This window comes from Leiobunum rupestre, chromosome 9 (assembly GCF_980474605.1).
Source record: "Leiobunum rupestre chromosome 9, qqLeiRupe1.1.hap1, whole genome shotgun sequence".
NCBI classification, from domain to species: Eukaryota; Metazoa; Arthropoda; class Arachnida; order Opiliones; family Sclerosomatidae; genus Leiobunum; species Leiobunum rupestre.
In genome coordinates this window covers 35,955,064-36,531,779 of record NC_143392.1, presented here as the reverse complement: position 1 = coordinate 36,531,779, position 576,716 = coordinate 35,955,064, and the positions used below count along the sequence as shown (strand labels likewise).

The following is a 576,716-nucleotide window of genomic DNA, read 5'->3' as shown; positions in this document are numbered from 1 at the left end:
TTTAATTACAAGTTAATCTGTTTAATCACGATTTAATCACAAGTTAATCTGTTTAATCACGATTTAATCACAAGTTAATCTGTTTAATCACGATTTAATCGGTTTAATCACAAGTTAATCTGTTTAATCACGATTTAATCACAAGTTAATCTGTTTAACCACGATTTAATCAGCTTAATCGATATTTTATCGATTTAATTACGATATTAGTTTTGGAATATATTTATGTTTTAATCGCGATTTAATCAGCTTAATCGAGATTTTGTCGATTTAATCACGATATAATTTTTGGAATATATTTGTTTTAATCACGATTTAATCGAATTAATCGCGATATAATTTTTGGAATATATTTATGTTTTAATCGCGATTAAATCACGATATAATTTTTGGAATATATTTGTTTAAATGCTTATTTAATCGACTTAATCACGGCTTAATCGTGATTTAATCAGCTTAATCATCTTAATCGTGATTTAATTGGCTTAATCTCTAAATCAATTTAATCCTGATTTAATCGTGATTTAATCCATTTAATCATCTTAATCATGATTTAATCGATCAAGGGTACAAATTTATCATCGAAGTGAACTGCCCCTCTAGTAAACTGACGATTATTGCTTTAAAAAACGTTGTAGAGCGTTTTAGCAGACGATGTTTTAACTAGGAATATCAAAAAACCGCCCTCGCTTCTATTAGATTTCAATGTATAATGTCTATTGTACGTAGCTATCAGTACTTATTTCGTATAGCTGACATGAAAACAGTATTTGATTTACCGGTGCACCTGGGATATCATATCATCGTAGTCTCATCATAACTGACAGTCTGACACTCAGGGATCCTATTTATAAACTTATGGCAATACTCGGTCTACTAAGTATTTCCCAAGTTACTGAAAACTATGACAATCTGGATACAAACGACTGTGGATTCTTCGAAAGGTTTGTGTAACACGTAGCTCTAAAAAGGAAATTGCAAGACCCCTAATTATGTATTTCTCCATATTTTGGTAATATTGAGGATATTACCTTATAGCTAAGTACATCCATTTTTTATTTTTATAACTCTGTCGAAAAATGTTTTACCGTTATTAAAAATATATTGAACCCTTCGTACGCGGATACCAAATTTTAATTACATTTTAGCGGCTCCTTTTTGAACCTTTTCAAGGATTGCGCTGTATTTCAATTACTTTTTAAAAAAATTACTGTAATTTTCCCAGATTAGATCGGAAATATTCAAGTGTAATAAAAAGAATTTATTAACAAAAATGTTTAAAACAATAATTTTGGTCAAGGTCTTCGCGGTTACGTTAGGTACCGGTTAAAAAACCTTCGAACGTGCGGATAAACTATTATTTTTTTCAATATTAAAGTAACGGTATAAATTAGTTTTCACGTGACGTCATTATCCCGCCTTCGACCGTATCGGGGGAAAATAATTTTATTCGTCCGGTAACACTGACAAAATGCCTTTGAGAGGAATTAAGAAAAACGTCCTGGTAGCCCCGCATTCGCGGAGGAAACTCGTATTAAAGAAAAAACACATTTCACAATATTTCTACTCGCGTTATCTGGTTCCGAAATTAGCTCATTTCTATAAAGATAGTTAAGATAAAAGCCTTATCGAGGGGTAAAGGCTGTTGATTTTAATAAAAAGAAAAGTATTCATTCCTTGTCTTAAGACTACGAACGCGAGCATCGTCACGTCAGAATGTTTTTTAAAAGCGAAAATTGGTATTAAGCCTCTCTTTCAAAATCATGCTAATCTCCGTTTTCTATTTCCCATTTCTCCGCAATATTTAATTCGCAAAAGGAAAAATAAGGATATAAGCTTACGTAAATAAATTTATAACGATTTTTATTTCCATGTAATATGAAAAGGAAATCATTTGCCACTATTTCATCAGATGCTCGCCGACTTAATTACTACCAGAAAATAAAGCGTTTAAGGGGAAGATACCTTCTGTCCTTGTTAATTACGGGCCTCCGAAAAAACTTCATTATAAATGCACCCCGTCCAAGTTAACACCATTTTTGGCTTTTGTATAAATATATATTTTTTATTATATAAATCATTTATGATTTTTCTTACAGTGTAGATGAACCCTTTTAAGCTTGATTAAGAGGATATTTAATACTTCGTTGGTTTCGCGGATATATAATAGGTGGCGCTGGCGGCAAAATCAGACCTTTTCTTTTATGATTTAGCGTTGAACCCCAGGAAAATTTTATTCTATTTAGACAAAAAACCTTCTGTTGTTATATTATCAACTGAAGCGAGACTGGGTGTAATCCGTGAAGGGTTTGCTGTTTTCTTTTTTAAATTCTTCATTATTGTCGCGTAATTTAAAAGCAAACCTATAGGCGGATGAATTAATATTAAAGGAAGTCTTGAAAAACATTTCCCGAATTATATTTGGTTCACGTAATTGACAATCCGTCTTTGTTTAAAGACTGATTCACTCGAGTAATCATTTTTGCCAAATATGGTTGCTCAACAAGAGCCAACGTTTTAGCAAAATATTGTCGCTCAAGAAGAGCCAACGTTTTAGCAAAATATTGTCGCTCAAGAAGAGCCAACGTTTTAGCAAAATATTGTTGCTCGACACGAGCCAACGTTTTAGCAAAATATTGTCGCTCGACACGAGCCAACATTTTATAAAAATACTGTCGCTCGACACGAGCCAACATTTTATAAAAAATACTGTCGCTCGACACGAGCCAACATTTTATAAAAATACTGTCGCTCGACACGAGCCAACATTTTATAAAAATACTGTCGCTCGACACGAGCCAACATTTTATAAAAATACTGTCGCTCGACACGAGCCAACATTTTATAAAAATACTGTCGCTCGACACGAGCCAACATTTTATAAAAATACTGTCGCTCGACACGAGCCAACATTTTATAAAAATACTGTCGCTCGACACGAGCCAACATTTTATAAAAATACTGTCGCTCGACACGAGCCAACATTTTATAAAAATACTGTCGCTCGACACGAGCCAACATTTTATAAAAAATACTGTCGCTCGACACGAGCCAACATTTTATAAAAATACTGTCGCTCGACACGAGCCAACATTTTATAAAAATACTGTCGCTCGACACGAGCCAACATTTTATAAAAATACTGTCGCTCGACACGAGCCAACATTTTATAAAAATACTGTCGCTCGACACGAGCCAACATTTTATAAAAATACTGTCGCTCGACACGAGCCAACATTTTATAAAAATACTGTCGCTCGACACGAGCCAACATTTTATAAAAATACTGTCGCTCGACACGAGCCAACATTTTATAAAAATACTGTCGCTCGACACGAGCCAACATTTTATAAAAAATACTGTCGCTCGACACGAGCCAACATTTTATAAAAATACTGTCGCTCGACACGAGCCAACATTTTATAAAATACTGTTGCTCGACACGAGCCAAAGTTTTAGCAAAATATTGTCGCTCGAAAAGAGCCAACGTTTTAGCAAAATATTGTCGCTCGACACGAGCCCACGTTTTATAAAAATACTGTCGCTCGACACGAGCCAACATTTTATAAAAATACTGTCGCTCAAGAAGAGCCAACGTTTTAGCAAATTATTGTCGCTCAACAAGAGCCAACGTTTTAGCAAAATATTGTCGCTCGACACGAGCCCACGTTTTAGCAAAATATTGTCGCTCGACACGAGCCCACGTTTTAGCAAAATATTGTCGCTCAAGAAGAGTCAACGTTTTAGCAAAATATTGTCGCTCGAAAAGAGCCCACGTTTTAGCCAAATATTGTCGCTCGACACGAGCCCTGGTTTTAGCCAAATATTGTCGCTCGACACGAGCCAACGTTTTAGCAAAATATTGTCGCTCAAGAAGAGCCAACGTTTTAGCAAATTATTGTCGCTCGAAACTAGCCAACGTTTTAGCAAAATATTGTCGCTCAACAAGAGCCAACGTTTTAGCAAAATATTGTCGCTCAAGAAGAGCCAACGTTTTAGCAAATTATTGTCGCTCAACAAGAGCCAACGTTTTAGCAAAATATTGTCGCTCGAAACTAGCCAACGTTTTAGCAAAATATTGTCGCTCAACAAGAGCCAACGGTTTTTATTGATTTTTCGGGAAACATGTTTGTCAGCTTGTTGACGTACATTCATGCGAGTCGCGCTGACGGTTTTAGAACTGGAACGTACTGAACTGAACTCCCATCAAAGACTGAGGGGGCATTTTTGTCGGGGGAGGAATACAACATAGCTGGATTTTATTAAAACACCTATTGAATTAAGTAGGTACAAAATTAATTTATCATTTATACATTCTTATTATTATGTGTATTTAATCCTAAACATGATTTAACCTAGGAGCAACAAACACAACACCCCACATAAGGAGAACGCAACCCGTCAAAAGTCGTGGATTTTATTGTGTACGTTTTTCATTGGCTAGACGCTTTAGCGCCTGCTGCCGTCGGAAGGGGAAAATTCGGAAATTGTCCTCCCCCCCCGCCCGTAAAACGTTCAGCGTAAAGGCTCGTGACGCTCGTCCAATGAAATTCGTACACAACCCTCGGTTAGCGTGTTTATAAGCTAGCTGCGTTCTCCTTGTGTTTGTTGCTCCTAGATTTAACTAATGTTTTTTGTAAGTATTTTTGGTCTGCAACTTGCGGACTAATTTTAATTGGGAATTCCTCCCTGTCATAAAAGGGATTTGTTATTTAGAAAGCTTTAATAAACATTCATTCATTCATGATACCCCCCTTATAGAACTTCTTTAAGGGAATTTATTTCTGAAAAAGCAACTTTTTTCGGAAAATTGAAATACTAATACCTCGGTCATTTCCGGTCTCATTTCCGGATAAACTCTAGAAATGCCATCTTTTGTATTTCCCGTCTCATTTACTACTCGTTTGCCAATATGGCCGCTACCGATAAAATTTTCGTCTTCCGAATTTCGATTCGTCAATATCTAGTGTGGGTTCTTGGTCCTCCGATCTGCTGACTAATCAGCGAAACCTCCCGCACGGCCACTTCTCGCCCATAGCAGTTGCCAGTTTGGTCCATAACACCGTGTGTCACAGTATCGCTGCAACAAAATGCATTTTGAAAATTGGTTTTTCAAAATTAGAGGTCGGGGATGGTTAACTTCTATTCAATAGATAAAGCTCTCAAAATTATTCGTAAAACGTTTTGATCAAGTAATTTATATTCCTGTATTATCCGATTAATTTTTTTGATAAATTTGTAAAATTAATCGGAAAAACGTCGTTTTTTTCGATAAATAGCTCAAATTTGACGAATAATACATGTATTTTAATTATTTTCCGAAATATTAACCGGTAAATTTCTTTGTTTACATTTTTCCCGAAAAAAATCAATTTAATCATGGATAATGATTAACCGTCACCGACCTCTATTCAAAATGTTAAATCTCAAATGTTTTTTTCAGCTCAAAATAAAATTCAAAATGGACTCGGTTTACTTATCTTCCATCGTTAAATTATTATCTAGTTATCTACAAACTAAATGTGGTAACTAATTATTAGTTATTACAGTTAGTTTGTAATTACTAATTAATTATTATTATTAATTAGTAATTAATAATAATTACGTAGAGCAGCGGTTCCCAAAAGGTGTTCCGGGGAAGGGTTACCGGCGTTCCGAGAATTCGCAGCGCGGCCATCTTTGTTTGTGTCAAAAGTCTTTTAAGATAAGTAAAAAAAACTGAATAGTTCTTTTTATAAAATAACCTTGGCCATCTTGTTGAAATGTTGCCTCCCCGCTTCAGCTGTGGATCCGTTTTCTCTCCCACTAAAGAGCTTATGAACTCATTCTTAGGCATTGGCTGAACTATTCCAGGGCAACATTTCAACAAGTTGGGCAAGCGTAAAGACATTTTATAAAATCAACTATTGAGGTTCCCCCAGAATTAGGTGGATAATTTAGGGTTCCAGAGCTAAAACAAATTTGAAACCGCTGACGTAGAGATTTCAAAACCATCCTCGCATCGTGGGAAATAAAGCGGTGGCACTGTACGAATGTTCGTCTGCTTCTGAGTAAGTGAGTAACTCAGTGTCGCCATCTATGATTACTTGGGAGGGGGGGTTTAGGGGGTTCAACCCCCCCCCCGAAATGCTGATGACTGGAAGGGGGATGCCTAATAAAAATCAGTGAAACTTCCGTCAGCACCCCCCCCCCCTTGAAATTTTCCCTCAAAGCCCCCCCTGAAATAAAATCCTAGAAACGCCCTTGGTTTCCACATATCAAACCCACAAAATGCAAAATGAAAAAAGCAATATTCATTTTCTAACTCAAAATGCAAAATACCCTTTTGCATTTTCAAAGTGCACCTGCTGGTGAGCACCATCATATCGACGCACTTGGGACATGTGACATCTTTCGCAAATTAAGTTGAGGTTTCGCAACCACTCATTTAATTGTTGCGAATCCTTAGCGAGATCGTGGATTACTTAGTGGTTAAAAACTTATCTACCATACATATATTGAGATGGTCATTCCTAGAATCACTATCCTTACTGTCCGAACTGTTAGCGGCCATATCGTCAAGCGAGTACTAAATTCGACCGGAAATAAACATGGTTTTACAAACCTTTCAAAAAAGATGCTATTTCTAGGGTTTTCCTGATAGGAAATGACCATAGTATTTTTAGAGGTCGGTGACGGTTAATCATTATCCATGATTAAATTGATTTTTTTCGGGAAAAAATGTAAACAAAGAAATTTACCGGTTAATATTTCGGAAAATGATTAAAAAACATGTATTATTCGGAAAATTTGAGCTTTTTATCGAAAAAAACGACGTTTTTCCGATTAATTTTACAAATTTATCAAAAAAAAATAATCGGATAATACAGGAATATAAATTACTTGATCAAAACGTTCTACGGATAATTTTGAGAGCTTTATCTATTGAATAAAAGTTAACCATCCCCGACCTCTAAGTATTTTAGTATTTTGAAACGATTTTAATTTAATTGTTAAATTTCCCACTACTTTTTAATTAATTATATGAGGCAAATAATTTTTGCACCTATAAATTCCTATTAAAAATTATGTTAGTTGAAAGCCACGCGATATAGAAAATTTAAAATTGTAATGAAAGAGGTTAAACACCTGACGTTTCGAACGGAAACGTCCATTCTTCTACGGTACTTCAATCTACCTTGGCAGTGCTGTCAATTCGTGCCTAGTTCCCGTTTAAACCTTTGCTGAACATTTCAATTTCAATGACCCAACTGTCGCGTGTCCTTTGTCTATGGTTAAGTGGCGGCTCAAAGCCGTTATTTGAGCCGGCTCTCTTTCGAGACAGGGCTCTGATTTCTGGAAACTTAAAACCTCCGAAAACTCTCCTTCCCCTCAATTTTTATAATAAATTTTAAAAATACCGAACTTAATCCTTTCACTTGATGTTATCTATATAATGATAAAGCTACTGTCATCAACGTTCTTCTCCAATGGCTGCCATAGTGCTCGGAATTGTTTATTTATTATCCACAAATTTGCCGATTTATTTAAAAAACGTTGGTAAAAAGATTATCATTTTAACTTCTTTAATTATGTTTTTTACGCAACCAAGCATTTATTTGAATAAAAGTGGTATTTATTTATTAAAAATTAATCGAATGCCGAGCACTAGGCTGCCATCTTGGAGAAAATGGTGTATATAATATAATAATTTACGACAACAACCTTTTTCCGAAGTAATCTTGCCATACGGTACTTTTAAAATTCTAAGTGATACAGTAAGTGTATAATTAATATTCCATAAGTTGGTCACTACGCAGTGCAATTTTGGAGAGTACCCGAGGTGTTTATAGCCGATTTTGTTCAAAGTCGGGTGTAATGTAGACCTATATGAGATATGAAATTTCCCAAAAGGAGACGTTGCACTACCCATTCGATTTTCCATGGCAACCGAAAATGGTTTTAACCACTTAAAACAAAAAAATCTCCATTGAAAAAAGCATGGGATTTTCTCGGTTTCACAGCTACGAAAATTTAAAAAAAAAATTATGGAATGGGTAATTTGAACCACATTTAGGTAAATTTCATCAAGTTTGGGAAAATTGGAACATTTTTGCGGTAAAATTGTAACTATTTTTGGGTAAAATAAGGAAAAAATCTTATTTTTGTTTTAAGTGGCTAAACCCATTTTCGGTTGCCATGGCAAATTGAATGGGTAGTGCAACGTCTCCTTTTGGGAAATTTCATATCTCATATAGGTCCACAGTACGCACGACTTTGAACAAAATTGGCCATAACCACCTCGGGTACTCTCCTTGTTACATATATTTTACCGGGGCCCAAGAGATAGCTATACTTTCCCGGCGAGAAACCCTTCGTTTATTCAAACACAGGCCCCTAGACTTTTCCGGCGAGAAACCCTTCGTTTGTTCAAACATGGCCTCTAGACTTTTCCGGCGAGAAACCCTTCGTTTATTCAAACACATGCCCCTAGACTCTTCCGGGGAGAAACCCTTCGTTTGTTCAAACATGGCCTCTAGACTTTTCCGGCGAGAAACCCTTCGTTTATTCAAACACAGGCCCCTAGACTTTTCCGGCGAGAAACCCTTCGTTTGTTCAAACATGGCCTCTAGACTTTTCCGGCGAGAAACCCTTCGTTTATTCAAACACAGGCCCCTAGACTCTTCCGGGGAGAAACCCTTCGTTTGTTCAAACATGGCCTCTAGACTTTTCCGGCGAGAAACCCTTCGTTTATTCAAACACAGGCCCCTAGACTTTTCCGGGGAGAAACCCTTCGTTTGTTCAAACATGGCCTCTAGACTTTTCCGGCGAGAAACCCTTCGTTTATTCAAACACAGGCCCCTAGACTCTTCCGGGGAGAAACCCTTCGTTTGTTCAAACATGGCCTCTAGACTTTTCCGGCGAGAAACCCTTCGTTTATTCAAACACAGGCCCCTAGACTTTTCCGGCGAGAAACCCTTCGTTTGTTCAAACATGGCCTCTAGACTTTTCCGGCGAGAAACCCTTCGTTTATTCAAACACAGGCCCCTAGACTCTTCCGGGGAGAAACCCTTCGTTTGTTCAAACATGGCCTCTAGACTTTTCCGGCGAGAAACCCTTCGTTTATTCAAACACAGGCCCCTAGACTCTTCCGGGGAGAAACCCTTCGTTTGTTCAAACATGGCCTCTAGACTTTTCCGGCGAGAAACCCTTCGTTTATTCAAACACAGGCCCCTAGACTCTTCCGGGGAGAAACCCTTCGTTTGTTCAAACATGGCCTCTAGACTTTTCCGGCGAGAAACCCTTCGTTTATTCAAACACAGGCCCCTAGACTCTTCCGGGGAGAAACCCTTCGTTTGTTCAAACATGGCCTCTAGACTTTTCCGGCGAGAAACCCTTCGTTTATTCAAACACAGGCCCCTAGACTCTTCCGGGGAGAAACCCTTCGTTTGTTCAAACATGGCCTCTAGACTTTTCCGGCGAGAAACCCTTCGTTTATTCAAACACAGGCCCCTAGACTCTTCCGGGGAGAAACCCTTCGTTTGTTCAAACATGGCCTCTAGACTTTTCCGGCGAGAAACCCTTCGTTTATTCAAACACAGGCCCCTAGACTCTTCCGGGGAGAAACCCTTCGTTTGTTCAAACATGCCCTCTAGACTTTTCCGGCGAGAAACCCTTCGTTTATTCAAATACAGGCCCCTAGACTCTTCCGGGGAGAAACCCTTCGTTTGTTCAAACATGGCCTCTAGACTTTTCCGGCGAGAAACCCTTCGTTTATTCAAACACAGGCCCCTAGACTCTTCCGGGGAGAAACCCTTCGTTTGTTCAAACATGGCCTCTAGACTTTTCCGGCGAGAAACCCTTCGTTTATTCAAACACAGGCCCCTAGACTCTTCCGGGGAGAAACCCTTCGTTTGTTCAAACATGGCCTCTAGACTTTTCCGGCGAGAAACCCTTCGTTTATTCAAACACAGGCCCCTAGACTCTTCCGGGGAGAAACCCTTCGTTTGTTCAAACATGGCCTCTAGACTTTTCCGGCGAGAAACCCTTCGTTTATTCAAACACAGGCCCCTAGACTCTTCCGGGGAGAAACCCTTCGTTTGTTCAAACATGGCCTCTAGACTTTTCCGGCGAGTAACCCTTCGTTTATTCAAACACAGGCCCCTAGACTCTTCCGGGGAGAAACCCTTCGTTTGTTCAAACATGGCCTCTAGACTTTTCCGGCGAGAAACCCTTCGTTTATTCAAACACAGGCCCCTAGACTCTTCCGGGGAGAAACCCTTCGTTGGTTCAAACATGGCCTCTAGACTTTTCCGGCGAGAAACCCTTCGTTTATTCAAACACAGGCCCCTAGACTCTTCCGGGGAGAAACCCTTCGTTTGTTCAAACATGGCCTCTAGACTTTTCCGACGAGAAACCCTTCGTTTATTCAAACACAGGCCCCTAGACTCTTCCGGGGAGAAACCCTTCGTTTGTTCAAACATGGCCTCTAGACTTTTCCGGCGAGAAACCCTTCGTTTATTCAAACACAGGCCCCTAGACTCTTCCGGGGAGAAACCCTTCGTTTGTTCAAACATGGCCTCTAGACTTTTCCGGTGAGAAACCCTTCGTTTATTCAAACACAGGCCCCTAGACTCTTCCGGGGAGAAACCCTTCGTTTGTTCAAACATGGCCTCTAGACTTTTCCGGCGAGAAACCCTTCGTTTATTCAAACACAGGCCCCTAGACTCTTCCGGGGAGAAACCCTTCGTTTGTTCAAACATGGCCTCTAGACTTTTCCGGCGAGAAACCCTTCGTTTATTCAAACACAGGCCCCTAGACTCTTCCGGGGAGAAACCCTTCGTTTGTTCAAACATGGCCTCTAGACTTTTCCGGCGAGAAACCCTTCGTTTATTCAAACACAGGCCCCTAGACTCTCCCGGGGAGAAACCCTTCGTTTGTTCAAACATGGCCTCTAGACTCTTCCGGGGAGAAACCCTTCGTTTGTTCAAACACAGGCCCCTAGACTCTTCCGGGGAGAAACCCTTCGTTTGTTCAAACATGGCCTCTAGACTTTTCCGGCGAGAAACCCTTCGTTTATTCAAACATGGCCCCTAGACTCTTCCGGGGAGAAACCCTTCGTTTATTCAAACACAGGCCCCTAGACTCTTCCGGGGAGAAACCCTTCGTTTGTTCAAACATGGCCTCTAGACTTTTCCGGCGAGAAACCCTTCGTTTATTCAAACATGGCCCCTAGACTCTTCCGGGGAGAAACCCTTCGTTTGTTCAAACATGGCCTCTAGACTTTTCCGGCGAGAAACCCTTCGTTTATTCAAACGCAGGCCCCTAGACTCTTCCGGGGAGAAACCCTTCGTTTGTTCAAACATGGCCTCTAGACTTTTCCGGCGAGAAACCCTTCGTTTATTCAAACACAGGCCCCTAGACTCTTCCGGGGAGAAACCCTTCGTTTGTTCAAACATGGCCTCTAGACTTTTCCGGCGAGAAACCCTTCGTTTATTCAAGCACAGGCCCCTAGACTCTTCCGGGGAGAAACCCTTCGTTTGTTCAAACATGGCCTCTAGACTTTTCCGGCGAGAAACCCTTCGTTTATTCAAACACAGGCCCCTAGACTCTTCCGGGGAGAAACCCTTCGTTTGTTCAAACATGGCCTCTAGACTTTTCCGGCGAGAAACCCTTCGTTTATTCAAACACAGGCCCCTAGACTCTTCCGGGGAGAAACCCTTCGTTTGTTCAAACATGGCCTCTAGACTTTTCCGGGCGAGAAACCCTTCGTTTGTTCAAACATGGCCCCTAGACCTTTCCGGCGAGAAACCCTTCGTTTATTCAAACATGGCCCCTAGGCTTTTACGGCGAGAAACCCTTCGTTTATTCAAACATGGCCCCTAGACCTTTCCGGCGAGAAACCATTCGTTTATTCAAACATGGCCCCTAGACCTTTCCGGCGAGAAACCCTTCATTTATTCAAACACGGGCCCCTAGACTCTTCCGGGGAAAAACCCTTCGTTTGTTCAAACATGGCCCCTAGACTTTTCCGGCGAGAAACCCTTCGTTTATTCAAACACAGGCCCCTAGACTCTTCCGGGGAGAAACCCTTCGTTTATTCAAACACAGGCCCCTAGAATCTTCCGGGGAGAAACCCTTCGTTTGTTCAAACATGGCCCCTAGACTTTTCCGGCGAGAAACCCTTCGTTTATTCAAACACGGGCCCCTAGACTCTTCCGGGGAAAAACCCTTCAATTGTTCAAACATGGCCCCTAGACTTTTCCGGCGAGAAACCCTTCATTTATTCAAACACGGGCCCCTAGACTCTTCCGGGGAAAAACCCTTCGTTTGTTCAAACATGGACCCTAGACTTTTCCGGCGAGAAACCCTTCGTTTATTCAAACACGGGCCCCTAGACTCTTCCGGCGAGAAACCCTTCGTTTATTCAAACATGGCCCCTAGACTTTTCCGGGCGAGAAACCCTTCGTTTGTTCAAACATGGCCCCTAGACTTTTACGGCGAGAAACCCTTCGTTTATTTAAACATGGCCCCTAAACCTTTCCGGCGAGAAACCCTTCGTTTATTCAAACATGGCCCCTAGACCTTTCCGGCGAGAAACCCTTCATTTATTCAAACATGGCCCCTAGACTTTTCCGGCGAGAAACCCTTCGTTTATTCAAACATGGCCCCTAGACTTTTCCGGGCGAGAAACCCTTCGTTTATTCAAACATGGCCCCTAGACCTTTCCGGCGAGAAACCCTTCGTTTATTCAAACATGGCCCCTAGACTTTTCCGGCGAGAAACCCTTCGTTTATTCAAACATGGCCCCTAGACTTTTCCGGCGAGAAACCCTTCGTTTATTCAAACATGGCCCCTAGACTTTTCCGGCGAGAAACCCTTCGTTTATTCAAACATGGCCCCTAGACTTTTCCGGGCGAGAAACCCTTCGTTTATTCAAACATGGCCCCTAGACCTTTCCGGCGAGAAACCCTTCGTTTATTCAAACATGGCCCCTAGACTTTTCCGGCGAGAAACCCTTCGTTTATTCAAACATGGTCCCTAGACCTTACCGGCGAGAAACCCTTCGTTTATTCAAACATGGCCCCTAGACTTTTCCGGCGAGAAACCCGTCGTTTATTCAAACATGGCCCCTAGACTTTTCCGGGCGAGAAACCCTTCGTTTATTCAAACATGGCCCCTAGACCTTTCCGGCGAGAAACCCTTCGTTTATTCAAACATGGCCCCTAGACTTTTCCGGGCGAGAAACCCTTCGTTTATTTAAACATGGCCCCTAGACCTTTCCGGCGAGAAACCCTTCGTTTATTCAAACATGGCCCCTAGACCTTTCCGGCGAGAAACCCTTCATTTATTCAAACATGGCCCCTAGACTTTTCCGGCGAGAAACCCTTCGTTTATTCAAACATGGCCCCTAGACTTTTCCGGGCGAGAAACCCTTCGTTTATTCAAACATGGCCCCTAGACCTTTCCGGCGAGAAACCCTTCGTTTATTCAAACATGGCCCCTAGACTTTTCCGGCGAGAAACCCTTCGTTTATTCAAACATGGCCCCTAGACTTTTCCGGCGAGAAACCCTTCGTTTATTCAAACATGGCCCCTAGACTTTTCCGGCGAGAAACCCTTCGTTTATTCAAATACAGGCCCCTAGACTCTTCCGGGGAGAAACCCTTCGTTTGTTCAAACATGGCCTCTAGACTTTTCCGGCGAGAAACCCTTCGTTTATTCAAACACAGGCCCCTAGACTCTTCCGGGGAGAAACCCTTCGTTTGTTCAAACATGGCCTCTAGACTTTTCCGGCGAGAAACCCTTCGTTTATTCAAACACAGGCCCCTAGACTCTTCCGGGGAGAAACCCTTCGTTTGTTCAAACATGGCCTCTAGACTTTTCCGGCGAGAAACCCTTCGTTTATTCAAACACAGGCCCCTAGACTCTTCCGGGGAGAAACCCTTCGTTTGTTCAAACATGGCCTCTAGACTTTTCCGGCGAGAAACCCTTCGTTTATTCAAACACAGGCCCCTAGACTCTTCCGGGGAGAAACCCTTCGTTTGTTCAAACATGGCCTCTAGACTTTTCCGGCGAGTAACCCTTCGTTTATTCAAACACAGGCCCCTAGACTCTTCCGGGGAGAAACCCTTCGTTTGTTCAAACATGGCCTCTAGACTTTTCCGGCGAGAAACCCTTCGTTTATTCAAACACAGGCCCCTAGACTCTTCCGGGGAGAAACCCTTCGTTGGTTCAAACATGGCCTCTAGACTTTTCCGGCGAGAAACCCTTCGTTTATTCAAACACAGGCCCCTAGACTCTTCCGGGGAGAAACCCTTCGTTTGTTCAAACATGGCCTCTAGACTTTTCCGGCGAGAAACCCTTCGTTTATTCAAACACAGGCCCCTAGACTCTTCCGGGGATAAACCCTTCGTTTGTTCAAACATGGCCTCTAGACTTTTCCGGCGAGAAACCCTTCGTTTATTCAAACACAGGCCCCTAGACTCTTCCGGGGAGAAACCCTTCGTTTGTTCAAACATGGCCTCTAGACTTTTCCGGCGAGAAACCCTTCGTTTATTCAAACACAGGCCCCTAGACTCTTCCGGGGAGAAACCCTTCGTTTGTTCAAACATGGCCTCTAGACTTTTCCGGCGAGAAACCCTTCGTTTATTCAAACACAGGCCCCTAGACTCTTCCGGGGAGAAACCCTTCGTTTGTTCAAACATGGCCTCTAGACTTTTCCGGCGAGAAACCCTTCGTTTATTCAAACACAGGCCCCTAGACTCTTCCGGGGAGAAACCCTTCGTTTGTTCAAACATGGCCTCTAGACTTTTCCGGCGAGAAACCCTTCGTTTATTCAAACACAGGCCCCTAGACTCTTCCGGGGAGAAACCCTTCGTTTGTTCAAACATGGCCTCTAGACTTTTCCGGCGAGAAACCCTTCGTTTATTCAAACATGGCCCCTAGACCTTTCCGGCGAGAAACCCTTCGTTTTTTCAAACACGGGCCCCTAGACTGCACGAGACCCGGTAATTTGTACGGGCTTCTTTCCTTCTCTTGTAGGGCCTGATTATTGTAAAAATTTGGCACGCGGAAGATAAAGAACCGACACTTGTTTGAAAGGTGCTTATGAACTCCCACTTCTATATAATCTGCTTAAGTCCCGCGTTGTTTTCCAAAATTTATAATTAAATAAGGTGGTCTTAAGTGGGTATTTTTCCTCGGAATTTTCTGACTGCTTTTCCATTAGCGTTACTTTTATGGGATAAGTGCTTAGGTTTGGATATGGAAAAGCCGTATTTAGCGCCAAATTGAGCAGTGGCGAGTATGGGAACCGCACGTTATGGTCCACCTATCTTCGGTACCTCTTTCTTTGAGAACAGTCGGAGCTCCATGTTTAAAGTTCTCATAGTAACGCCATCAGTGTATAATATTGTAACATAAGTGTGACACTTCCAATTCTTCACACGCAAACGTTTTACTGAGAGCGATTCACAAGACAGACTGTATTACGGGCTTCGTCGCCGTTTTGCGTCCGCTTGCTAACGCGTCACAAGTAGCCTTTGACAACGCCTCGCTAGGGGGAGATTTTCTTCTTGTGGTGACGTCCCGTTACAATGCGGTCGTAATAAAGATTATCAAACGTCGGTTAAAAGGCCTAGGCTTTCTTCTGCCTGTCACCCTTTAAAATAACTTTCCTTCCCAACAAATACCTTGATGGTAGGCCAACAGCAGAACACGTTGGCCTACCACCAGGGTATTTGTTTTGGAAGGAAAGTAGATTTAAAGGGCTTGCCACCACCCTCCTACGCATTGTCACCCGGCCACCTGAATTAAGGGCTTCAAAAGTCGCTTGATGACTTAGGCCTAAGGTGGTGCCTTGGGTATTAGCCTAGCTGATTAATATTATTTTCTTTATTATTTACTCCGTTACACCTCCTTTTCAGAAGGAGTAAAAATAGTAGCCCTAATACTCTGGAACAAGCGAATAGATTATGGGGCGGAGACATTCTCATCCCCGGAACAGGCGAATAAAACGTTTTAGGATTAAAAAGAGTACACTTTTAGTCCGAGAACAGGCGAAAAGAAAACATCTACTGCACGCGCCCCGTATGTTGACGAGACAAAGACTAAAGACTTTGTAATCCAAAGTCCACCGAAAAAATTAAAGCTTTCTCGGTAATAAAAAACAGGAGGAAGACCGCGAACTGATACACTTGGCCACCATAATTATCAATTTATAAGATATTTCTATTGTCTCGAAGCCAATATCATATTAACATAAGTAACATAATAACTATAAGTACGACAATTAACGAGATTTACAACCAAACTGATTTTCATAGTTATTGCGTAATCAAGATGTCTTCTCAGAACAGAGACCTCTAGTGTCTAAAATATGCGAGACTTCCGCTAAGCCGAAATATCTGGTTTTAAAATTCATTTTGCGCGTGAAAATACCTTTACATGTTATGGTCAAAAAAGCACGCAAAGAAGGCTGTGTGCCCAAGACAGGTACCTGTAGTGTCGCGTGCTAAAACGTCATTTAAAAATCCGTCAATATTAGGCTACAATGATAAGAATTAAAACAGTTTTTCTCGGCGACACGAGCTCATGTTTTTTTATTACGCGTAATTCGCACACGGGCTTCAAAATAAAGCCAAACCCCTCGCGATGTGCTCTCCGATATTAGGCTTAAATTTTTATCAAAAAGTAGTCATCCAAAACGGTTAGTCGCGAGTCCAAGTCACAGCTTGAAGAGAGTATCAGTGCCGAAAAAGGTTCGGTTAGAAAATTAGCATTCAAGCAATAGGAAGTGTCATACTTATGGTTATTATGTTACTTATGATATTAGTCCTATCGCGTAAGATCCCTCTCCGCGTAAATCTTCGTCGGGTATAATTTTGAAAGGAGAGACGGTAAACAAAGCCGTAAATAATCACTGTTTTTCGAGTCTTCTACGACCCGGCGGTTACCTTAGTTGGTAGCGCCGTAATAAGCGACGAAGGCGGTAAAGTCGACGCGCGTTTATTTTAGGCAGACGGAGCTCGTATCTTCGCTGCGGGAGGTTGACAACTCTTTTTCCCCGATTCCCCAAAGTCCCAAATAGGTTTATGATTATGCAGGGACGAGTTTAGCCAGAACTTCTTTTCTTATATTTTCATTACGCCGAATTGGTCTTTGCAATAACAGCCCGAAGGGGAAGGCGTGGGGGAAACACGATTCTGGGGGATCGGGGGCTCGATTATAAATTCAAAAATTTGCAATTTATTGAAAAAGTAAGAATATGGAGTAACCATAAGGAGTCGTAATTTACTTTTTCATTATATATAGAGCCCCGTAGTGTTCAATTCGAAAAGCTCATAAACTGCTTGATTGTCGTCTGCTAAGCAGACGCTTCGTGATTTATTACGTAACGGACTACAGATTTGCATTACCAAGTTTTTATTTTATGCCTACAATCAGTGTACAAGCCAGACTGTAGTCACTGTATTAAAGCTATTATGTAACTGACTATAGGTTTTGTATTATTTAAAGGAGGTAGGTACATTTGTTCGAATTTAAATCGTCCGAACGGTAGAACAAATGTTCGAAATTCAATCGTCCGAACCACCGAAATAACAAATGTTTCAATTGTTCGAATTGGACAACTTGTTTGTTTCATTCGTCCGAATCGGTAGCATCACTTGTCCGAATTCTGTCGCTAAATTAGTATTTCTTATTGCTGTTTTTTATAATGTAAAATCATTTTATCCTATTATGTACATTTTTCCTTTGGCCGATATAGTAAGTGGGAATTGCGTTGAATGTTGTGGATATTTTAGGTTAGGTTAGGTTAGGTTAGGTTCACGACGTTAATGTTACTATTTTCTTATATTAACAATATTAAAAAAAACAACCAATTCCTAATTTTCGAAAAATCGGAAAAATGATTATTCGAACAAATGAAATTCGCCAGTAAAGTTAACATAAATTGAACGACTAAATCACCAACAAAAGTTGTGATAAATTTTTCGGGCAAATGAAATACGTTTTCGGACATACGATCCTGTTTTCCGGCATTCGGACATTTGTACCACCGTTCGGACTAATGAAATTCGACCAAATGTACCCAAATCATTTAAAGCTGTACTCAGTTTTCATGTCTGTAATCGGTGTACAAGCCAGTAGCTTTGACTGTATTAAAGTGATTACATAACTGACTACAGACTTTGGACTCACATAGATGGTACTTTTATATACCTGCAATCGGTGTACACAGTCTTAGGAATTGAACACCGTGAAACCAGCTGGATGGGGATTGTCAAAAAGGGGGTATTTTTACACGCGTGAAGTGGCTTGCATGTTATCAAAGCAAGGACAGGGACGAGAAAGTGTATTGTCGGCCTCTGTTGGAATATATCACCTAAAACGACCTAAACGCAAGGAGAGTTAGTTGTAAACAAAAAAAATGGCGGTCACCTAATTTTAGCGGTTCTTGACGAGGCTTAAGTGTTCAAAACAAATGGGCATTTTTTTATTTACGCTCGTAGTTTTATTTTTAATTTAACATCAAAATGGTCAAACCTAACTACAATAATACTGTCCATGGTGAACCACGTCTTAACAATGGCCGCGGTTTGTTTATATCTAACTCCCCGTGAATATGAAGACGTTTAAAATCGAATTTTTTTTCCCTGCTTTCTCGTCCCTGTATCTACTGTCCTTGATCAAAGCCACATATTCTAACGCTGGCTCATAATTTAACCTCATGACGCTATAGGCGCTTAAATAAACCCCTCTCTGACTGACTTGCCCCCTGTTGAAAAATGCTGCCAGATCCATGAATAAAAAAATATCAGCTTTGACAGTATAAAGATAAACCATAGACAAACCAGTTATACATCCATTCGCAGTAGCACAAACTCTATAATAGGCTATGAATTATATTTTATTTAAAGGGCTTTTGCACGCGCGTAAAAAGACCATTCTCACGCTGGCTTCACGGTATCAAATTGAACACGACTCCTTACGTTTTACTCCGTAGTATGTAGCGACCTTAACTCGTTTTGAACTTAACTTTCTAGAAAGGGGGCACTCGTTTTTTGGATTTACAGGGAACAATATTTTTCCTTCTGGTTTTTTTTTACTTTGGCAAAATGAATATCTGGATAATTGCGTTTACTCGAGTATCACACACACCTTTTAAACTTTATACATTTAACAGAAACGTGTTTTTTGTTTTAAGTTTAATGTATCTGCCAGTGAGGAGGTCCCGGTTGCTGGTTTGTTTGGTGGGCTGTTTTTGGGGTCACGGCCCTGTTTTCCTCTCTTCACTTGTACAACATTGTTTTGGCCCACTTTTACAAACTAATCCATGCCCAGACCATAGTTTCGTTGTTCAATGTTCTTCATTCGAAATTAAATGCGAATGAATTTATTTTTTATAATATTTTCCTTATCAGAAAGCGTTGATTTGAATTATCTAAATAGGTTTTAACGTAGAAATACGCTAGTTTTATAAGGTACCTCGGTATGCTTTCTAGTAAATTTGGAAATAATCCAAAAAGTTCTCATAGCATTAGCAAATAGTGGCCTCACAGGGCCTGCGGCGTGTGGGCGGGCCCCTAAGAAAAAGAGGCCCAAAAGATGATAAGAGGGGGCCCCAAAATGATACATTAGTTATTCCACTACGTAGAATATTTCGGTTGAACTATTAGTAGCCTAGTTACACAAAAATTATAATTAGATACGCTGTTGTAAGTATACCTTAATATAGTTAATGAGTTGGACACCGTGTGGCGTTTTTTAGGGGTATGCAAATACTTTTTTTTATGGACCAAATCAAATATCAAATATTTTTTTAAGATTATCAAATACCAAATCAAATATTTGGAAAGTCAAATAATTTGGTAAAATAGTATTTGGTTAAAAATATTTGATCAAATACCATATAGTATTCAAATATCAAATACTAGATCCAATATCAAATAATTTGGTTTTCAAATACGGTCAAATAATGTCAAATAATTTGACTATTTGGTCCTCAAATAGTGTCAAGCAATATGCATATATGATCGGACACAACAAAAAGTGTATTAATTAAGTATACTAATATTTAGCCTTACGCTAAATTAGGTTTAAAACCAGATAACTCGACTTAAGTGAATTGGTTTTCATTGGTGTTTTTCAAAAAAGCATTCGTTTATAGTAAAAATATTAAAAATAGCTCCTATATAGTTTCAAATTATTTATTATTAAAAAATGCATTGCGTAAATTAGTGCTCGGAATTGTTTATTCATTATCCAAAAATTTGCCGATTTATTTAAAAAACGTTGGTAAAAAGATTATCATTTTAACTTCTTTAATTATGTTTTTTACGCAACCAAGCATTTATTTGAATAAAAGTGGTATTTATTTAAATAATTATTCGTTTTATTTAAATAATAGGCTTATTCACTTTCGATTATTTAAACATTTTACAATTTTTATTCAACTATTGGTTATTTAAATAAATATTATTTAAATATAGCCGAGCTTATTTTATTCATGGATAAAAATTAATCGAATGCCGAGCACTAGTGTAAATAAATAAATACATTCTTGGTAATAATATTTATTTAGAAGTTGAATAATATTTTACTCAAATTTTTTTTTAGATTTTTGATTTTGTAACTAAGGTATATTATATTTAAAGCTCAAATTTTAATTCCTGGTGGATTACTTCAACTTGTGTTTCGACGATTTTCAGCCAAAATAACGCAGAAATAACGAATCAAACGCAATTGCGCGTACACGCGTAACTAAAAAATATAATTAATTATTATTATTTTTTAGACTGAGACCTACATATCCAGAAAATATAAAGGCTTATAGTTGCGTAAAAAAAATCGTATTTGGGGGAACTAAATTTTCCAAACTAAATTCGAGCGAACCTCAATCTAGGCATGATCTAGGGCACGCTGCGCTGGGCGCGTATATTTGATCACTGTCTTCCTGTCTATTGCATTTAAATTCTCTCCATTTCTGGCTCCGCGATTCTAACCTTGATTTAATAAAGAATTTCGCCAAAAAACGCAAATTCAATGGTGTGTTTGGCAATATCCAGATGGAAACCGGGGTTGTTCCATACTCGAAAAGCTCATTGATTTATTAATATATTAATATTGAGGGTGGAATTTACGAGGTTTCAAAAATGATAATTTATTCTAATTAATAATCGCGTACGCTGATTTTTAGATATGCTTATTTTACAATATTAAATATATTCTGAATATTAACGATATATTAGTAACGAGCAAGGTTGAATTAAATTAAAAAAATTAACGTTTAATATGTCTTAAACAATAATTAGCAATGTTTTTAAAATTGCCAATTTACATTAAATATATTTAGAATATTAACGGTAAATTAATAACAAGTAAGGTTAATTTAAATTCTAAAGAAATTAACGTAGTTTGATTTTTTTGAAAACTTATTTTATCAATATTAAATATATTCATAATATTAACGAAAAATTAATTTCAAACCAAGGTTAATTTAAATTTTACAGTAAATAACGTTTAATATGTTTTAGACAATAACACTTTTCTATATTACAATTTTTCAATATTAAATATATTCATAATATTAACGATAAATTAATAAGCAAGGTTAACTTAAATTTATTATAAGCGAGGTTAGTTTAAGTTAAAAATAAGCAAAGTTAGTTTAAATTAATTATAAGCAAGTCTAGTTTAAATTAATTATAAGCAAGTCTAGTTTAAATTAATTATAAGCAAGGTTAGTTTAATTTAATTATAAGCAAGGTAAATTTAAATTAAAAATAAACAAAGTTGTTTTAAAGTTTAGTATGTTTTAGACAATAATAATTTAAATTTTATAAATTTCCATTTTTCAATATTAAATATATTCCGAATATTAGGACAAAGGTAAATTTAAAGTAAGTGAAAATTAAATTAATAATTGATAAGGTTAATTTAAATTAATTAAAAGCGAGGTTACTTTAAAATTTAATATGTTTTAGACAAATAAAATTAAAATTTTTCTATATTGATGTTTTATATAAAGCTAGGTTAATTTTAAAGTTTAAAGTAATTTAGGGAATAACATGTTTATTCCTTAATTTTAAAGAATGAGGTATATTTTATCGGCGAAATCTAAACGCCACAATGGAAACCTTCGTTAGTTTCGATAAAATATAAAAAATATAAAGATAAGTAAATGAAAAACGTCAAACCAGATTAACTCTTTTGTTTTTCGATATATTGATTTAATCCTTGGAGGAGAAATCGCCCGATAACGCTAAGCCATTCTGTCAGTATCACTTAGCATTGACTACTTTCCGCCGTCAAAGATATTTTATGAGCCAATTTGCCTGCATTCGAATACTTTTCCATGACAAAGAAATATAGTTTTGGACCAAAATAAATTGATACATATTTTATATATTTGCGTCACAGTAAACTGGAACAATTACCGCGTTACGCTGAAACTTAAACTCTCTGAAAAACAACTGATTAAAAAGTAGCGCCATTATTTTAACTTAAAAATGATCACCTTTATTTTAATATGAAAATAAGTTTCTTTATTTTAACTTAAAAAGTAGCACTTTTATTTTAACATAAAAATTTCTTTATTTTAACATTAAAATTTCTTTATTTTAAAATTAAAATTTCTTTATTTTAACATTAAAATTTCTTTATTTTAAAATTAAAATTTCTTTATTTTAACATTAAAATTTCTTTATTTTAACTTTAAAAGTATTTCCGATATTTTAACTGAAAAAGTAGCTCCTTTATTTTAACTGAAAAAGTAGCTCCTTTATTTTAACTGAAAAAGTAGCTCCTTTATTTTAACTGAAAAAGTAGCTCCTTTATTTTAACTGAAAAAGTAGCTCCTTTATTTTAACTGAAAAAGTAGCTCCTTTATTTTAACTGAAAAAGTAGCTCCTTTATTTTAACTGAAAAAGTAGCACTTCTATTTTAACTGAAAAAGTAGCTCCTTTATTTTAACTGAAAAAGTAGCTCCTTTATTTTAACTGAAAAAATAGCTCCGTTATTTTAACTGAAAAAGTAGCTCCGTTATTTTAACTGAAAAAGTAGCTCCTTTATTTTATCTTATAAATTAGCACCTTTATTTTAAAATCTAGTAAATTAATTATATTATCTTTCGACAATAGTGTATTCATCTTAATTTTCTTGACAAGCGGTTTATTTTTGTTTTTGCAAAATAACTATAAATAATATTCAAAATAGGTCGAAAATTAATATTCCAACTAAAACTCAACTCTAGTAATTGTTACTCAATTACAGTGGGTTTGGAAATCTAAAGGAAGCAATTTAAAAAAATGTATAATAATAATATTATACAATCATCCTCCCTCCTCGCGGTGCAACCCTCCCTACCCCCTTAATGGGCTTACGACTTGTTTCGTATACATGTATTCGTACCGCTTAAAGTCACTTGATAGCGTAGCCAAGCAAAGGGAACGTCGCGTTACTAACGCCCTTCACGGTAGCAGGTAATCATGCCTCAAAAATGTAAACGATTATAATGGTAGTTTTCCATAGGCACTGCGAGCGTCGTGAGGCTAGTCACGTCATCCCCGGGCATCCTACGAAGAGCCGCGCGTTTACCGCGTAAATAACAAATTAAATGGGCGAGACGCGCCTGGGTAAACGTCCCACATTGCCCTCTGTACGACTACTTAAATTGACAGCGGTGTGGCTCCTACCACGAGCTTCCCCGTAATTTCGACGTTTCTTTTAAACGGCCTCCTTCGAGGGTGGGGAGGGGGGAGGTTTTTTCGCGTCTCTCTATCCCCCTGGTGGTGGAGGGTAGAACTTGTTGGTTTCGCGTCTCTATCCCCCTGGTGGCGGAGGATGAACTTGTTGGTTTCGCGTCTCTTTTTCGATTCCAAGGTAATTTCTGTAATCCGTGGCCTCTCTTGCGTCAACTAGGCCTAACTTTAATAAGATTCTCTTTATAACATGTTTTAAGTGGTACCAAGCCCGTTTCTTCCGTTTCTTCCCAAAAGATTATTTTTTGGGGTCGTCAACGATTTATTTTTTTCGTCTGATATTCTTAATCCGACATTCGCGGATTCTGAGCCAAGGCGTAGGTTTTAAAAATGTTTATCATATTTTATCGTAATAGCGTATTTCTTCAGCGCTACGTGCTTCTTTCAATGTTTTGCGTAATTTTCATGTTAACTTATTGATTTTGAACTTGGAAAATATTGCGTTAATGTTTACACAAAATAACGGTTTATGGTACGTGCGTTGTATGCGGAATTATTACTGATTTTTTTGCCTATTTCCCCGCGCGGGATCTTTTCCAGTTTCGTACATTTTCTTGTAGCAATCACCAAATGCTCCAATAGACCAAACGTCGGTGCTTTTCAGAATCAGTATTATCATAAGTTAATGATACCTCTAAGTAGACAAATGGCTATGCTGCCTATGGCGGATATGCTTGTCCAAATTGACCTATGTCTCTCCGTACTGCGTATCAAAGTAGCCTTAAAATAGACTTGGAACTGCCGAAGCTGACGTTTCTTTAATCCCGTTTGGTGCAAGGCTAGCTTGAACTTCCCCAAAAGAGATAAATTTCGGTATTCCCTTAGAAAATTCGTTCCCCCCGCAGAGGACAAAGAACGTTTTTTTGCTACAGTTTTTTTAGAAACGTTTACTGGGCGCCGCCATTATCGTACAGACAACCATCGAGCAAGCCCTCTACCACAGAAATTTCTTCCCCCCAAAACCGGTTTTTTCATCACCCTCCCCGTAGACTGTAAGGTAATGGCGGTCGATTGCGGAGGTGCGTTTAAGAGTATAGTTTAATTCTCGACCGCACAGCGGCGCTGGGTCCGAGATATTTTTCAAAACTTTCATTTTCGCGGGAATCGGAGAGACAAGATTTGACATCACATTTTCTGGACAAAGATTCCACCTTGAAAGGGCTTATTTGTCTACTTAGAGGTATCATTAACTTATGGTATTATCAAGAATGTATTTATTTATACTCAGGGAGAATGAATATGTCGAGACTATCGACGGACACGTTGAGCCCCTAACCCCGTCGCGCTAAGGAGGGGGGGGGGAGGAAAAAGGAGGCGGTCTTATTTTTGCGTCCTCGCTGCAGCGTTAATCGCGTCGAAAAACGTAATTTTTAAGAACCAATGAGATTGCAGTATTATTTGATATTATTTAAGCGGAGGAGCATACCGGGGGGGGCCAACGGGTGGAATTGGAGAAACGCTAAAAATAATCTCGACATATTCATTCTCCCTGAGTATAAATAAATACATTCTTGGTATTATATTCAGTTGCAAACTTCGTAGAAAGGTCAAAATTCTAATTTGAAATATCGCTTTCAAATAATGACACTATTTACGCGAATTGACCATTCTCAAAATTACGTTTTTGCGCGTGACAACTTGTGGGCCATGCAGAGAAATTCCGGGCCCCGAGACCAATAATGTTGTTGCGGGCCCTTCTCATTTAAATTTACAATTTGTGCACCGATGTGGCCCTGGGCCCCTAATAAGCATACTTGTGGGTATACTGATCTCCAAAAAAGTATAGCTATCTCCAATAGTAGCGGCTCTCTTGGGGCCTGGAAATTATATTTTACTGGGGTCCGGGCCCGCTCTCAGCGGGCCTGACAGTACCTAGAACCTACGAAGGTTTTAGAGCCACGAAGGGATAAGATAAAAACGATTTAGAAAAGGTGCAGTAGAGTACCTACTAATGAAGTGCATTGGGACCCACAAGCTCAGCCATCCTTGTGAAAAATGTAGAGAGGCCCGTGGCCCCCGCCACAACAAATTGAAACTGTCCGTTCCATTTTTCATTTGTAGTACAGGCGAAATTGTAATTCCGCTTTGATGCTCTGTAAAAACCGATTTAACTCTAGATTATAATATAAGGGTCATTAACAAAAAATAAAACCAATGTTACCACGTTTAAGGGGGTGAAAATGGGGGATGAAATTTCACTTTTCGGAAAATGGTATTTAATTTATTTTAAAGCAACTAATTAACTACAAAATTTGCTCTAAATGGCATTTGCTTACTAAAAGAGTGGCGCATTTATGTAATTTTTTTTAAATCACTCAGTGGCGTCGTTTAGGAGGGGCGCGTCATAACTCTCATCCCCCCTTTTCTTAAATCTCATTCATGGCCGGTGGTAACAATTATATATATTTAAAAAAAATAAATGCGTGTACTATTTACTTAAAATAGTTTTCGGGGCGTTCAAAAACATATGACATTACTCTTTAGGCCCACTAATAAGGTTTCTAAAAGTTTTTTTAAGATACCCCCTCAAATCATAAATCTCGCCACTCATGAGAAATAATTTATTTTGTTTTAGGTTTTTTATTACTATTGGGTTATATTATTGCAGTATAAAATAAATATAGTTAATTACCAATACTACTCGAGATGTAGAAATTAATAAAAAAATAATTAACATCACAAAAAGTACCTTTTGATTTTTATCAGGTACGTAATGCGATTTAATATTTACATATATTGTGATCATTTTGGGGAAAAAAGACACTTTAAAAAAAGGAAATTTGTTTAAGTCGAAAAACATCAAGAAAATATCTATTCTTCTTCGTCGTCAGATATCTCAAAATTCAATATTGGAACATTTTGGCAATTATCAGCACAAATACAGGCGTCTGTGCAATGCAGGTAATTTTTTCGACCAGAACAGTTGCCTTTACAGCCACTTGTAGACCCGCATTTTATAAGCTCTAAGGTAGCTTCGGGTGCCGGTAACTCGAAGCTTATAACCGCCTCGTAGCTTCCCGGGTTGTTATCATTTAGTTTCCATCCTGAGCTTTCTGGAAGTGGTAAGCGCGGGTGATTTTCTCGCGAACCTTTCCAAACGCAGCACAGGTAATGCGCTTCTAATATATGGGGTTTCATTGCACCCCTGATAGAGGGAAGGTTTTTACCGTGAAAACTATACGCCTGCTTCTTCGGGCTGTACAGTGAGCATACATATTTCAAAAGATTGTTCAAGAGGGCTTTTCTTCGGAGATGGATTATTTATCTTACTAACTGACAAAGCCAAAATTGTGCCTCAGAAACTAACCATTTCTAAGCTTGAAAATGACTTATTAACCCTAAACGTTGCCAATGCGGAGGAAATTAATTCACTCGCAAAAAGGAAGCTATACGGAAACTCTGAGATGAACGATTCCGAGATAGGATCGCTTAACGTACTGCTTATTGATATTATGGTAGTAGTGCAGTCAATGAAAAAAATTAACCAATTAAAACCTGCGGAGATTTAGGAAACTTATTTACTCTCACAATTCAGAAGATGGCCTTTTCTTGGTTTTTGATACCTACAAGGATGGGTCCCTCAAAACACAAACAAGAAATAAACGCGCAAATAATAGCTCGACCTATTATCACATCAACGGCAGGACAAATAACGCTCACGTTCCTCTCAAAGAGTTGTTGTCTTCAATTATAACGAAAGCAGAGCTAACAATATACTTGGGAGAATATATACTAGCACACAGTCGCAGTCCGTCGAATAAATTAAAAATGTTTTTTGTTACGCATGGTTCTGTTACCAAGGCCAATGTCCCTGTCGACCCACAATAACAACCCGGGAAGCTACGAGGCGGTTACAAGCTTCGAGTTACCGGCACCCGAAGCTACCTTAGAGCTTATAAAATGCGGGTGTAAAAGTGGCTGTAAAGGCAACTGTTCTGGTCGAAAAAATGACCTGCATTGCACAGACGCCTGTATTTGTGCTGATAATTGCCAAAATATTCCAATATTGAATTTTGAGATATCTGACGACGAAGAAGAATAGATATTTTCTTGATGTTTTTTGACTTAAACAAATTTCCTTTTTTTAAAGTGTCTTTTTTCCCCAAAATGATCACAATATATGTAAATAGTCAATCCCGTTACGTACCTGATAAAAACTAAAAGGTACTTTTTGTGATGTTAATTATTTTTTTTATTAATTTCTACATCTCGAGTAGTATTGGTAATTAACTATATTTATTTTATACTGCAATAATATAACCCAATAGTAATAAAAAAACCTAAAACAAAATAAATTATTTCTCATGAGTGGCGAGATTTATGATTTGAGGGGGTATCTTAAAAAACTTCTAGAAACGTTATTAGTCGGCCTAAAGAGTAATGTCATATGTTTTTGAACGCCCCGAAGACTATTTTAAGTAAATAGTACAAGCATTTATTTTAAAAAAATATATATAATTGTTACCACCGGCCATGAATGAGATTTAAGAAAAGGGGGGATGAGAGTTATGACGCGCCCCTCATAAACGACGCCACTGAGTGATTTACAAAATTTTACATACATGCACCACACTTTTAGTAAGCAAATGCCGCTTAGAGCAAATTTTGTAGTTAATTAGTTGCTTTAAAATAAATTAAAGACCATTTTCCGAAAAGTGAAATTTCATCAACCATTTTCACCCCTTTAAACGGACCTGCCAAAGTGGTAACATTGGTTTTATTTTTTGTTAATGACCCTTATATTATAATCTAGAGTTAAATCGCTTTTTACAGAGCATCAAAGCGGAACCCTTTTATTTGACAACAACGCCTGCACTATTGGGCCCAATTTTCTTGTCTACGTCACTGGCCTAGGGTCTACAACAGGTAAACTACAAATTAATTGTACTATATTTTTAAGGGGTGGATTATCCATTAAACAATTTATCCTCAGAAATTGCAAAGCCACAAAATACTTTTACATAAAACTTTTTATAACAAAATAATATAGTTATTCGTTTTACTCTGTCTTTCCCTGGAAGTTGGCTCGCGGCAAGACACATATGCTATACAAGTATACTCGTTTCTCCCCTTTGTTCGTATACTGAATTCCCCTGAACCTACAATACACACGAATTCTGCGGGGAAACATGGCTCTAGTCAGTGGCGTAACTACGTGGGGCAAAAGGGTCAATTTGACCCAAAGGGGCGCCACTTTCAGGGGCGCCATTTCTTAAGAACTTTTCTAAATATATTTTTGTTCTCCGAAAAAAAAGATAAAATTAAAATTATGATTCGTGCAAAATTAAGTGTACGCATATGGAGTTTCAACTCAATGTACACTTAGTACACTTTAAAAACACTGTCGAAGGACGGTTTGGATCTCGTTTTTATAGCGTTGGGAATTTAGTAAATAATATAAAAATTTCGGTAGAACAGAACCAACGACGTTAGAAGTAAGGGATGAAATTCCAGACTCCGGCAAGGTTCGTAAATCCATAGAGGATAGGAAGGGAGGCGAAGTAGGAGGAATAAACGCGCCAGCATCCTTGTAAGAAGCTTAGCGCGCGCTTGGCGGGAAAATTTCGGAAAAATGGCGGCAACACGTAGCGTAGCGGCCGCAATCTAGCCTTCTGTCAAGTTGTCCCATGGCGCTCACCGAAAGTTACGCCACTGGCTCTAGTTCAAGGAGCAACGCGGCTTACTTGTATGTATAATTGCTTATTTCAATGTTTAGTAAACCATAAGTAACATAATGATAATAAGTATGACATTTCGTATTTGCTGTGGATTACGTCATTTGGTTCGCTATTGTTTCGCGTTGTAAGACGATTTTTTAGCTACGACCATAAGTAACACTATGGGGAGCTCTGTACTGACAACTAACCCTTGATTGCGCAAGAACTTAGAAATACAGAACAGTCACAAGGTGCTAATGCTGGACGTTCTGTTGACATTTATTATTTCTTGGTTGTGATACGGAGGTTAATCAACGTCTGGAAGTTCTGAAGTCTTAAAAAGTCTTACGTGGTGGGACAGTCTGAAAAGTGGAAATTTCCAATTAGCTAAAAGATTTAATAAAATATTTCCTGTCTTAACTTTTGTTTATATTTTCTACATGACTCGTGACTTAAAATAGTGGTACGAAAAGTTAAGTTAGAAGAAACCACCAATGGACTGTGCAAAGGATGATAAAATACGCGAATAAAATAGTGGTAGCAGCTGTTGTTTTATACTAAATTAATAAATAAATAAATAAATAATAAAATAAATAAATAAATACAGGTTTAAATTGCCTTCATTTATAAATAAAATCATAAAATTTATTTGACACGCTAAAAGCATCAGCTGTCTTTTATTGTAATTAAAAAATAGGTTTAAAATCGACTCCTTTTAATATAAATAAAAACATTCAAAAATCGAACTTCTTTAAATCTGTTTTTCTTGTAACCATTTTGCGAAATTAATTGACACGCTAAAAGTATCGAATGTATTGGCCAACTACAGCATTAAGTGGGAATGGAATTTCATTCATTTAGTCGTTTTGTCGGGGATGATGCAAGATTGCAAAGTGGGGATGCATTTTGGCTTTCATCCAGACAGCGATCCTACGCGATGTTGGACTTGTAAGCGCCGCTAATAGGCGAGGATCAAAAAATAGGCAAAAATAAAATTATCTTTTAGACTCACTTCCTCTCAAACCGATCGCACCGCGTTAACAAGTCGCTAAGAGAGAGAGAGAGAGAGAGAGAGAGATATTTTCCAGTTTAAACCGGAGCCCGAATCGGGATTTTCAATCTCGTTCATGGCCGTCATTTTTTTACTGATTCGTTTTAATCTTTCGCTTCTACAACATTTTCTAATGACAGTCCAAGGCCTCAGTTTGAATGCCCACTTCATAACACTCGATTATTGGCTCTATATATATGGACATTTTAAACCACCTCCCTTTCTTACTTCTAATTAACTTTTCCGTACCGCCAACTAAAACGACTTGAGATAACTTTGTTTATCAAATCTAATCGAAGAAATCGAGCTCTATTTGTTTACTTGGCGAGTTAGGAGCGCAAATGAGCGAAATTGAGTGATAAATTATCTTTTTTTAAAGAGCGCAAAACAGAAATGAGAGGAGCCAAAATTTCGCCGCTCAAAAAGAGCTAAAAGACAGAAGCGAAAATTTAACCACTCAAAAGAAGAGCGAAAAGATCAAAACCCGAAAATTTCGCCGCTCAAAAAGGGTGAAAAGACAAAGAAGCAAAAATTTTACCGCTCAAAAAGAGCAAAAAGACAAAGAAGCGAACATTTTACCGCTCAAAAAGAGCAAAAAGACCAATAAGCGAAAATTTTACCGCTCAAAAAGAGCAAAAAGACCAATAAGCGAAAATTTTACCGCTCAAAAAGAGCAAAAAGACAAATAAGCAAACATTTTACCGCTCAAAAAGAGCAAAAAGACCAATAAGCGAAAATTTTACCGCTCAAAAAGAGCAAAAAGACAAAGAAGCGAACATTTTACCGCTCAAAAAGAGCAAAAAGACCAATAAGCGAACATTTTACCGCTCAAAAAGAGCAAAAAGACAAATAAGCAAACATTTTACCGCTCAAAAAGAGCAAAAAGACCAATAAGCGAACATTTTACCGCTCAAAAAGAGCAAAAAGACCAATAAGCGAACATTTTACCGCTCAAAAAGAGCAAAAAGACCAATAAGCGAACATTTTACCGCTCAAAAAGAGCAAAAAGACAAATAAGCAAACATTTTACCGCTCAAAAAGAGCAAAAAGACCAATAAGCGAAAATTTTACCGCTCAAAAAGAGCAAAAAGACAAAGAAGCGAACATTTTACCGCTCAAAAAGAGCAAAAAGACCAATAAGCGAAAATTTTACCGCTCAAAAAGAGCAAAAAGACCAATAAGCGAAAATTTTACCGCTCAAAAAGAGCAAAAAGACAAATAAGCAAACATTTTACCGCTCAAAAAGAGCAAAAAGACCAATAAGCGAAAATTTTACCGCTCAAAAAGAGCAAAAAGACAAAGAAGCGAACATTTTACCGCTCAAAAAGAGCAAAAAGACCAATAAGCGAAAATTTTACCGCTCAAAAAGAGCAAAAAGACAAATAAGCAAACATTTTACCGCTCAAAAAGAGCAAAAAGACCAATAAGCGAAAATTTTACCGCTCAAAAAGAGCAAAAAGACAAAGAAGCGAACATTTTACCGCTCAAAAAGAGCAAAAAGACCAATAAGCGAAAATTTTACCGCTCAAAAAGAGCAAAAAGACAAATAAGCAAACATTTTACCGCTCAAAAAGAGCAAAAAGACCAATAAGCGAAAATTTTACCGCTCAAAAAGAGCAAAAAGACAAAGAAGCGAACATTTTATCGCTCAAAAAGAGCAAAAAGACCAATAAGCGAAAATTTTACCGCTCAAAAAGAGCAAAAAGACAAATAAGCAAACATTTTACCGCTCAAAAAGAGCAAAAAGACCAATAAGCGAAAATTTTACCGCTCAAAAAGAGCAAAAAGACAAAGAAGCGAAAATTTTACTGCTCAAAAAGAGCCAAAAGACAAAGAAGCGAACATTTTGCCGCTCAAAAGAAGAGCGAAAAGACAAAGAAGTGAAAATGTTACCCTTCAATCGCGAGAAGAGATAAACGAAAATTTTACCGCTCAAAATTTAAGTCTATAGTCAAATACCATAAGTATGTCATAGTTGAATTAGTTATTTTGTGGAATGACGTTGAATTGACGTCATACCCCAAAAAGATAAGCGCCGCTACAGAGAAAAAAATAGGCAGCTTAAAGGTAGTATAGCTCTAGCACTCACGGGTGGCGCAACAGTCTACAGTACATTCCCTGCTATGGTGATATTATTTTACTACCAAATATCCTACGGCTTCCTACACGAGATCACCATGACGACGAGCCTCTAATGACTGTTTAGTTTGAAGTGCACTAAAAGTGTTTTGTTTTTCTAGAAATGACTCTCAAGGAACTGCAACACTTATACGAAAGAAGACTATAAACTTCTGCTTCTAAATAATCTGTTTAAGTGTCTCGTTGTATATAAATTTATAATTAAATAAGGTGGTTTTAAGCGGGTATTTTACTATTTTTCCAAGGAAGTTTTCCATCGTTTACTTTTATGGGCCTATTTCAGAGATATGTAGCCGTATCGTATTTAGCGCCAAGATAAGCAGTGGCGAATGTGGGAACTTATCTTTGGTACCCTTTTCTTCGCGAACAGTTGGGGAGAGGGCTATTCATAGAAATAGCCAAAATGTGTTTCACGTCGAGACTGGCCATGTCCTGGCGACGCTGTCTTCATCTGTGTCCAATTTGGTCACTGGCACTTTCGCAGTTAGCCTAATTAATATTTTCCAGACCTCCCAACTTGCAAAGTAAATGATTTATAACAGCGCTAAAAGGATCCTAAAATTTTTCCACGAAATTCCGCAACTTATTCCTATTATTTCTGTAAAATGAATGCCAAAATGAAGTTGTCGTGTTATAATTGAAAACGCGTTAAAAACTGCATCGAATAATTACTGATTGCTTCTCTCTTGGACGTCATGAAGTGCCTTGGAAAACAACATTTGGTCTTTAGTAGAACTCTCAGGGTTACAGAGAGATGGTTCCGGGCCCCAGGAGAGCCATTATTAACGGATATAACTATTCATTTTCGGGGATAAGGGTATCTCGTTTATTAAAATCCGGGCCCTTTAAGGTACACGGGCCACGGAGAGCAGGCCCCAGGCCTCAAAAAAGTTCATTCCGGGCCCAGGAGAGCTAAACATTTTCGGGAATAAGGGTACTTCTTTTAGTGAAACCCTGTCCATTTAAGGTACACGGGCCCCGTAAGTGTTTCGTTTAACCTGAAGGTTTTCGGGGGCAAGTGAGATCAGGCCACAATAAAACAATAATACCGGGCCCTAAAAAAATCGTTAATAATGGGTGTAACTATAATTTTTGTGGAGAATGGTACGACGTTTATTCAAGCTCGGGCCCTCCAACCTACACGGGCCCCGGGAATTTGTACCAGGTCTTTAGTAGGGCCTGAGAAGTGCATTCGCCATGAAATACAGCCAAACCATTACTTAGTCCTATCGAATGTTAAATTAGTAAAAAACCTTCATTAAAATTCCGTGCAGTAAAATAATTTGATTAAGTTAATCGTTATTTAAATTTAATTTCGCGTTTCGGTTATTACCCGCCTGATTCTCTTCAATCTTCTATGCTTTTACTCGTTATTTCCTTGTCCGAAATTCTCGCGCTCAGAATCGAACGCGGATATTTCTTATTTTAAACCTCGTTGTAAGTCAAGCTTCTAATAAAAACGGTCCTTTTTTTGGCGACCTTCGTTCGATACCAGTTAAGGCCGCTTCTTTAAGAACCTCTTTATCTCCTCCTATATTTATATTTTTTATAATTATTTCCAAACGAGGGATAATTATTGCATCGGTATTCTAAGTCTGTCCTCGTTCAGTTTTTAAGCCGTTTTAAGAGTTAAAATACGATCGAATTGCATTCAAACGGGGTTTCGCGTAGATACGAAGTCCCTGACACATAATTGTAGATAGTTTCCAAGATATAAACAATATCGACGGCTATATCTGGTTGAAATTTGTTTATCTTATTACGCACATTTTTGATAAGATAAGAGCACGTGCCCGAGTTATATTTTATTATATTATAAATAAAATATATTATATTATATATTTCGATAACTTTTGTTTCTGAAAGGATTTCATTTTTTAAATATTTGTAATTTCATAATTTTTTACAAAAGTCGGTCATCGCATTTTACTAGAGCTTGGTTTGAGCTCCTAGCAAATTAACGGGATTTGGCTCTTTCGCGGGCCCCTTAAATTCGATTTGGGCCCTAGAAAAAGTCTTCTATCTGGGCCCCAATGTAGAAATTTTAAATTTTATTTTTCACCTAATATATCTGTAAGGAAAGCTACCTTCAGAATCCGGGTCCTTCAAAAGTGTGGCCCTGGGCCCCAATGTAGAAATTTTAAATTTTATTTTTCACCTAAAATATCTGTAAGGAAAGTTATACCTTCAGAATCCGGGCCCTTCAAAAGTGTGGCCCTGGGCCCCAATGTAGAAATTTTAATTTTTATATTTCACATAAAATATCTGTAAGGAAAGTTATACCTTCAGAATCCGGGCCCTTCAAAAGTGTGGCCCTGGGCCCCAATGTAGAAATTTTAATTTTTATATTTCACCTAAAAATCTGTAAGGAAAGTTATACCTTCAGAATCCGGGCCCTTCAAAAGTGTGGCCCTGGGCCCCGATGTAGAAATTTTAATTTTTATATTTCACCTAAAATATCTGTAAGGAAAGTTATACCTTCAGAATCCGGGCCCTTCAAAAGTGTGGCCCTGGGCCCCAATGTAGAAATTTGAAATTTTATTTTTCACCTAAATTAGCTGTAGTATTTCATTTTTTCACTTAAAACAACTCTCAGGAAAGCTACCTTTAGAATCCGGGCCCTTCAAAAGTGTGACCCGGTGTCCGCCCTCTTTTAGACTTTTACAAATGTTACCGAAGGTAAATATCCTGGCGTGGGCCCCACCAAATGAATAATAATAATGATAATACCCAACTAATTTGGAAGCTGTTTCGGGGTCCCTTAAAATCAATTTGTGGGCCCCCCATTAAAACAGTGAAGATACTTATCTGGGCCAGGAATAAATATACTGACTGAAATTTCCAAGGGGTTAGAGAAACTGTCGAGATACCCCTGTCGTTGTGGGCCCTTCCCTGTCGTTGTGGGCCCCTAATAAGCAAGCTCGCGGGCCCTCTTAGTGCTGGTCCCCGGGAATTAGCCCCTAATAAGCACGTTTTCGGGCCCCAGAGATTACCCCTTCCTCCCAGTAAAACGAAAACTTGGCTATAGAGTAGTATCACTCTGTAGCTTAGGGATATAGCCGCCATTTTGAGGGCAGTTTTTTATCTATAGGAAAAAGCATGGGTGACGTCGACGTACGTCACGCCGATATTACTCTAAAGCCATAATAGCCCTTCGTTAACTTTGGTCTATTTTTTAGAAATTATTTCAAGTACCCTACAAAGATAAACCTATCTGACAAATACACGGAAGTACGTGGTACTTCTTGTTTCAAGCCTTTCCTCTCAGCGTGCAGATAAGCGTCAAGGGCTGGTGTTTTTGTCACTATTTTTTACATCGCAATTCCGATAGTAAAAAGACCTTGGTCTTTTTATGTAGAATTTACATGCCAGATTCGATAGAGTCGTTTCCTTTCTTAGTTTGACGCCGCGGAGTATTTTTAAAGTACTTTCTAATAAAGAGAAAAAAAGGGCGCCTGTGTTTTTTGGCAGACAATTAAACGGAGAAGGCGGAGTCCGCGATCGAATTTCCACCTATCCCGCGTATATTGTACCCCTATAACGCCTTTAACAACACTGACATTTGGTATTGGTAATGAGAGGATTCGCGGGGAGTTCACTAAAGAGAAAACTTAAAAATACTAAACAAGTTGGCCAAAAGGCACAAATATAGTTCGGCGCTTAAGTCGACATCTCCATTCGTAAAATTAATTTTGCGCGACTAAAGTGCAGTAAAAATAATCAGCTAGGCTAATATCCAAGGCACCACCTTAGGCCTAAGTCTAGCGACTTTTATTGGATGGTTATACAGCGTAGGAGGGTGGTGGAAAGCCCTTCCATGGATAAGTAGCTTCGCTAAAGGATGTTCCACGAGCTAACATCCTAGTGCAAAGCTCGTGTTGGGTCGAGGTAATTTATTTTTCATTCCCCCACTCCTTCGACCCCTTCTCAAGCCAGGGGCAACTGGATATGAGTTTGTAGCGCCACCTATTTTTTGTTATAAAATATCGCCCGCGTTTGTCTTATTCGTCTGCTATTTTTGGGAATATCAAAAGCACACCGGTTTGTTTGCCCCCGGATAAAACTATAAAAAATATTAACTTCCGTTTCGCAATCAAGCGCCGCCAGGTGGCTACGTTACAGGGTATTTTAGCGTTTTTTCGCTCGTGGAAACCTTCTACTATTTAATCCATGGCCCTTCATGCCACGCGAGCCAACAGCTCCCTCCACTCACTATTACCGTTAATCTCTACAAGTTTTTATGGGAAGGGGGAACAGAGGAACTTGGGGAAAATCCCCTTAAACCAGTGGGGAGAGAACTTGCAACTCTACGCAGAAATAGCTGTTCCGAGTTTTCACCCAGTGCCACAAGCAGGGATCGAACCAAGCTCATCTGGCTGCAAGGTGAAAGTGCTAACCACTTAGAGGCTTGCGCCGCCGATAAACGCTGCCGCCGCCGATAATTTTGAACGCGCCGATCGCGCCGCCGCTGTTGGTTCGAAAATCGGCGCACGCCGCCGCCGCCGATACAAAGGTATATTAAAGGGAATATAACCTCAGGTATTTTGTGTGGAACACCAACGCTTGCAGCTCTGGCCGCTCTTGCCTTTGGCTTTAAAAATGTTTGGCGCCACTGTACAGGGACATTTGAAAAATTGAAGGGGTCCTCTATAAAGATTGCTTTGCAGGTTATATTCCCTTTAAGCTTGGTTTTCAGTTACGAGAAAATAAAGACATTTGAACACGACGTCGATCGTCAAATTTTGGTTTTCGGATTTCGGTCGACGCAGAGTAATAGCATTTTCACTTAGCGTCAATAGATTCCAGCATTGCTATCTTGGCTATAGAGAGAGTCACTAATATAACCAAGGCTTATCCACATTTTAATTCCCTTTAAATTAAAATGCTGCTTGGTTTATCGATATGTTCCCCCCCCCCCCCTTTCCTTCTTCCTCGGTTGACCCTAGTTTTCCGTTAGTTCCTAACTCCGCCGCCAGGGCGCACATTTATTAATCGCCCGAAGCAAATATTCGGAAACGGGGCGTCCCTGTGTGAAGTACATTATTAGTCCATGGAAGGACTAGTACGAGTTGGTATTTGCCCTAGCCCTTCTGGTCGCGTGTTTTTTAAACTGTCGCTACAAAAAATAGCTCTAAAATTTATACAAACGCCGGCGTAAGCCGCCGCCGCCGGTATATTTTGGGTCAAACGCCGCCGCCGACCCATATCAGATCGGCGCAGGCCTCACTCAAATAGCACGTATGAAGATTGAAGAACTCCAACCTGTGAACTATTTCCAACCTGCCAAAATAAAATTAATGAAATTAATTTCAGAGTATAGCTCTGGCGTCGTCTACGATGGTGACCAACTAAAAAACGCGACAAGTCGTCGTCACTTATTTACCCTCTTCAATAAAACGTCGCACGCGCTTTTCAACCGCTAATTCGCGCCCTTGAAGGACCCATGCTGTTATGTTTTGAGTCGCGCTCGTCACAACTTTATAAAAACTAGGATCTAGCATGTGGCCCTGAGTGGAGCTAACTAGGAACTTACGCCTACTCCTGCGAGGTTGGTTTCCCAACTTAACCTCGACTGGTTTTTTTTGTACAATTTCCGACATCCGGAATTTTAATTAAAACAGGATTTTTCTTTTATGAAAATAACAAGTGATAAGAGAAATTTATTGCAGTATACAACGTCGACCGGTAAACATAAAAGCAGATACACGTTTATCAAAAGTAACCTTGGAATTAACGTTTCAACGCGGTTCTGACGTCTATGCAAACCCTGGCTATTCGGTGTAAATATTTTTCTTTAAGATTAAGTTGTTACAAACTTATTTTTGTTCAAATTTTAAAGTCAGGAAATGATGAAAAGTTTACAAACGTATCCCATTGCTAAGCCTTTTTATTTTCATATTAACGATTCAAGGATTTTAATGTCGCGAACGGTTCTCGTCCTAAACGAGTAATTTTTTAAATTTTAATTTATTTATTTTCGTTAAATATAAGTTCATATTCCCTTAAATCATAAGTAACATAGTATGATACTTCCTATTGTTTTAACGCTCCGACTTGAACTGGCAACTGAACTGACACTTCTGAGTAGCAGTTGTATTTTGGACCTTAATATATATTATTATTTCATATTTTATTATTTACATTATTATTATACAGGGCGTTTCAAAAGGTTATGTAAAAATTTGGAGGAGTTGTAGGTTGTGATTTGAGAAGTATGCCTGTTTTTTCCCCATTTTCCTACGATGAGTTAAAAGAGCGCCAGAGTGACCTACTAGCCCCTGGAAGTAAGCTGCAACAAGCGCCAAACTAAGCAGCAGGGAAATACGATTTCAGGGGTACGATGAATTTTCGAATGCGTGGGAATTGAGATAAATAACAAAAACAAATAAGTAAATAAGAAATGTGCAATGAGTTTAATTAAACACAGAAAAACAAAGTATGAAAATGTGTATTTTGTACAAGTTTACTTTGTTACGCTATCACACGAAACCAAACCTTAAAGTTCGCGTTTCCCCGCTGCTTGGGTTTTGCGCTTGTTGCAGCCTACTCCCAGGGGCTAGTAGGCCACACTTTGAAGCTCTCTGGCGCTCTTTTAACTCATCATAGGAAAATAGGAAAAAACAGGCATACTTCTCAACTCACCCCCCACATCTCTTTAAAATTTTGGCATAACCTTTTGAAACCTCCTGTATATTATATTATATAATATTTAGGCCGTAGGGGTTCTATACTGATAATTTGTGATTGTGCAATAATTCTTAAAATCAGTTCTGTGATAATTTTAATACTTATATTATGTTACTTATGATATTATGCATATCAATCTACACCAACATTAACCGTTTTTCTTATATTTTTTAGGTTTTTATTGCAGTAGGATACGCGAAGACTTAATTTGGATAATATCATTACAGAAACTCAGTCAAAGAGTATATATTTCATATTTGTTTTAAATTTGTAATGGCCTAACCTTGGATCTCCAACATCATTTAACACGCCGTGGAAGTAAATGAAATAGTAATTTTCAATATTTAAATTTAAATACAAAATAAATATTATAAAAAATAGGAATAAAAATTTTATTCCTTAATTAACGTACAAGTTAGCTAAATACGTTATCTATACAAAAATAATTAACAGCGTACAATTTTGTAGTTAGTCCAAATGATAATTATTTAGTTCTAAATTTAAATTAATTTAAAATAATTAGAAGGTAATTTTCCTACTTAGTTAATTACCTAAATAATAATAATAATAATAATAAGAATAATCAGCTAGGCTAATACCTAAGGCACCACCTTTTAATGCCATTAATTCAGGTGGCCGGGTTACAATGCCTAGCCACGCCAGCCAACAGCTCCCTACACTCACTATTACCGTGAACCTCTACGAGTTTTTATGGAAAGGGGCAACAGAAGAACTCGGTGAAAAACCCCTTTAACCAGTGAGGAGAGAACTTGCAAACCTAACGCCGAAGGAGTGGTTCCGAGTTTTCACCCAATGCCACAAGCTGGGATCGAACATTCATTAAAGATCCCGGTAATTCGAGCAGCGTTGCCAGACGTACGATAATTATCGCACAGTGCGATAATTTAATCAAAATTTTTAGGGCGTACTATAATTTTCATGGCGTACGATATCGTACCATTATTTCGATAATTCTGCCTCAACGTACTATAATGTACGATAATCTTTAGATTTTTTTAAAAACCTACGAACGATTTATATTTTATTATAAATTTATATAACTTTTCTTCTTAAAATGAATGATATACATTTTCTGTACGCGTAGTCCAGAGTGTGAGTTTATTACTCCTAGCTATTACCGCATTTTTTAAAACATTTTTAAACATAATAAGTTCAGTTAATAATGATAATAGACATTTTGTTTATTTCCCTGAATTAAAATTCCTGTAGTGCTTTAAAAAATCATCTAAATTCAACGCATTTATGTATTAATTAAAATTTATCGCCAAAAAGAAATGTACGATAATTTTCCAGGAAAATCGATAATTTTTTGGCCTAGATACGATAATTTCAGATTTTCGATCTGGCAACGCTGAATTCGAGTTCCTAATAAGAACACTTATGAATTCTTCTATTTAACAGCGCAGCCAGAGGGAATCAATGTGTTTATATTCTATTCTAAAATAGGTTCTAAATTCCCCAAAAACAGTCCCGTGGTACCGTGGGCGAATCACTTCGCATTTGTCTTGGTAAATAAGTGGATAGTTGGCAAGGTACACCGTGCATTTTGAACTAGTAAGCGAAAAAAGCGGGTGAATTCCTTCAGCGTGTTGTCCTAGTCTAGGAGGCACCAACTGATATCTGTCTCCGGTTAATCTGACAGTCGAGATCCGGTCTTCGTCACTCTGGTAACTACCTCGAACTCGCTTCCAGCTAAGGGCGAATCGTTGGTAACCCCTTTGAGGACCGATTTCTGAAAAAGGCTTCTTACAACTATCGCCTTTTCATGCCCTTCTGCACCCGTTCTCACAGCTAAAAATAAATTGTTTACAACTTTCGGGCGCTATTTTTCGCTTCTAAATTCTAGAAAAATAGTATTAAAAAATCATAGCTCCTTTCCATCGGTATGGGTAGCTAGTGTTTGGCTTCGAAATTAGGTCTTGTAAGACTCTAGTTCTCTAACAACCAACTTTTCTTTTTTCTTGTCAATTAATTTAGTGGTTAGGCTTCTTTATTTTATCTCCGTTTCACGAAGGCCTTCGCTGCCGTGTTTGCGATGGAATGCCGAACTGGGCTTCCGCTTTTAGTTTATTTTCGTTGACGAAAATAACAGAAGGAATTTGCTATTTTTATAATAATAAATTCGACGATGGACATGGAAAAGGGGATCGATTTCGGCCGTCCAAATGCAAAATGTAGTAAACACAATTTTATTTCAATTTTGGGTTGATAGTAAAACCAAATATAAAAGTACTTACTGTAAAAATTCCAACCCCTCCGATAGTGTCCTTATCAAGTAAATGTACAGGGTTATTGAAATATTGTCCACAATGGACAGAATGATTGAAAAATGGTTCATATTGGACAGAATGATTGAAATATGGTTCATAATAGACAGGGTGATTGAAATATACTCATAATTGGACAGGGTGATTGAAATATGCTTCATAATGGACAGGGTGATTCAATTACGGTTCATAATTGGACAGAGTGATTAAAATATGGTTCATAATTTGACTGAGTGATTGAAATATTGTTCATAATTGGACAGAGTGATTCAAATATGGTTCATAATTGGACAGAGTGATTCCAATATGGTTCATAATTGGACAGAGTTATTCCAATATGGTTCATAATTGGACAGGGTGATTCCAATATGGTTCATAATTGGACAGGGTGATTCCAATATGGTTCATAATTGGACAGAGTGATTCAAATATGGTTCATAATTGGACAGGGTGATTCCAATATGGTTCATAATTGGACAGAGTGATTCCAATATGGTTCATAATTGGACAGAGTGATTCCAATATGGTTCATAATTGGACAGAGTGATTCAAATATGGTTCATAATTTGACAGAGTGATTCAAATATGGTTCATAATTGGACAGGGTGATTCCAATATGGTTCATAATTGGACAGAGTGATTCAAATATGGTTCATAATTTGACAGAGTGATTCAAATATGGTTCATAATTGGACAGGGTGATTCCAATATGGTTCATAATTGGACAGAGTTATTCCAATATGGTTCATAATTGGACAGGGTGATTCCAATATGGTTCATAATTGGACAGGGTGATTCCAATATGGTTCATAATTGGACAGAGTGATTCAAATATGGTTCATAATTGGACAGGGTGATTCCAATATGGTTCATAATTGGACAGAGTGATTCCAATATGGTTCATAATTGGACAGAGTGATTCCAATATGGTTCATAATTGGACAGAGTGATTCAAATATGGTTCATAATTTGACAGAGTGATTCAAATATGGTTCATAATTGGACAGGGTGATTCCAATATGGTTCATAATTGGACAGAGTGATTCAAATATGGTTCATAATTTGACAGAGTGATTCAAATATGGTTCATAATTGGACAGGGTGATTCCAATATGGTTCATAATTGGACAGGGTGATTCCAATATGGTTCATAATTTGACTGAGTGATTGAAATATTGTTCATAATTGGACAGAGTGATTCAAATATGGTTCATAATTGGACAGAGTGATTCCAATATGGTTCATAATTGGACAGAGTTATTCCAATATGGTTCATAATTGGACAGGGTGATTCCAATATGGTTCATAATTGGACAGGGTGATTCCAATATGGTTCATAATTGGACAGAGTGATTCAAATATGGTTCATAATTGGACAGGGTGATTCCAATATGGTTCATAATTGGACAGAGTGATTCCAATATGGTTCATAATTGGACAGAGTGATTCCAATATGGTTCATAATTGGACAGAGTGATTCAAATATGGTTCATAATTTGACAGAGTGATTCAAATATGGTTCATAATTGGACAGGGTGATTCCAATATGGTTCATAATTGGACAGAGTGATTCAAATATGGTTCATAATTTGACAGAGTGATTCAAATATGGTTCATAATTGGACAGGGTGATTCCAATATGGTTCATAATTGGACAGAGTTATTCCAATATGGTTCATAATTGGACAGGGTGATTCCAATATGGTTCATAATTGGACAGGGTGATTCCAATATGGTTCATAATTGGACAGAGTGATTCAAATATGGTTCATAATTGGACAGGGTGATTCCAATATGGTTCATAATTGGACAGAGTGATTCCAATATGGTTCATAATTGGACAGAGTGATTCCAATATGGTTCATAATTGGACAGAGTGATTCAAATATGGTTCATAATTTGACAGAGTGATTCAAATATGGTTCATAATTGGACAGGGTGATTCCAATATGGTTCATAATTGGACAGAGTGATTCAAATATGGTTCATAATTTGACAGAGTGATTCAAATATGGTTCATAATTGGACAGGGTGATTCCAATATGGTTCATAATTGGACAGGGTGATTCCAATATGGTTCATAATTTGACTGAGTGATTGAAATATTGTTCATAATTGGACAGAGTGATTCAAATATGGTTCATAATTGGACAGAGTGATTCCAATATGGTTCATAATTGGACAGAGTTATTCCAATATGGTTCATAATTGGACAGGGTGATTCCAATATGGTTCATAATTGGACAGGGTGATTCCAATATGGTTCATAATTGGACAGAGTGATTCAAATATGGTTCATAATTGGACAGGGTGATTCCAATATGGTTCATAATTGGACAGAGTGATTCCAATATGGTTCATAATTGGACAGAGTGATTCCAATATGGTTTATAATTGGACAGAGTGATTCAAATATGGTTCATAATTTGACAGAGTGATTCAAATATTGTTCATAATTGAACAGGGTGATTCAAATCAAGTTTACAATTGGATAAGGTGACTAAAATATGGTTCATAATGGAAAGGTTGACTGAAATTCTACCATGATGCCTGCGTATCGCCTCAACATAGACATTATCCGCAATTAGAAATAAATATATAAATATAAATATAAATATAAAAGAGGTAGTGTAAATAAAAAAATCTTAAATACCTTAAATTTGAAAAAATGGCGCTTACTAGGTTTTTGTTACGAAGCAGCCGATTTATGTACATTCGCTCCCGTGTAGGAGCTCCCGTGTCACTTTGAATGGATCGATTCACAAATAGCTTACAGGGAAACCAACATTTGGAGCGAAGCCCTTAGAGGTTCGATTTTATTGCTTTTATTTATACTAGATGGCGCATTTTAAATCTTTTGCCTTAAAGAAAATAAATACTTCTTACACTATTTTTAGCTTTTTTTTATGAAAAAAATCTGTAAACAGAAGATTAACTCTGGAAGAATTTGAAATAAAAAAAAAACTAAAAAATAACTGATGGCTCCATCTGCTTTTACTCTGCGTTTTGAAAAAATTTATAAGGGCCCGTTAAGTCTCTCTTAGGGCCTGAAATTATTATTTAACTGGGGCCCGTTCTAAACGGGCACAAGAGTAGATTAATGGCGTTAACCATGTGAAAAGATATTTTCCATTGACAAATGTATATCGAACCAAGTTAAAACGGCCCGTGAAGTCTCTCTTCGGGGTCCGGAATTATTATTTTACTGGGGCCCGGGCCCGATCTATATGGCACCAAGATTATATTAATGGCGTTAACCATGTGAAGGGATATTCTCAATTGCCAAATGTGTATCGAACAAAGTTAAAAGGGCCCGTGAAGTCTCTCTTCGGGGCCCGGAATTATTATTTTACTGGGGCCCGGGCCCGTTCTATATGGCACCAAGATTATATTAATGGCGTTAACCATGTGAAGGGATATTCTCCATTGACAAATGTGTATCGAACAAAGTTAAAAGGGCCCGTGGAGTCTCTCTTCGGGGCCCGGAATTATTATTTTACTGGGGCCCGGGCCCGTTCTATATGGCACCAAGATTATATTAATGGCGTTAACCATGTGAAGGGATATTCTCAATTGCCAAATGTGTATCGAACAAAGTTAAAAGGGCCCGTGAAGTCTCTCTTCGGGGCCCGGAATTATTATTTTACTGGGGCCCGGGCCCGTTCTATATGGCACCAAGATTATATTAATGGCGTTAACCATGTGAAGGGATATTCTCCATTGACAAATGTGTATCGAACAAAGTTAAAAGGGCCCGTGGAGTCTCTCTTCGGGGCCCGGAATTATTATTTTACTGGGGCCCGGGCCCGTTCTATATGGCACCAAGATTATATTAATGGCGTTAACCATGTGAAGGGATATTCTCAATTGCCAAATGTGTATCGAACAAAGTTAAAAGGGCCCGTGGAGTCTCTCTTCGGGGCCCGGAATTATTATTTTACTGGGGCCCGGGCCCGTTCTATATGGCACCAAGATTATATTAATGGCGTTAACCATGTGAAGGGATATTCTCCATTGACAAATGTGTATCGAACAAAGTTAAAAGGGCCCGTGAAGTCTCTCTTCGGGGCCCGGAATTATTATTTTACTGGGGCCCGGGCCCGTTCTATATGGCACCAAGATTATATTAATGGCGTTAACCATGTGAAGGGATATTCTCAATTGCCAAATGTGTATCGAACAAAGTTAAAAGGGCCCGTGAAGTCTCTCTTCGGGGCCCGGAATTATTATTTTACTGGGGCCCGGGCCCGTTCTATATGGCACCAAGATTATATTAATGGCGTTAACCATGTGAAGGGATATTCTCCATTGACAAATGTGTATCGAACAAAGTTAAAAGGGCCCGTGGAGTCTCTCTTCGGGGCCCGGAATTATTATTTTACTGGGGCCCGGGCCCGTTCTATATGGCACCAAGATTATATTAATGGCGTTAACCATGTGAAGGGATATTCTCAATTGCCAAATGTGTATCGAACAAAGTTAAAAGGGCCCGTGGAGTCTCTCTTCGGGGCCCGGAATTATTATTTTACTGGGGCCCGGGCCCGTTCTATATGGCACCAAGATTATATTAATGGCGTTAACCATGTGAAGGGATATTCTCCATTGACAAATGTGTATCGAACAAAGTTAAAAGGGCCCGTGAAGTCTCTCTTCGGGGCCCGGAATTATTATTTTACTGGGGCCCGGGCCCGTTCTATATGGCACCAAGATTATATTAATGGCGTTAACCATGTGAAGGGATATTCTCCATTGCCAAATGTGTATCGAACAAAGTTAAAAGGGCCCGTGAAGTCTCTCTTCGGGGCCCGGAATTATTATTTTACTGGGGCCCGGGCCCGTTCTATATGGCACCAAGATTATATTAATGGCGTTAACCATGTGAAGGGATATTCTCCATTGACAAATGTGTATCGAACAAAGTTAAAAGGGCCCGTGGAGTCTCTCTTCTGGGCCCGGAATTATTATTTTACTGGGGCCCGGGCCCGTTCTATATGGCACCAAGATTATATTAATGGCGTTAACCATGTGAAGGGATATTCTCCATTGACAAATGTGTATCGAACAAAGTTAAAAGGGCCCGTGGAGTCTCTCTTCGGGGCCCGGAATTATTATTTTACTGGGGCCCGGGCCCGTTCTATATGGCACCAAGATTATATTAATGGCGTTAACCATGTGAAGGGATATTCTCCATTGACAAATGTGTATCGAACAAAGTTAAAAGGGCCCGTGAAGTCTCTCTTCGGGGCCCGGAATTATTATTTTACTGGGGCCCGGGCCCGTTCTATATGGCACCAAGATTATATTAATGGCGTTAACCATGTGAAGGGATATTCTCCATTGACAAATGTGTATCGAACAAAGTTAAAAGGGCCCGTGAAGTCTCTCTTCGGGGCCCGGAATTATTATTTTACTGGGGCCCGGGCCCGTTCTATATGGCACCAAGATTATATTAATGGCGTTAACCATGTGAAGGGATATTCTCCATTGACAAATGTGTATCGAACAAAGTTAAAAGGGCCCGTGGAGTCTCTCTTCGGGGCCCGGAATTATTATTTTACTGGGCCCCGGGCCCGTTCTATATGGCACCAAGATTATATTAATGGCGTTAACCATGTGAAGGGATATTCTCCATTGACAAATGTGTATCGAACAAAGTTAAAAGGGCCCGTGGAGTCTCTCTTCGGGGCCCGGAATTATTATTTTACTGGGCCCCGGTTCCGTTCTATACGGCCCTGAGTGTAAACTAATGGCGTTAACCATGTGAAGGGATATTCTCCATAGACAAATGTGTATCGAACTGTTAAAAATATAAAAATAAAGAGCGCGTTAAAAAAAAAATATATATATACATATGGTCATTTGTTTGGTATAATTTGTGTGTTGTGTAGTATATTGTAGTTCATCTGTGAATGTTGTTAAAAATGGAAATGAGATCATTGTTATTATTAGTGCAATGTCGCAAAGTGCATAGCCGCAAAGTGCAATGCCGCAAAGTGCAATGCCGCAAAGTGCAATGCCGCAAAGTGCAACGACGCAAAGTGCAATGCCGCAAAGTGCAAAACCGCCAAGTGCAGAGCCGCAAAGTGCAAAACCGCAAAGAGCAATGCCGCAAAGTGCAATGCCGCAAAGTGCAAAACCGCAAAGTGCAATGCCGCAAAGTGCAAAGCCGCAAAGTGCAATGCCGCAAAGTGCAATGCCGCAAAGTGCAGAGCCGCAAAGTGCAGAGCCGCAAAGTGCAACGCCGCAAAGTGCAACGCCGCAAAGTGCAACGACGCAAAGTGCAAAGCCGCAAAGTGCAAAACCGCAAAGTGCAAAGCCGCAAAGTGCAAAACCGCAAAGTGCAAAGCCGCAAAGTGCAAAGCCGCAAAGTGCAATGCCGAAAAGTGCAAAGCCGCAAAGTGCAGGGCCGCAATGAGTATGGGCTGCTAATCAAAAATATTACAGCGCAGTTGACTACATGGTCGTTTTGAATTAATGTTAAATTTACCATTAATGATAGTGTTTAGTTTTTCCTAATTTGTATTGATGTTTGGCTAATATATTACTTTAAAAAGGTTTGAAATATGTCTATAATGGTTGTGATAGGATTGGCAATTTCTTGATTCCTTTAACCGTAAGATGTTTGTAAACGAGAAAGAGCCAGAGAGGGGGAAATGCCATAAAATTTAACGAGCATGCTTCATGCTTGTAGAATGTGGAGATTTCGGGGTCGAAGTTCAAAGGGTCTAAAAAATAAACAATTAGTGTCCGAGTAGAGAAGAGATCACTATCTACTTTATGCGTTTATGGCTTTCAGCTGGATTCATATTGTTACTAGAAAATAACACTGCCTTTCTCGGAAAATTAGTCACTCCTACGAGTGGCCGCGAAAAGGAGAAGTTGGACAGATGCGATTTAGTCGAGTATAAGAGCGGTGCCGTTTTTAGACAGTTTTCAGTTGAGAATAAAAAATATCGTTTGCTCTCCCAAAAAAGACTATTTATTTGACTTACAAATCCGTAACACGAACATTGACAAATGTATATCGAACCAAGTTAAAACGGCCCGTGAAGTCTCTCTTCGGGGCCTGGAATTATTATTTTACTAGGGCCCGGGCCCGTTCTATATGGCACCAAGATTATATTAATGGCGTTAACCATGTGAAGGGATATTCTCCATTGACAAATGTGTATCGAACAAAGTTAAAAGGGCCCGTGGAGTCTCTCTTCGGGGCCCGGAATTATTATTTTACTGGGGCCCGGGCCCGTTCTATATGGCACCAAGATTATATTAATGGCGTTAACCATGTGAAGGGATATTCTCCATTGACAAATGTGTATCGAACAAAGTTAAAAGGGCCCGTGAAGTCTCTCTTCGGGGCCTGGAATTATTATTTTACTAGGGCCCGGGCCCGTTCTATACGGCACCAAGATTATATTAATGGCGTTAACCATGTGTAAGGATATTCTCCATTGACCAATGTATATCGAACCAGATTTAAAGGCCCGTAAAGTCTTCCGTCTTCGGGCCCGGAATTATAATTTTACTGGGGCCTGGGTCCATTCTAGACGTTCCTGAGAGTAGACGAAAATAGCGCAGTTTAACATCGGTAACTATGTAACCAGCTAGGTCGAAATATTTCATTGATATCGGAGGGTTAAGTGTATAACCACGAGTTCATAACGTTTCTACGCGAGTAAACAAGTCATGACCTTTTTTTTTTCTTTAATCCATATTTCAAACAAAGGACGGAGTACCGGAAGAATATATAATAAAATAAAACTAGGGGTCAACACCCATTGCTTTCGGGGACAAGGTTAGAGCGACCCTTAAATAGAAATAACCTTTTATTTTTACATTAATCCCTTAATTCCTTTATGCCACGCTATGATAAAAACTTTTCCACGACCGCGTACAGCGTTAGTTCTCTTCACGCGTACACGGCAGCATACAGGTGAAGCGCATTTACGGGAGCTACTCCCGTCGCCCTTAAAAATATCTCGAATTACAGCGGCATGAAAACCAAGGTTCTCTCATTGATTTCCCAGAAAACGGGCGAAAAGTCGCTTGCCTCATCTCTTTATTTTTCAAAGCCATTGTACTATACCTGCCTCGGGATAAAAATATCCCGCAAAAGACGCCCACCTCTTTCCCCCATTGATTTATTTTTAAATAACGCGCCTTTGCCAAAAGCGGGTGGGAAGGCATTGTATGGAATGGATTCATTATAATGAGCTGATGGTAATTACCCTTAAATCGGTTGGGACAGAAGTCTCTTTGGGATAAGGTTATTTGTTTCACTATTATTTATCAACTATACTTTTTATTAAACACGTGTTTTGGATTCGTTTGTAACTACTATCAGAAGTGTATAATATTTGCTTAGAGATAAGTGTACACTCATAAGGTTATTTGTTTCACTCTTATTTTTTTAATATACGTTTTATTAGACACGTGTTTTAGATTCGTTTGTAACTACTACCAGAAGTGTATAATATTTGCTTAGAGATAAGTGTACACTCATAAGGTTATTTGTTTCACTCTTATTTTTTTAATATACGTTTTATTAAACACGTGTTTTAGATTCGTTTGTAACTACTACCAGCAGTGTATAATATTTGCTTAGAGATAAGTGTACACTCATAAGGTTATTTGTTTCACTCTTATTTTTTTAATATACGTTTTATTAGACACGTGTTTTAGATTCGTTTGTAACTACTACCAGAAGTGTATAATATTTGCTTAGAGATAAGTGTACACTCATAAGGTTATTTGTTTCACTCTTATTTTTTTAATATACGTTTTATTAGACACGTGTTTTAGATTCGTTTGTAACTACTATCAGAAGTGTATAATATTTGCTTAGAGATAAGTGTACACTCATAAGGTTATTTGTTTCACTCTTATTTTTTTAATATACGTTTTATTAAACACGTGTTTTAGATTCGTTTGTAACTACTATCAGAAGTGTATAATATTTGCTTAGAGATAAGTGTACACTCATAAGGTTATTTGTTTCACTCTTATTTTTTTAATATACGTTTTATTAAACACGTGTTTTAGATTCGTTTGTAACTACTACCAGAAGTGTATAATATTGGCTTAGTGAGAAGTGTGCATCTTCCTACACTCATAAGGTTATTTGTTTCACTCTTATTTATCAACTCTACTTTTTATTATACACGTGTTTTGGATTCCTTAGTAACTACTATCAAAAGTAAATAATGTATCGCTTAGAAAGAAGTGTGCATCTCCCAAAGCTGATAATTCTATTCGTTTTCAACAAGTACTTTCCCAGATTTTTAATATTTATCTGTACAATACGGCACCCAAACGAGTCTAGGTGGCGTACGGCGCTAGTTTCTCCGAGGTAGCGCCTATAATCTATCGTCTGCTACAGACAAATTAAAAAGTCATAAGAACGTTCTTTTTTAAATAAACTTATCAAAATATAAGCAAACGATGCAAATTTGATATTAAAATGCAAGTATCGTTATTTATAAAGTCAAATTTACCACTAACGATGTAACTACTATCAGAAGTAAATAATGTATTGCTTACATAGAAGTGTACATCTGCCAATGCTGATAATGCTATTCGTTTGAAACACGTGCCTTCGCTGATTCTTAATTTTTAACAATATAATTATGTCAATATTTTTTATATAACACGTATTTGAACATATACCTTCGTGGGGTGAACATCTCATACAGTGACAGAAATTCTTCAAGGAAGGTATTTAAACAATCTAAAAGACCTGAAAGGGGTCGAGAAGGCGGTGAACAGCCAAAGTTACGCCCAGGGGGGAGAAACCCCTCCCCCTATCTACGCCACTGTATAGTGAGTTAACTAAAACTATTATACCCTAAAATATGGTTTATACATAACTAAATATCCCTACGCAGTGCTATTTTTACATTTCATATCGTTAGGTGGAGTAATAAACGTGGTAAGGTTTTAGCCGTATGTAATAATCTAATAATAATGTCTCCAATAATAATGTAAACTGAAGCGCCATCTAGTATCGGAAAAGGGAAATGCTTCATATTTCACATCCTTTTACCACTTCTGAACATCTCAAATACGATCAGCTTTCGTCAAATTTCCGTATATGGCACCACAAGAAAATCCCCTTGCCACAATAAATACCGAAGTGGTGTATTAGAAATTGTATTTAGCCTGTAAAAAAAATCTTTTAGCAATCCTGCACATTTTAAACGCAAACAACTTTCGTCAAAGAAACCGTAGATGGCGCCACCAGAAAATACCCTTGCCACAATAAATACAGAAGTGGTATTATTAGAAACTGTATTTAGCCTGCAAAAGTGCAAAATCTTTTAGCAATCCTGCACAATTTTTAAACGCAAACAGCTTTCGTCAAACTACCGTAGATGGCACCACCATAAACACTCCTCACAATAAGTAATTGGTGTATTGAAAACTATATCTAGTCTGCAAAAGTGCATATCCTTTTACCAATGCTGCACATTTAAAACGCGATCAGCTTTCCTCAAACTATCGTAGATGGCGCCACCAGTAACACTCTCCGCACAATAAGTAAGTGTATTGAAACCTTTCGGCAAATTGGTATATCCTTTTTTTTCCAATTCTGTACATTTAAAACGCGATTAGCTTTATTAAAACTGCCGTAGATGGCACCACAATAAATACTTGGTGTATTAAAACCTATTTAGCCTGCGAAAGTGCACGTTTCATTTTAACAATCTAGATTGTTACTTATCTCTTAAAGGTATATTATTTATTTCTGGCTTCGAGCATGAAAAAAAAAGCGAAGCAAAACAAGTTTATTCTCCGGTTGGCGCAGTTGGCCTTTGACTACGCTCAAAACTCGCGAGCCCGGAAAGTCAACAAAAGCTGTCACTGGTCCAATGACTGCGCCTTTGCATCGTACGATATCGCGAAAGCGAAAAAAAGATTACGTATACTTATAAAAGAAACAAGTTGATTAAGTTGAGGTATGTTTTGATTCGCTTTTTGATCGTTCTTACCCATAGCAACAACGAAACATTTTGCTGGAGGCTTGACTAATTACCCTTTCACGAACCTTAAAGGGCCTATACATCTAATTGAAACCTTAACAAATATCGACCTGACTATGAAGGTTGACGTTTTGTGTAACTTCCAGGTAACGATGGTAAAGAATCTCTTCGCTAGCTAATGCTCTTATGCTCAGGCGGCGTCAGGCCCGACAAGAGAGGGGGAAACCGGTATAAATTACCGGGGCCCGTAACGCGTCTATTGGGGCCCGAAATTAATATTTTCCAGGAGTCCTGGCCCTTGCAGCCTCGGGGGCCCAATTGGAACAAACGAGGTATACTTCACCCCTAAAATGTACAGTTATATCCAATAGTTACGCCTCTATTGGGGCCCGGAATTAATTATTTTACCGGGACCAGGCCCTTGCAGCCTCGGGGGCCCATTCGGAACAAACGAGGTATACTCCTAAAATGTGTAGCTATATCCAACTATTGCGCTTCTATTGGGACCATAAATTAATATTTTCCTGGGGCCCTGGCCCGTGCAGCCTCGGGGGCCCGATTCAAAGCAAACGAGGTATACTTCTCCCCTAAAATTTATAGTTATCACCAATAGTTACAGGTTTATGGGGTCCCGAATTTAATTTTTTCCCAGGGCCCAGGCATATTCTCTGCGGCCCGGCTAATGCTATAAACACTAGCTTTGTTTCTGAAGATGCTGTTTGAAATTTGATAACAAAAACATGTTTACTACATCAACGTAGCCTTGTAATCATTCAGCCAACGCAAAGAGAGATACACTGCTAGCTTGTCCGCAGTAGTTGAAGTACAGTGTTTCGTCTATATATTTGAGGTTTACAACGCCTTAATTTTTACACAATCCAAGTAAAAACGTATAGCCAAGCCCACGTTAATGACTGGGCAATTGCCAAAGCCCGCACTTTCGAAACGAGTCTAGATGGCGCAATGGCGTAACGACGCTAGCTTCTCCGAGGTTGCGCCTACGATTTAGCTTCTGCTACAGACAAATTAAAAAAGTCTTAAAGGGGAACGGTCAAGCTTTAACCAGTTAGATAGCACTATAGCCCATTAAAAACTAAAATTTATGGCGAAAATCGCATCAAAAAATATTGAGTGGTTAATTTTTAATAAAATAAAGAAATTTCGGGAAATCGAAAAGCACGCGTCCGCCGCGATACCTGGTGAGAAGTCGGTGAGACGGAAAAACAACGTAAGAGCGCGCGCTGCTGAAGACGCGAAAAAATTGTTTTGCACACGCGGCGCGTTCCAGTTATGAGAGATTTAAGCCTAAATTGCGCGATTTTAAAAGTTAGGATAGTTCGCAAATCACTCATACGGGGTAAGTGGCGCTGGCGGCAGCCCCTAAGATGGCGGCGAAAATTCAAACCCAAACACCTGGCGTTATTTTTCGTTTCAACTTTTTGGGCCAAAAGCTATTTTTTCAAGACAAAAAAAGGTACGTGTTAGTATATTGAATGTCTTGTTAATCTTTTGATACGGAAATAAGGCCATATTTGGAAAAGCTTGGCCGTTCCCCTTTAAGAACGTTTTTTCTTAAATAAACTTATCAAAATATAAGCAAGCCATGCAAAAATTTTATTACAATGCTAGTATCATTATTTATAAAGTCAAATTGACGAATAACGATGAAGAACAACTAATAGCGTCTGCTTTAGCCGCAACCCATCTAGCTTTTAATGGCTAATCAAAGGGGGTGTAGCGATAGCTTTCGATCGCTAAAAGCGTTCTTTTCCTAATTGCCACACTATTTTCCCTACTGCGTCTCAACGTTATTTTAAGAGTGCAGGTTAAAAAAAACCGGCTTTCGTAGGTTCTGTCACACCCCGCGTTTTTTTTTTTTCGTTTTTCGAGCCGCATGCTTATTTGTGGACGAAAATTCGATTGAAATATTATCAGATGATCTTCTTTGGTTATTTTTTATATTTTTAGCCGCACTTTGAAGAGATTTCGATTGCGGGGGGGAGGGGAGGATTTCTAACCGATATCCGACACTTCAGATAATTTTTCTTTGTCTAGACTTTAACAGTTTCCTAGGCTGATTTTTACTACGGCTTTGATTGTAGCTTTCCGACCAAAAAAATGGCCCGGGATTCGGCACCGTTATCGTCTGCGCAATTAATTGTTCTCGCTGGAACACGCCCACTTTATTTTAGTTTAGTTTCAACTTCTCGGTAACCGATAACCAATATATCGGTTCTTTTACGGATTAAAATTTGATTCTAAAGGAAAAAGGGGAAATTTACGAACTAAAGGACTGTTCGCACTATACTAAGTTGCGGGTTAAAAAAGGAAAAATATCTAGTATATTTGGCGGAATTTCCGGTAAATCTGAGGCGGGAATTTCGAATTTTGGCTGTTTACGGTTCAATTGTCTGTTTACGTGATATAATTTTGGAAAATATCGTCTATTGCATTTTATTTCAAAGTAATCATTAATTAATTAACATAGATAATATATAAAAACAATCGTTTCAATTTATTTTACCAAGAATGTATACTCAGGGAGAATGAATATGTCGAGATTATTTTTAGCGTTTCTCCAATTGCACCCGTTGGGGCCCCCGGTATGCTCCTCCGCTTTAATAAAATCAAATAATACTGCAATCTCATTGGTTCTTAAAAATTACGTTTTTCGACGCGATTAACGCTGCTGCGAGGACGCAAAAAATAAGACCGCCTCCTTTTTTCCTTCCCCCCTCCCTCTAGCGTGACGGGGTTAGGGCCTCAACGTGTCCGTCGATAGTCTCGACATTCATTCTCCCTGAGTATAAATAAATACATTTTTGATTAAACATACAATACAAATGTATTCAAATTTAATTTAATGCCATAAATAAATACCTTTATGAATTTTGGGTGAAGTGGGAATTGGGAGAAGTGGCTTTGGGTCAAACGGTACCACACTTATCTTTTGGGTAAAGTGGGAATTGGGAGAAATGGGTTTGGGTCAAATGGGAACATACCATTTAAATATTTAGCACTAAGCCTTAGTCATAAAAACCAGGGCATTCAATTTAAAAACGACCGTTGTTTTCCCCTGGCCGAAAGAGTGTTTGTGCCTTTGATTTGTGTACCCAACATATTGTGAAATGTTGTCTGGATAAACACGGACCAACTTGGTTTGGCAAATCGTGTTGGCCAACACGGTTTCTAAAAATATTGGCTCCTATAAAAAAACCTTAAGATTCAATTTTTGTGTATTTCGTCTTTATTTTTGTTTAACACGAAATCAAAACATTTTATTTTTCTACAGGTTCATTCGTTTTTTGGCCCCGTTTCTTTCATTTGTTCCAATATTTGCGACAAGACATCAGTTTGGCGGTCGATGGCCGCTGTCCTGGCTTGCATCAACTCGACCATATGACCAAATTGCCGATCCTTTTGGTCCCTGTTGGCTTCGTTGACGCAGGCGTACACTTGCGCCAAATCGTCGCTTTGATGTTTTCTCTTACGACCTCTACCTTTAGCTGAAACGAGAGAGTGGCGCCATCTATCAGTTCGTAGCGACACGACTCTTTCGCGATTCTTACCGCTATACTGAGAAGAGAACATGGCGTAGTCAAGGTAAATGCTGTCATCGTCGTCCAATGCTGTTCCCTCGATTTCGCTATCTACAGCGACTTGATTTAATTTATCCGCGTAAGGAAACTGAATTTCGTCAATTTCCGATTGTTGATAAAGGTTGTAATCTGAAGAAATAATTATTACAAAGTTAATAAAATGTCATCGTTTCCTTTAAAGATATGTATGACTCTTGTTTACTTTTTAGCAACCATCTCCAGCGTGATTCGCACCTTTCCGGGGAAGGGCATCCTTTATTTTTGGGCATAGAAATGGCCATTAGATCTGATATTTTTTCAAAAAGTTTCTCTTTGGGTATATTTGAATCCCCATTTAGGTCATCTAGTTCTTTTTTAATGTCTAGAAATAACATGGTGCTTTTTTTGTCCCATTGAAAGCTCTCTTCATCTAACGAATCGAATAGTTTTTGATTAAAACTATTCTATATTTAATTTAATTAATGTAGACATGCCTTCGTAATCGTAATCAATTTGCATCAAATCGGAATCGTGCGGTGTTTTGATTGATTGGGTTATTTTGGCAGATTTAGGAAGTTTTCCCTGAGTGGGAACCCAAAGTTATTACGTGCTTAATTTTTTGATATTTAAAGATAAATTAATTAAGTTTTATTACAACTTGTATTTGAACGTTTTGACTTTCAATGTTCATAATTTCATCCATTTCTTTGTAATACTGAAATTTTAAATTTTTGGCAGTTCCCATAGGGCTTTCTAGTAATTTGGCTTTTATGGTGCAGTATTCTGTAATTTACAATTTATTTTAATCTATATCAGATTAAGCGGTTGGTTGGTTATGTATACTTCGTTTTAACCATTTCCATTTGTTATCACATTGCTCAGCCGTGGGATGCAGTCTTCTATGGTCAAGGGTACTCAAGTACTTTGCAATTTTAAGAAAAACATTTTTTCTGGAGATGGATCGCGCTGCTATCAAGGGTGACAACTCTCTCCTGTAACCAGTAATTTGCAAAAAAAGAATTATTTTAAGTTTAGAAGGAAGTTAAAGTTACTGAGGTGCGAGTGGGACGGAGGATAAAAAAATAAGCATATAAATGAATGAGTTTAGATTCACTCATTATATAATTTCTTTCCTGTAAGCCAGCAATTTCATAGTGGAAATAGCATCCCACGCGTAATCTGTCACTTTTCCGTTTCCGATAACCCCATCTTCGTTTTTCAAGACGTTATGATGGTCTTGAGCCTCTTGTTCCTCTTCATCAACAACGTTGGAACTGCTCGCTATTTGATGAGGAATTATAGTGTTTGTCAAGTATTCCTGATTCGGCCTGAGTAGAACTATCTCTTGCACGACAATTTGACGTTGATTCATATCCTGATTTATAATTTCGTCAGTCATGATTAATAATTATGAAATATTACAAACTATATTAATTAAAGAATTGAACTGTACAAATGAACCCGATCGAACTCCATTCACGGTTTTGGGAAAAAATGGCGGAAGGAAACGTTTTAAGAGCCATCACACGGCGTATCTCACAACTGTAATATTATTGGTTACGCCAAAATTTCGGCAGACGATAATTTCTAATAGCATTTAGAATTTACAAACATCGGTATTTGCGTTTGGTACCTAGAAAAGATATTTTTTGTTGTGGGATTATGCTAAGAAGGGCGTAATTTTAGTTCATTGCGCCCAAAAAAATTTTTGAATATTTAGGCGTTTCTCAACTCATCACCTACGTAAAAAGTTGTGTAAGGTGTATTGTTTATTTATTGAGTCAGAATGAGTTTAGAGCTTTAGGTGCAAAGTGCAATATATTGTTCCATAACACCCAAACGTTAAAATGTGGAAATGTAAACGGTGTGGAAAAGCGGTATATTTTGGTAAGTTATACTAATAATTTTATATAATATTATTCTGAAACCTTTTATATTTAAAGCTGAAAAGAAAACTTCTCTGGGTTATGATTGGCACCCTGAGTGCCTTCGCTGCGAAGAGTGTAGTAAAAGATTAAATCCTGGTCAGCATGCAGATGTATGTTTTGAATACCTAAGTCTTGAAATTTTTGTAACTTATAGTAACAAAGTAATCTAATCTAGCACAAAGGAGAACCGTATTGCTATATTCCATGCTACAGCGCATTATTTGGTCCCACATTATTTGGTCACGGGTCAAAAGTGGAGGCTCATACCAGTTTTGGGAAGGTTGCCCAAAGATCAGGTCAAAATATCCCTAGGTAAATTCAACTATTTATTTCAAATTATACATTTCATTTAGAGTTTCTTTGCTGTGTATGTTTTCAGATCTCATTTAGAGGGCAAACTTAAACTGTACAACCAACATCAAGAGGGAAAGAGCACCGCTATTCAAAGTAGAGAGGTTTGTATTTTTGTCTGATTAAATTATTTAAGAATATTAAATAATTTAGTTTGCGATGTTTCAGAGAAATGGTAGACTTATTTTAGAAGGTTCCTTAAAGATCTATTGGGGGATAAATCAAGTGATTCATCTGAAAGAAGATCACGATGATCGAATGCCAGTACGAAGACGAAATAGTTGCCGTATTAGGTCAGATATTCAACCTGTAAGTTTTGTATGCACCAAATGTAGCCTGAATAATCAAAATGATGGTAAAACCAGTCTATTAAATTCTTTAGAAGGTGTTATCATTTCCGAAACAAAGCTCTAGTTTGCTCAATTTGAGCAACGAAGAAGCTCTTAATGAACGTTTTAACTTAACCGCCCAAGACTCTCCGGAAGTTGAATCAACCTCCGGTAGAATGTACAAAACCCTTCCATTACCGGTCAAAAACAGATCATTTGAATCTGGGTTGAAAGACGAACTAGAGGACAAAGAAAATGATGAAGCCGTGGTTCTAACTGGAGAATTAGCTGATGTGGCTCTACGTAAACAACCCGGTAGAAAAAGATATTCCAAGTTAAAAAGGAGGTGTTCCATAAACGGACATTTCTACAATAGAGAAGTACGTTTCTTAATAACCTCTATTAATATTTTAATATAAATTATTTGTAACTTTTTAGACTAGTATGTTTACGCCAAGTCACGGAATCATGACCAGCATTTGGGTCACTAGTTTAGTTACACCATCTGAAGTTATCAATATGCTACTCGACAAGTTTAAGGTTAAAAACAAAGCTGATGACTTTTGTTTGGTGATCGTCTTTGATTCTGGAGGTAAAAATTGATAACATTTGTAAATTTTTGCTTAGTTTAATTCCTTTAATTCTTTCAGAGCAACGTTTAATACATGATAATGAGTATCCCTTATTATCGCGGGTTCTTTTGGGCCCTAATGAAGATGTCGCTAAGGTTTTCATTATGGAGAAGAGGCGGTCGCTAGAAATATCCAATGAAGTAAGAATTAAATATAATTTTTAGTGATGGGCCAAAACTGATTTGATATCGGAGTTGGTTACTGATATTACTATCTGGTTGATTAATCGGTTTGGGTGTTAATTACCGATTTTACCCAATACCGATATTCTCAAAAACCAAGCAGATGACGCCACTAACCTTGACCATTGACTTTGCTAATTTTTTGGAAAATATCAGTATTGGTAAAAATCAGTTATATCGGTAAATTTTGGTTAGATATCAGTAATTAACAATTCCAAAAATCGTTATCTGTTACATTACAATATCGGCCAACACTAAGTATTAATATTTAAATTTTACAATTACCACAAGTTTAATTTTTGTCTTTTAAAGGTGGCACAATTTATCAATCTATCAGTCATAGAACTACAGGCATTTATTAATAAATACGATGAAGAAGAAAAAAGAGAAGAGACCAAAATTAGACAGAAGTAAGAATTGCCAGCGTTAACTGTTTTTTTTTATTAAATGGATAATGAAATGCTTAAACAACCTTCTTTCGACCTATTTACAAATGAAATATAATTACCAAAATAGTGTGAACCGTTTTTAATTTTTAAAATTCAACTTTTAATTTATTCAAAACTTGAAAAAATTTGCGAACATAAATTTTCTATTTATTTTTCCATCTACAAATCAATAAAAAATAGGGATGCACTGATATGAGTACAAGCGATATATCGGATGGTCGTGTCCCATAATAACAGCCGATATTAACAAAGTTATATCATAACAGTAGTGTATATGATTAAATCATTGTAAAAGTCAGTTCAGCGCACTGTCATACCATTTTATTCGAATTTTTCATGAAAAAAAAGTTTGCAAAAGCATATCCGAATATCTTTTCATATTACGTGATACATATTTTCTATCAGAAATCGAATATCGTTGTTTTTTATTTCTTTATACTCTTAACCCCCTATCTAAAAAAAGGTATGATCTAGCTTCTGAAGTCTGGCGTTCATGGCGCGGACAATCAAACAAAATATTATCATTAGTTAAACAGATAATTTTATTATTTTTAAATGTTTTTTTGGAAAATATTTTTCTAATACCAGTATCAGCCAATATTGGCTTTGCTTCAGCCGATATTGGCCAATACTGATATTATTAAAATACTCCGATATATCGGTGCATCCCTTATAAAAAATAGGTTATTTAAGCGATTCATTATCCCTTTAAATTGGCTTTTTCAAAACTAAACAATGTTTATTTTGCTAATAGGTTTTTGGGAATGAGGTATTTAATCAATCGGAAGTTAAAACAGATGGAACAATCAAATGATCAGTCAAAAAAAGTCTCGTCATCTAAAGATCTGACTACTAAATCGGTAGAAGTTATTTATGACTCGACTAAAACAGTAAATACTGTAAATGATTCGATAAATAATACAGAATCGACCAGTGATACTTTTAAACCAGAAGAACCGACTAATGAATTAGTAGCGCGAAGCCTTGATACTCTTGATCGTACAAATAATGATAAGCAATCAAAATTAACAGATTCCACACCAATTTTGGAAGCAATAACTGATTCTGCACAATTAGAAAATGAAAGCTTAGAGGTGCAATTAAATAATAACACTTCCCTCAAATTTAAACCCTCAAATGATAGTTTGAAGCATTTAGAGTTAAATAACGAACTTTGCAATGAGTTCAGCAAATCTAAAAATCCTGATGAAGTAGATGGTGAAGTCTCATTAACAAATGAATTTAGTACTCACAATGAAATAACTGTACAAAAATTGTGAAAAGTGCCAAAGTTTTTAGTAGTTTACCTGTATCTCTATTTTGCAAAAGAAAAAAAAATCATTCCTACAAATTGATATCATAGTTTTTACATCTATGCTTTATATTTATTTTTAAAATATTTCTTAGGGAAATATTGTACACGCTTTATATTAAATAGGCAGCTGTCTGTCCATTGTAGCATGTGTTTGTGAGTAGAATCATGAAAAAGTGCCTAAAACCACCAAGAATTTGTTCCGGTATTTTAAATTGTTTACAAACGGGTAGGGTATTACTTGACAAAACTATCTATTCTTTGTTGATGTTACCGAAAATTTTTCAAAAGTACCTGTTGAAATACTAAAATAAATCTATTATTTGCCTGTACCAGTTTCAAAATATTCTATATGTCGTTGGCTAACTTGTTTGCTGCCTAGTTTTTTTTTAACCGAAAGTAATGGGTTGGTTAGTTTGAATGGCTGGACTGTGTTTGAATAGTCAAGAGAAAAGTAGATATATAACGAATCGTAAACTTTATCGAATTCTGTAATGGAAACGTAAGTTTTACCTTCACTGTTTTCAACATATCTTTATCTGCAAGTGACGTACTTAAGATTAGCTAACATATGTTGAGTTTCTCACGAAATGCTTAAAGACACGTGTTGGCTTCAGAATACAATACTAAAACGTAATATATAAGTCGACTATTTGCTAAAGGATGCGGTTCAACATGTCTCCGATCATGGAATCACTCTTATGCCTGTTAATAATTATCAACGTGTCATTTACAGAATGCAGGTAGGTTTTACCGTCGTAAACGCAGTTTATCGAAGTTTCACTTAGATTTTCGAAACAGCCTATTTCCGGATGGGGTAAGAAATGAAACTGATGAAGTAGTTGGATTTCCGAAGCCAGTACCGTTTCTTCGAAACTACAAAGATAAACCTTTAATGATGACAAAAGCGGCCGTGTTCACCGTCTCCAGTTTGCCCGATAGTGCCATTGCAGAGTTGCCCAACGCGTTTACCGTTTTTGTGAAACCGCGAGGCTCTAAGGATTCTATGTCTCTTAGGAAGTTCCTCAAAAAATATGACCAAGATAAACTGAGTCTCAATCAACAGATCCCTGTTGTTGTCAAGTATTTACATTACAATATTTCGAGTCATTTTCAGACCATGGCCTTCAATGTCACATTCTTCCAACTGACAGGTCACAGATACCATTGCCATTGTGTTTAGATTGTGAAGCGTTAATTGAAGATAATCTTCTGTTTACTGTAAAAATGATGCTCTTTCAACTTCTATGTCTACCACAAACCTTCGATAGTTCTAATCATTGGGCGTTCGAAGTGTTGTTGAAGATAATGTGGAGTCTACTTATGAAACATTTTTTTACATTTTGTAGAATATTATTCTTCGACGTGGGAAATGGACAGATGACTTGAAACTTTGGGGTAAATCAAAGTCCAGTTTAAATTGTTTGTTGGATGGTGAAGCTACCATAGTTTTGTCTAGCGCCAAAGGCTTGAACATTGAACCAGTAAGTTTAACTAAATCCTTCGCCAAGAGAACATTAAAAACTTTATTTCAACTAGAATTCCGAAATCGAAGAAGCTGAAGTATCCAAGAAAATTCGTAGTTTCCATGAAGTGACGCTGAAAGCGGGCGACTGCTTGCACATTCCCAGCAACTGGTAAGAATATTTCAAAGTAGTTTATGCTACATACACAGTATAAATCTCTCATTTAGGCTGTTCAAATTATCATCAAACTTAAGAACCATATTCATTTCAATCGTATACGACTCTTCAAATCTGAAAATTAACGAGAAGTCTTGTGGACAACCAACCCAGGAGATGACCATCGACGGTCTCAACTTTAAGGAGGAAAAACAGGAAAATCTTTTTACCGTTATATCTTTAGCTAATTTGTAAGTTGCTCTGAGCATGGGAGTGTTTTCAGAAACTGTGCCCTTACCACTCTACCCTCCCAGGGCTTTATTTATAGAAACTTACGTTCAAAAGGGTAACATGACTCTATCTAAATTCACCGACAGTTTCCAAAAGGTATAATACACTCGAAAACGTCTGGTAAGTGCAGGGTCTAAATTAAGTTACTAAAAGCCATGCTGATATTTAAGGACCCCAAGTTAAAAGGTATCAAGGAGTGGAATGAAGAGTGTCAATCTTCCGCGGATGAAGTAAATGAAAATCCATGGTTCCACATATAAACCTTTCGTTTAGGACCTTATGTCCCAAATAATAGTCGTGCTAACTTCTGTCTCGTTATTGTCTTTAGCTTTTTGCTGTAATGGATGTAGACCAAGACAATGTTCTCACTATTTCTGATTTCGATTCCATTGATGAAGAGGTAAGCCATTTGTCATTTTTACTTTCAATTTACAGGGTGGCCCAATTTGCTCTGACCAGGCATTTTTCTCAACAACTATTTGAGATATATTCTTGTAACTTTCAGGGTATGAGAATTGCGTTGGGAATGTTTCAAAATGTAATATTAAAAGACAATCGAATAACTTTTCCGTTTTTTCGAAATTTATTTTTGACCGATCGGTGGTAGGAAAAACTTCCCAATGAGAAAGTTGAAGAGTGTACCTGAAAACCTACAAATAACGCTGGTTTGATCTAAATCAACCTATTTTATCCCTAGATATTGAGGTCAGAAAAAAACAGGTTGGCCATAGCAGGTCAAAGGGTTGTTTAACAAATGAGAGAACGATAAACAAGTTCTATCCAATCGAACAAAAGCATTTTAATCACTTCTAACGAATAAAAGGTTGGGCCCTTCCAAGAATGGTTCAATAATTCCTGCGTCTGCCGCGATACATGTTTCAGTGTCATGAAGCATACTTCGGAATGCACGATGGATCATGTCGGTAGTGATCAACTGAAAGGCCTCGATGACACCCTGACATAATTCGACAACGCTCGTAACAGGCGTCGCACAGACATGAGCTTTAATGAAACCTCACAGGAAGAAGTCCATCGGGGTGAGGTCAGGTGACCTAGGAGGTCATTCGACCGGTTTGTTGCGGCCTATCCAGCGATGTTCGAGTTCAGCGGAAAGGTAGTCTACCACTGCTCTAGGTTGATGTGGAGGCGCACCGTCATGCTGGAACCAGAGTCGTCTGTAGTTGACTAAAGGAATGTCTTCTAATGCGGTCGCAACGTCATTCTGTAACAAAGCAAAGTAGCTCTGCCCATTTAAACGGTGTGGCAAAAAAATGAACCGATGACTCGATCTCCGACCAGACCCGCCCACACGTTTAACCGAAATTGTTGTTGGTTATGGTGAGGAAATCCCCATCGTGGATTCACATCACTCCTCGTGTGATTGTTTTGGTGATTAAACGGCCCGTCTCTCCCGATCGAACATTCATCGGACACCAATAGTAAGTTTAAAAATTCAGGAGATTCGCGCTCCATATTGCACAACCAGTTACAAAATTCAAACCTACGAGCCATATCCCCGTCATGAAGAGCTTGCTGAAGTGTTGCCCGATAAGGATGGAAATTGCGCTCGTGAAGGATTCTCCAAATGCGGGCTCTGGGCACACCCAATTCTACGTTTGCACCTCGAATGCTTGCATGAGGATATGCCGAGAATAACGCTAAAACGAGCTCTTCGTCGTCGATTTTTTGACGACCAGCTCCTCGGTATCTTGGATTGACATCACCATGGTTCCGGAAATCTCAAACAGCGCCGAGAACAGTGTTGTGACTGGGAAATCTGTCTGAAAACCGCATTCTGAAAAGTTGACGAGCGTTTGATGGGCATCACCATAAAATAATTCGACCATGAAAACGCGCTGTTCAGCAGAAGACACAAGCATTGCGAATATGCAACACTCAGACTGATCGTTATTGCGGGTTATTTTGCTTTAAATACTAAATAAACCTTTGTAAAAATCCACTTTGAAAAAACGTAATTTACTAGGTCTAATTAGACCAGTTTATCGTTCTCTCATTTGTTAAACAACCCTATGGCCTGCTATGGCCAACCTGTTTTTTTCTGACCTCATTATCAAGGGATAAAAAAGGTCGATTTCGATCAAACCAACGCTATTTGTAGGTTTTCAGGTAGGCTCATCAACTTTCACATTGAAAAAAATTTCCTACCACCTATCGGTCAAAAAATAAATTTTGAAAAAAAGGGAAAAGTTATTCGATTGTCTTCAAATTTACAATTTGAAACGTTCCCAACGCAATTCTCATACCCTGAAAGTTTCAAGATTATATCTCAAAAACGTGTTGAGAAAAATGCCTGGTCAGAGCAAATTGGGCCACCCGGTATACACAAGGTGTTAGCTACAGAATAATCCAATTCTGTAATAATTCAAAATCAATTTTAACCTGGAATTTTTAATTTTCAACACACAAAGATCATGTATGACCGTGAATCAGGTCTTCAAGGTCATTCAAAAACTAACACGGGAACAGTTCGGTTTAGTTAATTGGTTCCCATTAGAACAGAGTCCCCATCACTTTATTAAATCGTATTGAATTTGGCCTGAGTGAGTGGCGTAGCCAAGGGGTCACGGGCCGCCCGAAACGTATGGTTGTACAGTCCTGATCAAATGTTTCTGGCCGTTTTTGTTTGACAGTCAATTTGTTTCTATTTTAGGTAGAGAGCCGAGTGAGGGCTTCACGGAAAGAATACCCTCACGAAAATATTATGCTGGTTACGATAATGCGCTACCACTAGTAGGGCACAACCCATACCGGAAATAATAAAACCCCTCCGAAATGGCGTCACGAAAAAATTAGTATAATTTGTCGTGTTTACGCTCGTTCGACGCGTTATCCTATTTAAAAACCAAATCTGGGTTCACTTTTCTAATCGGAATTGTGGTTGAAAAGTTATTGAAGAAATAGTGACGACGTAAAACACGAAAACTAACCCTAATTTGGAAAAGTGAACCCAGATTTGGTTTTTAAATAGGATAACGCATCGAACGAGCGTAAACACGACAAATTATACTAATTTGTTCGTGACGCCATTTCGGAGGGGTTTTACTATTTCCGGTATGGGTTGTGCCCGATTGCACTACTTTCCCTGGTGCTCAAGGCTGATGAACATATCGTGGCTTCGGACATAACCTCCCACCTTCAATCCCATGATGTTCTGCAGCCTTACCAACATGGTTTTCGCAGCGGCTTTAGTACGGAAACCCAACTACTTTGCTGCGTTGAAGATTGGTTCGACGGGCTGGAACGCACTGGACGTGTTGACATTATCTTCCTCGATTTCCGTAAAGCATTTGACTCTGTGTCTCACGAACTCTTAAAAGCCAAGCTCCACTCCTATGGCATTAGGGGCCAGACCTTGCTTTGGCTGGCTGCCTACCTTCAAAACCGGCGTTTCCGTGTTGTTATTCCAGGGGCTGCGTCCGACTGGCTTCCTGCGGCCTCTGGTGTTCCACAGGGCTCAGTTCTTGGCCCCCTTTTATTCGTCATTTTCATAAACGACATAGGGGACCATGTTATCTCCCGACTGTATATCTTCGCCGACGATGTTGCGCTCTCAAGAACCATTTTCGCCCCCTCCGATGTTATGACCCTACAAGAGGATCTCAATCGTATTCTGTCTTGGAGTGACTCGAACAGGCTACCTCTAAATGCCTCCAAATGCTCAGTCCTCTCCCTTCACCGCTCAGGGCAACCAGCTCACTCTCCCCACTACACTTTGGGGGATGTCGAACTTAAGTCCGTCACCTCCCAAAAATACCTCGGGGTAACGCTATCCTGTACCCTTGATTGGAATCCCCATATCTTGACCGTCACTTCCAAAGCCGCCCGTGCCCTAGGTTTTGTGCGCCGACACGTCTCACATTGCTCCTTCCAGACAAAAACCCTCGCTATAAAAACATATGTCCTCCCCATTCTGGAGTATTGTTCCCCAGTCTGGTCCCCCAACACCGCCAGCGGTATGCATACCATTGAAACCATCCAACGTAAAGCCCTCCGTTTTGTTGCCAACATCGGTTTCTCTTGGAGTACAAGCATGACGCGAGTCTTGAAAAACTTTAAATGGGATTCCCTCTCGGACCGTCGCCGCGTCAAACGCCTCGCAATAGTAAACAGTGTTATTCACCGCTCCAACGGAGCCCTGGCCCCGCTTACGTCCGCCATCTCATCTTGGCGTCGTGCTCCGCGCGGGATGAAATCCGCGGCTCTCATTCTTCCTGGCTTTCGACTCTCCGTCCGCAGGCACTCCTTCCTCCCCTCTTCGGTCCGTGACTGGAACTCTCTCCCGGACTTCCTAAAGTCCATTCCCAACCCCAAACAGTTCCGCAAGGAGCTAGCTGAGTTCCTAGAACTTCATATTTAACTCGTTTACATGTAATAATGTAATATAACTCCTTTATTTTGTTTTATTTCCCTTGTATCTCCCTCACATTGTACTGTTTTCCTGTACATACAAACTGTATATATTTTTTCTCTGTATATGTATAATTTGTATTGTCCACTGTCTTAACGTGATGGGTCTTAGACCTCTTGTTGAGCAATAAAAGAACTAAAGAACTAAAGAAGTGGTAGCGCATTATCGTAACCGGCATAATATTTTCGTGAGGGTATTCTTTCCGCGAAGCCCTCACTCGGCTCTCTACCTAAAATAGAAACAAATTGACTGCCAAACAAAAACGGCCAGAAACTTTTGATCAGGACTGTACGTACAAATGTCATTATTATTTTTTTTACTTTTTTTTTAATGATGCCCCCCCCCCCGAACCAAATCCTGGCTACACAACTGGCTTTAGTCAAGAATTTGAAATTATCCAAACACTTTTCTTATGAGATAACACTGATAAACTAAATTTTGGATAGTCTTAACCCTCTTTTCTAAGATCATGGGTAAATTATTTCATAAACAATTAAGAACGATGATAAGTTGGATGGGCAAAGTTTATTAGAATTTTCAATGTCTGATCTGTGCGATCTGAAAATGGCAAAGAGATTTTGAATTATTTACCTCGAATCATTTCTTAGTGAACAGCCTGTATAAGCCAACCTCTTTTAGGTAGCTTTGCACCTTGGAGGAATTCTCGAAGATAAAATGGGCGATTTCAAAGACATTATTGAAGACCAGTCGTCGGAGATTAAAACTGTAATAGAATTTCTATCCATTATTTAAAATGTTATTTGTATTGATGACGGTTATTGCGTTTGCTAGGAACGTAATGTAATGAAAGGCACCATTAACCAAATGAAAAACAGTTACGAGAAAGAATTGCAAGAGGTTTTGGAAGAAGGTTTCAACGAGTTGCTCAGAGAAGCCAACATGGAGGGATCTTTAAAATTTGGTATGGACAATGGTCGGACATTTTACCACAAATCTATAATAACGTCCTTTTGGGGGTGTTGAGAATAGGAAAGCTTAGTTGCATCAACTAACACCCGAGTTCGACCATGGAACTTATAATCTTGCGCGATGGTCTATTCGTAGAGTTCTGTGTTCTTCAACACTTTGTTTTGTGATGAATACGTAATTACAGAAGGAGAAAATGGGGAAGGGTGACACAAGGGTTCCCTAGTGCAGCGGTTCCTAAAAGTGTTCCGCGGAACCCTGGGGTTCCGAGAATTCGCAGTGCGGCTATCTTTGTGTCAAGAGTCTTTTAAGATAAGTATAAAAACTTAGTTGGGGTTCCGCCAGAATGAGGTGGATAATTTATTGTTCCATAGCAAAAAAAATTGGGAACCGCTGCCCTAGTGTAACTTCAGTCCGACCAACCTCAAAAAGGCGGGAAAAAATGGCGGATGAATACACTTTTTTGGAACCAACTTACTCCCAAAACAAAACATAGTCCCTAGAGCTCTCCGTGAGAGAAATTTAAATCTTTTATCCGGCGTAATTAAATTTACTTGAACAAGTTTATTAAGATTCGCCGCTTCTGCGACATGAGTATCGGCCATTTTACTTAGAAAAATTTAAACATAAATACTTTTTCACTCCGCGTCACGTGAGCTACCGATATCTGATGACATCCAGAAAAAAAAATAACAAAATTCGAGGTTGGTCGGACTGCTATTATACCCGTAAAGCTTTATAGAGATAAGCAGTGTCTCCTTCTGGTAATTACCATTATAATTAGCCTTTTCAGTTTCCTAAACAGACGCTTTGAGATTATAATACCGTTGTTTATGAGCTTCTCGCGTTGGCCGCTACGTGGCTCTATTCAACGGAAAAGGCTACTTCTGTACATAATAACGTATTTTAGATTTAGTCGATAATTCAAAATAATGGTCAAAAACGCCGCCGATCAGTTTAGTAAAATATTTTCGGTGGCGTAATCGTCGGCCATTTTCGGTATGGAGATACAGGCCGGAAGGCAGGCAAGGCTGCTAGATTTCGATAGACTGAAAACGGCCAACTCCCTCAAATATTATCGTTTTCAAAACGAAAATGTTGCGGCGTAGATATCGACTAAGACTATATTTACAATTAGCAACTTCGAAAAAAGTTGTCTCAAAAGTGATGCGCCGTTTTTCACACAATTCTAAACGATTTGTGAGTAATGGGCTCACGTACAGTGTAGCCGATGCCGCCGATGTCGTATTCCACATAATTCGTCAACAATTAGGTCAAGAAGGGTCTGTGATACGTCAATCGAAAGCATATGTCATGCCCTAGATAGCACATTATACAATTTTGGAATTAGAGAACAAGAAGTTAATCATTTTCCCATTTTAGTGGTTTTTGGCGATTTTCGCCTCAAAAGTTACATATTTTTTTGAATTAAAAGCGCCTTGGTTGAATATTATATTTTTAGTTAGTACTGATAATTTATGAACATCGTTTTCGGTTGCATTAAGAAATTTTAACGTTAAGTGAGATTTCTGGCCAAATCGCAGGACCCCACAACGCTATAGTGTCATATTTGAATTTATTGCCAATTGTTACAGGCGCCATCTAACTCGTTCGCGTTTAGCTACCTTATTTCCAAAACTCATTTTCGATAAAATTCCTCTTGGGTTTATTAAGTTAATGGACAAGATGATTGAAAATTTGTTCAAAGGACATCGCACTTCTTCTATGGGATTTGGCTTTCGACAGATTTTTTTCAAATTGAAACATGTTGTTAAGCTTGATCAAAGGAGCAAAATTGTCCATTGCCATTTTTCCCTAGCTCTTATAGTTTGTCCAGTATCAGCGGTCAAAAGTGGACAAAACTTGGTATAGTCTATTTGTTAAAAGAAGTCACGGGCAAAGACTATATATACGCTTCGCTTTCTAGACAGGCGTGTTCCTAGGAAAAACCTGTTAACACCTCTGTAGCACTGTAAAAGCTGGGGTAATATTTTGACCCGCGGCTAGAGGCGCCACTAGTAACACAGCTCAAGCTAGGGGAAAATTTTGACCAGCGTCGAGAAGGAGCCACAATCGGTATGCAAGTTGAGCCATAGAACACGCCTGTCTAGTAAGCGAAGCGTATATATAGTCTTTGGTCACGGGCCATCGGTTAGCGCTCTACGTTTCCGCGTCTCTAGTCCGGACTTACTGTCAATAGAGTTTTCTTGCCAAGATTCGGGGTGCTACCTAAAACAGAGCGTTGGATTTGGTTTCGTTCTGATCGCAAGATGAACGAACACAGTAAATAAATAGTATTGAGTTTTAACTGTCGTGTGACCGTGACTATGACTGACTATGTGACTGTATCGATAAATAAGTGTTTGATCTGTTGTGGAGTGACTGTTTCTATCCTATCAGCGAGTGTTGAATGTGGGATTCAACAAAACGGTTAATCATATATATATTCTGATTTCCGAAGTATTTCTTTTATGTTATGTTTTATTTTATTTTATTATTGCTCATAAAATATTGAATATCAAATAATTCCACGTACGAAAATTCATCGAATAATAAGTTGCGAGAAAAGAAATAATAATGAAGTAGAGGTGTAAATATCTTGGCAAGAAAACTCTTTTGATAGTGAGCCTGGACTAGCGACGGGCGAACGTAGAGGGCTAACCTATGGGCCGGGAATTCTTTAATAACAAATAGACTATGCTAAGTTTTGTCCACTTTTGACCGCTGATACAGGACAAACTATAGGAGCTAGGGAAAAATGGCAATGGACAATTTTGCTCCTTTGATCAAGCTTAACAACATGTTTCAATTTGAAAAAAATCTGTTGAAAGCCAAATCCCATAGAAGAAGTGCGATGTCCTTTAAATTTAAAATTTAAAATATAGTTGTATCATCGGGTTGATTGTGTGTACTTAAATTATCGTGACATCTTGTTTGTTTTACTGCAAAAAGAAAATAGCGTGCGAAAATTGTTATTTTACGAAATAAAAATAACAAGGTCGTGTGCGAGCCAGTTTCTACAATACATTTTTTATTATCGCGCCTGCTGGTCTTTGCACCTTCAAAACGGCCTCTCCTTGTCGTGAGATGGCACGCTCTGGAAAAAAGCCGCATCACATTCGAGACACAAAAATACTAATTTACTACCAGCGATACATGTCCCTCTTGGGGTAAGTGGTCAGTTTATGAACTTCTCCCGTTGGTCGGTACCATAGAGATAGAAAAGAAATAGAGGGAAGATTACCGCGTTAAGGCACCCCTGTTTTTGACCGGGAAAATTCAACCCCCTCCCCGCGCATGTATGAAAGCGGAGATGGGCAGAATTTGCAGCGCCATCTATCGATTGACAGAGTAACTAGTATTAGGCAGATGACAGTTGATTTTCGAAAAGGAATAATGTATTTCATTTAACCGCGCGTCGATGGCGCCACGTAACCTGCCCATCTCATGGCTTCCTACATTGGTGAAAAGGGGGTCGGCACTCGCTGTCAACTTCGCCAGATTCAATAGTGCCTCTATTTGTTTTCTATCTCTATATATAGTCGGTACGTATCTCTGTGTAAATTGAAAGGGATAATTGATAGAAAATGGTATCTCCGCAGCTCTGGTTTTGTAGTTTATGACGGAACTCATGTTTGCGGTTATAAACATGGCGGTTATTTGAGCTTTCATACTTCCCCTATGTCAAAGGCGTTTTTATAGATTTCTGGTTTTACGAAATGCACCATTTAATATTAACTAACAACAGGTGAAAATGGTGAACCTCTAATAACCATGCACGAGAAGGAACCAAAAGAAGAGAATGTTGAGGAAGAAATTATTGATGCCGTTGATGAACAACCGACAATAAAGGAAGAGTTATAATTCCTTGTGTAATTAGTTTATTGTAATAGGCCTTCCTATAAAATAAGCTGCGCTTGCTGAACTGGTTTTATGTAGCTCATTCGCCGGGGGGGGGGGGGGGGGGGTAAGCTGGGCAAAAATACCCCAGGCCCGGGTCTCCAAGAGGGGCCCGGGTGCCTAACTAAATTTTTCTGACTATTCCCAAAAAAAAACAATTTTGGAGTAAAAAAATTGGGGCAGGGGCCTGAGAACGCTATCCAGGGGCCCGAAAATCCTAGCTCCGTCAGTTTATGCCTAAAAACCGGGTGCCGCGTCGAATTTCGTAGTTAATGTTACTCTATAGAAAGGCCTATTTCCGTTTCTATATGAATATTTTAAAATAAGATATTTATTTCATTAAAAGTATCTAAATTTTATTTTAAACCAAGTGGCGGCAGTGGCGTAGGAACGGAGGGGGGGGGGGGTGTACAATGAGTGGTATGAAAAGGGCGCCAATTTGTTTTAGAAGGGGCGCAAAAAGGACGCTGATGAACTAGGGGCGCCAAATTAAGCCTCCAAGCTGTACCCCCCTTAATCCAAAACGTTCCTACGCGCCTGACTGGCGGCACTGAAATAAACCCCTCGGATACTTTTCCTTATTACAGCAAGATGACCCCGTACCGTATCGCCCCCTATCGTGGGGTGGCGGAGTGGTTAGCACTTTCGCCTCGCAGCAAGAGGAGGCGGGTTCGATCCCAGCTTGTGGCACTGGGTGAAAACTCGGAACAACTCCTTCCGCGTCGAGTTTGCAAGTTCTCTCCCCACTGGTTTAAGGAGTTTTACCCCGAGCTCTAGGGTTTCCCCTCCCTAAAAACTTGTTGAGGTTAACGGTAATAGTTAGTGTAGGGAGCTGTTGGCTCGATCTCGTGGCATGAAGGGCTTTCCACCACCCTCCTACGCAGTACCCGGCCACCTGAATTAAAGGCTTCAAAAGTCGCTTGATGACTTAGGCCTAAGGTGGTGCCTTGGGTATTAGCCTAGCGGATTATTATTATTATCGTAGCCGACGAGAAGTTCCTTCGATTTATTTTAGTTTAACCCGTGATCTTGTTTTCTTGTCCTTTCCATGACGGGCGTCGTCCTCCTTGGCAAATTTGCCTCCACGCCAAGGATCCTATATGTCGATATTAAGAGAGCCTCTAAACGTGGGACGTCTGGGTTCTATTCCCTCAAGGACAAATTTTGGCGGTGCTTCCTCCATGTTTTGTCCGTGACGGAATCTAAAGACGGATTCTCTATCACGCATCACCCACCGACGGCGCTGCCAATTTTCGTCCCTTGCCTCATATCCTTCTAACATATAGGATCCTTGTCCACGCTGAGCAAAAGGCAGCGTTGCCAGACGTACGATAATTATCGTACACGTCGATAATTTCGAGATAATTTTGGGACGTACGATATTTTCAATGGCGTACTATAATAGTACGCACTTTTCGATAATTCAGCTCACGCGTACGCTAATGTACGATAATGTTTTTAATTGTCTGAAAACCAGTTAAAACTACGATTTTTAAATATAAGTTTTCAATCGGTCAAACTTTAAGTGTTATTAGAAATATTGATTTCACAAGTTTAACGTCACTGTTTGCCTGTGTCGCGCACAATTTAAATCTACCGCCAGTTTTCATGCATACGATAATTTTTTCTGAGATCGATAACATTTTGCCTGTGGTACGATAATTTGAGTTTCAGGAACTGGCAACGCTGGCAAATGGTATCTTCCCTTTAGTTCTTTTATTGCTCAACAAGAGGTCTAAGACCCATCACGTTAAGACAGTGGACAATACAAATTATACATATACAGAGGAGACATTATATACAGTTTGTATGTACAGGAAAACAGTACAATGTGAGGGAGATACAAGGGAAATAAAACAAAATAAAGGAGTTATGTATTACATTATTACATGTAAACGAGTTAAATATAAAGTCCTAGGAACTCACAAGGAGACATCCCGAAGTGTAACCCACCGATTTTGTTCAAACTCGGGGGATTGGTAGACCTTCATGTATCATGAAAAACCCTAAAGGGAATTCATTCAATGGGCAACCGTTTTGTCATGGCAACGAAAAATGTTTTTGAAAACACAAAATATTAAATTTTCCCATTGAAAATAACAGGGGATTTTGACCTCAAATTAATCAAAAGTTGATCAATTTTGATGTTTTTTTGGTCAGTTTTTAACTATTTTTTCTATTTTTGGCATTCGGTCAGAATCCCATGTTATTTTCAATGGGAAAATTTCCATTTGTTGTTGCCAAAAACATTTTTCGTTGCCATGGCAAAACGGTTGCCCATTGAATAAATTCCCTTTAGGATTTTTCAAGTTACACGAAGGTCTACCAATCCCTCGAGTTTGAACAAAATCGGTGGGTTACACTTCGGGATGTCTCCTTGTCAGTTAGCTCCTTGCGAAACTGTTTGGGGTTGGGAATGGACTTTAGGAAGTCCGGAAGAGAGTTCCAGTCACGGATCGAAGAGGAGAGGAAGGAGTGCCTGCGAACGGAGAGTCCTACTACTATAGTTGGCGTCCTCATTGCGCTCCAAATGGCCGAAGCCTGAGTCATTTTGCGACACGCGATTCCGTAAACTTTTCAAACTATAAACAATGATGTACATCAGTTTCTCATTTTGTTTGTATTGACATTCTACCGTCAACGCGTGCATTAGGTCTAGTATTAAAAGCACGAGGTTTCCAGTTTGTTACGGAACTTTCAAGAAAGAAAAAGCCATTTGTGGTCAGAATAATTTCGAAGTGATATATCCAGGTATCACTATTATTAATCCACGATTCCATGCTCTGTGCTTGTTGCGAAGGCCTTCCTTGATTAACGACGCATCCCGCGAAAGATTAAATCCGATTTAATCGTGAATATTTTGATTAAATTCAATTTAATCAAGATTATTTTGATTAAATTCAATTTAATCAAGATTATTTTGATTAAATTCAATTTAATCAAGATTATTTTGATTAAATTCAATTTAATCACGATTATTTTGATTAAATTCAATTTAATCACGATTATTTTGATTAAATTCAATTTAATCACGATTATTTTGATTAAATTCAATTTAATCACGATTATTTTGATTAAATTCAATTTAATCACGATTATTTTGATTAAATTCAATTTAATCAAGATTATTTTGATTAAATTCAATTTCATCACGATTATGTTGATTAAATCACGTTTAATCAGGATTAGAATGATTAAATCTGATTTAAATGATTAAATCCTGATTGAAACGATTAAATCGTGATTAGTATGATTAAATCCTGATTGAAACGATTAAATCCTGAATGAAACGATTAAATCGTGATTGAAACGATTAAATTCTGATTGAAACGATTAAATCGTGATTAGTATGATTAAATCTGATTAAAATGATTAAATCCTGATTGAAACGATTAAATCTGATTAAAATGATTAAATCCTGATTGAAACGATTAAATCGTGATTAGTATGATTAAATCTGATTAAATCCTGATTGAAACGATTAAATCGTGATTAGTATGATTAAATCTGATTAAATCCTGATTGAAACGATTAAATCGTGATTAGTATGATTAAATCTGATTAAATCCTGATTGAAACGATTAAATCGTGATAATAATAATAATAATAATAATAATAATAATAATAATAATAATGTTTTAATTCAGGATAAAAAAAGCTGTACACTTATTGGGCCCTGATACGTGATACAAAAGATATTATAACGCACGAAACAAAAGAATCTATTTACATTAATATTAATTGATACAATGATAGCGCCAGAAAAACGAAAATAAAAAAACAGAATTTCACAAAAAAAAAGATACATATGAAGCGACGGTAATAAAATAAAATAAAAGGCTAATAGTAAGTAATGCTGAAATGAACAACAGGTCAGCCCCAGTTTTTGTATGTATCTAATCGACACTTGAATGCCGATGCACCACTTCCTACGGATTGTGGTCGCCTTTCGGCCCTCCCACTTGATGTCGTAGAAGTCAACTGCTGTAACTTCATTCAGGCCATAAATGATTTTGAAGGTGTCAACTAAGGTGTCCTTAAGGGACAGAAGACCCAACCGAGGGGCTAACTACTCTTAGAAAGTCTGTACACCGGATTACGCCTAGATTACAACTGCCAAAGGCAGGGACTCCAAAGATTACGCGTAATCCCATTAATACAGTCAAAGGTACGGCTCTGTACACCGATTACGCGGAATGATCAGCCCCTCGGACCCAACCTTTTTAATCTTTCATCATATGGTAAGGTTCTGAACCCTGAAACTAGCTTCGCGGCCTTTCTGTGCACCCTTTCCAGCTTCTCAATGTCTTTGACCAGGTGGGGGGACCAAATGCTGGAGCAGTAGTCTAAGTGAGGGCGAATGTAGACACTGTACAGGATTTTGAAAGATTTGACACTAAAATGAGAGAATGATCTCCGCAGCATATACAAAGCCCTCGCACCGCGCGCAGAAGCGGCTTTGCTATGGGTATCCCCGAACATATGGCCGGAAAGCATGACCCCAAGGTCCCGAACCACAGCATGTGCCTCTATCGCTTTACCCCCCAAACTGTATACTGATAGCGAGGGTTATTGGCCCCGCAATGGAGAACAACCGATTTAGTAGTATTGAAGCTCCCCAGGTAGCAAACACACGTGCTGATTTGGTTGATATTCCGTAAATTTAGTTGATAACACGTGTTTGCAATAACTAACACGTGATTACCACGTTGACTTCGAGTATTCTAAAACACGAAAACCAATTCGTGTAGTTCTATACGTTGCGGACACGTGATTATAAAGTGTATGATCATACCATTCGAGGAGACCCAATGGGCCAAAGCATCAATGTCCCGTTGGAGGGATAGCGAATCAGTCGGTGAAGCTATTTTATGACCAATCTTATTGTCATCGGCAAACAATTTTAGAAAAGACTCCTTGATTACCAGAGGAAGGCCATTAATAAATATAACAAAAAGAGTTGGGCCTAACGCAGATACCTGAGGTACCCCACTGGTCACCTCACACCAGTCCGAACAGACCCCACGCGGGACCACTCGCTGCGTTCGACCACTCAAAAAATCCGCGATCCAATTGACAATCAAAGGTGGAACCCCTAAATACTCCGAATAAGCAGCGATTGCGGGACCGTATCGAAAGCCTCGCGTAGGTCCAGAGAGACCAAGTCAACGGAATGCCCTAAATCTAAGCACGTAGTGACTTCCTCAAGGGTTGAGAGGAGGTTCGTAAAACACGAACGTCTTAAGAGAAACCCATGTTGGTCTCTCGAGAAGAAAGATCGGCTAGTAAGGAACGCCACCAAGGAATCGCGTACGCTGGTCTCCAGTTCCTTACACGGCAGACAGGTTAGACTTATACCCCTAAAAGTGTCAACCGCGTTGGAGTTAGGAAGTTTTTGGATCGCGGTAACATTAGCCCGCTTCCATAAAAGTGGAAGACGACCAGACGAAATAGAGCAATTGAAAATGGCTAATAGAGGGGAAGCTAAGATGGCTGAACCCTCGGAAAGTAATCGCAGATGAAGGTCATCAGGCCCTGGGGATTTAAAAGTGGGCAGTCGCTTTAAATATCGTTAAATATATTTAATCACGATTACCTTGATTTAATCACGATTACCTTGATTTAATCACGATTACCTTGATTTAATCACGATTACCTTTATTTAATAACGATTACCTTGATTTAATCACGATTACCTTGATTTAATCACGATTACCCTGATTTAATCACGATTACCTGGATTTAATCACGATTACCCTGATTTAATCACGATCACCTTGATTTAATCACGATTACCCTGATTTAATCACGATCACCTTGATTTAATCACGATTACCCTGATTTAATCACGATCACCTTGATTTAATCACGATTACCCTGATTTAATCACGATCACCTTGATTTAATCACGATTACCCTGATTTAATCACGATCACCTTGATTTAATCACGATTACCCTGATTTAATCACGATCACCTTGATTTAATCACGATTACCCTGATTTAATCATGATCACCCTGATTTAATCACGATTACCCTGATTTAATCATTTTACTATGATTAAGACGCACCCAAAATGGAAGTGACCTGCCCCTCTGGCATCCGCTATACACCAATTTCTCACTCTTGTTATTCTACCCCCCCTCTCAAAAATGGCTCTTAACTTTTAAACAACACTTAATTTACTACAATCTTTGTTGATAAACATAATGTAGGTGTGTACCTTTTAAAATTTTCACTTATTTTTATTCAATCGAAAATATGTTTATTATCTATAACTATAAGTCTTAAAGTTTGTCCTTTTATTTATTTATTTATTTATTTGTATGTCCTGTTCCTAAAAACTCAAAACGGTTAGCTCTAGAGCTTTGAAATTTTAACTCAATGTTCAGGGCCTGATTTCCAACTAAACGCGCCTAATTCCAAATACCTGACATGGTTATTAATCTAATTAAATTTTACTCATAATTCAATTTTATTTTACTCGACTTTGGACTTTCGGCTCTGTGCTTCCCTTATCTATTTATCCGGCTGGTCTCGGCTTTCGTTTTTTTCCTCGACATCCACCACTTTGCTTCCCTTATCTCATTTCTTGAGTTCCTTGCGCCGGTCCCGACCTTTAAACTTTTTTAACGGGTTAGTGTGAAATTCGTAGAAGGGGAGTTAGTGTGTGAATGGTTTAGTTGGGATTTTTAAGTATTCTTTTTGCTCCGTGTGTTACGTTTTTTCTACGTGTGTTGCGTTTTTGCTACGTGTGATACGTTTTTGCTACGCGTGTTGCGTTTTTGCTACGTGTGTTGCGTTTTTGCTACGTGTGATACGGTTTTGCTACGCGTGTTGCGTTTTTGCTCCGTGTGTTGCGTTTTTGCTACGTGTGATACGGTTTTGCTTCGTGTGATACATTTTTGCTCCGTGTGTTGTGTTTTTGCTACGTGTGATACGGTTTTGCTTCGTGTGTTACATTTTTGCTCCGTGTGTTACGTTTTTGCTCCGTGTGTTGCGTTTTTGCTACGTGTGTTGCGTTTTTGCTACGTGTGTTGCGTTTTTGCTACGTGTGTTGCGTTTTTGCTACGTGTGATACGGTTTTGCTACGCGTGTTGCGTTTTTGCTACGTGTGATACGGTTTTGCTACGCGTGTTGCGTTTTTGCTACGTGTGTTGCGTTTTTGCTACGCGTGTTGCGTTTTTGCTACGTGTGATACGGTTTTTCTACGCGTGTTGCGTTTTTGCTACGTGTGATACGGTTTTGCTACGCGTGTTGCGTTTTTGCTACGCGTGTTGCGTTTTTGCTACGTGTGTTGCGTTTTTGCTACGCGTGTTGCGTTTTTGCTACGTGTGATACGGTTTTGCTACGCGTGTTGCGTTTTTGCTACGCGTGTTGCGTTTTTGCTACGTGTGATACGTTTTTGCTACGCGTGTTGCGTTTTTGCTACGTGTGATACGGTTTTGCTACGCGTGTTGCGTTTTTGCTACGTGTGTTGCGTTTTTGCTACGCGTGTTGCGTTTTTGCTACGTGTGTTGCGTTTTTGCTACGCGTGTTGCGTTTTTGCTACGTGTGATACGGTTTTGCTACGCGTGTTGCGTTTTTGCTACGTGTGTTGCGTTTTTGCTACGTGTGATACGTTTTTGCTACGCGTGTTGCGTTTTTGCTACGTGTGATACGGTTTTGCTTCGTGTGTTACATTTTTGCTCCGTGTGTTACGTTTTTGCTACGTGTGTTGCGTTTTTGCTACGTGTGAAACGTTTTTGCTACGCGTGTTGCGTTTTTGCTACGTGTGATACGGTTTTGCTACGCGTGTTGCGTTTTTGCTACGTGTGTTGCGTTTTTGCTACGTGTGTTGCGTTTTTGCTACGCGTGTTGCGTTTTTGCTACGTGTGATACGGTTTTGCTACGCGTGTTGCGTTTTTGCTACGTGTGATACGGTTTTGCTACGCGTGTTGCGTTTTTGCTACGTGTGTTGCGTTTTTGCTACGCGTGTTGCGTTTTTGCTACGTGTGATACGGTTTTGCTACGCGTGTTGCGTTTTTGCTACGCGTGTTGCGTTTTTGCTACGTGTGATACGTTTTTGCTACGCGTGTTGCGTTTTTGCTACGTGTGATACGGTTTTGCTACGCGTGTTGCGTTTTTGCTACGTGTGTTGCGTTTTTGCTACGCGTGTTGAGTTTTTGCTACGTGTGTTGCGTTTTTGCTACGTGTGATACGGTTTTGCTACGCGTGTTGCGTTTTTGCTACGCGTGTTGCGTTTTTGCTACGTGTGATACGTTTTTGCTACGCGTGTTGCGTTTTTGCTACGTGTGATACGGTTTTGCTTCGTGTGTTACATTTTTGCTCCGTGTGTTACGTTTTTGCTACGTGTGTTGCGTTTTTGCTACGTGTGAAACGTTTTTGCTACGCGTGTTGCGTTTTTGCTACGTGTGATACGGTTTTGCTACGCGTGTTGCGTTTTTGCTACGCGTGTTGGGTTTTTGCTACGTGTGTTGCGTTTTTGCTACGTGTGTTGCGTTTTTGCTACGTGTGATACGGTTTTGCTACGCGTGTTGCGTTTTTGCTACGTGTGATACGGTTTTGCTACGCGTGTTGCGTTTTTGCTACGTGTGATACGGTTTTGCTTCGTGTGTTACATTTTTGCTCCGTGTGTTACGTTTTTGCTACGTGTGTTGCGTTTTTGCTACGTGTGATACGTTTTTGCTACGCGTGTTGCGTTTTTGCTACGTGTGATACGGTTTTGCTACGCGTGTTGCGTTTTTGCTACGTGTGATACGGTTTTGCTACGCGTGTTGCGTTTTTGCTACGTGTGATACGGTTTTGCTTCGTGTGTTACATTTTTGCTCCGTGTGTTACGTTTTTGCTACGTGTGTTGCGTTTTTGCTACGTGTGATACGTTTTTGCTACGCGTGTTGCGTTTTTGCTACGTGTGATATGGTTTTGCTACGCGTGTTGCGTTTTTGCTACCGTTTTTGCTACGCGTGTTGCGTTTTTGCTACGCGTGTTGCGTTTTTGCTACGTGTGATACGGTTTTGCTACGCGTGTTGCGTTTTTGCTACCGTTTTTGCTACGCGTGTTGCGTTTTTGCTACGTGTGATACGGTTTTGCTACGCGTGTTGCGTTTTTGCTACAGCGTTTACCTTTCTTACGTACAAATCAGATCTCATTCATTAAAACTATGACCCCGGGCGAAGCCGGGTATTAAAGCTAGTAATTTATAAAATAAAATTTGACGCTAAGCCTAGGTCATAAGTCGACGTACGCGTTAAATGCGAAAGACAAGTATTTTAATAGGGCTTCAAAGTGACGCTACATGCCCCGTTGCAACTACACGGCCATTATTTAGTCCCTCTACGTAAGCTTTGGTAATATCTACCAATTGGACCCAATCTACTAGGTTGGACGCACTGCCAAAAACGACCATCCAGATACTGCTGTCACTTGCTTTAAACTAGAAAGAGACTATCGAGGAAGCTATCTATCATCATAAGTCTATTATTTACTATCTCCCTATAAGTTAGACGCCTTTTTTTAAAATTTTGCACGGGTAGCGATGGGTTTGTTGGCTGGCGAATTTCTTGAATTGGTGGAAATTTAAACGAAATGTTTCAATATTTTGGAAGAATATTCCCGTCGTTGAAACGAAACCGGATTTCACAGACAAGCTCATACTTCGATTTTTTTGCCATCAGATGGCGACTTCGACGTCTTATGAGAAATCGCTGTTAACGCACAGCCTATATGTTCGATTCTAACTTATAGGGAGCTATTATAATATCAACTTACGAAATCACTCTATACCGATAACGTTATTCGCTTGAAACGAAGAATTATTTCATACATATTTAATATTACCAAAACAATATTTTGAAAATGTGATATAGTCACTACATACTAATTAAAGTATAAATATTTAAGAACAATTTTTAATACTATCTGACTTATAATTTTCCCCTGTTGGACAAATAAGGAGTTGGAGAAATGAACAATTGGTGTTATGGGCATATGTGTTTGGGGAAATGAGACTTTTATAATAGGTAGAAAGAAAGCTGCCAAACATGTCATATCCACTTTTTTATTAAAGAGAAATATTAATGGTACTTCATTATCCCAAAAATGTCAATATTTTGACTGCGCAGTGTAGCAATTATTAGTTACTAGAAATAATCCTCTATACAGGGTGTTTCAACAAAAATATCAATATTTTGACTGCGTGGTTTTGCGCTTGTTGCAGCCTACTTCCAGGGACTAGTAGGCCACACTTTGAAGCTCTCTGGCGCTCTTTTCACTCATCGTAGGAAAATGCGGGAAAAAACCGGCATACTTCTTAACTCACCCCCGGCTACAACTCCTTAAAATTTTTTGCATAAACCTTTGAAACACCCTGTATATCCGCGCCAACTATCGTTTTCAAAGTACATTAGTACGCAAAACAATTGTATATGATATAGTTCCCGCCGCTAACGGCGCGTCCGACAAATGATAGAGTTCCCAATATTGAAAAATTGGTTTCGTGGAAGGCAGATTGAAACTGTAATTTTAGCGGTACTATTCCCAATTCAATGCTTATAGCTCACTTTGAATTTAGTTTGTTGAATCCGTTGTTGCTTCTTTAGAAATAATAATAATAATAATCAGCTACGCCGTAACCAAAAACTGCTACAAAACTTTAAAGGTAATTACACCAACAAATGATAAGTATAGTACCCTTGGACTAATTATGAGTTGGCGTAGGTTACGTTCAAGATTTGAAATTATAAGCATGCCCGATGCTTGTTTGTTGATTTAGATATTTAGAGATATTTAGATATTTAGAGATATTTAGATATATTTAGATATATTTAGATATTTAGATATATTTAGATATTTAGAGATATTTAGATATATTTAGATATTTAGATATTTAGATATATTTAGTTATATTTAGATATTTAGATATATTTAGATATTTAGATATATTTAGATATTTAGAGATATTTAGATATTTAGAGATATTTAGATATTTAGAGATATTTAGATATTTAGATATTTAGATATTTAGATATATTTAGATATTTAGATATATTTAGATATTTAGATATATTTAGATATTTAGATATATTTAGATATTTAGATATTTAGATATATTTAGTTATATTTAGATATTTAGATATTTAGATATATTTAGATATTTAGATATATTTAGATATATTTAGATATTTAGAGATATTTAGATATTTAGAGATATTTAGATATTTAGAGATATTTAGATATTTATATATATTTAGATATATTTAGATATTTAGATATATTTAGATATTTAGATATATTTAGATATTTAGATATATTTAGATATTTAGATATATTTAGTTATATTTAGATATTTAGATATTTAGATATATTTAGATATTTAGATATATTTAGATATTTAGAGATATTTAGATATATTTAGATATTTAGAGATATTTAGATATATTTAGATATTTAGATATATTTAGATATTTAGATATATTTAGATATTTAGATATATTTAGATATTTAGAGATATTTAGATATATTTAGATATTTAGATATTTAGATATATTTAGATATTTAGATATTTAGAGATATTTAGATATATTTAGATATTTAGATATATTTAGATATTTAGATATTTAGATATTTAGATATATTTAGATATTTAGATATATTTAGATATTTAGATATATTTAGATATTTAGAGATATTTAGATATTTAGAGATATTTAGATATTTAGATATTTAGATATATTTAGATATTTAGAGATATTTAGATATATTTAGATATTTAGATATATTTAGATATTTAGATATATTTAGATATTTAGATATATTTAGTTATATTTAGATATTTAGATATTTAGATATTTAGATATATTTAGATATTTAGATATATTTAGATATTTAGAGATATTTAGATATTTAGAGATATTTAGATATTTAGATATTTAGATATATTTAGATATTTAGAGATATTTAGATATATTTAGAGATATTTAGATATATTTAGATATTTAGATATATTTAGATATTTAGATATATTTAGTTATATTTAGATATTTAGATATATTTAGATATTTAGATATATTTAGATATTTAGATATATTTAGATATTTAGATATATTTAGATATTTAGATATATTTAGATATTTAGAGATATTTAGATATTTAGAGATATTTAGATATTTAGATATTTAGATATATTTAGATATTTAGAGATATTTAGATATATTTAGATATTTAGATATATTTAGATATTTAGATATATTTAGATATTTAGATATTTAGATATATTTAGATATTTAGATATATTTAGATATTTAGATATATTTAGATATATTTAGATATTTAGAGATATTTAGATATTTAGAGATATTTAGATATATTTAGATATTTAGATATATTTAGATATTTAGATATATTTAGATATATTTAGATATTTAGAGATATTTAGATATATTTAGATATTTAGATATATTTAGATATTTAGATATATTTAGATATTTAGATATATTTAGTTATATTTAGATATTTAGATATTTAGATATATTTAGATATTTAGATATATTTAGATATTTAGAGATATTTAGATATATTTAGATATTTAGATATATTTAGTTATATTTAGATATTTAGATATTTAGATATATTTAGATATTTAGAGATATTTAGATATTTAGAGATATTTAGATATTTAGATATTTAGATATATTTAGATATTTAGAGATATTTAGATATATTTAGATATTTAGATATTTAGATATATTTAGATATTTAGATATATTTAGATATTTAGATATATTTAGATATTTAGATATATTTAGATATTTAGATATATTTAGATATTTAGAGATATTTAGATATTTAGAGATATTTAGATATTTAGATATTTAGATATATTTAGATATTTAGAGATATTTAGATATATTTAGATATTTAGATATATTTAGATATTTAGATATATTTAGATATTTAGATATATTTAGTTATATTTAGATATTTAGATATTTAGATATATTTAGATATTTAGATATATTTAGATATTTAGAGATATTTAGATATTTAGAGATATTTAGATATTTAGATATTTAGATATATTTAGATATTTAGAGATATTTAGATATATTTAGAGATATTTAGATATATTTAGATATTTAGATATATTTAGATATTTAGATATATTTAGTTATATTTAGATATTTAGATATATTTAGATATTTAGGTATATTTAGATATTTAGATATATTTAGATATTTAGATATTTAGATATATTTAGATATTTAGAGATATTTAGATATTTAGAGATATTTAGATATTTAGATATTTAGATATATTTAGATATTTAGAGATATTTAGATATATTTAGATATTTAGATATATTTAGATATTTAGATATATTTAGATATTTAGATATTTAGATATTTAGATATATTTAGATATTTAGATATATTTAGATATTTAGATATATTTAGATATATTTAGATATTTAGATATATTTAGATATTTAGAGATATTTAGATATATTTAGATATTTAGATATATTTAGATATTTAGATATATTTAGATATTTAGATATATTTAGATATATTTAGATATTTAGAGATATTTAGATATATTTAGATATTTAGATATATTTAGATATTTAGATATATTTAGATATTTAGATATATTTAGATATTTAGATATATTTAGATATTTAGATATATTTAGTTATATTTAGATATTTAGATATTTAGATATATTTAGATATTTAGATATATTTAGATATTTAGAGATATTTAGATATATTTAGATATTTAGATATATTTAGTTATATTTAGATATTTAGATATTTAGATATATTTAGATATTTAGAGATATTTAGATATTTAGAGATATTTAGATATTTAGATATTTAGATATATTTAGATATTTAGAGATATTTAGATATATTTAGATATTTAGATATATTTAGATATTTAGATATATTTAGATATTTAGATATTTAGATATATTTAGATATTTAGATATATTTAGATATTTAGATATATTTAGATATTTTTAGATATTTAGAGATATTTAGATATATTTAGATATTTAGAGATATTTAGATATATTTAGATATTTAGATATATTTAGATATTTAGATATATTTAGATATATTTAGATATTTAGAGATATTTAGATATATTTAGATATTTAGATATATTTAGATATTTAGATATATTTAGATATTTAGATATATTTAGTTATATTTAGATATTTAGATATATTTAGATATTTAGATATATTTAGATATTTAGAGATATTTAGATATTTAGATATATTTAGTTATATTTAGATATTTAGATATTTAGATATATTTAGATATTTAGAGATATTTAGATATTTAGAGATATTTAGATATTTAGATATTTAGAAATATTTAGATATTTAGAGATATTTAGATATATTTAGATATTTAGATATTTAGATATATTTAGATATTTAGATATATTTAGTTATATTTAGATATTTAGATATTTAGATATATTTAGATATTTAGATATATTTAGATATTTAGAGATATTTAGATATTTAGAGATATTTAGATATATTTAGATATTTAGAGATATTTAGATAAATTTAGATATTTAGATATATTTGGATATTTAGATATATTTAGATATTTAGATATATTTAGTTATATTTAGATATTTAGATATTTAGATATATTTAGATATTTAGATATATTTAGATATTTAGATTTATTTAGATATTTAGATATATTTAGATATATTAATTATATTTAGATATTTAGATATTTAGATATATTTAGATATTTAGTACCTTCGCACTTGCGCAGTGGCTGTTACGCCTATTTCCCCCGCTAGAGGGATATGAATAACCGTGTATAGAGCGCTTGCCTTGAAAATTCAGTGGAAGCGAAACGTCAATGTGTTCATTAGTCCAAGAGTACAAATAGTTATAGTTCTTTTACAAATTTAAGGATTATCTACGAATTGTTTCGGTAAATTTAAACATGGACTTTTTATTTTTAAATTTATCGAAATATCCCAAATGTAGAATTTTTTTATCTGTTTTTAATTTAGTTTAGCCGTGGATAAATTGTTAAAACGTTAGAATGTATAAATTTGTATAGGATAATTTTTATTCTGAATTATTTACTTGTCCGAAGTTTCGTATGATCAATATTTTTAGTGCTACGATCATCTGGATGACTTTTGGAAATTTTTACGTATAAATACGTAATTACCTTATTTTTAAGTTGTTTTCTTCACCGCCAGGGTCGTCTATTTGGAAATGATTTGGCAAAATGAGGTCCAATTGGTGAAAATAAACTTTTTTAGCACACATTTTATCTTTATATTCATATGCCATTACGTACCCAGGAAATATAAAATTGCACCAATTAGTTTTGAAGCACTTTAAAAAAAACCAATGAATGTTGATCAATTTCTCAATTTTAATGTACTTCTAAACCACGACATTTCAAAGAAAGGATTCTGAATTATAATCATCGATCAAGCAATTTTACAAAGCTTAAAAATGGCTTTGTCCTTTAGTGTTCATTAGGTGTTGAGTTAGGATTATTATGATTACTGGATAAGAAATATCCAAAGAAAGTTACAAAGCTAAAACGGTGTATAATAAGACATTCAAGCTAAAAGGACTTGTACTCACCTAACATGTCATAAGTTTCATTTATTATATCTCAATAATTACACATCACGAAATCGACAAAACGACACATTTTCTGAAAAAACAGATTTTAAAAGGAATGGTTAAACCATTTTGGCAACCGTTTTCTCTTATTGTATAATTAATTTTATCCAATTTTTTCCTTTTATCTCCCAATTTTCTTCCTATATTTTCCTTTTCCCCCCAATTTTCTTCCTATATTTTCCTTTTCCCCCCAATTTTCTTCTTATATTCCCCTTTTCCCCAATTTTCTTCTTATATCCCCCAAATTTTCTTCCTATATTTTCCTTTTCCCCCCAATTTTCTTCTTATATTTTCCTTTTCCCCAATTTTCTTCTTATATTCCCCCCAAATTTTCTTCCTTTTTTTTCTTTTTCCCCTCAATTTTCTTCCTATATTTTCCTTTCCCCCCAATTTTCTTCTTATATTTTCCTTTTCCCCAATTTTCTTCTTATATTTTCCTTTTCCCCAATTTTCTTCTTATATTTTCCTTTCCCCCCAATTTTCTTCTTATATATTCCTTTTCCTCTCAATTTTCTTCCTATATATTCCTTTCCCCCCAATTTTCTTCCAATATTTTCCTCCCCCACCCCATTCTCTTCCTATATATTCCTTTTTCGCCCCAATTTTCTTCCTATATTCCCCCCATTTTCTTCCTATATATTCCTTTTCCCTTCAATTTTCTTCCTATATATTCCTTTTATCTCCCAATTTTCTTCTTATATTTTCCTTTTCCCCAATTTTCTTCTTATATTTTCCTTTTCCCCAATTTTCTTCTTATATTTTCCTTTCCCCCAATTTTCTTCTTATATTACCCTTTTCCCCAATTTTCTTCTTATATTCCCCCCAAATTTTCTTCCTATACCCCCCCATTTTTTTCCTATATATTCATTTTCCCTTCAATTTTCTTCCTATATATTCCTTTTATCTCCCAATTTTCTTCTTATATTTTCCTTTTCCCCAATTTTCTTCTTATATTTTCCTTTTCCCCAATTTTCTTCTTATATTTTCCTTTCCCCCCAATTTTCTTCCTATATTTTCCTCCCCCACCCATTCTCTTCCTATATATTCCTTTTTCGCCCCAATTTTCTTCCTATATTCCCCCCCCCCATTTTCTTCCTATATATTCCTTTTCCCTTCAATTTTCTTCCTATATATTCCTTTTATCTCCCAATTTTCTTCTTATATTTTCCTTTTCGTCAATTTTCTTCTTATATTTTCCTTTTCCCCAATTTTCTTCTTATATTTTCCTTTCCCCCCAATTTTCTTCTTATATATTCCTTTTCCTCTCAATTTTCTTCCTATATATTCCTTTCCCCCCAATTTTCTTCCTATATTTTCCTCCCCCACCCCATTCTCTTCCTATATATTCCTTTTTCGCCCCAATTTTCTTCCTATATTCCCCCCATTTTCTTCCTATATATTCCTTTTCCCTTCAATTTTCTTCCTATATATTCCTTTTATCTCCCAATTTTCTTCTTATATTTTCCTTTTCCCCAATTTTCTTCTTATATTTTCCTTTTCCCCAATTTTCTTCTTATATTTTCCTTTTCCCCAATTTTCTTCTTATATTACCCTTTTCCCCAATTTTCTTCTTATATTCCCCCCAAATTTTCTTCCTATATCCCCCCCCATTTTCTTCCTATATATTCCTTTTCCCTTCAATTTTCTTCCTATATATTCCTTTTATCTCCCAATTTTCTTCTTATATTTTCCTTTTCCCCAATTTTCTTCCTATATTTTCCTCCCCCACCCCATTCTCTTCCTATATATTCCTTTATCGCCCCAATTTTCTTCCTATATTTTCCTTTTCCCCCCAATTTTCTTCTTATATTTTCCTTTTCCCCAATTTTCTTCTTATATTTTCCTTTTCCCCAATTTTCTTCTTATATTACCCTTTCCCCCCAATTTTCTTCCTATATTTTCCTCCACCACCCCATTCTCTTCCTATATATTCCTTTTCCCTTCAATTTTCTTCCTATATATTCCTTTTATCTCCCAATTTTCTTCTTATATTTTCCTTTTCCCCAATTTTCTTCTTATATTTTCCTTTTCCCAAATTTTCTTCCTATATTTTCCTTTTCCCCAATTTTCTTCTTATATTTTCCTTTTCCCCAATTTTCTTCTTATATTTTCCTTTTCCCCAATTTTCTTCTTATATTACCCTTTTCCCCAATTTTCTTCTTATATTCCTCCCAAATTTTCTTTCTATATTTTTCTTTTTCCCCTCAATTTTCTTCCTATATATTCCTTTCCCCCCATTTTCTTCCTATATTTTCCTCCCCCACCCCATTCTCTTCCTATATATTCCTTTTTCGCCCCAATTTTCTTCCTATATTTTCCTTTTCCCCCCAATTTTCTTCTTATATTTTCCTTTTCCCCAATTTTCTTCTTATATTCCCCTTTCCCCCAATTTTCTTCTTATATTCCCCCCAAATTTTCTTCCTATATTTTCCTTCCCCCACCCCATTCTCTTCCTATATATTCCTTTTTCGCCCCAATTTTCTTCCTATATTTTCCTTCCCTCCAATTGTCTTCCTATATTTTCCTCCCCCCCATTTTCTTCCTATATATTCCTTTTCCCCTCAATTTTCTTCCTATATTTTCCTTCCCTCCAATTTTCGTCCTATATTTTCCTCCCCCCCCCATTTTCTTCCTATATATTACTTTTCCCTTCAATTTTCTTCCTATATATTCCTTTTTCGCCCCAATTTTCTTCCTATATTTTCCTTCCCTCCAATTTTCTTCCTATATTTTTCTCCCCCCCCCCAATTATCTCCTATATATTCCTTTCTCCCCCAATTTTCTTCCTATATTTTCCTTAGTAGTTATTTTCAGTCAAAATCTCCATTGAAATACATTTTAACAAAATCTTTACAAAAACAGGGTCATATCATAAAAGCGTTTCTTGAAAAATGAGCTCCAGTGATGAAAATGTGTTTTATTACAGCCCAATTTTTGAGATGAACAAAACTAACGTAAGAAACTTATTCTTATTTTGAAAATTTGTTCAAACGCACAATCGTACCTAAAATCAAAATTAAATTTAATTGGTACTTTCTTCTACTTAATTTTATTTGTTAAGTTAAAGTTTAATTATTTAGTTAAAATTGATATATTTATTAAGAGACCCACTTATGAAATTAATCACAGACCTATATTTCTACTTATACGAAGTAAACTTTGTAAAAAAATAATAATTAATTAAGCTCAACAGATCTGAATTAAAAGACTGAGTGAAATACTACAACACCAAACATGATTTTCTTGAAACGATTTTAGGGGCGATGGCTAAAAGATGATCTTGTTCAATTAAATCACGAAAAATTCAGTATGAACATTGGACTTCGTGATCAAATAGCGCTTTATGTTCTTCGTCATCTACACAATGTCACGTAATTATATTTAGAAGATATGTTTTAAACAAGCCAAATTTTATTCGGTAAAAAAACTGAAAGTTAACTATAAAGGCCAAATTTCCTAATATTAATATTAATTAATATTAATATTAAACAATGTCTTTAAAGATAAATATACATTGTTGTTTTCCAAGGTGACTTTTAAGTAAATTTTAAATCGAAAAATCTTCTGCTAACACGAGCTTCAACTTAAGTATTTTAAGGACACTGATAATAATTTAAAGACAATAACAATCAGCTAGGCTAATATCCTAGGCACCGCTTTAGGCCCAAGACATCTAGCCAGTGGCGTAGCTAAGACCCGCGAGGCCCCCCCCCGCAAAACAATATTCGGAATTTTATCCGGTATCTAGTATATACTTTGATATGAAATTAGGGGGCCCCTAAAGCCCCGGGGCCCCCCCCGCACTGCGGGGTCTGCGGGGGCCTTATCTACGCCACTGCATCTAGCGACTTTTAACGCCGTTAATTCAGGTGGCCGGGTTAAATTGCGTAGGAATATGGTGGCAAGTCCTTCATGCAACGCGTGTCAACAGTTCCTTACACTTACTATTACCGTTAACCTCTTCAATTTTTTATTGAAAGGGGAAACCGAAGAAATCGAGGTCAAACCCATTTAACCAATGGGGATTGAACCTGCACACTCAACGCGGAAGGAATAGTTCAAAGTTTTTAACGAGTATTTTAAACGAACGAGTGTCTTACAGGGTTGTTCAAATTGCATTTGGAAAATGCAAAATGCTAAATGCAAAATGCAAAATACTATTTTGTAAATAATTATTTATAATTAATTACTAATTAATTTTTAATTAATCCTTTTAAACTAGATGTGGTAACTAATTAAAAATTAGTTACCACAGTTAGTGGTAAAAGTAAACAAAGTGCATTTTGAGAAACCATTTTTAAAATGCATTTTGTATTTTTATTTTCAGCTGCAAAAACCATTTTACATTTTAGAAAATCCAATTTTTGATTTTACATTTTGCATTTTTAGTTATGGAGGAAATATTTTGTATTTTGAACCACTCTGATGTATTCCCTTAGCGGCGGTGGTCAGCGAATTAAAAACTAAAAGCTTTAACACTCGTGATATGCGTTAGATAATTTTTAAACATACTGTTAACTTTGTACCTCACTCTCTAAAAATATTTATAAATCATCGTGGATGTTAATTAATGCACAATCCCACCAACCCTACTCCGGATCAAATATCAAGACCACGTCAAATAATGCACAACCCCACCCATCCTACCCTTGGTCCAATATCAAGACCACGTTAAATAATGCACAACCCTACCCACCCTACCCTTTGTCCAATATCAAGACCACGTTAAATAATGCACAACCCCACCAACCTTACTCTGGATCAAATATCAAGACCACTTTAATTATGCCCAACTCCACCAACCCTACTCTGGATCCCATATCAAGACCATGTTAAATATAATGCACAACCTCACCAACCCTACTCTGGATAAAAAATTAAGACCACGTTAAATAATGCACAACCCCACCAACCTTACTCTGGATCAAATATCAAGACCACGTTAAATAATGCACAACTCCACCAACCCTACCTTAGATCAAATATCAAGACCACGTTAAATAATGCACAACTCCATCAACCCTACTCTGGATCAAAAATCAAGACCACATTAAATAATGCACAACCCCTCCAACCTTACTCAGGATCAAATATCAAGACCACGTTAAATAATGCACAACCCTACCCACCCTACCCTTTGTCCAATATCAAGACCACGTTAAATAATGCACAACCCCACCAACCTTACTCTGGATCAAATATCAAGACCACTTTAATTATGCCCAACTCCACCAACCCTACTCTGGATCCCATATCAAGACCATGTTAAATATAATGCACAACCTCACCAACCCTACTTTAAATTTAAAATTTTCACACTTTCATAAATAGTAATAACATATCATTTCAGACTCGTTCCAGAGAGATTCGATGTAAGTAAAACATTTTACAGCATTTACTTACGAGTGCATGATGTAGGTCTGTACTAGATAATTCGTTAGACCAAATAATGCAATCGAATAGACCACCAAAATATTCGTGAATGTTCGTTTTCCTGATCAAATAGTCGAATATTAGAAACGAGCAGTAGAAAATATTTGGTATTTGAAATAGTTGGCCAAATTATACAAATAACCGGAGGATTTTTCTTGATTGTTGAGTTTCAAGGGAACGCGATGACGCGTTGGACATTAACGCGTGCTCAGTCAACTATTGCCTAGATCATGCCTAAATTTTTGATTATTTCCTATAACCATGGACAGTAAATTAAGAGGACAGGTTTTCGATACCCTTCCACAGTGCATTTTATTTCTCCCCGCGTATCAATCAGCTCGAGAGACTCCGAGGGAGTCTTGCAAGGTCGTTTGTACCACGTGATCTTAAAATTTCAAAATGGCAATCTAATGAGGTTGATATTGTTACGTAATTTTTTGCGCTTTATATTTTAGTAATTTATAATTCAATAAAAACTATCAACTGATATTTAGTATATCATATTTAATCTATAAAAACGTGAAAAAATACCTTTTGGCGTAAAAATGTACTTCGTGTTTATCTTTTTTCTTTTTTCGAACAGTATCGTCCACTCTTAGCGATACTTGTTTTTTTTCAAATAACCTTGGACGATTCCCTTAGTGTGATTGGTTTACGGGGGCTAAAAACCAGGCTTTTTACCGATCCTCTAAAATCTACTATCCATGCTATAACAGTTAAGTAAAGCTAAAACTAAAATTGTCAACTATAAAATTGGCTCTTTTCTCAATAAAAATATTTTATAAAACTATTCGTATTTTTAAAAAATACTTGAATTTTTAACACACAAAATTAGTGAAAACAAATCTAAAAATCCACAAATTCCACACAAAAAAATACAATTCTCTAAAAAAAAAGACGGATTGTTTTTTAAATCGGATTGTTTAATTCAGGGAAAAACCTGCAAATCCATAAAATTATCGTAAAGCCGCAAATCTTGGGAAAAATTCCCAAATCTATTGAGAAATCCAAAAATCTACAAAATACTCGAAAAAAATCTACAAACACCAACCTTATTTTCGAAAAATCCACGAATCCATCGAAAAATACAACTTTGAGGACTTTCTGAAAATATAGTATGATTTTAAAAAATTAATAAATCTACCATAAATAGCAAATTGTATTTATACCATTCCATTTTTGAAAGCGTGGTCCATGATAGTTTATTGAAAGTAGTTTACACGAGCCTTAGAAAAACAATGCTATTCTTCAAGATGTCTCGCTTGTACCTTTTATTTCGCTTACGCGTAGGTTGATCTTACTCCGAAAGAAATGTCTCCAAGAGAGTTGGAAATGTTATTTCCAGCGAGGCACATCACTCCAGCCTTCGATTCGAATGGCTTACGTATCTATAGTTGTTTGGACGATCAACTGGAGTTGGAGTTCGTCTTATTGGCTCACGAAGCACTTGGAGTCACCAATTGGTGGTTACTTTTGCTATCATACGCCATCATTTTACTCATTACGCAGTTCCTCTTCAACGCTGGATTTACAAACGAAAACCGAAGAGTAACGGACACGATTTGGGCCATTTTGGATAAATTATTCTTCTACTTTTCGCATTTATTCCTTAACGGTACGAAGAATCGTTCTCAAATACAATTTCATTAATATAAATTAGCTCAATATCAAATCACATCCTATAAATATCTCAAAAGAAATTAGTTACTCTGGAGTTAAACTAAACCCATGATCATACCAGCAATCAAAATGGCTCAGGGGCGTAGGAACCGGGAGGGGCGGGGGGGGGGGCAATGCCCCTTCCTAGAATTTTGCTGGGAGGGAGAACTAATGTTATTGCCCCCTCCAACATTTGGTCAGTTGAATCTTCAAAAGACTCAAATTATCATTTTAAAAGCATATACAGTTTATAGAACCTCAACTGTGTTTAAATTTCAGTCTTTTCCCGCCAATTTACATAGTAGTAACAGGTACACACGCATTCGGAGAAGCTACACTCCATTAAAATTTAAAAACCATTCTCCAGACCCCTTTTCGTTTATCTTTGCCCCCTCCAATTTCTAGAACGTTCCTACGCCCCTGAAATGGCTTAAACCTATAGGAGCAAAAAACACAAGGAGAACGCAGCTAGCCTTTAAACACGCTAACGCAGTGTTGTGTACAAATTTCATTGGACGAGCCTTTACGCTGAACGTTTTACGGGCGGTGGGAAGACAATTTCCGAATTTTGCCTTTCCGACGGCAGCAGGCGCTAAAGCGTCTAACCAATGAAAAATGTACGCATGAAAATGTACGACTTTTGACGAGTTGCGTTCTCCTTGTGTTTGTTGCTCATAGTTTAAACTAAGTTTTAAGGTCTGATTTGACCGTAGCTTAAGATCTAATAATTTTACCGACGTTAAATCAAGCTATCAACTTAACAACATTCAACAATACACAACCATTAAATTATCCACAAAAATATTTTCAATGTAATGCACTTTAAAAGTTTATAAGATCTGGAAATTTTCTTACTTAACTTCTGATTAATATCTTGATTTATTTTAATTTGTACGAAACACATAACAGATGGTTTTTTAAATAGAATATAGCTAAAATCTGATAGAAGTACGTTTTTTAAGAACCGGACGATATAAATATGAAAACGTTTAAATATTTTTAGCTCAGGATGTGTCGAATCGACGTCTGTCTTGGAGAATTCTCCTGTTAACATGGCTTTTGACAATGGACACGATTGTCAACAAAGTGTACCTTGCAAATTTCAAGGGAGAATTGAACACGAGGAAAATATCATATATTGCCACAATGGAAGACATACTGAAGACAATTGATGTTAAGGACGTTATTGGAGTATTTAAATATGTAAGAGTTTTTACTTGGCTTGTTCGTCGGCCAAGGATAACAATATCAATACCTTTCTAAAGAAGGAACAGATATTATAGGAATAAAAGGTAGTATATAGTCAACTCTGTGCCATCTAGGAGCAACAAACACAGCACCCACACAAGGAGAACGCCACCCGTCAAAAGTCGTCTTATTTTCTTGTGTACAGTTTTCATTGGTTAGACGCTTTAGCGCCTGCTGCCGTCAGAAGGGAAAAATTCAGAAATTGTCTTCCCCCCTGCCCGTAAAACGTTCAGCGTGTACAATTAAATTTGTACACAACACTGCTTTAGCGTGTTTAAATGCTAGCTGCGTTATCCTTGTGTTTGTTGCTCCTAGGTGCCATTAACTATTCCCAAGGAGGAATAGGAAATTCAGAGAATGGTGAGTAGAGTTTCAAGAAGAAACACATCTGGATGTATTACAATTTTTGACAAAATGAAGTTCAAGCTTCAATCAAGTACCGTATACCAATATACAAATATGTTTCTAATGAATGACACACTGTTGGATTTTTATCACCTTATACATCAACGTAGCTGATGATTTCTCTATAATACCTTGTTTTTAAAATATGTTATACCGTATCCAGTCCTTAAACATTTTGCCCATTTCATTCTGACACTTCAGATATTGGTACTATCAAAGCGAAATTTCCATGTAACTAATTTAAATGCCAGCTGACAAAAATATTGTAACCTTATTTATTATAATAACTTAATAAGCTAAATCGCACTCAAATTGAAGTAACTAACCGCATGCGGCTTCTCGTTTTATCATATCTATGACTAAATTTTCTACCGACTACCAATGGGATTGTACAGCAACTGCGTCTCTTTGGTCCGTGCTCCAAGCTGAATCCAGCTCAACAGCCGCGTCTCTTCGGGCCGCGCCCTAAGCGGATTTCAGCGCAACTGTTTCCCTTCGGGCCGCGCTCAAAGTGAACTCCAGCTCAATCACTTCCGTTCTGCAAAAAGGGCTAGACAGACACAAGCGGAAGAGTAATTCGATGATTCTCGAACATTTCTGAAGGCTGGTTTTCACTAATGCAAAATCAACACGACGCCGGGCGTCGACTTAAAACAATAATTAGGCCTAAAGCCCCATTTTCATGCTCGCTGGTAGCGGGTAAAAATCGTCAAAATCCGCTTCAGCTATACACTTTTTCACTTTCCGCATCGATCTGTTTCAAACAGATATTTTAGCTTTATTTTCACGCTTGCGAGTGGCGGAAGCGAATTTTGATGATTTTTACCCGTTACCAGCGAGCATGAAAATGGGGCTTTTAACAGAGATTTTTGGCGTCTTTGATCTAGTGAAAACCAACCGCTATTCCATCGTCAATACAATTAAAGCTCATCTTTAAATAGTTGAATAATATTAATAAAACGAGTTTATATAAAATCGTAACGTTTCAATATCATCTTCAGGGACCTCTTTTTAGAATATTGGAGACCCTCCTTACAATAAAATTGGTAAGTTGGCCAAACGATATCAAGTTGGAAATATAATGTCCTTCTAAGAGAGTGACGCAATTCATGAACCATGCCTTTGAATTTCCATTTGAAAATTTACGGAGCGTTATACTGTAAACTTTATTTCTTTAACAGGGATTACCAATGGATTCTGCAACGCAGAAAGTTATGATGAAAGTGCAAAGGAGAGATTTCTGGAGCCAGAAGTCGATAGTTATTGAGAAGGATGCGCTTTTTAATTTCGTACATTTCATCTATTGGTTTATCGACAACTTCCGACCCATGTCCTGCAAAGAGTAGAGTATCTGTGCGTAGAATATACCTTTCACGTTCAGCTACTGTTTTGGGTTCAAATCATAATTGGGAATGTTTTAATAGACAGTTTCGACAACTCATGAAAATTACGCAAAACGTTTAGCTACAAAGTCGACGAGATACGTAGACGTTCGTGTTTACGTATTTTCATGAGTTGCTAAAACATACTATCTATTCAGGTATAAGCAGTCTGGTTCATGGTTCACAGCGGAGATTTCGCTCACGACGTGCAAAGCTAGGTTCGGCTCCTAGTCGGCACTAAGCCTTGTCTCGAATAAAAGTTCACTTACTTCCTTTGCTAATTTTTTAAAGCGTATAAATAAGCGATTTTACGTGTAACTACACGAGTTTAACAAAGAATATGACAAAGTCTTCAGCGTTAGAATTAATCGGAAATTCTTTAATTTATTTTTCGTGAGTAGTTTTTGACTCGGCTTCGCAAACGACGTTACGTTTTTGAAAGGAATTTAATCGATAACTGAAACCTGCTCACATTCTGTCTCTCGGTTTACAGATTCTTTCCATAAAATCATCCCCAACTGTTTTGCTATCCTGCTGAACGTTGCTGCTAGAGCTTTGACTATAGGTTTGGCAGTACAATGAAAAACTAGTTTTTTGTCCAGTCTCGGTACCACACACTCTATATTTGACTTTGATGGGGACTTTATGGAAACATCTATTCAGATTAAATTCGGGTTTAAAATAGCTAGTTTGTATTTTGAGTTTTTAATCAAAATCAACTAAATGCGGATAAACATGATATTAGATTTATTAATGTTTGCTCGGGTGAGATAACTCCATCAAAAATAGGCTTCGATCTCAGGAAATATAGCGCCATCTGCCTTAATATCTGAAGAAATAGCAGACGACTTTTGAAAATCTTGGTTTTTAGTTGAAACTTTCAGCTGTTTTGCAGATATACTTTTGAACGAGCTTTCATATATTCAATTTAAAACTCGGCCGGTAGGCGGCGATACTTGTGACCAAAATCCATACTACGCACGAAGCCTATAGCCGACATCTTGCCTGTTATCTAGCGAAGAACATTACTAAACCCCAAAAATATGTCAAATAATATTAAAAAAAAACAATTATTTTTATAATTTGACATATTTTTATGGCAATATTTAATTATTTAATTTTGTTAAAAAAATTAGATTTAAAAATTTGGGGCTAAGCCTCGCTTTGATTCTAAAAAACGGCCATCCTAAAAACATGTCCAAGAAAACCGTTAGTGTGACCATTCATACGGAGCAAGTAGGTTTGTGACCCGTGTTGATCGGAAATGTTTTGAGAAATTATTGGCGGTGTATAGACATGATCATATTATTTTGAATTATTGGAACGTGAATTTCTAGAGCTCTCATTATCGCCTTCCGAAAAAGATAGAGACTACGAGGAGTCGGACACTTGCCATTACGTATTTTGTACGGGATTTCGGGATTTCGTAGAGATTTTGGCGATTTTATCATTACTTTTTGAAGTGATTTTGGGATTTCAATGTTAATTTACCGTAGAAAATTAAAAGATTTTGCGATTTTAGACGAAGTGTACGAGATTTTGGTAAATGTCCGACCCCTCGAGAGCCTACGTAAGATTAAAATTAACAGGAATCGGCCAATGTCTGTGCACCAGGCCCTAATCGATTGAGCTACGGAACTCTTTTTCTAGCGACTAATTTTGAATAAATTTAGTGCTCGTTAAGGAATGAAGACTACACCGTTAATAATCCTTAGCAATTATTTCATTGTTTTATCATCCAGTGTTTTGCGATTCGTGGAAACGTGTCAGAAACGACCGAGAGATATGGTTGTGGAACACGATAAAAACAGAGTGGATCCCTTAGACACTTCAGCTCATCTAAAGTCAACTACAATAGCTTTCTTGATGCCCGTCATTCGAATCTGGTTCGTCGGAATCGCCTTCTCGTTATTGGGCATTTGCGTAGAATTCTTATACATTCACTATGAACAACGAGACAAAAGAATATTGTACGCCTAAGATCAGAGATGAAGTGTCCCTTTTATTTGAACAAAATAATATTTAGTGACGTGTATGCTCCACTAATTATGCAAAAGAGCGGCGAGCATTTTTATGAACCTTGAAGGAGATCCATCTAGGTAAGATCAGTGTAAGAAAATTTGGTGAAGGTTATTCGCCGCGTGGAAAATTCGGGGTATAGATAAAAAACTTGTATTTAAAATTTGACGGGGTTTGAAATGCCTCTTAGATATTGTAAACAGCCTTCAACATTAAAAGCTTCCGTGATATTTTTAATGCATCATAGGCCTTTTTGGCTGGTCCATTGCAAGGCAATTGAGTCGGCTTTCCGTTGCTATGCAACGCGTTTTGAAATTTTTAACGTCTAGGCTTAGTTTCTCTTTTAGATATAACAGTCGCCAGCACGGTACTGATGAGTTCCAAATAGAACGAAACCGGTCTACCGTTGGAATTTCTGGCTATTTTATTTCATTTAGTTTTTATGTAGTTTATTACTCGAAGATCTATTTGATCCGAGATTCGCGTTTTTTGTTTGCTCGAAGACCTATTGGTACGAGTTATTAGTTTTTAATTTCTTCAAATTTGTTTAGGATTTATATATATTATCCCTTTTAATAATGGACTAATCGACTTTTTCGCGTATTTTATCATCCTTCTCACAGTCCATAGGTGGTTTCTTCTAACTGAAATGGTTTCGTCAAGTATCGAGTAGGGTAGTATTTTTGTCGAGTCGGGTAATCGAGTACTCGATTAAGCCAAAAAATTCCTTATTTGAGTAGTCGAGTAGTTAAGATAATTATTAATAATGGTATTCTTGATTATTCATAACTGTATCAAACTTGATATATGTTAATTCATAACGAATTAACGATTTCAAACTTAATAATTCATAGTTAAGTTGACTGATTAACTGATTGATACGTAAGCTAAGTTTAATTATATTGTTTATTATTTAGTGTTAGTGTATATATTTATCCCCCACATCTTTCGAACTAGAATGCCAGAGTTCATGGAAAATCGTGGGAAATAATTTTGTTAATGAATTTATGGTCAAAGAGTCTTATTTTTATGTTATGTTTAAATCCACCGCTCATAATATTTTGAGTAGAGGAAAACATAACAGTTGTCGTGGTGGCACGAGAGTCAAGTAGAAATATTCAAATCAAATCAAATTTAATTTATTTACATTTCTTACATATTTTGTGGTAAGAGGGCCAAGTCAATTTGTGACTTATAGCCCTGCGGTATTTATATAGATAATAAAAATAATAAATAGTAAAAAAAAATACACAATAATAACGTAAAAACTTGTAGAATTAACAATTATACAAATATAAAAAAAGAAAAACCAATAATCACTATTTTGAACTAAAACACTTTAGCATTATTTAAAGAAACCTTCAAAAAACACTTTTTTTTAAAAAACCCGTTTAACAAAAGAATATGTTTTAACACCTTTTATCGTTTTATAAATCTCATCGTGGATAGTAGATTTTAGAGGATCGGTAAAAAGCCTGGTTTTTAGCCCCCGTAAACCAATCACACTAAGGGAGTCGCCCAAGGTTTTTTTGAAAAAAAAAAAAAACATGTATCGCTAAGAGTGGACGATACTGTTCGAAAAAAGAAAAAAAAAATAAAGTACATTTTTACGCCAAAAGGTATTTTTTCACGTTTTTATAGATTAAATATGATATACTAAATATCAGTTGATAGTTTTTATTGAATTAAAAAACAAATTACGTAACAATATCAACCGCATTAGATTACCATTTTGAAATTTTAAGATCACGTGGTACAAACGACCTTGCAAGACTCCCTCGGAGTCTCTCGAGCTGATTGATACGCGGGGAGAAATAAAATGCACTGTGGAAGGGTATCGAAAACCTGTCCTCTTCATTTACTGTCCATGATCTCATTATACATTTTTACGCCGCGATAAAATATTGAATTGATGGTTTTAGATGTTTTAAATTTTGGTAATTTTAACAAATTATTACTTCTGGTGGTAGTGGGTGTATCATTAAATGTGAATACATTTTCTTGGTCCGTCGTTATGTTTTTATGTATACAAATTAAATTTGCGTAATTGCATAATTGGGTTATATTTAACAGGTTACTTTTTTGAAAGAGTGGTTTTGTGGCGGATGTCCAACTTACATTATGAATAGACCTGAGCGTACGTTTTTGTAATACCGAAATTCTTTTAATATTATTATTTGAGGTATTACCCCAGACTGCTATTGAATTTATAATATGGGAATAGAAAAAAACTGTAGTATAAATCAAATAGTACATTTCTAGGGAAGAGTTCTTTGCATTTGCGCACGGTACTGACGAGTTCCAAATAGGACGAAACCGGCCTATCGTTGGAATTTCTGGCTATTTAATTTGATTTAATTTAGTTTTTCACTCGAAGATCTATTTGGTACGAGTTTCGCGTCTTTTTGTTCGCTAGAAGATCTATCGGTACGAGCTATTAGTAAGTTTTTAAGTTTCTTCAAATTTGTTTAGAGTTTAGCTTTATTATCCCTTTCCATAATGGGGTCATTCCATGGCAAATCAACCAAATTTTTTTAATTTGTCCACCCTACCATCTTAGATTTCATTGAAATTTCGTATATAGAGTACGTTAGTGCGGACAAGTTCATTTCCAAGTTTTTAGTATTGTACGATTAGCCGATTTCGAGATATTCGATACCAAATTTTGGCAAAAATGGTAAAAAATGACGTTGACCCATAAACTAAAATATTTATATTTTTTCAAATAATAGTCCGATTTTAACAGGATCACGTTTATTTTAAAGGCATTTGTAGGTACGTTTTGTAAAATAAAATTTAAAATTATATTCGGAACACTTCCAATATTAAAATACAGTTAAAACATATGACCTTTGACCTTAATCAGTTACTCAATTTTAAAAAAATATTTCATAATTTATTTCGAATTCCCCATATGTGATTTAGTAAAAAATGCTAAAATCTCAAGGTATTATTTTTAGTTTTCGAGAAAAATAAACTTTTCTCCAATCTCCAGCCCCAATAGCTCTTTCTATAATACAGGATGTCCACTAAAAAATGAACCAGGGCTAATATCTCAAAACCTGTTTTAGGTGCGATTTTGAAATTTTGAAGTCGAATACAAGATGTAGAGGGAAACCTACTGCGAAAATGTCGATGACCTTGAACCATGTCTTCAAGGTCAACCAAAAACTAACTCGAGAACCACAAGTGTTAGAAAGTCGGTTCCAATTAGAAAAGTGTTCCACGTGACTTTTGGAGTACAAATAGCTTTAACCTGCTTGGATTTGACCAATAGGAAGCCGAGATGAAAAACAAGAATGTCGTTAAGTTGATAACGTGTCGCAAGAGAGGTTCGGGAGCTGATAACTCTAAAGATACTCGTGTTAGAGTACTGAAATTTGCTACACATCCTCATCAGGATTGAGGGTCTTTAGTTTAAAAATTTCAATGACGTTGAACAATGTCTTCAAGATCATTCAAAAACTAACGATCAGATTTGACCAAAAGGAAGTCAAGGTCATTTTTGAATGTCTTTGAAGACATGGTTCAAAACTACTTTGACGAGAAAGTGGTGATTCGCAAATTTCCTATTGAAACCTAGTTTCTAAACCCAATGGATCGCGAGATAATGTTTTCACACCTTAAACCACGTCTTCAAGGTCATCCAATTTTACAAACTTGAAAAACTCCCACCGTATTGAGTTTGTCTAGCAAATTTCGATGTAACACGAATTGGTTTCGAGTTATGTGCGTTTTCTTTTAATTTTCATTTTAACAACCTTTGTGATTTTGAAAAAGAGTTCCCCGACTTTCTATTGGTCAAATTCGATCGAATCAAAGCTAATTAGACCTACAATGTGACGTGGAAAACTTTTCTAATTGTAACCAATTTTCTAACACATAATGTTATCGCGTTAGTTTTTGGATATTGGAGTTTGTATTGCCTAAATTATTAATACTCTCTTCGCAATTTTGAATAAAAATATCAAATTTTGAGGAATGAGGTCTATAGACTACGATTATTATGACATCAGTTACTTCTAACTTAATACAGTAGCATTCTATATTTTCTGTAAAAAGACAATTTTTAGATATAACAGAATATTTCAAGTCAGATTTTAAATAACATCCGACTCCACCGCCAATTCTATTACCTTTTCCGGTAAAAACATAATTAGGTATATAAGTAAAACAATTATTGGTAAACCAGGTCTCGTTAAGAGCAAATAAATCTATATTTTTATCGGAAAAGTCTGAGACAAGATTTACGAGATTGCAATAGAGCGTTCTATAAAATCGGTGTAGTGTGTTTTCCCCCTTTTAAGTTCGGAATAGATGAACGTTAGGCCGGTTTTTCATGTGGGAGAAAAATATTTATCTGGCAAACCCTATGAAATTGAGAGCAGTCGATTTTTAGGAGTAGCGTAGTTGCTGCTTTAGTCCCATTCGACCGAAATCCCATTCGACCGAAGGCGGTTTTTGAGGTGTCCCATTCGACCGAATTCCGCCGAAACGTGCGGTTTTTATGTGTCCCATTCGACCGAACGCTTTTATGTGTCCAATTCGACCGAACGCTGCTATATAAATTGGCTTATGCTATGTTTTCAATTTAGTTACTGAAGTCGTTTGCAATGGAGCGGATAGCTAATAAAGGAGGGTATTTATTTTTATCTTCACCTAGTCAAGAAAAGTAACTGAACCAAAACTGAAATAGTAAACTTAACCAACTCTAACCTAACTTAACCTAACCTAACCTAAACATGGATCTTCGATAGTACATACCTTATAAATAAAATACCAAATCACCCCGCCAATTGGGCTACATTTTAAAATTCTTTCGGTCGAATGGGATTCGGTCGAATGGGATTTCGGTCGAATGGGAATAAACGTAGTTGCAAGCCTAGGCTTCACTAATTTCCGGCTTTCCGCGCCGTTTTTCTTATTTTAAATGATTTTTGTAATAAATGTATGATGGCAAATAAGCAAAATACTAGTCCCAAATCCACGGGTTTAAAAAGAAACTTAGATCATGAAAATATTCTAAACCCCAAACATACTTCAACACCTAGGGTCCCTCCTACAACTCCTAAAAGGTACGTCTCTAAAATATGCGTATAAAGACAGGACATAAGCCGAATTCTCTTAAGCCAAAGAATACCAAACGTTGTTAGTCCTGCTGAACTACCTCTATAGTCTGTATGAAAAGTTTGGCTGGTTTTGGGTCCGATTTTATAGAACGCTCTATTCGCACTACGAATATTAGCGTACAGGATTTTCATATTTATTTGAAAAGAAAAAAAGAGATAATTGTGGAATTAATTAGAAAATTAAATTTTTCGTTCAACACGATTTTTTAACTCGTTGAACTGGAAAGTATTGCCTTCGAATGTTACAGTAAATTGGATTAAAAATTTTGCTTCACCATTTTCTTTCGATCTTATAAACTCTCTTAAATAGTATCTGGGGCTTCTTCCTGCCTAATCGTATGATCATGGGAAATGGAAATTTTGGATCCTTTTAGTTTATACGCGTTTTTAAGATTTCAGTCTTTAGCATGGCATCATCAAGTTTTAAAATAATTCGTCTATTTTCCCCTCTTCTAAAGAGGTATTATTCTAACATCGATTCCAAGTCATTCTTCAAAAATGATATGTACATCTTTAGCTAATTTTAATCTATCATCTTGAGGTTTTTCTTCTAAACCAGTAATCATAATGTTATTTCTTCGTTTGTCTATTTCTAGTGAATCGAGTTGCGATTCCAATTGAAGTATTTCTATATCTTTTTCTGTCAACTAAAAATATTATTTTTGAATGTTATAAAGCAATAAACGATTTTTCAAGACGATTGTATATTACATTTAAGTTCATATAAACGGGAAAAATTGTCAGTTGAATATTTCTTATATCATTTGGTAGGTTAAATTATCGCCAACTTTACATTAATTTCAATGGGGGCGAGGAAAAACTTTTAACAAAGTTACGCGTGATCTCGCCACGAGAGGCGTTGCGTGTCATTTTCGTTCGAAACCGACAAAGCCTATACATCAATTCGCATATTACATACAGGGAAACAAACCTTTAGAAACAGCCATCGAGTATAAAATTTTAATTTCGTATTTCTACGCAAAATTTATTATATAATTTAAGTGCTATTTCAAGCTGAAAGTTTCTATAAAATATTTTAGAAAATAGTTATACAAAATTTCAGCTTTTAAATAACCACAATTTAAGTTGGACTTTCGCGGATATTATCATTTTTGTTATTTCGGATTGTAAACTGATGGCGCCATCTAGTAACAAGGAAAAATGTACACCCAATGGCAGTACCCCTATAAGAGGGTCTTCTCCCTTCTATTAGCGTATTAGTGTATTTAGGTATAATTTTCCGATAGAGTTAGGCCTAATAAGCCGACTACCATAACGGCCATTTTATTTCTTACATTTCGTACCTCGTAATATTTTGTAGCGCTATATGATTGGCTAAATTTGAACTCTGACTCCTTTACGATGACCAATAAATAAAATAAAATCCCAAAGAGTATTAAACTTCCGGGTTACAGAAGTGCTAGTCGTTTTTCTGATTTATCGTTGGTGAAGAAAGGATGTAGTAATAAAAAATGCATGAGCAAGGCTACAAGTGTCATACTTAGGGGTATTATGCTACTTATGATATTAATGATAATTTGTCGCGGGGTGATTGCCTAATCGGAGGATTAGAAACTGCGAATTCGTCGAAAAAATGATACCTACGTATTATCAAGGATATAGGTACCTTGGTATTATATACCAGACAAAGCGTTTTTAGGTCTCAAATTTGAACAATACTTCCTTCAAACACCAGGGTAACGTTTAAAATTTTCCCCGATTTAACTTACAAAAATTGTTCGTCCATGGGATGAATGGTAATTGCCGAAACAGACTATCGCTAACTAACGTAGCACTGGGAAAATAGAACGTGGTTTCGTATTTTAAGGCTAATATACTTCCCAATAATAATATGGTAGATAACTATACTACGTTCTAAAGTATTACTCGTTATGTTAAAATGTAGCTTTTTTCGCTCGGCTTTTTTATAATTTAGGTCGCCATTTACCAAAATGGCGATTTTTTTCTCTTCTTTATACGTGTGATAGACAGGGACGTACCTTGGGGGGGGCAGGGGGGCTCCCCCCAAAGTTTTGTAGAGTTGGCAAATCGAGGTGGACTTGGCAAAATGAAAATTATGAAACATGTTAGTTAATTAAAAAAAACTCCTAAATCGATAGTAAACAAATCATTTAGAATTTCCCAGCAATTTACTTCCCTAAAGTCATTAACTATGCTTGAGATTTCTATGTAGTTGCTTCTCCTTATGTATAACTTACAAGACCTGATTTCTACGCTAGACAGCTAGTGTGTCGGAACTTTAGTTCAGCCTTGTGGTAAAAGCTTTTTAAATAGTCAGTTTCCTACAGAACCTTATAAAATTGAAAGGCAGATAGACGCGTGATAGAGAATATCGGTTGTTCGTTATTATTTCAGTGTTCATTTTCTACGTTAAATTTGGCAATCTGTTTAAAATTAGTCTTAAGTTCTTTTAACTACTATTTTGAAGGATTGGTTAAGTACCGTTTTAAGTTTTGCAAGATTTGTAAGTTGTTTATAGCTTACCAAGTGTATGTAAATAGATGTGATCAATTTTATTTAAATGGTTTGGAGGTCAAAAATAAATACAATGTCATCATCTTAGTTATATCCACGCGCAATTATTCAACAATTTCCGCGCACATTTATTGAACCATTTACGCGCACATTTATCGAACCATTTCCGCGAACATTTATCGAACCATTTCCGCGCACATTTATCGAACCATTTCCGCGCACATTTATCGAACCATATCCGCCAGAGGACGGCACTTGCGGAAGATTTATATGTTTATTTGCTGAAAACACGGTCTTCAAATTTGAAAGTCCTTTTCATTAAAGGTAGACCGACACAATTTCTTATTTAAAATCAGAGAAGTACAACGTGGTCTTTAATGACTTGAAAAAAATATCAGTCACAGAACTGTTCAAATTTGTAATTCAAGCAGAATTTCCAAAACTAATTCGGATGAAGATTGAAAACATCATAGACATGACTAATATCACATCTAACTAACCGAAGACCAGTGGTGTAGATGTTACTTATCGCGGTTTCAAAGTTCATCGCTACACGTAAGTCCCAGTCTTCTAAACAGTTGTGTTGAGTTTGAGACAGGTGGTCCACGTTACAACCGTAACAACATTTACGTACATTATTACGAAGTTGTTCCTGAATACACTCGCTCAATTGTGTGTGTACACGTCTTGCTTCACGAAGAAACGATATTACATTGTCGTAGTTATCCATAAGGGTCTTGGTTAGCGAGTAGCTATAACTGCGAACCCCTTTTTCGTCGGCTGGAATTTTCCGTACAATTCTCCGTATCCTGGAATAACCTCTCGGATATCTAGAATTTTACGGTTGAAATATGTTCTAAGCTCAACCCGTTGTGTCTCGGATAGTGCTCGGAAATGTTTATTCACTATCCACAAATTTTCCGATTTATTTAAAAAACGTTGGTAAAAAGAATATCATTTTAACTTATTTAATTATGTTTTTTACGCAACCAAGCATTTATTTGAATAAATGTGGCATTTATTTAAATAATTGTTTGTTTTATTTAAATAATAGGCTTATTCACTTTCGATTATTTAAACATTTTACAATTTCTATTCAACTATTGGTTATTTAAATAAATATTATTTAAATATCGCCAAGCTTATTTTATTCATGGATAAAAATTAATCGAAATCCGAGCACTAGTCTCGGAGCCGGTAGAAAACCATTAAGATTCTGGAGTGTCTGCTTTTTCGAAGAACGATAAAATATCTTGTCTATAAAGCTCTCGAAAATCAGCTTCCGTTAAAATGATCCCCGTAGAACTATCTCGATGACCCAGACGTACGCTCAGTTTCGGAGTAATCTCGATAAATTTCTCCGAGCATAGGGCGAATATAACTTCAGCAGCCATTCTGTATAATATAATTTCCAACATGAGAAAAAAAACCAATTCTAAACCCAAAACCGGTATACTTACATAGTTCTCGTTTTTTTTTCTTCTGATCCTTGGTTGAAACACTTCGTATTCGTATGGTGCTTTGACATGGATTTCCACCTATATTTATACTATAGCTCCACACTTCACATAGCTTTGCTTTAATTCCACATAGCTCCACACTTCACATTGCTTTGCTTTAATCACTGCATAACCATATCCATAACCATTGCGTCACCCTCAACCGTTTCATCATACTCCACACCGTCTCCACCCCGCTCCACACGTCGCTACCTGAGAGCAAAAGTCAAGTAAGTCGAGATACGTGACTATTGAAAGAAATTCAAATTAAGAATCCTCGAGTGTTTTTAAATTAATGTGACTCACAAGGAGACTACCCGAGGTGTTTATCTCCGATTTGGTTCAAACTCGGGTGGTAAATAGACCTTCGTGTAACTTGAAAATCCCTAAAAGGGTGGACAAGAATGGGCTTTAGTTTTGCCATGGCAACCACAAATGTTTTTAACAACTTAAAAACTGATTACTCGTATTTACCCAATATATGTATATTTTCTCATATTTACAAAAATTGACGTATATTGGTCCAAATGTACCAGATTTAGCCATGATCTGAATTATATATCTAATTGATGAACTTTTTTTAATTTTTTGAAAAATATTGTTAGGGGGGACCCTTAAAATCTTCGATTTTCCCATTTTAATTTCCATAGAGAAAATCAGATTTTAAGTTGTGAAAAACATTTTTGGTTGCCATTTCAAAACGAAAGCCCATTCTTGTCCACCCTTTTAGGGATTTTCAAATTACATGAAGGTCTACTTACCACCCGAGTTTGAACCAAATCGGAGATAAACACTTCGGGTAGTCTCCTTGTCAGACAAAATTTTCAATATATATTTTCACTCCATTTTTATCAATTTTCATTATTTGATTATAATTGTTATTATGCTAGATTTCGATCTTAAAACTTGTTTTTTCTCAAATAGGGGTTTTCAGACTTGCTTGACTCTTGCTCTAAGGTAGCGACGTGTGGAAGCCTCTAACTGTGTAGGTCCTGGGACCGGCAGGATGACCCTACTTAGAATCAAACCATATCCACAACCATTGCGTCACCCTCAACCGTTTCATCATACTCCACACAGTCTCCACCTCGCTCCACACAGGTGTTGGCCTCTAACTGTGTAAGTTCTGGGACCGGCAGGATTACCCTCCTTAGAATCAATAGAGTTTCAAAGTTATTGTTTCTAGTTCTTAATCCGGCGCTGGGCGGCCCTGTTAGCGTCAACATTAAAATACGTTTTGGTTGTTAATAACTTGGTGGAAATAACGGCACTGTGGTCTCCTCAAATCGCCCTCGTGGGCAAAATCCGCCATCTTGAAAAATGCACGCCAAATTTAATGAAACTAATCGAATTTCTGGGTGTAATTATCTGATTGGCTCGTGTTATAGCTTAAAATTTAGATTAGGACACCCCGCACGTTTTTTTCTACGTCTAGGGGCCTATCCTTGGAAGGGGCCCATCCTTGGACGGGGCCCTCCAGTGACCGTAAGTAAACGAAGGCCTGAATCTATAATATTAATCGTAATTTAAATTCGAGAAATTGCTAGGTTGAACTGCGTTGAAGATTTTGTTTTACAATTACCAAAATTTACTAAAATTTTCTAAAAAGGGACCCAGACCCCTTATTTGTCTAGGGGCCCAGGTACTCTAAGTCCGGCCCTGTGCGTAATACAGCAAACCGGAAGCTGTCAAACATGCATTGAAACCGGGTAAATCGATATTGTTTCCACATATTACATTTAAAGCTTTTGTAAAATTGCGATGTTGAAATAGTAGCGCTCTTCTATTACACGTTTAAAGAAGAGGAAAAAATTCGCCATTTTGGAAAATGACGACCAAAATTATAAAAAAGCTACATATTCACATACTGAGTAATACCATAAGTAACATAAAACTATAAGTATGACACTTCCTATTCTCCCAATGATAAATTTCTTAATGATAGTCTGTCTCGGCAATGATCATATAAATCATTACATCCTAAGGACTGACAACTCTCCGCGAGTTGAATCGGAACACATTTTAAACTTTATTTGGTTTCTGAAGGTATTTTTGTTCGAATTTGAGACACAAACGCGCTTTGGCTCGTATATACAGCCGTAAAGATAATCTTTAGACGAATTCCGGTTTCGAATCCTCCGTTTACGCAATCACCCCACGACAGACCATCATTAATATCATTAACCGACGTCTTTCAATGTCATACTTATGGTTATTATGTTAATTATGATATTATTTTAAATGGTATATTTTATTTATAATAATAAAAATATTTTGGTACGACCTTAAAGCAAAGAGTGTTTATATAGTCTCAGGGGATTTTACCGTATTTTACAATACACCACTTAGGCTTTACGTGCAGCGCTCGCGGCGGCAAGTTCGAGGAACTCTAGTAGGGGAATGTGTATTGCGGGAAGCTTAATTAGCAGGCGATGCCTGACGTAAGGCTGGTGTCTAAGGCTTTAGGCCGACACCATTTTGTGTTTTTCAAAAAAAATGCCTGACGTGAGAGAAAACATTTAGGGGCCTTAGACAACCACCAACTCCCAAGGTCTTAGAAAACAAAGTTCGTTAGTATGGCAACCGCTGTATCAGGCGGTTATTCTTGTTGCGTGCCTACTGTATTGGTAGAAATATAACAAAATTAAACAAAAGCTTAGCGTGGCATTCCTTTCCAAACGATCTTCCATTAAGAGATATTTGGTTGAGTAAAGTAAAAGGAAAATTCTATGTTAATATAATATTTCCTTGAAATAATAAATGTCAAGAAAATGTTTCTAAAAGGTTCTGTACCTTGTTTATTTTCTTAGAATACCTATGTAAGTTATTTATAATTATCTCTTGTAATGTAAACAAACCGTTAACTTAAGTTGAATAAAACCTTTTAATTGTACAACAGTGGTTTTTAATTATTTTAATCTCTATGTTAAACTTTGAACCATGCACTCACAAAAAATGTCATCTTTCACTATTCTGATACATATTTGTTGATCTTTTTGATTTCCAGTGTACACGAAAAAATCAAGGGCTTTCAAAAGTTGTATAATAGGCACATGTGTTATTATGAATCGCTAAAGTTTTAAATAACTGAGCTCTTTTGCCCTTATCGAGAGATCTACGGTTGGTAGATTCGCCCATTTCAGTACAATGACAGATTTTCAACTAAAATCTTGGCTGAAATAAAGGTCCGAAAAGTGGAACGCCGTTCGCCCCAAGATCAAATTTCTATTCTACACCAGAAAGTAACAGAAGCGTGTCAACAATATATTTCTCTCGGGTATGAAACGTTGGCGTTTTAGGTTGCAAGTTTGTTCTTTTTGAAAATGTGGGGTAGCTAAAGGTTAAAACCTTTATACTCTACCCACCAATAAAAACCAAACAATTATTTTGTATATATATATATACTAGCCGAGAAGTCCGCCTTACAGGCGGGCCCTCAGCTAGTTGTGTGTTTCGAGGCACTCCACCCCAGTACGCCTTCCAAACCCCCTTTTCCCATGGGACAATTTCCATGGCACCCTTTTCCCCATAGTCGAACCACCTCAGTAAGGCCCCCTCCCCCTTTTCCCATGCGATAATTTCCATGGTACCCTTTTCCCCGAAGTAGAACAACTCCAGTAAGGCCCTTCCTCCCCCTTTTCCCCATGTGATAATTATCGTTCCTCCCCTTTTTTATCATGTTATAATTACCGGGGTACCACTCCCCCTTTTGCCCATGTGATAATTACCGTGGTACCCCCTCTCCCCCATTTCTCCATGCGAGAATCTCCGTTGTACTCCCTTCTCCCTTTCCAATGCGAGAATTACCTCGCAGTGGTACCAAACACCCCTGTATCCAATGGCTGATGCATAAAGGCCACGGGACTTTCAAATCGGAACGACCACGAAATTCTCGCCCCTCCCCGTTTCCGAAACTCAGAGGCCTTCTGAAACTACCCCATATGATTCCCCACCCCCTCCGAAATTCGCCGCGGACAGAGAGAAAATTTCGGGTGTATTGCGTGTTGGGACAAACACGGCCCAACTCTCAGGGGTGACAGATTTTGAGAAAATAGAGAGTCGAGCCACCTCAGTAACGAAGCTAAAGGCAGTCTCGGTTTCCCTCTGTTCCGCGCATCACTTTTTCCTCGCCGCCCCGCCTTTGGCTTTATGACAGACTAAGCAAACATTCCTGAAAGCTCGGACGTAGGCCGACGACGACCAACGTACCAAGCGCTCCTTATAATATACTAGCTGAAGACCCGCCCTACGGTCGTCAAATACAATGTTTTCAAACCCCCCAGTAAGGCACCCCTCGCTCTTTTCCCCGTGGCAGAATTAGCGGTGTACCCTTTTCCCCTCGCAAAAATAACTTAAAAACTCGCTTTCTCTCTCGAAATAACTTAAAGGCATCTTTATCTCTCGCCTCAAACCCCCCAGTAAGGCACCCCTCCCCCTTTTTCCCATGCGATAATTACCATGATACCCTTTTTCCCCACAAAAATTACTCAAAAACTCGCCTTTCTCTCTCTTCCAAACCCCCCAGTAAGGCACCCCTCCCGCTTTTTCCACTGCGATAATTACCGTGATACCCTTTTTCCCCATAAAAATTACTCAAAAACTCGCCTTTCTCTCTCTTCCAAACCCCCCAGTAAGGCACCCCTCCCGCTTTTTCCACTGCGATAATAACCGTGATACCCTTTTTCCCCACAAAATTACTCAAAAACTCGCCTTTCTCTCTCTTCCAAACCCCCCAGTAAGGCACCCCTCCCGCTTTTTCTACTGCGATAATTACCGTGATACCCTTTTTCCCCACAAAAATTACTCAAAAACTCGCCTTTCTCTCTCTTCCAAACCCCCCAGTAAGGCACCCCTCCCGCTTTTTCCACTGCGATAATTACCGTGATACCCTTTTTCCCCACAAAAATTACTCAAAAACTCGCCTTTCTCTCTCTTCCAAACCCCCCAGTAAGGCACCCCTCCCGCTTTTTCCACTGCGATAATTACCGTGATACCCTTTTTCCCCACAAAAATTACTCAAAAACTCGCCATTCTCTCTCTTCCAAACCCCCCAGTAAGCCACCCCTCCCGCTTTTTCCACTGCGATAATTACCGTGATACCCTTTTTCCCCACAAAAATTACTCAAAAACTCGCCTTTCTCTCTCTTCCAAACCCCCCAGTAAGGCACCCCTCCCGCTTTTTCCACTGCGATAATTACCGTGATACCCTTTTTCCCCACAAAAATTACTCAAAAACTCGCCTTTCTCTCTCTTCCAAACCCCCCAGTATGGCACCTCTCCCGCTTTTTCCACTGCGATAATTACCGTGATACCCTTTTTCCCCACAAAAATTACTCAAAAACTCGCCTTTCTCTCTCTTCCAAACCCCCCAGTAAGCCACCCCTCCCGCTTTTTCCACTGCGATAATTACCGTGATACCCTTTTTCCCCACAAAAATTACTCAAAAACTCGCCTTTCTCTCTCTTCCAAACCCCCCAGTAAGGCACCCCTCCCGCTTTTTCCACTGCGATAATTACCGTGATACCCTTTTTCCCCACAAAAATTACTCAAAAACTCGCCTTTCTCTCTCTTCCAAACCCCCCAGTAAGGCACCCCTCCCGCTTTTTCTACTGCGATAATTACCGTGATACCCTTTTTCCCCACAAAAATTACTCAAAAACTCGCCTTTCTCTCTCTTCCAAACCCCCCAGTAAGGCACCCCTCCCGCTTTTTCTACTGCGATAATTACCGTGATACCCTTTTTCCCCACAAAAATTACTCAAAAACTCGCCTTTCTCTCTCTTCCAAACCCCCCAGTAAGGCACCCCTCCCGCTTTTTCCACTGCGATAATTACCGTGATACCCTTTTTCCCCACAAAAATTACTCAAAAACTCGCCTTTCTCTCTCTTCCAAACCCCCCAGTAAGGCACCCCTCCCGCTTTTTCCACTGCGATAATTACCGTGATACCCTTTTTCCCCACAAAAATTACTCAAAAACTCGCCTTTCTCTCTCTTCCAAACCCCCCAGTAAGGCACCCCTCCCGCTTTTTCCACTGCGATAATTACCGTGATACCCTTTTTCCCCACAAAAATTACTCAAAAACTCGCCTTTCTCTCTCTTCCAAACCCCCCAGTAAGGCACCCCTCCCGCTTTTTCCACTGCGATAATTACCGTGATACCCTTTTTCCCCACAAAAATTACTCAAAAACTCGCCTTTCTCTCTCTTCCAAACCCCCCAGTAAGGCACCCCTCCCGCTTTTTCCACTGCGATAATTACCGTGATACCCTTTTTCCCCACAAAAATTACTCAAAAACTCGCCTTTCTCTCTCTTCCAAACCCCCCAGTAAGGCACCCCTCCCGCTTTTTCCACTGCGATAATTACCGTGATACCCTTTTTCCCCACAAAAATTACTCAAAAACTCGCCTTTCTCTCTCTTCCAAACCCCCCAGTAAGGCACCCCTCCCGCTTTTTCCACTGCGATAATTACCGTGATACCCTTTTTCCCCACCAAAATTACTCAAAAACTCGCCTTTCTCTCTCTTCCAAACCCCCCAGTAAGGCACCCCTCCCGCTTTTTCCACTGCGATAATTACCGTGATACCCTTTTTCCCCACAAAAATTACTCAAAAACTCGCCTTTCTCTCTCTTCCAAACCCCCCAGTAAGGCACCCCTCCCGCTTTTTCCACTGCGATAATTACCGTGATACCCTTTTTCCCCACAAAAATTACTCAAAAACTCGCCTTTCTCTCTCTTCCAAACCCCCCAGTAAGGCACCCCTCCCGCTTTTTCCACTGCGATAATTACCGTGATACCCTTTTTCCCCACAAAAATTACTCAAAAACTCGCCTTTCTCTCTCTTCCAAACCCCCCAGTAAGGCACCCCTCCCGCTTTTTCCACTGCGATAATTACCGTGATACCCTTTTTCCCCACAAAAATTACTCAAAAACTCGCCTTTCTCTCTCTTCCAAACCCCCCAGTAAGGCACCCCTCCCGCTTTTTCCACTGCGATAATTACCGTGATACCCTTTTTCCCCACAAAAATTACTCAAAAACTCGCCTTTCTCTCTCTTCCAAACCCCCCAGTAAGGCACCCCTCCCGCTTTTTCCACTGCGATAATTACCGTGATACCCTTTTTCCCCACAAAAATTACTCAAAAACTCGCCTTTCTCTCTCTTCCAAACCCCCCAGTAAGGCACCCCTCCCGCTTTTTCCACTGCGATAATTACCGTGATACCCTTTTTCCCCACAAAAATTACTCAAAAACTCGCCTTTCTCTCTCTTCCAAACCCCCCAGTAAGGCACCCCTCCCGCTTTTTCCACTGCGATAATTACCGTGATACCCTTTTTCCCTACAAAAATTACTCAAAAACTCGCCTTTCTCTCTCTTCCAAACCCCCCAGTAAGGCACCCCTCCCGCTTTTTCCACTGCGATAATTACCGTGATACCCTTTTTCCCCACAAAAATTACTCAAAAACTCGCCTTTCTCTCTCTTCCAAACCCCCCAGTAAGGCACCCCTCCCGCTTTTTCCACTGCGATAATTACCGTGATACCCTTTTTCCCCACAAAAATTACTCAAAAACTCGCCTTTCTCTCTCTTCCAAACCCCCCAGTAAGGCACCCCTCCCGCTTTTACCACTGCGATAATTACAATGATACCCTTTTTCCCCACAAAAATTACTCAAAAACTCGCCTTTCTCTCTCTTCCAAACCCCCCAGTAAGGCACCCCTCCCGCTTTTTCCACTGCGATAATTACCGTGATACCCTTTTTCCCCACAAAAATTACTCAAAAACTCGCCTTTCTCTCTCTTCCAAACCCCCCAGTAAGGCACCCCTCCCGCTTTTTCCACTGCGATAATTACCGTGATACCCTTTTTCCCAACAAAAATTACTCAAAAACTCTTCTTTCTCTCTCTTCCAAACCCCCCAGTAAGGCACCCCTCCCGCTTTTTCCACTGCGATAATTACCGTGATACCATTTTTCCCCACAAAAATTACTCAAAAACTCGCCTTTCTCTCTCTTCCAAACCCCCCAGTAAGGCACCCCTCCCGCTTTTTCCACTGCGATAATTACCGTGATACCCTTTTTCCCCACAAAAATTACTCAAAAACTCGCCTTTCTCTCTCTTCCAAACCCCCCAGTAAGGCACTCCTCCCGCTTTTTCCACTGCGATAATTACCGTGATACCCATTTTCCCCTCAAAAATTACTCAAAAACTCGCCTTTCTCTCTCTTCCAAACCCCCCAGTAAGGCACCCCTCCCGCTTTTTCCACTGCGATAATTACCGTGATACCCTTTTTCCCCACAAAAATTACTCAAAAACTCGCCTTTCTCTCTCTTCCAAACCCCCCAGTAAGGCACCCCTCCCGCTTTTTCCACTGCGATAATTACCGTGATACCCTTTTTCCCCACAAAAATTACTCAAAAACTCGCCTTTCTCTCTCTTCCAAACCCCCCAGTAAGGCACCCCTCCCGCTTTTTCCACTGAGATAATTACCGTGATACCCTTTTTCCCCACAAAAATTACTCAAAAACTCGCCTTTCTCTCTCTTTGAAACCCCCCAGTAAGCCACCCCTCCCGCTTTTTCCACTGCGATAATTACCGTGATACCCTTTTTCCCCACAAAAATTACTCAAAAACTCGCCTTTCTCTCTCTTCCAAACCCCCCAGTAAGGCACCCCTCCCGCTTTTTCCACTGCGATAATTACCGTGATACCCTTTTTCCCCACAAAAATTACTCAAAAACTCGCCTTTCTCTCTCTTCCAAACCCCCCAGTAAGCCACCCCTCCCGCTTTTTCCACTGCGATAATTACCGTGATACCCTTTTTCCCCACAAAAATTACTCAAAAACTCGCCTTTCTCTCTCTTCCAAACCCCCCAGTAAGGCACCCCTCCCGCTTTTTCCACTGCGATAATTACCGTGATACCCTTTTTCCCCACAAAAATTACTCAAAAACTCGCATTTCTCTCTCTTCCAAACCCCCCAGTAAGGCACCCCTCCCGCTTTTTCCACTGCGATAATTACCGTGATACCCTTTTTCCCCACAAAAATTACTCAAAAACTCGCATTTCTCTCTCTTCCAAACCCCCCAGTAAGGCACCCCTCCCGCTTTTTCCACTGCGATAATTACCGTGATACCCTTTTTCCCCAGAAAAATTACTCAAAAACTCGCCTTTCTCTCTCTTCCAAACCCCCCAGTAAGGCACCCCTCCCGCTTTTACCACTGCGATAATTACAATGATACCCTTTTTCCCCACAAAAATTACTCAAAAACTCGCCTTTCTCTCTCTTCCAAACCCCCCAGTAAGGCACCCCTCCCGCTTTTTCCACTGCGATAATTACCGTGATACCCTTTTTCCCAACAAAAATTACTCAAAAACTCTTCTTTCTCTCTCTTCCAAACCCCCCAGTAAGGCACCCCTCCCGCTTTTTCCACTGCGATAATTACCGTGATACCATTTTTCCCCACAAAAATTACTCAAAAACTCGCCTTTCTCTCTCTTCCAAACCCCCCAGTAAGGCACCCCTCCCGCTTTTTCCACTGCGATAATTACCGTGATACCCTTTTCCCCAACAAAAATTACTCAAAAACTCGCCTTTCTCTCTCTTCCAAACCCCCCAGTAAGGCACCCCTCCCGCTTTTTCCACTGCGATAATTACCGTGATACCCTTTTCCCCCACAAAAATTACTCAAAAACTCGCCTTTCTCTCTCTTCCAAACCCCCCAGTAAGGCACCCCTCCCGCTTTTTCCACTGCGATAATTACCGTGATACCCATTTTCCCCACAAAAATTACTCAAAAACTCGCCTTTCTCTCTCTTCCAAACCCCCCAGTAAGGCACCCCTCCCGCTTTTTCCACTGCGATAATTACCGTGATACCCTTTTTCCCCACAAAAATTACTCAAAAACTCGCCTTTCTCTCTCTTCCAAACCCCCCAGTAAGGCACCCCTCCCGCTTTTTCCACTGCGATAATTACCGTGATACCCTTTTCCCCACAAAAATTACTCAAAAACTCACCTTTCTCTCTCTTCCAAACCCCCCAGTAAGGCACCCCTCCCGCTTTTTCCACTGCGATAATTACCGTGATACCCTTTTTCCCCACAAAAATTACTCAAAAACTCGCATTTCTCTCTCTTCCAAACCCCCCAGTAAGGCACCCCTGCCGCTTTTTCCACTGCGATAATTACCGTGATACCCTTTTTCCCCACAAAAATTACTCAAAAACTCGCCTTTCTCTCTCTTCCAAACCCCCCAGTAAGGCACCCCTCCCGCTTTTTCCACTGCGATAATTACCGTGATACCCTTTTTCCCCACAAAAATTACTCAAAAACTCGCCTTTCTCTCTCTTCCAAACCCCCCAGTAAGGCACCCCTCCCGCTTTTTCCACTGCGATAATTACCGTGATACCCATTTTCCCCTCAAAAATTACTCAAAAACTCGCCTTTCTCTCTCTTCCAAACCCCCCAGTAAGGCACCCCTCCCGCTTTTTCCACTGCGATAATTACCGTGATACCCTTTTTCCCCACAAAAATTACTCAAAAACTCGCCTTTCTCTCTCTTCCAAACCCCCCAGTAAGGCACCCCTCCCGCTTTTTCCACTGCGATAATTACCGTGATACCCTTTTTCCCCACAAAAATTACTCAAAAACTCACCTTTCTCTCTCTTCCAAACCCCCCAGTAAGGCACCCCTGCCGCTTTTTCCACTGCGATAATTACCGTGATACCCTTTTTCCCCACAAAAATTACTCAAAAACTCGCCTTTCTCTCTCTTCCAAACCCCCCAGTAAGGCACCCCTCCCGCTTTTTCCACTGCGATAATTACCGTGATACCCTTTTTCCCAACAAAAATTACTCAAAAACTCGCCTTTCTCTCTCTTCCAAACCCCCCAGTAAGGCACCCCTCCCGCTTTTTCCACTGCGATAATTACCGTGATACCCTTTTTCCCCACAAAAATTACTCAAAAACTCGCCTTTCTCTCTCTTCCAAACCCCCCAGTAAGGCACCCCTCCCGCTTTTTCCACTGCGATAATTACCGTGATACCCATTTTCCCCTCAAAAATTACTCAAAAACTCGCCTTTCTCTCTCTTCCAAACCCCCCAGTGAGGCACCCCTCCCGCTTTTTCCACTGCGATAATTACCGTGATACCCTTTTTCCCCACAAAAATTACTCAAAAACTCGCCTTTCTCTCTCTTCCAAACCCCCCAGTAAGGCACCCCTCCCGCTTTTTCCACTGCGATAATTACCGTGATACCCTTTTTCCCCACAAAAATTACTCAAAAACTCGCCTTTCTCTCTCTTCCAAACCCCCCAGTAAGCCACCCCTCCCGCTTTTTCCACTGCGATAATTACCGTGATACCCTTTTTCCCCACAAAAATTACTCAAAAACTCGCCTTTCTCTCTCTTCCAAACCCCCCAGTAAGGCACCCCTCCCGCTTTTTCCACTGCGATAATTACCGTGATACCCTTTTTCCCCACCAAAATTACTCAAAAACAAGCCTTTCTCTCTCTTCGAACCCCCCAGTAAGGCACCCCTCCCGCTTTTTCCACTGCGATAATTACCGTGATACCCTTTTTCCCCACAAAAATTACTCAAAAACTCGCCTTTCTCTCTCTTCCAAACCCCCCAGTAAGGCACCCCTCCCGCTTTTTCCACTGCGATAATTACCGTGATACCCTTTTTCCCCACAAAAATTACTCAAAAACTCGCCTTTCTCTCTCTTCCAAACCCCCCAGTAAGGCACCCCTCCCGCTTTTTCCACTGAGATAATTACCGTGATACCCTTTTTCCCCACAAAAATTACTCAAAAACTCGCCTTTCTCTCTCTTTGAAACCCCCCAGTAAGCCACCCCTCCCGCTTTTTCCACTGCGATAATTACCGTGATACCCTTTTTCCCCACAAAAATTACTCAAAAACTCGCCTTTCTCTCTCTTCCAAACCCCCCAGTAAGGCACCCCTCCCGCTTTTTCCACTGCGATAATTACCGTGATACCCTTTTTCCCCACAAAAATTACTCAAAAACTCGCCTTTCTCTCTCTTCCAAACCCCCCAGTAAGCCACCCCTCCCGCTTTTTCCACTGCGATAATTACCGTGATACCCTTTTTCCCCACAAAAATTACTCAAAAACTCGCCTTTCTCTCTCTTCCAAACCCCCCAGTAAGGCACCCCTCCCGCTTTTTCCACTGCGATAATTACCGTGATACCCTTTTTCCCCACAAAAATTACTCAAAAACTCGCCTTTCTCTCTCTTCCAAACCCCCCAGTAAGGCACCCCTCCCGCTTTTTCCACTGCGATAATTACCGTGATACCCTTTTTCCCCACAAAAATTACTCAAAAACTCACCTTTCTCTCTCTTCCAAACCCCCCAGTAAGCCACCCCTCCCGCTTTTTCCACTGCGATAATTACCGTGATACCCTTTTTCCCCAGAAAAATTACTCAAAAACTCGCCTTTCTCTCTCTTCCAAACCCCCCAGTAAGGCACCCCTCCCGCTTTTACCACTGCGATAATTACAATGATACCCTTTTTCCCCACAAAAATTACTCAAAAACTCGCCTTTCTCTCTCTTCCAAACCCCCCAGTAAGGCACCCCTCCCGCTTTTTCCACTGCGATAATTACCGTGATACCCTTTTTCCCCACAAAAATTACTCAAAAACTCGCCTTTCTCTCTCTTCCAAACCCCCCAGTAAGGCACCCCTCCCGCTTTTTCCACTGCGATAATTACCGTGATACCCTTTTTCCCAACAAAAATTACTCAAAAACTCTTCTTTCTCTCTCTTCCAAACCCCCCAGTAAGGCACCCCTCCCGCTTTTTCCACTGCGATAATTACCGTGATACCATTTTTCCCCACAAAAATTACTCAAAAACTCGCCTTTCTCTCTCTTCCAAACCCCCCAGTAAGGCACCCCTCCCGCTTTTTCCACTGCGATAATTACCGTGATACCCTTTTTCCCAACAAAAATTACTCAAAAACTCGCCTTTCTCTCTCTTCCAAACCCCCCAGTAAGGCACCCCTCCCGCTTTTTCCACTGCGATAATTACCGTGATACCCTTTTCCCCCACAAAAATTACTCAAAAACTCGCCTTTCTCTCTCTTCCAAACCCCCCAGTAAGGCACCCCTCCCGCTTTTTCCACTGCGATAATTACCGTGATACCCATTTTCCCCACAAAAATTACTCAAAAACTCGCCTTTCTCTCTCTTCCAAACCCCCCAGTAAGGCACCCCTCCCGCTTTTTCCACTGCGATAATTACCGTGATACCCTTTTTCCCCACAAAAATTACTCAAAAACTCGCCTTTCTCTCTCTTCCAAACCCCCCAGTAAGGCACCCCTCCCGCTTTTTCCACTGCGATAATAACCGTGATACCCTTTTTCCCCACAAAAATTACTCAAAAACTCGCCTTTCTCTCTCTTCCAAACCCCCCAGTAAGGCACCCCTCCCGCTTTTTCCACTGCGATAATTACCGTGATACCCTTTTTCCCCACCAAAATTACTCAAAAACAAGCCTTTCTCTCTCTTCGAACCCCCCAGTAAGGCACCCCTCCCGCTTTTTCCACTGCGATAATTACCGTGATACCCTTTTTCCCCACAAAAATTACTCAAAAACTCGCCTTTCTCTCTCTTCCAAACCCCCCAGTAAGGCACCCCTCCCGCTTTTTCCACTGCGATAATTACCGTGATACCCTTTTTCCCCACAAAAATTACTCAAAAACTCGCCTTTCTCTCTCTTCCAAACCCCCCAGTAAGGCACCCCTCCCGCTTTTTCCACTGAGATAATTACCGTGATACCCTTTTTCCCCACAAAAATTACTCAAAAACTCGCCTTTCTCTCTCTTTGAAACCCCCCAGTAAGCCACCCCTCCCGCTTTTTCCACTGCGATAATTACCGTGATACCCTTTTTCCCCACAAAAATTACTCAAAAACTCGCCTTTCTCTCTCTTCCAAACCCCCCAGTAAGGCACCCCTCCCGCTTTTTCCACTGCGATAATTACCGTGATACCCTTTTTCCCCACAAAAATTACTCAAAAACTCGCCTTTCTCTCTCTTCCAAACCCCCCAGTAAGCCACCCCTCCCGCTTTTTCCACTGCGATAATTACCGTGATACCCTTTTTCCCCACAAAAATTACTCAAAAACTCGCCTTTCTCTCTCTTCCAAACCCCCCAGTAAGGCACCCCTCCCGCTTTTTCCACTGCGATAATTACCGTGATACCCTTTTTCCCCACAAAAATTACTCAAAAACTCGCCTTTCTCTCTCTTCCAAACCCCCCAGTAAGGCACCCCTCCCGCTTTTTCCACTGCGATAATTACCGTGATACCCTTTTTCCCCACAAAAATTACTCAAAAACTCGCCTTTCTCTCTCTTTCAAACCCCCCAGTAAGGCACCCCTCCCGCTTTTTCCACTGCGATAATTACCGTGATACCCTTTTTCCCCACAAAAATTACTCAAAAACTCGCCTTTCTCTCTCTTACAAACCCCCCAGTAAGGCACCCCTCCCGCTTTTTCCACTGCGATAATTACCGTGATACCCTTTTTCCCAACAAAAATTACTCAAAAACTCGCCTTTCTCTCTCTTCCAAACCCCCCAGTAAGGCACCCCTCCCGCTTTTTCCACTGCGATAATTACCGTTATACCCTTTTTCCCCACAAAAATTACTCAAAAACTCGCCTTTCTCTCTCTTCCAAACCCCCCAGTAAGGCACCCCTCCCGCTTTTTCCACTGCGATAATTACCGTGATACCCTTTTTCCCCACAAAAATTACTCAAAAACTCGCCTTTCTCTCTCTTCCAAACCCCCCAGTAAGGCACCCCTCCCGCTTTTTCCACTGCGATAATTACCGTGATACCCTTTTTCCCAACAAAAATTACTCAAAAACTCGCCTTTCTCTCTCTTCCAAACCCCCCAGTAAGGCACCCCTCCCGCTTTTTCCACTGCGATAATTACCGTGATACCCTTTTTCCCCACAAAAATTACTCAAAAACTCGCCTTTCTCTCTCTTCCAAACCCCCCAGTAAGGCACCCCTCCCGCTTTTTCCACTGCGATAATTACCGTGATACCCTTTTTCCCAACAAAAATTACTCAAAAACTCGAGTTTCTCTCTCTTCCAAACCCCCCAGTAAGGCACCCCTCCCGCTTTTTCCACTGCTATAATTACCGTGATACCCTTTTTCCCCACAAAAATTACTCAAAAACTCGCCTTTCTCTCTCTTCCAAACCCCCCAGTAAGGCACCCCTCCCGCTTTTTCCACTGCGATAATTACCGTGATACCCTTTTTCCCCACAAAAATTACTCAAAAACTCGCCTTTCTCTCTCTTCCAAACCCCCCAGTAAGGCACCCCTCCCGCTTTTTCCACTGCGATAATTACCGTGATACCCTTTTTCCCCACAAAAATTACTCAAAAACTCGCCTTTCTCTCTCTTCCAAACCCCCCAGTAAGGCACCCCTCCCGCTTTTTCCACTGCGATAATTACCGTGATACCCTTTTTCCCCACAAAAATTACTCAAAAACTCGCCTTTCTCTCTCTTACAAACCCCCCAGTAAGGCACCCCTCCCGCTTTTTCCACTGCGATAATTACCGTGATACCCTTTTTCCCAACAAAAATTACTCAAAAACTCGCCTTTCTCTCTCTTCCAAACCCCCCAGTAAGGCACCCCTCCCGCTTTTTCCACTGCGATAATTACCGTTATACCCTTTTTCCCCACAAAAATTACTCAAAAACTCGCCTTTCTCTCTCTTCCAAACCCCCCAGTAAGGCAACCCTCCCGCTTTTTCCACTGCGATAATTACCGTGATACCCTTTTTCCCCACAAAAATTACTCAAAAACTCGCCTTTCTCTCTCTTCCAAACCCCCCAGTAAGGCACCCCTCCCGCTTTTTCCACTGCGATAATTACCGTGATACCCATTTTCCCCACAAAAATTACTCAAAAACTCGCCTTTCTCTCTCTTCCAAACCCCCCAGTAAGGCACCCCTCCCGCTTTTTCCACTGCGATAATTACCGTGATACCCTTTTTCCCCACAAAAATTACTCAAAAACTCGCCTTTCTCTCTCTTCCAAACCCCCCAGTAAGGCACCCCTCCCGCTTTTTCCACTGCGATAATTACCGTGATACCCTTTTCCCCACAAAAATTACTCAAAAACTCACCTTTCTCTCTCTTCCAAACCCCCCAGTAAGGCACCCCTCCCGCTTTTTCCACTGCGATAATTACCGTGATACCCTTTTTCCCCACAAAAATTACTCAAAAACTCGCATTTCTCTCTCTTCCAAACCCCCCAGTAAGGCACCCCTGCCGCTTTTTCCACTGCGATAATTACCGTGATACCCTTTTTCCCCACAAAAATTACTCAAAAACTCGCCTTTCTCTCTCTTCCAAACCCCCCAGTAAGGCACCCCTCCCGCTTTTTCCACTGCGATAATTACCGTGATACCCTTTTTCCCCACAAAAATTACTCAAAAACTCGCCTTTCTCTCTCTTCCAAACCCCCCAGTAAGGCACCCCTCCCGCTTTTTCCACTGCGATAATTACCGTGATACCCATTTTCCCCTCAAAAATTACTCAAAAACTCGCCTTTCTCTCTCTTCCAAACCCCCCAGTAAGGCACCCCTCCCGCTTTTTCCACTGCGATAATTACCGTGATACCCTTTTTCCCCACAAAAATTACTCAAAAACTCGCCTTTCTCTCTCTTCCAAACCCCCCAGTAAGGCACCCCTCCCGCTTTTTCCACTGCGATAATTACCGTGATACCCTTTTTCCCCACAAAAATTACTCAAAAACTCACCTTTCTCTCTCTTCCAAACCCCCCAGTAAGGCACCCCTGCCGCTTTTTCCACTGCGATAATTACCGTGATACCCTTTTTCCCCACAAAAATTACTCAAAAACTCGCCTTTCTCTCTCTTCCAAACCCCCCAGTAAGGCACCCCTCCCGCTTTTTCCACTGCGATAATTACCGTGATACCCTTTTTCCCAACAAAAATTACTCAAAAACTCGCCTTTCTCTCTCTTCCAAACCCCCCAGTAAGGCACCCCTCCCGCTTTTTCCACTGCGATAATTACCGTGATACCCTTTTTCCCCACAAAAATTACTCAAAAACTCGCCTTTCTCTCTCTTCCAAACCCCCCAGTAAGGCACCCCTCCCGCTTTTTCCACTGCGATAATTACCGTGATACCCATTTTCCCCTCAAAAATTACTCAAAAACTCGCCTTTCTCTCTCTTCCAAACCCCCCAGTGAGGCACCCCTCCCGCTTTTTCCACTGCGATAATTACCGTGATACCCTTTTTCCCCACAAAAATTACTCAAAAACTCGCCTTTCTCTCTCTTCCAAACCCCCCAGTAAGGCACCCCTCCCGCTTTTTCCACTGCGATAATTACCGTGATACCCTTTTTCCCCACAAAAATTACTCAAAAACTCGCCTTTCTCTCTCTTCCAAACCCCCCAGTAAGCCACCCCTCCCGCTTTTTCCACTGCGATAATTACCGTGATACCCTTTTTCCCCACAAAAATTACTCAAAAACTCGCCTTTCTCTCTCTTCCAAACCCCCCAGTAAGGCACCCCTCCCGCTTTTTCCACTGCGATAATTACCGTGATACCCTTTTTCCCCACCAAAATTACTCAAAAACAAGCCTTTCTCTCTCTTCGAACCCCCCAGTAAGGCACCCCTCCCGCTTTTTCCACTGCGATAATTACCGTGATACCCTTTTTCCCCACAAAAATTACTCAAAAACTCGCCTTTCTCTCTCTTCCAAACCCCCCAGTAAGGCACCCCTCCCGCTTTTTCCACTGCGATAATTACCGTGATACCCTTTTTCCCCACAAAAATTACTCAAAAACTCGCCTTTCTCTCTCTTCCAAACCCCCCAGTAAGGCACCCCTCCCGCTTTTTCCACTGAGATAATTACCGTGATACCCTTTTTCCCCACAAAAATTACTCAAAAACTCGCCTTTCTCTCTCTTTGAAACCCCCCAGTAAGCCACCCCTCCCGCTTTTTCCACTGCGATAATTACCGTGATACCCTTTTTCCCCACAAAAATTACTCAAAAACTCGCCTTTCTCTCTCTTCCAAACCCCCCAGTAAGGCACCCCTCCCGCTTTTTCCACTGCGATAATTACCGTGATACCCTTTTTCCCCACAAAAATTACTCAAAAACTCGCCTTTCTCTCTCTTCCAAACCCCCCAGTAAGCCACCCCTCCCGCTTTTTCCACTGCGATAATTACCGTGATACCCTTTTTCCCCACAAAAATTACTCAAAAACTCGCCTTTCTCTCTCTTCCAAACCCCCCAGTAAGGCACCCCTCCCGCTTTTTCCACTGCGATAATTACCGTGATACCCTTTTTCCCCACAAAAATTACTCAAAAACTCGCCTTTCTCTCTCTTCCAAACCCCCCAGTAAGGCACCCCTCCCGCTTTTTCCACTGCGATAATTACCGTGATACCCTTTTTCCCCACAAAAATTACTCAAAAACTCACCTTTCTCTCTCTTCCAAACCCCCCAGTAAGCCACCCCTCCCGCTTTTTCCACTGCGATAATTACCGTGATACCCTTTTTCCCCAGAAAAATTACTCAAAAACTCGCCTTTCTCTCTCTTCCAAACCCCCCAGTAAGGCACCCCTCCCGCTTTTACCACTGCGATAATTACAATGATACCCTTTTTCCCCACAAAAATTACTCAAAAACTCGCCTTTCTCTCTCTTCCAAACCCCCCAGTAAGGCACCCCTCCCGCTTTTTCCACTGCGATAATTACCGTGATACCCTTTTTCCCCACAAAAATTACTCAAAAACTCGCCTTTCTCTCTCTTCCAAACCCCCCAGTAAGGCACCCCTCCCGCTTTTTCCACTGCGATAATTACCGTGATACCCTTTTTCCCAACAAAAATTACTCAAAAACTCTTCTTTCTCTCTCTTCCAAACCCCCCAGTAAGGCACCCCTCCCGCTTTTTCCACTGCGATAATTACCGTGATACCATTTTTCCCCACAAAAATTACTCAAAAACTCGCCTTTCTCTCTCTTCCAAACCCCCCAGTAAGGCACCCCTCCCGCTTTTTCCACTGCGATAATTACCGTGATACCCTTTTTCCCAACAAAAATTACTCAAAAACTCGCCTTTCTCTCTCTTCCAAACCCCCCAGTAAGGCACCCCTCCCGCTTTTTCCACTGCGATAATTACCGTGATACCCTTTTCCCCCACAAAAATTACTCAAAAACTCGCCTTTCTCTCTCTTCCAAACCCCCCAGTAAGGCACCCCTCCCGCTTTTTCCACTGCGATAATTACCGTGATACCCATTTTCCCCACAAAAATTACTCAAAAACTCGCCTTTCTCTCTCTTCCAAACCCCCCAGTAAGGCACCCCTCCCGCTTTTTCCACTGCGATAATTACCGTGATACCCTTTTTCCCCACAAAAATTACTCAAAAACTCGCCTTTCTCTCTCTTCCAAACCCCCCAGTAAGGCACCCCTCCCGCTTTTTCCACTGCGATAATAACCGTGATACCCTTTTTCCCCACAAAAATTACTCAAAAACTCGCCTTTCTCTCTCTTCCAAACCCCCCAGTAAGGCACCCCTCCCGCTTTTTCCACTGCGATAATTACCGTGATACCCTTTTTCCCCACCAAAATTACTCAAAAACAAGCCTTTCTCTCTCTTCGAACCCCCCAGTAAGGCACCCCTCCCGCTTTTTCCACTGCGATAATTACCGTGATACCCTTTTTCCCCACAAAAATTACTCAAAAACTCGCCTTTCTCTCTCTTCCAAACCCCCCAGTAAGGCACCCCTCCCGCTTTTTCCACTGCGATAATTACCGTGATACCCTTTTTCCCCACAAAAATTACTCAAAAACTCGCCTTTCTCTCTCTTCCAAACCCCCCAGTAAGGCACCCCTCCCGCTTTTTCCACTGAGATAATTACCGTGATACCCTTTTTCCCCACAAAAATTACTCAAAAACTCGCCTTTCTCTCTCTTTGAAACCCCCCAGTAAGCCACCCCTCCCGCTTTTTCCACTGCGATAATTACCGTGATACCCTTTTTCCCCACAAAAATTACTCAAAAACTCGCCTTTCTCTCTCTTCCAAACCCCCCAGTAAGGCACCCCTCCCGCTTTTTCCACTGCGATAATTACCGTGATACCCTTTTTCCCCACAAAAATTACTCAAAAACTCGCCTTTCTCTCTCTTCCAAACCCCCCAGTAAGCCACCCCTCCCGCTTTTTCCACTGCGATAATTACCGTGATACCCTTTTTCCCCACAAAAATTACTCAAAAACTCGCCTTTCTCTCTCTTCCAAACCCCCCAGTAAGGCACCCCTCCCGCTTTTTCCACTGCGATAATTACCGTGATACCCTTTTTCCCCACAAAAATTACTCAAAAACTCGCCTTTCTCTCTCTTCCAAACCCCCCAGTAAGGCACCCCTCCCGCTTTTTCCACTGCGATAATTACCGTGATACCCTTTTTCCCCACAAAAATTACTCAAAAACTCGCCTTTCTCTCTCTTTCAAACCCCCCAGTAAGGCACCCCTCCCGCTTTTTCCACTGCGATAATTACCGTGATACCCTTTTTCCCCACAAAAATTACTCAAAAACTCGCCTTTCTCTCTCTTACAAACCCCCCAGTAAGGCACCCCTCCCGCTTTTTCCACTGCGATAATTACCGTGATACCCTTTTTCCCAACAAAAATTACTCAAAAACTCGCCTTTCTCTCTCTTCCAAACCCCCCAGTAAGGCACCCCTCCCGCTTTTTCCACTGCGATAATTACCGTTATACCCTTTTTCCCCACAAAAATTACTCAAAAACTCGCCTTTCTCTCTCTTCCAAACCCCCCAGTAAGGCACCCCTCCCGCTTTTTCCACTGCGATAATTACCGTGATACCCTTTTTCCCCACAAAAATTACTCAAAAACTCGCCTTTCTCTCTCTTCCAAACCCCCCAGTAAGGCACCCCTCCCGCTTTTTCCACTGCGATAATTACCGTGATACCCTTTTTCCCAACAAAAATTACTCAAAAACTCGCCTTTCTCTCTCTTCCAAACCCCCCAGTAAGGCACCCCTCCCGCTTTTTCCACTGCGATAATTACCGTGATACCCTTTTTCCCCACAAAAATTACTCAAAAACTCGCCTTTCTCTCTCTTCCAAACCCCCCAGTAAGGCACCCCTCCCGCTTTTTCCACTGCGATAATTACCGTGATACCCTTTTTCCCAACAAAAATTACTCAAAAACTCGAGTTTCTCTCTCTTCCAAACCCCCCAGTAAGGCACCCCTCCCGCTTTTTCCACTGCTATAATTACCGTGATACCCTTTTTCCCCACAAAAATTACTCAAAAACTCGCCTTTCTCTCTCTTCCAAACCCCCCAGTAAGGCACCCCTCCCGCTTTTTCCACTGCGATAATTACCGTGATACCCTTTTTCCCCACAAAAATTACTCAAAAACTCGCCTTTCTCTCTCTTCCAAACCCCCCAGTAAGGCACCCCTCCCGCTTTTTCCACTGCGATAATTACCGTGATACCCTTTTTCCCCACAAAAATTACTCAAAAACTCGCCTTTCTCTCTCTTCCAAACCCCCCAGTAAGGCACCCCTCCCGCTTTTTCCACTGCGATAATTACCGTGATACCCTTTTTCCCCACAAAAATTACTCAAAAACTCGCCTTTCTCTCTCTTACAAACCCCCCAGTAAGGCACCCCTCCCGCTTTTTCCACTGCGATAATTACCGTGATACCCTTTTTCCCAACAAAAATTACTCAAAAACTCGCCTTTCTCTCTCTTCCAAACCCCCCAGTAAGGCACCCCTCCCGCTTTTTCCACTGCGATAATTACCGTTATACCCTTTTTCCCCACAAAAATTACTCAAAAACTCGCCTTTCTCTCTCTTCCAAACCCCCCAGTAAGGCAACCCTCCCGCTTTTTCCACTGCGATAATTACCGTGATACCCTTTTTCCCCACAAAAATTACTCAAAAACTCGCCTTTCTCTCTCTTCCAAACCCCCCAGTAAGGCACCCCTCCCGCTTTTTCCACTGCGATAATTACCGTGATACCCTTTTTCCCAACAAAAATTACTCAAAAACTCGCCTTTCTCTCTCTTCCAAACCCCCCAGTAAGGCACCCCTCCCGCTTTTTCCACTGCGATAATTACCGTGATACCCTTTTTCCCCACAAAAATTACTCAAAAACTCGCCTTTCTCTCTCTTCCAAACCCCCCAGTAAGGCACCCCTCCCGCTTTTTCCACTGCGATAATTACCGTGATACCCTTTTTCCCAACAAAAATTACTCAAAAACTCGCCTTTCTCTCTCTTCCAAACCCCCCAGTAAGGCACCCCTCCCGCTTTTTCCACTGCTATAATTACCGTGATACCCTTTTTCCCCACAAAAATTACTCAAAAACTCGCCTTTCTCTCTCTTCCAAACCCCCCAGTAAGGCACCCCTCCCGCTTTTTCCACTGAGATAATTACCGTGATACCCTTTTTCCCCACAAAAATTACTCAAAAACTCGCCTTTCTCTCTCTTTGAAACCTCCCAGTAAGCCACCCCTCCCGCTTTTTCCACTGCGATAATTACCGTGATACCCTTTTTCCCCACAAAAATTACTCAAAAACTCGAATTTCTCTCTCTTCCAAACCCCCCAGTAAGGCACCCCTCCCGCTTTTTCCACTGCGATAATTACCGTGATACCCTTTTTCCCCACAAAAATTACTCAAAAACTCGCCTTTCTCTCTCTTCCAAACCCCCCAGTAAGCCACCCCTCCCGCTTTTTCCACTGCGATAATTACCGTGATACCCTTTTTCCCCACAAAAATTACTCAAAAACTCGCCTTTCTCTCTCTTCCAAACCCCCCAGTAAGGCACCCCTCCCGCTTTTTCCACTGCGATAATTACCGTGATACCCTTTTTCCCCACAAAAATTACTCAAGAACTCGCCTTTCTCTCTCTTCCAAACCCCCCAGTAAGGCACCCCTCCCGCTTTTTCCACTGCGATAATTACCGTGCTACCCTTTTTCCCCACAAAAATTACTCAAAAACTCACCTTTCTCTCTCTTCCAAACCCCCCAGTAAGGCACCCCTCCCGCTTTTTCCACTGCGATAATTACCGTGATACCCTTTTTCCCCACAAAAATTACTCAAAAACTCGCATTTCTCTCTCTTCCAAACCCCCCAGTAAGGCACCCCTCCCGCTTTTTCCACTGCGATAATTACCGTGATACCCTTTTTCCCCACAAAAATTACTCAAAAACTCGCCTTTCTCTCTCTTCCAAACCCCCCAGTAAGGCACCCCTCCCGCTTTTTCCACTGCGATAATTACCGTGATACCCTTTTTCCCCACAAAAGCTACTCAAAAACTCGCCTTTCTCTCTCTTCCAAACCCCTCAGTAAGGCACCCCTCCCGCTTTTACCACTGCGATAATTACAATGATACCCTTTTTCCCCACAAAAATTACTCAAAAACTCGCCTTTCTCTCTCTTCCAAACCCCCCAGTAAGGCACCCCTCCCGCTTTTTCCACTGCGATAATTACCGTGATACCCTTTTTCCCAACAAAAATTACTCAAAAACTCGCCTTTCTCTCTCTTCCAAACCCCCCAGTAAGGCACCCCTCCCGCTTTTTCCACTGCTATAATTACCGTGATACCCTTTTTCCCCACAAAAATTACTCAAAAACTCGCCTTTCTCTCTCTTCCAAACCCCCCAGTAAGGCACCCCTCCCGCTTTTTCCACTGCGATAATTACCGTGATACCCTTTTTCCCCACAAAAATTACTCAAAAACTCGCCTTTCTCTCTCTTCCAAACCCCCCAGTAAGGCACCCCTCCCGCTTTTTCCACTGCGATAATTACCGTGATACCCTTTTTCCCCACAAAAATTACTCAAAAACTCGCCTTTCTCTCTCTTCCAAACCCCCCAGTAAGGCACCCCTCCCGCTTTTTCCACTGCGATAATTACCGTGATACCCTTTTTCCCCACAAAAATTACTCAAAAACTCGCCTTTCTCTCTCTTACAAACCCCCCAGTAAGGCACCCCTCCCGCTTTTTACACTGCGATAATTACCGTGATACCCTTTTTCCCAACAAAAATTACTCAAAAACTCGCCTTTTTCTCTCTTCCAAACCCCCCAGTAAGGCACCCCTCCCGCTTTTTCCACTGCGATAATTACCGTTATACCCTTTTTCCCCACAAAAATTACTCAAAAACTCGCCTTTCTCTCTCTTCCAAACCCCCCAGTAAGGCAACCCTCCCGCTTTTTCCACTGCGATAATTACCGTGATACCCTTTTTCCCCACAAAAATTACTCAAAAACTCGCCTTTCTCTCTCTTCCAAACCCCCCAGTAAGGCACCCCTCCCGCTTTTTCCACTGCGATAATTACCGTGATACCCTTTTTCCCAACAAAAATTACTCAAAAACTCGCCTTTCTCTCTCTTCCAAACCCCCCAGTAAGGCACCCCTCCCGCTTTTTCCACTGCGATAATTACCGTGATACCCTTTTTCCCCACAAAAATTACTCAAAAACTCGCCTTTCTCTCTCTTCCAAACCCCCCAGTAAGGCACCCCTCCCGCTTTTTCCACTGCGATAATTACCGTGATACCCTTTTTCCCAACAAAAATTACTCAAAAACTCGCCTTTCTCTCTCTTCCAAACCCCCCAGTAAGGCACCCCTCCCGCTTTTTCCACTGCTATAATTACCGTGATACCCTTTTTCCCCACAAAAATTACTCAAAAACTCGCCTTTCTCTCTCTTCCAAACCCCCCAGTAAGGCACCCCTCCCGCTTTTTCCACTGAGATAATTACCGTGATACCCTTTTTCCCCACAAAAATTACTCAAAAACTCGCCTTTCTCTCTCTTTGAAACCTCCCAGTAAGCCACCCCTCCCGCTTTTTCCACTGCGATAATTACCGTGATACCCTTTTTCCCCACAAAAATTACTCAAAAACTCGCCTTTCTCTCTCTTCCAAACCCCCCAGTAAGGCACCCCTCCCGCTTTTTCCACTGCGATAATTACCGTGATACCCTTTTTCCCCACAAAAATTACTCAAAAACTCGCCTTTCTCTCTCTTCCAAACCCCCCAGTAAGCCACCCCTCCCGCTTTTTCCACTGCGATAATTACCGTGATACCCTTTTTCCCCACAAAAATTACTCAAAAACTCGCCTTTCTCTCTCTTCCAAACCCCCCAGTAAGGCACCCCTCCCGCTTTTTCCACTGCGATAATTACCGTGATACCCTTTTTCCCCACAAAAATTACTCAAAAACTCGCCTTTCTCTCTCTTCCAAACCCCCCAGTAAGGCACCCCTCCCGCTTTTTCCACTGCGATAATTACCGTGATACCCTTTTTCCCCACAAAAATTACTCAAAAACTCACCTTTCTCTCTCTTCCAAACCCCCCAGTAAGGCACCCCTCCCGCTTTTTCCACTGCGATAATTACCGTGATACCCTTTTTCCCCACAAAAATTACTCAAAAACTCGCATTTCTCTCTCTTCCAAACCCCCCAGTAAGGCACCCCTCCCGCTTTTTCCACTGCGATAATTACCGTGATACCCTTTTTCCCCACAAAAATTACTCAAAAACTCGCCTTTCTCTCTCTTCCAAACCCCCCAGTAAGGCACCCCTCCCGCTTTTTCCACTGCGATAATTACCGTGATACCCTTTTTCCCCACAAAAATTACTCAAAAACTCGCCTTTCTCTCTTTTCCAAACCCCTCAGTAAGGCACCCCTCCCGCTTTTACCACTGCGATAATTACAATGATACCCTTTTTCCCCACAAAAATTACTCAAAAACTCGCCTTTCTCTCTCTTCCAAACCCCCCAGTAAGGCACCCCTCCCGCTTTTTCCACTGCGATAATTACCGTGATACCCTTTTTCCCCACAAAAATTACTCAAAAACTCGCCTTTCTCTCTCTTCCAAACCCCCCAGTAAGGCACCCCTCCCGCTTTTTCCACTGCGATAATTACCGTGATACCCTTTTTCCCAACAAAAATTACTCAAAAACTCTTCTTTCTCTCTCTTCCAAACCCCCCAGTAAGGCACCCCTCCCGCTTTTTCCACTGCGATAATTACCGTGATACCATTTTTCCCCACAAAAATTACTCAAAAACTCGCCTTTCTCTCTCTTCCAAACCCCCCAGTAAGGCACCCCTCCCGCTTTTTCCACTGCGATAATTACCGTGATACCCTTTTTCCCAACAAAAATTACTCAAAAACTCGCCTTTCTCTCTCTTCCAAACCCCCCAGTAAGGCACCCCTCCCGCTTTTTCCACTGCGATAATTACCGTGATACCCTTTTTCCCCACAAAAATTACTCAAAAACTCGCCTTTCTCTCTCTTCCAAACCCCCCAGTAAGGCACCCCTCCCGCTTTTTCCACTGCGATAATTACCGTGATACCCATTTTCCCCACAAAAATTACTCAAAAACTCGCCTTTCTCTCTCTTCCAAACCCCCCAGTAAGGCACCCCTCCCGCTTTTTCCACTGCGATAATTACCGTGATACCCTTTTTCCCCACAAAAATTACTCAAAAACTCGCCTTTCTCTCTCTTCCAAACCCCCCAGTAAGGCACCCCTCCCGCTTTTTCCACTGCGATAATTACCGTGATACCCTTTTTCCCCACAAAAATTACTCAAAAACTCGCCTTTCTCTCTCTTCCAAACCCCCCAGTAAGCCACCCCTCCCGCTTTTTCCACTGCGATAATTACCGTGATACCCTTTTTCCCCACAAAAATTACTCAAAAACTCGCCTTTCTCTCTCTTCCAAACCCCCCAGTAAGGCACCCCTCCCGCTTTTTCCACTGCGATAATTACCGTGATACCCTTTTTCCCCACCAAAATTACTCAAAAACAAGCCTTTCTCTCTCTTCGAACCCCCCAGTAAGGCACCCCTCCCGCTTTTTCCACTGCGATAATTACCGTGATACCCTTTTTCCCCACAAAAATTACTCAAAAACTCGCCTTTCTCTCTCTTCCAAACCCCCCAGTAAGGCACCCCTCCCGCTTTTTCCACTGCGATAATTACCGTGATACCCTTCTTCCCCACAAAAATTACTCAAAAACTCGCCTTTCTCTCTCTTCCAAACCCCCCAGTTAGGCACCCCTCCCGCTTTTTCCACTGAGATAATTACCGTGATACCCTTTTTCCCCACAAAAATTACTCAAAAACTCGCCTTTCTCTCTCTTTGAAACCCCCCAGTAAGCCACCCCTCCCGCTTTTTCCACTGCGATAATTACCGTGATACCCTTTTTCCCCACAAAAATTACTCAAAAACTCGCCTTTCTCTCTCTTCCAAACCCCCCAGTAAGGCACCCCTCCCGCTTTTTCCACTGCGATAATTACCGTGATACCCTTTTTCCCCACAAAAATTACTCAAAAACTCGCCTTTCTCTCTCTTCCAAACCCCCCAGTAAGGCACCCCTCCCGCTTTTTCCACTGCGATAATTACCGTGATACCCTTTTTCCCCACAAAAATTACTCAAAAACTCGCCTTTCTCTCTCTTCCAAACCCCCCAGTAAGGCACCCCTCCCGCTTTTTCCACTGCGATAATTACCGTGATACCCTTTTTCCCCACAAAAATTACTCAAAAACTCGCCTTTCTCTCTCTTCCAAACCCCCCAGTAAGGCACCCCTCCCGCTTTTTCCACTGCGATAATTACCGTGATACCCTTTTTCCCCACAAAAATTACTCAAAAACTCGCCTTTCTCTCTCTTCCAAACCCCCCAGTAAGGCACCCCTCCCGCTTTTTCCACTGCGATAATTACCGTGATACCCTTTTTCCCCACAAAAATTACTCAAAAACTCGCCTTTCTCTCTCTTACAAACCCCCCAGTAAGGCACCCCTCCCGCTTTTTCCACTGCGATAATTACCGTGATACCCTTTTTCCCAACAAAAATTACTCAAAAACTCGCCTTTCTCTCTCTTCCAAACCCCCCAGTAAGGCACCCCTCCCGCTTTTTCCACTGCGATAATTACCGTTATACCCTTTTTCCCCACAAAAATTACTCAAAAACTCGCCTTTCTCTCTCTTCCAAACCCCCCAGTAAGGCACCCCTCCCGCTTTTTCCACTGCGATAATTACCGTGATACCCTTTTTCCCCACAAAAATTACTCAAAAACTCGCCTTTCTCTCTCTTCCAAACCCCCCAGTAAGGCACCCCTCCCGCTTTTTCCACTGCGATAATTACCGTGATACCCTTTTTCCCAACAAAAATTACTCAAAAACTCGCCTTTCTCTCTCTTCCAAACCCCCCAGTAAGGCACCCCTCCCGCTTGTTCCACTGCGATAATTACCGTGATACCCTTTTTCCCCACAAAAATTACTCAAAAACTCGCCTTTCTCTCTCTTCCAAACCCCCCAGTAAGGCACCCCTCCCGCTTTTTCCACTGCTATAATTACCGTGATACCCTTTTTCTCCACAAAAATTACTCAAAAACTCGCCTTTCTCTCTCTTCCAAACCCCCCAGTAAGGCACCCCTCCCGCTTTTTCCACTGCGATAATTACCGTGATACCCTTTTTCCCCACAAAAATTACTCAAAAACTCGCCTTTCTCTCTCTTCCAAACCCCCCAGTAAGGCACCCCTCCCGCTTTTTCCACTGCAATAATTACCGTGATACCCTTTTTCCCAACAAAAATTACTCAAAAACTCGCCTTTCTCTCTCTTCCAAACCTCCCAGTAAGGCACCCCTCCCGCTTTTTCCACTGCGATAATTACCGTGATACCCAATTTCCCCACAAAAATTACTCAAAAACTTGCCTTTCTCTCTCTTCCAAACCCCCCAGTAAGGCACCCCTCCCGCTTTTTCCACTGCGATAATTACCGTGATACCCTTTTTCCCCACAAAAATTACTCAAAAACTTGCCTTTCTCTCTCTTCCAAACCCCCCAGTAAGGCACCCCTCCCGCTTTTTCCACTGCGATAATTACCGTGATACCCTTTTTCCCCACAAAAATTACTCAAAAACTCGCCTTTCTCTCTCTTCCAAACCCCCCAGTAAGGCACCCCTCCCGCTTTTTCCACTGCGATAATTACCGTGATACCCTTTTTCCCCACAAAAATTACTCAAAAACTCGCCTTTCTCTCTCTTCCAAACCCCCCAGTAAGGCACCCCTCCCGCTTTTTCCACTGCGATAATTACCGTGATACCCTTTTTCCCAACAAAAATTACTCAAAAACTCGCCTTTCTCTCTCTTCCAAACCCCCCAGTAAGGCACCCCTCCCGCTTTTTCCACTGCGATAATTACCGTGATACCCTTTTTCCCCACAAAAATTACTCAAAAACTCGCCTTTCTCTCTCTTCCAAACCCCCCAGTAAGGCACCCCTCCCGCTTTTTCCACTGCGATAATTACCGTGATACCCTTTTTCCCAACAAAAATTACTCAAAAACTCGCCTTTCTCTCTCTTCCAAACCCCCCAGTAAGGCACCCCTCCCGCTTTTTCCACTGCGATAATTACCGTGATACCCTTTTTCCCCACAAAAATTACTCAAAAACTCGCCTTTCTCTCTCTTCCAAACCCCCCAGTAAGGCACCCCTCCCGCTTTTTCCACTGCGATAATTACCGTGATACCCCTTTTTACAACAAAAATTACTCAAAAACTCACCTTTCTCTCTCTTCCAAACCCCCCAGTAAGGCACCCCTCCCGCTTTTTCCACTGCGATAATTACCGTGATACCCTTTTTCCCCACAAAAATTACTCAAAAACTCGCATTTCTCTCTCTTCCAAACCCCCCAGTAAGGCACCCCTCCCGCTTTTTCCACTGCGATAATTACAGTGATACCCTTTTTCCCCACAAAAATTACTCAAAAACTCGCCTTTCTCTCTCTTCCAAACCCCCCAGTAAGGCACCCCTCCCGCTTTTTCCACTGCGATAATTACCGTGATACCCTTTTTCCCAACAAAAATTACTCAAAAACTCGCCTTTCTCTCTCTTCCAAACGCCCCAGTAAGGCACCCCTCCCGCTTTTTCCACTGCGATAATTACCGTGATACCCTTTTTCCCCACAAAAATTACTCAAAAACTCGCCTTTCTCTCTCTTCCAAACCCCCCAGTAAGGCACCCCTCCCGCTTTTTCCACTGCGATAATTACCGTGATACCCTTTTTCCCAACAAAAATTACTCAAAAACTCGCCTTTCTCTCTCTTCCAAACCCCCCAGTAAGGCACCCCTCCCGCTTTTTCCACTGCGATAATTACCGTGATACCCTTTTTCCCAACAAAAATTACTCAAAAACTCGCCTTTCTCTCTCTTCCAAACCCCCCAGTAAGGCACCCCTCCCGCTTTTTCCACTGCGATAATTACCGTGATACCCTTTTTCCCCACAAAAATTACTCAAAAACTCGCCTTTCTCTCTCTTCCAAACCCCCCAGTAAGGCACCCCTCCCGCTTTTTCCACTGCGATAATTACCGTGATACCCTTTTTCCCCACAAAAATTACTCAAAAACTCGCCTTTCTCTCTCTTCCAAACCCCCCAGTAAGGCACCCCTCCCGCTTTTTCCACTGCGATAATTACCGTGATACCCTTTTTCCCCACAAAAATTACTCAAAAACTCGCCTTTCTCTCTCTTCCAAACCCCCCAGTAAGGCACCCCTCCCGCTTTTTCCACTGCGATAATTACCGTGATACCCTTTTTCCCCACAAAAATTACTCAAAAACTCGCCTTTCTCTCTCTTCCAAACCCCCCAGTAAGGCACCCCTCCCGCTTTTTCCACTGCGATAATTACCGTGATACCCTTTTTCCCCACAAAAATTACTCAAAAACTCGCCTTTCTCTCTCTTCCAAACCCCCCAGTAAGGCACCCCTCCCGCTTTTTCCACTGCGATAATTACCGTGATACCCTTTTTCCCCACAAAAATTACTCAAAAACTCGCCTTTCTCTCTCTTACAAACCCCCCAGTAAGGCACCCCTCCCGCTTTTTCCACTGCGATAATTACCGTGATACCCTTTTTCCCAACAAAAATTACTCAAAAACTCGCCTTTCTCTCTCTTCCAAACCCCCCAGTAAGGCACCCCTCCCGCTTTTTCCACTGCGATAATTACCGTTATACCCTTTTTCCCCACAAAAATTACTCAAAAACTCGCCTTTCTCTCTCTTCCAAACCCCCCAGTAAGGCACCCCTCCCGCTTTTTCCACTGCGATAATTACCGTGATACCCTTTTTCCCCACAAAAATTACTCAAAAACTCGCCTTTCTCTCTCTTCCAAACCCCCCAGTAAGGCACCCCTCCCGCTTTTTCCACTGCGATAATTACCGTGATACCCTTTTTCCCAACAAAAATTACTCAAAAACTCGCCTTTCTCTCTCTTCCAAACCCCCCAGTAAGGCACCCCTCCCGCTTTTTCCACTGCGATAATTACCGTGATACCCTTTTTCCCCACAAAAATTACTCAAAAACTCGCCTTTCTCTCTCTTCCAAACCCCCCAGTAAGGCACCCCTCCCGCTTTTTCCACTGCGATAATTACCGTGATACCCTTTTTCCCAACAAAAATTACTCAAAAACTCGCCTTTCTCTCTCTTCCAAACCCCCCAGTAAGGCACCCCTCCCGCTTTTTCCACTGCTATAATTACCGTGATACCCTTTTTCTCCACAAAAATTACTCAAAAACTCGCCTTTCTCTCTCTTCCAAACCCCCCAGTAAGGCACCCCTCCCGCTTTTTCCACTGCGATAATTACCGTGATACCCTTTTTCCCCACAAAAATTACTCAAAAACTCGCCTTTCTCTCTCTTCCAAACCCCCCAGTAAGGCACCCCTCCCGCTTTTTCCACTGCAATAATTACCGTGATACCCTTTTTCCCAACAAAAATTACTCAAAAACTCGCCTTTCTCTCTCTTCCAAACCTCCCAGTAAGGCACCCCTCCCGCTTTTTCCACTGCGATAATTACCGTGATACCCAATTTCCCCACAAAAATTACTCAAAAACTTGCCTTTCTCTCTCTTCCAAACCCCCCAGTAAGGCACCCCTCCCGCTTTTTCCACTGCGATAATTACCGTGATACCCTTTTTCCCCACAAAAATTACTCAAAAACTTGCCTTTCTCTCTCTTCCAAACCCCCCAGTAAGGCACCCCTCCCGCTTTTTCCACTGCGATAATTACCGTGATACCCTTTTTCCCCACAAAAATTACTCAAAAACTCGCCTTTCTCTCTCTTCCAAACCCCCCAGTAAGGCACCCCTCCCGCTTTTTCCACTGCGATAATTACCGTGATACCCTTTTTCCCCACAAAAATTACTCAAAAACTCGCCTTTCTCTCTCTTCCAAACCCCCCAGTAAGGCACCCCTCCCGCTTTTTCCACTGCGATAATTACCGTGATACCCTTTTTCCCAACAAAAATTACTCAAAAACTCGCCTTTCTCTCTCTTCCAAACCCCCCAGTAAGGCACCCCTCCCGCTTTTTCCACTGCGATAATTACCGTGATACCCTTTTTCCCCACAAAAATTACTCAAAAACTCGCCTTTCTCTCTCTTCCAAACCCCCCAGTAAGGCACCCCTCCCGCTTTTTCCACTGCGATAATTACCGTGATACCCTTTTTCCCAACAAAAATTACTCAAAAACTCGCCTTTCTCTCTCTTCCAAACCCCCCAGTAAGGCACCCCTCCCGCTTTTTCCACTGCGATAATTACCGTGATACCCTTTTTCCCCACAAAAATTACTCAAAAACTCGCCTTTCTCTCTCTTCCAAACCCCCCAGTAAGGCACCCCTCCCGCTTTTTCCACTGCGATAATTACCGTGATACCCCTTTTTACAACAAAAATTACTCAAAAACTCACCTTTCTCTCTCTTCCAAACCCCCCAGTAAGGCACCCCTCCCGCTTTTTCCACTGCGATAATTACCGTGATACCCTTTTTCCCCACAAAAATTACTCAAAAACTCGCATTTCTCTCTCTTCCAAACCCCCCAGTAAGGCACCCCTCCCGCTTTTTCCACTGCGATAATTACAGTGATACCCTTTTTCCCCACAAAAATTACTCAAAAACTCGCCTTTCTCTCTCTTCCAAACCCCCCAGTAAGGCACCCCTCCCGCTTTTTCCACTGCGATAATTACCGTGATACCCTTTTTCCCAACAAAAATTACTCAAAAACTCGCCTTTCTCTCTCTTCCAAACGCCCCAGTAAGGCACCCCTCCCGCTTTTTCCACTGCGATAATTACCGTGATACCCTTTTTCCCCACAAAAATTACTCAAAAACTCGCCTTTCTCTCTCTTCCAAACCCCCCAGTAAGGCACCCCTCCCGCTTTTTCCACTGCGATAATTACCGTGATACCCTTTTTCCCAACAAAAATTACTCAAAAACTCGCCTTTCTCTCTCTTCCAAACCCCCCAGTAAGGCACCCCTCCCGCTTTTTCCACTGCGATAATTACCGTGATACCCTTTTTCCCAACAAAAATTACTCAAAAACTCGCCTTTCTCTCTCTTCCAAACCCCCCAGTAAGGCACCCCTCCCGCTTTTTCCACTGCGATAATTACCGTGATACCCTTTTTCCCCACAAAAATTACTCAAAAACTCGCCTTTCTCTCTCTTCCAAACCCCCCAGTAAGGCACCCCTCCCGCTTTTTCCACTGCGATAATTACCGTGATACCCATTTTCCCAACAAAAATTACTCAAAAACTCGCCTTTCTCTCTCTTCCAAACCCCCCAGTAAGGCACCCCTCCCGCTTTTTCCACTGCGATAATTACCGTGATACCCTTTTTCCCCACAAAAATTACTCAAAAACTCACCTTTCTCTCTCTTCCAAACCCCCCAGTAAGGCACCCCTCCCGCTTTTTCCACTGCGATAATTACCGTGATACCCATTTTCCCCACAAAAATTACTCAAAAACTCGCCTTTCTCTCTCTTCCAAACCCCCCAGTAAGGCACCCCTCCCGCTTTTTCCACTGCGATAATTACCGTGATACCCTTTTTCCCCACAAAAATTACTCAAAAACTCGCCTTTCTCTCTCTTCCAAACCCCCCAGTAAGGCACCCCTCCCGCTTTTTCCACTGCGATAATTACCGTGATACCCTTTTTCCCCACAAAAATTACTCAAAAACTCGCCTTTCTCTCTCTTCCAAACCCCCCAGTAAGGCACCCCTCCCGCTTTTTCCACTGCGATAATTACCGTGATACCCTTTTTCCCAACAAAAATTACTCAAAAACTCGCCTTTCTCTCTCTTCCAAACCCCCCAGTAAGGCACCCCTCCCGCTTTTTCCACTGCGATAATTACCGTTATACCCTTTTTCCCCACAAAAATTACTCAAAAACTCGCCTTTCTCTCTCTTCCAAACCCCCCAGTAAGGCACCCCTCCCGCTTTTTCCACTGCGATAATTACCGTGATACCCTTTTTCCCAACAAAAATTACTCAAAAACTCGCCTTTCTCTCTCTTCCAAACCCCCCAGTAAGGCACCCCTCCCGCTTTTTCCACTGCGATAATTACCGTGATACCCTTTTTCCCCACAAAAATTACTCAAAAACTCGCCTTTCTCTCTCTTCCAAACCCCCCAGTAAGGCACCCCTCCCGCTTTTTCCACTGCGATAATTACCGTGATACCCCTTTTTACAACAAAAATTACTCAAAAACTCACCTTTCTCTCTCTTCCAAACCCCCCAGTAAGGCACCCCTTCCGCTTTTTCCACTGCGATAATTACCGTGATACCCTTTTTCCCCACAAAAATTACTCAAAAACTCGCATTTCTCTCTCTTCCAAACCCCCCAGTAAGGCACCCCTCCCGCTTTTTCCACTGCGATAATTACAGTGATACCCTTTTTCCCCACAAAAATTACTCAAAAACTCGCCTTTCTCTCTCTTCCAAACACCCCAGTAAGGCAACCCTCCCGCTTTTTCCACTGCGATAATTACCGTGATACCCTTTTTCCCAACAAAAATTACTCAAAAACTCGCCTTTCTCTCTCTTCCAAACGCCCCAGTAAGGCACCCCTCCCGCTTTTTCCACTGCGATAATTACCGTGATACCCTTTTTCCCCACAAAAATTACTCAAAAACTCGCCTTTCTCTCTCTTCCAAACCCCCCAGTAAGGCACCCCTCCCGCTTTTTCCACTGCGATAATTACCGTGATACCCTTTTTCCCAACAAAAATTACTCAAAAACTCGCCTTTCTCTCTCTTCCAAACCCCCCAGTAAGGCACCCCTCCCGCTTTTTCCACTGCGATAATTACCGTGATACCCTTTTTCAAAACAAAAATTACTCAAAAACTCGCCTTTCTCTCTCTTCCAAACCCCCCAGTAAGGCACCCCTCCCGCTTTTTCCACTGCGATGATTACCGTGATACCCTTTTTCCCCACAAAAATTACCCAAAAACTCGCCTTTCTCTCTCTTCCAAACCCCCCAGTAAGGCACCCCTCCCGCTTTTTCCACTGCGATAATTACCGTGATACCCTTTTTCCCAACAAAAATTACTCAAAAACTCGCCTTTCTCTCTCTTCCAAACCCCCCAGTAAGGCACCCCTCCCGCTTTTTCCACTGCGATAATTACCGTGATACCCTTTTTCCCCACAAAAATTACTCAAAAACTCGCCTTTCTCTCTCTTCCAAACCCCCCAGTAAGGCACCCCTCCCGCTTTTTCCACTGCGATAATTACCGTGATACCCATTTTCCCCACAAAAATTACTCAAAAACTCGCCTTTCTCTCTCTTCCAAACCCCCCAGTAAGGCACCCCTCCCGCTTTTTCCACTGCGATAATTACCGTGATACCCTTTTTACCCACAAAAATTACTCAAAAACTCGCCTTTCTCTCTCTTCCAAACCCCCCAGTAAGGCACCCCTCCCGCTTTTTCCACTGCGATAATTACCGTGATACCCTTTTTCCCAACAAAAATTACTCAAAAACTCGTCTTTCTCTCTCTTCCAAACCCCCTAGTAAGGCACCCCTCCCGCTTTTTCCACTGCGATAATTACCGTGATACCCTTTTTCCCAACAAAAATTACTCAAAAACTCGCCTTTCTCTCTCTTCCAAACCCCCCAGTAAGGCACCCCTCCCGCTTTTTCCACTGCGATAATTACCGTGATACCCTTTTTCCCAACAAAAATTACTCAAAAACTCGCCTTTCTCTCTCTTCCAAACCCCCCAGTAAGGCACCCCTCCCACTTTTTCCACTGCGATAATTACCGTGATACCCTTTTTCCCCACAAAAATTACTCAAAAACTCGCCTTTCTCTCTCTTCCAAACCCCCTAGTAAGGCACCCCTCCCGCTTTTTCCACTGCGATAATTACCGTGATACCCTTTTTCCCCACAAAAATTACTCAAAAACTCGCCTTTCTCTCTCTTCCAAACCCCCCAGTAAGGCACCCCTCCCGCTTTTTCCACTGCGATAATTACCGTGATACCCTTTTTCCCAACAAAAATTACTCAAAAACTTGCCTACCTGTCTCTTCCAAACTCCCCAGTAGGCACTCCTCCCCCTTTTCCTATGCGATAATTACCGTGGTGCCCTTTTCCCCACCAAAATTACTCAAAAACACTCGTCCCAAACCCCACCCAGTAAAGCGAGAATTACAGTGGTACCCTTTTCCCCACTAAGGCACTCCTTCTCCTTTTTCCCATGCGAGAATAACCGAGGTACTCTCCCCCCCCCCCCCGCGAAAATCCCAAAACACTCGCCTTTTTCCCTCGTCCCAAACTCCCCTGTACCCCTGTAAACCCCCTATATTCAAGGGCGGCCCTGTAAACCCGCTGTATTCAAGGGCGGCCCTGTAAACCCGCTGTATTCAAGGGCGACCCTGTTAACCCCCTATATTCAAGGGCGGCCCTGTAAACCCGCTGTATTCAATGGCAGATACGCTCGTCCATGAGACCCGACTTCCCACTGACCCGCGGGCCGCTCTGTCTATCAGGGCCGTGCTTGGAGGTCTCGCGGCCCCGGGCGAAATGCATGGGCGAAACTGACAATTTGTGAGTGTAGCGGCCCTCCGCTATATATATCCCTATGGTAAAATTTTAGCGGCCCTGGGCGACCGCCCTGTTTGCCTCCCCCTAAGCACGGCCCTGCTGTCTATAGTCGAACTACCTCAGCAACGAAGTGAAAGTTAGTCTCGGTTTCCGTCTGTTTCACGGGTCGCTTTTTCAGCTATGTGATACAAAAAGAGCACGGGATATGGTTGTCCGCAAATCGCCAGTCCGATCCGCAGACCGCACCGTCAGCGGCGCCTCGCTTTTCAGTGGCGAGGAAGAAAACCTCCACGAAAAGGCCTTAGAGTTTTATTATATAGATGTGTGTATATATATATATATATATATATATGGAATTTCAACATATTACGGTGCCACCTAACTGATATATATTTAAATAGGATATTACAAGCCTGAGTATTGTTTGAAGGAATCAGCGTTAAGGGCTTAAAAATTATCACAGCGCCCCCTATTGGCAGATATTAACTTAACCGCATCGAAATGACTTAGAGGTCGTAAAATGCTTTTAAATGAGATATATTACAAGCCTATATTCTTTGCGAGAATCAACATTAAGGGCTTAAAAAATATCACCCTGCCCCCTGGTGATAGATATTGGCGATTTATTAAAATTATGATATGAAAAGTCCAATATCTATCAAATGACACCTTAAACGTAATATTTGGACAAGGCGTTCTGGGGGTAAATCCCGTTTAGTGTTATGGTACCGGCGGCCATCTTGACGACATCATAACTTAAAATGCCCAACTTTCTCGCTCTGGCACCCGGCAGATTCGTGATCAGCGCCCTCGAAAATACCAGAATCAATCAAAAAACCTTTGCCGGACCAAATTCTACGGTTACTTCAAAAAAGACTATCTGTCTTCTGGACAATAAAGCTAAATTGTATCAAAAAATTCAAAATTCGATTTCAAAAAGCAAAATGAGCAGAAATGTTTAAAAAAATTGAGACTCGATGCAATGAAGTGAATAAACGACTACCGGCCAGCTTTTATTTTCAAGGAGTCGGATTCTACCTAATCTAACGTCATAAGTTAATGATACCTCTAAGTAGACAAATGGCTATGCTGCCTATGGCGGATATGCTTGTCCAAATTGACCTATGTCTCTCCGTACTGCGTATCAAAGTAGCCTTAACATACACTTGGAACTGCCGAAGCTGACGTTTCTTTAATCCCGTTTGGTGCAAGGCTAGCTTGAACTTCCCCAAAAGAGATAAATTTCGGTATTCCCTTAGAAAATTCGTTCCCCCCGCAGAGGCCAAAGAATGATTTTTTGCTATTGGTTTATTTATCTCAGCCCAATATAGTTTCATTCTCGACCGCACAGCGGCGCTGGGTCCGAGATATTTTTCAAAACTTTCATTTTCGCGGAAATCGGTGAGACAAGATTTGACATCACATTTTCTGGACAAAGATTCCACCTTGAAACAGTGTTGGGCACCGCTCATCTCATTGTGAGCGGATTTATTATTATGAGCGAAAATGAGCGGTAAAATATCTTTTTAAAAGAGCGCAAAACAAAAATGAGAGGAGCGAAAATTTAACGGCTCAAAAAAGAGCGAAAAAAAGAGCGACAATTTTACCGCTCAAAAAAGAGCGAAAATTTTACCGCTCAAAAAAGAGCGGAAAGAGAGGAGTGCCGATTTAACCGCTCAAATAAAGAGCGGAAAAATTAGAGCGAAAATTTTACCGCTCAAAAAAGAGCGGAAAGAGAGGAGCGAAAATTTTCCTTTAAACTTTTGTCTTCTGAGTGTCCGATTTCAAAATAATTAGCAATGGCGACGAGGGTTTTCGATACGTGAAACTAGTACACGACAATCGCTATACAGTGGCGTAACTAAACTTACGGTCGCGCGGGGCGGAAGACAAAACCTTAGCCCCCTCTCATACAATTAACATTAATTAATTAATAATAATTTGAATGACTTCAAGTATTGATTAATTAATTGACGAATTAATTAATTATTATGGCAAATGAACTACAAATATTATTTGCTTTGGTAATAAACATTGAAATTAAACTTTACTGAAAGTCTGAAATACAAGGAATAAAAATGTACACGTGATAATCTGCGACCGCCCATTCAAAACGCGCCCTCCGCTCTTATAAGTTTGCACCTGGGGCCCCTTTCGCCCTCCTGGTAGATACGCTACTGCCCCTACATACCTAGGGATTGTGTGTAGAAAGTAGATGAAGATGTAGTTATAGCTTCATAAGTTAATTGTATGCTAGAAATGAGCGCAATTATTATCGCTCAAAAAGAGCGAAGAGACGAGCGAAAATTTTACCGCTCAAAAAAGAGCTGAAAGAGAGGAGCGAAAATTATACCGCTCAAAAAAGAGCGGAAAGAGAGGAGCGGAAATTTTACCCCTCAAAAAAGAGCGGAAAGAGAGGAGCGAAAATTTTACCCCTCAAAAAAGAGCGGAAAGAGAGGAGCGAAAATTTTACCCCTAAAAAAGAGCGAAAAGAGAGGAGCGAAAATTTTACCCCTCAAAAAAGAGCGGAAAGAGAGGAGCGAAAATTTTACCCCTAAAAAAGAGCGAAAAGAGAGGAGCGAAAATTTTACCCCTCAAAAAAGAGCGGAAAGAGAGGAGCGAAAATTTTACCCCTCAAAAAAGAGCGGAAAGAGAGGAGCGAAAATTTTACCCCTAAAAAAGAGCGGAAAGAGAGGAGCGAAAATTTTACCCCTCAAAAAAGAGCGAAAAGAGAGGAGCGAAAATTTTACCCCTCAAAAAAGAGCGGAAAGAGAGGAGCGAAAATTTTACCCCTCAAAAAAGAGCGGAAAGAGAGGAGCGAAAATTTTACCCCTAAAAAAGAGCGAAAAGAGAGGAGCGAAAATTTTACCGCTCAATAAGACGTGAGCGTGAGCGGCTCTTTGACGAAAATGCCCAACACTGCCTTGAAAGGGCTTATTTGTCTACTTAGAAGTATCATTAACTTATGCTAACGTACATAATCTCAGAGTGTTATAGAATTTTAGGAACGTGTGAAAAGTATGGGAGACGTCACACTGATACTACTCTATTTCCCATTTTCTGTATTTCTGCTTGAAATACTTTAACACAGTAATAATAATCTAAACTACTAACGCCCCCTTTCAAGTGAAAATGGACTGCAATTTCTTGAAAACCATATAATAACTTACGAAAGTTAGTTCCGCCATTTAAACCCCCAGATTTAATTTTCATAAACCATGGTACGGATACTAACAAGGAAGGTACCCGAGGTGTTACACACCGATTTGGTTCAAAGTCGGGCGTAATGTAGTACAATATGAAATTTGAAATTTCCCAAAATGAAACGTTGCACTATCCATTGGTTTTGCCATGGCAACCGAAAATGTTTTGACCACTTATAACAGAAATGATCATTTTTCCTTATTTTACCCAAAAATGTTCCAATTTACCCAAAATTGATGAAATTTACCTAAACGTGGTCGAAATTACCCATTTCGTGATTTTAAATTTTTTTTTAAATTTTCATAGGTAAAACCGAAAAAATTCCATGCTTTTTAAAATTGAGATTTTTTTGTTTAAAGTGGTCAAAACATTTTCAGCTTCGATGGCAAATCGAAAGGGAAGTGCAACGTCTCCTTTTCGGAAATTTCATATCTCATATAGGTCTACACAAGGCTTATGGTCTACATTATATACAGGGGCGGCTCAAGGGCCGGGCAACCCGGGCAACTGCCCGGGGCGCCGTTTTGAGAGGGGCGCCGAAATTGAGTTGTGCGCCTTTTTGGTTTACCAAGAATTGGATTTGTTTATAAAATTTTTAATGAAAGCGTAACATAATTTGAAAAATCTTTCGCTAATTAGAAATACAAACCATTTTCACAACCAAAATGTCCAACATCGTCGATGAATGTTTTTTTGCGACTATTTATTTTACAATAGTAAATAAACCATAAAATTACGGTGCATAGTTCTGACGAATAAAGCATTTTCCGGGTATTTTCATTATAAACCAGGGTATATAATATGAAGAAGGAAAAGTGGTTGGGCGATACTAGAAGAATAGAAGTGTGTCAGAATTTTTAGGTCGGTGTACCTAGCAACAGGAGCCATACCACCGGAGGCCTATCATCATAGTGCCCTACGCCAGCGTCCCCAAGCCCGGACAGGTGACAAATCCAGCATGGGTAGTAGCGTGGGGCTAGCCAGTAAGAATTTGCCTCTACACCGATTACGTAATCATTAATGAGTTCAGATGATTACGATGAATACACATGATTATGATGAGTACCTAATGATTACGATGAGTACAGAATGATTACGATGAGTACAGAATTATTATGATGAGTACAGAATGATTACGATGAGAACATAATGATTATGATGAGTACACAGGCAACCCAAAACTTTAAAATTGTTACAGATGAGTAATTGAGTACGGGATAATTCCAATGATTACGCGCTTTACAAATGATTACACGTGATTACAGATGAGTACGCGTGATTTCATAATGATTACGGGTGATTACAGATGAGTACGAAGATTACAAATGATAACGGGATTACAAATGAGTACAAAAGAATACGTAATCATTACAGTTAGGGTGTACACCGATTACGGGAAGTCGTTAGCCCCTCGGGTAGTAGTACCCTACTACTGATGGTCGGACCTTTGACGCAAACCACTCAACCCCAGCAGAAGGTGCAGCAATGGGTGGACCAATTCTCACTTCGCACACAGCCGTGGGATTAAGAGTGGATGCTATAGCAACTCAATCCGACACCCTACCAACGTAGGTAAAGAGTCATACCCTTTGGAGAGAGCTCCTAAAGGGGAATGATGGGACACAGCGGTCCACATAACCCGGCACAGCTGGCCACTGAGATCCCGGTGTGACTCCAAAAGGCCGGGAAACAGGACCAACGTGCCCTCATACGGAGGCCCGCCACCCCACAGCAGGCTACCAAATTCGCCGAGGCGGCCAGTTTACACGGACCCTCTACGTTAACCTGAGTCGAAGGCTCGAAGCTCAGTTTCCAGCCAAACCTGGCCGAAGTCGGAGGTGGAGATAGGACCATTTGATCAGAGCTAACATCTCCCAGTGGGTTACAAGAGCCGCACCCTGACTCCCCGGTAAACCCACCAATTATTGCACACTCTTACCCATTTAGGGTGAGAAGAATAGAAGGAAGCCCAAACTAATACAGTACTTCTATGTGCTTGCTTGCTATTTCGTTGTCATTTATCCAGCTTTATGATAAATAAACTAGCAGGCCATTTCCAAGAATTATATTTGTTTCTTAGACTATAATGAACCTGCATTTAATATTTTAAAATGCATTTAAATCGTTTTCGATTTTTAGTTCTAAAGCAGTCTATTTATTAGTTTCAGTTAAATAGTTTTAGTTAGATAGATATTAATTAGAGTCACGTTGAATTGAATTAAGATGTCCGAGAAAAAGAAGCATTCTGGTTCTTTTCATAAAAAAAGGAAATGGAGAGAAGCCGTTGAAGCAGAAAAGCCAGCGACAGCTTTCAAAAAGTTCATCAGTGTAGGCCTTAAAAAATCCCGCAAAAAAGTTTTTAAATTAAGTTGTTAAAGCAATTAATGTAATGAATAAAAGAATTAAGTTTACTAAAGGTCTATTCACACGAGCCAACTTTTTGATCCAACTAGATGAGTCAACTTTGAGTTGAGTAAACTAGTTGGTTCGTGTGAATAAAATTTCGATGAGTTGATCCACCAAAAAAGTACGCGAGAAAAAAATGGATCACTGATCCATTTTTGCTGACTCAGCATTTTGATTTGAAAAGTTGGCTCGTGTGAAAAGGTCTTTAGAACAACCCGTGAGTTAAAAATAAAAATATCCATTATTTTTATCTTTAACTCACGGGTTCTTTGTAAACTTAATTCTTTTATTTCACATATTAACCGTGATTCTATTCAGTATGGACATTACAATTAATGTACTTTAGGTATACTAGTCTGGCCACCTTACCTAGTGTTTCAAGCTCCATGTAAAATGACCATGTACCATAAAGAAGGTATTAAATATGTTTACACCAAGTATTTATAAAGTGATTAAAGGGATTATTTATTGTTATGAAAACGGTAAATTTATAGCATGGACATGGTAATGTTTTTTACGGGGGGGGGGGGGTAGTTTAATTTAGTCTCAAAACAAGAGGGGCGCCAAAAACCCCTCTTGCCCGGGTGAAAAATATTTCTTGAGCCGGCCCTGATTATATACACCCGACTTTGAACAAAATCGGCAATTAACACCTCGGGTACTCTCCTAATTGTGAGTGCCCAGTTTGTAACTGGAACCTACCCTTATTAGAGACTCTAATATTGGAATAATGACGCGGGGAACCTAATCACCGCCGATTAAGTTCTATTTCGTCGCTAGTTCAATTCTAATTGTAAAATATGCTACCAAACAATTTTCTTATACTGTAATAAAACATCATATTTAATTACGACCAAAAATTAAAATAAGGGGAAAACTTTAGTCAAGATTATTTAATTTATATAATCTTGCTTTAGCCACAAGCGGGCGTGACACGTAGGAGATTTATCTCTGCAATCTGCATAGTGTAACTAAATACATTTCGGAGATATGAGCTTTCGGAGTAAAAACAATACGAGAATATGTCAATTCGGAGAAAAGGGAATTCGGAGAAAGGAGAATTCGGAGATGTGAGGTCGACCCGACTCAACACGTTTTAGTTTTACTTTTGGTACCTGGGTATTATTACTTTTATTAGAAGCGGTAACGTCGAGCCTCAGCCTGAAGACTACGGCAGTCCCGAGAGGCGAGAACGCTCGACAGTTATTTTAGTGAAAATGGGAATTCGCAGTTTGAGTTCTCTTATAGATCAAAATGAGGAAATGTCCCCTCATCATAAACTACGAAACACTCGCCTTGTTATCGACGGACACAACCTACTAAATCAGCTATATTTCAACAGCGATTTGGACATCGTGCATGGAGGCGATTATGATAAGTAAGCGTTAAATAAGTTTCTTTCCCTCTGTACCGTTTATGCCAGATAGTTACTCTAGCTAACGCTTTTTTTTCGCTCATTTTAAGCTAGTCTCGGGCTTTCTTCATAGGTATCGACGGCCACGTATATTTAGGTTTACATATAATAATAATAATAATCAGCTAGGCTAATACCCAAGGCACCACCTAAGGCCTAAGTCATCAAGCGACTTTTAAAGCCATTAATTCAGGTGGCCGGGTGACCAAGGAGGATAGGAAGGGAGGCGAAGTAGGAGGGTAGAACGCGCCAGCAGCCTTGTAAGAAGCTTAGTGCGCGCTCGGCGGGAAAATTTCGGAAAAATGGCGGCAACACGTAGCGTAGCGGCCGCAATCTTGCCGCCATTTTTCCAACAGCTCCCTACACTAACTATTACCCTTCATGCCACGCAAGTCAACATCTCCCTTTACTAATACCGTTATTAACTTAATAATTTGGTATATCGGTAATGGCGTTTGTGGTAGGATTTTTATAATTCTTATAGGTATATAATTATTTTTGCGGGCCCTGTCTGTCCTTTTTCTAAGACCCCGCTACTTTATCTTTGCAACTGTACACCCAACGGAGTAATTATCTCGTTGGTCTAGACTATTTGAACTTTTCTTCATCTATTTACGCAATGCCTGTCCGTCCTATTCTAACTCTATATTTAAATCTAACAACTACATAATGTCGCCATCTACACGCAACCACAAAAGAAAAGATATATCGCCATAATCGAGGTCATCGGCTGCTACTACTGACGAAGAATCTGGTGGATCAGTCTGCACTCTGCAGGCGCGATGAATTTCATGGGCCCATCTTTGACTTCAAAGCGAGCTTCAAAGGCTCTTCAATCATTGCGAAGACTGTTCTGGCTGGTGGTTGGTTTGGACACGACATTTAAATTTATCCAAGAAAATAAACAGTTCCACTGGTTCTTCTCCCACTGTGATGTACTTATAGAATTGCGTGTTAAAGAATCTGTGGGCCTTCAACAGTTTAAACAAAAATTTCAGAAATTAAATGCCGGACGATCCTTCATTGCCGGCGGTTCTGGTAAAAACATTTACAGTACCGTCTGTAATAACTGCACTTCAAGATCCAGCCCAAAGAGGAAATACCAGGCGTTAAGAAAAAATTTGTTGATTTAAAGAAATATACAGAAGAAGATCTTGAAGCCAAATTTTTTGGAAACACAGATAAAGGAATAACCCCGTTTAAGGGAAGAGATAGCTTTAAATTTTGATGAGAAATGCCATCTCCAGCGACGCTCCTGCAATGTTTTTAATTATGCCCAAATAAACCCACCTGGGAGGAACGGTTTTCGCGTCATTCGACTGGGTCGATTACTCGATAAGAAGTAGAACACGCAGGGGGTTTAATTAAAAGTCAAATTAAATGTATCTAGGTTTCTCACATGTTGAAATTTAAATTAATTATTCTGAAATTTAAATGTCAAAAGACACAGGGTCCAATAATTATTATTTCCTGTACACATTGTATAATTACCATTCATTTTTCACAAAGAGCATAGGCTTCGAGCTTAAGAAATATAGCGCCATTTGCCTTAACATCCGTAAACTAAATATGTGAAGAAATAGCAGACACCTTTTGAATTTCTAGGTTTTCCGGTTGAACTTTCAGCTGTTAATATGCGGAGACAATATTGAACGAGCAGACAGCTTTCACATATTTAATTCAAAACTCGGTCGGTAGGCGGCGATACTTTTGACTAAAATTTAAACAACGCACGAAGCTTATAATTTTAAAGCTCAGTCGGCAATCGGTAGCCTTAAAGCGAGTCTACAAAAATATAAGATGTGGTGAAAGCAGGGGGTCTTAAAAGTCAAATTTAATGTATCTAGGGTTCGAACATTGAAATTTAAATTAATTATTCTTAAATTTAAATGTCATTCCTTAAATTTCAACGTGTATCTAAAATTTAAATGTAGTTCTTTCAAATTAATTGTTTCTCTTAATTGTTAAGTGGAGTTCATTTACGAATTTCCATGTAATTCTTAACTTTTTGGTTTTCAAGTTTATTTTATTATTGCACAAAAGACACAGGGTCCAATAAGTATTTCTTGATCTGACTAAAACAAGGTTGCCACAGTTTTTTCTCAATCAAATCCTGGTTTTCCCTGACCATCTTTGGAGATTTTCCCTGAGTTATTTTGTGCCATTATTTTGTAATTTTTAGAAAACGTTTCCTATTGGCAACCGAAATTAAATTCCCTGACATTTGCCTGATTTTTAGGCTAATTTTTAAAATTCACTGACTTTTCCAGGAATTCCAGGTTTTCCAGGTACCGTGGCAATCCTGTAAATTATATTATTATATTTTAATTTTAGCAAATATTTTTAAAATTAAAGTTTGGAAAAAAATATTTCATTATTGTATTTTGAAAATCAAAACTAATTGATATTCATAAAACTGAAAGACATTTTCAAACTTTCGCCTTTCAAATTTCATATTATAGGGCCCCTTTCATCATAGACGAAACACAATAATTCAGCTACAGAAAACAAGCGACTAGTGTTGGCAGAATCACTACCCGGTTATGTTGGTGACGAAAATTACCAGTAGTGAAAACGCGTTTTTGAGCTCTAATTTTAGTTCCTAAAAAAAGGCGTCAATATTAATATTTTGGCAACTGAACAAAATATTTGTGGCAAGGCACCCCCTATCAAAGTAACGGTGCCACGGTTTCAATTTCTAACTACAATGTTGTTTATTTAAAATGACCTTTAGCGGATCTCGGGAGTAGGGATCCACCAATATATCGGCCTATTTTCCAATATCGGTATCGGCCAATATCGGCTGATAAAAACCCACTTTTTTTAAGAAGGTGGGTTGTTTTTTCATATAAGAAAGACTCAGTTCATACTTATTTTAGTTTTAACACGTGTTTATTCGTATTTAGTGAAAAAAAATTATAAACCTTTTTACTAGAATATCGCGAGTCGAAATACATCGATTTTTGCAAGGGGTAAGACAGTCTCAGATAATCTGTACACCGATTTCGTGCATTTAGCACTATTAAAGGTACATATTTTAAGAGTTCGCGAGTTCCATTTAGCACTGTTAAAGGTAAAGAATGGGAAGTGTCACACTTATGTTACAATAATATACACTTATGGCTATACCTTTATCGGTGCATCCCTACTCAGGAGTAGAAATTAGTAACGTTTTAAAATTTAAAGAATTAGTTAATTAAAAAGGTTTTAAGAAGCTGTTCAACCTAATCTTTCTTAGAAAATAGTATTTATATATTAATATTAAGATAATATAAATTTAATATTCTTGCCTGCCTACAGATTCGCCCAGCGGGTAAGGACCATTTTCTTGAATCTGTGCAAATGCAACATTATTCCAATCGTCGTACTCGATGGTGGAACGGATCCCACCAATCGAAAGAATTCAGAGCTGAGAAAGCGCATGACGGAATGTATGCAAGCGGCACATGAAATCTCTCGGACAGGGGTACACGATGAAAACCAAAAGTTGATTTTACCTCGCCTCGCCGAGTTGGTGTTTATCGAAGTTCTTAAAGAAGAAGGCATCTCTGTCCTGCAGGCGGAATTCGAGGCGGACGAAGAGATCGTAGTCATTGCGAACTACTTTCAATGCCCCATACTAAGCGACGACAGCGAATTTTACTTCTTCGAACTTCACGGAGGCTTTGTCAGACTCAATTCTTTAGGCGATATAACGCGCACTAATGACCTGGGAGGCAACCCGCAATCTTTCATACCGTGCAAGCTCTATTTCCTAAAACACTTATTGGCCCATTTTCCTGGTTTAAGCAATGACCTTATGCCGATGTGCGCGGCGTTGTTGGGCAGCGATTACATTCAACCCGAAGTGTTAGAAGACTTTCTCAAGATGAAAATTCGAGCGCATTATCAAAATACGAGAATTATTTATAACCCCAGAAATTTTGGGCATACGGAAATAGTGGGTCTTTTGTCTTGGATAGCGACTCAAATTGACCACGAAGTTTTGAATCAAGTGCTAGTCAGCGTCAAAGTTGATTGCCGCAAAGAAGTACTTGAAATGATCGAAGAAGTGAAGGAAAATTACTTAAAGCGCAGTTCGGTCCTACTGGATTATTTGCTAAATCCAAATATTTCGGGACCACGTTCGATAAACCAGAAGGTGAAGTCCAAACGTGGGAATATCCCTCCGTTGTGGCTGCTCAAGCAATTGCACCTCTCTGATTTGGGACCGAACTTGTTGAACGTAATCTGCAACCGTCGGGTGAAAAATTATCCTATAATCGGTGAACCGGAATCTCCAAGTTGTCACACTTGCGCGGCCAAAATTAGATTGGCCATCTACAAGATTGCGTTAAACGTGGACGGGTTTCAAAGCTATGTCGTGCAAGAGGATGATCATAGAAATTGGCAACTCGTTTCTAACCGAATTGAAGTGACGTGCGACCAAATGATTGTACCATCTTTAATCGACCTTCCCAATATGGATATAATGAGAAGGCGTAAATACTGGATGGAGAGTTTGGAATGTCCGGACATGGATCTGGAAGTGTTTCCATCGACTTTTCAGTTGCCGATCGCGGTTCTTCTTTTTTTCAAGAAGAACACGACTCTTCCCATTAGTGAAGAGTTCATCGACGCCTCGCTTTGTTCGTTGATTCTACTTGGGCTGATACGACCATTACTTGACGGAACGGTTCTTTCAATGGCAAATCAATCCGGTTTGTCGAAAGATTTGATTCGAGCGGACGAGCGATTATCGAAATATTCGAATGCAGTTCGACGCGCGAATGGCGTTTTCCGGTCGGACATCGTGCATCGCTACAACGAATACCAAGTTTGTTGCCGTAAAGCCTTCAACTTGAACCAACTTCTGGGAAACCCGTTGCCAAAACCCAAGTTCCACGAATGTCTAAGCGGGACTTTCATCTACAATTTGACCCGTGTGTTGAGGATGCAACCGTCACCCGACCAGTTCGTCTCGGAACTCTTGGGTCGTGGATCTAGTTGCGATTTCTTCTTTCGTTTCGCGAAAGATTTTATTCAGGAGCATACTTAAACTTTTAACTAATAATAATTTACTGTTGCCTAGGTGAGACACTAAGAGCTGTATTTTAATTCCACAGTTTGGAATAAAACTATTTTATATTTAAAAGCGTGTAACAATTTCGAGTAAGAAAATTAAAATTTTTTATTAAGCCAAATAAAAGTTTTTATATTTCGTTACTTTTCTGGAGTTGTGATTTGTTATCGTTGAATGGACATTTTCAAACCACAGATACCTCCCAAATATTAAACTATTCTAAGAAACTGATCATTGTCACCTTTCAAATTATTTTCCCCCAAAATGAAGTTGCTCTGTAACTTTTAACTATTACAGTATTACAAACCAATAAATACAGCTCATTTACTTTTGGTTAAGAGACGTAAGATTTTGATATATGTATATATCTGTTAGAATGATAGTCTATAAATTAGTAACACCATGGACTAATTAATTACCAATAGCCATTAATTAGTCCATGGTTACACCATCAGTAAATTTATTTTTAGTATTTTTGTCACGAAAGACTAGTGGCGGAGTTTGGTTTCATCTGCCTCATAGATTATACAAGTTGTTAACTAAAGACAGAGCGGAATGGTTCCAATAGACGCTTCAATAAAACATCTTCAAGGAAATCGCCACGAAGTAATGTTTCCAAGATCCAGGACCAAGCTACTGCTTATATAGTGCTTGTTGAAATAATGCAAAATTTTCACCTGTAAGGTAGACAACAAGTGTTTCCTTTTAACCAGGACACCAGGTAGCTTTTTTTGACACATTAAAGCTTATTAAATATGGCGTTCTGGTTCAACAACAATTATATAAACATTAACTCGCAGGTCCTAGCTCACGGATAGATTATTTCTTGGCGATTTGCTTGAAGCTGTTTTATTTAAGCGCCTATTAGAAAAATGCGGGCCAACGTTTTTAAGTCAAATTATCTTTGACCAAAAATAACCCAAAATACACATTATTTATTTTATAATTAAATTTTTAATTAGGGTTCTTTGCAATGGCTCTTAGATAATTTGACCAAAAAGTGTGAAAGCTGGAGGGGATTACCTGATCTAGGCTTTTAGGAGAAAGGTTTGAAATGAAGGAGCCTACGCAAATAAATGAAAGAAAGACTGGAAAGCTGAACTTTCTTTGCGTAGTCGAAATCACATTTATAATAGTTCGGATTGCCCAAGTTGTTTAACTAACTAATACTCACGCACAAAGACTGTAACGCTTCAATATGATTAGCCCCGGTATTATTTTGAGTTATGGCAGCTATATTTGGTTTCAAAAAGAGATAATGAAATTAGTTTCAAGTTCTTTTAATTATTATTTTGAAGGAATGGTTAAGTACCGTTTAAGTTCTGTAAGATTTATAAGTTGTTTATAGTTTACCAAGTGTATGTAAATAGATGTGATCATAACGTAAACCAATTTTATTTAAATTGTTTGAAGGTCAAAAATAAACACAATCTTATCACAAAAATGGTAACTTACACCTTAGTTATATCCGCACATAATTATCCAACCATTTCCGCGCACATTTATCGAACCAACTCCACGCGCAATTATCCAACCATTTCCGCGCGCAATTATCCTACCATTTCCGCGCGCAATTATCCTACCATTTCCGCGCACAATTATTCAACAATTTCCGCGCGCAATTATCTAACCATTTCCTCGCACATTTATCGAACCATATCCGCCAGAGGACGGCACTTGCGGAAGATTCATATGTTTTTTTGCTGAAGACACGAGTTTTGAAATTTGAAAGTCCTTTTCATTAAAGGTAGACCGACACAATTTGTTATTTAAAATCAGAGAAGTACAACGTGGTCCTTAATGACTTGAAAAAATTATCAGTTACAGAACTGTTCAAATTTGTAAATCAAGCAGAATTTTACAAAACTAATTCGGATGAAGATTGAAAACAACATAGACATGACTAATATCACGTTTAACTAACCGAAGACCAGTGGTGTAGTCTGGGCAGGGCGCCGCCCCGGTTTTTCCGTTATTCTAGGTCATGCCCTGCCTCTTTTTTTCCAACTTGCTAGGGCGCGCCTTGCTTCTATTTCGTAAATCATTGGCACTACGACGGGATTGACTATTTTGCTGAATTTCTGAACTTTCTGAACTGCAATTAATAAACTGGTCTTTGACCCAGTAACCACCGCTTATTTCCAAGCCTGCTCCAGACTGGATTAATCTAGTCCCCTTTACGCGTCGGCGCCAGCTTGTGCCCTCAAGAAACTGGATCGAGTTCAAAATGCGGCCCTTCGAGTCATCCTCGGGAATCCACCGTCTTCTCCTATCAGTTTACTGGCGGCCGAAGCGGCCATTCCGCCCTTAAGCAACAGGAGAGACTATATGGATCTAATCCCCCTGGCTCCATGTGGGGCGGCGGGCACTCCGGACGTCTACCGCATTCTCCTGCGCCGGAACCTTGCTTCCTTGGAGATTTTGGAGCACCGCTTCCCAAAGAACAGGCTGCCTTTTCTACCGCATTCTCCTGCGCCGGAACCTTGCCTCCTTGGAGATTTTGGAGCACCGCTTCCCAAAGAACAAGCTGCCTTTTCTACTTAGGGCTTGGCGCCTGGCTCAGGCCTGCAGTTACTAGTAGCCACCTCGTCACTGCGGCGACCCCACCATGGACCCCTCCGTCGGCGGCCATCGTCTCGCGCTGGCTCAAGCCCTAAGGATGACAATAACTCTGTACAGTTACGGCAACTATTTTTCGCAACTCTCGAACCTCACGCGAAGGACGCGAAGGTTTTCTACACGGACGGTTTGGCTTCCCCCGATTCAGGGGTCGCGGGTGCTGCCTTCGCAATCCCCTCCATCAACGTTGGTGCGGTTAATTTAGTAGACTCCGGTCATCCTAATAATCGGGTCGAGCTATTTGCCATCCAGATGGCTCTCTCCTACGCGTCCACACATCCGCGTTCGCCTGTAGTTGTCTGTTCCGACTCTAAAAGCGCACTCACCCAACTGGTAAGTCGGTCGAGGGATCCGGTGGCCATCTGTATCCAGGAGCTTTGCGATAGGTACCCGTATCTGGTTTCTCTAATCTGGTGTCCAGCTCACGTGGGAGTTCCAGGAAACGAGATGGCCGATCGTCTCGCCTCGGTCACTGGGCTCCAGCGCCCTGCTAGAGTGGACTTCCTCCTCCCGTCTATACTCTTGTAGAAATAAAGAGTGCGTGTAGTCGGGCTCTCTCAGCGGAATGGAGTACGGATTCGCAGACCAATAGGGTAGTGTGGCCTCTTCGTGAGGCAAAACCTTTTCCCGGCTTTAGTGCTACACTTCATTTGAATCTCTCGCGCAAGGACGATACTCTTCTCTCGCGACTAGGTTGTGGTCGACTTCCCACAAATGTGACCCTACACCGGTTCAACCTCAGTGTGACGGCCGCTTGCACTCACTGCGGAGCTATCGACGATGCGTACCACGTCTTATTCACCTGCCCTTATCACACTGGGCGTCGATCAGCGCTCCAGAAGCAAATATACCGAACACTCTCGTGGGGGTTCTTAAAGCGGTACATGACGGTCATATGGACATCATTATCGCCACCTGTGCTATTATGCGACGTGCAATGCATTTGGTTTCAAAAAGAGTTTAAGAAATTAGTTTTAAGTTCTTTTAACTATTATTTTGAACAGGGCCGGCGGGTCGTGTTAATCTCGGGTGGGTAGTCAGACGAAGGGGGGGGGGGGTTATTGGGTTATCCTACATAAAAAGATAGGCCTATATAATACTCAATATCATATATGTAATATACATTTAGTATCGTTTACCTTCTAAAAGTTATAGTGTATGCACTTATCAATCCTACTTCACAACGCGAGGTAGAAATGTAACAGCTAATAACTATTTTATATAAATGTTTGATACAAAGAGACTAATGACGACAAACATTAACGTTTAAATACACTTATGAAAATTATGCTTTTGTCATTTTATGTATTTTTAAATTTTGATTTTTATGATTTACTTTAATTTATTTCAATCGGGGCAGTGCCGCGTGCATAGTTTTCAACAGCAACGATATTTAAAGCATGAAATAAAGATAGTGTTGTATTTAACTTCCGCATCACTTCCCGATATAAGTCAAGTCTTTACCGTATTTTCAGAAATAGAAAGGGGATTGACGCGAAGGAAATGAAAAAACTTGTCAAAAGTCTATGCTTAAGTTGTGATTTGCCCTTTTGCGAAGACTGCATTTTACTATTCACGCTTGTCTCATTAGAATTAAAAACTAATATTTAATAACCTATTTTACAAATTTACTTCTGCAGTTTTTATACTGAAAACTGTCACTTACCACTTACCAGGAACTAAATTTTCACTGCACAACTTTACTCGGACTCACTCCTACAATCGGGCGAAGAAGAAGGTGGAGAAAAACCGGGAAAGCGGTTCTTCTCTCAGTGACGAATTTTTAATTGTGGCCCGTACTAACTTCATCAAGGAGGGGATAGGAAAAATACGTAGTCTCGGGAAAATTGTGCAAATTATTTTGTAGGCGGCATGGCTCTATTATTCTTTGTAAAACCTTTTCGAGGAGAGTGGAAACCTAGCTATTCTGTGACAATGGCCGTGGCTCTATCCCCACAGTACAGACTTTGATGACATCAATTCCGGGTGGTTAAAATACCCACCCGGAATTTCCCGGGTGGGTACTTCTACCCACCATACCCACATTATCCGCCGGCCCTGATTTTGAAGGATTGGTTAAGTACCGTATGAAATCGCTTAAATTATGTATAAGTTTAGTAAAATATAAATCCGATGCTGCCAAGTAATTGAAAGTTAGTTAAGCCTGGGCTTGCGGTAATCTTGGCAGTCGTTTATTTGTCAAATATTAAATATAATTAAATTATTTTAATTCGGTCTTCGGCATGGATTAATTCAAAAAGTTCAGGCAGTACCGTTCTGACGGCTATAAATGCGTTGTTGAAATTTTGAGTTCAGAAATTCAGCATTCAACAAAATAGTCAAAAAGTTCACCGTTCTGACGGCTATAAATGCGTTGTTGAAATTTTGAGTTCAGAAATTCAGCATTCAGCAAAAAAATCTTGCGCGCGGAAATTGTTGGATAATTGCGCGCGGAAATGGTTGGATAATTGCGCTCGGAAATGGTTGGATAATTGCACGCGGAAATGGTTCGATAAATGCGCGTGGAATTGGTTGGATAATTGCGCTCGGAAATGGTTGGCTAATTGCACGCGGAAATGGTTGGATAAATGCGCGTGGAATTGGTTGGATAATTGCGCTCGGAAAGGTTGGATAATTGCACGCGGAAATGGTTGGATAATTGCGCACGGAAATGGTTGGATAATTGCGCACGGAAATGGTTGGATAATTGCGCACGGAAATGGTTGGATAATTGCGCATGGAATTGGTTGGATAATTGCGCTCGGAAATGGTTGGATAATTGCGCACGGAAATGGTTGTATAATTGCGCGTGGAATTGTTTGGATAATTGCGCCCGGAAATGGTTGGATAATTGCGCACGGAAATGGTTGGATAAATGCGCGTGGAATTGGTTGGATAATTGCGCTCGGAAATGGTTGGATAATTGCACGCGGAAATGGTTGGATAATTATGTGGGGATATAACTAAGGTGTAAGTTACCATTTTTGTGATAAGATAGTATTTATTTTTGACCTCCAAAGAATTTAAAAAAAATTGGTTTACGTTATGATCAAATCTATTTACATACACTTGGTAAACTTATAAACCTTGAAACTAATTTCATTATTTCTTTTTGAAACCAAATATAGCTGCCATCTAGAAGCAACAAACCCAAGGAGAACGCAGCTAGCCTTTAAACACGCTAACGAAGGGTTGTGTACGAATTTCATTGGACGAGCGTCACGAGCCTTTACGCTCAACGTTTTACGCGCGGGGGGGGAAGACAATTTCCGATTTTTCCCCTTCCGATGGCAGCCGGCGCTAAAGCGTCTAGCCATTGAAAAATGTACACAAGAAAATCCACGACTTTTGACGGGTTGTGTTCTCCTTGTGTGGGGTGTTGTGTTTGTTGCTCCTAGCTGCCATAACGCAAAATAATACCGCGGCTAATCATATTGAAGCGTTACAGTCTTTGTGTGTGAGTATTATTTAGTTAAACAACTTGGGCAATCCGAACTTTCCAGTCTTTCTTTCATTTATTTGCGTAGGCACCTTCATTTCAAACCTTTCTCCTAAAAGCCTAGATCGGGTAATCCCCTCCAGCTTTAACACTTTTTGGTCAAATTCTCTAAGAGCCATTGCAAATTGACCAGAAAGAACCCTAATTAAAAATTAAATTAAAAAATAAATAATGTCTATTTTGGGTTATTTTTGGTGACAGATAATTTGACTTAAAAACGTTAGCACGCATTTTTCTAATAGGCGCTTAAATAAAACAGTTCAAGGAAATCACCAAGAAGTAATCTATCCGTAAGCTAGGACCTGCAAGTTACTGTTTATATAATTGTTGTTGAAATAATGGAAAATTTCCACCTGTAAACAGAACGCCATGTTTTGCTAAGCTTTAATGTGTCAAAAAAAGCTACCTGGTTAAAAGGAAACACTTGTTGTCTACCCTACAGGTGAAAATTTTGCATTATTTCAACAAGCACTATATAAACAGTAGCTTGCAGGTCCTGGATCTTGGAAACATTACTTCGTGGCGATTTCCTTGAAGATGTTTTATTGAAGTGTCTATTGGAACCATTCCGCTCTGTCTTTAGTTAACACCTTGCATAATCTATGAGGCAAATGAAACCAAACTCCGCCACTAGTCTTTCGTGAAAAATACTAAAAATAAATTTACTGTTGGTGTAACAATAGATTATCATTCTTACAGATATATATATATATATATTCATTTTGGGGAAAAATAATTTGAAAGGTAACGATGATCAGTTTCTTAGAATAGTTTAATCTTTGGGAGGTATCAGTGGTTCGAAAATGTCCATTGAACGATAACAAATCATTCCAGAAAAGTATCGTAATATGAAAACTTTTATTAGGCTTCATAAAAAATTATCATTTTAAATATAAAATAGTTTTATTCCAAACTGTGGAATTAAAATACAGCTCTTAGTGTCTCACCTAGGCAACAGTAAATTATTATTAGTTAAAAGTTTAAGTATGCTCCTGAATAAAATCTTTCGCGAAACGAAAGAAGAAATCGCAACTAGATCCACGACCCAAGAGTTCCGAGACGAACTGGTCGGGTGACGGTTGCCTCCTCAACATACGGGTCAAATTGTAGATGAAAGTCCCGCTTAGACATTCGTGGAACTTGGGTTTTGGCAACGGGGTTCCCAGAAGCAGGTTCAAGCTGAAGGCATTACGGCAACAAACTTGGTATTCGTTGTAGCGATGCACGATGTCCGACTGGAAAACGCCGTTCGCGCGTCGAACTGCATTCGAATATTTCGATAATCGCTCGTCCGCTCGAATCAAATCTTTCGACAAAACGGATTGATTTGCCATTGAAAGAACCGTTCCGTCAAGCAATGGTCGTATCAGCCCAAGTAGAATCAACGAACAAAGCGAGGCGTCGATGAACTCTTCACTAATGGGAAGAGTCGTGTTCTTCTTGAAAAAAAGAAGAACCGCGATCGGCAACTGAAAAGTCGATGGAAACACTTCCAGATCCATGTCCGGACATTCCACACTCTCCATCCAGTATTGACGCCTTCTCATTATATCCATATTGGGAAGGTCGATTAAAGATGGTACAATCATTTGGTCACACATCACTTCAACTCGATTAGAAACGAGTTGCCAATTTCTATGATCATCCTCTTGCACGACATAGTTTTCAAACCCGTCCACGTTTAACGCAATCTTGTAGATGGCCAATCTAATTTTGGCCGCGCAAGTGTGACAACTTGGAGATTGCGGTTCACCGATTATAGGATAATTTTTCACTCGACGGTTGCAGATTACGTTCAACAAGTTCGGTCCCAAATCAGAGAGGTGCAATTGCTTGAGGAGCCACAACGGAGGGATATTCCCACGTTTGGACTTAACCTTCTTGTTTATCGAACGTGGTCCCGAAATATTTGGATTTAGCAAATAATCCAGTAGAGCCGAACTGCGCTTTAAGTAATTTTCCTTCACTTCTCCGATCATTTCAAGTACTTCTTTGCGGCAATCAACTTTGACGCTGACTAGCACTTGATTCAAAACTTCGTGGTCAATTTGAGTCGCTATCCAAGACAAAAGACCCACTATTTTCGTATGCCCAAAATTTCTGGGGTTATAAATAATTCTTGTATTTTTATAATGCGCTCGAATTTTCATCTTGAGAAAGTCTTCTAACACTCCGGGTTGAATGTAATCGCTGCCCAACAACGCCGCGCAAATCGGCATAAGGTCCTTGCTTAAACCAGGAAAATGAGCCAATAAGTGTTTGGCATGAAAGATTAGGTTGAACAGCTTCATAACATCTTTTGGTTGTATACTATTGGACCGAATCCCGTTCGATCGAATCCCATTGAACCGAAACGTATTTTCGTTTATAGCCCAACATAGCGGGATTCGGTTGAACGGGAAATTTAAATTGGTTCGTTTTCACTTCGGGTAGGTTAGTTCAGGTTAGGTTAGGTTAGGTTAGGTTGGGTTAGATTGGGTTGGGTTGGGTTAGGTTAGATATGGTAGGCAACTATTTAACGTCGGGTCTTATCAAGGTTATTTTCAAAAATTAAACCCGGAAAATATCGAATTTCAAGGGAAAAAGGTCTAAAAATACACATAGTTTTGTCCAAATTAGATATACTGTCGTCACGTACCCTACGATATATAAAAATGTATCACTAACGTTATAAATATATTGAATGAAAACCGCGCAAAACGCGGTTTTCGGTCGATTGGGATTCGGTTAAATGGTACATTCGGACGAATGGGATTTCGGTCCAATGGTATACAATCAAATCTTTTTAATTGACTATATATATTCTTTAAATTTAACAACGTTACTAATTTCTACTCCTGAGTAGGGATGTACCGATAAAGGTATAGCCATAAGTGTATAATATTGTAACATAAGTGTGACACTTCCTATTCTTCACATGCAAACGTTTTACTGAGAGCTATTCACAAGACAGACGCGTCACACGTAGCCTTTGACAGCGCCTCGCTAGGGGGAAATTTCCTTCTTGTAATGACGTCACTCCTTTACTAGCTCTCAGTAAAATATTCCCCAAGTGACAAACTTATGGAACAAAATTATAGACTTATGCCGTAATATCAAACCATTTTATTCTAATTTTTCATGAAAAAAGTTTGATGTCCGAATATCAGGGTTTAAAAAAAAACCCAGACCCATCGGGTTTCTTTGGGTTTTATTAAAATTTAGGCTAACAAGTTAACAGTACAAAAATCGATGTATTTCGACTCGCGATATTAATAAAATTTAAGACATTTCTAGTAAAAAGGTTTATAATTTTTTTTTAACTAAATACGAATAAACACGTGTAAAACTAAAATAAGTATGAACTGACTCTTTCTTATATAAAAAAAACAACCCACCTTCTTAAAAAAAAGTGGGTTTTATAGTGTTGGGTACGGGTTTTTTTATTTCGAACCCTGCCGAATATGCTCCTTTTCATTTTACTTGATACATATTTTCTATCACAAATCGAATATCGTAGTTTTTTATTTGTTTACACTCGTAACCCCCCCTCGTAAGGTATGATCTAGCTTAATTCTGAAGTGTGGCGTACGAGGCGCGGCCAATCAAATCAAATGTTATCATTAGTGAGTTAATCAGGAATTTTCTTATTTTTAAAAGTTTTTCCGGAAAATATTTTTCGAATATCGGTATCGGTCAATATCGTATTAGAGCCGATATTGGCCGATACCTATATTAGAAAAATAGGCCGATATATTGGGGCATCCCTACTCCCGAGATCCGCTAAAGGTCATTTTAAATAAACAACATTGTAGTTAGAAATTGAAACCTTGGCACCGTTACTTTGATAGGGGGTGCCTTGACACAATAATTTTGTTCAGTTGCCAAAATAATAATATTGACGCCTTTTTTTAGGAACTAAAATTAAAGCTCAAAAGCGCGTTTTCACTACTGGTAATTTTCGTCACCAACATAACCGGGTAGTGATTCTGCCAACACTAGTCGCTTGTTTTCTGTAGCTGAATTATTGTGTTTCGTCTATGATGAAAGGGGCCCTATAATATGAAATTTGAAAGGCGAAAGTACGAAAATGTATTTCAGTTTTATAAATTATATCATTAGGTTTCATGAAATATTTTTTTCAAATATTTGTTAAAATTAAAATATATATATTTTACAGGGTTGCCACGGTACCTGAAAAACCTGGAATTCCTGGGAAAAGTCAGTGAATTTGAATATGGGTATAAAAATCAGGTATATGCCAGGGAATTTAATTTCGGTTGGAAAAAATACAAAATCTTGGCACAAAATAAGTCAGGGAAAATCTCCAAAGATGGTCAGGGAAAACCATTGAATTGGGAATAATACTGCTAGAATTAAAATTACGATTTCGGTAAGAGCATAAGCATATCAACCCTAATCGAAAGGCAGTGTTGGTTCAAGCTAACGACTGTCGAAAGTACAGCGCTAAATCCACCCGGTGGCGGAAAAGAGAAACGTAACGCGTCTCGCAATGCATGATGCCAGCTGCTTTAGTAAGTGAGAGGTGCGTAGAGAAAGAAAGGGGGAAGGAAGAAGCTTCAATTTATCTCTACCAGGTGCCGATACTATCGCCTGATTTCTTCTTTTTCGCCCGTCCAGTGGTGGTACAAAGGGCGCTATGCGCGTTTCAAACTTAGGGTTGATAGGCTTATGATAATAAGACTGTATGAAATTCATCTTTCAATTAGGCGGTAGCGCCATCTATATTTTGTAAAGTTATATGGCTAAAAATAAATTATTATTAGCTAACTCACCGTAACTTGAGTTAAAAAGGATCGTGTTGACAGAATAAAATTATTTTTAAACAACTTCAAAGGTTTGTTTGTTAAGAAAAAATTCAATTGCAATATAGTTTCCACCACTAGAGACAGATGCCGCCACGGTAGAACGATAAAGTTGATAAAGTCTCCTTATTGAACGAAATTGGTCCCGCGCCAGCCAGATTTAGTTGTGCCTCTATTTATTCCAAACTCAATGGGGAAAACCTGGATTTGATTGTGAAAAAACTGGGGCAACCTTGTTTTAGTCAGATCAGGCTGCTAATTGGTACAGGAAATACTAATGTGAGAAACCTAGATACATTTAATTTGACTTTTAATTAAACCCCCTGCGTTCCCTACTTCTTATCGAGTAATCGACCCAGTCGAATGACGCGAAAACCGTTCCTCCCAGGTGGGTTTAATTGGGCATAATTAAAAACATTGCAGGAGCGTCGCTGGAGATGGCACTTCTCATCAAAATTTGAAGCTATCTCTTCCCTTAAACGGGGTTATTCCTTTATCTGTGTTTCCAAATAAATTTGGCTTCAAGATCTTCGTCTGGATGTTCTTTAAATCAACAAATTTGTTCTTAACGCCTGGTATTTCTTCTTTGGGCTATTTAAGACAATCTGGAAGTGCAGTTATTACAGACGGTACTGTAAATGTTTTTACCAGAACCGCCCGCAATGAAGGACCGTCCGGCTTTTAGTTTCTGAAACCTTTGTTTAACCCGTTGAAGGCCCACATATTCTTTAAGACGCAATTCTATAAGTACATTACAGTCGGAGCAGAACCAGTGGAACTGTTTATTTTCTTGGATAAATTTAAATGTCGTTTTCAAACCAACCACCAGCCAGAACAGCAGGGTTGGCTGATTTAAATCAACTTGATTTTAATCACGATTTTAATCAATGATTTTTTCCAAAAACAAGTTGGCAAGCCAAAATATACCTCTCCTCGGAAGAATTGTCCCTAGTGGTATTAATTTCTCGAGATAACCCTTAAAGATATATCTCCGCAATTTAGAGTTATTTGTTAAAAATATTAACCCATTTCTATCCCGCCCGGTATAAAATTTTTATTATAATTAAAATAATTGAGACGAAACGACCAATTTTAATTTATTCAGAATATCATAAGTTAAGTAGTTACAACAGTAAGTTAGACGTACTATAACAATGCACAATTGAATTAAACCCTTTTACAGAACAAGTTTATCAGTTAAATATAATACGAAGCAAATTTTAATGAAAGAAATATCTACAGAGGCTTTTTGGAATTACTCGCTTACGAAATACTTGCCGCATCTTTAACGCTCATTTTATTTCAACACTCGCCCTTGATGAAGATACCGTAGATATCTGGTAGTGGACGACTCGTTCACTTCCTGTTGACGTTGTGACGCATACCACATGAAAAAGACCAACGCCGTCCAATTTCCAATATCATATAATGACTCGCACACCCAAGAAATCATTGACTGCGTTAGAAATCGTAGATATCCAAATATCCACACCAAATGTATTTACAAGAAGCAAAAACCTTACCATCAACAAAGCACAGAGAGCCACTTGACTAACCGCCAGCTCTTAAAGCAATTAACGTTAAATTATCTCCTTTGAATTAACAGAACTATATATAGGTCGTTAAGAAAGTGGACCACCCACAGGGTCTACCCTTTAACCCTCTAATCTCGGCTGACTGCGCTAAAACAAGATTTAACCTTTAAAAAATACCAGATTAGGCCTTCATAAATTCATTAATAAAAAAAGTCTTTATTACCTATTATGCTTACGATGCCTGTCTTAATTTCAGTGAATCTAAGCAGCTATCGGTGGTTCTGTGGTAGAGCGCTCGACTGCCAAGCCGAATGGTCTGGGTTCGAAACCTGGGTGGCGCATTTGTTTTTAATCAATAGAGAAACGCTAAATTAGAATTTCTTTGATGCAATAATTTCAATTTCAATTCTATTTCAAACCAAAATTTCGTACTCTATTAAATACGCTTCCGATAAAGCTGAAGGTCTAATTTTCAATAAGGCGTAACAAGTGTCGGTGGTTCTGTGGTAGAACGTCCGCCTGTCAATCAGGAGGTCTCGGGTTCAAATCCCGCCCGATGCGATCGCAAATTGATACTAAGACGAATACCGTGTACGACTGGTGGAAACCCGGCCATTGGACGTTGAGAGGTAGCATTACACTCAGCACTCGGTCCGTCCCAAAGTCATTAAGAAGAAGTTGGAGAGAAAACGCCCATATAAACACAACAGACTCAACATGCACAACCATCAGAACACAAACACAACAAATTCAACACTCACAACCTACGCATAAACATTACAAAAACGTAATACACCAAACCGTCACGACGGTGAGCGAAAAAACACCATCCAAACCAAACCGCAAATGCATCCGTTAACGCTCACCGTCACACGGTGGTTTTGCCAACCCTTTGAGAAACTGCGTACGCAGTGATTACACTTTGCACCGAAAATGCGAACGCGTTCGCAGTCCTGACAGACAGACAGACCCACCCACAGACCCACAGACAGACACGGTCGTTGTATAACCCCTCCTAGGGGACTTTGTCTCCTCCTAGGGGACTTTGTCCCCTCGGAGAGGTAAAAATCATTGATTTAAATCAATTTTATATAGTATTTTTGAAAAAGAAAAAGCATCGCCAATTGCTATAATTTAGGTTTAATTATAATCTATCTCGTATTTCCCCCCTAATGTTGCATTGGATTCTACCTGTGGCTGGGGATTACGCCAAATTTGTTTTGTGAAGTACCAAAATAGGTTTTAAAAAATAAAAACTTCTATATGATTATTAGCTTAAATTTAACAAATTCATTATACATATTAGTCTTTAAAAATTAAAACATATTTGATTTAGGTAAAATTATTATACTAAATTATATAAAGCTTTGAAATTTTAATTAAAATCAAATAAATAAAAAAAATCAATAAAAATCCGATTTAAATAAAAAAAATCGATTTATTTGATTTTTTTTTAAAAATCCAAAAATTGCCTGCAGAACAGTCTTCGCAATATGATTGGAGAGCCTTTGAAGCTCGCTTTGAAGTCAAAGATGGGCCCATGAAATTCATCGCGCCTGCAGAGTGCAGACTGATTCACCAGATGCTTCGTCAGTAGTAGCAGCCGATGACCTCGATTCTGGTGGTATATCTTTTCTTTTGTGCTTGCGAGTAGATGGCGACATTATGTAGTTGTTAGATTTAAATATCGAGGAGTAGGACGGACAGGCATAGATAAAGAAAAGTTCAAATAGTCTAGACCAACGAGATAATTACTCCGTCGGGTGTCCAGTTGCAAAGATAAAGTAGCGGGGTCTTAGCTAAAGAACGGACAGGCCCCGCAAAAAATAATTGTATACCTATAAGAATTATAAAAATCCTACCCGAAACGCCATCCCGATATATACGTACAAATATTTTTATTTTTTTTACTTTTTTTTTCAATGGTGTGCCCCCCCCCCCCCCCCTTGAAGAATTTCACTCTTTTGCCGCCAGTACACTCGGCGAGTGGAGTGCATTCGGCAAAAGTGAAACCGTGGAAGAGCCGGGAGTAGTGGCTCACTCCTGTAAAGTGTGAGGACGACTACCAATCCCCCAACGGGTGGTCGGGATACTTCCGCCACGGGTGTCCCCACCCCTGTCCCCACGTATCCCCCCGTCGGCGTGGCCGTTACACATATCTCACCCTGATTAATCAGTTATTGTGTGTGTGCTGGTGTCTAAGGCCTCGGGTCGACACCGATGTTTATGTATCTCAACAAAAAAAAAGAAACCGTGGAAGATTAAAATTAACTATTTTTTCCAATCTCATTCGCTAGGGAGAGGTAAGATGTTTAATTTTATTCACTCTCATTCTAGAGTGAGAGTGATTTTTTTTCATATTTTTCACTCTCATTCTATAGTGAGAATGAAGATATTTAATTTTTTTTCACTCTCATTCTAGAGTGAGAGTGGATGGTTGAATTTCACTCGCAATTTTGTCCAGGTCTGCCCCCTTCCCGAAACAAAATCCTGGCTACGCCACTGTTAAAACGTCGCTTGATGGCTTACGCCTAAGGTGGTGCCTTGGGTATTAGCCTAGCTGATTATTATTATTATTATTATATGTAAACTTAAATACCCGTGGCCATCGATACCTATGAAGAAAGCCCGAGACTAGCGAAAAAAAGCGTTAGCTAGAGTAACTATAATTAACTATCTGGCATAAACGGTACAGAGGGAGTTATCCGAACTCGTGGCCGTAAATTAGAGCTCCAAAAGAATCTTATTTAACGCTTACTTATCATAATCGCCTCCATGCACGATGTCCAAATCGCTGTTGAAATATAGCTGAATTAGTAGGTTGTGTCCGTCGATTACTAGGCGAGTGTTTCGTAGTTTATGATGAGGGGACATTTCCTCATTTTGATCTATAAGCGAACTCAAACTGCAAATTCCCATTTTCACTAAAATAACTGTCGAGCGTTCTCGGGATTACCGTAGTCTTCTCTTCAGGCTGGTATACCCAGGTATATTCCTAGACAAAGACCAAAAGTAAAACTAAAACGTGTCGAGTCGGGTTGACCTCACATCTCCGAAAGCTCACATCACCGAAATCCCATTTCTCCGAAATGCATTTAGTGTAACTATGCAGAGTTAAACATAATAAGTGTCACGCCCGCTTGTAAGCAAGATTATTTAAATTAAATAATAATCTTGAGATAGATAAATAATTTTAAATTATAAAACATGAATATCAAGACCCTAAAAACTACGACTTTTTTAAATAGCGCAGGCAGACTGCCGTGGCTCCTGACAATCGTACCTTTATAGTACAGGCAAACCGGAAGGTGGGAAACACAGGGGCGGCTCCAGACAAATATTTGGGGGGGGGGGGCACCGTCGTAGATTTTATTCAAGACATAGAAAACAGACACTTGTGGATTTGTATACCCATGCACCGTAATACTACTTACAGTATTAGAAAAGTGGTGTAGGGGAAAGAAGAATACTGGGCCTTGATTTAGGTCAAGAGAGTCCACCCATGACACTGTAGGTATTAGTGCACCATAGACATTCTATAAAACCTATAACCTCTTCTTCTCGTTTTCGTTATTGTTTAACCAATTAACGATCTCAACGATACTTTCTCCAAGGCTAAGGGAAGATGATGGTAATTGCAAGTCGTGACCTTTGGTGGGGTGAAAGATATCGGAGCGAGAGAATGATTATAAAATAAGGGAAGGGGGAAAAAAGGGGGAGGTTCGGATTTCAGTCTGGTAACACTTTACCTGCGATTAAATTCCAAAAATCTTTATTTACGTATTAAAATATATATACATACAATGAACAAATATCGGACTGTACGGATATTATAGCGCGGGAATTAAAATGCAATACAGTAAATTAGGGCGTGGGTTAATATTATACACTCTACGGAACACAAAATAATAAATGAAAGGGAAATGGAAATCTAATTCTGATTTCCTGTCATTAGCGCGGGACATTCAAATGCTCTGACCACAATTTTTAACATTAAATATTTAGATTACTCACAATTATTTATGGGATCAGTCCCAATTTATCGGGCGAAAGCCATCGGTTGTTTAGGCGAGGGAAATGAAAATACTAAATACACTATTCTTAAATAAAACTACAATTAAAAATGCTACAATTAACTTCACTACAATTAAGACTTATATAACAAAAAGAAATACACCACACTACGAAAAAGATTTATACATATATATGGGACAGAAAACTATTCGGAACGACCATGAAAATAGTGGGACCTCCTAAGGGATAATCTACGGATAAAATGAGCTCTCAAACTCGGGGCCTGATTTTATCCTCTTCGGACCATGGCGAGGGAAAAACCCTTTTTGCTTCTTTGTATTTTGGGAATTCTTCCAGTCTTACTGGCTACTACACATTCTGACCCTAGGTATCTACGGGGGGAGGGAAGGAACGGAAAATTGTACTCATCACTGGTTATTTTCGGCTCGTCAGTTTGCTTTTCTCTGGGACGTTGTAGCACTTCGTTACGGTACGATTGGGGTCCGGATTGCGCAAGATGCTCACACACGTGGTTTTGGTTTCGCGGGCGTGGGATTTGACAGTTCGATTCGATTACGGCACGGGACACGGATTACGGCAAGACATGGACCGGATTACGGCAAGGACGTCCGGATTTCTACGTCGAACTTCAAGACGGGGGCGTTGGCGGGGATGTAGATACGTCAAGGGTTTTGATTCTGGAGTTTCCGGCTAGGCGTTGGAAAGGATCTTTGATGTCGGATGGCTTTGGATGGAATCAGCTGATTGGTTTTCATGGGCAATTTGGTTTATCGCCATGGGATTGCGAGGGCCTGGTCCGGTGAGGCGAGGGTGATCTGGGTCCCTTTCTTTCCGGACTTCTAGCGGCGGTACATCATGGGTCCCGCTGGACTTCCGGGTAGCTTATTCGTCTTGTTCCTTTTTCATTCCGGTTCGCACTTCGCAATGTCTTTTTTCGGTCTTGTTCCTCTTTTTTGTTTAACGGATATGGGGCGGAGTTCAAATAAAAATAATTGGCGACTTCACTTTTTCCAGTGGTCATTGGCTGGTTGGTTTCACGTGGTTGCGGGGGTTTCAGAGGTCTTTCCATTACTTTTGTTTTTGAAGAAAACATCCGGGGTTGAAATTCGGCCCTTGACAACGGATATAAGCGGGGGTATCGGTTTCTATCTTGGAGTAGGCTAAACTCGCTTCTCTGGTCTCTTTAGGGTTACCTGGAAGCCTGAACGGAGAATAGCCACTCGGAAATATCTCCATGGAGTCGCGGTCCGCTGAGGGTATTAAGTAGTTAAAGTAGACCTTGCCCGGGCGCACCTCGTGATTGTTGAAGGTCTTTTTTGCCACGAAGAGGAAAGCCTTTAATTAGCACCACCTTGGCGACGGATAAAATATTAGCCTTGTGGAAGGCGGGGATTTAGTTTATAATTTATTTGACCTATACTATTTAAATGATCAACTTAATTTTATGTTTAAGGGCGAGGGTAGATCATTTGCTATGATCCGTATAAATTTCACTTAATTCCAACATATCGTTCCGAAGTTTTTTAATTTTAATGTTAATTGTAAATTAATTTAGTCAATTTGGGATAATTGTTATCGGTTGGGGGTGACGATTTCCGTTCTTTTGATGTATCGAGCGTATTGATTAATTAATCGTTACTATAAACTATAACCAGTAATTTTCTAGAAGGCGAGGATTTTTATATATAAGAGAATCATGTGGCGTATTTAAATAAAACTAGTAACAAAAGTAAATAAAAAAATTAGTATGCCTGAGGAGAAGGTGAACCTGAAGGGTTACAAACCATAAAACTCTATAAAGCTTTTTAGACATTTTTAGAATATTTTTATAAGAAAGCACTTGCATTTGATATTCTAAAGTTCCCATAAAACTTATTGTTTGTCCCTTATATATAGGCCTACTAGGTTTAGTTTCGACGAAAATTACGACGCCATCGTTGAACGGTTGCACTACAACCGTAATTTCATAAATAGGTTTACTAAAATAATTTTCCCACTAAGATACTTGTGACTTACCATAATCGCATAGCGGCATACGTGCACCAAAAACAAGTTGAAGCAGCGCCAAAAACGAAGTTTTTGCGTAGTTATTAATTGTAATTATAAATAACAAAAACATTTCCTGAAGTTTAATAAAAAAAAAATGTATCGTACATTTTCCATTGGCCTGGCTCGCGCCCTTGCCTCCTCTAGAAGCTTGGAGGAGGGAAGTATTTTCTTCTCCAAGCTAGAAGAAGGAATGGAAACGGCCGTCCACGCCATAGAAATCGGATAACAAACTAGAACGCTTAATCGAATGGCTGACAAGGTACCGATTAGATTCTTGGCTAAAACGACAGTAACGCCATCTGCGCTGCCTAAAGTTTTCCCCACCCCATTGAAATTAATGTAAAGTTGGTGATAATTAAACGTTAATTAACCTACCAAATGATATCAGAAATATTCCACTGTAAATTTTTCCCGTTTATATGAACTTAAATGTAATATAAAATCGTCTCGAAAAATCATTTATCGCTCTATAACATTCAAAAATAATATTTTTCCCGCACCATGTAGATAACCGAGCATCTGCCATGCCCCCCCCCCCCCCCTTGAGCGGCCCTGGGGAAACATGCATCGAAACGGGGTCAATCGATAAATTTCGTGAAATCCAAAGTTTAAACCTACTATAATTAAATAAATGGTTAAAATTTCGCTGTTTAAATAGTATGAAGCGCTCTTCTACGAATTCTTGTCTATCACACGTTTAAAGAAGAGAAAAAAATCGTCATTATGGTAAATGGCGACTTAAATTATAAAAAAGCCTAGCGAAAAAAGCTACATTTTAACATAACGAGTAATACTTAAGAACGTAGTATAGTTATCTACCATATTATTATTGGGAAGTATATTAGCCTTAAAATACGTAACATAATTTTAGTTTATAATTATAATTGCAATTTTATATTAATACATATTATCATAAGTAAAGTAAGACTTATAAGTATGACACTTCCTATTCTCCCAATGCTACGTTAGTTAGCGATAGTCTGTCTCAGCAATTACCTTTCATCCTATGGACGAACAGATTTTTGTAAATTAAATCAGGACAAATTTTAAACATTACCCTGGTGTCTGAAGGGGCCCTAAATGGGTTAGAGTGTGCAATAACTGGTGGCTTTACCCAGTGGCGTAACTAGGAACTCCGGGCCCCCCCCCCCCGCGAAAAACGACTCGGGGCCTTTTTATTTAGCACCGATTTTCATCAGAAACGTTTGGCGGCCCCTAGTTCTCAGAGCCCCCCCCCCCCGCGCCGCGCCGCGGGGTCTGCGGGGGCGCTATTTACGCCACTGGCTTTACCCGGGAGTTGGGGTCCGGCTCTTGTGACCCATAAGGGCGGTGGTGCACTGGGAGATGTTTGCTCTGATCAAATGGCCGTATCTCCACCTCCGACTTCGGTCAGGTTTGGGCTGGATACTGAGCTTCGGCTCAGGCTAACGGAGAAGGTCCGTGCAAACTGGCGGATTGGGTAGCCTGCTGTGGGGCGGCGGGCCTCCATATGCGGGCACGGCGGTCCTGTTTCCCAGCCTTTTGGAGTCACACTGGGATCTCCGGACCCCGGTGCCAGCTGTGCCGGGTTACTTGGACTGCTGTGTGCTCGTCGTCCCCCTTTAGGAGCTCTCTCCAAAGGGTTTGACTCTTTACCTCTGTAGGTAGAGTGTCGGCTGGAGTTGCTACAGCATCCATTCTTACTCCCACTACTGAAACGTATGGTTGTATGTACAATTTTGTATTTATTATTTTATTTTTTTCCATTGCGTCCCCCCCCCCCCTTCCTGTAATCAAATCCTGGTTACGGTGCTGGTTGCGTGGCTTGCGTCGAAGGTGCGACCATCAGTAGTAGGGTGGATAAACAAATTTAAGTTAATTATTAAACTTAGGCTTACTTGTATTTCTCTAACACCAGTGCAATCTTGGAAGCCGGGAGGAGTGGCTCACTCCTGTAATCCCAGGCGTCCGGGAGGCAGAATTTGTGGAAGGCCGTGCGAGGACGACTACCAATCCCCCAACGGGTGGTCGGGATACTTCCGCCACGGGTGTCCCCACGTATCCCCCCGTTGGCGTGGCCGTTACACATATCTCACCCTGATTAATCAGTTATTGTGTGTGTGCTGGTGTCTAAGGCCTCGGGTCGACACCGATGTTTGTATATCTCAAAAAAAAAGTGCAATCTTGGATTAATTAATTAATCCAAGGTGCAATCATACTTTGAAGTTTGAACAACGCGGGCTATTCTTAAATTTTTAAGCCTTGTTGGCTACATCAAGTTTCACAGTTTAAGTTGTGCAAAATAGAAAAATTAAAAATGTCGTTTTGAAACTCCCTTTGAAATAAATATTATGCAAGAAGAGTGTGCTTACAAATTTAGTTTTATATTACTAACGAAATTCAGGTACTTCACGGTCTTTCTTAAATAATATACTTTAATGGGCTATAATTATACAAATTTCTGTATGACAGTAAATGAATATCTAAGCGTTAAGCCTTAACTTCCAATATGAAGAGCAAAGCCAATAACAAAGACACTAGTGGTGATGAAATTCCTGAATCAACTGCAACTGTTCATGTGTGTGATACGTGTGGAAAAATTGTTAAGAGTAAAGCTGCGTTACAAGCTCATGTCAAGGTTCACAATGATCAGCCAAAATTCAAATGTAAAAAATGTGACAAAGGATTTAAGGATAAGAACAAACTGGTAATGCACATTCGCTTGAAATGTCAAGATCCGGTGTATCATTGCCGCATTTGCCAGAAGGGGTTTCCCCAAGTTGCCAGGCTAAACACACACTTGAAAACACATTCTAAAGAGAAACCATTCGTGTGTGAGTTTTGTGGCAAAAAACTAAAGGATAAAAGAAACTATAATTACCACGTTGCTACGTATCATCCGATGGAAAAGAAAGCTGTTAAAAAAAGACATATTTGTAGGTTCTGCAATAAGCCTTTTGTAGAGCTGAATGCGTTAAACCGCCATATGAGGGTTCATACCAATCAAAGACCTCACCTTTGCAGTGAATGTGGAAAATGTTTCAAAGATGCCACTTGTTTAAAAACACATAGTCGCATTCACACCAACGATAAACCGTATCAGTGTGAAACTTGTGGAAAAGCTTTCGTTCAGAGTAACAACCTGAAGGCACACATCAAGATCCACACTCAAGAAAAGCCCTATATTTGCGAGTTTTGCGGAAAAGGTTTCAACCAGAAATCAAACCTTAATACGCATTGTAAACGGGGTAGTTGCACGAAGCAAAGAACTAAAACTACAAAAGAAGCCCCTATCTCAATTTTGAAACCTCCAGAACTTCGAGATACTTCCTATCCAGCGGTTGAAGAGGCGAAATCTTCTGAAAATAATGTTGAAGTTATTGTTCCTGTAAATGTGGAAGATGCTATGTCAACTTACAAGCCATCTTGCGCCTATGAAAATATTTCTTGCAATCCAAATTGTTCAGGACAGCAAAATAATTCTCTCGGTATGACAAATAATGTTCCAGAACAAGTTTTACCAAGGCAATACTATACTTTTTATTGAAAATATTTAGTGATTGACCAAAACCGATATGATAATGCTTACGTCTATAATATTGTTCCATAAATTTGTCACTTTGGGGAATATTTTACTGAGAGCTAGTAAAGGAGTGACGTCATCGCAAGAAGAAAATCTCCTCCTAGTGAGGCGCTGTCAAAGGCTACGTGTGACGCAATATTATACACTTACGGATATTGGTTTCGGTTACCGATATCGTGATTTTGCCGATTGATCGGTTTGTGTAAATATTACCGACCTCAAATTTACCAATACCGATATTTTCCGATTTTTATGGATATTTTAAAACCAATATTCTCAAAAACATGGCAGATGGCGCCAACTTTGGCTTACTAATTCAGCTACCACCAGCCCATGATTATTTCATGTGTTACCCCATTTGTCCCATAAGCTATGTAATGTCTCCTTGTAAGAAAGTCGAGATAGGGAAATTCTTTAAGCGATCTACTAAAGGTACACAATTTTGTGGATGTCTGTAAAAGCAGTATTAGTGTTATTGTATCCAGGCACGTAGGAATGTTTTGGATTAAGGGGGGTACAGCTTGGATGCTAAATTTGGCAGGCTTTTTGAGCCCCTACTAAAACAATTTGGAGCCCTTTTCAAACCAATTTGGCGCCAATTTAAAATTTCAAGCCGGTTACATAATACCCCTGTAACCCCCCGTTCCTACGCCACTGATTGTATCACAGTTTGAAGAAGAATTAGAACTTGAAAGGCCAAGCAGTACTCAAAGCAATTATCCTGCTGATGCCTCAGCTTCTATTAGTGCTCATGATGACTCACTTTCAATTACTGCTGATAAATCATTGTTTAAGAAGTCACCTAAAAAGCAGCTATCAATTTCAGTTGTAATAAATATAAAAAATCAGTATCGGAAATTTATGGGAAAATATTGGTATCAGTAAAAATTGGTTAGATATTGGTATTTGTTTATTTGGTTATATATCGGTAACGATTTCCCGAATCTCCAATATAGGTTATACGATAAATTCTAAAAATCGGTATTGGTTACATTACGATATCGGCCAACATTAAAAATATTGCCCTAACTCCTTTTTTTATATTATAAAAGTTTTGGTTGGTTTTTGTTGTAAATGGTATTAGCTACTCATTACATACTTGTACTTACAAAAAATTATGGAATTTAAAATAAATTATCATATTATGGAATTTATTTGATTAGATTTATTTCAATTCTTATAAAAAGTTACATTTTTATGGAGTGGCAATTTTGCCTTAAAGCATGGCCCCCTTCAAGTGACAACTGCACACTGAAGTCGTCTGGTAAATCTTTGAATGTCTTTATTTTGGAAGATTATCATAATTTTATGATAATGTCTTGAATCATACTCCTTCTATTGAAAGTATGAATACTTCTCAGGTAAAATAAATCATTTATAATTTTCGTATTTGTTTAATATCTTTGCTAAGCTAGTGTTTTTTATTGAACAAGGCTTAAATACAGAAATGAAGAAGAGTAGTTCAAAAAAGTCAGAGTTAGATGAAGCTGATAATTTAAATACTAATGGAACAGCCAGTGGAACTGAAACTTCCTCCAAAAACTCTTTGAAATGTGACCTTGGAGAAACTGATCCACCTTCCAAAGCCTGCTTATGTGACAAATGCGGGAAACAGTTCAAGAGTAAAGCTACATTGCATGCCCATTCAAAGACTCACGTGATGGAGAAGAAATTTAAATGTGGGGAATGTGATAGGATTTTTAAAGATAAAAGTCGACTGAGATTGCATATTCGTATGCACTGCAAAGATCTGCAGTATATATGTAGAATATGTAAAAAAGGATTTCCTCAAGCAGCTAGATTGTCTCGACATCTAAAGACTCACTCCGAATACAAACCATTTGTATGTGAATTTTGTGACAAAAAATTTCGTGAGAAGCGGAATTACGAGAATCATCTTTCTAGCCTCCATCCTAATGAGAAAAAGGCCAGAGTGAAGCCTCATGTTTGTTCCTTTTGCCCCAAATCCTTCTTGGAATTGAATTCCTTGAACAGGCATTTACGTTGCCATACGCAGGAGAGACCGCATTTGTGCAGCGAGTGTGGTAAAGCATTCATTGACGCAGCGAGTCTCAAACGTCACAACAGAATTCATAATAACGAAAAGCCTTACCAATGTGAAACCTGTGGAAAAGCATTTGCCCAGAGCAATAACCTCAAAGCCCATATCAAAATTCACACTAATGATAAACCGTACACTTGCCCATCTTGCAACAAAGGTTTTAACCAGAAGAGTAATCTCAATACCCATGCCAAGAGAAAAAGCTGCACGAAACGTAAAACTATTAAGTCTCAAAAAGACGAAAGCTCTCCGAATTTGGTTATTCCAGTTGTTACATGTATCGAAGTTTGCGGCAGCAATGATCACATATTAAATATGGGGCATCAACCGAATAAAGAACAAACTTTGATGACTTATAATAGACCCGCTTGCGCTTATGAAAGTATTCTATGCAATCCTAATACCATAGTTCCCCAACCAAATGACAATTTAGAAAATAATATATTAGTTCCAGATCATCATGAAGATAATGGCTTAGAAATGGTTGAACAGCAGAGACAATATTATACGTTTTATTGATTTCGTAAATTTGTATAATTTAGATTATTATTGTCAGTTATGGGATTTTGTATTATTTTTATATGGTGTTGAATTAATTTTCGATTTTCATTTATAGGTATAGGAGAATGTGTATCTATAGATTGATTTTTTTTTTAAATTTCTTAAAATTCTATGCATTGAAAACGTGACATTGGCTAGAAATAAAATTTCTTAGAAAATAAATTATTGTTGTTATTGCACACTTTTTATCATATACTTCTGGTATTCGTCTATGGTTCTTAAATAAACCGACAGATGGCGATTGTGCACCCATTTTGATCAGTATACTACAAAATGATTTTCAGCTGTTTTTGGTGTTGTTAATTTTTATGCTTGTAAATTACCAATGAAAGGCTCGAATTCGTTTGGTAAAGGAGCATTCCTTTGCGAAGTTTGCGGAAAATTATTTAAAAGCAAGTCCAATTTAAATGAACATAGAATCACCCATGTTGAAGGAACTCGATACAAGTGTCGTGAATGCCACAAGTCGTTTTTAGAACAAAAAGACCTTTTGTTACACTGTAAAAGGGTTCATGTACCCGAAAAACCATATAGCTGCGAAACATGTGGCAAAGGTTTTACCAAAGTCAGCTCTCTAAAAGTTCATTCAATAACTCATCAAAATTTTAAACCTCATAAGTGCGAGGTAAGAATTTGCTTCGCGAGCACATTTGTAAACAAAATTTTAATATTGATTCATTTGATTCATACATTTTAGATTTGTGAAGAAACATTTAGACTTAAAAGGCAGTTGGATATTCACGTAGGCACCCATTCGGAAGATGAAAGACCTCATCATTGTTCTAATTGTCCAAAGAAATTTGTCAGAGCCACTGCATTGCGTCGTCATATGAGAATTCATACCAAAGAGGTCTATTTTCAAATTTATATTATTTTGTAAATACTCTAATATTTTTGGTTGCATTTCAGAAACCATATAGATGCACTCAGTGTGATAAAACATTCAGTGAATGTGGCAGCTTAAAAAGACATTACAGGGTGCATAACAAAGAAAAACCTTACCAATGTCAGATTTGTGGGAAGACCTTCAGTCAAACAAATAACTTAAAATCACATGAGAATATGCATGGAAATACCAAACCGTACCAGTGTTTGAAATGTGGCAAATCATTTAATCAGAAAAGCAATTTAAATACTCATTCCAAAATTTCTTGTGGGAAAGTGAAATCTAAAGTTCAGCGGAGTGATCCTTTGTCTGAAAATACATATAGCAGGGCTAATTTGTCAGAAGAAAAACCTTCAAATGATTCTTCTTCTCAATCAGTTCTAGCTCCACCTGAAATTAATGGTCCTAATAAACCATCATGCATGTTGGAATACACAAGTGGATCTGAGGATATAAGAAATACATGCAATATAATTGAACAAGCTATGTCTGCTATTGTAGAGAGAAGAAATTTCTATGATATCTATTAGAAATTAAAATTACAAATCCAGATCATATTTGAGTATAAGGGAATTTAACCCTGAATGCTTTCTTTAGAGAAGACCCCTAAAGGTTTAGGGATTACGTCTGCAACAAACTAAGAAGCAGAGCCCAAAATGTTAAAAACCATAGCAGCTAGGAGCAACAAACACAAGGAGAACGCAGCTAGCCTTTAAACACGCTAACGAAGGGTTGTGTACGAAATTCATTGGACGAGCGTCACGAGCCTTTACGATGAACGTTTTACGGGCGAGGGGGGGAAGACAAATTTCCGAATTTTCCCCTTCCGACGGCAGCAGGCGCTAAAGCGTCTAGCCAATGAAAAACGTACACAAGAAAATCCACGACTTTTGACCGGTTGCGTTCTCCTTGTGTGGGGTGTTATGTTTGTTGCTCCTAGATAGCAGGGAGTGGCTGACCAGAACTTGAGGTTATATTCCCTTTAAATGCCCCAAATTATAAAGAAAATGTGCCAAAAAGAACTGGTGGATGTAAAAACCAGTTGTTTTATAGATACGAAACTTATTGGTTAAGTATTTTACTAATGATGTAATTTTTTTTATCTTAATTGATGGATAAGGTTCGAATAAAAGTGTTTTTAAACATAATTTTATCAATTTATGAGTGCATCACTCATTATAGCCTTGATCACATTGTTTGCGCCCACATTTGGTGTTGTATATAAGAGCGAACGCGTACGCTTAAACGTTCCGTGAGGATAATCGTAGCAGGAAGAACTGCTAAAATCTAACAGGTTTGATGTAGATTTTTTACCAATTTTAAGGCAGTAAATTTTTTATGCATTTTATAAAAACACCAAAAACATAAATTTGTGTGATTTTCCTTTTTATTTCGTGCCCCCCTGGGCAATAAATATTGCGAGGGATTGGGACCATAGAAATCGGATAACAAACTAGAACGCTTAATCGAATGGCTGACAAGGTACCGATTAGATTCTTGGCTAAAACGACAGTAACGCCATCTGCGCTGCCTCTGGAGGCGCGCTCGCGCGTAACTTGGTTAAAAGTTTTCCCCCACACCATTGAAATTAATGCAAAGTTGGCGATAATTAATTAGCCTACCAAATGATATAAGAAATATTCCACTGATAATTTTTCCCGTTTATATGAACTTAAATGTAATATAAAATCGTCTTGAAAAATCGTTTATCGCTTTACAACATTCAAAAATAATATTTTTCCCGCACCATGTAGATAACCGAACATCTGCTCGTCTAGGTAAAGTTTGTGTTGTCAACACGCGTATTAGAAAGCTAAATGATATTTTAGAAAGTAGGTTGTAATTCGGAACGATATTAATACTTTTCGCAAATTTTGTTTCATAACTTTTCATCAATTGGTTCGTTCAGAATGTATCTTTAAAGTAGACGAAAATTTTAAGGCGCTGAATCTTGCCCAGTCTTAAGCCTCGGTTTAATCTACTGCGTATTTTGAAATGGAGAAACCCGATTACGGGGGGATACGTGGAGACAGGGGTGGGGACACCCGTGGCGGAAGTATCCCGACCACCCGTTGGGGGATTGGTAGTCGTCCTCACACGGCCTTCCACAAACTCTGCCTCCCGGACGCCTGGGATTACAGTAGTGAGCCACTACTCCCGGCATTTAAGTTCATATAAACGGGAAAATTTGTATGTTGAATATTTCTTATATCATTTGTGAAGCATATGATGTAGTTACAATATCATCCGCTAGAGGGCACCCTGGACTAGCTAGGGAATTTAAACAGGCATTACCCCATTGGGCATAAGCCAGTAAGCATGTAACTTTTAGACCTTTCTTAATTTCCTAAATAAAAAAGTAATATTTTAGTTATAACTGAGTAATCATTCATTATATAACATCAAAACATAACAATGGCGACGGAGATACTTCTTTAGGACCCTCTAACCACAATTTTCAAAGAAAAAGGTTAGAGTATCCAACATCAGATTGTTGTATTTATATACCCCGTGCACCGCCAAAGCATTACAGGGGTTACTCATCATTTGTCCTGGCCGAGCCGTCGACCTGTATACAAAAATAGGAAACGCTTCCTAAAACACGTACACAAAACAGTATACACCCGTATACCTGCATCACCTACTCACGACTCACTCGTGAGTTCGTCAAAATTCACAACGATATAACGCAATACGCGTTCAAGATCGTTGATCGTTTCGTTATCCATATTATGGAGACCATTCTCGTGGATTGGTCTCCTTAACAGATGGTTCGTTTTTGGACAATTACGAACATAGTGCTCTGAGTCTGCTTCCAGAGCACCACATATGCATTTGGGCGATGCAATATGACCCAAGTTGAACAGGTAAAGTGGGAACTTACCGTGCCCACTTAGGATTTGCGTCAAATAGTAGTTCGTGTTGAAGCTACCATTGACCTTAGGAAAGTACTTCTTAGTTACCTTTACTTTCTCACTCTCATCCCACGACTCCTGCCACCTTTGAGTCGTCACCTAATTGAGCCACCTGTTAATCACCAACTTAGTTGGCTTCATCTCCTTCACCTCTGGAAGATCGGTTGCTGACTTTGCAAGAAAGTCAGCCCTTTCATTCCCTGCACACCCAGTGTGCGACTTTATCCAAGTAAAGTTTAGTTGAGTCTCCATCCGTTTTAACACCTTACGGACATCATGGCATAAACCATGATTGTTTTTATGATTGCTTATTGCAAAAAGACAATCTGTAAAACCCGTTGAACCATCACCAGGACGTTGACCATGCGTCCTTAACCAGCAAATACCCTCATGTATTGCTAAGAGCTCAAGAGAAAACGCATCCACCTTACCATTAATGCGAGTGACCTCGTTGTACACTTCCACACCATCTCTGTACACAGCAAATGCCACTCCGGCACCCCGACCGGACAACGAACCGTCAGTAAACACCTCTATCCCATTGCCATTGGGTAGTTGCTCTGTGATGTTTATAATGCTTCTGACCGCTGGGTGGTCCTCCCATGGGTCACCTGGGTAGAGGTAGCTACCACCGCGTAACTCCACCCCACAGTGCTTGCTGTCTTCTCTAAAAGAAAAGGATCTGAACACAGCAGCTTCCTGACTCACCACCAGGTCAAACGGTTGAATACCAGCAAGGACCCGCAGCGCATCGCTCGAGACAGTCCGGTAAGCACAAGTAATACGAAGGGCCGCAATTCTCTGTATTGAGCTCAACTTCCTCACCATCACACTGTTTTGTGTGCTCTTCCACCAAGCACCGCAAGCGTAAGCCACTACTCTCACAATACACCCATTGTAGATAGTCCATAACGCTTTATAGTCGAGGCCCCACTCGACCTTTGCAAAACAAGCAATGCTTTGCACAAGCTTCGTCACCCGGACACTTACTTCCTCGAGATGAGGAAGAAAGGAAAGCTTGCTGTCGATGGTGACACCGACAACTTTCAACTTGTCAACGTTTGCAATGTTGACGGCTTCCATCTTATAGATTGGGAGCCTTTTCATTGTGGATTTTGCGGCGAAGGTGATAGCCGCCGACTTTTTAATGGAAAAACTCAGCTTATAGACTTGGCTCCACTTAGTCAATTTATCCACGATCACCTTACCCGTGGTTTCGAGAGCACGCCTGGACGTGCCCCAAAATAATGACTGCAAGTCATCCGCGAAGGCTTGGATTAGAGAATCTTCTGGGTACTCAATCCTCAGTGCGCTATCCATAACCACATTAAAGCAGAGGTCCACTGCATGAACCCTGAGGGCAGCCGCGGGTCAGTACTCTCCGTACACAGGTACTACCTGCCCTCACCACTGCAACTCTATCCTTCAGATAGTTAACATATGTCTCATATATGTTCTTCGGACACTTAAAGTTCCTTAGACCGTGTAGGATTCCTGGAATCCACACATTGTCAAAAGCACCCTCGATATCTAAAGATATCAGACTGGTGTGACAATTATTCGCTTTGTTATCCCTGATTTGGTTCACCATATTGGTAAGACAGTGAGTCGTGGATCGACTATGTCTAAACCCAAATTGCTTATCGCTAAGCAACTAGTTGCTGTGTAGAAAGTAGTACAAGCTTCTTGACAACAGCTTATCAAGCACCTTCCCTACCACCGGAAGAAGCGAGATTGGCCTGTAGGCCTTTGCGTCCTTCCTGTCTCTGCCTTCTTTATAAAGAAAATCCAACTTAGCAACTTTCCAAAGCCATACTGAGGCAAATGTTGAAAAGCCTGACAAACAACGCTGGGCAAGCTAAGAAAAATATCTTGAAAAGCTCAATGGTGATACCATCCTCACCAGGAGCCTTGCCCTTCTTAAAAGAGTTGATAGTCTCCAAGACCTCATAACTTGTAAATGGTTCATCATTCTGACTCATGAAGTCTTCGTGCAATGACTCCCTTATTGTCGTATGAACCTCCTCATCATCATCCAAGGAGTCCTCTTTAAAAAGAGTATCCAATAGAGTAGACCACGTCTCCTCAATACCTGAGGTCAAAGAACCATCAGGTTTCTTGATGCAATTTAATGCATTCTTACATTTGACCTTCTTTGTGGCCAACTTATAGGGCAGGGAGAAAGGATCCTCCCTTGAAACCCTTGTGCTGAAATCCTGCCAGGACTTAAGCTTTGAGTCTGCTATAAGTGCTTTATAGCTTTTAGACTCACGACGGTACTCGACCTTAAGCGCCTCCCGGGCTGCATGGTCCTTGGTTCTTTGGAACCTCCTCCTGAGCGTTCGTAACTCCTTCCTCTTCTCACTGAGTTCGCTCGTCCACCAGGGAGTGGACTTGTGCCCCTTATTCTTACGCAACTTTGAGCATTCTTTCGAACGCTCAATAATGAGATTGTTAATCTCCACCACGAGAGTATCCAACAGCTGAACCCACGAGGACGAAAGGCCGCGCTTAAGCCTAACGAAGTCTAAGCCTAACACAGGGGAAGGTCGACCGACAAAGGGCCGCCATTTTGAACAAGTAGAAAATTTTACATTTTTCGTTGGTTATCAAACCAACTCTACTCAAGCAAGCTGGCTACTGGACAAAACCAAGGTCTACCTACCCAACAAACTCCTGGCGCCCACTTCCATAATCACCAAAATTGGGGAATCATTGAAAATAACCAACAACCTCTTGGAGGCGGTAATCAACAGACAATGTCACAGGTGGAACCCAACGGAAATCCCACGCAGATGATGCGCCTCCGCAGGAAATAATAACGTGCAATATAAATGGGAACGAGTTTTCTTTCGAAGTTGACTCCGGCTCTGGACACACTCTCATTTCAGAGGAGACGTTCCGCCGTATTCCGCGTAGATCGAACATCGAACCTTTTACTAAGACTTTAAGGTCTGTGACTGGAGAATATTTGGACATCCTGGGGAAGGTTGAAGTTCAGATTGAATACGATGGTAAAAGAGACACCCTACCACTTTTGGTTATAAGAAATAACCAGGCAAGCCTCTGTGGAAGAAAATGGCTATACTCCAAACTGGATATAATACCATCGGTTCTGCGTGAGGATGCATATGTACACCACATAACAGTACCACCAAAAGAATCCTTGGAGTCCACATTATGTAAGCATGCACCAAAGCAAAAATTAGAACAAATTCTCATGAAATATGAAGAACTATTTTCCCCTGGATTAGGAACGTTGAAGAACGTGAAGGTACAACTTGCCATAAAGGTTGGTTATAAACCCAAGTTTTTATAAAGCCCGTACAGTTCCTTATGCAATGAAAGACAGTGGAAACCGAAATTAGGCGTTTGGAAGCCATGGGGATTATAGAAAGCGTGGATCATACACAGTACGCTTCTCCTATAGTTCTGGTTTTAAAGCCACAACAGCCTGGGCAGCCACAGAAAATACGCATATGCGGAGATTTCAAGACTACGGCCAACCCAGCAATGGATACATAAATATACCCATTGCCCAAGACAGAGGATATATTTGCCACATTGGCTGGCTGTAAGTTTTTCGCACGCATTGATTTGAGAGATGCGTATAACCAGCTTATTTTGCACGAAGATTCAAGAGACATAACTGTCGTCAACACAACATTAGGTTTATACCGTTACCTCAGACTACCATTCGGAATAGCCTCAGCATCAGCGGTGTTTCAACGCCACATCGACACCTTATTCCGTAACAAAAAGGGAGTCTCACCCTTTCAGGATGATATCTTGTTAGGGGGGGAAACTGAAGAAGAGCTATTGGAACTCATTGACGAAGTGTTGCAGATCTTGTTCACAAATGGTTTAAAGCTTACGAAAGAAAAATGTTGTTTTCTTCAGGAGTCAGTGGAATTTCTTGGTCACGTTTTGGATGCAACAGGAATTCACCCTCAGGCAACCAAAATGACAGCCATCATGTAAGCTCCTGAGCCAGAGAATTTAGAACAGTTACGTTCCTTCATAGGATTATTAATGTACTACGCTAAATTAATTCCAAACACATCAACCAAACTCGCACCTCTATACGAATTGTTTCGAAACAAGACGAAATGGTCATGGGATGACAAACACAGGAAAGCTTTTAACGAAGCGAAACTGGCTATCAAAGGTTCGAACATTCTTACTCATTATGACCCGGAAAAGGATGTACACATGGCATGCGACGCTTCTCCATGGGGTGTTGGCTGCGTGATTTCACATATCGAAAATGGGGTAGAAAAACCCATTGCATTCGCATCACGTACGTTGACAAAAGCTGTGCAAAACTATTCACAACTGGACAGAGAAGCGTTAGCTATCATTTTCGGAGTGAAGAAATTTAAGGATTTCATCTATGACAGGAAATTTTATTTGTACACGGGCCATCAACCACTAGTGCACTTATTTGCGTCTGACAAACCAATACCAGCTATGGCCGCTGCCCGGTTACAGAGATGGGCGATAATCTTATCGGCGTACCAGTATGAAATTTGCCACAAGAAAGGAAAAAACAATGCCAATGCAGATATGCTAAGCAGGCTTCCTTTAGCAACCTGTGATACAATAACTCCGTTATCCGCAGAAAATGTGTTTTTAGTTCAGTCGATTGACAGCTCTCCCATATCTATCCAAGATTTAGATAAAGCCACAACAGCAGATCCAATACTTCAACAAGTCAGAAAGTATATGGTGGAAGGGTGGCCAAATAAAAATAAAATAAAAGATGAGTTAATCACCTACTATAGAAGACAACTAGAATTATCCAATATCAGCGGCATACTTCTAATGGGAAACCGAGTTATCATTCCTCTCACCCATAGGCTAGCCCTGATCCGAGAACTCCACAGCTCACATCTGTTGTATATGGAGCCACCAGGTGGGGCTAAATGATGTAACAAACAATATATATAAAAATCTGGCACTGGCAGACAGACCAGAATAAAATGTAAGAATACCATGTATTAAGGTATTCATGTGATACTATTAAAGTAACAGTATTAAATATAATCTTGTATAGTTAATTAAGACAAGTATAGTTTAAGAATATAACTATAACAACTATTATAACATGGTGGCAGCTGCGAAGAACCATTTTTCGAACGCCAATTGGAAGTATTAAGACCTTATCACCTTAAGCCTTGTTTCCCGCGTAAAATTCCCATTGTTATTATGTCGCAATCACATTCAACAACTACCTCCATTAGGGGTCTTGATCATTTCAAACCGGGTGCAGACCCTGCTACAGCTTGGGAAGATTATAAATGCAGTTTCAACATATATTATACTGCTATGAAACTTAATAAAGATCCCATTGATGTTCAAGTTGCTCATTTTCTCCACGTACTGGGTCCAGCTGGTCAGAAAATATATAAAACACTTACCATTCCTGAAACCGGAAATGATCGCACTGTACAAGTTATACTTACAGCCTTTGATACTTTGTACGCTCCACAGAAAAATTTACTGTACCTTCGCTATATTTTCCTTACTGCAAGACAAACTGCTTCTCAGTCTTTCACTGATTTCATACTTGATCTGAAAACTAAAGCTCAAGACTGTGATTTTGGAACTTTGAATGACTCCCTTGTATGCCTTATGATTGTTTGTGGCATTAAAAATGACAAGCTTCGCAAAGATCTCTTGGCCAAACCTAACTTATCACTTGACGCTGCAACCCTACTCTGCCTTTCGGAAGAAATGGCAACAAATCAGGCATCCGCTATGGTCACTTCTCCTCCAACTACCTCTACTTCTGATGAGTCTCAGGTTAATGCACTTCGTTATAACTACAACACTCGTCCTTCCACACCATATAACAACTCTTCCTCCTTTCGTCCTCAAAGCAATCGACGATCCTCATCACAAATATCGCACCAACGTCCTTCTTATGGAACACCCTTTACTCGCAATATCTCCCCACGACAATACTCGGGAACTGTAAATCCTCCACCAGCTCATTCCCGTCTTCCACTTTACCAACACCAACCTCAATCTCGTCAAACTAAATCATGTCATAATTGCGGAAAATCACACCTACCAAACGAATGTCGTGCAAAGAAGTCTCGTTGTCTACGCTGTGGTTCATTTGGACATTGGGCGAGTAAGTGCGAAGCATTTTCTCTTGATACTGACACTTCCAATCCACAAGATCTTTCAACCTCTTATGGACACCCTAACGAATCTTATTATTTTGATTGTGATCAATCTGACCAAGACCTTCTAGAAGAAGATTTTGATGACTTTCACCTACACAGTCTTACACTTGAACTATAAATGAAGTCAATACTCCAAACAGACTCAACTCCTTTCCTCACGATATCTCTATTTCCCACCTCATGCTGGACAGACTTTATATTTATAACCAACTAATAACCCTCAAACTGGATACGGGCTCCCAGATTAACCTTCTACCTGAATACATCTACCGTTCTTTTCCAACTCAACCACCACTTAAACAACCGACTCATCGTGTCCTCGCTTATTCTGGACATACCGTTCCAATATTGGACATTGTCACTATTCCATGTGCTTCCAAAACATACCAAGCCGACTGTGATTTTTACATAACCACTTGCTCCTCCCAGCCTATTCTTGGAGCATTGGCTTCCATCACATATGGCTATATCAAACGTTTAAACAATTCTTTGATGGATTCGCAAACCAAATATTCCTACTCTCTGGAACCTGCTTCTACACTATCTCGTTCTTCCCGACAATTGCCAAGTGTTGACCTCACTCATATCTCTCCTACCGAAATAATTGAACAATACCACCCAATATTCGACACAATCGGAGCCCTTCCTGGTCTCCATGACATAAAACTCCGATCCGATGCAATACCAAGTATTTCTTCAGCAAGAAAACTTCCTCACGCACTCTCTGCTAAGGTCCGAGCAGAACTTCACAAGATGGTCGAAGCTGATATTATCACCCCTGTCTCTGGACCATCGGAATGGGTGCATCCCATGGTGATTGTTACCAAACCTGATGGCTCTCTCAGGATATGTCTTGATCCGCGCAAATTAAATTGGGCCATTAAACGGGAATATTACCCTATGCCCACCAACCAGGAAATTTATGCCCAGTTACATGGGTCCACAGTATTCACCGTTTTAGACCCAAAAAGTGCTTTCTGGCAAATACGATTGACTGATAAAAGCTCGAATCTATGCACTTTTGCCACCCCTTTCGGACTGTACAAATTTCTACGACTACCCTATGGAATCACTACCGCTTCGGAAATTTTTCAACGCACTATGAAAGAACTTTTTCCTCCTTCTCTTTTTCCCAATCTCCATATTTCTACTGACGATTTCCTCATCCCCTCCTCTACACTTGATGACCATAAACAAGACTTTCTTGATGTCCTCAATACTGCAAAAGATAAAAACCTTACTTTCTCTACTCGTAAGATGCAACTGGCGGTTACAAAGATCACATATTTAGGTAATGAAATTACACCTTCTGGTGTCACCATTGACAATAAAAAGATAATTGCAATTACCTCTATGCCTCCTCCAGTTGACAGGAAAGCCCTTCAGAGATTCCTGGGAATGATTAATTATCTTGTGCGTTACATTCCCGATGCGGCGCACCATACCTCTACATTACGTCAGCTTCTAAAGAAGGACTCTACCTTTACGTGGAATGATACCTATCAAGCGCATTTTGACACACTCAAACACCGGTTAACTACCTCTCCAGTCCTTGCCTTTTTTCAACCTACTGTACCAATCATTATATCTGTTGATGCTAGCCCAACCGGTGCCGGAGCCGTCTTGCTTCAAGATAGTCATCCAGTGGAATATACTTCCATATCATGGACCACCACTCAATCCAGATATGCACATATAGAAAAGGAACTTCTGGCCATCGTGTACTCATGTGAGCATTTTAGTTACTATATCACCGCCACCAAAGTCACTGTCCATACCGACCACAAGCCACTACTAGCCATAATCCATAAACCTTTGCACTTACTATCTCCTCGACTTCAACGCCTAGTGTTGAGACTCTCCCGATATGACATTAACCTTGTGTACGTTCCAGGTTCTACTCTTCACATTGCTGATACACTATCAAGGGCTCATCAGTCTATCTCCCCTTTTAAATCGGATGATTTAGATGGCCCTACCACTGCTCTCCATGCACTTACCACTCTTTCTGATGACAAATATCAAGCATTTAAGTCTGAATTCCTTCAAGATCAAAGCATGGTTACCTTACGTCGACTCATTGCAGATGGTTGGCCCTCTTCTCGACAATCCCTTCCTAAAGCATTGTACTCATATTGGCAATACCAAAATGAACTACACATCTCAGAAGACTTACTTTATCGAGGCTCAACTTTACTAGTACCACCCACACTACGTAATGATGTTCTATCGCAACTTCATGTTACCCACCAAGGTATTTCTGCATGTATTGCTAAAGCAAAGCTGAATGTGTTTTGGCCCAATATGGTCATGGATATCACCCAGATGATCCTCTCTTGTTCTCTGTGTCAATCCCGCTCTGTTTCTAACTCTTCTCAACCACTACAACCGCACCCCGTACCAAGTCTACCGTGGGAAATTATTGGCACTGATCTTTTTCACGTCGACTCCAAACCCCTGATTTTGCTGGTAGATTACTTTTCTAAATTTATTGAGGCACAGGACCTCCACCACACCACAGCCAAAGATGTGATTGCATTTATGACACCTCATTTTGCCCGCCATGGCGCCCCAACTACGTTAATCTCCGACAATGGTCCTCCGTTTACCTCTGCCCAATTTCAAGATTTCCTCAAACAATGGGGAGTACGTCACATTACCACAAGTCCCTATTATCCTAAATCAAATGGATTGACTGAACGCTCCGTCCAGACGATCAAGAACGCTCTTATTAAAGCTAAAGCTTCTGGCAAATCCTTGAGCTACGTACTACTTGAATATCGGAGCACTCCATTAATTAATTCGTCTAGCCCTGCTGAACTTCTCATGGGCCGTCGACTTCGGACACCATACCGTCACGAGCTCTGACTCCACGCAATCTACCTCCTCTTCTATACCCATCACTACAAATACCTCAGTAACTTTCTCTCAACCGTCATCGCACAGCTCACCAACTCCCATACCATCAACTACTCAATCAACAATGACACACCAACCTCTCACCACTTCTACTTCAACTCCTCCTAGTCCATTTACTCTTCATCATCGCCCTCAACCACGATCTCATGATGTCCTGCCACGGAATACACCCATTTTCCCCACACGTCCTTTGGATTCTGTTGTTCCCGGTAATTCTCCTCACCCTACGACACATACTTACCGGAGGGTCCCATCACCTTCGTATTCTGATGTTCAACGTTCTCCAATAATCGAATCTGCCCATAACCCTCCTACCTCCACTCGCTCTGGGCGTGTTATTCGTCCTCCACAACGTTTCTCTGATTAACTATTACTAACTTGTTAAAAAAAAGAAGGTTGTTGTATATGGAGCCACCAGGTGGGGCTAAATGATGTAACAAACAATATATATATATAAAACTCTGGCACTGGCAGACAGACCAGAATAAAATGTAAGAATACCATGTATTAAGGTATTCATGTGATACTATTAAAGTAACAGTATTAAATATAATCTTGTATAGTTAATTAAGACAAGTATAGTTTAAGAATATAACTATAACAACTATTATAACAACATCAAGGAATAGTGGCAATGAAATCTGTAGCCCGATCAAAGATATGGTGGCCAAAAATAGATTATGATCTTGAATTTGCAGCCAAATCGTGTGCAAAGCTCTGTAAAGAGAACGCGATCAAACCTCCAGCACAATACAAGGCATGGCCTGTGGCGGATGGACCAGGACCATGGAAAAGAGTTCACTGCGACTTTGCCGGACCCATTGAAAATAAATATCTGTTAATCACTGTTGATTCATACTCCAAATGGATGGAGATAGATATAACCCCATATACATCAACAATTTCGGTCACAAAGAGTTTGCGATCACATATAGCGAGATATGGCATAATGCCAACTTTGAATTCACGAAACACAATGGTATACAACATTTAACGACCGCTCCTTACCATCCAGCCTCAAATGGCCAAGCGGAACGCGGTGTAAGGACTGTTAAGTTTAAAGAAGATAAATGGTGGTTTTACTGAAGAAATCAATGAAGGCTTAAACACATTCCAAAAAGGGACTCTAGAGGAAAGAATAGACCGAATTCTATTAAATTACCGCAGGGCGCCGAATAAATCAGGAAAATCTGTTTTCCTTTCAAAGCATTGATACTGGTCTTTTGGATTTATTCTTTACGGCAATCAATATGAACTTAAATTGAAGTGACCCACTATTCCGACTTTCCTATCATTTTGTCTCACACAACCTTCACAATAGCTTCATTTTCAAGTGATTTATTGCAAAAATAACAAGAGTTAGCTGGGTGGTAAATTTTAAACGCGGTTACATGAAGAGCGGCGGATGCGTTTTAAGTCAACGAATGCGCAAAATTGTAAGACGCGTTTCGGGTACAACGTTAAAACCGCGAATACGACACAACGATTGCTCGTATGCAAAATGTTCATAGAACAATTTTTGTGGGAAATAGCCGGACCCTAATGTTCATAATTGGTTTTATAGCCGTACATACAATACTAACGTAGATATTCGCGATAAACCATTACTGTGCACCGGTTTCCCCCATAACCATTGCTCGTAAAACAACTATTTATAACAGTAACTTGTGAAAAGATATATTTTTGTTTGAGTAATTTACTCCTAAAATATTTAATTACGGAATTTCGAACCATTCTTCATTTTTTATTAAAAAAACTAGCTTTCTATGATTTGAAAGAAACGCGTTTTCTAGTGCGTTCTTAGCGATTGGAAATTATGGTAAAAAGAAAACTATTTCTAACACTAACCTGTGAAAAGATGTTTTCTTTTGAGTATGTACTCTTACACGATTTGATTACGCAGTTTTGAGCCATTCTTCAACTTTAATTAAACATAAGTTACTTTAAAGATTTAAAAAAAAACCGCGTTAGCGTCGAGCTAAAGTCGGCCATTTAATCTTAGGCGAAATGGAGTGTTAGTTCACCAGTTTGGCACCGATGGCGTAACTTTAGTTGCCAGCCAAACGAAAAGCATGGACCAAAGGCAGGGTTTTTTGAAAGTTCTAATCGGAACCCACGACAAAATTTCAAAAATCGTTCTAGTTTGTTATCCGATTTCTATGATTGGGACGCCGCCGGCAGTGTTGCCAGGCGGGCGGTTTCCCGCCAAAATTGAGCTACTTTATGAACGCTGTTGCGGAAAAAAAAGCGTTGGGCAATGTATAACTTATATGGTTCGTAATACCAAAAGTGGTAATACGCTATTATGTACGACGATAAATATTCTTACAGCTATAAGTTTCTTTATTTTATTCGAATTATCGTTCAAAGGGCTATATAAAATTCCCTGATGCCACTAATCTAGTGTTGTTAATTTTCCGGAAAAATAAAATACGGAAAAATTTCCATAAAATGTTCCGCAAATCGGAAAAATAAAAAATTGCAACATAAATTCAAGGGTTTTTAAGTTCTTAAACTTTTTATCGATATAAATGTAGACAAACTAGAAACTAACGTAAACATATTTATTTAGAACTACAAAGAAAAGATTTAGAGATACAAAAATGAAACTTGAGCTCTCTCTGAGCTCTACGATTTATTTTCTACTGTTTTTAGTTTTGGTTTCAGACAAGAGAGAACGAGCGTTATTATTTTCAAACAAAAACACAGTACCATGCTGCCATCTATTGTCATAGCTGCAAGCGCGAAATTTAAACTTTGTATTTCGACACCCTCTCTCAAAGTTATACATTTCTACATTTATTAGTTCAGTCCAATCAGTGATGATAACTCTTTAGTTTTCACTCTTTGAAGCGGTTTGGTCAGTAAATCCGCGATCATTGTTTCGGTTGGACAATAATTAAAATCGAATATATTTCGCAAGTCTTTCACGAAATGATGTCTTGTAGCAAGGTGCTTCGTTCTTTGCGTGATGCTTTCATTTTTGACCATTCTTAGACAGCTCTGATTATCTTCAAAAAATTTCGTGGAGATGTTTCCTTGTTTAAAATCTTTCAAAAGTGTTTCAAGCCAGAGTGCTTCCTTGCATGTTTCCGCGAGTGCCACGTACTCGGCTTCCGTTGAAGAAAGTGCCACGTTTGGTTGCTTACGACTAGCCCAACTAATCGTTCCTCCGAGCCATTGAAAAACGTATCCTGTATTTTACTTCCGATCGGTAAGGTCACCACCCCAATCTGCGTCAGCGTATCCAGTTAAAGTATTTGATTGTATTAGAGAGCTCCCAAGTTTTAGCTTCATATCCATAGTGCCTCTTAAATACATCATTACTCGCTTGACTGCTGTCCAGTCCCGTGGGCTAGGAGTTGAGATAACTCCTACTCAAAATTAATACGCTAACAGCTATATCTGGTCGGGTGCATGTGGCTACATATAGGAAGCAACCGATTGCCTGGCGATATAAATCTTTGTTTTCCATTTCAACGCCATCTTTGGTTGATTTGTCACTCATATAGCTAATGTCGAGAGGCGTTTTCGCGGCCTTCGCTTCTTCAATGCCAAAACGTTTTAGAATTTTCGTTTTATAGCTAGACTGATGAACGTGAAAAATACCATCCGTGTCGCGTTGAATTTCGATTCCAAGGTATAGCTTTAGTTCTCCGAGGTCGCTAATTTGAAATTCCTTTTTCAAATTAAATACGCTGTCTATAAAATTCGAGAACCCGGCAACGATAAAATCATCTACGTATATGAACACGTAAAACCAATTATCGTTAACCTTTTTCGCGTAGAGACATTGGTCAGCCTGCCCTCTCTGAAACCCGTTCTCTTCGAGAACTTCATTTATACGTTCGTTCCAAATACGCGCCGCTTGTTTCAGTCCGTAAAGACTTCCGTGTAGGTGACATACATGCGGCGCTGTTTCTTTGGTTTCGAAACCCGGTGGCTGTTTCATATATATGTCTTCCTCAAGTTTTCCGTTTAAAAACGCTGTCTTCATATCGAAATGTCGAACTTTTAAATTCTGATGTCCCGCTATCGTCAATAGCGTAAGAAACGTTGGATGTTTTCCAACTGGTGCAAATACTTCGTCGTAATCTGTTCCAAATTTTTGGGTAAAGCCTTGTGCTACGAGTCGATCGCCTTATACTTGATGACGTTTCCTTTTTAGTTTTATACACCCATTTACAACCGACTGGTTTTTTATTCTGGGGTAACTCTTTTAGAGTCCAGGTCTGCATTTCTTCGTGTGATTGTAACTCTTCTTCCATGGCTTAATTCTTCCACTTGTCCTTTTTCGGACTCGCGAGCGCTTCCTCCAAAGTAACGGGGTCTTCGTCCTTTTCAAGCTCTTGTTTCGTCATCATGACGTCAATCAGTCTTTCTGGCGGTTGTCCTTTGTTCACGCGAGTTGAACGTCGAGGTTGATTTCGGTTATCTTCTCTTTCCAGTTCCACACCCGCTACATGTTCTTCAGCATCTTCGTCTTCTGGCTCTTTGATTTCGTTTTCGTCAATATGAACGACGGTTTCCTCGCTGGCTTCTGAATTGTCCTCTGTAGAAATCTTCAAGTGACATATATCCTCGACGAATTTCACATCTCGACTGATGGTAACGAGATCTTTGTTCGTGTCCAAAAGCCTATAAGCCTACGAACCTTCTTCATATCCGACGAAAATAAGTTTCGTAGCTGTGTTATCCAGCTTTTTTCGTTTTTCTTCTTTAATATGAGCGAAAACGGTTGATCCAAAAATTGCGAATATGTCGAAGATCTGGTTTTCTACCGAACCATAATTCGAAAGGTGTCGTTTCGAGCACCCTACTGGGAAATCTATTTTGCAAGTAACAAGCTGTAGTCACAGCTTCGCCCCAGTACCTATTTGGCAACCTTTTGTCGGTCAACATACATCGAGCCATTTCAGTTAATGATCTATTTTTTCTTTCAGCCACGCCATTTTGCTGCGGGGTGTACGGTGCAGTTGACTGCCATTCGATACCTTATCTTCTTAGGAAGTCCTTAAGCTCGTTATTTATATATTCACCACCTCTGTCCGAGCGAAACGTTGTCGGCTTTTTGTGGTATTTGGTTTCGCAAAGTCTTACGAAATGTTTCATATGCTCAGTTACTTCACTTTTGTTCTACAGTAGCGCTATTATAGTATACCTGCTGAAGTCGTCAATCAGCGTAAGAATGTACCGTTTTCCGTTAGGTGTAACAGTTTGCACTGGTAAACATAAGTCTGTATGGATTAGTTCTAATTTTTCTTTTGACTTGTTGTGCGACGTCGGAAATGGCAAGCGCGCCATTTTCCCTTCCATACATGTTTCGCAAATCTGCGTTTTTTGACATTTGGGCAATTTTATCCCGTCTCCAAGTTCCTTCCGAACTAGAAATTCAATCGCACTGGGATACCTGTGTCCCATTCGACGGTGCCAAACGTGTTCGCATTCTTTTGAGCCTGATTCCGCATTGTGTACCATGAGAGCGTTATTTGGTTGATCCAGCTTGTACAGATCCTATTCGAGGGTTGCTTCTGCCACAATGTCTCCATTTGGGTCACTTATCGTGCAATTTTCATTTACGAAATTAACTTCAAGTCCTTTCTTGGTAAGTTCCCGTACAGACAGTAAACTACCTTGAAGATCAAGTACCAGTAAAACGTTTTTTACATTCGCTATGGTTAGCTTACGTTCTTTTCCAGACTGACACTTTATTTTACCACATCCTCTAGCTGTAACAGCTAGGGTTGCCCCTTGTGCCGTGAAAACTTTGTTCTTGAAAGATTCGTCAAATTCCGAGAAAAACGTTTTATCATTTGAGTAGGGTCTTCGAGCCGGTCCCAAAACATACAGTGGAAGGCCTCCTCCTGCTCCTCCTGCTCCTCCTGCACCTCCCGCTCCTCCTGCGCCACCCGCTCCTCCCGCTAGTATACAGTGGTAAATACTTAAGTGGTGAACAACCAAAGGCAGGGGAGGTGCAGGTTGTGAACGTACAAAGCCAGGGTGGTGTCTTCCTTCCCCCTTTCTCTCTCTACGCACCTCTCTCTTACCAAAGCAGCTGGCATCATGCATTGCGGGACCCGTTACGTTTCTCTTTTCCGCCACCGGGTGGATTTAGCGCTGTACTTTCACCAGTCGTTTGCTTGAACCAACACTGACTTTCGTTTCAAACTTAGGGTATAGGCTTATGGTTTAAGCGATAAACAAACAGCGTTGAATACGTATGCGGGAAAGAAGTCTGGCGTTGCTAAAGTCTCAAACTCCAGGCCCAAGTGCTACGAATGTGGAAAAGGCAGTCATTTCCCAAGAGACTGTCGGGTATCTAAAGCCAGAAAAGGTAAAGAAAGCCAAACCAAGATAGCACAGGCAAATGTAATACAAACACCAGAGGACTCAGTTTATACATCTTTCAAGATAACAACGCACCCATGCAGTAATGCGTGGTATATAGATTCAGGTGCAACTTGTCATATGACAAATGAGTAGGGTCTTCGAGCCGGTCCCAAAACATACAGTGGTAGGCCTCCACCTGCTCCTCCTGCTCCTCCCGCTCCTCCAGCGCCGCCCGCTCCTCCCGCTAGTATACAGTGGTAAATACTTAAGTGGTGAACAACCAAAGGCAGGGGAGGTGCAGGTAGTGAACGTACAAAGCCAGGGCGGTGTCGGCGGTGTATTACCAAAGGCAGGGCAGTGTCGGCAGTGAACAGCCAAAGCTACACGGTTGAGGGGTGAACGTGTAAAGGCAGGGCGGTGTCGGCAGTGAACAGCCAAAGCTAGACGGTTGAGTGGTGAACGTGTAAAGGCAGCAGCCTTTTGGTGTATTAATGGTTGACGCTCATCTCTTTACCCCCCTCGTCCAAAAGAAGGGTTATAATCCTGATTGACAAAGCCCGCTTCCGTTGGGCTGTGAACGTGTAACGCTATAGAGAGTGGTGCATAAGAAAACGTAAAGACTGTACCCCGCTAAAATGAAAGGTTTATAGAAGGTAGCAGCCTTTCTCTGTATTATAGATAGAAGGTCCCCACCTGCAGAAAGAAGAGTTTTAATCCTGATTGACAATCCCCGCTTTTTCACCACCGATATGAAACGCGTACGTTTCTCCATTACTATCATACGCGTTCCACCGTAAGAAGACCGTGTAAATTAGGATTTAAGAAATAAACATAATTTTAATATGCAAATTAGATTTTGGTCCATTCTTGGTTACACCAGAAAAGCAGTTGGAAAAACGAAGAGCCGTAATTTTACCACACCTCCACTCCAATATCTATAATTCCAAGTAATGCTTTTTCACTCTTACCACCAATCCTCTCTATAATTTAGTGGATACAAGGTTATATCAAATTAATGTGAAAAAAATGGATTGAAGGTGTGGAATAAGTAAACGTTATCTGAAACACTCCGGTAAAACGGTATATATTATTCCTTGCGAGGATAGAGTTAACTACGATATAAGAAATAAACCTTATTTAAATTTGCAAATTAAATTAAAATTTTAACCGTTAATTTCGCCAGTTTTATTTCAATGGCAAAGAAGTTACAAGGAGGCTGTGTGATTCTCCGTTACAGTGTTTAGATTGTTACTAATTGTTGCGCAATGTAATAGTATAAATAGCCGAGAAATCATTATCGAAAAAACATTCAAACGCATTCAAAGATGGAACCAACAAGATATACATAAGTATATTTTCATTTCGAGATTATATTTTCCGAAAACGTACTTGAGTGAATGTACTAAAATTTATTTTTATAGGAATAAAAAATCTATTGTTATTGACTTCGAGAGATAGAGATAAAAGAGTCACGGTGACTTTGGTAGCTTTTAGGGTACATTTGGTCCAATTTGGTCCATTTTTGGTAGAAAAGCAGTTGTAAAAACGAAGAACCGTAATTTTACCACTCCTCCAACCCAATTATCATTTCGCTTAAAAGACTTTACGCAAACGGAACATGATAAATTTATATTACCGTGTATAGAATTAACATGGAGAACTAGACTTGGCTTATGGTTGAAAACAGCAAAGGAAATTGTACAGGAAAACATCAAGAGGTCGAATGTGTCCTTAACATTACATTCTGACCCTTTTTATACAACATGATGCAATTTTTGGATTCATAGTTTTTCTAAACTCTCATTTTGTTAAGCTTACGTATACCTAAACTTTGACATGGTCAGTGAGTCTCGGAAAAACCGGCGTAAGGTGTCGCAACACAGTGGAGTTAGGTCCCCGATTTCCCCAAGTAGTCCATGTTGCGCAATTTACCGTTGAAAATAGTATTTCCCATTGACAATAACGCGAAGGTTCTTAAAATACCCCGATTTATATACTATAAAATAATTCTTATATTTCATGTACAGATTATTTATTTAAAATAATTCTTATATTTAAAAAATTTAGCGTATCAATATTTTTTGTATATTTGGAAATAACATTTTATTCTCTGTGAAATCGCACACTGTGTGATGTTAGTTGATTGCATGTTTTCAAAGAATGAGAAAAAATTTCCCCGTTGTTAGAGATTCTGTCATTCACGTTACCCATAGTACGTATAAGTAGAAGTTTTCTCGATTAATATTTTCTAACCCGGGCGATAAAGTTTATTTTAATATAATTTATTCATAAATATTTTTTGAAGTGCAAACAAGAATAGTAACCTAAACCTACACACAAGAAACATCTTTACTCTACTTTAAATCCAATAAAATCTATTTCCGATATGTAAATAGGTGGAAACATATCGCCAAAAATCTCTTTTTCTACTTTTATTATCGTAAAATACAATTTCAATATGTAAATATAAATATAAACAACTTACCCATATTTAAAATAGGGTAAAATACAAATCTTATACACAAATATAGTCAGAATGATACCATAAAAACACAAAAATGAAAATAAAATAAAATTAGTGTGGATAAGATTTGTAAATATCATTTTGAAACTAATAATTTTTTACGCTTTATTTAAGTCAAGAAATTACATTTATAAAAATGAAAGACGTTAAACAAAATAAAATGTGTAAATATTGTAAATATTTTAAGACAATAAAGAAATTAAGATATGTTTTAATTAAAATATCTTTTATTTTCCGGAATAGTTAACTTTTATTACTATAAATATTCCAATATTAAATGGGAACCGCTGTCCTAGAAGAAGTGCATTCGGAAAATTTTTAAATATTGTAAATTTGTACAGAAATTATCTCCAATTGGCTATAGACAGAGTATTTCACCCAGCGAGGAATTGTTCACTAACGTATTTCAATATTGATATATTATTATTATTATGTTAATATTAAATCGCACAATTTTAACAGGAGTTAAGCCAGTCAATGGTATACAACATTGCAAAAAGTTCTAATGGTACTGATTCACGATGTCAATTATGCTAGATTTCGTTTCGAACTGAGAGACTGTTTAAACTAGTTCGCGTGTTTCACTTTTTCTTTCTAGTTTTCTGCTCTCTTCCAACTATCTTGTAATATTTTCAATCCAATTATATCTGTTTTTATATCTTTAACTTTATTTCTCAGTACCATTTCCCTCTGACTAGCTTCTTCTAGCTTAAATTTCCACTCTTCAATATGCTTTTCCATTTCCTCCAAATGCTTTCTTATTTCTTGCACGCCTAGCCACGTCACATTATACTCTTCCACTATTTTACTAGCTTCTTCAAATGTATTGAAATCCGTATGGTTATAAGTAACAAAACATAATGAATATAAAAAGTTCAGAAATTTAGGTCTTCTGAAAGACCTTTCTCTCTACTACGGCACAAATGTTTTGTTAAAGAGAATCAAATTAATCATAAACTCCATTTAATATCATTAAGTGTCTATACACCGAAGTGGCTCTTTAGCCAACATCACAAGCATTTTGTTAAAATAAATATCTCAAGTTATAGTATGAGAAACGTATCTTTCTCAAGTATTGTAATTGTACAAGTGATTCCGTATGAGGACCTGGTAAATGTATACATACGTAACGCTGCTCATTTCAAATGGGTATATGAATACGTTAAATTACATTTCGATATACAAATATATATATATATATATATATATATATATATATATACTTGACGTTCACTAGTAAAATTACAAAAAAACCTCTCACTCTACGTTAAAATAGATTTCAATACGCAAATATAGGTGGAAAAAATACTACAAAAACACCTTAACTTGGCGTTCAATACGTTAAAATACTTTTCCGATACGTAAATATAGGTAGAAAGATACTATTAATACATCTAAACTTTACTTTTAATACAACAAAATACAATTCCGATATTCAAATATTTAATGTACTGAGTTACGTTTAAAAAAAACCATTTGTAAACACGAATTCATCCAATTGTTAAACATAAATTCCATATTAGATGGTGAATGTAGGATTGGTAAGACCCTTGTCAGAAATATGAATTCTTATGCATCTTTTATTTTGCTTTTAATACGGTAAAATACATTTCCAATATGAAAATATGGATAGAAAATGACTACTAAAATCCCTTTTTAAATTTGATAAAATACATTTCCCATATGTTAATAGGTAGAATAATACTATAAAATACCCTTTCCTACTTTTAATACGGCAAAATACAACTCCGATACGCAAATATAGACAGAAAATACTAAAAAAAACTCAATAATCTACGTTCGATACGTTAAAATACATTTCCGATACACATATAGATAAAGAAATACTACAAAATTTAAAAAGGTAGAAAAATACTACACATTAACCATTGTGAATTTAAACTTACAACATCCTTCCCGGAGAGTAAAACATATAAGTTCAGAGTTAACTTGTTTCCTCGTTATCTATAGCGTATGGAATAGGTTAAGAATGTATCGAAATGGTGTATGTTAAAACGTCGTAGAATAAAGAGTAAGACATATGTTAAGAGTCGGCTTGATTAATAAAGAGAATAATACATATATATATTTGTATATCGAAATGTAATTTAACGTATTCATATACCCATTTGAAATGAGCAGCGTTACGTATGTATACATTTACCAGGTCCTCATACGGAATCACTTGTACAATTACAATACTTGAGAAAGATACGTTTCTCATACTAAAACTTGAGATATTTATTTTAACAAAATGCTTGTGATGTTGGCTAAAGAGCCACTTCGGTGTATAGACACTTAATGATATTAAATGGAGTTTAAGATTAATTTGATTCTCTTTAACAAAACATTTGTGCAGTAGTAGAAAGAAGGGTCTTTCAGACGACCTAAATTTCTGAACTTTTTATATTCATTATGTTTTGTTACTTATAACCATACGGATTTCAATACATTTGAAGAAGCTAGTAAAATAGTGGAAGAGTATAATGTGACGTGGCTAGATGTGCAAGAAATAAGAAAGCATTTGGAGGAAATGGAAAAGCATATTGAAGAGTGGAAATTTAAGCTAGAAGAAGCTAGTCAGAGGGAAATGGTACTGAGAAATAAAGTTAAAGATATAAAAACAGATATAATTGGATTGAAAATATTACAAGATAGTTGGAAGAGAGCAGAAAACTAGAAAGAAAGTGAAACACGCGAACTAGTTTAAACAGTCTCAGTTCGAAACGAAATCTAGAATAATTGACATCGTGAATCAGTACCATTAGAACTTTTTGCAATGTTGTATACCATTGACTGGCTTAACTCCTGTTAAAATTGTGCGATTTAATATTAACATAATAATAATAATATATCAATATTGAAATACGTATAGAAATAAATGGTGACTATTGTAGAAAAAAGATCTTATTTAAAACATTTCTTAATTTATTTATTGATTTAAAATATTATTTTGTGTAACGTCTTAGTTTGTATATGAGTTAGTGAACAATTCCTCGCTGGGTGAAATACTCTGTCTATAGCCAATTGGAGATAATTTCTGTACAAATTTACAATATTTAAAAATTTTCCGAATGCACTTCTTCTAGGACAGCGGTTCCCATTTAATATTGGAATATTTATAGTAATAAAAGTTAACTATTCCGGAAAATAAAAGATATTTTAATTAAAACATATCTTAATTTCTTTATTGTCTTAAAATATTTACAATATTTACACATTTTATTTTGTTTAACGTCTTTCATTTTTATAAATGTAATTTCTTGACTTAAATAAAGCGTAAAAAATTATTAGTTTCAAAATGATATTTACAAATCTTATCCACACTAATTTTATTTTATTTTCATTTTTGTGTTTTTATGGTATCATTCTGACTATATTTGTGTATAAGATTTGTATTTTACCCTATTTTAAATATGGGTAAGTTGTTTATATTTATATTTACATATTGAAATTGTATTTTACGATAATAAAAGTAGAAAAAGAGATTTTTGGCGATATGTTTCCACCTATTTACATATCGGAAATAGATTTTATTGGATTTAAAGTAGAGTAAAGATGTTTCTTGTGTGTAGGTTTAGGTTACTATTCTTGTTTGCACTTCAAAAAATATTTATGAATAAATTATATTAAAATAAACTTTATCGCCCGGGTTAGAAAATATTAATCGAGAAAACTTCTACTTATACGTACTATGGGTAACGTGAATGACAGAATCTCTAAAAACGGGGAAATTTTTTCTCATTCTTTGAAAACATGCAATCAACTAACATCACACAGTGTGCGATTTCACAGAGAATAAAATGTTATTTCCAAATATACAAAAAATATTGATACGCTAAATTTTTTAAATATAAGAATTATTTTAAATAAATAATCTGTACATGAAATATAAGAATTATTTTATAGTATATAAATCGGGGTATTTTAAGAACCTTCGCGTTATTGTCAATGGGAAATACTATTTTCAACGGTAAATTGCGCAACATGGACTACTTGGGGAAATCGGGGACTTAACTCCACTGTGTTGCGACACCTTACGCCGGTTTTTCCGAGACTCACTGACCATGTCAAAGTTTAGGTATACGTAAGCTTAACAAAATGAGAGTTTAGAAAAACTATGAATCCAAAAATTGCATCATGTTGTATAAAAAGGGTCAGAATGTAATGTTAAGGACACATTCGACCTCTTGATGTTTTCCTGTACAATTTCCTTTGCTGTTTTCAACCATAAGCCAAGTCTAGTTCTCCATGTTAATTCTATACACGGTAATATAAATTTATCATGTTCCGTTTGCGTAAAGTCTTTTAAGCGAAATGATAATTGGGTTGGAGGAGTGGTAAAATTACGGTTCTTCGTTTTTACAACTGCTTTTCTACCAAAAATGGACCAAATTGGACCAAATGTACCCTAAAAGCTACCAAAGTCACCGTGACTCTTTTATCTCTATCTCTCGAAGTCAATAACAATAGATTTTTTATTCCTATAAAAATAAATTTTAGTACATTCACTCAAGTACGTTTTCGGAAAATATAATCTCGAAATGAAAATATACTTATGTATATCTTGTTGGTTCCATCTTTGAATGCGTTTGAATGTTTTTTCGATAATGATTTCTCGGCTATTTATACTATTACATTGCGCAACAATTAGTAACAATCTAAACACTGTAACGGAGAATCACACAGCCTCCTTGTAACTTCTTTGCCATTGAAATAAAACTGGCGAAATTAACGGTTAAAATTTTAATTTAATTTGCAAATTTAAATAAGGTTTATTTCTTATATCGTAGTTAACTCTATCCTCGCAAGGAATAATATATACCGTTTTACCGGAGTGTTTCAGATAACGTTTACTTATTCCACACCTTCAATCCATTTTTTTCACATTAATTTGATATAACCTTGTATCCACTAAATTATAGAGAGGATTGGTGGTAAGAGTGAAAAAGCATTACTTGGAATTATAGATATTGGAGTGGAGGTGTGGTAAAATTACGGCTCTTCGTTTTTCCAACTGCTTTTCTGGTGTAACCAAGAATGGACCAAAATCTAATTTGCATATTAAAATTATGTTTATTTCTTAAATCCTAATTTACACGGTCTTCTTGCGGTGGAACGCGTATGATAGTAATGGAGAAACGTACGCGTTTCATATCGGTGGTGAAAAAGCGGGGATTGTCAATCAGGATTAAAACTCTTCTTTCTGCAGGTGGGGACCTTCTATCTATAATACAGAGAAAGGCTGCTACCTTCTATAAACCTTTCATTTTAGCGGGGTACAGTCTTTACGTTTTCTTATGCACCACTCTCTATAGCGTTACACGTTCACAGCCCAACGGAAGCGGGCTTTGTCAATCAGGATTATAACCCTTCTTTTGGACGAGGGGGGTAAAGAGATGAGCGTCAACCATTAATACACCAAAAGGCTGCTGCCTTTACACGTTCACCACTCAACCGTCTAGCTTTGGCTGTTCACTGCCGACACCGCCCTGCCTTTACACGTTCACCCCTCAACCGTGTAGCTTTGGCTGTTCACTGCCGACACTGCCCTGCCTTTGGTAATACACCGCCGACACCGCCCTGGCTTTGTACGTTCACTACCTGCACCTCCCCTGCCTTTGGTTGTTCACCACTTAAGTATTTACCACTGTATACTAGCGGGAGGAGCGGGCGGCGCTGGAGGAGCGGGAGGAGCAGGAGGAGCAGGTGGAGGCCTACCACTGTATGTTTTGGGACCGGCTCGAAGACCCTACTCATTTGTCATATGACAAGTTGCACCTGAATCTATATACCACGCATTACTGCATGGGTGCGTTGTTATCTTGAAAGATGTATAAACTGAGTCCTCTGGTGTTTGTATTACATTTGCCTGTGCTATCTTGGTTTGGCTTTCTTTACCTTTTCTGGCTTTAGATACCCGACAGTCTCTTGGGAAATGACTGCCTTTTCCACATTCGTAGCACTTGGGCCTGGAGTTTGAGACTTTAGCAACGCCAGACTTCTTTCCCGCATACGTATTCAACGCTGTTTGTTTATCGCTTAAACCATAAGCCTATACCCTAAGTTTGAAACGAAAGTCAGTGTTGGTTCAAGCAAACGACTGGTGAAAGTACAGCGCTAAATCCACCCGGTGGCGGAAAAGAGAAACGTAACGGGTCCCGCAATGCATGATGCCAGCTGCTTTGGTAAGAGAGAGGTGCGTAGAGAGAGAAAGGGGGAAGGAAGACACCACCCTGGCTTTGTACGTTCACAACCTGCACCTCCCCTGCCTTTGGTTGTTCACCACTTAAGTATTTACCACTGTATACTAGCGGGAGGAGCGGGTGGCGCAGGAGGAGCGGGAGGTGCAGGAGGAGCAGGAGGAGCAGGAGGAGGCCTTCCACTGTATGTTTTGGGACCGGCTCGAAGACCCTACTCAAATGATAAAACGTTTTTCTCGGAATTTGACGAATCTTTCAAGAACAAAGTTTTCACGGCACAAGGGGCAACCCTAGCTGTTACAGCTAGAGGATGTGGTAAAATAAAGTGTCAGTCTGGAAAAGAACGTAAGCTAACCATAGCGAATGTAAAAAACGTTTTACTGGTACTTGATCTTCAAGGTAGTTTACTGTCTGTACGGGAACTTACCAAGAAAGGACTTGAAGTTAATTTCGTAAATGAAAATTGCACGATAAGTGACCCAAATGGAGACATTGTGGCAGAAGCAACCCTCGAATAGGATCTGTACAAGCTGGATCAACCAAATAACGCTCTCATGGTACACAATGCGGAATCAGGCTCAAAAGAATGCGAACACGTTTGGCACCGTCGAATGGGACACAGGTATCCCAGTGCGATTGAATTTCTAGTTCGGAAGGAACTTGGAGACGGGATAAAATTGCCCAAATGTCAAAAAACGCAGATTTGCGAAACATGTATGGAAGGGAAAATGGCGCGCTTGCCATTTCCGACGTCGCACAACAAGTCAAAAGAAAAATTAGAACTAATCCATACAGACTTATGTTTACCAGTGCAAACTGTTACACCTAACGGAAAACGGTACATTCTTACGCTGATTGACGACTTCAGCAGGTATACTATAATAGCGCTACTGTAGAACAAAAGTGAAGTAACTGAGCATATGAAACATTTCGTAAGACTTTGCGAAACCAAATACCACAAAAAGCCGACAACGTTTCGCTCGGACAGAGGTGGTGAATATATAAATAACGAGCTTAAGGACTTCCTAAGAAGATAAGGTATCGAATGGCAGTCAACTGCACCGTACACCCCGCAGCAAAATGGCGTGGCTGAAAGAAAAAATAGATCATTAACTGAAATGGCTCGATGTATGTTGACCGACAAAAGGTTGCCAAATAGGTACTGGGGCGAAGCTGTGACTACAGCTTGTTACTTGCAAAATAGATTTCCCAGTAGGGTGCTCGAAACGACACCTTTCGAATTATGGTTCGGTAGAAAACCAGATCTTCGACATATTCGCAATTTTTGGATCAACCGTTTTCGCTCATATTAAAGAAGAAAAACGAAAAAAGCTGGATAACACAGCTACGAAACTTATTTTCGTCGGATATGAAGAAGGTTCGTAGGCTTATAGGCTTTTGGACACGAACAAAGATCTCGTTACCATCAGTCGAGATGTGAAATTCGTCGAGGATATATGTCACTTGAAGATTTCTACAGAGGACAATTCAGAAGCCAGCGAGGAAACCGTCGTTCATATTGACGAAAACGAAATCAAAGAGCCAGAAGACGAAGATGCTGAAGAACATGTAGCGGGTGTGGAACTGGAAAGAGAAGATAACCGAAATCAACCTCGACGTTCAACTCGCGTGAACAAAGGACAACCGCCAGAAAGACTGATTGACGTCATGATGACGAAACAAGAGCTTGAAAAGGACGAAGACCCCGTTACTTTGGAGGAAGCGCTCGCGAGTCCGAAAAAGGACAAGTGGAAGAATTAAGCCATGGAAGAAGAGTTACAATCACACGAAGAAATGCAGACCTGGACTCTAAAAGAGTTACCCCAGAATAAAAAACCAGTCGGTTGTAAATGGGTGTATAAAACTAAAAAGGAAACGTCATCAAGTATAAGGCGATCGACTCGTAGCACAAGGCTTTACCCAAAAATTTGGAACAGATTACGACGAAGTATTTGCACCAGTTGGAAAACATCCAACGTTTCTTACGCTATTGACGATAGCGGGACATCAGAATTTAAAAGTTCGACATTTCGATATGAAGACAGCGTTTTTAAACGGAAAACTTGAGGAAGACATATATATGAAACAGCCACCGGGTTTCGAAACCAAAGAAACAGCGCCGCATGTATGTCACCTACACGGAAGTCTTTACGGACTGAAACAAGCGGCGCGTATTTGGAACGAACGTATAAATGAAGTTCTCGAAGAGAACGGGTTTCAGAGAGGGCAGGCTGACCAATGTCTCTACGCGAAAAAGGTTAACGATAATTGGTTTTACGTGTTCATATACGTAGATGATTTTATCGTTGCCGGGTTCTCGAATTTTATAGACAGCGTATTTAATTTGAAAAAGGAATTTCAAATTAGCGACCTCGGAGAACTAAAGCTATACCTTGGAATCGAAATTCAACGCGACACGGATGGTATTTTTCACGTTCATCAGTCTAGCTATAAAACGAAAATTCTAAAACGTTTTGGCATTGAAGAAGCGAAGGCCGCGAAAACGCCTCTCGACATTAGCTATATGAGTGACAAATCAACCAAAGATGGCGTTGAAATGGAAAACAAAGATTTATATCGCCAGGCAATCGGTTGCTTCCTATATGTAGCCACAAGTCAAAAGAAAAATTAGAACTAATCCATACAGACTTATGTTTACCAGTGCAAACTGTTACACCTAACGGAAAACGGTACATTCTTACGCTGATTGACGACTTCAGCAGGTATACTATAATAGCGCTACTGTAGAACAAAAGTGAAGTAACTGAGCATATGAAACATTTCGTAAGACTTTGCGAAACCAAATACCACAAAAAGCCGACAACGTTTCGCTCGGACAGAGGTGGTGAATATATAAATAACGAGCTTAAGGACTTCCTAAGAAGATAAGGTATCGAATGGCAGTCAACTGCACCGTTGGAGGAGCGGGAGGAGCAGGTGGAGGCGTACCACTGTATGTTTTGGGACCGGCTCAAAGACCCTACTCATTTGTCATCTGACAAGTTGCACCTGAATCTATATACCACGCATTACTGCATGGGTGCGTTGTTATCTTGAAAGATGTATAAACCGAGTCCTCTGGTGTTTGTATTACATTGGCCTGTGCTATCTTGGTTTGGCTTTCTTTACCTTTTCTGGCTTTAGATACCCGACAGTCTCTTGGGAAATGACTGCCTTTTCCACATTCGTAGCACTTGGGCCTGGAGTTTGAGACTTTAGCAACGCCAGACTTCTTTCCCGCATACGTATTCAACGCTGTTTGTTTATCGCTTAAACCATAAGCCTATACCCTAAGTTTGAAACGAAAGTCAGTGTTGGTTCAAGCAAACGACTGGTGAAAGTACAGCGCTAAATCCACCCGGTGGCGGAAAAGAGAAACGTAACGGGTGCCGCAATGCATGATGCCAGCTGCTTTGGTAAGAGAGAGGTGCGTAGAGAGAGAAAGGGGGAAGGAAGAAGCTTCAATTTATCTCTACCAGGTGCCGATACTATCGCCTGATTTCTTCTTTTTCGCCCGTCCAGTGGTGGTACAAAGGGTGCTATACGCGTTTCAAACTTAGAGGTTATAGGCTTATGCTTAAACCTTCCATTTTATTTGATCCGACTCTTCGTTTATGCTCTTCTTTTAACTCTACCTTAACCTTTACAAGTTCTAAGGTTAAGTCCTTTTCTTCTCTCGTCTCTAATGCTATGATTTGAGTATCGTAGCTTTCTGGTAAACTACAGAGCAACAATGCTACGACAAGATTTTAATTTAGATTTTCTCCTAACCCTCTCAAACGAGCTACCAAGTCAAGCATTTTATCTAAATGTATTTCTACATTTCCAGATTCGGACAACTGACTTCTGCATAGTCGTTTCAAAAGAAAAACCTTGCTGCACAATGTGCTTTTCTGGTGATAATCTTTTAAAGAGTTCCATACCTCCAACGCTGTTGTCTTATCCCTAACGAGCAACAGCTGATTATAAATTTTAAAATTTTTTAAACGATCCATGGAGAAATAATAAGAATAAAATTTAATCGGAGGAAACACATGGATTTTCAGAACAAAAGTTTTTAAATAAACTTTTGTTCTGAAAATCCATATGTTTCCTCCGTTTAAATTTTATTCTTAACAGCTGATTATCTTCGACGAGTAAACAAATCGTAGCTCTTGCCTTTCCATCAGCCTTTGCCCAGACCATCGTTATTGGTGCAGGTGCAGGTGCAGGTGCAGGTGCAGGGTCGCTTATGACATACCAAAGGTCTTTATTTATCAAATACATTTCCATTTTGAATTTCCATATTTGATAATTCGAGCTGTTAAGTTTCGCGAAATTCATTTTGACCTAGCATCCGAACACATAAAACTTGTATATCGGGCCTTGACCCACAAAAACAAACTTCGTAATTCACAAACAAAAGCTAATTACCAGTTTTGTTTCTAATTTCACGTAAATCTAGCCGCGTACTAGACCATAACCTGTAGAAAAACTAGAAACTAACGTCAAAATATTTATTTAGGACTACAAAGAAAATATTTAGAGATACAAAAATGAAGTTCTGAGCTCTATGATTTATTTTCTACTGTTTTTAGTTTTGGTTTCAGACAAGAGAGAACGAGCGTTATTATTTTGAAACAAAAACACAGCACCATGCTGCCATCTATTGTCATAGCTGCAAGCACGAAATTTAAACTTTGTATTTCGACAATAAAATGTCTAAAAACAGTAAACATACTATAAAACATTAATAGTGTTACATTGTTAATCAATTTAAAGCTAGTCTAAAGGTTTAGTTTTACTCGAGGGGCAGATCACTTCCATGATTAAAGGGGCTCCAAAGTTCGGTGGCAAAATGTGTGTAAAGTCAGTAAAGTGCAAAATTTACGATTGACTCAAGGCCGAGTGAGGGGTTGGGGGGGATGAAAAGCATGCTCAATTTTCTTTTTTTTTTGCCACCGAACTTTGGTGGCAAGAGTGACATAATTATTTGCCAGAAGTAATATTTATTTATTTATTTAAAAGAAATCAGTCACTAAGCTAGCGTAAGCTTATATGTGGCCGTACAGCGTATCACAATGGACGTATAGTTACGATTTTCAAAAACCTTGGTTATAGGGTATAGAGTGTTGTCGTCTGAAACCCTGCGACGTCACCATTGTAATTAGCCTATTGATAAAAAACGGTAACTGTCATGGCGGCCACTATTAACACTACAGCTGTGACGTTACAAGTTTTCAAAATCGTATCAGCGACAACACTCTATTAAATTGTACAACAAAAACAGAATAGAAATAAAAAGGGTGAATGTGGTACGATGAGTTAAAAGGGTCATTTGAGACTAGAGTAAAACAGAAAGCACAGCTAATAACATAAATAATAATATAATGGGGAAAACGTACAAAAAGGGGAGTAAAGATAAAAGTTAAACTAGTTGGTCAAGTTTAGGTCGCACAATTTCGCGAACAGAGCGTCGGAGAGCATAACGAGTTTCACAAGAGAGAACATCAGCAGCTGGTAGATAATTCCAAGAATTGTTCGCTGGGAGAAATGCCATTGGCGCCGGAATGTTCTAGTCCTAGGTTTAAAGATTTTAGCGTCGTGCCCCCGACGTAGGGAGTCAAATCGAAAGAAGGAGTTTGGGTCAACTGATAAGACACCATGCCATCGACTCCAAAGTTGTACGATATCGTTCACGGCATGTCTGAGTTTGGGGGAGTCGAGATGGAGTGCAGCGTCGCGGTCCACTGGTGATAACTGTTCGAGGCCGCGAGTCAGGTTGGTAAATCGATTGTGCGCTTTCCTAAGGCTATCTTGGTCACCAAGTAGAGAAGGCCTCCACACTTCTGAGGCGAAGTTTATATGGGGAAGAACCAGAGACGTTTATATAGTGCGAATAAGTCGTGGGGACCGAAAGAAGTTCCTTCTGGTGAGGCTCGTGAGGGAATTTATCTTTTTTATATTTTTTTACAACCTTGGAAGTATGGTAGCTATAGTTCAGGCTAGTGTCCATCCAGATTCCTAGGTCCCGAACAGGAGAGTCAGCCTTATTAAGCGCGATACCATTTAGTGTAAATGTGGTGGAGAGATTGTGTTTATGGAGATAGAGCACCCAACTCTTCTGGATGTTAAATAGCATGTGATGGTTATTAGCCCAGGTGGATATGGCATTAAGGTCTTCTTGGAGGAGAAGGACATCTTGAGCCGTATCCGCTGGATGGGCTACTTTGGAGTCATCCGCAAAGAGGTACATACGAGAGTGCGCCACAATTGAGAAAAGAATTGGTCCTAGGACACTCCCTTGAGGAACCCCACTCATGGGAGTTAAGGCACAAGACATGTGCGCTTATAGAGCCACAGAATGTTGCCTGTCAGTTATGAATTTTGAAAGCCACACTAGTGCCTTGTCCGTAATTCCAGCCGCTGATAGTGCATTTAATAGCTCTAATTGGTGAGGGATGGTGTCGAAAGCTTTACAAAAATCGAGGTAAACGACATTGACTGACTTCCCCTCATCGAGCCACGTTGTCCAATCATAGGTAGCCAAGAGTAGGTTTGTTGTGCACGAGTGTTTTGGTCGAAATCCATGCTGCGAAGGGTGAAGGTAGTCAATCTCATTCAAGAATTGACGAATTTGCTCATCCCCAAGTCGCTCAGAGGTTCTTGCAACGTGACTAGTATTAGCAATGGGTCTGTAGTTAGAAGGGTTGGTACGAATTCCGGATTTGTGAATAGGTGTAATAGTGGCTTGTTTCCACAATTACCGTGCTATAGCTTAAGTTGATTATTGTGGCGAGCGGGTGGGAATGATAAGGGGCTAGCCGTTTTAACAGGTAGGGGTGTAAGCCATCAGACCCACCCGCTTGGTTGTGGTTCAGCAGTACGAGTTGGCGAAGAACGGAATCAGCATCACAACGGAATTCGGTAAGTACAAGATTTCGCTCGCTGGGAAGCGGAAGTGTCGTTGGTGACGAAGAGGCTAGGTTAGAGCTTAGAGGATACTGTGATAAAGTGTTCATTGAGGATATCAGCTATACGGGTAGGATCATTAGCTGTGGTTCCACCAGGAGTTTTCATTTCGGTCATAGTACATTTGTTTTTTCGGAGGCTATTCACGTTAAAAAAAGCTTGGGTATTGGAGGCGATTTTATTAGTTGTTTTCAAATTTTCTTTGACGCATTGGTGACGGCGTTACGGGCCTTACTGTATTCGTCGTGGGCAGACTCAAGCTGGGGAGTTGCGTAGTTTCGGGTCTTGGCACGAGTATATGTTTTCCAGGCAGCAGTTTTAAACTAGAGTCGGACGGGGTTGTCTCAGGCCAAGGAGGTCTCGATCAAGAAGATTTAAAAAAAAATCTGTACGAGTTAAAATTCATGACGTCACCCAGATGAGCCTCCGTTGATTTTCAATACGATCTCATCTGGTTGACGTCATGATTTTACATAGCAACTCAAAAGCCGTAATATTTTGATAAAAAAAACCATGCGGTCGAGGTAACCTTATAGTTCCCTTTTTTACGAACCTTGGTCTCAGGCGACGGAAGGGCACATAGAGACTGACTGATACCGCGATATACACGTTAAGGAAAACATTCCAACTGGATTCAACATCATTGTGGTCCAGTTCTTCATATTCCAATTGAAGGATGAAAGGTAGCTCACAAAATTGCAGTCTCGGCAGATAAGTGTGGGTTGAAAAATAAATAAGTGTGACGAAGTAATAAATAAGTGCATATGGGGAAGGGGGGATTATATTTCGACTTTTATTACCTGTAATCCAAACTATCCTAAATAAGTGTGATGAATTAATAATATGTCAACTGCGCGAGCCGTGTATGGCCAGAAGTAATAAATAAGTGCATGGGGGGGAAGGGGGATTATATTTCGACTTTTATTACCTGTAATCCAAACTATCCTAAATAAGTGCGACGAAGTAATATTATGTCGACAGCACCAGCCGTGTATGGCCAGAAGTAATAAATAAGTGTGCAGGTTTGCAAAATCAGGGGTTTTTACTTTCGACCAAACCCACATTTTATTTAGATGACCATGCTGTCTCGGACCACCTGCTGGATCATGGACAGGGGCGGCTCAAGGGCCGGGCAACCCGGGCAACTGCCCAGGGCGCCAGTTTGAGAGGGGCGCCGAAATTGAGTTATGCGCCTTTTTGGTTTACCAAGAATTGGATTTGTTTATAAAAAAATTAATGAAAGCATAACATAATTTGAAAAATCTTTAGCTAATTAGAAATACAAATCGTTTTCCCAACCAAAATGTCCAACATCGTCGATGAACGTTTTTTTTGCGACTATATATTTTACAATATCAAATAAATCATAAAATTACGGTGCATATAGTTCTGACGGATGAAGCTTTATTCAGGTATTTTCATTATAAACCAGGGTATATAATATTAAGAAGAAAAAGTAGTAGCGATACTATAAGAATAGAAGTGTGCCAGAGTTTTTAGCCCGGTGAACCTAGCAACAGGGGCCATATCACCGGGGGCCTATCATCATAGTGCCCTACGCCAGCGTCCCCAAGCCCGGACAGGTGACAAATCCAGTACCCTACTACTGATGGTCGCACCTTTGACGCAAACCACTCAATCCAGCAGAAGGTGCAGCAATGGGTGGACCAATTCTCACTTCGCACACAGCGGTGGGATTAAGAGTGGATGCTATAGCAACTCCGGCCGACACCCTACCTACGTAGGTCAAGAGTCATACCCTTTGGAGAGAGCTCCGAAAGTTGATCGATGGGAACACAGCGGTCCACATAGCCCGGCACAGCTGGTGTGCTCCTAAAAGCCGGGAAACAGGACCCCCGTGCCCCCATACGGAGGGCCGCCACCCCACAGCAGGCTACCCAATCCGCCGAGGTGGCCAGTTTGCACGGACCCTCTCCGTTAGCCTGAGCCGAAGATCAGTTTCCAGCCCTAACCTGACCGAAGTCGGAGGTGGAGGTAGGACCATTTGATCAGAGCTAACATCTCCCAGAGCGCCCAACTTCCCGGTAAAGTCACCAGTTATTGCACACCCATTTAGGGCCACAAGAATAGAAGGAAGCCCAAAGTAATACAGTACTTCAATGTACTTGCTTGTTATTTCGTTGTCGTTTATCCAGCTTTATGATTAATAAACTAGCCATCTTCAAGAATTCTATTTGTTTCTCAGGCTATTATGAACCTGCATTTAATATTCTAAAATGCATTTAAATCGTTTTCGATGGCTAGTTCCAAAGCAGTCTATCGGTACGATTTAATCTGTCGTGTGTCCGTGGTTACAGTTAGTCTCTTCTATTTTACGCGCACGCGCAGAAAGCCATAAATTTATTAGTTTCAGTTAAATGGATATTAATTAGAGTCACGTTGAATTGAATTAAGATGTCCGAGAAAAAGAAGCATTCAGGTTCTTTATATAAAAAAAAGGAAATTAAGAGAAGCCGTTGAAGCAGAAAAGCAAGCGACAGCTTTAAAAATGTTCATAAGTGTAGGCATATGTAACATAAGCATGCCTCTGTATAATATTTCCATTGAAAAAAATTCAATGAGACCTTGTTTCACGCGGAACATACATAAAGCGAACCCTAAAATGCAAAAATGCGCTATTGAAAAGGTTACCATGGAAATGAAATCATGTGATCGCGAGGCACGAGCTAAGCTTGACATGGGCAAAGCCAGAAACGCGCGAGGAATTCTCACTAACCTCCGTTTCCAATCAGTAAAGTTGATGACGCTTATTTCGTCACGGAATTGTAAGGTACGTAATTTACGTCATATCCCGTGAACAAGGTTTCATTAACGAAAATGATTTTATGGCATACTTCTGAGTTATTATGTTACATATGGTGTAGGCCTTAAAAAATCCCGCAAAAAAGTGTTTTAATTAAGTTGTTAAAACAATTAATGTAAGGAGTAAAAGAATTAAGTTTACTAAGAACAACCCGTGAGTTAAAAATAAAAATATCCATTATTTTTATCTTTAACTCACGGGTTCTTCGTAAACCTAATTCTTTTATTTCACATATATTAACCGTGATACTATTCAGTATGGACATTATTATTAATGAACTTAAGGTATACTAGTCATGCCACCTTACCTAGTGTTTTAAGCTCCATGTAAAATGACCATGTACCAGAAAGAAGGTATTAAATATGTTTACACAAAGTATTTAGAAAGTAATTATAGGGATTATTTATTGTTATGAAAACGGTAAATTTAGAACATGGACATCGTAACGTTTTTACGGGGGGGGGGGTAGTTTTATTTAGTCTCAAAATAAGAGGGGCGCCAAAAAACCCCCTTGCCCGGGTGAGAAAAATGTCTTGAGCCGGCCCTGATCATGGAGACAAACATTCCTTGCAAAGAGATATCGCATCGCTCTCTCTATAGCCACTTTTTGGAGGGGCGAAATTCCACTTTCGTTTAGCGTGTTATTATTATCGACTTTATTGTACAGTTCGATAAACCTTTCAATTTTCTCCGAACTATAATTTCAATCGCGTACTTTATAGTACGCTTTTGGCGATAATTTAAATATATTTCTGATATTTGGGCGATAATTAAAGAAGTTTTAGAACATACTAGTGTAGAGGCCTTTTTCAAGAAAATTTTCCGTATTTCTCCGAAAAAAATAAAAAAAGGTTTTCATACCATGATTAGTCTAATATATTGTTAGAAAATTTAAATGAAGCGGCATTTTCGCCTCATTTTTTCGAATTTAAAAGTAAAACTAAAACTCTAGACTAGTTTAAACTGATTAACAATGTAACACTATTAATGCTTTGTAGCATGTTTACTGCCATTAGACATATTATATCGATAAAAAGTTAAAAACATTAAAAACCCTTAAAAAGTAATTTATGTTTCAATTTTTTTTCTGATTTTGCTGAAATTTTTCCACATTTTATTTTTTTCCGGAAAATTAACAACTCTAGAACGTACCTTTTTGTTAACTTAAGAATGTAATTAGGGGGTTATAATAAGCCAATATATAAATTTAAATTTCGTGCCAAAATAAATGTGAGTCATGGCCAAGTGCTACCACACTATAGCGAGTAATCAAAGTTGCCTATACTTATGTACTATAATATAATTTCATTTTTGTGGCCTGGCAACGATGAGGTACTTTCGTTATTCAGTCACAAAATAGTTTCATTTCGGAATAGGCTTCGAGCTTAGGAAATAAAGCGATTTCCACAGCCAAACTAGATATGTGAAGAAATAGCAGACAACTTTTGAATTTCAATGTTTTTCGGCTGAACTTTCAGCTGTTGTGTAGAGATAATTTTGAACCTAGGAGCAACAAACACAAGGAGAACGCAGCTAGCCTTTAAAGTTAAACACGTTAACGAAGGGTTGTGTACGAATTTCATTGGACGAGCGTCACGAGCCTTTACGCTGAACGTTTTATGGAAAGGGGGAAGGCAATTTCCGAATTTTTCCCTTCCGACGGCAGCCGGCGCTAAAGCGTCTAGCCAATGAAAAATTTACACAAGAAAATCCACGACTTTTGACGGGTTGCGTTCTCCTTGTATGGGGTGTTGTGTTTGTTGCTCCTAGTTTTGAACGTGCCGACAGCTTTCGTATATTCAATTTTAAACTCGGTCGATAGGCGGCGATACTTATGACCAAAATTTAAACTACGCATGAAGCCAAAAGTAAATAGACATGTCTATTTACTTTTGATGAAGCCTATATTTTTGCTTTTGAAGCGTTTGTTACAATTTAGTATAAGTTTGCCTCGCCGGTTTGTTAATATTCGAAAGGAATAAATAAGTGTGACTTGCCGAAACCTTTTATAGCCAGAAGTTATAAATAAGTGTGGCATTATCGAAGTCGTGTATGGCCCGAACTAATAAATAAGTGTGGCACTTACTTATTGAAGCCGTGTATGGCCAGAAGTAATATATAAGTGTGGCATTTAATTATCGAAGCCGTGTATGGCCAGAAGTAATATTTCACTCAAATTTAAGGTTTATTACTAATTCATGATTTTATGCTACCTGCTTAAATGGAATACGGACACGAAATAATATTATCGCCTTCTTGACAAACTTGTTTATTACTACTCTCGGCAAGACTTGTTCAAAGCACGGACATTCAAATTCAATATTCGTTTGAATGTCCGTATTCAAAGAATATGACTTGAACAGAAAACTGTGTCGTCTGCTATGAATTTTGTTGGATAGGGTATGACACAACCGCCGTCAATTCGCCGAAAAAAGTTTTACAAAAGATATTTTTGGGATACAGTAGAACTCATGAAATTCAAAAGAAGACCTATCGATATGTTAGACTACACTAAATATCGGATAACTTTCATAGATGACGCCAGTTTCAACATTTTAAATGGTTTTTTAACTAAACTAGCTTAAAAAAAAGAAAATAATGAAATCAAAGCCTGAATAAAACAATGTAAAACTAACAACCTGTAAAAATATTTAAATATTGTTGAACCTGACGAAAATTTATGAAATTAAGCAAAAATGTAAAATTAACGAGATAATTATTCATGAATTAATTAATGATTAGGTAATTATTATTAGTTAATTATTATTATAATTAGTTTAGTTAAAAAACTATTTTAAATGTTGAAACTGGCGTCATCTATGTAAGTTATCCGATATTTAGTATAGTCTAACATATCGATAGGTCTTCTTTTGAATGTCATGAGTTCTACTGTATCCAAAAAATATCTTTTGTAAAACTTTTTTCGGCGAATTGACGGCGGTTATGAAAAAACTATCGTTTTCAGATTCTGTCCCAGTATTTTAAACTCGTTAAGTCTTGAAAAATGCCTTGTGTATAGAGAATAAGGTCTAATTTTTATTATATTAGCCTATCCAATATGAACAATGATGCAGCAACCTCTGACGATACTCCAATTAATAATGAAATACCGAATTCCGCTGTTGATAATAATATGACAGATGCTTCAAAAGGGACTAAAAAACCTGGTAAAAGAGGTCCTAAAAAGAAGATTGGCGTTCCTGGCTTTGTTAATAAAACCTTTCTGTGTGAAGTTTGTGGTAAAGTATCCAAGAGCTATACCGTGCACTATGGACATAAGCAAACGCACCGTACGGACAAAATCTATACATGCTTAATTTGCAAAAAAACGTTTAATACTTGTAGAAAACTATGTCGCCACAGAATATTACATGTGGGAGTAAGCAGAAAGCCTAGGAACCGAAGAACAAAGCCATATAAATGTAGTTCCTGTGATAGGGCCTTCAGGGAACGTTCGGACTTAACAGCTCATGAGTTGAATATTCACACCACAGTAACTGATATAACACCTTCAATTATCTGTCATCATTGTAATAGAGTTTATCACCACCCATTTTTACTCTCCAGGCATATAAAAGCTACCCATTCTAAGAAACGTGGTGTTCGATGCCATTTATGCCACAATATTTATACACGTAATCAAACGTTGAAAAGCCATTTGAGAACGTATCACAAAGTTACCACTGAAGGTCCTTTAAAATATGATTGCAATTTATGTGACAAACAGTTTTCCTCTCAACAATCTCTTAATAGACACATAAAATTGCACAACAACGAAAAGCCTTTCAAATGCGCTACTTGTGGAAAGTGTTTTGCACAATCAGGAAATCTTAAAGCCCATGAAAATATTCACAAAAATGTAAAACCATTTGTTTGTGATCGCTGCGGGAAGGCCTTTAAACAGAAGAGTAATTTAAACACTCATAAGAAGAAGTGCTAATGAAAAATGTTGGGATAAATCAGAGATCAGGTACGGCATTTAATGTTAGTAAAGCTTTTTACTGTAAAACGGAAAAATAAAACAATGATTTGTAATATTGTGTTTATTATTTTTGAAAGGAAACCACACATTTTTTAGGTATTTTTTTACAAAACCTCCTAAACGCATATAGAAAAACGTGTAAAATGTTTGGTTAAGTCAAACCAGATCTTAAGCCTAACGAAAAACGACCTTTTTACGTCAAACTTAGTAAATCTACTGATTACAATCGATTTTTTACAGGTTTTTCTATAAGCGGTTGCAAGTGCCAACGCGTACGGGAAAGGTTTTACATACCATTGCCATTCCATGGCAGACATACTCGAACGTGTACGTCTGAGCAAACTTCGAGTCGCCTGCCGACCACTCCAGAAAAAACTAGATTCGTTAAAGACGAAGAAGTCGATAAGGCATCGTTCATTCATTCCCTTTAAAATACCCGATCGTCATTAAATGTAGTTGTATGTACAAAAGTAAATAGGCGCACTTTTGTAATAAAAATTTATTTGAAGTTTAATTTGCATTTTGGTGAGGTAATATTCGCAGCATTTTCTTGTTGGTTTAGAAATACGCAAAAATAAGCCTTGGCTCCTTTATTATCGTGCCAAAGGGCAGGCTCGTTTTTTATTGCGATTTAAATATGTCAGCAATTTTTTCCATATGAAGAAAGTCGCTGGTACTAAGACATTTTTATGTGAAATATGCGGGAAAGTATCAAGTAGCTATCAAGTTCATTACGGACACAAGCAGATACATCGCACAGACAAAGTTTATACCTGCTTAATTTGTGAGAAAACATTCAATACCTGTAGTAAACTATGTCGACATCGAAAAATACACGTTAAGGTTAAAAAGGAGAATCCCGATAGACCATTTCGCGATCCAGCAGAATGTCCACATAAGTGTGGTTCATGCGATAAAGCCTTCAGAAATCTAGATGCATTGAAAGCCCATGAACTGAATATTCACACTTCATTCAGTGAAACAACTGCTTTGATACCCTGTACACTCTGCAGCAGAAGGTATATTTAAATAAAAATTTATTTCTCAATTTGTTTAGCTAAGTTTTTGTTTTTCTATTAGCTTTTCCCATCCATTCTTGTTGCAGAGGCACTTGAAGGCATCTCACACTAAGGAACCTCACGTCCGTTGTCATTTATGCCCCAATGTTTACAGGTTTGAAGTTATTAACAATATTAAAATATTGGATTTTATTGATATTTTTTTTTGCTCACAGACGTAAAAGATCTCTGAACTATCATCTGAGAACTTTTCACAAGGTTGACACTAAAGAACCTCAGAAGTATCCGTGCACATTGTGTGATAAACAGTTTTCTTGTAAAGATGGACTTACTAGACACCTGAAACTGCACAACAACGAAAAACCGTTTAAATGCGCTACTTGTGGAAAATCCTTCGCCCAATCAGGAAATCTTAAGGCTCACGAAAATATTCACAAGAATTTGAAACCCTACGTTTGCAATCGTTGCGGGAAGGGTTTTAATCAAACCAGCAATTTAAACACTCACAAGAAAAAAAATTCTTGTTGATGATTAAAAGTAATTAAATCCAAATTCTCGTTGATGACAAGATATATTACCATAGATGAGTAAGACTACCACCGGCAAAGAGAAGCCGGGACCCAAAAAAGACTTTTTGTGCGAACAGTGTGGAAGAGTATTCAAGTCCTACTCTCAGCTGTACGAACACAGACAAAGACATAATCCAGACAACAAATATATTTGTTTACTTTGTGCTAAACCATTCAAAACTTGCAGTGGATTGAACAAACATAAAAGAACCCATGCTAAACTTAAAAAGCATCTTTGCAGCGTTTGTGGCAAGGCTTTTACTACAGCTAGTAATGCTAAAATTCACGAAGTAACCGTACACGAGAAATCCAAGAATAACGAGGCTGAATTTTCGTGCGCTTGTGGAATTTGCGGGAAAAAGTTCCCCCATCAGTATTCTGTTTCAAGGCACGTCAGGAGATACCACAGCAAGAGGAGGCAACTTGACAAGAAATATATTTGCAGCACTTGTGGAAAAGGCTTTGTGGACAAAAATGGATTGAGAATTCATCAAAGAATTCACAACAATGAAAAACCTTTCACTTGCACTGTTTGTGGGAAAAAATTCACGCAAAGTAATAACTTGAAAGATCATCAAAACACCCATTTGACAGACTCGAGCCAACGACCCTATACTTGCGATATATGCGGTAGAGGTTTCAATCAGAAATCAAACCTCAATACACACAAGAAAAGAAAAAATTGCCATTTTAGTGGTAAATCTAAAAACAATCCTCCCCCTCCTCCACCAACTGACATCAATTGCATTTTGCCTCATAACTTAGACCCAGAAAACTACTGACGATATGGATGATGACAGAGAAAAATTACACACGCCCCCCTTAATTCTTGATGATGATGAAGACGATCATTTGACCACCAGAAAATCAGAGTCTCTAAAAACGGATGAGAAAAATGATGCCCTTGATTATGAGCAGTTAACTGACGAATGTAACAGTATGAATGAAGATGGGGATAAAAATGACTCTCAGGGTTCACCTACTAATGTCAAAAATGATAAATCTGATGATAACTTGGATAAAGTTCCTGACAATACACCTGACGACATGGAAGAATTTCTCAAGCCTAGAAAGAAAAAGAAAGTCAAGAAGAAAGAGCTTTCCTTTTTATGCGACCTTTGTGGGAAGGTTTTAAGGTCACAAGGTGGCCACAATGAGCATATGGCGGTGCATAGAAATGAGAAGAGACATGTTTGTTTGATATGTGGAAAATGCTTCAACACTCAAAGTGCACTGTGGCTTCACCGTCAGTCTCATTTAGAAACTAGGAAATATGCGTGTAACAAATGTGACAAGGCATTTAAATTATTGAGTGAATTGAAGCGACACATTAAAACCCATTCGGGAATAAAACCTCACACTTGCTCCATTTGTGGAAGAGGATTTTCAAACAAAACTAATTTGAGGCTGCATGGAGATGTGCACAATCCTAAGAAGTATTCCTGCGAAGTTTGTAGTAAAACTTACCCTAGAATGAATTCACTCAAAAGGCATATGGAAAAACACAAAGATAAAGCAGTGAGACAAAAACACATTTGCGACCAATGTAACAAAGAATTTACCGAGAAGAATAGCTTGAGAAGGCACTTGAAAGCTCATTCTATGGAGAAGCCCCATCAATGTTCTACCTGCGGAAAAGCTTTTGCCCAAAGCAATAACCTCAAGGCGCATGAAAATATACATAGAGGAGATAAACCCTTTAAATGTCAGCGTTGTGGGAAAGGTTTTAACCAGAAATCAAACCTCAATTCTCACATGAAAAAAAATTCATGCGACAGTATGCGCAAAAAGAAGAATGGTGTAGGACTTATGTTACATGTAATGCCAGATTTCATGAATGGATAAAATAATTAGACAATAATTCGTAATTTTTATTTTTTTCTGAAATTGTTTTTTAAAATCATGTAGGCTAGAAATTGGATAGAATATGTGTATCAGATTTAATGTAAATGTCAAAAAGCAGCTTTTTTTGGTATATCGAATTTTCACTATTTGGTTTGTATGATTTGTAACCAATTTTTTTTCATTTCACTATAATGTACAAGGGTGCGTATTTGGTCACTTAAAATAAAATTTGTCAGTGATTATTGAATTATTGTGTTTAATTACGCAATAGGCGCTTAAATTAAACATCTTTAAAGAAATCGCTAAGAAGTAATATATCCAAGAGCCAGGACCTGCAATTTACTACTTATAGAAATAATAAATTTTTTACCTCTAAACTGAACTTCGTGTTTTTGCTAAGAGTTAATCTGTTAAAAAAGCTACCTGATTAAAAGGAAACAATTGTTACATACCGTACAGGAGGAAAGTTTCCATTATGCCCGCACTCTTAACTTTCAGGTCCTGGTTCTCGGAAATATTACTTCTTGGCGATTTCCTTGAAGATTTTTTATTTTTTTTTATTTATTTATTTATTTATACAAAGGGCTCCATAAGCCACATAGTGGGCTTTTCTTAGAGCATCGAAGGAATGAGTAATAAATCGAACATTGAAGCATAGATTCGTGATTTAAAAGGAGTCTAGGTGACGTGACGGCGCTAGTTAATCCGAAGTAGCGCCTATGATCTAGTGTCTGCTACAGTCCAATTAAAAAGTCTAAAGGAACTTTTTTTTTAAATAAACAAGTATCATTATTTATAAAGTAAAATTTACCAAATAACGATGAGGATTAACCAATAGCGTCTGCTTTAGCCGCCCCCTATCTAGGTTTCAATGGCGAACGAAGGCGGGGGGAGGGGGGGGGGGTTACCGATAGTTTTAGCATGGTTTTAGCTTGGAGGAATAAAACAAGTATACAGGAGTTGCGGAGAGCTGCGAAGTCGGTTTCGTTAGTGACCGTGAACTCGCGCGAGACGGAGGGGTTCAAACGCGACTAGCGCCAACTGCATACGGAATTTTCCAACTATTCTCATAATATATCATTGTTTTCGCGTCGTCTGGTTTGTTTTATTCCTCCAAACAAATACAAGTCATTTTTGAAAAAGGCGCAAAGAATTTAGAAATGTTTCAAAAGAAACCAGACGACGCGAAAACCATGATATAATATGATAATAGTTGCAAAATTCCGTATGCAGTTGGCACTAGTCGCGTTTGAACCCCTCCGTCTCACGCGAGTTCACGGTCACTGAGGAAATCGATTTCGCAGCTCTCCGCAACTCCTGTATACTTGTTTTATTCCTCCAAGGTTTTAGTTCGCGAATTGAAAATTAAAATGTGTTGTGCTAATTTCCCAACAAATGCGACGGACGGACTTGAAATGCTATTTCCAGTTTCGATCAACACTTTTGCTGGGATTTAAAGTAATAAGTTGGTAGTGATGTAGTTCTCGTACAGCACTGGAGGCCGCCAATTTAGTTTTTCGAGTTTGCTTTGCAGCACTGCAGTTATGATAGAAATTCAACGTTTGAAAATCCCATGCCCTAACCATAGATATAAGAAATGTATATAAAGGTCTAGATAAAGTTCGGGGCGTCTACCTAACATAAAATACGGAATTGACACCTAGCAGACACCGAGGAAGGCATGTGACCAAGAGCGCGAGCTCTCTTAGCATTTTAGTACTAAGTGCTTGACCTTTCTGCAGGCCGTAGTCTTTAGACACCATCTGTTGGTGACTTTTAGTATAATTTTTAAGCAGGAGACAATGGCTCTCGCGACGATAGCACGAGCTTTCTTACCGATAGATAGCGCCTTATAAGGATAGCCTGCAGAAATTACGCGTTTCTGCTAGCTGTCACCTCCGTATTCACTCCCTTTGAAATATTTTATCTAGACCTTTATATACATTTCCTATATCTATGCGCCCTAACCGAGGTTCTTACAAGCGGCACTATAGAAATCGATAGAAATAGAACGACGCCAATCTGCCACAATTCTGAAACTTGGAAAAGATATTATTTACGGTGCGGTGGAGTACCCGACGAAACAGAACTAAGCTATGGTCGTAACTACGGCGTAAAACATTAGAAACTGCTTTTAAACTTTAATAACATTACGGAAAAAATTATCTAACCCACTAAAAACTTTGTTTACTATTAATAATAACCAAAAAAGCCAGAGTTATCTAAAAATACGAGGAAAAACATAAATTACAAAGAAAACTAAAACAGATGGCGCTACCGGTGTCTTATATTTTTCGACTGCGTTTTTTAAATTTCCTTTAAGTTACTAAAATTTGACATAGGAAATGTGATTGAAATAAATATTATTTTATTGAAATTAACGTCAATGATACTACAATATGTGTTTAATCAAATGAATAGGAAAAGTGAATGAAATTAATATTATTTTAATATTATAAGGGTAATGATCAATTAATTTGGGTGGACGGACCTCCTATACAAGATGAAATATTGAAGATTGACAATTGCGTCTAAGACGCTTCGGTTGTGATATTTAAACCAGATTTAATTATATGTGACACTGTGGATCATACTCATACTGCCACCATTTATAATGCGGAAAAATATAATACACCGGTAGCGCCACCTGTTTTAGTTTTCTTTGTAATTTATGTTTTTCCTCGTAATTTTAGATAACTCTTGCGTTTTGGTTATTATTAATAGTAAACAAAGTTTTTAGTGGGTTTGATAATTTTTTCCTTAATGTTATTAAAGTTTAAAAGCAGTTTCTAATGTTTTACGCTGTAGCTACGTCCATAGCTTAATTCTGTTTCGTCGGGTACTCCACCGCACCGTAAATATTATTCTAAGTTTCAGAATTCTGGCAGATTGACGTCGTTTCAAACTCAAAATGTTGATAAAACATTTTTTTCATAAAATTTTATAGATATTATATTAAGATTTTCCCTCTTATATGAGGGTTTAATAAGTTTTATGTAAGGAAATATTGAAACATGAAAGGTTCCAAGTTGAACAAGTCCAAAATTAAGGTTTATCTTTGCGAACAATGCGGAAAAAAGTTTAATAGCTCATCAAATTTCTACGCTCACCAAAAAATTCATACAGTAAATATTAATTTCTTTAATATTACGTCAGTGGTGTAGTTCCAATAAGTTGACATTGTAATTCCCATTTCTCAGGGAGAAAAGAAATATTCATGTAAATATTGTCCTAAATCTTTCAAAGAATGCGGTCACTTGAAAGCTCACATTCGTACTCACACGAAAGAAAAGCCATTCATTTGTAAGGTAAAACTGTAAATGTTTGTCTTGCCAATGGAAAAGCAATTGTTTATTTTATTTGTAAACCTCAATAGATTTGTCACAAGGGCTTCTCGCAAAATGGCAGGCTCAAGCTACACACGCGAATTCATACCAACGAAACTCCGTATTCATGTGATGTATGTGGTAAATCCTTCCGAGAAATGGTACATCTAAAAAACCACGCAGCCACGCATACCAGCGGTGAAAAGGCTCATAAATGCCCTCAGTGTCCTAAAACTTTTATTGAAAAAAGTGCTCTTAAACGTCATATAAGAACCCACACTAAAGAAAAACCTTATTATTGCGGTGAATGTGGTAAGAGTTTCAGTGATGCTGGAAATTTTAAAAGACATTGCCGCGTCCACAGCAAAGAAAAACCCTTTAAATGTGACATTTGCGGGAAGAATTTCTCGCAAAACAATAACCGTAAAGCTCATTTAAAAGCCTGCCACTCTAATGAAAAACCTTACCCCTGCGACAATTGCCATAAAACATTTAGTCAGAAAAGTAATTTAAAAACCCATTTGAAAAAATGTGAAAAACCTTTTAAACTAAAAAGTCCCGCAATTCAGTCATCCATTCCTATCCTCATTCAAACTCCCAATCTTAGTGACAATCCGTGTATTGTGTCCTGCAATGATGATCTTAATGGTGAAATCTTAGACATGATTTTGCCATTGGAAAATGAACCCAGAATATATTTTGCGTTATGATAGGCCTACATTAAAAGTGAACTTTGTTTTGGTGAATAATGATCAAACAATTTTTATTGTAAATAGTTGTATATTTTTTTATTAATACCAGTATGTTTTGTTTATCAATTTCTTATAAAGACTTTTATGATCAAGCTGTGGGCTGAATCAGAAATTTTGTATCAATTTTACAATATTTTTCAGTAAACAATTCCATTTACAAAAAATGAAGAATCTAATGACTAGCTTTTTCCCATGGATGTTACAGTTAGTCCTATAGAAAAGTCGCCAACCTTCCCTTCTTTGGCCTATTTAGAAACTTTTATTAAAAAATACGCACAAAATATATTTCAATTAACCGACAAGCGACTTTTAAGAAAGATCAGATTTGTGAATGGTAGAATGTATTACAGCGACTAGTTGATTTTAAAACTAAGACTTCCCGAGATCAAAGTTCATTTACAAAACTATGCTATTGATATTGTTAATGTTATCTGTCTTATAAAATCGCTTGTTACGTTTCTATCCATTTTCCATACAGCTTTATAGTCCAATATTAATTCTTTAAACGCCAGGAAATCAGAAAAACTAAATAATAGTTCAAATACTTCTCCATCTAATTCAGATTGCCTTTTTCTGTAAAATTAAGATACTTTTTGTAAAACTATTTTGATATTGCAAAAAGTATCGTAAAATACTTCAGCTGGGATAGGAAAATATTCATTTCAAAATTTGGTATTCTTTCCATCAGTTTGGTTTCAATATACTTTTCTAACTTGCCAGTCTGAAATACAGGTCTATTACTATCAAAATATCATTTATATTAATATTTATTTTACATATTCTTTAAATATATCCATATATTCCAATTTATTTTCTTCCACATCCTCAAATTCATTGTAATACTCTTCAAAGAAATCATTTTGAGTATTTTTGAAATCACATTCTGCAAGAAAATACCAGACACCTTGAAATAATTCGATTAGTTAATACTCTTTATTATTTACCCATAATAATATCTTCGATGTGTCCCACTACATTATCGAAATCCGTATCTTTATTCGACCTAAATTTAAAAAAAAAGTTTAAATTCGATAAAAATATCGTCGCATTAACACCAAAAAGTAAATATTTTTACGTAGACTGAATATCATCTTTATCATCAATATCCGTCATTTTGGCCGACATAGTAATATACTTTTAGTGTCAATAAATTAAGTAGAAACCGCGAATTATTTGTTTAGAAATAACGCATCTTTAAGCACGGGGTTTGTTTTGATATCAGCCATTTTTTACCCGTCGTTGGAGACCAATGAAATAGCAGAGCGCGAAATTCAAGTTTAAAGAGATTATAAACAAGGTGCTCAAACTATTGGTATAAAGCTCCATATTTTATTATTAGATCACCTATTTTCATATTTTTACCACCAGGTTAATCAAATGCTGGGGTAACTGGCGCTAGTTACGTTAAAAATCTTTCGTATCGCGTCTTAGCGGGCGATTGTTCGTTTTAGAATATTCCTCTTTTTTAACTTGAACAATACATCCTAGTTGGAAGCCTATATTTATCGCGAATTTGTTATGGAGATCTCTATTGTCACGCAAATTTAATTACAGTTAACTATATCTAGACTAATCTTAAAATCTCCGACCTAAATATTTGTACGTGAACCCTTTCCAATGGATTTTCATTATGCTAACAGAGGAATGTGGTAGTCTTTATTGCTTAGCCTTGAGACATTATCTCGATATTAATGATGGTAACTCTTCTTTCCCGATTAGCAGCATCCTCTGGGCTCTGTCATATTGTTTGATTGGCTAGACGGGGGTGTTAGTATACTTCCAGTACCTTCCCCCAACTCCTATTGTTTCAATTTTGAAGTTCGGGAAACTTTTCGGGTTACAAATGATCTTGCTCTGGTTTCAGGGGTACGTCAAAAATTAGCTTAATACAAAAGGGAAGGGAAGGGACTAAATCTTGTCTACCCTGGTCTATTTAAGCTTCCTAATTAGTCAAAATCAACGTCTTAACGTTTTTGAAAAATTACTATTTCTACATTGCGTAGCGGTAGTAAAAAAACTCAATTAGTTTTAAAATCTCAATTTGTAGCTGCGAGTATCCGCCCATGTTCTTTTTTTTTTATAAATTAACCTCAAAAAGTCAACCAAAAACTCTTAAATACATTTGCGAAAACACGCGAGAACTTTCGCCTAACCCAGTAACTTTTAAATCGTCCGCTTTCGTTTCTATACTTAAATAAAAGGTTAAAGGATTGCTAACGCTTATAAGGGGGGAGGGAACCACAAGAGATGGTTTTCTTTTGTAAATCGTAGTGCGTGTTATCCCTCCTGAACTTTCTCCCCCGTTTTTCACGAAGCCAGCAGCACCTCGTTCCGTAGGTTTTCTTTATCCGTTGCCTCTCCTCTTTGATATCGTTCTCTCTATCCCCTTCGTCTTTCGCGTCATTTAAACACGAGGAATAATCACGCTCGTTGCACCTGCCGCTCATGGCTGAATTTCGCCGATTGGCCTGACTTATCTGTGCAGTTCCTGGTTGGACGGTACACTATGGTATGTACCTTTTTCTTGACTAGGGATTTTTAGACTTGGTTAATGCAGGTTTGCTTGGATTTCTAGGATAGATAATACTTGACGTAGCACTATTTTATTATTGTCAGGTTTATGGGAATGATTTTGTGTCGTGTTTTGTTATTTCAAAGTAGTGTTGTACATTATTTGTGTAGACTTTGTTTTAGCCTTGTCTCGGTCCCAAAACTTTTGGCATGTTCCGACCCCGGGACCCTAGGCTTAGCCTACTCACAAATCAGTTTATTGGTTAATTTACCACTGTGGACCATACTGCTAATGTTCTTAGCTTGAAATATGTATCTTCGTGGGAACTAATTGATTTTTCATCAGAAAAAACTGTGCAATTTAAAATACCCTATTTTGTGAGTTTACTAAACTATTGCAGGGATAAATTGTGCTTTAATTCAGTGCATTTACTTACGCGGCGTAGTTTTAAAATTTTTGACAATACACGTTGTAAATTTTAAGCCTTGTTACGGTTTATACTAGTGTTATTTAGGTCGGTAAATTTTAATTTCAGATACCCCTCACCCAGCAATCAGATATAAAACTATCTGATGCATTGGCCCAAGGAACCGATCTGAAATCTGAATTGATATCAATAGATTCGGTTTGTTGAATTAGAAATAAACATTAATTAAAATTTCGAAAAGATTTTAATGTATAAAAAAAGTTAAGCATCTGAAATCTGCTCACATTTGTCTGTGATTCAGATTCAGATAAGTTTCAGCCATCTGGTTTTCATTTTGACCAGGATCAACTTATCTATTAATATCTTATCATAAATCTTATGATATTACTGAGGAAATAGTTAAGTCTATAATATAGTTCCATAAGTTTGTCACTTTGGGGAATATTTTACTGATCTAGTAAGGGAGTGACGTCATCACAAGAAGAAAATCACCCCCTAGTGTGGCACTGTCAAAGGCTACGTGTGACGCGTTAGCAAGCGGACGCGAAAATTCGACGAAGCCCGTAATGCAGTCTGTCTTGTGAATAGCTCTCAGTAAACTTTTGCATGTGAAGAATATTAAGTGTCACACTTATGCAATAATATTATACACTTATGGTAATATTAATTAATACAAATTTATATAATTAATATTAGTAGTATCAAAACGGATATTTATCTCAAGATTAATCTGGCTTTCATCGAATGCAGGTTGAAATTTCCGGGTTTGCTTTCGATCGGTGTGGAGAATCAGTCGGAAGTCTAACGTTATTATTTTTGCGTCATGACAAGGCTAAAATGTTCGATACAATTATAACAAGGAATTACCCGGGCTGTAACGGCGCTCGCGTAGAGCGCGTCGATGGAATCCGTGGTCAAGAAACTCTTAATTCAAACCCCGTTTTATGCGCGCTGAATATTAAATCCGAGGCGCTATCATGTCATCATCTAGCCCAGCCTCCAATGCCCTTCATCCCGAAATTCCCAAATCGAGTTTTTTTTCTATATTTTGTTAAAATATTTAAATGGGCATTTATATCGAACCCCCGTTGTTTCGAATATAAATATCACAATATTTCGCTATATTTCAAAGGTTTGATGACTGAGGATAAATTTAATGGGTTAGAGTGGAAGAAGCTTAAAGCGAATGCCACCAGATGGCATTCTTCAACACCGCGATTGAATGTAGATCTTTGTTAACTTATCGTCTTACAGGGAGTATGAATAGGGACTTGGCTGAATGACGTATACAATACGTCACCCATGTTTTTTCCAATTGGCTGCCAAGTCTCTAACAATATTTGTTTCAATAAAATGAATAAAAAGTACAAAATAGAATATGTTGATCTTACGTCACAAGACCCAGCTTTATTAGTATATTCTTGGATAAATAATAGTAGCTCCTACATGGATATATCACTCTATAGTTCCGCGTGCATTTGCTAAGTGTTTGTTACGGGTTATGGCTTGTAGAAGGCTACGTGTTACGGGAGTTTCGGAATTTCTCCGCTAACGTCACCGAAGCGGCGCTGCTGTCGCAAAAGCCATTTGCTGGTCAGGTTTTTTTCAAGTGATATATCCAGATAGTAACTACTATTATTAATCCAAGGTATATTCTTTACACGCGCTAGAAAAACCTATATTCCTCTGGCGACTTTAGCGCGCGTTCGTAGACTTCTTACAATTAAGAGACTGTGACGTAAGAGACACATTAAAACAAGCAGACCACGGTACTTTATAAAATAATCTATTGTAACCATACGTTTCCGGGGGGTGCACGGGATCCCTTACACCCCTCCTACTACGCCACTGGTCATGGTCGCTATTTTTGGCGTATTATTTTCTTCGAAAAATTTTATGGGTGACTTTCAATTACGTCATACTACTACCACTCAAAACTACGATGGAATTTTCCCCCCTAAGTTTGCGTAACGAGTTGTTTAGAGAAATATTCTTTTAAAGGGAGTATAAAATTAAATTTTAATGGTGGATTAACGATCTTTACATTACCGCCACCAGGTGTAATACAAGCTATACTCAGTTGCAGGTTAAGAAAGTAAAAATATCTAGTACATTTGGTGGGAAGATACTAGCACGAATTGTTATAGCTTATTTTTAGAACTATGCTTCTAAACAATCATCAAATCGCGCGTTTATGTACGTCAACGTGGTAATCTCGTCATTACCCGTTCTATACTTACCCTGGACTCGCCAAACGGAATATTTTTAGGTATGCCACACTTGTAGTACTAAAAATAAATTATTACAACCGTTTTTAAATCTAATCTTTGTTAATAAATTTATGATCACTTTGAAATATAACGCAATAGACGTTATTTTCCAAAATTATATCACGCGCGTGGGTATACTTAGAAATTGAACCGTAAACAGGCCAAATTCGAGATTCCCGCCGCCGATTTACCGGATAGTCGTGCTAGTACCTTTCCGCCAAATGTACTAGATATTTTGCCTTTCTTAACCTGCAACTGACAAGGAGTCGACCCGAGGTGTAACACACCGATTTGGTTCAAACTCGGGGGTTTGGTAGACCTTCATGTTACTTGAAACACCCTAAAGGGAAATGTCTTCATAGACAACCGTTTTACCATGGCAACCAAAAATGTTTTTGAAAACACAAAATGGAAATTTTCCCGTTGAATATAATATGGGAATCTGACCAATTTTAAGGGTACCCCCTGTAACAATTTTAATTAATTTCGAACTTTTTCATTATTTTTTTATTTATATTTTCTATTTTAAGCATTTTCAAAAATTTTAATGTTATTTTCAATGGGAAAATTTCCATTTTGTGTTGTCAAAAACATTTTTGGTTGGCATGGCAAAACGGTTGCCTATGGAGACATTTCCCTTCGGGGTTTATCAAGTTACATGAAGGTCTATCGAACCCCCGAGTTTGAACCAAATCGGTGTGTTACACCTTGGGTCGTCTCCTTGTGAGTATAGGGGTGATTGGCGCTAGTTGCGTTAAAATTGCCATTTTGCCCAAATTGAACGTGAAAGCTCCAGCTTCTCAACGAAACTACGCGGCAAATCGACTTTAGCGTCGCAAAGTTTGTCCACATTGAACTAAAATTAACCGTGATTTTCTAGGCCTCCATGTACAGTTGGTTACCATGGTAACCATACAGGTTAATTGTTTCGGAGTCCCGGTGGGAAGTGGATAAACGCTATGGACTACGCGCGAGGCAATGATTTTGATTCCAGGGTACGAGGTTTATATTATCTTTGGCTGAACTAAATCTTGATTACGCAATAACGATGAAATGTTTTGCTAAAGTTTATACCATAAGTGTATAATAGTGTTACATAAGTATGACACTTCATATTCTTCACATGCAAATGTTTTACTGAGAGCTATTCACAAGACAGACTGCATTCGTCGTCGTTTTGCGTCCGCTTGCTAACGCGTCACACGTAGCCTTTGACAGCGCCTCGCTAGGGGGAGATTTTCTTCTTGTGATGACGTCAGTCCGTTACTAGCTCTCAGTAAAATATTCCCCAATGTGACAAACTTATAGAATAATATTATAAATTAACGTGGCCTACGTGTAGCTACTACGTCACAACTTTAACTTTGTTAACATTACGAGCGCGCGCTCAGGGCGCGAGAAACCTCGAATTATCACGTGCGCGTGCAAACCACGCGTGCCAAAACTATACTAATAAAGCTATGACATCGTGACGTAAGAGCAACATGAAAACAAGTTCGACAAGCGTAGCTGAATTTATAAAACGAACTATTCAATAAAAAGGGGGGTACATAATTAATTTATTTAGGCCCCGTTTTTCGCGCATGCGCAGATATAGTTTTGCATTTACTTGCCGCTAGAGCGCCATAATTTAACGTTTTTTATCAAATTGACGCGAACTCATCCATCTGATGAACGTATAAGATTTGAGTTGAGTAAGATGCTTATATCTTTTAATATTATTATAAGTAACATAATAACAATAAGTGTAACAATTAACATGATTTACAACCAATCTGATTTTCATAGCTATTGCGTAATCAAGATGTTTTCTCAGCACAGAGCCCTCTAGTGTCTAAAATACGCGAGACTTCCGCTAACCCGAAATATCTGGTTTCCGATAGATAGGCGAAATATTCGACTAAAATGATAAAAATTAAAAAAAGTTTTTCTCGGCGCCACGAGCTCATGTTTTTTTTGACTCCAGAACGTGCTTTCCGATATTAGGCTTACATTTTTATCAAAACGTAGTCATCCAAAAAGGTTCGGTTAGAAAATTAGCAATAAAGCAATAGGAAGTGTCATACTTATGGTTATTATGTTACTTATGATATTATTAATCGGTTATTTCGACGGTGGGCTCGGGCTTAATCGCTTTTATCTTTACCTCGCTTCACCTGGCATTCAGCTCGCCTCCTAATTTCCCTTTTTTGTTTTAACTGGCAACGTTTTGTTGCGAGGTGCTTCAACACTATGGGGTACGTAACCCGTTATCTATATTGATAAACAAACATTTCTATTTGGCCTATTTTCTCGGGAAATCTTTAACAGTTTCACTAGCGACCCGCAGATCCTATGAAGCTTTTTCTAAAACACCCTCATTTTCAAACATATTTTTTTTTAGAAAATTCGATTCATAATTTAATTTTTTTTGGACAGATTCAGCGTCAACTGCGCAAAGATCAGGTCGGAATAAATTTGCATATTTGAAAGTTTTCTACGGATTGTGTTCGTAATCAGGAATTACGCGCGTTTTTTTCTCGAGTTTCAAGGGTGAAGTATGTAAATACAAGAAACGCGAAGAATTCCGTAATTACGGACTTTTTTTCTGGTTGGAAGTGAAATAATCGTGATTGGAAAAAATCCGCGAAGGAATACCAGAAGAAGAACTTTTGTTTTCGATGTTCAAAACTCGGCGAAGATTGAAGTCACGACGAGCCCCGCCATGGATAAAAGAGGTTCAACCTTTTGGAACAATCTCGTCAAGAAGGTCAACAAAATCAAACCCGTGAGTTAATACGTGTTTTTTTGTTTCTAGTTTTTTTTTCTTTTACACGTGAATGTAAGCTTACATAACAGTGACATTGTGGAGGGATGGGTTGTAATGTAGATATTTTTTAATGTAATAAATAACTTCTCAAGGTATTATTTTAAATGTCAGGTGACGTATGGAGTTTCTGTCCTACTTGGGACGGTAGGTGGAAAACTAGGAATCTAATAAATACGTTCTTAATTAAACCTTTCTTACTAAATAATTTAAAAGATTCCGGATTTTTGTTTAATCGAGGTGGCTCTAAAATTAATGTTTTTGTACGCTTTTATTTTTCCAGTATTTTGGATGGGTTTTAATAACGTAAATTAGACCTCTGTGTTGTGATATTTTGAAGAGGCTAAAATCGTAGTTAAATCGGACATGGCGTATAGTCGTTCCTGTAGGATGGGCCCCGATTTTGATTATAGGGTGATACCGGTTCACGAATCGTAACTCGGAGAATAAAAACTACCTAATTGAACTACTTCAGCTTCCCTGTCTATCTAGTCAACTTATGGGTTGTCAGATTCGACTTTTTCGAACCCCCGAGGCCCTTATCTCGAGACCCTCCCTTACCCGCATTAAAGGGTGGAAAAGTACTAATATCTTAATTTATATCATTAGTTCTTCTTTTACGATCTGACCGACCACCAACGAATTAGTATTGCTAGAAATTATATTAATATTTATAGAGAATCACGTCGCCGTTCTTAATACGCGTAACCAATGTTGTCTAGCGATGGACGTTATTACCCTAGGCTAACTTTCCACTGTCTCTTAAATTGTAACGCTGTATAGTAATGACACACTCTGTGGCGTCACAGAACGTCACGTAAAAATGTTGCATCCAAAATGGCAGGCATGGATATTGTAGGGGAACCGTAGAAAATTAGTATTTCCAGTTATTTCAAGTTAAGGTTTTATTTTAAGAAAACCACTTTTGCGGTAGCATCCAAATTAATTTCCGTTTTGATGGTTCTTGGAACGAAGTCTGGTTGTTGGGAAATGTTTTAAAGTTTTAAGAGTGGTTTTTTATTTTTCGTCCTCGTGACGCGTTTTTCGTTTCGTGTCGTAGAGGGGGCTGAATTCGTGACTTCTACTGGGACCATACGATACGTTTAGCTATATAAAGACTGGCTGATGATTATAAGTGTCTTGTTTTACTTTTGAGCCCGTGTTTCTTGGTCTCGGGTTCGATTGGAAATTTTTTAATTTTAGATGATTAGATCACGAATTGCTAATTGTAAATTATCCGGTCTTCATTTACTTAAAATTCTATCTAATTTAACATTGTTGATTGGTGGTTTTACCGACGTCCGATAGATGTCGTCATATATAACAGGGTTGCCACGGTACCCGAAATTCCCCTAAAAGTCAGGGAATTTGAATATGGGTCTAAAAATCTGGGAATAGTCAGGGAATTTTAAGAATTAGTCTAAAAATCAGAGTTTAATTTCGGTTGCAAAAAGGAAACCTTTACTAAAATTTCGGGTAAACAATTACAAAATTTTGCTACGAAATAAGTCAGGGAAAATCTCCGAGATAGTCAGCGAAAACCTGGAAAAGTCGGGGAATTTGAATGAGAAAAAACTGGCAACCTTTTATAAGGGTGGAGTTTAAATTTGCATTTGCTTGTAATATTTAGTTCATCCAACTGATTGTTAGATTACAGTTGCGTTATCTGAAATGAGGAAATAATTAAGAGTTCAAATATTCTGCATTTACGTTCGGATGTTAGCAGATCAGTTGATATTGGTCAGAATACAAACCAAATAGCTTATGCCCGAAATGAATTCATAGTTTTAATTGATTTCCACAAAATTATATCCATAATAAACGTGTAAATCAGATAGCTGTTGAGCAAACTAAATCTAGTGATAACGAATCAGTTAAGGTAAGTTATTTGGAATAATATATTAGATACAGTTTGAAATCAGATGATGCTGTATTTAAGTCGAGGGGTCGGACATTTACCAAAATCCCGTACACTTTGTCTAAAATCGCAAAATCTTTTAACTCTCGCTATGGTAAATTAACATTGAAATCCCAAAATCACTTCAAAAAGTAATGATAAAATCGTCAAAATCTCCACGAAATCCCGAAATCCCGTACAAAATAATGGCAAGTGTCCGACCCCTCGATTTAAGTGACTGTTAGCAACAATGCATTAGGGAATATGGGACAATAACGTTAGCCTATAGTAGCACCCTGGCATACTTCGTAGCGTAATTTCGTTTGCTTTGTAATCGCAAAACGTAATCAGAGATGGCGCTAGTCTGTTAGGAAAAATCGTAGGCCATGGTGGGGGTTAGAATTTTTACAGTCCCTTACTCTCAGGTACCTGAATTCGTTATTGCTATTAGGGCGGCGTCATTAAGGGCAGTGTCACTCCTTGGACCATACCAGATCAAAAAAGAACATTAATCCTTACTAATGTTACTTATAATTTGTTATATCTTTCGGGCTATTACGGATAAAGACGATATAACACTAGTATAGTTCGACGTATAATAATAGTAATTTTATTATTAATCTTATGCATTAATTTGTTTGCAAAAATGAAATAGTAAAAAAATTGTTTGAATTAAAAATTAACGGGAACTAATGAGAATAACTATAATAAATTTAACAGTTTCAAAAGTGATTAACAAATTTATTATTATAAAAGTGTCTCCATTCCGATTTTAGGGATACTAAAATGAGCCTTCCAAAAAATTTAAAAAAAATTCCAAATCTTTGCTGACTGATTTGGGTAAACATACCCCGAAATGTAGCACCCTTAAAGTATTAATTTATTCTTTATAACACGTTTGTGAAGCCGACCATCGATGGTACAACGACTGCGTGATTTTATCCTTTGAAAATAAATAGTTGGCCCACAAAGTACCCCGCTTCGCTGTCCTAGATTGATATCTATCGCTCATCATCTTTTCTGGAAAATTTTCGTATTAATTTTCAAACCACCCCCAAGAATGTGTTTATATACAGGGTGTTTCAAAAGGTTATCCCAAAATTTTAAAGAGTTGTAGGAGGAGAGTTGAGAAGTATGCCTGTTTTTTCCCATTTTCCTACGATGAGTTAAAAGAGCGCCAGAGAGCTTCGAAGTGTGGCCTACTAGCCCCTGGAAGTAGGCTGCAACAAGCGCAAAGCCAAGCAGCAGGTAAAAGCGAACATTAAGGTTTGGGTTCGTGTGATAGGTAAAAAAGGACTTGGTAAACAAATCGAGGTAACCAGCGTAAAAAAGTAAACTTAAACAGTATATAAAGTCCCTGCTGCTTGGTTTTGCGCTTGTTGCAGCCTACTTCCAGGGGCTAGTAGGGCACACTTTGAAGCTCTCTGGCGCTCTTTTAGCTCATCGTAGAAAAATGGGACAAAAACAGGCATACTTCTCAACTTACCCCCTACAACTACTTAAAAAATTTTCATAACCTTTTGAAACACCCTGTATGTTAAGGAGAATTACTATGTTGAGTAGAAATACGTCCATTCTGGCTACCAGCATTTCATTGTGAATCCAACGGGTTCGTCGAGTCAATAAGAGTTTAATAAGAAAAAACTTATTTTTATCCATACTTCCATAAAAAAAGTAAAGATAAAAACTCGTTGAACGGTGTACCTACCTTTAATTTTAACTTAAGATAATTGAGTATTTTTCTCCTCCTTTGATTCGAAATTGGGAAAGACGGGGTCACGACCCTGGCTGCTCTTTCACGGCTTGTTTTCTTCTTACATCTTTAAAAAGATCTTTTTAAACTTACCTTTATTTGTTTATAATGCGGGCATTCGGGGTTACCAAAAAAACTCGTTCGGATATACGTCGGGTTTATTCAAAGAGTTTATATTCCTTTTTGGGTGGATTAAAAAAATGACTGTGGGAACTTTCAAAAGATTACAAATATCGTAATCAAATTTTATAGCAAACGGAACTTCTGTTATACGTAGCTGTCATTACCCGTGGATTACTTCTTTTTGATTTCTGTTCCGGGATCTATGAAATTCGCGAATCGATTGCCTGGCATAGTTTTCGCGGTGTAAGCCGGTGTTTAGGTTAATAGTTTTTCGTAGTGTTTCGATTAACTTAGGTTGGCTTTGTGTTAATTTAGTTTTGTTTAGGGCTAATTTAGGTGGTTATTGACCTAATTTAGTTTTATTTAAGGCTAATTTAGGTTGTTATTGACCTAATTTAGTTTTATTTAAGGCTAATTTAGGTTGTTATTGACTTAATTTAGTTTTGATTTACGGCTAGTTTAGGTTGTGCTTGACCTAATTTAGTTTTTGTTTACGGATAATGAAGGTGTTTCTTAGTTTGATTTAGTTTTTGTTTACGGATAATATAGTTTGTTCTTGACTTAATTTAGTTTTTGTTTACGGATAATGATGGTGTTTCTTAGCTTAATTTAGTTTTTGTTTACGGATAATGATGGTTTTTCTTAGCTTAATTTAGTTTTTGTTTACGGATAATGGTTTTTCTTGGCATAATTTAGTTTTTGTTTACGGATAATGAAGGTGTTTCTTAGTTTGATTTAGTTTTTGTTTTCGGATAATATAGTTTGTTCTTGACTTAATTTAGTTTTTGTTTACGGATAATGATGGTGTTTCTTAGCTTAATTTAGTTTTTGTTTACGGATAATGATGGTTTTTCTTAGCTTAATTTAGTTTTTGTTTACGGATAATGGTTTTTCTTGGCATAATTTAGTTTTTGTTTACGGATAATGAAGGTGTTTCTTAGTTTGATTTAGTTTTTGTTTTCGGATAATATAGTTTGTTCTTGACTTAATTTAGTTTTTGTTTTCGGATAATATAGTTTGTTCTTGACTTAATTTAGTTTTTGTTTACGGATAATGATGGTGTTTCTTAGCTTAATTTAGTTTTTGTTTACGGATAATGATGGTTTTTCTTAGCTTAATTTAGTTTTTGTTTACGGATAATGAAGGTTTTTCTTAGCTTAATTTAGTTTTTGTTTACGGATAATGGTTTTTCTTGGCATAATTTAGTTTTTGTTTACGGATAATGAAGGTTTTTCTTAGCTTGATTTAGTTTTTGTTTACGGATAATGAAGGTTTTTCTTAGCTTGATTTAGTTTTTGTTTACGGATAATGAAGGTTTTTCTTATCATAATTTAGGTTTTGTTTACGGATAATGAAGGTTTTTCTTAGCATAATTTAGTTTTTGTTTACGGATAATGAAGGTTTTTCTTAGCTTGATTTAGTTTTTGTTTACGGATAATGAAGGTTTTTCTTAGCTTGATTTAGTTTTTGTTTACGGATAATGAAGGTTTTTCTTAACATAATTTAGGTTTTGTTTACGGATAATGATGGTTTTTCTCAGCTTAATTTAGTTTTTGTTTACGGATAATGATGGTTTTTCTTAGCATAATTTAGTTTTTGTTTACGGATAATGAAGGTTTTTCTTGGCATAATTTAGTTTTTGTTTACGGATAATGAAGGTTTTTCTTGGCATAATTTAGTTTTTGTTTACGGATAATGAAGGTTTTTCTTAGCATAATTTAATTTTTGTTTACGGATAATGAAGGTTTTTCTTAGCTTGATTTAATTTTTGTTTACGGATAATATAGTTTGTTCTTGACTTAATTTAGTTTTGATTGGACTAACTAAGATTGTTCTTGGCGTAATTTAGTTTTTGTTTGTTCGGGTTTAGCTTAATTCGGGTCGGGTCTTGCTCAATTCGGGCCGGGTTTAGCTCAATTCGGGTCGGGTTTTGCTCAATTCGGGTCGGGTTTTGCTCAATTCGGGTCGGGTGTTGCTTAATTTAGGCCGAGTTTAGGTCAATTTATTTTGGACAAATCTAGGCTGGGCTTAAACTAATCTAGTATCGTTTCTGTTAATTTTGGTTGGATTTCAGTTAGATTAAATTAGTTTACTGTCTGAATGCTAAGGTGTTTTGCTTGGATAATTTCTTTAAGTTGCGAGATGATTTGGACCAATGAAAACTGGGAACCGCTGCTACGTTTAGTCACACGTCTGTATAGTGGATAGCTAGACCGTGCTCATCTTAACTGTTTCTCTCATGCCAACTATATTCGACAGATTCGACCCCAAATATTAAACGACTTAGTAGTAACTTAAAAGCCCCATAGATGGCAGTAATGTGGCGTTACGCGTAGAATCTTAAACTGGTAATGTTAGGTTTTGTTGTCGGTATTATATTAATAAAAATATTCTTAGGTGGTATATTAGGCTCCCCGCCGTGTCTTTTGAAACAAGTCACCCTAATAACGGCAACCTAAAAATGGTATCTGGCACCTTGTATCACCTTACTGGGACGTTTGATAATAGTCGACCGGGAATAGAAACGCGTTTGACCCGGTAACATCGAAAAAGCGTTATAATTTCCATATAGAACTCCGTAAAATTCCTGATCATTTTTATTTGATAGTAACTTTTAGCGAAATGAAGTAGCCATGTTCAGCGGAGCGGCGAAATAAATGTTTATCGGACTACCGGCAGACAGCGACCCCTGCTGAGTAGGGTAATGGCACGCCGAAGGATAGATTTAGAAAAGAGACGATTGATGAAAAAATCATTTATCATTCCTTTTGCCACCGATTTAGCAAATAAATACCGTTAGGCCAAGTATTTATTCGAGGTAACGGAGAATAGGTCACTCTGACTGTAACCTCTGCTGGCATGATTTGTGGTAGATATTATTCGCCTGATATGATACCGGAGTGTCTTCCCTCCCTTACCGGGATAAAGGGGGAAAGTTTACGCGAGGAAAGGCGGAGGGGTGTGGTTTTTCTACCGGGAATCACGAGACTAACAAGATGCTGCCTGCGTATTCTCAGTTCACCCGTATACATTCTTGGTTAGGCTTATACACATCAGTAGAAATTTCGTGTAAAATACTGTTATACGTTTTTGGGGAAATGATTTCGGGGTCTACCCAGGGCGGCCTCGATTGCGTAACGCGTCCACCACCCGGACGGAGTTCCTACAGAGAGGAACCCGCGGGTCAAAGGTCGAATTGCCCCGAAAAATCATGTAGCAGACGGACGTTTTGCTTGTTTTCTGAGTTCAATGCCTCCTAGCGCACTCTGGCGGGCGCATTTTGTGGACTTTTTCTTTTCGACTTGACTGCCAACTGGAGGTAAAAACGCATTTTTTGTTTTTATTAAAAATGCGAAGAAAATATATTTATATGTAAGGGTCCCGGCACTCCTAGAATACAAATTGCTGATAGGTTCCCGAGAAATATTTTCTGCAGAGAGTCTTGCAAACCAGCGCTCCCTGCTCGTTCTTGCTACGGGGGTCTTATGTCTTGGTTTAAATTTGTCTGTGTTGCCATCTCTCGTGTCAGGGACAAACCAGACCATGGTACCTCAACAGTCATTTTCCCGAAATTAACCAATTCATCAGCGAACTTTTCGATGGGGAAAATTAGTACAGCCAAAGGCAGGAAAGTTAATAGTCAGACGCCTAAAAAAATAAGACTTTTCACCTTTTTATTAAGCATTTTTCATGCTCAAGATTCAGTAATACGGAAGCTAACAACCTTAATAGGCGATATTATAAAGTAAAATGGCCTTCTTGTTTTGATGGGAAAGACTACCTTCCACTATGCTTCCATTAGCTTCGCCATCAAAGAGCTTATGAATTCATCCATAGGCTTTAACTGTACTATTTCGGCGTCCCATTTTAACAAGTTCAGCAAGCATATCCGACTTTATACTAGCGCCTATTACTACTGTTGACTTCAACGGGGAACGTAATAGAATTCCAATTATTTATTGAAGGTTAGTGGACAGTAGATAAAAAGCTTTGATTATATATTGTGATAATGTAACATTTTTGACATGGAAGGTTTTAATATCGCGCCTGCGCAGTTCGTTTCCATTATTAATAATATTATTTTGGCTAATAACATTAATATGATAATAAAAACATAACGATTACCAAATTTACGGCGTATGACACCTTAAATAAATGTTAATTATATTTATCTAATTATAAATAAGTTAATGTTATTTAATCCATGACTAGTTTGATTATAGGATTATTGAAAATGCTTCAATATTATTTAATCCCTAATAGGATGACTCTAAAAGTAAATACACGAAAACCCTGAGCCATAGTTTGACCCGTAAACATTTCCACAATTATCTTCTTAGAAACTTCTTTCCTGATTGTTTATATAATTAATTCAAAACAATACAACCCGTGTTTACATTCGTAAATAGAATCTATATATTGGTACGCGCAATGACCTTTTCATTGTAAGAAACAATGTTGAAAAAATAGGCATCCGCCACCATACGCTACTACTTGTTGGAATGTTGCGAAAGAAAAACACTGGGTTGTAACTTTTAAATCGTTTTGAAGATCCAGCTGATACGTCGTGCCTCGTAACTTTCGCTATTAATAGAATTCTTTTCGCTCTCCTTCGGTCAAAACGCAGTCTCGACGGGTGGACTCGATGGCGCACTCTAATTATTTAACAACTGAAAAACTACAAATTGCCAAAGAAGACCATCGTAGTCCGAGAGAACAATAGTAGTTTTCGATACCTGTATTTGCAAATTCAAAATATTCTTTCTTACCTCCATTTAAAGGGAGTGTAAAGTAGGACATCCCATTTCACGTTTTTGCCGCTTGGAACGCTGTTAATTGACTTTTAGGGTGAAAACTCTGTAATAGCCTGTAATCATACTGCTTTATGTAAAATTAAAGAGCATAAAACGAACGGGTTAATATAAAGATTACATCAATCAGGGTTGCCACAGTACCTGGGATTTCTAAGTCAGGGAATTTGAAATCTGGTCTAAAATCATGGAAAAGTTAGGGAATTTGAAAACTGGTCTAAAAATCATGGAAAAGTTAGGGAATTTGAAAACTGGTCTAAAAATCATGGAAAAGTTAGGGAATTTGAAAACTGGTCTAAAAATCATGGAAAAGTTAGGGAATTTGAAAACTGGTCTAAAAATCATGGAAAAGTTAGGGAATTTGAAAACTGGTCTAAAAATCATGGAAAAGTTAGGGAATTTTAAAACTGGTCTAAAAATCATGGAAAAGTCGGGGAATTTGAAAACTGGTCTAAAAATCATGGAAAAGTTAGGGAATTTGAAATCTGGTCTAAAATCATGGAAAAGTTAGGGAATTTGAAAACTGGTCTAAAAATCATGGAAAAGTTAGGGAATTTGAAAACTGGTCTAAAATCATGGAAAAGTTAGGGAATTTGAAAACTGGTCTAAAAATCATGGAAAAGTCAGGGAATTTGAAAACTGGTCTAAAAATCATGGAAAAGTTAGGGAATTTGAAAACTGGTCTAAAAATCATGGAAAAGTTAGGGAATTTGAAAACTGGTCTAAAAATCATGGAAAAGTTAGGGAATTTGAAAACTGGTCTAAAAATCATGGAAAAGTTAGGGAATTTGAAATCTGGTCTAAAAATCATGGAAAAGTTAGGGAATTTGAAAACTGGTCTAAAAATAATGGAAAAGTCAGGGAATTTGAAAACTGGTCTAAAAATAATGGAAAAGTCAGGGAATTTGAAAACTGGTCTAAAAATCATGGAAAAGTTAGGGAATTTGAAAACTGGTCTAAAAATCATGGAAAAGTTAGGGAATTTGAAATCTGGTCTAAAAATCATGGAAAAGTTAGGGAATTTGAAAACTGGTCTAAAAATCATGGAAAAGTTAGGGAATTTGAAATCTGGTCTAAAATCATGGAAAAGTTAGGGAATTTGAAAACTGGTCTAAAAATCATGGAAAAGTTAGGGAATTTGAAAACTGGTCTAAAAATCATGGAAAAGTTAGGGAATTTGAAAACTGGTCTAAAAATCATGGAAAAGTTAGGGAATTTGAAAACTGGTCTAAAAATCATGGAAAAGTTAGGGAATTTGAAAACTGGTCTAAAAATCATGGAAAAGTTAGGGAATTTGAAATCTGGTCTAAAATCATGGAAAAGTTAGGGAATTTGAAAACTGGTCTAAAAATCATGGAAAAGTTAGGGAATTTGAAAACTGGTCTAAAAATCATGGAAAAGTTAGGGAATTTGAAATCTGGTCTAAAAATCATGGAAAAGTTAGGGAATTTGAAATCTGGTCTAAAATCATGGAAAAGTTAGGGAATTTGAAAACTGGTCTAAAAATCATGGAAAAGTTAGGGAATTTGAAAACTGGTCTAAAATCATGGAAAAGTTAGGGAATTTGAAAACTGGTCTAAAAATCATGGAAAAGTTAGGGAATTTGAAAACTGGTCTAAAAATCATGGAAAAGTTAGGGAATTTGAAAACTGGTCTAAAATCATGGAAAAGTTAGGGAATTTGAAAACTGGTCTAAAAATCATGGAAAAGTCAGGGAATTTGAAAACTGGTCTAAAAATCATGGAAAAGTTAGGGAATTTGAAAACTGGTCTAAAAATCATGGAAAAGTTAGGGAATTTGAAAACTGGTCTAAAAATCATGGAAAAGTTAGGGAATTTGAAATCTGGTCTAAAAATCATGGAAAAGTTAGGGAATTTGAAATCTGGTCTAAAATCATGGAAAAGTTAGGGAATTTGAAAACTGGTCTAAAAATCATGGAAAAGTTAGGGAATTTGAAAACTGGTCTAAAATCATGGAAAAGTTAGGGAATTTGAAAACTGGTCTAAAATCATGGAAAAGTTAGGGAATTTGAAAACTGGTCTAAAAATCATGGAAAAGTTAGGGAATTTGAAAACTGGTCTAAAAATCATGGAAAAGTTAGGGAATTTGAAAACTGGTCTAAAAATCATGGAAAAGTTAGGGAATTTGAAAACTGGTCTAAAAATCATGGAAAAGTTAGGGAATTTGAAAACTGGTCTAAAAATCATGGAAAAGTTAGGGAATTTGAAATCTGGTCTAAAATCATGGAAAAGTTAGGGAATTTGAAAACTGGTCTAAAAATCATGGAAAAGTTAGGGAATTTGAAAACTGGTCTAAAAATCATGGAAAAGTTAGGGAATTTGAAATCTGGTCTAAAAATCATGGAAAAGTTAGGGAATTTGAAATCTGGTCTAAAAATCATGGAAAAGTTAGGGAATTTGAAATCTGGTCTAAAATCATGGAAAAGTTAGGGAATTTGAAAACTGGTCTAAAAATCATGGAAAAGTTAGGGAATTTGAAAACTGGTCTAAAATCATGGAAAAGTTAGGGAATTTGAAAACTGGTCTAAAAATCATGGAAAAGTCAGGGAATTTGAAAACTGGTCTAAAAATCATGGAAAAGTTAGGGAATTTGAAAACTGGTCTAAAAATCATGGAAAAGTTAGGGAATTTGAAAACTGGTCTAAAAATCATGGAAAAGTTAGGGAATTTGAAATCTGGTCTAAAAATCATGGAAAAGTTAGGGAATTTGAAATCTGGTCTAAAATCATGGAAAAGTTAGGGAATTTGAAAACTGGTCTAAAAATCATGGAAAAGTTAGGGAATTTGAAAACTGGTCTAAAAATCATGGAAAAGTTAGGGAATTTGAAAACTGGTCTAAAAATCATGGAAAAGTTAGGGAATTTGAAATCTGGTCTAAAAATCATGGAAAAGTCAGGGAATTTGAAAACTGGTCTAAAAATCATGGAAAAGTTAGGGAATTTGAAAACTGGTCTAAAAATCATGGAAAAGTTAGGGAATTTGAAAACTGGTCTAAAAATCATGGAAAAGTTAGGGAATTTGAAAACTGGTCTAAAAATCATGGAAAAGTTAGGGAATTTGAAATCTGGTCTAAAAATCATGGAAAAGTTAGGGAATTTGAAAACTGGTCTAAAAATAATGGAAAAGTCAGGGAATTTGAAAACTGGTCTAAAAATCATGGAAAAGTTAGGGAATTTGAAAACTGGTCTAAAAATCATGGAAAAGTTAGGGAATTTGAAATCTGGTCTAAAAATCATGGAAAAGTTAGGGAATTTGAAAACTGGTCTAAAAATCATGGAAAAGTTAGGGAATTTGAAATCTGGTCTAAAATCATGGAAAAGTTAGGGAATTTGAAAACTGGTCTAAAAATCATGGAAAAGTTAGGGAATTTGAAAACTGGTCTAAAAATCATGGAAAAGTTAGGGAATTTGAAAACTGGTCTAAAAATCATGGAAAAGTTAGGGAATTTGAAAACTGGTCTAAAAATCATGGAAAAGTTAGGGAATTTGAAATCTGGTCTAAAATCATGGAAAAGTTAGGGAATTTGAAAACTGGTCTAAAAATCATGGAAAAGTTAGGGAATTTGAAAACTGGTCTAAAAATCATGGAAAAGTTAGGGAATTTGAAATCTGGTCTAAAAATCATGGAAAAGTTAGGGAATTTGAAAACTGGTCTAAAAATAATGGAAAAGTCAGGGAATTTGAAAACTGGTCTAAAAATCATGGAAAAGTTAGGGAATTTGAAAACTGGTCTAAAAATCATGGAAAAGTTAGGGAATTTGAAAACTGGTCTAAAAATCATGGAAAAGTTAGGGAATTTGAAAACTGGTCTAAAAATCATGGAAAAGTTAGGGAATTTGAAATCTGGTCTAAAAATCATGGAAAAGTTAGGGAATTTGAAAACTGGTCTAAAAATCATGGAAAAGTTAGGGAATTTGAAATCTGGTCTAAAATCATGGAAAAGTTAGGGAATTTGAAAACTGGTCTAAAAATCATGGAAAAGTTAGGGAATTTGAAAACTGGTCTAAAAATCATGGAAAAGTTAGGGAATTTGAAAACTGGTCTAAAAATCATGGAAAAGTTAGGGAATTTGAAAACTGGTCTAAAAATCATGGAAAAGTTAGGGAATTTGAAATCTGGTCTAAAAATCATGGAAAAGTTAGGGAATTTGAAAACTGGTCTAAAAATCATGGAAAAGTCAGGGAATTTGAAAACTGGTCTAAAAATCATGGAAAAGTTAGGGAATTTGAAAACTGGTCTAAAAATCATGGAAAAGTTAGGGAATTTGAAATCTGGTCTAAAAATCATGGAAAAGTTAGGGAATTTGAAAACTGGTCTAAAAATCATGGAAAAGTTAGGGAATTTGAAAACTGGTCTAAAAATCATGGAAAAGTTAGGGAATTTGAAATCTGGTCTAAAATCATGGAAAAGTTAGGGAATTTGAAAACTGGTCTAAAAATCATGGAAAAGTTAGGGAATTTGAAATCTGGTCTAAAATCATGGAAAAGTTAGGGAATTTGAAAACTGGTCTAAAAATCATGGAAAAGTTAGGGAATTTGAAAACTGGTCTAAAAATCATGGAAAAGTTAGGGAATTTGAAAACTGGTCTAAAAATCATGGAAAAGTTAGGGAATTTGAAAACTGGTCTAAAAATCATGGAAAAGTCGGGGAATTTGAAATCTGGTCTAAAATCATGGAAAAGTTAGGGAATTTGAAATCTGGTCTAAAATCATGGAAAAGTTAGGGAATTTTAAAACTGGTCTAAAAATCATGGAAAAGTTAGGGAATTTGAAAACTGGTCTAAAAATCATGGAAACGTTAGGGAATTTGAAAACTGGTCTAAAAATCATGGAAAAGTTAGGGAATTTGAAATCTGGTCTAAAATCATGGAAAAGTTAGGGAATTTGAAAACTGGTCTAAAAATCATGGAAAAGTTAGGGAATTTTAAAACTGGTCTAAAAATCATGGAAAAGTCGGGGAATTTTAAAACTGGTCTAAAAATCATGGAAAAGTTAGGGAATTTGAAATCTGGTCTAAAATCATGGAAAAGTTAGGGAATTTGAAAACTGGTCTAAAAATCATGGAAAAGTTAGGGAATTTGAAAACTGGTCTAAAAATCATGGAAAAGTTAGGGAATTTGAAAACTGGTCTAAAAATCATGGAAAAGTTAGGGAATTTTAAAACTGGTCTAAAAATCATGGAAAAGTCGGGGAATTTGAAATCTGGTCTAAAATCATGGAAAAGTTAGGGAATTTGAAATCTGGTCTAAAATCATGGAAAAGTTAGGGAATTTTAAAACTGGTCTAAAAATCATGGAAAAGTTAGGGAATTTGAAAACTGGTCTAAAAATCATGGAAACGTTAGGGAATTTGAAAACTGGTCTAAAAATCATGGAAAAGTCAGGGAATTTGAAAACTGGTCTAAAAATCATGGAAAAGTTAGGGAATTTTAAAACTGGTCTAAAAATCATGGAAAAGTCGGGGAATTTTAAAACTGGTCTAAAAATCATGAAAAAGTCAGGGAATTTTAAAAATTAGTATAAAAATCATGAAATAGTCAGGGAATTTTAAAAATTAGTATAAAAATCATGAAAAAGTCAGGGAATTTTAAAAATTAGTTTAAAAATGATGAAAAAGTCAGGGGATTTAATTGCGGTTGCAATTATTATACCTTTGCTAATATATAGGTTAAAAATACAAAGTAGGTGGTTTCTTTTCGCTTGTTCCTGGATTTTGGAGTAGGGTAAGAAGAGTAAGGCTATGACGTCATTTTTCTCCGATTCTGTGGTGGCGAATAGTTTGAGTCGGAGTAAAAACTTTTTTTTTTAAAGTTGCTCCCAATAATCCCCATGCTCGAAGTGTAAACATATTCTCGTAAAAAATCAAATCAAATCAGTGAGGGTATCTGTTGGATGTTTTAAGAAAAATTAAATACATTCTTACTAAAAAAACTGGAAATTCCGGCAAAAATATACACATCGCAGCAGAATGAGAAATGGCCAATATCCTTCTAGGTTCCATATTGACTGAAGCTTGACCTTCCCCGCCAAATGTTTTCAAACAATGTCTCCTCCCTTGAAAGGGTTCGATCTCGATTGTTCACCCCGCTTTGCTCCGCTAAAATAGTCGCTTATTACGTTTCTTATTTTGTAACGAGAAATTGTTTAGTCGAGGCCGTAAAAGTTGGTCACGAATAATATCTACGTTATCCGTCCTGGTTGGCAGCGAGTCGAAGGCATATTTGCTATTTTTTCCCCATTGTCCCAGTCGTCGAATTGATCGCGCAGGAGCAGAGCCGTTCCTATTGAAAAATGATCTTGTTGATCGGATTTGATTGCGTGTGAATCACGTTGCCTATTAAATTTGTCTCGCTTGCCAAAAGTTTATTTCCGCGCTAACTTGGTAACGCAAATAATTGTTGGTATATTTTCGTACCTTGAACCCGCTAGGTTGTTTTTATCGGGACACGAAATCTGGGGCTAAGTTAGAGCGCATTTTAAACTTCATTTGACCAAAAGGGGCGGCCGTTCGGACGAATTCAATCAACGAAATAATTTTAAATTTTATTCACAAGAGCCAACGTTTTTGGGCCAACTTGGTCGGTGAGCGTAGTTTTGACGCAACTTGGTTTGAGCATAGTTTTGACGCAACTTGGTTTGAGCATAGTTTCGGACTCGAATTCCCTAAACTAGGGCTGTGCGATTAGTGGTTTTAGGCAATCGAGTTGGGTATCGAGTACCAAATTTTTTCATCGAGTATTCGAGTCGAGTAATATTGTAGTCGAGTCGAGTAATCGAGTATTTATTTAAGGGGAAACTTTTTCATATTCGAGTCGAGTAACTAAAAAACACCCTCGAGTAATATTTTTAACGAGTCGGGTTATCGAGTCCTTAATTAGGATCTGGTTTTATTCAAGTAATTATGAAATTAAATTTAAAAGGAGTATAAAGTAACTTTCAATGCTGAAAAATATTCCTTTAATTTAAATAAACCACAGTTTCCACAACTTTGTAGGTACCGTATTTTGCCCCCCAAAAAGTAGCTAAAACCCCTCTTTGAACTTTGAAGCAACGAAGGTTAGAAAAACAAAATACTCGACGAGTTTACTTTAGAGAGCAGCTTATTCGAGTAATCGGGTACCCGAATATGCAATTCGGTAATCGACGAGTATTCTCCAATTACTTGTTCGAGTTCGTATAGATCCCTACATGTTTTAGTCGAAGGCATATTCTTAGAATCGAAATATGTTTAGTGAAATTGTGTTTCGTCCTAACGTGATAACTAACGTTAGATTTATTTAAAAAAGTGGAAACTTCACAAATACAGTACTTAATGTACTTTTAATTGCAGTATGTTTTGGTTTTATTCTGTAACGCCGGTTTTGGAAAACATAAAACATTTGTGTAGATAGGTATGTGTACGTCTAAAATATTTTGTTTTGTACAAATTTCAAAATTTTTAATTTCGAGTTTTTTGATATTTAATAACAAATTTCTTCATCGTTTGGTTTAGTATGTTTTCGCATCAAAAAATAATTATTTCGTATAAAATGATTTTTTGAAATTTAATAAGTTACTTCCTCGTTTAGTGTGTTTTAGCACCAAAAATTATGTCGTATAAAATGATTTTTTGAAATTTAATAATAAGTTACTTCATCGTTTAGTGTATGTTTTAGCACCAAAAATTATGTCGTATAAAATGATTTTTTGAAATTTAATAATAAGTTACTTTATCGTTTAGTGTATGTTTTAGCACCAAAAAATTATGTCGTATAAAATGATTTTTTGAAATTTAATAATAAGTTACTTCATCGTTTAGTGTATGTTTCAGCATCAAAAAATTATTTCGTATAAAATGATTTTCTGAAATTTAATAATAAGTTACTTCATCGCTTAGAGTATGTTTTAGCATCAAAAAACTATTTCGTATAAAATGATTTTTTGAAATTTAATAATAAGTTACTTCATCGTTTAGTGTATGTTTTAGCACCAAAAATTATTTCGTATAAAATGATTTTTTGAAATTTAATAATAAGTTACTTCATCGTTTAGTGTATGTTTTAGCACCAAAAATTATGTCGTATAAAATGATTTTTTGAAATTTAATAATAAGTTACTTTATCGTTTAGTGTATGTTTTAGCACCAAAAAATTATGTCGTATAAAATGATTTTTTGAAATTTAATAATAAGTTACTTCATCGTTTAGTGTATGTTTCAGCATCAAAAAATTATTTCGTATAAAATGATTTTCTGAAATTTAATAATAAGTTACTTCATCGCTTAGAGTATGTTTTAGCATCAAAAAACTATTTCGTATAAAATGATTTTTTGAAATTTAATAATAAGTTACTTCATCGTTTAGTGTATGTTTTAGCACCAAAAATTATTTCGTATAAAATGATTTTTTGAAATTTAATAATAAGTTACTTCATCGTTTAGTGTAGTATGTTTTCGCATCAACAACATAATTATTACTTATAAAATGATTTTTTGAAATTTTATAAGCTTGGTCGTTTTTCTAAGATCAAAGTGTAGTACTTTCCGCATCAGGTGTTAATAATCTCACTACGCCCCATTAAAATTGTGATCTATACCCAATAGATGTATCTAAAATTTAACTAAATAATAATATTAAAAATAGTTTTATTCCAAAGCTTCAAATCTAATGGGCATTTCCGAAGAAAATATACGAAGGAATAGAAACTCTCAGGATGTGCTAGGAGTCTTCACTTCCGGTAATACCATTGCGTTATTCTCGTCTAATGAGATATTATTGACCGGAAATTCATTACGCAAAGGAAAGCTTTTAAACGTCGAGATAGTTTAACATCCTTCTGGAAGTTTGTTTCAATTCCTCTTGTATATCTTCTTTGGTGTTTTCTGGGCGTATTAAAAGTTGCCTTTGATATTAAATTAATTATGAAATTAACTAATTTAATGATGATAATAATCCTACTTTTCTTTAATGTATACGGTCTACATCAAATACTCAAATATATTTTTATCTCTGAGATTAAACCCAATTTTACCCCGTAGAACCAATAACTTTTTCTTGGCCTATTTAAAAACGTGTGTTCCTCGAATTTACATAAGTTTCGCACCTATAATATCTATATCGAAAAGCGTAACGCATTTAGCGAATGCACGCTTCATATTGTTATAATTAGGAAGTGATTGATATTGTTTGAAACACCTAGTGGCGTTATCACGTTTTTAGAAAATGTAATTATAAATGGTGAAAAAGGCGGTTGTTGAGCCTCCTTCCGTGCTGGTAACCCCCTTCTCGATTTCTAATCATGGCTAGAAAGCCAAAACAGAAAACGATATCCCCATTGTTACGATATCGTTGCGATGCTGCGCTATATAATGACCCTGTCAATATAAATCTTTTTTCTTAACAAACCCTCCGGAGACAGTTTCAACGAAAGCCTTCGGGCTAATAATGAGGACTAAAAACAGAAGTAAATAAAAATTAATCTCTAATGAGGATAAGTATCCAGCTCCCTATACAAACAATATTATGAGACGAACCATGGGCACTATGGAAGACGTTTAAAGTGATGAACACTATGCTAGCATAAGTTCTTCATGTTTTGTTAAATTTAATGCTCCATGCGCTCTTTAATATTTTAGCTTAAACGGCTCACGGATTTTTTTTTTAAATCGGTTGGGCCCGTTTACGCTAAAATATCAAGACGCACGTGGAACTTTTTAACAATTAAGTTGAATAAGACCGAGTTTATGCTAGCTAGGAGCAACAAACCACACACAAGGAGAACGGAACCCATCCAAAGCTTGCTGCCGTCGGAAGGGCAAAATTCGGAAATTGTCTCCCCCCCCCCCCCGCCCGTATAACGTTCAGCGTAAAGGCTCGTCCAATGAAATTTGTACACAACACCGCGTTAGCGTGTTTAAAGGCTAGCTGCGTTATCCTTGTGTTTTTTGCCCCTAGATGCTATCGTGTATTGGTAGATCTTTAAATTAATTTTTCCGTGAAAATACGCCGCCATGTTAGGGTATAAAAGCAGGTAAATAACCCTGCTATACCTCACAATGTAAAGGTACTGTCACGCGCAAAAACTCTAAGTATATTCGTATCAGGGTAAATTTTGTACTCGTTATATTTTTTATCATGTTGTTATTAGCCATAATATTATTATAGTGGGTTTCTAAAACAATTTCATCGTAAAAATAAGGCTGATAAATAAATAAGTATTGGGTGCTTGCTCGTAGCGTCGTAGGCATACGTTGGAGTGAAACATGGTTAGGTGTAGGAAAACAGACGGTAAATTTTGAGCCGTCTTACACCCACGATTTGAAGGGAAATTTGCGCCCATTAAAATTACTTATAGCAGTGCTAAGTTACATGATTAATATTTACGTTCTATATGGATACTTCTCTCCTAAGATTTAATTTACTTCTGCTATAACGTATCAGCTTGCAACCGTATGTCCCCCTTAATTTTGGTAAATTATGTAGTTGAGCTTATTAAGGAGTTTTCTAATTTAGCATATCGTGATCTCGAATGGCATTTAGTCAAAACAAAACACGGTATTAAAAAGTAATTTCGATAGCGAACTCCCTTCGCGTAAACGATCTTTTTTTAAAACAATGTTTTAGTTTTTTTATATCATTGGTTGTTGTGACGAAAGAAGCCCCAATTTTCCCTCGTTAAAAGTGGGTTATGTCGTTCCCCAGGACCTTTTCGAGGTCTTCCGGGTCAATCTTTATCGGGGTGGAATTCTTAATGAGCTTTAATTTAGGTGGGATCGGGCAAGGTTGAATTCGGCAGAGATCTATCGTCTCGGGGTCAAGGTACTCCTTCAAATCGCGATTTCCCTCTCGGCCACCTCGCTTTTAGCGCTATTTTGATTCATTAGATGAGAGGTTCAGAGGTTCAAATAAATTGTTGTAGCTTCTACTTTTTTGTTCTCGTGTTTGGTACAAAAATTATTTAACAGGTGTGCTTTCAATATTTTATTAGGTGCACCAATTTAAATATTTTATTTGGTGTACCACTTGAACTATTTTATTTGGTGTACTACTTAAGCTATTTTATTTGGTCTACCCCTTGAACTATTTTATTTGGTCTACCCCTTGAACTATTTTATTTGGTCTACCCCTTGAACTATTTTATTTGGTCTACCCCTTGAACTATTTTATTTGGTCTACCCCTTGAACTATTTTATTTGGTCTACCCCTTGAACTATTTTATTTGGTCTACCCCTTGAACTATTTTTTTTGGTCTACCCCTTGAACTATTTTATTTGGTCTACCCCTTGAACTATTTTATTTGGTCTACCCCTTGAACTATTTTATTTGGTCTACCCCTTGAACTATTTTATTTGGTCTACCCCTTGAACTATTTTATTTGGTCTACCCCTTGAACTATTTTATTTGGTCTACCCCTTGAACTATTTTATTTGGTCTACCCCTTGAACTATTTTATTTGGTCTACCCCTTGAACTATTTTATTTGGTCTACCCCTTGAACTATTTTATTTGGTCTACCCCTTGAACTATTTTATTTGGTCTACCCCTTGAACTATTTTATTTGGTCTACCCCTTTAACTATTTTCTTTGGTCTACCCCTTTAACTATTTTAAATATTTGGTGTACTACTCACTTTTTTTAATATTTGGTGTACTAATATTTTAAATATTTGGTGTACTACTCACTTTTTTTAATATTTGGTGTACTAATATTTTAAATATTTGGTGTACTACTAACTATTTTAAATATTTGGTGTACTACTAACTATTTTAAATATTTGGTGTACTACTAACTATTTTAAATATTTGGTGTACTACTATTTTAAATATTTGGTGTACTACTAACTATTTTAAATATTTGGTGTACTACTATTTTAAATATTTGGTGTACTACTAACTATTTTAAATATTTGGTGTATTACTATTTTAAATATTTGGTGTACTACTAACTATTTTAAATATTTGGTGTACTACTAACTATTTTAAATATTTGGTGTACTACTAACTATTTTAAATATTTATTGTACTACTATTTTAAATATTTGGTGTACTACTATTTTAAATATTTGGTGTACTACTATTTTAAATATTTGGTGTACCACTTTGACTATTTTAAATATTTGGTGTACCACTTTGACTATTTTAAATATTTGGTGTACCACTTTGACTATTTTAAATATTTGGTGTACCACTTTGACTATTTTAAATATTTGGTGTACCACTTTGACTATTTTAAATATTTGGTGTACCACTTTGACTATTTTAAATATTTGGTGTACCACTTTGACTATTTTAAATATTTGGTGTACCACTTTGACTATTTTAAATATTTGGTGTACCACTTTGACTATTTTAAATATTTGGTGTACCACTTTGACTATTTTAAATATTTGGTGTACCACTTTGACTATTTTAAATATTTGGTGTACCACTTTGACTATTTTAAATATTTGGTGTACCACTTTGACTATTTTAAATATTTGGTGTACCACTTTGACTATTTTAAATATTTGGTGTACCACTTTGACTATTTTAAATATTTGGTGTACCACTTTGACTATTTTAAATATTTGGTGTACCACTTTGACTATTTTAAATATTTGGTGTACCACTTTGACTATTTTAAATATTTGGTGTACCACTTTGACTATTTTACCTATGAGGTACACTTTAACTACTGTAATTATTTGGTGCACTTTTTCAATTATTAGATTCCATCTATTTTAATACATGCATTTGTTTCAAAGTCGTTGTTTGTTTTGAAATACGGAAAATGACGAAAAACCAGAGTAATGAATTTCCCAGAAGTCGGACACTTGCAAATACTAGATTCTTAATCTCAAATTGATGACAGAAATCCGAAACTGTTTTGGAGCTTAGAAGACGATTTTCTTGTTGATTTCCTGCTTTTTCTCCCGATTAAGATTTTTTAAAGGGCCACAGAATCATTTGAAAAATTCGGCCCGAATTTCAGTTAGCTCCTCCCCTACACTACCTCGTGATAGCAGATCGGAATTTCAAATTAATTTCCGCTTTTTCACCATATTTCGGAATTTCAAATTAATTTCCGCTTTTTCACCATATTTCGGAATTTCAAATTAATTTCCGCTTTTTCACCATATTTCGGAATTTCAAATTAATTTCCGCTTTTTCAACATATTTCGGAATTTCAAATTAATTTCCGCTTTTTCAACATATTTCGGAATTTCAAATTAATTTCCGCTTTTTCAACATATTTCGGAATTTCAAATTAATTTCCGCTTTTTCAACATATTTCGGAATTTCGAATTAATTTCCGCTTTTTCAAAATATTTCGGAATTTCGAATTAATTTCCGCTTTTTCAACATATTTCGGAATTTCGAATTAATTTCCGCTTTTTCAACATATTTCGGAATTTCGAATTAATTTCCGCTTTTTCAACATATTTCGGAGAGTTTTGAATGTAGTTTCGATTTTTCAACTTATTTCGGAGAGTTTTGAATGTAGTTTCGATTTTTCAACTTATTTCGGAGAGTTTTGAATGTAGTTTCGATTTTTCGCCCACTTTTCGTGATTTTGACTAACATATTTCTAAAACTATAAATATTAAAACTTTTAGCCATGGTTTATTATAAATTGTTTAATTTTAAAAAAGCTGCTACTTCATGACTTCTTCAGCGAGTTAAGGAATCACTTGTAACAGTCACTCGCTGAAGAAGGACAACGGTCCGAAAGCTCCGAATAAAATAAAGTTTTTTTCTAAGTCATGAAGTAGCAGCTTTTTTAAAATTTAACAATTTATTTCTAAAACGTTTCTGTCGAGTGTACGGCATTTTGACGAAGGGCTGAAGCGTTATATTAGCCACTCCCCGAGCCAAACCTTTCGACTATTAAATTGATTAATTTGCGAATTAATCTCGGCAGATGGCGTCGTAGAAGGTGACAGCTCGATATAGGCTCATCTTAACAAATGAACTTCAAACGGGCCCTACTTTCTCGGCAAACTTTTATTTTCAACTTCATTTTCCGAAGGTTACGGGCTCTCCCACGATTCCCATTGGGGTCTCCGAAAGGTCAAATTATTTAGGTCGAACCCGCGGGATTATTGGTCAATTCTTGGCGCGCTCTTTAGCTTCGGAGCGTGAAATCTGGATCCGCCCACTTTTCGCTCTTCTCTCTCGAGGCCCATTCACACCAGCTGGCAACGAAATGGCGACATTTCTCGCGTTAGCCGGCGAAGATAATTACTCGTTATATCTAAATAAATTACTTTTTACTACACACTATGTCAATTTACATTAATTAAGGTGGGCAATATTATTTTTGACACTTGGTTTAGTCAATCAAATGATATATAAAAAAATTATAAGATTTAAATATTTTTAGCCAAGCCTTGGTCAGAAAAATCCGGCCTGTGTGAATATGTCAATTACTCAATTTACATTAATTAAGGTGGTTAATATTTTCGCTTAGTTTTCTTCAATCAAATGATATATTAAAACATTATTCGATTTAAATATTTTTCGCTAAGCCTTGGTCAGAAAAATCCGGCCTGTGTGAATATGTCAATTACTCAATTTACATTAATTAAGGTGGTTAATATTTTCGCTTGGTTTTCTTCAATCAAATGATAAATTAAAACATTATTCGATTTAAATATTTGGTCTTAAGCCTCGGTCTAAAAAACATTCTTCAAAACATGTCCAACGAAAGTGTTTGTGTGGCCAACACGATTTATTATCTTTCATTCACACAACGCAACTTACAAGGAGACGACCCGAGGTGTTACACACCGATTTCGTTCAAACTCGAAGGATTGGTAGACTTTCATGTAACTTGAAAAATCCTAAAGGGAATTTATTCAATAGGCAACGGTTTTGCCATGGCAACGAAAAATGTTTTTGACAACATAAAATGAAAATCATTGATTTTAAATCTATTTAAAGTCATGGCGTTATAATTACAAAATTTAAAATAATAAAGTCGAGATACTTCATGACTAAAGTTTTAAAATTTATTTACAATTAAAATAAACACGGCGAGCTATTTTAAAATTTTTTCAATTTTTTTAAATTTTCCCATGTTATTTTCAATGGGAAAATTTCCATTTTATGTTGTCAAAAACATTTTTCGTCGCCATGGCAAAACCGTTGCCATTGAATAAATTCCCTTTAGGATTTTTCAAGTTACACCAATCCTTCGAGTTTGAACGAAATCGGTGTGTAACACCTCGGGTCGTCTCCTTGTTAGTTTGCTAAAATGTGGGCTTGTGTGAATAGAGCTTAAATTTCTGAGATGATGAGAAACAATTTTTCTCTTTCACTCGATTTCTTTCTGTTTTTTGGAACTTTGCAGACAGACTCATCCCTTAATTGATGGCGTACCAGCCCATCCCTCGGTTTTCTCTCTTAGTGGAGTAATTTATAGATTATGCATTTATATAGCCGATAGTTCCTTTATTTTGTAATTATTGGCGCGTTGCGGGGGATCGGCCGAAGCTTCCTTGACATTTTCTACGTAATTCCCTTTTTCAGGGTGTGGATGCCAAAGCCATTTGGAAAATAATATTATGTTCGTTTAGAATGTTAGCTCCCAAAATCGATCAGGTTTACACCCAAGAAAGGCGACTATTTTGGACGGGTATTTTTGGTTTTATAAGAACACATCTTCAAAAATATATAAACCCATAAAAACCGAAATATATTTATGATATAATTTTATTTTTTTCCGCATATAAATGCCTATCATGGCGACTAGCTAAATTCAGTGCTAAACCAAGAATGCATTTATTCAATTTTAGAGAGGACTATAGGCCTGTTGCTAAGCTGTCTCTAAAAGTCACTTTTTCAAAAATTAGTCACTACTTATAACTTTTTAAGATTTTTGCATTTTTAATATTATTTGTCTTTAAAAAAAACACCAAACTGAAATAAGTTAAATAACTCCGTGTGATTTAGCGGAAAAAATATATTTATTAACTGCAGTTACTAATTTTGCAGTTTGTTCGTTTTGGCTCTGCAGCTGCACGTGGAAGGAGCCTGAGCATTTGAATTCGTCTGCTTGTGTGTTTTAGAGGGCTAGATTTTTAAACTTTTAAAACCTGTTTTTTTACTCACAATCCAAAAGGATTTGTGTGTAATGGGCCCACGTACAGTGTAGCCGATGCCGCCGCTGCCGTATTCCACATAACTCTTCAACAACCTCTACTTGGAATGCTTATCCTGCCGTATCGCCTATTCCAAATAGAGGTATGGATTTCTGGTACTGAACTTACAATTGTTAGTTTTTCGTATGCATTAAGAAATTTTAATTTTAAGTTTGATTCATCTTTCTATTCAAAGAACCAGGTTCAATTCCCGTATCCGACTGTTGAAAATGTTTTTAAATAAAACTGAAATTACAGTCGCTCAGAATAACTTTCTGTTGCATAGCATTCGATTTTGCGATCGCCCAGGATCATTTCCGGTTGTACAGCTTTTGATTTTACAATATCTCAGACTAACTTCCGGTTGAATAGCTTTTTATTTTACAATCTCTCAGACTAACTTCCGGTTGAATAGCTTTTTATTTTACAATATCTCAGACTAACTTCCGGTTGAATAGCTTTCGATTTTACAATCGCTCAGGATTATTTCCGGTTGAATAGCTTTCGATTTTTACCGTCGCTCAGGATTATTTCCGGTTGAATAGCATTTTGATTTTTACAATCGCTCAGGATCATTTCCGGTTGAATAGCATTTTGATTTTTACAATCGCTGAGGATCATTTCCGGTTGAATAGCTTTCGATTTTTACCATCGCTCAGACTAACTTCCAGTTGAATAGCTTTTAGATTTTACAATCGCTCAGGATCACTTCCGGTTGAATAGCTTTCGATTTTACAATCTCTCAGACTAACTTCCGGTTGAATAGCTTTTGATTTTACAATCTCTCAGACTAACTTCCGGTTGAATAGCTTTTTATTTTACAATCTCTCAGACTAACTTCCGGTTGAATAGCTTTTTATTTTACAATATCTCAGACTAACTTCCGGTTGAATAGCTTTCGATTTTACAATCGCTCAGGATCATTTCCGGTTGAATAGCTTTCGATTTTTACCATCGCTCAGACTAACTTCCGGTTGAATAGCTTTCGATTTTACAATCGCTCAGGATCAATTCCGGTTGAATAGCTTTCGATTTTTACCGTCGCTCAGGATCATTTCCGGTTGAATAGCATTTTGATTTTTACAATCGCTCAGGATCATTTCCGGTTGAATAGCATTTTGATTTTTACAATCGCTCAGGATCATTTCCGGTTGAATAGCTTTCGATTTTTACCATCGCTCAGACTAACTTCCAGTTGAATAGCTTTCGATTTTTACCATCGCTCAGACTAACTTCCAGTTGAATAGCTTTTAGATTTTACAATCGCTCAGGATCACTTCCGGTTGAATTGCATTCGATTTTGCAATCGCTCAGGATCATTTCCGGTTGAATAGCTTTCGATTTTTACCATCGCTCAGGATCAACTCCTGCAGAGTCAGTATTTAGTTCAAGTTCATAAATATACGAGCCGGTCGAAGCCCAAACTACCTGCCCGTGGTCAAATATTTAGCGAAAGGGCGTCGTATATTTGTTCGGAATCCTCTTCTAGACCATGCAGGAAAAGTGAGAAATAAATAAGATGGTCAATGGCGCGTTTTCCCTCTCCGTTTCACTACGGACTTCACGCTTGGCCGCGACGCGTTGTAAATAATTTATACAGATGAAGCGAGGGCAGCGGGACAGGGTGGAGCCAATGTTGTTCATGTTTCCCGGATTTCTCCTTTTTGGCCTAATATTCTTTTCCAAGAATGTATACAAGTTAGCGGAGAATAGAAAGGTTAACCCGCGCCCGAAAACGTGTAGGGATAAATTGTAGGAGAATAGACGTACCTTTGTGTTTACAGCCTGCACCTCCTACAAGATCCCCCTACACGTTTTCTGATACTTGTAGGAGAATAGACGTACCTTTGTGTTTACCTCCTACCAGTCCCCCTACACGTTTTCTGATACTTGTAGGAGAATAGACGTACCTTTGTGTTTACCTCCTACCAGTCTCCCTACACGTTTTCTGATACTTGTAGGAGAATAGACGTACCTTTGTGTTTACAGCCTGCACCTCCTACAAGATCCCCCTACACGTTTTCTGATACTTGTAGGAGAATAGACGTACCTTTGTGTTTACCTCCTACCAGTCCGCCTACACGTTTTCTGATACTTGTAGGAGAATAGACGTACCTTTGTGTTTACAGCCTGCACCTCCTACAAGATCCCCCTACACGTTTTCTGATACTTGTAGGAGAATAGACGTACCTTTGTGTTTACCTCCTACCAGTCCCCCTACACGTTTTCTGATACTTGTAGGAGAATAGACGTACCTTTGTGTTTACAGCCTGCACGTCCTACAAGATCCCCCTACACGTTTTCTGATACTTGTAGGAGAATAGACGTACCTTTGTGTTTACCTCCTACCAGTCCCCCTACACGTTTTCTGATACTTGTAGGAGAATAGACGTACCTTTGTGTTTACAGCCTGCACGTCCTACAAGATCCTCCTACACGTTTTCTGATACTTGTAGGAGAATAGACGTACCTTTGTGTTTACAGCCTGCACCTCCTACAAGATCCCCCTACACGTTTTCTGATACTTGTAGGAGAATAGACGTACCTTTGTGTTTACCTCCTACCAGTCCCCCTACACGTTTTCTGATACTTGTAGGAGAATAGACGTACCCTTGTGTTTACAGCCTGCACGTCCTACAAGATCCCCCTACACGTTTTCTGATACTTGTAGGAGAATAGACGTACCTTTGTGTTTACAGCCTGCACCTCCTACAAGATCCCCCTACACGTTTTCTGATACTTGTAGGAGAATAGACGTACCTTTGTGTTTACCTCCTACCAGTCCCCCTACACGTTTTCTGATACTTGTAGGAGAATAGACGTACCTTTGTGTTTACAGCCTGCACGTCCTACAAGATCCCCCTACACGTTTTCTGATACTTGTAGGAGAATAGACGTACCTTTGTGTTTACAGCCTGCACCTCCTACAAGATCCCCCTACACGTTTTCTGATACTTGTAGGAGAATAGACGTACCTTTGTGTTTACCTCCTACCAGTCTCCCTACACGTTTTCTGATACTTGTAGGAGAATAGACGTACCTTTGTGTTTACAGCCTGCACCTCCTACAAGATCCCCCTACACGTTTTCTGATACTTGTAGGAGAATAGACGTACCTTTGTGTTTACCTCCTACCAGTCCCCCTACACGTTTTCTGATACTTGTAGGAGAATAGACGTACCTTTGTGTTTACAGCCTGCACCTCCTACAAGATCCCCCTACACGTTTTCTGATACTTGTAGGAGAATAGACGTACCTTTGTGTTTACCTCCTACCAGTCCCCCTACACGTTTTCTGATACTTGTAGGAGAATAGACGTACCTTTGTGTTTACAGCCTGCACGTCCTACAAGATCCCCCTACACGTTTTCTGATACTTGTAGGAGAATAGACGTACCTTTGTGTTTACCTCCTACCAGTCCCCCTACACGTTTTCTGATACTTGTAGGAGAATAGACGTACCTTTGTGTTTACAGCCTGCACGTCCTACAAGATCCCCCTACACGTTTTCTGATACTTGTAGGAGAATAGACGTACCTTTGTGTTTACAGCCTGCACCTCCTACAAGATCCCCCTACACGTTTTCTGATACTTGTAGGAGAATAGACGTACCTTTGTGTTTACCTCCTACCAGTCCCCCTACACGTTTTCTGATACTTGTAGGAGAATAGACGTACCTTTGTGTATACAGCCTGCACCTCCTACAAGATCCCCCTACACGTTTTCTGATACTTGTAGGAGAATAGACGTACCTTTGTGTTTACCTCCTACCAGTCCCCCTACACGTTTTCTGATACTTGTAGGAGAATAGACGTACCTTTGTGTTTACCTCCTACCAGTCTCCCTACACGTTTTCTGATACTTGTAGGAGAATAGACGTACCTTTGTGTTTACAGCCTGCACCTCCTACAAGATCCCCCTACACGTTTTCTGATACTTGTAGGAGAATAGACGTACCTTTGTGTTTACCTCCTACCAGTCCGCCTACACGTTTTCTGATACTTGTAGGAGAATAGACGTACCTTTGTGTTTACAGCCTGCACCTCCTACAAGATCCCCCTACACGTTTTCTGATACTTGTAGGAGAATAGACGTACCTTTGTGTTTACCTCCTACCAGTCCCCCTACACGTTTTCTGATACTTGTAGGAGAATAGACGTACCTTTGTGTTTACAGCCTGCACGTCCTACAAGATCCCCCTACACGTTTTCTGATACTTGTAGGAGAATAGACGTACCTTTGTGTTTACCTCCTACCAGTCCCCCTACACGTTTTCTGATACTTGTAGGAGAATAGACGTACCTTTGTGTTTACAGCCTGCACGTCCTACAAGATCCTCCTACACGTTTTCTGATACTTGTAGGAGAATAGACGTACCTTTGTGTTTACAGCCTGCACCTCCTACAAGATCCCCCTACACGTTTTCTGATACTTGTAGGAGAATAGACGTACCTTTGTGTTTACCTCCTACCAGTCCCCCTACACGTTTTCTGATACTTGTAGGAGAATAGACGTACCCTTGTGTTTACAGCCTGCACGTCCTACAAGATCCCCCTACACGTTTTCTGATACTTGTAGGAGAATAGACGTACCTTTGTGTTTACAGCCTGCACCTCCTACAAGATCCCCCTACACGTTTTCTGATACTTGTAGGAGAATAGACGTACCTTTGTGTTTACCTCCTACCAGTCCCCCTACACGTTTTCTGATACTTGTAGGAGAATAGACGTACCTTTGTGTTTACAGCCTGCACGTCCTACAAGATCCCCCTACACGTTTTCTGATACTTGTAGGAGAATAGACGTACCTTTGTGTTTACAGCCTGCACCTCCTACAAGATCCCCCTACACGTTTTCTGATACTTGTAGGAGAATAGACGTACCTTTGTGTTTACCTCCTACCAGTCTCCCTACACGTTTTCTGATACTTGTAGGAGAATAGACGTACCTTTGTGTTTACAGCCTGCACCTCCTACAAGATCCCCCTACACGTTTTCTGATACTTGTAGGAGAATAGACGTACCTTTGTGTTTACCTCCTACCAGTCCCCCTACACGTTTTCTGATACTTGTAGGAGAATAGACGTACCTTTGTGTTTACAGCCTGCACCTCCTACAAGATCCCCCTACACGTTTTCTGATACTTGTAGGAGAATAGACGTACCTTTGTGTTTACCTCCTACCAGTCCCCCTACACGTTTTCTGATACTTGTAGGAGAATAGACGTACCTTTGTGTTTACAGCCTGCACGTCCTACAAGATCCCCCTACACGTTTTCTGATACTTGTAGGAGAATAGACGTACCTTTGTGTTTACCTCCTACCAGTCCCCCTACACGTTTTCTGATACTTGTAGGAGAATAGACGTACCTTTGTGTTTACAGCCTGCACGTCCTACAAGATCCCCCTACACGTTTTCTGATACTTGTAGGAGAATAGACGTACCTTTGTGTTTACAGCCTGCACCTCCTACAAGATCCCCCTACACGTTTTCTGATACTTGTAGGAGAATAGACGTACCTTTGTGTTTACCTCCTACCAGTCCCCCTACACGTTTTCTGATACTTGTAGGAGAATAGACGTACCTTTGTGTATACAGCCTGCACCTCCTACAAGATCCCCCTACACGTTTTCTGATACTTGTAGGAGAATAGACGTACCTTTGTGTTTACCTCCTACCAGTCCCCCTACACGTTTTCTGATACTTGTAGGAGAATAGACGTACCTTTGTGTTTACAGCCTGCACCTCCTACGAGATCCCCCTACACGTTTTCTGATACTTGTAGGAGAATAGACGTACCTTTGTGTTTACCTCCTACCAGTCCCCCTACACGTTTTCTGATACTTGTAGGAGAATAGACGTACCTTTGTGTGTACAGCCTGCACCTTACAAGTTTTCTGGTGCTGGATAGCCTGGATTAACCTGTCTATTATATGGCCACCACTATAGTATCTGCCTTCATGGTAATCTACGCCTACACGGAGAGAGGGTCTGTGATTCTACCGGCAGAAAAGGGGAAAGGTGGAGGGGGCGTGGTTTTTCTACCGGTAATCACCACAAGGGATAATCCTTTTTATTTCGGGTATAGGGTTCATGCCGTGCATCCCCATTTTAGAAGGCTTTGGTACTTAAAACGAATGTAACATTACTAAGATCCATTTTGAGTGTTTTGAACCCCTATCCCCCTTAAAACGCCTTTGAATCACCAGGCTACACATTCTCTGTTCCCTTGAATATATTCTTGGTTTTTCTGGGTCCTTTTCTACGAGATCACCCGGCTTAGTTTTTGGCGTCTCCAGGTCAATGAACATTTGGTCTATTTCGTTACCTATAATTAATACTTATAGAGCCCAATTTGATACGGTGACTACGCCACTTGTATCCGCGGTAGATACGTAACGACCAGTCTGAAATAAACCCGTAATTGTACGCTGTTGAAATGGGTGACTCGAAGATGAAATGTTACCAGATATTATTTTTTCCCCGTATTGAAATATGATGGAGTGGATATGGTTCGTGAAGTTCAAGTTTTCCTAATTTTTATAACCGCGTTGTATGTCATATTGCAGGTCGTGGAATGTCTGATGTATTATGTCATTTTACAAGGACCATGCAGAGGGGGGGGGGGGGTCCTGGGGCCCGACGGATAAAGGGGCCCGGAAACGTGTTTTTTAGGGCCCCTTCGTCTTGACCTTAACCAGCATCCCCTCCCTTAGAAATTTCAGTTATAAAGGCCCGGGACGGTCAAATTGGCCCCGGGCCCGAAATGTCTTGGCACGGCCCTGAATTTTACAGTGAGGAGGGTCCAAATTTAAGAGGATGAGAAATCTTCGAAGAACCATATTTTTTTTAATATAAATTGACAAAGATATGATTAATTTAAAAGGCATTGTTTCAATTGATATTCGTCCTTGGGAATATCGTAGAGGCCACTTTTTGTTTGTCTTAACGCCATCTGGTGGGGTGGTTTTTTTTCATATTTTTACCATTAAATGGCGTAAATAGGACGATTGTATACAATTTTTCTCCCCGGTCTAAGTAATGGCCATTTGTCGATAATTAACTTTCCATGTCTCAGGTTGAAATGTGGTGCAGCGTTATCTTTCGACGCGGGCTCATTTATTTCTCCCATTCTCCTAAAATGTCATAGCTTTCCTGTAACCCACTTGCGCTCTCGGAGGTAGTTTATGAGCCATTCTCGTTTCGTCTGTACTAGTAAAGAGAATATAACCTACAACGCGTGATTTTCTCTGTTACAAATCACTAAGCAGCGCCGAAATTCTCAAAAGCCATGGGAGGTAGCGGACAACATTCGAACCATTAGGGGGGGGGATATTAAAGGTTATATTCCCTTTAAGCGATATGTTCTTTAGTGATCTCCGGACCAACAAATCAGAACTAAGAGCAAAGATGTTTGATTTAAATCAATTGTATTGAAATGTTTTATATGAAACCAATTATCATAAATCAATAATCGAACCTTCAATGTATGGTATGTACAAAAGCAATAGCAATTCAACGATAAAATTACAAGAATTAAATTTAATTAATTAAGAGTAATTTAGATTTTATTTTAGATCGTCGCTGCAAATTATTAAAGAAAAAATTACATTGCATTGAAAATCAAATGTTAAACAATCAATAAAATATTGAAAAATTTAGTAACACCAGAAATGGAGCGATTAAATTAAATAAATCGATGTAAATAGATTTTATTGAAATTTTTTATGTAAAACAAATTGTTTTAAATCAAAAAATCATTTGAATGATTTAAAAACATTAGCTTAAATCGACACTTCAATGTGTTGACAAAAATGTACAAAAGTAGTGTAGCAATTCCAATTCGAAACAAAAATTACAAGAATTAAATTTAATTAATTAAGAGTAATTTAGATTTTATTTTACATTATCGCTGCAAGTTATTAAAATTGGCAATGCATAAAATGTTAAAAATCAATAAAATGGAAAAATTAATTAACACCAGAAATCAGATTAAATTAAACAATTTAATTAAATTTTATTGTTTTATTTTATTTTAAATCGGGAAATCATTTGACTGATTTTAAAAACATTAGCTTTAATCGACACTTCAATGTGTTTACAAAAATGTACAAAAGTTGTGTAGCAATAATTAAAATTAAGAGTAATTTAGATTTTATTTTACATTATTGCTTCTAATTATAAAGAAATTAACAATGCATAAAATGTTTAAAAATCCATAACATTGAAAATGAATTAACATCAGATATTATTTAGATTAAAAGATTAAATCAAAGTATATCGGAATAAATCAAATCGATTCTTTCATTGAAGATAATAAAAATCAACAACCTAATTGTGGAACAAGAAGTCGCGTGGTTTCGAAACAGGCGAAGCGCGAAATTTGTCGTTAGCAATAATTGCATATTTAGGAGGAGTGTATTACGGTGTAATCCAGCTGGAAATCGCCAATGGCAACGAAAAGCGAGATTCTCAACATTTCCCATCTTTCGATTTTGATGTCTCATATCGAAACCGAGTTCGCATTTTTTATTGATACAACTCTGGTCATGCGTGACGAATTAAAACGCTTCTTTCCCAAGCTCTCCATACTTTGCTGGCCAGCGCCCCCTCTGGGCTTCTTTCCGAATTATACAGAAGGCTCGTTTTGGGGGAAATAATTATTATTTATCTTATTATTCTCTGTCTGATATCAAGAATCTCTACTTAGGGAGAAGGGCTAAGTTGGGCCGATTCGCGGGCGTTATGATCTAGTTGGCGAGAAAACATCACAGGCCTGCGTCTCAATGACGTCGGAAGACTAAGTGTTAGGTAGCCAATGATATACCGGTTTCATTTGAGTGGCTCTTACGGGGCGGAGCATACTGTTCGAGTCTGAGGTGGATTGGGAATAACGCTATAAATCAACCCAAAATAGTCATCCTCTTAAAGTAAAAATAAATGCATCCTTGTAGCTATTTTCTGTTCATTTTCGGCGCGAAGAGCTTTGTTGTCGGGGAGTGCGATTCTCAGGCATTGGCTGGCAGATGTCAAAAACATAAGTGACAAACAACCTAAATAGGGTTTGAAATAGGTCCTCTTTCTTGGCAATGTCCCCTATGTGGCGAGTAAGATGTTATTCGTGGGGAAATTACGGGTTCTATCTCTGCCTAATTCGGTTTTTTCACCGCGCTGGCCATTTGGGTTTTTGTGAGCTTCTTTTCATCCCTTTCAACACAAAAGGGGTTTCGCCAGATGGCGCCGTCTCAGTATTACGTTTCAGCAAATTTTATATTAATATATTTTCAATTTGTTAAGAGTTCAATGGCTGAAGCCACGCTTTTTTTGGGCGGGGAGAAACTAAATTTCACTAATTTGCTTTTCAGTATAGCGTAGTTGGAGCAATATTTTTTAAATATCTTTCTAGAAATGTCGACTCTACCTTATTTTTCGCCAAATAGGTCCTCCTCCTTTTTACCTACTGGGTCTCCATTTTGTTTACCGACTGGGTTCCCATTTGTTTTACCGACTGGGTTCCCATTTGTTTTACCGACTGGGTCCCCATTTGTTTTACCGACTGGGTCCCCATTTGTTTTACCGACTGGGTCCCCATTTGTTTTACCGACTGGGTCCCCATTTGTTTTACCGACTGGGTCCCCATTTGTTTTACCGACTGGGTCCCCATTTGTTTTACCGACTGGGTCCCCATTTGTTTTACCGACTGGGTCCCCATTTGTTTTACCGACTGGGTCCCCATTTGTTTTACCGACTGGGTCCCCATTTGTTTTACCGACTGGGTCCCCATTTGTTTTACCGACTGGGTCTCCATTTGTTTTACCGACTGGGTCTCCATTTGTTTTACCGACTGGGTCTCCATTTGTTTTACCGACTGGGTCTCCATTTGTTTTACCGACTGGGTCTCCATTTGTTTTACCGACTGGGTCTCCATTTGTTTTACCGACTGGGTCTCCATTTGTTTTACCGACTGGGTCTCCATTTGTTTTACCGACTGGGTCTCCATTTGTTTTACCGACTGGGTCTCCATTTGTTTTACCGACTGGGTCTCCATTTGTTTTACCGACTGGGTCTCCATTTGTTTTACCGACTGGTTTCAAGAAAATTTTAGAAAAAAATTGAAAATCACGAAATGAGTAATTTGGAACACATTTAGGTAAATTTCATCAAGTTTGGGTAAATTTGAACTTTTTTGGGGTAAAGTTGTAACAATTTTTGGGTAAAATATGGATAAAATCAACGTCTCCTTTCGGGAAATTCCATATCTCATATAGGTCTACATTACGCCCGACTTTCAAAATTGTCAATAAACAACTCGGGTAAGTCTTTGAGGTTTTCTCATCAGTTAAAACCTATCCCAACTATTTGCCGTAAAAAATAACGTAAAAACGTCGGAATTTCGATTTCAATACCGAGAGAAAAACATGTTCGGTGACCCCAAACGCAATCCCTTTTTTCCAGAGATCAATAAATCACGAAAGTGCCTATAAAACCAAAATTTGAATATATGTAGAAACGTGGTAAAATGGGTAATAACCCTGAAAAGCGTCTTTTCCGACACGGCGCGATCCACAGAGGGTCGCACCCTGAAGTAGATTAATTTCCTTTAAGAATCAAACACTGATAAATGTCTAGTCATTCATCGTGCAACCCCATGATACCGCGACCTTTCACGGAGGGTATACCCTTCATAGACCCTACCCTCGTAATAAAATAAAAAGAGGTTTGCCTAAAAAATAACCCGGCTTGCTACGAGTCTGAATACGATAATTCTCTTGGGCACCCGTGAGACTTCGAGTACTACGTGTAAAGGCATAAGTAACGTAATAAATATAAGTATGACGCTGAACTATTTCGGTTTATGATAGTCCGACCTCAGGCCCGGTACAAATTACCGGAGCACGTGCAGCTTCGGGGGCCTGATTTGGAACAAACGAGGTATACTTTCCCCTAAAATTGGGGCCAAAATTGAGATTTTCGGGGCCCGGGCCCGCTCTCGACTGCCCTGTCTGTCTTACGGTAATTCTTTCGTTGCCTAAGTTTGACAGCTAGGAGCAACAAACACAAAAGTTGTAGATTTTCTTGTGTACATTTTTCATTGGTTAGACGCTTCAGCACCTGCTGCCGTCGGAAGGGGAAAATTCGGAAATTGTCTTCCCCCCTCGCCCGTAAAACGTTCAGCGTAAAGACTCGTCCCATGAAATTTGTACACAACACCGCGTTAGCGTGTTTAAAGGCTAGCTGCGTTCTCCTTGTGTTTGTTGCTCCTAGCTGACAGGTTAGGCTGATGGCGATAATTATTTGCGAGTCTTTGACGCTAGATACCTTCCATAATTAATTTTTTTTTACCTAAATAAGAGTTTATTTTTACTTTTGGAATGGTTAAAATTTTCAGTAAGCCTTACCTGCTACTACAAAGCCTGTCGGCGATTATCTAGCAGTAGAGCATAGCGCCAATTTCGGTCAGCGGCGGCGTGAAGGGAAAATGCCTCCCCCCTTTTGAGAATTTTGGGGGGAAATTCCAAAAGGTTTTTTTTTTAAATTAGGTAAGAAAACTCAATTTCGGCGGCGGGAACAAAATTTAAAACTTTAATTGTAAAAAAATCAAACAGTATTAACAAGACTGTATTTATTTATACTCAGGGAGAATGAATATGTCGAGATAATTTTTAGCGTTTCTCCAATTCCACCCGTTGAAGCCCCCGGTATGCTCCTACGCTTTAATAAAATCAAATAATACTGCAATCTCATTGGTTCTTAAAAATTACGTTTTTCGACGTGATTAACGCTGCTGCGAGGACGCAAAAAAAAAGACCGCCTACTTTTTTCCTCCCCCCCCCCTTAGCGTGACGGGGTTAGGGCCTCAACGTGTCCGTCGATAGTCTCGACATATTCATTCTCCCTGAGTAAAAATAAATACATTCTTGGTATTAACTAAACTAATTTGCGGAGTTACAACTAACAATATATACATCAGAGCAGCGTCTAAGGGAAAACAACCTTCTCTCCGGATGAACAACGTGTTTTTATAATGATGATTAATAAATATGACGTCATCGAACATCGACGTCACAATCTCTCCTTCACAAGAATATGGAGAGTCGAACTTATGTTTATTACTTTACTTATGATAGAAGGGGGGGGAAACCCTCGAAGGCACCCGGCATCGTAATGGGTGGCGAATTCCTGGGAAACATGTCAGCCGGGTGAGACGTATAGATCGTATAGAAATCGAAAATTGAACGCTGGCATCCTCATCTACCTGCTCGTAGATCCGTTCGTACTCCCTGACGTAACAATATCGGATCGGCCAGACTATAGGGCCACAGGGAATGGCAAGGTGCTTATTTCTGCTCTATGGCCGCTGATGAGCTGGCGTTCAGACTTATCGGCGCCGTATCCTCGTCAAATGATGTACGACTGATCCCGGAGGCCCTCAACCCTACAGACGAGCCTCGCTTTTAAAACGTCTCGCCGAAGTACCTCCCATTTTATACCAGCTGAGTTTTTTCGCTGACGCTTTTAAGAATCCAATACGAAATGGCACCCCGTACGGAAAACGGTCACGTTACGCGGACCTTCTCCAGACCGCGTTTACTACTTCTACTACCATAAGTAACATAGTGAAATAAGTATGACACTGAACGATTTCGGATAATGATGTCGCGGAGGCATTGCGCGTGCGCGGATTAGATTACTAAAGGATGTTTGTTTGTTAAAGGGAATATAACCTGCAAAGCAATTTTTACGGAAGACCCCTTCAATTTTTCAAATGTCCCTGTACAGTGGTGCCAAACATTTTTAAAGCCAAAGGCAAGCATTGGTGTTCCACACCAAATACCTGAGGTTATATTCCCTTTAATTTATATACAGGGACCTAGGTGCAAAAAACACAGCACCCCACGCAAGGAGAACGCAACCCGTCAAAAGTCGTGCATTTTCTCGCGTACATTTTTCATTGGTTAGACGCTTTAGCGCCTGCAGCCGTCGGAAGGGGAAAATTGTCTTCCCCCTTTTTGTAAAACGGGCAGAGTAAAGGCTCGTCCAATGAAATTTGTACGCAACACCGCGTTAGCGTGTTTAAAGGCTAGCTGCGTTCTCCTTGTGTTTGTTGCTCATCTAGCTTCTGAAGTCTGGCGTCCGTGGTGCGGCCAATAAAATGAAATATTATCATTATTAAGTTAATCGATAATTTTCTTATTTTTAAATGTTTTTCTGAAAATATTTTACTAATACCGGTTACCGCCAATATCGGCTTCGTTTAAGCCGATATTGGCCGATACCGATATTCGAAAAATAGGCCGATTTATCGGTGCATCCCTAAAACCACATCAAGAAAATGCCCAACTTAAATAAAGATTGTTTTCAATTGTAAATTTAATTTAATCCCCATACATTATAAAATTGCCATAAACATAGCAAGAAAATGCCCAACTTTAACAAAGCAGCTTGGGAACAGTTGTCAGTCTTTAACCACGTAATGATTAATGTTGTCATTGGAGAAATTAAAAGAAATTTGAGCCAGATACCTTTTCTATTACGTTACTTATGCTACTACTTAATAGATGCTTACAGGGCCTCCTTGACGTTCTTTGTATGGCTGGTTTTTTTAATACATCTAATTGACTAATTACGTATCTTTGTCCCTTGTTATGTTATATGCTTGACCTTGGTACTTATTAGTTGATGAATAGAATATTAACATTTATGTTTCTTTGAGTAGCTATGACCTTGTGGCGTTGTGTAACGACTCTTGTATTTTCACACTGAATATTTCATCACGTTGGGGCCCTATTGGCACCAGTTATATTTGGAGAATTCGTATAGTTTTGGACTGGGAAATTTCGATATACTAAATTTCCATGTCACCTCATCAGTTTTTATTATCCTCTTATAATTCCTCTTTACTACATCAAGCCCTGCGTTTACGTCTTGACCGCCATCTTAACCAAATTATTCGTGAAACCTTACAGGGATTATCTTAATTATTTGTACGTAAATTTAAAACTTTAGAACTAAAATAAACCCATAAATTTATCAATTAGTTTGTTGGTTTGCTATACGATATTTTTGATCAAAAATAGAAAGGATAACACGTAAATTCAGACGATACAACTTTGAACGGGCCACCAAGTATGTCGAACTAATTGGGAATTAAATTAGTAGTTTGAACAGCAAAAGTTGGTACACTTTTTGGTGGAAAAACGAGGAAATTATTTCCAGGTGGGAGACAGATTTTTGGGTGTTCAATTTTTTTGAAGAGGCGAACTTCCTTTTTGCCCAAGTTGCGTAAATAATTTTGACAAACTAAACTTAATTTCTTAATTTAATACCGGAAAAATGGAGTGGCGGAGTGGTTAGCACTTTCGCCTCTGAGCTTGTGGCACTGGGTGAAAACTCGGAACAACTCTTTCTGCGTTGACTTTGCAAGTTCTCTCCCCATTGGTTTAAGGGGCTTTCCCCCGAGCTCTTCGGTTTTCCCTACCATAAAAACTTGTCAAGATTAACGGTAATAGTTGGTGTTGGCTCGCGTGGCATGAAGGGCTTGCCACCACCGTCTAACACATTGTAACCCGGCCACCTGAATTAATGTCTTTAAAAGTCGCTTGACGACTTAGGGCTAAGGTGGGGCCTTGGGTAATAGCCTAGCAGATTATTATTATTAGTGTAGCAGCTGATAATAAAAAAACAGGAATAATCCCATTGGAGGATACCAAAACGTTAGCCCTCGTACGGACAATATTTGTACTATTTCGAAACAACAAATTTGAATATTAAAATGTTTTTGGTGGAAAGATGTGAACGGCATTAGGTGACCAACTAATTATCACCAATAGGAATCCATACCTTTACTTGGAATGCTTATCGCGGCAAATTTTCGTCTCGATGTGGCTGACGGGTTTTTTTGACGTAACTTTGTTAACTTAACAAACAACAACGTGAGAGGGGAGCGCGCGCAAAGGGAAATTTTTATCTCGTAGACTGGGCCAAAGCCGTCAGAGTGATCTTACCATACGCGATACGCCAAGATAAGCATTACAAGTAGAGATATGGATTCATGTCACCAATTATTTTGCATAGTCCGAATGTTACCTTACAGGCGTATCGTAGACAAAAATTGTACTCTGACAGGTGTAATTTGTCTTTGTTATAAAAATACTTAAATACTCTAGATATCCTTTTTTTTACTCGGCCATTATCTTTGGTAATACCGCAGTGACGTTACATGATGAGGGCGTAACTGTAAGGGCTCCAGTCAGTCTGCCGGGGAATAGAATTTGCGGATAAATCACGTATAGGAGGAAAGGGGTCACTCAGGGGTCGTCTGTTCTCTGTCGGAGTTCTTCGAGTGATGTTTAACCCCGTTAACAACGCCTCTCATTCCGAGTGTAACCCCTGCCAGGAACCCCTCTTTGTATTTTGACGCGCCGGCTCGTTTTAGTTTCGGACCAATGCCAAACAGTGCCATCCATTATCCGCATTGACAACCATCCCCTTTCTCCAGATTGAATACCGACGATAAACGGAATCGATCTCCGCTTTCTACCGCGGACACTTTACCACTCTCTTCGCCCTGGAACTCGCTATCAAGTGAGCTTATTCGGCCGCGATGGGAGATTCGTAAGCTGTGTGTGCTGACGATTTTTAAAAACTAGCCACGTTTAATATCTTTCCGTCTGGAGCCATCGGGTTTCCCGCCATCACCCGCAAATAGGTTTTATATTGTTTATAGTTTTATTCGACCCTCCCCCGCGACTGTGTGGAGACTGAGGTTTTGATTACCGAAATCCTGCCTCCGCGTTTCATCCCTTATTAACTATGGTCTAGATGACTGTGGATAGACAGACAGGCAGGCACCTACAAATAAGGTACTGTTGATTCGAAATGTGTCATCCTTTGTCTTATCAATCATTTTCTAACAGCTTCGTCACACTTCATTCTTTTTTCATAATTTACGGTACCATTATTTAAAATTATATATGGCCATTATTTAAATTATATTTTTTTCCCTAATTGCCTGTCAAGATTTTGTCCAACTTGGTTGGTTAAACAGTTTCCTGCTCCAGTTCGAAAAACACGTACCATTTTCAAACGCTCCAAGAAAAGTTGCTCAGATTTCGCGCTTTAACCTGCGAAAAAATTAAGAGTTTTTCTTAAAAAAAATACTTCTACTATTACAAAAAGTGTCAATTGCGTTAATTAAGGTGTAAAATATTAATATTTTCATTTGGTTTCGTTCAATCAAAAGACGTGTACGAAAACTATTAGATTTAACTATTTGGAACTTAGCCTCGATTATAAAACCAGCCATTCTTCGAAATCAGGCCATCAATAGAGTTTGTGCTAATGAGCTTTTAGAGTGACTGTCGTTTATATCATAGTTGAAAGGTGTCGCTACAGCAGTGGTTCCCAATTTTATTTTGCTATGGAACCCTAAATTATCCACCTAATTCTGGCGGAACCGCAACTCATTTTTTTTACTCATCTTAAACTCTTGACACAAACAAAGATGGCCGCGCTGCGAATTCTCGGAACCCCTGTGACCCTTTTACGGAACCCCTGTGACCCTTTTACGGAACCCCTGTGACCCTTTTACGGAACCCCTGTGACCCTTTTACGGAACCCCTGTGACCCTTTTACGGAACCCCTGTGACCCTTTTACGGAACCCCTGTGACCCTTTTACGGAACCCCTGTGACCCTTTTACGGAACCCCTGTGACCCTTTTACGGAACCCCTGTGACCCTTTTACGGAACCCCTGTGACCCTTTTACGGAACCCCTGTGACCCTTTTACGGAACCCCTGTGACCCTTTTACGGAACCCCTGTGACCCTTTTACGGAACCCCTGTGACCCTTTTACGGAACCCCTGTGACCCTTTTACGGAACCCCTGTGACCCTTTTACGGAACCCCTGTGACCCTTTTACGGAACCCCAGGGTTCCGCGGAACACCTTTTGGGAACCGCTGCGCTACAGTCACAACGTCACGATGACGTACGTCTTTTAAATATAATATACTTGAAACTATACGAAAAAGTTTAAAAAAATAACATTTGAAGGAAAAAACTAACCTATAATAAATCTCTATTTTTCCAAAATATTAAGTATTTTTAACTTTTTGGCGTGTTTTCAAATATTTCCACTTATATTTTTCGTGTTAAAATATATGATAGTCTTACGTTGTTTCGCCATTAAATCCTGATAATCCAGTCATTTAATAATAGAAGGTCAGAGCTCGCGCGAATCTAGTTTTGGTACCACGTTGTCAGTTCGGTCCGTGTAATCCTTCATCGTAGGGCGTCCACCCGTCTTTGGCTCTCGACCTTCAGTCACCCCGTTTCTAATTCATATTTCCGATAGTGTCGACCTCTTAACGACTGGAAGAAGACGTTACTTCTCCCCTCTGGCCCGTTTTGATGTTGACTGTGTATCAAAAAGACGTTTTTTGGGGTAGTTTCTGCGAGATCCTTAAATAGCGGACATCCGGTTACACGCTGGGCGCTCCCCCCTCTCTCTGCCAGAGTTTAATTATACGACTTTGTGCATTAAGACGTCTGTTTCCCCTTCTTCCTGAATATCACTCTAGCAGCTGATCATCGCCACTTTTATCCCGTGTTATGCCCGAAATAAACGTAGATCGAGTGACCTGCCTCGAGTAAAATCCAACATTTTTTGATTGCTTTAAAGTTACAGCTGATTGAATATATTAGTATAATATTTCATCACCTGTTATTTTATTTTAACAGGGTTGCCACAATATTTTTAGATTGAAATTCCCTGACTATTCCCTGACCATTTTTAGTTATTTTCCCTGATTTTAAGGCCAAAATTAAACAGTTTTACTTATACATTTATTAAAAGTTAATAAATTTAATCAATTAATATTTCAGTACAAAAGTTAATTCAACTTTAAAAAACCTTCCAAGGATCTAAATAATAACAAAATTTTCCATAGATCTAGAGTAAAATTTCCTTAATGCAGTGAAAGACTGAGTAAACCGAAGATTTATGTAGTTGGCCTTTAAAAATGTGTCAAGATCAAACTGAATTCCCTGATTATTACAATTCCTTAAAATTCCCTGACTTTTCCCTGACTTTTAGGCCCATTTATAAATTCCATAACTTTTCCTGTTTTCCCTGACGTCTGCCAGCCTTGTTTAAATTAAATTGAAATCAAAAAAGGTTTATTACAGGAAATATAAATTTTTGTACAGCGTGGCACGTCTTCAGCAAATTGATGTACATATTTTTCATATTTGAATCCAATTTATTTAAATCCAAATCTTTGTCTTAGCGGGTTCCCTCAAGTTTACTTTTAAATTTTCCAAAAACTGCAAAAAAATATTTCATTTCCACCAAAATCAAACTTAGTTTTGAAGATTCCAAAAACTGCGAAAAAAATATTTACTTCCCACGAAAACCAAGGGTACGTTCAGTAACGCTCATCAAAAACATCGCTGAGTAATCGATGCCAACATTTTGTTACTGTACGATTTTTCACGTTTCCGATTTGACGTCACGATAGGCATCCGATGCTCATCAAAAAAACCATCTCGGCGAGAAGGTTTTTTTGATGACTTGACGTCAAACGCATCGGTGTTAACATTTATAGCCGCTATCTTTAAAAACAGCGCTGACTAAAATTACACCGTTCAGTAACTTCCTACGTCACTATGACGATGAGCGGTCATCAAGCAAACATCAAGTAAAAACCGATTTTTCCCAGATTCGCGTTACTGAACGTACCCCAAGCTTAGTTTTAAATATTCGAAAACCTGCGAATTTTTTTAAATTGGCGCCATCTAGTGTAAATAAAAGTATTAAGATCAAAACCTCTAATGGCTTCGCTCTAAATGTTTATTTGTCCTGTAAGCAATTTACGAATCGGTTTACACAGCCAAAACTAATCTCTAGTTAAATATGGTTGCTATGGCAACGGATAGCTTTGCAGTATGGGGTGACTAAACAGTAGACTATCTCGTGCAATCTAATTGTTAGCTTTTTTTACGGCTTCAACGGCATCAAATTGAAATTTGATGAGTTTTCGCCGCGGTTGTTTGTCCATTAGAATACGGGAGAGTCTTTACGAGACCATTAACACCTCCGTACGTCATTTTAACCGTCTCATTCCGCAGTTGAGTTGATATTAATGTCGGTCGGGATTTTTTGACGCCCTGGCGGTGTTGAGTCATAAAACACGGTGGTGCATAGGTTTTCACTTTTCCGCGGAGGGATGGGTCAAGGTAACCGTTTCTACGATCTCGGCTGTAGTTAATAATCGCGCCTTCTAATAGATGGCGCCACCAGCTCCTCCTCTTGTCCCTCATTCTCATTTACACCTAGAAGCGGTAAATTGTGACAGTACCTGCCCCCTTATATTTATTCCCTCCTGGATTTCCCACGCCTAGACCAAATGTTTTCGATCATAAAAATATTATTAGATGGTTTTGCATTAAAGATGACGCCAGTGTTTTATTATTTAATGTATACACGTGTAAAGTAGAGAACCTTTGACACTTTTACGCCTTACCCCAAATTCCTCGTTGACACGCAAAGAGCCCTATTTTAATAATTTATGAATTTCGGGGTAAAATTAAATATTGAATTTCTTCGTGCAATTTCATTATAATGGGGTGGTACGGGGTTTTCCTTTTACGCATAATTAAATAACTAATTTTTTTACGAGCAATATTTCGACTTCGAAGGGTTGCCATTTTATAGGCAACTGCCTCTAATAACAGAATGGATGTTAGGTTGAATTTGATCAATAAGAGGGATTAGGCTAAATTTGATCAATAAGAGGGATTAGGCTAAATTTGATCAATAAGAGGGATTAGGCTAAATTTGATCAATAAGAGGGATTAGGCTAACTTTGATCAATAAGAGGGATTAGGCTAACTTTGATCAATAAGAGGGATTAGGCTAACTTTGATCAATAAGAGGGATTAGGCTAACTTTGATCAATAAGAGGGATTAGGCTAACTTTGATCAATAAGAGGGATTAGGCTAACTTTGATCAATAAGAGGGATTAGGCTAACTTTGATCAATAAGAGGGATTAGGCTAACTTTGATCAATAAGAGGGATTAGGCTAACTTTGATCAATAAGAGGGATTAGGCTAACTTTGATCAATAAAAGGGATTAGGTTGAATTTGATCAATAAGAGGGATTAGGTTGAATTTGATCAATAAGAGGGATTAGGTTGAATTTGATCAATAAGAGGGATTAGGTTGAATTTGATCAATAAGAGGGATTAGGTTGAATTTGATCAATAAGAGGGATTAGGTTGAATTTGATCAATAAGAGGGATTAGGTTGAATTTGATCAATAAGAGGGATTAGGTTGAATTTGATCAATAAGAGGGATTAGGTTGAATTTGATCAATAAGAGGGATTAGGTTGAATTTGACCAATAAGAGGGATTAGGTTGAATTTGATCAATAAGAGGGATTTAGGTTGAATTTGATCAATACGAGGGATTAGGTTGAATTTGATCAATACGAGGGATTAGGTTGAATTTGATCAATAAGAGGGATTAGGCTAAATTAGTCTAACAAGAAAGCGGTTAGACTAGCACCTTGTAAGTTAAACGTCTAATTCGAAAAATGTTAGGCTAAATTAGACGGCTTATTTAGAGAGGTTAGGCTTCCAAACCATGATATGCTATTATTCCAAAAGCTAATTATTAAATACTTTCTAGTCTTAGCCAAGAATCGCTTATCCTTCTTACAGAAACATTCCATTCACGTTTAAGTGTCAAATCAATTAAATTCGCGATATTAAATATGACAGAAGAGTTGGAAACGTAGCAAACCAGCTGAGGAAATTGCAGCTCAGTTGAACAGCAAAGAAGCGTCAAATTAAAAGCCCTTCGAGTGTCTGGCGTTGCGCTAACTGGAAATACCCTATAATTAAACGACGCGTCTTTTCTATCTTAGCTGAAATGACTTCTTTGTCCATTATATTCGTTAGTCAGCTTCTTCGGGACGGGGGCGGTTGAGGGTCGTAACGTGTCTCTCCTGGCTGGCCAGTTAAGCCAGCAGATGGTCATTGGCATCTCGCATATTCGGCTCATCCCGAAGCGATGGGGCCCCGAAGAAGGAGCCGCAACGACGCCTCCACTTTCCCTCTTCGCCGTTTTTCGCTTTCCTACTTTCCTTATTAAAGACCGCTTCTTATATTTTGCACGCTGCTGAAAACACGCCATCTCAGCCTTCTGTTTGATTTTTTGCCACTTTTTACGATAGTCCACGGTCCTTTTCAATATTGACTTCTGCGCCGAAACTGTTCTAATGCAAAAAGTCCTCCCCGCGCACTTTTATATCTCCGGGTGACGTTAAAATAAACATTTTGGCTTCGGAAATGCCTTTAATTACCGCACTGTCCCTGTAATATATTAAAAGCCCGCTTTTGTACGCGTAACCGCGGGTATTTATTTAATTGATAGTTGCCGTAATGGTATTGGTAGGGTGAAGATTGCGACGGTGTCGGTTGTAGCTCGCTATCTGATGACTGAACTTCTAAACCCCGCGTTGTAACCTCTATAGGCGGCTGTCTTTCATACACGTTTTAGGATTTATTTCGCGACTCTAGTGAGAAGGGTATGGTTTGGTATTAAAAACTGAAGAGGCCCATTTTTTTTGGAGGCGTGTGAGGGGAATTGAACCCACGATGAAAGTGTTAATGAGCTGTGAAAGCCATACTTAATCAATATTTTCAGTGATGCGGTATCAATATTGAAGACAATATTATTAAATTTTATATTTTTGAGAATAATATTTAATTTTTATGTTCATTTTTTAAAAAATTGTTAAATTTGATACGTGGATCGTTGAACCTATGGGTGGAGGGGATTTGAACCTGGGTCGTAGTTTTTTTTAAAGCATGATACGTGAAATACCAGATATTAGCCGTATTTTTTTTTGGCCATGGTTGGGCATATCCGGGGGCAGATTTTTCAGCGACTTTGGAATTAAGGAATGCTTTTTATTCGTAGCTGCGGATCATGCACTCCCAGTTTTTCCCTTCACCTCGCTCCTATCAAATAAAATATGCCCATCCTTTCGGATTCTTCTGGCTTTTATGGCATTGGTCATAAACTATCTATTCAGAGTCTTGTTCCCATCTGAAAATGTCATTACCAAGAATGCCATTATTTCATTTCCTCTAAATTGTCTCAACGAAGTCATTCTCCCGATGTAATAATGACATTCTTGGTAATGACATTTTTAAACCCTTTTATAAATATACACATGCAGAAGGAGTAAGGAGCGAGGGGTAGGATATTCAAAGAGATATCGTACACTTTCCAAGAAATCCGAAATCTATCCTGGATTTCTTCAAAATTCGAGAATTTTTCAAATCTGGAAATCCGGAAAGAAATCCAGAAATCCGACGGAAAATCGAGAAATTGCTAAAAATATAGTGAAATCCGACGTGAAATCTTGAAATCCAACTATAAATCCCGAGGGGCTAACCACTCTTAGAAAATTTGTACACCGGATTACGCTTAGATTACCACTGCCAAAGGCAGGGACTTCAAAGATTACGCGTAATCCCATTAGTACAGTCAAAGGTACGGCTCTGTACACCGATTACGCGGAGTGATCAGCCCCTCGATAAATCCCTAAATCCCGAAAACCGTCGAGAAATCCCGAAAACAGTCGAAATCCCGAAACTGGGACAAAAGTTGAGAAATCCCGAAACTGGGACAAACGTTAAGAAATCCAACGAGAAATCCCGAAACTGGGACAAAAGTTAAGAAATCCAACGAGAAATCCCGAAACTGGGACAAAAGTTAAGAAATCCAACGAGAAATCCCGAAACTGGGACAAAAGTTAAGAAATCCAACGAGAAATCCCGAAACTGGGACAAAAGTTGAGAAATCCAACGAGAAATCCCGAAACTGGGACAAAAGTTAAGAAATCCAACGAGAAATCCCGAAACTGGGACAAAAGTTAAGAAATCCAACGAGAAATCCCGAAACTGGGACAAAAGTTGAGAAATCCCGAAACTGGGACAAACGTTAAGAAATCCAACGAGAAATCCCGAAACTGGGACAAAAGTTGAGAAATCCAACGAGAAATCCCGAAACTGGGACAAAAGTTAAGAAATCCAACGAGAAATCCCGAAACTGGGACAAAAGTTAAGAAATCCAACGAGAAATCCCGAAACTGGGACAAAAGTTAAGAAATCCAACGAGAAATCCCGAAACTGGGACAAAAGTTAAGAAATCCAACGAGAAATCCCGAAACTGGGACAAAAGTTGAGAAATCCCGAAACTGGGACAAACGTTAAGAAATCCAACGAGAAATCCCGAAACTGGGACAAAAGTTGAGAAATCCAACGAGAAATCCCGAAACTGGGACAAAAGTTGAGAAATCCAACGAGAAATCCCGAAACTGGGACAAAAGTTGAGAAATCCAACGAGAAATCCCGAAACTGGGACAAAAGTTAAGAAATCCAACGAGAAATCCCGAAACTGGGACAAAAGTTAAGAAATCCAACGAGAAATCCCGAAACTGGGACAAAAGTTAAGAAATCCAACGAGAAATCCCGAAACTGGGACAAAAGTTAAGAAATCCAACGAGAAATCCCGAAACTGGGACAAACGTTAAGAAATCCAACGAGAAATCCCGAAACTGGGACAAAAGTTGAGAAATCCAACGAGAAATCCCGAAACTGGGACAAAAGTTAAGAAATCCAACGAGAAATCTTGAAATCCCGTACACATTTTTGGTGAATGTCCGACTCTCCATAAGGAGTCGTTCTGTGAGATAACTTGAACGCGTTACCGCGAGGGGGGTCGAAACAGGGTTTTTTTTGCCCATGCCACGGTATCTATGAAGTCCTATCTGCTCTTAGGCGTAATCATGCTGCTTTACGTGCGATGAAGACCCTTTTTTCCGTGCTACAATGACACCACGATGTAGCTTTGAAATTGTATTACAGTACTACTCTTTACGTTTACTCCATGATACAAATGATTGTAGTAAAATGCGTTAGTAGGTTAAACGCTGGTTTAATTAAAACTTATGTCACGTGACTTCAATAAAATGTCTTTTAATCTAACCCTAACCAATCTATAATTATAATATACCAGATGTTGGTTTAAATTATACGTCGACAATTTCCGGGGCAGTGGCAAGCTTTTTACGTTAAATAAAGTCCATTGTATTCCCAAAAATAAACGCATTTTTTAACCAACAATGCAGTAGACCACTTTTTTAATAACGCAAACACGTGATAAATTATAACCAAATTCCCCTCTTATTTAATTTCCATATAAACCACGTGACCCAGATAACCCCCATTAATCCAGAGTAATTCCTCCATAAACCGAAAAACATTACTTATAGAAGTAGGGGGAAAGGGCGATAGATGGGGGTTTACGGATCAAGCGAAACCAAAGAGGAACGTTTACGGCGCCCTCCCTCGTCAAATTTATACACTTATTTTTTTGCATGCAAGCCGAAACATATAGATAGTGGACTAGTCCAAGCCAAGGCGCTGTTTTAGCTAGAGAGAGAGTAGCGTTGAGGGGGGCGGGAATACGTCGGGCGGAAGGGCAAAAACATGATTAGGCCTCTGTCACTACTGTCAGTGAAAACTTCGCCATGCCGTAACGTGGATTTCGAATGCTCTTGAATGGACGCTTTCCCCGGTTTCCCTTAAAATTTCGACGCAATTTTTTTACACGCGATTATATATAACTTTGCATTTCGCCTTGCAGATGTTTTATGGCCGTAGTGAAAGTTGCCTGTTGCTAGACCAACTGTCATTTCGCGGCGGCGTTGAGTGACGCGAACCGGGTTCCTTGATCGCTATTTTGACGCGCCGAAGTTTTCCGTTGTTTACAACGATATAAATTTCGCGTCGTTCTTCGCGCGCGGGCCCAGCGCGCGCTATGAATGAAGAATACGTAACATAACCTTGACTAATTTTCGCGTCTGTCGTGGGCCTTGGCGAATGGGTTTATTTAAAAGTTTTGGTTTGTGACTCTCTTGGTTCAGTGAATTTATTAGTAGCGGGAAATGGCAGCTGATCGTAGTGAATTGAAGGTAGGGAATTTTCAATGTTTTTAATGATTTCTTTTTTAAATCAACCCTTTCTTGATTAAATGGGTTTTTATCTCGAAGTTTAAATAATGAAACTCGATGCGGAAGGCTTTCTTATTTTCGGGGAAAACCAGTTTTAACGGTTTGATTTGTATTTAATTTGCGGCAATGACTTTGAAGGGACGTGGAAATACGTTGATTAATTTAAACCCGGATAGGGTTGATTGAAATACAATATCCGAGAGTTTACGGGGTATTTTACCCTCGATAAATTAAGTTTTTTTATTTTACGGGTTAACTTATGTTTATAATGCGGAACTTATTTGCCCAACCTTCACAGGTATTTAACCGTAAATGAACAAGAGTCTGAACATATTTGTTTAGTATTCCAAAATATTTGGTGGGGTTTGTTTAAAAGTGATAAATTATCTAATTTCCATAGTTATATTTTCTGAGATAATCTGTTTTTTTTTTGTTTTTGTTTTTTTAATTTTTAATGAGATGAAACAATTTTGAAATTTTAGTCATGTACTAAAATTTGACATTTACAATTTTCAAGTCATGGTTTATTCAATTTTAATCTTTTTATTCTAGTTTTAACATATTATAAGAAGGTTAAGCAAATACGTGTAGTGGAAACTTGTAGACGTGTAGGTAATACACAATAAAGCTATGTCTATACTCCTACAAGTTTTTCCCTATACGTTTTCGAGGGGTAGCTTAACCTGTCCAATGTCTGAGTCATTCATACTAATCATACGTAACGTAATTATTGATAAGTATGTCATCAACAACGTTATTTTTATTTATTAAACCTTGTCGAAGTGATGAGACGTAAATTGTGTAATAAAATGTGACTAAATATAAGAGTCATGAACTTTAATTTATGGGGAAACTGATGTTAGATGTTATCAGAAGTTTATAAGATCTCTTACGAAATAAGTGTTCCGCCACGTAGTAGTAAATTTCTAAAACTATTCACATCCAAGAAAATATTTATAATTATAAATAAGTACATATCCACGATTTGGCGGGAAATTAACACCTAGGAGTATGTGGGTCGAACCTGGCAAGTTACATTTTTTATTTTAATAGATACTTCTTTCGTAAGAGATTTTATAGACTTATGCTGTTATGCAGAGGCCTAATCGAGGGGTAAGACAGTCTCAGATAATCTGTACACCGTGTTCGTGCATTTAGCACTGTTAAAGGTACATATTTTCAAGAGTTCGCGAGTTCCATTTAGCACTGTCAAAGGTACGGCAGTGTACACCGAGTTCGCAGTGTCTTGCCCATCGGGCCTAATTAACTCAATACTTAATGTTCATATTTAAAACAGGGTTGCCACACGTCAGGGAATATAAAAATGGGTCTAAAAAGTCAGGGAAAACCTCTTAAAATGGGTAGGGAAAACAGGGAATTTGAAAATTAAAGAACATTTGGGCTGTTCGGACAGACTTTGATACCACATACGGTATCACTATAAGATGAGATACCCTTGATCAAGATTTATTTACGATTTCGTTCGCACGTAATTGTTGTTCGCAGTCCGATACCGTGAGTGAATGGGCAAAAGCACCGATACAACTCCCCCTTGCAGAAAGGGTGGACACACCCTTTTAACTGATAGTTTTGTCCATACTCCCCACCTGTACGAGATATACCTACCTGCCCGTAAGGAAACCATTGTATTTTTCAATCTTCGCGTTATTTTTTTTGGAAAAGGCGATCCTGATTTTTAGCTCATTGTCTATGAAATTTGGTTTCTTCAAAACAATTCGGAATATATTATGTCTTCGCGAGTTACTAGCGCGGAAATAACTATTATTTTGTAACCCTTAATTGCAGCCTGTGCGCGTCACTTGTCTCTACTAACCACGTCTTCCCAATGCCAAAGGTTAGTGATCTCGTAAGATAATAAAATACACATAAGTATGAAACTTATCGACAAGTTTGTCTGATTGAATCTCGATTTAAAATAAAGTGATTTTTAAAAAATAATTTATTTAAATCATCTATTATACTTAAATAAAGTAGGTTATCTACTAATGGAAATTCCAGGGTTGGCACTTTTTAATTTTTAAATTAAATTAAAATCAAATCAATCGATTTATTTCAAATTGGTTTGAATTGATTTTTATACAATTAATGGCTCTTTTCCTGTATAATTAACGTATATTTTACTTTTATCAGTTAGCTAATCTTTTATTAAATCTTAATTAAGTTTAATTATTTAATATTTAAGTTTGCTCAGATTTTCTGTATTTAAAATTTTGAAGAGCCTATTTTTTGCCATTTTTTATTCCTCCATTGAAATTCATTGTGATTTAAATAGTTTTTTTTTTAAATAACGTGATTTAAATCAGCCAACCCGGGTTATTTAATGAAGATTAAGTTAAATTTTAGTTTACGTTACCTTTTTGTCAACAAATTTAAATTTCGATTTTTCGATTTTTTTTTCAAGCGGATATTTTAAATAATAAATTTTACTTTCCCAGTCGAGAATTCACCAATATTTTGCCAAAGTAAACGTTATTATTATTTTTTAAAAGCGTTTTTATTTTCAATAAGTTACCCTTGGCTGGTCTTTAAAAGGTTTGTATAGATTGGTCGTACATCGTTACCTATCAGTTCCAAAGACAAACAACAAGCCCCTAGTCCTTCGCCACATTATGATATTAGTGGTCATAGTCAAAATAGACAATCACAAAATAACATGTCATACTTACGTGTATGTTACTAATGATAATATAATATAAAGTAAACTTTACTCTTTAACCACCTTTAACAGATTCTAACTCTCGTTTTTCGGATGACGTAATCGCTCACATTTTACCGAATGCGGAAAATGTCGCCTGGTAACACTGCGCGGCTGTTTTTGAGAAGAATATAAAACATTTCCGTCCGGTGGTACTGCATTCTGTTGCAACGCTTCTGGGAGGTGAAACGGGTGAAGGTTAGCTGGCTTCCGTACAAATCGTGGGCCTTAATACCCCCTTTTTCATTTTTTATTTCTTCATTTTGTTGTTGGCGAAGAACCCCTTTTTATAGTTCATGACCGCGTGCTCCGTACCACATCACGATTTCTAATGAAAACCAAACTTTTGTTTTATTATAAGCGTTGTTTAAAATCTCGCTTGTATAAAAACCCACATTACAACTAGATATGTTTTCTTTCTTTTTGCAAAAGTGGACCTGGTGGTCTATTGTTTCGCGGCGTAGATTTTAAAAGATTTCGATCTCGGTGGTTTTCATTTAGCTAAGAAAAAAGCCGTAACGAAATTGCGTCACTGGGGTATCTACTTCTCAATCGGGATGTTCTGCCTGGCCAAAAAAACCATCTTAGCAAAAAGGACTACGGTTTATGTGGGTTATTTGATACGTTTTTTAGGTTCGATCATTATTTATTTAAATTTAAACACAGGGTTGTCACGGGTCAGGAAAAGAAGGGAATTTCGGAATGGGTTTAAAAAGTCTGGGGGTGTGTTAATGTGGGTCTAAAAAGTCTGGGGGGTGTGTTAAAATGGGTCTAAAAAGTCTGGGGGCGTGTTAAAATGGGTCTAAAAAGTCTGGGGGTGTTTGAAAATGGGTCTAAAAAGTCTGGGGGTGTTTGAAAATTGGTCTAAAAAGTCAAGGGGTGTTTGAAAGTAAGAAAGTTTGAAGAAAATTGTGAAATTTAATTAATTTAAATTTAAATAAATTTTGTGGTCTAAAATACCTAAGGTCTGTAAACGTAATAATTTATTTGGTTAATATGCAACCCGAAGAGACGTATTTATTCTAAAATATGAGATGCGGTAAATTTATTAATTTATGATAAAAGTAACATAAAAAAAAATATTTAGGCTTTAAAAGGTCAGAGGAAAATGTCATGGTATATGATTCTGAAAATATTGTGGAAACCCTGCAACAAATACAATTAAAAAAACTTTCAAACTTGAGGCACGTTTCATTGTCAATCTCCATGTAGGGGGATGAACACCGAGAAGTGGTGGATTGGAAAATACAGATCTTGCTATCCGATAACTCCTGTTCATCGACTTCTGACAATAGTCACAAAACGTTTTACGGCATAATTAGAATTTTTCTTAATTTTTTCGTAATACATTTTTAAATAAATTTTCCATCGAATTTTATTTATTTTTCCTAATGTGCATTTAAATGTTGCCACATAATTTATAAATTTAGCTTCTACGTAAATTTTTCCACAGATTTAAATGTTGCCACATAATTTATAAACTTAGCTTCTTATATGCCAATTTTTCCATTGCCATATTAAGACCTTGTGGGGCCCAAGCTAATTTCGGTGCCGCCTGTCAGTGGCGAGCGAAGTGAGCTAGGCGCTCCCTTTATTTATAATTAACAAATATATGGAAAATACAATTTCAATGTAAACTTTGCGGATATTTTAGTGACGCATTTACTAGAATTTTGTGAAAAGTAAATTATATTTTTTTGTATTTTTAATCGGGTAATCCGGCCCTAAATTTTTCCACCGAATTTATAAATTTTGTTTGTTATACTTTTTCAAAAGGTTATGCAAAAATGTTAAGGAGTTGTAGGGGTGAGTTGAGAGGTATGCCTGTTTTTCCCCATTTTCCTACGATGAGTGAAAAGAGCGCCAGAGAGCTTCGAAGTGTGGCCTACTAGCTCCTGGAAGTAGGCTGCAACAAGCGCCAAACCAAGCAGCAGGGAAACGCGAACATTAAGGTTTGGGTTCGTGTGATAGGTACAAAAGGACTTTGTAAACAAATCGAGGTAACCAGCGTAAAAAAGTAAAATTAAACAGTATTTAAAGTCCCTGCTGCTTGGTTTTACGCTTGTTGCAGCCTAGTTCCAGGGGCTGGTAGGGCACTCTTTGAAGCTCTCTGGCGCTCTTTTAACTCATCGTAGGAAAATGGGAAATAAACAGGCATACTTCTCTACTCACCCCCTACAACTCTCTAAAATTTTGGCATAACCTTTTGAAACATCCTGTATAAAATATATTATTTATTCATTATATTCCTTAGTAATAATTTAAAAAGTTAAATTTCAACCTGAAAGTACTTCCATCATATTTATAAATTTGATTTCTAATTCAAACGTTTGTCCATTTCACAGCTTACCCCATTTCCCGCAATTTCGCTCGTACGGTACCAAAATCGTCGGATCACGATATAACGATTCGCTTATTTCGTCCTATTATCTTCGGGCCCTGCATGATGCGCCACTCACTCTCGTCTTGTTTGAGAAGCCGTCCCAACAGAGATCGGACATCAGATAATGTCTTTTTCCTGGAATTTTTTTACCGGTGTAACAAGCCATAAGCGATCGAGTCGGGCTTCGAAAAAAAACACCGATAAAACCGTTATACATTGACGTTAGAACTCGGGGTCCCACCATTTATAAGGGCAAAAACATCGAAGTTTACTTTTGGGCTCTCAGGCCTGGCTGACCATTAGAGCCCCCGCTTCCCCTCCCCCTACGTATCGCCATTTCGGCTTAGCTTTTTAGTGGCGCACCTGCGGTGAGCGGGAACGAATCTACCTGAGAGGATCGGAGCGCTTGTCATCTCCGCCTTGGTGCCCAGTCCAAAGATGAACTGATAAATTCGGCCCTGATTCGCCTTTCTCTGATTGCGAGCCTGTTATTTATGGCCCTGGACTTCTCTATTCCGCCGCCGCTTTCGCCACGTTTTTGACCCTGTTAGTTTTTTACTTTGTGTTGTAACTCGTACAATTGGGCCGGTTGTTGACTTTTATTTAAAGATAGCGTAACACTATTTAATGTTAGGGTTTCTTTGGCAGTTTTTAGGATCAAATTGTAGCGATTCGGCTGCAGTTTTTAGGCCTGGAATGATAGCGTTCTGGTGCAGTTCCTTAGGCTTGGGATGTTAGCGTTCTGATGCAGTTTTTAGGCCTGGAATGATAGCGTTCTGATGCAGTTTTTAGGCCTGGAATGATAGCGTTCCGGGTGCAGTTTTTAGGCCTGGAATGATAGCGTTCCGGGTGCAGTTCCTTAGGCCTGGAATGATAGCGTTCCGGGTGCAGTTCCTTAGGCCTGGAATGATAGCGTTCCGGGTGCAGTTCCTTAGGCCTGGAATGATAGCGTTCCGGGTGCAGTTCCTTAGGCCTGGAATGATAGCTTTCCGGGTGCAGTTTTTAGGCCTGGAATGATAGCGTTCCGGGTGCAGTTTTTAGGCCTGGAATGATAGCGTTCCGGGTGCAGTTTTTAGGCCTGGAATGATAGCGTTCCGGGTGCAGTTCTTTGGCTTCGGATGTTAGCGTTCTGGTGCAGTTCCTTAGGCTTCGGATGTTAGCGTTCTGGTGCAGTTCCTTAGGCTTCGGATGTTAGCGTTCTGGTTCAGTTCCTTAGGCTTCGGATGTTAGCGCTCTGGTGCAGTTCCTTAGGCCTGGGATGTTAGCGTTCTGGTGCAGTTCCTTAGGCTTCGGATGTTAGCGTTCTGGTGCAGTTCCTTAGGCCTGGGATGTTAGCGTTCTGGTGCAGTTCCTTAGGCTTCGGATGTTAGCGTTCTGGTGCAGTTCCTTAGGCCTGGAATGATAGCGTTCTGGTGCAGTTCCTTAGGCTTCGGATGTTAGCGTTCTGGTGCAGTTCCTTAGGCCTGGGATGTTAGCGTTCTGATGCAGTTTTTTCGGCCTGGAATGATAGCGTTTCCGGTGCAGTTTTCAGGCCGAGAATGATTGCGCTCCGATGCAGTTTTCAGGCCGAGAATGATTGCGCTCCGATGCAGTTTTCAGGCCGAGAATGATTGCGCTCCGATGCAGTTTTCAGGCCGAGAATGATTGCGCTCCGATGCAGTTTTCAGGCCGAGAATGATTGCGCTCCGATGCAGTTTTCAGGCCGAGAATGATTGCGCTCCGATGCAGTTTTCAGGCCGAGAATGATTGCGCTCCGATGCAGTTTTCAGGCCGAGAATGATTGCGCTCCGATGCAGTTCTTAGACCTGAAATGTGGCAGGTTTTAGGCTCAGAATATTATAGTTTCCTGTACAGTTTTTACGCTTTGTTACTTCCGTAGTCAACTTCGACGTCGAGTTTCGTCCAATCACCGTAACTATCGGACATTTCCTCCATAGCAAATTATGATGTGAAACTTGTAAATAGTGTAGTTGAGACAACTTGTTTCCTTTCGGCGTTTTCTTGAAGGGCTCGCTCGGGAGGAGACGAATCATTCCATTTAAGCGTGAAGAAAGGAAACTGCATTTGACGTGGCCACATCCAGAAGAAGAATAAGAGTCAGTTGGATGCGCGGGTGGTCTGCCGCGGAAAGCGACCGACGCGCCAGCACTACTCCCTTTTATCTGTTCTCTTGGCCAATGCATTTCGCGTCTTTTTCAATGTCTCTATTGACTAATATCGTTTTCTTGTTTACGCGAAGGGATTTTTCTTTGACTTTCTCGCTTATTGACGATTCCGGAAGATTGCTTCGACGGGTTCCATGAAAAGCCCACGTGACACGCGGCTATTTTGGGCCAAAGCACGTTTTCTCCGCGTTTCTTTCCGTGGGAAACAGGTGGATGTTTGCGGCTCGTCTTGGCTACGATTATTTAGCTTAGATTTACGTAAAGAACGTATTTATTTATCTGTCGGGGGAATGACTATATTAGAGAGGTTAAGCGGAACACTCTAGAAGTTTTAATCCACAACGGCGGGAGTCACGTCAAGATTTTAGACATTTTACTTTTCCCGTTTGTAATTCGGAGGAGAATATTTAACCACTTCAAGACGACCGCATTTTTTATCGAGCTTACGTGACACGTCGTAATATTTTTATAGTATTTAAATTAAAATACCGATAATTGCAACTTTCCAACAAATCGAGACAGAGTTCTGACAAATTATTTATCTAGCAGCTATAGGAGCAACAAAGACAGCACCCCATACCAGGAGAACGCAACCCGTCAAAAGTCGTCTATTTTCTTGCGTACAGTTTTCATTGGTTAGACGCTTTAGCGCCTGCTGCCGTCGGAAGGGCAAAATTCGGAAATGGTCTTCCCCCCCGCCCGTAAAACGTTCAGCGTTAGGGCTCGTCCAATAAAATTTGTACACAACACTGCGTTAGCGTGTTTAAAGGCTAGCTACGTTCTCCTTGTGTTTTATTGCTCCTAGCTAACAGCGTACTTGTTAATAAGCGTGAATACTTGTTGGTATTGAAATTTGCCTAGGTCTTGTGTAATTAAGACTAACTTGGTGAAATAAGTACGAGTATCCAAAGAGAAACATTCGCGGTACACCGGGGCACACGAAGAAACAAATAATTGTATTTCGACAACACTCATACCCCATACATAACGCCTGTTTTAGTATGGTGAAAACGACATTTTTAATTCTTAATCTACCCTGGGTTGGCGAAAGGTGCGCAATTCGTTAAAAATCGATTTCTAACGTTCTTGATTGCGTTAGATGGTGAACGAAATTGCGCTTAACCAATTTTAAAGAATGTTTATCCTGTTTGGTAGACCTTCATGTAACTTGAAACACCCTAAAGAGAAATTTCTCCATAGGCAACCGTTTTGCCATGGCACCCAAAATGTTTTTGACAACACAAAATGGAAATTTTCCCATAGAAAATAACATGGGAATCTGACCAATATTAAGGGTTACTCCCTGGAAAAAATTTTAATTTTTGAAAATGCTAAAAATAGAAAATATAAATAAGAAAATAATGAAAAAGTTCGAAGTTGATTAAAATCTTTACCCTTACATTTGGTCAGATTCCCATGTTATATTCAATAGGAAAATTTCCATTTTGTATTGTCAAAAACATTTTTGGTTGCCATGGCAAAACGGTTGCCTATGGAGACATTTCCCTTTAGGGTGTTTCAAGTTACATGAAGGCCTACCAAACCCCCGAGTTTGAACAAAATCGGTGTGTTACACCTCGGGTCGTCTCCTTGTTAGTCTGAAAAACCGAATTAATACTTTTTTCGGTAAAAGCAAATTTGATTTATACTTTATATTTATTTATGTGTGGATTTGGATTAATAATAGTGTTACTGGGATATACCACTTCGGCAATTTTCTGACCACAATTGGCTTTTACGACCCGCGCACCGCGTAGTGGGAAATTCTTGAAACTCCCGTAACAAACCGGAAATCTCGTGCTTTTAGATATAATTATAGATAGATATATAATTATATATTTCACCGGGGTCAGGCCCGCTCTCTACGGGTGTTTCTGTAATTTAAACGAAATTTTGTTGTTTTTGGTAAAAATGGAATGAAATGGTACAAAAAAATTGGTTCGAAGTGGTCGGCTTCGGAATTTTCTACTGATAATTAAATAAAAAAAAATGGGTAGTTTATTTTATTTATTGAAAATTTTGGGAACCGATATCTCAGACGGAAAAACAGTTATTGAGACCCATATCTTACTAATTTTAGCCCCAAAAAACCCCACATTTTTAAATTAGTTTTTTTTTTAAATATTTGTTCCCGAAATTGCTATTTTGTACAATAAGTACTCCACCCTCCGATAGTACGTTTTGAGGGATATTCATTGGAGCAAAAAGTATTCCCCGAAAATAAGTAATAAGTTATGAATAATTTAATTATACTCAACGATAAAAGCGGGCGTGGGGTACCGAAGCAGGACCGAAAGGGGAATAGGTACCGACTGTTCTACCAAAGCCACTATTGCCCCTGTTCGATGCTTTATTGCGAAAAGAGTGGAGATGACGTAAGGAATTATATTGAATATTTTATTTTGTTATCCCAGCCTTGCAACAGTCCCTTGCCCCCAGGGCCGAATTAACACTATTGGGGGGTCCTGGACTCCTGTACTAAGTAGAATTTGGGACTCTTAAAAAAATTTAGACCTTACTTTTTGACTTAAATAACATAAAAATAAATAAGAAATAAATTATTTCGAAGATGGTCCCCTGTGCCATGGCGCATGCCTTAATGCCTTGCCCCCGCCCCCTTAAAAACCAAAATCGGGATGCACTAAAGATTTTAAATTAATAGTGATTTTAAAACTAATTATGGATTTGCGATGAATAATTATTTCAATAAATTACTTTGTTAAAGCAGGGTTTGCCACAGGTCAGTGAAATCAGAAAAAAGTCAGGGAATTTTAAGATTTGGTGAAAATTTTTAGCATTTCGGGTAAATGATTTAGCTTCCGATAAAACTAAAATATAAATGTTAAAGTGGTCCAATTCTTTCCTGAAAAAGGTCACGGAAATGATCTAAAGTCAAGGGTAATTTATCAGAAAATATTGTGGCCACCCTGTTAAAATTAGAATTGCGGAAACACGAAATTGCCCTTAAAATAATAAAATGTTTAAGCTGTATTAATAAATATCGTTTTTCCTTTGTGAAATCCATGGCACTAGGAAGACAAAACCCAATAGTATTTGTACCATTTTTCCATCCAGGATTCGATGGACCAAAATTGTCAAGTGTCAAAATTTATAACCTTTCTTTTTTATTGGTTGAATTTTTTTCAGTCAGCTTCCTTTCGGTGTTAGGCCACGTTTTCCGTCTGATTTTGTTACCAAACAGCATCGCGGACATTGTATTCTTTGCCCTTTTGTAAGAAACTAACAAGGGAATCCTTGAACCACATATACCTCTCTCACCCTACCGGCAGTTTTATAATAAGGAGAATCTCTATTGTTGTTCCGCAGAAGCAACCTCAAACATCTCCTTGTTACCACGTCCAATTCTTTCGTGTATCTTCGAGTTGACGCAGGTGTCTTCCCTTTGAAAGCGGCGACTCGCTGCCCTTTCTTGATCGACACAATGCGACCCTTATATTTGGTCACGTGTGAAATCTGACGTTCTATTCTGTATATTCGAATTTACCACATTTTTTTATACATTAGAGAAGTTAAAAGTTTAAACCCCAATTTTTCTCCGTTGCGCCCCTTTTGGCCCCTGATATTAACTCCTTAGAATGGCCCCCCTTTTTTCCATTCATCAATTACACCTTCTTGAAAAGTCCCCCCCCTCCCCACCCTTTAACCTTGTGCTGAGGCTCTTTTTCGGGTTTTAAGTGTTTTCGAGGTTGCACCCTTTCTTTGGAATGATGTAACGTATGAAATAAGTTAGTTGTAGCTGATCGTGTTTGTGCCGTCGTATTTCGTATCCTGTGTTTGCTACTCATAGTTGGATATCATCCCACTTTTTTATTGAATTTTCTTCTAAACTTAGACGTGAATCTACGAAATTTAGTTTGATTTTTATGAATCTTGTACTAATAGTAGATGTAGTAGGATTTCTATGAATCGTGTATTAATGGTAGATTTAGTAGGATTTCTATGAATCGTGTATTAATGGTAGATGTAGTAGGATTTCTATGAATCTTGTATTAATGGTAGATGTAGTAGGATTTGAGTAATAATGGTAGATTTAGTAGGATTGCTCCGGATTGAGTAATAATGGTAGATTTAGTAGGATTTCGTCGGATTGAGTAATAATGGTAGATTTAGTAGGATTTCGTCGTATTTAGTAGTAATGGTAGATTTAGTAGGATTTCGTCGAATTGAGTAGTAATGGAACATTTAAAGGATTTCGTCGAATTGAGTAGTAATGGTAGATTTAGTAGGATTTCTATGAATCGTGTATTAATGGAAGATTTAGTAGGATTTCGTCGTATTGAGTAGTAATGGAACATTTAGAAGGATTTCATCGAATTGAGTAGTAATGGTAGATTTAGTAGGATTTCGTCGAATTGAGTAGTAATGGTAGATTTAGTAGGATTTCGTCGAATTGAGTAGTAATGGTAGATTTAGTAGGATTTCGTCGAATTGAGTAGTAATGGAACATTTAGAAGGATTTCGTCAAATTGAGTAGTATTGGCAGATTTAGTAGGATTTCGTCGAATTGAGTTGTAATGGTAGATTTAGTAGGATTTCTGAATAGTGTATCAATTTGAATGATTTAGTGCGAATGGTGATAATAGTGTGAACACTGGATCGTTAATCTTAATCATCTTGTTAAATTCTGTAGATGTTCGGTTTTCGTAGCAAGGCATATCCAATAGCGCCATTCTGAAATGGTGTGATAGATGGGGTAAGAAGAGTAGCTTGATTTTCCCATTGGCCCGTGACGTCGCAGCTGGCCAATTAACAGCCCCTCTTAGTAGATGACGTCACGCTAACTTAAAAATCAGTTATTCGAAACTGAAGCATTCATTACCTTTATATATATGGGGAAGGCTATTTTTCAAAACCATAACCTCTGACCGCGAAGGAATGGCCCTGGGTGGTAGTCGGAGGGTCCTCGAACCCGGCTTTTTCTAATGGGATATTGTTACTTCCCCGACTTCTCATTCCAGCCTTTTGTTTTCGCTTTTCTCTGGTTTATGCAACAGTGTGGGAAAAGGAATTAGCGCTTAGGGCCAAAATCTTCATTATACAGAGCCTACCATTATAAGACCCTATTAATCTTCAACAAATTGTTTTTGCTACCGAGTTTGGAGTCCCGGGAATGCCAGTGTTCGGAGGAAAAATCCTGGTGGAAAATAGTAGAGCTTGCTGGTCACTGTGGCCAATATTGGACAATATATTTTTATTGAAAAAAATCGGAAAAATTATATATCAGAGAGACTGATTCAAATTGAAGACATTTGCCATTGAGTTGGGAATAAATAGAGGTACAACCAAGAATACATTTAGGTACCATAAGAATATGGGAGCATAGCTTTAGCCTCTGCTATCGTCCTCGCAAACTTTGTAACGAAAGTTCGTCTGCAATTTTCACACCACGTACACAACGCACTCAGGCGTTAGAATCTGGCGTTTTAATTTTTTTTTTCATTTCGTTAAAATAGCGGAAAAAGCAAATATCTGCCCAAATGGGTTGAAATCCGATTTATTCTCTTCCTTGACGGAAATTAGTGTAAATAATTTTATTAACGACAATGGGTTGAACGATCTTAATACTAGTTTGTTATTAAATAATAATTCCGAAGGTAGTTTTTCTCTTATTAATAGTATTTGCTTCAATAATGGCTTTTGATTTCGTTTTCTTTTTAACATTTCTACGCGTAGTTCTTTTTTTGGTCAGCTCCATTTTCAATTACTCAAACAATAATATGTCAAGGTCGTGTAGTAGCAGACGAACTTTCGCTACAAAGTTTGCGAGGACGGGTATTGAATCGCGGTCCTCCCATATTCTTATGGTACCTAAATGGATTCTTGGTACAACTAAATCTGGCTGGCGCGGGACCAATTTCGTTCAATAATGAGACTTTATCAACTTTATCGTACTACCGTGGTGGCATCTGTCTCTAGTGGTGGAAACTATATTGCGATTGAATTTTTTCACGAAATTGATTACTCGTAACAAACAAACCTTTGAAGTTGTTTAAAAATAATCTTATTCTGTCAACACGATCCTTTTTAACTCGAGTTACGGTGAGTTAGCTAATAATTATTTATTTTTAGACATATAACTTTACAAAGTATAGATGGCGCTACCGCCTAATTATAAAGATGAATTTCGTACAGTCTTATCAGAACAGGTCCCGCGTAACCATGGAAACCGAAATCGCAATTGTAATTCTAGCAGTATTATTCCCAATTCAATGACATTTGCATTCCAACTTGATCATTTTTGTTGTATTATGGCTATAATCAGTTGCAGGTTAAGAATGGTAAAATATCTAGTACATTTAACTAAACGATATTAACTCGAATATCCGATAAGTCGGCCGCGGGAATATCGAATTTGGCTTGTTTAAGGTAAAATTTCTAAGTATACCTATGCGCATTATGTAATTTTGAAATTTGCGTTATATATCAAAGTGAATCAATTAATTAACATAGATAAGATTTAAAAACAGTTGCAATAATTTATTTTTAGTACTGCAAGTGAGGCATACCTAAATAAAATTCATTTGCGAGTCCAGAGTAAGCATAGAACGAGTAATGCCGAGATTAACTTTGACGTACATAAACGTGCGATTTTGCCCTATTTGATAATTGTTTAGGAGCTTAATACTAAAAATACACTAAGCTTAAAAATAATAATACACTTTAATAATTATTCATCACTTTGAAAATTTACGCAATTAACATTTCTAAAATCGATTAATATAACACGCGTCGGAACCTTTAGGAATTAAACAGAAAATAGGCGAAATTTTAAATTCCCGCTGCCGACTTACCGGAAATTTGTAGTTATGTTACTATACCAAAATAAATAGTTTTAAAATTTCAATAAAACTAGTTGATTTTAACTTTTTAAGTGTCACTTACAGCCATATTTTTCTCGCGACCACTTTTTACCCCTGTCATGAACCTTTACGAAAAAAGTGACTTTGGTATCAATGGAGAATGTGTGTTTAAAACCAATTTTATTAAGTTTGAACAAATATTTACTACTGATGGAGGTATTAAAGTATATACAGTGCATTTGTGAAATCGGGAAGTCATTCGTTTTCTTATGCAAAACGTTATTTCATTAACGTACCTTTTGGAGGTCACTATTGACTCGAAATATCCTAATATGCTCCATGCGGATATGGACTCTCACAAAATGATGATTAAATTTGAAAATATTATTTGGTTGCAGTAAGTACTTTTACCAAAAGTGAATAGAAAGTCCTTGACTGAGCGAGCGCATATTCTAGCGTTCATTGTGGTTAATATGTTTTTAAATGAGCTACAGAAAACGCGACTTAAACTTTGGATTTAATTTTAATGGATTTGTCTTTCTTTCAAGAAATTTGAGGTTTATCATTTATTTATTATATGTCAATTATTTCCCTGTATTTTCTAATTTCCGCTGGTTTTTTTAAATCTAAAATTTAGTAAAACCACATCTGTGCTCGATTTCTTTCGAAGATTTGTAGTTTTCCCGCTGGTTAATTTTCTATTTTTTGTGAAATTTTTCAATCGTGAATTACTTTTCAGAATATAAATCACTGTAGTAATTTTTCGTGGGCTGTGGTTTTTTTTAAGGGTGTGCGAGTCCTGTTTTTTGAAATTCGAGTCGAGTCTCGAGTCTTAGAAACTTGGACTCGCGAGTCCTCGAGTCCAAATATTAAGGACTTGATCGAGTCCTCGAGTCCTAAAGAATTAGGTTTAAAGCTTTCGAGTCCAATACGAGTCCGGAATGTTTTTAACGAGTCCAATTCGAGTCCTAATTTTTATCGAGTTCAATTCGAGTCCTAAGTGATCGTGGCCAATTCGTCTTAAATTTATTTGCCGCTGTTTAAATAATCTTGCCCAATAATAATGGACTCGCCGAGTAATATTAGACTCGCCGGGTAATTTTCAAATTATCTATTTACTCGAGTCCGCTTCGAGTAATTAAGTACCCTTTTCGTGGGAATCGGGTACCCGTGCGAGTAATAAAATTACGTATTCCGAGTCCGAGTCCGAGTACTCGGACTCGGACTCGATAACGAGTACTCGCAATTTTCGAGTACTCGCACACCACTAGTTTTTTTCTGTGAGTCTATACTACTAAATTTGTTAATATCCCACTACTCGATTAGGCGTGTGAAGTACGTTTATATCTTTATTATCATTATTCCTTTTATATTAACGAAGATTTTTTTCAAATTTAATCAACTTGATAGTAAAACGAAAGTGAAGAACCCACGTCTCCATCCAGTGAAAGCGCTGAAAGGTTTTCCATTAATTATAATTATTCTTTAATGAAATACAATAGAGTTTTTTCAATTTAATTTCCCGAGCGTCTCATCAATATATATTTCCAAACCAGGAGGTGGATGATCGTGGAAAAATCCGTTCACGGCTGAACGAATAACCTCGTTTAACCCGACTCTTAACTTTTTAAAAGAAAACTTTGGAATCTTTAGTTTTTCATGTAGGGTATTTTTATTTAAATTTCTCCACTTCATTCATTAAAGAATGAATGGGGATCTTGTGTTTTAATTAACACGCGCAGATGTGAATCTTACTTTCTCTTTCGTCTTCAGAAGTTCAACGGAGCGATTATTGCAACGTATCTCTTTTATGGTTTTTATACAAACCGGAAGCCACGACCCCAACCATAGACCAAAAATCAAGTCTATTCTTTTCTCCTTTTAAGTTTTATAACGTAGTTTAAAGATAATTCATAACGATTGTGTTAAAGTTTCGCTGAAAAAAATGGTTTCGTTTTCATACTTAGCAAATTTTATATTTAGATGAATTGTTAAGGTACGTAAATTTTTACTCTTCTCATAACAGGGCTGCCACATGTCAGGGAAAAGTCAGGTATTTTAAAAATGGGCCTAAAAATCAGGGAAAGGTCAGGGAATTCGATTTTCTCTTAACACTTTTTGAAGGTAATTTTACACTAGATCTATGACAAATTCTATGATTATCAATTATTTCCTTGAAAATTTGGCTAATTTTTTCAACCTTGCAATAACCTTTTTACATTTAGATTTATTAACTTCTGATGAAAGTAAAATATAAAATAAAAATTTTGGTTTTTATAAAGTCTGGGAAAATCTCTTATAATTGTTAAGGGATAGTCAGGGAATTTTAATCTCAACATTTTGCGGCAGCCCTGCATAACGTATTTTCCCAGTTATTTTGTCTAAAAAATGTGTAAATGTTATTTAAATTTTTCGAGCCTTTTGTGATTGGGGATTCACCAAAACATTATTCGTCACTAAAAATAATACCTTTGATTTTGCTAAATAAAAATGTATTAAAAATTCATTTAATATGGGGTCAAATGTCAAACATGGTAAACACTTGATGAGATGGCAAAACAGTAAAAATATTTATTGAATTTCTCGGGTCTTTACGTCAAATGGTTCAAGACAGAGGGGTCAAGGTCAAAATTCGTAAAATCGCCTAAACTATAAATCGAAAATGACTGGACGTATCTTTTTGTAAATCCGAAATTGAGTTTTCTATGGTCCAAATAACACTAGAAACCAAAATAGCACGAAATCCACGGGGGTATTTTGTACACCTGGGTAAATCTGTCTTAGAACGACCCGCAGGGGGAACGCCTGTTGTAAACACAATACAGCTATTTCTACACGTTTTTATCACGGGCTTAACATGTTTATTTATACAAGGCAGTCCTACCCATCTTATGCAATAAGAATTCTTACCCGGTTTGGCCCTAGGAGTATTCTCGAATTGTGGTCCAGCGTTGCCAAACGTACGATAATTATCGTGCGCGTCGATAATTTAGAACTTATTTTTTGGGAACTGCGATAATTTGGAACAAATTTTTGGGAATTGCGATAATTTGGAACTAATTTTTGGGAACTGTGATAAGTTTAGTTTCAGTCTATATAGTACGCATTTTTCGATAATTTAGCTTGCTCGTACAATAATGTTAATTTGGTTGAAAACCGGTAAAAATTGCAAACCTTTGAACTTTAGTTTGTTTTTGATTGGTCGAACTTAATTAAGGCGTTATTAAAAAATTTGCTTTCTTAAGTTTAACGTCAATAATCTCTCAAGATTAAAATTTAACGCCAATTTTCAGGCATACGATAATTATTTTTCTGAAATCATTAATTTTTTGGGCTTTGGTACGATAATTTGATTTTCAGAACCTGGTAACGCTGTTACAGGAATAGGGTTAACGAGAACAATAACTCGTGTTAATAATTATATTACAGAAATAGGGTTAATAGGAAGGTGCGCGTTTTAATGGATCATCCACGTAATTTCTGTCATAGTAAGAGAACGTTGCAATGGCTATTTACGACGCCAATCCCGCACCTGGTCGACAGCAGGCTGGGGTGTCTGGTCTGGCCCACTGAAACGAAAGTGCGACTTAAATATTCTTCGCGCCATTAAATCATACCAATTTCGGGGTCTTTAACTTATGGCTGGGACGTGTGGCGGCGCTTTTAGTGTCTCCTTAGAAATCTTAATTTCGATTTATAAAGCGAGAAGCTCAACAACAGCTTTCTTTATGATTGACGATTTTTTCGGACAATATCTATTGAAAGAGGGAGAACAATAATTCACCCGTGTAGATATCGTAGGAGCACCCTTTGTTTCTCATTTTTGTAAATGGAAAAAAGAGACTGGTTGTAAACTATAACTCGGAAAAGAATAACGATTTTATCACTCTTTTTGTTCTTCTATTTTTTCCCGTTTATTTCGCCTTAAATTGGGACACGAAGTTTATTTTTTTGAATGCTTTCGCGTTGTTTTTTTAAATGCGAAATGATAGGTTAGGTTATTGGGTACGGGTAACGAATTAACCGTTTAGTATTGGTATACAAATCCCTTAGAAATTGCTTAATAATAACTTAGACAAAACTACTTCTTTATTTGTAGTTTTATTTGTCCAAGATTTTAACGATATTAAACCAGTTTCGTCCTAATTTATTCAACTTATTGCCATATTTGTAATGACTCGTATACTTAAAATTAAGAAGGAATTATAAGTTGAAATATTAAAATGTAATTATTGCGTAATTTGCTTAAAATCAACGTTTATCAAGGGCGGGTTTGACGTAACCCCTAATTATAATAATTAATTGAACTTAATTCGGTTAGCTAAGCGGAAATGCCACCGTAAAACTACCACCTACTTGAAATTAACAATCCGTACGCAGAAAGAAAAATAAACGCGAATATTTATACTAGTTTTTTTCCCCTTTGGATATAAACTTTTAATTTATTTTAAATATATTCATAAATATTCCGATCACGAATCGGAAGGAATTCTTGGTTTCCTCTATTCAGTTGGGTTTATTTTTTATTTTTAGGGTAAACCAAAGCTCCCTTCCCCTTCAAGACGAAAGGGAACAATAATATTAACATAATTTCGTCATCACTTTTCTACAAACTCCGGCGAATTCCTAAAAAAAGCAAACTAAGACTTTTCTTTACTTTTTAAAGAGGCCCTGTAAAAGTAATTCATTTCGACATCTGCTTCTTAGCCTTTTCTAACCATTTTTTTCCCCTTCTAGAATGCTTAAAAAACTTTGTTTGATTACGATTACAACGTTTTAGAGAAATGGCTCGAAAATTAACGTAGTCTGTACCGTATTACCAGGGTTAATTTCGCCGCGAGGTAACCTTAGTTATACCCTTTTATCAATTGGCGGGAGTATAAAGGAACTTAACAGGTTAAAGCGACTACGCCTTTGATTGTGTGTACGTCGCTTCCAACATTTCATTTAACGTTCAAGATTTTTCATTTTTTTCAATTTCTATAAATGACGTCTTAACTAGCGTTTGTATTTCGGAAAATATATCGCGGGTAGTTTCAAAAAGGTTTTAATATTTATTTTGTAGGCTATGTAGGTCTGTGTCGTGTTTGTACACGGTTTGACCCTTTTCGATGATTTTTCTCCCCGCAGTTGACCTTGTCGTTGGATGACAATCCATTTCCGGAGTTGAAGAGGAAGTTACGCCCTCTTCGTCGAAGTGCCGTACCCGATGAAGCGGAAGACGTCATCCGATACCCTGTCCGCGTCTGCGACATTCCAGAAGAGACCGAAGACGAAGACGAGGATGTCTGTCGGATCGGGAACAAGAACGTCCTCATGACTGACCAGAAATCCCCGGGGATGGCGCCACTGGCGCGGTTGGAGAGCGATTTCGACGCCATCTCTTGCGCGAAACGGAAAACCGGGAAATGCAAACCGAAGGTGGTTTCCGTCGTTTGCAAATTGAAGGACTTGGATAACGATCGACTCGAAATTGCGAAGAGTCGACTAAGCGGCGAAGAGTTAAATAAAATTAACAATAACGTTAGTGACGGTGATAGTCGAAACGATAACGATAGTCGACCGAACCCTATTGATGGCGATGATATAATTACGCGGAGGAAAGACGCTAATCGACTACGTACGTCGAATCGTAACGTTAACCACAAAATCGATAACTCTAACGATTTATTTCCAAAGCCGCTTGAAACGCTTACCACGATAATTAACGACGAAATCGATAACGCTAATGGTTCATTTCCAAAACCGGTGGAAACGACTACATCGACTGTTAACGACAAAATCGAGAACGCTAACGCTTTACTTTCGAAATCGATCGAAACGGTGACGTCGAACGTCAAGGTGAAGAACGTTTTCGCTACCGTGAACTTTGTCAGACCTCGAGATGAAAGTAAAGACGGTTGGCCTTCGTCTAGTCTGAAAATGTTTGGCAGCTCGCTAGAATCGAAATACGCCAAGAATAAGAGCAAATGTAGTAAGCCGTCGCGCGCGGGCCTCTCGGTCTTCCAACGGAGCAAAGGTCGACAACAGTTTTTCGGGACCATTCCCGAGATAAATTCCGAAGAGAATGATTCGAATTCCACTTCTACGGAGCCACCGCGACCCTCCAACGTGAAACGCGCGCTAATATGCTGTAACGAACACCGATGTCGGGTTTCGCGTTATCAAAGTTATTCCGTTCCTGCCTTTCAGAGAACTGTCGCCACCAACACGGATTCTTGGAAACAAGCCCCGGATGCCGACGATGGCTCTTCCGTGAGTACAAGTTGCTTTCATTTTTCAGAGTACTTTTTTCGATGATTGTGTTAAATAGTTTGAATTATTTTTACGAGTCAGGGGTTAATGACCCTTTGTGAAGTAAAATTGCGCGAATCCACCTCGAAAGGAATTTTAAAACTTGGGGATTTCGTACAATTCGCTACCTAGATGGCGCATTTGTCGTTCTAAAGATATATCCCCAATTGTGTTTTAATTATCTCGGTTTTGTGTCACCTAGGAGCAACAAACACAAGGAGAACGCAGCTAGCCTTTAAACACGCTAACGCAGTGTTGTGTACAAATTTCATTGGACGAGCCTTTACGCTGATCGTTTTACGGGCGGGGGCGGGGGGGAGACAATTTCCATATTTCCCCCTTCCGACGGCAGCAGGCGCTAATGAAAAATGTACACAAGAAAATGCACGACTTTTGACGGGTTGCGTTCTCCTTGTGTGGGGTGCTGTGTTTGTTGCTCCTAGGTGTCACAGTCTTTGGTTAGAGGGACTATGAACTAAATCGGAAAGTCAAAAATTTTTACTTTTTTAAGGCAACTAGCGCCAATCGTCTCTAGCCTCTGTTAGAGGTGGAAGAAATGTCAAATTTCTGAATCCATCGTCAGTGTGGAAGTCCATAGTCCCCTTAAGAACTAGCTTGGTCACGTGGAACTAACAAGGAGACGACCCGAGGTGTAACGCACCGATTTGGTTCAAACTCGGATGTTTGGTAGACTTTCATGTAACTTGAAAATCCTAAAGGGAAATGTCTACATAAGCAACCGTTTTGCCATGGCAACCAAAAATGTTTTTGACTACACACAATGGATATTGTATGATTGATTATAACATGGGAATCTGACCAATTTTAAGGGTACCCCCCTATAAAAAATTTTAATCAATTTTGAGCTTTTTCATTATTTCGGTTTTCGATTTTTAGCATTTTCAAAAATTAAAGTTTTTTAAAATTGGTCAGATTCCCATGTTATTTTCAATGGTAAATTTCCCTTTTGTGTTGTGAAAAACATTTTTTGGTTGCCACGGCCAAACGGTTTCCTATGGAGACATTTCCCTTTAGGATTTTCAAGTTACATGAAAGTCTACCAAACATCCGAGTTTGAACAAAATCGTTGTGTTACACCTCGGGTCGTCTCCTTGTAAGTTGGTGATGTACAGAAGTAAATGAAGTAAAGTTGGTTTAGTGGATCCGAAAAGTAGGAGGCATTTGGTGCATCTTTCTGTAAGGTCGAAACATGGTCACTGTGTACACAGTTACTTATAGTCTGTAGTTTCCCATTTGGCAAATGAATACCAACAGGAAAACACTATGCCTTGAAATCGAATCAAATCGATTTAAAACTTTTCGAAGGAGTTGTGTGCACAGGGCAGGGTTGGCAAGAACCAGCCAGACTGGTTTAAAAAAATTATTGAGAAATTAATTAAAAATATTGAAAAAACTAAAACTTTAATCTTAACTTTTTGTCGCAAGTAATGAGGGGATCTTAAAATTCATTTTGCACGTGAAAATACGCCGCCATGTTAGGGTATAAAAGCATTTAAATAAGTCTGCTATACCTCACAATGTAAAGGTATATACTGTCACGCGGAAAAACGTCATTTTGAAATCGGACAATTTGAGCATTTTCGAAGTAATGAGGGCTAGATATAAGCAATTTGAACATTTTTTTATCAATTGTATTAACCGGCTTAAACCACCGGTTACATCTGGATTTAACCATACTGGATTTTTAAATTTAAAAAAGGCGGTTTTTTGCCAACCCTGGCACCAGGCTAAATCGTTTTAAACCGATTCAAACCGTTTTCTACCGCTTACGTGTGAACGTAGCTTTAGAAATTGAGACGATTTTAGCGTTGCTCCGAATCCTATTCATGCTCTAGCAGTTAGCTCCTTCCCCCTAAACTAAATGAAATCCTTTAAGACTGACGTCTTATGACGTAACTGAAGCGCACATCGGTGACGTTTTTCCTCCCCCCTCTCTCTGGCCGGGGAGGACCATCTCAATATAGTCTTTTTAAATACCTTATCGTTTCAAAATGTAGAGATAATCAACGAGAAATTAGTACGTGCGCTAACCTCGAAATTTTCCGTCAGTTGTACATTTCTAAAGGTCTTAGACACAGGCGTATATGGCACTTAAGAAGATAGGCAGACACTTAAAATCAACTTTGTGGATAGAGTGGAAACAATAAGTACTAAATTCACTACGGATACTTTTAAGTCTCCTTTTAAAGATACGGGGGAGGGCATTTTTACGACTTCCACCTGAGGGCGCTGGTGGAGGGTTACCGACGTCTCTATTCGGGACCTTTTTCTTTCGATTCCAAGAACTAGAGCGGCTTTCTTCAAACGGACAGAGACGATAAATTCTTCGGTGAAAGGCTAGACATCGTCAACAAAAGTTTATTATTTTTCCGCGCCTTTTTATTCTGGCGCGTTCTTAGAACACCAACATGGACCGGCTGATAAAAACCTTTTATCTCGACTCGGCTCTGTTTCCGCGCCCTCAACTGTAGATTTATTTTTCTCGGTCCCTCGGACAAAGAGGTCCTGGTACCATAAAGCCCTCGTTCCTCCGAATAGAGAGCGAAGTCGTAAAAAGAAATATTCCAATGTCTCCCTTATCGCGCCAAATGGGCCACTGACAGGAAAAAGACCCTATCCTGTTTGTCGTACCTCCCTTTGTCCTAGCTTCTACGCGCTATCCGTTTTCGCTGACGTATTATAACGAACAAGAAGGTCGTTTCCTTAATATTATAAAATTTTTGTTTCGGATAAATTCTACGTTATTGGGATACGACTACTACAACGGTATCGCGTTATTGTATAAGTTTCGTTTTAGTTGACGTTTTGGTGGGTGGTAGGTTAAAAACGGAGGTCGATGGCTTTTTTCTCTTTCCTGAATTGGTTGATTTGCGATTGATATTTGCCGTGTATCCGTTGACTCCTCGAAACAAACTTTTATTGTTATTTTTATGGCCATTTCAATGTCAGTCGGGTTACTTTCATTTCCGATCATTTTACTGGGAATTGGCAACGTTGGTATTGTTTTATTTAGTCTATATTTATTTATTTTGGGCTTTTATCTTCCGCTACCGTTTCACCCGTATCTGTCATGCCTTTTTTAGTTTCCGTATTTATTTGTTAATGGTGATATTCACGTGCATTTATTTTAGGAAGATAAATATAATAATTTTGATCCGGTTGTAAGAGATTCAGCTACGGGAAGACTTGTGACGTTTACACTACTCTCCTAATGAAATTCAAAAAAAAATTATTTTAGCTAGCCCAACTTGTCACTTCAAGTCGTATTTTGTCAGTGATAAAGACGTCTATTTTTTCGCGCCAACGCTATTTGTACGTTTTCGGTGACGCTCTACAATTTTCTCATTGACAATTTTCTTATAGCACCTAGCCGTTAAAATTTAAATTTTCAAAAAAACGTGAATATATTTTTCGGTTTAGATGCAATTTTGGAAGAAAGTGTCCCCCGGCACGTACAAATTTCAACTTTCTAGAAAACATAGTTTTAAAAACCAATCACTTTTTCGAGCAAAAAAAACACCCTGTATAGTAACTCGATAATAAAATGATCTTATTTTAGGTAATGAAATAGTGTACATTTAAAATTAAAAATTATTTGTGCGAAAGTATTGAGCCCACAACGTAACATATTTTTACGTACAAATTATCTAAAAATGTTTTATTTTTAGTATATAGAAAAATTAAACTTTAAGGTATTATACAGCTTAAATCATTATAACACTGCAATTCGATTATAGTAAATTTTTGCATGAAACGTTGAGTAGCTAACCACCAAATGGTCCCCGATTTTGTCAGACAATTTCCTAAAACGATCGAGAAACCTTGAAGCTCCATTTTCCCCAAAAAGTAACTATTGAGGGCTAAACAATATCATACGAAAAATACACGAATAACCGGCTTTCACGTAACTTAACTTTTATTGTCTTGTAAAGGTATTTAAACATTAGGGAAGTGAAAGTATAAATAGTTATTGTTCTATTTAATTTCGTATCTTTGACGGGTTGAAAGCTGTCACGTAGGGTTCGAAATTCGCCCTTAAAAAACCCTGACTAATTCTCGTTTCTCGATTTGATTCGGTTCACGTTTTAGAAGAGAAAATTTCGTAACGTGAACTTTCGGTTATTTTAAAAGCAAATTGACAGGCGAATTCCCCGTATTTAATTTTTCATTTTATTGTTAAATGCGCGTGATTTTTTTTTCTTTGTCCGAAGTGGAGGTTTTCAGTTACTTTCGGGAATCGCGTAAAACAGGCGTTAAGTCCCTTTTTGCGCGAGACGGAGAAGAAACGTTTCAAATTTTTGAGCAGATTCCGTTCTGACAGAAATGGGCCATTTTGCGAACGAGTCGTCGCGTATCGTCTTTCTAATTTCTTTTCTCGAAATATACCGTTAGTAAAGTATGACTATTCATCCATTTTCACATATAAAACGAACGGTGACCACTTTTGAACGGTGGGTTTTGGTAATTTCAAATATCGGATCAGCATTTTGAAACTTGGTTGAACACAAGTGGTCACTGACTATTTTCACTGACACCTTATTTCAAATTTTAAATGTACGGTTATCACGCTTTCAAATTAAACGTTTTTCAAAATTTAAAATGGTGACCAATTTGAAACAGTTGACTTTTCTTATGGTCAAACCAATTGGAAACAAATGACTTTTCTTGTGGTCAAACCTATTTTAATCATTTCACATTGCCCCTTTTATAATTATTATTCTTTTAAATAGTTTTGAAATTTTAAACAAATGGTGACCACTTATTTTCCATTTTTGAAATGACGGTGACCACCAGAAATACATTAACCTATTTCAGGTGGCCACTTATTTTCGATTTTTGAATTAACGGTGACCAATAGAAACACGTGAACCTATTTCTGGTGACCACTTATTTTCCATTTTTGAAATGACGGTGACCACTAGAAATACATTAACCTATTTCTGGTGACCACTTATTTTCCATTTTTGAAATGACGGTGACCACTAGAAATACATTAACCTATTTCTGGTGACCACTTATTTTCCATTTTTGAAATGACGGTGACCACTAGAAATACATTAACCTATTTCTGGCGACCACTTATTTTCCATTTTTGAAATGACGGTGACCACCAGAAATACATTAACCTATTTCAGGTGGCCACTTATTTTCGATTTTTGAATTAACGGTGATCAATAGAAACACATGAACCTATTTCTGGTGACCACGTATATTTGGTTTTTGAAATAACGCTGGACCACTTACTTTAAGAGTGGTAAAGAATTGTGACCAACTTTGTCACTTCGTTTTTTGTTTTGTAAATCTTTGTTAAATTCGTAAAACGAGACTAATTTTGGTATTAAAACATGAGCTACAGTTAAATTTTATTCAGCTACAGTGAAAATTTATTCAGATCAAATTTTAATACTGACAGACATAGAAAGCCTCGATGCCACCCATAAGCCGTTGGTCTAGGTAAATTTATCTGGAAACAATCACTTGTCATTTTTTTTCTACGGATGGTGATATCTGTTAAAGACGCGATGCGATGCGTCTGCGGTTTTTTAGGAGCGTTTCACGGGGTTTCGAGTCAGCCTAATTCGACACCGTTACGTACGATAGCCGGGATATTGAACGTATCTGATTGACAATAGCCGTAGCGCGGCTTCGAACTGCGCTGCAAACTCCCACGCGATTTATTAGAACGCCATCTATCGTTCATCATCTCAATGCGCCGACACGTTCTCCGGATTTTCTCACGCATTTTATTATTTTTTTCTTTCCGAGCAATCGGCCGTTTTATATCAAAGCTTTCTTTTCCTCTTCTCTCCTTTTTCTGAGGCCGAAAAGTAGGCCATAGACTGCAGCTAGAAAAAACCCGCGTTTTAATATGAAAAAAACGAACGAAATTGGGCTAGCAATTTTTGGGTGTGTTTATATGATGGGCGAATAAAGACGAAGGTCATCTAAGGACTACAAAACGTTTCTGGCGGCGCTTATTACTAGCAAATAGAAAACAATTTGACGTCTTTTGTAGGCTAATAGATTATGGAAATCGAAACCTAGATTCGAAGGACCAAAATTTTGGTTTCCCTCCGACGCACACCCACAACGCCGGCTTCTCCCTGTTTCGCGGATCAATTCAATTAATATAGTTAATTTTGACATGACGTTATCTGTCAATTATTATTAATCCAATCTTGTCGTTAGCTTATTTCGGGCAATTTGTCAATAATGGTCTTCGGCTTATTTCGGGCAATTTGTCAATAATGGTCTTCGGCTTATTTCGGGCAGTATGCCAATGATTGCCTTTGGCTTATTTCGGGCAGTTTGCCAATGATTGCCTTTGGCTTATTTCGGGCAGTTTGCCAATGATTGCCTTTGGCTTATTTCGGGCAGTTTGCCAATGATTGCCTTTGGCTTATTTCGGGCAGTATGCCAACGATGGTCTTTGGCTTATTTCGGGCAGTATGCCAACGATGGTCTTTGGCTTATTTCGGGCAGTATGCCAACGATGGTCTTTGGCTTATTTCGGGCAGTTTGCCAACGATTGCCTTTGGCTTATTTCGGGCAGTTTGCCAATGATTGCCTTTGGCTTATTTCGGGCAGTTTGCCAATGATTGCCTTTGGCTTATTTCGGGCAGTTTGCCAATGATTGCCTTTGGCTTATTTCGGGCAGTTTGCCAATGATTGCCTTTGGCTTATTTCGGGCAGTTTGCCAATGATTGCCTTTGGCTTATTTCGGGCAGTTTGCCAATGATTGCCTTTGGCTTATTTCGGGCAGTTTGCCAATGATTGCCTTTGGCTTATTTCGGGCAGTTTGCCAATGATTGCCTTTGGCTTATTTCGGGCAGTTTGCCAACGATTGCCTTTGGCTTATTTCGGGCAGTTTGCCAACGATGGTCTTTGGCTTATTTCGGGCAATTTGCCAACGATGGTCTTTGGCTTATTTCGGGCAATTTGCCAACGATTGTCTTTGGCTTATTTCGGGCAATTTGCCAATGATTGTCTTTGGCTTATTTCGGGCAATTTGCCAATGATTGTCTTTGGCTTATTTCGGGCAATTTGCCAATGATTGTCTTTGGCTTATTTCGGGCAATTTGCCAATGATTGTCTTTGGCTTATTTCGGGCAGTTTGCCAATGATTGCCTTTGGCTTATTTCGGGCAGTTTGCCAATGATTGTCTTTGGCTTATTTCGGGCAGTTTGCCAATGATTGTCTTTGGCTTATTTCGGGCAATTTGCCAATGATTGCCTTTGGCTTATTTCGGGCAGTTTGCCAATGATTGTCTTTGGCTTATTTCGGGCAGTTTGCCAATGATTGTCTTTGGCTTATTTCGGGCAGTTTGCCAATGATTGTCTTTGGCTTATTTCGGGCAGTTTGCCAATGATTGTCTTTGGCTTATTTCGGGCAGTTTGCCAATGATTGTCTTTGGCTTATTTCGGGCAGTTTGCCAATGATTGTCTTTGGCTTATTTCGGGCAGTTTGCCAATGATTGCCTTTGGCTTATTTCGGGCAGTTTGCCAATGATTGCCTTTGGCTTATTTCGGGCAGTTTGCCAATGATTGCCTTTGGCTTATTTCGGGCAGTTTGCCAATGATTGCCTTTGGCTTATTTCGGGCAGTTTGTCTCTTGTCTAATTTTCCACCTTTTGCCATGATCTTTTTTGTTTCGTGCATTTTCGAACGATGATTATTTAACTTGCCATCCTAAAAATAGTATATTTATACTGTTTGTAAGCTTTTTATTTAAAACACGCTATTTTTGTAAGCTTCACTAGCGAATTTTAACAAAACATTCAACATTCTGATTCAATCTAAATCAGGGCTTCCTGAAATTATTAAAGTATTTCTAGTTTCACCCGGAGAATTTTAAAAATAAATTTAGGAAATTGGGTAGTTAATGTATTACAGAAATTAATGTATTTACTTCAAAATGTGGTGGTGGACGCGTTATCTTATCTGCAACGTGGATGGAAGCCCAAAGGGCGGCTGTTATTCTAAAAATATATCGAAAATGTTATTTTGGTCCCTCTCGAGAGAATGAAATATCGTCTGCCTTTCCAATTATAGGTGCCCAATTCCTGACCAAGTACAAGTGTTATCCGCCTCGTGAATCAGACCCGTGATTCGGCAGCGAACCGAATGCGATCTTAAAACATACCCACATTTATTACCCAACGGAATACGGTGATGGGCGCGATCCGTTCATTTTGGAGCCGGTCGGAGCGCTTGGAGTCGGAGTGAGCGGTCACTTTCAAATAATTGATAGAAGAGTGGAGCTGCCTGTATACTTAGCAGGGCCCCCAGAGATCCTATAATTTCTATCAAATCCTATATTTTCAAAAATCTCCTATAACATCCTACATTTTTAGCAAAATCCACCAAAAGTCCTATAAAATCCTATAATTTTGATATTTTGCTCATTTCAAATCCAGCCACTCAGTTAAATTGCTAGATTTAGCTATAGGAAAATAGGATTATTATTCTAAAAATATAGGACTTTATATGACAATTTTTTTTAAATGTAGAATTTTATAGGACTATATATGCTATTTAATTTTAAGTTAGAAAATAACTACAAAACCAAGATTAATTTGTGCATTATAGAGGTTAAATAAAAATGAAAAATTAAATATTATCGCGGGCTTTTAATATTTAATTTTTAATTTTTATTAAACCTCTATAGTGCACAAAATAATCTTGGTTTTGTAGTTATTTCTAACTTAAAATTAAATAGCATATATAGTCCTATAAAATTCTATATTTAAAAAAGAATTGTCCGATAAAGTCCTATATTTTTAGAATAATAATCCTATTTTTCCTATAAAAAATTGAAGGTTTGAGTGGGGGCCCTGATTTAAATGATCTTGATTTTTCAAAATTTAATATTTTTTTTAAAGTTCTAGAAATTTTCTTGATTAAATATGTAATATTGCTAGAATTAATTCAAATACTTTTTTAAAATACTGATTCAGTTTTCTATGTTCGGTAAGCTCTTTGACCGCGAAATATATTATAATTATCTGAACCGTTCTTGAGAAAAGCGCGAGATACAAAAATATGAATATATGAATACAAAAAGTTAATTCGAGCGGCTCGCGAGTTGAGTTTGGATTTCCAAAAAGTGCCCATCGTTGATGAAATAACGCTCGTTTATAGATCTGTCGGAAGAACACTAGACTCTCCAGATTGTTGGAAAGTGCCAAAGTGGCGTAAATTGGTCCCGGTTATATTTGAATGATCCTCGGACCATTCCGGAAAAGTTGCAGACTTGGGAGATAATTTTTTTCTATCCCGGTTATCAATCCAATTATCATATAGGAGGATTCTATCTCGCAGCGCCATGGGCTCCTCGGGTCAGTGGCTATTAAGAAGGCGCGCGGAGAGAGATGGATGGATTCATCCGTTTGCCTTTAATTGGCATCTTGACGTATTGACTCGGTCCGAGTTAAATGACTTCTCTCTCTCCGTTGTGTTCTTGAAAGAGAACCGACTTTTCGTTATCTCGCTCTCTATCGTCAATTTTATTTTTCCGAATTCGATTTGCTTGAATTGATGGACGTCAGTATCTACATAGTAGAAGGCGAGTGTCCTCCCCCCTTTCGCTTATCAATCCCTGCCGTTGAACCGTGGCCGGCATCTGTAGGGAACGTCTCGTGAAACGTTAGTTTGTCGTAAACAACTCTGAAACCCAATGGTTCCATTTATCATGTCGTATTACTTTACTCCGCAACTCGCTCTTTTGAACTTTTACGGTGCTTTTGACCTGATATTTTGATTTATAATGCTGTATTTATATTTGCAGTATAAACAACTGTGACTTTAAATATGTACCTATAAAAGAATAATTCAAAATGTTTAAAAATTGTCGTCTGCTCTTTTAAGATATTTTACAAAGCAAAAACTATTCAGATTTCCTACAGCGGGAGTCACATTTTTTAATATGTGCCTATTAAAAATTTTAAAATCAAGAATGTATTTATACTTGGGGATAGGTGGCGGAGTGGTTACTACTTTCGCCTTGCAGCAAGAGAAGCAGAGCTAGTAGCAACAAACGCAAGGAGAACGCGGCTAGCCTTAAAACACGCTGAACGTTTTATGGAAAGGGGGAAGACAATTTCCGAATTTTCCCCTGCCGACCACAGTAGGCGCTAAAGCGTCTAACCAATGAAAAATGTACATAAGAAAATGTTGCGTTCTCCTGGTGTGGGGTGCTGTGTTTTTTGCTCCTAGGTGGCTCTTGGTGGAAACTCCTTCCGCGTTCAGTTTGCAAGTTCTCTCCCAAAGGCTTATTCGATTTCTCCTTTCCATAAATACGTGTTGAGGTTAACGGTAATAGTGAGTGTAGGGAGCTGTTGGCTCGCGTTTCACGAAGGGCTTGCCACCACTCTCTTAAAAGTCGCTCGATGACTTAGGCCTAAGGTGATAATTATTATGGTTATTATATTTATTTATTTATTTATTTCCTTATCGGGAGCAAAAATAAGTCGCATTTTTCAAATATTTTTATTTTTTTTTCGCGGCTTGGTGGTCCCGTTGACGCAACTTGGCGCGTGATCTCTCAGATTATGATTGAATCGATTTTCTTAATATTATCTCCTCCGCTTGTCAGCGCCGCGACCCCTCTCATTTTTGTATCACTAATTCCCAACTGACAGATCGATTTGACATTTCGATATAAATCGATGGATAAAAATAGATCGTTTTATAATTTACGGGAAGTTTTCCCTTTCAAATAATTGCCCAAATAGGAAAATGCTTTTAAAAGCTTAAAAAATAATTTGAAATCCGTTCACAGACTAGGAAATGCCATCTACGATTTTAATCTTCCCAAGAATATCTTAAAGTTCATAGTTTCCTCCGATGTAGCTAAACTAGAGTTGCTTGAAACCATTTTGATTACCATTTACTGCGGAAATGGGCTAAGGATTACATAATATTTTTCTGTTAGAGAAAGTTAATATTGAGGTTGGGAATTGAATTTTCTTCTGGGAATCGAAAATGGACGGGAATGATAAAATGTTTGTGCAAAGGCATGGGAATGGTTGGAAGACAAATATTTAAGCGAAAATGGGAAGGGAATGGTTGGAAGACAAATATTTAAGCGGAAATGGGAAGGGAATGGTTGGAAGACAAATATTTAAGCGGAAATGGGAAGGGAATGGTTGGAAGACAAATATTTAAGCGGAAATGGGAAGGGAATGGTTGGAAGACAAATATTTAAGCGGAAATGGGAAGGGAATGGTTGGAAGACAAATATTTAAGCGGAAATGGGAAGGGAATGGTTAGAAGACAAATATTTAAGCGGAAATGGGAAGGGAATGGTTAGAAGACAAATATTTAAGCGGAAATGGGAAGGGAATGGTTGGGAATTGAATTTTCTACTGGGAATCGGGAATGGACGGGAATGATAAAATGTTTGTGCAAAGGCATGGGAATGGTTGGAAGACAAATATTTATACTTAAATGGGATGGGATGGGATGGGGATGGTTGGAAGAAACATATTTAAGCGGAAATGGGATGGGAATGGTTGGATGACAAACATATATAAACGGAAATGGGATGGGAATGGTTGGAAGAAAAATATTTAAACTGGGATGGGAATGGTTGGAAGAAAAATATTTGAACGGAAACGGGATGGGAATGGTTGGAAGAAAAATATTTAAACTGGGATGGGAATGGTTGGAAGAAAAATATTTGAACGGAAACGGGATGGGAATGGTTGGAAGAAAAATATTTGAACGGAAACGGGATGGGAATGGTTTTAGGAAACGTATTTAAGCGGAAATGGGATGGCAAAGGATACGATTTCCACGGGAATGAGCGGTAATGGTAACGGTTGTGCTATAATTTGAGCTCTTTACCCTAAATCACCCATAAAATTGAGATTTCGTGCCTAATGTACCTCAAATTCCATAAATCCGGGAAAAGCTTTGTTTGTTTGACGGTAGTTTACAATATGCTAAAATCTAAATTATATCGAGACAAAATAGTTACGAATTAGTATTTAAATTAAATATTTCTGAGATAATAGTTAAAAACTAAATAAAATTGTGGGTATGCCTTTGGGATAATAGAGTTAAAATTAAATTTTCATTATATTGTCACGTTGTTTCCTATTTTCAAACATTTACTACATATTTTGACCTATTTTTATCCTACAAAATCCATTTTCCCGATTTCAGTGGTGTTACTGAAATAGGCGTTTAAATGAAATACCTAGAAAACCTTCTGTCGTAAATTTCCCACTCATTTTAAATCCATAGTGCAGTATTTTTTGTTATCTTCGATCTCGGTCTAAAGTTGAAAATGTAGGCTAAAATTGTAAATTCTTCAAAGCCGCTAGTGCCACACCAGCGAAATTGGGGATGATATATCAATTTAGTCCGTCTGAAATATAGACGTTTTCTTAGACATCCAGACAGTGCGGTAATTCGTCGGCTGACCCACGTGTTACCGCGTGAATTGCGCGGTTCCGTTTTCAAGGTGAATCTGCGCGGTTTACTTTTCAAATAAAGACTTTACCCTCAGTCCTTCCCTTGACGGTGTAAAATTCCAGTTAAGTAGACTGACTGTATTTCGAGTCCGGAATTGCGTTATTTACGATTTCTATCGGGGAATATTTAATGACCTTTGATAATAAATCTTCCTATTTTGTTCTCCTCTTCTTGTTGTTGTTGGCGGCTTATAGGTGGTAGCCCCTGGTAGGGAGATTTGGGTGAATGACGTTGCCACCTTGGCGGAGCGGGCCCTGAGTGACCTGTACGTGCCTTTCGAAGCCGTCCGCGGCATTCTGATCAAACAAGCCCGCGACATTCTGCTGTGTCGTTTCTGTGGAGACTATCTGGCGTTCCGGGACCAGTTCCTGCAACCCGCCGCTCAACTCTTAAGACGATTGGCGCATCAACACGACCTCCACCATCGGGTTAACGCCGACGAACTACCCAGGGTGAGTAGACGACTTTTTATATTTTTTTACAAATTGCGTGTTCGTCGTATTGATAATCCTGTCGGGATTTTGCGCGTTGGTTTAGATTTATTTTTTGTTGTTGGTCGGTTTACCTTTGTTGATCAGCCTTTGGTAGATATCGGAATCCTAAGATTGAAGTCACGATGCATTTATGTATCGGATAGGGTTAGTCACTCCTTTAAAGGATTAAAATCCAATTTATCAGTGTTGGAGCCAGGGCTAGGCCAGGTAAGTACCCCAAGTTCTACCAGAGGGAACGCAAAATAATTTAAAAGTGGCGAAAACCGAGGGGGGGGGGGATATGAAATAAAGTATAGAAATTAAAATTTTAATAGCGATAGTAAATAAAAATGAGCTCCAAACCCTTCAAAGGTTCCAAAATAGAAATAGCTTCCCACTTATACTTGACCTACCTTAACAAAATTTACTATCACCGGCATTTGATTTAATTATTTCTTGGTTTAACACTGGCCATGAAGTAAATTAAGTCTTATTTAAAAACAATTTAATAAATCTTGAAAACCCCTAAAAAACGTAAATCACGAAATCATGTTGAAAATTGTAAAATCTGGACTACATACAATCCCAAAATCCTTTCGATACAAGAAATCAGTACGAAATCACAGTTCAAAATCTTAAAATCCTTGCCGGATTATCGAAATCGTCTTGCGATTCAAAATCCCTACTCAATATTTGTGTACATCTTCTACCCGTTTTCCGTACACGTTTCATTGTACGGAATTAACCTCTATATTATACGCAAATTGAATTTTAATTGGCACGCTTAATATTATAACCTGTTTTTTGTTGATTTGATATTTTGGGGGGCCCGTAGCTCGTATCTCAATCTTAATTAAATGTCAACATAAATAGAAAGTTATATTGATGTAAATTTATTTTTCACGGAAACTGCGGTATCATTGTTTACTCGAATGTCATGACTATATTATTCTTATCTCCTATTTTGACGGAAGTACACTACGATAAAGTTAACTTTAAAAATGAAATAATTAATCCGTCAAGTAAAATGTATTTGTTAATCTATCTAACGATCAATTTCCTTTTTGAAATTGATTCTTCTGACTTGTATGGAAATAGCAAGCTCGTTAATGGGATATTATTGTTTGTCTATTTTGGAATTATCTTGGTCAAGAAGGTATTCAGGTTAACGAGAGAGTGTGGGATCGTTCGCCTCGTGATCCCCGGAAGGAAAACCACGCCCCTCCGTCTTTCCTCCTGTAATCTTTCCCTTTTCTTTGAAGTAGTGCTTCCACCGTTTAACTAATCGGATTACGCAGGTCGTTATTCTCAGACATTTGAAGAAAATAAGTTGGTCAGATCGGGCTATTTCGGTCGTTATTCTCAGACATCTGAAGAAAATCAGTCATTCAGATCGGGTTATTCCAGTCGTTATTCTCAGACATCTGAAAAAATCAGTTATTCAGATCGGGTTATTCCAGTCGTTATTCTCAGACATCTGAAGAAAATCAGTCATTCGTCGGATTACGCAGGTCGTTTTTCTCAGACATCTAAAGTAAATAATTTGGTTAGATCGGGCTATTTCGGTCGTTATTCTCAGACATCTGAAGGAAATCAGTCATTCAGATCGGGTTATTCCAGTCGCTATTATCAGACATCTGAAGAAAATCAGTCATTCGTCGGATTACGCAGGTCGTTATTCTCAGACATCTAAAGTAAATCATTTGGTCAGATCGGGCTATTTCGGTCGTTATTCTCAGACATCTGAAAGAAATCTTTCATTCAGATCGGATTACGAAGGTCGATATTTTCAGACATGTAAAGAAAATCAGTTGGTCAGATCGGATTATTTCGGTCGTTATTCTCAGACATCTGAAGAAAATCAGTGGCCAGATTAGGTTATTCAGGTTGCTATTCTCTGACATCTAAAGAAAATCAGTTGGTCAGAGCGCGTTATTCCGGTCGTCATTCTCAGATATCTGATGTAAAGCAGTTGGTCAGATCAGGTTATTCTGGTCGTTATTCTTAGATCTGAAGAAAAGCAGTTGGTCAGATCAGGTTAATCTTGTATTCTCAACCAGCGATCTAATTTCAGATTGTGTCCAATTCGTTATCCCAAGGAACCGATCTGAACTGATCTGCTATACTTCATCTAATCAGATTCAGTTTGGTGATATATATATATGGAAAGCAAATTAAAATAAACTAATTAAAATTTTAAAGGATAGTAATCGGGAGGTAGTTAAAATCGATAACTGTCGTTCGTTTTACAATGGATTCAGATTAGTTTCGAATTTAACCTATCGGGATTTTCATTCCCCCCCCCCCCCGTTTTAACTGATCTGGTAATATCTGAACGTAAATGTGGATAATCTGATATCGATCTATCGCAAATACAATAGTTAGGGTAACATATTCTCTGTTAATCTGGGTATATACTTGGTATAATACCTGTAATAGGTTATTATTATTATTTTTCTATTTTGGAAATTTCTTCGTTAAGCCCGTGTTATTTGTGGGCCGGAAGGCCCGTAAGCCTATGCTTGTTATGATTAATTAAGACAACTGAGAAATTAGGCGGAAAAATTAAATGGATGAAGAAATTTCGTGTCGAAATCTAAAAATGGAAGAAACATTTGGGCCGAAAAAACCGAAATTGAAATTGAGTGAAACCAAGAGGAGAGGCGGGGTTGACATATCACGTATTACAAAAAAAAACTTCATTATAATTTTAATTAGTTTATCTAAAGTGTGAACCACTTTTTCACCGGTAGCTTAAAACATTTTAAAATTAATTTAGGGTAGCGATTCACTGGGTTTATTTCAAAGAAAATTTACATTTATAACCTATTTATTTTATAGGCTATGGCCTATGTATTTATGATTTATTGCGTTTATGACTATGCCGTTTGTTTTTATAATTTATTGCATTGTTTTATGCTTTTTTAATGAAAATGGCGTTGATTCTTGGATATATGGTAGCTGTATTTAGTCTGACCAGAAGTGACCAGAAGTGACTAAAAGTAGCAACTGTTCCAATTTTCATTGGCTGAAGATTACCTGACTTAGCGTTATTTCCGGAGTTAATGATCTAATCGATGGATAGGCTTAGTTTTTCGAGCAATTTGACTAATTTAAAGTTATTTTAAAATAAAAACGTTATTTGCTTTAAAAATTATGAAGGGATTTCTGACTTACGAAAGTTAGTAACATTTGCTACGTTTAGACTCGCACATTATCTATGACCGTAATATTGTTAACCTTATTGGTTGTGTCGTTTATTGGTAATGCTTCACAATTTACCTTATGGGATATATAGTTTATCAATTATTTTCAAAAACCACGTAACTCAACTGAAACGAATTTGCTTTTTTTGAAAGGACGTTTTAAACTTAATTTAGTAAAAAATATGAAAAATAGCTCATATAGTTTCTAAGTTTTCAATTTTTGACACTTTCAAAACATTGCGTAATAGTATATTTTAAAACAAACGTTTTATTAAATTTCACCTCGTTTTGAAACTAAGCTGGTGAAATATTTATAATTCATAAACTTTAAACTACTACTCAAGCACTGCCAATAAACGATAAAACCCATAAGTTAAGTTGTCAAGCATTACTAATAAACGAAACCATTCATACGTTAAGTAGTCAAGCACTACCAATGAACTATAAAACCCATAAGTTAAGCTGTAAAGTATTACGAAACAATCCATGAGTTAGGTTTCCAAGCATTACCAATAAACGAAAGAATCCATAAAGTTAACAATAATTCGGACAAAAGACAAAGTATTTTGGAAGAGCTAACTTAAAACTTGTGGTATTAAATCGATATGACTTATATTCGCCTTTATCTTACGAATTAGATCCGTATTTCCGAACAAACAACTATTTTCCCAACGCGACTAAATCCAGCTTAATTTAAGCCGCTATAAATGTACTTCCCGTTTCTCTCTTTCCGTCGGATCGTGTAGTTTTAAAAATAGTGATAAATGGGCAAACGTTGGTCTAGGAGAGCCCGACGAACCCGCGCTAGAACGTACTCAGATCGCTTTCGTAGATTACGTAATTAGAGTTTTTTTCTCTTTCATATAGGCAATAGCTTTTCTTTCCCAATTACCATTATCTTTCCGGGATATGATAGAAAAACTAACTCGGAGGCACCCATATATATTATTAAATTGATATACGTTCTGGCCAGGCCGACACACCCCCGTACCTGTATACATACGCGAAAGACACTTATCTCCGAGACAATATATAAAATTTTTCAGGACGTGGGCTAGGCGACGAGTAGGATTTTTTATACCCGTCTTAAAGTTGAAAGTGTTTCTCGGCCCCTTTTAGAACGGGATAGGGTGAACTGGTGAGCGTCGATACTGGTCGAAAGCGGTAGGTGTTTAGGGTCTCGCCGCACGGTACCAGCCGCGAGAGGACCACTGGGGCCCCATTCTCGAAAGCGAATATATAGGGGATAACATAAACATTTAGGTGTGTTAGACCCTAAACTGCACCCCCTCATTCTTTGCGTAATAAATTTAGCTTTTTTTGGGGTGACCCTCTGTGTCTGTTTACGTATACGTTGTGGGAGGAACTTTCGATGATGGTGTTTTTTTTGTTCGTTTTGTTTCGCGCGCTTTTATTATTTCTCTTTTTAAAGAAAAAAGCGTGAAAGTTTTGTTGAAGTTTGAACTTTAATTCGAACCGGATTTAGAGCGAGAAAGTTCTAAGTTTTGCTTTCTTGGAAAAGCTAATTTTTTGAAAACCATTTAAAAGTTAATTAAGAGCGGTACCTTTTCTTTGAACTTGGGGAAGATGAAACCCGTAAGTGGATCTCGCCCCGATAAATCTATTTTACTGGGTTGTTTTCGTTAAGCCTATTTTTTGTGTGTAGAGTTTAGAGTGCATTGTCCTTTAATAAGCTTTGGGTTAGAATGGCAATTTTTTGGAAAGCTTGTCAAGATTGCTTGTACTATTTTGCAAGAACATATTTTGCGCGCTGCTGAAAGCTGTTAACGAAATGTGTTAACTTGACTTACCCAACTTAAAATGCGTTTATAAATGGCAAATTATATTTAAACTTTAAATTAGTTCCCAGGTACGTATTTCATACAATGCAGGCAAGGTGCCAAATTCTAGTGCCGGAATTTCTCTTCGTCGAATTTTCTTCTTACTCTGAAAACAACGGTTAGTCCCTTTCAAGTTTTCAAATGCCAAATGTTTTACATTTTTTAATGTAAAACTAAATATAAATGTTTGAAAATAATGTAGATTCAATTCACGGCGTCAGTCGTAAACTTAATCGTTCAAAATTAAATTTAAATTTAATTTTTTTCATTTAATGTAATATTTGGGAATGGTTAAATCTTGGAATAGGTTCGTTTCAGAAATATATTTTTACGTTTTACGATTTTTTTCATAGATACTTAATTTTTATAAAATTTTAGTTAAATTTTGGCACAAATTTCTTCGTCTATGTTGAAATGGTCAGGTAGGATTAATTTTTCTACGCTGACAACACTGGATTTAAAAAAAATGCCATTTCATTATAAAACAATTGTTTAATTGCCGAAGGGCTGACTACTATCCGTAATCGGTGTACAAGCCCGTGATTACTTATTAGATTACAGAATTAGCACTACCAAAGGCTGTAATCGGTTTACAGAATTTAAGAAAGTGGTTAGTTTCGGTGACGCACCTTTTAAAAAATATATAATTTTATGTTGACTAAGGTGGAATTTTATCAAATTAATAAGATCTAGTATATCAATTTTGGTTGGTAAATTTAAAATTGTATTTTAGATTGTACTCTTTTATTTAGTTTGTGTGTTGTGCATTATGATTTATTGTTTATTACGTTTATGGGTTATTCCATATGAGTTATGCCTTACTACGTGTATGGGTCATGCCAATGAGTTATGTCTTACTACGTGTATGGGTTATTCCTAAGAGTTATGCCTTACTACGTTTATGGGTTATGCCAATGTGTTATGCCTTACTTCATGTATGGGTTATGCCAATGTGTTATGCCTTACTTCGTGTATGAGTTATGCCTTACTACGTTTATGGGTTATGCCATATCAGTTATGCCTTACAACGTTTATAGGCAACTGCTTCAATCAGTATCTTCTTTAAAGATCCGTAGAACTCTTTAAATTTTAGGCCTAATTTCATCAAGAGCCTCTTTCCGTACCGCGTGATAGCGTACTCGACCAATCATAATTTGGCACTTTTCTAGCAATATTTCCTGAGACAAGCGCGGGAAACAAGTAAAATTCGGACCCCCCTGTGGTCCTTTAACCAAAACATACCCTTTAGATCGATTTGGATCGCCCTGAAAGTCGATTTGTAGGGTACACTGTCCTTTTAAGTACTTTCGTAGATGCCGTTCCCGCCCAATCTTCAATTTTCTTTTTTATCACTTTCCGAGAATCTTCCCAAAGATATGTTTCAAAAGATGGATACCCCTTTAGCCCCCTTCTCCCCCCTCGTTGGCTATCATAAATGATAGAGAGAGAAAAAAAAACGTAAACATCTTTAAAATACCATTATAAGTTTAATGTAAGGGAGAGAGTTGAGTGTGTGATCCTATTTTGATTGCATTCATGGAAAATAGGTCTCTGGGTTAAGTAGCTTCACTTATAGACAGGCGAAAGCTCCCAGCAGTGCAATTTGACGCCCCGTAATGTCTCGTTAAGCCTCTATATTTTAGCGAAAAAATCTAAGCTAACTCTTTCACCAGCTACGGACAATTTCGCTGTTTAACGATGAAAAATGTGAACGTTATTTCCTGAACTCATCTCTTCCATTTAACCCCTTTTATCACTGGAATCTTGGCTCTTCTGTATTGTTTGACAAAGCTTTCGATTCCTAAAAATACTCGCCCATTAGGTTTCTCCTCTCGTTCAGCTTTTATTTTCAACGGTACTTTATTTTTTATGGGCAATTCATCGTAACTTTAATCCCTTTGCCCACTTACCCCATTTAAAGTAAAAAATATATATCAGGATTGTTAATGTTTTGATTAATCGACTGGATTTAAATAGCAATTTTAAGGGGTTTAATTTTTTTTGGATTTTAAATCTTTCCTGTCTACTAAGACTCTTTACACGTTGTCATGACGACTAGCACGTGGCAGATGAAAGTGCGGTGCCATCCCTAGAACTAAGATTAAATTAATCGCTGAACTATTAACACTGTATTATACAGGGTGTCTCAATTTGCTCGATCAGGCCATTTTTCTCAAAATGTATTTATGCTAGGGTTCTGAAAGTTTCAGGGTTTATTTGTTAGGTATGGAAGCCTTTGGTTACTAAATTTCCGAAAAATCGAACGATTTTGGGCCGTTTTGGAAAATTTATTTTTTCACCGGTAGGTGTCACGCCAAATGTTCCAATAGAAAAGTTGTAGGGCATAGTCGAAAGTGTAAAAATAATTTTGGTTCGGTTGAAAAAGATCTATTTTTCACTGAATTTGGAGGTCGGGGGAAAAAACAAGTTGTACTAGCAGGCAATAGCCTTTAACGTAAACAATCGTACATAATCACAACACACATGTAAATTTATTTTAGGGAACTTATGCTTTCAGCTATGTAGTTAATAATCAGATCTGCAAAAAGTTATTGTTAAAGAAAATTATTACGTTCGGGGAGCATTTCGCAATATGCAACATCGTGCATATTTGTGCATTGCATCAGAAGGTGGCATTTTTGAAAACATTTTGTAGAAGTCATTAAAAAACATTTGTCACTTGGGCTAATTATTATTTGTTTATTTTTCGAAATATTATAACTGAAATGCATGTTACCTACAATTCGTTAAAGGCTATAGCCTGCTATTACAACTTGTTTTTTCCCCCAACCTCCAAACTCAGTGAAAAATAGGTCTTTTTCAACCGAACCAAAATTATTTTTACACTTTCGACTATGCCCTACAACTTTTCTATTGAAACATTTTGCGTGACAGTCTCTTACTTTCATAAGTCTACGAGGAATATAGCTTTTTCTAGCGCCCGTGCAAATCGCTCGTGCGAAGAATATACTAATAAAGCTTCGTCTTGTGACGTAAAAGCAACATTTTAACAAGTTGGGCAAGACCACTTTTATTTATATAAAATCAACTATTATTTTAGCTTGTATCGGAATAATATGTAAATTTAATTTTTATGAAATTTAATGACCACTTGTAATTTGCTACAAACTCTTTTGTAAATTATTAAATACATTATTGTGTAACAAATATTAATATAAAATTTAAATCGATTAGAGTAAATTATAAATCAGCTAGGCTAATACCCAAGGCACCACCTTAGGCCCAAGTCATCTAGCGACTTTCAATGCCATTGATTCAGGATTCCGGGTTACAATGCGTAGGTGGGTGGTGGCAAGCCCTTCATGCCACGCGAGCCAACAGCTCCCTACACTCACTATTACCGTTAACCTCAACAAGTTTTCATTCATTTTAAAGTGTGCAGATTAAATACAAACAAATATTTTGGAACAATATTTCTTTACCCATGGATGCAATGAGGGGAAAATTGGTTTATCCACCCTTTTTTTTAGTTACAACACTGTCCTATTATATTCATGGCTAATATTTTGCGCTCATCCCAGGGGATAAATTTCCTTTCGGTGTGCGTGTCATTGTGGGCTGAACCCGACCAGATAACATAATGGCTATTTCAAGGAGAAATAACTTATTTTGTAGAAAGGGGTTGATGTCTAAACCTCTTTTTTGTAGGTCCTCCATAAGGAACGTTATTTTTATTCTCTAAGTAGCTGTGAGGGGGGTATAAATGCCGTTCTAAATTACACCTACTTAGCGAAGGAGGGGTCAACCCTGAAATTAATATGGCCCCCTTTTTTCCCTATGAGAAATGGATAACATTTGTTCCTGTTGAGACGCGATTTATGGCTAAAAGCCACAATGCCAGAGTCACGCGCTTTTAACATGTTTTTTTCTTACCGTTTTCGATTTAATTTATTCTAAGTATGCTCTCTTATTGGGACGTATATAATATCTACCCAAAATTAACTCTGGATAAATTGCGTTACATGTATTATTTTCAGAACGCTTACTTTTTTTACCTCTTATTAGATATTACTGATAACAAAATTATCAAAACAAGTAGTGGCGTTTGGAGCGCAATATTAGATAGAATTATTTAATTTTTTTGCGAATAATCAAAGTATAATTTGACAAAAATGCTGAAAAACATTTTCGAACTTTTTCACATTTATTTTCTCATGGAAATTTAAAGTTTTTGGGCGAAATTTGCATGTTTAATTCAAACGATAAATTTGAATAACAACCCTGGTTAATTTGTTACAATTTTATTATAATTATAAATACCTTTCCAATGGTTAAATGTATTGTGAAATATTATTGAATATTTTCGAACTAAATGGTCTGATAGGGTGCTCCATGATTTATTTTTAACGTAACTAGCGCCAGCTACCTCGGCTTCTGTTAAACCTAGTGGTGCAAATGTGAAACTAGGTGATCAATTAAATAAATTTTGAATGTTATACTCCCTTTAATAACCTTTTTTTAGAACACAGGAAAAATAGAAAATCTCCATTAAGTATTTTTAAGGCAACTTACGATTAAGACAGACTTTATAGCAGATGTTATATACCCGATTAAATGTCTTAAATTTTTTAATAACTCATTGGAGAGATAACTGTTCTTTTTTGGGTGAGTAAGAGGTCCCCCTATTTAGGGTGTTTTCTTATCGGGAGATGGCGCTAAGCTCCCGAAAGGGGCCTTAGCTATTTTATGAAATTTTCCTATCTATCGCGTAGCCTGACTTGCACCCGAAAATCTTTCGTAGATTTTAATCTTTTTGACTAGCTGCCGACTCCAAAATATATATCTTAGAGGATTATTTATTACCTTAAAAAACACCTTTACATGTTACACCGACTTTAATAAGTTTCAAAGTATAATAGTCTTATAAACAAGTACCCTTTTGTTAAATTGCTTCTCTGAACGCTAGGAATAATAAATTACTAATTACCCTATTATCGAAATATTTGGGAACTTGTGATCTAGATAAACCGCCAGTTATATCTCAGATCCAAATCGGATTCGCGTACGAATTTAACGGGTATTTAAATCTTAATATAACGACGCAGATTTCACCCTCTCTCCGAACTTTAATCGAACTGCAAAATGAACTGTATTTAAACTCAACAAAAACCCTTTTCCATCATGTTAAAAATTCAGTTTAGACATTGATAAAAATGACCGAAGGAAGAAGAAAAATGGTTTAGTTTTTAAAGATTGTATCTCTGAGAAAACAGGCTTCTCGATGTTTATCGAAGATGTTAGTTCTGTTGTTCATGCTACGGTTCCCAAAAGAAAATATCTAAATTAAAGTTTCTCTTCCTTTTAGTTAGAAAAGTTTAAAAGCCCCGTATAATTAAAGACTTCAGTTTTTTCCCGAAATTTTTCACACCCTGCGAAAATTTTATTATATTCATCTCATAGCCTCAATATTTTTTTATTACAAGACTTGGACAAAGGAAAAAGGCCCGTTACATAATTCTATAAACCTCGAAAAAAGCATTTTCGCACTTCTTTCAAGTGCCTCGTTAAAATTTTGATGCTTTTTCAAGCCAAATTCTGAAGAGCTGTGATAATAAAATTTACGTTGGATTTTTTCTCCACATAAAAAAATGAACTATGTTAAACGCCGCTAAACGATTTAACTCTTTATAGACTATTTTTTAACTTTATTGCCTTTATTTGGAGTGGCTAGGGTTATATTTATGAAATCGGTCGGTAGGTGTAGGTGATGTTTTTAGGAATAAAAATGAATTGCGCATTATTGTGCTCCTAACTTTATTAATTTGAACCGTTAGATGGCGTCCTAAATGTGTGTTTGATGATATCGATAATATTTCCAATAAGCCTTTCTATAAAGTCATTACGCTTGCCGAACTTGTTTAATGTATCGCTTTCGTCACGAGATACGTAGGAGTTCAGTTCAGTTTTGAAGGTTAGATCTTTATAAAATGGGGCGACTCGTCGAATTTTAATTCGTGTCTTGCTCAACTTGCTAAAATGTTCCACGCGCTCTTTCATATTTTAGCGTAAAAGGCTCGCGCAATTTTTTTTATTTCATGGAGCACGCGCGAAATTGCTCGAGCCCATTTACGCTAAAATATCAAGACGCGCGTGGAACTTTAAACAAGTTGAACAAGTTGAACAAGTTGAACAAGTTGAACAAGTTGAACAAGTTGAACAAGTTGAACAAGTTGAACAAGTTGAACAAGTTGAACAAGTTGAACAAGTTGAACAAGTTGAACAAGTTGAACAAGTTGAACAAGTTGAACAAGTTGAATAAGACAATAGAGTTTATGCTAGCGTCTATGGGCTATCATAGTGAAATTTCACTTCTACGTCACGAGTGACGCGCTCGATACATCTAAACAAGAAGGCCAATGTTACTTTATAGAAAGGCCAATTCAAGCCGGCTTAAAATATTACGGTCTGGCCTTGTTAGGTATATATTATGAAATCAGTTTGTACGCGTAGACGTATGTGATTTAAAAAAAATATATGTATAATTTACTATTGTGCGCATCGCATTATTATTGATTTGAGCCGTTAGGCGTTCTAGAAGATATCGAAAAACGTGAGCAAACTCAAGCCGGTGTAAATCATTTAGGTCAGGCCTTCTTGTTCTGGAACTGCTTCAACAAACTTAAAGGCAAATATAAAAATACTAAAAAATGTCTAATGACTTTAATGATAATAATGAACAATGTTTCAAACAAAATTTATTTCTGTTTATTAAAAAAAAGTGAAAAATATACGCGAATACATTTTTAGGTCGATTTTAGCGATGTTTTATTCAGTTTTTTTCTCCATTATTTATAAGCGATGAATCTGGGACTCCAGCAGTTGGAAAATTAATGTACGTTTCTTGAAAAGGGGAGAATTATCTTAATTTGTCATCGCGCTTTGGGCTGGTTTCTGCCCAACGAGAAAGGCGCGAAGAAATTTCGTTAATTCTATTTGCGCTAGTGTAGGAATGTTAATTCCATTGACGCCACAACCGCTTTTGTGATCGCACGTATCCCGAAACCTAGTTTCCCCGAAAGAGGCCCTTCTCCACTTCAAAACTCGCCGATTTCACAGCTGACGACCGCAGATCCTTATCCTACGTACACTTCCTTTCAGACGCGCTACTTTTTTTAGTTCAATGAAAGATTACGAGGTGTATCCATCCGCCGTAGCTTCGCCCTTATTGTAAAACCCGACTGAAAAAAACATTTTAAGCTCTATTTGAGACTTTGAATTAATTCGGATTATTTTTGACACTGGAAATATCGCGAATTTAAACGTACAGTCTCGATCAAAAGTTTCTGGCCGTTTTCTCTCGGCAGCCATTTTGTTTCTATTTTAGGTAGAGAGCCGAATGAGGGCTTTTATGAAACAAAGCAAGGGTGAAAGTAGTATATAAAATAATATCGCTCGAGACCATGATATTTTTTGCGAGGGGCTGATCACTCCGCGTAATCGGTGTACAGAGCCGTACCTTTGACTGTACTAATGGGATTACGCGTAATCTGTGAAGTCCCTGCCTTTGGCAGTGCTAATCTAAGCGTAATCCGGTGTACAGACTTTGTAAGAGTGGTTAGCCCCTCGATTTTTTGCTTCAACCCAATTAGCGATATCATTTTAAATACTAATTTCACGCTTGCTTTGTTTCACTTAAAAATTAAATTGGGGTTAATTTTCATGTTTTCCGTCATCACTATTTCTTCAATAACTTTACAACCACAAATCCGATTTGAAAAATGAAACCCGATTATGTTTCCGAATATGACGCTTCCAACAAGCGTAGGCACGACATATTTTATTTATTTTTTCTTGGCGTCACTTTGGAGGGGTTTGGCTATTTCCGGCTTTGCTCGTGCCCTAATGGTGGTAGGGAATTAATTTTCACTGCACATTATTTTCGTGAGGGTATTCTCTCATAGAAGCCCCCAGTCGGCTCTCTACCTAAAATAGAAACAAAATGGCTGCCATGGGAAAACGGCCAGAAACTTTTGATCGGGACTGTACATACCACAGGGCTCCCAGAGGTCCTGTAATTCCTATAAAATCCTATATTTTCAAAAATGTCCTATAACATCCTATATTTTTAGCAAAATCCCCCAAAAGTCCTATAAAATCCTATAATTTTAATATTTGGCCCATTTAAAATCCAACCACGCAGTGAAATTGCTAGATTTAGCTATAGGATAAATTCGTATACCAAGTCATTCTAGTCTATACTTTTGTTATTGTTAACATGGTTAGCTACTAGTATATTTTTGTGATAAAATGGTTAAATAGTTACTATTTTTTAAGTTAAAATCAAAGATTTAATTCTCTAAATATAGTTTTTGTGTTTAAATGCATAGTTAGTAAATAAAATAGCATAAATAGTCCTATAAAGTCCTATAATTTTGTAAAAATAGTCCTATAAAGTCCTATAATTTTGTAAAAATAGTCCTATAAAGTCCTATAATTTTAAAATTTGAGTGGGGGCCCTGATACCATTAACCATTTTTCCCTACCAATTTTCCGTTGAATATTGTAAATTGGAGTTCTCAATAAATCCGGTAGATCCAGAAGATCTTTCGTTTTGTTAATTTTGAGTTATGGGTTTCGCCGTTAAGAGTAGCATTCCAACGGCCATGTGAAAATTGAGATTTTCCAATCGACTTCTGTAACCCCCGATTTTAATTCCAGTTTGCAGCCGCTTATTTTTTATTTCTTCTTCTTAGTATATGGTTGCTCCAGATTTTGTTTATATTAGACTTGAACGTTATCGAGAAAATTGTACGGTTTACATTGATAATATCTCATATTTTGAAAAATTACACCATTCATTTTAAACAAATTAGTTTGTACTCGAAAAGTATAGGTTTGGTTACTTCCACAGGCGCTTTAGTAATACGTGTATAAGTTCAACCAGAAGTAAATAATATATATATTAGGAGATAAGTATCCTAAGTATATTAAAATGAAACGTATAACTTCGCTGGTTCAACTAAATATGTGAAGAAATAGTTTTTCAGTGGAAACTTTCAGCTGTTAACAAGCAGACAGCTTTCATATATTCAATTTAGAACTCGATTGGTAAGCGGCGATACGTATAACCAAAATTTAAACTACGCACTAAGCCTATAATCCGCCTAAGGATGTAAATATTGCACGTTATTGGAGCATTTTAGTCTTTCTAAAACATATTTTTGTTGATAATTGTTTTAGTAAATAACTATGATGTATAGGTCGGTTTACAGTTCGTTCGACGCAGTTTGCTTTACAGGGGTACGCAAAAACTCGGATTTTCTTAGCTTCTTTCAATCGTGAGATGGCGCCAATAGTTCCTAAATTGTAGCGAAAACGTACTAGTGGCGCCATCTCAAGAACTTCTGAAATTAAAAACAAAATTCTAACATCGCCCTGCCCCTGTGACTAACTACCCAGTTATACATCAGTAAACCCACCTATTTCGCTAAGCAGTAGTTTTCTTCCAAAACGTGTTTTGAGAAATCAACCTTAACCTTTAAAGGTACATGTTTCCAGCGAACAACATTAGCAGTATAGGAGATGAATACTTATTTTAATTACTTTTGGTTAAGGTTATTGATGTTTTTGTTATTTTGAAATCGAAAAAATAGATATTGGATTTAAATCTAATTTTTATTGATTTTGATTTTTTTAAGGATTTATGCTGGTTTTATTGAAAAATTTATTAATAACTTGAGTGCAACGGTAATTTAATCTTAAATTAAATTAATTTTCATTAAATTTACACAAAAATTTAATTTAATTGAGTTTGCTACCTTCGTATATTTTCATAAATACATAGAAGTTTAAAAGGTAAATTAAAAAAATTAATTAAAATAATAAACCCTTAATTTAAGTCGCGAATTAAATCTAATTGATTTAAATAAGACAACCCAGCTTTTGGTTTAAATCTGAAATTAGAGAACTGAAGCGGAACATTCCTTAAAATAAATACCATGGAGGAAGCACGTGACTGATACTGCGTTCAGTCAATAGGAGCGGACATCTCCATAGAAGAGTAGGGGTTCAAAAATCAAGTGGCTCTGCCGAACGGCGGAGACACGAACTGAGTCTAAGCGGACGAATTTTCGTGAAAATTTTTTTTTCTCCTTAATGCTTTTCCTACGGGAATTTGTTTTCCTAACTGTGTTGCAATTCGGAGACTTTTTAATAATTTTAGTGTTTGTACTCAACTTTGAATTTTTCATATGATTTTTAGTAAGTTTCCAGGTTTTATTTAAGACTACTTTCATAATTTTCCCTTAATTATTTCGCTCGTAATCTACTTTTCAAATCGACGAAAATTTTAAGGCGAGGAAATGAATTCCCCGCCTTTGGGACCTGTATTTGTGCTAGGCCTCGGTTTTAATGTTTGGAATTGAAAAATCATTGCGCAATACCGAGGCCTAGCACAAATACAGGTCCCAAAGGCGGGGAATTCATTTCCTCGCCTTAAAATTTTCGTCGATTTGAAAAGTAGATTACGAGCGAAATAATTAAGGGAAAATTATGAAAGTAGTCTTAAATAAAACCTGGAAACTTACTAAAAATCATATGAAAAATTCAAAAGTAATCCATCACGATTTAAAAAGCCCAGGAATCTTTCCCACTAATATAAGCGCAATTTCGTAACAAGTGGACTTCTACTGGTACAGAAATTTTTACTTCGAAATCGAAGTTATAATCTGATAGTTTTTGACTGGCCGGTTTTATCTAAAATTAAAATATCTTCATAAATACCAAAACCATACTATTACTCAATAATGATTTTATAATAATAGACTAATTAATAGAAAAAGCGTTGGGGAAAGTGTAAAGTCTTTCATATTACCTAAAGTCTTACTAGATGGCGCCAATTGTCCGAAACTTAGAAATATTTATATTTTCGTGTTTTCTACCTTAGTTTTACTTTTTACTTTTTACAAGAATTTCTACGTTGAGAGGATTTTTAGCGTTGAAATATTTAAATTGGCGCCATCTATATTAAATTAAAGAAATAAAATCTAATCCGCTCTAAATGTTCCTGTAAGTAATATGTTAATTGGAATATTGTGGTTGTAAATTTATTAGATTTTTTTAAAGAAATTAGGATTATAAAGGTATTTTAGGATTATAAAGATATTTACGACTACTTACGATGGAAATTTCGATTTCAAAAGTATATTTTGCCTAGCTCATCTTTTTCTATATAATATTCCGATAGAATGGACTACCCGAAGATATTTTACTCATCACAAACGGAAAAATACGTGTTTTTGGAACAAGCACGGGTTTATGTGGTTAGCGTTCTTGATTCGCTGATAGAAATATGTTTCTGCGTGTATTTTATTAATGTCTGTAATTACGTATCCCCTCCCTCCCATTGTACATTTATTTTTCCGTTTCATTTCCAAGGATATGTCTGTGCTCATTAAAGGGTAATAAAAACGGATGGTGGAGAGCGGACGTAATTATTTCATTATAGTATATCCCGCGTTAATTGCTACGTTACCTTCTAAACCGTGATTAGAGAAAGCTGTTCTCGTTTCGGGATACTGGGTGTGATATATTACATTGTGTGTGTTTTACAAATTGACGGTTATTACACCCTAACAAATTAAGGCGAAACCTTTGGAGAAATGTTGCTAGATATACCGTGAAATGACAAATAAATAATGGAATTCTTTTGCACATTTTTTAAGGGTAGTCATTTAAGTAATCTGCTGTGAAAAATAGTATGGAAATTACGGTGAATTCACATTTGAAAAATAGCGAAAATATTTTGGTAATAACTGAAAGTAATGGTACATTTTTGAGAAATTAATAATAAAGTGTAAAAAATATAGAAGTGGTATAGTAACTCTAGCTTTAATTGCAATTCGAGGTTTTCAATAAAAGAAAACTAACTAAAATTACACAGTCACTACTAGTTTCGATCTCGGGTCTGATTAGGCGACGGTCAACAAAGCACAAATTACACACAAGTCACATGTCATACAAGCGCGCAAAAATATTCGCGATACTAAAACTTTGTGCTAAAACCTAGTTTAATATAGTGGATAAGTCATAATATTACCATAATTTCATGGGCCTAAATACCCTGAAAGTAAATCGACCAAAAGCTGTTGTATCACTTTTATTTCTTCTTTGATTTAAGAATGAAATAAATCTTTAAATATAAATTTCAAACCAATTTGCCTGAATGCAAAATCCGCTTAACTTATTTTTATATATTAATATATTTAATAATATATTAATATATAAAAATAAGCGGATTTTGGGCTATATATTTAAAGTATTAATTAAATATATTTAATTAGTATTTTTATATTAATATATTTATTTAGTATTTTTATATTAATATATTTATTTAGTATTTTTATATTAATATATTTAGTTGTATTTTGTATTAATTATATTTAATAAGTATATTTTTATTAATAAAATAAGTTAAGCGGATTTTTTTATATTTAATAAAATATTAATTAATTTAATATATTTAATTAGTATTTTTATTTTAATATATTTAATAATATAAATTAATATATTTAATTAATATTTTTATTTTAATATATTTAATAATATAAATTAATATATTTAATTAATATTTTTATTTTAATATATTTAATAATATAAATTAATTTATTTTAATTAATATTTTCATTTATACTTAATATATAAATTAATTTAATTTTAATATTTTTATATTAATTTTTTATATCAATTAAATTAATTTTAATTAATATTTTTACATTAATTTATTTATCAATTAAATTAATTTTAATTAATATTTTTACATTAATTTATTTATCAATTAAATTAATTTTAATTAATATTTTTACATTAATTTATTTATATCAATTAATTTAATTTTAAATATTTTTTTATTTATTTATTTAATATATGAGCTAATTTAATTTTTTGTTAATATTTACAATAATATATTTAATGTATCAATTAATTAATATTTATATGTTAATATATTTAATAACATCAATTGATTTAATTTTAATTAATATTTATATATTAATATATTTAATAACATCAATTGATTTGATTTTAATTAATATTTATATATTAATATATTTAATAACATCAATTGATTTGATTTTAATTAATATTTATATATTAATATATTTAATAACATCAATTGATTTAATTTTAATTAATATTTATATGTTAATATATTTAATAACATCAATTGATTTAATTTTAATTAATATTTATATGTTAATATATTTAATAACATCAATTGATTTGATTTTAATTAATATTTATATATTAATATATTTAATAACATCAATTGATTTGATTTTAATTAATATTTATATATTAATATATTTAATAACATCAATTGATTTGATTTTAATTAATATTTATATATTAATATATTTAATAACATCAATTGATTTGATTTTAATTAATATTTATATATTAATATATTTAATAACATCAATTGATTTAATTTTAATTAATATTTATATATTTATATATTTAATAACATCAATTGATTTGATTTTAATTAATATTTATATATTAATATATTTAATAACATCAATTGATTTGATTTTAATTAATATTTATATATTAATATATTTAATAACATCAATTGATTTGATTTTAATTAATATTTATATATTAATATATTTAATAACATCAATTGATTTAATTTTAATTAATATTTATATATTAATATATTTAATAACATCAATTGATTTAATTTTAATTAATATTTATATATTAATATATTTAATAACATCAATTGATTTAATTTTAATTAATATTTATATATTAATATATTTAATAACATCAATTGATTTAATTTTAATTAATATTTATATATTAATATATTTAATAACATTAATTGATTTGATTTTAATTAATATTTATATATTAATATATTTAATAACATCAATTGATTTGATTTTAATTAATATTTATATTATTAAAAGGTATTCGGGGTACAAGATTGCGGGTTTTGCCACTTGTATCAAAAATTTATAATAAAATTCAACTCTTTAGCAAAAACCACGTAATTCATGTTACGAAAGTTTCGCTTTCAGGCGGCTATAAATGTTATAATTACGTTCCGCATGATGTATTTCCATATTTCCCTTATCCCCAATCTTACTCGCCTTTGAACCATAGCCGCCATATTGACCAAATGTCTGGCAAACCTTTGCACAAAGTATTTCCATTCTAACCAGTTCAACGCGAATTTCTATTTCAATATTTACAAGTTTCGTTACATTCGTGACGGAAATTTCAAAGTTGATTTACAAAAATATTTAAATTTAATTATTTAAAACTGTAAGTGAATAAAATAAAATAAACCCTTCTGACGTAATATCGCAAAAGTATCTATAAATAAATTGGGGATATTTTCCCCGTACTTCGGTTCGCAGACATCGAGAACAACCGGATAATAGAATCTATTATTTTTTGTTGGGTGGGGATCAGTAAAAAAAATAGACAGGTTACAAATGTCCCCCCCCCCTTTTTTCTAGACCCCCCTTCTATCCAAATGCCCCCCCTTTGGATAGATGTGTGGGGATGGGACGGGAGGGGGGTTTTGATATCGTGATAATGCATTCTGGCAGAAATTGTAATAAGGGCTAAGTCAGCTTCGGCCGTAGGATGCGGGGATGATCTCCGATGCCGTTGCCTTGGTTACGACGCGTATAAGAAGCGTAACTTCTTCTATCTCCACCCCCTCGCTTACCAAATCCATATTTGTCAAATTGAATTAGACGTTTCGATCTGACGACTAGACTACGTTCTAACGCGGCACGGATCTAGTATCGGACTAAAGCCGTCGCTTGTGTATCATTGAACCCGTGTTTTGTGATAATTGTGATTGGAACATTTTGGGATGTTATTTTGGTAAGTTTTCGAATTTCATTATTTGATAGTATTGTGATAGTATTTACTTGTTATTGGTTAGTTTAGTTACTGCACGTTTTAAAGCCATTTTAGGCAAATTTTGTGTACGGGATTTTTAATCTCAAAGTGCTTTCTGAAATCAAACTGATTTTGAGATTTCAGAGCTCAATTTTGCGCTTCGATTTCTTGTTTTGTAACCGATTGTCGCCCAGATTTCGGGATTTTCAAGTTGATTTCAAGATTTATAAAATCATTTTTTCTCTAGACTGTATACGGAATTTGTACCTCTCGCGAAAATTAGTATAAATAAATAAATATTAATATATTTATTTTAATAACTTAATTTCCTCTTACAAAAATTAAGCCCATATGGAGTGAAGTCTCAGTATTTGAATGGTTGTATTAATTAATAATGACCTAATTAAAAGTTATTTCACGTTATAAATGTCCCTAAATTCCTCTCGCTCTCCCTAACCGTTCATTATAAGCGTTTAATCATTCGCTATACCCGTTTTACATGTCATTTCGCTACTGCAATTAAATTTTAATTTTAATGAAAGGTGTTTTAACGATATTATTTTTTACCTTCATACGGGGAACTTTAGGACAAATTGAACAAGTACCTCACCACGCTAGTATAAATATTTTATATTTATATTTATAGAGAAATAAAATGTGTTTTGGGAAAACAGTTATAAAGATTATAATTCAATTAGAAACACCGTACGACAATTAGAAAATTCCACCTACGTTTTTCTGAGAAACGTGCCGACAAGTTTAAACTTAATTGATACGTATACCGTGTATACGTGTAATTATTTTAAATAGTAGGCCCGTGATATTTACGTGGGTATGTTAATAGTGAGGTTAAGCAAAGCCTGTTTTACGGAGAAATGATACTTAACAAAATATGTGAAAGAAGCTAAGATAGTCCCGCGTGAAACGTGAAGTCGCTTCGTAGTATCAAAAGCAATATAACATTTAAAAGTGACTCTTGACGCTATTTTTTTAACGATTGTCTGTTTCGCCAATGACCGTACACCATTACGTCACTAACAAGGAGAGTACCCGAGGTGTTTATTGCCAATTTTGTTCAAAGTCGGGCGTAATGTAGACCTATACGAGGTATGAAATTTCCCAAAAGGAGACGTTGCACTACCCATTCGATTTGCAGTGGCAACCGAAAATGTTTTTGACCACTTAAAATAAAAATAAGATTTTTTCCTTATTTTACCACAAAATTGTTACAATTTTACTCCAAAGATGTTCCAATTTACCCAAACTTGATGAAATTTACCTAAATGTGGTCCAAATTACCCATTTTGTGCTTTAAAATTAAAAATTCGTAGGAAGTACCCAGCGAAACCAAGAAAATCGCATGCTTTTTTAAATGGAGATAGTTTTGTTTGAAGTGCGTCAAAACCGTTTTCGGTTGCCATGGCCAATCGAATGGGTAGTGCAACGTCTCCTTTTGGGAAATTTCATATCTCATATAGGTCTACATTACGTCCGACTTTGAACAAAATCGCCAATAAAAACCTCGGGTACTCTCCTTGTTAGCACTAATAATGCTCCGCGAGCTGTTACTAGCCTTGGGAAGATAGTGTTAGGTTACAGTCCCGAAATATTGCCTATTTAAAGATTCAGCCAAGGCTTAATAAAAATGAAAATGCTTCAGATTATATTAATCCAATTAGAAGATATTCCTGTTCCAATACATCCGACCACGCAATCACTCACAATTGTCAGTGTCAGACTATCATTAACCCAAATCTTTAGTGTCATACTTACGACTATAATGTTACTTATGGTAAAAACGCGGCGTCGAACCTTTTAGCGTGATTACGGTCCAGTTTTGATCATACCGCTCTCAGAATGGGGCCTATACGAGTCATCAAAAATGTAATCTCTCCCTCTTACTAAATTAACAAGTGTTTCGTCGAAAAACGGCGAATTAAATTACACGGTAGCTTTCGCCTCCAATTTATTTTTTCCCAAGTCGCTTATTTTCGACGTAAATAATGAGCGTAAAATCCATCTTCCCCGTTGGCGTGGAGGGGAGTGAGAGTGCGATAGGTATTCGCGACTAATTTCGTTAGGAGAGCCTCTTAATCTATCACGAATTGACGGCCATTGCAGTGGTCCCGTTGTTTATGAGTGCAATTAGCCAGGGCGCGGCTCCCTTATTTCACTATCGAACCAAAATTTTGGGCGGATTCTTTTTTAGATTATATTTAGATACATTTTGTTGCCGTTGTGTTCTCGAGATATTTTAGAATAAGTTAGAAAGTTTTATTAATTATCGCCACTAATTTTAATTTTACATTTTTTTATAATAATCTATTGAGATTAGGTGTGTTCAATTTAAATCAATTGTCATTTAAATCGTTGCTTTAGCTACAAATATGTTAGAATTCTTCTTAGTTATCGCCCACCAATTTATATTTTAATTATTAGGTATGTTTGTAATAATTGGGGTAGGGGAGTGGTTAGCACTTTCGCCTCGCAGCAAGAAGAGCCGGGTTCGATCCCAGCTTGTGGCACTATGTGAAAACTCGGTACAACTCCTTATGCGTTGAGTTTGAAAGTTCTCACCCGACTGGTTTAAGGGGTTTTCTCCCGAGCTCTTCGGTTTCCCCTTCCATAAAGCCTTGTTGAGGTTAACGGTAATAGTTAGTGTAGGGAGCTGTTGGCTCGCGTGGCATGAAGGGTTTGCCACCACCCTCCTACGCATTGTAACCCGGCCACCTGAATTAAGGGCTTCAAAAGTCGCTCGATGACATAGGCCTAAGGTGGTATGAGCCTAGCTGATTATTATTAATTATTACCACATATTTGACAGACGAATTAAATTACAATTTATGTAAAATGTTATTCGATTGAAATCGCCGGCGATATTTCAATTTATTTATGAAAATGTACAAAACTGGCTTGTCTGTATCAATGCCAATTCAGAGAAAAATAAATTAAATACAGATTAATTTAAATTTTAGTTAATATTACTAATGCATTCAAATTATCAATAACCTTTCCAAAGAAAAGCCGATTTAAATCAAATTTAATTAAAATCAAGTGAAAAAAAGTCCGATTTAAATCAAATAAGTCATTTTTCTACTTTAGAAATCAAACTGAAATCAAACAAATCAATTATTTCAAGTTCTTACCAACGCCCCTGTATTGACGTCATTCTTACCATAACTTTGTAATAAAGCTCCTTGTTTCCCGGAGTAGTCGATAACAGCAACTTTCGAACGCTATAAATTCTTAAAATAATTCAAACCCTTTCCTTGAAGAAATCTGGAGTTTATGAAATATTACATTAAAAAAAAATATGGGTTTGTGTTATAAAAATATGTAAGAACTCTTTGTTGAATGTTTCGGTGTGGAAATGAAATGGATAAAATGTTGAAGTATTTTTTGTGGTGGACTAATAAAGTCATTATAGTTCAATTTTCGCCTTGAACGAGGCTAGTTATTCCTTTTTTCGGTGGTTGGAACGTTTCTTTTTGGTGTCGGTATATCCTAGCTAATAAAGAGAGGGAGTGTGGGGTGGCAAATGGAGGAACAAAGGAGGCGCTAATCGTTGTCGGCTTAACTCTTGGCCAATTTCTTCTAATTGACTGTAGAACGTATACTGGCCAGGATCGAGTCACGATTGCCCGGAGATCCCATTTACCCGATAATCATAGTTTTCCCATTTTTGTGCTCCGTACAACACTCTCGGTGCTGGAATATCTTAAGCGCTTTTTTTGCTTTAGTTGTTTGCGATAATCACCGTTTCAAATTGAAGGTGTGGTTTACCTTACGCCATGCCGCCTCTAGACAGGTAAGCACACGCGGCAACCATGTGTTTTTGGGTAAAGTGAAAGGTTAGCCTAAAATCATCAACCTCTCTTTTTGAAGGCTCTCTCCTGGTGTAAAATTTAACAGGATTTTATATCTACGTCGATCGTGTTTTTAAAACAATCTTCACTGTGTTTATAAATGGACGAAACAATATAATATACTAAAATATAAATATTCACTAAGTACCAGCTGGAGAAACAAACACAGCACCCCACACAAGGAGAACGCAACCCGTCCAAATTCATGCATTTTCTTGCGTACATTTTTAATTGGTTAGACGCTTTAGCGCCTGCTGCCGTCTGAAGGAAAATTCGGAAATTGTCTTCCCCCCGCCCGTAAAACGTTAAGCGTAAAGGTTCGTCCAATGAAATTTGTACATAACACTGCGTTAGCGTGTTTAAAGGCTAGCTGAGTTCTCCTTGTGTTTGTTGCTCCTAGTTTCCACATCGTTTGGTACTAGACAATAGACACAACATGAAATCGACAAGCATGTATCCTTGTTTTAAGAAATTAAAAGTTATTAAAATGTTGACGTAGGGAGAATGGTATTACTACATATTTAACCAATTTTGAATTATATCGAAATTTTGAACTATATAGAGCTGTAAGTTTAATTTACAGGGTTGCCACGGTACCTGGAATTTCTGGAAAAGTCAGGGAATTTTAAAAATCAGGGAAATGTCAGGGAATTTAATTTCGGTTGCAAATAGGAAACTTTTTCTAAATTATAGTTTAAAAAATATAAAATTTTGGCACAAAGTAAGTCAGGGAAAAACTCCGGAGATGGTCAGGGAAAAACTCCGGAGATGGTCAGGGAAAAACTCCGGAGATGGTCAGGGAAAAACTCCGGAGATGGTCAGGGAAAAACTCCGGAGATGGTCAGGGAAAAACTCCGGAGATGGTCAGGGAAAAACTCCGGAGATGGTCAGGGAAAAACTCCGGAGATGGTCAGGGAAAAACTCCGGAGATGGTCAGGGAAAAACTCCGGAGATGGTCAGGGAAAAACTCCGGAGATGGTCAGGGAAAAACTCCGGAGATGGTCAGGGAAAAACTCCGGAGATGGTCAGGGAAAACCTCCGGAGATGGTCAGGGAAAACCTCCGGAGATGGTCAGGGAAAAACTCCGGAGATGGTCAGGGAAAACCTCCGGAGATGGTCAGGGAAAACCTCCGGAGATGGTCAGGGAAAACCTCCGGAGATGGTCAGGGAAAACCTCCGGAGATGGTCAGGGAAAACCTCCGGAGATGGTCAGGGAAAACCTCCGGAGATGGTCAGGGAAAACCTCCGGAGATGGTCAGGGAAAACCTCCGGAGATGGTCAGGGAAAACCTCCGGAGATGGTCAGGGAAAACCTCCGGAGATGGTCAGGGAAAACCTCCGGAGATGGTCAGGGAAAACCTCCGGAGATGGTCAGGGAAAACCTCCGGAGATGGTCAGGGAAAACCTCCGGAGATGGTCAGGGAAAACCTCCGGAGATGGTCAGGGAAAACCTCCGGAGATGGTCAGGGAAAACCTCCGGAGATGGTCAGGGAAAACCTCCGGAGATGGTCAGGGAAAACCTCCGGAGATGGTCAGGGAAAACCTCCGGAGATGGTCAGGGAAAACCTGGAAAAGTCAGGAAATTTGATTGTGAACAAACTGTGGCAACCATGATTTATGTGTCGTAAGCAAAGTGTAAAATTAGGAGGTAAAAACGTAATCATCGTATATTAAATTTTAAAACTATTCGCCCCTTTATAAACCATGTGTCACTGAAGAAAATTGGAGACCTTTTTGATTTTAAAATGTATTATGTATCACTTCGCTTCTAAGTGTATTTGCGATTGCTAAGCAAATGCTTGGTGTTCTAGCAAATATAAATAAAGCAACGAATTGATTTATATCATTGGTCGCTAGGTGTCTCTATATTAACTGAAAAAGCTAATTGTGTGTTATTTTTTGCAATAGGAATCTGTCCTTGGTTCTTGACAAAAATGTTGCTTAGAAATTATGATCCATCTCAGTTCTATTGTTTTCAAGCTTGTTTGTGAGAGCCTAAATACATTTGAAATGCAAATTAGGCTGTCATTACTCTCCCGTTTATACAATACAATCCCCGATTATTATCAATTCGTTTCGGAACGGAACAAGGTTGATGCGATTTTCATTTTCACTTAATATTTTCATATTGTTTCCACGGAATAATTTTCTACCTGCAGCGTATCTTCAACCCATTCTAGTCTAATCTATTAAATTGCGAATTTTCGCGGTACCAAACCCTTTTTCTGGTAATACTATCGTACCGGTATATTAATTTCTCATTACCCTAGTTAAATGGAGCCGCGCTACGGTTTTATTATTATTGTAATAATAATCATGAAACTAGTTTTCTTTTAAGCAACTATATGCCGAGATTTTTAAGAAAACTTTCCAAGAACTAAATTTAGTAACCTGACTATCCCAATAAAATCAGGCTAAAACCGTATAGAGAAGCGCAAAACAAAATTAACTCATTTAATCATGTTTTCAGATTGAATTCTCCGATAATTTTTATACAGTTTTGGGTAATATCTCCTGTGCGTGAACCAAATTTTGAAAGTTCTTTTGTGGGTGCGGAAGATGAAGTTTTAACACTCTTTATCTTTTCTTAAAGAAAGTTTTACATTTTCTCCAAAGAGAGTTTAACAGTGGATTTTCAAATTTATGTTCTTCGGTTGGGCATTCTCGGTTTGTTGAGTATTAAAATTCTTGGACTATATCAAGTACAATCTTTAAAATCTACATCTAGAGCACGAATTCGGAGTCGACTTGAAGCTGAAAATCATGCATGGGAATAAAACTCGATTATTTGTCTTTTTATCTTCCCCGTGATGCGCGCTTTCGGGAAAGTGGCTTTGAAAATGATTAGTGTCGAGGTCGTGAACCCGCCGCCACTTTGGGCCATGCTGGCGTGTTTCGGCCCTTTTTAAGCGGCCGAAATTAATCGTTTGGTAAATGCGCCCCGATCCTGTTTTCTCACGCGCGATTAGCCCAAGATCGCTCTTTGTACGCTTAATGGGCGTGTTTTTCTAGCGCCTTGCCACTCCATTACGGTAATTCCTCCGCCGGGAATCGAAGATTGGACGATACGTTTTAAAGGCTTAGGCGATTATGTAAGATATATAGTTCTTAACCCTATCTATTCGTAATTTGACTAATGGAACAGTCTAGCCACGTGGAAAAACTTGAATCGATCATCTAGCTTCAATCGTAATCAAGTCAAAAAAAATTTTAACAAAGTATTTAATATTGGCACTGGTATTTGAATGCTTTATGGTGGAACAGACAAGATTCACATTTCTGCATCACAGGTAGAGGTCGGCGTTTGAATAAGAAATTATACGATTGTTTATATTTATCCATAACCGAGAATTATTCAGAAATATTCGAAAAAAAATAATAATTTTGCATGTTAAATCGTTGTTTATTCGTATAATTTATTCGTATAAAACAAATAATACTAATTTTAATGATTAATTGAAATTTTTGCGGTTAATTTATTTGTTCCGCCGACCTCTAATCACAGGTTTAACAGAAGATAGGAATGATTTGCGCCTATTAATTAATTAATTTAAGTTAATGTTTATCAAGTTATATTTAAAATTCCCGCTATTTGTATTTAAATATAAAAAAATACCATTTTCTGGTCTGTTTAATCCCAGACCAACTACGCCAAGACGGACGTGTATCGCTGCTAGTAATTTAGGCCCAGACTGGCCAGGTCGGCTGGTCGGGGATGGCCGAGGGCCCCCGGGTCAAGGGGGCCCCAAATTGCTTATAATAAATTTTTCCTAAAGGTCCGTTAGACGCGTTTGACGTTTCAAATTAATGTGCACGTAGAATCTAGCACACTTTAAACGTTATTTGTTGTCCTATAAATAACCATTTAGTAATTTGAATCTTTCTATGTAATGCGGCTTTTTTAAGAGTGTGCCATCTCACGGCCAGTAGAGGCAGTTTTAAAGGTGCAAAAAAAATTAATTATAAGATGGTTTTTTCCCCGCTTGTTCTGGTTTTTTTGAGCAGGTTAAAAAGTGTAGCCATATGACGTCATTTTACTTCAATTCTGTCTTGACGAAAAAAACGATTTAGAGTAAGAAGGGACTAGTTAAAGGTTAAAGGTTATTTATAAAAAGCTTGTCCGTCATGTTTTCGTGAAACTAAATTTAAGCAGACGACAAAGCTAGATTACTCCCTCTACACCTCCTTTCGAGGAGGAGTAAAAAGTGTAACCTTAGAGCTCTGGAACAAGCGAAAAAAAATTCGGGACAGGGTAAATCTTACCCCGAGAACAGGCGAAAAAAACGTCTTAAGGTAAAAAGTTAAAACTTTTTGTTCCCGGACAAGCGGAAAAAAACCACCTATAGAAGCGGGCTCGCGCAACACTTCTTCATTTTAATTTCGTAAAATAAAGAATTTTCACGCGCTATTTTCATTTTGATGTAAAAAAAAAAGCCGCATCACTTTTGAGACACCTTTTTCGAGGTTGATGCGAGTCCTTCTTGGAGTAGGTGGTCTGTGGTTCAATCAACTTCAAATTGAAAATCCATAGAAATGAACCCTTAAAATCAACCCAAATAGAAATTGTACGTGAATTATAAACAACTTAGGACAACAAATTAATGCAAATTAAAAGACTATTTTTTAATTTTGTTTCTACTCATTAAGTAATAAGTAAAATCAGACGCTTACGTAGAAATTATAAATAACGATAACAAGTGGCTACTTCAATTACGCATTAAGAATATTTTTATTGCGTAATTAAAGTAGCCCATTTTTATCGTTATTCATAATTTCTACTCCCTTTAAAGAATATTTTGATCCCAATAAATGGTATTTGCATAGTTTTAACAAAATTTTATTCTTAAGTTTTATTTCAAATTACTTTGATATTTCTTAAGCCGATAGCTATTCCTTAAGAAAAATTTATTAACAATAATACCTATTAATTTTTATCAATTAACCCCACACCAGGTATTTTTCACAACTCCTTTTCAAATTCTTAAATTTTATTTCAAATTATTTTACTATTTCTTAAGCCGACATCGGGTATTTCCCACAGTTATTCCTTAAATACCATTTCTTAATAATATTTCTTATTATTAATTTTTATCAGTACGCCGATACCAGGTATTTCCCACATACTATTTCGTCCCAAATTTCTATTTATAAATAATTAAAAAAAAATTGTTACATTCTTACCAAACCTTGTCATGTCAAATTTGCCACAAAAACACTTTAAATTATACTATAAATATTTAATGATGGGTTTTCCCACTATCTGAAAAAAATTCTAGGTTATGTCGCGTTATCTCATTCCAGATATTGTAGTAAACAAGGGCTATTTGTCCGTAGCACGTGGAGCGACTCTTTGTTTTTCAAAAATCGTTTGACATTTACGCCGCAAAGCGAAAGATATCACACCCAATTTCATTCACGTATTTTTCGCAGTCCCCAAAAACAACGTAGCGTTAAGAAAGCGACTAGATTAAAGAACCTAAAAAACACATTTAAAAAAATTCCCCTTTGAAAAATCCCCCCGTATCATAAATTGGAGTGGTTGGCGGTACGGAAACGCGATAACTCATTCTACAGTCTCTTCATTGGACGTCATTAGCGGCAAACAACGGCTGGAGTGTCTCCGTTACGAGAGATATCCGAAGAAAGGGGTCAGTGTTTTTTTATGGATCATTAGCTCCTGAATATTGGATGATGTTATAAGGGCGGGATGATCCGTTTGATTAACTGCCCTCTACGCTCGTAATGTCGGCTTTGTTTACGCGCTGTTTTCGAAACAAAGATGCACGTGACCGGATTTTCCGTAAGGTTGAAAGGTCCCCTTTTGTGTAGGATATGCATTGTTTTGTTTTTTTATTAAGGGCTTTTCTGACAAGGTGAATTTCAAAAGTACGCTTGTTTGATTTAAATTTATAAACGTGATTTAGATAGGTTATTGATTTAAATGATCTAATGAACTTCGATGATCGTAAATATTCGCTTTGAATAAGATAACAAATTGCAATTTTTAAATTGCTTTTGTTTCACTTTAAAAAATAAATTAGGGTTAATTTTCATGTTTTTCGTCGTCATTATTAGGGATGCACCGATATTAGAATAATATTTTCAGAAACAACATTTAAAAATAAGAAAATTCTCGATTAACTAACTAATGATAATATTTCATTTGATTGGCCGCGCCACGTACGCCAGACTTCAGAAGCTAGATCATACCTTGTTTTAGACGGGGGTTACGAGTGTAAACAAATAAAAAACAACGATATTGGATTTGTGATAAAAAATATGTATCACGTAAAATGAAAATAAACATATTCGGATATGCTGTTGCAAACGTTTTTTCTTGAAAAATTGGAATAATATGGTATGACAGTGCACTGAACTGTCTTTTACTATGAGTTTAACACTACTGTTATGTTAGATAACTTTGTTAATGTTAATATCGGCCGATATTAACACCGATATTATCGGCCACGAATAGCCGATATATCGGCACTACCGATATATCGGTGCATCCCTAGTCATTATTTCTTCAATAACTTTAAAGGTTCGAATCCGATTTGCAAAATGAAACTAGAATTGGTTTCGGAGTGTGACCACGCGTTGAACAAGTGTAGGTACGATATTTTGGAGTGGTTTTTCTATTTCCGGCTTGCTAGCGTATTATTTTTCACCGCATATTATTTTGGTGAAGGTATTCTTTCCAAAGATCCTCCAGTTGGTTCCCTACATAAAATATAAACAAAATGGCTGGCAAGAGAAAACGGCCAGAAACCTTTGATCGGGACTGTACATATAAAGTAAATATTCAATATGGCAGGTACAAACGTAGTTAAATGCGCGAAAAAATCTTATTTAAATTCAAAAAAGTATTTTTTTATACATCGAATAACCATCGAACATTTTAAAGCTTTTCGAAGTGGGAACATAATGATTAGCTTACAAGTTACGTATTTCGTTCACGTTCGTTAATGATATCGTTTCGAAGTAATACGTAGATTTTGGCACTCTGGATTCGAGTTGTTTTCCGTATCGCGATACTGCCACTTTAAAGAGTTGCGGTGTGGAACTTTTAAAAGAAGCCGGACCCGGAGCGATAAAGACTCGTTCGGCGACACGCGCTGTATGCAGCGATGGGCGCGCTGCTCTCATTCTGAGCGGAATTGAGTGGTAAAATATCTCAAAAGAGCGCAAAACAGAGTGGCGAAGATTTATCCGCTCAAGAGAGCTAAATGAGAGGAGAGAAACCTTTACCGCTCAAGATAGCTAAATGAGAGGAGAGAAACCTTGACCGCTCAAGAGAGCTAAATGATAGGAGAGAAACCTTGACCGCTCAAGAGAGCTAAATGATAGGAGAGAAACCTTGACCGCTCAAGAGAGCTAAATGATAGGAGAGAAACCTTGACCGCTCAAGAGAGCTAAATGAGAGGAGAGAAACCTTGACCGCTCAAGAGAGCTAAATGATAGGAGAGAAACCTTGACCGCTCAAGAGAGCTAAATGATAGGAGAGAAACCTTGACCGCTCAAGAGAGCTAAATGATAGGAGAGAAACCTTGACCGCTCAAGAGAGCTAAATGAGAGGAGAGAAACCTTGACCGCTCAAGAGAGCTAAATGATAGGAGAGAAACCTTGACCGCTCAAGAGAGCTAAATGATAGGAGAGAAACCTTGACCGCTCAAGAGAGCTAAATGATAGGAGAGAAACCTTGACCGCTCAAGAGAGCTAAATGATAGGAGAGAAACCTTGACCGCTCAAGAGAGCTAAATGAGAGGAGAGAAACCTTGACCGCTCAAGAGAGCTAAATGAGAGGAGAGAAACCTTGACCGCTCAAGAGAGCTAAATGATAGGAGAGAAACCTTGACCGCTCAAGAGAGCTAAATGATAGGAGAGAAACCTTGACCGCTCAAGAGAGCTAAATGATAGGAGAGAAACCTTGACCGCTCAAGAGAGCTAAATGATAGGAGAGAAACCTTGACCGCTCAAGAGAGCTAAATGAGAAAACATAAACCTTTATGGCTCAAGAGAGCTAAATGAGAAAACATAAACCTTTATCGCCCAAGAGATCTAAATGAGAGCAGATAAACCTTTATCGCTCAAGAGATCTAAATGAGAGGAGCGAATATTTTACCGCTCAAATTTTTTCGAGTTGAGTGGTTCTTTAACAAAGGTGCCCATCACTAGCTGGATGATCTTTAATTTATTCCCTAATGAATGTTAAAGCGGCTCTTCCCTGGCCATTTTGAAAGTAGGGTTTTTGCGAGGGAACACCCTCCGCGAAGTTATTAATAGCCAAATGACATCGATGGCCGCGTGCTGCCTCCCAAATGGGGTTCCCTTTGCCTTCGCCGAATGGGTAGTTCAACGGAACGGGCGATTTACGGCGCATCCGCCTGCTTATATTAAAGGGGTTTGTTCGACGAATATCACCTTGATCAGATTTAAAATAATCCGTGATATGAGAGTTATTAGTATGGCAGGTGTTGTTGGTTCTGGTGTTCTAATGGCCTAGGCGATCAAACTCGATTGAAAATCGTGTGGATTCCACCCGGCTATGCCAAGCAACCGCGTACCAGCCCAGCTATCTCAGGAAACCACTACCAATTGGGCCAGCATTGTAGTTTCGCTTTCCTCGAACCGCCTTCTAAAACAGCAGGGGTAATGCTATTACAGCACCCAACCCAATCCAACTCTAATGGGTCTTTGGCGTTTAGACTTCGATCGGGGCTTTGGCGTTTAGACTTCGATCGGGGTGATATATAAGCTAGTCCATAGATCGGGGTGATATATAAGCTAGTCCATAGATCGGGGTGATATATAAGCTAGACCATAGATCGGGGTGATATACAAGCTAGACCATAGATCGGGGTGATATACAAGCTAGACCATAGATCGGGGTGATATACAAGCTAGACCATAGATCGGGGTGATATACAAGCTAGACCATAGATCGGGGTGATATACAAGCTAGACCATAGATCGGGGTGATATACAAGCTAGACCATAGATCGGGGTGATATACAAGCTAGACCATAGATCGGGGTGATATACAAGCTAGACCATAGATCGGGGTGATATACAAGCTAGACCATAGATCGGGGTGATATACAAGCTAGACCATAGATCGGGGTGATATACAAGCTAGACCATAGATCGGGGTGATATACAAGCTAGACCATAGATCGGGGTGATATACAAGCTAGACCATAGATCGGGGTGATATACAAGCTAGACCATAGATCGGGGTGATATACAAGCTAGACCATAGATCGGGGTGATATACAAGCTAGACCATAGATCGGGGTGATATACAAGCTAGACCATAGATCGGGGTGATATACAAGCTAGACCATAGATCGGGGTGATATACAAGCTAGACCATAGATCGGGGTGATATACAAGCTAGACCATAGATCGGGGTGATATACAAGCTAGACCATAGATCGGGGTGATATACAAGCTAGACCATAGATCGGGGTGATATACAAGCTAGACCATAGATCGGGGTGATATACAAGCTAGACCATAGATCGGGGTGATATACAAGCTAGACCATAGATCGGGGTGATATACAAGCTAGACCATAGATCGGGGTGATATATAAGCTAGTCTTACCAGGCCCTACCAAAGCTATTTGAAGCTAAAGTAAAATACAGTAAATAGACATAAATTGATAATTTCCTTATCGTGTTAAGTCAACCTTTAGAAGAGGTTGTATTTGGTACACTTGTCCTTCTTGTCTCGTATCTTTATTGAAAGCGCGTCGTTCGCGGGAGGACCAGTAGAGTTTAACGCGATACCTGGCTGCTAGTGTCGACGAGATAAATTCTAACTCGGGCGATAAATCTCGAACGAATTTGTTTGGAATTCGGAATGAGTGGGTCGTCGCAACCCTACCGCGAGCGCGCACCACCCGAGGCCGCCTCACTGCCATGCGCCCGCGAAGGGAAAAACGGACGGATCCTTCTAATCTCGCCTCTATCCCTTCCGGCGATAATCCGAACATCATCACTCATTCGTTCTCTTTGATTATGAATTCGGAATTTGTTCCTAATTCGATCTTTTCGATGCCACCTTTCCGACGAGCCGCGCTTATGCTAATCGGAAACCTGATTCGGACACCATTGATAATTCTTTCCTTTTAGTCTCGTCTACGCGGAAAGAGTTGATTTTCGCGAGTGCCCCGTTTGTAATTGAGCTCGCGTTTCGCTCGTGGCGCTCTCTCTGCTTCATTTATTTTCCCAATGACTAATTGACGAGTGAAGCCGGACTGACGTTTCGAACGGAGCGGTATTCGTTCTAGACTTGACTTAGCCCGTAATTTCCGTAAATAGACGCCGTATTTTTGGAGTCGCTCCAACCAGCTAGAACGAAATTGAGGTTCTCTCAATATTTACTTTATATTCCAAGAAATACGGTCAACTTTGCCACGTTATGTTGAGGGCTTTTTAAGTAATTAATGACACTTAACTTTCCTGAAAACTGAAAACAATTTTTTTAAATGAATTTATTCTAAATTGATTTAAACCCGGGAATACTAAAATTAGTATTTTCTACTATCAGAAGTTTATATTATCTTACAAGAAAATTATATATGTAGGTCATTAAGACGAAACACGTAACTTTGCAGGTTCGACGCTGATTAAATTAAACCATTAAATTGTGGAAATTACACTTATTACACTCATTTATAAACCATTAAAATGAGGAAATTACACTTATTACACTTATTTATAAACCATTAAATTGTGGAAATTACACGTATTACACTTATTTATAAACCGTTAAATTGTGGAAATACACTTATTACCCTCATTTATAAACCATTAAATTGTGGAAATTACACTTATTACACTCGTTTATAAACCATTAAATTGTGGAAATTACACTTATTACACTCATTTGCAAAACATTAAATTGTGGAAATTACACTTATTACACTTATTTATAAACCTTTAAATTGTGGAAATTACACTTATTTATTAACCAGACAAAATCAGCGGGAACCTGCGAAAATATATGTATTATATACTTCTGATATTATTCATAAGGTACGCGTAGATTTAAGTTCCAGTAGGCCTATACATAAAGCATTGTCTATATTTAAATTTAGTCTCCAACTTTGTTATACTTTTACTTACGACGTTAGTCTCATTGTTTATCTTATAAAATTGTTTTATTCTTACTCGTATTTTTTAATTTACAATTAAAATGCGTGTAATTAAACGGAAAACTAGTAATCGTACGCGAATTTTAATTACAAACAAATATAGTAGTACAACCTAGAAACGAGATATTTACGAAGGGTGTTTGCCTCTGGGGTCAGCTGTGGCGAATTGGTCGTTTATTTTTCCATAAATATCCGAAACTGGATTAAATCGTCCTTATTAAAATCTCTTGGGATATTAAATTTAGAAATAATTAAATTTCACCCGCTTTTGGGGGTTGAATACATTTATTTAACAGAACCGGACTTCGCTTTGTGTCGCGCGAACGGGGATAATTATTATTACCGAGGTTAAGATCCGAGAAAATACGTTGGGATTTAAAAAAAAAATTTTGTCGTTTATTAATAGTAATATCATAAGTAACGTTATAACAATAAGTATAACAATTGGCAAGGAATTATCACCGAATTGATTGGCAGAGTTATTTCTGCAATCAAGGTTAAGGCTTGGCTTAGAGCACCCTGGTATTTAAATATGCCCAAGGATAAATATACTACCAGGGGTTACAACGGTACCCCTGGAACAGTTAGAAAATTTAGTGGTCTTTAGGGTTTTTCATAGTTGGTATTAAATTTATTTTTAATATTTTTTTTTGTGTTTTATCCGACCTTTTATCAAACAGGGTTGGCTGATTTAAATAAAAATTATTTAAATCGTGATCAAAATCAAGTTATTTTTTTAAAAAAAATCGTTGATTCAAAATCACACTATTTCAATGGAGGAATAAAAAAATGGCAAAAAATAAGATCTTAAGAAATTAAAATACAATGAAAATCTGAGCAAACTAATATAATAATAATCAGCTAGGCTAATATCCAAGGCATATAGCGACCTTTATTGCCTTTTTAATAGTAATTTAAGATTTATATTAAACTATTTACTGGCTAACTTGTGCATAGTACTAAATTAAAAAATATTCACACCACTGTTACCCAATAAACGTCTTATTGTGTAACAGTGGTGTGATTATTTTTAATTTAATTGAAGATTTAGTTTAATTCAAGATTAGCTAAAATATCAGTTATGAAAGAGCCATAAATTAAATTAAATGGTATAAAAATCAATAAATTCTAAATTATCAGAAACAAAATCGATTGATTGGATTTTTATTAAAAAAAATCAAAACAGTGCCAACCGTGTTTCAAACTGTTATGGGTAATCTGGCAACCCTGCAGAAAATATTTATATCTTATATAGAGTAGTATCGCTCTGTAGCTTTGGGCAATGGCCGCCATTTTGAGGGCAATTTTTTATCCATAGGAAAAATCATGGGTGACGTCGACATACGTCACGCCGATATTACTCTATTGGTAAGGGAAAACCTGGATAACTCAGGAAATTTTAAAAGTGAAAATACGTGGCAACCCTGCCTATACTATCCACTCGGGCCGCGTTCAGAGCCGGTTATTTCGTTGATAAACGCAATCGTGACGTCACAGCACGCGGGAAGGCTAGTTGCAGACGACACGACCGACAATATTTTATAAAATTTACAACAATCGTAAAAAAGCGTTCCACAGACGTGGCGTCACGATTGCAAACGGAGATCAACGGTTAATTCACAATTTCCCCTCCGTTGAGCGGTTAGTGTCATACTTTTGTTTAGTTATGTTACTTATACTAATACCTGTAGTGTTAAGAAGTTGTTAGGCTTAGGAATCGCCTCGAAAAGGACGCGATGACGACATTCCAGGGTCCAGTTTCTGAACCTCCCTATGAATCGCTTGTTCTAAGCGTGGAGTGAAACTTAGATTTTAATCTTTTCCCATTATATTTATCCCCCTCCCCGTTAAATTATGACATTAATTAAAGAATCTTCCCCGATTGTTTTGAGGCGACGGAGAACGAAACTGTCTTCTGGGCGACCTTGATGGCAAGGACATTAATTTCGAGACACCCAAATTACCGCGGGGCCCGAACTAAAAAAAAAGATCAAAATTGGTGTTTCTTCGCGAGAGATAGGAAACTTTTATTAAAGCGGAAAATTATTTCCTATTATTAAAAATGCCGGCCCCCCACCCTGATGATAATTTATATAAAGCTTGTTCCACTTACAAGATTTATATCTAGGTGAAGTGGACTTTTATTGCCTTATAACACGAGGATCTTGTAATTAATTTTTAGTATTTAATTGTGCTAAGTTGGTTAGGATTTTGGGCAAGCGTAGCAACAACTTGAACGATGCTCTTTCAAAACCGGAAATGAAACTCCACAGTCTTACCGGTTTGCTGAGATTTGTAAACATTATTGAGAAATAATTTACCACTAGAATTGGAGGTTCTTTTGCAGTTAAAATGGGGAAAATTTTCATGAAAAGGACAACTTTGTTACTAGGTGTCCTATTAATCAAGATTAAAACCTTAATCATGATTTAGACATTTTTAATCTTTATACAGCCGAAGCGACGGATTTGGTTTTAACGATAATGTATTTATTTATACTTAATTTATTGTATTTGACAAATCCAGGTATTCTGAATAAACGAAATGTGTCCAAATATTTATTATATAATAGGTCAACGGCGTTTTCTTCCATCGCGACGGAAGAACAAAGGCTTAAGGAACCAATGAGATTTGGTGTTTAGAGGGGATTAGATCGTGCTGCAGCCTAGGGTCACGTTCAAACAAAGGGTCGAAAAGAAAAAATTTGAATTTTTCACATTTACACTGCAAAATGCATCTGATACACCCAAACTTGATTATCATAAGATGGTTTCTTTTCGCTTGTTCCAGGGGCGTAGGAACCCGGGGGGGTAGGGGGGCAATGCCCCTCCATAGAATTTTGCTGGTAGGGGCAACTAATGTTATTGCACTTCCAGCTTTTTGGTCAGTTGAAATCTTCAAAAGGCTCAAATTCTCATTTTAAAAGCATATAAAGCTTATAGAACCTCAACTGTGTTTAAATTTCAGTCTTTTCCCACCAATTTACATAGTAGTAAAAAGTACACATGCATTCGAAGAAGCTACACTTCATTAAAAATTCAAAACCATTCTCCAGACCCCTTTTCGTTTCTCTTGGCTCCCTCCAACTTCTAGAACGTTCCTACGCCCCTGGCTTGTTCCGGAACTAAGGAGTTAGGGTAAGAAGAGTAAGGCTATGACGTCATTTTGCTCCGATTCTGTGGTAGCGAATAGTTTTGTGTCGGAGTAAAAACGTTTTTCCAAAATGGCTGCCTGTGGCCTTTTTAGCAGATAAATTCTGGCTAGCAGACGACAAAATCCGATTTACTCCTTGTCACCTCCTTTTCAGAAGGAGTAAACAGAGTAGCTCTAATACTCCGGGACAAGCGAATAGTTTATGGGGCAGGGTAATTATCATCCCAGGAACAGGCGAATCAAACGTTTTAGGGTAAAAAGAGTACACTTTAGTCCGTAAAGGAATCACCTATAGTATAGTCCCGGGGACCCGGGCCCATAAATTTAACGGTCGCCCCTGAGCATGAAGGCAGGGCCGTGCTTAGAGGTCTCGCGGCCCCGGGCGAAATGCATGGCCGAAACTGACAAGGAGACGACCCGAGGTGTAACGCACCGATTTAGTTCAAACTCGGGGGTTTGGTAGACCTTCGTGTAACTTGAAACACCCTAAAGGGAAAGGTCTCCATAGGTAACCGTTTTGCCATGGCAACCAAAAATGTTTTTGACAACACAAAATGGAAATTTTCCCATTGAAAATAACATGGGAATCTGACCAATTTTAATTTTTGAAAATGCTAAAAATAGAAAATATAAGAAAATAATGAAAGTTCGAAGTTGATTAAAATCTTTACAGGGGTACCCTTACATTTGGTCAGATTCCCATGTTATATTCAATAGGAAAATTTCCATTTTGTATTGTCAAAAACATTTTTGGTTGCCATGGCAAAACGGTTGCCTATGGAGACATTTCCCTTTAGGGTGTTTCAAGTTACACGAAGGTCTACCAAACCCCCGAGTTTGAACCAAATCGGTGCGTTACACCGCGGTTCGTCTCCTTGTGAGTGTAGCGGCCCTCCGGTATATACATCCCTATGGTAAAATTTTAGCGGCAATGGGCGACTGCCCGGCTCCCCCCCCCCTAAGCACGGCCCTGCATAAAGATAAATACATTTTGGCAACAATCTAATCGAAGTAAACGTCATAGCATCGGGAAGAAACGATTTAAACAATCTTTCATTTTTATATTTATCTTTGTCTATTCCAAATTTACGAGTGATATTTTGCACCATCCGAATATGAAATGATCCCTTGGCAATCTCTATAAATACGCGACGCGTAGCCCTTGGGCGGTTTTTCCGGGGGGGGGGGGGAGGGCTGCTCGGGGCCAATTTCATTGTCTTTAAAAAGGGGGACGTTACGGGCAATGATTGGCCGTGATCACGCACCCCTTTCGGCTACCGATAGCGAAATAAGTTTCCTATCGCAGGCAGCCAGCCTCGCTTCCAGATATGGGATAACACGGCGAATCGTGACGGTCGAAAGGAAAATGGTAACAGGCACGATTTCTATTTCGCGGCCCGAAGGATGAAAGGGTTCCCCTCTGCCGTCGCGCCACCTACCCGCCGCCGCCTCCTCTTCAGATACGTATATTCTTTTCCTTCACTTAAGGCTTTGACGAGATCCTTTATATCAAATATTTTTAACCCCATTGTTACCAATCTGATGAATGATGTGTATTCAAATTGTTTGGCTTGGGAAATAATGTACTTCGTAAAGCCAGTACTCTGTGTTTAGCCATTTGGTAGGAGCATCTACTCTCGAGGGGAAACCATAAGTAACGTAAGAAAAGTAAATAAATTCAAATCAAAATTAATTTCAATAATTTATATTATTTATACCGTAATTTACATGGTCAGTTTGTATGGCCAAGTCTTATAAGACTTTTAGACCTCGTTTTCGTTTTAGACATGGTTCAAAGGGAGAGTAAAAAAAAGAAAAAGTACATAAATTTCCATATATACAAAAATCGATTTATGTATCATATAGTTGCATCTAATGTTTAGGTTTTAACATATTATAAGTTACTATTTATCAAAAGTCAAAATTTCAGCCAGAGATTCCAACAGTAGACCGGTTTCGCCCTTTTGGGGCTCATCAGTACTGTGTAGGAACTCTGGCTATCCTCGGAAATCTGCCGATATCAGTAAAACTAATAAACAATCAGGGTGCCCTATATGTTACTATTTTTTTATGAATTTTTGAAAACAATAACATTTGAGGTATTTTGTACATAATTATGTAGTTTATTAAAGATTTTAATACCATGGTAGAAAAGTGAATTTAATTTTTTTGTAGTATTTTCCACGGTACTTGGATTTCCTGGAAAAGTCAGGAAATTTTAATATGGGTCTAAAACTTTTACTAAAATATAGGTTAAAAAATACCAAAATTTTGCACAAAAAAAGTCGGTGGAAATCTCCGGAGATAGTCCTGAAAAGACAGGGAATTCGAATCTGAAAAGACTGTGGCAACACTGATAAGTATGAAAATTAGCAAAAATTATAACCGAACTGACATATCCTACCACCAAGGACGATAATTTACTACTAAGTTCGGTTGCTAGTCCGAGTTGGAGCTGGCCAAGAGTGTCAGTGTCGAATATAAGCTTGTTAAAGGGAGTATGACACAAATGAAAAAAATCGTCTTGGTTTTAAACGAAATGCCAAATTCGTTGATTCACCGTAAATATGGAAGTTCATTGTTCATATTCCCTTTAAAAAGCGTTAAAACAATCGGAAGTGTCATACTTAATTTTTTTATTGTGTTACTTATGGTGAAACCTACAAACTGTTCGTAGCTTCACCACTGCCAACTTTTTACATTCAGATCCATACAAAAGTGTTGTTAGAAATTTGCCGAAAACTGCTCGAGGGAGGCAAATTTGTTCGTCTTTTGTTGCACGCACTGTGTTTTGTTCTTCAGTACACGTAGCGGACGAAAACATACACACGCTGGATAAAAACTACCAATTTGTGAAATAAATGGTTCAGTCTCTCCCTTACAATTTAGCTGCAACCACTCTCATTCGAAATTGAACTTTGTTTAGTCACTTAATTTTTTTGACTGAATTCTGGTCTGCTGGCACAAAAAGATTAGGCGAGGTCATAAAATACACAGACGTATCAGTTTATTATTTAATACAGGGTTGTTATAGGTCAGGGAATTAAAAAATAGGCCTAAAAAGCCAGGGGAAAGGTCACGGAATTTTATGAATTTGCAAACAGTCATCAAGGAAAAGTAACTTTCAATTTATCTTGAAACGTTTTGGAAATTTTATTATAGTTCTGTTACAAATTTTGTGATTATTTTGTTTCTTGAAATGTGTGGTTTAGTGTTGTAAGTCGGAAAATTTTCCCTATTTTCCGAAAAAAAGTTAATATATTGTTTGCAAAATGAAATAAAGCGGCATTTTCGCCTTATTTTTTCGAATCTGAAAGTAAAACTAAACCTCTGACTAGTTTAAACTGATTAACAATGTAACACTATGTTTTGTAGTATATTTACTGTTATTATATAGTTTATATCGAAAGAAAGTTAAAAACATTAAAAACCCTTAAAAAGTAATTTGTTTCAATTTTTTTTCCGATTTGCGGAAAAGTTTCCGCATTTTATTTTTCCGGAAAATTAACAATACTAGTGTGGTTGCATTATCTTTTTATTTTTGTTAAAACATATAAAACTTTGATATTAAAATATAATAATCAATAATCAACTACGCATTAATACCCATGGAACCACACAGACCTTTGTCAACTATTGATTTGTGAAGCAAATTACCGGTGGCCGGGTTAAATAAGTTGAATACACTAACTTCTGATAAAAGTAAAATATAAAGCTAAAAATAGTATTTTTGGCCTTAAACGTCAGGGAATTTGAATCTGAAAAAAAATTTCCCCTAATACCCAAGGCACCACCTTAGGCCCAATATTGAGTAATAGTGACTAAACAAAGAAATTAAATAAAATTTACAAATTTTTCCATTATTCTTTCATCGGTGTTATTTTTTATTGAAATTAATTGAAAATGAGTACATTGAACGAGCTTTCGTATAGATACGGACATCTATCGAATCCAGCCAGACTATTCATTATACTCGCATTAACTCTTTTAAAAAAAGCTTTCGAATAGCACGTACCCAACAACTCGTACCCGAGAATGACTCTTGGAAAGGAAAAACGGACGAGGAATCTCAATAATTTTATTATCCTGTTGCGGTTATTTTCGTCGTAAAAATCTGGCTCTCGCGCGAAATTATTCATTTGATTTGACATTCTACTTGTACATTTTGCTCTCTGCAATCCATATTTTGAAGCCGCTCCTTTACGTGAGCTGGGTACGCAATGTCCCACTCCGTCTAATCTAGGCCCTTCGCCGAGCTACTGATCCTTATCCGTTTAAGCCAGATACATAAACTTAACCTTTAGCTTGTTGCGGCCAAACCGTGATCGAGCCAGAAAATCGGCTTATTCATCTGTGTTTTTCCATTCTAAATCTCTCTTCTCTTTCAATCCATTTTTTTTATGAATTTGGAATGCTGATCTTATTTTTGATCAGTTTTGAAGCGTGTTACATTCATTTTAATGTTTAGAAGTATAAATTTAAATATTCCAGAATTTTAAAATTGTGTTAATTGATTAAGTTTCGGAAAACATTCACTGCATTTGAAATAATCGTGATGTCGAACGAAACGTTTTTATTAAGTCTCGATTTAAGATTTTTAAAGATGGGGTGTTTTTTTAAATGGTTTTCAAGAATATTGGAGATTGTGTTTAAATTTGAGATTTGAAAGATTTTGAAATTGTTTAAATTTTTTGAGACTTCAAAAACATTGAGATTGTGTTTAATTTTTTTGAGGTCTTAAAGATATTCAGATTGTGTTTAAATATTTTGGGATTTTGGTTTAAAGATACTCGTGTAAAATTCACGCGAAAATTTTTAGATTTGGAGATTTGGTATAATGTTAAAACTTACTTTGGTTTTTGGCATATCGAAACTACACCATAATCAAAAACATGTAGGCTATAGATTAAGCTACCCATCAAAAACGTATACGTAGAACTCTAATATTTAACAATACTGTGAAATAAGATAATTTTCCACTAGTTAAACATTATTTACCATTTTCAAGAAAGGTTAAATATTGTTCGTTGACTGCGCTGTAGGAACCAAACAGGGAAACATTGGAAATTTGTACCCGTGTGAACCAGGCTTTTCCAACGATTTTAAAAATTTAACCTTGAAAAGCAGGTTGTAAAAATATTCTCAATTCCGAGGAAGTAGTTGGCTGAAAAAACTTTGAATGAATTGACCTCGTAATAAAAATAGTCAAGTTAATAACTTCTCTTCCCCTTTTTCTCGTGGTTAGGATCAAAAGAGGGCCAACCATCTTCTTCCCGAATTCATTGTTTAAAGGTGCCAGAATTAATGTCTCGAAGTTTCAGCCTTGACTTTGACTCGTCTATGGTCGTTTATTTGAGTTACGTGATTTTTAATGCTTCGAATTCTTTCCTTTTTCTCTGTTACCCCCTGGCGAACCCCCCGGCGAACCCCTTACTCGTACCCTATTACTTAACCGCTCCTCCGAGCCTCTTTATACCAGCTACTTGGATTTTATACCCAATTTATAAAAGCGCAATTTCCCTGGTCGCACGTGGCCAATTACCTTCCCTTCCTCTTTGTATTAAGAACTATTGAATAATTGTAACGTCGAACTTTGCAAGAATTTGACGCTTATATTGAACAAGTGGTCGCTGTGCGGTATCGCTTTAGATATTTTAATTCTAAACATCGGAATTTGTTTCTAAGATAATGAGTAAATATAAAATGTATCATATATTCACAGCGGTGTTTTTGGTTTTTTATTGACGAAATCTAAATAAATATAATTTTTTACTCTTTTATTTGTATAGTCTTTTACTTTTAAAAAAATGGCTTTTTTTTTAAATTTCAAATAGATTTTTTACTTTTTTTTTAACCAAATATTAGTTTTTTTTAACTTTTTTAACAAATTTTAAATATGGTTTTTGTATAAAAATGTAAATAAATACGATTTTTTTAATTTTGGAAAAAACAATTTAATAAATAGGATTTTTTCACTTTTTGAACAAAATTTAAATAAATAGAACTATTCTGACTTTTTTCAACAAATGCTAATCAAATAGTATTTCCTGACTTTTTTTTCACAATTTTTTTAAATTTTTTCAAAATGTTTAATAATTCTTCATGCATTGATAATATAAACTAAAAATCTCAAAATAATCTTAATTAAATTTAATTAGTACTTATACTTTATTTTGAATTAAATTTTATTTGCATCAAAAACCATATTTGTATATTTTGATAAATATATTGAGGTACAATAGGCGATTTTTTTAAACTTCTAATTTCAATACAATTCATATAAATCAGACACCCATCATAAAAAATATAACTGCTTAAAAATTAATGGAAATTAAAATTTCGTTATGATAAAATTAGATAGGAATAGTGTACGCAAATATTAACACAATTTATCATGTTTTTTTGGCAATCCAGACGGACATAAAGGGTAACAATATAAGTCGAACCTGGAGGTCAAAGAGCCAAATCAAATATTGAAGCTATAAAATAAATTTATCTGTCCCAATTAAATCGACTACCCGAGAATAAGAGGTAGCTGTCTTTATCAATTTGTACTTTTTTGTCTTCGCTGTTTTTATATTATTTGTACAAATTACCTCCAATTGACACGTTTATTCGTAAATGTCCTTATTTTAGACTTTTTTTTTTACCTTTTTCGTTTCGTAATTTCTACATAGGGGACTTCGACTAATAAAATAAGGTTAACTGTTATTGGGTGCATTTTTTTCTCTCTTTGGCTAATTGGGACGTAATATTTTTCGCCTTTAGTTTCACTCTATAAATATACGGTTTTTTATTAACCGCGCCACCCTGAAGGCTTGATTTTACCCTTTTTTTAAACGAACAAAAGATTCATCTTCTCAATAATATATATTACCTTTGATTGACGTATTCCTTGTTAATTATAAATTAATTACGACGCGAATCTAATTAAAAATTAAGGCAACGTGTAATTAAACTTTTGTTAATCTAATAAAATATTCCCACTCCCCTTTTTATGAGTGGGCTAATCTCATTTCGTGGGTGTGGTTCGGGACCTTATTCGACAGATTGGTCCATTTACAATTTAACAATTATACCATTTCGATTAGTATCATCTGATTTATAAACTTAGGAATAGAAGCCTTTTTATACATAGAATTATGAGGGTTATGAAATGTATTTGAAAAGTCTGATTTAGCTTATTTTTAGACCTAAATAAAAGTAATTTAATTTATAACTTAAAATAAATTAAAAAACTCCTAGTGACCTTTATAATTGTCAACTGGTCCTATAAAATCCTATAATTCGTAAATGGTGTTAAGAAATCCTTAATTTCTTATGTTTAGCATAATGATTTTAAAACAAACTGAAAAATAAGATGTCACATAATTATTTCTATAATGGTAGGATTTTTATCATATAATTAAGCTATAATAGTAGGATTTTTGTCCTATTACGTTGCAATGGTAGGACTTTTGTATTATAACTACGCGATACTGCTTAGGATTTTTGTCGTATAATTATGCTATAATGTTTAAGATTTGTATCCTGTAATTACGGTATTGTAGGATTTTATCGTATAATTACGTTATTATTGTAGTATTTTTATTGTACAATTAGATATAATGGTAGGATTTTTGTCGTATAATTACGTTATTATTGTAGGATTTTATCGTATAATTACGTTATTATTGTAGGATTTTATCATATAATTGCGTTATTATTGTACATATAGGATTTGTATCATATAATTACGTTATTATTGCGATAGGATTTTTGTTCTGTAATTTAGGCTATAATTTTGGGATTCGTATTCCATACTTTAGCTAAAACTTTTTGGATTCTATAACTATGATATACATTAAGGATTTTATCCTATTTTGTGGATTTTTATCCTATAATAGTTACATATTATTGTGAAGTTTTACTGTCTGAGATTCCCGAATTTCAATACGTAAACGGAAATCCTAAATGCAACTCGTGTAAAATGATGTAGACCATTTCGACTTTCTTAATAGCACGAATCGAATTTTGATGAAGCCGCCTATTGAAGAATGCGGGACTGACATCTTCATTAGATTAATAACAGGGCTTAAAAGTAGCTCTCTTCCCCGTCTATCATTAATCGCCGATGGAACCCTTTTCCCAGAATGAGAATAATTGCTATTTTTAAGAAGGAACTCTTTCGGGCTGCCGGCTGTGGACGGAACAAATTAATTCTTACATTGTTGCTCGGAACTAGAAAAATAGTAAGTTATTCCGCGCGATCGAAAACAACCACCTCACCCGACCATTCCGGCCAAGGGCGGGATAGAGGGTAAAGACTACCCTTTCGACGTTGCGACGAGATGTTACCTTATTACGGTTGGAAATAAACCGAAAAGTTAGGCGCGTGGAACGACTTTAAGACCACCGTAACCAGTCCTTAAGAGCGAAACAATTACTGGGTTTATCTATAAAAAAATGTAATACAAAAGATGAGCCCAGATTCTTAAACAATGGGTGTCTCTTCGAAAATTTATTATTTCAATGGCGTACGCTTCAAGTTTTTAATTTTTTTTTCCAAAGAATATTTTGCTTTGTCGCCCATAAAGTTTCCATAAGATGGGACCGAAAACTATCGCAACGCCCCCTTTGGTTCGACATTGAAACCTAGATAGGTAGCGGCTAAAGCAGAAGCTATTAGTTTTTCCTCATCGTTATTGGTTAATTTGACTTTAGAAATAATGATACTTGCATTTTAATATCATTTTTGCGTCGTTTGCTTATATTTTGATAATTTCATTTAAGAAAAAAACTTTCTTTTGATTTTTTAATTTGTCTGTAGCAGACGCTAGATTATAGGCGCAACCTCGGAAAAGCTAACGCCGTTACGCCACCTAGACACAAAATAGATTGATTTCTCATATTGGCTTCCGGAAATAGGCCAAATTATGAACGTCGTATCCGAGCTACTAAAAAAGGAGTAACTTGAAATTCGGGGTGAATTTTTAAAATGATTATATGGCCCTTTGATATTAGCATTCCACTAGAAAGATGGCGTGAAATCTAAATATATTTTAGTAGTTTTAAGCGCCAAGCCACGCCTTTTGTTTTGTTAATTTCGGTGATATTGTTTTTGGCGCTGCACGTTTGTGGATAATTATAGCGCGTTCTTTTGGAAATGTTTGAAGTCCCGCGCGCAAAAACACGCTGCCGGTTGCGTTTTAATTGTGATCATATTTTCTGGGTTTCCAAAACTCCATTTACGCCCTGCATCCGTTAAATAAACTTCCGTCCTGTTTTATATAAAAACGACTAAACGTGGTTTTTATTTTTTTGCCAGTATTGTCGATTTCCTGTTGTTGTATTTATTTTATTGACGTGATTCTTTTTAAATACGGTTGGTTAAGTACTGTTTGTTTTAATTATCGTGTGTTATTAGAGTGAAAAACCATACATTACAATAAAAAACGTAGAATGATTTTATTGAGTTTATCTGTCCGTTTAACACTCATCGTGACCTAATTAGGGAAATTATTTGAAATTCTCGTTAAAAATGAATTGATAAATTACCCGTTTTATTGTCATATTTCAACTCTCCTATTGACACAGTTAATTGTGGCTATTGAAATCGGCAAATTAATTTAAAATAAAATGATTTAATATAACGGTGTAACATATTTAATTTTTACCAAAACAGGAAAAAATTTAAGAAAATGTAAGATAATGTAAGATTTGAACCAATTTTATTTAAATGATTTTTTAAATCCGTTATTATACTTCTATATAAATATGAAAATTTACAAAAATGATTGCCGTATCAATGAAAATTCACAGAAAAATAATAACAAATACTAATTAATTTTAACTAAGATTAATTTAAATTTTTGGTTTTATAAAAATTTGACAAAAAAGTCCTAATATATTTAAATTTCAAATTAATTTTAAAAAATTAATAAAATAATCTGATTTATTTCTAATATCGTTTTTTTCCGAATTTCTAAATTTAAAATAACCCAATTATGACTATAATTCCTTTAATTATTTAACAATAGTAAAATTAACTTCTATGACTCGGAAATTTTGAGAAGAGGCAAAACTACTCACTGTATAGTTTCATTACAACTAGACTTACAATCAAACTGTATCTATAATTCCAAATCGCGATCGACCTATGTCCCTGCTTACCAGGGTTGGCAAAAAACCGGCTTTTTTAAAAATGGAAAAATTAAGTATGGTTAAAGGCGGTTGTAACCGGTGGTTAAACCGGTTAAAACCATTAATAAAAAATGATCAAATTGCTTATATCAAGCCCTCATTGCTCAAATTTCCCGATTTCAAAATTACGTTTTTGCGCGTGACAGTACCTTTACATTGTGAGGTATAGCAGACTTATTTACCCGCTTTTATACCCTAACATGGCAGCGTATTTTCACGCGCAAAATTAATTTTAAGATACCCTAATTGCTTATATGTTAGCTCTCATTACTCGCGACAAAAAGTGAAGGTTAAGTTTAGTCAATGTTTCTAATTAATTTCTCAATTTTTTTATAAAAAAAAGTGGTTTTAACCATGGATTTTATTTGGTGGTTAAATCCGGCTTAAACCAGGGTGGTTTAATCCAGTCTGGCTGGCTCTTGCCAACCCTGCTGCTTACACCCAAGAATGTCATTATTTCAACTTAGGGATAATGAAAATGTGGAGACGATTTTTAGCGTTGATCCCAATCTACCTCAAGCTCTAACACTAAACTCCTCCCCCCTAAACAAAATCAAAGCAGCACGGCATCTCATTGGTTCCCTGAAGCCCACGCTGGTTACACGTTTCCCTCCCCACTCTTAAACAATCAAAGGTCTTAGCTCTTGGCAGGAATCCATACCTCTACTTGGAATGCTTATCCTGCCGTATCGCTTACGCTAAGATCACTCTGACGCCTTTGGCCCCGCCTACGAGACAAAAATCCCCTTTGCGCGCGCTCCCCTTTCACGTTGTTGTTTGTTAAAGGGAGTATAACATTTCAGGAATTTAGGGCAATACATAATTCCCTCCCCTCATTTTTCTAACCACGTGTTATACAGTGGTTTTTGAGGAATCATCCAACTAAAAGTATCCCCGCTTTGGTAATGCTTCAAGTTGTCATAGCTACTAGAAAGCCTTGCGTGAATCTAAAACCACGTACCTCATTATTAAGAAATTATATTTGAATAAATATCCAAACTATAAAGAAAGTAATTAATTTATAGCTCTGATATTGTTGTTTATATGTTAATGAAGGGTGCATTTAAAAAATACACTAAATATGAAACAATAAAGGTTTCAAATAAGAAAACGTCTTTAGGGCGGGTACGCTTCCTCTAATAGAAGAATTGGGTGTTTCAACTATCGTTCTAGACTAGCGCCATGAGCGAGAAAAGAGAGAAGCTATGGCGCACCCTATAGGAGGGTTCTACTCCCTTTAAGTTAACATAGTGACGTCAAAACGAAAATCTGCCGCGATGACCATTCCGAGTAGAGATATGGATTCCTGCTCTTGGTATTTGTATTCCCAAAAGAAATACATCAAGAACATCGTACACGCATGCCTGCTTAATTGTTCCTCTTAAACGATTACTTTTCGCCTTTTGGGATTAAAAGCTGGCAGTAATATTACCGGGTTATTATGGATTTCTAATGAGGGTGAACGGCGCGCCCCCTAGCTTCGATTGAGCAAATCATAGACCTTGCCTCCCCGTCATTTTAACCCAAGAATTTCATCCGTACCAACCGGAATTTTAAATTGAAACTGGCTCTGAGCTATAGAACGCGGCTATAGGGTAAATAGACAATGTAACAGGAGCTCGCGCAAGTTCGTTAAACTTTTTATTTTGAAACAAACTTAAACGATAGCGGGTTGAAAGCGGTTGGTAAGGCGAAGTTTGTATCAATTTACGCCGTGCCTTAATGCGACGTCTTTCGCTTCGATGGGGCCTAGTATGGGAGTACCATACCCGGCTATGGGAAAATGGTAGGTAATTACGATAAAGATTCTTCTCAAGTTTCTAGCCTCGCTTTGATGATATCTATTTGGTCTTACCTGGTCGGAAATAGTCGCTTTTGTTTCAAATTTCTTTTATCAGAGTTTTTGTTTTGTTCAGTTTTAATTGTTAGGGCAAAGACGTACCTTGAATTGTCGTTTGAAATTGTAATAAAACCCATTGTATGAAAAACGGATAATTTTTATCGCTCTGTTTTTATTATGTAGGAACTCCTCTCCGTTTCCGGTGTCTTGGTATTACGGAGATTTAAGTTCCCTATATTTGAACGTGTACTGAGAACGCCAATACGGTATTCTCAGTTTGTTGATTTTTACACTCAATTTTATTTCAAGTAATCTGTAGTTAAGCTATGATGTCAAATTAATTAAATATTATTTATGTAGAGGATTTTTATTGATTTTGGTTTTTTATTGGATTATCGAATTTTTTTACATTTGCTTCTTGACAAACTGATCAATAATTGTTAATAAAAATTAATATCAATAAAATATAATTATTACTTGTAATCTAGTTTGAATCTCAATTGGCATTGCTACAAAATTATTATACATTTTCATAAATACGCTATTTAAATCAATTTTTTTATTTGATTTAAATCGCAATTTAAATAATTTAAATGAGATAAATTTGAAAGTTTAGGGATAATTCTGACCTTATAGCGATTAGGAGGGCCAAGTGTTAAGATTGTTACTCAATAACAACAACAAACTTATCTCATAATAAGATTAAACGACTATGGACTACTTCAGCCAGCCAATTTCAATAATAATAATTAAAATTGTATTTTGGTCGATATCATACACGTAATTTTAATCTATACCTTATTAAAACCATTATTTTACGTTATTTAGCGAAGTGCAATAATTAAATTTGCGTACTTGTTGGATGGCAATAAAAGGTTCATTGACTTCTATTAGAATATTGCGTAATGAGATCCAAAGTTTGTTTTTGTTAAAGAAAGGAACGTTTTATGGTATTTCTGCCATTTAAATCACCGTTATTTATGGACGCTATTAAATAAAATCTCTCTTAACCTCAGCTCCTAAAACAGTGGTATCGCGTATACGGAAAACATATCACCACCCCCTTTATTTACTTTTTAACGAGTTTATTAACACCTTATTTTGATATCCTAGGTGCTAATTTATTCACACCCCGAAATATTACGCTATTCTTTGGACCCTATTTCAGCGCGGATTTGCAATTTTAATATCGTTATTTTCGCGTATTAAATACAGGGAACCTAACTTGACAATGATATTAAAGGCTGGATGGGGTGATTTTTATTCTTAACTTTTAAAATGAAGGGTATCAAATAAAGTGTCCTCGAATAATTCAGAGTCCGAAAATAGGCCATAAATATATTCCCCATCCAATAAAGAATAATTTTTTCTGGTAATTTTTGTAAGTAGGCCAGATGAAGTGTCGATGGTTTCTCCGTTCCAAAGTACTCTTATACTTATCACATGTCGAACGCCGTATCAAAAAATTCTGTTCTCACGCTGGGTTTCAAAAATTTATACAAGAATGGAGAATAAACAAACTCGAGTTTGAATTTCATTTCTTACAAATATTTTTATTTAATTTTTTTTCCACCGCGAAAAAATGTAAAAACAAAATCCGGTGCTCCAATATAGAGAACAGGTATTTTTTTTTACGTAGTTGTAAGTTTTCTTTATTTAATTTATATGCAGATTACTTTGTCGAGCCTTAGGCGTCGTCGATTGTACGGTAGTCGAAGTAATCGACTCTATAATCCATCTTCTTCAATTTCGTTGATCGATTTATATCTTTGTCGATTACGATATTTGCAATTTTACGTCGTCATCTTCCTTATTTCTTAAAATTGATGGGGTAATCTCGCGACCATTTTAAAATATATTCTTTTTTTTGCATCCACTGATTTTAAGATCTGTATGTCCGATGAGCAGTTTCCTGTATGTTATCAGATTGTAACCGGAGATAAGACGATATTTTAAAGGTTATTTTGAAAATGTAATTAACATTTAAGCTATGAATTTCGTATGAAATTATATAATAAATATTTTCATCTAAATTCGAATATTTTATATTTTATGAAATGTCTAAGATTATCTGATTATAGATCAGAATCGAGATTGGTTTTAAATCTACTTGATCGGCATCGAGATTGTGGTCGAAGATAATTTGATACTTTTAAGGTTAATTTAAAAATTTAATTAACATTTTATGGTAATAATTTGATACGAAATAATCTTATAATTACTTCCATATAACATTTCAAAATTTCATAAGAAAAGGCAAAGCCATGATGGTTTGATTTAAAAATAATTTTTTGTTCATAAACAAGATTGTTGGGCCTGTTGGCTGAGATAACTCGATGCCTAATAGAAGTTAATAGGCGATACTATGAAGTAAATTTGGTCTTAACCAACTTGTTAAAATGGGAAAACAAAATCACGTGACTACCTTCTCACAGCCAACTTCGATTCGTTAACTCGTGCTCATAGTTGGCCGTGCGACGTTAAAGAAAAAAAATTCCTTCCAGATAGTGCAGACAGCTAATTAAGTACACTTTTCTATTACAAAATGTTTTAAATAATAAATCGATCAAAATTTAAACCACCATTAGCAAAATAAAATGAATAATAGTTCGTATTTCTTAGGATAGATGGCGCTACAGTTTTCCACAAAGTCACGTGACTAACATATTGTCAGCCCCCCTGGACTTTATAGTTTCGCCTATTTAAAAATGTAATATTTACGGTAAAAATTTGATGTGAAGATCTAATATTTTTCATATTTTTTTATAGTATTATTTAAATCTATTTGATTAGAAGTCGTTGATCAATATATTGATAAATAAATTTGCACGATTTTCTTAATATCAATGAAAGTAGTTTACTTTTCAGTTTTAATTCGGGGATAATAAATTTAATTTATTTATAAATATAATTTACTTAAAATTTATTTAATAAAATAAATAGTGAACACGCGCTAGGCACACGAAACAACGAAATAAATGATTACCATATTTTACAAGGTAGCCCTTCGGTTTTTTTTGACGTTTGACCTCCGGGTTTAAGAGAGAACTCCCTTTTCTAACCCCATGTCGTAAAGATGAAACCGTCATCTTTAATATTTAATCAAGACTAATGATGATAGCGAACCTCCCCAATCTCTCAAATACTCCGGAGATAATAAAAAATCAATTAAGACCATTTTCGAGTTAAACTACGGGGCGTTCTGCTTCTGATTTTCTTCTACCACTACGTTTCGTTTTGTTTCGGGTTTTTTTTTGTGAACAGTAGAGGTTACCTAGCAATACGAAGTCGTAACACGAAACCCATAGTCTACTTTAGTTTGAAGTACCATCTGACTCTCCAGTGAAAATAATGATGGTATGGTTTTGAAAATTAGACGCACTGGCGCCTTCTACAAAGGCCTTTTGAAGATGTACTGTCGGGTTGTGGGAGGGAGGGTTTCCAAATAGGGGGATTTTCTATCCAAAAATACTTTTTTTTTAACTTACTTCACTCCCCTGTTGGAAAAAGACAAGCTCTGGGAAATGTCTTGGGAGTTGGGTTGCGAGTGGGGAGGGTTGAAACCGCCGCATCTTCGCGCGAAATGATCATCCTCCGTTTCAGACCCCCCCCCCCCCCACCTTAAAAAGGGGTATTTCATTAAAATTACATTTCCTTTTTATATTATAATTTCAGCGTTATTATTCTTATCAGGGGTTTTTTCAGAAATTATTATTATAATTTCTGTTTGGCTACCATAAGTTAAAAAAATTACCGATATTAAATAATAATAATAATAATTAACATTAAAGCTCTACTAATTTATATTTGTTTAAAAATGTAATATAACAATTTTTACACAAACAAGAAAAAATATTTATACTATAAAGTTACAATATTTTAGGATAATTTCAGTGTTAAAAGGTGGTTAAAAATGGTAAATAACTTTATGGTATAAAATTCAATAAGTTTTTAATATAATAGATAATGACAAATATTAAATTATCCCAAATTTTTAACTCAATGTGTTTGGAATGTAAATTGAAAATGTACAAAAAAATAATTTGTTACTTATCCACTGTTTATGAACGAATTTCTTGATTTAACCAAATATTAACTATTGAACAATATTTATGGTTGTTTAATTTTTTTATCATTTAATAACCATAGTGTTAATATTTATTTAAAAATAATATCATTGACAAAAATAACGCAATTTATAATAATAAAATAAAATAATAATTTTAATATTTTTCATTCGATTGATTTAACGTAGTATTATGAACTATTTACCCATATTTGTTGTTACTTAAATTTTTATATCAGTATATACACCCAGTATTCTAAATTAAGTTAATTTTAAAATAGCATAACTATACTTTTAATATTTCTTTTAAAATATTATAATAATAAAATAACGCAATTTATAATAATACAATAACGCAATTTATAATAATACAATAACGCAATTTATAATAATACAATAACGCAATTTATAATAATACAATAACGCAATTTATAATAATACAATAACGTAATTTATAATAATAAAATAACGTAATTTATAATAATAATAAAATAACGTAATTTATAATAATAATAAAACGCAATTTATAATAATAATAAAACGCAATTTATAATAATAATAAAACGCAATTTATAATAATAATAAAATAACGCAATTTATAATAATAATAAAATAACGCAATTTATAATAATAATAAAATAACGCAATTTATAATAATAATAAAATAACGTAACTTATAATAATAATAAAATAACGTAACTTATAATAATAATAAAATAACGTAACTTATAATAATAATAAAATAACGTAACTTATAATAATAATAAAATAACGTAACTTATAATAATAATAAAATAACGTAACTTATAATAATAATAAAATAACGTAACTTATAATAATAATAAAATTACGTAACTTATAATAAAATAACGTAACTTATAATAATAAAACGTAACTTATAATAATAAAACGTAACTTATAATAATAAAATAACGCAATTTATAATAATAAAATATAATCATAATAATTAAATATGTCGAGTTTCTGCTATATTAAAATATAAATGCAAATAAGTAAACTCTGGGCTAGCGGGAACGTAGTATCCTTTAGTGGCGCCCCCTTTTAGATTGTTGGTGAAACAGGCAGTACGAGGGGAGATTTCATCCACGGCGGGAGCGAGAGAGAGATGAGATTGAAGCGAGCCCGCGTGTGACTCATTCGTCTCGACTGAGAGCCGAGAAAAAGTTAGCCGCGCTTCTTTCAGTTCTCTGAACTGCCGAAAGAACTTGAAGCCCGTCTCAACGGATTCCGAAGGACTTTCGACACTTTGCTTTTAAAATAGCGCGCTTTTAAATTAAATTTATTCAAATGTTCTCCCTTTCGATTTCGTCGCTATGAAGGCCTTGGACTAAACCCAGCCTCTCTGTTTTGCCGCCTTATTTCGCTGCTGGATCGTGTTGTTTTTTAACCCACAACGCCGCGTTTCCGCCGGATTTTTCTATCCACACTTTTTTTTGTTGGTTTCCGGGCCTTTGTCAAAAATCTACAACGAGAAAACGAAGATACGTTTGTGTGCGTGTGTAAATCCACCATAGCATTGTTCAAAAATTAAAAACCTTGGTTTTTTATGAGGATTTGAAGATTTCAATTTAAGGTAATTATTGACTACATATTTTGTCTAGTTAGTACGACTGGTGTGGTCTTATTTCATTTATAATAGGAAAGGTTTTGGGTTTTTTTTTAATTTTTACGGTTAGGTTTAACAAGAATGTATTTATTTATTATAGAGTATTTATTAAAGTTAAATAATGAAATATAAATTATTTAAATTGTAAATCATTAGTGTAAATAAATACTTATTTGGGTTTACGTTAACAGTAAATTGATAAAAGTAAGAACGGTACACGAATGATTTTATACAATTTCGTTGCTTAACACTCAACCTACTTTACGTAAGGTAAAATAATTTGAGATATTAAATTATTAAAGATGACTTTAATTTGGGTCAGCTCAAATTACAATCAGATTTTAAACGCGAATTAAATAGTTTTAATGTCACACCTCCAAAAGTGTTTCGTTTAACTGTATACAAATTATCCGAAAAACATCTAAATTTAGAAATGCATTCCTAGCGTAAAATCCTTTGAAACCACTCCAAAAAAGCGGCGAAGAATGTACATAAATCAAGCCTGAAAGTTAACAATTTTCACTTTCAATAATTATAATTTTTTCTCATTAAAAATTCTCATCTCAAATACATTATAACCCAAGATATATATATAACTCACACCCGAGTGAACTTTTATTATGAAAGTATATCATTCCAGCGTCTATGAAACCCTGTCATTCAAAAATTACTGGGCCATTGCAGAAAAATTAGAAAATGAATTTTTAGCCGGTTTTTCAGTTAAGCCCACTTTTTTTTCAGACGAAGTTATAAATAGCGAGATTAAGCGAACTTGTGGGCTTTCTACACGATGTAAAACCTACGCGTTAACGTTCGCCGCGTTACGCTTAATCTCCGTAATAAAAAGGTATTTGATGGTCAGTGACTTCTTTAAAAGACAATGATGTACTAGCCCCCCCTTCCACGGTCCCGACCAGGAATCGAAACCTGGTCATTTTCGATTGGAATCGTTTGATAATGTATTCGGTCATTATAAAGGACGGCATTTAATTGAGTTTACGGTCCACCGATTTCGGCCTTGAATTGGTTCGACTCTCACTCCGAAAACGACCGCGTCGTGGCGCTGCCGGTCGTCTACAATCCTTTTTCCTCCTGATTCACACACGAGAAAAACAAATTTCAAACTTTTTCCGTAAAAAACGTTGGGCGGAAACTTGTCTTTTGGCCTTTTTTTCTTTAAAAAAGTTTATTTTTAATTGTTAGTGTAACAGGTGCATTCTTCGGGATTTGTAAAAGTGTCTTAAGAAAACTTAATTAACTATTTTAATTTCGCTAAACGCGGTTACACCCTTTGAATAATAATTCTATTGCGTAATTTTTTGTATGGAATTATTCAGATTTTTAATAATTCTTTCGTGCGTTTTACGTTGGAATTTAAGAGAATGTTGAGATCAAATTTGAGGCGTACAATGTCGTGAATGTTTTAACCTTTGGCGATAAAGCTATAAAAATATTAAATTTCAAATATTATCCATTGTAATACGAAACCGCCCTATTATTGAATTAAACTTTTCGCGAAGAACGGTTTGCGTAATCTTATTGAAATCTCGAAGGCTTACGTTAAATAAAAATACTTTTTTTTTGGAATGGGCGGTTTTATATCGCGTACGAACCGTAGCGATATTAGTCTTTAGGATATTTTCGTCATGATGTCACGTGATGTCCTTTCGCCCGGTGAAAACAAATCATTTCCGTGATTTGTTTAAATTACCCTTTTTCAAGGAAACAAAAATATGGGGAAGACAAATTATGGGCGGTGATTTTTATCGCCAAGATTCCAAGGATAATTTCACTGCAAAAGTTTCAAGTTTATCGTGCTTCAAAAGTTACTTTAGATCGTGACCTTCCTTTAGGTATTCCTCTCTACTTTGTAATACACGCTTTCATTTGGGTTAAGAGCCATCTTCCGTCTAAAATTCATCTTTGTTGTTGCTGCTGGGAAACGAGCTTGTTTTGACGGAGTTTGACTCTGTCATTATTTTGTTGTTTTTACTTGGGTGGATATTTTCATCTGATTGGCGGTTTTGCTCTGATATTTCTTTCTTCTGATTGGTAGTTTTGCTCTGATATTTCTTTTCTTCTGATTTGTTGTTTTGCTCTGATATTTCTTTCTTCTGATTTGTTGTTTTGCTCTGATATTTCTTTTCTTCTGATTTGTTGTTTTGCTCTGATATTTCTTTAATTGGTTGTTTTGCTCTGAGATTTCTTTAATTGGTTGTTTTGCTCTGAAATTGTTTTTCTGATTTGTTGTTTTTTGCTCTGAGATTTCTTTTGATTGGTGGTTTTTGGTGTGATCTGATTTGATTTATAGTTTCTTGGTTTTGATGTTATTCTTTTTTCTATGACTTATTTTTTGGCTCTGACCTCTAACATGACTTATCATTTTTGATATCAGCAAGTGGTCTACTAAGAAACCACAACCTTTTTATGAAACATGAAAAGCGTCGAAATTTGCCCCGTTTCGTCCTTAAAAATGGCGCCTGTCAATAAAACTTCAACGTTTCTGTAATATTTCAAAGTCGTTCCTTGGAAACTGTGATGGAATAATTTTCCTCTTTCAATGAAAAAGTATTTTGTACCAGAGGCTGAGAAATCGTTTTGTTTGTAGATGGCATAATAATCAGATTACGATGTCGAAGAGCCGCAGAAAGGGGGGGAGTTTTCATAGCCCCTTTTTTATATTTATACACGTTATTATAATAAGCTGGTTTCATTATAACAAAGTCTCGTTTATTGTATAACTATAGATTTCTAGTTATGGCCGTTGGCGATGTCGAAATTTGTTCCCCGCGAAACCTCGGCTTCACTTTTCAATCTCAATCATATTTCTGGATATAAAATGTTGTTACGGTGCCCACGGCGCTAACTCAGACGCGAGTAAGCCCGATTTTTGACAATGGGGCTTTTGTATTAAAAGCCATTTTATAAAAGGGTAGAGAATCTCTATACATTAAGCCTCTTTTCGTGATAGAAAATACACTCAAAAGTCAAATAATTGGAAAAAACTGCGGGAGGTTTCGAGATGATTTGATTCTTATCAAAGAGCTGGTTTTTAAAAATGTTGTTTCTCATACCTCTAATATTTACCTTTAAAGAGTTTTGTACGGGTGGTTTTAAAGGATTATCCGATGATTTTTATCTAAAGGTAGATAGCCCTTTTAAATTTGTGCCTTTGGGTTATTGGGTTTAGTCCATCATTGGATATTATATATTTGTCATTTTTTTATAACTAAGCCACGCCTCGTTTCTCTTAAACCTTTCGAGACTGGAAGGCCAACTCCGCTAGCTTTGATCACGGTATGGCTTTCGAGTAATCGATTAAAATTGGTTAAAACAAACCGTGTAATCTTGTAACAGTCTGAAACCTGTCAAAAACTTTGCGTTGAGAAATATTTTTTAATATTTTGGCGTATCTATTTTGAAAGGAAATGTATTTTTAAAATTTTTTTCATTAAGATTTTTTTCCTTAGGGAGGCCCCCTTCAGATTTATGTCTATTTACCATTTTTGTGATTTTAAATAACGCATTTAATGGTAAATTTTGACGTACTATTAAATATTTTCTGCCGAGATAAATGACTAAGGTTAGAAGCGCCAAAAAGGCCCCAAGTATAATAAAAATCTCAATATTTATTTATAGGTAAGACCCAAATGGCGTTATTAATAATATAAGTTGTTGTTGGTCAATAATTTATAATATCCAAAACAATGCTTTAGCTAGTACTTCAAAACAATCTTTATCGGAATATCACCTAGCTACCACCCAAGTTCTCCATTCTCATTATGGTTGATCGACTTATAACGCTCGATTTCGGTAGAAAATAGAAACGCAGGGAGTTCCAAATGAATTTTTATGTAGGTATGTCAAACCACCTACTTGGAAACCCACAAAAAAATTGTTTCTAAGCTTAGCAAATCCTTTTTTTCAGTTTGCCATTCAAACTGTATTCTAAAGGTTGAACCAAAAGAAGAAATGGGGCATGCCATGACTCGGAACATTTTTGGATTCTTTATTTATTAGGCATTCATATTTAACTAGATTAATTTCTCAAATATTTTCACGCTTATTCGTAATAATGTACGAACACTTTTCACTCCTTTCCCTATGATTGCCGCCATTTTGAATACGCGTAGTTTCTGCTTCAACGTTTTTTAACGAGCGATGGCGGCACCCATAGCGACTACAAATGAGCAAAGATAAAGGTGTATTCGCCCCATACGCTATTTAAAAAAAAACAAACGCGGTGTAGGTTACGGCGGTATTTGAAAAGAACTATAATTTGGGAAATTACAGCTTATTTACAGCCCTCTTGTTACCGAGAGGGAAAAAATGTATATCCCGAACGTTGTTACAACCGCCCAAAATCGCCATTTTTTTTTTCAAATTAACCAAAAAAAGTTGTTTGCTTTTATAACATAGCACGCCTCTAACGTATATCTTTTGTAAACAATTTTTCCCTTCTCAAAATATGTATTTATTTTTTTCTATAAAAACTGTTAAACCTAATACTCTTTGACGAGCCGACGAAGTTTTTTTTCCACGAACTTTCCCCCAAAAATATTTGAATGGGCTATTGAACTAGCGTACAGACCCAACTTGAGGAGGGCAAAGGTCCGGGTTAACTTTCAGGTTAAGCTGTCCGCAAATACCCAAAAATAGTTGAAAGTCTGTCAAGTTTAGTAGGCAATTTAACAACGATATCCGGACCGTTTTACATTGCAGCGTTCAGCGTTGCCAGGTTCTGAATGTCAATTTTTATTATCGATTCCAGAAAATTATCGAGTTGAGATAATAATTTTCATACGCCTAAAAATTGGCACTTATTTCAAATTTTGGGGGAATGTTGGAGATCAAATTTGGTCCAAGTGACGCGTATGATAAATATTTTTTTTTATTAACGCTTAACAATCTCCATTATTATGTAATAAATAGAGGGTTCGTACAGAACCTGGATAAGTTAGGGATCTGTAAAATAGAGGGAAAATGTCAGGGATAAGTCAGGGATTTAAATAATTTCGTAGAAAGCCAGGGATAAGTCCGGGATTTTAGTTAGTCAACCAAACCACACATTAACAAAGAATTTTTGACCTAAAATAGTAAAAAAAATGTCCAAAAGTATAACCAAATAGGTTAGTAATATTGCCAAAAAGTGGTCAGGGATAACCTGGAAAAGTCGGGGATTTTAGATCAGACATTTTCGTACGAACCCTGAAATAATATTAAAAGTCTTAACCGTTTTCTTGGTACATTTAAAAATTAAGGTATAAAATCGTACGCACAGTCCAATTTATTAAAAATACAACGTGGAAATTATCGTACGTCTCCAAAGAAAGTTTCGAAATGATCGACGTGTACTATAATTATCGTACGTCTGGCAACGCTGTTGCACAGTATAATATTGGTCTGATCGCGGGATAAGCATAGGCGTTCGTATATATGGACATATGCTGATTAATGGTGAAAGTATCTATTTCTTGAATGAGCTGTTTTGGGTGAAGTTTTTCGGTGCTACTCACCCCGGATGGGGTCGAGTGATCTGGCGCGTCCCCCGGGTCGGTGCCACCCCCCGGCGGCTCGTCGCTTCCTGTGTGGGCTTCTAGGAAGCGTCTTCGTGGGCGCACCCTGGCCCCCTCGCGGTCCCGAACGACGAGTGTCGACGTGCCACTTTCTACTCCTCTTCGTTCGGGAATCCGCGCTTCCCCAAAATTGTCGCCATCTAGCCTACGCTTTCTCGCCCGGAATTTATTTTTAGGAGAGAAAACGTTTAAATTATTTATCCGCTTTTATTATTAAATTAATCGCGTTACTAGTTCCGACTTTCACTTCCCGTTTTGGAACTTTGTTTGAGTGGTTGGATGGTTTTTGTCATGTTTGTCCGTACAATAATATGGAGGTGTTTGTGATCGTTATCTTGTTTATAGTTAGTTTCAATTTTAGTAACAAATTAGGTGAAATGGGATTTGTAATATAATTCAATAGATGACAATTTTTCGATCTTTTAACGGTCCGGTTTTTAGAAGTTATAAAGATTAACGATTACGTCTATTGACTTAATCGTTAATGTTTATAATCATCGACGTAATCGTTAATGTTTATAATCATCGACGTAATCGTTAATGTTTATAATCATCGACGTAATCGTTAATGTTTATAATCATCGACGTAATCGTTAATGTTTATAATCATCGACGTAATCGTTAATGTTTATAATCATCGACGTAATCGTTAATGTTTATAATCATCGACGTAATCGTTAATGTTTATAATCATCGACGTAATCGTTAATGTTTATAATCATCGACGTAATCGTTAATGTTTATAATCATCATTGACGGTTTCGTCAATATTTTTTTATCAATCGACGGTTTCGTCAATATTTTTTTATCAATCGACGGTTTCGTCAATATTTTAAAACCAGTCAATTCTATCGTTAATTTTTTTATCTCAACCGATGAAATCGTTATTAATTTAAGCAAAATAAAGCAATATATACTTAATTGTTAATAACTTCGACCAAAATAGATTTAATCGTTAATAACTTCGAGCATAATAGATGTAATCGTTAATAACTTCGAGCAAAATAGATGTAATCGTTAATAACTTCGAGCAAAATAGATGTAATCGTTAATAACTTCGAGCAAAATAGATGTAATCGTTAATAACTTCGAGCAAAATAGATGTAATCGCTAATAACTTCGAGCAAAATAGCTTTAATCGTTAATAACTTCGAGCAAAATAGATGTAATCGTTAATAACTTCGAGGAAAATAGATGTAATCGTTAATAACTTCGAGGAAAATAGATTTAATCCTTAATAACTTCGAGGAAAATAGCTGTTATCGTTAATAACTTCGATTAAAATAGCTTTAATCGTTAATAACTTCGAGCAAAATATACCTAATCGTTAATAACGCTGAGAAAAATATACCTAATCGTTAATAACGTCGAGCAAAATATACCTAATCGTTAATAATTCGAGCCCACTCGGCGCAATATTTAATTTTTCAATAAATAATATGGTCTCAATGACGCATATTTTAACGAAATAGTAGGCGACTACTTGTTTATTATTATTTGGTTAGTGAGTAAAAATCGCGTGGGAAGGAGATTATTTCCACCGATCCGTGGGCGAGTTGTCTTAACTGGCGCGTTTTAGACGCTCACGTCTACGTCGAATTATATATCGACAAATCCCCCTCTGGCGTTTTCTACTTTTACCTTTCCCGAGTTTAAAAAAATCTTTTCCGATTTTTCAAGGGTTCCCCGTAGAAAAAGTCGCGAAATAAAATTTGTGTGGGACTCAAATCGTGGTTAAACCGCTGTAGAAAATAAAAACTGCCACCTTTAAATTAGGAGCAGTCAGGGGCCCTATAGTTCCCGCTTATATATTTTTAAAGCAATCAGAAGCAACGTTCGATAATAAATTATAGCGATGTAATTATCGCGTTTCGAAATCATTTCCTTCAATCGTTCCCTTAAAATAGAAGACAGCTTTACGTATTAAAAATCCAGACCCTGCGATTTCTATAGTCTTGGCGCGGTGGTGGCAATTCTAAATTTAACTTTTAGTAGTGGCTAAAAATCGATGTCCGAGCCTTTTAACCTTCTGATGTCCTCTTTAGGAGCTCAGCCAGCTTGGGTGTGTTCGTTTCTCTGACCATTTTTCGTTCTTCCAGTCGACCTAGATACATTTCCCCCCGTGGATAGCGACGACTGGAGAGTAGAATCCACGCCACGGTAAAAGCGGAACGCAATTTGTTTTCATAATGGTCTCGTTCCCCGTCGTCCGAAAGAAATTGAAAATTGTTCTCCGACCTCAAAAATATATCTCGCTACTATAACCCTATCTTTGGATTATCCTTTTTTTTTAGCTTCGGATTGATGGAAAACACCGTTGTATCGATGTTGCTGATAGTCGTAATGGATTGAGGAGCTTGAACAAGTTGGATAAGATATCTTTAAATCGGGGATTGAGTCCCCAGTCGACGTTTAGATACGATTTTTCCATTTCTTCTAAACTTTCGAATGTCGTATAAATGTTGACTTCTACAATAATGTATTTATTGAGAATGACGTCAGTTTTAGGGAACCAATGAGATGCCGTGCTGATTTCATTTTGTTTATGGGGAGGAGCTTACTGTTAGAACGTGAGGTGAGAAATAAGTCTTCAATAACATAATAGCAGGTTTTCTTTTTGGAAAATCACGAAGCGAGGCAACAATTTTGCCATGCAACGTTATATCCCAGTCATAGTTGCCACACGTCAGGGAATTTAGAAAGGGGCCTAAAAGGTCAGGGAATTTTAAGAATTTGTAAAAAGTCAGGGAATTAAATTTTATCTTGACACTTTTTGAAGGTAATTTTACTCTAGATCTTTGACAAATTCGATGATTATTTGTTTCCTTGAAAGTTTGGCTAATTTTTTCAACGTCGCAATAACCTTTTTACTGAAATAGGTAGTCCATTTATTAAAGTAAAATATAAAAAAACTAAGCCGGGAATAGTCAGGGAATTTGAATCTGAAAATTGTGTGGCAACCCTGCCAGTTTCGTTTATTTCACGCTTTTTAAAAGTAACAATATTTTCTATTTTATATTTTTTCATTGACAAAAATCGTTACTTAGCTGTAATATTATAACTCAAAATAATGTAATTTCAGAAAATTTTTCTTTTCCAAATAAATAAATGAATTTACGGTAATTTTGATAATTATAAATTTGCATTATAATTATTCTTACTATTTTAATTGGCGTAATCCCAATAACAATTTTCATAATAATCTTAAATCAGCGTTTTTCTTAATCTAAGAATAAATATTTGTTTTTCAGAGTCTCTTGAGTCTTTCGCTTAAGCTAGCTTATCGAACCATATCAATACCTTTAACGAAAACTAAATCCTTCGGTGATGAAATGAAATTGAAAAAACCCTAAACCGATAAAGGATTTCTCCTCGACTCTTTGTAATGGGTACATGTGAAACTTTTTCTCTTTTGGCTAATGTACGTTATTTACCAATTCTTCTCTAGCATATAAATTTATTTTTTCCCATCTTCTTCAAAGTCGTCGCGAATCGTCTCCCTTCGACCCATTTCTAAACCTATCAATTTTCTAACTCTTCTCCATTTCGCAGTATGTAGGAAACCAGATACACTTTTTCCCACCTTTATAGTCTGGCCACCAAATAAACAAGTTACTCAAACCATTATAGAGCTTCACGCATCTAATATACGGCATTAATGGGAGTAGAAACTAAATTGGAAAATTATCTACCAAACAAGGAGAACGCAGCTACTAGCCTTTAAAGACGCTAAACAAGTGCTGTGTACAAATTTCATTGGGCGAACCTTTACGCTGCCCGTTTTACGGGCTGGGGGAAGACAATTTCGGTATTTCCCCCTTCCGACGGCAGCAGACGATAATGCGTCTATCCAATGAAAAGTGTACGCAAGAAAATGTACGATTTTTGACGGGTTGCGTTCTCCTTGTATGGGGTGTTGTGTTTGTTGCTCATAGCTGCCAGCTTCTGTTAAACTTCGTGGTATAAATGTGAAATTTGTTGATTCATCTTAAATATAGTTATACTGCCTTTAATGACTAATTAGACTGATTAATATAGGAATGTATCGTTGCCTCTGAATTTCTTTACGTAAGTGGCGAAACCGAAAAATAGGTATAATAACAACTGCACAAGTTCGAAGATACTAGATACGCATTTTTGGTCGTGATAGGGATAGGTAGAAGTGTGTTAAGCGTTTTAGGGAAGCGAAGTTCGAAGATATCATTAAAAAACAGATGCTAATACTGATTTTTAAAAAATGGCCGCTCCATGTAATTCCTTCGCGCATGTGCAGAGTGAGCTACCGCATTTTTTAATCGGAATAGGGATACCCTAGAAGTGTGTTTTACGTTTTAGGTAAGCCGAAACGTTCTCGTTGCAAGGTTTCCCTGACGACAACAACAACAACAACGACGACGACGACGACGACAACAATACCATTCGTAGCAATAGTTCCATTCCATAAATATGGATGTGAAACTAAAATAATTGTCCTCGTAACGCTATAGCATCGGCGTCAGATGCGTCTTTTACCGAAAACCACCCCCACATTCTATATATAAAAAAATATCTATAATAATTTTAGCCCGGAGCCGAGGATAGGGTTATTTGAAGAGGTTTTTTTGAAAAACATATATTTAGGAAATTCCTTGTAGGAAATAGAGCGTTCCTGATGCAATTGTACCGAAAGATAGTCTTCCTTCGACGTTTCGCCAACAGGAAAAAAATTATACATAAAAAGCGTTAAAATTGCATCTAATTTTCGAGACTCGGTTAAATTAAAATTTTCAATACAAAATCTCGTTTCATATTTTATTATGTTTTTGATGGCCCGATAAATTTAATTTTGACGCTGCCACGCGCGGCTAGTTTTAAATTTAATATTTATTGTTGGTGCTTAATTGAAATTGATGTTTTTGTTGCTACCGTTTATTGGCGGACTTCTGGGCATACCCCGGTTGTCTTTATTATCTGGCAGTTACCCCAAAGAAATGATTTATAAAACCGCGCTATTTATTTTACGCTTTTTCCATCGGATAATTTGATTTTTGCGCCGGTTTCTTGGCGTATTTATGCGTGATTGAAAACGTGCCAAAGCTGTGAATATAATTCACGCTTAAATATAGGGCAGGTTGCTTGGTAAGCGAACAAAGAAATGGCGTGAAAAGTGCTTCAATATTTTGATTACGCATAAATTAATAGTTAGAAAATTTGGTCAAGTCTTCGGGTTTTTATTTTGGCCTAGCTTCGTTACCAAATACAGTTGAACATCCTCAACGCGTGTGTCATTAAAATGTTCATCAACTTGTTGAACCCACGAAAATCTGGTTAGGCGTCTTTTGATAAATTTGTGACCTCTGACACGACCTCGACTCGAGCTTTGACTGCACGTTAGCGTTTTCCTAAATTGTTCTTTAGTGTGATCAAGAATATATGTACTTTATTTAGGGAAAGTAATTCCACTGGCACGTATCAAGCATAATTTATTTTCTCCATTATAACAACAATATTGCAACGTTCAATTGACCGTGCACTATTAACACTATTTGGTGCCCTGTGCAAAGTAAAATTTGGGGCCCCTAAAAAAATTCAGACCTTACTTTTTGACTTCAAATAATAATATTAAAAAAATGGAAAAAACAATTTAATTCGAACACTTGGCACATGCCTTAATACGGCCCTGAGTAAGGTTCACAATTAAGAATACCTGTATTACCAGAAGTAAATGAACCGAAGTTATCGAAAAAACGCTCAGAATCGGAGGGCGTTTTCCTTATGAAAATGATGAGAAAATCGAGTCAAATAAAAGCTAATTTCCATCCCCGTCTTTTGACGCGATAAATTGCAGTTGTGAATTGTGGGTATAGCTATTTCTATGTATAAAAAATGGCTTCATAAAAACAAACGTTTTTTTTTCGGCTTAGGAGCGAACAAAATTTCAAATTCGAGGTCAAAGTGTAACTTCATAAGGAAAACGCCTCCAACATGGGGAGTATAGCAGTCTGATAAATTCGGTTCATTTACTTCTGGTATTACGTAAATAAAACTCTCCCTGTGGTTGGATTACCGCATTTTTACAACAGGCGTACCCGGAAATTCTCAACAAAAATTTAAAAGTGTGAAAATCGCCACATAGTAATTTATTCGAAATTAATAAACTATAATTAAATCTAATATTCAATTTCTAAAAGCGAATCTTCCTGTTGATGGAAACGTCACCTTCATTTGAACGAAATTTGAAAATAATTTTCGCGTTGAACTATATATATATAAAATAATCCGTAATATGGATATCCTAGTCTGTAATTAGTTTGCCAGCCGACCGCTACTGGGCTTAGTATCCCCAAAAATCCTTTATTTCCCGTTATAATTCGCGTATCTAATCTCCCGTGGTTCCTCCAGTCTGAATCTGGTGTCGGTCGGCGTACGGTAGCAACGCTCTTTTCTCTTGATGAGTTTTCTCGGCGGCATTGATCTCAATTACCCTCGGCGAACTTTTTAATTAATATTGAAGAGCTTAATCTACATTTTTATTTCTTATTTTTTAGCGCTCCCAGAAAAATCAAGTACAGCCTTTGAAAAAAATTAAATTTCGCCTGACATTTCCTTAAACAGTCGTCATTGTTATACGTGGGAAAAAAAAAACTAATTTATTCTTGTACGTTTTTGGAAATTTAAATCTAGTTTAAACGTACGTATTTCCTTTGATTTGTATATGGGGAATATATTTAGCAGATTTGAAGAAATTAACCGTACCCGATCACTGCCTTATTTTAACTATATCATTTGAGTTATTTATTTTTAGGTTTCAATATTTTTTTATAAGTAATATTTACAATGAGTTTATATATCTTAATTAAGGAAGTAATTTGGCCAGCTAACCCGATCTCGTCTGTTTCCCACAATATGACCACGAGAGTGCGCTGTTAGTGGGAGCCTCTTAAGTATAGGGTTCCAATGTTTTGTGGCATATCGGGGTAATTATTCCACCTTTCCAATTAGTGTTAGCTGTAAAACACGGAGACCAATTAAGAGTTTCTGTTTCCGCGCCATAGAAAATGATCTCTTTCGGATGGTATTCTTTAGAAAATGCTGTAAACAATGCTTTATTCGTGCCATTAATGTACAACATCTAGTTTTACAAATTACAAATTTATTCAATATATATTAACGAATCCTCCCTTCTGTAAATATATATATTTTTAACGAAATTATAATTGGGTAGTTTACTTCGTACAGGGCTCTGAACTGCTGGGTGGCATGGCTCTTATGTTTATCTAATGATGTTTTTAATCACAAATAATGGTCTTCTAAATTGCAATTCTACAAAATAGTTTCAACCTTTTCCATCGAAATTTAATGAAATATTTTTGAATTTCTTAAATTACAATTTGATGAAATATTTTTGAATTTCTTACATTGCAATTTGATGAAATATTTTTGAATTTCTTACATGGCAATTTGATGAAATATTTTTGAATTTCTTAAATTGCAATTTAATGAAATATTTTTGAATTTCTTAAATTACAATTTGATGAAATATTTTTGAATTTCTTAAATTACAATTTGATGAAATATTTTTGAATTTCTTAAATTACAATTTGATGAAATATTTTTGAATTTCTTAAATTACAATTTGATGATATTTAAACTTTTTAATTTTAATTCAATTATATATTTTCTACTTTTAAAATCTTAATCCAATTATATTTTATAATTTTTAAACCTTCATTCGATGATAGGTTTTTCAATTTCTTAAATCTAAATTCAGTACATATTTCTCATGTTTTTAAATCTGAATTAAGTGCATATTTCTCAATTTCTTAAATCTAAATTCAGTACATATTTCTCAATTTCTTAAATCTAAATTCAGTTAATATTTCTCAATTTTTTAAATCTGAATTCAGTGCATATTTCTCAATTTCTTAAATCTAAATTCAATATAAAAGAACTAATTTTTGTCATGGTGGTATTAAATAAAAATATATGAATTTATTACGGACAACTCATGAGATTGATTGTACTATTTTGAAAATACTTTAATAATTTTAAAACATTTTAAAAATAAACATACAAAATACTAAACGTGATGAAAAAAGACATCAGCGTTAAAGTATTTTCAAAATAGTACAATCAATCTCATGAGTTGTCCATAATAAATTCATATATTTTTTTAAATTAAATTCAATATATTTAGCAACTTTAAAAACTACGTTATTCATTTTCAAATAGTTTTAAAATATCATCTTAAAATAAACACGTACCCAAAAAATACAGTTGCACCCTTTGAAAAAAATGCTTTTGTATTATTTATAACCTCAACAAAGACCAATTAGTTTGTTTTCATTTATAAAAATAACCCCAAAAGTGTGTTTTCTGTCGCCTCTCTCTCCCGTCTATATTTATTACGGTCGGCTTCACCTTTTGAAGAAAAACGTGTGAAGACGCTCATGTTGATTTGACGTCTTTCCCACGGACACCATTTTTAGCGCCTTATAACCCAGCACTCCAATGCTCACGAATGTAACCTCTTGAAGAATTATTTGGCCCTTTTTTTAATTTAATTCGGTTTAAGGGGGGAGGGAGGGGTAAGCAAACTATAAATTAAAAATAAATTTGCTTAATAAATCCCTAAAAAGGATGTAATACTATTAAAGGGAGTTAAAAGTGGATATACCCGTTTTGTAGCGGGTTTGCAAACTTCGAGACGAGGTAAGCGCGCCTTCAAAGGAAAATAATACCTCGGCCAATTACGCGGCGCCACGGGTGGCGAAATTGCGCGTTTTTTAATAGTTTCCTAGATCGTCCGCTAGGTGGCGTAATCTCGCCGTATAAGAAGAGACTTTACAAGCTCGAACAATGATTTGGGGGATTCAACTTGTACCAAACCCGAAATTAAGTCGTAGAAGCATTATACTTCGTTCTCTCGCCTATAATTATTGTTTTTTATTGCCTTTAAATTGTTAAGTGGTCGCTTTCACGATAGGGGGAGCTGGCTACCGAGATATTTTCTTTATTCCAATCTAGTTTCTCAATAAATAATGCCCTATTTTTTTATTCGTATGTTGTGATATGGTCTTCCCCGTTTTCAAGTGATACGGTATTAGCGTGACTTTAGGATTTTAAAAGTCGCGTTTAAGTATACCTATACAAAAGGTGTTGAAGTTAATACTAAAAGAACGCCATCCCACGGATATTAAATAAAATAAGGGTTGCGTCCAAATTTATGTCGAATTGAAAATGTTTAAACAGGCGTGGTTGAATCTTGCTTCTTTAGATATTATTTATTACACGCGTTGTTTTTCCATTACCATTGTATTGTATTATCAGAAGTGTATAATATATATTTTGCGAGGAAAGTATCCACCATAGGCTCTCGCAAAATGCTTCAGAATACATTACTAAAGTTGCTTTTTACATCGGTAAAATATGGTTTTATAAATATGTAAATATCCTTAGGCAGTATTTATATTCCACATCGTTAGGTGGAGTACTAAACGTTTCAAAGCTGGTTTTTAATAGCAGCAGGATTTTTTAAAACTACCCAAAATTAACCAAAATTAAGATAAGATTGGTAATTATGTCACTCTTGGCAAATTTCTCAAAACCAATTTTACCACTATACCGAAAATGACTTCCAGTCCGAATTTTTTTGGGTAGATCTCAATTTTATAACTATCCTAATACGACAGAACGGCTCTCTTAAGTAAACCCTGTTTGGTAAGGCGAAAACCCCACTACGGCGAGCGTCGTCACAAAACAAATGGATTAGGCCTTGCATAGAATTAGTACTTCGACGCTTGCCGTAGCGGCGTTTTTGCCCTATTAAACCCAGTCGTGATGCGGTTGTACACTTTCCCGGTTTCATCGAGCGACTTAATTTTATTGCCTTTAAAGCAAGTGCATGCGTAGGAGGGTGGTGGAAAGCCCTTCGCTTGTTCCGGGATTTCGGAGTAGGGCAAGAAGAGTAAGGCTATGACGTCACTTTACTCCGATTCTGTGGTAGCGAATAGTTTGAGTTGGAGTAAAAACGTTTTTCCAAAATCGCTGTCTGCGGCCTTTTTAGCGGATAAATTCTGGCTAACAGACGACAAAATCCGATTTACTCCTTTACACCTCCTTTTCAGAAGGAGTAAACAGAGTAGCCCTAATACTCCGGAACAAGCGAATAGTTTCTGGGCCGGAGTAATTCTCATCACTGGAACAGGCGAATAAAACGTTTTAGGGTAGAAAGAGTACACTTTTAGTCCGAGAACAGGCGAAAAGAAACCACCCATAATCACCGTTAACCACCGCAATTTTTTAAGTAAAGGGGAAACCTAAGTACTCGGCGGAAAACACCCTTAATCAGTGGGAAGATAATTCTCACTGCCACAAACTGAGATCGAATCCGGCTCCTTTTTCCGAGGGGTAAGACACTCTGCGAACTCGGTGTACACTGCCGTACCTTTGACCGTGCTAATTGGAACTCGCAAACTCTTGAAAATATGTACCTTTAACAGTGCTAAATGCACGAACTCGGTGTACAGATTATCTGAGACTGTCTTACCCCTCGCCTTTTTCTGCGAGGCGAAAGTGCTAACCACTACGCCACCCCACTATATTTATACTTCTATCGTAAGAGATATATTATGTACTTCTGATCTAACTGACTCGTCTTTGCGTGTGCCTTAAGGCGTTAACTGTATTGAATTCGCGAAAGTTCAAGTGCCTCGGTCCGAACTTGTGACCAATTAATAGTGCGTTAACACCGGACACCGGAACTTTCTAGGAAAAGGTCTAAAAAAATGCTCCGCTATAATTCTTAGCGCTGTTGTATAAATATTCGATTTAATTTGCGGTAGATATTTTCTTCGTTCACCGTTCCGCGCTCTGTCTCTGTAGCTGACTAACATTGTAAGTTCTCACGGATGTTTCCACCGTAATTAGCTGTTTATTTTATCAGAAAGTGATAACGTCGTGTGACTGCTACGTAAAAGCGAATGTGAGAGGGAAAACTAACTATATAGGTCTACTGGAATGCGGCTCCATCAACGCCGCGTTCCAACCTGACTAAAAATACCTGCATTTATTTGAACACGTTTGTGTTAGGTTTATGGCCCTGTAGATGTCGGTGGCAAAAAGTCGTCGCGATCGGTTCGGAACTATGTGGCTGGTCCTTTTTTTCTCTGGGACAACGGTCCCAAATACCGTGATTTCTGGTGTCCAAATATCCAATATTTTTCCTTTTTTTAATTGAATCAAGAAGGAATTACCGATAAACACGTAGAGCTTTTACAGGGTTGCCACACATCAGGGAAAAGTCAGGGAATTTTAAAATGGACCTAAAAAGTCAGGGAATTTTAAGAATTGGTAAAAATTCAGAGAAAAGTCAGGGAATTCAATTTTATCTTGGCACTTTTTGAAGGTAATTTAACTCTAGTTCTATGACAAATTCCACGACTATCATCTATTTCCTTAATTGAATGTTTGGCTAATTTTTTCAACATCGCAATAACCTTTTTACTGAAATATAAGTTCATCTAAATTTATTAACTTCTGATAAAAGTAAAATATAAAAGAAAAATTTAGGCCTTAATAAGTCAGGGCAAACAGGGAATTTGAATCTGAAAATTTTGCGGCAACCCTGTTCCAAACATTGGTCAGGACTATCACCTAGTCCCTATAGAATATCTAAAAGTCAATTTTTTTTAAAAATCCCTAAACACGCTAAAATTGGGGTTTATTCCCTAAAGTACTCAATAAATCACCAGAATGAGAATTTGTTTAGTTTATTAATCGTTAAAATAATAGTTAGAAATTAGTGATAAATAAAAGTAAATTTTCTGGGATAGTTTAGTTTAAATTAAATGTCTTTTTACATGGACCCTATTTTTAAATTGATAGATTTATAGAAATAAATGGTAATAAATTTTATTAGTTTGCTTTATTTTCATTTAAAATGAAACTCGAAAAAAGGCTTCCGACCCCAATCAACTTCGTGCTGGTTGATTTACATAATGTATATTTTGTTTTAATTTAAACTAATTGGAACTAATGCTTGATTGATATTTTCCGCTCACAAAACGCTCCGAAATCGATCAATAATTAAGTTCATATTTTGTTTGATTTTCGTCGGCTTGGCCATTGTTAAATTAAAAAAATAAATTCAATAATGGAAACAAAGAATAAATAAAATCCAATTTATTTACGTAATAAATACAAGAATTTTAAATTAAAGTTTAACTAAATTTTTCAGGGTTGGAAAAAAGCCGGCTTTTTTTGAAAAAATCCAGACCAGTGGTTTTAATTGGCTATAACCGTTTTTTTTCGGTTATAACTAGCTAAAATATAAACAGTACCTTTTACTTATGTAAGTAGAAATTGTCTGCAGTTATTGTCGTAAATAAGAAACTAAACAAATAAAGCGAAATAACTATATAAAATAACTGAACTCTTTTGATTTCCTCGGGAAATTCCCCCTAGTTTTTGTGTATGACAGAAGCGAGGCAGCGAACTTTGGAACTTACCGAAAAACTGGTAAAAGTAAACCGGTTTCTAAATATGAAACAAAAAATAAACTAAATTTCTAAATAAAAACTATTAATTTACTAAAATATTCATATTGTAATTTTTTTTAAAAAAGCCACAAAAATCTGGATTTTTTCAAGTGGCTATAACCGGTTTTAACCAGGTGGCTATAACAGTATGGCTGGTTCTATGCCAACCCTGAAATTTTTCGATTACAAAGTTGACCGAAATTATGATCCTTTTAAATAAAGAATAGTTTTTCTAAATTTAGTCTATTGACAAAAAAACTGATCCAAAAAATAATTTGACATAGTGACCGTTCTAAGTAGCCGACTTGAAAGCGCAAATCTAGCGATAAAATTCCAAACTCTCTAATATTTTTCTCTTCCTCTTTCTTTTGGTACAGAGAGACGGCGTTGAGGGCGCTACTAGCGTCTCGTTCGAAGCAACGTCGCCGGGCATCGGTGGCGCCGATTATGAAGCGTGTCAGCTCGGAGGACTCAGTTCGGGCCGACAATGCCGAAGACGCGGCTTACGCGAAAGTGAAAGAAATCCAAGTCCGGCCAACGAGCGCGGCGTCGAGAATAAGTGGCGGGGTTGGCCCCTGTGTTACGACCGCCGTTTGCTGGTGCATCTGGGAGAGCTAGATTCGGGACTGCAACGTCGGGGTGACTTCTACTTTTACCTTCGAGCGACGAAATCCGCGCCCCAGCTGTCGCCGGTTGACTTCTTGGCGTTGACCTTACGTTACCGGGACCAGTCGGGTTCCTTCCGGGACGAGACGGTCGCGGATTACCCGGCCTTCTTGGAGATCATGGAGTGGAGCGCCATCGCCGATTCCGGTTAGTATCCGCGACGTTTGTCGCATTGTTCGTTAAGCCTCGTCCTTCTTTTCTGTCGCGTTTTAATGATTGAGGGTTCCACGTGTCGAGGGCGGATGCTTCCACTTTCCGAATTTCCCGAGCGTGACCGCTTTTCCCGATGAGCCTCGCGTTTCGTTACTTTTCTGCCATTTTACTCTTTTTAAGGGTTGGGCCAATTCGAAACGCTTTTTCGAACTTCACGCTTGTCGCGTCTTCTCTTATTTTTTCAATTATTTTTTTGAAATTTATTTTAAAATTGGGGAATGGGGGGTAGTGAGGCTCTGGGTTACGTGCAAGGATGACTAACTGTGTTAGAGACGCGCCTTTTAATTGTTGGAAATGGTGGCCAACTGTCTTTGCTTAAGGCGGGACTTTTTCTGGTATGTCGGAATGTACGATATTGATATTATGGACTGGAGTGGTTGTTTCAATCAAAACGATTGTGTTGGGGTAAGAACTAGGTTAAGGTAAGGGGTTAGGGTCGATTGCGGATTTTGTTTACTATCTCAGTGTATTTATGTTTAGATTTGTGAATTTCGTACGAGAGGCTAACCATTAACTAAAAATGTGTACACCGATTACAAGTATTTGAAACTGATTACACATTTTAGTAATGCTAAATCTGTAAGCAGTAAACTAATCGTTAAAGGGTTGTACTCCAATTTCAGCATTTGAAACTGATTACCTCTTTTAGTAATGTCAAATTTGTAAGCAGTAACCTAATCGTTACAGGGTTGTACTCCAATTTCAGCATTTGAAACTGATTACAGGGTGGCCACGGTACCTGGCAGGGTTCGTACACGACCTGGAATACCTGGAAAACCTGGAAAAGTCAGGGAATTTGAAAATGTTTCCAAAAGGTCAGGGAAAAGTCAGGGAATTTGAAAATGATTCCAAATGGTCAGGGAATAGTCAGGGAAATTTAAAATGACCCCAAAAAAATCCGGCCTATAATTTTTCAAATATGTATTAAAAATTCATAATAAATATTTTTCAAGATTTTACCTCAAAACGTAAATTAATTCTACAAAAATGGTCAGGGAAATTTTTCAATTTGGTCAGAAAAAACCTGGAAATGTCAGGGAATTTAATCCCGGAAATTTTGTACGAACCCTGCCTGGAAAAGTCAAGGAATTTGAATATGGATCTAAAAATCAGGGAAATGTCTGGAAATTTTAAAAATTAGTCTTAAATTCAGGGAAATGTCAGTGAATTTAATTTCGGTTGCAAATAGGAATTGTTTACTAAAATATAGGTTAACAAAATACCAAATCTTAGCACTAAATAAGTCAGGGAAAATCTCCGAAGATGGTCAGGGAAAACCTGGAAAAGTCATGGAATTTGTTTGTTTAAAAACTGTGGCAACCCTGGATTACGTCTTTTAGTAATGTGAAATCTGTAATCAGTAACGTTTCTACAAGCTTGTACTCCAATTACGGCGCAAAGTAATCAGTCTCTAAAATTCTCAATTTCTTTTGGCAGATGGTCCGGTCGAAGTGGAGAATTCCAAAAGCGTGACTCCCCCCAGTGGTTCAACCGGGTTCGGTGAGTCTGACGACCTGCGCGTGTCCTCCGTGTTGAAGAATCTCTTGGTGGCGGTCGAACGCGGCATCGAACGTTTGGAATGGGACAAAATGAAAGTGATAACTCCTCCAACTTGCGAAAGAATTTTAAGACAGAATCCGGGTCGTCGGTGCGAGCCGGGTCGTACCAACACGGTCACCGGGTTAAGACTATCGGTGGACACTCGCGACTGTTCGGTGCAAACCTCACCCACCGAAGAACTGGAACGACTAGTCGGTGCCATCGAGAACGACCCCAAGTGCCTCGCGACCGACCCGAAGGACACCGACCCCGAACGAGTGACGCGCGATCAAAATAGTCCGACTGACTCGAAAATGTCCGACCCCAATGACGCGCTGACGACCGATTCCAATTCGTCCTCGTCTAGAGACGAAGCCACGGGTAAGCGAACAATTTTTATTTCAATTAAACTTATTGGGGTCATTAGCTACCGATTACAAGCTGCCACTATCTTCTAGGGCCACCGTATCGGATGTCCCCTTCTCGCCAAATTTATGGCGAGATTGCGGTAATATTTTGGGAATTTCGGTTAAAACTCCGTTATCGTCTTTGACCAAGTTTTTTCGAGGTTTTTTCCTCGCTTAAAAATCTTAGTAATTGATACGTTAAACTTCTAGAGTTTAAAAACCTCAAGGTATTCCCGTTTTTTTCTACGGTGTCATTTAAGTGATGAACCCTGTTGCTTTGGGACTAAGCACCATCCCTTGAAACGTGAAGGTGTACCCTCTTTTAGGTGTTAGCGGCAACTACACGTTCGCGTTTAAACTCGGGGTGCTTAAATCTGTTTTTTATACGGTGTCATAAATTATGAACTCTGTTGCTTCAATCAGACTAAGCACCATCCCTTGAAACGTGAACGTGTACACTCTTTTAAATATTAGCGGAACTACACGTTCACGTTTAAACTCGGGGTGCTTAATCCGTTTTTTTTACGGTGTCATATAAGTTATGAACTCTGTTGCTTCAATCAGACTAAGCACCATCCCTTGGAACGTAACGTCACAACGTGTACACTCTTTTAAATATTAGCGGAACTACACGTTCACGTTTAAACTCTGGGTGCTTACACCTATTTTTTATACTGTGTTGCTTTAATCAGACTAAGCACCATCCCTTGGAACGTGAACGTGTACACTCTTTTAAATATTAGCGGGAACTAATACGTTGTTCGCGTTTAAACTCTGGATGCTTAAACTCTGTTATGTATGAGATTTTATTTTGAAAGGAACTTTAGGTTGAGTGTTGGAATCTAGCCCCAGTCTGCAAACTTGTTTTGGGAATATAATTAAAAGATGCCTTTGAAACCTCAGAGCGTTCCCGCGCGGATACAAACAAAATGATGTAATGGAAGAGAGAAAACCGCGAATTTAGTTGGGCGTGGCGCGTCATTTGTGACGTAATCTTGGTAACAGCGCCTCTCAGCGTCCATACTAATGAATTGGGAATATTTTTAAACCGTTCTTTTTGGCCGTTGTCAAAATCCTTTTTTTCCCAATTTGATTTTCTGTTACATATTTTCCGTCGATAGTAAAGGTATAATAATAAAAATATATCTTGTCAGGATGTCTAGGGTATAAAGGGGTATCGCGTTCGATTCTTTTAGTTCGCTGACAGACGAGTCTAACTGGATTCGGGCTGAATTTGCCTAACAAATTCGCAGTGACGTTGATTGAAAGGGGTTGTGCCCTCCGTACTCAACAGATGGCGTTACAATCGTTCACTTTTTAACACGCTGACACCTTCCTATATCTTTATATTTAAATTTAGATAACTATTTATATTTGTATATTTAATTTTACCATTGTTATTATTTACTTTTACCACTGTTATTTACTTTTACCATTATTAATATTACCTTTTACAATTATTATTATTTTATACAAAATGTTATATTTACTTTTACCACTGTTATTTACTTTTACCATTATTAATATTACCTTTTACAATTATTATTATTTTATACAAAATGTTATATTTACTTTTACCATTATTATTATTTTAAACAAAATGGTATATTTACTTTTACCATTATTATTATTAACTTTTACCATTATTATTATTAACTTTTACCATTATTATTAACAACTTTTACCATTATTATTATTAACTTTTACCATTATTATTATTAACTTTTACCATTATTATTATTATTAACTTTTACCATTATTATTATTAACTTTTACCATTATTATTATTATTATTAACTTTTACCATTATTATTATTATTAACTTTTACCATTATTATTATTATTATTAACTTTTACCATTATTATTATTATTATTATTATTAACTTTTACCATTATTATTATTATTATTATTATTATTATTATTAACTTTTACCATTATTATTATTATTATTATTATTATTAACTTTTACCATTATTATTATTATTAACTTTTACCATTATTATTATGATGAACTTTTACCATTATTATTATTATTATTATTATTAACTTTTACCATTATTATTATTAACTTTTACCATTATTATTATTATTAACTTTTACCATTATTATTATTATTAACTTTTACCATTATTAATATTATTAACTTTTACCATTATTATTATTAACTTTTACCATTATTATTATTATTATTATTATTAACTTTTACCATTATTATTATTATTATTAACTTTTACCATTATTATTATTATTATTTTAAACAAAATGGTATATTAACTTTTACCAATATTATTATTTTAAACAAAATGGTATATTTACTTTTACCATTATTAATATTATAATTTTAAACAAAATGGGTGTTTTTTTATTTGGGAAAAAGTGCCTTTTCGAATGAATGAAAAGGTATTGCTTTCCCCATTGTACGAAGCCAGCTGTTACGGCGTGGGCTAGCTGACTGTTCTTTGTATGGTAGAAGCGTCACTTTCCAACCCCCGCATGTGACGTATAAAGCCGGCTGTTTTGAGGTTACCAAGGCTTAGTTTTTATTTAAAAAATGAACGCTCCAAAAGGGAGGCCCGTTATCCGTTCTTTTTCGCTTTAATTCCAATCGACCGTTAAATGGCTCGATTCGAAATGTACGCCCTTTTAAGCGAGCGCCTCCTGGCGTAATTTTTTCTACATTAAAGGATTGTTTGGTTAATCCGACGGCGACAGACTCTCTTTCTACTCATTGGCAAGTTTTTTTTTTCGCGTCTCAATGGTGTGGCGTCGTACTTCCCGCGTTACTTAATGCCAGCGACATTTTTACGTAACTTACCCTCTCTATTTTACCAAATGTTAACTTTACCCCTATACAAGCATCTGATCGTATTTAACCCCCCCCCTTAAGAATGAGTCATATCATAAGTTACATTACGCAATATAAGTATGGCCATTGAAATTTTGAAACCTTGTAAAACCGATTCTCAAAAGTAAAATTTTAATTATCAAAATAGCAATAAATTAATTAATATTAGCATTAAATAACACCGAAATGATTTTTAGAGTTAATGCGCAATCATGGCTTACTTCAGCAAAGAGCCCCTAGAGTCGAAATATACTACTAACAAAGTGGATAATATAGCAATTAGCATAAACTAATATCAATAGTCAAAATTGCAGCCAGAGATTCAATCAGGAACTCTGGATTTTCTCCTATATCGGCAGATTTCCGAGAACAGCCAGAATTCCCACTGTTTGAATTTCTAGCTGAAATCTTGGATTCCAACGGAAGTCCGAACGTAAAAGATGTTTCCAATAATTATGAAGAATTTAACTATAAATATAGGGCACCCTGGATGTATATTAGCATAAAATAACACCGTAATGATTTCGAGCTATTGCGTAATCTTTGTTTAGTTCAGCACAGAACGGCCTAGTGTCGAAATAATACCGTCCAAGTCCGATAATATGCTACAGTTCAGGTGAGAGTAGCAGCTAAGAGCAACAAACACAAGGAGAACGCAGCTAGCCTTTAAACACGCTAACGCAGGGTTGTGTACAAATTTCATTGGACGAACCTTAACGCTGAACGTTTTACGGGCTGGGGGGGGGGAAGACAATTTCCGAATTTACCCCTTCCGACGGCAGCAGGCCCTAAAGCGTCTAACCAATTAAAAATGTACGCGAGAAAATGCATGAATTTTGACGCGTTGCGTTCTCCTTTTGTGAGGTGCTGTGTTTGTTGCTCCTAGGTAGCAGCGTCAAAAAAAATTCGGTTAATAATAGGAACTGAATGAAAAGAGACTTAAAACGGTTTTAAAATTCACAATTAACTTCTATTTAATAGGAACTGACATACTTATTGTAATTATGTTACTTATGGTCGTACGCTATAAACTTTTTACCGAATAAAATGACGAATAAAATGAGGCGACAGTTGCTACTTTTAGGGGGGATTTTTTTAAGCTTTTATATCTTGTTAATGGTTTAAAGCTATATATAGCAGCGCACCCTAGTGGATTAGACGCGCTGGATTAAGTTTAAATTTCCCCCATCCTTGTAACGTTGGTATTTTTTTAGTTTTTTAGTACTTTTGGGGTGACGAGCGTGGACACGCGTGTTCGCAACTCCGATTGAGCCGTCCGGATTTCTGCGGTGTGTCATCCGATGTAAGGGATCCGTCCCTTAATCCCCGAGAGGAGTGTCGGCTCGGTCCTGGGCCTCTGAGGGGGTCCTACTAGTTTCGAAATCGTCCCGCTGAGCGACGATTTTTGATCAATTTCTCCTTTGATAACGTTGTCTTGGGTGTTAAACTTTGACCCCGATTTTGGCGCACCCCTCTACGACAACTCTTTAACGACTTATTCCCAGCTTAACTAAAAGCTTTTTTCTTCACGTTCGAGGTGCATTACGGAAAGGGTGTTTCGTACGTATATAAGTTGCTTCGGTCTCCCGAGAGATTAACCGAAAGTCGTTTCTAGAATAACTCGTTCCAGCTTTAATAATCAGACAAAATTGAAAGCTTTTTCGTGTTTAAATACTTGGGGAAAATTTCCCCCTTAAAACCGTTTACCGTGTCGGTATTTATAATTTTTGCGTGGGGTATCATGTTTCTGGCTTAATTTATGGCAGTTAGGCCTCACTTTTTAAAATGAATCATGCCTAGATAGACTTACTTAATCATGGTAATGGCTATACACCCTTCAAAATATGCCTTTGTTGCCCAATTTTCCGGTTAGCCATTAAATATCGTCTTACCAAAAGTATATAAAATGTATTTTAGAGATAAGTATCTATATCCCTATTTAAATTTGTTAGCATTGTAACCCGGTCACCTGAATTAATGGCTTTAAAAGTCGCTCGATGAAGTAGGCCTAAGGTGGTGCTTTGGGTATCATTAGCCTAGCTGGTTATTATTATTATACTTATGTACCTTCATAAGTGTGCTGATTTTACAAAATAGAGTAGTAGCACTCCGTAGCTTTGGCCATGGCCGCCATTTTGGTCACAATTTTTTATCTATAGGAAAGAGCATGGGTGACGTACTAGGACGTCACAGTGTCATTACTCTATAACTTTCGTAATGTGGTGTATATTTCGAAAAAATCGAATTAAAAAGTCGATACAATTTGGAAACAGATTTCTAAATCTTAAGAAATCTATGATTTTGAAAAACCATCGAAAATAAACTTCGATAATCAAAAATATTCCGAAAAAAACATATTTTTAAAAATAAAAGATAATTTTAGGAATTATAAAATCATTTCAAATAACAAATCTGTACACACCGTTTAAATCTACCGTAATCCGTAAAAAATTCAGAAAGTTATGGCTTGTACAAATAAAAATCTGGAAATCTTTTTAAATCGAATCAGAAAATATATAATTTCTCGCCTTAGTAAGAAAAATAGTACGACGAAATTCGTTATTGTGATTTTCTAAATGTTGACGAGAAACTAACTCCCATTGAAAACTACCTCAAGCTTGCCATATTTCAATTTAATTGTTTCAATTTAACAGCCTAGATAATAATAAACTTCTGATATTAAATAATATCCAAGGTTAAAATTTTGTAAGTCGAAACTAAAATATAAATCTTAACACATGGTAAATCACAATAAATGTATAGAAATATTTCGAAATTTTCCTAGTAAACAAAGATAAATATTTTTTGTCTAAAGGATAAACTGGTAATTATTATTATTAAGCAGACCTAAACGAAGACAAAACTTTAAAAATTGCTCAATTGAGGGGTAGAGGCTTTCGTACAACCCGTATGTCAGTACTACTACACTTAAAACAATATAAACCGTCAAAATATACAAGAATAACCGCCATAATAAATATGGGAAAAGTATTTTTGCTTCTCTAAGCGTTTTGTACGAATGTTTTTTTTGGCCTTCCAGATAAATAACTTTCTTTCGTCAATGGATAATTCAACGCAGATTTTTCCGTGGTTTCACGACTTCCTTCGCGAATAACTAACAATTGAGTCGTCAGGGGGCGTTGGTTGATGCCCCCCCCCCCGTCCCTTCCGTAGGTTTCTTTTTATGTAATAATCATTTCTTGCGCCCCCCAGTTTCTCCGTAGTAGCTTAGTAGGGTTTTCTAGATTTGGGCTGACGATGAAGTTCAGAGCGGGGCTGTCTCTCTCGAAATCCGTCAGTGACTCATAACTCGGGAATTATCAGCTCCGGATGTTCCGAGGCGGCCATCCCCGCGTTAACCCTAATTTCGATGTTCTTAGGAAGGCGACGGGGTAGGGTGAAGTATGCGTGGAGGAAACGTTACGATCGCGTCACGGTTAAGTCGCAACCTCCGTCTTTCCCCTTTTCTGTCTTCCCCCATATGGACCGCGTAACTTGTATTTCTTCTACCGCTCACCAGGGGCGCACGCGTCATTAAGTTTTCTATATCGCGGCCGGTGATTGTATTTTTATTTCTCCGCAGCTGATTCAAGGTATAAGGTTAATGGTTGCGTATCGGCAACCTCTATTTTGCTTAATATGGCGGCCGTGTATCGAAGGCTGTGTAGTTTAACGGGGGGCCACTAGCTAGGCAGTACAGATTTTATGACGTCATGTGAAAGTTACCGTTACTACACTCATAGTATTTGACATGTTTTGGGTACTTGGATATAAATATCCTAGTATTTTCGAAAGCATTGCGTATCTTAAGCTGAATTTTGGTGCTATATTATTTTATATTTGAAGATTATTTATCCAATATTATCCTATATTTGAGGAATTTTAGTTCAATATTGTCCTATATTTGAGGAATTGTGGGCCTATATTACCCTATATTTGAGGAATTGTGGGCCTATATTATCCTATATTTGAGGAATTGTGGGCCTATATTACCCTATATTTGATTAATTGTGGGCCTATATTAACCTATATTTGATTAATTGTGGGCCTATATTATCCTATATTTGATTAATTGTGGGCCTATATTATCCTATATTTGATTAATTGTGGGCCTATATTATCCTATTTGATTAATTGTGGGCCTATATTATCCTATAGTTGAGGAATTGTGGGCCTATATTAATATCCTATTGATGAAATTTGGTCATATGTTATCCTATATTTGACGAAATTTTCTCGTATATTATCCTATATTTGAAGAATTGTGGGTCATATATCTCATATTTGAGATGAGGTCCTATATTATCCTGTATTTTAGAAATGCGATCCGATATTTGAGAAATGTTGGCCGTATATTAACCAAATTTAATAAAATTGCATCCTGTAAAATCCTATAAATTTAAAACGTAATACGTATCATAATTTTATCATTTCCTATTTTCCCCATTTTAAAATTTTGTCTAGACTCCCATGTGACATTGAAATAAAGGGGTACGCCCTAGCTTTCTGCCTCCGAATGACACGTATCAAAACCCTTTAACAGGCACCGAAACCCTATTTCCAGAAGTAAATGAACCGAAGTTATCGAAATAGCGCTCAGAATTGGAGGGCGTTTTCCTTATGAAAATGATGAGAAAATTGAGTCAAATAAAAGCTAATTTCCATCCCCGTCTTTTGACGCGATATATTACACTTGGGAATTGTGGGCATAGCTATTTCTGTGTATAAAAAATTGTTTCATAAAAACCAAAAAAAAACAATAGTTCTTTCTATAAATGTTTTACGCTTACCCAACTTGTTAAAAGTAGAAGTATAACATGTTGCTCTTACGTCACAAGACTGAGCTTTGGTGGAATTATCTTAGCACGCGCGATTTGCACGAGCGTTAGAAAATAGGAAGCTCCTAGTGATTCGAGCGCGCGCTCGTAGTGTTGGAGAAGGTAAATGCAGTGACGTAAGAGCTACATTAAAACAAGAAGGCCATGTTACTTTATAGAAAGAACTATTTCGGCCTAAGAGCGCGCAAAATTCAAATTCGAGGTCAAAATGTAACTAAGGAAAACGCCTCTAACATGGGGAGTATAGCAGTCGGATAACTTCGGTTCATTTACTTCAGCTATTTCTTATAGGCGGGCGTAGATTTGGAAAAGTGTATTTCAATTTCCAATCTCGCGATCCATTATGATAAAACGTCGCTTAAAATGACACTTTAGTTTATAGCGCCGTAAAAGCATCGGGGAATTAATTGTCATCTGGCGTGATTTCGTAACGAGGAAAAGCACGCTCCGGGATTGAAGTCTTCCGTCGTAGCGCATCCGAAAGCGGCGTCCATCCATCATATGGCAATTTCACGCCTCCATTACCGCGCCGCGTGCACTCCGTCACGCTCAGGGACGTCGTGCGGGGAAGCTCAACCCTTCCCGCGGAGACACCGCTGAAATTAGAGAAAATGGAGCCTCCATCTTACCTCGTTAACGTTGTTTGACGAACCGCGCGTTGCCACAAAGACGCCCTGGGGGGTATTCGGACATTGTTCCATTGGAAGCTTTCCATTTTCATTTAAATTTCCAACGCGATATTTAGGGTGGATGGGCTTCGTTAAAAACTCAAGTCCTTGGGAATTTTTTATCTTTTTTTTAAACCACAAATTTAAATGGGCTGCTTTGAAGATGTTTTACAACCTAAGTCCACGAAAGTATTAATTATTCGGGGAAATTACTAACGCCAATCAAATTGTCTCAGTATCTCATTTTATACCTAAATCTTACGTCTTCCGACCCACATCGCGGTCTGCAAATATGCTCCTCCCCTAAAAGTCAATCAAATGGTTTCAGTATCTCATTGGATACCTTAAAATTACGTCTTCCGACCGACATCGTGGTCTGCAAATATGCTCCTCCCCTTAAATATCAATCAAATTGTCTCAGTATCTCATTGGATACCTTAAAATTACGTCTTCCGACCCACACCGCGGTCTGCCAATATGCTCCTCCCCTTAAAAGTCAATCAAATCATCTCAGTATCTCATTGGATGCCTTAAAAATACCAACCTGACGGGGGAAATTCGACCACGATGCCCACGGATAGTTTCCACATAATTATCCCCAAGTATCTATAAGCGGAACCCAACATTTTAGCACAACTTAATTTCAAACACAGTCCTTAATATATCGCTAAGAAAGGAAATATTTGCTGTCAACAGTACTGAGACGAAGCCTAATTTCGGAGTGGTTACCAAAACTACATAAATTACAAAGAATTTAAAACAGATAAGCAAATAATGTAATTTTTACCAAGTATATAAATCTACAATGTCCGTATTTCTTGTCGTTTTAAAACAAGTCAAATTATTAATATTACGCCTGAAGTAATTTTCAATCAATATATTTTGTAAGTAGTGCAGGGATTTTTGTAAGAATTAAGAATAATTTAATTCACCTGGTAGAACTAAAGCTTTGTAAAAATCTAATCCGCTTCGTGATGAGGTTGAATTCCAATATTGAATAAACAAACTCATTGAATCGAGTTCGACCTTCAATTGACTATTGGAAATATCAGGTTGCTACGCTTTCATAGAATAAAAATTCCATTTATATCTAATGTATGGTTAAAGGGATCGGTTGAAATTGAATACGCGTTTCTTGGCGTAATTTCGTCACGGGGGTTTGCCCTTGACCCACTAAAAACTCTTTCACTCAATGGCAAAATATTTTTCGCATCATGGTCTTCTTGGCTTTCAAATTTCCCAATATTTTCGCAATTAAACGATCCAAATAGTATCCTAATAAAAACAGGATATTGGTTACATTTTTATTCAGTTGATAAAAGTGCCGACTCAAATAATTCTATATTCTAAGGCTCTTTCTGTTTCATTTTAGGCGTTTAAAAGATTTTATTTTTTGGAGTTTTTTCAAATTTAAGTGGGCGACGGAATTTGTGAATTTTGAAAAGATCGCGCCCACAATAATAAAATAATAACGGTTGATAGTGATCTTGAACTTTTGACGGTTGCGGGTTACCTGCCAAGTTTGAGATTGAAGCTGTTTACCTGTGGGAAACGAAACGTTTAAAATCATTTAACTTTTTGTCAGCTTTAAAGAGTATTAAATTCATTGAAAGTTAAAATCGTTAAATTATTTTTTAAAAAGCTACAATTTAAACCAATTGGGCATTTTCTTGGCAACTTTAAAGTGTATGGGGGTTAAATTAAAATGAAGTTAAAGGCCTAGTATTTCTTCTGCTTGTTTTCCTTTAAGTTTTCTTCCCGCCACGCAAATATCCTGGTGGTAGGCCAACGTGTTCTGCGGTTGGCCTACCACCAGGATATTTGCGCGGCGGGAAGAAAACATAAAGGAAAACAGACAGAAGAAATACTAGGCCTTTAATATCCAAAAAAAGCAACAATTTAAACTTCGTTGACGTTGGACATTTGGTGTTTTAAGTTAACCGCAACAAGAAAACTAAAAATTGTAATATCTTCTAACATATAAGGAAAAATAAAATATATTTGTGTTAGGTGTTAAAAAAGTAATATAAAGGTTATATTGATAATAATTCAGAGTTTACGATTCCTGTTCCAATAACAATCGCCCAGCGATAAATGTAACAACATTTCACTAACTCGGAAGTTCATAAAAATAAGTACGTATACCAGTTCCTCGGGGTAACATTATAGGGCGCACCTTGCGGCAGCTTATCCGTTGTAAAATTTCGCGATTTCATGGCATATTCTCAGCACCAAGGTCAACACCATTTTTCTTCGAGTCCGTAAAAAGAAACGCACTCGTCCTATATCCGATATTTACCCAGTTAAAAAAAAATCTATTGCTATGTAAATTCGAAAACGCCTCTTTAATTAACTTTAAACTTTAACCGCGAGGTAATTTTTCTTTATACATACTACCAAGAATGAATTAGGGTTAGGCGAGAATACGTAACCGCGACTACAACCTCTGTTTTCAATATTTCATGATAAAAATAATCAGGCACCACCTTAGGCCTAAGTCATCAAGCGACTTTTGAAGCCATTAATTCAGGTAGCCGGGTTACAATGCGAAGGAGGGTGGTGGCAAGCCCTTCATGCCACGCGATCGAGCCAACAGCTCCCTACACTAACTATTACCGTTAACCTCAACAAGTTTTTATGGAAGGGGAAACCGAAGAGCTCGGGGGAAAACCCCTTAAAACAGTGGGGAGATAACTTGCACACAACGCGTAAGGAGTTTTTCCGAGTTTTCACCCAGTGCCACATGCTGGGATCGAACCCGGCTCCTCTTGCTGCGAGGTGAAAGTGCTAACCACTCCGCCACCCCGGATTATGATCCCGGTCTACTCTGAGACAAAGCCCGCGATCGCACCGGCGGAAAAGGGGGATAGATAACGTGGCTAAAGACGGAGGGGGCGTGTCCTTTTCCCCGGAAATCATGAGACCCAGATATTAGCCGTACACTGGAATACTACTTCTACAAGATTTGGTGTATAGAATAAACAGTCATAGTCATACCGGTTTGCAGTCTCTTCCGCACTACTTGTAGGAGTCGAATCGAGGTTGCATTGACGGAACATCCCAATCGAAGTAACCCCGTATCGATTGTACCCGTTCGTGGTAGTCATCTGTTACTGCCTTCAAAGATGGTTCGCTATTAACGCTCCTAAATATGGGCTTTTGGTCAAACATTAATATAGTTTTCTTTTGTTTTTTCAAACGGCAATAATGGGTTCGGAGTTAAAATCACGGTCATGTACAAAACTGACGTACACAAATCGCTCCGGGCATCAAACGATTCTCCCCGTGTCTGTTTTTAGGCGTAATAACCTTCCAACATTTTTTTTAGTCTTCTAACTTCCTGCATAAAAGCGGTTGATAAATAGCCCCCAGGGGCACCTCTTTTGGTTCTTAAACAAATTATTGCTTTGATTTTTATTAATGAGTGTTGAAAATGCGGTTTTTGTTGCGATGCTATCGTTTTTGTTCTATTTTCGTAAATAGAGACGCTATTTGCCTACGGGATTTTGGGATTTACGCGGACTAATCTTAAAATTTGTACATTATTGAAATTTGACCTAAAATGGCCGTGTTTTACGCGCATTAAGACAAATCGTTACACATTTGCGAATGAGAAGATCCTTTTACGGGGGAAACGCCATTGGAGGTCTATTTTTAAATATTTGAGGTCTTAGCAGATGGCGCTAACAGTCTGAAACGCAAGGTGACTACACTTCCTATATTTTATGATTTATCTTATCCTATAATTTACTATAATTTGCTAATTTTTCTATTTTTCGTACTTCGCGCTTTGCTTTCAATTAGCCAGTTTCAATAATGTAAAGGTATTGTCAAAAAGCACAAGTACAGTCAACTTCAATAGTTTTTCACGAGCTTTTATTTTATCGCAATTGGCCAAGATGGTACTTTAGCGCGAGACTAATTTTAAGAACGCGAAGCCTTATTCAGTGCTAAATTTTTTAAACCGATAGATGGCGGTAATGTTATTGAAACTGGCAAATTTAGTTTTAAAGTTCAGTCAGGCTTTTACGGCTGACGGGTGTTTTGAAATGAAAATGTAATATTACCTTAATCTAGTCACAGATTCTATGATGTTTTCATATTAAATGTAATATTATTATTATTATAGCAAAGGTCCTTTAAAATCATTTTTATTCGTATTATTTCCTAAAAATTCGCTTGAGCGTTCCTATAATTTCCTATATTTACCTAAAAATGACTCCTATAATTTCCTATAAAATGACTATAAATTTCTTATTTTTCGTATAAAATTGAAGGTTTTCTGGCTGTCATTCTGGAAAAGTAGAAATTAATTTATACAAAAAAACGCTAAAAATATTATATTTTAGTATCTTTTTATGATGAATTATTTCTAATTTGAACTATATTGTTTATAGTTGTTACTTAAGCAAAATATTTAAATTGAAACTTTTTGATTTTTTTTAATAAAAATCAAAGCAATCGAATGTTTCGATTTCATTCTGATTTTTGGATTTTATTAATCTTAATTTAATTACTATTTAGTATTTTAATTTTCTCAGTGCCCAATACTATGTTTAAGGTGAAGCCTACCTTCAGGATTGAACCGGTAAAGTTTTCTTTTGACCTATAGCCCTACATTATTTGGTAATTTTTGTTTTCATTGAACGCTAAATTACAGATGTTGACTTTATTATGTCAGAGTAAAATGTGGAATCTAATCAGAGTGAATTGACGACATTTTACGCAATCTGTGACACCAAAATGTAACCCCATAATGTCGACTTTTTCGGTGATTTTTGAGTCAAATGAAAATAAGGTTTCATCGAGGGGCTGATCACTCCGCGTAATCGGTGTACAGAGCCGTACCTTTGACTGTACTAATGGGACTACGCGTAATCTTTGAAGTCCCTGCCTTTGGCAGTGGTAATCTAAGCGTAATCCGGTGTACAGACTTTCGAAGAGTGGTTAGCCCCTCGGGTTTCATAAATTCAAAGGGTAAAAGGTAAAATTGAATTATTTCGGCGCCAACCTTTCCCCGAAAAAAAAAACACCCATTTCCGTTACGGTCTTAAATCTTTTTTTTTTAAAAAGGAGTTTTTTTAAAAAGAGGGAAAATACAATCGTAGTCGGTAGGTGGTAACCCAGTTAGGCTCCGAAATTGAAAATAAGGGCATTGGAGAAAGCCTAAACACACAACGACTTCATTTCAAATATTTTCTTCGAGTTACGAATGACGAAACAATAGTTCGCTCTCGGAGAAATGACTAAACAAAAAACAATTTTATTTTGTTGCCTTTCGAACTGGATGGACCAAATGTATACGAACCCGCTGATTTTAATAATATGGGCCACGAAATTATTTTCCATTTTTGATTCTTTGTCCTCCAGTCCGGGTGAACGGCGAAGAAAAAAGTGACTTTATCGAGATCAGTTCTCTGGGTTAGGCTTAACGAGTTCCACTTTTAGAATAATGATGAGTCTTTGTTTTAATATTCCCCCAAAATGGCGATAAACACGCTCGCTATTACGTGGTCAAATATAATTCCTTGTTCGTATTAAATTGTATAATGTTTCACTTTGTTTTTTAGTATGAAGTTTATAGTTTACCCAAGTTTCGTAATCGTAATTAGCGTTTCTCGTTACCTTATTATAACGGTCATTAAGGTCAAGGTCGACGCGGTGTATATTAAGGTCAGGTGTGGATGGAATGTTTATATTTAAATATGCCGTTTCTGAGATACTTAATACGACCAAGTAGATATAAAATTTATCCAGAAATAGGATGACACACTTTTAAATGCCGAATTTGTGGTAAATTTGAGAAAAGCGTGGATATTGTTAATTACATAATAGTTAGTTGATTCTGACTGGATTTCAATTTTACTAACCCCAAATTTATATTTAAGGTGTATCCAAACTGCACGATCTGCAAAGTTGTGTCTTTCTTTTTGCTAATCTAGGCTTGAAAACTATAGGGTTCAATCTGTATATGCCACGGTACCTGGAAAAGTCAGGGAATTTGAATGTGGATCTAAAAATCAGGGAAATGTCATAGAATTTTTTTTAAATTATTCTAAAAATCAGGGAAATGTCAGGGAATTTTTAAAATTAGTCTAAAAATCAGGGAAATGTCAGGGAATTTTTTAAAATTAGTCTAAAAAATCAGGGAAATGTCAGGGAATGTTTTAAAATTAGTCTAAAAATCAGGGAAATGTCGGAATTTTTTAAAATTAGTCTAAAAATCAGGGAAATGTCAGGGAATTTAATTTCGGTGGAATCTTTTACTAAAATAAAGGTTGAAAAATAAAAAAATTGCCACAAAATAAGACAAGAAAAATCTCCGGAGATGGTCAGGGAATTTGATTCTGTAAAAACTGTGGCATTACCCAATTGAGCTAGGGCTGCCATTTTCCAAGATGGAGAAATTGAGTGAAGTTAACCTGGCCTCCATGTTGTCTTAATTTATTGAGGGTAATATCCTACATCTGTGATTTGCCTGGTATATTTCGTGTTGATTAACAATCAAGAAAGAATTGATTCAACCGTTTAAAAGGGTTAAATGAAGGTGACTTTGGATGGATTAAAAAAACGGAAACCTGATAAGATGTCGGCCACCACTCAAAAGGCCCCCGCCAAAGATCTATAAACCAACTTACCAATACGCAAAGTAGCCCAAAAAGCTCTTGTTAATTTTTATTCACCCAAACCTTTTCCATTGATAGCGGAGTGGCTGGCTGGAAGGTCGTGATTGTACGAGTTTTAATCCACCCATTAAAGAAATGTTTCATTCCCTTTTCCAGGTGCCACGCGTGAAAGCCAACATCCCGGCGCTTGGCGTTTAATCGTGATTTTCGGCTTATAGTGAACCCTCCAACCGGCGTAGAGTGGGGTGTATTATAGAAGCGAAAGTGGCCCGGGACATGATCCATCTGAAAAAGCGTCACCCCCCGCGGCGCATGACTGATCCCGCAACCGGATGTAGCTTTTCTAAATGGGCCCTCTCTCCGAACATTCGAAAGTTGTGCCAAGTTCTCTCTTCCACTTCACCATCTGCGCCCTAAAACGAATCGCGCAGTCGGACTTACTTCTTCCATTTATATTATTTGCATTCTCGCTTATTATTGTAACGGGTATTTCGTTTTGAATATTTGATGAGGTACTCTATCCCGCTAGGTCCGAATAATAGCTGTCAATAGTATAGGAATATATTTTCAACGTTTTTAACTGTTCGTTTTTATTTGTTTTTGGTGTTGTATTAATCGTCGGAAAGTCGTTTCAATTATAATTGACAATAGTTAATTATCCACGCGTTAATGTCATTTTAAACGACGGATATTATTCGCTGCTAGAAGCAGAAGTAAATTATATCTTTCTTACGAGATAAGTAAGGCTATTACAATGAAACGGATACCTTCGCAGTTTTGATTAAGTTTTCAATTTCCCGTCAAACGATGCGTGTGTACTATTACGACTAACGCTGTAAAATGTGAAAATTACACAGCGTAGGCGTAGGGATATTTACTTACTTGTAGAGTACATTTTATCGGAGTAATAGCTATAAAAATTCAATATTTGAGGTACTTCGTCTCTCACTATTTTTTGCTCCGAATTGTATTTTGGCACTGCTTTCCCTCAATTTTATATTTTGGCACTATTTTTCCTTCTTAATTTTATATTTTGGCACTATTTTCCCTCCGAATTGCATTTTGGCACTATTTTTCCTTCCGAATTTTATATTTTGGCACTATTTTTCCTTCTTAATTTTATATTTTGGCACTATTTTTCCTTCTTAATTTTATATTTTGGCACTATTTTTCCTTCTTAATTTTATATTTTGGCACTATTTTTCCTTCCGAATTTCATATTTTGGCACTATTTTTCCTTCCGAATTTCATATTTTGGCACTATTTTTCCTTCCGAATTTCATATTTTGGCACTATTTTTCATTCAGAATTTCAAATTTTGGCACTATTTTTCCTTCCGAATTTCATATTTTAGCACTATTTTTCCTTCAGAATTTCATATTTTGGCACTTTTTCCTTCAGAATTTCAAATTTTGGCACTATTTTTCATTCCGAATTTCAAATTTTGGCACTATTTTTCATTCCGAATTTCATAATTTTGGCACTATTTTTTCCTCCAAGTTATGTTTGCACACTTTTTTACTCCGTTTTTTTTTCAAGCGAATATAGAGATGGAGACTTTTCTCATAAGTTATATATTATTCACTTCTGCTAAATCGTGATTGTCAACTTCAATTCCGACCAAGGTGATTTTTAAAGAAATTGTACTTTTTTTCAACCATATTAAATACCTAAGAGAAGTACCTCTTTAAGAACGATTTATGTGCCTCTAATAATCGAAAACATGGGATTAAAATTCAAGGGGCGACGTAAGCTTGAAAAATTTGACTATTTGACTAGAAAACCGCCCTCAAGAATTTTTATCTAAGAATTTTTTTTGAAGGTGGTAGGGGTCATAAGGGGAGGGGGGGGAGTGTAGGGGTTGAATAATCTCAATTCAGTTGGCATGTTGAAGTACTTCTGAATAAATGTTTAAAAAGTATGTATAAAGTATAGAACACCAGCTGGTAACCCTCGCTGTAACCTCCGTACCCCTCTTGGATTATAAGTGCCTTCAATTAGGGAATTTAGCGTACCTTAATAATTCTATTTTCACCTGTATTATATTGAAGCTTAAGATCGTAATTACCTTTAAATTATGATTTGAAGTACTTTCAGGTTGAAATTTAACTTTTCAAATTATTACTAAGGAATATAATGAATAAATAATATATTTTATACAGGGTGTTTCAAAAGGTTATGCAAAAATTTGAAGGAGTTTTAGGGGGTGAGTTGAGAAGTATGCCTTTTTTTCATTTTCCTACGATGAGTCAGAGATCTTCAAAGTGTGGCCTACTAGCCCCTGGAAGTAGGCTGCAACAAGCGCAAACCCAAGCAGCAGGGACTTTAAATGTTGTTTAGGTTACCTTTTTACGCTGGTTACCTCGATTTGTTTACAAAGTCCTTTTGTACCTATCACACGAACCCAAACCTTAATGTTCGCGTTTCCCTGCTGCTTGGTTTTGCGCTTGTTGCAGCCTACTTCCAGGGGCTAGTAGGCCACACTTCGAAGCTCTCTGGCGCTCTTTTCACTCATCGTAGGAAAATGGGGAAAAACAGGCATACTTCTCAACTCACCCCTACAACTTCTTAATTTTTTTGCATACCCTTTGGAAACACCCTGTATATTTTGTTGAAATCGTTAGTTCTGACGCCAACTATATGCGAAATCATGTTTCTTAAAGGGACAACGACACGATATATTTTAAACACAAATTTATATTTAACTTTTAATTTAATTTTCTATCAGTTCTTCTATAATTTAATTTTACATTAAAATTTTGACGTTTTTGAAATAGTTTCCATAAAGACAATCATCTGCAAGATCACGTGATCCTTAAACTTTATTTTTTAGACGTAAAAGCTCCTCAGAAAAAAGCAAATATGGAAAAATCGTGGCATGAATTTTTTATATTTTTCATATCCGTTTTAGAAAGCATATTCTTTCCTATGAATAGATAAGAATTTCATGTTTCCTCTTCGCAGCGTACAATAATGTTTTATTCATGGCACTTTCTCTTTCGTATTATGTCTTTCTAAAGACGGACTGTAAAAGCCAAAATAGTAAGCAGTATGTAAAATAACTCTATTTCGTGGCTAAGCCTTGGCGGGACTTAATCTGTAGTAAAAGTTGAATTTTCTCTTCAATGGTCGAACCCATCCTTTTGATGTTTTCCGTTCTTGATAATTCCCCGTATCAAGTTGGTTTCTTGAGGCCATGTCTGTGACAGCTAAGCTACGGATAAAAAATCTTCCTTGAGAAAGTTACGAAACAAAAAAATCGAAATAAAATAGAATATTTGGTATTATACGTTGTCAAAGTGTGACTATAGGCTCTGTAGGCTATGATTAAAAACGTATTGGAAACAATTGTACCGTTCGAGATTCTCATTCTTGATTTCTAGAACACCAACCATATTAGGAGATGAAACACGGTACGTGAACCGAATGAATACGACACTTCCGATCTGCTTTGGAAGAAAAATAGGTCGTTCTTTATTCATTTAAAACTGCAACGGATTATATTTATTGCTATTAAATTTCCATTCGTTTTTTCAGAAGTAACAAAACTATAAGTATGATACCTCCTATTGTTTTAATGGTAATTTTCTTACCGAAACATTTTTCGATACTGAACATACTCGTCCAGTTCCCAGTTGAACTTGCAACTGAATTGAGTAATATATTATCGTCCTGGGCAGTAGTATATTTAACTTTCGGTATATTTAGACACTAGGGGGCTCTGTACTGAGAACTAATTCCTTGATTGCGCAATAACTTTGATAATCAAGATAATTTTTGGTAATACTTATTTGTATTATGTTACTTATGGTTTTTTTTATTTTGCAAAGTTCGTTTAGTTGTAAATGGCCGGAATGATTGGAAGTATTAAAGACAGATGGCGCCAGCGTATTGTTGTTGTACTTTTAAAGGACAGCCGTTTTGTTTTTCGTAGTTTTTTTGAGGTCGTGCGAAAGACCGAAAGTTAATCGAGCCGGTGTTTCATATCGCTAATTATTTTTCTGCATTGTTCTTCAATTTCTTCCGATTGTCGGTCCGCCGTCTATATTATGATTATCTTAACACCTGGATGTTAAGGTAATGGCTCGATTTAGGACGCGGATGGTTGGTACGAACTCTTCCCAGCGGTTGATGATTTCCTGTTTAGACGCGAATCTCACGCGATGTTTCTTCGTTAAGTTTAATTTCACGTAATGCGTGGTCTTCCAATCGGAGATAACCCAAATCGCTAATTTCATGTTTAACAATATTGCGTAATTACTAGCGCAAACTTCGGTTACTCAACCAGCGCCTTTTGACCCCCTAACGGCTAAGATTGGAATCAAGATAACTTTCAATTTTATAAAACAGAAAATAGGTTTTATTTTGAAATTTACGCCAATACATAAATCATACTTTGGTGGTATCTATAATGATAATTATAATAATAATTTATGGTTACTGAACAAGCGCTGTTTGATCCGCTAACGGCCAAGATTGGAATCAAGATAACTTTCATTTTTAAAAAACAAAATAGGTTTTATTTTAAAATGCGTGAAAAATACATAAATCACACTTTTAAGGTAATAATAATGATAATTTTTTGTTACCTAACCAGCGCCTTTGGATACCCTAACGGCGAAGGTTGGAATCAAGATAACTTTTATTTCCGTATAGTAGAAAATATGTATTTGTGCGTAATAATAAAATTTAAATCATACGTTGCTAGTATTAATAATTATAATTTTTAGTTACTCAACTAGCGCCTCTTGATCCCCTAACGGCGAAGATTCTATTTAAGATAAAACCTATTTTGTTTGATTAAAAACGAAAAATAACTCAACAAGCGCCTTTTTGTCCCCGAACGCCAAAAATTATAATTTAATTTTCGTATAAAGTAGGTTTTCTTAGTCAATCGCTAAGCACATCCTTTAGTTTATTTGAAATGGTAGTCGCGTAAGTGACGCCATCTACCATCAATGAGAAGAACCAGATCCAACCTCGAGACATTTAATTTATCCCATCGTCGACTAGAATAATAAAAAGAGATAAAAAGTTCAAATAAACAAAGATGTTACCTCCGACGATTGGGAAAGTTTTATCTGGATTAACTACGTGTATTTTTAGACTTTTTCCTAAAAGTATTTGTTCAACTAGACGCGTTTAGCACTAGCTGCTCCTTTATTTTTTGCGATAAGAGGGAGCCTTATTTACCCAGGGTTTGTGTACATTTTTTCGTTTTCTCTAACCCTCGCAGGAACGGCGAATCCGTTGGACTCTTCCAGGGAGACGTCACGGCCCGAGTTGGTCGAAGTAGCTGGAGAAGATGAAGAGGATGACGGTTACTATGACAACACGCTCTCCCAACCCACCACAGTCAGCCAAGTGGACCAGGATCTGCTGCATTCCCAAATCGCGCTGCTACCTGGTAAGTAGCTTACGTTCTTCTCCGTCCATTTCGTTTGATTTTCTCCTCTCCTTCGTACCGGTGGTGCTTTTCGGTAAATACCGTTGGAAAGTGGATACGGGGGGATGTTTGTTTACGTTACGGGGCTGCGACGCGAGGCTGCGTTAACGCGTTTCACTTCCGCGTCGACTAATGACTTTTTTCGGCGACTTTTTAACTGCCCCCGTGATCATTTTAAGAATGTGGTTAATGCGGTAACCGGCGCCTTTTTTATGCCGGGAAAATAGCGGGTGTGGCAAATGAAACACTTTTTATTATGGAAATTTAAGTATTGTCACCTCTGTTGATGTATGTGCCGTGATTGTCGAAAACGGTTTGCGGTTGTGGTAATTCGATTTCGACGACGTGGTTCGGGTGAAGGACCTCTATCGTTTAACGAAATTAAATGTTTTAAGACGGAAGAGTACCTTTTGCTGACAAAATATAACTTGTAGCAGAAGTAATAGTATATATCTTCCTATAGTACTATTTTTTTTCCCTCGAAACATGTTTCTTCGCTGTGAGGGGAAAGCAACTGTCTGCTCTATCACTGCCACCTGTGTTATGAAATGGCCCCTATTATTAGAGATGGCCATGAATCTTTCCGATTCTTCGAAAAAAGTGACTTTAGTGGAGAGCGTGGTGCCATCTATTAATGGCAAAGGAAGCTAAAATTAAAAATAGTCAAATGATAACGTCGTGTCGTCATAATACGGGCTTGAACATTCAATTTTCAATGAGTTATTTTCCAATTCACCTAAGCATAAGTTACTTACAGTTAGGTTTTTGGAAAACAATCTACGTTAAAATGTGAAGGTTGTTTATCAAAGAACTGGCAATGTGTGGACTTCTCACGTAAGCTCGTAATTAATTGGGTTAATTTCCACAGAAAAATCAAACGTTGTCGGTCCAATTTCAGAGTCCTTGTTGCAGTTTTATGGGTTTTTGATATTTGAATTCTTATCAAGGAAATATATTAAATGTTAATTTCTAAACCAATATTTACAACTGAAGTAAACCAAAAATTAATCGATTCTGGAGAATTATTTAGACAAATACTTTTGAACTAAAGTAGGACTCGCGACAAACGGGAAATAAATTTATACTATACTAAACCAAAAGACTTGAAAGTAAATTTAACGGTACCATTTTGGCTCGCAGAATTTTGCGTGCCCACGGAATTGGAGTGGTAAATTTAGGATTCAACTCGGGCCAAATAGAATTACTCACAAGGAGACATCCCGAAGTGAAACCCACCGATTTTGTTCAAACTCGGGGGATTGGTAGACGTTCATGTATGATGAAAAATCCTAAAGGGAATTTATTCAATGGCCAACCGTTTTGCCATGGCAACGAAAAATGTTTTTGATAATACAAAATATAAAATTTTCCCATTGAAAATTATCCGGGCCTGTATTTGGCAATCACTGTTGTCGTATGTAGAAGATAAAGATTGACATATCTGTTTCTCAGTAATAAATGTTTATTGACATTTAATAGTTGCTCTTGAGTTAAAGTTAAACTTCCAGTATTAAGTCTGTTTCAATACGCGCAAAAGATTTATCTCTAGTAGTTAACATTTAAAATATTTTTGGTAATTTTATGTTCAGTAGCAAGTGAAATACTCGGTATATTGCCATGACCAAGGTTATAATTCTGTTATTTTCTTTAGATCCGGTGGGTTCGCTAAAATTAATTAATTACATTAAATTAACCGAAACGAGTAAGCTCGTAAATAAAAGTTTGAAACTAGAAATTAAATTCAAGAAGGTAAAGAACCTACCATCCCCCTTAAGCGTCACCAAATTTCTGTTATTTTTAGGGTGTAAAAACTTTAATGCCCTTATCAATTTACCCCGTTAAAATATTATGTAAAATAATATCCATAATTTATCTTTAGCGTAGAAATTTATTCCCAAATATTGTGGTTGCTTAGTGAACCATCTTGTAATCCGTAATAACGTCCTAATCTCTACGGACACTCCGTCGTGCTGAGGCGATCCGATTACGCGTCTCTTTTTGGGAGAGAACCACTTTATTCTATGAAAGGTTTAAGATTACATCGTTCTCTCCCTGCAAAAATGCATTCAAGTACGGGGATTATCTTGTTATCGAATGTATCGGACCAAGAATATATTCGGGATAACGGAGAATATATAACCGCACCATGTTCGTATCGTGATTCCCTCGTTTTAAACCACGCCCCCTCAGCCTTTTCTCCCGTAATGTATCCCCATTTTTGCCGGTGGGGGGACACTCCGGTACAATCGCCGGCTCTCTCCGCGTGTGGGAGGAGAATATCTTCCGGGAATCATGGAAACGGAGGGCAATAGTTGCGGCTACGTATTATCCGTTCACCCGTATACATTCTTGATCGGTCAGTCCCTCTTTGAAGATCTGAAATCCACCGACCGAAATTTCCCTCGAATTATTATATTAAACGCAGAATTTGAAAGAAGGAAGATTTAAAGTATAGAGGGAGTCTGTTCAAAAAAGTCGTCTATTTTTAATATGGGGAAAGTAGAAACCAGCCATTAAAAGAAATCTAATTTGAAACGCTTGGTTTCATACTTATTGTAACCGCTGTTACCGGTTGTAAATTTCGTTAATAGATCCCCATCGAATTGTCGCGTTTGTTTACCGTCATAGTTTGAAGGAAAAAAAATATTGTATACATTTTAGGAAAATTATGCTTTTTTTATTGCGTTTGTTAAAAGTATGTAAATTCAATGGTTTTTGTCAAAAATTTCAGTGCCGAAATATCGCAAGAACTTGTTTTTTTAAACTTAACCAAAAAAAAACTCTTATTTGATTTTGCCAAAAGAAAAAAAAAACAGTCGTTAGTCTTAATGTTCGTTCCTTCAACCATATTTTTAGTATGATATTTTCTCATGCGCGCGTTTTTACAAATTCTTGTAAGGGGCCCTCCGCGAGGTTAATTTTCTTCAAAGGGGAAAATTCATTTTGTAGTACACTTTGGCGGAATGTCGCGTCTTTGGCGCGATGTTTTTCCCTTTGGACGCGTAATATCTTTTCAACGTCTTCGTCTTGTTTGTATTTCGTAGGATCCCGAGACAAATGTGGCAGGAGCGTGGTGTATCTGTTCCTAGGCAAGCTCGGAGCTGTCGACGAAAATATCAAGGAGTTCCCGTCCAAGCTCGCCGAATTCCTGGTTTATTTCGGAATGATACCCAAGTAAGATGTCATATCATTTCACTCGATCTCTCCCTTCTTTTGACGGCTAAAGTTCAGACCCTGAGTCATCGCCCTAATTTAGACTGAACCTCTTAATAGCTATTTAGACAGAGTACCATATCCTCCTCGATACCACGCTCAATTATTTTGCATTTTTGGGGTGTTCTGAACTTGTAGGTTTGTTACGGGTTACTCCTTTTCAAAAAGGTTCTATTTAGTTTCTATGATGTGTTATAGATGAATTAACCGCCAAATTTTCGATTATTCATAAACATTTCGGTTAACTGTTTATTTGTGAATATTATTCGCGGTTATAAAACGATTTAATATGCAAAAATTAAGTTTTTATTGGGATAATTTTCAGTTATGATGGATAAAAACAAACGGATATTTCTTAACCAAACCTCGAGCTCTAGTTATAGATTTCTATATATTATCTTGATTTTTTTTAGATCTTAGGGTTCTATATAAATATTTCTATAGAATGTCTCGAGGTTTCCATATCTCAGAGTTTTCTAAATATTTCTGTAGGATGTCTTGATGTTTCTATATCACAGAGTTTTCCTAATATTTATGTGGAATGTCTTGAGATTTCTATATATCAGAGTTTTCTAAATATTTATGTGGAATGTCTTGAGGTTTCTATATCTCAGAGTTTTCTAAATATTTCTATAGGATGTCTTGATGTTTCTATATCAGTTTTCCTAATATTTATGTGGAATGTCTTGAGGTTTCTATATATCAGTTCTCTAAATATTTCTATAGAATGTTTAGAGGTTTCTATATCACAGAGTTCCCTTAATATTTCTATGGAATATCTTGATGTTTTTATCGTGGGAGTTCTAAATATTTCTATATAATGTTAAGGTTTTTATTATCTCATAGAGTACCCTATAAATATTTCTATAGAATTTCTAAAATACCTTTTGACTTTTCTATAGATTTTTAAATTGGTATAGAAAAATTGCTCGTTTCATTAAAAATATTTGTAATCCATTCCTCAGATCCGAACTGTCTAAAAAAGGCCTGGTCATTCTGGTGGATTGCGGTCGAGCCAACATCGAATCGTGGACGACACTCGATGAAGCTTTCTCCTTATTCGAGGTAAAGAAATGAACCCATTCTCTAGTCGTCCAAACATATCAAATTTTATCTAAACACCGTACTACAATAGAAATCTTAACTGAAATTTAAATACCGAAACTAATCGCTAGTAATTCAGAATTAAGAAATGGAGGGGAAAACTCTTTTGATAAGTTCTTTAAAGGGGTTAATCCCGAAATAATTCAACGATGTTTGGAACAGACCCCCCCCCCCCGGGAATTTATATTTAATCCCTGATTTATGCTTGGAAGTGTATTTACAATGAAAGAAAAAAAGATAATTTAAATAATTTGAATGGTTCGTTTGCTGGGTTGACTTTCTTTTTCGCGAAAAGGGCCACTTTTGAATGGATCGTTTCGCTCTTCTTTCGTCCCCGACAAAAAGAATAAAAACGATTTACTTGATATATTCACCCGTCTCTTTCGACTTTTAGGCGCACGGGGGCAGCACGATTCATTCGGTTTTTCTATGGCTGCCACCCAACGACCCCGTCAAAGAAAGCGCCTCCGCCAATGTCGCCGAAGAAGTATTCCCAGTGACGCCTTTTCCAAATAGCGCCCTCAAGGTATCGCGATTAATCGGACATACTTCTTTATTTTTTCGATAGTTGTATATTCGTTCGACTAGCTAAGTCAATTTATTTCGTTTCGGTGGTTTCAGTACGAGGTGCTGAGGAACCAAGATGAACTCTCGAAGTTAATCCCCAGAGATCAACTGCTCGAGGAGTTAGGTGGTACTTACGCCTACGACCACACGGAGTGGATAGGGTTCAGGAAAGTAAGTCTCACTTGAGCTTCCGCGCGAGTTGCGTGAACTTTGCTCTCTAAGCAGACGACACGCGCTTGTGTTTTACATTTTGGAGAAGTGTTTTTAGTACCTATAGAGAAGTGTTTTAAGTATCTTGGGCGAGTGGGAAGGGTTCAAGTATCGTTGGAGGTTCATTGTTTTAGTATCTTCAGTTGTAGCATTTCTGCAGCTAGACCCGAGATACCATCCAAGTCATCTAGCGACTTTTATTGCCTTTAATTCAGGTGGCCGGGTTACAATGCGTAGGAGGGTGGTGGCAAGCCTTTCATGCCAAGCGAGCCAACAGCAGCTCCCTACAATCACTATTACCGTTAACCTCAGAATGTTTTTATGGAAAGGGAAACCCCTTTAAACAGTGGGGATATAACCTGCAAACCCGGCTCCGATTGCTGCGAGGCGAAAGTGCTGTGTTTTAAGTGTTTTAGAATCTTTGAACGGGTGGAGGTTAGGTATTTTAGAATATTGAACGGTTCGGAGGTTAATTGTTTTATAATCTTTGAACGGTTCGGATGATGTGTATTTAGAATGTTGAACGGGGAGGCGGTTAAGTTTTTAGAATCTTTGAATGCGGATAGGGTAGGTACACAGTTAGAAAAAAGGGTTTGATTATAAACCCCCAAGGTTCTTAAAAACAAATTCCACAAATTCAAACCCTCCAAAACCCTTTAACGGAAATTTTCAAACCCACAAGGCTTCAAAATGAGCACTTTTATGATTATAAATTGAACCATTAGAAACCCTTTAAAAACTTCCTAGGGTTTTCAACAAAACCCCGTAAATACAGACAATCGACACAACACGGTTCATATTTAAACACTTCCTAGGGTTTGTATTTATAGATTAAATTAAAATTTATTAATTTAATTTACGACTTTATAACAAATTTCGGCGATTGCAATGGGCGCGTTTCGAACCCAAGCCCTCTAGCACGACAGGCGGGTGTTTTACCACAAAACCACCGAAAGAAGTATGATTGCAACGATGTTTAGAGAAACCATTTTTGGGAAAGTCCGTCTTCCTTTACGTTTTATGAAATTATTATACGGCTTGATATCAAATTTTGGCGTAGATGGCGTGAAATAGTTTAAAACGTGCAGGGTTTGAAAAGGGTTTTAAAAAGTGATAAATTATTATTTTTTTCTATAGGTTCTTAAATGGGAATCCTAAGGGTTTTCCATTGACCTATAGGGGTTTCCTTTAAACATTTAAACCCTTTTCAAACCATGCAAGTTGCCAAAACAAACCTTAAGGGTTTATACTTTTTTCCTAAACCTTTTTTAAACCCAAAGAAAACCCTTATAAAACCCATGGAAAACCTTTTTTCTAACTGTGTAGGTATTTTAGAATGTTGAACGGATTTTTGAACAATGAGTGAAGGTTAAGTGTTTCAGAATTTATGAACACGTGAGGGAGGTGAAATATTTCAGAATCTTAGAACATGGGGTTGCTATGGTAACTTCATGACACTCCTAATAATAAACTGATGGGGCGTGTTTTAGAGGATAATTAACTTCGTCATAATATGTTACTTCTTTTTTTTAATTCGTATATACCAAATGAGCTGGATGCAGTAATGTGTAACTCTTTCCTCTTTGACGTAGTTTTTGGAACCCTTCGTGAACGGCTGTCGTTTATCCGGTCGTCATTTGGTGTCCGTGATGCGCGATTTGAGTCGCGTCGGCGGCGAGTGTCATTTGCAACTGACCAACGCCTCGGCGACCCGCAAGTTAATTGAGCGTCAAAAGCGACACATTCACTCGACTTATCAGGACGAACAGCTGCGCCACCTGGAAGAGGAGGGCGACACTATTCTGCGGGAATTGCGTCACTACAGCGCCGGCGCGCCACACAATCAAGATTACCAGTAAGAGAAAAAATATTATTACAACTTTTAATTAATTCTTCCGATGTTTTCTGCTGATAAAACGCCGTAGAAAATGATCGTCCCCGGGGCCCCCCTGGTTTCTGGATAGTCTCAAGAAATGACTTTTGTTTATATCAATCGAGGTTGTAATGATATACGATAGTACGAATGACCCAGGCTCGCGACTTTTAAAATTTCAAGGGGAAAGCTGCGTTTTATTTTACGCGGCTGTATCAGTTTCTTTCATGATTTAATGGCGTTTACAATTTGTCCTCCGCAGAGACGCCTTGGATCACAGTGCCGCCCTCTATGGAGAACTGCGTCGCGCCATGAATAAACTCGGTAAATTAGCCGAAAGGAGAATGAAGAAGTTAGAAGAGTGCCTGCACATCAAAACCTTAGCCGAAGAATCTAGTCAGGTAAGATAAAAAAAAACTTCATTTTGACGCGCCCAACTTGTTTAGTTTATGTTTTTACGTTGATATTTGAAATAGAAACTTATACTGGTGAGAGCATGTGCGCGGCTGGTTTAACTTGAACCTTACCCGTCGTCGAATTTATAAAACTGGCGGAAATGAATACAAAAACATTATTTTAGCGCGCCCAACTTGTTAAATTTAAGAGTTTTATGTGTATGTTTTGAAAATGAAACTTATACTTGTGAGAGCGTCAGGGCGGCTGGTCTCGGTTTAACCGTATTATCATTTGTCAAATTTATCAGGTTTTCGAGTGTAAACTGTAAGCAAGGGAACAAAACACTTTTGTTTTAACGTGCCCAACTTGTTAAATTTAAATTTGTACGTGCATGTTTTGAAAAGGAAACTTATACTTGCGGGACCGTCAGGATGGCTGGTGCCGGTTTAACCTTACTCTTCGTCGAATTTATAAAGTTGACGGAAGTAAATCGTAAGCAATCAATAGAATAAATTTGAATACCGTATAATTAAATCTTTACCATTGTCCGGTTATTAGTAGAGTCAAAAACCGCATTAGTGTCGGTTCGGAGGTCCGTCTAAGGAACGCTGGTTGGCGAGTTTGACGAACTTGGGAAAATATAATAACAGAGTAGCCGCGATTATAATAAAAGATTAAGTCAAACTATCTATTATATTTAGCGGGGTACCGACCAAAACTTGAGAGGACCATCTCAGAGTTCCTATAATTATCCTCTCCCCCTCTCTTGACAAATCTGGAAGCGAGAGGGCGCTGATACGCGCGGGGACCTCCTCCGTTAAAAGGATTTGTCCGCTAATTCCTCTTCGTCTTTCATCCCGTTTAATCATTATCCGTTTGCCAGTGTCGACTCTTTTTCCCATCTGGTCCCCTTTCTTCTCCTTACCAAATGTTGGTGTCGTCAAAACCCACCAACCTGATAGTTTTGTCGAAGGTCGAAGCTACTATTTCGAGTATAATCCCTTACTATCTGGTAATATAGGCTATAATTGAAATTACCGCTATTTAGAACGTTGCTCTGATAAGTTATATCGTTGCTTAATCCGGTCTGAGTGCGTAAAAGTAATTTTGCGGTTAATCTATAGTGAGGCTTTTACTTCACAGATGGCGCGCCGCTACCGCTCGTTACGGAACGATAGGCCGGCTTAGGTTCAGTTTTATATCGCGATCATCGGCGAAGAGAAGAAAGGGAGGGGGGTTCCCCTCCACCCTCGCTTCTAAAGTTCTTTCTCTCTCTGGCGCCGTAATAAAGCGTGTAGTTTTTCGGGCCTTGCGTATCTCCCCTGTCACGATGAATCTTAATTTACCCCGGTGGCTCGTACATTATTGAGGCAATTTTTTTCGGTAGTTCCAGGAGTTAGTCTTTCATCCATTTTCTTTCCTCCGTGAGCCGCCGCTCTCCAAAGACAACAATAGGGTATTCCCAGAAGTTTTAAATTTCGTTATTTCGCCCTTGTTTTAAAATTTATGAACGCGTTCGGCTTTCACGTGGAAAACGCGCCCGTTGTATCGCAATGTCGTGAAATATTTAATGAGTTTTGGTGTGTCTGTAAGCCGTAAGAACGTCGTTGTGTTTTACCCCCAACGTATCCGAAAAAAGTGGCTAATGTTCGCGCTCAGTTGGAAACCACAGGGAATTGTGAAATTGGATTAAACGTCTCTCTGTACAATCGGGTTTGCGTAGTTAACGAGTATTCCCTACCTTATGGTCGGGAAAAAGAACCTTCAGCTTTGGGCCTTAGCGGCTCAAAAAGTACCTAAAAATGGGCCGTTCAAGAAAATTAGAAAACTTAGTAGTATGTTTCTGTGGCATGTGCTCGGCGGACCAAATGCTAGTCTCGGAAGATCATTCCATCAAGGATTACTCTTCAATGCTGAAAAGGTTAGGTTGAATTACCTTTTAAATTCTTCTAAAGAAATCTTGTAACGGAAGTTCTAGAAATATACCGCAATGACTTTTAAAATTTTAGAAATACGCGAATTGGATACAACCGGGTACACGACGAACGAAACATTTGCGTTTAGACAATACTATTTGTTCAATGCACTTTGTATTACAATAACGAATAAAAATTAACGACTTGGAAGTTTTTTCTTAATTTTTGGGGCAAGCCAGTGTAACCCCAACCCCATTAATAACTTATATAATAAAAATATCGACTGATATTTATTTTCAAGCAAAATCGGGAAATTCAAGTATTGTCGAAACACCAATTTTTCGTCGTCGTGTACCCTACAATACATGATTACCCCGCAAACCCTTTAAAAGGCCATCAGCCCGTGTCACTAACGGGCAAAAATGAATTTCCAGAATAATATTTTGAAGTTCCATTCGCGTGTTGCCACGTCTGACATTTAACAGACCTTATCATTTTCTTATTTGAATTTCGAAAACTATCCGGTGTATAGGACTGAACTAGTTTTTGTCCACCCCAAGTGTATCTACCCGAAATAATTGGATCTGACGGGTTTTTCGCCCAATTGTGTTTTAAAATTAACAGTGAGTCAGTATCGCGGAATTCGGAAGTTCAACGAGATGTTTTAACGTACGAATACAAAAACGTTTCGTATTTTATTATTTCGTAGACCTTTTTCCTAATTATATTATTTATCTTTGAATGATTGGTCATGCATTTCAAATAATTATACCTAACTGTATCTTCCCGTACTTGTCGCGAATGGATTTCCAATGTCACTCGGTAATACAATCCCTTTTATTTAATATCGTAAATTTCGCTTATCAGGGTGGCCCTGATAAGCTGTCGAGATAAACATTTAAAATATTTAAATTAGGTTCTTTCTTGTATTTATATAAGGCGACTGAAAATGCTGATGTAAACTTTGTTTGACCTTCGACTGACTATATACAACCTTACAGTTAGTATGATCAAAAACATTTTGCTTTTAAACGATAAATACATTCCAAGGGATAAATATCCAACTATTTATCAAATGTGTCGATTGTACTGTCGCTTTAATAGGCAAATCGTTTCTATCTGTTAGTTAAACATAAGCCCATATTTATAAATTATGTAAATAAAATGTTCTGGTTGTTTTAGTGAATAGACAAGTTATCTCAGTCAAGGTTCTTCCGCGTGCTAAAGAATTATTGGAGCAACCATTGTCACCCAACGCTGGTTGACGTTTAATCAAGCGTGAAATTTATAACGGAAAAGAATGGAATCAGTTATTTTATCGTTGAAGATTCGTTCCCTAACAATCGGAAGCTATGGTTCCCGTTTCTTCGCATCGCCGCAGACTGTGTAAAATTCCTACTCATTTAAACAACGCCACCTGGTGGGTGCCTCGAATATAAATAGGGCGCCTTTTCCGACGCCTCTCGCTCTGACCCTTTATCTATCACTGGAGGCTCTCCCTCAACTTGCATAATGTATAAAAAAGATATTTATCGTTCGTTGTCAACCATAATTTTTTAATTGGTTCTTTGGATTAATTATAATTTGTCTCCCTCGGTTATATTATATCTTCTTTATAATTTCCCGTACTTCGTTATATTAATTAAAAGTTCCCTAGTTAAAATATTCTACGGACATCTTGATGTAGTTATATGGCCTTTGTTGGTTGCTTAGAGCGATTACCAACGTTCATTGCGCGGGGTAAAGTCGTTTGTTTCCTTGGAAAAATTATGGAACTAATCAACGAGTGTGTGGATTAGTTTCGTGGAAAAAACTGACAAGTTTGAGTAGAAAACAAAACCTGGTTGTTGTAAAGCTGTATCGCAGACTGAAGGTCCAACTTTATATCACTAACAATAGGTTAAAACAATCCACAAAGCTTCTATTATATTTAAAATACACGAAACGGTTGCCAACGACAGCTTGAAGGTACTATCATAAAATTTGTTTGAAAGATTAGATGTAACTTCGTAGTTTCCTGCTGATTTTTTCAAATACGTTTTGGAAGAAAACTAAACTAACAATTTTGTAATTTGTATATTTATATACATTTCATTTTCACATCCTAGAACAGGGTTGCCACTTGTCTTCAGGGATAAGTCAGGGAATTTAGAGAATTTGGGAAACGTCGGGGAATTTAATGAATTTGGGAAAAGTCGGGGACTTTAAAGAATTTGGGAAAAGTCGGGGAAAAGTAAAAATTACATTTTATGTTGAGCCTTTTTGAAGATAATTCTATGATTATAATTTATTTCCTTGAAAGTGTAGTTAATTGCATTAACCTTTTTTCTGTAATAAAAGTCCATTTGAGTTTATTAACTTCTGATAAAAGTAAAATATAAAATAAAACTTTTTAAACGTCAGGGAAAATATCTTCAAATTGTTAGGGGAAACCGGGAATAGTCGGGGAATTGGAATTTGAAAATTTTTGTACCAAACCTGTAGAAAACCACTTCTCTAAAAATATATATACTATCATAAGTTAATGATACTATATACTTCTGATATTAGTCGACCTTTGTCATCCAAAAAAATGTAATACTTAACCTTGATGTAGGGGATGAAATTATTCAAACCTAAGAACAATAGATAGAAAAATTTTATTGTTGTAGAATCGACTCTGGATATGGACATCAAGAATGGCGAAATATGGCCGTTTTAAAAGTTAAGTCGTAACGTAACGCTCATGCCCGGAAATAGTAGAAGTCAAAATGCCGAATAGACGCGTTTGACTGGCCATTGTAAAGGCATCGCTGTACGAAGCTTGTAACTCGACGCGGAAATCTTTCGTTTTTATTCCGGAGCACGCGCAGCTGCTTGGAAGTTTATTTTTTTCTTTGTTTTAGGCGAGTTTGAGAGTGTCTTGGCTGGTAGCCATGACGCGCATCATTTTCCAATTGGAAATATTGTTTGAGCCGGACTGCTTGACTAATATGGGTTGTCTAGTTTGTTGCGTAATGCGAAGGGGGCTGTTGTCCTAATATTTTCTTTATTCTACGCGTGAGTTTGCGTCTGTTTGATTAATTGTTAAGTCCTCAGTCTTTATAAAAAAAAATTACAAAAATGGTTGCTGTTGAAATGAAAATTCAGAACAAAAAATTACAAGTACCGATTAAATTTAATTCAGATTAATTTGATTTCGGTTTACATAACCAATGTACGCTTATTAATACATTTTTCGAGGAAATAGAGACAAAATGTTTAAAAACCGATTTATATCCAATCGATTATCTATAGGTTTGGCTGATTTAAATCAAATTAATGTTTTTAAAAATCATTGATTTCCATTACATGTAAAAAAGACAAAAAAATAGCTTCCAACAAAAAATAAATTTGAGTAAACTAAAATATTAAATTAAATTTTAGATTGTATAACCGGTATAACCAAAATACCTATTAATTAGACTAAAAAGTCGAAATAAAAATTAAATAAAAATCTGATAAAAATAAAAAATATCAAATTATTTTATTTTTTTGAAAAAGTGCCAACCCTGCTTGACTAAACAATATACGAATCCAACCTCAGCCAAATTTTGTCGAGTAATTCAACTGTTTTCTGGACGTAAAATCGACCCGTCTACGACTGTTTTCTAACCCTCAATTTGTGTTAAACACTCGCCAATATCGTGTCAAATTTAGTACCTGTTTTTCCCCATTGTCTATTTTCTTCGCGACGTGTATATTTAGTTAAAACTTTATTGAAATTTTAGTCCTTGAACGAGGCTTAGCGACGATAAATATTTACTCAAACAACCCCCAATTCTAAAATAAATAAGCCAATATAGGTTTTCGGTAAATAACCGAGTGTCCTTCGGAAATCCGAAACTCCATCCACGATATTTCGATTCGAAATATTCGATACTATAATATTACTTTATTAGTCCTTCCAGTCAACGATTTCAGAGTCCGGTAAATCACGGGTAAACTTTGGCTCAAGGTGTGGGAATAAAACAAGTGGGCCACGTTGATATTGAATTACACCCGCAACGCGTTAATATAATTTATAATGTTAATTTAAAACCCGTATCTTCCAACGACAGCTACCGAAAGCAAGTACGTCTTAAAAATTACTTTCACAAAATGGTAAATTTAGGGGCTTGTACGGAAAATCGTGCGCTGGTCCTATAGGTCCAGAGAGGCTCTTGCACCTGCGTTTATCGTTACGCTTTGATCACGCTCCGGGAATTTATCCGCTTCTCATCCTTCTTCCAAATTTGCGCCGACCTCGTCCTAAACGCGAGGGTACACCTTTACATTTTAACCTCTTTTGGTTATAGCGGCTGCTTACCCGCTTCAAAACTTTTGCGATAAAATTAGACATTTTTCCCATTTTCATTTTTAAAGATATTGTGGTCAAAACGGGTACGAAATTTAAATATGAAGGGTTTCGGATGGGACCAAAAGTAAATAAGACAAATCTTACTAAAAGTGTCCATTTAGGCTATAAAAATGAAACTTTTAGAGGGTTGAAGCAGTTTACAATGCCTATTTTTCTGTATTATACGAGGATATTGATACATATTTCTAGTGTTGTTAATTTTCCGCAAAAGTTTCCGAATTGCGGAAAAATAAAAAATTTAAACAAACTACTTTTTAAGGGTTTTTAATTTTTTATCGATATAAAATGTCTTATATCAGTAAATATACTACAAAACGTTAATAGTGTTACATTGTTAATCAGTTTAAACTAGTCTAGAGGTTTAGTTTTACTTTTAGATTCGAAAAAATTAAGTGAAAATGCCGCTTTATTTCAATTTGCAAACAATATATTAGACAAATCATGGAATTAAAACATTTTTTTTTTTTGCGGAAAATGTTCCGACTTACAACACTACATATTTCTATAGTTTTGTCATTTATCAGCAAACGCTTATATTTGAGTTGGGACTGAACTTTATAGAAGCAAACGTATAACCTTGTACATTAAATAATATCTGAAGTTTATAATGAATCTGTTACGATAGAAATATCCGTCTAAGCCATTAAAATGAAACATGTAACTTTGCAGGCTCCAACGAGCTCTATTTTCCAACCTAAACCGTTGGACGTGTATACCGTATGGCGGCTCCAAATGTAAAATGGAGAAATTAACTGCGTAAGATAATTACAGATTACAAGGTTACCATACACCAGGGAAAAGTCAGGGAATTTAAAAATGGGCCTAAATAGTCAGGGCATATTAAGAATTTGTAAAAAGTCAGGGAATTCCATTTTATCTTGACACTTTTTGAAGGTAATTTTACTCTAGATCTATGACAAATTCTATGATTATCATTTATTTCTTTGAAAGTTTGGCTAATTTTTTCAACATTACAATAACCTTTTTATTGAAATATAAGTATTTAAATTTAACTTCTGAAAAAAGTAAAATATAAAATAAAAATTTTGGCTTTAAAAAGGTCAGGGAAAATATCTTAAAATGGTCGGGGAAAACCTCTTAAAATGGTCGGGGGAAAACCTCTTAAAATGGTCGGGGGAAAACCTCTTAAAATGGTCGGGGGAAAACCTGTTAAAATGGTCGGGGGAAAACCTGTTAAAATGGTCGGGGGAAAACCTGTTAAAATGGTCGGGGGAAAACCTGTTAAAATGGTCGGGGGAAAACCTGTTAAAATGGTCGGGGGAAAACCTGTTAAAATGGTCGGGGGAAAACCTGTTAAAATGGTCGGGGGAAAACCTGTTAAAATGGTCGGGGGAAAACCTGTTAAAATGGTCGGGGGAAAACCTGTTAAAATGGTCGGGGGAAAACCTGTTAAAATGGTCGGGGGAAAACCTGTTAAAATGGTCGGGGGAAAACCTGTTAAAATGGTCGGGGGAAAATCTCTTAAAATGGTCGGGGGAAAATCTCTTAAAATGGTCGGGGGAAAATCTCTTAAAATGGTCGGGGGAAAATCTCTTAAAATGGTCGGGGGAAAACCTCTTAAAATGGTCGGGGGAAAACCTCTTAAAATGGTCGGGGGAAAACCTCTTAAAATGGTCGGGGGAAAACCTCTTAAAATGGTCGGGGGAAAACCTCTTAAAATGGTCGGGGGAAAACCTCTTAAAATGGTCGGGGGAAAACCTCTTAAAATGGTCGGGGGATTTGAATCTCAATTTTGTGGCAACCCTGGATTAAGAAACTAAATTTATCTGATGTAATAGTTTTAGTAACTCTTTATATTGGATTTAACATTATCTTTTCTTCAAAGTCTACAAAGGTACATATTCGTAGCTTGCTCGTGGATGTGTTAACGCGTATAGGTCGGTCATGACATCATCAATCGAATAATTTTGACAGTATGCACTCTTCTCTCGTAAAAACATAATGTACTTTTGATATTATTTATAATGGACCCCAGAAATTGAGCCTTTTTAAAATGACCGAGGCCTTTTTCCGGGAAATTTCCCTTATTTTTCCGAAAAAAATTAAAAGAAAGGTTTCATTCCATGATTAGTCTAATATTGTTTTTAAATTTAAATAAAGCGGCATTTTCGCGTCATTTTTTCGAATCTAAGAGTAAAACTAAACCTCTAGCCTAGTTTAAACTGATTAACAATGTAACACTATTAATGTTTTGTAGTATGTTTACTGTTATATCGATAAAAAGTTAAAAACATTAAAAACCCTTAAAAAGTAATTTGTTTCAATTTCCGATTTGCGGAACATATTTTTTGGGAATTTTTCCGCATATTATTTTTCCGGAAAATTAACAACACTAGTAATAATTGTATATTTAAATTAGTGTGTGTTGAATTTTGTCGATAGAGCCGGTACTAGTTTCTAAACGAATATTGGCCAGCTATTGAATCCGTGTTTGTAAAGCCACAAAGACAAAGGACAGGAAGCGCGCCAATTTGTTTCAATTTAAATATGTACACGTGCAAAAACTAGTTTTTGTTTGGTCGAAAATGCCGTTTTGTATTCGTCGCACATGCTTAAGCTTTTATTTCAACTTTCTATGAAAAGGGTGCCTAGAAACCTCCTGTACACCTATCGTATATTTTTACGATTGTAGAATTTAACCGGTATAAAAATATATTGATTTTTTGTATTGCTTCAGTTGATTTTGTACTTTAAGAGAGAAAGTTCAGAAACCTGTAACGGCAATATCGAGTTCATTTTGGGTTAAAATTCCAATTGGCATAAATTCATTTTGGGTTAAAATTCCAATTGGCATAAATTCATTTTGGGTTAAAATTCCAATTGGCATAAATTCATTTTGGGTTAAAATTCCAATTGGCATAAATTCATTTTGGGTTAAAATTCGAATTGGCATAAATTTGTTTTGGGTTTAAATTCCATTTGACATAAATTTGTTTTGCGTTTAAATTCCATTTGACATAAATTTGTTTTGCGTTTAAATTCCAATTGGCATAAATTGGTTTTGCTTTAAAACACCAATTGTATAAAAAAATAATTGGTGCTAATTAATTTTGGATAAAAGATAAAAACTTAAGTTATTATTTTATTTTCGAAAATTGTTGATTTAAATTACCGTTCATAATCCAAAATATCAATTTTCGATTAAAATTTTTATAATATTTGATTTGTGTAACAATACCAATTTCAAAGTAATCCAAAAATGGAAATAGATTTTTAATTTTAAAACTCAACATGAGCCGCGCACTTAGAGAAGGTAATAACCCCAAACTATGACTTAAAATGACTATGGCTGTTTTGTTTATTTTGAATCATCGCGTCTAGTTTTTGTCAATAAAGGTATTTACATATCGTAACCAATTTGGAGGTACGGTTCGCGCGTGCTCAATGGTACTTTTCGAGGGAAACTTTAAAATAAACAGTGATTGTATCGTTAAAATTGTTCTTTTTTCCGTCCGATGATCAGGTCTTGTCGTGGCTATGTCGTCGTGGAGAGGAATCCTTGGCCAAGCATCAGATGGTCGCCGAATCCTTGCCCGCCATCAAAGAACAGGAGGAGGAATTCGAAAAATTCTATTTCCTCGCCATGGTACGTGCCCTTATTGCAATCTTTGAACCCCTCCCGTTGGGAAACTGAGCCGCGGTATTTGATTCCTTTCGTATAATCAATATTTTCTTTTAATTTCGAGCGACTAAATCCGTGTTATATGATAATCAATACGCGTGACAGGTGGATATAGGTTAGCGTAATCTTATCTAATTAAATGAATCTGGACTTTCACCCTCTTTAATTTATCCGCTAAACGGCGGGATATCGCTCTTTAAATATTCCGGATTGCATTGTTGTCCTCGGTTAACTAGCTTCGTAGTCTTAGATTATGGAGAGTATTTTAATTTGTTTTTATGAACTGGAATAAAGCTAAGTTTCGTGCCAAAATCGTCGAATTATGGACTTCACTTAGAGTTAGTTTTTAAACCCCTAACATGAGCTTCACTCACGAGGAGACTACCCGAGGTTAGAGGTCGGCGTTTGAATAAGAAATTATACGATTGTTTATATTTATCCATAACCGAAAATTATTCAGAAATATTCGAAAAAAATGAATAATTTTGCATGTTAAATCGTTGTTTAATCGTATAATTTATTCGTATAAAACAAATAATACTAATTTTAATGATTAATTGAAATTTTTGCGGTTAATTTATTTGTTCCGCCGACCCCTACCCGAGGTGATAATCACCGATTTTGTTGAAACTAGGTGGGTACGTAGGCCTTATAGTAACAAAAAACTTCACAAAAGGAAAAGTTGCAATGGACATAAGTTTCGCCATGGCAACCGAAAATGGTTTGACAACACAGTATATATATTTTCCCATTGAAAATGACATGGGAATCTGAGCGCTTCTAAAAAATAATAATAATAATTCTAATTAAAATTAATAATTTTGATCAAATTCAAACAACTAAATTCTATTTTATTAATTTTGATAAAATTCATTGATTACCGTCGATTTGGCGATTAGTTGGTAAATACAACTTTTTATTTTTATATTTCGCTTTTCTCCATTTTTACCGATTCTGATCAAATTTGACCAAAATTCATCAAAATATCATAAAATTAATTTCATTTGTCAATTTTGATCTATTTTTTAGGGTTTTGAAAATTTTCACAGGGGGGGGAGATTCTCATGTTATTTTCAATAAGAAAATATACGTACTGTGTTGTCAAAAACATTTTCGGTTGCCATGGCGAAACTAATGTCAATTGCAACTTTTCCCTTGGTGAAATTTCATGTTACCATAAGGTCTACATACCCTCCTAGTTTCAACAAAATCGGTGATTATCACCTCGGGTAGTCTCCTCGTTAGAGTTAGTTTTTAATCCCCTAATATTAAAATATTTGTCCACTTGAAATATCTTTCTCGTTTCAGCGTCAGATTGAGAAGGGAAACGACCTTCTCGAAGAAGCGGCGTTGGTGAATCCAACGACGACACCATCCAAAAGTAACGTCCAGTCCAACAAGAAGTCCTCCCAAGACGCCAAAGAAGCCAAAAAGAACGCGAAAACGGCGTCGGCGGAAGCCCATCCCAGTCTCGAATCGGCTAATGTCCAGGACTTGACGTCATCCTTGAAACAACATCTCAACAGCTTCTCTGAACGTCTGGAAGAGACGCGAGAAAGGCTAGAAGACACGGCGAAATGTTACCACCTTCTTGACGAGGTAATGGTTCTTCCATTCTCGTATAGTAGGCCTATACAATAATTGCATTAGCATTATTTTAAATCTGGTTATAAAGTTCAAATGGCGCTTTTTTGCAACCGGTATTTCGTAGAGAGAAATTTTCGCGCCGATGGGCCTTTGTAAGATTTGTAACAATTTCTCGGCTTAGAGTTATTTCTTTTCGCACGCTGGTTGAAACCGCGAAACAGATTGCCCCCGAGACGACCCTACTCTCGAGTTTATTCCAGACATAGTGTCCCCATCTAGCGGGCACGCGTTCAACCCGGTCTTTCGAGTCCAACATCGTGGCTTTTCCAAAACGCGTCTTTTTCTAACGCTTTAATCCGGATTAATTGGATTTCTTAAGAGAGGAGCCAAGTACCGATAAATCATGAAAGACCTCTGCAATTATTCTAGGTTTACGAATGGGCGCTGGGTACGATGAACTTCGTGTCCGAAATGAAACTAGACAGGGTGACGTCTTCTACGGCCGATTACGAGGACATTGTACGATGGACCAAGGCCTTGGATGACTACTTAGATGACCATCCGCCCATCGCCGACGAAGTCTTCCGGGAAATGACCTTACTCGCCAAAGCCGCCTCGTCCGGTTCCAGCCAAAAATTACTTCACCAGTGTCAGGTAGGCTTGACTTTCTTCCAAATACCTCGTCCATTTGACTGGTTAAACAAAAGGTCGGTGTCCTTTTATGCTATTATTTACAACGCGAAAATGTCCCGCTTAATCTAGGGCGTTTTATTAAAATATGAAAAGTGTTGGCACCGTGGCTGGGATGAAACTAAAACAACCTTGGAGTTCGATTGGGTTCAGTTTTCCCCGCGTTTTTTTTGTTCCTAAGCCCTATTTGTTACGCGTTTCAGAAGCGAACCAACCATTACAGTGGGCGAACTGGACTTTTAACGGTGGGCGGTTTTAAAATCTCAACCGTGGGCCAATATCAAAATAATGACTTCTGATTATTAAAAATATTGAGTCACTGATATTTCGTTAGGCTTATTCGCTGGAGCTATAGTTTATTCGTTACTCTTAGTCTTTTGAAAGATAAAATCTACCACATCTTCTAATAACTTTTGCCAACCCGTATAATCCTTGAGCCGTTTAGATTTTTTTATTCTCATTTTGGATGAGACCCAAAAGGGTGGGGCCTTTTGACTGGGCAAAAGCGAATGAATAATTCCATATTCAGTTTTAACGCGACTAAAAGGGTTTTATTTACGTTTCGGATTAGGTTTCACTGTTAAATAATGTTTTAACATAAACTGTAAAAAATGCTATTTTTTGTGGTTATTTTGGTATTATAACCAAAAAATGAACGGCGAAAATTAGCAGTTCCTCGTATAATAAACTCCCTACAATGCGTGCTAAACGTTTCAGGAAGTTGTGTTGTTGGGTGTAAGTTACGATTGCTTCTATTTGTCATCTCCGGTTGAGTTTCTACTCTTTCGCGAAAGTTACTGAATGCGTAAAAATAACCGTTCTTCTTTCACTATCGAAACCATTTTGTGGTTAATTCATTGTGCCTTTCAAATTTATGCCGTTTTTATTCCAAACATCGTCCGATTTAAATATTCGATTTTTAGAAACAGTTTCTCCGAACTTCCCCGTGGTGAGGTTTTTCCGAAAAAAAGACTCGTTCAAAGGAATATCGTTATAACCAATATCGAGTATTTATTAAATATTGGACAACCAGGAAAAAATTGTTCCCTTTGCATTTTTATGGAATAGTGTGGGCTTGTCAGACAGGTACATTGGCTTCTTAAGCCCCGCTCTCTTTAATGGGTCCTCCGAGACGCGAGACCTGAAAGACAGACTGTGTGGCAAAGTGTGGGTGCCCCTTCCCTTAACAGAAACGTTGCCTCTGTCTTATTACGAGATCGGCGTCGACCGGGACGATTAGTGGGCGTTGTTCGCGATATTTGACTCATTCCAGCTGGAGCCGGATTCGGATCTAGATGTCCATTCACGTTGTTCGCGAAAAGGGTTGAGGCCTTCATTTCCGTCTCGAGTTTTTGTTTCTCCGCGAATTTACCGCGTGAAATATCATGTGAAATATCGTTGTTCGTAATCGCGCACGACGCCATGTTTCGGCGGAGTAACTCCGTCTACCAGTTGAATTCGGTGAGTCTAATATCTTAGAAATCATTTAAAAAAATCATGGCCGCCATTTCTGAGAATTAGTGTTAATTTATTTGCGCCACATTCTAGGCTTTGTTTTTATTTTGCGTATATTTTCCATTTTCAGACGGCGCAAGCGCGATGTCAAGAGACTGTGGAATTGGTCAGGGCGAGACGGTCTACCTTGCTGGAGGCCGGTCGAACTTTGGCACCCGACACGGTCAGACTGCGAAGGGATTCTTCGTCGTCCGACGGACAGCACCAGCACCAACAAATGAAAGACTGGGACCCTTTGCCCAATCCCAACAAAACGACCAGATCTCGGTCACACCCTCAAAACTTCTGGCCTCGCGGCTCTAGTACGCCGTCCACGTCGTCGTCCTCCGGTTCTGGTCGCAATGTCCAGTCCGTCTGCTCCGAGGACGGGTTCGACTCTGCTTCCAACTTCTTCCGCCATCAAAGTTACTCGAGGTACGAAATAGAAGCGGCGCCCAAACCGGCCACCGAAACCAGTCTAAACTCTCTCGCCTGTCTTAGGAGACGAAGCATGTCCGCCATTAGTGGTCCACCGGCGGGATTCAGCTCCCCTTTCGCCTCGTACACGTCCTTTCCCAGTAATTCGTACCCCGTGGGTCCGCTGTCCACACCCAGAGATTGTGCCTTACAAATGGACCAGTATCTGAGGGACAAGGAAGAGCAGCTACAGAGCCGCGGGTTGATCACCGAAGACCTGACGACAATAGGACCCGTCGCGACCATCGAAAAGGACGATTCGAGGTGGAGTCATAACAGCGGCAATAATGTCGCGACGCCCTGCGAAGAAGCCACTTTGGGGTCTTCCTCGGTAATTATTACACTTGAAAACGGAAACGTTCCGACTCAAAATCTAAACGGAAAATGTCCCGCTCAGGTAAACGTCCCCTTACAAGCCCGAAGCAGTACTGGAAGTAGGTTAGCTACGAAGGGTTCTCCGCCACCCACGACGTCCAACTCTTCGCTACACCCCGTGACGCAAAAACCCGTTAAGAAACACATGAGGATATGTCCGACGTGGCAGTTGTGCGAGGAAGCCTTACAAAAAGCCGCCCAACAAGTTCGAAGGCAAAACGAACGGTTGGGGAGTCAGCGTAAAGTCGACGAGGACAACGAAGACGATGAGGAACGTTTCCCCGACCATTCCAGTGGTACCAATGACAGGTCAGTACGGGGGCCAAATTGGGAAATGGTGTTTCGGGGTGATGGTAACAGGTGGTGATGGCCAAATAATTTCGCCCATTAGTATACCAACGGACGAGACGCAAAAGGGGGAAGCTACTTGTCCGAGCTCCGTTACGGCCAACCTAGACAGTCCCATTCCGGTTAATAGTCATCTGCTTCAATTGGACATTTCCAATGGAACTGATCAGGATTCTCCTGATTCTAGTAAAAATACCAAACAAAAAACGTAATTACATTATCAAGCGAGTTTTCTCTTGATTCGCGTAATAAACTTTTTCATTTATAAAATTGTAGAACTTTGATGCTAATCATGGGCGAATTAATTCAAACTGAAAGGGATTATGTAAAGTCTCTGGAATACATAATCGAGGTGGGTGGCATTTTCGAGATCGCGATTGCGGGGGTTACAACGAATGACGATTATATTTATAATTTTCTATCGTAGAATTATTGCCCCGAGTTGCTGCGCGAAGATATTCCGCAGGCTCTCAGAGGTCAACGAAACGTCATCTTTGGAAACATTGAGAAAATATACGAGTTTCACAGTCAATATTTTTTGCAAGAACTAGAACTATGCGAAATTTCGCCTTTCAGGGTTGGCCAGTATTTCTTGCAATACGTGAGTCACTTTGAACTCCTTAAAAAATTGCTCGTTTCACTCCCAACTAATTTCGTCAATTGTGATTCTAGGAACGTCAATTTTATCTTTACGCTTTGTATAACAAAAATAAGCCGAAATCCGATAATCTGATGTCAGAGTATGGCACCAAGTTTTTCCGCGTATGTATTTAAATATTTATTCATCAAAGAAATTGCAGCTAATGTTGGTTGTATGGTATAATTAGCGAAAGCAATTGGAGTTGAAGGACAAGATGGACTTGGCTAGCTACTTGTTAAAACCTGTGCAGCGTATGGGCAAATATGCCCTGCTACTAAAGCAAGTGTTGAAGGAATGTCCTGAGGTTGAAAGAGAATCAGAGTACCAAGATTTAAAGGTACACGTTTTCATTGTTTTTCTTGATTTTGGGGAAAATTTACTTACTGTTTTGTACTTGAATATACAAGGCTGCTGAAGAGATGGTTAGGTTCCAGTTACGTCATGGAAACGACCTTCTTGCCATGGACGCATTAAGAGACTGCGATGTAAGTAACTTGCAGTTTTTTTTGTGGTCTGTTTGAAATTAAATGTCTTTGCTCTCAGGTTAATGTCAAAGAACAAGGTCGTTTATTGAGACAAGACGAGTTTTTGGTTTGGCAAGGGCGATACAAAAAATCCTTGAGGAGGGTCTTTCTCTTTGAGGACCTGATTCTATTCAGCAAAGCAAGGAGGGATCCAGACCAACGCGGATTGCAAGAGATTTATCAGTACAAGCAGAGCATCAAAACGACCGATATTGGAATGACTGAACAGATTGGCGATAGCCCGACCAAATTCGAGATCTGGTTCAGGAAGCGAAAGTTGCATGATACGTATATCCTGCAGGCTGCATCGTCTGAAGTGAAGCTGGCCTGGGCTCACGAAATTTCCAGGCTGCTTTGGAAACAGGCGCTTAAAAACAGAGGTACATAAATTGTGAGATTTAGTTTTCCATAAAAAATACTAAATTAACGGTGAATTTGTTCAGAAATCCGTCTGGCGGAAATGTCATCCATGGGCATTGGTAATAAGCCCTGTTTAGACATTAAGCCCAGTGAAGACCAAATCAACGACCGGTCCATCAGGATTGACAGCGTACCTAAAGCTAACAGATTACGTAACTCAATTGCTGTTTCGTCATCGTTCGATCAACTGCGAACCAACAAACGTCCACATTCCATCATATCAGTTAGCAGCAGTTCATCGAGTGGTAGCTCTTGCGGCAACAACAATGTTCCAGGCACTGGCTTCAGTTTCTACGGGGCAGCTTTGAACTTGGGATTTGAAGCTGGTGACAGCCCAAGATCTCATCACCGATCTGTCACCCAACAATCCCAGTGCTCAACTGGTAAATTTTTCAAAAATATTGAATCGAGGCTTAACTTGGACAAGCTTAACCATTTTTTTTTTAATTTTTAGAAAGTGGTTTTTGCACTGATACGAGCTTAATGGGAGAGTTATTGGACTGTGATTCTAATCTTAAATTTGGACAGTTACGGTCTAGAAGAAAGGCTGAGAGAAGCGATAGCGTGTTGTCCAATGACTCCATTGCTACTCAACCTCCTAGCACCGAAGAGTTTGAACCAAGTCTACCTGGTCAGACTGAAACTGTGCCTATAGCGCCAACACAGAGTCAGGAGGTACATGTAATTTAAACGCAACCAGCCAACTATGTAATTTTATTAACTTTCCCTTTTCTTTATCAGAGTGTCAACACTCCGATGTAAATCTCTATGCAACATTTATTTATTGGAATAAAAGTAGTAAACCCGAAGTGAAACGAAAGAAATCGCGTTGGAAACGCGATTATCGACTTTCGTTCTATTTGTTAGTGCCAAAATGAACTTTCCACTTGAGTTTTTATAACGACACCATCGAAGGGAAAGTTTATCGTTATGATATCCAATAATCGTGGATGAAACTTTCGTATCACGACCAAGGCGGGTATTTTTGACCAAAAATGTAACATTTTCTTCCCGCAGCCAAAGGACTGCCCAGTATATTTAAATATAGTGGGTTTGGATATAGGGCATGCAAATTTATCCATACCTCTTTTGAGCTTTTAATTTTAAAAGAAAATCAAAATTTTTTGAATATATTTGAAGGGAAACAAAATATTTCCCCTAAAAAATAAGCCAATTTTTTCTTAATTTAATTACTAATTTCCGAGTATCAAAATAAATATTTAAAGCTCAATTGTCTTTTACCCAAAGTTATATTTAAAATTAATTAATTTACTCAATATATTTTGCCACTCCTCAGATTCGCTCTATAAAATATTATTGTTGATTTATTGGTAATTTTTTTCGTCTCCGTGTGTAATGCCTAGTTACTGATTTGTAATATAACTTATTTTTTATTTCCTACTGTGTTTTTATAACTGAAAGTTATCTAGTTATATTTTATATTATTCGGAAGAAACGTATTAAACGAATTTCACCCCTTTAATATTGCATTTTAATGTTTTACGAAAAAAGAAAACCTTCAAATACGCGGGTACTTCTATTGTAAATAAAAATAATTGTATAGGCCTACCTGAAATGTGAATGTAAAATGAAAAAATATCTTCCAAATATTAAGCATGGATGGAAAAAAACTATCACGACTGTGAAATTGATTAAAATATATAGCATATGTAACAAATATCACACTGATTGTTACATGTGGGCATAGTGCTATCTTCCACACAAAAAAAAATGTCAACCAAACTGTAGTCAAAACATTTGGATGTACAAAGCATTTTCTTTTGAACTAAAATGCCAAAATTTTCTAATAGATTTTTGTAATCTCTAACACAATTAAAAATTTATTTAGAATACCAATTATCTGTTTTTTTCAATTATTTTTGGATTTTTTTTATTCAAAGAAGGAAGAAAGAAGGGTTGATTGAGTCTGAGAAGACCGCAAGCCCGGCGAAGATCTGATTAATCAGGGCGAGATATATGTAACGGCCACGGCAACGGGGGGGGGGGGACACCCGTGGCGGAAGTATACCGACCATTCGTTGGGGGATTTTGGTCGTTCTCACACGGTCATCCACAAAGGCACAAACTCTGCCTCCCAGACGCTTCCACTACTCCCGGCATTTTGGGAGTTGACCAAGCATTAAAATTGTAATCAATCTGTGACTCAACTAATAGCATTTTCCGTTGGAGTGCCCAAAGATTTATCCATATTTGACTGACATAATGGCTCTAGCTCTGAGCTGGCATGGGTTTTAGATAAAGCCGCTCCAAATGAGGGGCCAGGGGGGCGACTACCTTTGTTCTTTTACCCAAAAATATGATTTTGAATGCTAACGGACTCGCGACGGAAATACCAATATTTTGGAAAAGGTGCCATTTGTTGCTATTCTGTTTGCATCTACTCTAATCTGGATGTACTTCATTTACAATATCTTACTAGAGCAAAGTGAAATTTTATCCAACCAATATTTTGGAAAAGATGCCATTTGTATCTATTCTGTTTGCATCTACTCTAATCTGGATGTACTTCATTTATATCCATTAACAATAAACCAATATTTTGGAAAAGGTGCATTTGTATCTATTCTGTTTGCGTCTACTCTAATCTGGATGTACTTTATTTTCATCCATTTACAATATTTTACGAGAGCAAAGTTCATATTTATCCAACCAATATTTTGTAAAAGGTGCCATTTGTATTTTTTCTGAATGCATCTACTCTAATCTAGAAGTTCCTTATTTACAATGTTTAACGAGAACAAAGTTAATTTCTATCCAACCAATATTTTGGAAAAGGTGCCATTTGCATCTACTCTAATATGGAAGTACTTTATTTATATCCACTTTAAGTACTTCCAAACAGAGTAGATGCAAATGTCATATTTTCCAAAATATTGGTTGGATAAAAATACACTTTTCCCTCTTAAAATGTTTCCGTCGCGAGTCCATTAGCTTTCAAAATCATATTTTTAAGAAAAAGGATAGAAAGGTAGTTGTCCCCATGTATTCCATTGGCAATTGGAGTGAGCTGAAAATGACTCCAAGGATGGAGTAGGTCAGATCAATCCCTGAGGAAGCAACAAGGTTAATGGAAGACATGAATTTGTCTCGGAGCCGCTCTTTTTCTACCAATGGAATACAACTCTATAAGAAAATGTTCATCGGTAAGCAAGGTTGGTAACAAAGTTCATTCATTTTAGTAACATAGGATGGGATTTTTTCCATATTGTTAATGTAGGAACATTAATACACTACAGAGAGTGAATAAGCTCAAGTTAAGGTAAAAAATTTATTGTACATTGAAAATTCAAAATATAACTATTGCGCTTTAAATTTTTTTAAGCTAAACCCAATCTTTCCTTTTCTTTTTGTTTCTTCTTCACCACTTCAATATTTCTATCCTTCCAGGTACTTTTCCTTAGCTTGATAGGCCTGCTACCAACGTATTTGCCTAAAATAATGCCATGATTATAAAATTACTTAAGATTGAAAACCGTTAATTTTTGGTGTGTTTACCATTCATTTCTCTCATTGCTTTAATGAAATCTTGAGGATCTTTGAAACTCACGAATCCAAAGCCTTTAGTTTTATTAGTTCTCTTATCCCGAACAACTTTGGCTTTCACAAAAGATGGATAACGTCCAAAGGTTCTAACTAATACTTCATCAGTCACATCATTGCCCAAATCCCCGCAAAATATACGAAAATCGTCAGGATCCCATTCCAACAAGGAATTATCTTCCCACACTTGATTACCCGCAACTCTAACAATTTTTTTCTTCTTATTAGTGCGTCTAGCCACTTGAGACTGAATGACTGGGCTTGGTGTGTAGATTGGTTGAGGTGGAGGTGGAGGAGGCGGCGTTTCTCTTTTTAAAACAAGGAAAATTAATGTAAGATAAATAATTTTAAGTATCTCAAAGTTTAGTTGACTTACGCTCTTGAGCTCTCGGAAGCAGATTGTGATTGAGATGAGGAAGTGGACTGTAAAATAGCCATTGGAGGAGGTGGTGGGGGTGCTAGTGGTGGGGCCAAAGGGGGTGGGGAAGCTGAATGGTTATGAATAGTTATGGTTTTGACAGGCCTAGCGGAGTAAACGGCTGGTGTAACTGAAGCATTTGGTATGTCGTGCATGTTTGGCTGGGTGAACGCCATGTTATTCATTGAATCTGAAGAGAACATGCTATTTGCATCCATCATTGATGATTGACTAATAGGTGTTCGTATTAGTTGATGCGGGATAAATTGAGTATTTCCTAGTAAATGCACTTGCATATTTGGATCTCCTATTGAAACTGGCATTGAAATTTCATGCTCGAACCTATCATGAAACAATATATTTTATTTCTTGCTTAAGGCTTAGGTTTTTTTTAATTTACCTGTTCATTTCTTCTTCCATTTCCTTCAGTCTTTGATTAGTTATCCCAGACATGGTGTTATTATTACGTATAAAACGCAATTAGATTTAGTTAGTATTTTTATGAATTTCACGCGTTAGTTCGTGGATTTTTGACAATCTTGATTATAACCTTCACCTCTGCAGCTGCATCTTTCTTGCAGCGTTGCCAGTCTGTCCCACGTTTTCATGAGTCACGGTTTCGTTTCACTTACTCCATCTATTGACTGGTAAACAGTGATGTTCCGGACGGTACAATTGTACTTTTTTAGTACGTTTTGAAATTTGAAGTACAAAAATACGCTTTGGATTTTTTTCAACGTATTTAGTACGTTTTTATTATTTTCAATGCCAAAATACAATTTTGGAATAAATGAATGGTTTTTATTACGTTATGAAAATTTTCGTATATAAATAAAAACGATTCTCGCGCAAAGAGTGGTCAACCATTGAAATACCCCAAATATTCCCCGTTTTTCACTCATTCAAAGTTAGTTGCACAGTAGGTGGTTTACAAAAATTACACCTGAAATACAGGCAGACTGCCAGTGGCACTTGGCAGTGGCCAGGTGGTTGTTCAAAGCTTATCAAACGGGGGTCAGTTAATATCCGGTAGTAGAATGGGGAAACTCGGCCCTAGCCGGGGATTCGGGGAATAAAAGATCTTACAAAAGAATGTGTTATCTCTTATTGAAGTGTCCCAACTTTCCCTCACTCTCCCGCCTTTTTCTGTTGATTGTTAAGTTCTTCTAATCCTCCCCTATATAAGTAGCTAATAGCTATGTGATGAGGGGAGTGGAAGAGGAATGCAGTAGAAACTAAGTCAATACCTTTCCAAACGAGAGGGGTTCCCCCATTTGTTATTATACTGTCTACCACGAACAGCTGAAAATTTGTTGGTCAAGTTTACTATCTCTTTTCTAATTTCCGGGTATTCTGGTCTTTGTGAGGGGGGGGTGGGTAAACTTTGGTCCTTTCGAGGATGTACTTATACGTAATTAACAAGTGACATCAGTCAATTCTACTCTGACATTTTGACTCTGATATGCTTAATCTAGTAGTCCAGTCCACCACACTTTAATTCAAACGCCAAAACTAAAAGCATCAAAGCTTTTGAGCTCATATGTTTTCAATTTTGTTGCTAGTTTCTCTTTAAATTCGCAGTTCAATGTTATTACGAAAGTTTAGCTACTTGAAAGTTCAATTATGGATCGATTTTTAATTTAAACTAAAACAAAAACAACCAAAGTGCTCTTATTGAATAAAACAGACGGTGACGATTGCGACGAACCAGGAGTATCCGGATACACTAAACCAAAGAGACAGATAATTGCCGATGTTTTCCAAGAAGAAATACTAGGTGATGCAGAATCGTCTGATTCTAATTCCTACTTTAGAAATAGCGCTAAACGGATCATGGAATACAAAGAATTCCAAGACTTTGTGAAAGTTGAACCTCATAAGCTATTAACACCTTGCCAAACGCGTTGCCTCTCTTTAGGAGCTGTGGTTTCTAGAATGCTTGAACAATGGCCGGCTCTAATACTTTTTTTTTCAATCGGCTGCCCTAGAGGACAAAGTAGCTTCGGCTGCAACAATTCTTAATGCATTGAGAAACCCAACGAACAAATTATACTACAGTTTTTTAAATTAAATTTTAGGTCACATTAACAAAATGAACCTTATTTTTCAAAGCGAATCTCCAAGGATCACAAAACTGCACACAGAGATTAAACGATGCTGAGAAATTTTTTGCAAAAAAATATGTTGATGAAACTTCCGTCAGTAACATTTGTCCAAAAAATAAATCGAAACGGCTATCTCCCACAAACGTCTATATCGGTACCAAAGCAGAAATAATGATTTGTGAAGTCAAAATTTGCCCAAACGATTTAACGATGTTTTACGAGGAGCTGTGCTCCCAAATTAAATCCCGATTTTCATTCGATGATCTTTTTTTAACGAAAATATCGTGTTTGTAACCATAAATCGCCGTATCTGGGGAGGTAGCGAGTCTTGTCCCTTTAGCTACGCAATTTCCCAACTAAGTTTCCGCTAAAGAATTAGAAACTCTAAACGAAGAGTGGAGAATGCTGCCAAATTTTGATTGTTTACAAAATCTAGGAAATAGTGATGAATCACTAGAGGGATTTTGGAATAAAGTTGGCCAATTTAAAAATTCATTAGGAAATCAAATGTTCCCTACACTCGCTCGTTTTTCAAAAGCGCTCATTTCTTTGCCGCACTCAAGTGCTAACGTTGAGAGAGTGTTTTCACACTACAAACTAATTAAAAGCGATCAGAGAAATTTGTTATCAACAAAAACTTGTAATTCCCTCATTTTAACTAAAGAGCTTATTGGAAAAACCACAACAGATAGATCTTGTTTTAACTGGGAGCCGCCGAGTCGTTGTTTGATTAAGAAAGCAATTCCCCCTGATCTTTAATTCGAACTTTATGTCTAAACAATTACATGATACCTGAAATTATGCCAAAAATTTGTATTCAATTATTCATTATTTCATTATCGTATTAAACATTTATAAATTGCTATTGGAGTTATTCTTTTTAATTAAATTAAAATTCGCGCCTATTTTATAGATATTTCTTGCCATTTCGTTTGAATTTTTAAAAAAATGGCGCCTTTTCCGTGTGAAAACTCTAGATGGCGCTCGCAGCGTCGACTAAAATACGTAAAGTACGTTTGCTCCTCAGAAAGTACGTTTTGTTTAGGGTAGAAAATACTTTCTTAAATCTAACAGGAACATCACTGCTGGTAAAGGACAGCCGACAGCGTCCTCTTTGAATTTTGAAGGGTTTATAGTTTCTTTTTAACATAAAAAACTTTTACTTAAATGTAATGTAGATAATGTTTAAATCGTTTAAATGTGCTTTGATTTTAACAAATGAAATTTTAACAGTTAACAGAATTGGAATAATAAGAAATTTTACCCAGAAACCAAGATTAGTTAGCCATAGTACCAAAAATATCATAAGATATGGGCCAATTTTGTTACTTCCTGCTTTTTACTACTCATTCAGAGATAGGGAGGAGTTTAGTTTCAGTGGCGCTATACGATTGCTAAGGTAAGTGGTTTTAATTATAACACTGGTGTTTTTGTCTTAAATATAACCCTGGTGTTTTTTCCCCTATCTTCGCAACTAGATCAGTGAAAATTGGAACTCTATTGTCTTTTGACTATTGGTATTCACTAAGGAATTTAGAGGATGGATCAGAAGCTTACGAAAATGCTATCAAAAAGTGCCACTCAAGATCTGCTGAGAGAATATTGGAAGGATGTTTATTGAATGGAGGGCTCTATGTCAAGTTGGGGCAAGGATTGACACAAATGAACCACATTTTACCCAGAGAATACTTGGACAAACTTTCTGTCCTATATGACAAAGCTCTTGAAAGGGGACCGGAAGAGGTAATTGTATTCAGTCAAAAACCTTATTACAACTTTGTAAATTAAACAAACTTAATTAAAATGCAAAAAGTTGGAAAAACTATTTCAAGAAGACTTTGGAAAACGGCCGGAAGAATTGTTTCAGTTTTTCAATAAAGCTCCAATAGCTGCTGCGAGTCTTGCTCAGGTTTATGAAGCAACCACTCACCAAGGAGATAAAGTTGCTGTTAAAGTGCAATATATTGACCTCCGAAAACGATTTAATGGAGACTGTGATACGGTTCATTTCATTCTGAGATGTATTAAGTTAATGCACCCAACTTTCAACTTTGTTTGGCTTATGGATGTGAGTTAATTTTATCATCGGCCAATGAAAAAGTCCTCATTCACCATAATTTCTATCATTGTAGTATTTAAGATCAAGTTTACTCAAAGAGCTCGATTTTGTAAATGAAGCTGGAAATATGGAACAATGCCAGAAAGATTTGTCTCATTTGGGATTTGTCCGAGTACCTAAGGTGCATTGGGACAAAACTACAGAAGTATGACTAAACTCCTAGAAGGTAGTTACAATTCCCGCTATAATTATATCTCTTTGTAGCGTGTTTTGACCCAAGAATTTATCAATGGAGTCAAAGTCAATGATGCAAAGGGAATTAAAGAACTGGGTTTAAAACTAAATGATGTAAATTAAATGGGAAACAAAAGTTATCAACACTTAACTTTACGTTTTGTTGTTTTTATCCAGGTAGATGAAAAACTAGTTAAAACTTTTGCTACCCAAATATTTGTAACTGGTCGAGTCCATGCTGATCCGCATCCCGGAAATGGTGAATTTTAGTATTAATAATGTGTTTAAGTGGTATATTAAGATTAACTTAGTTTTTTACAGTTTTTATATGCAAAGATGGCAATGGTGAAGCCCAAATTGTGCTGTTGGATCATGGCTTGTACGAAGATTTACCTAAAGTGACTCGTAATGCTTTAAGTCAGCTTTGGAAAGCCATAGTTTTGGATAAAAGAGACGCTATGAAATATTTTAGCGGCCAACTGGGAGTTAAAGGTACACGCATTAAGATAATTTTAACTTTTAATCATGTTCGCATTTTAATTGTAGATTACTATTTTTTTTCTGAACTTTTAATGCAAAGACCATTGAACAGACAACACGGATTCCGGCATCTTTCGAACAAAATAAACACTCTCGATACCAAATACATGATGGAAGTTGCTCAAAATCATTTTGACAGGGTCACTGATACCTTGAAAAGTCTTCCTCTACCGATGCTTCTTATCATAAGGTAAATAATGGGGGGGTGTGAGAGTATATAATTTTGACTACAGAGTCAAGTTCGAGTTTTCAAAAATTTCTTATAGAGTTTACGAATTTTGAAATAACCCCTTTTCTAAGCTTCGAGCCCTTAAGGAGTTTAAAAATTCTTAATGAGTTTCCATTGGACAGTTTGGACCATTACTTTTTCAATTTTTAAAATATTAAACTAGTTAATTAAATCACTTCATGACTTTCATCCATGATTGATTACTTGTAACACTAATTATTAAGTGAAATTTGACAAATTGGAAGAAATATTAACTTATTTTCTAACAAAATTAAGCAGACATGGCAAAATGACAATCGGCGGAGTTCACGTAGTATTTTGTTTCTGAAAGTGAAACAAAAAAACGACACATCACATGACAATTTGAAATTCGAAAAACCAGTAGCGGATAAAGTATGACGTCGAATGTTTTTTGTGAGCCCTAATTGGTGGAGAGTTATCTCAGCGAGTTTTTCGATTTATGATCCGAGTACTCAACTCGATTCAAGTAATCTTTACTTGGTTTAAACGAGTGCTCGCATAGCCATGGCCAACTTTGAAACTCGTGCAATAGTGGCCAACCCATTCGCCAAATTTCCATGAACAAGATTTTCCCACTATAAACTTGGCGTTTAACGCCACGCTCGTTTTTATATTGGCTTCAATGCAAAAACTATTCTAAAAATAATTTTTCGCTAAGGGCGCTCGATGCCGAGAGATATTTTTGTTCGTACTTCGTAGGTTAACATAGAAACTTCAAAGAATGGGCTGGCCACTATGGCGAGAGTTTGCCGTGGCATAGCCATGAAACTCGCTCGGGAAAACTGCTTAAAGAATTTTTATCAAGTTTAACCTTAGACAAATTTTAAAGTTTCGCGAGTTTCTGGACAAGGCTTATTGAGTTTCGAGCCGAGAACTCTATTTGAATATTTGATTCAAAGTTTCTCTAAAAATATGGCTTTCAAATCTCAATGTTTACCCTGTAATGATAGGAACATCAATACTGTAAGGGCCATCATAAAAGAACACGGAAATGTTGTAGACCGCTATTCAATCATGGCGTATGTCGCAGCTAATGGAGTTTTACAAGACAACAGAGAATCTGGACTTTTAAAAACATTAGCAGGATATTTTGAACAAGCGTACTTTACTTGGAGTCTAAGGTCATTTAAATTTACCCTAAATATAATACAAACTACAAGGTATTAAATTTTTTCTATTAGATTATCAAATTGGTGGTTTCGGTGGAACATCAACTTTTTAAGATTCTTGGGATTGATTGGAAAATTGCCAAATTCCAGACAATTAATTGAAAATATGCTTTGAAACTTGTTGAATAATTATATTTATAAAAATAAATAGACTTTATTTGAATAATTTAAGATAATTAATATTTTGTTGTTGAATAAGTTGGGAATTGACTTTTGGGTGATGGTTTGAAATCATTCGAGTTAGGCGGACTAACGGGCAGGTTAGAAAAATTTCGAGCCGGTGATGGAAATCTCAGGGAAGATTCTTGTAGCAAATTTATTGTGGCTGAATTCCAGGTCCATTCATCCTTAAAAACCTGAAACTCATTTCAGATTAGCAAATTAATTTTAATAGATATATATTTTAAAATAAAACCTGTATTGTCAGACTGGAAACTAAATTTGAAAGCCGGTCAACTAAATGCGCCAAAACTAACTGTTCATTTGCGTCCCTCCCAATTCTGACATGAATTGTACCAGTCTGAGTAATAATAATGTTGTTGTTAGCAAAATAGATGAGCAATTTCTTTGAATTTACCAACATACTAGTTTTCCAAAAGTTTGTGTCCAGAAATGCTCGTGGCGGAACTCCAAGACCCCATCTAACGTTGAAGCTTCTCTTAAACATTTATCCAATTGTCCAATAATGTGTGCCGGTGTAGTTTGTAATAAGACTTTGCCACTGAAAACGCTCATAGGGAATAAAGTTATTGCCACCATTAACGCAAAACCCATTGCTGCTAACGTGTCCGCTGCGTGGTAATTACTGAAAATAGGAAGTGGGTTATTTAATTGTTAATAGGAATTATGATCAATTTTCAAACTCACTAATGTTCTATTAAGAAGTCAGTTAGCCAAAATATTCCAGCCCCGCACCACCCGAGTAATAAAAATGGGTTTACTCGAGGCAGTAAAAAAGTACCCAAGCCTGGAATAACGCCGCACAGGCTGTGACTAATATCAGCCATATGCTCTTGAAGCCAACTGGAGCTACAAGCTGTTGCAACGGCTGATAATGGTCTATTATTAACTCCGTAAGTTACCACCAAGTGAAGAACAAAGGTTAAAACTACTCCAGGTAAGAATCGGCCCCTTGAAATTTGAAAAACAGGCGTTAGATATTAAATTTTAACAATAGAATCAGAAAGAAATTCTTACGTGTGAACTTCTGGTTGTTGAATGAATCTTTCAATACTGAAAAATATTTGACAATGTTAACTTGGTTATGATATTTTTTCAGTTGGTTCATTTTACCATTCTTTTATGACAATCATTGAACAAAATTGAACTAATATAGTTGAAGCAAAAACCGCTAGAACTCCACATTGTTCATAACCAAATGTGAATGATGCATCTGGTTTTTTGTTCTCAAACCACACACTGAGCAATGAAGTTACAACACTAATGTTAAAAAATATCAGTTATTGACACTTCTAGTGTAATTGTTAAAATGAAATTATTTACTTCAAGGCATCCAAAATAGTTAACAGATAATAGGAAGACAGTGCTGTGGGTTTTAAAAATTTAGTTAATTTCATTTTCGTTCCATCAGTCATGTGGCAATTAATAAATTACCTAAGCTGTTTGATGTTTGGCACCAAAGCATTAGAATAATTGCACATATTATATTTAATACACCCAGCCATAAAATATTCATGTGTTTTCTCTGTAATATTTGTGATTTTATTATTTTAAGTATAATATAATATATATAAACCTTCAATTAACCTTTTTCATCATTTTGAGCTCCGATAAATTAGTCAACTGTTTCAACTCGATCACCATCGAGCCTGTAAAAAAACTGCAATCAAGCGGTTCTACAACAGCGTTATTGCTAGCTATTTTCTAAATGTACCTTAAAAAGTGTTGGAGAATATGGAAATTGGAAAATTACTTTTTGTACTTTAGCTGTAAAATGACAGGCCGATACCTATTTCTGTATATTTTTAATATAAGCAATTTTCAATAGATGGCGCTGGAGTTTATTTTTCGCAGTATACTATTTTAAAATTGAAATAGTAGACCAGACTTGGAAATAGTGATATTTTTTAAGGGGCCCCCGACCATAGAAATCTCATAGGTAACTAGAATGGTGCCGCCTACGGCCGAGCTTGACGCCAGTTCATTTTGAACCTTCAGCCAATGAGAGGCCGTAGAGTGGTTCCGCCAAGGAGGATAATAATCCTTCTTGATTCTGCTACTGTAGTGGGAGATGGGTGACGTCATTCTCTCTGGTGACATTAAATTCTTGGCAGAACCACTCTTTGAGCTCTGATTGGCTGAGATCTGGCTATCGTCTGCCACGGCGTTTGGTCCATTTGCCAGTTACACGGCAGCATTCTAGTTACCTATGAGATTTCTATGCCCCCGACCCCCCTTTAGTTTATTTTTATACGGGATTTACGAGAGCATTTCTGTGGGCGCCGTCATAAGATGTCGGCACGCCTTTTTCATTGGCTGACATTCCTTGTCGGTGCATCGAAGCCGGTAGCTTCCACAGCACTAGCCTCCAAAAAGGGGGCGGTTACCTCGTAAATCGCGTATTGAGAGCCACTGGCCCAAGCGGGGGGGGGGGAATTGGGGGGGAATTTAAAATTAGGTAGGGAAAATAGGAAAATAAAAATTGGTTACATTACTTACATAACATTTATTAACTTTAAAACAAGCAAGTATATTATAATATCACACATAATCATTTGTAACTTTAGATCCCGCTCTCGTATAGGGTAGGAAAACAGAGTTTCAAAAACGGCGTACAAATCATGTTCCAGAAATTTCCGTAAAATGTTTAATACATATTTTTTAATTAAATTGAGAGCCCCGGTGGCCCGCAACCCCCGTTCGAATGATTTATTTTAAGAGCCCACTGATTTTTATTAAGAGCCATTGGCCCCAAGACTCCCGCTAATTCCAAGTCTGTAGTAGACCAAATATATATCTAATATTTTCTCATTGTACCAAAGATGATCGAGCAGTAATCGCAGAAACTACTGTACATTATGAGTACAATTTTCAATCCCTAAAAAAAAGCAAAATCAATTCCAGTTAAATTTTGAAGTTAACTCTTGGTAAACCCAGGATTTTATCCTTGGTAAACCTAAATATCTGGAAGTCAACTATTTAGTAAGTGCTAATCCTGGCCACAGCCAACTTCGATCACGCGTACCGCGCTTTAGCGGCCCTGTCAATCGCCTGAATTTACCGTGTATATATTTTCCCACCAGGCTTTCGCTACGACCAAAATTTAACGTTAAGCTTGGTTTCCACCAGCGCGCGTCAAAAAGCGACACTCAGCTTTGAAATGTGCAAATGTTCTTACGCGCGACAAAAAATTTACATTATGACGCGCTCTTACGCGCGTTGGTGGAAACCATAGGTGGAAACCAAGCTTTAGTTAGATAGGAAAAATCCACTAAAAACAATTATTTTTAAATAAATTTTAAAAAACATTGAATTAAACCGAATGTAGGTTAATATCTAACTAATAGTATAATATTTTTTTCATGATTCAAATTTTTTAACAGTGTTTAAAAATTATAAATGAGTTAAACAGAAACCAAGAACATCTTCTAGATGCTGCCAGCAACATAATATTATTGTTTAATACTTGAAACACACGTAAATAAATAAATAAAACAAAAAGTGAAAAGAAGATTCACTGTAACTTCAGCGTAAATATATTATTTTAACATTTTTTTTATTAAATAATATTAAGTTAAAATATATTATAAGCGCAATAAATTATAATTTTAGGTTTCAACAAGTTTTAAGCTTTCGTCTTTTTAAACCTAGAATAATATTGTATATTTAGTAAGGGCTGGTTTGTAATTTTATCTGACTGAAAATGTTTCCTTAATAAAGGTACAAACCTGAACAGAAATCATCCTCCTTGAAATGCAGGCTGAAGACCATATATCTTTTACCTATTTAGTTCGAAAGATGTACCTAAGCATCTTTTATCTTCAATTATATTAGTTTTAAGATTCTTACTCTTAAAACTAATTAGATTTACAGAAAATACTACCTAAGAAGGGTTATAAACTCGTGAATTTGCTATATATATACTATTAATAAATATTTGTTATTATTAAAGATTTATAAATTTTAAGAGATACATTATTTACGCGTCAAAACGCTCTAAACACCTTTACAGCCTTCAAAACTATGTATTCTAATATGGCGCCTTCGCGTAAAAAACGCGTCTCTTTTTCTTCATTTAATATTTATAAGGTAATATTTTTTTTTAAATTATGAATTATACATAGGTAAATATATTGCAAAAAGATGGTTTAACTTACTATACCTTGTTTTTTCTAAATAGGAAAGTGGAAAACCGAAGAAAAAACATTTTTTCCGTGATTTCGCTTGTATTCCCCGCCTTTGGTGATAGTAGTTTTTTGGTCGTATGTAGCGCCCCTATCGGGATTATTCATACACGCAAATTAACATTAGATGCGAGGCGATTTATGGGGCCGCTAAAGCGCGGTACGCGTGATCTAAGTTGGCCGTGTCCTGGCATGCGGTGTTTGGCTCTGATGCCTTAGCAGCCTAAAGCTGGCAGCCTGGCTCTCTAAAAAAGTCGACGTTCGACAAAAAAATGGCGGAAAATGCTGCGCTTAGAAGAGAAATTAGAAGAAAGAAAATATTGGAAAATTCTGAAGCCCGTTTGAAAAAGATATTCGGTAAGTAGTCCTCTTTTTCGGAAATTTCGTAGATTCTTAGAAATACGAGTTATGTTGAATAAATTGCTTAAAATATACGACCAAGGCTTACGCTTTGGTCTGTGGTTGCTTGCTTTGGTTAATGTATGATTGGACGATTTTCTTTTCTGTGGCTGTACAATTCTTAGTTTTCTTACTGTATTGTATTTATGTAATTAGGGAAAGGTCTGTGAAAATTAAGATTGACCCCCTAAGTTTGGTTTTATAACTTTTAGGAAATGGTAATTTAAACATCGTACCTGAAAGTCCAAAAGAAATACCATGTTTAGTGACAGATAATTTGAGCTGTGAAGATGATGATACGTCTGTAATAGAAAATGGGTTCAGTTTGAGCGAAACTTATGAAACACGATTGCCAAGCCCAAAACGCGAGTATAATTCAACTACGAGTAATTTTTCTAACTCGAGTTTTCAATCAAATGTAAATGGTAATAACGTAACACGCTCTGGGACAGCTGGTTCCTCAAATATCTGCAGAGATTATGAGTTCCCTAAAAAAGTATCCGACACAGAGAGTCGGTCTTACTGTCGCTCTAAATCAGATTCTCATCGAAGAAATAGCTGCACGCAGCTGGTCATGGACACTTTACAAATATACGAATTTAGTCTCTCAGTAGTAAGAACATGGTTGGTTATTACGCTAGCCTTTGTCACACGATGTTGGCTTTTTCTTGATACAGGCACAGTTTTTTACGAGGTAAAAATCTATATACAACAAAATCTACATGGATTTTGTCAAATTGTAATTTTCTCCTCTTATATTTTACATAGTCCATTTTGATTCCACTATTCTCAATGGAGATTGGGATATTAATTTATTCAAGGCTCAACAAAAAGGTAGCCTTAATTAGTCTCGTTTCTTTTTTGACCTTTGCTAAGCGTACATTTAACTTTTTAGGCTGCTCGAAGAAGTAACTCTTTCCTCGCTGGTATATTGATACTGTGTCGAATTAATCCAAATCTATCTGTTCGAATTGCGCAACAGATTACTCTAGTCCACGAAATTTGGAAAGACTTCAGCATCTACCTATTCTCCTTTACCCTGTTCCACGTATGTTGTGAACACTGGCTTTAGTGGGTCTTTAAATTACTTTAAATATGATCTTTAAAAAAAAAGCCCCTCCAAACTATGCAACTCAAAACAAAATTCACACTCCAGAGTCTAACAAAGGAAATTGTCAGAATCTGTTTCGTGATTGTCATTTTTTGATTTACTTCTGTCAAGGAGTTACCGGTACTAAATTTTTACTTTTCCATTATAACAAACTATTCCCATAACGTGGGAGGAGCCTATCCTCAAGCCAAATTACATAACAGAGTGAAATAACGTTTATTTTTATGTGTCAGATGAATGACTTCTTAAAAATACTCTGTGAAAAAAATTAGTTACTTAGTTTGCAAAATGGCAGTTGAGAAATTTGTGATGGTAAAAACTGAAACAAAATGAAGTAATGCCATCTTTGTTATCAAAAAGACAAACATTCAGTATGTACATAAAATTAACGATAAAGAGAGGTAAACTATGTAGAAATAGGTTTTTTTTTTGAGAAGAAAGGCAGGCAGACAGATATGTGTAGTGAGGACCTAAAGGTTTTTACTTTTTAGAGAGACTTAAAACTATTCTCTCGTTCTTTCCTATGTAAATTTCTTTTGGCAAGTTTTTAGTGATAATTTTTACATTAAACAGTCTTTAACACTTGAGTTTTGTTAGAAAGTTTAATTTATAATAAAATGTTTTCTAGAAGTAACTAAAGTAACGTAATCGTAGTAGGCTTATACATTTTTTAGGCTTACTATAATGTTGGGAAAAGACGTTGTTATACTTTTGATACCAGTTGCATGCGAGTACCGTAAAATTGCATAATGTTGATATATGGTTTAAAAAAAATTGTTTCTTAGGATCCTTATTTTAGTGAATTAAAAGTCCATTTAAACATAACAATCCGGTAATTAAAAGTATACCATAAGGACATTATAGTGAGAAGCTTTAAATTGCAATTTTACTACAAAAATTCTTTTCACTAAAATTTTATAATCCTCTGTGACAACTTTTCAGAATTCTATATAATCTTAAGTTAATCCCACGTAATTTGGTATTGAAACGGTTTTTGTCCCCTTTGTGAAATACAATGTTTGTTGAATGTAATAGCAAATAGATAAATAAGTCATGTTCCCTGGTTTTTGCGAAAAAATGTATTTCTGATAATTTTGAAATACTTTCAAAAAGTGGCAGTACCTGAACTGTTGCGGCGGTACACTTTCCGCTTGCCAAGTATGCATTATGTATTTCTATATGTACAGGGGTTCTCCGTCTCTTTATGATAAAAGTATATATAATAGAATTCCCTTTGTACTTATTTTACAAATTAGTTGTAGGTTATCAGAGCTAGCCTCTCTAGGCAAACAAATTTATTATGTTAACCTAATATTGAGCTCCGTGAACCGCCTATTTTAGAGTTTTTCATCTAGTTTGGTTATTACATTATCATAAGTGTATAATATTATTACATAAGTGTAACTTCCTATTCTTCACATGTGCAAGTTTTACTGAGAGCTATTCACAAGACAGACTGCATTACAGGCTTCATCGCTGTTTTATGTCCGCTTGTTAACGCGTCATATGTAGCCTTTGACAGCGCCTCACTAGGGGGAGATTTTCTGCTTGTGATGACGTCACTCCGTTACTAGCTCTCAGTGAAATATTGCCTTTGCTAACGCGTCATACATAGCCTTTGACAGCGCCTTGTTAGGGGGAGATTTTCTTCTTGTGATGACGTCACGGTTACTAGCTCTCTGTAAAATATTCCCCTTGCTAACGCGTCATACACAGCCTTTGACAGCGCCTCGCTATGGAGAGATTTTCTTCTTGTTGACGGCACTCTGTTACTAGCTCTTAGTAAAATATTCCCCTTGCTAACGCGTCATACCCAGCCTTTGACAGCGCCTCACTAGGGGGAGATTTTCTTCTTGTGATGACGGCACTCCGTTACTAGCTCTCAGTGAAATATTCCCCAAATTAACAAACTTATGAAACAATATTATAGACTTATGACGTTATGGATAGGTAAAATTGAAATAATTTTGTACTTCATTTTATAAAACTGTGGTTTTTTATTATTGGACCAAAATTTGTTGAACCAGAAAGAACGGTTGAACAAAGAATGAGCTAGGCAAATTAAAAAGGAGTCAATGAATTTTTTATATATAATAGAAAGGGGGTGATAGGAGATATACAATGGGGAAAATATCAGGCAGAAAAAAACCTTTCTTCCGCACAATTTTAAAATATCTATACAAGTAAAATACACATGTATTTACAAAATTTTTTTGTTCCATAGTTTGCTATAAATGCTGCTATTTACACATTTGTATTCCCAACATGAATATCATGATAGTACCATTTTTATGCATATTTTTTGTTTAAAATGATAAAGTAGTTTTTTAATGGTAAAAACAATGAAGTTGAATTTTTAATTTCCAATTTAAATTAACGCAAATTTTCAACATGCATAGCTGCTGCTTAAATGAAAGTAAGAATTGTTACCTGTTGCGATAGGTAATTGTCATAACTCAAATTTAGTTATTCTTTAAAAAAAATGTGTATAAGTATTCAACCGATCTTCAAAACTTAAATTTCTATTGAAAAACACTTTTTGAACACCTGAATATATACAACATCTAGACTATCGGTATTGCTCGAAAGATCTAGTGGGATTCTCGGGGTGTTAAAATCATGTAAATGCTAGGAGCCTATGATAAAAGAGAAGTGGATATCTCAAAACCACAATCATTTTGCTTATTTCAAACGGACAATACAGCATCATTTTTTGATTGGTGCTTATTATTTTTAGTTCTAATGTGCGTAAAAAACTGTAATCCCACTTTTCTTTTGTCTAAAAACAGGCTTCTGGTTAAAGGATGAATGGTATTACGTGTATAGTTGTATTTCTTTTCTACACTTCGCTAAAGTTAACTCTCCGGTTTGGATATCAACGATTGATCGAGAGATTGTTTCGTCGCGATAGTTTGATTTGAATTTTCAGTATTCAAAAATGAATTATTCGAACCACTCGCGCTTGAAGAAGAGTTATTAACCAGTACTTTCACCGCAGGATCAACCACACACGTTGGCGGAATAATTACTGGTGCAACTGCCTCGTGGCTGGAGTTAACTGCCACAGGAATTTGAGTAACAGCTGGAGTGTCAAAATCTTTATCTTTTCCGAGTTTTAAAGATTCTAGCAAAGCGTCTACCCTCTCATCTGTCGGACCCCATTTTACAAAACCACTGTCATTTTGCAGGAAAAATATCAGAGTTCCATTTACGGATCTAACATTAACTTCAGACCTAAAAGATAAAGAATAAATAACGATGAAATGGACCATCGTATTGATGTATAAGAATACCTAGGGCAAACATGTTGATATCCGTGTCGAAGTTCGTGTTCAAAAGCTGGAATTAGGAGTTGTTTTCGTTTAAAGCTACTATCTTCTAGTTTGAGCAAAGCTGATGGTGCTGGATCTCTCCACTCGGGGAAAAATATTATAAATGACAATGGTTCTTCAGCTTCCTTTAATAGAGTCTGAATACGATCGAAAAGTATTTTATTACCAATTTTTACTTTATTAACCTTTAATTTTATTTTTACATCTATATTAGTGGCCATTGCGTCCATAAGTTCTTCGCAATAAGGAGGATTAGCTTGGAATGACCCACTCAGTGGATGGAAGTTTAAGAATGATCTTTGAAAAAAGAATTAAAGTTGAATAATGACTCATTTTTGAAGAGTTATTATTTCTTTTAAATACCCTCGAGATCCAAAAAAAGTGTCGGTGTCAGAAAATGCGGAACAATATTGACGGAAGTAACAGTTTAAAGGCGAGGCAAAACACTCAAAGGTCACCCCAAAATTCCTTTTCAAAGCTTCTAAAGTTGAAACTGGTATGGACGTTTGGGTGCTGTGACTTTCACCAGGGCCCAAAAATACCTAAAAAGTCCTAATTAGTATTTTTGTAACTATTAATTATTCAATTAACAAACCTGGTATCTTTTTAACATACACCAGACTCTGGGTAGAAAATTTTCAAATTTCCTGTCATCCGTGCAACTCCACCTATATAGTTGCTCCTAACACAAATAACGTATATTAAACTCTGGAACTGTTTTATTTTTAAGCCTTAAAGCAACTTTCTTACTAATTTTTGAAAGTAAATTGTATTTATTCTAACAATATCTTCCCGATAACGTAACAGAGTCACTTCTTTATCAGTCATTAAATCAATAGGTGGTAATCTAGGAGAAGGGGTTGCAAATTGAACTGGATAACAGAAGACTTTCTTTGGATTATTTATACAAATGGCTTCGGTTATTTCTGTAATATTTTTAATTGATTTAGAAACTGATCTAATATTATATTCCTACCAAATTTGTATCAGAAACCTTCAATTCCATGCGTATTGAGTAAAACCCAATGTTTGACATTTATTTTCTTTGCGGATTCTGCAGCAAGATGGTAAATTTTGGCACATATGCCTTCTACAGACGCTTTAGCAGCCTCGATCAAATGTGGTTGGCATTGTTGCTTCAAATGAGCGAGACGTTCCTTTATAAAATAGTAGATGAGAGTAAGATACGCAAAACAAATACAAAATTACTTTAAAGATTAATTATCCTACTATATAGTCATCGTAAGTAGCATTTAAAGTTTTCCTTAACCATTGAAAAGCATCCTCCACGTTCCATTTCACAATTTTACGACTTTCTGGGGTAGCATTCCTTTTTTCAACCACATAAACAAAACAGTTCAATAACAGTTTTTTATTGGAGTATCGTTATTACTACCTTGCATCTATCATTTTTTTGGCAGCTTCTGCATATTTTGACAATTGCTTTCTAGCATCCCCGGAAAATTTTGGCCTAATAAGCTTTATGGGTATATCGTTCATAATCTCTCCAAACATGGATTGAGAAATTTCGGGAATGCAATTGCTGGGTAAAAGAGGATCGTGGCAACCAGTGTCAATAACTTTCCTCTCCATTAACCAGCGATTAAAGGATTCCCTCGGGGCATCTATACCTGTAGTTTTAATTTTAATTATAAATTAGCCTTGATATTACAAAACCCAGAAAATATTACCTTCTCTCGAATGGCACATTTCTTGGTAATGATGTCTTAGTTTCAGAACTAAAGCGGTCCTGTATAGTTCTATGTCGGGATGTGGAGGTGGTAAAAGAGTTGGTGTTCTCTCTTGTATTGTAACATTAGATGGGAATTCTAAGTCCCAGGGCCCATTTAAAATGAAACGTTTCACGCCAGGTCCAACCACACCTTCCTCTGATATTCTCCTTTTTTCCCCAACCCTAAATTTTTTATTTTTTATTTTCCATTCAATTTCTTTATAAATTTGACATACCTAAAAACTGGCGGTACTGCTGCATTTGGTACACCTACAGGGGGACCAATTGGATGCATAGGTGGAGCTGTGGTAGGTGTTTGAGGATCTTTAGGAGTCATTGGCATTTGAATTCCCAGTGGGTCAGTGATAGGGTCATACTGTAAAGAATAATGGAGAAAATAAAATTATGACACTGTAAGGTACTAATCTTAGAATGAACATTCTTACATGAGGTGACCCATTACCAACTACACCGAGCCTTGGCATTTCCCATAAAGATTCATTGGTAAGTTTATTGAAAAAGTAAGGTCTGTTTTCTCTTTTGCTCCAGAATTTCCTCCACCCAATTTGAAGAAGTTCTGGAGGGAGATCATGAACTGGGTCAAAGGTGAGGCCACTTTGGCTCTGTTGAGAATTAGGAGACATGAAAGGTGTGGGGCTGGGTGTTGACATCAAATTTGGAGGAGACGTCACCCCTACTGGCACATTGTCTACCATGGGTACTCGAGGGAGATCTAAATATTTTAGGTTAACATTCAGTTTCACCTAAATTTTATCCTATATATTATTATTTTCTTCTTACCTGGCAGTGTAGGTTGCGGATCTTGTAGACCGGGAGGAGTATTTGGATTCCATTTTGAAAGACCACTGTTTGGATTATGCTTGTATATTGAAGAATCCAATGGAGGAAAATTCATTTCATGATTCAACGAAGTTGATATGGGCGGGTCAAAACTGACTGTTAGGTGTTTTGCGGGTAAGTGACTATGAATATGGTTTTGCCTATGGGACCCTTCATCGAATGACATCCCTCTGTATGACGGTAATTTGTCAACTTGTTAAAACAATTTCACACTTTTAATCTGTATGTTCTAATCATATTTCGTGGTTCAAATAACGAGAGAGACGAAAGGAATTGATATTTATCCTAAAAAATATTAGAGGAATAAAAATTAAACCGTAATTTTGGATTTAGGCCTTGTCAGTACCTGCGCTATAAACAACGGATTTGCGGAAATAGAGTTAAGCCTAACTCCAAGGCTTCGCTGTAAGTAACAAGAAACTTGAAAAACACTTTAAAAATCATTGTTTTTATGGTTAATAAATATTTCCAATGAGTTAACGAATATGCAAATATTTCAGAAATACCTTTTAAGTTAATAGATTTTTCATAATTCCACTCAAACCGTTATTTATGTTAAAGGCTTAGCGACGATGCCAAAATTGACAAAACTAATTACGTTGCCGTTCTTCGATAGACGTCGCTTTAGTCGTAAGACACGTTCATAGTCATTTGATTGGATAATGTATCGTGGTTCTGATAGTGCTAGAGTTCAAACGTTTACGGTCAGGCCGTTTTTAAGTGTTTTTTCCCGTGCAAGATGGCTGCGAGAACGTCTATGTTAGAAATTTTGGTTCAACAGCAATGGCACAAAGTATTAGTCACTTTGGAAGAAGATTGTTTAAGTATAAGTTTAGACGATAGTTACGATTTACCAAATGGACAAACGAACGGTTATTCGGACTTGGATATGCCACTCGATATTCCGGAAAGCATCGCGAACCAAAGACGGGTGGTTAACGTTGTAAAGCAAGATAATAATGGCCTTGGAATCAGCGTCAAAGGGGGCCAGGAAAATAACATGCCAATTTTAATAAGTAAAATATTTAAAGGCATGGCAGCAGATCAGACAGAACGCCTTTATGTTGGGGATTCTATATTGTCGGTCAATGGGGTAGATTTGCAACAAGCTACTCACGATCAAGCCGTAAAGGCTTTGAAGTGTGCGGGAAAAGTTGTAAAATTGGAAGGTAACATTCGTAAATAATAGCTTAATCTTTAGTCCGCATGTTTGCATTAATATTTCTGTAATATAATTTGCTATCGTTTGGTGTTTAATTTAATTTCCATTAGCTTTTTATGTTACCCTCAAAATACGCATGATTGTTTATTATGAATCTGTAACCATCAAAACTAAATCGAGCCCCATTAATATCACTTTTAACTGTTTACACATGTTTCTGTTAACAAACTGACTTGTGGATCCCATTTGCCATTTGTTCAAAAAAATTTTGCATGATCCGTTTGGTTGCTACCTGGTTTTAACAGTGATCTCTTCTTATTATTTAGGTAGGTACTAAAATTTTCGGGTTTTTTTACGCACTATACAGTCTCTGAAAATTTATAAAAATGGTTTTTCAGATCCTAAATTCTTGTAATTCCTCTGTCTTGCTGGTTTTAAGCATTTTTGTTGTCCCATGTGCGAGAAATGAGCCTTTAAAAATCTATTTTTACTTTTCCCTTACTAACCACTAGCAAAAATGTATCTTTTAAATCTTTTGGAACACTTCCCAATGTGTTGGGTGTTTATCTTAATTGTCATTCTTTGCTCTTTTTTTGTGTATTTGACAGTGAAATATTTGCGTGAAGTTACTCCGTATTTTAGGAAATTTACACTCTTAGCGGATATTGGTTGGGAGTTCCATCAAGGGGGATTATTAACTGGCAGCAGAGAAACGTCAAATAGAATTACAAGACCTGATACGCGATATGTTCCTTTACTTTTGTGTCACATAGCTCGTAATCTCACGCATCAGGTAAATTTTCCTTGAAAAAAAAAGTTTTTTAATAATTAATTGGTCATATTTGTTGCATATGAAGGACCCAGATAATTGTTGCTTCGAAATACGTTCCCCCGACTGTAGCAAGACATGCGTATTAAGGTGCCCCGATAGTATACAGTGTTCAGCCTGGTTCAACGCAGTTCACGTAGCTCATAGTCAACTGATGAGCCAAGCTATTATCGAAGCAAATCATATGTTGGTTGATGTTTTAGAAGACGCTCAACTGAAGCACATGGGATGGCTGTCAGAAAAAGTTAGCATTTTAATCTTTAACGTTTTATTACTGTCTTATATTAATTAGAAATTATTTTTTTCTTTATCTCAGGTTCATGATGAATTGGGTGTAGTTCAATGGAGGCCTGTTTTTATGGCAATTACTGATAGGGATCTGTTGTTTTACGATCTAGTTCCTTGGACCAAAGATGCTTGGGCTGTTCCAGTACATACATTCTCGTTAATACACACTAGGTATTAATTTGTTCTATATACTGTGTTATAGCTTGTTTTATAAGATGATGTGCAATTTTTTTAGACTTGTTCATTCATCATCGATGGGCCTCGGGAGCCCTCAACAAATTATGGGAGGTAGTTTACAACGTAATGGCACAGTTTGTGTCATTCCAGGTGTCACAGATATCGTAACATTCTCGTTAAGAATTGCTACAAGACAGGGAGTGGAAACGCACGTTATGAGAGTAGAAACGCACAGAGATCTAGCAACGTGGGCCAGAACATTAGTTAATTGCGCTCATTCAGCCGCTTATGATGTCAAAGAAGCCAGCTTTGGTAAGAATTTTTTACTTTTTTTTCCTATTTTAGTCTTTCATCTTTTGAGAGAGTGCTGTAGATGTAGGAACCTAAATTTTGAGGAAGTAGTCATTAAAACTTAAAAGCCCAAATTTTTTTCCGTTTATAATTAGGGAATGTAATTTGGTTATCTTGTCCCGCATAATTAAGCCAAAAATTTTTTGATCCAATTCCTGAAAACCAGAAGTTTTCATTTTATAAGTATTTGAAACCGATATTTTTCTGTAATTTTTCAACAGAATGTATTCTGTATTTTTCTTGATATTCTAAATAACCTGATAAAATCATATGAAACTTCTACAAATGTCATATTTTTCCTATAAAGATTTTTGAAAAGAAGTCTTTAGAAAATCAAATTTCATGTTTTGAAATCTTTGACTTCAAAGTCACGATATTTTTGAAATCTTTGACTTCAAAGTCACGATATTTTTGAAATCTTTGACTTCAAAGTCACGATATTTTTGAAATCTTTGACTTCAAAGTCACGATATTTTTGAAATCTTTGACTTCAAAGTCACGATATTTTTGAAATCTTTGACTTCAAAGTCACGATATTTTTGAAATCTTTGACTTCAAAGTCACGATATTTTTGAAATCTTTGACTTCAAAGTCACGAAAATTTTTGAAATCTTTGACTTCAAAGTCATGAAATTTTTGAAATTTTGGTAGTCTTAAAAGTGGGTGCCATTACTCTTATCTCCAAATAACTTTGTTGTCTCTCCTTGAACAGTATATGCATTAAACTCTGGGCATGATCAACTTTTTTTATGCACTATAGGCTCCTTGCGTATTTTAAATATTGGTCACCTATGTAAAGGGTTGCCACTCGTCAGGGATAAGTCCGGGAATTTTAAGAATTTGTAAAAAGTCAGGGACTTCAATTTTCTTTTGACACAAATTCTATGGTTATTATTTATTACCTTGAAAGTTAGGCTAATTGTTTCAACATTGCAACAACGTTTTAACTGAATTTAAATTTATTAACTTCTGATAAAAGTTAAATATAAAATAAAAAGTTATCCTTAAAAAGTCAGGGGAAATCTCTTCAAATGGTCAGGGAATAGTCAGGCAGTTTGAATCTGAAAATTTTGTGGCAACCCTGATGTACTAAGTTTTTAATTGAATATATGAAAGTTCCGCTTCTTCAAAATTATCTCTGTACAAGTGTACAACAGTTGAAAGCTTCAGCCTTAGAACGTTTTTATGTCTTTTTTTTCAAAATAAGAAAGATATTTATTTGGTGCCTATGACAGCGGGGTCTTCGCACCACACACTCCTATTTCCTCTCACATTTAGTGAGCAGATGGCGCTGTTTTTCACACATTTAGTTTACAATATCAGCAGATGGCACTTCATTTCTAAAAGCAAGAAGCCGGCGCATGATGTTATAGGCTAACAATTTCGTTTAAATGACCACAGAATCGCTTTAAACTTCACCCCCCCCTCAATGTATTAGTATATCTTGCCAATTACATTGGAATCAGAACCAATTTTAAACTATATAATAAGTAAATAAACCTGTCCCGTAACATAATTAGTGTCTTAAGCATTAACAACAACTTTACCACAAAGAATAATCAGATACAACTATATCTCACCCGGTCCACTACAGCGCTCTTACCATTATCAAAAAAGACCGAAAATGAACGCCAATCCGTACTAGTAGTTCCACGTCGACATAGAACTGTATTTAATAACTATATATATGAGCGTGCGTACGCGCGTTCTTGGTGTGCCGCAGATTGGCTAAAAACAGCTTTTAAAATGTTTTGATGCAACTATTAAATAGACCCCGACGCCGATCTTTTTTTTTTGCGCCGCCGCAGCCGAACGATTTTGGACGGCCCGCCGCCCATGTTTTCTCGGTGCCGACGGTTTATAATATTTTTTAACCGGGCTACCAGATTTTCCGTTGATATCAGTCTCTTTGCAGCTTTAACAAAAATGTAGTTCTTTATCATATTTCAATTATTACTTTGGTAGTGCCATACTGTAAGTGGATCCACTTATGGTAGTGCAAATAAAACTTTATTTTGCACGAAATTTCACAAAAACGTCGGCGCACGCCGATTGCGCCGCCGTTGGAAAATCAGGGGATCGCTGCCGTCGGTAAAAATTTCGCGGCGTCTGTGTCTAGGCTACTGTAAAACCCGAGGTAAAACCGGAAAGTGGTCAAGGCTTAAACAAAAATATAACTTTCAATCAAATTTAACTTAATTTAAAAAATATACAGGCAAAATATCGCTGAAATGAACATTATTTAATCGAAGGCATGTAATGCCCTACATTTGACGTATCATTTACTCCTTTAACTTTAACGGTTGAACAGTTATGGAGGCGGCGGCGGCCGCTACACTGTACGTTAAACTAATACACACAAATCCCTAATTGTGACTGTATGTAAAAACCTAGAAATTATGCGGAGGAGGAATAAATGGAGAAAAAAATTGTCTCGCAAACATTTTTCCGTCGTTTCTTCCCCAACCACTACCACTATCGTTTTTAAACTAATCAGTTTTGCAGTTTCCATGATCTACTATGAAATTTAATAAAATCCTAATGCGATTTATTTTTTTTTCAGCTTGTATATACAAAGGTCAAGAATGTGTTTTAGTCATTCACTGCGAAGAAGGCTTTACTCTTTTAAGAGGGTCAAATAATGTGGGAGGAAGTACCTTGACCAACGTGAATGTCTTGTGGAAACATTCGTTTGACCGGTTAAGGATGTCCGCGGATGACGGAGCGAATACCCTTTGGCTGGATTTTGGTGGCGAGGATGGAGAAAAGGTGCGACCACTAGTATCTCTTATTTTTAACGGCTCTTCAATAAATGCCGCGCTCTCTCTCTATCTATCTCTCCCCCTCCCCTTTTTTCCCCTACGCGCATGCGCGCCAGTCCAGTAATGCCAGGTCGCGAAAATGGAATTTCCCTTTTTGAACAAAAATTTCCCTAGTTTTCCAAAACATCAAAAACCCCACACTAGGAGAACGCAACCCGTCAAAAGTCATGCATTTTCGTGTGTAGATTTTTCATTCTAGACGCTTCAGCCAAGGATTCTATATTTCTAGAAGGATAGGAAGTGACTAGGTTCCCCTGTATTACCGGCTTGGCGGGAAGAGCGTGGAGTTTTACAAAAGAGTGACGTCATTTTAACCGCGTTTATTCATCCCCAAGGCCAAATCGCTCAACGCCGAAATGTGCTTTGGCGCCTTCACGGTAGCGATATTGGACCTTGGCTGGGTAATTTTTGGAAGGAGCTACTGCGCAGTCGTGCGTTTTCTTCCCGGCGCGAAAGCGCCATCACTTCCTATCCTTCTAAAAATATAGAATCCTTGCTTCAGCGCGGCTAGCGCCTGCTGCCGTCGGATGGGGAAAATTCGGAAATTGTCTTCCCCCTTTCCGTAAAACGTTTAGCGTAAAGGCTCGTCCAATGAAATTTGTACTCAACACTGCGTTAGCGTGTTTAAAGGCTAGCTGCGCTCTCCTTTGGTTTGTTGCTCCTAGGTTCAACAAAAAGAACAATAAAATTTCCATCTCGTAATGATTAAAATCTGTGAACAATTTTACCAGTATAGTTTGTACAGGGGTAGAGCGGGGAAAAGTCGTTCGGACTTGTTCCTGTGCGCCAGTTATTTAGCAGACAACTTTCCAAATTTCCCAAAAAATCAAATCAAACCAAATACTTATGATTGTATTAATTCAATAAAATTGTTAGCTAAAATAATTATATCCCTAGTGTTAGCTAATTTTTGGTCGGATTTCCCATTTTCCCGTTTAAATTTCCCTCAATCTGGCATCACTGCGCGAGTCACTGAATAAAATAGTCACATATTTTATTTGTAAAGCTAAAGTTACTCCGGAACAAACGAATAGTTTATGGGGTGGAGTAATAATTATCATCCATGGAACAGGCGTATAAAACGTTTTAGATTAAAAAGAGTACACTTTTAGTCCGAGAATACGTGGAAAAAAATACTAGCGGTGTTTATTTTAACAAAATTAATATCTTCACCGTACCTCAATATCGCAATTTTAAAACTTTGCGATCCCTGTTTTTCTCAATTCTTAATATCAAGAATGTATTTATTTATTATTAGGAAGAATGATTATGTTGCGACAATCGCCGGGCATGTTGAACGCCTAACCCCCGTCTCGCGCAGGGGGGGGGGGGGGGGAGACAAAACGTCACCGGCGTTTGAATACGTAAATTTTAAGCAGCCAATGAAATACCGGGACTATTCCTTTTTTTAAGTGGAGGAGCGTACTGGGGGGGACCAACGGGTGGATTGAGAGAAAGGCTAAAAACCGTCTCGACATAGACATTCTCCCTAGGTATAAATAAATACATTCTTGTTAATATTAAGTCTATATAGTGCTTTCAATTCGAAACTCACGACGTCACCAATGTAATTTGCCTATTGATAAAAAACGGTAACTGTCATTAACACTACAGCTGGGACGTTTTCAAAATCGTATCAGACGAAAGCACTCTATAGTCATTGGAATAGTTAAATTTACAGGTAGGTAATTGGCCCAATTTTAAAAATTTCATAATAAATTTAAAATACAACGCATTTACAAGTATGTCCTGGCTCTCTGTATTACTACTTCTATGCAAATCGCTGAACAGATTTTATTTATGCGTATATTCGTCTATGACTTTAAAATGAAACATGTATCTTCTCGTTTTTAATGGGCACTCTTTTTTCCGCCAAAACGCGGAAGGTTACACCTAATCACGGCTGTATTACTCCGCTCAAAATTACATCTCATTCATTACCATGTTTTCCCGGTGTAATTGTATTAGGGATCCTGCTGTGGTACGTGTTTCAAGCGAAAAAAACATTAGCATTATAGAAACTTAAACGCGCCTTCCCAATCGACCGCCATTACCGTCTACGGAGAGGGTGATGAAAACACCGGTTTTGGGGGGATGAAATTTCTGCGGTAGAGGGCTTGCTCGTTGGTTGTCTGTACGATAATGGCGGCGCCCAGTATTTGGCGCACGAGTTGCGGTTTTGTATTGAGCCAAGAGCACGGCTTAAAAGACTATTGTTCTCCTTATCAAAGTTACAGATACGAAATTAATGTATTTTGGCAATTGTTTTATCAAATTTGTTTGTACCCACGTTTTTAAGAAGTCATTGGTGATGTTTGCAATTCGATAGATGTAAATTTTAGGAAACAGATGGTGTTGTTGTTGAGCAATAAACCCCTACTACCTGACTAATATATAATTTTTGACTGTCATCGAGTAACAAATAACTAAGAGAGTTTTCCATTTGACTGCTCTAGAACGCTCTGATCAAGTTTCGCGTGTTCCATTTCCCGGTCTCGGGTGCTCCGAGATCGCCCCAAAACTGATCTGCCGATTTCGACAGATCAACGGATCGATATCGGAGCAAATTTTTGCGTGTTCCTTTAAGATATTTTGGCAAAATGGCAAACCAAGACGCGAAAATTCAAATTACTAGCAGACGAAAAACCACAAAGCGCGGGAATATGTTTATGGTATGTTTCATTTGCGGTCGATTGGGGCGAGATCTATGACGTCAGACAGATTCGGAGCGAATCTCGAACAATCAAATGGAAAACGCGATAAATCATAATTCCTCGTGGAGCACGTGGCGCCATCTAAGTAAACTGACCGTTGTACTTCGTTAATAAAAGCTTGACAAAATTGTTTTTTAACAGTAAATTTGCCTTGGAATAGTTCTTTTTATAAAATAACCTTGGCCATCTTGTTGAAATTTTGCCTCCCCGCTTCAGCTGTGGATCCGTTTTCTCTCCCACTAAAGAGTTTATGATCTCATTCTTAGGCATTGGCTGAACTATTCCAGGGCAACATTTCAACAAGTTGGGCAAGCGAAAAGACATTTTATAAAATCAACTATTCGTTAAATTATAATACAAAATATTAATTGAGATTAATCGTAATAGACGTGAAAAATGGCAGAAATGACTTCAGTGACAAATAGTCTCGAAGCGGTGAGGCTACCCCCCAGTTCCGAAAACGTTTAGAGGGCGGAAAGCCGTTGGAATTATTTCACCGTCTTATTATGCTAGCTAGGAGCAACAAACTCAGCACCCCACACAAGGAGAACGCAGCTAGCCTTTAAACCCGCTAACGCAGTGTTGTGTACAAATTTCATTGGACGAACCTTTACGCTGAACGTTTTACGGACGGGGGGAATTAACGAATTTCCCCCTTCAGGCGGCAGCAGGCGCTAAAGCGTCTTACCAATGAAAAATGTACACAAGAAAATGCACGACTTTTGACGTGTTGCGTTCTCCTTGTGTGGGATGCTCCTAGATGCTAGGGTCACTGAATTAGGGGTTTTTGTGTTGCTAAATAGCTCCATTAAATGATAGTTACGAACTAAGAGCCTTGATAAGTCATTGTCAAATCTGGTTCGAACTTAGAGTAGCCTGAATTGAAAACGCTTTTTAGTTTAGTAAATAGGACTTGGAAAATTCACAAAGGTCGTACGGAAGGGGAGGAGCTAGCTAAAGTTCGAGCCGAATTTTACAAGTTATTGTGACCCTTTGAAGGAAATAAATCGAAAAATCGTCCCCTAACACGCGCTACTTTGTTATTAACGTAACTAGCGCCAATCACCGCTAGCTTATATTAAACCTGGTGACACAACTCGTTGTTTTACCAGAAATATTTAAGTTCATACTGCCGTTAAAGGAATATGAAGAATTCAAAGCTTACTCTTTGGTCTTTGGTACACTCGTTACTAAATGTTTCCTTGGGGAGGGGTCTCTGAAATGTTACGTTACATTATCATGATTGTCTGCCGGAACCTAAATTATCACTTGTTTTTATCATATATAATAGTATAATTAGTTTGTTAGAGGTAAAACAATAAATAAATTTGTTTAATTTTGAAAGATATTTCGGGTTTGCCACAGTATCGGTAAAACCTGGAATTCCTGGAAAAGTCGGGTAATTTTAATTTGGATTTATAAGTCGGGAACTTTTAATATGGATTTATAAGTCGGGAACTTTTAATATGGATTTATAAGTCGGGAACTTTTAATATGGATTTATAAGTCGGGAACTTTTAATATGGATTTATAAGTCGGGAACTTTTAATATGGATTTATAAGTCGGGAACTTTTAATATGGATTTATAAGTCGGGAACTGTTAATTTGGATTTATAAGTCGGGAACTGTTAATTTGGATTTATAAGTCGGGAACTTTTAATTTGGATTTATAAGTCGGGAACTTTTAATTTGGATTTATAAGTCGGGAACTTTTAATTTTTATTTATAAGTCGGGAACTTTTAATTTGGATTTATAAGTCGGGAACTTTTAATTTGGATTTATAAGTCGGGAACTTTTAATTTGGATTTATAAGTCGGGAACTTTTAATATGGATTTATAAGTCGGGAACTTTTAATATGGATTTATAAGTCGGGAACTTTTAATATGGATTTATAAGTCGGGAACTTTTAATATGGATTTATAAGTCGGGAACTTTTAATATGGATTTATAAGTCGGGAACTTTTAATATGGATTTATAAGTCGGGAACTTTTAATATGGATTTATAAGTCGGGAACTTTTAATATGGATTTATAAGTCGGGAACTTTTAATATGGATTTATAAGTCGGGAACTTTTAATATGGATTTATAAGTCGGGAACTTTTAATATGGATTTATAAGTCGGGAACTTTTAATATGGATTTATAAGTCGGGAACTTTTAATATGGATTTATAAGTCGGGAACTTTTAATATGGATTTATAAGTCGGGAACTTTTAATATGGATTTATAAGTCGGGAACTTTTAATATGGATTTATAAGTCGGGAACTTTTAATATGGATTTATAAGTCGGGAACTTTTAATATGGATTTATAAGTCGGGAACTTTTAATATGGATTTATAAGTCGGGAACTTTTAATATGGATTTATAAGTCGGGAACTTTTAATATGGATTTATAAGTCGGGAACTTTTAATATGGATTTATAAGTCGGGAACTTTTAATATGGATTTATAAGTCGGGAACTTTTAATATGGATTTATAAGTCGGGAACTTTTAATATGGATTTATAAGTCGGGAACTTTTAATATGGATTTATAAGTCGGGAACTTTTAATATGGATTTATAAGTCGGGAACTGTTAATATGGATTTATAAGTCGGGAACTTTTAATATGGATTTATAAGTCGGGAACTTTTAATATGGATTTATAAGTCGGGAACTTTTAATATGGATTTATAAGTCGGGAACTTTTAATATGGATTTATAAGTCGGGAACTTTTAATATGGATTTATAAGTCGGGAACTTTTAATATGGATTTATAAGTCGGGAACTTTTAATATGGATTTATAAGTCGGGAACTTTTAATATGGATTTATAAGTCGGGAACTTTTAATATGGATTTATAAGTCGGGAACTTTTAATATGGATTTATAAGTCGGGAACTTTTAATATGGATTTATAAGTCGGGAACTTTTAATATGGATTTATAAGTCGGGAACTTTTAATATGGATTTATAAGTCGGGAACTTTTAATATGGATTTAAAAGTCGGGAACTTTTAATATGGATTTATAAGTCGGGAACTTTTAATATGGATTTATAAGTCGGGAACTTTTAATATGGATTTATAAGTCGGGAACTTTTAATATGGATTTATAAGTCGGGAACTTTTAATATGGATTTATAAGTCGGGAACTTTTAATATGGATTTATAAGTCGGGAACTTTTAATATGGATTTATAAGTCGGGAACTTTTAATATGGATTTATAAGTCGGGAACTTTTAATATGGATTTATAAGTCGGGAACTTTTAATATGGATTTATAAGTCGGGAACTTTTAATATGGATTTATAAGTCGGGAACTGTTAATATGGATTTATAAGTCGGGAACTGTTAATATGGATTTATAAGTCGGGAACTGTTAATATGGATTTATAAGTCGGGAACTGTTAATATGGATTTATAAGTCGGGAACTGTTAATATGGATTTATAAGTCGGGAACTTTTAATATGGATTTATAAGTCGGGAACTTTTAATATGGATTTATAAGTCGGGAACTTTTAATATGGATTTATAAGTCGGGAACTGTTAATATGGATTTATAAGTCGGGAACTGTTAATATGGATTTATAAGTCGGGAACTGTTAATATGGATTTATAAGTCGGGAACTGTTAATATGGATTTATAAGTCGGGAACTGTTAATTTGGATTTATAAGTCGGGAACTGTTAATTTGGATTTATAAGTCGGGAACTTTTAATTTGGATTTATAAGTCGGGAACTTTTAATTTGGATTTATAAGTCGGGAACTTTTAATTTGGATTTATAAGTCGGGAACTTTTAATTTGGATTTATAAGTCGGGAACTTTTAATTTGGATTTATAAGTCGGGAACTTTTAATTTGGATTTATAAGTCGGGAACTTTTAATATGGATTTATAAGTCGGGAACTTTTAATATGGATTTATAAGTCGGGAACTTTTAATATGGATTTATAAGTCGGGAACTTTTAATATGGATTTATAAGTCGGGAACTTTTAATATGGATTTATAAGTCGGGAACTGTTAATATGGATTTATAAGTCGGGAACTGTTAATATGGATTTATAAGTCGGGAACTGTTAATATGGATTTATAAGTCGGGAACTGTTAATATGGATTTATAAGTCGGGAACTGTTAATATGGATTTATAAGTCGGGAACTGTTAATATGGATTTATAAGTCGGGAACTGTTAATATGGATTTATAAGTCGGGAACTGTTAATATGGATTTATAAGTCGGGAACTGTTAATATGGATTTATAAGTCGGGAACTTTTAATATGGATTTATAAGTTGGGAACTTTTAATATGGATTTATAAGTTGGGAACTTTTAATATGGATTTATAAGTTGGGAACTTTTAATATGGATTTATAAGTTGGGAACTTTTAATATGGATTTATAAGTTGGGAACTTTTAATATGGATTTATAAGTTAGGAAAAATCTAGAAAAGTCAGGAAATTTAAATCTGAAAAAATTGGCAATCCTAACTTCAATAATTTTAAGATTATAATGAAGGTAGTTTTGAGTATTTGTGATGTAATTTCGAAGGCGGGGCTTTCCAATTGATTATCTTTACTACGAGGGGGTTTTTGGCCTTTTTTTCGTTTGTGAACAGTCCTTTGTAACTTTAAACTTCGTCTTTGTTAAGTTAGTAATTAAAAGGAATTATTGTAGAGACAAAATGTTTTAATTTGAAGAGTCGCTAAACTTTTAATAAAATGATAATTTTTCTATCAACAGGAGTTCGACATGCTTCAGTGTCCGAAGCAATTCGTCTTCACTCTGCACACATTCCTGTCAGCCAAAATCAGCCGATTGGGTCTCTTAGCGTGACACTAATCCCAGTTCCCGCGACCCTCTCCCGTCCCTCCGTTATCACTCACTCTCTCAACACCTGTATATCGACAAAACATCGCCTCAAAACGTTAAAAACAAACTCATAACGATTAAAGCAGCTACATTTTCAAAGGAAAAACTTTTGGTGCTTCCAAACTCTTTACATTACCATAGAAAAAAAATACATAATCACAAAGGCCTTTTTTTGGGTTTTTTGCGGACTTTTGTTTTATAGTGTAATATTTAGATATTTATAATAATACGCTAATTTATGTTGGAAAAAAGCTTTTTTTCGGGGAGAAATTTAAGCAATACCACTTTTAAAAGGCCCTACGTTTTTTCGCAAATATTAACATTAAATTATGTTTCGAAATAAATTGTTAAAAACAAAGCCTAAAAAATCTAGCTAGCCCAATGCCCTAAACAATAACAAAAATGTAATGACATTTTGCTTGTATAATTTTTTTTACCTTTTACGTTTTATAGAAACACTATATCTGTATTACCAGGGTATAATTTTCTGGTATTACCGACTAGCCTTAAGTATCAGATCAATATCTAACGGGCAATATTAACACTGATACTCAGCCAAAGATATCAACATTTTCCCGACTTGATGTAATTTTTATTTTTTTGGTGGTTAAGAGGGGTATTTTTGGAGTATACCCCATTTTTATATCTATTACCATAAGTAACGTAATACAATAAGTATGGCGCTGATCGATTTCGGTTTATGATAGTCTGTTACGAAAAGATTACTGAAATTTAAAAATAGCTACCTTTTAAAACGAAAGGTATGTTTATAATAGTCAGTTTTATGTTCAGTTGGAATAATTTATCATTATTTTTGCTGAATTAAACGGTATTTTTACTTCTGATCTTTTCGATAAGGCTTGGTTAATCTTTCAAATAGGCGGTCCGTGGTGATTTCTAGGGCACAGTTACCTAATACTTCCAAAAGACTGGTAACAGCTTGTGGAGAGTTATCAGCACTAGTCCCACATAATGATTTATATGGTCTTTGGTGAAACGTACGATTATCAGAAAAATTAGCGTCAGGAGAAAAAAAAATCATATTTTATTATGTTACTTATGTTAATAGTTCGTACGCCCTAAAATCAACCTTATTCCAACGTCGACGCCATTTTGAAGCTCTTACGATTGTAGAGAACATTGACGTCACGAGGGAATGACGCTGATTGGACGGGTGGTCCGTCAAACGGTAGACGGCGCTTTCATATCATCAATTATGCAAAAGACAAATTGTTTTATTTAGGGGAGGTACATTTTTAACTTTAAAAAAAACTATAACTACTTTAATAATCCCTCCTTAAAATTGTAGAATAGGATAATTCATCCATATCTATTTTGGTACTAAGAAACACAAACTTTTATCCCTAGAAACATTTCATCCTGTAAAATATACAAACGGTTTTCTAAAAAGAAAATTGCCTGGTTAATTAAGCCTAACTTACCGCGCTTATTTATGACGCTAATATCGTAGTTATGGCAATAATCATTGAGTTGGTAATATTAATCTAGAGATCCAATCAAATCTGCTCCCCGCGAAACAAGTTTTTGAAAATTACGAATGTGCTGTCCATAGATATAAGAAATGTATATAAAGGTCTAGATAAATTTCGGGGCGTCTAAGCCTAACATAAAATACGGAATTGACACCTAGCAGACACCGAGGAAGGCACATGACTAAGAGCGCGAGCTCTCTTAGCATTTTAGTACTAAGTGCTTGACCTTTCCGCAGGCGGAAGTCTTTAGACACCATCTGTTGGTGACTTTTAGTATAATTTTTAAGCAGGAGACAATGGCTCTCGCGACGATAGCACGAACTTTCATACCGATAGATAGCGCCTTATAAGGATAGCCTGCAGAAATTACGCGTTTCTGCTAGCTATCACCTCCGTATTGACTCTCTTTGAAATATTTTATCTAGACCTTTATATACGTTTCCTATATCTATGGTGCTGTCTCCTCTAAAATGACGAGAAAACGTTATCATATGACCCGTGGCGCCATCCATTATTTTTGAAATAAAAATTCTTTTGGCCGGAAAACACGTCTTATTTGAACGAACCATTGAGAGATAGACGGCGCCACGGGTAGAATGATAAAGTTTTCTCGTCATTTGGGAGCAGACGGCAGTATTCTTATTTTTTAAAAAACTTGTTTCGCGAAATACTGAAATCCGACGTTTTGATTGGACCTCTAGATTAATATTCCCAACTCAATGGCAATAATTGTAAATTAAGACTCCATCTACCGGTAATTTTCTGGTTAATATCAGCCTCATCTATTTGGGCGTAGAAAACAAATGACAAAAAAAATGATATCAAACTTTTACCTTTCAAAAAAGCCTTTAACTCGAGTACCTACTGGACATTTGGTTTTGTCGTTATTGTTTCGCTATTTATGACGCTTTACTAAAATCGGTGCCAATTTTAGGTGATTTTTAATCATTCTAAAACAAATCTTGTAAACTAAGGAATAGGACCACCTCTTTAATATATTCCTTTTCCTCAAGATCCAAATATATGTATGATAGAGCTTGTATATTCACTTTATATAAAGATTAGTAGGCCTACCTATAATAGTAGGCGCAAAGATGCTGAATTACATCGTATCGTTAGTATATTTAGGCCTACGATACACTTGGAGCATTTATTATTTTTTAAATTTGGGTATGTATCCGTAGGAAACCCCCATTTTGTGTAAGCAAAATAGTAGTCAATTATCTAAGTATTCCTGGTGATTTTCTCTTTGTGTTTGTTAGTTTTCAGGGTTCGCTCTTTAGTTCCCTGTAATTTTGTTGCGTAGAGATTGTATTTAACACGGTACAAAAATGAGGAAATAATTATAAAAAATCTAAACGATGGAGCAAATTATACTTGACTATGTACAGCAAATTAGATTTTTATAATAAACAAGAATGTTTAAATAAAGTTTTTCGTTTTCATTTTTTTATAATTTCTGGTGAGCTGAAGAATTTATTTCTGCTTGGGGATATTGGACAGCTTAAAGGCCTAGTTTCACTTTAGCTGAAAACTATTCGTGAGTTCTGAACCGTTAAGAGAACGGCCTAGGACTGAGCTGTAACGTCACGCAAAAGTTCTGGATAGTTCAGAACTTTTGTACGAATAGTTGTGATTCGTACGATTTGACGTACGCAGCCCGATGTGCAGACGAATTTTAGAGATTTCAACCGTGAGTTCCGGCCAGTACTTGCTCTTGAGCAGGTACCATTTAGAACGGTTCCGAACGGTTCAACAAGAGGTTCTTGTCTGCGAATAGTTTGCATTTGGGTAGTTCTAGAATTTTTTTTGCCGAATAGTGCGCATGGGGACTGGTTGAACGGTTCAGAACTCACGAATAGTTTTCAGCTATTGAATCTGGAAAAAAGGGTTCAGGCGGGTATGTGGCTACCCCTTCTGACCCCTCTATTCGCCTTCTTGGAGACTAGCTGGTAGAACTTTTTCCTGTGGTTTGAGATATCCGACGCTACTTTGTCAATATAATGGGTGCGCGCGGCTCGGAGTGCAAATTTGACCATAGCACGATGCCGACTGAAGGCTTGTACATTGGCAGCAGAAGGGTTCTTCCGGGAGCGGTGGTACCTACGCTTTGTGATGCGCATCAGACGTCTGAGGGAAGAGCCTACCCACGGGAGATTATGCCTGGAGGATAGATGCTTAATGGGAACATGATCCGTCACCGCTTGCCTGACGGCCGAGGTGAAAGCGCTCCACGTCTCTTCAATAGAAGTGGCATCGGGGAGGTCGATATCAGAGAGCGAGCGTGTCATGGACGCAAAGTCGGCCTTGTTGAAGTCAGGGACCGATCGAAGAGGATTCCTTGGTAGGCGGCGGACCCCACGAATATTGAGCAGGAGAAAATCATGGTCACTGATGTGCGGAAGATGGGCGACAGTTTCAAGAATGTTGTCATCGGAAACCAGAACGAGGTCAAGGATGTGGGCAGCAGAATCACGTACCCTGGTGGCCTCAGTGACACGCTGGCTGAGGTGAGAGGCCAGGAGATTATGTAGAAAGCTCGTTGCCACTGACGCGGAACTTGTCTGCATAACCCAGTCAATATTGGGAAAGTTCAAGTCGCCGGTGATGATGAGATCGGACTCCCCCCCGGCAAGAGATCCAAGGAGGGAATTAAGTCTCTTGGTGTACCTGAGGGTGGCTGACGGTGGCCGATAAATGCAGCAGAGACGGAGACATGAGGAGCTGATGGTCACCCGGGCGGCGACCGCTTCGACTTCAGTCTTCAGGTCCAATAGGTAGGACGGCCAGGCAAACACCACCTCCGTGTAAGTTCCTGTCTTTCCGGTAGACCTCGAAGTCAGGGCCAAAAAGCTCGAAAGGTGATATGGTAGCATCTAGCTTGGTTTTGGTGAGCGCTATGAAGGACGATGTGTATCAATGTAAGCACGGAGTGCTTCGTCTTAAGCGAGTCAATGGTGGAGTATCCCGCTGCTCTGTCACACAGAACGAGTGAGGTTGTTGAGCAGGTGAACGATAGAAGTCCACTGTGATTCCTTTGGTAAGAAGTTTCAAAGTATTAGCTACATGTGAAAGGCAACATTTTTACTCATGTACTTGTTTTGTTTCAGTCAATGAATGCGAATATCACCATTTATTGCCTCGCGTAACTAGCAGGCCGAAGGATTTTATGGGACCTGGAAGACCTTCGTGTGGTAGAAACAATCGCGCAACTAGAACATTGTACGGCCATTTTTGGAAAATGTTGTACAACCTCGAAGCGTGGACCGATCCAAGATACTTAGCTATGAAAAGTAGAGAATTGACCCATGGACTGTGAATTTTAGAGGACGAGTAAAGCGTAGCCTTCTCCTGTAGAATTTTGGTTTCCCCGAGCATCAATCACTTCGAACTAGAGAGAGAGAGTCTGTCAAGGTCATTTGTACCACGCATAGAGATAGACCCCCCCCGCATGTTATCTGGAAATCTGGCCGACCGAAAGACACGCGCTTTAGTTTTTTTTATGACCTTGAGCGACTCCCGTCAGCCTGATCGGTGAACGGGGCGTAAAATACCTCGGGAATACCGGCCCTCTAAAATTTACAGTCCGTGATTGACCCGGAACAATTTGAACACTGTGTTTCATCGGAGGCAAATTATTCCAAAATGTGTTTTAAAATGTGTAAGATATAGGTATCCTTATCAAGACGGGGTGGACTATATGGCTCACAAATGGCAGTAATTTTTAACATGTTTTTATTGAATAATTGTAGAAAACCCATTGTACTAATTAAATAAAATTTAGCTGCCATTCAAATTGTGTTCCTTTCAATATCTTAATACGATATTTTATTTAATAGTGAAACGTCCAAAACGATTTAAATTTACATTAAAATATTTTTAAAATTCAAAATTTTTAGGAAATGATCCTTATATACGTCGAAATATCAAACGGAAAACTTTAAAAAATAAGTAAAATTCCAATAATAAAATATATATATTTTCATGTTTTATTTTAGAACTAAGAATATAAAATTCTCGCACAATATTACAATCTAGAGTTTCTAGACTCGCCCTTTCTTTTTCCGATTTCAATCCTTGCGAAATACGGGGTGAAAATATTAACCTGCCCAGCATATGGCTGCGCTAACAAGTTATCATGTTATTTGTACACTTAATGCTATATCCTTTGCGACAAGTTAATTTGGTAGTGCAGTTAACGCGAAAGAGCGCGGAAGAGATAAGCCGATAATTGGCGAGAGCGGGACGGTCACCGTGCGTCCGAGATGAATAGAGGGGTCAGAAGGGGTAGTCACATACCCGCCTGAACCCTTTTTCCCAGATTCAAAGTTAAACTAGGCCTTTAAGCTATCCCTCTTAAACGTGTAGAAGAAACTTCTAGGATTGTAGACTTGTTTAGATCTTTATCGTGTACAACTCGGTACAAGCTCCCACTATGGCCACTATACAGTGATTTCAGTATCACGTGACACGACGTCACCTATGCTTTTTCCCATAGAGAAAAAAACCCGCACAAAATGGCGGCCATAGCCAAAGCTACGAACTGAAACTACTCTATACGTTTTCGAGTTTCGGGAACGTACTTCCTCCAATCACAGAACGTATTTTCGAAGCATTTTTTGAGGAAAAACGTACTTTTCGATTTTCCAATTAATACGCCATCTATGGTTGTGAAATTAGACCACATAATGGCAATCATTTCTGATATCTGTGCTATTTTTCGCGCGGCCAGTATTTTTTAAAGCGCAAGTAGAATACAAAGCAGACATAAATAGTAATTTTTTTTGTTTTTTTTTGTTAAAAACACAGAAGAGAGAACAGTCGAAAGGACTGCCAACTTTTATCTTTCTGTATATATATTTTTTCTTTTTCTTTTGTTTTGTTTTTGAGTATCTGTATCAGGGTGTGTATGGTGCGAAGGCCTAGTTGTCATGTGCACCAAAAAAAAGTTTATTATTTTTGAAAAAAACTATTTAGAAAACTTTCAATGAACCCCAAAAAGTTCAAACGTACTAAATATATGCCAAAAAATATCAAAACGTACTAAATACGATTATGATCAGACCGTTATCTCATTCGATCTCATTGGCTCTCTGAAACTGACGTCTTTCGACGCGATTGAAGCCGGGGAAATTCGACCCATGATACCCATAGATCGTTTCGAGTACCTTCGAGATATTCATTATCAACAAACACATTCTTTATAGTACAGTTTAAAAGAAAAATAGAAGGATATTTAAGTGCTCAAGATAATCTATTTTAAAATAGAAATGAAACAACTAGTTTCGGCTAGATCCGTCATCAGCGGAATGACCCGTTTACCAAAGACCACTCGTATTTCGCTACCTGAGAGCAAAAGTCAAGTAAGTCGAGATACGTGACTATTGAAAGAAATTCAAAATAAGAATCATTGAGTGTTTTTAAAATAAGGTGACTCAGTACAAAATTTTCAAAATACATTATCACTCAATTTTTGTAAATTTTCATTATTAGATTATCATTGTTATTATGCTAGATTTCGAACTTAAAACTGGTTTTTCTCAAATAGGGGTTTTCAGACTTGCTTGACTCTTGCTCTAAGGTAGCGATTTATAACTAAGGTTGGTATTTTTTATCGTTCAGATAATATTTACATTTTTTAAATGACAATTATCTGTATTCCTTTTTACCCGAATTCCGCCAATGTTTTTGATGAAATTAGCCCAAAGGCGGGTTTTCTATTTTTTAGGCTTAGGAAAGGAAAGGAAATTGTGGTGGTAGTGGGCAAATGAGTTGACCACCTCAAAAATTGCCTGGTTAGGTTAGGTTAGGTAACACTGCATGCTGTTCTGACAGATGCTGAAACGGATAAAACCGAATCCTAAACCCGGAGAAGTGCGGGTGTTTCGGTCGAATGGGACAATCCCATTAGACCGAATCCTAAATCCGCCAAAGTGCGGCTTTTTCGGTCGAATGAGATTCGGCGCAATGGAACAGATTCTTTTACCCTACCCCATAAACGATTCTGCGAAAGCTGATGACAATGATGGAATATATAATGTATACTGTGCTAAAAGGAATACATTGGACCAAGAATTCATACCTCGAACTTGGAATGGTTATATCGGCCGATTGCCGTCTTTATCTAGGGGACCGTTTTTAGTCTTACACGAGCCGTATAGGCTCTTAGTAAGACTCCTGGTCTCGCTCCGTTGTCCGGCGTCCGCCGCCGCCGCCGCCGCCGCCGCCGTAGGCATGACACGGCACGGTAGAAATCATACTAAACTTAGAAGAATCCTCGCACTAGATTGCGAATAACAGCCACGCGAGGAAATCAGCTTCTAGAAGTAACAATCAAAAGCTAGAAGAATCTTCCTACAACTCTTAGAGAAAGAGACACGGGAGAGTCACGTGACACAGAAGAGAGGACGCGGGAATCGTCACTACGTCTAGACTGGCGCTGGGGTAGAGCTGTACCGCGAAATGGCTGGGGAGAGGACGCGGGGAATCGTCACTACGTTTAGACTGGCGCTTGGGAATAGTAGTTTAATAAATATATGTACACTCAAATAAATCGTCGTGCTTATTTATTTTTGGCTTAGTTTAACCAAAAATAAATAGGGGGAGAAAGTCTGGCACTTGGGTCCAACCACACGACGTCTTATTTGAGGGGTAAAATTTTTGGGCTTCGGAAATGACTTCCCCCTCGCCTCTTTACAGGGACACAAAGGTATCGGTTGTACTCCGCCACGATGAAAAATAGTTCTCTATAAAATACGTGAATATTAAACTTTTGCTTTCGATAATTTGGTTAATTTAGTTCCTAAATAAAGTAAATATATCATAGAAACTAAAATGCGACATTTTAAAAATAATAACATGACTTTTGAAAAGAAATAAACCGTAACTAGAATAACACTCGTTTAAATCGTGGAGAGCGTGGCGCCATCTAAGAGCAGAGATCGGGACTAATTGGTAAATCTACTATGTTAAGGCCTAACAATTGGCAAGTTTAACTGAAATAATAGCTATAGCTACGAGCTTTTTTTGTTTATTTTACAATTGATATCGTAATTATTAATTAAAATCAACCGTTTTCGATGGAAATAATGGTCAGCATTTGACAGAGAGACTATTTGAAATCGCGAGGCGGTGACATGGTTGCCAGGGAATAAAATTCAAAATTTTCATCTTGAGCGCGGACCGGAATACCACAAATGCACTACTTCGCGCGTAATGTGCTATCCTTATTGGTTAGAAATATCACGTGATCACTAGCTCTTCAAAAAGGGTGTCAAGCATGGTGGAAGGTAAAATCTGAAGGCATTGATAGACTTTCTCCCCATATTTACTTTTGGTTTAACTCACAAACTCGATACAGTAAGCTCGTGTAAGACTATTATTTGGGTCACGTGACCCACTTGTTTTTCATCATTTTGACGTCAGAGCATACGTGTTTTCTCTTACGATTTTCATTGGTTTAAAAATCTCCTACCAAAAATATCTTCGACCCCTTAGTTACCTAGTATAGTCGTCTGCTAGATAATCTGGACAAACCTAATCCTAAATTTCGAAATGGCCGGGGAGTCGAAGAACAAAAAACTACAGTTGTAAAAACGGGAGGTTGCGCGGGGTAAAAACTCCTAAAGAGGGGAGACGCGTGCGAGGGGGCGTTTTTTAACTCATACGCGTCACCGAAAACGGTCCCCGAGATCTTACCATAGGGGGAATACGGCCGTATAACCATTCCAAGTTTAAGGTATGAATTCCTGATTGGACAAACATAATGAAGTATACAAACACAGGGTTCATACAGATGTGTGAAACCTGGAAGTATCAGGGAATTAGATTGTTGACAAAAAAGTCAGGCAAAATCTCATTTTTTGGTAAAAATCAGGGATATTTATGAGGGTTCAAAACGTTTTCCTTAAGGAGTAGAAATTTACATCAATACGTTTTTTAATAAAAGATATGACTCAATAATTAATTTAATACAGGGTGTTTTGAATTACTCTGACTGGGCATTTGTTTTTCAGAAAATTCAAGAGAGAGTTGTGAAATTTTCAGGTTATTATTTCCATTGTGGGATTGCTTTAAATCCTAAATTTCAGAAACATAGGAAATAATTTCGGGTTTTTGTAAAACATATTTTTTCACCGGTAGGTGCTTGAGAAAACGTTTTAAGGAGAAAGTTGTAGAGTGCTGTCGAAAATGTTCAAAGAAATTGGTTTCATTGGAAAATAACACTTTTTCACGAAGATATGAGCTGATGAAAAAAACAAGCTGTCCATAGGGGCATTTGTGTAAATGAAAGAAAAGTCTGAAAGATTTAATTGAACATTTTATTCGAATAAACATAAGAATTTTACCTCCGTTTTCCGCGATACATGTTTGGGCACGATGAAGCATGTTTTGAAACGAGCGTCTGATCATATCAGGAGTGATAAGTTCGAAGGCTGCAATGATTCGGTGACGCAAATCTTCGACTTTCTCAACGGGCGTCACGTAAACTCGGGCTTTGATAAACCCCCACAAGAGAAAGTCCATCGGAGTTAGGTCCGGAGAACTCGCAGGCCATCGACCGGACCGTTCCCACCAACCCAACGCCGAGGGAACTCGTTAAGATACTCCACTACACATCTAGGTACGTTGGGTGGTGCGCCGCCATGTTGGTACCACATCTGTCTGTAAGCTTCCAGCGGAATATCTTCTGAAGCGTCTGCTATTTCGTTCTGCAAAAGCGCCAAGTAGCGTTGTTCATTAAGACGAACTGGGAGGAAAAATGGGCCAATAACTCGATCCCCGAGCAAACCCGCCCAAACATTCAGTCGGAGTTGTTGTTGATGATGGTGAGGAAAACCCCAGAGAGGATTTCGTCACACCACGTGTGGGTTTTTTGATGGTTGAAAGGCCCATCTCTCCCAAAGGAACACTCTTCGGTCACCAGCATTTGATTGATGAAATTTGGGTTCTCATCAGACATGGTTATTAGCCAGTTGCAGAAATTAAATCTACTTTCCATATCTCCTTCGTACAGAGCTTGGTGGAGGGTCGCTCGATACGGATGGAAGTTGTGATTGCGAAGAGTGGTCCACACTTAGCTCCTCGATAATTGACGCCTGCTCGAGGATACGCAACCAAATAGGCTAGAACGGTGTCTTCATTGTTGATGTTAAGACGACCTGGTCCACGAAATCTGGGATTGACGTTTCCGTAAGTCTGAAAGTCACGAACAGCTCCAAGAACGGTGTTGTGGCTTGGTCTTCTATCTGGAAATCGAGCGGTGAACAATTCACTAACCCTATGCGCGTTACGATTGGCTTCACCAAAAAATAACTCGACCTTAAAAGTACGCTGATCACGAGGATAATTTAATAGCATGTTGATCAGACTCAATAAACGTTAGAGAACGGTTGAAAACAAAAAGATTTCACATTATATTCTAATTGAAAACTTGACCTTTGTGCGTAGTTGGCCTACTTATACGTTTTTAGGTCTACTGTAGGCCTAAATTGGGGTTTTGGTAAATTACATGTACTTTTAAAAGGAATTTAGTCTTTTAACGTGATTTTTTTCATTTACGTACAAAAATGCGAAGGCTATTGGCCCCTATGAACAACTTGTTTTTTTTTCATCAGCTCATATCTTCGTGAAAAAGTGTTCTTTTCCAATGAAACCAATTTCTTTGAACATTTTCTACAGCACTCAACAACTTTCTCATTGAAACGTTTTCTCTAGCACCTACTGGTGAAAAAATATTTTTTACATAAGCCCACAATTATTTCCGATTTTTCTGAAATTTAGGATTTAAAGCGATCCCTCACTAGAAATAATACCCTGAATCGCAACTCTATCTCTTGCGGTGTCTGAAAAAATGCCCAGTCAGAACAATTCAAAACATCCTGTATATTGTAATATGGAACTAATTTAGATTAAATGTCAATCATGAAATGAGTAAATCTGTACCGCTTAGTTTTAATTGAGGTTATCTTGCACCTGGAAAAATCAGGGAAATAACAGTGGACAATCCGGGAAATATCACGGAAATCAATTCGCCAATAGTGGTTTGAACCCTGAAACAAAATGAAGTATAAACAAGATGTCACGGACATTTGAAAACACACAATCCCCAAGGGGCTGAACACTATCCGTAATCGGTGTACAAGCCCGTAGCTTTGACTGTACTAAAGTGATTACGTAATCGCTTATAGATTAAGCACTACCAAAGGCTGTACTCACTGTAATCGGGGTACAGAATTTGAGGAAGTGGTTAGCCCCTCGACAATCCCCTTCGATGTAACAAGTATATCTTGCGTATTGAATTTAAATTTGAACAAATTTTCATTCAACTTGTACATTAACAAAATGGGTATTTTCTTATATATTAAGAACAATATCTCAATCAGCCTCTTGTTTAACATAACGTACTAAGCATTATCAAACTAATAGTAATGACCACACTTAATCACTTTCATTAATTATGAACAATATTTCAATCGCCCTGTACATTAATTAATAATAACAACCTAAGAGGAATTTTAACCAAAAGCTCTTTCTCAACAACCTAATGCATATAACGATTCTAATCAACTTGTCATTCATCAAGTGAAAATAACTATTTTAATTGACAAAAGCGCCAAAAACAACACCCTCCTAATCATCTACCCTTTTAACCCTAACGGTTCAGTTGTTAGGATACCGTGATATCACAAATAAAGGTCTGCACCCCTGTAACCGAAATCAATATTGGACTATGTAGGGTCGGTAATTCTCTATCGATTGACGTATCATTTACCATTTGAACAGTGGTCTTAGTTGCCAGAAATCACATTAAGTGGGTATATGACTAACTTAATTGCCCCGACCGCTGATATTAATATTGGGCTATCGAGGGTCGTCAATGAACTGTCGATTGAAGTATCATTTTAGAGTTACTTCAAGTATGATGGCGGCTACGTACCATGTGATAATAGTACACATAAAACCCCATTTAGCACTGGGTCTAAAAATCGTGTGACAATCGTTTATGCAGTGTGTCATAATTTATAGCCCGGTGCACCGAGCAACAGGGGCCATACCACCGGAGGCCTATCATCTTAGTGCCCTACGCCAGCGTCACCAAGGTGACAAATCCAGCATGGGTAGTAGTACCCTACTACTGATGGTCGCACCTTTGATTGGGTGGACCAATTCCCACTTCGCACACAGCAGTGGGATTAAGAGTAGATGCCTAGCAACTCCAGCCGACACCCTACCTACGTAGGTAAAGAGGCATACCCTTTGGAGAGAGCTCCTAAAGGGGAACGACGAGCACACAGCAGTCCTAGTAACCCGGCACAGCTGGCACCGGAGATCCCGGTGGGACCCCAAAAGGCCGGGAAACACTCGGAACTTCTAGTCGTTTTTACCGTAGCGGGGGGATTTGTCTAGTTAAGCACTTTGGCTAGGGCTTTGGCAACAGGCCCTTAAGCTGAAAAGTATGCGACCATGGGGACAGAATCTCCGTCTTGCCATATTCTTAGTACATAAATACATTCTTGCAATAATATGATTTATGCAGTTGTTAATAATCCATATTAAATATCTGCTCTAAGAAAATACTAATTTAATCACCGAGATAATATAAATCACATGGCCTGAACAGCTTATGTATTGGTTTGCCCACCCGGGTATCCTGAGGGTGGGCGGTGGCCACTCTTTAAAATAGGATGGTAAATTATATATCAAACGCTAGGAAATCATATGGCCTCAACAGCTTTTGTATTGGTTTGCCCACCCGGGTATCCTGAGGGTGGGCGGTGGCCACTCTTAAACATAGGATGGTAGGAAATCACATGGCCTCAACAGCTTTTAAATTGGTTTGCCCACCCGGGTATCCCGAGGGTGGGCGGCACCCAATCTTTTAACTTAGGATGGCAATTTATATATCAAACGATAAGAAATCACGTAGCCTCAACAGTTTTTGTATTAGTTTACCTACCTGTGTCTACTAAGGGTGTGTGGGTTTGCCCACTCGAATACACTGATGTGGAACTAATATTACGGCCTGGGCCGACTTGTTTATCCGTTGACTGTTACTGAACGTACCTCGGCTCTTCCAGCCACTTACTTCGTTGACTCTCCGTTTGAAAACGTGAGGGCAAAACCGTAAATGCGAAAATTCGTACAGTAGCGAATGCCCATTCAAGGGTCCAACCATTGAGTTGGGAATATATAACTAGAGATACAATTACGGCTTCAGAAATTGGGATTTCACGGGACAAATTCTTCACTGACTGTAAACTTTATCACTCGGCGGTAGCGCCTTCTATCTTTTCCAAAAAACTAAATTTTTGCAAATATTGTCTGCTTATATACTTTTTTTGCACGTGTTCACATGTATCCTATCAGTAATTTGTATTTAGATATTTAAAGTACTGGGAAGAAACTCAAAATAACTTTTAATATTCTGATTATAATAAAAAGTAAATATTGTATTATTCTAACATAACTCCCAACTGTTAGAATGAAAATAACTTTTGGCCTCTGAGCAATATAAATTTAGTATTTTCCTAGTGCATTCCCTTTCACCTTCTCATTAATATTCTTCGCTATTTTACTGAGTCTTAAGTCGGTGTAAAAGTTAATTACTTTAGGGACGGGGAAATTTAAATGATATAGTTCAAACCAACCTCTTGGTCAAACATGGGAGAAGTGTTTCATCATGGTCAAATATTATCATGGTTGAGGCACCTTCGAACCAGCAATTCAATTTTTAAGGTAAGGCGTTTATTTGAGTCCCCTTAATTTTCCAGTTTAATGCTTCTTATGCATTTTTCCTTTATTTGAAGAATTTTAACAACACTCTCATGATTCCGTAGAATTATTAAGCAAAAATCATGTTGGCGATATTTATCCCTTCTTCCTGCACCAGCTCAAGCAACATTACCAATAACCAAAGTATATCCTTAAATATAAGCTAAATTTAGAAATTTTCCATTTAATTTTAATTTTTTTTCTAGGTTTTGTAATTTGGTTTATATTTTAATTGTTTTTGTGGATTCCTTTGCCCCGTACTTTACTATATTTCAAAATCTACTTAGCATTTTTTGTTGCAATTTTCATGTATCAACATTATTTTTCTTTCAGTTTGATCTCATTTATGAATAAATTATTATGTTGTATCTTTTTGGTATGTTTGTACAAAAGCCGGGAACGTCTTAACATTAAATAAATAAAATTTCAAAGTTGTCATTTCCTGCCTGAGAGTAACCTTACTTACGCGTTTCCACGATAAGCAGACTGATCCCGCAAATCGAGTCTTCCTGTAATTTGCCTTATAGCCTCAAGCCATTTCTTTACTAAAGTCGGTCTTTTAATTGGGAATCTAAATATTAGGCGAAAACTATTCGCTCGCTTTGGAACGAAAAGAGTACACCTTTTACCCCAAACTGCCAATCTTTTCCATACAATAACAGCCAAACTGTATTTTGAAGTTGCTCGCTATTTCCTAAAAAATTACTCCAAAACTAGCGAATAGTTTTCGCCTACTAAATCATTGCATCAGATAAATCCCTTCTATCCCTTACTTCTTATTTTACGCTTACTTATGCATTGAAATTAATTTTTCTACCGGTATTAACACAACCTTTAACTAAAACGTTTCGACCCTTTATGGTGTTTATTTAACAATTACCATAGCCTATTAAAAACAAGTTGGCAAGCCAAAATATACCTCTCCTCGGAAGAATTGTCCCTAGTGGTATTAATTTCTCGAGACGCCCCCTAAAGATATTTCCGCAATTCAGAGTTATTTACTAAAAACTTAATCCCGGTTCAATCCCGCCCGGTATAAAACATTTATTTTAATTAAAATAATTGAGACGAAACAACCGAGTTTAATTTATCCAGAATAATATAAATTAAGTAGTTACAACAGCGAGTTAGACGTACTAAAACAATGCACAATTGAATTTACCCCTATTTACAGAACAAGTTTATCAGTTAAATATAATACGAAGCAAATTTTAATGAAAGAAATATCTACAGAGGGTATTTCTATTTTTCTCGCTTACGAAATACTTGCCGCATCTTTAACGCTCATTTTATTTCAACACTCGCCCTTGATGAATATACCGTAGAATAGCTATATTCGACATCTGGTAATCATTAATGGACGACTCGTAGACTTCCAGTTGACGTTGTGACACATACCGCATGAAAAGGACCAATACCATTCAATTTCCAATATCATATAATGACTCGCACACCCAGGAAATCAATGACTGCATTAGGAATCGTAGATGTCCAAATATCCACACCAATAAAAATGAATTAACAAGAAGCGAAAAACTTACCACTCATAAAGCACAGAAAGCCACTTGACTAAACGACAGCTCGTATATCAATAAATGACCGTAGACGGAATAGTTAGGGCTCTTTATAAATAAAAACAAACGAACCCAATTGATAAACTGCATTAAACATCTTAATCAGTCGAGAAAACGTTTAAAATAAATTACGGAGTAATGACGACCCAGTTAAAAACCAGACCAACATAAGTGTAAGCGCACGATGTATACAACTCGATATTTTCTTCATAAATGTACAATTATGCTAAACACACAATATATAAAAATATACGACTGAAAAATCGAAATAAATTACAAAAAACTAACGGGTTCTACCCTTTAACCATCTTATCTGCTGACTGCGCTAAAACAAGATTTGACCTTTCAATTTTCATACGTAAAAAGTAGACTTTAAAAACAATATAAACATCTACGTAAGGTGTTTATAATCTTCCCACCCAAACAAATATTACATTTATTTTTATCCCGGTTTTACTGGTATTTAAACTTTAGAGATGTAGACGTCTATGGCTCATCGGTAAAACGTCCGCGTCATAACAATGTGCCCCGGGTTCAATTCCTGACGACGATCGTATTTAACTACAAATTGATAAATTTCCACAAAAAAAATAAAATGGTACAGGAAAAATTGACGTTAATAACTTTAAAACTGCTTAAAACACTTTCGCCAAAGCTGTTTTAGAAAAAAAAAACCAAAGTAGCTTAACAAGCGTCGGTGGCTAAGTGGTTAGAGTAAATCTCTTGCACGGAGCAGACCAGGGTTTGATTCCCGGCCGGCGCTAATAAATAACAAGGCGTATACCGTGAACATTTGGTGGAAACCCTGCCATCTGGATGCTAAGACGTTTAACGTAACCCTTAGCACTCGGTCCGTCACAAACACGGAAAATTACAATACGCAGCCGAAGAAACTGTGATATGACAACCAATGACGAAGAAAGAGGTTTTTGTAAAAACCTTTTCCCTCATTCCAAGCCACTGCGAACGCGTGGAATTCGGGAAACTGCGTACGCAGTGATTACGCTTTGCACCGAAAATGCGAACGCGTTCGCAGGACAGTCACACACACATACACAATGAATCGCAAATTGATACTAAGACGAATACCGTGTGCAATTGGTGGGAACCCTGCCATTGGTCGTTGAGAGGTTGCATAACACTCAGCACTCGGTCCGTCCCAAACTCATTAATAAGACGTTGGAGAGAAAACGCCCATACAAACACAACAGACTCAACCATCATAACACAAACACAACAAACTCAACACCCACAACATTCACAACACGAACTCAACATTCAAAACCTACACATAAACATTACAATAACGAAATATCCAATCAAACTGAATTAAAACTGTCGCGACGGTGAGCGTTGACCAAACCCAACCGCAAATCAATCCGTTAACGCTCACCGTCACACGGTGGTTTTGCCAACCCTTCGGGAAACTGCGAACGCAGAAATTTCGAGAAACTGCGTACGCAATGGTTACCCTTTGCCCCGAAAATGCCTGACAGACAGACAGACAGACCCACCCACCCACCCACAGACAGACAGACAGACAGACCCACCCACCCACAGACAGACAGACAGACAGACCCACCCACCCACCCACAGACAGACAGACAGACAGACAGACACACAGACAGACAGACAGGGTGATTGTAAAACCCCTCCTACGGGACATAGTCCCCTCGGAGAGGTAATAATATTTTTTAAATTAATTTACTTCGTCTAATAAATCACTGTAACTTCGAGACGCGTTTAGTTTACTAAGCCTAATTCTCCGTTTAAAATTTTGCGTCCATTTCGCGCGACACAACGTCACTTGAAAGTAAAATCCACGTAACTAAATACACAAATCAGAATGATATACGTTGATTTTGCTTTCAGGCTTTAATGATTCCCACCGGTAGAGATAGATGGCAAAATCGTCGAGTGATAACGTTTCAAATTTGAAACTAAATTTTTGCCCCGCGACTACAAGATTGCAATTGTACCTCCATTTATTCCCAACTCAATGGGTCCAACCCGGTTACCGCGTTTACAGTATCCTTGGTTTAACGTTACCACGGCCAACTTTGATCTCTCGCGCTACAGTGGCCATCTCATTCGTTGACGTTTCTGTGTTAACCTATGAGCAAAAGATGTGTATGACGTGAGCACCCTTAGCCGATTATTATTTCTAGAATAGCTTTTACATTGAAGCCAATATAAAAACCGAGCGTGGCGCTGAACTCCTACACGTTATAGTACAGTTTATAGGGGGAAAATCCTTGCTCGCGGTATTTCAACGAATGTGTTGGCCGCTGTAGGGCGAACGGCACGTGATCAAAGTTGGCCGTGTCGTTATTGAACTCATCCTTGGGTTCGTCAACTTCGTCTGCTTACTTGGCTGCTGAATCATATCTAAAAAGCATATTTGCAATAACTGAGTACGAATTTAACAATACTAAGCTTTTAAGTTCGCATTAACGGAATCTGATGTTAAATTAAAAAAAATTGTAGCTAAAGGTTTTCAATATTAAATATAAATGGCTGCAGGGAAAGATACTTCTTTTTCTCTAACCGAATTAAAATCGAAATCGTTAAGCCTTTGTCCTAAGAAAGAAAATACGGAAGAAAGTAAACAAAATACTAAAAAAAGAAAAGTATTAGATGAAGAAACTTATACTGATGTAAGTATTTTTATATATTTATAACTTTATGGAATAAATTTTAAATACATATAATTTTAGGTGTTGGAAAAGATTATTCAAAGGGACTTCTATCCAGATTTTGAGAAACTCAAAGCACAGAATGAATATCTCGAAGCCTTAGAATCTAACGATGTTGCTAAATTAAGAGAAATTCAAATTAAATACTGTTCTAGAAGGAACACAAGCAGACCTGGCACTTCATTTAGTTCAATTTGTAAGTAACTTTATTATATCTAGATAGAAAAATGGTTTAATTTTTAATTTCTAATTTTTTTTTAATATGACCTTAGTTAACACACCTAGTACCTTTGAAACACCACAAAAAGACAATAAATCAAGCAGTTCACCTACTCGTAATCCAGAGGAAAATGAAGTACAGACAATTAAACCAATGGAAGACAAAAAATCGGAAGCAGTGAAGTTGTTAACCTTAGACCAGTTCTTGTATAAATTCACCAGTGAAGACAATGCTTCTTTTGACACTTTAATGGTTGAAGCGGCTATAAAACACGAACAGAAATATCCTTGGCTCTACCATGATGAAACTAACGAAGCTGATAAATTAAAATCTGCACTTGCTCTACCATCTACTTCTCAATTAGCGATAGAGGATCATAAACCCAAAGAATTAACTACATGGGCTTATAAAAATGAAAATGCGTTGATGTATGTGCCTAAAGGTACGATTTTAATCAGGTTTTTGTATTTAACACGCCGTTTTTAAAGTAGTAGATACGTAATTAAACTAATTATTTCACTTATTTCTTTATTTAGGAGTTGATCTTACATTTGAAGAGAAATTGGAAAAGGAACAAAGACGGGAAGTAGTTCATAGTAATACACGTTTCGAAATGCAGCCCTTCAATGAATTGGTAAACAAAGCAGCCTTAGCTGAGGCTGCATCTGTGCAAGCAAAGACTTTAGAAGGGAAAATTGGAATAGATGGAAAAGAATTGATTCCAAAAGACACCCCAATGGTCAATGGCTATGGTTTCGTGGCTTCAACCCCTTCACCAGCTCCTGGTAATTTGCGTTTCTTTTAGTATTAAAACCAATTGAAATAGTAATTTTTTGCTTCTAGTTTTAAAACCTTAAATATTTCTACTCCACAGGCGTTTTAGATTCTCCTTTGATGACTTGGGGTGAAATTGAAGGAACTCCTTTTCGATTGGATGGTAGTGATACGCCCATTCCCAGAACTCCAGGAGGACCACAATTCAGAATTCCCGATGTTCCGAGCAGGGAACGTTTGGCAATCGCATTAGCTGATAAAGCTTCGAAACAAAAAAAGACCAAGAAAGAAGAAGCTCTACAAAAAGTCAAATCTTCCTTCTTTACGTAAGTTATAAAACTTTTCTATTTTCAAGTAGCTAGCCTGCTTAATAAGGAAATTTATAAGTAACTTTGTTTTCTATTTAACAACAGGCCTTCTCCTAATTTTGGTGACACTTCTCCTAGATCTCCGTTAGATAGGTTAAATCGTATGTCCCCCGCTGCGCAAAGGCTCGCGTGTGCGAAGCTAGGTATTCATAGGAGTACGGATAAAGCCCTGTTGGCTAGTTATTCACCTTCGCCTTCCAGAACACCTTTAAGGGATCGGACACCCAGCCCAGCAACTCCGAAAACCCCAGTTTTGACAAGGGAAGTTACGGATCCTTCTTCTTTAACCGATGACTTATTGAACTTATCAGATTTAGCGGCGAATCGCTCGAAAGCCGCGGATTTTTTCTAAATTCGCGCGATAAATAAATGCTTTTATTTAAATTTGTAAAAATCGTTGTACAAAAAAATCATTAATATCTTTAAAAGTAATTAAATTGCTTTGTTTTACTTTTTCGCCTTTCCATTACATAGCGCTCGGTGAAGCGAAATTTCTTTACGACTTAACCGACTTGTTTTTCGGAAAGAATAGTGATTGGCTACTTTCCATGACCTTGTGATTCAGTTTATCACTCCAAATTCTCTTTTTCAAGCGCCTGGTCGTACGCACAATGGTGTAATTTCTCTCTACGAACCTTAGCGTACGCATGCTCAGGTGTTGCGTAATTACGGGTACAAAATTCACCCACTTCGATTTTTCGGCGCTATTTATGCTCATTTCATCGCTTGAAACTTTAGTGCTGGAGGAACTCTCGGTCGGAGTAGGCGCGTGCCGAGAACGCTCTTATCCCCTGTCGATAGGCCTACGAAGTTTTATCGTAATCCTCAGTCGCGTGCTGCTCCGATAAGATTCCAAACAAATGATTTCGAAGTTGTAATTGAAAGTTTTATCTGCGATCCATTGTTAGTTATCACCAGCAATTTGTAGATTACAGCTCCTTTTCTTCACGAACTTGAATATAGGATAAAACCTCATTTAGCCGGTTGATAAATGGCTTCGGGAGCATTGTTATGTTCCATTCCCAAAGTATACAAAACTTCACTCTCTTTGCAATTCGCCTATCCCAAAAACCACGTGTTTCCCAAAAACTGGGATTTGAAATTTTCGCCAATTCGTAAATTTCCCGGTAGTGGTGTCAGACTTAAATCAACCGCCGCCTCCGTAGCATCTACAGACCTTCAAAGTAGCACTGTAGAAAAACAAAATGCACCAGCCCAAAAGGACCCGTTGGATCTTACTTTCAACAATACCCAAACTGCCTTCAAAAGCAAGACCACCATGGAACTTATCCGAGCCTTGACAGTTTTAAAAATTAGTTCCATCGATTATTTAGTTGACAATCATCAAATGGTAAGTTAACATCCTTTATTTTCTTTGACTGAATGTAAATTATTGAATGGGTTGTAAGTAATTTCTATGACTGAATGTTAATAAGTTATGTTAAATTGCTCTTTAAAAAAATTGGGAGCCTGGTTCCATTTCATGTTTATCCCAAATTTGTCGTTTAATTTGATGTAGAAATATCAATAGTAATTTGGTGTTGAAATATCAATCGTGTTCTAGAAAATTTAATCTTATCATTTTTAACACTATTGTTTTTTAATGAAATTGCTAATATGCTCAATATTCCTATTTGATGAAGATAGGTTTGTGTTAGGATAATTTATACTTCTCTTAACACTTATCCTTGCTTATCTTTTTGATGGCCATATAAATTTTATTTACACAGAAACATTAGTGTTTAAGTAATCTACAATTAATTTTGCAAGTTTAGTATAACCCGGTAGTTCTTTATAATTTTTGGATGGTTTTGGCCTTGACACCTCTTGCTAAGGGAATCTGTAGCTAAATTAAAACTAAGGAGAGTATTGTAGCTCTTAGCCTGAGTTTTGACCTACATTTTTTGGCATGGTTTAATATTATCTGTAGGTGTAATATTACACGAAATGCTGTTTTTCTCTTTGAAGTGAAGAAACAGCGATTAAATTGGGGTTTTGTTTGAAAATAGTCAAAACTAAGATTACTAGATCAGAGGCATTATATCTTATCCCTCTAAATTACAGATTTAACGGGTCATAATTTATTTTTCTGTCTATCAAAATGAGAATCTTGTCTGGTTAGTTTTGTAGGATGTGTGAACTTCACATTGAGTATGGTATCATAAAAGCATACATGTATCTTCAAGGCTGCTAGATGTAGAACGATGTTGTTTAGGGAATAATGTTTTTGATGGTTTGGGTCAGCATTTATGTCAAAAGTAGATTGTTTTCATATAAAAATGGAAATTTAGGGTTTATTACATAATTCAGTTTAAAAAAAAAGTAATGATTATCATTAAAATAAAATTTTTTTGTGTATATTATAAAAATACTTTTTTTTAACTTAAATTTTTGTAGTTTTATAATCGTGAATAATTTCTAAAATTATCCCAAGCTCGATTTCGTGGGCTTTTTAAATATTTATTTAGTCATAAGGTTTCTGCTGAATTTAGATGTAATATCAAAAACATTTTTTGCTTATTTAAGCGCTGATCTTAAAGTTGTTTTTCATTGTGCAATAACTTATCGTTAGTTTATTCTAATTTCAGTTACGCGTCTTCTATCGAACCATTTTGGCTAAACGTAATATATTTCTAGACCAAAACTAAAACAATGATGCAGCTTTTTTTATATTATTTTATGCCCTTTAGTTCCTTATTGGTGAAAAGAAAATGTACCGAATAATTAGTTTTAGATTAGTTTAGCTTGTACAATTCCTCATCTTAAAAATGATACTAATACTTAAGCTGTTACAGTCCCTTACTCCGATAATGCAAATTTATTTTTGGATAAATTTTCTTAATGGACAGTTTTTTTCTTTTCTTGCCAAGTGGTTTTAGTTTTGCAAATAAAGGGGAACTTTTGGTGTATTGCGCAATCCATTTTATGCCATACACTTCCTTGTTTTGAATTTGAAGTATAATCGTATTCTCGGGCGACAGTTTGGTTTTATTTGAAGTTTCGTACCTTAAGGTTAATTTTGCAAAAAGAGTTGACAATTAATTTTGTATAAAGTTTCCTTGTTTTAGTTTTTAATTTAAAGCTTTATAGTATTCTTAAAAGAGAATAGAATGTTTTGGTATCAGACACTTTCTTTTGTAAAAATAATTTAGCGCAAAGCCACTTTTATACATTTTTGTTTCGGAAAAAGGTTGCTGTAACAATGGAAATTCAGATTAAATTATTGGAAGTATACTTATGAAATTTAATTAGGATTATTTTAAGTTCTTAATAAATTTACTGAGGGAAAATCATGTAATTGTTAAAATAAAAAGTTTGATTTTAACTTAACATTTTAAATAAAAATAAACAATCCTGCCTTTAGGTAATTAGATCATGCCAATTAATTGTGCTAAACGTTTTTTGCAAAAAGTTGTGATATTCAGAATTGGCAATTAATTTTGTCTGAAGCTTTCTTGTTTTGGTTTTGAATTTAATGTTTCATAGTATTTTAAAAAGAGACTGAAATGTTTTAGTCTTAGATATGTTCTTTTGTACAAATAATTTAGCGCAAGCAATTTTATTCTAGAAGTTTTGAATTTGTAGTATAATGTATTGTCCATAGACACTTTAGTTTTAGTTTCAGGTACTTCCTTTCATACCTTAAGGTTCCTTTTGCATAATGGGGTGATGTTTGATGAATTGCGCAATTCTATGCCCAAAATTTCCTTGTTTTAGTTTCTTATTCTTAATAGACACTTGGGATAAGTTTTATTTTCTGTTACTTTCATAGCTCTATTTAATTTCTTCAGCACGATTTGATGTTAGAAGTTTTCTGGTTTTGGTTTTGAAGTTTTTTAGTGTTCTAAAAAGGGACTATGTTTTAGTTTCAGATACTTTCTTTTGGACAAATAATTTAGCGCAAGCAATTTTACTCTAAAAGTTTTCAAGTTTTACTTGGCAAAAACTAGTGTAACAAATATGGGGAGACCTTTGGAGAATTGTGCAATCCATTGTGTCAAAAGTTTCCTTTTTTTATAATTTAAAGTATCATGGTATTATCGATAGGTACTTGGTTTAGTTTTAGTTTCAGGTACTTCCTTTCATACCTTAAGGTAACTAATTGCGCAATTAATTTTATACCAAAAATTTCCTTGTTTTAGTTTTAAATTATACTTAATAGACACTTCAGATAAGTTTTACTTTCTGATTACTTACTTTCAAACCTTCAGCACAATTAATTTTATGTTAAAAGTTTTTGTTTTTGATTTTGAAGTTTGATAGTATTTCTAAAAGCCACTTGAATACATTTTAGTTTCAGATTCTTTGGTTGTCAATACCAAAACATGGAAATTTTAAATAAATTTGCCAAGGGAAAAGACTCTTAACTTTTATTTAATTAAATAGTTTGAATTTAATGATACATTTTTTAAATAAAAAATCAACAACCCCGCCATTAGGTAATTAGATTACGGGAATTAATTTAATGTTAAAAATTTTCTTGTTTTGATTTTAAATTTTATGTACTATTGTTTTTTAAGACACTTCTAAGGCACCTTAAGGCAATTAATTTACGCTAAATATTATGTTTTGGTTTGAATTTGATTTCATAGTATTCTTTAAAGACAATTGAAATAATTTGAATTTCAGATACTTTCATTCGTACCTTTTTATTCAATTAGTTTAGCACAATTTTACACTAAACGTTTTTTTTAGTTGTGAATTTGAGGTTTGATAGTATTATAGACTTGGTATTACGTGTTAGTTTCACATACTTTTATTTTTCAATTTTCCTTTTTATGTTTTATTATAATTGAAGTGTTTCAGAATATTTCCTACATTTAATCACAAGTTATAATGATTGCAAAATTCCCGCCAAATCATGGATGCATACAATGCCTGACTATTCATACTTGTATTGCTTCAACTAAGGACCAAAAGTTTTAAAATTACATAGCCTAAGGATATTTTCTTTTCTCCTATGTATTAGTTTTAGAAAATATCTAATCGAGATATCATCAATTTCAATATCAAATAATTTTTTTAATTAGTGTACATAATAATGCTATTATTATAATTTAAAAAATATTTTTAATATTTATTATCATTGTGTAATTTTTTCATTTCAGTTGATGAAATATGGTAAAAAAGTATTGGGAGCCAGGATCTTTCATTTTATTATGAAAAAGACATTCTATGGCCAGTTTGTAGCTGGGGAAAATGCTGAAACAATCAAACCAACCATCGAAAGACTCCACTCATTCGGTGTTAAATCTATCTTGGATTATAGTGCTGAAGAAGATATAAGTGAAGAACAAGCTACAAAAGTGGAAATGGAGTAATTTAAATTCTATCTTTTTGTAGTCATTGCTGCAGATGGGAAAATTAACATAGGATTTAATTATTTTTCAGAGCAACCCTTTCTGCAGCTGCTGAAAATGGTGTACAAGGTATAATCTTTTATTTTTCATCTTTTTTTATATGAAATACACTTAAATTTAAAAATTTAATTTAGACACATAAATTGGTTGCCTTAATTTTTTTGTTTAATTTTATTACTCCAAATTAAAGAAATATTACCGAAAGAGGTGGAAATAGATAGTAATACTGGTAAGTTCAGGTTTTTAAAATTAAGGTTCAGCCCTTAACTAATTCTGCGAACTGGAATGATGCATGGTGATAACCCACAACCGCTTTATTTAGTGCATGATTTATTTTTTAAATATTTTAAAATAGCAATGTTCCTGAACTAATGCATGTAAGAATTACATTAAATCGTTTGATGTGGGGCATGTTTGAAGCGGATACTATTACATTTTATTTCTAAAATTTACTGAAATGTCATCATTTTTTATTGTGAATAGGGGAAGTGAAACAGTACCAACCGGTGAAAGATTTTGCTGACAGGAGGAAGCATAAGGTAACTGCTCGCACGTATTTCTATTTAAACGAAGCCCAGTGTGAGAAAAATATGGAAACATTTGTGAAATCCATCGAAGCTGTGAAAGGAACCACTAAAAAAACTGGATTTGCAGCTATTAAAGTGACTGCTTTAGGAAGGCCGCAGCTTTTGGTAATTATTAATCAAACTTCATAATGTAATAATAATAAGGTTGTAATTTCGGAGAGTAATTTTTATATAATTTATTTCCTTTAGATGCAACTTTCTGAGGTTATTTATCGAACGCGGAATTATTTCAAAGATGTAACAGGAGCTGAAAACTACATGGCATTAACAAACGTACAGCCCACAACTTTAGTAACAAAACTAGACCAAGTTAAAGACCATAATGAGGAGTTTCAGAAATGGCTGTCAAGAATGGATTATGATCGTAAAGGGTAAGACAAAATTTTTTGATTTGATGCTTCTAAATTTCGATATATATTTTGTTTTGTTCAGGTTGATGAATATTTTTTCGTGGAGTGGTCTGGTGGATATGAACTACGTTATATCTGATCTTTTCAAAGTTCCAAATCTCACTGTACTTATATTCTTTTATGTTTGATGAATTTAACATTATTCACACCAAACTTATCATTATTTTCATATAGACGGGAAAAATGGAGAGCATTATCTCTGTTTTAACGGATGAAGAGGAGGAACAATTCAGAAACATGTTACGGAGACTTCACAATATTGCCAAGGTTAAATAAATAAGAAAAAAAGGGAAATTTAAGGAAGGGCTAAAAATTTTTGTACGTTTCTATTTCAGGTTGCCAGGGATAAAGACGTTAGAGTTATGATCGACGCTGAACAAAGTTATTTCCAACCTGCCATAAATCGTCTTGTTATGGAATTAATGAGAAAGTATAATAAGGAAAAGGCAATAGTTTTTAACACGTACCAATGCTACCTCAAAGTAAATTTCTTTTGTCACTAGATGTTAAAATAAGATAATCTATACTAAAAGCTTTAATTTTTTTAATAGGAAGCTTACAATAGCGTGATTCTCGATCTGGAATTATCTCAAAGGCAAGGATTTTTCTTCGGAGCAAAACTGGTTCGCGGAGCCTATATGGATCAGGTAATTTCAATTCTTAGCTTCATTTTAGCTAAGTTTGGTATTAAGTTATAACTTCACTTTCAGGAAAGGCTTCGGGCAGCTCAAGTTGGGTACGATGACCCAATTAATCCCACTTTTCAAGCAACTAGTCATATGTATCACAAATGCTTAACTGAATTGCTCCGAAATATTCAGAAACTGAAACACACGAGTGATCAGAAAAAAATTGCTATTATGGTTGCCTCTCATAACGAAGATACAGTTAGATTCACAATTCAAAAGTAAGAACAAAATTTGAATGAAATTTATGACCATTCTAATTAAATTGTTAATTACTTAGAATGAAGGAATTGGGTATAAGTCCGGAAGACAAAGTGATATGCTTCGGGCAACTTTTAGGCATGTGTGACCATGTAACTTTTCTGTTAGGTAAGAGTTATTTTCTTTTTATTAGATTAATCTACATTGAAAATGAAATCTTATTAAAATGTTATTACGGTTTTAGGGCAAAGTGGCTATTCAGTTTACAAATATGTTCCTTATGGACCCATCGATGAAGTTCTTCCGTATTTGTCTCGAAGAGCTCAAGAAAATCATTGTTTATTGAAAAAATTAGAACGCGAACGAAGCCTGCTTCTTACGGAGGTGAAGAGGAGGATATCGAATAAAGAAATCTTCTACAAGCCAGATGGTAAATACAGCCCAATATAGGGTGTATCCTTTTAGATTTGAAAGACAAGTGAAAGACTTTGGTATGGAAGTTAAGTTGGACTGTGATAAGGAAGTTAACTAATATTAATGCTATTTAGTTTAAGTAGTCAAAAAAAGGATTAAGTTAAATGTATATTAGTCAAAAATATTGCGCGTGAGTAAAATGAATAATCTTTTAAACAAAATTTTAATATAGGCTAAATGATTTTAGATAATTTAGGATTTATTAAAAATATTTAATCACTTTTAAATAATACTTTCCAATTACACTCGCTAGAAGAAACCAAAGTTGTATTTGTTACGCTTAAATTATTTTTACATGTATTTGTCACGATTGTTGCTTTAATATTTTCTTTACAACTTAATATAATAGTTTGATAAATGTATATATTAAATAATATAATATGTACAACATTAATAATATAAAGTTGTTTTCACTTTGTATCATATTCTGATTCCATTTTTTGTTGTACCATACACATTGTTAAAAATGACCAGAGCCATGGTGCCCTGCTTTGCCTCTTGCTCAGATGGAGCATGTGAGGTTGCATGCTCGATTTGGAAGGTCCCTAACTTAATAATTTATCGCAGAGATAAATATGACCTACTATAATTATATGTAACATAATTACATATTATCAAGACTGAATTCATTCCAGATATTACTTAATCAAAAGTAGATAATCCACTTATTACATAATGTAATATTGTTTTATAGGGGTGTGAGAGCACTCGTTTTAATCGAGTTAGAGTTCAAGTACTCAGCTCGAAACTCGATAAGCCTTGCCGCGAAACTCCTGGAGCTTTGCAGAGGTGGGCAAAAAATTGCGAGCGTTCGGAAAAATGAGCATATAGAGTTTTAAACACGGCTTGCTCAAGTGAGCGAGTACTCAAGGCAAACGAGTTTATTTTCTCAATCTCTAATTGAGCAGCCCCTGGGCGAGCGCCGAATAGTTCGCTCCAGGCGTTGATGGCTGACGGCGCGCTGAGGGAGATTCCCCCCTCGACGGGTTAGTTTCCTCACTTTTAAGCGACGCGTTAGTACCCTCAGTAGAAAGCGCTGACGCAGCGTTGAGGGAAATTTACCGAGAGAAGGAATAGTTCGCTCAGATTTGTGCGCTAGCTACGCGCGGATTTTGATCATGGTGAGCGACGGTAAAGTTCGTTTACGCAAATCGCTCACAGCGCGGAGAGCAAAAATTTCAAAAATCAAACATTAAACTATTACTCGGCTATGGGTTTATTATTTACTTTTTTTATTAATAAAATGAAGGGTACTCTAAACGTCGGGAGTTAATGATATCTCCGATTGAATAAAATTCAAAGGTTCTTCCGAATTTATCCAACGATAAACTAGACTGCAAATATTCCGTTTAGTGTTAAAAGAGCTTTATTAAATATTAAAAGCCACAAATTATAACAATAGGCGCTAGTATACATTCTTTTGGTCTTGACAAACTTGGCAGGTGAAATGGGCTACGCGGTACGCGTTTCTTCATTTTTAGGGGATTGTGGCTCGCGCTACTTTAAAGAAAAATATTAATTAATGATCGGTACCATAAAAACAAGTGGACATTTACTAACCCCTAATCCAACTCATTTGTAAATCTCCAGAATTTAATAGACAGTTTTAGCAACTACCTACAGGGGCGGTGCCAGAAGATTCTTAGGTGTAGGCTAATAATGTTTATCATTTGTGGGCCCCCTGTTCCTCAATATTGGGCCCCTCTATATATTGACTTAAAATTCAATTTTGCAAATTCAGGTAATTTATTTATTATTTGATATTAGTGCGGTTATTAAAATTTTACAGTATTAACTATCATCACATATTTTATTTGAATTTAAAAATCGACTTGATGTGGCCCCGTCAGATCGATTTGTGGGCCCCTATTTGAACACAAAAGTAGGCTATAGCTCGTGTTGCCTACCCCTAACGCCGCTCCTGACTACCTACACCGGGATTTTAATCACAGTGAACGACGACAGAGTTCGTTTACGGTAAATCGCGAAGAGCAAACATTTTTAACAATAATAATTATTTAAAATTAAACTTCACATTTGACGGTATGAACAAGTTAATAATAAGATTATTTTTAATGTATATGTAAAATATAATACAATATCTTTGCATATAACCGTCTTCGATTTTGTCCATTGTTTATGACATCGACAAAAATAACCATATCATCAAATGATCAAGCTAATTGCGAAGATTCACGGTTTTTAAATAATAATTTTTTTCAGAAAAAAAGGGAGGAGTTGGAATTAATATAATGGCCAGCCTGTGCCAATATTAAAACTGTTTTAGTTCCAAATTGAGGTAACTCGATTTACGCGAATTTTCTTTTTTGCCGTTTTTCAAACTTCCTTTACACTAAAAATATAAATATTACAAATAGCAGCCAATGTAAAGTTACAAAGTTATCGATTATTTTCCATTTTTAAAAAGCATTACGTTATAAATTTTTATCAAATTTAAGTAATATTTTTTAGATACCTGGTTTTGAAACTAATAGCGTTCTTTTCGTTTTTATTTCACACCGAATTTTAGTAATAATAAAAATGTTTGAATAATTCTAATGTCTAGTTTGTGCGGGTAACAAAAATCAACAGTGAAGAAGCTGTCAACGATCACCGTCAAGCTCAGCATGTGGGGAGTGGGGACCCGCTGGCTGCCGGGGAGTATGAACAAGGAGGGAGGGGGTGGAATTACCAAGGTAACCTATTTAAAGTTACTATAGACAGTAGGCTATAATCACTATGCTGTAAACATCTGTGTCGCGCGAAAGCGATCCAAATGTAACGACTGACGATTACGATAAAAATTACATCATTCTTCCGAACTTCAAAAGGGCGTTATTTTATTTTTGAACTTGTAATAACTTACACACAAATATTTTCTTTACATTTTTCTGTTTTTATTGCTTACGATGTTACATTTTATATACAATATTGGAAATATTTCAATAATTATTTAAATCTTCGCTCTTGCTTGATACCTACAAAGATTCTCAAAAACAATTGTGTGGAGCGTGTCATTTTCGCCTAATTTGGTTTGACAACAATGAAACGAAACCAAAATTAGTTACCGCCATACGCCAAACGAGGAGGCAATGAACACCGCTAATGCCCCACAATGGAACATTTTTAAAAAAAAAGGATCCACCGTGGAACTTCGTATGTCATTAGAAAGTGTTCATCTTGTAAAATACGGAAGCGAACTTAAAGCCTGAAACTGAATAAAAAAACTCAAGCCATAGTCGAAGTACTATAACTCCAAAACTATGGACTCGAAAAAATTAAACTTCGAAGGCGAGAAAAATTATGAACAGCTAAAGCAAAAAACACGAAAAAATTAAACTAAGGAAGGACCGAAATACGAATCGAAAAACGCAGACTTGAGAAAAGTCGACAAGAAACTGTAAGGAAATGAGAAAGGAACCTACTATTTATACTATTATTGTAGAAAGGATTACGAAGCGAGGTATAAGTATAGGAAACTTCGAAATTGCCCTAGCATTGGCTATCTTAAACGGCTAAGACCCAAGGGAGGGGCGACTCATTGGCGTCAGTTCGGAATTCTGGCGTTGACCCCCCGTCATATGACGTTAAGAAGTACACGCTATTGTTGAAATTGAAAACTGCGAGAATGAAGAAAATGGGTTCGATGCTAAATAGAAAAAACCCTCCATCGACTGTCCCCCTATTTTAATATTTTTGTCAGGTGCAGTAACGAGTAAGTGGCGCCCTTGCTGTCTGGAATGGGCAGTGTTCGAAAAAAAAGCCCAAAGTAAGGAAAAAAGGTTTGCAGAGCCAAATAGGATTTTATGAATCGGGCCAAGCCGCCAATTCAATGCTTTTGAATTAACTAATATTATTCTAATGTCTGAATATGTCGGCTATAGATTCCAAGGTTCAATAATATCTAATCGGCCCGATTAGTCGCAACTTAGTAAATAGTAACACAGAATTAATAAACATTGTAAATAAATGTAGTAAAAATAGCTAATAATACCATTAGTTAATAATATTGTTACATAAGTATGACACGTCTTATTCTTTATATGCAAAACGTTTACTATAACTAGCCACAAGAGACACTCTATATAGAGGGCTTCTCGTGTATGACGTGCCCTTTATCAGCATCTCGCTAGGGGTGATTTTTTACCGTGATGACGTCACTCTGTAAATAGGTTTTAGTGAATTATTTCCATTAAATTATGGATTTATGATATTACGTAGTATTTTTATTTTTATTGATTAACGTTTTCATGTTAGTCTATCCGTAGTCCAGAAAAATATACTTTGGAGCTAACGTCCCGTAGACGCGGCCCGAATATACATGGTTTTCTCCGTTTTCCTATATGGTATTTTATTATAGAATACTTATTTCGGTTTCAGAAGGGCTAGTTTTGATCTAGTCTATGAAGCTATACGACTCATTTTTAGGGGGAGTTCAGTTTAGCGAAAAGTATATTTATATATGTATATTATAAGTCAAGCCTAAATTAGCGAGTGAATGCCTATTTCGTTGAAATATTTGGTTAGTCATGTCCCGCTGCGACGAAGAGACGTTTCCTATGAGTGGTCAACCTTTCCCTTTTCGTTAAGATGCCGAAAGAGACGCCTTCGTGTCTGGACTCCACCTGCGGGTCCCAAAATTGAAACGATTGGGATAGTTTGGAAAGGGGTTGAGGTTCCACCCCCCCCCCCCTCTTTTCAAGCTTCAAGTTGAAAGCCGATCGCTAAAACGTAAATACAGCAAATTAGTTTTACCTATAGTTATTATTATTGTTACTAATTATTGATAATTTTTGTTTTTTTATATTTTAGGACGATTTACAGAAAAATATTTTGATATTTTCTGTAACGAACAAGAACTCGACCAAAGGCCAGACGAGCTGATGAATGCCAAGTTAAAGAACGGAGCAATGGAATTTGAACTCCAGTTGTATAAGGAGCATGTTGTCAGAATTTATAGCCCGGTGTACCGGTAAAGAGAACCACACCACCGGAGGCCTATCATCAGAATGCCCTACGCCAGCGTCCACAAGCCCGGACAGGTGACAAAACCAGCATGGGTAGCAGAACCCCACTACTGATGGTCGCACCCTCGACGCAAGCCGCTCAACCCAGCAGAAGGTGCAACAATGGGACGACCAGCCCGCCACTTCGCACACAGCAGTGGGATAGAGAACGGATGCTCTAGCAACTCCGGCCGACACCCCACCTACAAAGGCAGGGAGCCAAGCCCTTTGGAGAGAGCTCCTAAAGGGGAACGGCGGGCACACAGCAGCCCGCATAACCCGGCACAGCTGGCACCGGAGATCCCGGCGGGAGCCCAAAAGGCCGGGAGATGGGTCCGCCGTGCCCTCATACGGAGGCCCGCAGCCCCACAGCAGGCTACTCAATCCGCCGAGGCGGCCAGTTTGCCCGGCCCCTCTCCATTAGCCTGGGCCGAAGCCCAGTATCCAGCCCACACCTGACCGAAGTCGGAGGTCGGAGATAGGACCCTTTGGACGGAGCTAACATCTCCCAGTGCGCCACCGCCCTTACGGGTTGTATAAGGAGCAGTTGGACAATGCCAACAAAACCCCCTAAGTGGCTGTAGCTGGTTGTTCTTGCGTAAAGGTCTCAAAATTCAAAAACCAGAAGAAGCCAAATAATTGGCTAAAACCAAAACGGTCCTTTTCAGGACCACCTTCGTTTGGTCTATTCGCTGTTTTAATTGTTCCGTATTTTACAAGATGAACACTTTCTAATGACATACGAAGTTCCACGGTGGATCCTTTTTTTTTAAAAATGTTCCATTGTGGGGCATTAGCGGTGTTCATTGCCTCCTCGTTTGGCGTATGGCGGTAACTAATTTTGGTTTCGTTTCATTGTTGTCAAACCAAATTAGGCGAAAATGACACGCTCCACACAATTGTTTTTGAGAATCTTTGTAGGTATCAAGCAAGAGCGAAGATTTAAATAATTATTGAAATATTTCCAATATTGTATATAAAATGTAACATCGTAAGCAATAAAAACAGAAAAATGTAAAGAAAATATTTGTGTGTAAGTTATTACAAGTTCAAAAATAAAATAACGCCCTTTTGAAGTTCGGAAGAATGATGTAATTTTTATCGTAATCGTCAGTCGTTACATTTGGATCGCTTTCGCGCGACACAGATGTTTACAGCATAGTGATTATAGCCTACTGTCTATAGTAACTTTAAATAGGTTACCTTGGTAATTCCACCCCCTCCCTCCTTGTTCATACTCCCCGGCAGCCAGCGGGTCCCCACTCCCCACATGCTGAGCTTGACGGTGATCGTTGACAGCTTCTTCACTGTTGATTTTTGTTACCCGCACAAACTAGACATTAGAATTATTCAAACATTTTTATTATTACTAAAATTCGGTGTGAAATAAAAACGAAAAGAACGCTATTAGTTTCAAAACCAGGTATCTAAAAAATATTACTTAAATTTGATAAAAATTTATAACGTAATGCTTTTTAAAAATGGAAAATAATCGATAACTTTGTAACTTTACATTGGCTGCTATTTGTAATATTTATATTTTTAGTGTAAAGGAAGTTTGAAAAACGGCAAAAAAGAAAATTCGCGTAAATCGAGTTACCTCAATTTGGAACTAAAACAGTTTTAATATTGGCACAGGCTGGCCATTATATTAATTCCAACCCCTCCCTTTTTTTCTGAAAAAAATTATTATTTAAAAACCGTGAATCTTCGCAATTAGCTTGATCATTTGATGATATGGTTATTTTTGTCGATGTCATAAACAATGGACAAAATCGAAGACGGTTATATGCAAAGATATTGTATAACATTTTACATATACATTAAAAATAATCTTATTATTAACTTGTTCATACCGTCAAATGTGAAGTTTAATTTTAAATAATTATTATTATTAAAAATGTTTGCTCTTCGCGATTTACCGTAAACGAACTCTGTCGTCGTTCACTGTGATTAAAATCCCGGTGTAGGTAGTCAGGAGCGGCGTTAGGGGTAGGCAACACGAGCTATAGCCTACTTTTGTGTTCAAATAGGGGCCCACAAATTGATCTGACGGGGCCACATCAAGTCGATTTTTAAATTCAAATAAAATATGTGATGATAGTTAATACTGTAAAATTTTAATAACCGCACTATTATCAAATAATAAATAAATTACCTGAATTTGCAAAATTGAATTTTAAGTCAATATATAGAGGGGCCCAATATTGAGGAACAGGGGGCCCACAAATGATAAACATTATTAGCCTACACCTAAGAATCTTCTGGCACCGCCCCTGTAGGTAGTTGCTAAAACTGTCTATTAAATTCTGGAGATTTACAAATGAGTTGGATTAGGGGTTAGTAAATGTCCACTTGTTTTTATGGTACCGATCATTAATTAATATTTTCCTTAATAAAGCTCTTTTAACACTAAACGGAATATTTGCAGTCTAGTTTATCGTTGGATAAATTCGGAAGAACCTTTGAATTTTATTCAATCGGAGATATCATTAACTCCCGACGTTTAGAGTACCCTTCATTTTATTAATAAAAAAAGTAAATAATAAACCCATAGCCGAGTAATAGTTTAATGTTTGATTTTTGAAATTTTTGCTCGCCGCGCTGTGAGCGATTTGCGTAAACGAACTTTACCGTGATCAAAATCCGCGCGTAGCTAGCGCTCAAATCTGAGCGAATTATTCCTTCTCTCGGTAATTTTCCCTCAACGCTGCGTCAGCGCTTTCTACTGAGGCATAAGTTAATGATACCGACTGAGGGTACTAACGCGTCGAGGGGGGAATCTCCCTCAGCGCGCCGTCAGCCATCAACGCCGGAGCGAACTATTCGGCGCTCGCCCAGACGCTGCTCAATTTAGCCCTCTCGCTGAACAAGAGCAGCTGGAATTCGAATTTGAAGCGCTCACTCATTACTGCAGGATTTTCAAAAATGAGTGCTCACTATTTTTGCCCACCTCTGGAGCTTTGTAGTTCAAAGTTTGCCAAGGTCAAACTCTGTAAAAACTTGTTCGGTAATTTTTAAGATTTTATCGAGTTTAAATGACACCACAATTCTCAACCAATTGTCAATAGGCTCCATGTGTCTTGATCCAATAGGAGAGAACCATGTTCAACAACTATGTCTTCTTCTAAAAAATTAAAATTCAAGGAAATAAAACTCGAGAAAGTTAAGGATCTGTAACTAATTTTTTTATTTTTTAAGTTCATTTAATTAGAAAATGTTTAAAACTCATTGATATTTCAAAACTCGTTAAGCACTCCAAGCTTTAGAAAAGAGTAATTTTAAAAATCGTTAAATCGCTAGGTTTCTCAAACTCGAACTCCATAAGGAAAAGTTTTGAAACTCAAACTCGACTCCGTGCGAAAAAAAAAACGAGACTGGCACACCCCTATTGTTTTATGCACGTTGAAAGGTTATCCAGAGCAATCTTTTTTTTTTTGGTTATTTAAAAGTTCGCCATACAAGTTTAATAAAAGCAATTTATTTTTGTTATTAGCTTACTTTCCCTTCAAAGGTGATTGAAAGGATTAGTTTGACTATAGAGAATAAACAAATAATTTTTTATTAAATAGATAGTTATCTCAAAAGAGTACATTATATACATTTATCTATACTTCTAATTTTACTAACTTAAAACTTGTGCTGATTTTCAAAAGTGGTGCTGGGCAAAATACTAAAATACTAACTTATTTATGTACCATATTTTCCTGAAGTAGAAATCAATATGGAATGTATATTTAGGTAGGGTAATATCAGCGGTAAATGATAAAGGGAATGAGACCTTAAATTTATGTAACCCCCAAATGGTGGAATATTCTCCGCGACCTCTTCGTAAAATTGTTTGGGTATTTTCAAAATAACGCATTGGTAGTTATATTCCCTTTAAGCACATTAGAAACTGCCTCGAGTCTGCAAAGGTACACGTTTAATTTTTATGACCATCATTATATTTACATTATAACATAAGTAACATTTTAATTAAGTGCAACACGATATTAGTATAATCGGAATGAGTAGTATTTGTAAACAGCCTTGGAAATAACGGTGGTCAGGTGGTCAAAGACCAGTTAATTAATTGTTCAGACCAGTTTATTTATTCAAAATTTGGGGGGTCACTGGTCACCGTGTCCAGTTTATTAATTCGAAATAATATCAAAAAAACAGAAGGTGACCAGTTTAATAATTCCAAATAATATTAGATTAATTAAAGGTTTATATCAATTTGGATTTCCCTATGTACAGCGACTCCTCTTACTACCGCCGGGGCCGCACGTCGAGGTTTTATGTAGAGTCCCTTCGCTCGCATCCCTTGAACGAGTCGAACTGTCTAACCCTCCTCTGGCCTCAAACCCTCAATCCTCTCATGGGCATTGCCCATGATCCTCTAGTCTCGCTTTCCCCCGAGTACGGTAGGCTACCTGGCTACGCGGTAACGGACCAGGGACTCTGGAGTTACGGGGCCTAGAGAATGAGAGATAATCCGGTAAATTACGAGGGTCTTCTAGGCTCTGGTAGTAGTCTTAAGTGAGATAGTACTATATTGTACTATTCTTGTGGTACTCGTAAAATAAAGTTAACTATTTTGAATACGAATATTAATGTTACCAACATAATCTAACTTCTAAACATGTAGTATATGTTTTTTAAGGCATATAAATGACATTGGCACATTTTATATAAGACCAGTTTAATAATTCATAAGCTAGGGGGTCACTGGTCATAAGGACCAGTTTAATAATTCATATGCTAGGGGGTCACTGGTCATAAGGACCAGTTTAAAAAAAACCTTATTTCCAAGGCTGTTTGTAAAGCCTTAAAAGCGCAGGACCGAATCAGTAGCCCCGCCAGGGATTTTATGCATGTAGGCCCAGCCTGAATTAGAGGCCCCATCTATAATGTTTATTTAAAAAATTCCCGAGTTTCAAGGATTTTTTTTATTTAAATGTTTTAAATTTTGACATGATTTCTATTTTCCCATTGAATTTTTAAAGGCATTTTAATCAAGGAATGACACTCTTCGATTAGTTTTTTTCCAAATTCGTCGACTACTAACTTTGGGTTTTCTTTTAAACAATTCGACAAATCACGATTTATCGACAGTGTAGCCAGATTTGAAAGCCTAAATTCTCCCATAGTTGTCCGTAGACGTGTTTCCATTCTTTTGAGTGAACTGAAACTTCTTTCTGAGATTGTATTTGCCACAGGAATGCAAGAAACAATTTTGTAGTATTTCACTAGGTCGGGGAACCCATCTGCCATTTTAATTAAATAGTGGAAGCAGTCGATTACGCTGGTAAATTTCTTGGGGATAATTAAATTTCTGGCTATTTTAATTTGGCTTTTTAACGAATTCAGGTCGAATTGAAACCGATTATAAGTGTTACAATGGGTTACGATATCGTTTTCGTTAAGAAAGTTTTCCGAGTTAGGGTCAGATGCCATTATACCTTTGAATAAGTCAGAGTTTTCCAATAGTCGAATTTTCATTTCTGAAATAAATTTATCAACTAATTCGAAATAGGTGGACCTCAACTGGTCAATCAGGGTTTTTGCTTCCGTTTCCCTGCTACCCGTTGTACTCGTTACCACACTATGTTATAATCTCTTGTTAGGGATTATTTTACGTTTCCGTAAAGCTATCGGTTCGCTGTTACGATCAGGTATTGCAATAAAAGCAGATTCTGCGATTTTAGTAGCTTCTACCCAAATGAAATCAAAACGTTCCGAGTTCCTACATTCTTCTAAGGTCTTAACGGTAGCTTGGCAAATGGCAACGGCTTCCGTTAAAATAACTTTCGAACTTTGCAAGTATTCCGACAGGGAATTCGTTACGCATAATACTTCTTCTAGTGCGACAATTAATATTAAGTTGTTAAAGTTATGTAATTGGGATATATACCCACGACACTCAGCAGCTTCCTCTGGTTTTCCGTTTTCAATTAGATTTTCTAACGTTAAAACTACGGAATCGAGTCTATTTCTAAAATAACTAACACCTTTTTTTTTACTCCACCACCGAGTGTCGCAGCTTTGTGGCATTTTAAGTATCTCATAGCCCAGATCTTTTTGGGAGTTTTCAAAATATTCGCTTCTAATAACCGAATTGCTTTGAAAATTGTATATGGCCTGAACCAAACCAAATGTTCTTCGAATTTTTTCGCCATATTTTTCCAATCCGAAAATCCGTTCACAAATCCAGTATTTCTACTGCCTAGAAAATGACGGCAACAAAAGTAGTAAACTGCATTTTTTGCAACTGAATACTCAAGCATTCGATATTTGTCGTACCAAGAAGAAATGAAACCACGATTTTTACCACCCATTAAAGTTTAAGGAAAAGGATTGAGTTTAGGCTGAACTGGAAGGCAATCTTTATCTAAACTAATATCCAATTCGTGTAAGCGCACTTCTGTTAAATTAGTTAAATCTTGCACATCGGCAGATATAGTAGGGTTTCTAATAATTTCGGCTTCATTACTTAGTGCAATGTCTAAAGCAGAACTGACGTTTGGAAGAACCTCAGAAATATTACCACCTTCGAATTCTAAACCCTCTTTATTTCCCAAGCTTTCCCCGGGACTATCATTATGACTCTTGCCTGACGATTTCAAAAACCGTTCCATTGCGCCTTTCTGACTACTAACAACACCATCTTCTCTCTTGCGCTTCTGGCGTTTTTGGGCCCCAGATAAAAACTTTCGGGTGCTCATATTTTAAAACTTAATTTAAAACCTATTCTAAACGAAGCTTGTAATAGCTTAGTAGTCTCAAAAAGACTGTTTGGATAAAGCAGAGCTATAGTATATGTAAATATAATAGCTAATTAGGTTTCAAAAAGGCAGTGGGAAAATCAGCTATAAATATCAAATTAGCCTTGAAAAAGGCTGTTTGGAAAATTAAACTACAAATAGCTTATTAGCCTTGAAAAAGGATGTTTGGAAAATTAAGCTACAATAGCTTATTAGCCTTGAAAAAGGCTGTTTGGAAAATTAAGCTACAATAGCTTAATAGCCTTGAAAAAGGCTGTTTGGAAAATTAAGCTACAATAGCTTATTAGCCTTGAAAAAGGCTGTTTGGAAAATTAAACCACAAATAGCTTATTAGCCTTGAAAAAGGATGTTTGGAAAATTAAGCTACAATAGCTTATTAGCCTTGAAAAAGGCTGTTTGGAAAATTAAGCTACAATAGCTTAATAGCCTTGAAAAAGGCTGTTTGGAAAATTAAGCTACAATAGCTTATTAGCCTTGAAAAAGGCTGTTTGGAAAATTAAGCTACAATAGCTTAATAGCCTTGAAAAAGGCTGTTTGGAAAATTCAGCTACAATAGCTTATTAGCCTTGAAAAGGCTGTTTGAAAAATTAAGCTACAATAGCTTATTAGCCTTGAAAAAGGCTGTTTGGAAAATTAAGCTACAATAGCTTATTAGCCTTGAAAAAGGCTGTTTGGAAAATTAAGCTACAAATAGCTTATTAGCCTTGAAAAAGGCTGTTTGGAAAATTAAGCTACAATAGCTTATTAGCCTTGAAAAAGGCTGTTGAAAAATCAACTATTAAATCTAGTTAAATTCTGGCCAAAAGAGACTCGAAATTGAGAACTATCTTGCTCAGGAGTCAGGATACAAAAACGAAATGACGATTGACGAAACGCGAGGCCCTAATCACTGACGGACCCCGTTCGATGGTCACTGAAATCACGTGACTTCGCAAAAGAGGGGAAAAAGGGGAAACCCAAATTCCTCAATATTTGAAAGAATAACCCTTTCCTATCAAAGCAATAGGCTTGGGCTTTACCTCTGCTGGGACGAGAAAGAGAGAAATCCAGTTTTGGCAATCCCCCCTCCGGTCCTCTTCACTGACGTCGTCAAATTCCAAGAAACTAAATGTCTTTGTTGTGTGTATTGTAGCTTCTCACTGACACCGAGGCAAAAAGACAGGTGTTCCTGCACTTTGCGGCCTAGCATGACGTATTTCCCCCTCCCGGCGTCACCATCTCTTATCAGTCAATTCAAAAGAAAAAGTTTTTTCAATTGGAAAATCTATAATCACGGACAGCGTTGCCAACCGTACTCTAATTATAGTACATTTCGATAAAATTAACTTTCGATTTTCTTCGTTTCCAATCTGTTATATTACTCTCAGTAGGCTAAAAATGGAAATATCAAATCTTATTTTACAAACTAGTAACTAAAAATATTGAGGGTTATAATAGGCACCGTTTCAAAAATTTAGATTGCTCATTTGAACGACTGCTCATTTGAACGACTGCCCCGGCCTGATTAGTCTCGTAGGTCGCTGTAGTGCTTAGGCGGAGCAGCGGGGTACAAATACATAGTGATATATGCTCATTTCACCGACTCTTATACTATAGACTGTCTTTAGTGTTAGGTTGACTTATAGAACAAGCAATGTATTCTAAGTATTGGTGACTGACGGCGCCGCGCAGTCACTTCGCTCGAGCGCTGGGGGGCCAGACCGGCGACCCCCCCCAGCCCCGTTCTTTATAACCAAGCTGGGCCTTCTAAAACGCGACCTATAGGACGAGCAGTCGGACAAATGAGCAGTCGGCCAAATGGACAGTCGGCGTAACGTGTATTTTGTGGTCGGCCAAACGAAACTCTCCCGGAATGAGTAGTATTTGTAAAGCGGAGGACCGAAAACATAACGAGATTTTTACAGAGGTGGGCAAAATTATGAGCTAATTCCAAAATGAACACACAGACGTTTTTAATTTGAGTGAGTGACTCCTCGACGAGTCGACACATGTGACGCTGTTTTCTCTCTTCAACCACAGACTACCTACCTCAAGAAGCGCTTGTACCTAGGAATATGAAAACGCGGTACCCTGGAATAGAAAAGTGTATTCCCCCACTACGGACTCCCCTCTCTCTCTACGGCAACGAAGAGCGAGCCAGAATCGCGGGCATAAGTGCTTAGCACCACCTTTTCTACATGTTTAAAAAAATTTCGTCCGCTAATTGTAATGCGAAATATCAAATTAATAAGAAATATACCATCCCCTTTCCCCCAAAATAATTGCTGGTCGAATATTTTGGTGATTGGGTGATTCGGTTGTTGGTGTTTTACCTCAGGTAAGGGAAGGGCCCGTCCTTTTACCGGGAGATCTTTGTTTTTGTGGGATAGCGAGGAGATCACAGCGCCCCTTTGACCCCTTATTGATATGCCGACGTGTCTAAGACCAGTTGTTTGATAGTCATTTATATTTCTTATACATTATATATATTATAAATTATTTATTGTGTTAAAATATGCTTACATGTATTATACATATTTTTACGTTTATATTTATTCTCAAAATTGAAGAGTTGGAAAATAATACGCGAGATAAATAAAGCGAGTTTTTAATAACGTGCGCTCGGATGCGAGCTAAAAAATATAAATAGTAACGGTTCGGATTTTGATTTGAAAAGGACTCCATTTTATGATCGGAGCAAAATAATTGATATTTCAACTAATTTTGGACGTTAAAGTCGTGTTTTGTTTAACCTTCGAGCTGTAAACGTGTTGACTTCAAGATAAGGACAGGAACAATCTATATTGGCCAATTCGTTATGCCCAACCATCCAGCGGCTACATTCAACATATTGTACGAGATACCATCGCCACCAACATAAATTCTGTGTTCCGCTGTTCCGAAACGTCAACAACGTCGCTCAGATTCTTCCACGGCTCCAACCGGACTCTGCCACTTCGATAAAGTTTCCGCAGTTCAACTGAACATTTCGGGATGAACTTTGTTAAGTAATGGTTGCAACCTAGATTTTACATTTCGTTAATGCCGCGAGCACTGGCCAGTTGCTTAGTTTGATAATATTTCATTTAGTTTAATTAGTGTTTAGGTAGTTTTAAGTTAGCTTAAATGTTTGGTTAGGATATTGAGTTTAAATTAAATCAATTAGTGTTTGGCAATCTAACAACTGGCTTGATACGTTTAATAACAAATTTCTCCTAGACACCAATTTAATACTGAGGACCCTCGCTAACCCCACCATATCACGTTACGCGAGTAGTCCCGGGCGTATTCAGTCATTATTATTAATTGTAGACGGGTACCTTAGGGGTTCGCTTAAGTCGATTGTCCCTAGGTTGAGATCTCCAACATTCGACACCCGCGCTACATAGTTTTCGAATATGAAAATTCCGTTGCTGGATTTATTGGCCACTGCTTGAATAGGACGAATACTCCTCTCCATAACTTCACTTGGGACCCCACACCGACCTCGTTATGGATTTGTAAACTACGTAGCAAACAAAAGAAAAAATAGAATAAATTAACATTTGAGTTGTTGCAACTTGAGGCCTCAGCGTGCACGGTACTCCGCGATGTGACCAACCGCTTGCTTCGTGGAGCCGTATAGAGCTTGAAGGGCTTGGCCACAGACCCAGACCACAATCGTCTGCGTGTTCCCCTTGGGCAACATGTCTCTAGAAAAGTTGGATGGGGCTGATAGAGCTGCCTCGTAACGGGGCCAGTCTCTGAGAGCGCACCATTCACCTTGGCCTAATAGGTTCTATCCTTGAGGAAGTCTTCCACCCAACGAAGATTTCCAGTAAGACCCCGGCGTTGAAGTTTGTAGAGCAATGCCTGGTGGTGAACACTGCCAAAAGCGTCTTTCAGATCTCTAAGGAAACCGCGAGACAGTGTTTTTTTCGTAGAGAAAGCGCCTTGAGCTGCCATAACAAGGCGGATCGTAATGTCTGTCACTCTAAAACCCGATTGCTTCGCAGGTAGAACAGCGTTCTGGTCTAGGAACCAGACCAATCTGCCGAGAAGTATGATACAATGTTTATTTATTTACTTTTTATAAAATATGCATATTTGCATTTCATGTTTTTTCTCTTATATCGCACTTCCATAAAACTAGTTTTTTTGACTAGGTATAAATATGTACCGTGAAACATAAAGATCATTAAATTATACTAGAACATTGAACCTGACGTTTTATTACTTTAACTCACAAGTTACTTCAATGGCGACGGGGACGGGATCATCTGCGTGAGTCGGTATTTACTTTTTAACCTATTGCTAAAAGTCGCGTTCGCTCAGTCCTTCTCAGGTGTCCTAATTGCAAGATGGCACTTACTGGTCGTTTCGAGCAATTTGACGAAAGCGCAGAGTCTTGGACCATTTATTCGGAGCGCATGGAATACTACTTTACCGCTAACGGGATTGATGAAGCCGCCAAGAAGAAAGCTACCTTTCTCTCATTACTGGGTCCTACTACATATGCATTACTACGAAATCTGATCAGTCCATCAACTACAGCTAACCAGACGCTGACGGAACTTCAAGCCGCACTTAGCAGTCATTTTTGCCCACCACCATCTGAAATTGTGGAGCGTCATAATTTCAATAGACGTAATCGTCAGCCTGGAGAGTCAATTTCTACTTACATGGCACAACTTAAGCGCTTAGCTGAACACTGTAATTTCGGAGCAAACCTGGATGATGCGTTAAGAGATCGTTTGGTCAGTGGTATACAAGATGAAACTATACAAGCCAGATTACTTACCGAGCCTGCTACTTTAACATTACAACAAGCCGTTTCAATTGCTTCAAGAATGGAGTCCACTACCAAGAACATGCACGAAATGAATTCAAAACTACCTACCTCGGACTCAAAACTACCTATTTCGGCAAATTCGACAACGGAGCAGAGTATCCATAAGATGGTTGATTCGCAGCGAGCAAGAAGGCGTCATAACATAAGAACTGCTCAAAGCCAGCCACAACATGCTGGAACAGATGCCAAATGCTATAGATGCGGTCATCCAAGTCACAAAGCCAATACGTGTACCCACAAAAGTACCGTATGTTCATACTGTCAAAAAGTTGGTCATTTGGCGAGGGTATGTCTGTCTGCTAGTAAAAACGGCCAACCGGCTGTTCCTCGAGATCGTCAAGGTCGTTATCGAAACAATCGACTGCATGAAATTCAAACAACAGCGACCGATATGGATGGTACGACATCTCGGAAGCGAGAAATTCCTCAGGTAGAAGACGAGTACAGTGTTTTCTATATACCATCACCGGAACCAGCACCAGAACCGTTCATGCAAGAGTTGAAGGTACAGGGAGTAAATCGTAAAATGGAAATAGATTCTGGAGCCGCATTTACTTTGGTGTCGTATGAAACATTCAAGGACTTGTTCCGGGACAGTATTTTGCCCAAGCTACATCCTTCCAGAATACTTCTTCGCACCTACAATGAAGATAAAGTTCCTGTTCTGGGGTATACTTACGTCAAAGTTTCCTGCAATCAAGTCGTCAAGGAATTGCCCTTGCTGGTTGTCTCGCACAATGGTACAAGCCTTATCGGCAGAAATTGGATACGTGAGTTAAATATTACTCTTCAACATACTAACTCTGTCAACATTCTTAACTCTTCACAATGTACTTTCAAATTGCAAAATGTTTTGGAGCAACATGCAATCCTATTCTCTCCTGGTTTGGGACTAGTTAAAGACGTAGAAGTTCATTTACACAAGAAGCCCGATGTTCAGCCACGGTTTTTCCAACCAAATTCTGTACCATTTCCCTACAGAGACAAAGTCAATCAAGAGCTTGACCGCTTACTCAACCTAGGAATCATAGAACCGGTGAAGGTTTCCGAATGGGCTGCGCCCATTGTTCCTGTACTTAAATCAGATGGATCAATTCGAATATGTGGCAATTTCAAACTTACTGCAAATCCAGCAACGGCAACCGAGCAGTACCCATTGCCCAAGATTGATCAGCTATTTTCGACTCTTAACGGAGGCGAGAAGTTGGATTTTCGGGATGCGTATAACCAGTTAAAGTTGGACAGAAATTCGAGGGAACTGGTCGTCATCAACACGTCTAGAGGTCTGTTTCGATATACAAGATTACATTTTGGTGTGTCATCAGCTTCGGCAGTGTTCCAGAGGCAGATTGAGGCAATTCTACGAGACATTTCATATATAGCAGTCTTTCAAGATGATTTACTGTTGACCGGAAAAGACGATACGCAGCACTTGGAGACGTTGAGCCTTGTTCTTACCAGGCTAGAAGAAGCCGGTATAAAGCTTCTCAGAGACAAATGTCGATTCATGGTGGATTCTGTCGACTACTTAGGACATCGTCTCGATCGCTTTGGCTTACATCCGTCAGTGAAGAATGTTCAACCAATCGTTGAAGCTCCTACACCAACAAGAGTTGCGATCCTTTTTGGGTTTGATTACATATTATTCAAAATTTTTTCCTAATATGTCAACTCTCCTAGCACCATTATACTTGTTGACCCACACCGATAAGGAATGGAGCTGGAACGAAGCAACTGAAAAAGCTTTCAAAAGGGCTAAGTCAATCTTGTCATCATCTTCGGTACTTGTTCATTACGATTTACGCAAGCCCGTTACACTAGCGTGTGACGCATCACCTATTGGCCTCGGTGCAGTATTGTCGCACATCGAACAAGACGGAAGCGACAGACCTGTCAGCTTTGCTTCGAGAACCTTAACCAAGGCCGAAAGAAATTACAGCCAGATAGAAAAGGAAGCGTTGGCGTTGGTATTTGGAGTGACTCGATTTCGAGAATACATATTGGGCCGTCATTTCACCCTTTTAACGGACCATAATCCGCTAACTACTCTTTTGTCTCCAAATAAACAGTTTCCAACGACAACAGCCGCTCGAATTCAAAGATGGGCAGTTACACTTGGGGCGTACGATTACGATATCAAGTATCGGCCAGGTAATCGTAACGCCAATGCTGATGCTATGAGCAGGTTACCGATTCCACACACGATTGATGCCGTTGTGGAACCACAAGAATACGTTTTGACTTTGCAATCCATTGATACCGGTCCAGTGACAGCTGGCGATATCCGCAACGCTATTGAAAGCGACAGCACCGCATCACTTCTTCGTCAGTATATCGTGGAAGGTTGGCCGAAGGTTGTTCCGGAAGCGATCAAACCATTTGATTCCCGACGTTTGGAACTCTCTACTATGAATGGTATAATTTTCTGGAACAATCGTATATTTATTCCATATGTATATAGAAATGACATTCTGAAAGAGCTGCACGAAGGTCATTTCGGTGTTAGTAAAACCAAGAGACTGGCAAGAGCAACTGTATGGTGGCCGGCAATTGATAAAGACGTTGAAAACTTAGTGGCTTCATGTACCAAGTGCCAAGAAGTTGCGCCAATGCCAAACAAGCGTACCTCACATTGGCCGGAAACGACTCGTCCAATGCAACGAGTTCATGTTGACTATTTGGGTCCGTATGATAACACTATGATATTCGTATTTTTAGATACGTATTCCAATTGGATTGAAGCTTTTCCAACCAAACTGTCGACGTCAAAGCGTACCATTGAACTATTAACGGAGATCTTTTCTCGTTATGGATTTCCAGAATGTCTCGTGAGTGACAATGGAACCACTTTTACGAGCGATGAGTTCGTTTCTTTCATGCAGAAGAACGGTGTGAAACATTTGACGATAGCGCCTTACCATCCGTCTTCAAATGGCCACGCCGAAAAAGCAGTTGGTACAATCAAGCGAGGTCTCCAGAAAGTCATGGAAGGATCTTTTCAGAAACGCCTGGCGAATATTCTACTAGCTCATCGTCGCATTCCTAACGACGAGGGGTTTTCTCCAGCCGAGATGTTCCTGAAAAGATCCATACGTACTCGTATAGACCGTCTGCGTCCGCTACCTAGAGATGACGACGTGAACAATTCAAAGTCTCAGCGACCATTGAATTCGTCTTTCAACAAAGACGATCCCATCTGGATAAGAAATTATCAATCCTGGGACCTATTGGCAATACAATGCTATCGGTATCTACGGACGCAGGAGTCATTAGAAGGCATGTCAACCAGACGCGGCATCGCCGACAACTTTCTCTGCCAAATTTCCAATTCCGAGACGTAGTAGCCACACAGAGAGCAGACTTTCCAGAACCAGCGCAATGGACGTCGGAACCACCGAAAGACCATAAGGTGTCGAGTAGTTTATCAACACAGACCATCGATCCGAGCCAACTACAGACAAGAATATCTACAAGGACCAAACGAGCTCCCGATCGTTTAACATATTAACATTGACAGTTCAGTATTCTTTCTTTGGGGAGGATATTGATACAATGTTTATTTATTTACTTTTTATAAAATATGCATATTTGCATTTCATGTTTTTTCTCTTATATCGCACTTCCATAAAACTAGTTTTTTTGACTAGGTATAAATATGTACCGTGAAACATAAAGATCATTAAATTATACTAGAACATTGAACCTGACGTTTTATTACTTTAACTCACAAGTTACTTCAAAGTACATGTAGCTTCTCGTAGATTTTCCCGAGATTAGGAAGCAGAGAGATGGCGTGGTAAGAGGCGGCACGGGACGAATATTTTTCTCATCGATTTGTTAGTTCTAAAATTTAAATAAAAAGCGGAAAAGAGGGTATATACGAAAATTTACTAACTGCAAAAATTAAATATTGTTGAGAATAATATAAAAAATAAGAAAAACAATTGGATGAAATAAACAGCAAACCAGGGATAGGACCTATATAATTAAACTTTCATATCTATATTGTACTATTTTATACTGAAAATGTATCTTCCGTTGTGATATTGAACGACGAAACCCCATCCAGATTTAATGTTAGCGCTGTAGGTAACAGGTTCATCAATATCTGGGGTTCTCGGTTGCTGCAAACAATTTACTCCCGATCCTGGTTTTTAGTGTCGTTTTATACTGGAAAAAGGTTGAAGAGGTTGTATTGCGGAAGTGGAAAAACTTTTTAATCATTCCGCCCATGTCACATGACCCTTTAAGAAACCAAATTTTTGTTGGAATAGTGTTCTATTTTCTTCGGAAATAAACTGGCGTACAGAAGAGGTCGGAATGATGGGAGAGTAGCTGATTTATCAACCTTCTCCAAGCTAGGAGGATGTATAGTCATAAACGAGCAGAGTTGGGCAAAACTTGGAGTGAAATTGTGCGAGTAATTTCACCCCCTCACTTTTCTCACTCCACTAGCTAAAACTCAACTCGTAAGAGTGGGGTTTTCACTTTTTCGTCACTCCTCGAGTGAGCTCGAGGGAAAAGAGTGAAGGTGGTCCAAGGTACGTCTAGAAAATGAAGGTGGGCAACGTCACGGGGGCTATTCTTTAATTTTTTTAGTTGTCGATCACGATAGCGAATCGAAAACGATTATATTTATGAAATATAATTTTAGAATTTTTATTATTAAGAAATAATCTTGCAACTATCAAAAAAGGTTTCCAATCTAAAAACATAAATTAATGAATACAGAATTTCGAGATTATGAGCTTAATAGCTCTTTATATAAAATACGAGAGGTCACGTGATTACTTTAGATTCATCGTGCAGTTAAAGTTATAGCGTTTTCCATTTGATTGCTCAAGACATCGCTCTGAATCTGTCTCTAACGTCATAGATCTCGCCCCATCGACTAGAGTAAAAAAGCAAATGGAAAATTCCATGAACATATTCCCGCGATTTGTTGTTTTTCGTCTGCTTGTAATTTAATTTTTTGCGTCTTGGTATGCCATTTTGCCAAAAAATCTAAAAGGAACACGCGAAAATTTGCCCCGATCTCGATCTCGATCCGTTGATCTGTCGAAATCGGCAGATCGGTAGCACCCGAGAGCGGGAAATGGAACACGCGAAACTTGATCGGAGCAGATCCGAGCCCGCTAATGGAACATAAAATGTTGATCAGAGCGATCTAGAGTGCTCGAGAGCAGTCAAATGGAAAACGTTATTAAATTAAATTTACGAAATAAATCCAAAGTGTTTATTCTGATTTTGAGTTTGTTACAACATAGACGAAGAACGGATAAGAATAATCTGTTAAGTATATCAGTAAGTTAATTCGCTTATTGTAAATTTTTTAGTTTAGAAATTAATTGAATTGAAAAAGTAACTGTTTAAAATTGGTAACGTAATTTATTTTATTGAATGAGCTTGATTGTATCTTGGTATGCCTTTGAAATTAAGCACTTTAGCCTCGCAGCAAGAGGAGCCGGGTTCGATCCCAGCTAGTGGCACTGCATGGGTGAAAATCCGGAACCACTCCTTCTGCGTAGAGTTTGTAAGTTCTCTCCCCACTGGTTAAAGGGGTTTTCCACCGAGATCTTCGGTTTCCCCTTCCCATAAAAACTTGCTGAGGTTAACGGTAATAGTTAGTGTAGGGAGCTGTTGGCTCGCGTGGCATGAAGGGCTTGCCACCACCCTCCTACGCATTGTAACCCGGCCACCTGTTACTTGATCACGCACAAGCAACATTGCTTATGTGGTCGAAGGTGGTGCCTTGGGTATTAGCTCTATTTAAAAAAAAATTACAACTCATTTTAATTATGGATTAAATATTTCGTTATTAAAGTTATCATTACTAATGATATAAAACGTAATCATTACTAATGATATAAAACGTAATCATTACTAATGATATAAAACGTAATCATTACTAATGATATAAAACGTAATCATTACTAATGATATAAAACGTAATCATTACTAATGATATAAAACGTAATCATTACTAATGATATAAAACGTAATCATTACTAATGATATAAAACGTAATCATTACTAATGATATAAAACGTAATCATTACTAATGATATAAAACGTAATCATTACTAATGATATAAAACGTAATCATTACTAATGATATAAAACGTAATCATTACTAATGATATAAAACGTAATCATTACTAATGATATAAAACGTAATCATTACTAATGATATAAAACGTAATCATTACTAATGATATAAAACGTAATCATTACTAATGATATAAAACGTAATCATTACTAATGATATAAAACGTAATCATTACTAATGATATAAAACGTAATCATTACTAATGATATAAAACGTAATCATTACTAATGATATAAAACGTAATCATTACTAATGATATAAAACGTAATCATTACTAATGATATAAAACGTAATCATTACTAATGATATAAAACGTAATCATTACTAATGATATAAAACGTAATCATTACTAATGATATAAAACGTAATCATTACTAATGATATAAAACGTAATCATTACTAATGATATAAAACGTAATCATTACTAATGATATAAAACGTAATCATTACTAATGATATAAAACGTAATCATTACTAATGATATAAAACGTAATCATTACTAATGATATAAAACGTAATCATTACTAATGATATAAAACGTAATCATTACTAATGATATAAAACGTAATCATTACTAATGATATAAAACGTAATCATTACTAATGATATAAAACGTAATCATTACTAATGATATAAAACGTAATCATTACTAATGATATAAAACGTAATCATTACTAATGATATAAAACGTAATCATTACTAATGATATAAAACGTAATCATTACTAATGATATAAAACGTAATCATTACTAATGATATAAAACGTAATCATTACTAATGATATAAAACGTAATCATTACTAATGATATAAAACGTAATCATTACTAATGATATAAAACGTAATCATTACTAATGATATAAAACGTAATCATTACTAATGATATAAAACGTAATCATTACTAATGATATAAAACGTAATCATTACTAATGATATAAAACGTAATCATTACTAATGATATAAAACGTAATCATTACTAATGATATAAAACGTAATCATTACTAATGATATAAAACGTAATCATTACTAATGATATAAAACGTAATCATTACTAATGATATAAAACGTAATCATTACTAATGATATAAAACGTAATCATTACTAATGATATAAAACGTAATCATTACTAATGATATAAAACGTAATCATTACTAATGATATAAAACGTAATCATTACTAATGATATAAAACGTAATCATTACTAATGATATAAAACGTAATCATTACTAATGATATAAAACGTAATCATTACTAATGATATAAAACGTAATCATTACTAATGATATAAAACGTAATCATTACTAATGATATAAAACGTAATCATTACTAATGATATAAAACGTAATCATTACTAATGATATAAAACGTAATCATTACTAATGATATAAAACGTAATCATTACTAATGATATAAAACGTAATCATTACTAATGATATAAAACGTAATCATTACTAATGATATAAAACGTAATCATTACTAATGATATAAAACGTAATCATTACTAATGATATAAAACGTAATCATTACTAATGATATAAAACGTAATCATTACTAATGATATAAAACGTAATCATTACTAATGATATAAAACGTAATCATTACTAATGATATAAAACGTAATCATTACTAATGATATAAAACGTAATCATTACTAATGATATAAAACGTAATCATTACTAATGATATAAAACGTAATCATTACTAATGATATAAAACGTAATCATTACTAATGATATAAAACGTAATCATTACTAATGATATAAAACGTAATCATTACTAATGATATAAAACGTAATCATTACTAATGATATAAAACGTAATCATTACTAATGATATAAAACGTAATCATTACTAATGATATAAAACGTAATCATTACTAATGATATAAAACGTAATCATTACTAATGATATAAAACGTAATCATTACTAATGATATAAAACGTAATCATTACTAATGATATAAAACGTAATCATTACTAATGATATAAAACGTAATCATTACTAATGATATAAAACGTAATCATTACTAATGATATAAAACGTAATCATTACTAATGATATAAAACGTAATCATTACTAATGATATAAAACGTAATCATTACTAATGATATAAAACGTAATCATTACTAATGATATAAAACGTAATCATTACTAATGATATAAAACGTAATCATTACTAATGATATAAAACGTAATCATTACTAATGATATAAAACGTAATCATTACTAATGATATAAAACGTAATCATTACTAATGATATAAAACGTAATCATTACTAATGATATAAAACGTAATCATTACTAATGATATAAAACGTAATCATTACTAATGATATAAAACGTAATCATTACTAATGATATAAAACGTAATCATTACTAATGATATAAAACGTAATCATTACTAATGATATAAAACGTAATCATTACTAATGATATAAAACGTAATCATTACTAATGATATAAAACGTAATCATTACTAATGATATAAAACGTAATCATTACTAATGATATAAAACGTAATCATTACTAATGATATAAAACGTAATCATTACTAATGATATAAAACGTAATCATTACTAATGATATAAAACGTAATCATTACTAATGATATAAAACGTAATCATTACTAATGATATAAAACGTAATCATTACTAATGATATAAAACGTAATCATTACTAATGATATAAAACGTAATCATTACTAATGATATAAAACGTAATCATTACTAATGATATAAAACGTAATCATTACTAATGATATAAAACGTAATCATTACTAATGATATAAAACGTAATCATTACTAATGATATAAAACGTAATCATTACTAATGATATAAAACGTAATCATTACTAATGATATAAAACGTAATCATTACTAATGATATAAAACGTAATCATTACTATTGATATAAAACGTAATCATTACTAATGATATAAAACGTAATCATTACTAATGATATAAAACGTAATCATTACTATTGATATAAAACGTAATCATTACTAATGATATAAAACGTAATCATTACTAATGATATAAAACGTAATCATTACTAATGATATAAAACGTAATCATTACTAATGATATAAAACGTAATCATTACTAATGATATAAAACGTAATCATTACTAATGATATAAAACGTAATCATTACTAATGATATAAAACGTAATCATTACTAATGATATAAAACGTAATCATTACTAATGATATAAAACGTAAATTAATAATTTGTAGATGAGCTGAAACAACCGCAGTCGTATTTTTCATTAATTACGGCGATTACGCGATCGAAAAACACGTTTTCCAATCGAAAGATTCCTTCTCGAAAACGAAGTCGATACCTCCAACCCAGTCAGTCAGTCAGTGGGCGGCAATTCTGTAAAAAATCGAATGGGAATTCGATCTCGATACCCTATACCATGTCGAGATCGACTTCGACAATTTGCATTGATTTATGCTTATTCGAAATCTTTACCGAATACCATTCGTCAATATCTCGAAGTTTGAAATCTAGTTTTTGATCGAAAATTGGATTTCGAATATTTACAGAATAGGCCCCGATATCGACATCGAAAATCGAAGATAAAAATTCGACAAAAAAGTTAGGAAATACCATTTTTGCTATTTTCGACATCTTGATCTCAAAGCTTACAGAATAGCCTCCGAGTCCCAGATCGATTTTCAAGACTATTAAAAGAAGGCGGGAAATTTGAATTTAAATTTAACGACTTAACTGGAGAGCGTGGGGCCATCTATTACCGACAAAGGAAGCTTAAATTTAAAACAGCCAAATGATAACGTCGTTAGATAACCATTGTAGAGTATTATAATTAGGTAAATTAAACTCTAGTAAGAGGACTCATACCTAAATTTTATATCCCAAATCTCAAATATGATGTTTAATTCCGTGGTTGCTAAATTAGAGTTTAGCAGGTGGGCGCCAAGCAACTTACGTTGGATAATAATAATAATAATCAGCTAGGCTAATACCCAAGCTAGGCACCACCATATGCCTAAGTCATTAAGCGACTTTTAAAGCCATAATTCTGTGACCAATCTTCAAAACATTTTTAAGCGAGAAAGGAAAGTGTTTTCTGAACGTGAAACGTAGTTTAACATTGGCAAATAGAATAATAATTTTGGGTGGGGAAGGTAAGAACGCGTTTATCTTTTAATACGCCATTGATAACTTAATTTTATAGTGTTTTCCATTTGATTGCTCCGAATCTGTCTGACGTCATAAATCTCTCCCCAATCTACTAGACTAAAACCGCAAATGGTATATTACATTAACATATTCCCGCACTATTTATTTGTCTGCTAGTAATTTGAATTTTCGCTTTTTGGTCTGCCATTTTGCCAAAAAATCTGAAAAGAACACGCAAAAATTTGCTCCGATCTCGATCTCGATCCGTTGATCTGTCGAAATCGGCAGATCGGTATTGGGTGATCTCGGAGCACCCGAGAGCAGGAAATGGAACACGGTAATCTCGATCGAAGCAGATCCGAGCACGCAAATGGAACATAAAATGTTGATCAGAGCGATCTAGAGCGCTCGAGAGCAGTCAAATGGAAAACGATATAAAATTAAATTTCCCGCCTTAAATTTCAATTTTTCCGCCAATAGTTAGAGTGAAAGTAGTGACCTTGTCTAATTTCACTCTTTCGTCAAAAGTGCACTCGGCGAATGACGAAAAGCGAGAGTGGAAAAGAGTGAAGATTTTTCTTTAGTTCCACTTTCACCGTGAATGAGATCCGTCAGATTAAAAAAATTAATTCATTGCTCGGGTAGATCTATCTCGACTCTGCGTCAGCGCTTTCTAACGAACGAACTATTTGGCAGCTAGAGAACGCGGCGCTTAAAAGTGAGCAAGGTCGTACGTCGATCGGCCAATCTCGCGCAGTGACTGAGATAACTTCTCGGCTCTCGGCCTGAGCAGGCTCAGTCCTGCTCTCACTCTAAACAAGATCAGCCGACTTTATATTTCAAGTGCTCGCTCACTGCAAGAGGATTATCATACATGAGCGCTCACAATTTTTGCCCACCTCCGGATTTTTAAAGCAAGTGGCGGCTCTAGTATAGAACGTAGATTGTACGATAGATGTCGTTTTCCGCATCTTATACAACCTAGTATATTAGGTTCGATTGGTTGAGATTTCCAAAGCTTACGAACGGGGACTAAATAACTGTCATTATGAGCAAACTTCATACGCAGCCAAATTGGGAGCGAGAACTACTTACCTTTATTAGTGCATTCATAGCTGGGCAATAGGCTTCAAGCTTAGGAAACTTAGCGCCATCTGCCTTAATATCCGTGAAATAAATATGTGAAGAAATTATAGCAGACGACTTTTGAATTCTAATGTTTTTCAGTAAAACTTGGGCAGAGATAATTTCGAACGAGCAGACAGCTTTCATATATTCAATTTAAAACTCGGTTGGTAGGCGGCGATACTTGTAACCAAAATTTAAACTACGCACGAAGCTCATAGGGTCATTTTAATTGCCCGTTTCTAACCCACCCTGCGTGCGCCCATGCGCGCAGTGATATCCTTGATTATAGAACAACTCGTAATACATAATTGAACAAGGAAACTCTTAATTTCCTTTTGTAAAATAGTCCAAAAACGGTATGAAAACAGAGATAAATTTAAATTATAAATAAGGTTTTTCAACAATTCGCGGAACCCCACAAGCCGTTTACGCACTATTCACGTCTAGGTGGCGTAACGGCGCAAGCTTCCCCGAGGTGGCGCCTATAATCTAACGTCTGCTACAGACAAATTAAAAAGCCATAAGAACGTTTTTTTCTTAAATAATCTAATCAAAATATAAGCAAACGATGCAAAAATTATATTAAAATGCAAGTATCATTATTTATAAAGTCAAATTGACGAATAATGATAAGGAAAAACTAATAGCGTCTGCTTTAGTTGCTACCTATCTAGGTTTGAATGGCGAACCAAAGGGGGCGTTGCGATAGTTTTCGTTCGCAAATTGTAATATTTGAAATTAGTAGCAATACTACGCTACGCTTGCTGAACTTGTTTTTATGTTTTTATTCGTCACGAAATACGAAAAGTTCAGTTCGACCAGCTTGCACCTCGGCTGCGTCTACTCTCCGCCCTCCACAAGAGGCATCTACCGGTTTCTTTAGATGGGGTGCTCAAGGCGGTTCACGCGGGCATCGCCGAGGTGGTCGCTGCCACCTGCGTCATTATCCGACGTGCCATTCGGATCTGAGTACTCCTTTCTGACATTCATTGTGTATTTTACTCGGTCGTGTTTTATAGCTATATTGTGCATTTTAATTATTATTTTTCTCGCTTTTTCACTGTTTTTTTTGTGTGTATACATATTTCTATATATTTTCCCTTGGCGCGCTTGGTGTGAAGGCTCTACGCTATATGCACCAATTCCCCACACTATGTTATTCTGCCCCCCCCCCCCTACAATCAACGCCGTGCTAGAGGGGATATGGTACATCAATCAGAAATCGCTTGGAGATAAGAGGCCCTCGCTGTCGCTGGATCAGTTTTGGTCACTAGGGGCCCCAAAATCTGGGCATTGACTGACCCTCGAATTGTTGTCGAATCACGTTACATTTGACGAGGCAAGCAATTCCATTTATTTAATAAAGCTGAACCACATGATTCAATCCAAAATGGAAGTTATGAGAAAAGCGTCTCGCACAGCAAAATTATGGTTGTTGTATTTGGACTTGGTCTCCATTTTAAGGCTATTCATTAGAGCCGAAAGAGAAGGAGACTGGAATCTTCACATTTATTGCGTGAAACAAATACTGTCATACCTCCAAGTTTCAGCACATTTGGCATATGCGAAGTCGGCACACATTGTGTGAAACGAGGGGTCGGACATTTGCCTGTTTTGTGTAGAGGATTTTGGATTTTTTAAAAATCCAGGATTTTTTATTATGGATTTTTTTCCAAATTTTGTACGGGATTTCGCCAAATGTCCGACCCCTCGGTGTGAAACGAATATACAAAGTACAAAAGAAATAATATTAATAATAATACAAAAAAAACATTGACATACCGTTGAAAAGGCAAGAATATAAGGGGAAAGAACAGCTCAGTGTAGGAATTACGGGGTGACAATTAAGTGGTCAGTTAGAGAGGAGCGCAATTTATGATAGTCCTTTATCAAAACCATAGACTGCGGAAGTTTATTCCAATCGTTAATAACAGAATAGAAAAAAGAATTGAGTCTCTGTGCCGTGTTGGCACGTGGTTTGCTGAGCTTAAGGGTGTGGCCCCTAGTTCGGTTCCCCGAGTCTAGGGCAAAGTAGTCGGAAAAACCCAGATCTAATTTGTTACTGAAAAATTTGTGGAGTAAGCGCAGGTTATTGAGTTCATGGCGCATCATTACAGGTTCTATTTTTAGGGATTTTAGTCGGGCAGGAGCGGGCCGCACTGAAAATTTGGAAGCAAGTTTTGTAAACTGGTTCTGAGCTTTTTCGAGTGCCTGTTGGTCTGTCTTCGCGTGTGGGGTCCAAATTGGTGAGCAGAAGTCAAAAATGGGAAGGATCAGAGAGTTGTAAAGCGATTTGATCAACAGAGGCGACCGGAAGTAGAGGTTCCTCCGCACTAGACCAGTGACAGCGCGAACTCGTTTAGCAACCTTGTTGGTGTGGCTAGGGAACTTCAAGGAGGGGTCAAGTTGTACACCCAGATCTCGCTCCGAGAGAGTAGTTTTGAGGGGCGTACCGTTTAAAGTGTAAACAAAACTGTGGTTTTTTAGCCCAGGTGGAGGACAGAGCACTTTGATTCATTAAAGGATAGACCGCGCGATTTGGTCCAGTGTGCAGCCCTAACCAAGTCAGATTGAAGATCATGACAATCAGAGAGAGTTTTGAGACGGTGAAAGAGCTTAGAGTCGTCGGCAAAGAGGAGTATAAGCGCAACGAGTATGGCGTCGGGCAAAGAATTGATGAGACCATTGAAGAGAAGGGGTCCTAGGACAGAACCCTGGGGAACGCCCCTACCAATATCACCCCAGCCGGACGCCACGCCATTGAGCACCACCCTTTGCCTCCTACCACGCAAATAGTCCTCAATCCAGGCGAGAGCATCGCCAACAATGCCCGCAGCTTCTAGTGAACCAAGGAGACAGGAGTGGGGTATCGAGTCAAACGCCTTGGCCAAATCTAGGTAAATTACATCTACACTGTACCCTTCGTCCAGCCACTGGGACCACAAATTCGTTGCTTCTAGTAGGTTAGTCAGACAGTATCACCTCTCGCCTGGCGAGAAAACCGTGCTGGTAACGGGATAAAAAGTTGGTGGCGGTTAGGTGGGCGGTAGTTTGATTATGGACCAATTGTTCGCTCAATTTGGGGGTTTGGTTAAGGTTACTTATTGGGCGGTATTTGGTGCGGTCAGCTCAGGAACCCGATTTGTGGACTGGGGTTATGTTGGCCTCTTTCCAGGACAAGGGAAGTTGACATTCAGAGAAGGAGCGGTAAATGATCAAGTACAGTGGGAAAGAAAGAGCAATAGAAAGGGATTTGAACAGAAACGGGTGAACACCATCAGGGCCCGGGGATTTTGAAATATTTAATTTAGATAGAAGCCCTTTAACGGTTGTAGGATCACATGTGAAACCCGTCAAGTTAGCCCGAGGAGTGGTCCTGGAGGAAGATATAGGGATTGAGAGAGGAGGCGACTGTGGCGAGGAAGCGACCGGTGTTTGTAGGGTGACTGTACTAGTGGAGCGAAATCTATTAACATGAGACCAAAAGACTTTAGGGTTGTCAGTGATATTTTTGGCCAAGTATTTTCAAATTGCCACCTCTGGTTACGATAGTGGGAAGTGTGGGCATTGCGCGCTTTTACCTTTCGTACGCCGATGCCAGAGTTGTCTGGGAAGCATATCGCTTTTTGGTTATCAGGAAGTGAGACCACGCATTCTTTTTAAAAGACCGACTGCTAATCGTTTGTAAATTTAGTTTCGGTGGTTTCGGGGGTTTTCGCGTGGGAACAAATAGATCAATACCCGTTTGAATTGTACGCGGGACAAATGACCAGGCATCGGAGATGCTGGGAGCAGTGGCGTACAAAAGAGTGTACGTTTGGGGGGGGGGGGGGAGGTAAGTGAAATTTGACAAGTAAAAACCAAAGTTTGTCAAGTCGTCTAAGTTTGGATTGCTACGGTAGATTTCAATTTAAATGTTTAATTAAAATTATAATCGGTGGCGCCATCCGCTGTTAGCGGCGGGAACTATATACTATACAATTGAATTAATGGTACTAATGTACTTTGGAAGTTATAGATGGCGCCACCCGTATTATGATAGAGTTGACGGCTGAGTGCGCCGACTGGAAATTTCAGAATTTGTTTCGCGAAACCACGACTACCGAACGCGCCTATGTCATTCTAGCGGTACTATTCCCAATTCAATGGCGAAAACGGCTCGGCGTCTAGTTATATTGAGTGAAGCATTTGCGTACTCTCTTTATATATAAAGTGAGATACACGAAGTAGAAAACAGAGATTGAACGATGTTACAGCAATTTAAAAATCCCATCAAACCCGCTTACTATTTTCTCGTCGTGTATCCCGCTGTAGTAAAAAATAGATATATTTCATCCTGACGAATACTAGTTGTTGTTTAACTGAACTGCTTTGAATAACTGGAATTATTCATACCCAAATATAACATAAGAAATTCAAACACTTATTACTGAAATATTAACGTAAGAACAACCGACACTGTATCACACCATATGATCACACGTTATCTTTACCCAACGCAACTTTAGGAATATTGACTTGTGAAATTTTGACTTTCCTAAAGAATATCACTATAATATTCACGACTTACCTAATTTACCCGAAGTAAAAAAACTGTAACATCTCCTATAGAAATTAAAACTATTTTTATAACTTTTATACAGATTGCCAAATTTAACGTAGAAAATGAACACTGAAATAATAACGAACAACCGATATTCCCTATCACGCGTCTATCTGCCTTTCAATTTTATAAGGTGCTGTAGGAAAAATGACTATTTAAAAAGCTTTTACCACAAGGCTGAACTAAAGTTCCGACACACTAGCTGCCTAGCGTAGAAATCAGGTCTTGTAAGTTATACATAAGGAGAAGCAACTACATAGAAATCTCAAATATAGTTAATGACTTTAGGGAAGTAAATTGCTGGGAAATTGTAAATGATTTGTTTACTATCGATTTAGGAGTTTTTTTAATTAACTAACATGTTTCATAATTTTCATTTTGCCAAGTCCACCTCGATTTGCCAACTCTACAAAACTTTGGGGGGGGGAGCCTCCTCCCTGCCCCCCCCCCCCCCCAAAGGTACGTCCCTGGCTGGGAGTCCCGAGGAGCGGAGACCAGTCAATGCCGGATAGTTAGTCATTAAAGGAGTTATAATCTACCGGGTCAGACACTAGATATTGGTCGGAAGAAAGGACTATGTCCAGCACATTATCACGTTGGTGGAGGCCACCATTTCTGGTGGGGCTGTCAATAATTTGAAATAGTGCCGTAATAACTCGGGCGAAACTAGTCGGGCTTAACTTTTAATAATAAAAATTTTTCTTGTGCACTTTTAACTATCGTTGTTTTCATTTTATTCAGTTCTATTTACAGGTTAAAAGGAAGCATACCGTACAGGTGTGGCCCTTAATGGGTCAGAGTGTGCAATAACTGGTGGCTTTACCGGGGAGTTCGGGTCCGTCTCTTGTAACCAATAAGGGCGGTGGTGCACTGGGAGATGTTAGCTCTGATCAAATGGTCCTATCTCCACCTCCGACTTCGGTCAGGTATGGGCTGGAAACTGAGTCTCAGGCTAACGGAGAGGGTCCAGGTGAACAGGTCGCCTCGGAGGATTGTGAGGCGCCGAGCCTAAGAGCCTCCGTATGAGGGCACGGTGGTCCTGTCTCCCAGCCTTTTGGAGCCCACCAGGATATTCGGTGCCAACTGTGCCCCGGATTATGTGGACCGCTGTGTGCCCGTCGTTCCCCTTTCTCCAAAGGGTTTGACTCTTTACCTACGTAGGTAGGGTGTCGGCTGGAGTTGCTACAGCATCCACTCCTACTCCCACTGTTGTGTGCGAAGTGGGGATCGGTCCACCCGTTGCTGCACCTTCTGCTGGGTTGAGTGGCTTGCGTCAAAGGTGCGACCATCAGTAGTAGGGTACTACTACCCATGCTGGATTTGTCACCTGTCCGGGCTTGTGGACGCTGGCGTAGGGCATTATGATGAGACCACCGGTGTAGTAGCCTTTTTGATTCGCTTGGAACACCGGTATATAAATTTTTGACCAAATACCGTACAGGTGAAAAGGTTCCATTCTTTCAACAATCCCCATATAAACCGCAACTTGCAGGTCCTGGCTCTCGGAAACTTCCTTGAAGATGTTTTATTTATGAGCCTATTCTAATAAATATCATGATTTTATATTACGAAAGTTTGAAATTAATTTTAAAAAATTATAATGATTCTGACGAAATTGACGAAAGCCAGATTCTTGGGTACCTGCGAAATTAGCCTTTTCATTTGTGTCTGTAGCGGATTCTTTGTCTTCAAATTAACAAATCATCTGTTAGGAGACGGAAGTCCAGATATTCATTAATTTCTCTCATTGCTTACAGAATCGGAAATAAGGGTGGTTTAATGGTCAAAAACCACTTTATTATTAATTGCTTGGACCACTTTGTTTATTCCTAAACTGAAGGTCACTGGTCCCTGAGACTACTTTATAAATTCACAGTTTTCGTAAAAATTGAGAGGGCATTAAGAGGGAAATTCTTGGCTTGTAATAATTTATATATTTTTTAATTTAATCCGGAAATAAAATTGTGATACCAGAAGTATATGATATAATCTTACTAGAAAGGTATGTATCGCTCTACGCTAGTCCTTCTTCGCTATGGTATCCCCAGTGTAGTGTATTGTGCTCAATTTTCATCAACTCCCTGACAGTTCTGCCTAATACCGTCCGGCAGTTCGAAGTGTATCTATTTGCCGTTGACGTGAAACTTGTACACCTTTTCACCACCGTTCAAGACCGATGAAGCCTCCAATTCGTATAATTGCAGCGTTCTAATGATACAATGAGGTATGAGTTTCAACCTAAATAAGAGTTGCGTAAACGACTGATTTTGGTACAGATATTATTCTAAGAATTAGAAGTAATTTTCTTGGGCGGTTAAACGTGTAATTTCTTCTAGGAAGATGAAGACTACGCGTCTCCTGATTATGTAAAACACAAAAGGCACCGCCCATTTTAACCCCTTACCCCAGATGGGAGAAAGGGTAATAATTATTTACCTGATATGAAATGTAGACTGCAAACTCTATGGTAATTTTGTATTTTGAAGCCTGATCTAGAAAACCTTTCCAGATTTAAAGCAGTAATCCAAGCTTTCCTTCGTGTTGTAGATGCCTCTTTTACATAAGCTCCTTGATTAGTAATTACACTAGGAATCAGAGGGAAGACTGCTCCAAAAGTTAACCACCCGTTGGGTAAAGAAATTACGTCAAACCGCGCTGAAACATCGTTTATTAACAATAAGGGGCGCTTTGCGACCAGTCCATTTGATGGTGAAGAACTGATCAGCTGCGATGTTGAAAGGCCTCCACGAGGTTCGTTCGAAGACGCCTATCTTCAAGGGACAGGAGGTTAAGGCGCTTGAGGTGATCGGGGTAGAGCAGGTTGCGTAAACCAGATACAATTTTCGTGGCCTTTCGCTGCACCCTCTCCAAATTCGTAATGTCTTTTACCAGGTGAGGCAACCAAATACTGGAGCAGTAGTCGAGGTGAGGACGGATGTATGTTCGGTACAAGGTTTTTAACGATTTAACACTAAAATGAGAGAAGGACCGTCGCAACATGTACAAGGCTCTCATTCATCGGGCAGACGCCACTTTACTATGTGAGGTCACGTACCACGGCGTGAGCTTCGATTACTCTGCCACCCAGCCGGTACTGAAATTTCGGATTATTCGCATCGCAATGGAGCACCATAGATTTCGTTGAGTTTAAGCTCGTACCATTGGAGGATACCCAGCAATCAAGGGCATCTATGTCCCTCTATAGGGAGTGTGCATCGGTAGGTGAGGTGATCCTGTGACCAACTTTATTGTCGTCCGCAAATAGTTTCAAGAGATTCCCGAATAACAAGGGGAAGGGCCAAGGATAGACCCCTGTGTTAATTATTCCGCGTTTGAATTGGGGTATTTCAATGTTTGTATCATCATAATTATGTATATTTTGTTGTATATATATTTTAAGCCGAGTTTCAGGCACATTTAGATTATATATTTGAAAATGTACCGTGAGCGGAGCGTAACGCGTGACATGAGAAAAAAAGGTAGATGGAGAAGGCGCGCTCGCTCACGTGAAAATTAATATAAAAAGGGATATGTTAACCGAAAAATATATTTAAATGTTAGGCTAGAGAAGTTGTCTTGGAGCCGAAAGGTCCGTTTTATTTCCCCCGTATAGAACATAATTGTATTTCGTTTAATAAATAGTTTTGTGTTTCACTTTTAAAGTTCGTAATAGCAATTCCACAATAATTCGCGCTATAAAAACAAACCCGCTAGTTTTTCAGTCGGCTGACGCGGTTTAAGCTGTAGTCGCTCTCCCAAATTGATAAAACCCGATCCGATCGCGGAAGGAATCCACATTTTGGTGCCGAAACCCGGGAATTCTGGAACTTGAGAAGTAATCGTATGTACATTATTGTGAGACTTAACAAGAAATCCGTTAGTGAAACATGGCAGCCGAATCCGATTTAACCAAGTTAAGAGCCATCCGATCCGTTGTGAGGAGTGATACCACGACGAATTTAACAACATTAGAAGGACTGTTGAAACTCGAGGATGCCGAAGAGATATCAGATCAGCTTTCCCTATTAATGATGAAGAGATTGCAATTGCGAGAGTTGGACGACCAAATAACCGAACTCCTACCAGATAATGAAGAAGAAATCAAAAAGGAGTACAAGGAAAGGACCTACGATGACCAAGTTCACTTAGCCGAAAGGAAAGCTGAACGAAGACTTCGCCAGTTAGGAGCTACTAGTGTATCGAGCAGCACCCAAGGCTCATCGATAACCGAATCAACCACTCGGGTGGAGTCGAAATTACCAACCCTTGAACTTCACAAGTTCAGAGGAGATTATACGAAATGGCCGGGATTCTGGTCGCGGTTCAAGTCAACGATACACGACCGAAGAGGGTTAAGCGAGGTAGAAAAATTCCGATATCTGTTATCTTATTTGCAAGGAGAAGCTTTAGAGTTGTTAGAGGGTTTTGAAGAATCAGATCAGAATTACGACGTAGCCGTTTCATTGCTAGAAGAAAGATATGGCCAAACACATTTAGTTATTAACCAACTAATGAATAAGATACGCGCATTAACTAAAGTAGAAGACTCAAAGAACATTTTTGCATTAAGAAAACTTTACAACTCGATAGAGACAAACTTAAGGAGTTTAAAGGCTTTAGGCGTTGATACCATGCACTGCAAACAGCGTTTCATTGTGTTCCGTTATTATTGCAAGTCTACCAGATGATATTTGCTTAAGATATAGTATGGATTGCAATAAAAGTAAACAGTTCGATTTGAGTGAGTTGGTGAGTTTTATAAAACGTGAGGTAGAAGGCCGTGAGACTTGCGCTGTTCTAAAAGGTGAAGAAACGAAATCGCAAACTTATAAACCACGTGACGCACGCGATCAAAGTAGAACCGCAAGATTTAATCATCGTCAAAATTCACCGTCTGTTACCGCTGCCGCGCTGAATACCACCGTTACCACGGGGAGAATTTACTGCATTTTCTGTAAATCCGCCACCCACGCGTCCGTGAACTGCCGTAGCTACACCTTAGAAGAGAAAAGAAAACTCATCCGAACCATGGAGAGATGTTTTATCTGTACCCGTACACAACATAAAGCTTCCGCGTGTACGTCGAAATTCCGTAAATGCCAGCTTTGCAGTGGTCGACACAACTCGGCGCTTTGTGAAAAGAATCCCGCTCACAAGCCCGAGAAAGCCGCCGTAACCGATGAAGTCACTACCGATAATGATTTCAAGGCTAACACCGAATCGAAGTCCGTCGTCTCAGCGATGGTTGGCTGTCGAAAAGAAGTTTTACTGGGTACCGCTATGAAATAGTGAAAAGCACCGATAATCCGAGAAGAGAAGAAGTAGTTCGTTGTATTCTAGACAGCTGTAGCCAAGCCACGTTTATAAAGGAGGAAGTAGCCAGAAAGCTAAAATTGCCGGTGGTAGGTAGTCAAATTGTGTCGATAGAAACCTTTGCCAACGAATCGCCCACAGCCGTCCAGAGAAATACAGTTCGCTTAACCATAGAAAACAAGAGAGACCCGAGAAAGAAAATAGAGATAATAGCTATAGAAGTGCCTTATTTATGCAAAACCGCTACTTTGGTCAACTGTTACGAAGTCGAAAAATTCGTTAAAGAAAGGGGATTGATTTTAGCTCCGTCTCCAGCATTGGAATCCTAATAGGAGCGGATTATTATTTCGACGTAGTTAACGACCGTATTGAAAGAATTAATGGACCGTTGGTAGCTATCGATACCAAACTAGGATGGGCAATACAGGGTCCTATAGACAAAAGAGCCGTATCCGTCAAACACGTTGGAGTAATCTGCATGAAAGTTGGAGTAGCGGACGACAACGAAGAATTGAACCGAACGCTAAGATCCTTCTGGGAAATAGAATCTCTGGGGATACAAGATAAACAGGAGAAGAAACTCAGTGGGAATGATGTTTGGGAGCAGTTCCGTAGAGAAACATTCTTCAAGGATGGAAGATACCACGTCTACCTTCCATGGAGAGTAGATCAAAGTGAACTTCCGAATAACCGTCAGATAGCGGAGATCCGAATGAGAAGTTTAGTAAAAACCTTCAAAAAAGATCCAGTACTATACCTAGACTACAAGGCAATTGTCGAGGACCAGTTGCAGAAAGGCATAGCCGTAGAGGTAGACGAAAGCGAACTCAATGTCACCGAAGGCTATTACATCCCTCATCAACCAGTCAAAAGAGAATCGAGCACAACCACAAAACTGAGAGTAGTGTTCGACGCTTCATCCCACGCAAAGGGAAAGCCTTCACTAAATTCGTGTCTAGCAAGTGGGCCAAATCTCAATCCAAACATTCTTCATCTTCTTATCCGGTTCCGAAGTCACCGCGTAGCTATTATGGCCGATATAGAGAAGGCCTTTCTTCAGGTTTCTCTGGCGGAGGAAGAACGAGATTTTTTGCGTTTCCTTTGGGTGAAAGAAAACCAAGGTCGAATCGAAGAGGACCAGTTCCGAGTATTGAAGATGGCCCGAGTCGCCTTCGGAATTACCACCTCGCCATTTTTACTCTCAGCCACAATTCGCCTACACGCCGAAAAATACTCCGATACAGAACCGGAAGCCGTAAAATGCATTAACGAAGATCTGTACGTAGACGACCTCTTGAGTGGAGGCCCAGACGATGAGATGGCTTACAAAAAGTCAACAAAGGTCTCGGAAATTTTAGGGAGCGCTAATATGAAACTGCGCAAGTGGAAGACGAATTCGCCGGCATTGAGAGAAAGATGGACGAGAGAGGGAAACTACTCGAAAAATAAGGAAGCACGATTCGAGGGAGGAGCCAGTACCGGAAGTGAGAAAATTCTTGGATTGTTGTGGGAGCCGACGAACGACAAGTTTTCATTCGATCTCACCAAGATAGCTCAATCCGTCAATGAGACAAAGGGAACGAAACGTCAAATACTAGGAGCCGTAGCGCAAATCTTCGATCCGCTAGGTATGCTGACACCGTACACTATCCGAGCCAAGTTGATGTTGCAACTATTATGGAAAGAAAACACCACATGGGATGAAGAGCTTCCGAAACTAGTAACTGACCAGTACAATGAATGGAAAACCGAAATGCCGGACATCAGGAAAATACAACTAGAAAGATGTTATTTTAGTGGAAGAGAAGCGGTTGTTCACAAAGAATTACACGCATTTTGTGATGCCAGTCTTAAAGCGTTTGCTACCGTAATCTACATCCGTTACGTAACCGCAGACAACAAAATCCACTCCTCATTTGTCACGTCAAAGGCAAGAGTCGCACCGCTAAACAAGGAGTTAAGTTTACCGCGTTTAGAACTCATGGGATGTTACCTCGGAGCCCACCTGATAACGACCGTAAAAAAAGCGCTAAAATACCCCGACATTCCGATGTACTTATGGACCGAAGTAGAAGGAAAGTGAGGGCGAGACGCCACTCCCGGGTTCGGGTTTGGGTTCGGGATCGAAATCCGGGATTTAAGGGATGAAATGGGGGTAAAATCGTCAAAAAGTCAATGTATTTAGGGTATTTCTCGCGACGATTTGTTTTCCGGTATCAACATATTATGTCCAGGCCAACTTGTTCATTTATCTACGCTTATCTCGAAAGATACTTGAACGTATATCTTATCAAGTTTTATCGTACGGAATAAGTTGAAATGATGTAAAAATTGATAACCTAGGCGACGCGTGCGCAGATTACCCGGGAGGCGCGGTTAATTTGAATTTAAGAGTGTTTTGACGTCATGGAATATTCGTTGTTAAAGTAGAATGGAAATATTTTTAAACTTCATTTTAATATCATTGTAGTATGCTTGACACTTGAACCAATCTCACGAGTATTTCTTAAAACGTATATCTCGATCGCGTTTTATCGTACGAAATAAGTAGAAATTATGTAAGTTGTATGATTAATAACCTAGGCAGGAAGATGGCGCGCGCGTGCGTGGATTACCTGGGAGGCGTGGATTACCTGGGAGGCGCGGATTGCCCGGGCGCGCGGTTAATTTGAATTTAAAACATGGATTCCCTCTCCGAAATAATTCATGTACCCAAAATTGGACCGCAAGTTTTTTTCTTTTAGGGGAATCTCTATGGGAGTTTAACATTACAATAAAGCTAATAGGTCCAGTTTGGGGTACTTTTGGTCCGAAATGGGGTACATAGGGCCGAAAATGGTGACTTTGGTCGTTTTAAGGGTACTTTTGTTCTATTTTGGTCCATTTTTGGGTACATCAGAAAAGCAGTTGGAAAAACGAAGAGCCTTATTTTTTTTCCCACCCATCTCCAAACTCCAAAAATTTATTGCTTTAATTTATTTATCGCTTCCGTAGGTATAAAATAAGATAAAAACCACTTACCTATATTTTAATTACGGTAAATTAAAAATACTTAATTAGTGTACTAAGTTACGTTTAAAAGAACCTTTTGTAACAATTCCAATATGTAAATATAGGTATAAGGATTGAAAAAATACTTAAAGTGGTTTTACTGTTAAACTCTAAAGGAATTTAACTTTAAAGGGTATCTTAGATTATTGTTTTTAATTTTATTCAAGTTGAAAACGTATTAAGAGTCCTTCAAAGTACTATAAAAGGATTTTATTTACGAACTTAATTCATATTTTCTTCAAACTTTCAATTCGCTTTTATTACTATTTAAATACGGTAAAATATAATTCTTATACACAAATATAGTCAGAAAGATACTATAAAACACTAAAATTAAAATTAAATTAAATTTGTGTGGATAAGATTTGTAAATATCATTTTGAAACTAATAACTTTCACGCTTTATTTAAGTCAAGCCAATAAAAACAATTACCTATATTTTAAATACGGTAAAATATAAATACATTTCCGATATGTAAATAGGTAGAATAACACTATTAAAAGTTCCTTTTTCTTCTTTTAATACGACAACACACAACTCTGATACGCAAATATATAAAGAAAAAAAAAATACTCTACGTTCGATACGTTAAAATACATTTCCGATACACAAATATAGATAAAGAAATACTATAAAATGTAAAAAGGTAGAAAAATACTACACATTAACCATTATGAATTTAAGCTTACAACATCCTTCACGTATAGAGCATAACATATATGTTCAGAGTTAACTTGTTTCCTCGTTATCTTTATCGCATGTGTTTTAAATAGCGTATGGAATAAGTTAAGAATGTACTGAAATGGTGTATGTTTAAACCTCGTAGAATAAAGAGTAAAACATATGTTCAGAGTCGGCTTGATTACTAAAGCGAATAACACAGAGACGTTTCCGGTGTAGTCACGTAGGAAGAAAAATACTACAACACTCTCTATACTCTACATTCAACACGTTAAAATATACTTCCGAAATGCCAATATAGGTAGTAAAATACTACAAAATCTCTATACTTTACCTTCAATACGTTAAATTACATTCCAATATGTAAATATAGGAGGAAAAATACTACAAAAGCCTCTTTTCTTGGCGTTCAATATGTTAAAATAGATTTCTGAAATGCAAATGTAGGTAGTAAATACTACAAAATCTCTATACTCTACCTTCAATACGTTAAATTACATACCAATATGTAAATATAGGTAGTAAATACTACAAAAGCCTCTTTTCTTGGCGTTCAATATGTTAAAATAGATTTCTGAAATGCAAATATAGGTAGTAATTACTACAATTTAAAAAACGTTGGTAAAAAGAATATCATTTTAACTTATTTAATTGTGTTTTTTACCCAACCAAGCATTTATTTGAATAAAAGTGGTATTTATTTAAATAACCAATAGTTAAATAAAAATTGTTAAATGTTTAAATAATCGAAAGTGAACAAGCCTATTTTTTAAATAAAACAAACAGACTTTAGAGTTGATAAGATTTGTAAATATCATTTGAAACTAATAATTTTCACGCTTTATTTAAGTCAAGCAATTACATTTGTAAATATTGTAAATATTTTTAGGTAATAAAGAAATTAAGAAATGTTTTAATTAAAATATCTTTCATTTTCTACTACATTTTTAAAAATGAAAGAAGTTTAACAATATAATTATTCTAATATAATTTCAAAATCAGGTATTATTTAAAGTACAAATGCATAATTTAGTGAAGCAATTCTTATTTAAATACTTTTATTTAATTAATTTGTGTATCTGAAATGTATTTATTGAAAAATAAGTGGGTTTTACTATTTATCACGGTTTTTTATATATATATATATATATATATATATATATATATATATATATATATATATATATATATTGGAATTGTTACAAAAGGTTCTTTTAAACGTAACTTAGTACATTAATTTCTTTTGGAAGTTCAAAACGTATTAAGAGCCCTTCAGAGTACTATAAAAGGATTTCATTTACAAACTAAATTAATATTTTCTTCAAACTTTCAATTCGTTATAATTCGAATTTAAATGAAAACATCATGGATTATAGGTGCGTAATCTACTATTAGACCGAACTAATTAAAAAAAATTCTTAAAGTAAGTGGTTTTACTGATAAACTCTAAAGGAATTTTGGAATTTTCTAGAATAGCAAAGTAAAACTAAAACGTAAACCAAGTTTAAAACGAAACTAATAACTGGGAGAAAGGTTGAAGTAAGTAATTTTTTTTGATTTTTCGTTTTTTAATTTTTGAGTTCCCTATATTATTATAAACTAAATTAAATATAATTTATGAAAATTTGTGATAAAAGATCTGCTCCTTCGTGTTTTACATATATTTAAAAACTCGAGATTTTAATGAATTGTTTTCAAAGCATGAAAAATATAGCAGATCCTTTGATTTTAATTGTAGTTAGTAGTTACTTAAAAAAAAAAGTCGCTAGCTGACTTGGAGCTGGTGTAGTTAAATTTTAAAAATGTGTATTTTAAATTTTGTTTGTAAAAGTTTTTTTTGAAAAAGTTTAGTATTATAGTTTAAATTTATTAAATAAAATAAAATATAAATTATACATTTGGTTTAGTATTTTACTATTGCAAGTAAAATTAATAGTAATTTCAATTACTTTTTTAGTTTTTTTTTTGACAAATATGCAAACTATTTAGTTATTTCAAAAACAAATACGTCGAATTATTTGGTATTCGAAATACTATTGGTTAGTTTTTATATCTTTAATTTCATTTTTCAGAACAATTTCTCTTTGTCTAGCTTCTTCTAACTTTAATTTAGATGGCCTTAAAGCCAAGTATTTAACAAATTTTGTAACCAAGTAGATGGAGCTTTAAACAATTTTTCTGTCATGTAGTCAAGGAAATGTTCAAATATACGTGTATTTGGTCATTTTGATGGTCAAATAGCCCAGTATGGAACTGCGAGATGATAGTCAGACATTGAGACGCGGGTGGCGCCCGTGCCCCAGCGTCCGCGCCCTCGCCCTGATGGTGCCCCGAGCCTCCGTCGACGTCTGAAATGTGAAATGGGGCACCGACGGGGCTGGCGCGGACGCTGGGGCACGGGCGCCACCCGCGTCTCAATGTCTGACTATCATCTCGCAGTTCCATACTGGGCTATTTGACCATCAAAATGACCAAATACACGTATATTTGAACATTTCCTTGACTACATGACAGAAAAATTGTTTAAAGCTCCATCTACTTGGTTACAAAATTTGTTAAATACTTGGCTTTAAGGCCATCTAAATTAAAGTTAGAAGAAGCTAGACAAAGAGAAATTGTTCTGAAAAATGAAATTAAAGATATAAAAACTAACCAATAGTATTTCGAATACCAAATAATTCGACGTATTTGTTTTTGAAATAACTAAATAGTTTGCATATTTGTCAAAAAAAAAAAACTAAAAAAGTAATTGAAATTACTATTAATTTTACTTGCAATAGTAAAATACTAAACCAAATGTATAATTTATATTTTATTTTATTTAATAAATTTAAACTATAATACTAAACTTTTTCAAAAAAAACTTTTACAAACAAAATTTAAAATACACATTTTTAAAATTTAACTACACCAGCTCCAAGTCAGCTAGCGACTTTTTTTTTTAAGTAACTACTAACTACAATTAAAATCAAAGGATCTGCTATATTTTTCATGCTTTGAAAACAATTCATTAAAATCTCGAGTTTTTAAATATATGTAAAACACGAAGGAGCAGATCTTTTATCACAAATTTTCATAAATTATATTTAATTTAGTTTATAATAATATAGGGAACTCAAAAATTAAAAAACGAAAAATCAAAAAAAATTACTTACTTCAACCTTTCTCCCAGTTATTAGTTTCGTTTTAAACTTGGTTTACGTTTTAGTTTTACTTTGCTATTCTAGAAAATTCCAAAATTCCTTTAGAGTTTATCAGTAAAACCACTTACTTTAAGAATTTTTTTTAATTAGTTCGGTCTAATAGTAGATTACGCACCTATAATCCATGATGTTTTCATTTAAATTCAAATTATAACGAATTGAAAGTTTGAAGAAAATATTAATTTAGTTTGTAAATGAAATCCTTTTATAGTACTCTGAAGGGCTCTTAATACGTTTTGAACTTCCAAAATAAATTAATGTACTAAGTTACGTTTAAAAGAACCTTTTGTAACAATTCCAATATATATGTATATATATAAAAAACCGTGATAAATAGTAAAACCCACTTATTTTTCAATTAATACATTTCAGATACACAAATTAATTAAATAAAAGTATTTAAATAAGAATTGCTTCACTAAATTATGCATTTGTACTTTAAATAATACCTGATTTTGAAATTATATTAGAATAATTATATTGTTAAACTTCTTTCATTTTTAAAAATGTAGTAGAAAATGAAAGATATTTAAATTAAAACATTTCTTAATTTCTTTATTACCTAAAAATATTTACAATATTTACAAATTTTTATATTGTTTAACTTCTTTCATTTTTAAAAATGTAATTGCTTGACTTAAATAAAGCGTGAAAATTATTAGTTTCAAATGATATTTACAAATCTTATCAACTCTAAAGTCCATTTTTCAGGTATTAGTAAGTATTTCATACAAACTAACTTCTAAAATATGGATTTAGTTCGTAAATAAAATTCTTTTAAATTACTTTGAAGGACTCTTTATACGTTTTGAATTTGAATAATATTAAAAACAATAATCTAAGATACCCTTTAAAGTTAAATTCCTTTAGTTTATCAGTAAAACCACTTACTTTAAGTATTTTTTAATCCGTTCGGTCTAATAGTAGATTACGCACCTATAATCCATGATGTTTTCATTTAAATTCGAATTATAACGAATTGAAAGTTTGAAGAAAATATTAATTTAGTTTGTAAATGAAATCCTTTTATAGTACTCTGAAGGGCTCTTAATACGTTTTGAACTTCCAAAAGAAATTAATGTACTAAGTTACGTTTAAAAGAACCTTTTGTAACAATTCCAATATATATATATATATATATATATATATATATATATAAAACCGTGATAAATAGTAAAACCCACTTATTTTTCAATAAATACATTTCAGATACACAAATTAATTAAATAAAAGTATTTAAATAAGAATTGCTTCACTAAATTATGCATTTGTACTTTAAATAATACCTGATTTTGAAATTATATTAGAATAATTATATTGTTAAACTTCTTTCATTTTTAAAAATGTAGTAGAAAATGAAAGATATTTTAATTAAAACATTTCTTAATTTCTTTATTACCTAAAAATATTTACAATATTTACAAATGTAATTGCTTGACTTAAATAAAGCGTGAAAATTATTAGTTTCAAATGATATTTACAAATCTTATCAACTCTAAAGTCTGTTTGTTTTATTTAAAAAATAGGCTTGTTCACTTTCGATTATTTAAACATTTAACAATTTTTATTTAACTATTGGTTATTTAAATAAATACCACTTTTATTCAAATAAATGCTTGGTTGGGTAAAAAACACAATTAAATAAGTTAAAATGATATTCTTTTTACCAACGTTTTTTAAATTGTAGTAATTACTACCTATATTTGCATTTCAGAAATCTATTTTAACATATTGAACGCCAAGAAAAGAGGCTTTTGTAGTATTTACTACCTATATTTACATATTGGTATGTAATTTAACGTATTGAAGGTAGAGTATAGAGATTTTGTAGTATTTACTACCTACATTTGCATTTCAGAAATCTATTTTAACATATTGAACGCCAAGAAAAGAGGCTTTTGTAGTATTTTTCCTCCTATATTTACATATTGGAATGTAATTTAACGTATTGAAGGTAAAGTATAGAGATTTTGTAGTATTTTACTACCTATATTGGCATTTCGGAAGTATATTTTAACGTGTTGAATGTAGAGTATAGAGAGTGTTGTAGTATTTTTCTTCCTACGTGACTACACCGGAAACGTCTCTGTGTTATTCGCTTTAGTAATCAAGCCGACTCTGAACATATGTTTTACTCTTTATTCTACGAGGTTTAAACATACACCATTTCAGTACATTCTTAACTTATTCCATACGCTATTTAAAACACATGCGATAAAGATAACGAGGAAACAAGTTAACTCTGAACATATATGTTATGCTCTATACGTGAAGGATGTTGTAAGCTTAAATTCATAATGGTTAATGTGTAGTATTTTTCTACCTTTTTACATTTTATAGTATTTCTTTATCTATATTTGTGTATCGGAAATGTATTTTAACGTATCGAACGTAGAGTATTTTTTTTTTCTTTATATATTTGCGTATCAGAGTTGTGTGTTGTCGTATTAAAAGAAGAAAAAGGAACTTTTAATAGTGTTATTCTACCTATTTACATATCGGAAATGTATTTATATTTTACCGTATTTAAAATATAGGTAATTGTTTTTATTGGCTTGACTTAAATAAAGCGTGAAAGTTATTAGTTTCAAAATGATATTTACAAATCTTATCCACACAAATTTAATTTAATTTTAATTTTAGTGTTTTATAGTATCTTTCTGACTATATTTGTGTATAAGAATTATATTTTACCGTATTTAAATAGTAATAAAAGCGAATTGAAAGTTTGAAGAAAATATGAATTAAGTTCGTAAATAAAATCCTTTTATAGTACTTTGAAGGACTCTTAATACGTTTTCAACTTGAATAAAATTAAAAACAATAATCTAAGATACCCTTTAAAGTTAAATTCCTTTAGAGTTTAACAGTAAAACCACTTTAAGTATTTTTTCAATCCTTATACCTATATTTACATATTGGAATTGTTACAAAAGGTTCTTTTAAACGTAACTTAGTACACTAATTAAGTATTTTTAATTTACCGTAATTAAAATATAGGTAAGTGGTTTTTATCTTATTTTATACCTACGGAAGCGATAAATAAATTAAAGCAATAAATTTTTGGAGTTTGGAGATGGGTGGGAAAAAAAATAAGGCTCTTCGTTTTTCCAACTGCTTTTCTGATGTACCCAAAAATGGACCAAAATAGAACAAAAGTACCCTTAAAACGACCAAAGTCACCATTTTCGGCCCTATGTACCCCATTTCGGACCAAAAGTACCCCAAACTGGACCTATTAGCTTTATTGTAATGTTAAACTCCCATAGAGATTCCCCTAAAAGAAAAAAACTTGCGGTCCAATTTTGGGTACATGAATTATTTCGGAGAGGGAATCCATGTTTTAAATTCAAATTAACCGCGCGCCCGGGCAATCCGCGCCTCCCAGGTAATCCACGCCTCCCAGGTAATCCACGCACGCGCGCGCCATCTTCCTGCCTAGGTTATTAATCATACAACTTACATAATTTCTACTTATTTCGTACGATAAAACGCGATCGAGATATACGTTTTAAGAAATACTCGTGAGATTGGTTCAAGTGTCAAGCATACTACAATGATATTAAAATGAAGTTTAAAAATATTTCCATTCTACTTTAACAACGAATATTCCATGACGTCAAAACACTCTTAAATTCAAATTAACCGCGCCTCCCGGGTAATCTGCGCACGCGTCGCCTAGGTTATCAATTTTTACATCATTTCAACTTATTCCGTACGATAAAACTTGATAAGATATACGTTCAAGTGTCTTTCACGATAAGCGGAGATAAATGAACAAGTTGGCCTGGACATAATATGTTGATATATGAGAAAACAAATTGTCGCGAGAAATACCCTAAATACATTGACTTTTTGACGATTTTACCCCCATTTCATCCCTTAAATCCCGGATTTCGATCCCGAACCCAAACCCGAACCCGGGAGTGGCGTCTCGCCCTCACTTTCCTTCTACTGACCGATTCTACCATAGCGCTCCACTGGGCGAGAGGAGAAGAAAGGGAATGGACGCCGTTTGTCCAGAACCGGGTAAGAGACATCCAAGCTCTAGTCAGTTCAAACAGTTGGGGTCATTGCGCGGGAAACATCAACCCAGCCGACCTACCGACTCGAGGATGTAAAGCAAACGATCTTGCCAGCAGCAAGTTATGGTGGAAAGGAGCTCCGTTCCTGAGAGAGCCGAAATCTAACTGGCCTAGTACAGATCCGCAGAACCAGAAAATGAATCCAGGAGAATTAGAAAAGGAGAGAAGGAAAACTGTTCTATTGGTCAATTGTAAAGACGTCGAAGAGATGGGCTTATCAAAACTAATTAATCTTCAAAGACACAACTCCGTGAAGAAAATATTCCGAATTACCGCCTACGTTAGGAGATTTGTCGATTTTAAACTTAGAAACAAACCACTATTAACCGGACCAATTTCAGCCGAAGAAATTCGAGACGCGGAATTTGCCTGGGTACGATGCAGTCAATACCATGACTTTGGAGCAGAGATCAAGGCGATGCAGAAGGGCGAAACCGTCGACAGGGGATCGTGTATCGCTACTTTGAACCCATTTCTAAATTCAGATGGTATTATTGTAGTAGGAGGCCGATTGAATGAAACAAACCTGAACGAAGACGAAAAACATCCCGCCATTCTTAAAAAGGAGTCCAGATTGTCCGAACTGATTATGATCCGTAGCCACGCCGAAGTATTCCACTCGGGAATTCAAAGTTCTTATACGCAATCACGAGGGCGATACTGGATAATTTCCGGGCGGCAACTAGCCAAAAGGGTCATCAAGAACTGTAGAACATGCCGAAGACAGCAGGCGAAGCCGGGCGCCGCACCTATTGCACCTTTACCGAAGGAAAGAGTCGACCGAACCCGTGTATTTCAGAACACCGGGGTCGACTTTTGTGGTCCTTTGTACGTTAAAATCGCAGATCAATCCGAAAAATGCTACATTATATTATGTACTTGCGCCGTAACCAGAGCAGTACATCTCGAGCTAGTTCCTTTTATGACCACCCATGAATTCCTACTTGCGCTACGAAGGTTCATCAGTCGACGAGGTATTCCAGGCATCATATTCTCGGACAATGCTAAGACGTTCCAGAGAGGTGATGAAGATATCAAACTTATATGGCAGAATATAAACAGTCAAGAAGCTCGCGAGTTCTACGGAGATCGAGGCATTCAGTGGAGGTTCATTACCGACCGTGCCAGCTGGGCTGGCGGTTGGTGGGAAAGGATGGTCAGAACCGTCAAAACAACTCTTAGGAAGGTCCTGGGACGGACCAGTCTCACTTATCAAGAGTTAGAAACCGTGGTTGCAGAAACCGAAGCCATTACCAATTCCCGCCCAATCACCTACGTTTATAGCGGAGTGAAAGAGCCAATGCCGATAACGCCGGCTCATTTCTTAGTTGGCGACTGCCTGACGAATTTACCGCCACAACGTCCGAAAGAAGGAGATCTCCCAAAATCGCAACGCGATTTTGAGAATAGGATTAAATATCGCGAAAATTTAATGGAACGTATTTGGAATCGCTTTAAAAACGAGTACGTGAAGGAACTTAGATCGGCTTATCACTCGCCGCTTGTGGGTCAAGAGTTATCCATGAAAGAAAATGACGTGGTTATGGTCCACGGCGATAAGACACCCCGAAGCTTGTGGAAGCTTGGAATAATAACGAAAACCTTTGTAAACCGAACCGATGGTTACATCCGTTCGTGCATGGTACGAATGCCAAACGGAAAATTGATAAAACGACCAATCTCACTCTTGTATCCTATAGAAGTAAATAATGACTAGGAAAAGTAACCGTACGCGAAAAAATTCACTTTAAAAAAAAATAACACTTTGTATCATTTTTGGGGGGAGTGTTAATTATTCCGCGTTTGAATTGGGGTATTTCATTGTTTGTATCATCATAATTATGTATATTTTGTTGTATATATATTTTAAGCCGAGTTTCAGGCACATTTAGATTATATATTTGAAAATGTACCGTGAGCGGAGCGTAACGCGTGACATGAGAAAAAAAGGTAGATGGAGAAGGCGCGCTCGCTCACGTGAAAATTAATATAAAAAGGGATATGTTAACCGAAAAATATATTTAAATGTTAGGCTAGAGAAGTTGTCTTGGAGCCGAAAGGTCCGTTTTATTTCCCCCGTATAGAACATAATTGTATTTCGTTTAATAAATAGTTTTGTGTTTCACTTTTAAAGTTCGTAATAGCAATTCCACAATAATTCGCGCTATAAAAACAAACCCGTTAGTTTTTCAGTCGGCTGACGCGGTTTAAGCTGTAGTCGCTCTCCCAAATTGATAAAACCCGATCCGATCGCGGAAGGAATCCACACCCTGAGGCACACCGCTAGTAACCTCCGACCTAGCAGAGCAGACACCCCCAAGAACTACTCGTTGGAGCTGACCACTCAAAAAGTTGGCAATCCAGTTAACGATCATATGTGGGACTCCAAGAATTTCCAGTTTTCGGATAAGCAGGGAATGTGGGACAGTGTCAAAGGCCTTCCATAGGTTGAGATACATGAGATCAACAGAGTCGCCATTGTCTAGCCACTGAGTGACCTCCTCCAGAGTAGCGAGTAAGTTGGTGAAACAAGACAGTTTTAGAAGAAAACCGTGTTGGTCATTGGAGAAAAATGAGCGCTTAGCGAGGAATGAAACCAAAGTGTCCCGGACGTTAGTTTCGAGTTCCTTAAAAGGGAGGCAAGTGAGGCTAATCCCGCGGAAGGAGTCGAACGAACTAGCCGCTAGCGCCATAACATGGCGGTTAAAAATAGTAGAAGCTCAGACGATTCTTACAGGATCCATCCGATCCAAGCTCGCAGATTTCCCATAGGTTTTTGCTGGAATTTTTTCACATGAACCACTTCAACGTTTTTGGATTTTTATTTAATAATAGTGGTAAGATTTTTTGAACTTTTAGTTTTGTTTTCATATTTACTTATTATAAGGAATATTTAATGCCATTGTGAGGAAGATAAATAAGATTTCGTTTAGGTTCGCTTTGAAAATATTAAGCCTAGGCCAGACATAGGCCCAACTTTTAAAATAGCATGCAATATCAATGGCAGTTTTGGGAGAAGCAGTCCTTAGTATTAACCTTTGTATTTAAAGGTTATTTCACATTTAAAGTAAGTAATATTATATTTATTATTATGTTTGTAGAAACTTAGATAAACAAAAACCTTATGAAGTCTGTATACAAGTCGGCAACGGCTTCACAGATGATTATTGTTCAAATAAATAAATAAATAAAGAGAAATTATGACGAATTGACGACAGTCATTGAATTAAACAGCAACAATCATACTGATAATTAGCTTGTCTTATTTTTCAAAACGTTACCTTCTATTAATAATATGCTTTTTCTCTTAGAAGCTTAGCCAAGATAAATGTCTCGCACTCTGCTTAAATTCAACATTCCACTGTTAAACAACATAAGAGATAGTTCTCAACGAATACCGATATTTACAATGCTAAATAAAGTGTTTAAAAAAAACGGATATTGCAGTAATTATAGTCCTGATTTGTTGTTCCACTAGGCTCACTGAACTTCCTGAAGTAACTTTTACGACGGCCAACTTTGATCACGCGCTGTTCGCACTACAGCGGCCAACACATTCGTTGAAATTCCGCGAGCAAGGATTTTCCCCCTATAAACTGTACTATAACGCTCGGTTTTTATATTGGCTTCAATGTAAAAGCTATTCTAAAAATAATAATCCGCTAGGGGCGCTCACGTCATACACATCTTTTGCTCATAGGTTAACACAGAAACGTTTAGAGGTTTAGAGGTTTATTTAAGCCGTACCAGAGTACACCCCTTAGAATCAGGGTGGCTCCAAATGGAGCATAGCAAGTAATTACAAAGCAACAATAAAAATTTAACAAAAATAAACTATAAATATAAGGAACGTATCTATATATAAGGAACGTATAGACGATCGAGAAGCAAGCCAAAGTTCATAATAATCATCGGACCAAACTCAAGTAAGAGAAAGCACTGGTAGAATCGATAACTTCCTACTTAACTTTTAACGTCTGTGACCTCCAGCAGGACAGGATAGATTGTACAGTTCTGGGACACCAGTTCTCTGCCTAAAGCCCCAACATGACCCCCAGGCCATGGGCCTGATTCTTCGTCCTCCACTCATCAAATAATCCATTTTGGGCAGTACCTGGACAAGATTGGAGAACATGTACCAAATCCTCACTGATAAAGTCTATCATTCTTTTTGCGATTCGAGCTTCTGGCATAAACTTTAACCGGCCCAAGAACTTCAGCTTGCTTTTGGCCTCCCTCTGTTCCATAGAACTCCAGCCCATTTCACCCTGAACTGCAACGTTTGCTGCCATTGGCCCTGTATTGAGTGCAGTGCGTCCCACCTCACGCTGCACGCACTCAAAGATCTTATTAGTTGGCTTGGAGTAACAAATAACCTCGTTGGCATATGTAATCACTGGGACTGCCACGCTCTTCCACAGAGTCCGTCCAACAGAACATTTATTGTACGACGATTCCACCAAATTCCTTACCATCCAACGTAGCTTATTACACTTCCCGATTTTGTCTTTTTCCATTTGGGCAAGTAACTCCGAGGTAAGTATATTTAGTAACTCTTTGCATAGGCTTGCCTTGTAACTGATATCCCGGTGAGACGGTACTCAAAAAGTTGGACTTGTCGATACTAAAGGTCAAGCCACGTCGGGAAGCAAAACTTGAACAAATGTCCAGTAGCCTACACATGTCCGTATGATTATTCGCAAAAAGCACCACGTCGTCGGCGTAGAGTAAGCATCCCAGCTTAAAGTTCGAGTGAGGTCCATGAATTTTTGCTCCAACGTTCGCTTGTCGGATTTCAACGGCAAGATCATCCAGATAAAGAATAAACAGCATAGATGAGAGCGGGCAGCCTTGGCGTAAGCCCAAATGACTCTCGACCCTTCCTGTGGTAATACCGTCCAGGCTGTAGGTATAGTTACAGTGGGTATACAATATAGAGATGTCACGCACTATTTCAGCTGGGAGACCTTTTGATAACAGACTTTTCCACAGGAGTGACCTATCAACGCTGTCATACGCCTTTTTTAAGTCCAAAAATGACAGTTGGACCAAGATAGTTCAGAACTTCAGCATACAACCCGTCAAGGCCAGCAGATTTTCCAGTTTTCAAACGAGCTATGACGTCGGTCACATCTTTGTAGGAAAACTCGGATAACAAACTAACAGTAGCAGAAACTTGAGTTGCAGTGCCCCCACCATGTTCATTAGGAGCCGCGCACTTGTCAGACCGCATATCACCAGGCACCGCAAATGCGTCACCACAGTCCGTTACTATGGAGGCAGTTAGTTCTTCCTCTATATCACGCATATATTCAACTATTCGGCTGGCTATCGCAGATTTTTTCGGCCAGAAGAACCCCAGATTTTGAAGAGATACGCGTGGGACGTTTGATTTCATGCTTTCCAGCCATTAAGTGTCTGTTTTATACTCCTGCTCCACGGTATATAAAAATATCCATACTACAGGAGTTATAAATTGCTAATAGGAGGAGTGCAAAGGCCAATAAAACGGCATAGTGAGAAGCACAGAAAAGAGTACAGGAGAGAAAGCCAAAAGGCCGAAAGGGAAGGGCCAGAAGGGCCCGGGTTCAAATGGGGAAACTAGAGAAAAGAATTAGAAATAAAATGAGTTAAAGAAGATGTTAGTACAAAAGGAGAAGAAAGAGTACCGGTAGTGGAGGTGTTACTCAGAGAGCTCCACGTAGCCGGTACGTTGTTTTCGGAGTTCCATCTCCCTCTTGTAGAGGGGGCAATTTGGGTCGATGGACTTGTGCCCAGTTTTGAAGGAGTTGCCACGGGTCTGGTTGTTCTGAAGGCAGGCTCGACAACATTTAGTTGTGGCCGAACCACATGACGTGCAGTGCTGCTCAGGAGTAGTGCAAGATTTTTGCGTGTGCCCTAGTAGACAACACTTGAAACAGCGCGGTACAAAAAAGTACTCTTTGAGCGGGCACATCGACCAATCGACGTGAATTTTGTGGAGAGACATTAGGGTTTTATAGAGAGCCGGAGAGCACTCGAAAACCCAATTATGGGTGCCATTGCGACCTCGGAGGCAAAATTTAGCCTCCAATTCGTCATCGCCAAATGAAAGATTGTTTTTTTCGAGAATTAGAGAACTCACGTCCTCCTTTTTAGTTCCACATCGAGATATATATATATATCGAAGTGGGACTATTGCTATGGACGGATTGTCGTTAAGTGTTGTGTGTTTGTTTGTTTGTTTGGTGTGGAAAGCAACGACACGGCAGATGGCGCTGCGAAAATAATTTGCAGTTTTGGCGAAACCGGGATTCAAACTCACAGTTAACAAGTGTATTCGAATGGGCAAAGCCATACACCCTTAGTAGACACAGGTAGGCAAACTAATACAAAGCTTTTGAGGCTTTGTGATTTCTTATCGTTGGATATATAAATTGCCACCCTAAGTGAAAGGGTGGATGCCGCCCACCATCAGGAGACCCGGGTGGGCAAACTAATATAAAAACTGCTGAGCCCATGTGATTTCCTATAGTTAGATATACTATTTACCATCCTATGTTAAAGAGAGGCCACCGCCCACCCTCAGGATACATGGGTGGGCAAACCAATTCATAAGCTGTTGAGGTCATTTATTGACTTAACTTGCAAGGTAATTTGACAAAAAGCTATATTTTAAATTTCGATCTATTTGTGGTAGAGCTATAAACGGGTAGTCTTTACGTGAACTTGTAAGTTAATATACCTAAGTTTTGCGAATGGTATACGGCAAAGATTATCGTAATAAAAATTTACCTTCATAGATATAAAACTACATATGCCCGAATGCCCCTAGTTTTTGGATGAGTATGGGAGTCCAATAATTAATAATGGCGGTACGTAAGTGTGTGAAGGGAAATAGAGTCTTCAATGCTTTAACTTTTTAAGCGTACGCGTTGTTCTTAATAATATAATACCTTCTCCCGATAGTGACTTCAATTTATAATTGTTTCTCTATGGTTCTATTGCTTTTATTACCCAAAAGGAAGTTCGTCAGTGTGGATTGAACTCGTAGTTTGTCTTGAACCTTTTGTTTGGTGTAAAGAGTGATGAAGTTTTTTAATGTATCTTGTTGATTTATTTAAATAAGAAAATGAGTATCTCATTGTGGGGCTTTTAGAGCATTTATAAGTACATATGGGGAAGAGGGCATTTAAAATTTTCGAGCTTGTTTATTCGAGTACTCACTTTCGAGCGAGGCATCTTAAGCGAGTGTGCCCACCACCCACCTCCCACCACCCACCACCCGACGCGAAGTGTCGTTGCTTTCCACAACAAACAAACAAACAAACACACACACAAACACACACACAACACTTAACGACAATCCGTCCATAGCAATAGTCCCACTTCGATATATATATATATCTCGATGTGGAACTAAAAACTCCGAACTATGACGCCTTTACGCTCTCGGCCACTGGAAGCTTCCCAAAATTTGTTCGGAACTTCTACTGTATTTTCGTTAGTTTTAGCGGCGGGGGGAGTTGGCTAGTTAAGTTGTCGAAATTCTCGTCCGTTTTTACGCCTTATTTTACGTATATTTTCCGAAATTTAAGGTCAAGTGAACCTCAAACTTCGCGTCGGGTGGTGGGTGGTGGGAGGTGGGTGGTGGGCACACTCGCTTAAGATGCCTCGCTCGAAAGTGAGTACTCGAATAAACGAGCTCGAAAATTTTAAATGCCCTCTTCCCCATATGTACTTATAAATGCTCTAAAAGCCCCACAATGAGATACTCATTTTCTTATTTAAATAAATCAACAAGATACATTAAAAAACTTCATCACTCTTTACACCAAACAAAAGGTTCAAGACAAACTACGAGTTCAATCCACACTGACGAACTTCCTTTTGGGTAATAAAAGCAATAGAACCATAGAGAAACAATTATAAATTGAAGTCACTATCGGGAGAAGGTATTATATTATTAAGAACAACGCGTACGCTTAAAAAGTTAAAGCATTGAAGACTCTATTTCCCTTCACACACTTACGTACCGCCATTATTAATTATTGGACTCCCATACTCATCCAAAAACTAGGGGCATTCGGGCATATGTAGTTTTATATCTATGAAGGTAAATTTTTATTACGATAATCTTTGCCGTATACCATTCGCAAAACTTAGGTATATTAACTTACAAGTTCACGTAAAGACTACCCGTTTATAGCTCTACCACAAATAGATCGAAATTTAAAATATAGCTTTTTGTCAAATTACCTTGCAAGTTAAGTCAATAAATGACCTCAACAGCTTATGAATTGGTTTGCCCACCCATGTATCCTGAGGGTGGGCGGTGGCCTCTCTTTAACATAGGATGGTAAATAGTATATCTAACTATAGGAAATCACATGGGCTCAGCAGTTTTTATATTAGTTTGCCCACCCGGGTCTCCTGATGGTGGGCGGCATCCACCCTTTCACTTAGGGTGGCAATTTATATATCCAACGATAAGAAATCACAAAGCCTCAAAAGCTTTGTATTAGTTTGCCTACCTGTGTCTACTAAGGGTGTATGGCTTTGCCCATTCGAATACACTGATGTGGAACTAATATTACGGCCTGGGCCGACTTGTTAATACTTCCATCAATCCCAAAGATAATCACCTTTGGTTTAGCCAAAGTGGGGTGGCTAGTGCTGACCTTTTTGTTAAGGACTTTTGATTTGACAATGGCAGCTTTTAGATTAGTGGCATCCGCCGCCGTAGGGCAACGGACCACTAACCCATTGCGTCCAGGGCGGACGGACTGGACTGCGATACGTTCTTTCCAAGGAGAGATTTGGGAGCACAAGTTCTTTTGGAGTTCAGAGGTAGAAATTTTGTCATCCGTGGACTTAACCAGGATGACATGGTCATTAGGCAGAAGACGAGGCTGGGGACCCTTAGGTTTGGCAGCCTTTGCGAGAGTAGTAACAACCGTGCCCGTGGCAGGGGCACCGGAACGACGTGCAACCTCGGCAAAGCGTGGTTGATGATGGGCAATCAATTTGTCCACGAAGGACTCATTTTCAGTGTTTTTAGCAGCCAGGCTAGCGATTTTACACTCCTGGGCTGCGATAATGTCAGCCATAGCGTTAAAGTTTGACCGAATTTCACGCCGAAGTGGGGCATGCTTTCCAGCCAGTCTCAGTTTCTTTGAGTACTTCCAAAACTTGCGACCCTTATGTTTCGCTGCTCGTTCAATTTCTTTCTCTACTTTTGAGAGATGGCCGCTGTAGCGCGAGAGATCAAAGTTGGCCGTGCTTTTACCAAATCACCAATTTGAAAGCCCGCTGTTTGTTAACATTTCAAATTACCCCGAGGCTTAAGAAAACCCAAACTTTTACCTGTACAACGACACATTATAGTCCATCGCAAATCGTTTTCTACATGTGGAAATGAAACATCGAGGAGCCATAACAACAAGCAACGCAATAGTTATCCAAAACGTTTGCATATAAGAGAAAAATCTTTACGAGAAAAAAAAAAACAGTCTACCATGTTTAAAAACTACATTAAACTCGATTGACGTGGGCCAATCAAATTCTGGTTCTTAAGGTGACGTAATCTAACATCGAATTATTATTTTCAGTAACTCAAACTAGATGGGAACGAGTCGTTGCCGTAGTCACTCTTTGAATCGTTATTGGCTGATAATGACGAAACCTCCGAAAATTTAATTGGCCCATTTTGTATTTATAAGGAATCATTCTATGTTATAAGATTTCTATGATCATAATCCCCACGATTATACGAATGGCGAGCTGGTGGAGCAGGCGATTTCGGTATAGCACTCTGCAGTTGAAGAGAAAAGGAGATAACATCATGGTCACCCTTCCCGAAAAGGGGTAGATGGGATAGAATGATGCCCAGAGGTTAAGTAAATTATGTGTCACCGGAAGGCCTGCGCAGGATGGGGGTGGGGGCTTGACTTCAGTAGTGTTAAGATTGGTATGAAGCACGAGACCAGTTTGAGGGTGGCGGCTGACGTGCCGTCTGGAATCGGGCAGGTGGTGGTTAGTAGTATTCGTGCGGCATAGTTTGTGGTCCAGGATATCGCGAGTAGGGATAGACTAGTTGCTGCACTTGTGGTGGGGTAGTACGAGAATCTTGGGAGGGACGAGGCGATTCCATGGGCTGCGAGGAGGGTGTATTGCGAGTCATAGGTGCAGAATGAAGAGCAATGACTTTATAGTTCCTGATACAGTGATTACTCTCACCAGCCGTTAGTCGAGTCTGTAGTTCAGCCACAGCTTTTTTGTGACGAGAAAAGGTGGAGTCCTGCCTCCTGGTGGAGAGATGGTTTATAAATGCTGGTTTTTGGTATTCCTTATGGAGGAGGAGTTTAATTGGCCTTAGGAAGCGTCAGTGGCGTAGACAAGGGGGGTTTCCTGGTCAAGACCACCCCTTGGGCCTACCTTTGACTGTACTAAATAGCCACCCCCTTTTCGACCCACTCTTAAAATTCACATGATAAAATACGCGAAAAAGTAGATTAGTCCATAATTAAAAGGGATAATATAGCTAAATCCTAAACAAATTTGAAGAAAATTAAAAACTTACTAATAACTCGTACCGATAGGTCTTCGAGCAACGCGAAACTCGGATCAAATAGATCTTCGAGTAATAAACTAAAGTAAAAATAAATAAAATAGCCAGAAATTCACATACTTTGACCCCCCTCCCCCTTGACGAAGCTACGCCACTGGGAAGCGTCCGGGAGTAGTATGCGAAGCTTTTGGAAGCGCAAATAAACGGGTGTGCGTAGGGAGGTTACTACATTCGAGCAGATCCGTAACACACTCCCGGCCGGAGACATCATCAGAATGTGTAGTATCTTCCGGTACATTTAGAAAAAGAACATTATTCCTTCGCGGGCTCTCTTGTTGGATGTTCTCCAACGAGTCTACCTTAGAATGAACCTTTTCCAAGTGAGCCATATCCCGTTGCTGTAACATCGTTACTTTTCGATTACATTAATACAGTTCTTTGATAGAAAGTTGTTTTAATATATACAAAGTTAATTTCAATTTAAGTTAATAAGTAGTAAATATAATGCAGATTATAAAAGTAGAATATGATTATTTTTACAGTTAACAAAGTCGGACAATGTTGAAAATTCCTGAAAATTTCCAATAGTAACAGACTCACTTACAGTTCACAGTATGGGTTAACACTAACTTTTTTTCAGAGAGAAAAATGTAGAGATTCCCAATTTTTCTTGACATCAATTTAAGTAAAAAATTGGTTTTGGTTAACTGCTTTTAATCCTTTCCTGCCTAAGAATCCCAATAACCCACCCTCACGTTAAAGTAATTAGCATATTTTTAAGTAAAATTCATCAAGATTCAATTAAGATTACTGGATGATGACATGATGTTGAAATATGCGGGATGATGTTGAAATATGCTGGATGATGTTGAAATATGCTTTATGATGTTGAAATATGCTCGATGATGTTGAAATATGCTCGATGATGTTGAAATATGCTGGATGATGTTGAAATATGCTGGACGATGTTGAAATATGCTGGATGATGTTGAAATATGCTGGATTATGTTGAAATATGCTGGGTGATGTTGAAATATGCTGGATGATGTTGAAATATGCTGGATGATGTTGAAATATACTTAATGATGTTGAAATATACTGAATGATGTTGAAATATGCTGGATGATGTTGAAATATGATGGATGATGTTGAAATATGTTGGATGATGTTGAAATATGCTGGATGATGTTGAAATATACTGAATGATGTTGATATATGCTGGATGATGTTGAAATATACTGAATGATGTTGATATATGCTGGATGATGTTGAAATATGCTCGATGATGTTGAAATATGCTGGACGATGTCGAAATATGCTGGACGATGTTGAAATATGCTGGATGATCTTGAAATATGCTGGACGATGTCGAAATATGCTGGACGATGTCGAAATATGCTGGACGATGTCGAAATATGCTGGACGATGTTGAAATATGCTGGATGATGTTGAAATATACTGGATGATGTTGAAATATACTGGATGATGTTGAGTGGGGTGGCGGAGTGGTTAGCACTTCCGCCTCGCAGCAAGAGGAGCCTGGTTTGATCCCAGCTTATGGCGCTGGGTGAAAACTCGGAACTACTTCTGCGTTGAGTTTGCAAGTTCTCTCCCACTGGTTTAAGGGGTTTTCCCCCGAGTTCTTCGGTTTCCCCTTCCATAAAAACTTGTGGACGAGGTTAACGGTAATAGTGAGTGTAGGGAGCTGTTGGCTCGCGTGAAATGTAGGTCTTGCCACCACCCTCCTACGCATTGTACCCCGGCCACCTGAGTTAATGGCTTTAAAAGTCGCTTGATGACTTAGGCCTAAGCTGGTGCCTTGGGTATTAGCCTAGCTGATTATTATTATTATTATATACTAATACTGGATGATGTTGATGAACATTATTTTCGTTTCTGACGGTATTTATATTAAAATTTGAGGCCTAATCGTATTAAATAAAAAATGATTTTATCAAAGCAGTTGGAAGGTTGATTTAAGGGGTAGTTCGGATCTATGAAGGCACAGATATTGGAAATGTTTTAGATTAAAGAGTTATTTTTTGGAATTATTTTAAAAAGCAAAATATATTTCTAAAATAATGTCCATAAATTTTCCCTCACCTTTTATATATTTTAAAACCATTTCCTTAAATTTGAGCCTTGAAACTGTAACAGTAAACTGAGAAAATTTTAAATTGTAAAGGAGTATGCGTGTTTAGTTCAGAATTATGTATATTCTAATGGAAATATTTAAAATTAATTTTAAAATCGGCCGCCATGGATATAAAATAAGGCTGTGGGATAAAAAATTCGAAAGAAAAGACATACTACGAGCTGAGTTATTTTGCTTGATAAGGCAAACGCTTATTTCTGGCATTGATTTTCAATGCTATAGACGCAGTGCTTCCGTATGCGGGGAATTTTTCCTTTTTCCAGAATTTTTCAACCTTTAAAAACGCTGGGAAAAATGCAATTTAAAAGGGAAAACGGGAAAAGCGATGGAAATTTAATAAAGGGTCATTATAAAAGTAATGAAAGTCACAATCTAAATATCCAAAGCAACTTTTGAGGATATGTTTTTGCAAAATTATTAAAATGTAAGTAATTTTGTAATAAATAAAACCTTAAATTTTCAATAATTTTAAGAATTAATCTGAATATCTATTTAAATTAGTATTAAGAGCGAGGGATAAAAAATGGGAATTACTAGGTCGAAAACGCGAAAATGAAATTATCGCAAGAGGAAAATTTTAGATATCAAATGTGGAAGCCCTGTATAGACGTCTGCTATGCAGCTGTCGTAATTGGATTCTGCAGTTTTGTGTTTCCAACTAAACGACTACTTGCAAAATATTATAACCTTAATTAATATGCTGTTTTATATGTTAAATAAAAATTTTGTTTAAATACATAAGAAATTAAACGGTTAAAGGAGTTTGCAACTTTCTATGTAAGCTAATTCTCATAATGAATTTCTAAAACAGACATGTACTAAATTCTATCTATCCAAGTCTGCACTTATTATTTTAAACTTCTGGTTTAAAGTAGAACTATGCAACAGTATTTAAATTTGGCATACATCATGAAAAACTGAAGATCCAAGTCAAGTAGTAGTAAAAAAATTGGCAATAGAGTTACATTAAAGGGAATATAACCTCAGGTATTTGGTGTGGAACACCAACGCTTGCAGCTCTGACCGCTCTTGCCTTTCGCTTTAAAAATGTTTGGCGCCACTGTACAGCGAAATTTGAAAAATTGAAGGGGTCTTCCATAAAGATTGCTTTGCAGGTTATATTCCCTTTAAAATGACCACATTTCTTTCTAGAAAGGCCTGATGCAATGTGTGCAGTTACACTGCACTGACTGCAGTAGCCTGTTTGAATTGTTAAAGGGACTTTCAAGAAAGACTTAGTCAAATTGAAATAAGTCATTCAGTCGTAACTTTGGGTTTACAATGTACATGCTGTCAAAAGTGGATATAAAACAGAAAGTCTGGGAGGACCCGGTAGCCCTGTTCCATCAAAAATGAGGATCCCCCAAGCATGCCCCTAGTTTGTGCCTACCCCCTTTGGCGGAGCATTACAAATGGCGCTTTACTCGCATGTACCTGCGTAAATCGGCTGATATATTATAGTTCTTCTTCAGTTCCTTAGCCACCTGATTATATAGTCTTTGGGCTGGATTTGGTGCGTCTGCTCTTTGTGAAAATTCACATGTTTGGCAAGGCTTAGGTAGATAATTGATAAATGTTTTTGTTTTATTTGAATAGGGTGTGCGGCTTAAAGTGTTTAACGAATTTAAAAACAATCAAACTTTAAAAGAACTACTAGAAGATATGTGCTCTCAACACGAGTTGTTACATTCGCATTACTCTGAAGAAAGAGGAGGATAGTGGCTTTCTGTACGCATGGAACAATTGGGTATACAATTTAGAACTTAATGAAGAAGGAATTGACCCAGTTATAATTTGTGACCCAATATATGCAAATGAACTCTCCAATCTCAGTTTGTAATTCTGCATTATTACCTTGGTTATTACTATCATTGATTAAATAACCTTATAAGGTTATTTAATCCATGTTACTATACTAAAATTTGTCTACATCCCTATCTACTGGAATTTTAATTAAGCCTTGGTTTAAATCTTCACTGGTTTGTATAGTACCAATTGAATACAAATCTTTTATAAATAAATTACACTGACTAAATTTACTTTTCGGCTTTAAAGCTAACTCTTCTGGTGTATATTTCTTACGAGCTTGAGCCACAGTGACTCTTGAACTTAACAGAGGCAAAATTTTTGAAAAAGGAATAAATTAACCAACGAGACAACGTCTTCGGGAGATTTACCAAGGAGAATATGCTTCTTGGTTTTACCGCTAGGTTAGCTAGCATCGCCCATCTGAACTATTTCCTCTGACCGTGACGTCATGAGACATAGGCCAAACGTAACAGAGTCGTTCCTGATTGGCTCAATCATTGTATAGGGGAAACAGCTCCTCATTTTTGAAGGAAACCACTGGGAAAGCTAACGAACCCTTTTCCTCCCAGACTTTCTGTTTTATATCCACTTTTGATGCTGTTAACTTTTATAACTTTCTTGATTAAATTGATTGCAAATCTCTTTTATTGATGACTTCTTTACTAGTTTAGTTTCTATAATGAGTTTCAGCAATTTAAATGCTGTAATTTTACACGTAATCCTTTACAATTTAAAATTTTCTCAGTTTACTATTACAGTTTCAAGGCTCAAATTTAAGGAAATGGTTTTAAAATATATAAAAGGTGAGGGAAAATTTATGGAAATTATTTTAGAAATATATTTTGCTTTTTAAAATAATTCCAAAAAATAACTCTTTAATCTAAAACATTTCCAATATCTGTGACTTCATAGATCCAAACTACCCCTTAAATCAACCTTCCAACTGTTGATAAAAGCATTTTTTATTTAATAGCTGTCCCTTTGCTCTGCATCACAGGGCAAATTTTGACTAAAATTTATAATTGAAAATAAAATCCATAAGTTAGAAAATAAATAGGTTTTATTTTTAAAAATATTTTGTACAGACATTTTCATATTATTGAATGTAATTTAATACATTGAATATTATTTTAAATATTTTACTTAACATTGGGAAATAAAGATGATAATTGGTTATGACAAATTGAGGTTTAATTTGCCATTAAGACTTAGATAACAAGATAATAGGTGTATAACTGGTTCTAGTAAGCAAGTGAAATATGCTAATTTTAGTAAAACTTTCAATCAAAAACAGACCTTTGATGAGATAGTGTTTATGGGTAGCATAGCGTGATTTGTGAAGAGGTTCTAATCGTTTACTTTTATCTCAATCATGTATCAAGAGTTTTCCAACTCTGCCGAGCTTTCAAATAAAAAACCAACCATGTGTAATTTATATTATATTAGAATGGGGTACACAGACATTGTAAATGAAAATAGCCACAAAGGCAATTAATATGAATATATATTATATTAAAAATCTAAAAAAAATTCTAACGCGCTTAGTGTAAGTAAGCACATTTATCAACAGTACTTGAATGGTGGGTCTCCAGTCCTGTTCTGGCTGTACTACCTTACAACGGTATGGCTCGTACACTACTGATCCTCAAATAACAATAATTTCTCTTTAAGCTTTTGAATAATTAAGACGCCTTTACATAGATGATTAAGTTTGAATGCCCAAAACGTTTATTGTTATGAAAAATTATTCAAATATTTACCATACTTCATTACTGTAATTAAAATTCTCAAAATTATTTTCACAATGCTAGCCTAAATGGTTACACCTAAATCAAAATTCATTGATTATTTTTTTTTTAACTCTGAAAAAATTAGCTGGGTAAAAAAAACTTATGTAAGAGATAAAACAAAATTAACTTCAAACTAAACTTCACTTTCCACAAAATTATTTCTGGTACTACTAAATACGTTAGTTTTAACCTAGAATATATGATCGGGTTCTACACAAGGGCGTATTTAAGGGGGGGTTTTGGGGGTTCAAACCCCCCCGAAATGCTGATGACCGGGGGTGGGGTGCCTAATAAAAATCGGTGAAACTTCCGTCAGCACCTCCCCCCTTGAAATTTTCCCTCAAAATCTCCCCTGAAATAAAATCCTGGATACGCCCTTGGTTCTACAGGCTAATTTTCCCTACGAAGCAAAGGCTTAACGGTTAAATGTTAACTACTATTAAATTGCAATTAAATGAATTACGAAAATGATAATTGTTGCTTAAAAAATACTTAATTACGTATAAATAATGAGATTTAAATAAAGTTCCCATACGAAATGGTTTATTATTTCTTGAGTAAAGTGCGAAAATCAACGTTAGCTCGAAGACGGACAAAATTTTATTTTTGCATTTTTCCGGGAAACTGGCTACGAGCTGATCAGTTGGCCTTCCATGTCAAAAATGGTACACTAACTCATAACAGTACGAAGCTTCTTATCTACAATCGACTAACTTTCGTTAAATAACGGGATTCTAATACGTTTCTCGCTGAAGTTGACAGTAGCAACAAATCCGTATGGGTATCTCTGTACTGTACACCAACGCTGTTACATTAATATTAATTGTAGTACTGGAGACAATAATTGTTGACAGTAAGAATAATTCGGCTAGGCATCCACAATACTGAATCTTGGGCATGAAAATCCCTTAAAATAAAGTCTTAAAAATTTTTAGCGACCGGACTATTTCTCCTGCGCTTGGCTGTATTAATTTTAGCCACAGGAAAACGCGCTGACCTCTTAAATAAGAATGGCCTACCGGCCATTCTTAATATTGTCTCATATGTAATGCCACAAAGTGACGGATTTCTAGTTCCAAATCCTCCGATTACGCAATCGTAACGCAACAGACTATCATTAACTGAAGTCGCTTAGTGTCATACTAATGTTTAATATGTAACTTATGGTATTAAAATAGAAATGTGAAGTACCCCTTAACTAATTCTGATCACCAAAGAAACCTACTAAAAATACATTTAAGTTGTTGCCTTAATACTTAACCTTCATGTTAATCTGATTCCTTAAAATGCAAACCACAAACCACTCTTTCATGTGAAGTGTATGCTTCGTTGACTCCAAAATCCTTCCTAGAGATGCTCTTAATCCACAGTTTGCATAGATTTTCATCAACTGGAAACTCATGAAATGACACTTTGGTCTTCTTAAAGGTAGATGAACACAATGGAACAGAACAATTTGCGGGCATTGTTTTACTTCGGTAATTTTCACTTATTAAAAACAACGTATGTAACACAGCCAGGGTAATAGCGCTTCCTAATATTTCCGTGTAGAGGGTCTCGTGCGTTTTCGCGCGAGCTCAAGAAAAACCAAAATATGCGCGCGCTCTCTAACTTTCAATGCACGATGAATCTAACGTAATCACGTGACCTCTCGTATTTTATATAAAGAGCTATTGGAGAAACGCTAAAAATAATCTCGACATATTCATTCTCCCTGAGTATAAATAAATACATTCTTGGTTTTACCTTATGCAAATTATAAAGAACAACTAAGTTTGAAGAATATGACATAATTATAGCCTTAAATAACTGCAAAATACAGTACTGTTTCAATAACTTTAAAACTCATTGCCAATACAAAACTGGTTAGGCTTAGCAATAAAATGTTACTACTCAAAATATTGCCATATTTATACAAAAAAAATCTTTGAAATGAAAACTTACCTACTAAAAGGTGTAATTACTTACTGTTTGTTGCAAACTTCTCCAAATTTGATAAAACCGTTGAATAAAACTTCATTAATGCAAATTTATCGCCATTGAAACGTATGTTGAACCATAGCACTCCTAACTTCGGCAAGGCATTCTGGAATACATCTCAAAAGGGAGTAAAACAAGTCGGCCCAGGCCGTAATATTAGTTCCACATCAGTGTATTCGAATGGGCAAAGCCATACACCCTTAGTAGACACAGGTAGGCAAACTAATACAAAGCTTTTGAGGCTTTGTGATTTCTTATCGTTGGATATATAAATTGCCACCCTAAGTGAAAGGGTGAATGCCGCCCACCATCAGGAGACCCGGGTGGGCAAACTAATATAAAAACTGTTGAGCCCATGTGATTTCCTATAGTTAGATATACTATTTACCATCCTATGTTAAAGAGAGGCCACCGCCCACCCTCAGGATACACGGGTGGGCAAACCAATTCATAAGCTGTTGAGGTCATTTATTGACTTAACTTGCAAGGTAATTTGACAAAAAGCTATATTTTAAATTTCGATCTATTTGTGGTAGAGCTATAAACGGGTAGTCTTTACGTGAACTTGTAAGTTAAGATTATCGAAATAAAAATTTACCTTCATAGATATAAAACTACATATGCCCGAATGCCCCTAGTTTTTGGATGAGTATGGGAGTCCAATAATTAATAATGGCGGTACGTAAGTGTGTGAAGGGAAATAGAGTCTTCAATGCTTTAACTTTTTAAGCGTACGCGTGTTCTTAATAATATAATACCTTCTCCCGATAGTGACTTCAATTTATAATTGTTTCTCTATGGTTCTATTGCTTTTATTACCCAAAAATAAGTTCGTCAGTGTGGATTGAACTCGTAGTTTGTCTTGAACCTTTTGTTTGGTGTAACGAGTGATGAAGTTTTTTAATGTCTCTTGTTGATTTATTTAAATAAGAAAATAAGTATCTCATTGGGGGGCTTTTAGAGCATTTATAAGTGCATATGGGCATTTAAAATTTTCGAGCTCGTTTATTCGAGTACTCACTTTCGAGCGAGGCATCTTAAGCGAGTGTGCCCACCTACCACTGCTCACCACCCGAACATTTAAAATTTTCGAGCTCGTTTATTCGAGTACTCACTTTCGAGCGAGGCATCTTAAGCGAGTGTGCCCACCACCCACCACCCGACGCGAAGTTTGAGGTTCACTTGACCTTAAATTTCGGAAAATATACGTAAAATAAGGCATAAAAACGGACGAGAATTTCGACAACTTAACTAGCCAACTCCCCCCGCGCCGCTAAAACTAACGAGAATACAGTAGAAGTTCCGCACAAGGGAGCTTTCAGTGGCCGAGAGCGTAAAGGCGTCATTGTTCGGAGTTTTTGACTGTGAGTTCGAATCCCGGTTTCGCCAAAACTTCAAATTATTTTCGCAGCGCCATCTGCCGTGTCGTTGCTTTCCACACCAAACACACAAACAAACACACAACACTTTACGACAATCCGTCCATAGCAATAGTCCCACTTCGATATATATATATCTCGATGTGGAACTAAAAACTAGCATTAGACGCGTTGCCATGTAAACGGTGTAACAAGCTTTTTCTCTATAAGTTTGGCGCATGCGCGTATCGCACGAGTATGGAGTGGGCTTTGAAATAGTAGCGGTTGTCGAATTGATGGTGGAAATTTCGGTTCTAAGAACATTTAATAAGTGTACTAATATTTTTTATGCCGTAAGACACAAATAGTTTGTTAATTATAAGCTATAACGTCGATAAAGTAAATAGCATTTAAAATGGGAAGAATTAAGCATTGCTGTTATCCGCTTTGTAATAGCTTTGTTTGTCTCACAAAAGCGTGGAGAACCGGTAGATGGCACGGCCCACCCATCCGAACTTTGTAAATCAAGAAAATGTGGTAGTGCTATATCCAGTAGCAAATTCTTAATCCAAGGTTGAACTTCCCGCCTCTTAGATAGATTCCGGTTGTTACACCAGCGCTCCAAGCGACGG

General features: G+C 37.3%; 22 protein-coding genes across 32 annotated transcripts; 16 read left to right on the top strand and 6 right to left on the bottom strand.

Annotated features, from left to right (window-relative positions):
• Positions 1-55,792: 55,792 nt before the first annotated feature.
• Positions 55,793-57,611, bottom strand: LOC149927322 (uncharacterized). Its single transcript, XM_090158776.1, has 8 exons — positions 57,576-57,611; positions 57,262-57,497; positions 56,966-57,120; positions 56,778-56,905; positions 56,617-56,704; positions 56,346-56,552; positions 56,114-56,272; positions 55,793-56,050 (listed from the first exon to the last, which is right to left on the bottom strand). Exons 2-8 carry the CDS (start codon positions 57,492-57,494, stop codon positions 55,839-55,841), a joined length of 1,182 nt encoding a protein of 393 aa, XP_090014902.1. The 5' UTR covers positions 57,495-57,497; positions 57,576-57,611; the 3' UTR covers positions 55,793-55,838.
• Rassf (Ras association family member) lies at positions 57,536-61,627 on the top strand. 2 transcript variants are annotated; one of them, XM_090158775.1, is made up of 11 exons: positions 57,539-58,009; positions 58,066-58,160; positions 58,226-58,362; positions 58,430-58,505; positions 58,570-58,710; positions 58,784-59,110; positions 59,169-59,322; positions 59,381-59,502; positions 59,857-59,954; positions 60,748-60,964; positions 61,026-61,193. In XM_090158775.1, exons 1-11 carry the CDS (start codon positions 57,970-57,972, stop codon positions 61,050-61,052), a joined length of 1,434 nt encoding a protein of 477 aa, XP_090014901.1. In that variant the 5' UTR covers positions 57,539-57,969; the 3' UTR covers positions 61,053-61,193. The 2 variants fall into 2 exon arrangements, with proteins under 2 accessions (XP_090014900.1, XP_090014901.1); XM_090158774.1 differs by having other exon boundaries at positions 57,536-58,009; positions 60,748-61,627.
• Positions 61,628-61,909: 282 nt separating this feature from the next.
• Positions 61,910-72,499, top strand: LOC149927320 (uncharacterized). The gene is made up of 12 exons (XM_090158727.1): positions 61,910-62,048; positions 62,107-62,388; positions 62,460-62,526; positions 62,655-62,789; positions 62,845-62,942; positions 62,999-63,178; positions 63,242-63,314; positions 63,389-63,448; positions 63,547-63,618; positions 68,287-68,373; positions 68,440-68,569; positions 72,323-72,499. The coding sequence occupies exons 1-12, from the start codon at positions 61,969-61,971 to the stop codon at positions 72,436-72,438; spliced, it is 1,380 nt and encodes a 459-aa protein (XP_090014853.1). The 5' UTR covers positions 61,910-61,968; the 3' UTR covers positions 72,439-72,499.
• Positions 72,500-152,988: 80,489 nt separating this feature from the next.
• Positions 152,989-158,418, top strand: LOC149927319 (single-strand DNA endonuclease ASTE1-like). The gene is made up of 3 exons (XM_090157843.1): positions 152,989-153,041; positions 153,105-153,344; positions 156,681-158,418. The coding sequence occupies exons 1-3, from the start codon at positions 152,989-152,991 to the stop codon at positions 158,416-158,418; spliced, it is 2,031 nt and encodes a 676-aa protein (XP_090013969.1).
• A 7,122-nt stretch (positions 158,419-165,540) lies between these two features.
• On the bottom strand, positions 165,541-166,851 carry LOC149927318 (single-strand DNA endonuclease ASTE1-like). The gene has a single exon (XM_090157842.1). The coding sequence runs from the start codon at positions 166,849-166,851 to the stop codon at positions 165,541-165,543; it is 1,311 nt and encodes a 436-aa protein (XP_090013968.1).
• Positions 166,852-179,452: 12,601 nt separating this feature from the next.
• LOC149927317 (uncharacterized) lies at positions 179,453-181,691 on the top strand. The gene has a single exon (XM_090158536.1). It carries the CDS (start codon positions 179,473-179,475, stop codon positions 180,508-180,510), a length of 1,038 nt encoding a protein of 345 aa, XP_090014662.1. The 5' UTR covers positions 179,453-179,472; the 3' UTR covers positions 180,511-181,691.
• Positions 181,692-181,777: 86 nt separating this feature from the next.
• On the top strand, positions 181,778-183,306 carry LOC149927316 (uncharacterized). Its single transcript, XM_090158700.1, has 2 exons — positions 181,778-181,907; positions 181,980-183,306. The coding sequence occupies exon 2, from the start codon at positions 181,994-181,996 to the stop codon at positions 183,125-183,127; it is 1,134 nt and encodes a 377-aa protein (XP_090014826.1). The 5' UTR covers positions 181,778-181,907; positions 181,980-181,993; the 3' UTR covers positions 183,128-183,306.
• Positions 183,307-183,456: 150 nt separating this feature from the next.
• Positions 183,457-185,268, top strand: LOC149927315 (uncharacterized). Its single transcript, XM_090158544.1, has 3 exons — positions 183,457-183,794; positions 183,867-184,019; positions 184,079-185,268. Exons 1-3 carry the CDS (start codon positions 183,495-183,497, stop codon positions 184,583-184,585), a joined length of 960 nt encoding a protein of 319 aa, XP_090014670.1. The 5' UTR covers positions 183,457-183,494; the 3' UTR covers positions 184,586-185,268.
• A 38,650-nt stretch (positions 185,269-223,918) lies between these two features.
• On the top strand, positions 223,919-224,921 carry LOC149927314 (zinc finger Y-chromosomal protein 1-like). The gene has a single exon (XM_090158665.1). It carries the CDS (start codon positions 223,974-223,976, stop codon positions 224,853-224,855), a length of 882 nt encoding a protein of 293 aa, XP_090014791.1. The 5' UTR covers positions 223,919-223,973; the 3' UTR covers positions 224,856-224,921.
• A 180-nt stretch (positions 224,922-225,101) lies between these two features.
• LOC149927313 (zinc finger and BTB domain-containing protein 41-like) lies at positions 225,102-226,444 on the top strand. The gene is made up of 3 exons (XM_090158157.1): positions 225,102-225,916; positions 225,978-226,070; positions 226,132-226,444. Exons 1-3 carry the CDS (start codon positions 225,555-225,557, stop codon positions 226,442-226,444), a joined length of 768 nt encoding a protein of 255 aa, XP_090014283.1. The 5' UTR covers positions 225,102-225,554.
• A 55-nt stretch (positions 226,445-226,499) lies between these two features.
• LOC149927312 (uncharacterized) lies at positions 226,500-227,267 on the top strand. The gene has a single exon (XM_090158158.1). It carries the CDS (start codon positions 226,500-226,502, stop codon positions 227,265-227,267), a length of 768 nt encoding a protein of 255 aa, XP_090014284.1.
• A 4-nt stretch (positions 227,268-227,271) lies between these two features.
• LOC149927311 (uncharacterized) lies at positions 227,272-232,537 on the top strand. Its single transcript, XM_090157841.1, has 4 exons — positions 227,272-228,328; positions 231,352-231,455; positions 231,531-231,638; positions 231,707-232,537. Exons 1-4 carry the CDS (start codon positions 227,272-227,274, stop codon positions 232,364-232,366), a joined length of 1,929 nt encoding a protein of 642 aa, XP_090013967.1. The 3' UTR covers positions 232,367-232,537.
• Positions 232,433-233,884, bottom strand: LOC149927310 (ADP-ribosylation factor-like protein 2-binding protein). 3 transcript variants are annotated; one of them, XM_090158161.1, is made up of 6 exons: positions 233,753-233,884; positions 233,353-233,411; positions 233,185-233,312; positions 233,044-233,129; positions 232,885-232,981; positions 232,433-232,653 (listed from the first exon to the last, which is right to left on the bottom strand). In XM_090158161.1, the coding sequence occupies exons 2-6, from the start codon at positions 233,354-233,356 to the stop codon at positions 232,588-232,590; spliced, it is 381 nt and encodes a 126-aa protein (XP_090014287.1). In that variant the 5' UTR covers positions 233,357-233,411; positions 233,753-233,884; the 3' UTR covers positions 232,433-232,587. The 3 variants fall into 3 exon arrangements, with proteins under 3 accessions (XP_090014287.1, XP_090014285.1, XP_090014286.1); XM_090158159.1 differs by lacking the exon at positions 233,753-233,884 and adding an exon at positions 233,484-233,701; XM_090158160.1 differs by lacking the exon at positions 233,753-233,884 and adding an exon at positions 233,484-233,701 and having other exon boundaries at positions 233,185-233,291.
• Positions 233,885-234,598: 714 nt separating this feature from the next.
• On the top strand, positions 234,599-446,434 carry LOC149927309 (uncharacterized). Of its 4 annotated transcripts, XM_090159306.1 has the most exons (29): positions 234,599-234,917; positions 240,036-240,384; positions 309,425-310,549; positions 323,283-323,540; positions 397,857-398,292; positions 399,796-400,278; positions 420,520-420,690; positions 423,774-423,903; positions 424,908-425,007; positions 425,441-425,572; positions 425,668-425,784; positions 427,416-427,678; positions 427,959-428,097; positions 437,871-437,993; positions 439,338-439,628; positions 440,046-440,270; positions 441,892-442,235; positions 442,302-442,608; positions 442,675-442,961; positions 443,044-443,208; positions 443,277-443,352; positions 443,428-443,601; positions 443,673-443,762; positions 443,828-443,977; positions 444,048-444,125; positions 444,184-444,544; positions 444,608-444,967; positions 445,039-445,259; positions 445,326-446,434. In XM_090159306.1, exons 2-29 carry the CDS (start codon positions 240,322-240,324, stop codon positions 445,344-445,346), a joined length of 6,690 nt encoding a protein of 2,229 aa, XP_090015432.1. In that variant the 5' UTR covers positions 234,599-234,917; positions 240,036-240,321; the 3' UTR covers positions 445,347-446,434. The 4 variants fall into 4 exon arrangements, with proteins under 4 accessions (XP_090015432.1, XP_090015434.1, XP_090015433.1 ...); XM_090159308.1 differs by lacking the exon at positions 425,668-425,784; XM_090159307.1 differs by lacking the exons at positions 234,599-234,917; positions 240,036-240,384 and adding an exon at positions 289,726-290,170.
• Positions 446,435-447,859: 1,425 nt separating this feature from the next.
• LOC149927308 (uncharacterized) lies at positions 447,860-449,147 on the bottom strand. The gene is made up of 4 exons (XM_090158345.1): positions 448,964-449,147; positions 448,522-448,905; positions 448,101-448,453; positions 447,860-448,035 (listed from the first exon to the last, which is right to left on the bottom strand). Exons 1-4 carry the CDS (start codon positions 449,014-449,016, stop codon positions 447,923-447,925), a joined length of 903 nt encoding a protein of 300 aa, XP_090014471.1. The 5' UTR covers positions 449,017-449,147; the 3' UTR covers positions 447,860-447,922.
• Positions 449,148-451,729: 2,582 nt separating this feature from the next.
• LOC149927307 (putative aarF domain-containing protein kinase 5) lies at positions 451,730-455,064 on the top strand. The gene is made up of 10 exons (XM_090158872.1): positions 451,730-452,067; positions 452,147-452,411; positions 452,482-452,736; positions 452,801-452,932; positions 452,992-453,075; positions 453,139-453,220; positions 453,283-453,453; positions 453,508-453,691; positions 454,702-454,872; positions 454,933-455,064. The coding sequence occupies exons 1-10, from the start codon at positions 451,850-451,852 to the stop codon at positions 455,033-455,035; spliced, it is 1,665 nt and encodes a 554-aa protein (XP_090014998.1). The 5' UTR covers positions 451,730-451,849; the 3' UTR covers positions 455,036-455,064.
• On the bottom strand, positions 455,059-456,795 carry LOC149927306 (zinc transporter 6-like). Its single transcript, XM_090158873.1, has 9 exons — positions 456,688-456,795; positions 456,535-456,625; positions 456,424-456,466; positions 456,214-456,360; positions 456,118-456,153; positions 455,788-456,051; positions 455,506-455,725; positions 455,336-455,440; positions 455,059-455,276 (listed from the first exon to the last, which is right to left on the bottom strand). The coding sequence occupies exons 1-9, from the start codon at positions 456,742-456,744 to the stop codon at positions 455,097-455,099; spliced, it is 1,143 nt and encodes a 380-aa protein (XP_090014999.1). The 5' UTR covers positions 456,745-456,795; the 3' UTR covers positions 455,059-455,096.
• Positions 456,796-459,509: 2,714 nt separating this feature from the next.
• On the top strand, positions 459,510-462,000 carry LOC149927305 (uncharacterized). Its single transcript, XM_090159189.1, has 4 exons — positions 459,510-459,641; positions 459,896-460,377; positions 460,452-460,517; positions 460,579-462,000. Exons 1-4 carry the CDS (start codon positions 459,557-459,559, stop codon positions 460,753-460,755), a joined length of 810 nt encoding a protein of 269 aa, XP_090015315.1. The 5' UTR covers positions 459,510-459,556; the 3' UTR covers positions 460,756-462,000.
• Positions 462,001-462,787: 787 nt separating this feature from the next.
• Positions 462,788-467,318, bottom strand: Pcif1 (Phosphorylated CTD-interacting factor 1). 2 transcript variants are annotated; one of them, XM_090159528.1, is made up of 15 exons: positions 467,226-467,318; positions 467,066-467,150; positions 466,660-467,004; positions 466,305-466,591; positions 466,095-466,234; positions 465,818-466,041; positions 465,523-465,757; positions 465,357-465,456; positions 465,121-465,283; positions 464,877-465,052; positions 464,722-464,808; positions 464,490-464,668; positions 464,330-464,423; positions 464,088-464,263; positions 462,788-464,028 (listed from the first exon to the last, which is right to left on the bottom strand). In XM_090159528.1, the coding sequence occupies exons 3-15, from the start codon at positions 466,883-466,885 to the stop codon at positions 463,650-463,652; spliced, it is 2,466 nt and encodes an 821-aa protein (XP_090015654.1). In that variant the 5' UTR covers positions 466,886-467,004; positions 467,066-467,150; positions 467,226-467,318; the 3' UTR covers positions 462,788-463,649. The 2 variants fall into 2 exon arrangements, with proteins under 2 accessions (XP_090015654.1, XP_090015655.1); XM_090159529.1 differs by having other exon boundaries at positions 467,066-467,122.
• A 72-nt stretch (positions 467,319-467,390) lies between these two features.
• On the top strand, positions 467,391-480,632 carry Syn1 (Syntrophin-like 1). Of its 3 annotated transcripts, XR_016474144.1 has the most exons (9): positions 467,391-467,888; positions 468,187-468,207; positions 468,490-468,674; positions 468,739-468,954; positions 469,027-469,169; positions 469,234-469,487; positions 472,090-472,295; positions 479,792-480,123; positions 480,374-480,631. XR_016474144.1 is itself a non-coding variant. In XM_090159530.1 (8 exons), exons 1-8 carry the CDS (start codon positions 467,459-467,461, stop codon positions 479,882-479,884), a joined length of 1,548 nt encoding a protein of 515 aa, XP_090015656.1. In that variant the 5' UTR covers positions 467,391-467,458; the 3' UTR covers positions 479,885-480,632. The 3 variants fall into 3 exon arrangements, 2 of the variants coding, with proteins under 2 accessions (XP_090015656.1, XP_090015657.1); XM_090159530.1 differs by having other exon boundaries at positions 479,792-480,632; XM_090159531.1 differs by lacking the exon at positions 468,187-468,207 and having other exon boundaries at positions 467,392-467,888; positions 479,792-480,632.
• Positions 480,633-498,174: 17,542 nt separating this feature from the next.
• On the top strand, positions 498,175-500,269 carry Es2 (ess-2 splicing factor homolog). Its single transcript, XM_090159179.1, has 6 exons — positions 498,175-498,418; positions 498,479-498,653; positions 498,730-499,119; positions 499,214-499,462; positions 499,552-499,777; positions 499,865-500,269. Exons 1-6 carry the CDS (start codon positions 498,275-498,277, stop codon positions 500,169-500,171), a joined length of 1,491 nt encoding a protein of 496 aa, XP_090015305.1. The 5' UTR covers positions 498,175-498,274; the 3' UTR covers positions 500,172-500,269.
• Positions 500,270-500,498: 229 nt separating this feature from the next.
• On the top strand, positions 500,499-507,937 carry LOC149927301 (proline dehydrogenase 1, mitochondrial-like). 2 transcript variants are annotated; one of them, XM_090158225.1, is made up of 13 exons: positions 500,499-501,170; positions 504,928-505,136; positions 505,211-505,248; positions 505,370-505,408; positions 505,663-505,871; positions 505,956-506,137; positions 506,199-506,280; positions 506,351-506,443; positions 506,512-506,658; positions 506,728-506,823; positions 506,887-507,083; positions 507,143-507,231; positions 507,308-507,937. In XM_090158225.1, the coding sequence occupies exons 1-13, from the start codon at positions 500,811-500,813 to the stop codon at positions 507,511-507,513; spliced, it is 1,947 nt and encodes a 648-aa protein (XP_090014351.1). In that variant the 5' UTR covers positions 500,499-500,810; the 3' UTR covers positions 507,514-507,937. The 2 variants fall into 2 exon arrangements, with proteins under 2 accessions (XP_090014351.1, XP_090014352.1); XM_090158226.1 differs by lacking the exon at positions 505,370-505,408 and having other exon boundaries at positions 500,516-501,170; positions 507,308-507,935.
• Positions 507,938-576,716: the final 68,779 nt, after the last annotated feature.

Bases quoted from the DNA above. Each gene is read 5' to 3' on its own strand.
- LOC149927308 (XM_090158345.1), bottom strand. From the start codon at position 449,016: ATGTCTGGGATAACTAATCAAAGACTGAAGGAAATGGAAGAAGAAATG. The intron at 448,906-448,963 runs GTAAATTAAAAA...GTTTCATGATAG, and splicing joins ATGGAAGAAGAAATGAACAG to GTTCGAGCATGAAATTTCAA. The intron at 448,454-448,521 runs GTAAGTCAACTA...TGTTTTAAAAAG, and splicing joins GCTTCCGAGAGCTCAAGAGC to AGAAACGCCGCCTCCTCCAC.
- Pcif1 (XM_090159528.1), bottom strand. From the start codon at position 466,885: ATGTCATTCGATGAAGGGTCCCATAGGCAAAACCATATTCATAGTCAC. The intron at 465,758-465,817 runs GTAATATTTTCT...TTAAAACTACAG, and splicing joins AATGTGCCATTCGAGAGAAG to GTATAGATGCCCCGAGGGAA. The intron at 464,264-464,329 runs GTAAAAATAAAA...GATCGTATTCAG, and splicing joins CAATGGCCACTAATATAGAT to ACTCTATTAAAGGAAGCTGA.
- LOC149927313 (XM_090158157.1), top strand. From the start codon at position 225,555: ATGAAGAAAGTCGCTGGTACTAAGACATTTTTATGTGAAATATGCGGG. The intron at 225,917-225,977 runs GTATATTTAAAT...TTTTTCTATTAG, and splicing joins TGTACACTCTGCAGCAGAAG to CTTTTCCCATCCATTCTTGT. The intron at 226,071-226,131 runs GTTTGAAGTTAT...TTTTGCTCACAG, and splicing joins TTATGCCCCAATGTTTACAG to ACGTAAAAGATCTCTGAACT.
- LOC149927311 (XM_090157841.1), top strand. From the start codon at position 227,272: ATGGATGATGACAGAGAAAAATTACACACGCCCCCCTTAATTCTTGAT. The intron at 228,329-231,351 runs AAAATAATTAGA...GAAACATGAAAG, and splicing joins GCCAGATTTCATGAATGGAT to GTTCCAAGTTGAACAAGTCC. The intron at 231,639-231,706 runs GTAAAACTGTAA...AAACCTCAATAG, and splicing joins AAAAGCCATTCATTTGTAAG to ATTTGTCACAAGGGCTTCTC.
- LOC149927306 (XM_090158873.1), bottom strand. From the start codon at position 456,744: ATGGTGATCGAGTTGAAACAGTTGACTAATTTATCGGAGCTCAAAATG. The intron at 456,626-456,687 runs GTTAATTGAAGG...CAAATATTACAG, and splicing joins AGCTCAAAATGATGAAAAAG to AGAAAACACATGAATATTTT. The intron at 455,441-455,505 runs GTATGTTGGTAA...ATTATTACTCAG, and splicing joins CACAAACTTTTGGAAAACTA to ACTGGTACAATTCATGTCAG.
- LOC149927314 (XM_090158665.1), top strand. From the start codon at position 223,974: ATGAACAATGATGCAGCAACCTCTGACGATACTCCAATTAATAATGAA.
- LOC149927307 (XM_090158872.1), top strand. From the start codon at position 451,850: ATGTTTAAATCGTTTAAATGTGCTTTGATTTTAACAAATGAAATTTTA. The intron at 453,076-453,138 runs GTAAATTAAATG...GTTTTTATCCAG, and splicing joins TGGGTTTAAAACTAAATGAT to GTAGATGAAAAACTAGTTAA. The intron at 453,454-453,507 runs GTACACGCATTA...TTTTAATTGTAG, and splicing joins CGGCCAACTGGGAGTTAAAG to ATTACTATTTTTTTTCTGAA.
- LOC149927312 (XM_090158158.1), top strand. From the start codon at position 226,500: ATGAGTAAGACTACCACCGGCAAAGAGAAGCCGGGACCCAAAAAAGAC.
- LOC149927322 (XM_090158776.1), bottom strand. From the start codon at position 57,494: ATGAATCAACGTCAAATTGTCGTGCAAGAGATAGTTCTACTCAGGCCG. The intron at 57,121-57,261 runs TTACAGGAAAGA...GCAAATTACTGG, and splicing joins TCCACTATGAAATTGCTGGC to TTACAGGAGAGAGTTGTCAC. The intron at 56,553-56,616 runs GCATGTCTACAT...TCGATTCGTTAG, and splicing joins AATTGATTACGATTACGAAG to ATGAAGAGAGCTTTCAATGG.
- LOC149927315 (XM_090158544.1), top strand. From the start codon at position 183,495: ATGAAAGGCTCGAATTCGTTTGGTAAAGGAGCATTCCTTTGCGAAGTT. The intron at 183,795-183,866 runs GTAAGAATTTGC...CATACATTTTAG, and splicing joins TTAAACCTCATAAGTGCGAG to ATTTGTGAAGAAACATTTAG. The intron at 184,020-184,078 runs GTCTATTTTCAA...GTTGCATTTCAG, and splicing joins TGAGAATTCATACCAAAGAG to AAACCATATAGATGCACTCA.
- LOC149927320 (XM_090158727.1), top strand. From the start codon at position 61,969: ATGCGGTTCAACATGTCTCCGATCATGGAATCACTCTTATGCCTGTTA. The intron at 62,943-62,998 runs GTAAGAATATTT...TCTCTCATTTAG, and splicing joins TTGCACATTCCCAGCAACTG to GCTGTTCAAATTATCATCAA. The intron at 63,179-63,241 runs GTAAGTTGCTCT...CTACCCTCCCAG, and splicing joins GTTATATCTTTAGCTAATTT to GGCTTTATTTATAGAAACTT.
- LOC149927310 (XM_090158159.1), bottom strand. From the start codon at position 233,533: ATGTCGGCCAAAATGACGGATATTGATGATAAAGATGATATTCAGTCT. The intron at 233,313-233,352 runs GTAAATAATAAA...AATTATTTCAAG, and splicing joins CATCGAAGATATTATTATGG to GTGTCTGGTATTTTCTTGCA. The intron at 233,130-233,184 runs GTAAAATAAATA...CCTGTATTTCAG, and splicing joins TGGATATATTTAAAGAATAT to ACTGGCAAGTTAGAAAAGTA.
- LOC149927309 (XM_090159306.1), top strand. From the start codon at position 240,322: ATGGATAAAAGAGGTTCAACCTTTTGGAACAATCTCGTCAAGAAGGTC. The intron at 423,904-424,907 runs GTAAGATGTCAT...TCCATTCCTCAG, and splicing joins TATTTCGGAATGATACCCAA to ATCCGAACTGTCTAAAAAAG. The intron at 442,236-442,301 runs GTACGAAATAGA...CGCCTGTCTTAG, and splicing joins CGCCATCAAAGTTACTCGAG to GAGACGAAGCATGTCCGCCA.
- Rassf (XM_090158774.1), top strand. From the start codon at position 57,970: ATGTGGAAATGTAAACGGTGTGGAAAAGCGGTATATTTTG. The intron at 58,161-58,225 runs GTATGTTTTGAA...AATCTAATCTAG, and splicing joins ATCCTGGTCAGCATGCAGAT to CACAAAGGAGAACCGTATTG. The intron at 59,111-59,168 runs GTACGTTTCTTA...GTAACTTTTTAG, and splicing joins GACATTTCTACAATAGAGAA to ACTAGTATGTTTACGCCAAG.
- LOC149927319 (XM_090157843.1), top strand. From the start codon at position 152,989: ATGTCAATTCGGAGAAAAGGGAATTCGGAGAAAGGAGAATTCGGAGAT. The intron at 153,042-153,104 runs GTCGACCCGACT...TACTTTTATTAG, and splicing joins GGAGAATTCGGAGATGTGAG to AAGCGGTAACGTCGAGCCTC. The intron at 153,345-156,680 runs GTAAGCGTTAAA...GCCTGCCTACAG, and splicing joins CATGGAGGCGATTATGATAA to ATTCGCCCAGCGGGTAAGGA.
- LOC149927316 (XM_090158700.1), top strand. From the start codon at position 181,994: ATGAAGAAGAGTAGTTCAAAAAAGTCAGAGTTAGATGAAGCTGATAAT.
- LOC149927305 (XM_090159189.1), top strand. From the start codon at position 459,557: ATGGCGGAAAATGCTGCGCTTAGAAGAGAAATTAGAAGAAAGAAAATA. The intron at 459,642-459,895 runs GTAAGTAGTCCT...TATAACTTTTAG, and splicing joins CCGTTTGAAAAAGATATTCG to GAAATGGTAATTTAAACATC. The intron at 460,518-460,578 runs GTAGCCTTAATT...TTAACTTTTTAG, and splicing joins ATTCAAGGCTCAACAAAAAG to GCTGCTCGAAGAAGTAACTC.
- LOC149927318 (XM_090157842.1), bottom strand. From the start codon at position 166,851: ATGAAGCTGTTCAACCTAATCTTTCATGCCAAACACTTATTGGCTCAT.
- LOC149927317 (XM_090158536.1), top strand. From the start codon at position 179,473: ATGAAGAGCAAAGCCAATAACAAAGACACTAGTGGTGATGAAATTCCT.
- Es2 (XM_090159179.1), top strand. From the start codon at position 498,275: ATGGCTGCAGGGAAAGATACTTCTTTTTCTCTAACCGAATTAAAATCG. The intron at 498,419-498,478 runs GTAAGTATTTTT...ATATAATTTTAG, and splicing joins ATGAAGAAACTTATACTGAT to GTGTTGGAAAAGATTATTCA. The intron at 498,654-498,729 runs GTAAGTAACTTT...ATATGACCTTAG, and splicing joins CACTTCATTTAGTTCAATTT to TTAACACACCTAGTACCTTT.
- Syn1 (XM_090159530.1), top strand. From the start codon at position 467,459: ATGGCTGCGAGAACGTCTATGTTAGAAATTTTGGTTCAACAGCAATGG. The intron at 468,955-469,026 runs GTTAGCATTTTA...TCTTTATCTCAG, and splicing joins TGGGATGGCTGTCAGAAAAA to GTTCATGATGAATTGGGTGT. The intron at 472,296-479,791 runs GTGCGACCACTA...TTCTATCAACAG, and splicing joins GTGGCGAGGATGGAGAAAAG to GAGTTCGACATGCTTCAGTG.
- LOC149927301 (XM_090158225.1), top strand. From the start codon at position 500,811: ATGGCTTCGGGAGCATTGTTATGTTCCATTCCCAAAGTATACAAAACT. The intron at 506,281-506,350 runs GTACTTATATTC...ATTTTCATATAG, and splicing joins TCAAAGTTCCAAATCTCACT to ACGGGAAAAATGGAGAGCAT. The intron at 507,232-507,307 runs GTAAGAGTTATT...TTACGGTTTTAG, and splicing joins CCATGTAACTTTTCTGTTAG to GGCAAAGTGGCTATTCAGTT.